Source organism: Schistocerca cancellata, chromosome 3, assembly GCF_023864275.1.
Source record: "Schistocerca cancellata isolate TAMUIC-IGC-003103 chromosome 3, iqSchCanc2.1, whole genome shotgun sequence".
NCBI lineage: Eukaryota > Metazoa > Arthropoda > Insecta > Orthoptera > Acrididae > Schistocerca > Schistocerca cancellata.
The window spans coordinates 387,446,065-388,022,780 of NC_064628.1; the positions used below are offsets into that span (position 1 = coordinate 387,446,065).

The following is a 576,716-nucleotide window of genomic DNA, read 5'->3' on the forward strand; positions in this document are numbered from 1 at the left end:
CTGTAATAAGTTAACACATGTTTGTGTCTCTCGTCACGGAAACGGAACCGCATAATATTGCGCAACGGTATGCCATTTCTTTTCGCGTTAAATTGGGTGAAAACGCAACGACAACTTACGGTGAGCTTCAGAAGGCTTTTGGAGAGGCGGTTATGTCAAGAGCTCAAGTTTTTGTTGACATAAAATATTTAGTGAAGGCCGCAGTGGGCGACCATCAACCTCACGGATGGAAGTCAACTTGGCCAGGTGCGTGAACTCGTACGATCTGATCGAAGATTATCCATGAAAATGATTGCAGAAGAATTGAACATCAATTGAGAAACAGTTTGTCTAATAATAAATGAAGATCTCGGTATGAGAAAGATTTGTGCAAAAATGGTCCCCAAAAATCTCACACCACAACAAAGAGAAACACGGAAAAATGTGCAGCCGATCTGTTAGAGCAAACGGAAATCGATCCAGAATTGTTGAGCCGTGTTATCACTGGTGATGAAAGTTGGTTTTTTTCAATACGATCCAGAGACAAAGCACCAAAGCTCGCAATGGTGCTCAAAGGGATCACCCAGACCAAAAAAAGCTCGCATGTCAACGTCAAATTGAAATGCGTGCCTGTGTGCTTCTTTGATTCCAAGGGAATTGTTCATAAAGAGTGGGTGCCTCTTGGACAAACAGTTAACCAATATTACTACAAATAAATTTTAGAAAGACTTCGTAAAAGATCATAACATGTAAGCTTTCACGCCCGGCGTCTTCATTGATTAAAACGTCCGGGCTGAATTGCCGTGGTCCATATATAAAACTTCTTCTCCTTCCTGACGTTTCGTTGCCTACTGCGGGCAACATCATCTGAGGTCAGTCGGCGACTGGCTGCTAGGCGCTGGAGGTCCCGCTTATATAGAGCGCTTAGATGGCGCCACCACTCATCACGTGCTTTCGACTTTAAAACTATCTCTGGCTAGAGATTTTTTTTTTCCTTTATTGGGTTTCGATTCCCCCTAAAGGGGGCGGGCTGGCAGCAGCTTATTACGCCGCTCTTCAGCCTACAGAATTTGTTTTAAAAAGATGAAGATAATAAAAAATAATTACAGTTGGCGATAAAATCGGTGACTTAAAGGTAAAAATGGCAGAAAATTCTGGAGCGTAAAACATAAAACACAGGGTTGATGAAGCTAATAAAACACACAGGAAGCAGAAAAACAATAGACAGACAATTAAAAAAAACACGGCGACAGTCTGGGTTCTGTTCGCAAGAGATATAAAAAGCACACCCAGCGACAGCATGATTTCTGTTCGCAACACTGTGGAAGGACGCACAACACCGAACACTCACTTAAACACTGCGCTAAAAGTTGGCGCAAATACGACATACAACACCCGAGCTAGAGATAGTCTGGCTAGAGATATAGTTTTAAAGTCGAAAGCACGTGATGAGTGGTGGCGACATCTAAGCGCTCTATATAAGCGGGACCTCCAGCGCCTAGCAGCCAGTCGCCGACTGACCTCAGAAGATGTTTCCCGCAGTAGGCAACGAAACGTCAGGAAGGAGAAGAAGTTTTATTTATGAACCACGGCAATTCAGCCCGGAAGTTTTAATTTATAACTTCGTAAAAGAGTTCTTTGTGTCTATGCCAACATTGCTAATAATTGGATTCTGCTCTATCAGTACAGCAAATTTTAACCTCAAAACAAATTTCGGTACTACCACAGCCACCTTATTCGCCAGATATCGCTCCGTGCGACTTTTTCTATTTTCAAGAGTCAAAACGGCGGTCAAGGGACACCATTTTCAAGCAACTCAAGATTTCCAAAAAGCTGTAACGAGGGTCTTGGAGGATATTACAGAAGATGAATTCTAGAAATGTTACCATCAATGGCAGAAGCGCTGGAAAAAGTGTGTGCAATCAGAAGGGAACTACTTTGAACGAGACAACAGTAAACGTGACTAAAACGGTAAGCAACATTTTTTCTTTTTGCACATTAGTCTCATTACTTTATTGTCGCACCTCGTATACTCTGCCATGCACGTCATAGTGGTTTGGTGGTTTGCAGAGTATACATGTCAATGTAGATGTAGACAATACCTACCGTAAATAGCGATGTTTTGGTCCCAACATTCACTGCTAAAGAATTCCGCAGAGTTTTAAAAGTTTCGAGAAACACAGCGTCGGGGAACGATTGCTTACATTGTGGTACGATATGTAACTTACCAGTGGAAGCATAGCGTATTCTATTACATGTACTGAATGAAATACGACAGTCGGTAATCTTACCTGACCAATGGCGTATTCAAGTCATAGGCCTAGTATTGAATCCAGGCAAAGACGATAGCAATACAAAGTCGATACGACGTTGCAGTGCTGTGTTGTTAAGGGGTAACGATGCAATATTCCTTCGGGCAGGCATGCATGTCCGAATGAACAGGCATTGCAGTGACTACAGCCGTTATGAAATACATGAAACGAATTCGCAGTTGCGAATACGCACAACGATAGCTGTGACACCAATGAAAATTCGTGCCGTACCGGGATTTCATGCTGTCCGCTAGCGATCACCTTTACCACTCTAGCTATCCGTGTACAATTCACGGCCAGAACCAAACTTCCATATGTCGTCATGCCTGCGTCACAGTCTGTATTCGTACACATTTTACATAATTCATGCACGCATGCCCGAAGGAACATTGATCGTTCTTCTTAACAACACAGGGATGCAATATCGTCTTTATCTGCCGATACCAGGCTTGTGACTGTCAATTAAAATGTCCCCCACGTAAGAGACTTACATAACGTGTGTGTCGGTACAGGTTGTGAGGCAGGAACGGCAATGTATGGAAGTTTGGCTCTGGCCGTGAGCCGTGCACGGGTAGCCAAAGTGATTAAGGCGTAAAGCGAAAAGTCCAGGTTCGAGTCCTGTTGCGGTACAAATTTTCATTGTCATGATTCCCTTATACAAATTATGCTTGTTCGTGTTCATAAATGCGAATACATTTCATGTAATACGAAGTCACACGGACCAGTAGTCTTATGTTGATGTGTGGCGAATACTTTTGAAAGTCTTCTGACATACGCACTGAATAATGAGTGGAGTCCCACACCACAATCTTCGCCCAGAAACACAGTTTGTATTCACAGATGGAAGAAACACAGTAGACGATACCAGCATTCCAAACGATGGACGCAGAGAGAATGTTTGCAAAGAAAACTTATCTAACGGCTTTATTTGTGGATACATCAGGAGCGTTCGATAGTGTCGACCAGTAACACCACCTCCGATCGTTTAAGAATCCAATTTCTATGTATGAAATACCTTCAAATGTCCGATTGCTTTACAAATAAGTAAATGTGTTTTTCACGCATCTCAATGTTTATCATGTCATACCTCCTGAACTGTTTGTCGTGCAAGGGTGTAATTTTCTAGATACATTCAGTGATATATGCTGATACTATCTGCACAGTGTCTTGCGAATAGAGTTAGTAGTAAATAAGTAATAAATTGAAAAGTCATGACTGATGTGGCAGTTTTACTGTTTGAAGAACAAAAATGTAGTAAGCGATGAAAGTTTTTTTCTTTCGTCTTTTGCGGAGGGGAGCAGCGCGAAAAGTTCCTAAAAGCTTTGAAATTACGTGTAAATTTTGTTGCGAGTCATTAAGTCCTCTCATTCTCTAGTACTGGATGAATAGTGCAATGAGATACACGAGGTTTGTGTGTTAAACTTTTAACCTGTGGCCTGGGCCGACGCCTACAGCGTAGCCACCAGCCATACATTGATGTAACGCGCGTTGCCGGCCATCCGAGGCGCTGACAACTCGGCCGCAGCCCATCACGCCTGCAGCTGCCGATGCGGTAGCTAGTGGTGCTACTACGATCGCCGGATACAACGGTGCTACCGCCGGCTCATCTCCACTAGCCACGTGACACCATCATGATTTCCGGACATTCTTCCACCGGACAGCTTTATATAATGCGCTCAGCTGTTAGTCGGTCAGTTCACAGCGGGAGTTCTCAGTTACGGAGCTCTCAGCTTAACACCGAATGCACACCACATGCCAATCAGAGCCTACAGCTTCGCATCATGTCCAAACCATCGAATCATCGTCATTGCACCAACCACAGACCGCTGCACAGTTTATATTTGGTGTGTTTTAGGTCATATATTGCCGCATACAAAATATAGCTACTACCGGGTGATCAAAAAGTCAGTATAAATTTGAAAACGTAATAAACCACGGAATAATGTATGTAGATAGAGTGGTAAAAATTTACACTCATGCTTGGAATGACATGGGGTTTTATTAGAACAAAAAAGAAACAAAGTATTGCTAGACGCATGAAAGATATCTTGGCCACGTCGTTTGATGATGATCGTGTGCTCAGCCGCCACTTTCGTCATGCTTGGCCTCCCAGATCCCAAGACCTCAGTCCGTGCGATTATTCGCTTTGGGGTTACCTGAAGTCGCAAGTGTATCGTGATCGACCGACATCTCTAGGGATGCTGAAAGACAACATCCGAAGCCAATGCCTCACCATAACTCCGGACATGCTTTACAGTGCTGTTCACAACATTATTCCTCGACTACATCTATTGTTGAGGAATGATGGTGGACATTGAGCATTTCCTGTAAAGAACATCATCTTTGCTTTGTCTTACTTTGTTATGCTCATTATTGCTATTCTGATCAGATGAAGCGCCATCTGTCGGACATTTTTTGAAGTTTTGTATTTTTTTTGGTGCTAATGAAACCCCATGTCATTACAAGCATGTGTGTCAATTTGTATCTCTCTAGCTACATTATTCCGTGATTTATTCAGTTTTCGAGTTTATACTGTCTTTTTGATCACCCGGTATATCGATATTTTTAACGGTCGAAGGGAAACGATACCTCTTTCCATTCTACAGAAAATACATGATATATATTGGAGCTTTTCCGCGATGAGGTTTGCAGCAGTTCACCGCACGCATGGATGTTTCCTCCTGCCATGGCCTCCTATGTGGAGCGTGGCTGCCTCGCGTTTCTGTTTCTCGTTTCCCGCCGATGCAAACCAAAGGTGGAAATGAAAAACTTACCTAAATAAAAGGACACCAGGCGCCATCAGCTGATTATGCTGACTAGATTTTTGTTGTAATCTAATTACCTTAATTTCAGGACACTTTGCAAGAGATATAAAAGAGAACTGAAAGTTAAACTCCCTTTACTTCTAAATGAGCAGCTGGACGAAGCTAAGGAGACACATCATGACCTTTCTTGTAATCGTGGGCTTGTCCCATTTCTTCAAACGATTGTCTACCCCTACAGAGAGTTCATCACCCGCTGCTACACCACTGATGGTAACTGATCAAGCAAAGTTTCTTCTGAACACTCCTCAGACTGAACCCTATACTACTTTGCGAAACTGAATTATTGCAGAAATACTATCCTAGTTTTATCACTCTGTAACCATTATCTTTGTATGTGTCAGAGTGAATAAAGAACCGTACTACGTGGTCTTACAAAAAAATAAACATCTCATGCCGGTATTTTTAACGTATTCACACCCTTTCATCAATTTACCTTACTGTAATGAGCAGCTTCTCGGAAAGAGAAAAAGCGAGTCGAAAATTCGTGTCCTGCATTGTCAGACTGGTTGTTAGCTGTTGTTCCACATAGTGGAAACTGACTGCTGTCACTCTGTAGATCTCGTAGAATTTGTGTTCTTGAAGGGAGGGCTCATGAGAAACACAGCTGGACAATGTTTGATATCTATAGCACTGTGCAGGTGCACCCAGTACTTCCTTTTCTTTTTCAGTTTCTTGAGGCTTAAACAATGATAAGCCACCAATAACGTCCTTTCAGTACTGCTTTTGATTGCAACTGAAACTGACACAGAAACGTGATTCGCGCTGTCTTGTTGCTTGTCGTATGACGACTCACATCATACATCGTATCGCACATCGTATCATCACAGTGGGAACACGTGTGTCGCACCGATAAGCATAGATTAGAGTGACCTTTATTGCAACAGACTGACCGCACCTGCCAAGGATTTGTTGAAGCCATGTCACGCAGAATCGCCGCAATGTTGTGTTTCAAAGACGAACCAACGTTACTGTTGGCTGGAGATCGAGTCGAAGTGAGCTTGGATGACAAATACAGAGCAGCGCATTCCACGCTGCTTCAACTCTTTCGCCAGAATTCATCAACTGTGGTGACTAGCGAGTAGTAGCTTGCCGCTCTCCTGGTAATCGACGACCAGATGATTTCAGTGGTAAGAGATGTGGCCGGCCGGAGTGGCCGTGCGGTTCTAGGCGCTACAGTCTGGAGTCGAGCGACCACTACGGTCGCAGGTTCGAATCCTGCCTCGGACATGGATGTGTGTGATGTCCTTAGGTTAGTTAGGCTTAATTAGTTCTAAGTTCTAGGCGACTGATGACCTCAGAAGTGCTCAGAGCCATTTGAACCATTTAAGAGATGTGGAGAGCGTGCTGTGCAGAACAACAGGCGAACACCCTCTGCGTAAGACAGCACGGGCAGCATGCCGTAATTCATTAATTTGTTGAAAGATAACTCCAGGAAGACTTCGAACACGGGGGACACGCACCGGCCTTAACATATCAGAAATGTCAAAATTACTGGCTGTGGGAAGCAGAAGTGATCGTGCTGTATGCTCAGTGCCACCCAATACCAGCAAGTCATATACTGGCGCCTTTCAACGATGACGAATGCATTCTACGACGCAATGTTTATTCTCCTCGGGGCCTCCGTACATGGATTTTTCTGATGCAACCAAGGCCTTCGCCTGCATCACGACTACCTGCATGACAGACATGGTCGACAAGTTACCTGCGCTCTGGCTCCTAAGGGGACCCTCCATCGGCAGACCCGAATGTCAACAGCATAGCAGGCATGCCACATCTACATCCAGATCTACATACGTACCCCGCATGCCAACGTACTGTGCGTGGCTGGATTAACTGTACCAGTAATAGTCGTTTTCTCTCCTGTTCCGTTACAGACAGAGGGAGTGAGAAAATTGTCTACATGCCTCCGTATCAGTTCTAATTTCTAGTATCTTATCTTCGTGGTCCTTACGGGCATTGCATGTGGGCGCGGTAGCATCGTTCTGCAGTCGGCTTCAATACCGGTTCTCCAAATTTTCTCAGTAGTGTTCCTCTAAAAGAACGTCGCCTTCACGCTAGGGATCCCCTTTTGAGTTCCCGAAGGAACTCCATAACCCTTGCATGTTGTGTGAACCTGCCGGCACCAAATTTAACAGCCACCTGTCAAGTGCTTCGAAGTCTTCCTTTAATCTAACCTGGTGAGGATCCCAAGTATCCGGGCAGTACTCAAGAACAGCTCGGACTGGCGTCTTATATGCGGACCCCTTCACAGATGAACGACATTTCCTCGATATTCTTCCAATAAGCCAAAGTCGACCTGGTGAGGATACCAAATACCCGGGCAGCACTCAAGAACAGCTCGGACTGGCGTCTTATATGCGGACCCCTTAACAGATGAACGACATTTCCTCAGTATTCTCCCAATAAGCCAAAGTCGACCATTTGCCTTGCCTACCACGATCTTTACATTCGATTAGATTAGATTCAGTTTTCGTTCCATACACCCAAAAAAATGAGATGATTCTCGTGGGTGTCGAACATGTCAGAAGCCGCGCGTGACTAACCGAGCGGTCTGAGAAGCTACAGTCATGGACTGTGCGGCTGGTCCCGACGGAGGTTCGAGTCCTCCCTCGGGCATGGGTGTGTGTGTTTGTCCTTAGGATAATTTAGGTTAAGTAGTGTGTAAGCTTAGGGACTGATGACCTTAGCAGTTAAGTCCCATAAGATTTCACACACATTTGAACATTCTTTTTTTGAACATGTCAGAAAGTATGACATAAAAACATAAAACATTAGAATATAATACTTACTACCCTGATCATTTGTCAGGAGATAATCGAAAGTAAGCTAATACAGTGCATTAGCTGGGACAGCTAATATTTACATAATTAACACACTGTCAGAATGAAACACTGTTATCCACTATTAATAAATTTATCATACGCAAAATACCTAAACTTGACTGTTGTGACGAGGTGTTGTCAAAACTGAAATCTAACAGTTATTTTTACTTAAGCTGACTTAACAGTCTCTGTTAAGATATTCGTCTATGGAGTAGAAGGACTTGCCTATCAAAAAGTCTTTTCAACTCTGTTTAAACCTTTATCTGAAACCAAGTTTTTAATGATTACTGAGAATTTCTTAAAAATGTGGGTTCCTGAATATTGGACTCCTTTTTGGACCAAGGTAAGTGATTTTGGGTCTTCATGTAGATTGTTCTTATTCCTAGTACTGAAACTATGTATTGAGCTATTAGTTGTAAATCGAGATGTATTACTTGCAATAAATTTCATTAAGGAATAAATATACTGAGAAGCAGTGCTTAGAATACAAAGTTCCTTGAAAAACGTCCTTGAACAGATTTCTACAAGATGTTCTTGAATTTACACCGCAAATGATTCTTATCACACGCTTTTGCAGCCTAAAAATTTTTGCTCGGTCTGATGAGTTGCCCCAGAATATGATCCCAAGCGACATAATAGAGTGAAAGTACGCAGAGTATGCAAATCTTTTTATATTTATATCTCCTACATCTGACTTCATTCTCACGGCAAATACAGACTTGTTTAGGTGCTTAAGCAATTCTGTGGTATGACCTTCCCAACTGAATTCATTATCGAGTTCTAATCCGAGAAATTTAACACTGTCAGCCTCTTCGATCTGCATGTCTTCATATGTTATACTCATGCTGGAAGGAAATCTCTTACAGGTTCTGAACTGCATATAGTGGGTCTTCTCAAAGTTTAATGACAAAGAATTAGCTTTAAAACGCTTATTAACGTCAGTGAAAATTTGATTAGCAGCTATTTCTGTATCTGTACTTGGCTTGTTACTTATTGCAATGTTTGTATCATCTGCAAACAAAACAAACTTAGCATCTACCAATGTAACATGCCATTTCCATTTCACATCGCTTTGCAACGTTCCTCCCAAATATTTAAACGACCTGACCGTGTCTAGCAGGAGACTAGTAGTATTACATCGAACATACGAACTGCGGCTACCAACCGAAGGAAGTTTGACTGTGTGCAAAACACGCCAGCCTGTTTTGAAATAGCTCGCCGGCCGCCACTATGGAAACACGCAGCCCCAGCTTCACCACGAGAGGCGCCGGCGTGGACACCAGCACCACACTCATCCCTGTCAACAGCGCCACAGTGGGGAGCACGGGTTCGCCTCCTTGAATCACACGCTGTCCAAACGTCAAGCAGATGTTACTCTTCCGGACGAGTGTTTATACAGTGCCCGACCGCCACTTCAGTTCGCTGGGCCACAGTAACGAGTTCCCCAATGCAGAACGACCACCAGGCTCTACATCTCGTGGTTCCAGTATCCTTACCGTCTGGCAGATACCTCACAGCAGCCACCGTCTGGAAGTGTTTTTCAGTATTTGTTTGGTTAAAACAGGTGTTTTTATTCTTTACTACCAACCGGCTAAAAAATCGAAATGTCAACTGGCCATAGCAGCACTGCTAAAATTTTTCGTTTTTAAATAAACCTTTATTAAAAATCGAGCAATTTTTGTTCGAAAATTCTCATTACTTTAAAAATATTGCGTTAGTATAGGAAACTGGAAAAACGTTCAGAGTTACTTTAATAACAATGCCGACAGAAACGAGCAACAAACACAAGGCATAAGAATTGGTGCCGGATTGCTGATACAATAATGTGCATGTTACCACGTGTTGTGCCCTGTTAGATGGTACATGTGTACATACAGAGTGCAAGACTTGCCCCATCTGGCCTATATGATAGTCTCTCATTGCCGTCGTCAGAAATCACTTTTACTACAAAATCGCATAATTCCTAAGTCTGTAAGTGTTGTATTCTCTAACAGTTTATTGAACATAACATCTTCTACAATACAATAGCTGGCTGTACAATAGATGTAGACGTCCGTCGATCTAGCCGGAGATGTGGTTCCTCTCGGTCGTCTGGTACTTAGATCGGCGGTGATATCTTCTCGGAGACTCTGCTATAGCGGTTGCCATTAGCAGTGGACGAAGACTGGTCTGCCTTCGACCGGCTGGCCCTATATAGTGAGCTGGAGCCAATAGGAACCAGCGCAGGAATCCGTGGCCGGATATGTCGCGGCGACCTCTGCAAGGAAAGGTTCCTATTAATCGACTGGAATCTTCGGCGTGTTTACCTGATGCCTTCGCCTGTTTGGCTGTTGGTTTGTTTCCCTCATAGCGTGGCTGTTATGCGGTGCTGCCTGCCATTTAGGGGAACCCGATGGAAGACAGTACAGTAAGTATTTTACGAACTGTGGTATCAACGAAGCACAATGCCCCACTTGATTTAAAACACTAAGAACGGGAGGAACCAACCCCACTTATGGCATAATATAAAGAAAAAGCGTAAAACTTAACCGTTCATTCATAGTTTACAATAAAAATAGTAAGCAGCTGATCTGTTGCCTATGTCTACATAAAATGCCTTTATGTGCCTATGGCCCTTGAAGAACGGACAAATTAACACGCAAAATAGAGTTCGCCAACCTGAGTTTTCACACTTACGCACTGACAATTCGTAATGTCCAACTAGTAGAATGTATTCCTATTACGACTTGATTTTTGAGCGAAGTTTCAAAAAAATTAGAATCAATGGGCGATTACTGGTGATTTTTTGTAATAGTAAACCACTTATGACTTGTTGAGAAAAGCACCGAACGGTGGACGGACTAAGTTTCCTTTTATTTGCATATTTAATACTTTAATTCCATGTATCTTGAAACTGAGTGAGTCAGAGTATTTCAGTTTTTGTTCGATTTCTTCGTTTATTTCAGCAAATATTGCGAATAAAATACCGAAAATCTGTTCTTTCAGAAACCGATTATTTTGCGTGCTTTTATAGTCCAGTTAAACTGGCGCTGGAAAGAACCGATATAACCGAAAACCGTTGGTTTGAGCGATAACCGCCATCCCTAAACATCTACATTTACATCTACAAGGATACTTTGCAAATCACTTTGAAGTTCCTGGCAGAGAGTTCATCGAACCACCTTCACAATAATTCTCTATTATTCCAGTCTCTAACAGCGCGCGGAAAAAACGAACATCTATATCTTTCCGTGTGAGCTCTGATTTCCCTAATTTTATTATGATCATCGTTTCTCCCTATGTAGGTCGGCGACAACAAAATATTTTTGCATTCGGAGGAGAAAGTTGGTGATTAGAATTTCGTGAGAAGATTCCGCCGCAACGAAAAACACCTTTCTTTTAATGATGTCCACTCCAAATTCTGTATCACGTCCGTGACACTCTCCCCTATTTCGGGATAACACAAAACGTGCTGTTCTCCTTTGAACTTTCTAGATGTACGCCGTTCATTATATATGGTAAGGATCCTAGAACGTGCATCATTACTCCAAAAGAGGACGGAAAAGCGTAGTGTAGGCAGTCTATTTAGTAAATTTACTACATTTTCTAAGTGTTCTTCCAGGAAAACGCAGTCTTTGGTTGGCCTTCCCCACAACATTTTCTATGTGTTCCTTCCAATTTGAGTTGTTCGTAATTGTAATTCCTATGTATTTAGTTAAATTTAAGGCCTTTATATTTGACTGTTTTGTCGTGTAACCGAAGTTTAATGGATTCCTTTTAGCACTCATGTGGATGACCTCACACTTTTCGTTATTTATGGTCAACTGTCAATTTTCGCACCATTCAGGTATCTTTTCTAAATTGGTTTGCAATTTGTTTTGATCTCCTAATGACTTTATTAAAATATAAACGACAGCGTCTTCTGCAAACAACTTAAGACGGCTGCTCAGATTGTCTCTTAAATCGTTTATATACACTCCTGGAAATGGAAAAAAGAACACATTGACACCGGTGTGTCAGACCCACCATACTTGCTCCGGACACTGCGAGAGGGCTGTACAAGCAATGATCACACGCACGGCACAGCGGACACACCAGGAACCGCGGTGTTGGCCGTCGAATGGCGCTAGCTGCGCAGCATTTGTGCACCGCCGCCGTCAGTGTCAGCCAGTTTGCCGTGGCATACGGAGCTCCATCGCAGTCTTTAACACTGGTAGCATGCCGCGACAGCGTGGACGTGAACTGTATGTGCAGTTGACGGACTTTGAGCGAGGGCGTATAGTGGGCATGCGGGAGGCCGGGTGGATGTACCGCCGAATTGCTCAACACGTGGGGCGTGAGGTCTCCACAGTACATCGATGTTGTCGCCAGTGGTCGGCGGAAGGTGCATGTGCCCGTCGACCTGGGACCGGACCGCAGCGACGCACGGATGCACGCCAAGACCGTAGGATCCTACGCAGTGCCGTAGGGGACCGCACCGCCACTTCCCAGCAAATTAGGGACACTGTTGCTCCTGGGGTATCGGCGAGGACCATTCGCAACCGTCTCCATGAAGCTGGGCTACGGTCCCGCACACCGTTAGGCCGTCTTCCGCTCACGCCCCAACATCGTGCAGCCCGCCTCCAGTGGTGTCGCGACAGGCATGAATGGAGGGACGAATGGAGACGTGTCGTCTTCAGCGATGAGAGTCGCTTCTGCCTTGGTGCCAACGATGGTCATATGCGTGTTTGGCGCCGTGCAGGTGAGCGCCACAATCAGGACTGCATACGACCGAGGCACACAGGGCCAACACCCGGCATCATGGTGTGGGGAGCGATCTCCTACACTGGCCGTACACCACTGGTGATCGTCGAGGGGACACTGAATAGGAGTGTAGATAAGGAACAGCAGAAGGTCTATAACGCTACCTTGTGGGACGCCAGAAATCACATCTGTTATACTCGGTGACTTTCCGTCAATTACTACGAACTGCAACCTCTCTGACAAGAAATCACGAATCCAGTCCCATAACTGAGAAGCTATTCCATAATCACGTAATTCCACTAGAAGCGCTTCTGTGATACAGTGTCAAAAGCCTTCCGGAAATCAAATAATACGGAATCAATTTAAAATCCTTTGTCAATAGCACTCAACACTTCGTGTGAGTAAAGAGCTAGTTGTGTTTCACAAGCACGATGTTCTCTAAATCCATGTTGACTATACATCGATAGACCGTTCTCTTCTACGTAACTATAATGCTCGAACACAATATATGTTCCAAAACCTTGATGCATATAGAATTTGTTCATATGGGCCTGTAATTTAGCGGATTACTCCTACTATCTTTCTTGAATATTGGTGTGACCTGCGCAACTTTCCAGTCTTTGATTACGGATCTTTCGTCCAGCGAGTGGTTGTGTATGGTTGTTAAGTATGGACTTATTGCATCAGCATACTCTAAAACGAACTTAATTGGTATACAGTCCGGACCGGAAGACTTGCCTTTATTAAGTACTTTAAGTTGCTTTACTACTCTGAGGGTACCTCTTCTAAGTTCCTCAGGTTGGCAGCTGTTCTTGATCCAAATTCTTCAATATTTACTTCGCCTTCTTTGGACAGATGTTGCCCACGGAAATTCACATCTTTTGACATGGCCTTCCGAGGGACCAGTGCTCCAGAATTTTTATTCTTATATGGAACTTAGGTTATCAATTGTGCTCAATAGTTCCTGTCGCTATACGGACCTTGTTCCTTCATCAATAAGCGTCAGTGCTAAATGAACTTAGGCTTCATTATCGCTATCGCAAACGAGTTCAGTGACTCCCGTCATCATGATTCCCTCCGTGTAATTCGTTACCCCAGATTGCCACATACTATTGGTAGGACTGATGTAAGGGGTTCCATGATTGCACTTTCTCAGATTGTTTGAATTCCCTGTATGGCGCTTATGCATTTGCTCCCACTGGCGGAAATTACAATGCATGGGCACCACCTGTTCTTCGTAAGTGAGTGCTACATCCCTCAACTGGTATTTCTAAGATTTTGTAAATCCTTATGAAATGGTATTTATGAACTTTTAGTGGTGCTAGTAATTTATACACTGAAAGTATTCAAATGTTGTTGTTGACAGACAGTTTGCTTCATGTAATGTTTGTAAAGAAACATATTGTAAAGTGATTTCCATTAATTGTTTCCTGATGAAATTTTTTTATGCAACGTAACGTGAAAATGTAGTTGTAAACAGACAAATGCAGGTTTTACCAATTTGGCCCTCGACAGAAGTTTGCACTTGACTCCTGACTGAAAGCGTTGACGAGATACAATGAATTTATTTAACCGTTTTATCCACCGGAGAGCCAAAGAAGCTGATACACCTGCCTATTATCGTGTAGGGCCCTCGCGAGCAAGCAGAAGTGCCGCAGCACGACGTGGCGTGGACCCCACTAATGTGTGAAGTAGTGCTGGAGGGAAATGACATCATCAATTCCGCAGGGCTGTTCATAAATCCATAAGAATATGAAGGGGACTGAACAGCACCTTACAAGGCATCCCAGACATGCTCAATAATATTCATTATCTGGGGAATCTGGTGGCCAGCTGAAGTGCTTACACTAAGAAAAGTGTTCCTGGAACCACTCTGTAGCAATCCTGGACGAGTGGAGTGTCTCATTGTTCTGCTGAAATTGCCCAAGTCCATTGGAATGCACAATGGACGTGAATGGATGCAGTTGATCAGACAGGATGCCTACGTACGTGTCACCTGTCAGAGTCGTATCTAGACGTATCAGGGGTTCCATATCACTCCTACTGCACACGCCCCACACTATTACAAAGCCTCCACCAACCTGAACAGTCCCCTTCCGACCTGCATGGTCCCTGTCTCCATACGAGTATAGGCCCATCCACTCGATACAATTTGAAACGAGACTCGTCCGACCAGACAACATGTTTCCAGTCATCAACAGTTCAGTGTCAGTGTTGACGGGCCCAGGCGAGGCGTCAAGCTTTGTGTCGTGCAGTCATCAAGGCTACACGAGTGGGCCTTCGGCTCCGAAAGCCTATATCAATGATGTTTCGTTGAATGGTTCGCACGCTGACACTTGTTGATGACCCAACATTGAAATCTGGAGCAATTTGTAGAAAAGTTGAACTTCTGTCACGTTCTAACAATCCTCTTCAGTCGTCTGTGGTCCCATTCTTGCAGGATCTTTTTCCGGCAGCAGCTATATCGGAGATCTGATGTTTTACCAGATTTCTGATATTCACGGTACACTCGTGAAATGGTCATACGGAATAATCCCCACTTCATCGCTACCTGAGAGATGCTGTGTCCCATCGCTCGTGGGCGACTATAACACCACGTTCGAACTCACTTAAATCTTGATAAACTGTCATTGTAGTGGCAGAAACCGATCTAACAACTGCACCAGACGTCTTATAGAAGCGTATTCTGCCCTGAGCCGTGCTGCGGCTCGCTTTGGTACTGTTTGTAGGCTTCCGCCCTCTTTAGGAGGCCAGACCGTATCCTTTAGTTGGCATGGTTGCGCTTATTTGTCTTCTCGTTTTGACTGGCGCCACTCCTTTCGCAAGCGTTGCCTGTCCGTTAGTGTCAGCAGCGGCGGTTATCAATATGTAGTAACTGTTTCCCTATCTTTGGGACGACGTCGTGGTTTTTCCGTGTCGTGTGGGTGTGGCAGTTGAGTAGAGGACTCAGGAAGAGCCAGGTCCACACAGTACGAGAACACGCCGGGACCACTGGCAGTGCGCATGGACTGCCGGATGGAAGGGCCGTGGTCACGAGGGTGCACGACCTCGTCGTAAACCGGATCCTGCAGGCTTTAGGATGAGTGCATTTCAGTTCCAGTAGAGAGACAGACCTCCACCATTGTGACATCTCGCGATTCTCCAGTGACTTGGGTTCGTGTTGCTGCTCGTAGTGTGGCCGAGGTGAAGAGTGGAGTGCGTGGGGAAGGCGGATATGATTAGCTTTCCTCGGCTTCTTATTACTATTTACTGCTTTCGGCTTGTTACAATTTGGTAAGTTCAACCATCGGTATTTTTCCTGTCTGGTGGCCGCTAATGCCCTAGTTACCTGCCCTGGGGTGGGTGTATGTAAAGGCAGTGTACTTTTCCTCGCCTTGCCGCTGCTCTCCCGTAAGGCGCGTAATTTTGACAGCTTTCTTGATTGTAGGCCGGTTAGTGATTTTTTCTAATCTGGTGGTAGTGATTCCTTTCTCGTTCCGGGCGTTGTAAACACTGTATTCTGGGGGCATAGTGCAGACGGCTGTTCCGGCTTTGGCATATTGTTCCATCATTGTATTTGGTTTGTCGGACATAAGGTAGCTTCAGCAAGATTATCATTAGTCATTCGTTAGACTGCCACTAGTCTGAGTTACGATCTTGTGAGGTGAATGCAACTCTTGGCTGCCTATCTCATCGCTCGCGAAAGTATTCGTTGCCGGACCTTCTCAGAGGTCGATTCCTGGAGCACCATCTGTGACTGGTCCTTGTGTTTTATTATTCTACTGTTTGTTACAATATCTTGTAATGCCTACATTAAAGGTTATGATGCCTTCTGCTGTGTTTGTGGCTACTTACTTGTAATATTTTAATATTTGTAAGTTGTAAATTGCAGCGAGTTCTAAAACATTCTTAATTTATTGCCATTCTTGGCGTATCAGGCCTTCAGGCCTGATCACAGTGGCTTGTTTTAAAACATTATCTATTTTATCATTATCGGTTTTATCATTATCTGTTTTATCTGTATTTTAAGTGAAGGTGTTGTCTTACAAGGTTTCATTTTATTTCACCCAATTGGTGATCAGTTGCTTGTTTTTTTTAATTAACCTTTTCTATTGTATTTGCTGTTTTGCGGCAGTTTTGTAAATTTTTTAATATAGTTGCCGTTCCTGGCATGTAAGGCCTTCAGCATTAATTGTGGTTATTTGCCTTAAAATTTTAATTTGGTATCGGTATTTTTAGCAGTAAGCCTTAAAATCTTCTTTACTGCCCCCTGGCAGCAATCGACTAACGTAAAGAATGTTCGGCAATATGCTGCCACTGACGTCCGTTTTGTCATTGTTTCTCACCTTATTTGCGATATTCACTATTCACTTTGTTTGCTCTTTTGCACTATAGTTTTATTTACACTGTTTATGGTTATCTCACACTTTGCGAGGTGACCGTAAATCTAGTCCCAGTCATTACAGTTGTCTGGCTCCCCCATTCGGGCTATGTGCGGTCAGGAAACCTGGGAAAACTGCGCCGTAGCCATGGTCACCTCGCCTGGTTTGCAGTAAAACGCAGTCTGATTGTTCATCAAATAAACTTGGTATTTATCAAATGTTAATAGATAAAGTGTAGCACACTAAATTTATTTATGACAAAATGTTAAACTTTTAGTCCCCATGTTGAAAATGTACCTTCTACACTCTTCCACATACGTAGTAATGTTTAAGTTTGTGTTCCGCGTCACACAGAAAGTGAATCATTAAATAGTTTTACCGTAGTATAACGACTTATCTCTACAATTATTCACGACAAATGTTCTACCATGGTATGGCGTTCGTGTTAGTTTGCTTCACTAATACGACGAAAACATATATACCATCTAACAAAATAATATTTTGAGTTTATACACAGTAAACTAAAGAAAATATGTTTGTCACGTAATTTCGTGTCCAATAAATCATTTTCATGTTAGTACATTAACAACGTAGTTAGTAATGTTCAGTTGAATGTCGACAATGTCGTACGGAGCTGGCGGCGCGAAGCAATTGTTGAGTAGCGTCGTCTGGGACGCGGCGTGCCAACGACCGCTGGGGTCGACCACCTGCTCGCCGTAACAGCGACGGCGTGTTGAGGTGGCGACCGCGCAGTCGCGAACCGCGCCGAACCATGCACAAATGTCGGCGTGTTGCAGTTGTTTCCCGCGACTGGCTGGCGGGCGGCACGACACCCGTCTCTGCTTCTCCGCATGGCTCACGTCAAAACGCATGAAACAAATATTCCACAACGGTGTACTGTTTTGAAGGATACAGGTTATTAGCTGTGGAAGAAAATGCAACTTGGTTAAAAGCGTTTATTCCGTAAGCCGTCGTTTCGTTGGTCTGCACAGGATGTTTTGGCGTGATAATGGGTTTCTTGTGGCTTCACAACTGAATCGCACTGTGACACTGGTATTTAGGGTTCGTCACACGCACGTTGTACTACACACTTTCACTTGTTCTCACGGTCGATACGCTGCCAGAGCGTCTCTCAACACGCGAAAATGTTTCGGATCACACACACTAAATGTTTCCGTCGAGCGATGTTTGTTTTAATCGACGCCGAACGGATTACTAACTACCGTTTTTATACACAGTAAATTTATTGTTCGTTGAGCACTGCACTATGACAGTTAGTCACTCAACGCTTGACTTATTCCGACGTATATATTAGTGCAGATCCAACAATCATTTTCTGTCCCTGCTACGCCCGCCATCTCGTGGTCGTGCGGTAGCGTTCTCGCTTCCCACGCCCGGGTTCCCGGGTTCGATTCCCGGCGGAGTCAGGGATTTTCTCTGCCTCGTGATGGCTGGGTGTTGTGTGCTGTCCGTAGGTTAGTTAGGTTTAAGTAGTTCTAAGTTCTAGGGGACTGATGACAATAGCTGTTAAGTCCCATAGTGCTCAGAGCCATTTGCACCATTTTTTTGTCCCTGCTACGCACAATATTCCGTCCTTTCCTAGATTGCTTGTGCACACAGTTTATTTTTAATGCATATCAACTGTTCGTTGCATAATCACTCATCTATATTGAGTCCATTGTGTTTACCATGTTCCTTACACACTTTTAGTATTGTTACTAGGCATATCGATTTTTTGTAATTATTTAAAGGTGTGTGATTTTTGGTACATAGTTTTCTTTTCCTATTTCGGTGTACCTTGCCAGGTTATCACCCATCTAGCAAACAGATTTTACCATGTGCATGACAGCTGGACTTGGCCATATTGCTCAATAAATACTTCATTTAGTATTAGTATTTTTTATGATCTGTTCTACAAGACTACAGTGTAGTTTCCGCGTAGATTGACTTGATTCGCGTACCGCGTAATTAATATTGAAGGACGTGTACCAAGTACATGGGCTTTAATTGAAGCATCGATACATACAAAGTGTAGGTTACACGGAACGGGTTTGTCTTTAATTGAATTCTGCTCCTGTGTCGTTCTCAGATCACTATTGGCAGTAACGTTACTTCACATAATTGTTTTGTACTACAAAGTCATTTTTTGTCCAGTAGAGACTCTCTCAGGGTTCCTTAATTCTAACAGAATTACACCTGTTACATTACTATATGAAATCTCATCATTAATTGTACATACTTACTGCAAATGAAAAATGATTCAAGAAATTATTCATTACCTTGTCAACAAAAAGATTGTTCATTGCTTGATGAGCATGTAGTATTTTAATGACACTAATTGTCTCTAAACAAAATCTTCAATTTGCATGCTATTGCTCAGTTTATTGATTCTACTTTCATGCTATGCTTGCCTATTAAATGTCTTGCTTTCTCAAAATTTTAAATGCACACAAATTCTTTCTTAAAGCTAACATACTTATGCTCTAAAACACAATTGAAATCTTCTTACTGCTACTATTTACATCTGACAAGTCACTGAGTAAATAATTTTACTATTCCACTCTAACATCTTCCGAATCTCTTAGCCACTACTTCCCTCCTCGACCAAGGGATGGAGTAAGATGCGCGACAATACGTTTTGTGGGGCATCACCTCTATGTGATAGTGGTACCCCTTGATTATTCCTGGTCGGTCGGTAAATACCATGGTATATTCCGATAGCAGCTGCGTTAACTTTTGCTTTTGTACGTTGCTTAAACTTTCAGATTCCTGTACTTTGGTTTGAAATGCATCAACATTTGTTTCAAAATTTCTATCTTCCATATTAGGATAATAAAGATCTGTCACATGTGAATAATGATCTACGTGTAGTACCCAGGGGTTCCTACATTTGATATTAATTCGGTTGCAACATGACACAAGTACCTCCTTCGATTTCATGATCGACAACTCAATCCTCCTACCTTTATTAACTATACTTAGTTTTCCCGAGGAGAGGTCGATCACTGCGTCCCTCTCACGGAGAAAATCTACTCCCAGAATGCAGGCTACCTTTAACCCTTTAACAATGAGGAACGAGCTCACTATGGCTCCACCCTCTTTACAAATCTCCACCTGCACTTGGTGCTTAACTAATTGGCTCTGTGCACTTATAGCTCCAGACACCTTGCGATTATTAACCGGGAAAATCGGTATGCTACGTCCATTCCCCAGCGCTTTAAACAATTCTGTCTCATTACACTCACTGAGGCACCTGTGTCGATGATTATATTCACTGCAGCATCATTGATTTTCGCTTCTATTATGGCTTGCACATTTTCGTTGCTATCTTTATTACATTCATGGGGTTCGGCCAGTAGATCTTGCTCCATACTGATACCGTCGCTGTATCGCAGCATATGCATTCCAGGCATATTATTGTCATTCGTGTTGCTCTCACTCCACGCCTCGACCAGCGACGGAGAGCATATCGTGGCCGATTCTAGTTTGTTGGATGGCTTGCTTGCGAGGTACTTGGACGGCTATTGTCCGCGACCTCTACTATGTGTACCTTTTGATTTGTAGGCCGCCACGACTGCGCAATAGGCGCGTTTTGCAGTGATGGTCTGTTGTTATCGTACCGGTCATTACCTTGCCCTTCTGAGCTTGATCGGTGATTCTGATTCCAATTGCGATTACTGTCGCTGTAATTGCTATGCCACTGATCTCGCACATTTTTCCAGCGGTTGGTCTCGGGCAGTCCGGAATCGTACCGGTCATCAAATCGCCGCTTTTTTATTATGGGACGGCTGCCCATAGACGTTCTGACTTCTACCATTATTACCATTTTGCGAGTGCTCTTGCCGCTTGTTATCGCCCGCACCATTTCCATGGTTGCGGTTTTGTGCACTATTATTCCTGTCCTGTTTACACCCTGATCCATTGTTCCGTGAGTGATCACACGCTGCTTTTGCGTCTTCTTGGATCAAGTCTATTGAGTCTAGAACAGACAGGAAATGTTCCATGTCGTTCTCTGGTACGTGTATTAGTTTCTCTTTGATATGAATGGGTAAATGTGATTTCAGGAGTCTTATTATGTCTATTGGTGAGATACGCTCATCCCAGTAGCGCGTGTTGTTTATATACTTCTCGAAATACCGTCTCAGATTCCCAAGACGGGCTGAGTACGGTTCGGGATTGTATACTTCTTTTCTTAGCCGCTCTTGTATACAAGGCGACCAGTACTTCCACAAAAACGCCCTTTCGAACTGTTCATACGTCATGCAGCTGTCTGATACTTCCGTAGCCCACAACGCTGCATCACCCTGAATATATGACATTACGTATTGAATTATCTGTGCTTCGTTCCATACACTAGGCAAGATATTTTTAAAGCTTTTTATGAATACTACTGGGTGTACTGACTTCCTTGAAACTGCCTATTTTTGATCAAACTTTCTTCAACCAATATTTTTGGACTATACTGGTTTGCTCCTGTGACAGCCTGTGTGCTCCGAACCGAAGCTACAGCTCTTCGCATTATCGCCTAAAGATTCACCATTGTTGCGTCGCGCATACGTTTGTGCGTTGCCAAAAACATTTGCTGTTGGCGACATAGTTTCATGTTCAAGATGTTTGCTGCTCTGTGCTAAACCCTTTTCCAAGTCGGTTATCCGTTTTGTGATATTCACTTGCCACTGCCGAATATCCTCATTGAGTATTTATTTGATGGTTTGCACGTCGTTCTGTACTTGACTATTTACTGCGGTACTGAACGATTTGGAATCTCTATCTGCCATGGCTGCTCGTACCTCAGAATCAATATTTTTGTCGATCTCGCTCTCCTTCGCTTCTAGCCATGAGTTGAATTCGGTTTCAATTTTAGTCGCTTGTTTGTTCCACTTCTGCTGTACAAGCTGAGTGGAATCTATTTCTAGCTTTTCTAATCGGTTGGCCAAGACACCCATTTCGTCTACAATGTAAGTGTTTGCTACTTGTAGGTTGTTGACCTGTACAGTCAACTCCTGCACAGCCTTAGGTATCGACTCATAATTCTGTTTCATACAGGCAATCTCTCTTTTCATAATTTCTAACGATTGCACAAGTTGCTGGTCACGCTCAGCTTGCTGGCGATCCCGCTCAGCTTGCTGGTCAAGAAACTTTCCCTCTAGCTGGCGATCTCGCTCAGCTTGCTGTGCGAGAAAGTTATCAATTTTTTCGTCCGTTTCAGCTTGTTGTTGCGCAAATTTTGACTGGTAATCCAGCAAGCGCTCTAATATTGCCTGAAGTGAATACCCACCACGCAGATTACCACTCCCTGGTTCCTGCTTTTCTGGGGGTGGTACAATTTCTTTATCTACATCTCCTTGAGCACTGGTGGGCGTGGCACCACTTCCTGTGCCCCTGCCCCCACATTTTCACTTGGTGTATCCTCAAATTGAGTACCTGTACTGCTTAATGCACCCGTTTCTGCATTTCCTGCACTAACTAATGGCTATCCCTCCGTATCCATTTTGCTCGGACGTTGACTACGCAATTTAACCATATTCATAAATTACGTACTCGAACACAGGATCTGTCAGTTTTGCCACTAGCACACAAAATATGGTAATTTATCTACAATACACTGCACACTAAAAATTACTATCTACACTCAATTTTGCCCTGTCATAAATACTAACGTGAAACTACGCACACTACTAGCGATTTGAGATCACTTCACTGGAGTTAAGCTTCTACGAACAGGACAGCTACACTGTAGTCTTACCTTTAGTTTATCTGATTCCGGGGTTCGGCTGCCCCCGGATTATGTAGCTGTTACAGTTTCTCAGTAGTATCAGGATCTTCACATCTGACTCGCTTGCAGTGGTGCGTTCTTTCATGAAAGAATTTTTTAACATTCATTAATACATGGCATTAATCATGAGACACATACATTCATTTATCACTAAATACATACATGTATATAACAACAGACAGTTAAAGAAAACACATAAAAGTTATTATTTTCGTGGCCATTGCAAATCGTGCCCCACGTTGGGGGCCAGTTTCGCTGTCTCTCTGCTTTTGTTATTGCTCGCGTAACAACTAATATATGAGATAAAATATGTTGCTACGAAAAGAGCCCTGAAATACTTTTTAGGGATGCTGTGCTGTGACTTTCTTTCGATCATTAATTTTCAACAAAACAAAATATATTATGTTCATATTATTCTGGACCTGGCTTTCTATTAAAGGAACATTGTTTCGTTACTGTAACTCGCTATACAGTTCAACATATCTTCCTTACTTTACAGTTATTGAAAAGGTTACTGAAAATTATTTCGTTATTAATACTGATGTTACAGTACGCAATATTTGTTCAACATCAAAATTTTGCAGTGGATTTTTGTTAACAGTAAAACACCAGTAAGTACCACGACTAATACGAGAACATGAGACTATTATCAGAGAAAAAGATGTCTTTACTATAATGTTTGCCAGACCAGAACTACGCACAGCAAGATTTCTTTTATGTTATGAAGGTAAATTATATTTTTGCACTGTTAATAATATATCATCCGCAGCCCGCGTCCACCTGTAAAACACATCATAAAATTTACTGTTCTGCCCTGCAATAACGAAAGCTGAAAGAAATAATTTTAGTTCACCATTACCTGTCCGCTTCTTTGCGGTATGATTGGTTTCATTTAATGCAGTTTAAATGCGCCGCGGCAGCTGCTCGTTCGTTCGTAGCGGAGCTCTGCACCACGAATAATATTTAAATAGCTGAAAATGTCTTAAAAGGATGGGATAAAATACCAGGCAAGCTTATTACAAATCATAATGCAATTTTTCACTAAGTAACTCTATTCAAAACATTTAGACAGATTAAATTATTACACACCTTTACAAATCAGTACCTAATGGCGTCCCTCTCCTAATCTTGACAAAAGAATGCTACACAAGCATACAATATTGCGTCACAGGCTCTTCCTACTCACGTAACTCCAAGAAGTCGACACAGAAATTAATGTTCGGTCACTACTATTTGTACTCGTTGTGACATATTCTCATCTTTGTTTGATATTTAATAAGTATCGTCTGTGGCGGTTTGAATACTCGCCGACACAGATGTTATCTTAAAAAAAATCGGTACATAATTCTATGCAAGTATAAAAAATGACACATAATGGTTTCTCTTTATTACATAAAGTTCACACAATCATTGTCCACGCAATTACAAGCATCCAGTTCAATTATTCTTTTCTCCTTTTTTTACCACATATATATGTGTTTTGCTAGGGGATGTTACAAGGCCTTCAGCCATGATCACCGTGTCTTGTTTTAAAACATTATCTGTTTTTTTATGGTGAGTTGCTAAATTGTAACGCCCTGAAAACACTATTATTTTACACAGTTGTTCATTCCTTCATTAATAACGTATGGTTTTTTATTTATTGTTTAGTCTGGAATTACTGTTTGAAATAAATTTGTATAAAAATAGAAGGCAACCAATAGTAACTGACTACGGCCCCGTCCACAATCGTAACCGAATCCTGTCTTCCTATGATAACAAGGTTTCATGCCTGTTTACATATCTCTGTATTTGAATACGCATGCCTATACAGTCTCTCTGGCGCTTCAGTGTATATATTTACATACAGAAATTGAACTGTCCAAGGACCTGAAAAAAACGTATCTTTAAGTTTCATAACTATAAGAATTATTGAACTGTCCAAAGACCTGAAAAAAACGTATCTTTAAGTTTCATAACTATAAGAACTGTCATACTTACCGAGACATGACAGAAAGACTTTACTATAGATGCAATATGGTTGTCGCTTGCCCCTAGACGTTACAGGAATAACACGAAACAGAGTTGTCGTATAAAATATTTTAAAACAGTATATTACCTTATCGCAGCTGGTTTGGAGCATTTATTTCCATAATGTCTTATAGCGACGTATACTGTGCTGGGGCCCCAACAGAAAGTAAAATATTGACTATAGTGTCATATGAAGTAATGGACAATATTCCTGGTTCCATTCCGTTAAAGATAAAATTACTGAAGTTTATTGAAGCAATGAGATACAACAAACAATGCCTACAGTATAAAGTTATTCTGTCATACGTTCATGTTAAGAAAACAGCAAAATGTGTTCATATCGTTCCACATATAGCGCTTTCTTTAGCACAGTAACGGAACTGCATCCTAACCTCCGTACTTTACTGTTAAAAAACTAAAATTCGTCCGAACAGGCCAGGAAGGCCTAACAGGACCGACCGACCGCCTTGTCATCCTCACCCCAAAGGCGTCACTGGATGCGAATATGGGGGTGGGGGGGGGGGGAGAGAGGGGCATGTGGAATCACGTAGCACACTGCTCTCCCGCCCGTGTGTCAGTTTACGAGACCGGTACTTCATTGTTGGTACTACATATTATGGCAACGTTGATGATGATAGCGTTCTTCAGGCTTTTACCAAACCCAAACCCTTCCATCAGACTGCTACACGGCGTAGTGTGATGCATCACTGTACATCATTCGTTTCTAGTAATCCACTGTCCAGTTGTGCCTCTCTTTACGCCATCTCAAGCGTCTCTAACCATCGATTACAACAATGTATGTCTTATTAGGAGCTGCTCGACCATTGCACCCCATTAGTTTTAACTCCCTTTGCATAGTCATTGTGCTAGATGTACTGCTAGCACCACTATAGAACTTACAGTTGATCCCTTCCTCTGTTTTCATGCGAAGTTTTACAACCAACTTCTGCAGTGCTCCGCAGTGCCTGTCTATTAGTGTATGAGTTCTGCTTGATCTTAGCTTAGCTGACATCCTTCCTGCGCGTTTCCACTTCACAGGCACGTCACCATAAGTCGACTTGAGCAGCTGCAGAAAGTTTGAAATTGACCCATGCAGTGCTTCGATGTGAACTCGAAAGCGTGATACGATCTATTTGCCTTCGTGTCCCGCCAAGAAGCAAGCACACGCTCCAAGACGTTCACTTAAAGGCGTTGCATATAATCCGTTAATCCGTCTCTCAGTCGTTTACCACCGATAAACGCGGGATAGCCGTCCAACGACAAGTTTATTGACTACAGACCGGATTATATGCATTTGCATGTTGCATATGCATTTGCATATTTGGCTCCTTTTCTCCGGTTATTGCATATTTTAACTAAAACTAGTGACGATGAATAATTTCGCTCTATGTTTACAATATTTTAAAAATTTACACGAGCAGTCTCTAGCTCGATCTAGTTTTGATGTCCCACAGACTGACCGCGACCTAGAACTGCGTGCAATCGGTAACCGAGAGCCCACTGCCTAGCGAAACCATTACAGAAGAGGAACAGGAACAGGCAGACAGAGTCAATGCTCCTGCGCCCGCAACCTCGGTTAATCCCCTCCGTTGTCATACCGTACCCGTCGGCAACAATTAAATTAAACTATGCAAGCTTTTACTCGCTCGTCCATTGTTGCGGTTTAGCTTCCTATTTACTTGTACACAGTTGAACGTCTTTACGACGTGTAGTGTGTAACTTCTTGTGCGCCATGTCGCCCGAAAAAAGAAACGTCGCTTCGTGGATTGCTGACCATCGTGTTACATACGACGGAATTGTTTTATATTGTCGAGTTTGCGAGAAAAATGTTTGTGCAAAAAGAAGTTTCAAATAGACCAGCATGTCAAGACAAGTCCTCATATCGCAGGAATGCAGAAGAAAGGACCACGACAACAACTTCTGACAACAGTAAGTTGCAGTAGCAGGAATTTGTCCAAAGGCAAACAAAAAAGTCGATTTAACATGGATCTATGTGAAGCATTCATTGCGAGCAATATTCCTCTTCACAAACTTGCAAACCCTATCCTCAAAGGCTTCTGCTCAGATATTGCTTAAATCAAAATATGCAAGATGAATCAACATTGCGTAAAAATTACGTACCGACAATTTACGTAAATGTCTGGAAGAGGTACGCAATGAACTCAAGGACAGCATTATCTGGATTTAAGTTGAGGAAGCTACAGACACTTGAGGCCGTTACATTGCAAATTTAATTGTTGCAGATTTAAAAGAACAGCCTCCTTCTTCCTATTTAGCGGCCTGCAAAGAACTTGAAAAAGTATATCATTCTACGTTCGCAAGATTTGTTAATGAGGCTATTAGATAAATATTTCCAGAATCTTCTGCAGATGAATAGGTCTTTGTGTTTATTTCAGATGCTGCTTCCTATATAATAAAAGCAGGAATAGCCCTCCGAGTATTTGAGCCCAATCTGGTTCATCTGACGTGCTTTACTCATGGAGTACATCGCCTTGCTGAAGAAATACGTTCCACGTTTGTGAATGTAAATAATCTGCTTTCATCCACAAAGAAAGTGTTTCTAAAGTCTACTGCTCGCATCAACACCTACAAATAAAAACTACCAAATGTGTCTTTACCTCCCGAACCAGTGGAGTACGTGGGTCGAAGCTGTGTTGTTTTACAATGAACATTTCGAGGCCATTAGACGAGTAGTAAACGACTTCGATAATGCAGAGGCTTTGGCAGTTTGCCAAGGCAGCTTTTAATCATTCCGGTATTAAAAAAGACATTGCTGTGATTAGCACTCATTTTTCCATATACCTGCAAGTATTATTATTTGATCTTGCATGTTTCGACAATTTTCATGCATTTTTAAGCAATTTTCATGCATATTTGCATGCATATTTTAAGATTTTTATGATGCATATAATCCGGTCTCTATTTTTGAGCATATGCCGACGTTGAATTAGACTTTGAGCAGATGTGTAATGCTTCCAACTTACATGATCGAGAGGTACGTAACTCGGATTTGGTGGAATACAACCTTTGAACTTTGTCCGCTGTTTGTGTCTACAGAATTCACAGGCAAAGTGGGATTACTGAGCTGTAGTCCTCAATTGTTGTTGACCGTTATTTGGCAGGCAGTTCTGTGTGAAGGATGTATGAACCGTCATTCAGAGTTATCTGTTGTGCAATGTGGTTCTTTAAACTACGTGTGTTTTAAGGTTTATAATTTATAAAAAAAACAGTGGAGTGCATTCAAGGATTTGGATCTTTATAGAATCTGGGAGGGGCGGAAATCCAGGCTACATTGGCATAACAAAGGACAAGGCAGATCAAGGATTTATAGGTAAGGCTGGTGGAAGGATACAGGCACCATGTCTGGCTGGATAGGAGTTTCAGGAGGCAGAGTCTATTGTGGGCTTTGTGTTGAATCGTAAGGACATGGGGAGTCCAGGTGAGGTGATGATCTAAAAAAGTATTTTACACAAAAAATGCACACACTGTAAGGATTAACAGATACCAGGCAAAGTATGTCCAGAGCATAAAAAGCCGCAGAACCGATTAAAACAGCCACACGACAGACGGCATAGCATGGAACAATCATGGACAGCAAACTATATACAGGTCGAGCACACAATTATAAAACACATCACTTCATGACACTGTATAATGGCCCCGAACACAACACTAATGTAACACAGTCGATGATGAATAAAAACCTGGGAGGAGCTGCCAGGGGTGGTGGACAAGGGAAAAGGTAAAGCGAAAAGGAGGGGAGAGAAAGGGGGATGAGGTGGGGGTGTCCCAAAGGGGGCCAGGGAGGGAAGGATAGGAGAGGAAAACAGCTGAGGAGGAGGTGCAGAGACTCAGGAGGAAGGAGGAAAATCCGCTCTGGGAGAACGAGGGAGAGAAAAAGGGAAGGCCCTGGGGAGGAATGGGGGAATGAGGCCAAGCTACAGTTGATAGGAAGGGTAGATGTCATGGCAAAGTTCAACATCCGGCAGGGGGAGGTGCTGGAAATTGCCCTGATGAAGGAGATGGAAGGTGTGGAGGTGGAGAGAGGGAGGGATACAGTGATAGAGGTATGGCAATGGGCGGGGGGTGGAGAGAAAGGAGAAAACCAGGGGTGGGGGAGATCAAGCCTGCAGATAGTGTAAAGGATGTGGAGATGTTGGAGAAAAAGGAGGAGGTGGGGGAAGGGGATGAGGTCATACAGGAGTCATGTGGGGGAAGGAAGGTGGATACGGAAGGCAAGTTAGAGTGTGTAGTGTTCTATAATTTGGAAGGCCTTATGAAAGTGGGGGGGGGGGGGGAACAGAAATCCAGGCAACGCTGGAATAACAGAGGATAGGATGAATGAGGGATTTGTAGGCGTGGAGGATGGTGGAAGGATGCAATCCCCATGTCCAACCAGATAGGAGTTTCAGGAGGTAGAGGTGGGAATGGGCTTTCTGCGGAAGGTCAGGAGATGAGGGGCCCAAGTGAGGTGATGGTCGAGGGTGAGTCCAAGTTATTGTCAGGGTGGGGGTGAGCTTGATGGGACGACCATAAATGATAAGGTAGAGATCATGGAAGGGGTGGATTGTGCAGCCTATGATGATTGCCTGGGTTTTGGAGGGGTTTATGCGAAGGAACCACTGGTTATACCAAATGGTGAACTGGTAAAGTTGGGTCTGGAGGGTGCATTGGAACTGGTGAAGGATAGGATAGAGAGCCAGGAAGATAATGTCATCAGCATATTGGAGGAGGTGGACAGGTGGGGGTGGCTTGGGCATAACTAGGGTGTACAGGGGATATAAGAGAAGGGAGAGGATGGAGCCCTGGGGAATGCCAGCAGTGGAATAAAAGATATGGGAGTTGGTGTTGTGAAGGGTGACATGTGAAGGACGATGTGAGAGGATGGAAGTGACCAGACAGACAAAATTGATAAGCAGGGCGTAGATTTAGAGTTTAAAGAGGAGACCCGGATGCCATATGCAGTCACAGGCATTTTGGAGGTCAAGGGAAACAAAAATGGCGGAGCAATGGGAGTTAAGTTGGAGGGAGAGAAGGTGGATGAGGTTAAGAAGTTGGTCTTCAGTGAAGAAGAAGGTTGGAAGCCACACTGGGTAAGACGGAGGAGGTGGTGGTGATTGTGTTGGTGATAGACACGATGGGAGAGGATGGATTTGAAGACCTTACTGAAGATGGAGGTGGGGCAGATGGGATGATAAGAAGAGGCAACGGAAGGGGGTTGTTGGGTTTGATGAATAAGAGGACACAGGAAGTCTTCCACAGGTCAGGGTAGAAGCTGGTAGAGAGTATGTCATTGTATAAACTGGCAAGGACAGTTAAGAAGGAGCAGGGGTATTCTCTGAGGTGGTGATAGATGACATAGTCGAGACCAGGGGCCGTGTTGCATTTTGACTGGAGGATACGTTTAATGTCTTGTGCTGTGATGGCAGTATTTATGTCAGAGAAGGGCAACTGCCCCAACTACTGGAGAATGGGAACGAGTGGAGTGGCTGACGTAACAGCGCATTCCGTGATGGTGTGGAAAAGGGAATAATCAAAATGGGGATTGTCAGGGACGGAGAAGACCTCAGAAAGGTGGGAAGCGAAGTGGTTGGCCTTACTGAGATTGTTGGGAAAGAGGTGGTCGTTATGAAGAAGGGGATAATGGGGTGTGGAATGGGAACCAGTAAGTCTATGGAAGGCTGACTAGTACTAGGAGGAGTTTAAAGGGATGGTGGCATTGAGTTGTGTACAGGTCTGGCGCCAGTGCCAGCGTTTCTTTGCTGTAATGAGATTCTGAACATGTTGCTGTATTTGACGGTGACATTGGAGTGTATCCCTGTCACGAGTGCGCAGAAAGGAGCGATAGAGGCAGTAGAATTCGCGAAGGAGGAGGAGAGTCTGTGGAGGGAAAGTGGGACAGTGGGAGTGGATGGTTTTAGTGGGAAAATGGGCCTCCACAGCGTCAGTAATGGCCTTCTGAAGGAATGACAAGCCATGGATGATGTCAGGATGGTAAGAAGTAAGAGGGTGGCTTTCGACCTGGGTGGCAATGGATTCCCAGTACACATCCCAGTTGGCGCGATGGTAGTCATGGATTACCTTGGGAGAGGGTGCAGGGTGGGGAGCTGGAGAGGGGTGGTGAGAAGATATTATGGTGAAACGGACAGGGAAGGGGTCGCTACCTGTAGGGTCAAGGATGTCGACAACAAAACGTCCAAGAAGGTTGGCAGAGGAAATGACAACATCAGGGGAGGTGTTGCTTTCAGGATGGGTGTGCTGGGGAAGGGGAACAAGGTCACATTGGATCGTGAGGAGGAACTGATGACACAGCCAAAGGGCAACAGGGGAGTGGCTATGGATGTTGATGTCGGCGGCTATCACATAGGTGGAGAAGGTGCGGTCATTGTGGGATATGAAGTCATAGGGAATAGGAGCAGTGGAGCAGACATAGATGGTGGTGCGAGTAACAGGGAGGGAGGAGAAGAAGATCCTGAGGATAAGAAGTTCAGTGGAATCATGGAGAAGAGGTTGTGGCTGGAGCGGGACATGCTTAGGGTGGCCGATGGTGACTCCACCTTGCGCTCGAGGACCAGAAGCATCAGTTCAGTGGAGGATATAGGGAGAGGTGTGGATAGTATGGTGGGGCTGGAGAAGGGTTTCGTTCAGGAGGAAGGTGTTGACCCAGAGGTGGGAGAGGGTATTCATGAGTAGGTGTTTGTTGGTGTGGAAGGAACAGATGTTCTGAAAGAGGATGCAGCGCTCATGCCATGCCATGATGGGAAGAGAGGTGGGGGGCAAAGAGAGGGGAGGAAAGAGGCTGAAACTAGGGTGTCGAGGCAGGATAAGGTGAAGTGGGCTTGGTTGTGAGAGTAAGTGGCGAAGGAGATCTGTTGGATGTGTGTTGGAGCATTGGAAAGGGTGAATGTTTTGGATGACTGTGGTGAGAAAACAGATGATACCTTCAGCTGTTGGGGGGTGGACAGAGGGACTTGTTGGGGTGGACAGGGGCATCGATGGGATGGACAGGGACAATAAGCTTGGGGGTGGCAGGAGGGAGTTTAACTTTACACTTGTGGGAGTAAATGGGATGGGGGCCATTGCAGGTGTTACAGGAAGGAGGGGTGGCGAGATTAGGGTAGGTTTTGAGAAAATGAACCCTGCAGTGGGGATAGGTGGGGGAGTTTTTGTAGTTGGGGGTCAGGTGATCATTATAAATGAGGCAGCACTGGCAGTGGTAGGATTGGGGAGGATATTTGAAGGATTCAACAGGATGGCAGCAGTGGAAAATCAGGGAGCCCTGGGTGAGGAGGTGGTCGATGGAGGGGGCAGACTCTGAGAAGAACCATGTGCGATAAGTGGGACTGGAGGCATTGTGGATACAGTGTGTAGAGCAGATTTCCAGGTCGGTGTGTGAGTTCAGTTCAGCCAGCAACTCATCCTCCGTGATCACTGGGCCGAGCTCGGTGATCACGGTGGTGTAAATTGAGGGCGACAGGGAGGCTGAGGCTGATAAGGAGAGGAAGAGGAGAGGACGTGTGTCAGGGACGCATGGGGGCCAAACACAATGCATCGGAGTTTACAGAGGAGATCTGTATGAAAGGAGGGGGAGGAGGATTTAATGAGGACTGAGTCCCTGTGGGGAATCAGTTGGGAGATGGGAGCACCTGGTAGATACTTTTGTATCTCCATTGTGAGGGTATGGGCATCAAGGTCTGGAGATGACAGGACAAAGGTGTGGAGGGTGGGGGCTGGGGTATGGGTGACAGGAGGAGGGGTGGTATCCATGGAGATGATGGCAGGAGAGGGAGGAGTGTAACGCCCCAACGACCACCTTAAATTCAATTAAGAAAGAACATGAAGTAGGGGAAGTTATCTTGGCAGTTACGACATGTTTGCCGATGAGCTAACAGGAAAGGGTTTTGTCAACGACTGCATTGTACACCACTGAGCATATTTGTTAGCGAAAGAGAAAGAAGAAACATCGTATTTCAGCAATGGACAAATATCCATGTGACAAATGTGAAATTAATATCTCAAAAGTTAAGTCCAAAGTAATGTCATCAGAGATAACTTTTATCTGGAAGAGAGTTGTAAGCGCAACGAAGAAATGCAATGCGCCTACAATGCTCTTCCACAGAAGAAGTCGCTTGCTAGAACTCCCAGTGCAGATGTACGAGAGCAGTTCTGATCTGAATTATTAAGATTGCGAATCGTGACGAGATTGTTTTCGAGTTTAGAAGTGTTTGTTGCGTGACGGGATTCACGGCTTAAGAAACTGATTTTATGAACTGAGACAGGAACAGATAGACTCATTTAACTGTGCACTACGGGTTAATTGAAATCTAATAACTGAATTAGTGAACATTGGACTTGACTTTAAATTAGTTGGACCTTAAGGAGAAGTGAATATTCTATGAAAGAATACACGCAATTAGTCTTGAGTAGGACCCAGGTACACGACATCATGAAGATAAAACAATTACGCTAAAGTGTTGGGTTGTGGCAATTGCCAAGAAGCTATAACTCAATCGGACTCACTTAACTAAACTATTTCGTGTGCATCTGGTGCAGGAGTTATAAGTATTTAGTGACAAAATAACAATAAACTGTTCATTACCAGTTAAATACACGGTGTGGACTACATCATTAAATAGTTTGATAAATGACTAAATCTACGACTACTCGTGAAAGACTATTTCATTGAAGCGGAAATATTCACGTCATTAGTTGAGAAGTGAACTTTAAAATATTTTCGTATTACGACGCAATCTTACAAAGACTGAATCAAAGAGTGTCTCTGGATCTCGCTGCATACCAGCACAACAATTCCATAGCAACGAGACAACAGCGTAAGAAATACCTGTTAACTAAAATATTTCCTCGCAATCAGTGGTGTGTGCTATGCGAACGAGACAAGAATTAATAACTACTGCAAATCCGGGCAATTAAAAATACGATATTAATAATAAAAAGCATCAATTATACGAGTTCGCATAAGTGGAAACGCTGTGGACTTGTAATTGAGATACAACGACTACGTGAGGAACGCCCTTTCGGAAGTTTTTCAGGTTTTTTCTCCAGTTAATCTACGGGGACTGACGTTATATCGCATCGTGTCTCTACTCTGCCGCGAGAGCTGTGGCAGTAGCAGCTCTAATGCTTCGACTACATCAGCACGCATTTGGAGTCCAGTGGCACGCGCCACAGCATGCAGTGACTTTTTGTGGGAAGTGGCAGGAGCAGAGTTGGCATTGATGCGCTTCTGGGATTTTTTGGAGAGTATAGGCTGGGTGGAGGGTAGAGGGATGAGGAGAGGGAGGTGGTGGGCGGCAGATCCCGTAGGCGCGGTGGAAATGCTGGGAGATGTGGTCAGTTCAGTGGTGGCGATCGTGGCCCAGCACGACGTGACGCGGGTGGAAGAGGCAGACGACAAAGTGACAGGCCGGTGGGTGAGAGAAGGGAAGCTGACCGTCTGAGGGGTGGCAGGAGAGTCGGCAGTGGAGGCTTACGTGAGGGCGGAGGCAGGAGATGGGGCAGGAGTGGCAGGTGATATGTGGTTGGAGGCTGGGGGAAGGGTGTAGATGTGGGGGTAAACAGCAGGGGATGGGATGGGGAATGGGTGTGGGGGGGGGGGGGAAGGGGAGGCTAGGTATAAGGGGGGAGGCCAGGGGCAGAACTCCAGGAAGTGACAGTGGAAGTGGGGGAAGGGGAGGTGTAGATGACAGTGGAGTTGGGAGGGCTCATGACGGACGGACGGTGACGATGGATGGCGGCAGACAGCAGCCGACTGCGGCAGATGGACGGACGGACGACATTGGTCGGCCGGCCGGCAGGCAGGCAGGCAGGCAACAGCAAGGGGCTCTTGCAAAGCGTAGGGTGCACCCTGAGGGTAGCCCAGGTAGTGTAATCCTTCGACTTGGAATTGAGGGGATCCAACCCTTGAGATGCCTAGGGAGGTTAACAGTGAAAACATATTAAGGTATATACAACAATATCTCGTTAAGAGTACAAAAGATCATTCACTTTTACTGGGTTCCATGTTGTGGCGGTGGTATATTAAATGATAGTCGAAAGCCGTAAGTAAAATATAAAATTTCACCTACAATAATTTAGATATTACCTCACTGATGCACTAGCGTCACGTACACAATGCTTGAGCTAAGGAAAGTTTCCGGCAACAGAGAGCACTAGTAGGGTGCGCGAAAAGGGTGCCCAATGTGAATCAACATTATTAGAGTGTAATGTTTAGCACAATAATTTTCATTCACTTATTAGATCATTTAGTTTGCATAATAATGTTGTTCACATAGCACACTCTCCTCGCCCTCTCTTTCCAGAATCTTTCCTTAACCTAAGTTTTGCGTACCCAATGCTAGTTCATCATCTGTATGTTGTTGAGAAAATACCAAATGACGGCCCCCATGTTTTAAATGTTTTCACTATTATGGAGGAGAAGTTTTATATTTTACTGGCGCCTTTCAGCTATATTTTACGTATCTCCGCCGCCACAAGATGGATGCCTGTAAGTTTAAGTAATGTCTTGTAATCGTAACGACATATTAGTGTACCCTAGGCACACCATATTATATGCGCCCCTCCCCCCAAAAAAAATTTAAATAATAAATGAGGGACAAAGTATGAAATTTGATGAAACTGTGGTATTTGCCAACATTTCCGGTTTTTGGAACAGTGTCTATAAAGTGGCGATTGAAATTAGGTTGGCTGATAATTTAATCAACAGAGACAATGGGTTTCCTCTTAGCAAGACGTGGAATCCTGTATTATCTCGCATCAAAACTGAACGTTCTTCGGTGCGGCCTTGATTGCGATATATCGTTGCCAGCAGTGTTTCACTAAGGGCGGCGCCACCTCCCTGTCTTGGAAGGCAGAAACCGTGATGGGCGGCGCATGCGCCGTGTACTGAACAGTGGCCTATATAGGACGTCGATTTGCAACCTGGCGTCAGTTCTCAGCAGGACTCATCAGCAGAAGCAGCATTTTCCTGAAGATGGCGACCAGTTGGATCGCCGAAATATCGAGTCAAGTTGATTTTAGGATCCGGCAGCAAACGCGAAGAGACTTTCAAGTTTCAATAACTAGTACCCGATCACTTCACAATTGCCGTTTTGGGCGGGAGCGCTCTGAGCTGTTTCCGTACTCCACTATTCGTTGTTCTGAAGGACGCGTCAGCGGTCTAGTCACGCTGAGTCAAGATGTAATATGGTACGTACGGCAGTGGATAAAACAAACTTAAAACTGCTTCGTGTTAACATATTCTTCTGTCGAAATACAACAGAAACGAACACAAGAACTGCTCTTAAGGTTACTGAAAACTGTGAAGGAGTTCAACAGTGTTCTATAGCTTTCCTTCCTCCTCACTAATTCGGCGTACAAGTTGTCTAGTACTAGGAGAAATGTTTCGACTCGAAATTCTTCCCTTCCAGCCAGAAAAACTTCAGAGTCTGCTTCTTCGTCATCATGAAGTTTTTCGTGATCTTTTATAGGTCCATTCACTGTCTATATCAGTCACAATCTCCATGGATTTATTTTCATAACAATCTAACATGCCACGAATAGATGCAATAAATCCTACGAGTGATTCATATAATTCACGCACTATTTCAGCATCAATATTTACACTTCGCAATTTCAGATTTACACTATTAAATCTCTGGAGCATGTCCTTCCAAACTGTCATCATGGATACTGTTTCTAGTCTGCTGGGTTGATTCAATGAAGCTGAAGCCTCATTTCGCAGAAGTGGTTTTTCAAACGTATTATTGGCAATATGTGTGAGGGAATTGATAACGCCCTCCCAGTTTTCATATAGATTTACATTCGCTTTTATCTCTTGCTGACCAACGCGTTTTTGATAAACTTTTTACCATTTTGCTTCCTGTTTTCATGAAAGAAAGAAGTTTATCCCAGCACTGTGTAGAAGCAAAGAAAAAATTATAAACGTTTTGCACTACATTGAAAAATGAACATGCTTCCCGAAAACAGCTTGCAGCACTAGTGCCGACTAAATTCAAAGAATTTGATGCACAAGGCACATAATGCACTTTCGGATTTCGTTCTTTAATCCGTGCCGGCAAACCAGTGTAGGTTCCTGACATATTGCTTGCGTTGTCATATGAATCGCCTCTACAGTCAGTAAAATCAATGGAATTTGTAGACAGGACTTTTAGTACGGCCTCAGCTAAGTTTCCAGACTTGTGTCCTGGGTTTGGTAAAAACACAAGGAAACATTCAACAGGTTCACCATTCTCATTCACATATCTTAATATGAAAGATAACTGATCAATATGTGAACTGTCCACAGTAGAATCTACTATTATAGAGAAATATTTGGCCTGTTTTATTTCACTTATGATAATTCTTTTTATTCGTTCATAAAGAAGCTCTATTGTTTCATCACAGATTGTTGAAGAAAGATAATTTGTATGTCTCTGCCCTGGGTTTCCGTATCGTTCAATGTGCTCTGCGACAAAAGGATCAAATTCGGCTATAAGTTCAAGAGACATAATAAATTGACCATTATGTAAAGAACGGAATCTTTCAACGTGTCCAATTAGGGGAAGTCCACGACTTGTTAGCTACTTCACTACTGCAAACACCCTTTTCAACACACTGCGCCAGTACATTTTTTCTGTCTCAACATATGACTCGAAATGGTTATCTATTGTTCCAAGTGACTTTTTTCTTATGAAGAGTGATAAGTCAGAATTTTTGTGTTCAAGTGAATTCTCATGATGAGATAAAATATTAGAAATATTTTTCCAATCAGGAATACCATTAGTAGCAATCGCAGCCTTACTCCGAACAATTTACATGGTGCACAAAAAAACAGCACTCGTGCTACAGGAGTATACTAGAAAATCACGCAGAGTTGATTCACCGTTTAAAAGTATACGCTAAAATACATCTTTTTTTCAAATATCTGGTTTTATCGCGTATTCATCTTCTTGAATTAGAAAAATAACGGTTACAATTTTGATTAATGCTACGTTGTAAGAGAATGTCGATTGTTGATTCATTGACAAACTATTATGCAGGATCGTCACTAACGAGGTTATTTCTTTTTGTAATGTCTAACTCGAAACGTAGTTTTTCGTGAAACTCGAAATCAGGAACAATTTTCTTTTCTTCATTTTTAATTTTTGTTTCGTCTGTATTTAGTTCTTTTACAAAAGCTGCAGTGTCGGACATATCATCCGTACTACTTCAGCTCGAAGTCGAACAAGCAAAATTTTTTGCCAAAAATTTATCTACTCTGCCAAGCGTTTTTAGAACAGTAGCTTCTCGTTCTCGCCTTTCCTTCGATAATTTCCGAAATGCCACCCCACTTAATTTTGCACGTTTGCTTTTTTCACTGTTATTCATGTTAAGGCACTTACAAAATTGTCAACCAACAGTCAAAACAAAAGAAAAAATTGTAAAAGGAAAGAGTGAAAGACTTTATCCACTTCCAATCGTACTACACCGCACATGAGCACAAACCTTTTTGCTTTAAACACGGCACACGAGCACAAAGATTTTTCCTTTAAAGACGGAGCGATGCCCTGACCAACTCAGATTACTTGACGTAACTGTGCTATGAAATAACGACAATGCAGAATAATTTAATTTCGTTATCGCCTGCTTTTCTGTTGTCAGTGAACGGTAGAAGCACACCTGCCGGCTGGAATTCGTCTCGTAAAGATAACTGGACAGCCCCTTTTTTGGCTTCTGTTTCCTGCGTCGCCGGAATTTTAGCTTGGAGGCAAATATGTTCTGAATATTCTTGACACTGTCTTTCTAATTTAAAAAGCAAATAATTTTTGCAGTTTATTGCAGTGAGGTGCTGGATCGACTCTTAACCCACTTATTCTTATTACACTTAAGCGGCTTGTGTGGGCAGAGAAGACAGACTACAAAGTTTAAGTAGTCTTGTTGGCACTTTATGTGGTGTGTTGTCATTTGTGGGAACACTGCTGTTATGTCTACATGCAAATGCACCTTTTGTTTCAACATAAAATAAAAATAACCTTTCCTCGAAGAAAACGAGCTTAGTTAAGAAGTTTAATATAAAATTTGTAGTGCCACGTACTATTCGATTGCACAGAGCGGGAACTTTGATATCATGCAGGCTGTAGCACAATAAATGATACAAATAAAAGTTGGTTTCTTCTTCAATTTTCGCCAAAAAAAAGTAACTAAATAAATAAAATTTTTAAAATGTTGTGAAGTGTATTTCACACATTATTAGATATGCTGCTTATGTTTTTTTCGTATAAACATGTGTTTAAAAATGTAAAACATTCCCAGTATCAATATGTTTTAATAAAGGGGTGTCATTAAATCAAAGCTCAGATACTGAAGACCAGAGAGCTTTCACATAATTACAGTAATGGAGGGTTGGCTTGATACTTCCCCGTAACTTTTACAAGAAATTTAAGTAGAGTCGGGTTTTACATACTGAGTCCCATACATGTTACAGTGTTCAAGAAACTGCTGTTTAGTTTATCACAGATTTTCAGTGGTCCCGGTATTTTCACAGGGAAAATATGGTAGGGTTAAGTGGAAGCTGACAACATTCTCGGAATAATAACGTTTCAAAACTTGTATTGTAGACTGCCGTCCTGTCAACTTACTTCAAAGTATTTTGAACAATCATAAAGATGATACTCAATGTTAAATTTCTATTCAGTCACAAAATAAACTATGTACGAGGGCGGTTCAGAAAGTAAACTCCGATCGGTCACAGTGCGGGTTGTGGGGGGAGTAGCGACGCCATCTGTGCGTTCACGCACTCAACAGGTCAGTCGGCATCAAGCCGTGGTCGAGTGAACGTCGTACCTGCGCTAGTTTAGTTTTTGTGGCAGTTTGAAATGTGTGCTGCAATAGAAAACCCCGCCAAATGTGAAGTGCGTGCTGTCATAAGGTTTTTTACAGCCAATGGATATTCTGCAGCAGCTATTCATCATGAGCTTTGTGCCGTGTACGGACCAAGAGTTATGAGTGAAGGAGTTGTCCATGAATGGGTACGTTTATTTAAAAGTGGACGAGAAAACGTTCATGATGAAGAGAGGAGTGGTAGACCATCATTGGTGACTGACGAACTCGTTCAGACAGTTGATGCAAAAGTTCGTGAAAATCGACGTTTCTCAATGTCGGAGTTGTCTACTGGTTTTCCACAGATTTCTAAGACTCTCTTGTACGAGATAGTGACAGCAAGATTGGGTTACCGTAAGTTCTGTGCACGATGGGTGCCCAAAATTCTTACCGACCACCACAAAACTCAAAGAATGGCCTCTGCATTAGACTTTCTGTCACGTTATGAGGACGAAGGAGAACCATTGTTAAACAGAATCGTGACCGGTGACGAAACCAGGATTAAGTACGTGAACCCTGAGACAAAAGAACAATCAAAGATGTGGGCACATTCAAATTCGCCTACCAAACCAAGAAAAGCCTCGCAAGATTTTTCTGCCAGAAAACTGATGGCAACGGTGTTTTGGGATGCCAAAGGGGTGTTGTTGGTTGAATTCATGGAACGTGGTACGACCATTAATCAAGACGTGTACTGTGAAACAATAAAAAAGTTACGACGGGCTATACAGAACAAACGCCGTGGTATGCTGACTTCCGGTATCGTTATTTTGCACGATAACGCCCGTCCTCACTCTGCTCGCAGAACAACGGCCCTTCTTGAGTCCTTCAAGTGGGACGTTATCAACCATCCACCTTACAGCCCAGACCTGGCGCCAAGTGATTATCACCTCTTCATGCATTTGAAGAATTGGCTCGGGTCACAGCGGTTTGATGACGACGAAGAGCTCAAAGATGCGGTCACAGGCTGGCTCCAGGCACAAGCGGGTGATTTTTATGCAGAAGGAATTTCAAATCTTGTGAAGAGATACGATAAGTGCCTCAATCGCTATGGAGACTATGTAGAAAAATAGTGCAAAGATGTAGTTGTAAGATGTATATATTAAAATATTTTTATTTAACTTGGTGTATTTTTTTAAATCAACCGGAGGTTACTTTCTGAACGGCCCTCGTATATTTCCAAGCTTGTATCGTCGAATTTCGTTCTTAAGACTTATATAAACTAGCAAGTTGTTTAACAATATTTAAAAAATTTTGTCGTTTGTAAGCGAAATTATTTTAAAACGTAAAAAGTTAAAATTAGTACAGAACAAAAAATGCCGCTCTCCTTAAGGTGCCGCCCCTAAGCCCGTTCGTAGTGGGACAATATGTAAATCCGCCACTGAGTGTATCTGTATATACACTGAGGTGGCAAAATTCATGGGATACCTCCTAATATCGTGTTAGACATCCTTTTGCCCGCAATATCGTGTCAGACATCCTTTTGCCGCAACTCACGTGACATGGACTCAACAATTCGTTGGATGTCCCCTGCAGAAGTGTTGAGCCATCCTGGCTCTATAGCCGTCCATAATTGTGGAAGTGTTGCCTGTGCAGCATTTTCTTCAGAAACTGAACTCTCGATTATATCCCATAAATATTCGATGGAATTCATCTCTGGCTATCTGGGTGGCCGAATCATTTGCTCGAGTAGCCCAGAATGTTCTGACATGTCACATTACGATACATAAAAATTTTGTCGTTGTTTTGGAAGATGAACTCCATCAATGGCTGCAAATTGTCTCCAAGTAGCCAAACGTGACCATTTTCAGTCAATGATCGGTTCAGTTGGACCAAAGATTCCAGTCCTTTCTATGTAAACACACCCACACCATTATAGAACCACCACCAACTTGCACAGTGCCTAATTGACAACTTGAATCCATGGCTTCGTGGGGTCTGCGCCACGTTCGATCCCTACCATCAGCCCGTACCAACTGAAAACGGGACTCATCTGATCAGCCCACGGTTTTCCGGTCGTCTAGGGTACAACCGATTGAAATATTACTGTATCTCATTGCTACCTTTCAGAACCCCGCGGAGAGCATTAAAGATAAACACCAGTCCTAATTGTCCAATTGTAAAGTGACCTGTTTCCAAATTACATACAAAAATAACCACTATTTCAGTATACATATAATTCGAAAATGATGCTTTGCTCATTAACATTGTTCTTATGTGAAAATACACAATATAAATGTGAAATTAATATTGTAACTAATCGAAAGAAATGTAGCACATGGTCAGGATGTACCAGTAAACCTATCATTATAAAATTACTACAGCAATTTAAATAGAACATATAAATAAAGCACGTTAATTGAATCTCCGATATATGTTAGCACTAAAATTCAGGCACTAGCTGATTTGTTATAAACAAATTTAGAAATGTAATTGTTACCTGTAACATAATTAGTCAAAAAATGTTATATTAACTGGTAACTAAGTTGAAAATAGGTTCACCTTGTTCAGCACTGAGATTGTAAATTTTTAGCAATGTGTAGCTCATATTCGGTTTAACTTTTAATTGTGATTTTACATAAAATTGTAATTTTCATTGTATGTAATTGTTAACAAAAGTATAAATAGAGGTCACGCAGGCACCTTGGGGCACTCGTTTTATGGCTAGGGTTGCGAGCAAATGTATTGTAGGCTCACTCTTTTGTTGATTGTTTGTGTCGTTTGAAGTCAACTTTGGGTACATGTGATGTAACCGGTACAGTTCACCAGGCTCGGACACGAGAGTCCTAGAAATATATTGGTGTTAAAACTGCACTGTTCTTTGGAATTTATTTGGGAGTCTTCCGCAATCCTTTTCATAGGCTGCACAGCGACCAGACGAATCCAGGAATTTTACAAAACCCCGAAAACTAAACAACTCTCAATGTTGGTAGAATTGACTTGAAAACAATAGCGCATCGACTGGGCATTTCACTCAAAACATTTGCAATGTGGAGGCGGGAAAAAATTTAAACATCTCACGATATGCTCACAAACCCAGGAGAGGCACTGCATGTGGTGTCCTGCTGTTAGCAAAGACACTCGCGTAGGTCTTCTTCTGCCACAGTCCATTAACGCCACATTTCGCCGTACCGTCCTTACAGGTACTTTCGTCGTACGTCACACATTGATTTCTGCAGTTGTTCCGTACAGTGTTACTTGTCCGTTAGCACTGACAGCTCTACTCAAACGCCTCCGCTCTCGGTCGTTAAGATAAAGTAGTCGACCACCGCTTTGTCCCCGGTAAGAGGTATTTCCTGAAATTTGGTATTCTCGGCACGCTCTTGACACCGAGGTTCTCGGAATATTAAATTCCGCAACGATTTCCGAAATGAGATGCACGTGCGTCTAGCTCCAACTACCATTCCGCATTCAAAGTATGTTAATGTCCGTCTTGCGACCATAATCACGTGGTAAACCTTTTCAGCGAATCACATGAGTGCAAATGACATCTGCGCCGATGCATTACCCTTTTATACCTTGTGTATGTGATACTACCGCCATCTGTATATGTGCATATCGCTATCCCACTACTTTTGTCTCGTCAGTGTATACGTCTTAAAATGTTTTCAGTGTTAACCTGTTTTGGTTGTCACTATTTCCTTCTGAGGAAGACGTTTTTTATAAACGGTGAAACCATGGTCAAGTCGTTTAAATAAATCTTCCATTTTGCAACTGACTGGCTGTTTATTATTTCTTCAAGAAGATTTAATCTTACGGCTGCTGCTCCAGCCATGCACAAAATTTAAAAATTTTAGTGTTCTATGTGCTTCTTATGTGTAATTTAATTTGTACTAAGGATTAATGTAAGTTCAATTTATTGCCTGATGTTTTAGTTTCAGCCATGTAGGCTTTGTTGTTTAAATTTTATTTACTTATTGTTTTAAAGAACTAGCCTGAGTTATGACGACTCAAAGTCCGGCTACGTACATTGGTACTTCCTCTCTTGGCTGAGATTTGCATTATACCTAATTCCATGTTTAGCTAATTGTTCCTGATCTCAGGCTCTTTAATGAAACGACCACTGCCTATTTTTCAGAGTTCAAGTAATGTCCCTTTGATTTTCGTAAAAATTATATTTCACATTGTTTTTAAAATTGCTCATCACCTGTTGTGATTTGGTCTGCTTATAGGTGTTAACTGGTGCACTAATGTTTATTGATGCTTGATGCGTTATTCTGGAACATTTGTTAACTGAAGTGTTTGTCTGTCGTTGTAGAAGTACGTGATTTCACGCTGTGCTTTATATAATTTATTTTGAGACAGAGCCACCTGAGTGAGATTAAGCTGTACACGAACTCACAATTTGAAAACTCAACATTGACCAAATTTGAAACCCTAAATGTTTTCTTGGATTGTTATAAATAATTATATTCGTCTGAGTTTGTCAAATTTTATGTTTTAAAAAATCATAATAACAGTTTGCACAACGTGTTAAACAAAACCAGTTCATCTTTTCTGAGTGAAGCGGTCTGGCACCTTACCACTCCCTGCTCCTCCCTAGCTACCATTTTCGGCAGTAGCAGAGCGTGGTTACATTGCTGAGTGAGCCGTCACACAAGAGAAGAGGCATAAAATGTAAAATTTATATTTTTAAGTTTGTTCGCATGCTGCGAACTGTTCAATTGTTTGTATTCTCAGGTGATTCTCTTCTGAATTATCGCCATTAGAGATATGTTTGGGATTGGCACCAGAAGGAAGACCGGTTAGTACACGAACTGCAGAGTCAGAACTAGATGGTCAAAAGGCGGTGTTAGTGTATTGGCGCAAATTCTTTGTGGTGCACTGGACTGTCCACCTCATCTTAGCCCCAACATCCTCAATTAGATGAGTCAAGTCATCGTTGATTGTCTCGAGTATGTCGCCATTGTGCAACACAAGAACGACCTTCTTCGGGATAATTATACATCACACGCCCAGTTATTTTTGGGAGCAAGCTCATCTCGACCACTTAAGTAACTGGGTAAAGGATTTATGTAAAATTAATACTGATGTAAAGCGGAGCACAGAAGTTGAAGAGTTGCAAGAGAAGGTTAAGAAACTCCAAAATCGTTCTAAATCAATTGAAGTGGAAATAAATTTTTGATGATCAGATAAGACTCGAGGATGATCGTAAGTCTAACTGTATTTCAAAGAATGCTGGTGGCATGGAGATATGGAAGCATTTTAATTGTTTACCTAACCATATTATTCGTCTTATACAATGGATTACCAAATTATCACTGGAGATTAGTGAACAAATTTTAAAATTTTTGTATTTGCTGGTTAAATTACAACAGCACGTTAATGATCTTCAAATTCCGAATACTGTAGCACTTCAGACTACTCACACATTTACTAATTGTCAGTTGGCTAGCATTATTGACCAGTTTATTCGAGAAGGGGATACCTCGAATGGTTTGTGTCGTAGGACTAATTGCCAAGGTTTGCCAGATAGGATAAGTAATTAATTAATTCACAAACATTACTTTCTGGTGAAAGATCATCAAGAACTGTTTGTAAATTATAAAAACTAAACTAAACTCCTAAACTCCTCCAGAACAGGCCATGAAGGCCCGACGGCACCGACCGGCCGCCGTGTCATCCTCAACCCATAGGTGTCACTGGATGCGGATATGGAGGGGCATGTGGTTAGCACAACGTTCTCCTAGGCGTATGACAGTTTCCGAGCCCCTATTTCTCAATCAAGTAGCTCCTCAGTTTGCCTCACAAGGGCTAAGTGCACCCCACTTGCCAACAACGCTCGGCAGACCGGATGGTCACCCATCCAAGTGCTAGCCCAGCCTGACTGCGCTTAACTTCTGTGATCTGACGGGAACCGGTGTTACCACTGCGGCAAGGCCGTTGTCTTTGTGAATTATATTCAGAATATTAGGCAGGTCCAATTAGCATTATGCACTGATGTCAGTAAAAATCAGGTCGTTGTTAATTTAATTGAGGTAATGCAGCTGGAAGACTAATCATGGGTGGTTTTTGCTCTTAAACCTGGTAATTTCCTTCAGTTGGCTCAAGTTGCACAAGACACAGAGAACATTAGTTTTGCTGATCAGAAAATGAGGATCGCTGGGGAAAACGGTGACTTGCCTGGAATCTGTTTCGTTCAATATCACGAGAGCACTTCCATGGACGAGATCGTGCGAATTGTTTTAGGGGTAATGAACCAGAATATTTTGGTCAGGACTGTCATGTTAGAAGTGAAAAAAGTAATGACAAGTGACTTTTTCGGAAATGGTTTTAGGGATGGAGAACAGGGTGGCCACCCAAGGGGTGTGACAAGTTAATTGTAGTCAGTGAATCTTCCCTACCCTTTACTGTGGCGTCCTTAAGCATGAACCAATCTCCAGATCATTGGATTCTGACAGCATTATTTTCTTGGTTAATTATGTGTAGTATCTCAAGAAAAGTAAAATTTGTAAATTTCCCACTTTAATACCACTGGATAAACAGGTTCAGACTGTTAATGGTCAGGCGTTACCTTTATTGGGTGAGATAAGAGATAATTTAAAAATTTAGCAATTCTCATGGCCTATTAAAATTTTTGTCACTGAACATTTGCTTACTGATTTACTATTGGGGTGCACTTTCATAGACAAAATGGGTTGTGTCTTAGATTGGTCTAGATACAAGTTTGCCTTTAAATTCCATCTGAATAAGGATTATTGGACATGTAGTCATGGTCAACTTCCTTCACTCAATAGTGCTGATTCAAATAATTTCCAATCTGTTGTCAGAAATTTGGGGGAAGACTAAATTCAATAGTTTATTAAATGAATTTCCAGATATTTAGATGCTTGGGTCTAACTAACAAAGTTAAGTATCAGGTCCAATGCACAACCAGGATCTGGCATGTCACTCTCCTTGCCGATTATAGCCAGCAAAAATGCAATCCCTAAGGGAATGACAAACGTTATAAGCCCGTCATGGGCTGGAGAAGGTAGTTTTGGAGTTAGTATCCTTGCCCAATCGCACGTGCTTCACTTGATCTACTGGAGTGCGCTATTTCACAGTGTTGGATTTTAATCAAGCTCATCATCAGATACCTCTAACTGAAGAATCTAAGCCTCTGACTGCTTTCTGCATGGGTTGAAACTTGTTCGAATTCAGCAGTTTCCTTCAGATCGTCAAGTGGTATAGCAGTACCACATCTGCTAGATTCTGACTTGGATGAGTTCAAATTTCGCTATGTATACAATAGACTCAGTGATGTGGTTGTTTACAGCAAGACCTTTGGTGAGCGTCCTTACCAGCCTATTTTAGGGAGACGGGATTAATAGTGAAATGTACTAAGTTTAATTTAGCCTACACTGAGATTTCTTTTCTGTGTCATCTCGTTTCAGTCAATGGGTTTAAAACTTGATAACAAGTGCACCAAGGCCATTTATAGTTTTCCGCCCCCTTGGATAAGAAGGGATTTACACAGTTTATCAGAATGGTTAACTTTTTCAGGAAGTTCATTCTAAAATTTGCCCAAGCAAACACCCCCTTAACCAGCTTAGTCGTAAGGGAGAGCTATTTCTGTGGTCCGATACAGTCAGATTTTGACGCATTGAAGTAGGCTCTCAGTATAGCCATGAAGCCAGTCATTCCGGATTTACAGTATCAGTTAATTCTCCAGATTGATGGCTTCAGTTTTAGAGTCACTGTTGTCCTGTTACCAGAATTAGATGGAGGTCTTTGGCCAGTCCTGTATGCGCTGAGGGCTCGCTTAGAGGCAGAGTCCAGGTACTTTGTATATGAGTTGGGCACACTGGCTGTTTTATTCGGCCTGGAAAATTTTAAATTCTATTTAGAGCACAGGCATTTCTTATTAGAAACAGACCGTCAGGCTCTAAGCTGGGTGCTGGCTAGGCCTCGTTAGACTAGCAGAATAGCATGCTGTGGCGGCTGATCCGTCGGCATACAGCTTTGGGTCCGTCCTCGTGCATCAGAATGCCGATGGCTCAGAACAGCCCAGCACAACGGAACTACTCCCAGATTGAAAAGGAGGCCCTGGCAACCGTGTTCGCCATCCAGAAATTTCACACCTATCTCTTTGGGACAAAGTTCACCCTCCTGATGGACCATAAACCCTTAGTTACGCTTTTCAGACCCCACTCTCACCTTCCAGAGCGGACGGCTCAACGTCTCCAGTTCTGGGCGTTATCTTTACGAAATTACGCTTACACCACCTGGTATAAGCCCACCGCCCACCATCCTAATGCGGACACCTTGTCATGTCTCCCTGCAGGCCCAGATCCTGCATTTGACCAAAAGGAGGACCTCTGCGTTCACACTGATTCCACCTGCCAGGACGTGCTGGTTTTCTGCCTCTTATGGCTGCTCACACTGCCGCGGCTACATGCCGCAACCCTATCCTGCGGCAGGTTCCCTGCTATGTTGTCCACGGTGGCCCTCCTATATTACTCGTCAGATGCGGGCCAACTTCAGCCCCTGGCGCCACCTGTCCCACAGGCTCTCTGTGGTCGATGACGTCCTTCTGTTGGCCATGGAGTTAGTTGCCCATGGGGTGGTCATGCCTCTGGTTTTGCGGCATGAAGTGCTCAGTATGTTACACCATGGGCACTGGGGTATGTCCCACATGAAAGTTTTGGCTCGCTGGCACTTGTATTGGCCTGGCATCGATGGTGATATTGACCGCTTGGTCCATGGGTGCACTGTGTGTGCACATCACCAGGCAAGCCCCCCTCAGTCGTTCGCACCCTGACCTGTGCCTCGCCCAGCATTCATCTCGATTTTGCGGGCCCATTTTTGGGGTCCATGTGATTACTTATCCTTGGTGACTAATCCAAATATCCATATGTCATCCGCATGGCGTCCACCACCACAGAGGCCACATTCGCAGCACTGGCCCAGATTCTCGCCATAGAGGGCCTGCCTCACACACTGGTCTCCGATAATGGCCCCTAATTCATGGGCTCCTCCTTCCACGACTTCTGTCAGGCCAACGGTATCAAACATATCTGTAGTCCACCTTTCCACCCTTCCTCCAATGGCGCGGGGGAGAGGCTTATCTGTACATTTAAACAACAGTTGATGAAGGCGGTCGACACCTCTCGAACCAAGTCAGCCCTCACCCTGTTTTTGACCATCTATCGCACCGCGCCAATTGATGGATGTAGTCCGGCGGAGTTCCTCTATGGGTGACAACCATGGACACAGATCCATTTGCTGATGCTGCCCCCCTCCCGCCCCCACTCCCGGCCCTCTCAGCATTACGCCCCACGGTGCAGCAGTGTGGGCCCGCATGAACGGGAACAAGGCGGGTTGGACGCCCGCCACGGTTGTCGCGGCCGATGGACGGCTTGTGACGTCGGTGCAGACGTCGAAAGGGTTGGAGCGCTGCCTCATAACCAGCTCCGCCCGCGTACCCCCACAGGACTCCCGCTGCCGCCTCCTCCTCCGCTACCTCCTTTCGGGTACAGATGTGGTCCTCGAGTAGCCGCCACTGCCCGTGATTGCTACCTCCCCGCGGGGCTGCCGCCGGCCCTCCCCGCCCCCAGATGGATCGGCGGCTCCCTCCGCCGACCTGGCCTCTGGGTCGACCATCATGGACACCTCAGAAATCCCTTCCTATCCGCCAACGGCGATTGACGAGCCCGGGTCTTCTCCCATCTGCCGACCACCATGGCACCGTCCCGGGGCGTTTCTGCCCCTATGCTCAAGTTTCAGGGGGGCAGATCTGGTACCGAGCGCCATGGGTTACGAATCTGCGCCAGACAGCATGGACCTTGATTACCACTAGAAGTCTCTGCAGCCCTCGCGCTGTAAGCCGTGGCTGCGCATGCTCCTGGCCCGCTTGTAATGTGAGGGCGCCATGGTGGAGCACATGGTCCCATCAGCCAACAGCAAGACGCACCCTATTATGTATTTAAGCGCCTGCCTCTCGCTCAGCGAGGCAGTCTGATATTCACGTGAGTCTATCTACATCTCGCTTACAGACAGCGTTATTAATTCGCTTGTTTCCGTGTACGAGTGGACGTTGTGATTCGTGAGGTTTTCGCTTGTGGCCCCCTTGCTTCTTGCATGTTGTTGTTGGTAAGGTCCTCTCGGTCGTCAGTCGTTGTTCATGTCCGTCCTTTCCCGTTCGTACGATTTGTTTGTTCGCGGGCCGCTCCCGTTCTGTCCCGCCGCGTTTTTCGTTCTCGGCAACCCCACGTCCGTTCCGGTCGCGGTTACAACAATTTATCACACTGGAAATGTTATTTTTTAGGAAACTGTGATTTAAAAAAAGGTATTGTATGTGTGACACCCTGGCCTGATGTAAGAGAGGGCTTGGTGGTTCCAATCAAATAAGGTTAAATAAATAAACAAGTAATCACTTATGACTAAATACTGCAGTGGAAACAGTTTAAGAATGGATTCATAACAATGAAATAAGCTTATTATTCATCAAAACAGTCCTCTTTGTCTTTATGTGTAACCATATGATTTACACAACAGTGTCTACACCCATCCTGAACCATTTGGGCCACCATTCTTAGACTGAATTTCTAGCGTTTTTAATTTTGGAATGTTGACTTTTCAAGATGCCACACATAGAATGGCTCACAAATAAAATGGCAAAAATGCTTAATACGTCCTGTGCAATGATTCAATCTGGTTGGCAGCCAATCCACCACAGGTCGGATTGATTTGAACTTCTCTATCGGCAGTATGATGTGCAGAAACGCTCCTCAATACTTTCTCAGAATGTTTCACATAGAACGATTTAAGGTAATAAGCTTGTGCTTGGGAGACATGCTCTCCACTTGAACATAGTCTCTTTTAACTGAAGCTGAGGAAGTATCGATTAATATTCGATGGAGGTGCTAACAAACAAGTTTCTAGTGCAATACAGTACAAAAAAGAATATTCAATTGTAATTGAGGCATCATGCCTATCAGGGTGAACACAGCATATATCTGACAAAAGAATTTCGCTGTTAGTCGAAGGATAAAGATTTAACTTACAGCACACCATCACACTATTATTGAAGCACTAATTAACATTGATGTTTAGTGGAGCATATGCTGTAATCATGTCATATCTTTCAATATTCTATGTGCCTAACAGTTTATTGGGACATACAAATGCAAATGTCACTAGCATATAATTCCTTGTGATGAACTACCTCGAACCATGTCAAATTTATACACAAGGTTTCAAAATTGCTACACAAGTGGGCTACACAATTTTACATTCCGTAATGGGTAAAAGTATTCTGCCTTTGCAAATAGTATTTGTTGTTGGAATACAGTACATTTTTATCTGTGGTATCATGTATCGACGCCACCCAACAGGCGTCATAGCAACGGAAATGCCAGTTTCCATTATCAACATGGTCGAGAAGGTTCTTAACAAAGAGAGATCGAGAATTTTCGAGTATGCGGCGTTGTCTGTAGAGTGAATGGGTTCCATGAGAGACTTTAAAGTGTAATTATCAATGTTTTCACCTTGCAGTTAGTAAATTGTTAGCATGATAGTAGTCCACAGTTGTTAAGAGTTGATGAAGTAGTGATCTGTGAAACTGGATGTGGCTGACAGTAAGATGCTAAGGAGGCCGCTGAAAACGAAGAAATGCTAAACAGTGGCTTTTTGAGCAAGAACCATCACAGATGATGCGGATAACTGAGACACAAAAAAATCTTATCACAATGAACTACATATATGGAGCAATTAGTGAGTGATACGGAAACTTCATTTGAAATAATGAAAAATTTCGACCAGTTATACTCCTAGGAACTGACAGGACTGAAAATTATTTATATAAACAGACAAACGGAGGTTAAAAGAATATAGTAAGAAGCAACATTCTTCAGTATTTAAAAAAAAACAGCGAACAAATTAAAATTAGCATACGCAAAACTGACAGAACCTAAAGTACATGTTGGAACTTCCCTGGATTTTTTAGAAGATGTAAACTCCCATGCATTCCAAGCTGAAGTGAAAGCCAGAATAAGATATCAGGAGCGGCTGTGTTATGGATGTGGAAAACCAGGGCATTTCAAAAGGGACTGTCGTTGGTCAGGAAAAATCAGAGGTTTATGGACACGTGGCAGACGTCATTGAGAAGGCAGTCAAGGAAATTTTACTCAATGTGGCAGGTGACAACATGAGCAAAACGAGCAGTGTAGTATTATCAACTGCTCACTTGATGGAAGAGAGCAATAGCAGTAGTAGTAGTAGCCACTTTATTTATCTGCAGATCTCTTTTACAAGGATATTGGACATGTCTTGGTATTACAATTTCAGAACAACAAAAATAAGGTAATTCACATGTACAGACAGTTAAAGACTTACAGGTCTAGATTGACAAGAATAGGACAGACAGTAAGTCATGGTCTTATAGCAGAAACCATGCCAGCATTTCCTGAAATAATTTAGTGAAACCATGGAAAACTTCAATCAGGATGTCTGGATGAAGACTGGAGTCTCCTCTCTCATGAATAAAAAGCTAGTCTATTTAAAACAGTGCTATCTCTTTCAATTTACACCTAGTGTAAAATACTATTGTACTCATACAAATAAGTTATTAAATAACGATGAAAGGCTAATGCTACACTGTTCATTCATTTCTCACTCTCAGTAAATGCACTCACTATAAACACAATGTTTCATAACACTACATACATTATTAGCTGATGTCTGGACCATTTTCTGCACTGCACCTTCTCATTTGCTAGCCTGGAAAACTGATTCAGCCACCTCTCTATAATGTGTTAGATGTTGATCTCAGAGGAAGGATAAGATGTTTGTATCGATAATTACATAGCACTGGGAGTAAGTTTTTCCTGAAAAGAAAAAAAGGGAGAAAAATATAGCTTGAAAGTGTTATATGAAGTATTCAATGCTTTACTATTATTATTTGTGTTATAATTTTTACCAAATCCGTATTCTGTATTATCTAAGTATCCCTTCAATGCATAGAATATTTGGGTTAACAACTGTCTTTTAACTCACTTTTTAAATAAGTTTGTTTCCACTATTCCTTTAATAGGTAATTTATTGTACAGTTTTATTCCTTGGGAGAAAATTTTGTTTTAAGTTTTTTGTTTACTCTTTCTTGGCAAACATAAGTTCAGTCTAGATTTTGTTCCACAGGCATGAACAAAGCTGTTTGTGCAGTAATTACCAACGTTATTTTTGCTATGTGCAACTGACTGATAAATGTGTTCACAAGGTGCAGTTAAAATACCCACTGCTTTGAACAGTTCTTTACAGTGAGCTCCATTGCTATTATCTGCAGTTTGAAAACTGTGTTCATAATTTGTGCATATAAATAAATACCATAGCCAAGAACTGAGTGCACAAATGAATGGAATACAACAGAAGGACACTGTCTGTTACACACTGACAACAAGATTCAAAGGACATAACATGCTGATGACATTCTGTTTCTAAGTATCTTTGTATGTTCACACCACTTCAACTGAGAATCAATATTAATTCCAAGAAATTTTGCATTTGTTAATTGTCTCTACATTTCATTTAATAATGTCATTTTCCCTCTTCAAATTGAAATTCATGGCATTTGTTTTCTTTGTCACTTTATTGATTATTGACAAATGGTAAAGTTCCTTGTCATTTTATTTGCTTTGGCTGCAATGATCTCTCTTGCTTTCCTATAACTAACACTGGTGGGGAAAGTCATTGATCTATATCAGGAACAGTGTTGGTCCTACAATGCTACCTTGAGACACTCTTATATTAATATATTATGGTTCTGATATGTGTGTTACTAAAACTGTATACTTATTTTAGTTATGTATTACCTATACTCTTTGTAACCTATGTGCTAGGTATGATCAGAATCAGTCATTCTCTGCCCCTCTCATTCCTAATACGCTGGCTTATTTAGTAGAACCTTATAGTCAATAGTATCAAAGGCCTTAGAGAGCTCTAAACATATACCTTCAAATACCAAGTTTAATAATTCCACTATGACTGATTTCGTACTTCTACACTTCAGAAACTGTATCGTCCCCCCCCCCCCCCCATCCCTCCCCACTAATTGGTTAGTGTGGAAAATCGAAGAAATCTGACACCAATTGAGGAAAGATATGGAAAACAAGCTATACCAAAAAAAGCTTATTCCTCTCCTACTACTCTGTTGCTGTTATACTTCATGTTGTCTTAATTCATAATTACTGCAATTACTCAGATGAAATGCTAAAAGAGAAGAGGTACCACAAGAATCGAATACTCCACAACAACTCAAGTGAAATGATTTATGATGATTAATAATGACAGTGGCCATCCCAGTTGTGCAATTACTGTTCAATAAATTAGCAATAACCTGAACAGTATTTGTTTGACATAATACTGAAATAGTCATGTGGCAGCAAAAGGCAGACACGCATGTAGTTAAAACCACAAGCAAAAAATAAGAATAAATGAATACTGCAATAAATACCTTCAGATAGTATAATGCAGTTGTTTAAATGAAATAACTTGGAAAGTGTTTTTAAATACAAGACACTGGATTCAGTGGAAAGGAAGCTCACTGTCGTTATGACAAAACTTACATAACCTCATTCTACTGATTATTCCATACTAGCAGTTTTTGACAAAAACAAATTAATTGACGTGTAATGAAATACCTTGTAATATAATTCTTTATTACCTTTGAAAATTAATTTCACTGGAAACTAATCATGTGCTTGATTGAGAGAATTGCAACTTATTACTGGTAGTGAAATATCAAACAAGCCAACACACTCAAGGACAATTATATTTAGAAATTTTATGTATAATTCCTATTTCAATACATTTGCCAGTAATTAACATTTATTTTTATTCTCAAACTCAAGGTGCATAGTGCCTCTGATTGTTATGCAAGTCAAACAGTTAACTATATGAGGCATTTCTAACTGTTGTATTTAATTAATTTTTAAACAGCAAACTAAACTGGCAGACTTTTAATTTACATATTCAATTCTCATCTTCACATATGACACTCAGATTGTCACCACAGGAAAGATTTGGACCCTGTATTGGTTACAATGACTTAGGTTAAAGAATATAATAGGAAAATGTTTTTGTCTCACTTATTTGAAAAACAATCCAAATCATGACACTTAGTAATGTCTCACAGTTTCTACACAACGCGAATGATTTTATGCAACCCAACAGTTTTTTTTGTAGTCACTGAGATGCTATAGTCAGAGTGTGTGACAATGCTCAAAAATTTCAACTTCGGCGACTGCACTTGCATTAACCACAGCACTTTCAGGGCCAGGATCTTGATGGACAGGTGTTTCCTTCCTCTGCTCAAGCTTTCCATGGAACTTTATGTACTAAGTGGCTTCACATAATCACAGCCACTAATGCATCCAACCACTTCCATCACTCAGCTCTTAGTAAATATCTCCTACCCATCTTGCACTCTGATGTCACATCCCACTGAACAGAAACTATGCTCTCTACCTACCTACTACTCTTATCACTGATAGTTACCCAGTATCATTACAATGTTTGACATTAATACTTCTACACAGTACAATAACATTTGACGTATTCACATTGCAAATCAATAGAAACTGAATATAGTTTTACATAATATTGATTACATAGTACATAAAATTGACAAAAAAACTATTTGACACTCTATTGTGGGTGCCGCAAAACCAAACTATGGTTCACATTAAAGGTTGCATTTCTTTATACAACTCATTAATCTGTCTTTCATAATTGTTTCTATTTTTTTAGAAAGGTGATAGCAGGGAAATGGGCCAGTAATTTTGTGCATGTTCTACATTGTCTTTCTGTAGCTGAGGTACAACTGTTGTTAGTTTTAAACACTCTGGAAATTTCCCTGATGTGTATGAAGGATTCGTTTATTATGATTGTTAGGCAGCTTTTATACTCTCTATGTATCACTTCAGTACACGCATTGCTACTACATCTAAGCCTAATGACTTCATTTTTTAGTTTCTGTACAGCTTTACTGGCTTCATCCTTTATTGTTGTTAGCAACATCATTGTAACTGAAACTTCCTGGCAGATTAAACCTGTGCGCTGGACCAAGACTCGAACTCGGGACCTCTGCCTTTTGTGGGCAAGTGCCCTACCAACTGAGCTATCCAAGCACGACTCACGACTCGTCCTCACTGCTTACTTCCACCAGTACCTCGTCTCCTACCTTCCAAACTTCACAGAAGTTCTCCTGCAAAACTTGTAGAACTAGCACTCCTGGAAGAAAGGCTTCTGGAAACATCATTGTATATTGTGCATAATTATTTACATGTGCTATATATGTTTTTGAGAGATTTTGGTGTAACTTCTTTGCAATACTCGAAAAATGTTCATTCATATAGATTGCTCAGCGATGTGGATGAATTATTACTTTATACCCCTCCATTATCAGTATGTTATTATGTCTTTGTTTGTCTCTCCTTGTTTCCTTTCTTGTGACATCCCAGACTAATTTGCATTTATCTCTGCATTGTATATTATTTTGACATCAATTGACTTTTGCAGCAATGAGCACATTCCTATAAATCTTTTTGTACAAGTGACACAAACTCTGGATCATGATCACTCTTTTCCATGGAACTGAGATACTTGAAGGTTTGGAAGAAATGCTTAATTCCTGCTGTTATCTATTTGTTTTTATGAGGTATTGATTCTAATGTAGCTATTTTTTGGTGAAATTTCAAAGTTCAATTTAAATAATGTTGAGAATATAGAGACTTTTGTATTTAGAGTGGTTTCTCTATACACTGCATCCCATCTTTTGTTTGATAGTTGTTTTGAAACATCTTATATTTTGATTTCTGACAAATATCTTTTGTAAGCTTGCAGTTTAGGGAATTTTTCCATACCTAATTTTACTGGTACTATTTGGCAGAATTGGTCTGACAGTCCAAGATCTTTTACGCCCACAGCACACATCCTGTCCATGTACACAGCCACATGGCCAATTACTGATGCACTCATCGTAGTAACTTTCTTTGTTCTGTTGACAACAGGCACATGCCAAAGCTCTGGAAGATATTTATCTGTTTTCTACAAGTTTCATTAATGATATTTGTGTTTATGGTTTTGTCTCCACACAAAATCATATGTGCTTTTATACTCGAGACTTTTTTTCTACAATGTGTTTTAATTTATTGAAAAATGTGCCCACTCTGCCACTGGGGGATCGATTCACACACAAAATATTTCGGATTCCTATGTGTCTACACTAGTGCTGAATGACATAAACTGCAGGACAGTGCAAAAATTGGATCTCAACTTCAAGTTGTTGTATTTTATTTTTTATTGATTGCGTGTTCTCATGAAGCATTGTTAAGTTTCTGAAATGTCTCATGTTGCTTTTCCCAATTGGTTCTTTTTCTTTACGACACATAGTGTTAGAATCTGTCTTGTGAGTTATTTTTTCAGAATATTTTAAACTGCTGTAGATGCTCTTTAAGCAGAGGAACCCACTGTCAGGATTTATTCTTAAAACGACATATTTCCTTTACTTGTAAAAACAGGCATTTCATCATCAGTGGCTTGAGATCCACCCCCTTGTACTTTCATAAATCTGCTGTACCAATCTTTAGGTGTAGGCTATGCCAGTGAGAATATTCCCTACTAGCTTGGCAACAAGTTTTGCCCTCTTTGCTACCTATAACAGCTGTCACATTCCCCACCTGTCAGTTTCGAAAGAAGAATTAAGCTGACCTTTGAAGAATATGTTCAGTTTGTCAAGCACATGAGAATTGCCATATATATGCAGTGGCAATAACGCAAAATACTTCATATATATATATATATATATATATATATATATATATATATATATATATATATATATATATATATATATATATATATAATAACGCAAAATACTTCATATATATATATATATATATATATATACATATATATATATATATATGAAGTATTTTGCGTTATTGCCACTGCTTTTGTACTGATGTGGAGGTATAACAATTTCACAGTGAATTAACAGTTTTTTTGTTACTAGAGAATTTGTGTTACCAAGATGGTTGGTTAGGTTTTTAAGCGTTTGCAGCTCTGAGAATTTAGGTCTAGGTCGTATCTATTTAGCTAGTAACCAATACTAAATGCGTTGAGAAATTCTATTTAGGAAAAATTAATTACATTTTTATGGCGGTAAGCCAATAGCTGTCTTGTTTTAACGAAATGTATACCATTAAGAAAGCTTAAACACAGCTTTCAATGTATATGTCACGCGAAATTTCTATCGACTACTCGACTGTCGGAATTTCAAAAACATGTGTTGTTTTTAAGAAAAAGCACAATAGGAACGCTAAATATTGACTTGTGTAACAAGAAGAGCCACTACAGCAAGTATGCAAAACAAAATCAATTTAAATTTAACACTATTTACTATTAAATAAGTGCTTCTTGTGGAAGAAATATACCTGTGTATCCCACTCGGCGGTCATCTTGGCAGAATGTGGATCAAGAGGCAGTCAGCATCAGGGAAGCTGAGGCTACCAACAGAACGGAACCAGCATGAGCAGTCTTGTTACAGAGGTACAACCCACAGTGGCATGTAAGAGTGATGAGTCAGGCAACAACGTACGTACTGATGGGTTACTGGGTAGTGGTCGCACAGACCATGTGATTAACAACAATTATTGCTATATCCGCCAGTGGCTGGATACTGGTGCACACTTCAGAAAACAGGAGAGAAACGTTGACAGTGCAAGATGGGAAGACTGCATGCAGACACGACTCAAACCCATGCCAGAGTCAAGCAACCAGGCTGACGGAACAACGGATCTGACACAAGAAGAGCAGGTCAGTAGCAACCCATGCAACAACGAAGTGCAACAAAACATGGACACGACGCTATCAACAGGTCAACTACAAGCCACAATCCAAATCGACACCAAAGAGAAAACCAATACCAAACCTAAGTAGTCGACGAGTAGACAGTAGTACGATGGTGATAGTAACGAACGCTATCGGATGAAGTATGCGACTCACTGAGCAGTCGAGATGCGGTGGTATTTATGCCAGCGGAGAGGGACAATTTTGGCCTGTGTATTCACGTGGCGAGGCGGTCGTGCAGTCATTTGTAGATTACAACACTCCAGCGATACTGCCCTCTACCGTCCATCGAGGTCCATTTACTCTGGTGGGCATTCAACTTCGGCACAGCCTGGTACCAGAAATATTTTTCTGAGTGCATTACTTTACAGAGCCTGTAAATGTAAAAATAGGAGATGTAACTAGTTATTTTCCAGTTTATGGTGAAACGAGTCCAAGTGAAATGAAAAATTGTATTTTATGAGAAAGACATGGATAGAAATTGGATTAACTTTGCTAAAATGATAGAAAAACATCAGGTTCTATCTGTAGGCAATGCTCAAATTTTTTGATAAAGATAATAACTTAGCTGTGATTGCTTTGAAGTAAGACAGGCTGTATAAAATGACAAGTAGAATTTATAGAATTTATAAGAAAGAGATTAGTATAAATACTGAATTGGTACTTAAGTTCATAGCTTTTCCCCATAAGTTTAATAAACACCACACATACACATAACAGAGACTTTAGTCATCAATAACATGTATTCCTTCGCTATTTACAACAGTCTGCAGACGCTGAGGTAACTGTTCGATTCTGCAGGTCTTTGTACAGGGAGCTGCTGCTTTGTTTTGGCTCAACCAACCTTCCTTTTCCTTGTGGTAGCATAAAGATACCATTTCTCATCATCAGTAACGATATGTGATAGGTACCGTTAGTGTTGTTCATGAGCCAATTGATGACAAGCAAGCAGAGATGCAAATATGGCGACCTACTGATTTTTGTGATTTTGGCTTAGAGCATGCAGTGCCCATATACCCGATTTTTGAACCTTCCCCACTGCATGCAAATAGTGCACGATGGTGGAATGATCACAGATCATTTCTTGAGTATACTGCCATGGATTGTTGTGGATTAATGCCTTGACATGGTCTTCATCAAACCCCAAAGGTCTACCTGAATGTGGAGAGTCACTAATGTCGAAACGATCCCCCTTAAATGAGAAAACCATTTTCTTGCTGTGATCTGCCCAATAGCATTATCGCCAAACACAGAATACCAACATGAAAAACAAAAACGTTATGAAATTATGCACTAACCTAATACTGTGAGTCATAAGGGTAGTATGACAGCAAAGGGCAAATGGCATCCTACACTGGGATGTAACTTTTAACGATTTAAATGTGTTGCGTAAACATCATTAACGAAATGAATTGTCAACAGAATCAGAATTTATGAAATGTAAAGTCTGTATTGAAAATAAAATCAACAATTTATCCTTTTAAAACAACAAAGGCAAAGCAAAAGAGACATTAGAGATTACTAATACTGATTTAAATAGACCTCACATAACTCATGGTTTGTATTGGGAAAATTTTTTTCTTTTATTGATGATTCAAGTAGAGTAATTAGAGTCTACATTGTCCAATCTAAAAATCGAGTTTGTGAGTATTTCGTTGACTATGTTAATGAAACAGAAAAATTCACCAATAAAACTGAGAGTATTAAGAAATTTAGATGTAACAGTGGGAAAGAATACTTAAATTCAGATGTTTATCAATTAATAAAACATAAGGAATCATTTTATATGTAGAAATTGGATGATAACTGTATCCACAACCTCCATAAAAATCTTTTAATGAAATTATTCCGTTTTTGGTTGTTAAATCTTTACATCTTAGACGCTTTTGTTATCCAGTTACCACAGCTACTGCATGAAATTTAAACTTCAGTGTTAACATCATTACTTCACCAACTCTATGATGTGTATAATGTATGGAACAGCTGATAAATTCACAATACCTCATGCACTTGCTGTTTCACAGTATATTGTAGCTTTATATTTTAGAGTAGGTTACATCTCACCATGCTTAAAGATGAGAACATGTCGGAACTGCAATCGCAATAAATAATGTTTTAACGGTCAAAAGCGGAATTTTTCATTTAAAAATATTTTAAATGTGTGTCCCCCATACCTACATGAATTAAATAGTACAGCTTGAACATACAATAGGCCAGTTACATGTATGTCATTATGCCTTTTAGCTTAAATAAGGAGATTTTGGCCTGAAGACATTTGTGCAGTAGTGTACCTTAAAAACAAAACTTCAGTTAATACTATTGTCAGAAAAACTCCTTATGAGATGTTGTTGGGGATGAAACATAGCGTAAGACATTTGAAACTTTATGGAAATAAGATTTTTGTACATATGCCGGAACAACTAAGAAAGTCAAAGAGGGTTTGTAAAGCAAACTTGGGAATTTTAATAGGCTGTGGTGGAGTTGGTTAAAGAATATTTAGTAGCAACAAAATTATCATTTCCAGACACTTTAGTGATACCGATTATAAATGCTCAGAAAATTAATCTGAAGGTGATCAAATGGAAGAAAAGAGTATTGTAGGAAGTTGAAGCAATCAAAAAACATGATCAAGAATGGGAATTCAGAAGGCCAGGTGTAGAATGTAAACTGCCTGATAAATGTAATGATTACATTATGAGTACCAGCATTTATGTGAATTCCTGTAATGCCAATAGTCTAGAAAATTTTGATGAGACAATGAATACTAATGAGTCAAAATTTCAGAAACAAGCAATGAATAAGGAAATAAATGTGTAAATAAAAATAAAACTTGGAAAATAGTAATTAACATAGTGAATGTAAATGTTCTTGGTGTTAACTTGGTTTCTACAAGAAAATCTGGAAACACTTGTAAAGCAAGATCAGACGTAAAGAATTTTCAACAAAAAAAGCACTGGTGGTATTCATTCAAGAGCTGCAAATATTAAAACTTTAGCTGTCATACTGCTGTTAAAAAAATTTGATTGTTAACAGACAGATGTAAAGACTGCATTTCTCAATGGCAAAATTTTGTCAGAAATTTATGTAAAGCAACCTTCACTATATGAGGATTAACTCATTTAGGGTATATGGTTTGAGAGAATTTTCTTGTATGTCATATGATTGTTTGGGTGTGTTTTTGGAAAGTCTAAGTTTTAACAGAAGTAAGTGTGATTATTGGCTATATGTACTGATAGCTGTAAATGAAGTAATTTATGTAATTGTGTTTGTTGATGATTTATTAATTTGTTGGAAACGTAAAGGTATAATGCAAGAAATTAAGAACCTGTTAGAAAAGCAATATATGAAAGACTTAGGTGAAGTAAAGAATTATCTTTGGATAAATATGAAATATCATTATCCAAAAAGTTAATGACTCATTCAACATTCTATAGCAAACTGATGGAAGTTAATCTGAAATTGAAACTAACTCAAGACACAAGTCATGGAACTAGATATGGGAATTTGTTAGATGCTTGTACAGTAGCTGAAGAACAGAGCCAGATATAAGTTACAGTGTAAACTATTTGAGTAGATTTCAAAACTGTTACAATGATACTCACTTTTAGTATGCTTTGTGAGCACTGCTGCTACTACTACTACTAGTACTGAAGTATTTGTATTAATGAAAGGTCTCAAAATAATGTATGGAAGGACTGACAGTATTGCTTTCTTAGATTGTTTTGTAGATGGTAAATCATGTGTCCACATCAAATTATGTGACTGTGATTGTTATTGCGGTTTTTATTGGTCCCATAAATTATCTTTTGTACAGGAATATACTTGTAATGTAAGAGACATCATTGTGCTTACAATCTAGGCAATGTGCATATAATAGGTTACAGAGCAAAAACATACAATATCTTGCATAGTATATAAATAAAGCTAAATGATTTACAGTACATACATTAAAAAATACATTTTTGTGGATCTTATATTGTACATGTAGTTTACTTTCTAACACTAATTTGTAATTCTAGTTTCTCATAATGTGGTACATTACCGTTTTTTGCTAACAAGATGAATTTTTGTTCACTGTCTGCTAATATACTTAGCCATATTGTAGAATGGGTTACTTGGAAACGTAATATTTTGGCAATCTGACAACAAGAAATGTTATGGAATCTTATACTTCTGCTGAATATTGTCAGAAGTTGTCTCTGAGATTACATTAATTCTAGATATTTTGAATACTTTTCTTGTAACGTCTGACAAGCCTGCTAATGTGTCTGACATCAACTCAGAGCAGTCAGTACCACTAGCTATGATAATTTTGCTAAAAATTCAAAGCATGTCAAAATACACTACCATTTATAAATTAATGTTATGTAAACATAGCTATTGACACTGTAAAATAGATTCAGGAAACACTGTAAAAGACACTTTTACCAAATCTCTCAGGAAGATAAATTTTTAAAATTTCGAGAAATACCGAATGCCACTAAGTAAGCACTGTTATTATAATTGATTGTGTTTTAATTACGATATAAATGTAAGGAGGCATGTTAGTAAATAATACTTCTATGTCGACAATGCCGAGAAGGTTCTCAACAAAGAAGAATTCACAATTTTCCTGCATAAGGCGCCATCTGTAGAGTATATATAATGTGTTTAGCAAAACAGTCAGTTAGTCAGTTCTGTAAGAATGTTCACTGTGTAAAGGCTAATGTACTCACCTTGTTATTAATACACTCTTAACATTAATACAGCAGAATTTTAGGTATGAAACGGCCACTCGCTTACCTATAACTCTGAACAGCAACATTTTTATTCTGATACACTCAGTGAGTAGCATTTCCGAAATCTAAAACATCTAATACGGAGTCTACGAACAAACAGTTACATATACAACTTTCTGGAGAGCCTCTCCCTACTGTAAAAGCTATAAGCATGAATTTACTGCTCTGAACCATTTGCTTACAGGGTGACTGAAGTTATCAGAAGAACTCAGTGGACTGTATGCACCCATAATACAAAGCAAAATTCATTCACCGACCAGAGTTGTTGATTATGTTAGTTCGACATTGATGTCTTTAGCAATAAATGCCTGTCCGCCCTCAACGATCTGCTTGCACAAATTTCTGTGCACACACTTTTGCACAGTCAGATGATTGTGTGTGGACAGGAGATTTGCGCAGATATGAGATGTGGGCAAACCTGGAAGTTGAAGTTGGAGGTTCGAACGAAATGCTCAATTCTGTGGGTTCAAATCAAATATTTGCAGACACGTTGGAACGTGTAGACAAGAGATCATCGCAAATCATGGGCTAAAACGTGTTCAAGTCAGCTGTTTTTTACTCATGCGTTTCTCGTCTGTATCTACAGAGTGAATTTTAAAATGGAACATCAATGTTCAGGTAGTTGGCAGATGTTTATAATTCTTCAACAGAGAAATTACGGTCGGTTGACCATATGAAAGACAGGGAAACGATACAAACTTAAAACAAAAATTCCTTGCGGACTGTTTACCGCAAAGAGCTAAGCAAAGTGACGAATCTATGCATAACAAGAGTGATTTGGAGGTGATCTGTAGAATTCACAATCACAGTACTAACAGTAAAACTCTCCAGATATGTTATGAATCCCTGTCTATAGCACAAAATGGAACTTTATATTCTGGTGCAAAAGTTGCTGTTAGACTCCAGACAGAGAATTGATAACTTATAAACAACCTGAACTATAGCCCATTGCCCATCTATATAACGTCTAAGAATATATTGCGTCTCAAACTGTAAAAGTTTGATCTGTAGCGCGTCAAAAGTGATGTAAGTACTTGAATTGCCTTCATGAAATCATACTTCAGGTCAGCGTAAACAGCTCATCTTTGTTGGGTATGACTTCACTTCATGCTTGATTCGAAATTGCAGTGGCAAATTCTAGATTCTTGTCGTTCCTACTACCAGGAATCTTTACATCACTGTCAGCCACTCATGTGGAGAAATTGCTCTCCTCATACAAGTTTCTTCCGTATTACGCTATGAGTTATGAGAGCCAGGAGATAATTTCTAAATCCAACCACAAATAATGACCCCAGTCGTCGAAGTCACCCTGCATTTCGTTAAGTAAATATATGTGCAAACACCGCCTTTGCTTAAGCAGACACTATGTAGGGCGGTGCGATATGTATATTTGTTTCTGGCCTTTTGTTTTTCGCAACACAAGCTGCGAACATAGACTAGTATACAATTATCTCCATTTCTGAATAAATGGTAGTGGTGGGCAGGAAATCGCGTATCTGTTAGAAATCACAGTGACTGAGAAGTCGCAGATATCACAGTAGCAACTTTACAGAATCTAACTGTGATTTCAGTCACAGTTAGCAGTCGCAAGTAGTATTTCATATTCAAAGACGTGAGCCATCTATTGGTCGAATTTAGCACTGCTTTCTGCGATTTCAGTGACAAGTCGCAACTAAGAGTCGCAAGTAGCAACTAAAAAGCGCGGTTAACAGTGTCATCTGTTGGCCAAAGTTCGTACTACGTCCATCTCTGCGGTACGCTATGGAGTCCAACTGCGATTTCCGTGACAAGTCGCAACTAAGAGTCGCAAGTAGCAACTAAAAAGCGCAGTTAACAGTGCCATCTTTTGGCCAAAGTTCGTACTACGTCCATCTCTGCGATACGGTATCGAGTCTAACTGCGATTTCCGTGACAAGTCGCAACTAAGAGTCGCAAGTAGCAACTAAAAAGCGCAGTTAGCACTGCCATCTGTTGAGCAAAGTCCATACTACGCTATTCGCTACCGAGTCAAACTGCGATTTCTGTGACAAATCGCAACTAAGAGTCGCAAGTAGCAACTAAAAAGCGCAGTTAACATACTTTTCCTAGTGTCATCTGTTGACCGACGTACGTACTTCGTTATGAGAGCCTTGTGCCTCACGAGTTCGATGTGCTGTGTGTGCATATGAAGGGCTTATTTTAATAGTGGTACAAGCCCATTTTTGTTCATTTTGAGATACAGAGTCGTAAAGTTAAATGAGCGCTGACAAATCTGCATTTGAGATACCAGAAATATTCAAGCATATGGCTTCTTGCTAGAGATGAACCTTTATTTATGTTTGTTTGGATCACTAATTTCAGAAGCATTATAGACAGAAAAGTGGAGGTAATGGACTTGTACCACTATTGAAATAAGCCCTTCATATTATATGACGACATGCACATTCAGCATCAGTTATGGTTGGTCAAATACTGCTGTGACTCTGAATGTATTATATTAATAAGAAGCAACATTGCCTTTTTCTCCTGAAAATATTAAGTAACGTAACAAATGTGTTTGATTCTGCTTCCAATATGACAGTTTTGGTTAATACTCCACATGCCTACAGGACTTTGCAATGTTAACACAGCAGAACTCAGACATCTGTATAAGTGTAGAGAAATGAAAACAATCATATGAATGCCTCAACACTTCAACACTCGGGAGAAAAGTTTTACACCTGGTGTTCTACATGGCAACTTCACACACAAGAACTTTTTGCCGACACTACTACCACCTACATAAGTAAGCTTTTCCTGTGTTACTTTCAAGTAATGCACTTAAGCTACTCCTGATTTAACTGGAAGATCTGTACTTCCCACTTTCATATCAACAGCCTCAAAATGCATATTGTAGACTTCGGGATAAGTTACAGGTCAGTGTCACACCAAGATTGTGGAGAAAGGGGGGGGGGCGGTATATCACTCTCCAACAAGTGTTTACCAATAAGTAAGTGGCGCAAAATTATGGGTATAGGACGGCTTAAACATGTGGAAAATGAGATTTTTATTATTCACTCACTGTATTTGACATTTATTATTCCTTTAAAATCGCACAACAACTTCAATAAAACACAGTTTAATCATTCACACACTTATTTCACAATTATTTCACTTTTAAACTGCAAATCCTCTAACAGCTGTCTTGAAACTTCACGAGTCTCTCTCAAAAACAGCCTTGATGTGGGTAGATACGTACAGCAACCAGTAATCAGAGTCAGAGCTGTGTCTGCAAAAACACAAGGATTATTAAACAATTTTTGCTGTCATTACTTACTAGCAATATAATCGACAGAGTAGATTGCTAATATTTGCTATAATGAATATCACATTTGCAAGAACGATCTCACTGAAGTAATTAAGTCCATCGAAACGCTTAGAAACTAACCTCTCGTCTGACGAAAACGGTCTAAAGACGCAGTGGCAATTTCTTCAGATCTGTTGACAATGATATTTTGAGTTATCACTTTACTGAGTGACTGAAATGTAGTTCAGGTACCTGTGAACATAACAATATGTTAGAATTCATTTTCTAAATACGAACTATTACGGTACTGTACGGCTACTTACATATTAATTACACTCTTAATATTTTCACAGTTGTTTCTTTAATACAAAATTAAAGCCAACGGAAGAAAAAACGTAAAACATACTTGCCAATGACAGGTTTGTTGAGATGAAATTTTCTGTGTTGACAGATTTTTTCATATGGTGGTAAGTCGCAGAAATCGCAGGAATCACAGAAATCGCAGAAGTAGCAGAAGTCACAGAAATCGCAGAAGTAGCAGAAGTCACAGAAATCGCAGAAATCGCGGAAGTAGCAGAAATCGCAGAAATAGCAGTGGCGGAGGGATACACGACCTATGTTCCTTAACTGCGACTCTTAACTGCGACAAATCACAGTTAAGAATAACAGATACTGAAAAGTAGCATTCACAGAAATCACTGATATCGGAAAATCGCAGTTTAGCCCATCACTAATAAATGGTATAAAACTTGAGGTTACCGTGCGAGAGTGTAGTCGCTTGCCACTGAAATTACTCTTCTACACCGACAGATGACAGGCGAGCAGTGGATTGGAATTTGTGTCGTGTGAACATTCACAGACTTTTGCGCAACTATTTGCGCAGGCAGATCGTTACGTGAGTACAGGCATTAAGCCAGAATCTGTCCGAGGCGGGACTTAATGCAAGAAAAATTGAAGGCCTATTGCTCAGTTACGTTGTAACCCGCTATTTTGAAATGACTAAATTGTCGAATAAAAAAATCAAATAAATAATAACAAATTATTGAATTTTATATAAGATGTAACAAAGATCATTCCATAATTTCCTAGCCGAGATCACAGGTATCCCTCTCCTCCCGCGGGAATCACAATAAAGTGAAAATCGTTTCGCTCTTTATAGTAGGAACTTTGGTATTTCAGGAAGGTAACCATCTAACCTGCGTCTAAGCGACTGTTGCGTGGAAATGGAGTTCTAGTGTAGAAAGTAATGTTGGTTGCCCTGTAAATTGTGCCCGCCATTATATGTGTATAGTGCGCTGTCTTAGTATACAATTATACCCGGTGTGTGAAGTGTACGTTTAGTGTTTATAGAAAACTTGTAAATATGTCGAAACCAGAAGACGCTATGGAGGGAGTGGACACTGGTGAAAACTCGGTACGTTATGGTGTATCCTATAATTTAAGAAAAACTCGAGACGTTCTTTGTCTGGAATACGTTTTGGTGTTCATTACCTTACTATTTATGTTTTTATTTTTGTTTTGGAGTATGAAATAACATGTTTATAGACTGTCAGCTTATGACTTTGGTTATGTTTCTGTAGAATGCATCGTCAGCCGACACGATGTCATCGAGGGAGAAACCAGAAGATTATGAAGTGAAAGTTGTGAGTGATCTAAAGCACTGTGATGTTTATGATAACATCCATGTAGACGTATAATTACTATTAAGTGTATTTGTGTGTTTCGAAGGTTACAGATCGGAGCAAGCGCTTTGATTACTTACTGAAACAAACCGAAATCTTCACTCACTTTATGTCCAACAACCAAGGTGGGAAGACACCATCCAGTCCATTAAAAGTTCGACCCGGGCGACCGAGGAAAGAACAACCAAAAATTGATCCTGGAGAGTGAGTATTGAATTTCGACTGCATGTGAAAGCCAGAGTTCCCAGCATAGTACAAAATGTGACAGATTTATGCTAGGTGTATTGTGCAGTTTCCGTTGTGAGGTCTAATACGAATATGTTGTGAGTGTGTTATGTGTTGACTGTATCATTAAACTTTGTAATCATATAATATCAGGTATTAAAAATCCAGTCATGATGTAGTCATTATGTAGCTGCCCATATCAGTTGAAACTGGTAGCAGAAAGAATACTTCTCACATTAACTACATAAGTAAGAGGGATCTCAAAAATAACTGCTGTCATATCTGCAACCGCGTTTGTTTATATTCCTGGGCTTGGGGGGAGAGGGGTACAGATACAACCAACTTCTAGCCTATTTGGTTAAGGGAAGGTTTTGGGACAACCTGTGGGCAATCACTATTTAAATCATGTCCACTTTAAATTTCTTTTGTGCTTTAATTCACATGTAGTGGACAGTAAAAGGAAACCAGTGTTGTGTTTGCTCTACTTCAGTGCTTACTAATAACTGGAAATTGAGTTACTTCACTCTAGGAAGAAATGTGGAAAACAATAAAGAATTAGCTCTTGACAGTAAAAATTTTGCCTGTAGAATTGAGCAAATCAAAACTTATATTGTGATCATTTTCTTTTTAACAGAAATAAAGAACATGCTTAGGCCTATTGTTAATATGCCTTCATTTATACAACTCAGTAATGATTGTCGTTTCGCAGTTATCTGTGTAGGCCATGGGAGGGACAACTTTCAAACTGTCAAGCAAACATATTAACAAGTATAAATAAGAAATAAATTAAAGGATGATATATGATCATATGAATAATTGTCCTACTTTCCCTTTAATGCTGAATATTAGAGGTTTACAAACTGAGCTCTTAATAACCCATGAAACTTTGATAATGGTGATACAGCAAAAGGACATAGCTCTATATGCCCACCAACATTTAAAAGAACTCTGTGAATTATGGAATTATTCACTCATTTAAAAAGAAGAGAGGGGAGGGGGGATGTATAGGATGAGCTTACGAAAGTTTCAAGTGGAAAATATTCATTGTATCATAACTTAATAGAAATGGATTCTGCCCGCCCCCCACCTTGCTTGTGTGATAGATGTTCACATCTTGGGCTACACTCGTACTTTGGGCCATGGGATGGACACCCCTGCTCTGTGCAATGAAATATCAATAAATGTCACAATATTAATCATTAAAAACCCAAGATGGGATAATGGCACTATTACGAAAAAGATAGAGGGCTGCTAACCATATAGAGGAGATGTTGAGTCACAGGCAGGCACAACAAAAATACTGCTATACATGTAAGCTTTTGGCCAAAAGGTCTTCCTCTAAAGTAGAGAACATACACACGTGACCGTTGTCCATGGCTGCTGAGGTCAGTGATATTGTCACATTCTCATGTTAATATAGCACAACCGAAATCGTGACACACTCGGAAGAAAGAGTCAAATATTTTGACAACCAGAATGATTAATTTAATTTAACATATGCTAGCAGATACCAGTCTAACCACAATGACGTAATTCATCAAATATTCAGAAAGAGCAAAGATATGACAACGAAGCTTGTTAATTGAATTTTTGGGAGTAAAACTGTCGTAGTACAACCTAATTTATACCTCAGGCTAAGTTACAGACCAGTCACAACTAGGTTTTTTACCTTTCACTTTTGTTGGCTTCGCCAGCTCATAACCACACACATTCCAACCAAACCTAAACCTCGGGCTAAACTACAGATAACTTTCTCACTACAACCAGGTTTTCGAGCTTCCACGCTCAATGGCTTCGCCGTCTCACATCCAGACCATCACAAGTCAGACTAACCTCATAATTTGTGACATCACTGTCTGAACAGACCTCACAAGTCCCGACAGTGCCGGTGACATGCTCAGAAAAAAAATCAAATATTTTTGTCAATAGGAGCAGAGAAAGGTTTCTCTTTCAGTACTAGAAATGCATTGGCTGCATGAAACTGACATGTTTCCAACTTATGACCATTATAGAACACTTCTGTGACTTCTGCAGGCCCTAATCTTGACTTAAGCCAACATGACATCCTTTATACTAGGTGTTTGAATGCTGCTTTCACCATTTGTGAAAAAATTATGCATTATGAGCAGATTATCATTTTTAACTTTACAACTTGAAATATTTTTTATATTCTCTGCTTTTCTACCTTTTTAAGAAGGTTTTCCCAAACACATCTTCAATCAGTACATATTTTAATTTAAGTCTCTTCTTTCTTTTTCATTCAGCTTCCTCCTTCTGATGTTTAATTAAATATTTTTCAGAGGAAGATACTTTTTCTTCATGTTTTCCCATCGTCTTCTGTCCCATCCTTTTGCTTAATGAGTGTTGTTTGTACTGATATCTTTCTGCAAGTTTTCTCATACACTCTGCTGACGTTATCCCAATCTTTTAGTAAATGATAAATAAGTATAAGTGTAAACCAGCAAGGTACTTGTTATACTAACCAATGTAACTTGTAAATGACCAGAACTGTTAAATGGTTTAGACTTAGTAACAGTCCAAAAATTGTCACTGTTGGGACAGACTTACTTTTTAACATTATCTTCCTTTCTAGTGTTCTGTATCCAACCAGTGTTGGGTTGGGACTGGTATGCTGTCTCTCCAGTTTCACAGAGAACTAATCGTACACATATATAGACTATTATTACAATGCTATTGCCATTCCCAAAATCATTTTAAAACTACTGCCAGCTTCCTCCACCCCCAGGAAGGAACCAATGGTACCTACTCTGTCCATATTCTGTCAAATGTGACATCATTTCTCAAGGTATTTGAGAGTCATGTATCTGAGGCAAGACATGGGAATCAGACTAGTATTTACCTTAGTTTACCATCAGGATAACGAAAGTTTTTGATTCCACCCCTCTACTTTGACAAATGACGTCACCAATATGGCGGAAACGACCATTCACGACGACTCCCATACCACTCCTATGACATCATCACATAAACATGACAACAAACACGAAAATAGATCTAAAAACCACCAAATAGATATTCCTCCAAAAATATAATGAAACTAACGGGACAAGCGGGGGAACTGGGGAATTTTTGGTGGGGCCAAACTAAATACAAACACACACCACTACACCAAACCACAAAAAACAGTAAAATAACAAGACATCACAACCTTCTCAAATTCCACTACACACAAAATCCACTGGAATCGATCACTTCTTTTGACCTATATAGGCCAACAGAAACAACTGATACCGCACTATAAATCTCAAAACTTTCACCACCAAACTTAATCCCACAAAAATAATCCCTAGAAAATCGAAATTGGAATCGAACACTTCCCTTGACCTCAAAAATGATACGTCATTAACACAATTTCTTGTATGCCCAACCTAGACTTCTTGAACCAGGAACCTCGCCTAATGGAGTGACATAAGTTATCCGTTCGACATCTTCACATACAGCCGTCCTTTGTCTGAGACACCAGAACTTTAGTAAGCCTCATTTCTTCATGACACACTGAACACTTCACGACTTCAGCCAACAGGCCAAATAGCTGAAGGAATTTTATTAGACAACGCACTGTCCCCCATCATTGGTGACAACCAAAAACTGTTGACCTAATCAGTCATATCCATACCTACCAAAGACATAAATAAAGCAATTCATCAAAATTCACACACAACAAACAGAAAAAAAAACTACAATAACGTCGACATAACAAAACCAAAATCGTTAACTCACTGAAAAATATTCTGCTGAAAGCACAGTTAACCACTGATACCACACACGTGCAGTGCTACGGTGCAAATGAACCCCATAGGCCACATAACACGTTACCCATAAACACACCACCAGAAAGAACCACTGACCGCAACAATATGCCACCTATAAACACTCAAACTAAACCAAGAACATCACCTAACACACAACACAAACACACCACCAGAAAGCACCACCAATCACATCAAAACGACATCTACAAACACGCCACACTCACAAAGTAAACTCCGCGTCGTCGTGACGTCACGTACCGCAACAGCCTTACATCACGGGTGGAACCGGACGCTTCCATTGATCCTGGAAAAATGCCTAAAGACCACGTCCATTGTGGCTGGCCCACTAGCCTCCATCGTTAATCCGTGAAGTGGATTTGATCTTCTCCCAAAACACATTCCTGTGTCCTGGAAGCAAGCGCTTTAATGCCCTCGGCTGTCCAGGTGGGCGTACTTTTAACATTTCTACATAGCCAATGGTTATTTACAAATTAAGCACTGGTCTATGGGTCATTGAGTATTTTTATTGGTTTTTTTGCTGTTACTGCTGAGTTGGAGAGTATACTTTTTAATGCTTTTTGTTATACGTATTACCATAAACACCTGCTTATTTTTGTAAAATAGCTATATATCTAAAAAATGTGGAATATGTCCAGAAGATAATATTCTGCTCTTGAAATGTAACAATTGAAAGAAAAGTGGCTGCAACCTAACTTGAAATAGCTGCCAACATAAAAAGCAAACCTATTGTCCTCAAACCTCATTTACAAATGAGCAGACTTCGTTCATCTATATTTCCTCAAGTAATTTTGTAAGTGTAATAAATTTTTCAGCTCAGTAAAATTTAACTTTTGTAGATTCAGAAAATTGTAGCATAAATTAAAAGTAAAATAAAATATCTCTGATTCAGTCTCTCATGTAATCACCCACCTATGTAATTGGAATAGTGGATACACAAATAATGATCTTTTTATTAATTATGTGGCAAATTAATTTTCAAGCAGAAATAAGAGTATAACAGATTATCAGTAATTTGTGTTCATCTATTTGTATAAAGCATAACAAGGGACTTAGAACGGATGAGTAGTAGCTATAGCTGGAAGCTAGTCTATATGATGTGTCAGTATTAGCTAAAGTGGTCTGTTTGAAGACACTGAACTGGTGAAATATGGATGGCACAAAGAGAAATGTTATAAAAAATGATGGAGATTACAGGAAGAATGAGGATATCACCAAATTTTTCAGACGAGGGAAGAAGCTGACAGAGTACATGTCATTCACATCTCACTCGCTCGTTTACTTAAGGGAAAAACTTTTTCTGTGACCATTAGTGAATTAGAAAATGCACCAGGAAAGGGAGTAAATGATTTCAATACTGTTTGCAACACACCTACCACAGAAAAGATAATAGTTTTGTTGGTGTGTCCCGAAAGACAGAAAACTACTGTAATAAATCTCTGTAAACAACATTCCAAGTCTTATTGTTCTCTGTGTATATGTGGAGATTTCTGGCTCTCGATACATGCAAGCAGTCATTGTAGAGCTGCCCATGCGAACAGCATGGTGTGCCTATATGAATACCGACCAATTTTAACGTTTGTCCTTGACTCTTATTTTTAGTGATCTAAAGACCACATTCAAAGGTCACTGAAAACGTTTGAACTGGAAAAGCAAGTTTGTTGGGATGATAGGAATTCATGGTATCAATACCACCTCTCCTTTGACTTCGCCGGTGATGGTGGGCTGCACTGTATGCCTTCTCAGCTCCAGAATGTGTATAATGGGGCCATTACACAATCTTGGTGTATCCAGGTTATGCATCAGTATGACAGCCAACCCACCGTCAGCTCCAACTTGTAGGATGGCACCTCAACAGCTCTGATGAGTTTATAAACTCTTCAGGATATGTACTAGCATTTTTCCTTGTCATCACTATATCAATTGACATGTAGGTGGTCACCTCACCAGGTACTTTGCACCTATTCATATTTCTCACCGATTCATTCTTTGGCGCCAGAATTACTCTTTCACATAACCACTACTCGTTGCACAAGTTTTGCTTAAAGCTCGGAAAAACCTCATTAATTAGAGTATCTCCCAAGCTTTCAACACTGTAGAATTGGCTTTCAAAATTTATTAAGCCTTCTGCATCCATTGTTAAGTGGACCTCACTGATCACCAAGAGGTATTGAGCAAAGTGTCGAAACTCTCGGTATAGACGGACTCTCATATTAGTTGTGAGGTGCATCCTTCCTACATTTTCCCATACTGGCAAAGAGTTGAAGCATGTGATGATCTCGTCTGCCGCAGTTCTTCGCTCAACGACTGGCAGCATCTGTTGGAAGCAGTCCGTGAGCAAGACAACCATCCTACCCATCGACATTCGGTTACCGCAGATGTCTTGCAAGCTTCAATCTGGTGTCTTGATCACACGCTTGTGTAGTATCAACCATTCATCCCAGACAATCAATTTGCAGTGCTGCAGCAGCTTATGTCGCAAATTGGCATTTCCTCGCTTCAGTAGAAGCTTGAACATCAAGCGATCATTCTTCCTCTACTGAACGAGGTTGCAGCCATCTCAGGGGGTGCAACACTCCTGCTCTTCTGCAGATGTGCCAGTAGCAAATTCAACGTGAATGTCTTGCCATTATCCCCAGGTGCATCCAAGAAATAAAGACCCATACTCTGTTCTCCAACTCACTCAGAATTTTATTTTATTAAAGATGTGCAGCTTGGGTGACTTGAGCTCCCAAGGCTGTAGTGTCATAACTGATCTCCCTGAGCAAATCTGTACACAGGTCCCCCATTCATGAGGCGTGCATGCTGAAATCAGACATCCGTTTTCCCACCATGGAGAAAACTTCAATAAGTTTCATCGCTACGTTGAAATATATGTGGTCGCTGGCCTGTGCGGTCTATTGGCACCTGTGTATGTCTCTTCTGATAATGCGGTTTTCTGTTTGTTCCAAAGTGTTACGAGGTTCAAGAGTCTGCAGTTGCTCTACATGACAGGAAAGAGTTCTCCCAACTTGGTCAGTGACTGTCAGAATATGGTGTTCTACATCGTAGGCCAGCAGGCAGTTACCTTTCAAAAGCCCCATTCCGTCACATGCTTGGAACATGGCGTTTTCATGGCCATAGACTGTTTTGAGAGCCTGAAAACTGATGGTGCCCCAGGCGCAGGTCAGTTGCAGCTGTACTCATTGATACTCAGTGTGTTATATCTCGCGAAGAGACCATGAGGATAAAATCAGAGAGATTAGAGCCCACACAGAAGCATACCGACAATCCTTCTTTCCACGAACAATACGAGACTGGAATAGAAGGGAGAACCGATAGAGGTACTCAAGGTACCCTCCGCCACACACCATCAGGTGGCTTGCGGTGTATGGATATAGATGTAGATGTTACACGCACGGTGTAAATTCTGCCTTGGGCATCTAACCCCTTCACACATTGCCAGCCTTCAACCAGGGTGCCCTGCACACGACACTTCCATTCTTTCAGTGATGTATGCCATGTACAATATTTCGGCAGTTCTGCATACAGAAAACTCGTCTGTTTGGCACAGATGGAAAAATGTGGTGTGGGTGGTAGCAGGCCGTGTCGTTACTCGGTTCCACAAGTTGGCATCCGTGCACTACAGGCACTTGCTGTTGGCACCTGCACTGAAAGATGTGACAGTACTCTGTGCTGCTCACAAATCAGCAGGCCCAGTATCTGTAGTGCTGCTTCATTGCTGCTCGCATATCAGCCTACTCTAAACATCTGCACTTTGTCTCTTGGGACAGTATTAGTGTAGCTCTGCCATTGCACAGTAAATGTCACCTGCTTATGTACTCGCAAATGTATTTAGTTGCTGGGACTGAGATAGAAAAGTCCACATTAACTTGGCCATTAAAATTTTTGGAAAAGAGCAGTGAGTATGGAACCACCCAGATGTGCACTATGACGTCTTGACGTGGTACCTCTCGCTTTGTGGCTGTACGTCCCCTGTCCTCTACTGCTCTGCGTCTCTACAGTAGATATCTGCTCTTGTTTGTTTTGGCCTCTTTTTGCCCAAGGATACTTTCTGATGCATTTCCCATCTTTCATCCTTGGGGATGTAGGGTTTTACATTCTGCAAGGACCGAGGAGTAGGGTCTTAGTGATCATGTCATATAGCTATTTGTCCATATTGGGGTCAGGCAACTTGCTGATATCACCTGATCGGTTTGGTTCAGCTGCAATTTCTGTTTTAACCACAGCAACAAGTGCACGTGTGGCAAGCCACATTTCTGCCACTCGTGAAATACTTGAAGCATTGTGCCTTACCAAAAACATGCCCTTTTATGAGGAGAGCCACCAGCTCTTGCACTTTAACATTAAAAAGTTGCATTGTGAAGATATTACAGTAGTCTGTCAGTTTATGCCCATTCATCATTTGTTCTCTGATCTCGGACCAGGTTGTGTTGTACATGAAGGTGATGTATAAGTCCAGCCAACCATAGTTCCCAGCATAGCAGAAAGTGTCCTGGATATATTTGTGAAGGTACCTCGTCCTTTTCATAAATGACAACTAGAGGATGACCATCTGACCTAAGTCATTGGGATTCTCGTTCTTGGCCTTCACAATGGCATCTTGCAGGTGGGCATAATTCTCTGAACCTGTTATTTCCCTTCGACATTCCCTCTCCTCCTCCGCATTTATCTACCAAAATTTGTACAGATAAACCAAACACCACAGCAACAAATTGTATTCATGTTTGCAGACCACCAGGTGAAATGTGTAGAAATCCATGCATGTCAGTTTTGTTCAGGTTTGGTGACCCAGTTGTCAGATTCATTTGAGGGATGCTCAAGTGATATCCTTCTTACCCATTTCAAAACATAAATGCAATATGGTAGAGCATCGTAGTAGTGGTATTTGTCAGCGAGCCTGGCGAGGTCAGCACTGTGTCACCAAGACCACAGCCATGACCTCTGCCACAGCCGGCGCTTTGTAGTGGGGTGGCGCATGTGCTGTCCACTCAGCACACAATCCGTGTCGATCGCCGTCTTGCAGCTCTCGTCCTTGTTTTGAACTCTTCCACCAACACATTTTGATTGTGAATTTTCAGTAGAGTCTGTGAGTCTCCACTGCGTCGACTCCAATAAAGTAAACTTGCAAAAATTGAGCTTCACCTGTGGATGAAGATAAAAGGGACCCTATTTTATAGTGTACTTTCCCTTGCACCTTAAAGATCGGTGAGGTGAAAACCCAGGCATGGAGAGAATTCTGTGTGCACCAAAGGGGCTAGTGTGAAAACATGAATTATATACCAGAATGAGATTTTCACTCTGCAGCGGAGTGTGCGCTGATATGAAATTTCCTGGCAGATTAAAACTGTGTGCCCGACCGAGACTCGAACTCGGGACCTTTGCCTTTCGCGGGAAAGTGCTCTACCATCTGAGCTACCGAAGCACGACTCACATCCGGTACTCACAGCCTTACTTCTGCCAGTACCTCGTCTCCTACCTTCCAAACTTTACATAAAAGCTTCTGTAAAGTTTGGAAGGTAGGAGACGAGGTACTGGCAGAAGTAAGGCTGTGAGTACCAGACGTGAGTCATGCTTCGGTAGCTCAGATGGTAGAGCACTTGCCCGCCAAAGGCAAAGGTCCCGAGTTCGAGTCTCGGTCGGGCACACAGTTTTAATCTGCCAGGAAGTTTCATGAATTATATAGTTTAGGAACTGCTGTGCCTCATCAGTCTCTCTAGAAAATAATTCCTTTAATGGATAGTGTTTCTCTTCTAATGTGGGCTGTCTTGCCCTCAGAGCAACACATTCCCACCATTTGCTCCTTCCATTTCAGTGCCCTGCAAAATTTGCATGCCTTGTTCAAATGGCAAATTTTGATGAGTCTGTGGTTATAGTGTAATTTAAAGTTGGATCAAAATCGAAAGCACATTAAAAAAAAAAATCCCTTGTGTTCATTGCAAATATTTGCTGATATTCAGCTTAGTGTTGAGCAGCAGCGAGTCAGGCACGCATGAGCCTCTTACTTTTTTGGAGGCACGCATAGAGGCCATGCAGTCTGCGTTCTCCTGGTGCCAAGAGGTTGCATCTTTGGCTGTCTCAGAAGAGGATGTGCAAATGACGACAGACAAAGATTACATCCTGTGTAAAATCGCTAAGCAGGTGTAAGGCGTCCATCCAGTCACTTGTTAACCAGTCTGGTTTGGCAGTAGAATATAGCAAAAGGAAGGCTGAAGTTTTACAATCCGCATTTAAGAAATGGTTCACACAGGCCATTGTACAGTGTCCCATATGGATGACATAGTAATAAGCATCCGTGGTGTAGAGGAACAACTGAAAGAGTTGAAAACATATAAGTCAACAGGTCCGGATGGAGTCCCAATTCAGTTTTACAAAGATTACTCTGCGTCATTGGACCCTTACTTATTTTGCATGTATCGTGAATCTCTTGACCAGCCCAAAGTGCCAAGCGACTGGAAAAGAGCGCATGTTACTCTTGTATATAAGAAGGGTAAAAGAACTGACCCAGAAAATTACAGACTAATATTCTTAGCATCAATTTGCTGCAGAATTGTAGACCAAATTCTGAGTTCGAATGTAAAAAATTTCCTAGAGACCAAGAAGCTCGTGTCCACGCATCTGCATCACTTTAGAAAGCATCGCTCATTCAAAGCCCAGCTTGTTCTTTTCTCACATGATATACTGTGAACGGAGGGCAACAGCCAGATTCCACATTTCTAGATTTCTGAAAAGTGTTCCCCTGCAGACTGTTAACGAAGGCATGTGCATACAGAATAGGCACCCAGATATGTGACCGGCTCGAAGACTGCTTAAGTATTAGAAACCAGTATGTTGTCCTCAACAGTGAGTGTTCATCCAAGATGGGGGTAACATCAGGAGTGCCCCAGGGAAGTGGGATAGGACTGTTGCTATTTTCTGTATACAGTAATGATCTGTCAGACAGGGTGGACAGCAATTTTGAGGTTGTTCGCTGATCATGCTGTGTTGTACAGGAAGGTGTCAAAGATAAGTGACTGTAGAATGATACAAGATTACCTGGACAAAATTTCTAGTTGGTGTGTGAATGAGGCAGCTAGCTCTTAATGTAGAAAATGTAAGTTGATGTAGATCAGTAGGAAAAACAAACCCATAATGTTCAGATACAGCATTAGTAGTGTCCTGCTTTACACAGTCACGTCATTTAAATATTTGGATATAGCGTTGGAAAGTGATATGAAATGGAACGACCATGTTAAGAAAGGGGAATGGTCGACTTTGGTTTATTGGAAGAATTTTAGGAAAGCTTAGTTCATCTGTAAAGAAAACCACATGTACTGCACTAATGCAGCCTATTCTTGAGTACTGCTCCAGTGTTTGTGTTTCGCACCAGGTCGGACTGAAAGGAGACATCGAAGCAGTTCAGAGGCAAGCTGCTAGATTTGTTACTGGTAGTTTCAATCAGCATGAAAGTGTTACAGATATGCTCGGGAGCTCAAGTGGCAATTGCTTTAGGGAAGAAGACATTCATTTCAAAGAAAACTACTGAGAAAATTTAGAGAACCGGAATTTGAAGCTGACTGCAGAACGATTCTACTGCTGCCAACATACATTTCGCAAAGGGACCATTAATATAAAATACAACGAATTACAGCTCTTACAGAGGCATATAGACCATCAGTTTTCTCTCACTGTACCTGCAAGTGGAACAGGAAAGGAAACGAGTAGTTGTGGTACAGGGTACCCTCTGCTACGCACTGTAGGTGGCTTGCAGGGTATGTATGTAGGTGTAGACGTAGATGTAGAAGCACACTGAGTGGCCACGCATTCTGTTGTACATTGTTGTCGTGCACATGACTGCACTGCCGTCTCAGCTGCACGCTGAGATGCAGTGCGATCAGCATTTTGATGATATCAAGCGTCAGCCTGTGTCAAGCATTAAGCTGCTCAAGCATTTGGCTGACGCTCCTCCTACTCAATTCTCCACTGTTCAGCATGAACTGACACTTGTTGCTGTCTGGCTATTTTCATAGTTTGCCGGTCATTAGAAATTTAAACAGTAATACCTAAACTGAGGAACTGATGTTGTAAGATATCCAACCTAAACAACCTACACTAACAACAATACATCCAAATGAATGACACTATTCGCAATCCAAAACCAATGCCAATTAAACAAAGAAAAGAAACAATGAACCTAATAGAGAAACAAATTGTTGGCATCTTCAAAGCCATCAAAATCACCAGAGAAAATATGAATCACTCAAATCTAATCAGAAGAACCACGTCTGTGTCTGAAAAGCAAAGTTTCAATATATTGGAAACAAGGCAAACCACCAAAGAAATTGTGAATCATTAAAGAGAAAAACTAAGTCAATGTCCAATGATCACAATAATATCTCAATCCAATATACTTCCACAATCCAAGTACTCGACATTAATTCTTCTGAACCATTGAGATGCTAGAAGCAAACGAAATCTACAAAGAAATTACAAATCATTCAAACCCAAACAGAAAAGCCAAGTCAATGTTTAAGAATCCCAATAAAATCGCAATTCAATATACTTCTCAAACATTTTATGTGCTGTGAAATATTTTCATGTGCATACATTACATTTTTACAGAATTTAGTGATGCCTTTATCCTACAGGAGTATTTCTAGTGTCCAAGATTTATGTATGTACTTATTTCATTTGTCAAAACAGTTAAAAGCTAATCTCTTTGCTAAACTTATTAAATTCATTAACTTTCATGGATGGGCATTACCCCCCCCCCCCCCTCCTCGAATAAAAGGAATTCTGTGGGTTAATTCAGGATATAGGCTATCTCCATTCCAAAGCTCATACAAATCTGTCCAGATGCCTCAGCTTGAAAGAGCAACAAACGTACTAACTTGATGAAGAAAGAAAATGAGCAATTTCTAGTTCGGTGCAGCACAATTTTTATAATATTTATATGTGCAATGTCATCATCTGCCATCACATGTGTCTATTACCCGTGGACACACTCACATATTGTAATCAAATCCAGCCTCACTAGCACCCTACCACATTCTACATATGTCTGTTGTACAGCATTTAAATGGCACCATCATTTTGAGTCGTCAACTGTTTCAGAACGTATATGATATGTCTTATGCTCAGCAGCTAAAATGTCACAGGCTTGTATGGAAGTATGGATTAAGGGGAGCCAGAACAATCCATCTCCTCCATGTTAATTTTAGCAAATAAAAGGAACATTCTTTTCTAAAACCATTAAACATAATCCTCTGAAATTTGGACTACATGTTCAGTGAATATTTCTCTATGAAGTTATAATGCCATGTTAAGAAATATTTATTGGTTTTTGTTTTACAATTTTTTAAACAGATATTTATTTTTTTCCTCTGAAATTTTGCACTTTTTCTTCTATAACTCTTGAATTATACAATACTTTTTTACAATTTGTTATAAAAATGAAGGGAAAAAAGTAAACAAAATTGTTATAAATTTCATTGACATACTGTTAGCAGTTTTTGAGAAAATGTTCCTCAAAGATGAAAGTTTTAAAGTTACGGGAAGTGGCTTCCAAAGTTTTTTAATACATTCCTGACCCATATGATGGATTCTCAGTATCCTCTTCTTTTTCCAGTGTTAGTTTCCTTTTCACTGGTCTTTTCTTCCCTTTTGCTGCATGTTGTAGGCTTTTGTCTCTTCTTCCTGTGCCTCTTAGACTTTCTTCATCAATTAGGCGCATTGTGGAAATGGTGTTGTGTCCTGGTTGGAAACCTAAACGTTTCAGCACATCACATTTGATTATGTTTCCTTCATTGTATGTTGCCACTGCATCATACACTACAAAATGCAATGTTTTTATCTGTACAAACACTCTTTTGGGAATCCAAATCAAAATTAAATTATTTACACTTTCATTTGGATTTTGTGTTTTCCCGTGTAAACATTTTTCCAATAAACTTGGCTGTGATAAATCTCTGAATATGGGCTTAATTACATCAATTACAGCATTTGGCAAACTGTTTTTACGGGCGTATTCCTTCCCTGATTGGTACTTACACCATGCGGCATCACCTGTGGGGCCCAGTGCATGTTGTGGGTGCTCACTTGTTGATCCTGTATGAAAAAAATAATGCCCATACTGCTCTCCTCATATGCTCAATGCTTCTTGTATTTTGCCTAATCACACACCCACAATACATCTGCTATCTATCAGTTGCTTCATCTGTCAATCTTCCTCTTCCTCCAAGGGTCTTACCATCACTAAGCTTCCAGGATCCTAGTGTCTGCTTTAGTTTGCGCATGCGAGCCCCCATGTGCTTCTGCACATGTCCAATGCACTCCTGTTTTTTAATGTGAATTTCCTTGCCATAAGGTTTGAGTTTCTTTACAGCTTTATATCCCTTAGAATCACCATCTCCTAGATAGTTAGTGTATCGTACATTATACCACTCCTGTGATCTGGAAAAAATTGCTTTCACTCCCTCTACTTCCATCGCTCCACTTGTGCCGTGAAAATTTGGCTTCACAACTTTCACTATGTTCATCCTTGCTATTGGCCTTACATCTACAGTGTTTTGAGAGAATAGCAACATCAATTACTTTGCAACTGCCTAGACTGGTAGCTGTCACAACTCCATTTAGAGATTTATGACCTCTACATTGCCATGATCCATCTAAAGCAACAATGAAATCTCCACAGTTCCCATTACCTGTCACAGCTTCTTCATTGTTGCTCGAGCAATATCTTCAGCAGAAGATCCCACCAAATCATTGTTGTTTTTGTTTGTTGTGGTCTTCAGTCCTGAGACTGGTTTGATGCAGCTGTCCATGCTACTCTATCCTGTTCAAGCTTCTTCATCTCCCAGTACCTACGGCAACCTACATCCTTTTGAATCTGCTTAGTGTATTTATCTCTTGGTCTCCCTCTACGATTTTTACCCTCCGCGCTGCCCTCCAATACTAAATTGGTGATCCCTTGATGCCTCAGAACATGTGCTACCAACCGATCCCTTCTTCTAGTCAAGTTGTGCAACAAACTTCTCTTCTCCCCAATCCTATTCAATACCTCCTCATTAGTTATGTGACCTACCCATCTAATCTTCAGAATTCTTCTGTAGCACCACATGTCGAAAGCTTCTATTCTCTTCTTGTCCAAACTATTTATCGTCCATGTTTCACTTCCATACATGGCTACACTCCATACAAATTTATTTATTTTATTTATTATTAGATGGTGACAGCCTCGACGTGGCCTACCCCCCCAGTATCGTGCCGCACAACGATCGCATTGCGAGAAGAAAATCGAAATGCTCAGAACGAGCTGCGACACGAGAAGCAAATGTCACCACCAAACGGCGGCCGGACGTAGTAATACCTCCCGGCCCTCACAGGCGAAGTTACGCAAGAGAGCGAGACAAATGCCTCAGTTTCCCCCCCGGAGCCAAGTGCGTGGACGAATACGTATATGCCAAGTTAACATAGAAGGATACACGAGGACAAAAGGAGACATCCTCACAAAGCTACTAACAGAAGAAAAAATTGATGTGCTGACCTTGCAGGAAACACATCTATCAGAAGAAAATATCTCGAGACTTCTAATACCAGGCTATGAAATTGTGGGCTATAAAGCCCATAATAAACACGGTATTGCAACACTGATCAAGAAAGAACTGGTTGATAATATTGAGGAAACTATGCACCACGAATTTGCCGTGGGAATCAAACTAAACGATATGACTGTGTATAACGTGTACAAGCCACCTTCAGAAAAATGGGAACAACCTGTTTTACCTAACCCACAACACCCTGCAGTCATAATTGGCGATTTTAACTCCCACCACCCCAGATGGGGCTATCAGTCTTGCGACAAAGAAGGACTCATGCTGGCAGACTGGGCAGATATAAATAATTATACATTAATATACGATGCAAAGATACCCCCACCTTCTGTTCAGGAGCGTGGGGCACAACATCAACGCCCGATCTTTGTTTTGCCTCATCTGGAGAAACTGGAATAGCACTTCCGTCCAAGAGAACTGTACTGAGCCGTATTCCTCGGAGCCAACACAGACCAGTTATTATAGACCTTGGGATCCAAATACCAGTAATAAAGAGCCCCCCTATAGCCCGCTGGAACCTCAGGAAGGCTAACTGGGTTAAGTTTAAAGATACCATTGAAAATAATGTAAACAGAATTCCCCCAATTCCAGAAAATTACGACAGATTTACGAAGTTAATTATCAAAGCGGCACATAACTCAATACCAAGAGGAGCGCGGAAAGAATACATCCCATGCTGGACAAAGGAGTGCGAACAACTACTCGATGAATACAACAAAACAGAGAATCCAGAACTAGGAGAACAGCTCATAAGAGCTATGGACGAGGAACGCAAACAGAGATGGCAAAAGCGGATGGAACAAATGGACTTTACGCACTCCTCACAGAAGAGCTGGAGTCTACTGAGGAAACTTGGCGGAGCACAATTCAAGGGACGGAACATCAATAATAAAATGACCCCTAACAAGATATGCTCTTCTATACTACAAACATCCAGAATCCATGCCTCCGCCTCGAAGAAAAAAGAACTGCACCAACTGATGAACGAAGAGCTAGATGCAAGCGAGGAGGAAGCAGGTTTAGCGAACTGGGTAACACAAGAAGAGATAAATATAGCACTAAAGAAAATGTCACCTGGTAAAGCAGCTGGCTGCGACGGCCTTCTTCCAGAATTCTTGAAGAACCTCGGGCCAAAGGGAAGAGTATGGCTGTCTTCTCTTTTCTCTAATATCATAGATACCAGCCGGTTACCAAAGCAATGGAAAAACGCACAAGTCATAGCCATCCAGAAACCAGGGAAAACAGGAGAGAATGCTAAAGATTATAGACCGATATCTTTATTGTGCACCACTTACAAGCTGTTTGAACGAGTCATCCTAGGCAGAATAGAAAGTAAAATAGAAGCTGCTCTCCCCCCAGAGCAAGGCGGTTTTCGAAAAGGAAGAGACTGCTGCGACCAAGTTCTTGCCCTAACCACTTTCATTGAAAGAGGTTACCAAAACAAAAAGAAAACGGGCATGGTATTATTAGATCTCACCTCAGCATACGACACCGTATGGACAAAAGGGATACTGTATAAATTGTCAAAAGTCGTGAAATGCAAGATGATCATAGATCTAGTCAGAAATATGTTGATAAACAGGAGATTCAAGGTATCTCTGAATGGGAAAACAAGCAGCTACAGGACACTACAAAATGGTCTCCCCCAAGGGTCTGTGCTGGCTCCATGCCTTTTCAATTTATACATAGCGGACATCCCAAACCTGGAATCTCGTTCTTTTATGTATGCAGATGACATCGCTATCGCGGCTCACGCCAACACTTTCGAAGAACTGGAAGAAATTTTAAACAGGGATCTGGAACGACTACAACAATATTATGACAACTGGCACCTCAAAGTAAATCCGACTAAATCCGTGACATCAATAATGCACTTGTGTAACAAAGATGCAAATCGTGAGCTAAAAGTGCAAATAAAAGGTAAATTGTTGAAAAACGATAGAACGCCAAAATATCTGGGTGTTAAGCTAGATCGCACTCTCACATATAAGAGCCACCTGTACGAAGTCGCCCAAAAAATAAAAACAAGAAACAACATCATAATGAAACTGGCAGGAACAACCTGGGGATGTTCCATTGAAACTCTACGCACATCAGCACTGGCATTTCTGTATAGTGTAGCAGAATATTGCGCACCCGTCTGGGCCCGCAGTAGGCATGTCAGATATATTGATGTGCAACTTAACGAGACAATGAGGCTCATAACAGGAACAGTAAGACCCACCCCGAAACCTTGGCTGCCCGTCCTTGCCAATATCGAACCACCCTCGATTAGACGTGAAAGAGCAATCCAGAGGTACAAAGAAAAGTTCAGGGACCTACCTCCTCCCCCTGACAGATTGATGTCAAGAAATCCCTTCTGGAAAGAACTCAAACAACAGATTGATATCGATAACCTGTGGAAACAGCAATGGCAGGAAAGCAAAGTGAATAACAGTTTCCTTATTGAGGACCCATCTCAACGAGTTCCAGGCTTCCAACTCCAACGTAGAGTGTGGGTAACTCTAAATCGTCTGTGGACAGGTGTTGGTCGGTGCGGATATTTGTTGAAAAAGTGGGGTTTCTCCCAGGACCCCAATTGTGAGTGCGGAGAGAGTCAAACCATGCAGCATATAGTTGAGTGCGACGTACACGGACTTAAGGGAGGAAATCTGATGGACATACATGTGATAAGTGACCAAGCACTTTTGTGGCTGGAAACCCTGAAAATTTTATTGTAAATCATTGTTAATGTTAATTTAAATTTTTATGTTGATGTTTGTAAGTGTATCACGCTTTGCCTGTAGCTGAACGAGAAATAAATAATCCATACAAATACTTTCAGAAATGACTTCCTGACACTTAAATCTAGATTCGATGTTAACAAATTTCTCTTCTTCAGAAACGCTTTCCTTGCCATTGCCACTCTGCATTTTCTATCCTCTCTACTTCGACCATCATCAGTTATTTTGCTCCCCCAAATAGCAAAACTACTTTAAGTGTCTCATTTCCTAATCTAATTCTCTCAGCATCACCCGATTTAATTCGATTTCATTCCATTATCCTCGTTTTGCTTTTGTTGATGTTCATCGTATATCCTCCTTTCAAGACACTATCCATTCCATTCAACTACTCTTCCAAGACCTTTACTGTCTCTTAGAGAATTACAGTGTCATCGGCAAACCTCAATGTTTTTATTGCTTCTCCATGGATTTTAATACCTACTCCAAACTTTTCTTTTGTTTCCTTCACTGCTTGCTCAATATAAAGATTGAATAACATCGGGGAAAGGCTACAAACCTGTCTCACTCCCTTCCCAACCACTGCTTCCCTTTCATGTCCCTCGACTCTTATAACTGCCATCTGGTTTCTGTACAAATTGTAAATAGCCTTTCGCTCCCTGTATTTTACCCCTGCTACCTTCAGAATTTGAAAGAGAGTATTCCAGTCAACATTGTCAAACGCTTTCTGTAAGTCTACAAATGCTAGAAACGTAGGTTTGCCTTATTCATTACAAAATCCAAACTTGGCTGGTGGTTTTGGCAAGTTCATAATTCCACATAACATTGTCCCTGCAGCACTGCCCTTGCCAATGCAACGCAAGCCATACACTAGCCTAACATTTATATCATACACCTTCTTTCCACTATTACCACTACGAGGAATACTGTTAGAATTAGAAAACGAAACTTCTGCAACACATTTGTTACACTTCAATAACATTTTACATGCCAAACCAATGTGTGAAGTTATTTTTAATTCCAGTCCTCTTTCTTTGCAAACTTGGCATAATACATTATGTTTCAAAATATTAGAGAGCAAGGAAATGTTAATTATTTCATTCACATCATTACTGTCACTTTCATAGTTTTCAAATTTTTCTTTGCTGCCACAAAGTTTCTTGCTGGAAGAAGTTCTGTCACATTCATTTGGAGTAGTTGGTGAAGCAGTCTGAGCAGCATCTCCCTTCAAAACAACAAAATATTTCTTCTTCCACTCATTGTGCCTTTTCTTAAACACTCGATTGCTGAAACAGGGCATATTGATATCCACAAGCCAAATACATACATGCGCAAAATTGAACAGGTAAACAACACAAAGCAAATGCCACAAGTCAACACACACGGTATAGCGTTTATGTTTACCAATATGAACAGTCACTTGTCACAGAGATAAAGCCGTACAACATTGGAAAACAAAATACTGTCTGATTCCGCAAAGATACCCTGCTTGCGGCCAGCAAGTGGTGCGTCAGAGGTGACACACCAAGTCGCTACAACCGATTACGCGGCGCATCAACTTTGCAGCGATAAAAAACACACTTAGAAGGGTGAAAATTGATTTGTTTTATTCAGAAAACTCCAAATAATTTTATAATGAAAAAAAAAACGTTGTTTTGTCATTTTCATCGTTCCGGCTCCCCTTAAACCCTTTAATGATATTATAAGCATTGTATTTGTTGTGTTGAATCATATTAATAATGTATTAAATAGTAAAAGCATTTTACAAATATGATACAGTTCAAAAGTCAAAGAGTAAACAGATTTTTTGTTCCACATTTTGTGTTGTATTCAATTCAGTAAATATCTTGTAATACAGACTTTTAAAAGTTGTATAAGCTAATGCCATTTCAAATTTCTTCCAAATCTGTCCAGCCGTTACAGTGTGAAACAGTAACAAACATACTCACACCCAAATTTAAGCAATTGTAGTATACAGGGTGTCTCATTTATCTTGACCACCCTAAGTAACTGTTTGTCCAGATGCAAATTACGAAATGTTTCAAGCAAATGTTGTTTAGCCGTCAGGGGCATGTCAATCAGCCATGATTGGCTTCGTTGTAGCTTTGTTTTTTGCAAAGATATGAACAGCGATATGACTTTTTTAAATGGCACCCTATATTCTTTATTCGGTAATTCATTTCCTCTTCTAAAGACCTATTCAAAAATGTATCACAGTGTACCGTTCACTGAAACACGTTATTAATTACATAACACAAAATTGACTTTGACTCTCCTGTACCATTGCCCACGGGTAGAACATTCAAAGGTGCTCAAAGTGGTGACCCTGGACACCAACACAGTGGTGCACTCGTTGAATGAAAGAATTATTTATTGCTTCCTGTGTTGCCTGCTGAAGAGAATTACAAGCAAGCACGATATGTTCCTGCATGTCCTCTGGAGTTGTGGAATATTGTGATGGACAACGTCTTTAATGCATCCCCAAAGGAAAAATTTCACAGGAATCAGGAGGCCTAGCAGGCCAAGTAACTGTTCCTCCTCGACCAATCCATCTGGCTGGATACCTTCGGTCCAGAACACAGTCTGCATGCAAGGCATTATGTGCTGGACATCCATCATGTTGATACCACATAAGAATTCTGGTTCTTAGCGGCACTCATCCAGAAGCGGAGTAAGAATTCATCTGAAGAAATTGTCATACGCTGTGCCGTTTAGACTAGCATTGATGAAATAAGGGCCAATAATTGTAGTACCAAGCATCCCACACTAGACGTTACCTCTCCATTAACGCTGATGTTCCACCTGTCTGAGCCGTCGTGGGTTGTTGTTGGACCAATAATGCATGTTCCTTGTATTTACCTGTCCTTTGTTTGAGAAGGAACATTTACCAGTAAAAAGAACTTTGGAGAAGTAGTTCTTACGATGTACACTGGTTTTAGGAATGCCAATCTCGTGCTCAAGACGTCATGTGCTCACATGTGGATTCATAGCAACAGAAGCGAGAACACACACAGACGAAGCTGCTGCAGCTTCTTGTCAGGATATCGCTCTCTGTACAGTTCCGGTGCCTGCATAGCATTTCGCCTACTCCGCTACCTGCATAGCATTTCGCCTACCTTCAACAACAACAATAAAAGAAACTTTATGTTGATGCAATTTGTAGGAAGAACAGCCTTTACTGTACTAAATGTACCCGTACATAAGAAAACGGTATTGCAATTACTGTTCTCCCCCCAGGGGGTCCACAACTCTTTTGTGGATACGTGCCTAGCGAGCACGGGACCCCAAGCTAATGTGGCCTTCCTTCCTTTCCGGGCTGCATACCTTCCCTTTCCGCATCCTTCCCCATCCCGCATCTTCGCCCCTCCTCCCCTCACCTCTGGCTCTTTGCTTCCCTTTCTCCCCATCTGGGAGTATGGTTTGTGCCTACGTCCGGAGACGGACGCTCGAAACTGTTCCAACTTCCTTGCTTTCTCCACTTGCAAGTCTTCGTCCTTCCTCTGTCCTTTTCCTTTCCTTTCCTTTCCTCTTCTCTTTGCCCTTTTCTCCGCTGTGGCGTTTGAGACCCTCTACTTTCCTTTCCTCTTCTCTTTTTTCCTCCCTGTGCGTGTCTGAAGGCCGACCCACTCCCTCCATGCGTAGGGAGTGCCCTCAGAGAGGGCCCCCACAAGGGAGGAGCGCGCCATTGGAGACGCCAGTAATCATGGGGGATTCTTCCACAATGGTTTCCTCACCTTCCACTATGTCTGCTCACAATCGTAAGTTCACTGAGTCTCAGCCACAGACAGTTCTTCCATTGTTGCCGCAGTTCCTTGTTGTTTCTCGGTCTGACGAAGGTCACGACTTCTCCACGGTCAACTCTTTCATTATTCAGAAAGGTGTCAACGCAATTGCAGGTCCTGTAAAGTCTTGTTCCAGATTACGGAATGGCACCTTGTTGTTAGAAACAGTCAGTGCCCTCCAGGCACAAAAATTGCTGCGTACTTCACTGCTCCACACCTTCCCTGTCTGGGTTGAAGCGCACCGCACTTTAAATTCCTCGCGTGGAGTCGTTTATACACACTCCCTCGATGGATTGTCTGACGAAGAAATTCAGCACTACCTGTCTGACCAGGGCGTAACGGCAGTTCATAGAGTTACGAAAAGGGTTGACACAAACATCATTCCTACCCGTACTGTCTTCTTGACATTTGACAAAGATCAACTCCCATCGAAAATCAAAGCAGGCTATGAGATAATTTCTGTTCGCCCTTACGTCCCAAACCCTACGCGTTGCTATCGGTGTCAGCGGTCGCCGAGGCGCACTGCTGGTGGCCGGTCGCTGGTGGCAGGAGCTGCTCCTGAACAACCTATGGATCAGGATCTTCTGCCTTCGGCTGAATGCCATTCCATGCTGTCAGTCGCAAGCTCTGAGCAGTCGTTGAGTTGACGGCAACCTTGGTCACATTCCTCCATTTTCTGTTCACCCTATGTCCATTATTCACTGGAATATCCGCGGCATTCGAGCCAATTGGGATGAATTGTCGATCCTCTTACGATCCTACTCACCGGTCATCTTTTGTCTTCAGGAAACAAAGCTGCATCCCCATGACCGCTTTGTTCTCCCCCATTTTCAGTCTGTCCGATTTGATCTCCCCTCTGTTGAAGGCACTCCAGCCCATGGAGGACTCATGATTCTTCTCCATGATAGTCTCTATTATCACCCAATCCACTTAAACACTTCCTTCCTAGCTGTCGCTGTCCGTCTTTCCCTCTCTGGATATACCTTTTCTCTTTGTACTGTATACATTCCATCGTCCACACCAATGGCACGAACTGATCTCCTTCATCTTCTTGGTCAGCTTCCACCCCCCTATTTGCTGGTTGGGGACTTCATTGCCCACCACCCGCTTTGGGGATCTCCACATCCTTGTCCACGTGGCTCACTATTGCTAGACGTCTTCCACCAAGTGGATCTAGTTTGCCTCAACACTGGGGTCCCTACATTTTTGTCTGCCTCCACGACAAATTTCTCTCATTTGGACCTTTCGGTTGGTACTGTTCCGCTAGCTCGGCGCTTCGACTGGTTCGCCCTTGATGATACACACTCGAGTGACCACTTTCCATGTGTCCTTAGACTGTAGCCTCAACTGCCATATATGCACCCGCGACGCTGGAAGTTTGCCCAAGCCGATTGGACACTTTTTTCGTCTCTCGCGACATTTGATGACCGTCACTTTCCCAGCGTCGACGATAAGGTCACACGTATTACCGACGTTATTCTTACAGCTGCGGAACGTTCAATACCACACACCTCCGAATTGCCCCGGCGCCCCCCAGTTCCTTGGTGGAACGAGGCGGTCTGTGACGCAATACGTGAGCGTCGACGTGCTCTTCGCGTTTTCCGCCACCATCCTACTTTAGCCAACTGTATCCGCTATAAGCAGTTCCGTGCGCGATGCCGTCGCGTCATCTGCGATAGCAAGAAGGCAAGCTGGAAATTCTTTATTAGCTCATTTAACACCTTCACTCCCTCCTCGGAAGTTTGGAGTCGGCTTCGACGGTTCTCAGGCACGCCTAGTTTCTCCCCAGTCTCTGGGCTCACTGTCGCGCATGATACATTAGTGGACCCCGTCGCGATTTCTAACTCATTGGGTCAGCACTTTGCTGAAATTTCGAGCTCCTCAAATTAGCCGCCAGCGTTTCTCCCGAAGAAACGTGCAGCGGAAGTGCGACCTCTTTCTTTCTCCTCTCAAAAGCTACAATACTGTTTTCTCCATGCGGGAACTCCAACATGCACTCTCTTCTTCTCGCTCCTCCGCCCCAGGACCGGATGGTATCCACGTCCAAATGTTGCTGCATTTATCAACCCATAGTCTGCGTTACCCCCTTCGCCTTTATAATCGAATTTGGACCGACAGTACTTTTCCCAGACGATGGCGGGAAGCTATCGTCGTTCCTGTTCCGAAACCTGGAAAGGACAAACATCTCCCCTCTAGCTATCACCCCATTTCTCTCACGAGTAGTGTATGTAAGGTTTTGGAGCGTATGGTGAATTGCCGTCTAGCTTGGTGGCTGGAGTCCCGCAGTCTTTTAACACCTGCCCTATGCGGATTCCGAAAGCATCGTTCTGCAGTTGACCATCTTGTTGCTCTCTCCACTTATATCGTGAACAATTTTCTCCGGAAGCGCCAAACAGTAGCGATATTTTTTTATATCTGGAGAGAGCATACGATACCTGTTGGAGGACAGGCATCCTCCGCACACTGTTCTCTTGGGGCTTTCAAGATCGGCTGCCCATTTTTCTTCGAGAATTTATGGCAGAGCGCACATTTAGAGTGCGGGTGAACACTACTCTCTCCCGTACTTTCTCCCAAGAAAACGGGGTACCCCAGGGCTCCATGCTGAGTGTTGTACTGTTTGCCATCGCCATAAATCCAATTATGGATTGTCTTCTTCCTGATGTCTCGGGCTCCCTCTTTGTGGACGATTTTGCGATCTACTACAGCTCTCAACGGACCAAAGAACGACGTCTTCAAGGATGTCTCGATCGCCTCCACTCTTGGAGCATCAAAACCGGCTTCCGTTTTTCTCCTGGTAAGACCGTTTGTGTTAATTTTTGGCGACGTAAGGAGTTTCTTCCACCCTCCTTACATCTAGGACCTGTCAACCTTCCATTTTCGGACATCGCTAAATTCTTGGGTCTTATGTTTGACAGAAAACTGTGCTGGTCCTCCCATGTTTCCTATCTTTCGGCTGTCTGTGATTCCAACACCCTCCGTGTCCTGAATGGTACCTTCTGGGGAGCGGACCGAGTGGTCCTTCTCCGCCTCTATCGCGCCTTAGTGCGCTCGAAATTGGACTATGGAAGCATAGTCTTCTCCTCTGCTCGGCCGTCTGTTCTTCAGCGTCTCGACTCTATCCACCACCGTGGATTACGTTTAGTGTCTGGAGCTTTTTACACCAGCCCAGTGGAAAGCCTTTATGCGGAGACTGCTGAACCTCCACTGTCCAATCGGTGAGCTGTCCTTCTGAGTCGTTATGCTAGCCATCTGTCTTCCATGTCTGCTAATCCAGCCCATGACATTTTTTTCCACGCCTCCTTTGATGTAGGGTATGCAGGCCGCCCCTCCTCCCTACTACCACCGGGAGTCCGCTTCCGTTAACTGCTCCATTCTCTTTCCTTCCGCTTTCCAAAAACCTTCTTGACAACTTGGGGTACAGCACCGCCTTGGCTCCGTCCCCGGATCTGCCTGCTCCGTGACCTTTGTCAGTTTCCCAAGGATGGTACCTCTTCACTTGTTTATCGTCGGGCATTTTCTGCTCTATGTGCACAAATGAAGGAAGCCACATTTATTTACACTGATGGTTCAAAAACATCGTTTGGTGTAGGGAGTGCCTATATTGTTGGCGACACCCCAAATCAATTTCGGCTTCACGACTAGTGTTCGGTTTATATTGCGGAGCTTTACGCTGTTCTCCAGGCTGTCCACTACATCCGCCGCCATCAGCGGATACAGTATGTTATCTGTTCAGATTCTCTCAGCTCTCTCCTCAGTCTCCAAGCTCTTTACCCTGTCCTCCCTCTGGTCCACCGGATTCAGGACTGTCTGCGCTTGCTCCACCTGGGGGGCGTCTGAATTACCTTTACCCTGTCACATTGTGTCCCACTTATAAGGCAGGCATTTGCCTAGTTTACAGCCAGTGCAAACTGCGACAGAAAATCAGCACCTAATATGGGTTGCGTAATGTCTGCCACCATGAAACTCCAGTTTTATGGGTCTATCGATATATCTTTGCACCCATACATTTTGATGCTGGAGGAGTTCACGCCTAACAACTGTAAGGGCTCCTGCATTGTCGTCTTAACTGTGCCCATGACTGGAATGGTGCTGACCTCTGAACCAGTGTTTATTAAAACTCTTAAGCCTGAAATCTTACCAATCATGTGCAACTGGTGCAATGTCATGCCACAACTCATCAAAAAGTAGTAAGCATACCATCATGGGCCTCACTTTTGCCGTGTGTCCATCTGTGTGTTGCTGCAATTTGACTCTTCTTACGTTGGAAGCGCCATTTGTGAGTGTCGCAGCCCGTGGTGCCTAATTCGAACTGCCTTTGCCATTTGGGTATTTACATGGTTTCGTGCACTTTGTTGCACAGGCGCCGAACCGCCTGTGGTACCAGCAAATATCGTCGGCAGATCTTGTGTGGTGTCTGACAGCTGTAAATTGGATGAACGAGGCAACCTCATTCTATTATCAGCATCCGTCTGTAACTCCAAGTTCTTTAACTTCATGACAATTCATCCCATTATGGTCTGTAACTCTCGAAGTTCCCCAGCAATGTCCCGTGATTATCGACAAAATGTGGCGGCACAATTCAGCATTGGCTCTACCAAAAATTGCGATGTGTGTTCCTCACCTTCTGTTGTGACACTTGTATTTGTCACTGCTACGCATTTCACAGTGGTTGATTCCAATGTGGCACATGCTCTATCAGCTACTTGCAGGAATTTATCCTATGGTTGTCCTTCATACACTATTAATGTCAACTGTACTTGAGTCGGAAGCTGTTGTCACCTGATATGTTGCAGCAACTCATTAGATATTACGCTACAGTCCACTATTGCTCACAAATGTCTCCAAAATTCTGATGGGTTTCTGTCCACACGTTTCTCTTGGTAAAGCTCTTGTGAAAGCCTCTGCTCGGGTAACTCTGTGCAGCGAGTGATTAGCGAAGTCTTCAGGGCGAGGTATGCTTGTTGATGGGGTGGGTGTAGAATGACATCGGAAACTATTGTTGTTGCTCTCTGGTCCAAGTTGCTAATTGCTAGCGTAAATTGCTCACTGTCCTCCATTGTTGTAAGAAAATGCTTTTCAAAATTGCAAACCATATGTCTGGTTGTGAGGACGTAAATGGAGGTGCCCGCAATTGTGGGCGTGGCACAGTTGGCACAAACGAAACTGCAGGCGGAAAATTTTTGGTGTGTGTGTGCGCTCACGAAGCTGTAGTTATCACTGGAGTTTGTGATTTCGTCGTGTCCGTCATGCTGCGACTATGAATTGAAGAGTAAACATTGGCAATATAAGTTAAAAATGTTCAACTTTCAGCAATCTTTAAGGAAAGAGAAATTTACTTTCAAGCAACACCACAGAGAAGTTTAATAAATGTACAAGTACCATAATGAGACTTTGAAGTAAGAGGTTCAAATCAAACTGTGTTTTCTATTCTCCAGGAATAATGTATGTCTTTTTACTTTTGTTGGTTTAATTTTGATACAATTTTCAATACTCTGACAGAGAACAAATGTTATTGACATATCTGCTATGTGTTATCTTCTACTTGGCTCAGTTCAGGATTCCTCTGTTTTACAGAATAACATGCAAAGGAAGTAGTGTGTGTATGTATGAGAAAAACCAAATACAATTTTTTTCTTAGATTTGGAGAATGTTATAGATAAACTAGTTTCGGTGAACAAAGTAAGAAACTAGAAGGATTGTGGTAAACAGTGCTGTCACTTGCCCTTCATGTGGCTTGTACAAAGTAAAAAAAGTATTTATATTAATTAATTTATTTCTCTCATTGAAAAGCTGTTCAAAAATTGTTAAGGGGTTCCGTTATTTCTCAATATTGATTTAATTGTAAGCAAATTTCTCAATTGAGTGAATGTAAATTTATCAAAACACAGTGTGAGGTAATGAGTGTTGTTTCTTGTGTCTGACAGTCATCGGCATCGGAAAACTGAGCAGGAAGAAGATGAAGAGCTTCTTGCAGAGACAAATTCAAATCGAAAGACCATAATATCATTTGACCAATCACCGCATTACATCAAGAATGGGGAGATGAGAGATTACCAAGTGCGTGGTCTAAATTGGATGATATCTCTTTATGAAAATGGTATTAATGGGATTCTCGCCGATGAAATGGGCTTAGGAAAAACTTTACAGACAATATCGTTGCTTGGGTGAGTAAAACTGTGATTCTTTATTTACGTGTGAGATTTTACTTATCAAATTTTTTAAAACATTTTATCTGATTTGGTAGTAATTGCAATATACTTCACAAATGTACAATGCAGGAAAAGATAGTTTGCTGTTTGAAAAAGACACATTAAGTTGCATACAGGCACAATTGAGAATCACTTACATAAAGCTTTCTGCCACAGCCTTCATAAGCAAAAGAGATATACACACCATTCATACACAAGAAAGCACAGCTCTTGCACACAACTGCCATCTCCAGAATCCCGGGCTGGAGTGCAGCTATCACGTGGGATACAAGCAGCAATTTGGAGGGGACAGGGAAGGGGAAGGGGTAATAGTGTTCTGGTGAGGAGAGAGATGAACACTTTCCGATGGGATGTGCTGGGACTGGAATGGCAACAGACACAGCATCTGGGGCAGGGAGGTGAGGAAAAAACAGAATCAAAAAGGAGAGGAGAAAGATTGGCGGGTGCCTTGGCAGAGGTGGGAGACAGGGCGGAAGGGGGGAAACTGTTGGGTGGAGGGAAAGTATGTTGTTATAGATTGAATATAACGCCTGTTGCAAAAAGACTGTGTGGACAATGGGCCTATTTTACACCATATTTTAGTTCTACATGACGAAGCTTTGCTGAGTGTATTTATATGTTTTGACAATGCCATTACAGCTTTATCATATTAGGATATGTTGTATAACAGATCTGAAGATGGTCATTACTGACTGAAACCGGTCATCGTCGAAGGACTTTATAATGTGATAAAAGACTGCAATTAAAAAAAATAATAATTGACAGTACCTGGATCACTGTTTGTATTCATGACTATGTTGAGGCTGGGATAATTACAGGATGGGGGAAGGTGGTGTAAGGATAACTCCCATCTGTGCAGTTCAGAAAAGCTAGTGATGGAGAGGAGGATCCAGATGGCTCAAGTAGTGAAGCAGCCACAGAATTCAAGCATGTTACGTTGAACTGTGTGTTGTGCCACAGGGTGGTCTACTTTTCTCTTGGCCACAGTTTGGCGGTGACTGTTCATCCTGGTGAACAGGTGATTGGTAGTCATACCAATATAAAAAGGTATGCAATGATTGCAGCAGAGCTGGTAAATGACAGGGCTGCTTCCACTGGTGGCATGTTCCCTGATGGGGTAGGATTAACTGTGCGGACCATGCACCTGGGTCTTCTATACTGATATGATCCTTGTTACAAGGGGCTGGGATTGGGAGTGGCATAGGGATAGTCTAGGATGTTGTATTGGTTGGGTGGGTGATGGAACACTCCTATAGGAGGGGTGGTAAGTATCTCTGGTAGGATGTCCCTCATTTCAGGACTTGATAGGTAATCAAAGTCCTGGCGAAGGGTATGGTTCAGTTGTTCCAGTCCAGGGTATAAGAGAATGGCATGGGAGATCCGTTTGCATACTAGATATAGGGGATAGTGCCTGTCTGTGAAGGCCTTGGTCAGACCCTCAGCATACTGTGCAAGGAAGTTCTTGTCACTGCGGATACAATGTCCCTGGGTGACCAGGCTGTATCAAAGAGATTTTTTGGTGCGAAAGGGACAACACTTGTCGAAATGCAGGTACTGTTGGTGGTTGTGTTTAATGTGAACAGAGGTGAGGACGGAACCATTAGAGAGGAGGTGGTCAACATTAGAAAGATAGCCTGCTGGGTTGAGGAAGACCACATGAAGCTGATGGGAGGTGTTGAAGTTGTGAAGGAAGAAGGTAGGGTGCCTTGGCCCTGAGTCCAAATCTTGAGGATATAATCTGTGAACCTAAACCAGGCTAGCAGTTCAGCATTTTGGGAGGCCTTTAGGTGGCCAATAAACACGTTGGCATAGGAGGGTGCCATACAGGTGCACATGGCTGTGCCACAAATCCATTTGTATACTTTCCCCTCAAAGGAGAAGTAATTGTGGGTTAGGAAAAGTTAGTAAGATGTATGAGGTATTAGGCAGTGGGTGTGAAGGATGTTGGGAAAGATAGTGTTCAATAGCAGTAACACCATGGGCGTGAGGGATATAGACGTACAGGCAAGTGGCATCAACAATGAGAATAGGGATACAGGAGGTAAGGGGGTGGGGGTGGTGGAGATGCAGTGATGGAAGTGGTTGGTGTCTGATGTGGGAGGCTAGATTACAGGCAATTGGTTGGAGGTGTTAGTCAATGAGGGCACAATAACCAGCCGCAATGGGGCTCCAGGATTGTTGGGTTTGTGGATTTTGGGGGTGTGCAGGGTATCGTTAGAGTGAGGAGGGAAATATATTCAAGGGAGAGGTTCTGAGAGGGGCCTAAAGCTTTAAGCAGGGACTGGAGGTTATGATGGACTTATGGTATGGGATCACTCTATCAGAGTTTATACGTGGAGGAGTCAGGTAATTGGTGGAGGTCTTCTGCCAGGTAGTCACTGCGATTCATAGCAACAGTAGTGAAACCTATGAACCTTTGTCCGCAGGCAGGATGATTAAATCAGGATTTGTTTTGGGGTTGTGTATGACTATTCTTTCTTGTACTGAAAGGTTGGTTTTGTGAGGAAGGTACCTTGGGAGGTATGGTGAGTTGGAGGTAACAAATTCCTGGAAGATGACCACTGGGTGGTAATGTGAGAGGATCACAGTTGGATGGTTGTATGAACTGGTAGAGTCAGGGTTCGGTGTTGGAATTCACATGGTTTTGGTTGGAGTGCTTCCATTACAGGGATCAGGAGGAGGGGGGTAGATCTATTATGGTTAAATCTGGGTGTAGGCCTGAAGGTGGAGCCTTTGGATGGGAGTGAATCTTCTGTGGAGCTGAGAGTTTTTATGGCAAGGTTAACAACAGAGTTGAGGGAATGCTTGGGCCCTGGATTTAGTGGAGAGTTGGTAGGGAGTTTTGGGGATGTGGCAAGTTGAAAAGGTTAGCTAGGCAGGGTTTAGGTGCAGTGAGAGGTGGAAGAGGAAAAACACTGTGGGTAGGATAGGGGTTTGGATAGTGGTGCCCCAAAGTTGCAGTAGGATATCAACACATTGGATAACTTATGGGGGTGATGTCTGGAATGCTCCTCCAGATGCTGGAGAGCAAGCACTTCAATTTCAGAGATGTGCTGTATGGAGTAGGGATTGCAGAGTAGTAGTATCTTGTGGAGGAAGCAGAGGTCGTTCTACAATGCATGTGCCATGGAGGTATGTTTTTGCAGTACCAGGTTTGTGAAGGCCAGGGATTCGCAGAATCTGAAAAGGTGTAGGTCAGTGTGAAAGGAAGGGTGGGATACTGAGAAAGAAGTCTTTATGGTTATGCTGTTTGGGGAAATTCCATGGTTTAGGCAGCATTTGAGAAATAGAATATGGGACTGGGTTTTAGCCAGGAAAAGAAATACTTTTCTGAATTGGTTCAAAAAGATGGAACAGGGGCTGGAATGGTGTAAATAAACCGGGAATGGCCAAAATAGGGGTTGATTATTGATGGTTGTGAGAGGACCTGAATTGGGGGGGGGGGGGGCAGAAGACATGCACACACATACAGCTACACAAAAATATGCACAGACATGTAAAAATATGCAAAAATGCATAAAAGCACTTAAAAATACGCACAAATACATTAAAAGCGTACAGAAACATAGGAGGAAAGAAATGATGAGATATGAAAGTGTGCCTCTCACATCAAAGACACCAACCACTTCCTTCACCAACTTTTCACCATCTCCACTGTACTTGTCACTGTTGACACCATGTCCCTACTTAAAAACTGATTGCCAGTGTTGTGTACGTAGTTCCGCGTAGTCAGCGTGTACACCATTTTCCCAATAGAGCGCGCCCCGCTAAGCACAACAGCGCAGCGCTCGTCCGTCTCCGCACTACGAGATGGCGCTGTCTTAGAGACGGACCAAATTCTGCTTCCGCCGATCCGCATATTAATATGTAACGCAGCCAATTGCTGCTAACGTAGAACCTTTTCTCCTCGCGGATCACACTCGCGCTGTGATACCTGAATGCGTGAGGTATTATAACGAGTGTACAGACCTCCGATTAGTTAGTCTGCACCAGTCTGCGTTAGTCTATAGCCAAGTTTCAGTCTGCACCTAATAAGATTATCATATTCCTGTACATAGCCATGAAGATAAATGTTTAGACACCTGTCAAGTATCAGAGATATGTGAGAATAAGATTAACATACCAAGACCAAAGGAACTTCAGAATGTCAATTGTAAATAGCATCCAGAACCAAGTTAAGTTATTTTTATGCTTGTTATCATTTTAATAAATGTGTGTGAAAATTAATCAAGTTCTGTTTAAAGTTGGTCACAGTCAATCTGCTAATCTAAGCATGCAAGTGGCATTTCTATCGTCTAACCTAATGGCAGAAGATAAACACGCCACGATAAGACCACGAGACATATTGCTGACACTCGCCTACTTCGTTAGAGCGACAAGTCAAATAATCTGATGCTGTGTGTACCGAAGGTCTTACAGTACGCACACCACAACCAACCTGTTTATGGGCCATCTAGAGGAGACCGTACTAGCCTCCTAAAACACCAAACCCCTTGTCTGGTTTAGGTTCACTGATGGTATTTTGTGATTTGGACTCAGAACCAAGACACACTATCTTTGTTCCTTCACAACCTCAACACCTTTTCTTCCATCTGCTTCATGTCATCCTTCCTAGATGTTGACCTCCTCCTCTGTGATGGCTCCATCCTCACCTCTGTCCACATTAAACACCAACCACCAACAGTACATGCATTTCAACAGCTGTCATCCCTTTCACACCAAAAAATCTCTCCCATACAACCTGGTCACCTGGGGACAGTGTACCTGCAGTGACAAGAACTCTTTTGCTCAGTATGTCGAGGGTCTGGCCAAGGCCTTCACAGGCAGGCACTGTCCTCCAGACCTAGTTCACAAATAGATCTCCCATGCCATTTCCCCACAAACCCCCACTCCTCCCAACCCCCCCAAGAACCAGCCACAAAGAAGTGTCCCCTTCATCACCCAGGACCTCCCTGGACTGGAACAACTGAATCATACCCTTCAACAGGGCTTTGATTATCTATCACCATGACCTGAAATTAGGGACATCCTACCCGAGACCCTCCCACTCCTCCTAAAGTGGTATTCTGTCACCAACCTCCACAACATCCTGGTCCATCCATGTGTCCCTCCCAATCCTAACCCCCTTGTAACAAGGATCATATCCCAGTGGAAGACCCAGACGCGTAGCCTGCGCAATTTGTCATACCCCATCAGGGTACAGGCCACCTGTGAAAGCAGCCATGTCATTCACCAGCTCTGCTGCAATAATTGCACATTGTTTTATATTGGTGTGACTACCAACCAGCTGCCCACGAGGACGTACGGCCACTGCCAAACTGTGGCCAAGAGCAAAGTGGACCACCCTGAGGCACAACATGCAGCTGAACATAGCATGCTTGATTTCAATGGCTGCTTCACTACCTGAGCCATCTGGATCCTCCCCTCCATCACCATCTTTTCTCAACTGCATAGATGGGAGTTATCCTTACAACACATTCTCCACTCCCATAATTATCCTGGCCTCATCCTACAGTTACAAACTGTCCCTTCACCCTCCATCCAAGTTTCCACCCCCTTTGTCTTATCACCTCCTCCCCATTTTTGTCTACCACCCTCTGCTAACGCGCCCGACCATCTTTCACTGTTCCTTTCCTTTTTCGGTCCTTTTTTCCCCACTTCCCTGCCCCATAATCTCCTGACGCTGTGGCTGTTGGCATTCTAGACCTTCTAGACCTTCACTTCTCTCTCCTCACCAGTACACTACTATCCCTTCCCCTTCTCTGCCCCCTCCAGATTGCTGCTTGTATCCCTCATGATAGCTGCATTCTGGCCCAAGATGCTGGAGTTGTATGCATGAGGTGTGCTTGCTTTTGTGTGTGAATGGTGTGTGTTTCTCTTTTGCTTATGAAGGCTGTGGCCAGAAGCATTATGTAAGTGACACTTAATGTGTCTTCTTTACGGTAAGTAGCAGTCTTATCTTTTCTAAATTGTCGATATTCCTATTTGGAGTTTCCATTGTTTTACTTCACAAATGAGTTTTTATTAACTGAAGTGGCATTCTAAAGTGTTAAGTTACATGAAACATTCAGTAGGGTTATTAAACCTTGGGCATTTGGATGTTACAATTAAGACACTCGGGTTGATGGAAGAAAATATTTTTGTTATATTTCTTGTGATTTCTAAGGAAAGCATTGATATAAAACTTAGTGAGCATGGAATTATCTTTAAAAAAAAACACTTGTAATGTTCAGTAGCTACAGCCATTTTTGTCACTTTTAGTGCAAGTCTTCTCCAACACAGCTGTTGGGGTGCACCAGGTGAAATGACAGTGTATTTGATGCAATGAATTAACATTCAGGCAGAATATGGCTCAGGTTTCAGTGTGGCAAGATTGTAAGTTTTTGTGGTTTCCCTAAATGAAGGCAAATGCCATTCTTGTCCAAGAGCCTGTGGTCTGTCGTGGATGACCTTGTTATCAATAAGGCTTCTATCTTTAATCTTCCTTATGTTTTCCATGAAGAGGAGTTGCAACTAAGCATTAAAATTTCCCAGCTCATTAATATAAAAAGACACATACTCTGATTACCTGTGTGACAAGATGTGACATTGGTCTTTCAGACTGTATCATGCTTTATAAGGAAAAGTAACTAAGGCCACATTAGAAAAACATACAGGAATTAAGGTATCATTATCTATTTAGTAACCCTTCCATCCTATTACATCTGTCACATTATTACATAAAAGAGTGACACAACTGCACTGTATGTTCCCAGTAGTATGAAAACATCTATTAATTTGAATGTGTGAATACTATAACATTTCTTTGAAATTTTTACTCAAAATTGACATTTAGTACATGTGGGTAAGTGCCATTCTACAAGTCTAAAGGTTTGGAGTTTGATCCGTGACTGTTTCTAGGAACCTTCTTCTTCTCCTTGGATTGAAGGAGACAATGTATTGAAAAGCAGAAGTGTTATCAATAGTCACACACAAAAAAAGAAAACTTTCCAGCTTTGGGAATCATCCTTTTTTGAGCTAGAGTAAAATACATACAGAAAACAAATGCACACACTTTCTCCCTCTTAAAGAATTTCTACTGATTTTGACCAACAACTCTAATTAATTCTCCGAAACCTAGCTTCCCACATCAAACCTGCCAACAACTTCCTTCGCCGACTCCCTATCATCCCCAACCCCTTTACCTCCTGGATCCCTACTCATCGCTGTTGATGCCACCTCCCTAAACACCAATCTCTCTCATGCCTAAGGCATTGTTGCTATTGAACACTACCTCTCCCAATGCCCTTCAGATTCCAAATCCACCGTCTCATTCCTTATATACCTGACCATCTATATCTTGACTCACATCAACTTTTTCTTTGAAGGGAAGGTATAAAAACAAATTAGTGGCATAGCTGTGTGCAGCCACGTTGCACCGTACTATGCCATTCTGTTTATGGGCCATCTAGAGGAAACATTCATATTCTTCCAAAATTCCCAATGCCTTGTGTGGTTCAGGTTTATTGATGATAGCTTCATGATCTGGACTCAGGGCCAAAACACCCTATCCGCATTCCTTAAACTCCTCAGCATCTTCTCTTCCACCCATTTCACCTGGTAGAACGCAGTGTGCCACCTTCCTGGGTGTTGAGCTCCTCTTCTCTGATGGTTACATCCACAACTCTGTCCACATTAAACCCACTAACCGCCACCAGTACTTGCATTTCAACAGTTGCAATCCCTTCCACACCAAAACAAATTCCTCCCATGCAGCCCGATGAACCATGGGTGATGCATCTTCAGCGATGAGAACTCCTTTGCCCAATATGCTAAAGGTATGACAGAGGCCTTCATGGACAGACACTACCTTCCAAACCCACAAACAGATTTCCCATGTCATATACTCTCACACCACCAGTCCTCCAACCAAACCCAAGAATCTGCTATGAAGGAGCACCTCCCTCGTCACCTAATATTACTCGGACTTCAACAACTGAACCGTGTCCTACCAAAGACACTTCCAACCCCTCCTAAAGTGGTGTTCCATCGCCCACCTGTCCTCCACAGCATCTTAGTCCTCTCCTGTGCCATCCCAGTTCGCAGCCCCTTCTTGTGAGGATCATATGTCCTTGGTAGACCATGCCGCAAGAGCTGCCCGATCCACCCACTCTGCACCTCCTATTCCAGATCTGTCACACATTTATCCTGCTGCATGGGAAGCCAGGCCAGCTGAGATAGCAGCCTTGCCATATACCAACTCTGCTGCAAACACTGCACAGTTCTCTTCCAGCCCTCACCAAGTAGGGACCTGTGTGTGTGTGTGTGTGTGTGTGTGTGTGTGTGTGTGTGTGTGTGTGTGTGAAGCCTCTATTACACGATGCGTGTAAACCGCACACCTATGCACCAGTGCCTCAAGCGTGCATATCTGTAACTACACGCTGGTCCACATAGACCTATTACACCATCCATGCGGCATATATCTGGCGTGCATGCACAGTAGATGGTGATAACATACGAAATGCAAATGGAATTGCCTGATCTCTTGTAAAATCATTGGTTCTACCACGTGAAACACAAGGGGGACCATGTGATATATTGGAACATCATTTGTTCAAATTGTTTATGTGAACTCAAGGTTCCTATTTGATAAGAAATTGTTTTTTATCATTATTTATTATTGTTATTCTCTTATGTAGGTTACTACAGTTCTGCACATATGTGCTCCTGAGAGTTTTGCAGTCCTTGTCTGTCCCACTGGGCCGAACTGCACCGACTTTCTCCCTTATAACTGCCAGTTTCCCTTTTCTGGCATGCTGAAATAAAGCAAGAGACACAGTCAAATCAAACATGAACTTTTGCAAACTAATGCATTATGATATAAACCAAAAATCACCATATGATGAGATATACGCTTATTACTCAGAAAGAAGAGGTTGCTGACGTACCTTATTATGATACAGCAGGTCATACATACACTTTTCCTCGCTGTATGCTTTCACAAACAGCTTGTATAAAAGAGAGTCTACTGGCAAAAAAAAAATACGATTTTTGTGGCATTTGTGAAACCTACTTACTGAAACAAAATTCGGAAAATCCACAACAGAAAATCTGAAATTAGCTACTAGCAACCTAACAATAAGCAAATAACAAGCAGAATGCACTGTGGCACCCCTTTCTGCACATGCATGAGTTATCACTGCCTATTGCGCATGTGCGGATTGACGGCAATCTAGAACTGCTCTCTATTCTGGTGCGTGGATAATGTGTCTGCTAATTTTCATAGTTTCACTCGTTATACCGCTGGATGGCTGGTGTGCTAGACCAGTACCATGCACAGCGGGTTGTTGTGTAATACCCACTTTACTCTAGCTTGAAAAAGGATTACTCTGATGAAAGCTAGCAACTTTTCTCTCTTTTTGTGTGCGTGTGTTGATGAATCAGGACTTCTGCTTTTTGGTGAGTGGTCTCCATTAATCCAAAAATATTTACATTCTACCAAAACTTTCCTGCAAATTTTGGATCAATTTATGTACTTCAATTTTTGTGGTTGAGTTGGACTGCTGCAAGCAAGCCTAAAGATGAAATTTTATAATTTCAAACTCAATCATGTGAATTAAATACTGTCAGTAAAATATCTGAAGTGATATACAAAAACAACATGTTAATGAAAAACGGCTCAATGACTCTAAGGTTCCATCCAACATGTACTTGGAGATCTTCCTAGAAGGACTGATACAACAAGTGGGGGCCCTACCCAGATAGAACAACAACCAGAAGGAGGCACTGTAGATGGGTTCTTGGCAGGATGGGAATGACTCTACATTAATCAGCTTGTGTTTGAATACTATGATAGTGTTGAAAGAGCTTTGGGTATGTTCCAAATTTAATTAATCGTTTCACATCAGATGCCATCAGACGCCTGTTTATCATGATCTCTGGCAGTCAGAGCTGAGTGAAAGGCTGAAACATTTTTAATTGCTCTCAAAGCCATCATGTAGACCAGAGTCAGCCACAATATTTAAAAATTCTGTGTGCAAAATGTGCAGCATGTGTGCAGTCCAAGGTTCCGATCTATCTTGACACTACTCGATACGTGTTGGCCTTTGCTCAGTCCTTCTCGGAACTACTTGATACAGCACAACATCTCATATAGTAGTGCAATGCTATACTCTTTCTTTTGGCATTGGGTGCAGCATTTTTTCAGTCAGCGCAACGTCCTTCAGTTCGACAGAATTGTGGGGTCAGCACTTTTTATTCTTCATTACTTGTTAGTGGTATGAAGTAAGTTCACAGGTCCAATGGCTGTTTGCACAAAAGAGGCAATCTAGCAATCTGTTGTCACAAGCCTCTAAAAATTAGTGGGAATCACAGAAGAGTAAGATGAAAATTCTCAGTATCTACGAGGGTTGTTTTTTAAGTAAGGGCCATTCGCGCGTATAGTCCTGTAGTTCGCGCGGACGCCGCAACAAGCCACCGCGCCACTTGCCGGCATCCTTCCCGTTCACACTGATACAAGTTGCAGCTCTGTAGCTGACGTGTACGCATCGCTGTGCTACTTTATAATGTTTACGATTATTGAATCGCCCACCGCGTGTGAGATACGGTCAGTGATACGTTTTTTGACCGCGAGAAGCCTATCAGCTGCAGATATTCATCGTCAGTTAACAGAAGTTTATGGCTTGAATGCAGTGAGTGAAGGTAAAGTGCGTCAATGGGTTAGAGAGTTTAAAAATGGCTGTCAAAACGTCCATGACGAAGAACGTTCAGGCGGGCCCTCTGTGATCACTGATGATTTGGTGGCTGCAGTCGAAACAAAGATTCGTGAGGACAGAAGATTCACAATTTCCACTGTTTCTTTGGAATTTCCACAAGTTTCAAGATCGGTTTTGTACAAAATTGTGTCTGAAAACCTAAACTTTAAGAAACTGTGTTCTCGGTGGGTACCCAGACTCCTCACAGAGGACCACAAAGGGAAGAGATTTGCCACTTCATTGTACTTTTTGATTAGTTACAAGGAAGAAGGGGATGACATGTTGAGTCAAATTGTCACTGGAGATGAAACATGGGTATCCCATATCACTCCCGAAAGCAAGTGACAATCGATGGAATGGCGACACACAACCTCACCCGTCAAGGTCAAAGCCAAACAGATGCTGTCAAAGCGCAAGATTATGGCAACAGTGTTCTGGGAGTGGCGCGGTGTTTTGCTAGTGGACTTTATGCCACGAGGAACGACAATCAACTCAGATGCCTACTGTGCAACTCTAAAGAAGCTCTGCAGAGCAATTCAAAACAAAAGGCGCGGTATGCTGACAAGAGTTTTGCTCCTGCACGATAACGCTAGGCCTCACACCTCTCAAAAGACTCGGGATTTGATTGATTCTTTTGGCTGGGAAGTTTTGGACCATGCACCATACAGCCCCGACCTTGCTCCTAGCGATTTTCACCTTTACCGGTACCTGAAACTCCGTCTTGGCGGGCAGCGCTTCAATGACGACGATGAAGTGAAAGCGGCCGTGAACTCTTGGCTGTCGGAGCAGGCGGCCGAGTTCTTTGAAGAGGGAATTAAAAACTTAGTTGTACGGTATGACAAGTGCTTAAATAAGCAAGGCAACTATGTAGAAAAATAGGTCAAAGTGTGTAGAATTGGAAAATAAAAGATTTTTTACAAAAGTATTTGTATCTTTTTTAAAAAATAAAAACGGCCCTTACTTAAAAAGCAACCCTCGTATTATGCTTTCACATAATCGACAGGTGCTGCAAATTTGCTAGGAAACGGCATCACATCAGGCACAAAGAATTTAGAGATTTAATGGATGGTGAGTAAACAAAAAATTACAGCAAACAGTCAGTTTGTATGGGAATTGTACATATAGAAGCACTTTGTGCTAAATTTGTAGGCATGGAGCATTTGATGAAACTGGTGATATGGCAGTAAATTTTTGAAGTTGAACGCAGTATTACACTGTCAGTTGCAACAGTTTTTTTGTAATTGAATTAAGAGTATAAAGACATTGTGTATTACAGTGAAATATTTGAGTTAAGAAAAGGGGCCTTGCTTGGAGTGATTTTTCGATTTAAGAGCTGCTTTTATTGATTTCCACCTTTGAGCTCTCAGGTTTTCAAATCTCGTCCAGTGCAATCCCTAACAATCAGTCTTTCCTTCTCATACCGTCTGGTAAGTCTCCTCTGACCCGAGTTTCTGGGTGACTTTTCTAAACTGTGCCCTTTCGCTAAGCCTCTCCAGCCCTTTTCCTACACCTCTCACCCCTCTTCCTTTCCCTTCAACTCTTCTGCTAGAAGAAGGAGCCACTGGGTCCGAAAGCTTGTAAAAGTTAAATTGTTTTGTGTGTGTGTGTGTGTGTGTGTGTGTGTGTGTGTGTGTGTGTGTTTTCCCTGCCGTTGCTTGGTGAGTAGATTTTTTTATCTGTTCATTACATTATTTTGAAAATTTGTTTTGTTTGGGTTCCATGTTGTTGAAAAATATGTAACCAGGCTGTGTATGTTGTTCATTCTTCCTTTATGACTGTTTCACTGTCTAGTGTGGCACATTCACAGTTTCTCATCTTCTCTCTTGGACAAGGTGGTGTAATGGTGGGGGAGTGTGCAGTCCGGGGTGAGAGATCTGCATGCGTGCAGAATTCTTGACTATCCCTAAGCTAGACAGAGGTTGATGCTCTCATTCGGTAATACCTTTACATTACAGAATACTTGAAGATCAGTTTTATCAAGAATGGAAAGAAGTTTTTAAAAATTTGCAATATATATTACTATTTGTTTCAGTTCCAGCAATTGTGCATTTGTTCTGCTTTGTGCAAACTAGGTCCAACTTATTTGTTGCTAACTTACAGTTCCACAGCCGCACACCATTGAACAAGAGATTGATTCCTCACAAATATGAAATCTGGAGAGATCCTTGGCATATTTGTTTGACAGTTTTGTCTGGGTATAGTTACCCAACACAGTGGGTTCGGTTCTTAGGATTCCCTTCTCCAAGCCCATTACACTTTTACATTTTTCAAAATATTTGAACTTTATGTTAGTAATAGAAAGTCGTCATAGAATGAAAATAATTTAAGAGTAAAGGTGTATAGTAGAGGTGCTGTTTTGTTGTCAGGCACACATCACCTAGAATGTAAAATTTGTGAGTTTCTTGACTATTCGACACTGTAAGGCTATGGCCATACTACGAGGTTAATCCTAAAAGTAAGGTCTCCTATTTTTTTATAAGTACATAGACCTGTTTATTTCTACAATGGCTTACATCAGTTTACAGCTTGAACATTTAGCTATTTTTCGACATAATCACCTTTTCTCTCAAGGCATTTTTGTAGACACTGTGGCAGTTTTTGTATGCCCATATCATACCAGCTCGCCGCCATGCTGTTAAAGTTATGAACCTCTTCTTTCACCTCATCATCGGAGCTGAATGGCTTTCCGGCCAAATGTTCTAAAGTTCTTTTAACTTAGGGAACAGGTGATAGTCACTGGGTGCCAAGTCAGGACTTTAGGGTGGGTGGGTGATTATGTTCCACTGAAACTGTTGCTGAAGAGCAACGGTTTGCCAAACGGTGTGTGGGCGAGCGTTGTCATGGAGAATGTGTACGCCCTTGCTCAGCATTCCTCTTCACGCATGCTTTGCTCAAGCTTCAACACTGTCTCCTCAGAAATTGATGCTCTCCCGCTCCTTCGTTCATCATGAATTTCGGTCCGACTAGCTGCAAACTCTCTACACCACTTACGAACATTTTTGACATCCGTGTATGACTCACCATACACTTCTGTCAATTGGCAATGGATTTCAATTGGCACAGTGCACTTTGCGTTCAAAAACCGAATAACTGCATGCAATTCGAGCTTGGCAGTAACATCCAACGGGAGCTCCATTCTCAACAGCTGCCAAGCCAAGACTGAACGTCTCAGCACAGCATGCGCATGTTTACACACAGCGCGTGAAGCACTCTTCCTAACAGTGTGACCAACTGCCACACAAACAGAGTCCTGTACTTATAAAAAAAGTAGATTACCCTTGTATTTTATACCATGCATTTAATCTGGAATTCACATCAACTATACAGACCACTGTTTGTTGGATGGGGCTGGAAATTTCGCCCCCCACCCCACAGTGCATTTCATTTGACACTGGCCACATGTGGGAAACCCACTCTGTTTGTATGATCACTCTGTAAACTGAGGACCATGCAGGGGGGGGGGGGGGGGGGGGGGGGGGCACGATGAATGGCAGTACAGTATGACTAAGTATCTGTTACCTGCCTAGCAGTGCAGTTATGTTGTGAATATATTGCTTTTGATCGACAACACCAAGGATATAGCAGTTATGTGTCAACACGGCATAACATTAGGTAAATCAGTATTAGGAATTATATTTATTTGTCTGTAATCGTTCAGCTATCATAACAGTTAATCAGTGAGGTGAATTTTGATTGCCTGTTCAGTTTTTGGTACTGTTGTCTGGAACATAATGCATGTAATATTCCTCAAACTGTGACAGGTTCCTCTCAACATCTATAGTAACATGTTATGTATCATATATTGTAGTCAGAGTATACTAAATATACAAGGGATGTTCAACAAGTAATGCAAGAATTTTTTTTTCCCCTTGGCCAGTTTCGGATGTGTAAATAGGGAAATCGTTGTGAGACATTATAGCACATCCTCCTCCAGCTCCTATAGTTTCGTGAAGTGAGTCATAGGGCAAGCTATCTGTCTTCATCGCAACAAGGTCACGCAAACCTGTCCGTTCTCCCGCCTGTGAGCCACACACTCATAGCTGTGAATCCTGCAATATGGGCACTCTCATCCAATGGGATTGATAAATCACAATCAAACAGATCACTACTTAACTAGATGTCTCTGTTGGTAGTGCTGGCTCACTCATCCATCAGTGGGGGTACTCAAAGGTGTGGGCTCACTGGGTTCCTCGCCACTTAGAAGAAGACCATAACGAGCAACAAAGGACCATCTGTGCACAGTTGGTTGTGTGTTACAACACTGATTGTAACAATTTTTTACTGTCACGTGGCTGACACGCCATGAAGCATAGTACATCATCTCTTGCTGATGCTCGAACACCAGCAGTCTTTAAGTGATCGAGGTCTAACTTCACTGCCAACAGATGCAACCCCAAATCATTCCCCTCCCTCCTCTCCCCCGGCCACACCGTGGGAGGAACGCCAAGCTAAGACTGGCAGTGAAGCTTATACACCCCAGTACATATTATGTACAAAAGAAGTTGATGGGGAATCTTTCTTGTCAGTGAAACCTCAATTTTTTGTGGAGCATTTAGAGGACAAGTTTGGGGAGATGGAGGGCTTGTCCAAAATGCAGTCAGGGTCGGTCTTGGTCAAAACAGCATCCTCAGCCCAGTCACAGTCACTACTCGCCTCTGATGACAAGCTGGGGGATGTTTCTGTTTCCATCACGCCCCATAAGAGCTTAATATGGTCCAGGGTATCATATTTCACACGGACCTTCTTTTGCAGTCTGATGATGAGCTGCAGGCCAGTTTAGAGCAGCGAGGTGTCCATTTCGTCCGGCGTGTCCAACAGGGTCCGAGGGATAATCGGTTTCCCACCAGTGCCTTCATCTTGGCCTTAGAGGGTGACACATTGACCGAGAAGATCGAGGTGATGGTCTACCACTGTGACATAAACCCATATATCCCTCCCCCGATGTGGTGCTTTAAATGCTGGAAGTTCGGCCACAGATCTTCCCGCTGTAGTTCCAGCATCACCTGTCAGGATTGTGGACGTCCTTCACATTCCAAAACTCCCTGCGCCCCTCCTCCCATCTATATCAACTGCAGAGAGCCCCATTTGCCTTGCTCGTCAGATTGCAGGATTCTCCAGAAAGAAAGAAAAATAATGGAGTACAAGACCCTGGACCGACTGACCTACACTGAGGCTGAGAGGAAATATGAGAGGCGACATCCTGTGCATATGACGTCAACCTACACCACCGCTATGACACCGGTTCTACCATCTTCCGTTCTGCTGCGTACAGTTAGCTCTCAGACTCCACCTGCCTCATTGATGGTGGGTGACGTTTCCCTCCCTGTTGCTCGTGCACAACTTACTTCAGGAGCAACACAACCCCCCCCCCATCATTGGGGACGTCAGTCCCCATTTTTCAGCCGGAGAAGTGTATGTCTTTTTCGGCTCCTCTCACCAGGAAGGGATTCCTTGGGTCACTCCCTTCCCAGGTTCCTACCAGTGGCAAAGAGCTGACACCCGCTAGTGGCTGAAGCAACCACAGGTACCTGGTCGTAGGGCTTTATAGTCCTCCTCAGTCCCTGAGACTGTGTCAGTGAAGCCCTCCCAGTTGGACAAACCTAAGGAGCAGTGAGAGAAACCTAAAAAGAAAATGAGAAGTTAATTAAAAAGAAAGAGACTCCAAGAACCAAGGCACTGCGGTGGCACCCATACCAACACTACCTACAAGCTCTGTGTCTGTGGATGAGATGGGGATTCTGGCATCTGCTGAGGATCTATATGTCACTGGGCCCTCAGACACAATGGATGTCGATCGCACAGGTTCTCATCTGGTGGCAGCAGGTGACCCTGAGGCGTAGACTGCCTCATTGAGTGTTTCATGCCTTCTCAGTCTCACGATCACGTAATCTTCCAGTGGAATTGCAGTGGTTTTTTCCACCACCTGTGTGAGCTATGGCAACTGTTAAGCTTTACACCTACTTTCTGCATTGCCCTCCAGGAAACCTGGTTCCCGGCAATGCGGATCCCTGCCTTCCACGGCTGTAATGTATATTACAGGAACCGTAGCGACTATAATAGAGTGTCAAGGTGGAGTTTGCGTCTGTGTCCTGAACTCAGTATGTAGTGAACCTGTGCCCCTTCAAATCCCTCTTGAAGCTGTTGCTGTCAGGATACGGACGATGCAGGAAATAACTGTCTGCAATGTATATCTTCCTCCAGATGGAGCAGTACCCCTGAACGTATTGGCTGCACTGATTGATCAACTCCCTAAACCTTTCCCACTTTTGGGGTATTTTAACATGCATAACCCTTTGTGGGTTGGTGCCATGCTTACTGACCGAGGTTGGGAGGTCGAAAATTTAGTGTCACAACTCGACCTCTGCTTCTTAAATACAGGTGCCCCTACTCATTTCAGTGTGGCACATGGCACATATTCAGCCATTGATGTCTCAGTTTGCAGCCCTGGCCTTCTCTCATCTTCTGTCCACTGGAGAGCACATGACGACCTGTGTGGTAGTGACCCCTTCTCCATCTTCCTGTCACTCCCCCAGCATCATGCCCACAGACACCTACCCAGATGGGCTTTAAACAAGGCAGACTGGGAGGCCTTCACCTCTGCTGTCACCGCTGAAATTCCCCCACATGATGCCATCAATGTTGTCATTGAGTAGGTCACTACAATGATCGTTTCTGCAGCAGAAAACGCCATGTCTTGTTATTTTGTTGGATGCCTCTGATGAAAGACAGTCCTTTGGTGCTCGCCGGAAGTCACTGATGCAATTAAAGAGCATCGGCGAGCTCTGCAGTGACATATCCAGCACCCTTCCTTACAGCACCTAATAGCGTTTAAGCTTCTCCATGCCTGCATTCGCCAGCTTATAAAACAACGGAAACAGGAGTGTTGGGAGGCGTATGTGTCTACCATTGCATGCCATACGTTACCTTCTCAAGTCTGGATGAAGATCAGACATCTCTTTGGGTACCAGACCCCAACAGGTGCCCCTGGCATTAACATCAATGGCGTGTTATTTGCTGTTGCAAAAGCGATTGCTGAGCACTTTGCTGAGCACTATGCTTGAGCCTCTGCACAGGAGAACTACCCCCAGCCTTTCACACCCTCAAACTGCGGATGAAAAGGAAAGTCCTCTCGCTCACTACATGCCACAGTGAACCCTATAACACCACATTTACAGAGTGGGAGCTCCTCGGCGCCTTGCACATTGCCCTGCCACAGCTCCTGTACCGGATCGGATCCACAGTCAGATGACTAAACATCTCTCATCTGACTACAAGTGCCATCTCCTTGGCATCTTCAACTGGATCGGGTGCAATGGTGTCTTTCCATCGCTGTGGCGGGAGAGCACCATCATTCCAGTGCTCAAACCTGGTCAAAACCCACTTGATGTGGATATCTACCGGCCCATCAGCCTCACCAACTTTCTTTGCAAGCTGCTGCAACGTCTGGTGTGTCAGCAGTTGGGTTTGTCCCAGAGCCACGTGGCCTACTGGTTCCATGTCAGGGCGGTTTCCACCATGGTCGCTCTACCACTGATAATCTTGTGTCCTCGAGTCTGCCATTCAAACAGCGTTTTCCAAACACCAACATTTGATTGCTGTCTTTGACAGCATACAATACGACCTGGCGACATCATATCCTTGCCACATTGTATGAGTGGGGACTCGGGGCCCGCTCCCGATTTTTATCCAAAACTTCCTGTCGCTCCGTACTTTCCGTGTCCAAGTGGGTGCCCCCCATAGTTACCCCTGTATTCAGGAGAACAGCATTCTGCAGGGCTCCATATTGAGTGTATCTCTATTTCTAGTAGCTATTAACGGTCTAGCAGCAACTGTAGGCCGTCGGTCTCACCTTCTCTGTATGCAGATGACTTCTACATTTCATACTGCGCCTACAGGGAGCCATCCACAAGGCGCAGTCATGGGCTCTAGTCCATAACTTCCAGTTTTCAGCCGCAAAGTCGTGTGTCATGCATTTCTTTCGGCGTCGCACCGTTCATCCAGAACCATAACTTTAACTCAATTACGATCCACTCATTGTAGTGGAGACATATCGATTCTTAGGACTGGTTTTCGTAGCCCAATTGACTTGGCTACCTCACTTTTGTCAGCTTAAGCAGAAGCGCTGGCAGCACCTCAATGCCCTCCACTGCCTGAGCAACACCAACTGGGCTGCAGATCGCTCTACTCTACTGCAGCTCTACAAAGCCCTTGTTCAATCCCGCCTTGACTATGGGAGTCTGGTTTACGGCTTGGCATTGCGTTTATTTGACCCAGTGCACCTCTGTGGCGTTCGCCTAGCGAGAGGAAGTTTCAGAACGAGTCTGGAGACCAGTGTCCATCCATTGAAGGTTAGGCGTGCACAACTGCTCACCAGTTACTTCGCACACATTCGTAGTTCTCCTGCGCATCTGAATTACTGTCTCATTTTCCCAACCACGGCGGTTCATCTCGCGCATCGGCGGCCCAGGTTAGGGCTTACGATTGCGGATCACGTCCAGTCCCCTCTGTCTGAACTGGAGTCTTTCCTTCATTCACATACACCTCCATGGTGTACACCTAGGCCGCAGATTCTTTGGACCTTTTGCATGGCCCTAAGGACTCCGTTAACCCTGCGGCTTGCCGCTATCACTTCCTCTCGATTCTCAACATGTACCGGGGCCATGAAATGGTTTACACTGGCAGCTTGATGGCTTTGCGTGTGTTCATGAAGGACACATCGAACAGCATTACTTGCCAGATGGCCGCAGTGTTCTCACTCCAGAGCTGGTGGCCATATCTCGTGCTCTTGAGCACATCTGCTCATGCCCTGGCAAGTCATTTCTCCTGTATACTGACTCCTTGAGCAGCCTACAAGCTATCTACCTGTGCTACCCTCACCATCCTTAGGTAGCATCCATTCAGGAGTCCATCTATGCCCTGAAACGGTCCCATTGTTCAGGGGTGTTTGAGTGGACCCCAGGACACATCAGAATCCCAAGCAACGAACTTGCCGACAGGCTGGCCAAACGAGCTATGCAGAAAATGCTCCTGGAGATGGGCATCTTCGAAACTGACCTGCGTTCTGTCTTATGTCACAGGGTTTTTCAGCTTTGGGAGACGGAATGGCATAACAGTACGCAGAGAGACGGAATGGCATAACAGTACGCACAACAAACTGTGTGTCATTAAGGAGACTATGAATGAATGTGTGGAAGTCTTCCATGCAGTCCTCTCACATGGAATCAGTTGTCTTCTGCCGGCTCCATATTGGCCATACTTGGCTAACGCATGGTTACCTCCTGAAGTAGGAGGACACACATCGGTGTCGCTGTGGCTCGTAAATGACAGTTGTCCACCTCTTACTGGACTGCTCACTTTTAGCTGCTCTGCGGTGAACTTTTAACTTTCCCAGCACATTACCTTCGCTGTTGGGCAACAATGCCTCAACAGCACGTTTAGTTTTACGTTTCATTCTTGAGGGTGGATCTTATCATTTGATCTAAGTTTTTGCACATATCCTTTGTCCCTCTGTGTCCTCCACCCTAATGCTTTTAGGGTGGAGGTTTTAATGTGTTGCAGAGTTGCTGGTTCTTTTTATTCTCATGATCAGCCAGCTGTGGTAATCTGCTCTCTTGTTTTGATCTCTTTTACATGTTTCTTGCGTCTCTCTGGTTTTCTTGTCCATTTTAGTGTTCGTTGCCCTTTTGTCATTCTTGTGGTTTTGTCCTTTCTTCCAGCTGTGTTTTGTACGCCTTGATTATTTTACTCCCTCCCTTGAGGAATTATTTTAATCGGAATGAGGGTCTGATGGCCTAGCAGTTTGGTCTCCCACCCCCCACCTCCCATTTAAACCAAACAACCCAACTAACCATATGTGAAGTCTTGCCTTACATATACAAATTGTAACAGAAGGGGTAATGTAATTGTGTCCAGAAGAAATGCTTTCTATTATGTAGCAGAAAGTCAAAAATTTATCAAAACTTTCAGACTCCAGCTCGCAGCTGCAATGGAGAAGAAGTCTATATTAATGCAATCTGCAGTTTTATGTGAATGCATTTTTAACATGCAGCAATTCAGAATTTGAGGATACTAATGCTTGCAATCTGAAGAACAGACACATTTCTGTGTGTGTGTGTGTGTGTGTGTGTGTGTGTGTGTGTGTGTGTGTGTGTGTGTGTTTTTCTCCCCCTGCTTAAAGAAATGGATGTCCAGACACTGAACTTCAAACCCTGTGTGAAGAAATTCAAAGAGGGTCTGTCGGTAAGATCCTTCAGCTACACAGGGCATTAAATCCTAATGTTCCTTCCTTCCTCTGTGCAAATAATATCTTATAAAGAGTACAAGGCAACAAATACGCTTCTCGGGTTTGCCGCCGGATCGTATTGTGTAAATCGTACAATATTTCTTCGATGCAACTGCTCAACATCATCAGGTGGTGGTAGCTGCTGCTGTCACTGCTGCAAGGCGCGACTGATGATAATCGCGCGGCGGCGGCGGAATTTATCATGACGGGAGCAGGCAATACGCGTGCGCAAGAAGACGCTCATAGTTGGAGAAAGCGGCGCTCCTGGTGCCCCCTACTGGGAGCTGCAGAAAGGCCATCCACGCGTGCGCTTTGGGCAATAACTGTGCTGCCGGACGCTCCTGCGGATAAAGTTTGAACTAAATCTCAGCTACGCGTTGCGTCACTTGAGGAAACGGAAGTTCTTATTTTCCCTGTTTTTTATTAAATGGCAGCCAGTGCTGGATTCCAGGCGGCGCTCAGTTGAAAACCTGCATCCCTGTTGATTAGATTGTCCGCCGTGCGAATATATATGGCCTCCTTAATAACACAGTCCCAGAAAGATGACGCTGGGGATAAAATTTCCGTCTGTTCGTAAAGCATACGATGTCCCGTGTCCAGGCAATGTTCCGCTACCGCTGATTTATCAGGTTGCCCCAGGCGTGTATGACGATGATGTTCGACGCAGCGTTCTTGCACGGTTTGGCATGTCTGTCCAATATAAGATTTTCCACATTGGCATGGGATTTTGTACACGCCACGTTTTCTGAGGCCAAGGTCGTCTTTGACAGAGCACAATAAATTTCTCAATTTTGCTGGTGGCCGAAAAACACACTTGACGTCGTGCTTTTTGAGGATTCTTTCTATTCTCGAATTCTGGAATCCAGCACTGGCTGCCATTAAATCAAAAACAGGGAAAATAAGAACTTCCGTTTCCTCAAGTGATGCAACGCGTAGCTGAGATTTAGTTCAAACTTTATCCGCAGGAGCGTCCGGCAGCACAGTTATTGCCCAAAGCGCACGCGTGGATGGCCTTTCTGCAGCTCCCAGTAGGGGGCACCAGGAGCGCCGCTTTCTCCAACTATGAGCGTCTTCTTGCGCACGCGTATTGCCTGCTCCCGTCATGATAAATTCCGACGCCGCCGCGCGATTATCATCAGTCGCGCCTTGCAAAAGTGACAGCAGCAGCTACCACCACCTGATGATGTCGAGCAGTTGCATCGAAGAAATATTGTACGATTTACACAATACGATCCGGCGGCAAACCCGAGAAGCGTATTTGCAACAGATCCGTCGGGAAAGCATGAAAAGTCAGTACAAGGCAAGTTTGACAATAATTGAAGTGCATGTTATCCTAAGCCAACTGTAGTATTTTTGGCTTAGTACCAGTGTCCTGCACATGCCTTAAATGTCCTTTGTCTCTTTTACTGTAAGTAACTCAAAATTCAAATATTCTTTTCATCTTGTTTCAGGTACATGAAGCATTATCGGAGTATTCCTGGTCCTCATATTGTAATAGTTCCAAAATCAACTTTAGCTAACTGGATGAATGAATTTAAAAAATGGTGTCCTTCTCTTAGAGCAGTATGTTTAATTGGTGATCAGGAAACAAGGGTAATTATCGCAGCAGAAATTCTAGTACTTTTACCATAGACGGAAACATTCTAAATAAATTTCTTTTACCTTATTGATTATTTTCAAGCTATTTTTGGATATAAGCAAAAGAAAGTAGCTTCAAATCATATGTATATTAACATAACTTTCCATTGTTCTTCCAGAATGCTTTTATACGTGAAACGCTGATGCCAGGCGAGTGGGATGTCTGCGTAACATCATATGAGATGGTTATTAAGGAAAAAGGTGTCTTCAAAAAGTTTAACTGGCGCTACATGGTTATAGATGAGGCTCATAGGATAAAAAATGAAAAGTCAAAGCTTTCTGAAATTGTACGAGAATTCAAGACGACAAATAGGCTTCTGTTGACAGGAACACCTCTCCAAAATAATCTCCATGAGCTGTGGTCTTTGCTAAATTTTCTACTTCCTGAAGTATTCTCATCAGCAGATGTAAGTATATTATCGTCCTGTGATATAATGATGTGTGTAATGTCATACATGTGCAAACAGGAAGATAAAAGAACACTGACAATATTGCATTTGTTGCTGTTATTTTTTGGAATGTATGTTGCGGTGACAGTGTAGATCGAGACTTAGGGTATGCTGAAAGGCAAAAATCATTGTGAGTTGGCAAATCGGTATCAAATGCTTCAGATAATCAATTTTTTTTTTCTGCTGTATTATCATAATAATTTCTTTTAACTGTGAGTGTCAAATATTTTTGCTGTATTATGAGAATTAAAGTTGCTACTCATCATATAGTGGAGATGCTGAGTCACAGATAGGCACAACAAAAAGATTGTCACAAATAAAGCTTTTGGCCAGTAAGGCCTTCGTCAAATGGATGCACACATCCCTCCCCCCCCCCCCCCCCCCCACACACACACACACACACACACACGCACACACACACACACACACACACACACCTCTCTCTCCAGTCCTGTGTGTATATGTTATGAGTTGCATTTGTGTGTGTGTGTGTGTGTGAGAGAGAGAGAGAGAGAGAGAGAGAGAAAGAGATCTATGTTTTTATTGTTAATGACCATTTCGATTCAAGTCAAGTGTTTACCTGTCAAAAAAGTTTTTTGAGTGTTTGCGCTGAAAACTGCAGATACCTGCAGGTCAATTCCTTTCCTACAAATCAGTTTAATGTTGTTGGTGTAAAGAAGTGCTTTTAATACTGGCAAATCATTCATCTGTACACCATGCTTAACTCTGTCTGCAAAAAGTGTCATTGATGTAGGTATTAAATTAATAGTGTTACGAGGATGAATTAACTCATTGCCTCACTCCTTTTTTTTGCTGGTACTGTCTCTGTGGCTGCAACAATAATGATGTGTTTTCATACAGGCCCTGAATTTCTGGTATCAAATGTAAAGGATGTACTATATGCTTTATTATATTCCATTGTTTTTCTCTTATAACACTATCTAAATCTGACAGAACACACACACACACATAGATATACACTGGGCAGGTAAAATATGGGTCCTTCACTACAAATGCACATCAGGTTTCGTTTCCTTTCATGGGAGTACAGGTCGCGCTGCAATTGAGGGGTTATGTGGACAGCAACACTGCATTGGCATGTGAAGAGTTGGAAATTTGTGTTATTTAGGAGCTGTGCCTGGATGGCTGAGGCAGTTAAGGCAACCATTCTACAGAATTGGAGTATCCAGGTTCGAATCCCAGCCCAAAACAAATTTTCAGCTCGGATCACTGATATATTTCAGTGTCCCAATATTGCCACTGTTGGCAAAGTTGAATATTGATATTCACAGCCACTCAGTCACTGTGTGTGGTGTCTGTTCTGTTGGACGTGTCTCCCACCCCCCGCTCTCTCTCTCTCTATATCTCTCTCTCTCTCTCTCTCTCTCTCTCTCACACACACACACACACACACACACACACACACACACAGGGTGAGTCAAAAAGAACTTTACGGCTTTGGAATGATATAGCAATTTATGGAGATAACTTACAGAACAGAATCTATAGGTGTGTCATTTTGTGGCAAACAACCACAAGTTTTACATGAAAGTGTCAAGTGCCGTTTTGGTTCGATGTGAGTACCATTTGTGATGTGGCAAACATCCCGTCAGTAATCAATTTCTTATCACATTCATTGCACCAAATCAGCCATAACTTGTGCAGTGGCAGTGTAGATTTGATTTTTCATGTTAGCTACATTGTTTGGGGAACATATACACAAACTCTAATGAAACCTCAGAGAAAGATATCCAGTGGTGTCCAGTCTGGGAAGCAAGGTGGCATGCAATTGGTGCTTCATGGCCAGTCCACCAACCTGGGAAGCGAGTATCGAGTAAACCTTGAACTTTCATGAGGAAATGAGGTGGTGCACCGTCTTGCTGCTAGTAAACCATCCCATCTCGGTCATCTTCATCGATCTGTGGAATTAAACAATGGAGAATCCAGGGTGGGATGTAACAATATTAGAGAAGCAAAAGTTGCCACTCACCATATATCGGAGATGCTGGGTCGCAGATAGGCACAACAAAAAGATACGCACTATTATAGCTTTGGCCATTAAAGGCCTTTGTCAACAATAGACACACACACACACACACACACACACACACACACACACACACAAACAAACAAATGCAACTCACACACTTACACAAAACTGCAGTCTCAGACAACTGAAACCACACTGCGAGCAGCAGCACCAGTGCACGATGGGAGCGGTGACTGAGTGGGGTAAGGAGGATGCTGGGGTGGGGAGGGGGAGGGGTAGTATGGTGGGGGTGGTGGACAGTGAAGTGCTGCAGTTTAGATGGAAGGCAGGAGAGAGGTGCCCTCCGTCTAAACTGCAGCACCTAACTTTCCGCCACCCCAGCCATACTACCCCTCCCCCTCCCCACCACAGCATCCTCCTTACCCCACTCAGTCACCGCTCCCATCGTGCACTGGTGCTGCTGCTCGCAGTGTGGTTTCAGTTGTCTGAGACTGCAGTCCTGTGTCCTGTGTGTGTGCGTGTGCGGGTGCGCATGCCCGTGCCTTTGCGCGTGCGCGCGCGTGTCTATTGTTGACAAAGGCCTTAATGGCCAAAAGCTTTAATTGTGTGAATCTTTTTGTTGTGCCTATCTGCGACTCATCACCTCCGATATATGATATGTAGAATTAAAAAGTTTTCAAGTATATCCAAATACACAATACCAGTGGCAGTTTTCTCCATGAAGAAGAGAGGTGCATACACTTTCAGTTTGTTAAGAGCAAAAAACACCCTAACTTTGGGGCTGTCATGAACACATTCCAGGTTGCATGCAGATTTTTGCTGTCCTCTGTCCGATGCAACATTTCCCTACAGCTCCCCACAAGTGTCCTTTTCTGCATCACTAATGTGCTGTGCCATTGTAAATCTATGGTTTCAAGTATAAATGTCTACACAATTCTCATCAAGGTCTTTTGTGGAATGCCAGTCTCGCGAGACGCACATTGCGTTGGTTTTTGTGGACTGTGGGCAAAGATCTTCATAAGCTGTTTGACATCATCATTAATGTGCAGGCGACCTGATGATTTATCGTGTCACAGTGAACAAACAAACAAATTTGAGGTTGTTTGCTATAAAATGACACATCTACTGATTCTGTAAGTTATCTCAATAAATTTCTGTATCATTCCGGAGTTATGAAGTTTTGACACCCTGTTTATCGTATTTTATTTGAAATTTCAAATCATATTTTTAAAGGACCTGTCACTTTCATCTCCATGCACTGGTAATTTAATGGTAGTCCTCATGCAGCAGAGAAATGATTTAAAAAAGTTGAGTAATTGTGTTTATCGTATTTACTCGAATCTAAGCCACACTCGAATCTAAGCCACACCTGAAAAATGAGACTCGAAATCAAGGAAAAAAATTTTCCTGAATCTAAGCCACACCTGAAATTTGAGACTCAAAATTCAAGGGGAGAGAAAAGTTTTTGGCCGCGCCTCCAAATCGAAACAAAGTTGGTCCATTGTAATATGAGACAGAATATAGGTCGAATGAATGACGATACAGCTACTGTAGTTTGGTTCGAGTCGTGAGCTTAGCAGTTAAGCTTTACCAGGTAGCCATTGGGCCATTGCTATGCGTCAGGTGGGTCTGTATTTATACAGATACCCTTCCTTTTTCACGTGCTTCATCTGGTTTGAATCAATTGCTATTTTTTTTTTTTTTTTTTTTTTTTTTTTTATCTAAGTGCCGTTCTCTTTGTTATAGGTGTTTACATCACTCTAAGCTGAAAATGCATTACTGTACTGTGTCATGCATTGTTTGTCGCATTCTGATAGTGAGTGTTTACGACCTGTCGCCGATCGCGGTGTGTCTTGCTTTTGTGCGCACTTTCACAAAAGTTCCTATTAGCAATCATCTCTTCTCACAGGTAGGAAAAAATTCAGAACGTAGAGTTGACCACCTTGACAAACATCCCCAACAGTCTTGCCAGTCGGATATTCGTAGTACATTGAAATGCAGTTACATTCGAAGATGAACAATACGGAATTTGTATTTACTTCGTTGGATAATGTACGAAAATGCAGTGGTCGAAACTTGGGGCAGAGAAAAAAGCTCATCTTCCACCTTTTAATTTATTTACTGGCGCAGAGGTTTTTGCGCCAGTACTTCTCTTTGTGCTTGCAAAACATGCCTGTGTAGCGCTACATATATTCGACGGCAGAAGTTAGTTGTGGCGTCACCTACCAACATATTTCAGAACTGCCGCATACTTTGCGCCCGATTCTAAGCCACAGGCGGGTTTTTGGATTACAAAAACCGGAAAAAAAAGTGCGGCTTAGATTCGAGTAAATACGGTATGCCTGTATGCCATGAATAAAATATTTATTAATTATTTCTGGGCATACCTTTCTTTTTGCTTTTCAGGATTTTGACTCTTGGTTTGACACCAATAGTTTTCTAGGTGACAATGCACTTGTGGAACGATTGCATGCTGTAAGTAAAATAATACCTTTGTTCTATTGGTCCACATACATTGTAATAATACCCCAAATCAGTGAAGTTCATTTTGGACATAAATGCAACAGGTACTGCGGCCATTCTTACTGCGACGCTTGAAGAGTGAAGTGGAAAAGAGGCTAAAACCCAAGAAAGAAGTGAAAGTTTATGTAGGACTGAGTAAAATGCAACGAGAGTGGTAAGGAAATGTAGGCTAAAATTTAGTATTGTGCCTAACAAATACTGACACAGTATAAATAATTTGTGATAGCTTTGCCATTGCTTTAGTTTTATTGTTTTTTAAATGTGTATTACTTTGTCTGTACATAACCTAATGTTTTTTGTAATTTAGGTATACTAAGGTCCTCATGAAAGATATAGATGTCGTGAATGGTGCGGGAAAAATAGAAAAGATGCGACTGCAGAACATTCTGATGCAGCTACGCAAATGTTCCAATCACCCGTATTTGTTCGATGGTGCAGAACCTGGACCACCTTTCACCACGGACGAACATTTGGTACAGTTTGCTCATCTTGCCTAATTTCAAGCTTTTTGTTTTGAGTGAAACTCATGTTATATTTGTACCAGCTGACGAACCTGGTTTTGCCCCAGTATTCATTTTGCCAATTTTCTATTACAAACAAAAATGAAAAATGAACTGTATTTGTAGTGTAATAGTGAGAAAATTTCAGTTCTGTGTATTCGTGAAAACACTTTTGATATTATGAATCGGTCATACAAAGAAGTATGTATGACATGCAGATATGTAAGTACAGTATCCAAATTGAGAAACAGTGTGCAAAATATAAATTCTCTCTAATGTTTATTTAACTCTGAACTTGATTATAATTAATATTTCTAGTTACATTTCCAGGCAGTTGGAAACGTGCAGTGTGATTCTGCGAACATCTCTATAGCAGCTCCTCTTCATAGGTTATAGAAGGCTATTGTTTTTGCCTGCATCTGTTTGCACTGCACAGTTGAAAGTTGTCAGGTGTCATCTATTTCCTTAAGTTATTAACTGGAGTAGTGTATTAGCATTAAAGAATAAAGTACTAAAACTTCATGCACGATGCGGCACATTTTCATGAAGCTCAGGTTTGCAATGTCATATCTCCTGAACTATCTATGGTATCACAACATACTTTTGTAGGTGCATTTAGCGGCTTATATGGATACTGCCAGCGAAATTTATTGCGATTACAGTTAGTAGCGCAGAAGTAATAAATTTAAACCTTGTGCATGATGCAGTAGTTTTTCACGCATCTAATTGTTTACGATGTCATATCTCCTGAACTATGATAGGGAGATGGTTCCTACCCACACAGCAGTTGTTGCCCGACAGTAAGGGATGTGTATATCAAGTTTAGTGGAAATCAGTCCAGTGTATTATGAGGGGATGTGGAAAACACACACCTACACACACATATTTTATTTTTCATTTGATAAAAGCTTGTGATGCAGTATCAATTGTCTTTGACTAAGTCAGTTACTCATTTAGTGTTACAGTTTTCTCAAGATGTTAGGTGGAGTTTAGGCAAAGAGCAGTAGGCAATCAAATGGGTATCAAGTGTGAATTTCCCTTTGTTCCTAGTACTCTACATATACTGGAAATTATTTAATGAAAATGATCAGATTTGTTGCTTGTAAAAAGAGTTAGTTTGCATATCAGCAGGGATAGAAGACGTTATGTATTCATACCCCTTAATAAGGCACTCTTCACCATTCTTTACACACATTTATGTATATTTTTTCCATAAGATTATCATTCTTCTCATGTTTCCTGTCTCCCCCCCTCCCTCCTCAAAAAAAAAAAAAAGAAAAAGAAAATACTGTTGTTTCACACCACAAATTCGAATTACGTATGATATACTACTTTCCTTGTGTGGATGTTGGTTGCTGTGGCAGAAATTGCCATAGCAAATGCAGGCTGATAATTTTTTTTCCAAATGTGCTGTATGTGATAACCATGACAGGCATTCCTGAGAATATTACACAATTTGCTTTGTTTAGTTCGTGATTTTTGTGAAGTGCGTGTTTTGCTGTGGTTATCTATCACTTAAATTTTGCCGTGCGGTTAGAGGCCCCATGTCACGAACTGCGTGGCCCCTCCCGCCGGAGCTTCGAGTCCTCCCTCTGGCATGGGTGTGTGTGTGTTGTTCTTAGCGTAAGTTAGTTCAAGTAGTGTGTAAGTCTAGGGACCAATGACCTCAGCAGTTTGGTCCCTTAGGAATACACACACATTTGAACTTACATTTCGCCTTATACTGGATTTTAAATGTAGAAGTAGGTTAACTTTGAACCTCTGTATCTCAAAAACTGATAAAGATATTGAGAAAATTTTCAGTTTTGTTTTGAGATCAGGATGTTGGGACTATATCTTTAAAATGCTTAGCTATCTTGGAATCCATGGCCCAGTTTTGGTACCAAAAAAAGGCAAAAAAAAAAAAAACTTTGTGGGGCATTTTCTAAAGAACCACCCATGAACTAATGGTGCCTCCATAAGCCTCACTGTAGACTACGTCAGATGGATTGGGGGGGGGGGGATTGCCATTTGCCTAAGCAGAAGGAAGTGTGTAATATTTATACTTTGACCCTATGCTCTACGATAGTGACACTGAGACGATCCCTCTGTTTGGTATACAAACGGTCCATAGCCTAAGGGCTATCCAAAACACTTGACCCTACCTTTCCGTCACCAGTAGAACCCAACTTATGATCCTCAGAAGAAGGTATGAGCTCCAGAAGAATCCTGTTCTTATGCACAGCATTTTGGAACATAGTAGTTAGTGCTTGCTGTCACAATAGGCATACAAATGTAGTAGATGCTGCTTATAAGGAACTGTGTTGAAAGTGTTCTGGAAATCTAGGAATGTGGAATAAACTTGAGATCCCCTGTCGATGGCATTCATTACTTCATGTGGATAAAAAGCCAGTTGTATTTCACAAGAACAATATTTTCTGAATTCTGCTGGCTATATGTCAATGGATGGTTTTTCTTGGGGTATTTAATAATGTTCAAACACAGTATATGTTCCAAGATCTTATTGCAAATTTATGTCAGTGATATGGGTCTGTAATTCAGCAGTTTACTCCTATTTCCTTTCTTGAGTATTGACATGACCTGTGAAACTCTCCTGTCTTGAGGTAAGAATCTTTCATCGAGCGAGTGGTTGTATACGATTGCCAAAAAAATCTGTTATTTCTTTAGCAGACTCTGAAAGGAATGTAAGTGGTATACTATCTGGAGCAGAAGACTTGCATTTATTAAGTGAAAAGCTGCTTTGTGACACCGAGGGTCTCTACTTCCAAGTTACTCGTGTATGAAGTCATTCTCAATTTGAATTTTAGAATATTTACTGCACCTTCTTTGGTTAAAGGACATCGGAAAACCATATGTTGTATCTCCACTTTAGTGTCATAGTTGTCAGTAACATTATAATTGCTAATCACATAGTGAAAGTACTGATTTTCTTGCTGCTGATATACTTTCATACAGTCAGAATCTCAGTTGTGTTTTTAAAATTTTAATCAATTTAGATTGAACCAGGTATTTGTTTTCTGGGGCATCTACTGAATCTTTATTTTGTTGCAGCAAGAGGGCAATAGTCAATTATCAATTGGTCTCCCATCTTATTTTGTCTGCCAAGGGGATGAAAGTTTTACATTAAGTTTTAACTTTCTGCATATTTTTAGTTCGGGGGTTCTGTATTTACAAGGAAGAAGTGATAACCCAACCACATTTTCATGACCTGTTGTGTTAGTCTTTTTGTGTATTAATGCATCAGTATTGTAAAAGTGTATTTTAAGTCAAATGCAGTGTTAATAGTTTTAACTTTCTTGCTTGTGAGTGAGGTTGGTAAACAGCATATGAAGTTTTGATTAATTTTTCATGTTTCAGTGTTGCAGTCAAATATTTTAAACATAGCTATTCTCATCTTGAAAGTTGATTTGAATGCCACACTATTTTACAAGGGCTGGTCCTGTTGTCATTACCTTCTGACCTTTGAACTTATTACCTCAGCAACCCTGAAGTGGCATGTTACGCTAGGCGAACAATGTGCTGCTGACATGAAGGCATTTTACAAAAACAGTGACAGCTACATTGCCGTGCAGCACGTATTTCATGTTCATTACAATATTGCCTGTCGTGCCCCAGTCCTATCGGCAGTTGCAGTCAAAGTGTGAGTACAGAACTTTGAGTAAATGGATGATACAGTGTAAAAGAGGGGTGCAATTGCAAAATGTATGTGAACACAGAAGAATATTGCAAGATTGGAAAAAACCTTCAGCCAAAGTCCTATGTGTTCTGCTCGCAAGCGTGTGCTGGAAATTGACACATTGGATTGCAATGTTGAACAAGGAACTGCAACACCACCCGTACAAAATTCGGATAGTAAAAACTGAAAACGGTTTCTGGTATTGGTCGCTATCCAGTCGGCCACACTTTCAAATACGCATGCCGCCAGTCACGCCGCTGCATTTCCTATAGCTGCCACCGTGGCATGAGGGTGATGCCATGAATGATTACACCACTGCCAGTGAGATGCCGGAGCTGCAGTGGCAGGCGTACTTAGTTCGAACATTTTGTGTGTTTGTCAGTTGAATAACATTTACAGACTTTGAGTGGCCAGGACTCGACATCTTCTGAATAGACATTGTATTGAACAAACATCATGCAAGGAAGACATAAGAGGTCGTCCTCCCATAGAGAATATGGTTTTGCTGGCAACTGCTGGAACTCATGAGTCCAGTCCTGTGTAACAACCTGATAATGTGCAACGGGGCCAACTTTTATGTGTCAGGCTGTGTTAACAAGCAAAGCTTTAGATACTGGTCACATGAAAATCCTGAAATGCTTTATGAAACACCACTTCACAGCCAGTAAGTGATAGTGTGGTGCAGCATATCATCATTTGGAATAATAGGCCATCCTTATACTAATTTTTTTATTTAATTATTTTTTAAGACTGTTGCAACAATGCTGGTACTGTGAATAGAGAATGTTATGTTCACATGTTGAACCATTTACCAGTGTGACAGGTTGCTGATCTTCCTGTAACTGCAAACACATTCTTCCAACAAGACGGGGCCACGTGCCATACCTCGCGGCATGCCACCAAATTGCATCAGAATATCTTTCCTTGTCATTCCATCTCCAAGATCAGGGACATTTCCTGGCCTCCAGGATTCCCTGACCTTTCAGTGTGTGATTTCTTGCTTTGGGCTCATTTTAAATCTCAGATCTTCTAGTGTGACAAACCATCACACACTACCTAACAACTGAAAGATCAAATTTTTGAAAAAAATAATCAAATTCCAGTATCAATTCTGCAAGCTGTGACGTCTAACTTCCATATAAAACCTGACGTGTGTGTGAAGGAAAATGGTGGCTACCCACTTAATGTCATTATAAATTGGAGGCATTATAAATTTGTGTTGTATACCTTTTATATCACTGAATAAATTTGTATCATTGTTGGAGGTTTCAGAATCACCCATTTCACAGCCACACCTATTATTAATCAGCCATTGCCAGAGGTGAAAGAACCTGTAGGAAAAACTGGTGTTCCCAGTCACACAAGAGAAGGCAGTGCTAGGCCTTTGTGCATGTTATGTCCGCTACAAATAAGTAACTGTCATGTAGCTCCCAGCCTTTCAATTTGATGCCACTTTGGTTACTTCTGCTTGATTTTGTTGTGCCTATTTTTGGATCACCTTCTCATTTGGTCTTACAAAACTGACTCAATGCTGTAGTAGATTTTTTCATCGTAGAAAAATCTGAAGTGGAAGTGAGGTCTCGTTCCTCCTCATCTATAGACTGCAGAGTCAGCCTTTTCTTTCCGTAATGTCTCGCTGCAGTAATAATTGTATTTGAATCATCCTGAACCAATAATAAATTATGCAATGTATCCAACACAGTGACTATTTTAATATTAGTGGAAATATAGAAGAAGTTCACAGTGAGTCATGTAAAACATACTGATGCAGGTGTATAACTGCGGCAAGATGGTGATTCTTGACAAGCTGTTGCCGAAGCTGCAGCAGCAGGAGTCAAGAGTTCTAATCTTCAGCCAGATGACTCGAATGCTGGACATCCTTGAAGATTATTGCCTTTGGAGAGGATACATGGTGAGTGAAGTTTCTTCAGGTAATAATTATGATTAAGATTTTGTGGCACTTGAAACATATTCATATTGCTACTGTAAATTCACAATAATAAAAGAAATCTAAAGAACAAAATAAAAAATATAAGCTTTAGAGATAGTTAAGAGCGTGGCAAAAGGCAGCAATCACAATATACTTTCTTTGGTTTCTGTTGAAGCCATAATTGCATGTTGCTTTTTAAGGAATAAAAGTATTGAACAACTGGGCAAAGTAGATACAACCAGAGGGTGTACACAGTACACATAAGCTCTCTCAGTTTGTTATAACTTATCTTCTTTTTGTTCTAAGTTTGTTTGAGAGATTGAATGCATGGGGATTTTCCTGCAGTGTGGTCAAATTGTCTTACATGATGCATGGAATTCACTTCGTTGGAATTTTTTTCACTTTTGTGCGTTTTGAGTTGTAGTGTAACTGACTTGTTGCCCTTGTAAATCATGCGACTTTGAATTGAACTAGTGTACTGTTTACTTATGTGCAGCACTTCTTCCTTACACTATTTTGTTTTATATCAGCACATCCACTGCAAGCCACTTTACACCACATCACAGAGTGTACTTCATATCAACAAGTTTTCTGTCATTCCATTCACATATTTGTCAATAGAACACTGACTGACTTCATGCCTCTGTCCATACCCTAATCTTTGTTGTCTTATGCCCTTGCTATCTGTATAAGATAAATGTGCTGGCAGAAAACTGTCCAACAGTTTTCCTCAGATACCGAATTCCAGATATTTTTTTTTATTATTTATTTTTTTCCCCCCAAGAATAGTGTCTCATTTCTTCCATAGTTTCTCACTTAAATTCTCCAGTCATCCTTCTTACACTTTCATATTGGTTATATCCATCTAGCACTGTGTGCCTTATTAGATTTCTGCTGGCATGTCTGCTTAATAAATACTGAAGGAGTACTGTAGAATACTCCTGAATATTTAAATAATGTGACAAGCTCCAGGAAGTTTAACAATAACCTTATAACTTGATACTGTTTGGTTCTTGATGTGTGAGGTAACTAGCAATAAACTCGTCAAACATTCTCTTCACTTTCTTATCATTCTATGGAAAAAAGGCAGAAAATCACCATACTTTCCATGCGTGCATTAGCATTGATCTGATATTGTTTCTTTTATAGGGATATACAGAGGGCATTCAGTAAGTAATGCAACAAATTTCTTTTTCTTTTCTTCTTGGCCAATTTTGGTTGAAAATTTTTCAATTTCTCATGGGCCGTCGTGAATTTTCCCACATCAGCCCTTATGGTTTCATGAAGTTCTGATAGATGATGGTGTCTGTAAAGCAGGTGGGTTTCAAGCAGAAAACCAGAGCATCGCAAATATTCGTAGGCACTTGTAGAATGTCTATGGAGACCTGGCAGTGAACAAAAGTATGGTGAGTCATTCAGCAAGGCATCCATCATCATCACAAAAAGGTCACACGTACGTGTCCGATCTCCTACATGCCAACTGGCTGCACACAGCTGTGACCTTTGCAATATTGGAACATGCAGACACTCACATCCAGGATGATTGATGGATCACAATCAAACAACTCGCTGCTTGACTGGACGTCTGTTGGCAATGTAAAAACACTCGTCCACCAGTTGGGGTACTCGAAGGTGTGTGCTCATTGGGTTCCTCGGCATCTAACAGAAGACCATAACAAGCAACCAAAGACCACCTGTGCAGAATTGCTTACGCGTTACGGGTATGATTATGACAAATTTTTACTGTCACAGTGATGAAACATAGGTTCATCACTTCAAACCGGAAACAAAATGGCAGTCCATGGAGTGGCATAACACCACCTCTTCTCTTAAGAAAAAGTTCAAGGCCTCAACCTCAGCCAGTAACTTCATATTGGTGGACTTCTGGGACTCTGAAAGAATTGTTCTGTTTAATGTCTTCCCTCATGGAGCAACATTCATCTCCGAAGTGTATTGTGCTACCCGCAGGAAATTGAAGAAGTGGCTTCAGCATGTTCGTCGTCACAAAAATGCAAATAAGCTTCTCCTGACAACGCAAGGCCTTGTGCAAGTCTGCGGACCCGAAAGCTCACAAAATTCATTGGACTGTTATTCCTCATCCACCTTACAATGTGGATCTCACACCTTCCGACTCCAACTATTTGGCCGAATGAAGAATGCCCTCTGCAGGCAGTGAGTGGTATGTGGAAGATGGGTAGAGTATTGATGCACCAAGGCACTGGCTCCAGCGGTACCATGTGGGCACACACTCCATTCCAGTAGGGTGGCATAAGGCCGCTGCATTGATCAGAGCTTATCTTGAAAAATAAAGAGTTTTGTAGACAAAAGAATGAGGAATAATATGGTGTATCGGAATCCTGAATAAAACTAACCTGCTGTCAGAGGAAAAAAATGTGTTGCATGATGTATTGAACACCCCTCGTAGGTACTATCTGTTCTGTAAGTTTCATTGAGAAAAAAGACTGAATATCTGATTTTTAGAATTTTTACACAGTTGTTTGAACTTTGTGCACCCTTTAACTTGAACTGTTTCAAAGGTGGTGGTGGTGGTGGTGGTGGTGCAAGTAGAGCACAAGTCCTGTGCCTTGTGTTCATATGGAATGTCTTCAACATCAAATTTAACTCACAGAGTTAACGAATGTTTAAGGGAAACTGAATAGAAATTTCCCTATGTTGTGGCACATTCAATAATGATGACTATTGCTACAAATTATGTATCAATGTGTTAAAACAGCATACAGCCATGGCTACTTCATTCGTACTGCAAGTTATTCGACAGTTAAGGTTGGTGGGAATACAAAATACACACACAAACCGAGCGATCTGGCACAATGGTTAGTGCTCTGTCCTTGCATTCGAGAGGACGACAGTTCAGTTCCCAATCCAGATTTAGGTTTCCTGTGATTTCCCTAAGTCATTCCAGGCAAATGGGTTCCTTTGAAAGGACATGGCTGATTTCCTTCCCCACCTGTTCGTAATCAGAGCTTGTACTCCATGTTGTCTAATGACTTCATTGTTGACAGTATGTTAAACCCTTTCTTCTTTCCTCTTCTTACCCTTCCCCACCTGAATGTGTGTGCCCCAGTTCATCTTAAACTCATTTTTATTTTTTCTGGATTTGTTGAATAAAACATCAGTCCCAGCTTGGGAAAGAGAAGACTGATCGCATTCAACGGCTAAAGGCGTTGATATTTTGAAAAACTGTATTATTCATGTACAGAAATTCTTCTGATTTTGGTGTCAGAAATTTTAATGTCTTGATGGAATTTCACTTGTGGTATGTGTGTGAATCCTGACAAGAAAACATATGTTGTAAGGAGAGTAGAAGGAATCCACCTGTCCTTTTACATCTTTAGTAATCAATTATGGTTATTTAATAGGAAGTTCAAATAGCCATGGGAAAGATGGCTGTTGCCTAAAATTGATCACTTTGACACTAAATCACATCCAGTTTTTCCTTCTGTTATAAGAAATAAAAATTAATGCCATGACACTCATTTTATGTTAGACAGATCTTGCGAAGTCAGTTTGTCACTTGTATACTGACTCAATATAAAATTGAGTACCATTCCCTAGTAGCAATTATTATTATTATTATTATTATTATTATTATTATTAGTGACCTTTTGCATTTTGTTATGTGGTAAGACTGATATTACCATCTTAATTATTTGTTACCAATAATTCTTGAAACTATTTGTAGTATTGCAGGCTTGATGGACAGACCCCACACGAAGATCGTCAGAGGCAGATAAATGAGTACAATGCCCCTGGCAGTGAGAAATTCATCTTTATGTTGTCTACCCGAGCTGGTGGTCTGGGTATTAACTTAGCAACAGCAGATGTGGTAATCATTTATGACTCAGACTGGAACCCTCAGATGGATCTCCAGGCCATGGTAAGTGAAATCATAGAAAGTTCTTTTATTGAATATTTGATGGCCCCATCTCTTCAAATGTTAGTATAGGATAATTATGTCATTTCTTGAACAGTCATTTGTTTATTGTGTGAACCAGCTGGAGCAAATTAATCAATTTTTGTAAAAGATTTTGACTCTTTTGATTGAGTGTAATTGTAATTTGAATTCTGGCACGTCATTGCAATTACTTGCTTTGACAATCTCAGTATTTATCTTTAAAGGATTAAAAAGCGAACGAAAGAAAAAGCAAAAGTAGGTACATATTTCTTGCCTGATTGCTAGAGGGACATCCTCCAACATTTCCGGTACTACTTCATGGACTAAAGTATCTTGTTTGGGTGAAAGGGATGTTTACGATTTGGTGTAGATTCCATTGGTAAGATTTCATGCATTGGGGGAATTCATTGGCTGATAGGTCTTGTACCTGCTGAGACTTAAGTGGATGCATACTAGTTTCATACAGAATGTTCCATGCATTGGCATAGGAGGAATTTAGTTCCTTGACTATGGATCATGTGCTGGTGATGTTGTCCACAGTTCTCTGTGACACAAGTCTACTAGTATCCCGTTGGTCTGTTCTAAGGGATCCTGTTTCATTACGACAGCCATCAAGTCTTTGAAATGTGACACAATTTGTTAACCTCCTCCTGGAAATTTTTCTGCATACAGGCTTCTTGCTGCTGGCCGTTGCATATTGGTTCTCCTTGAACGTGATTGTTTATCCAGGGATGTGGCCGCTGTTAGCAGTGATTAAAACATAGTCTTCCAAACAGTAAGATGTAATTGTATTGCACATCAGATTGGAATGTCAACGCTTTGCATATGAGGCAATCAAAACAGCTATCAACGTTGACATAAGGGAAGTTGAGCATCAAACCCTTAAAGGATCCCTAGTGGAGAGGTGGTGTACCCCTACGTCACATAGCAAAAGTGTTCCTTTTTTTTTCTCTCTCTCTCGTAATAACTCTACAAACTTAAATATTCAGTAGTTTTACACCTTATATATTCTTCAGAATACTAACACAGCTCCTCCCCCCATGAATCATGGACTGGACCTTGCCGTTGGTGGGGAGGCTTGCGTGCCTCAGCGATACAGATGGCCGTGCCGTAGGTGCAACCACAACGGAGGGGTATCTGTTGAGAGGCCCCTGAAGAGGGGCAGCAGCCTTTTCAGTAGTTGCAGGGGCAACAGTCTGGATGATTGACTGATCTGGCCTTGTAACACTAACCAAAATGGCCTTGCTGTGCTGGTACTGCGAACGGCTGAAAGCAAGGGGAAACTACAGCCGTAATTTTTCCCGAGGGCATGCAGCTTTACTGTATGGTTAAATGATGATTGGGTCCTCTTGGGTAAAATATTCCAGAGGTAAAATAGTCCCCCATTCAGATCTCCGGGCAGGGACTACTCAAGAGGACATCATTATCAGGAGAAAGAAAACTGGTGTTCTATGGATCGGAGTGTGGAGTGTCAGATCTCTTAATCGGGCAGGCAGGTTAGAAAATTTAAAAAGGGAAATGGATAGGTTAAAGTTAGATATAGTGGGCATTAGTTAAGTTCGGTGGCAGGGGGAACAAGACATTTGGTCAGGTGAATACAGGGTTATAAATACAAAATCAAATAGGCGTAATGCAGGAGTAGGTTTAATAATGAATAAAAAAGATTGGTGTGCAGGTAAGCTATTACAAACAGCATAGTGAATACATTATTGAGGCCAAGATAGACACAGAGCCCACGCCTACTACAATAGTACAAGTTTATATGCCAACTAACTCTGCAGATGACGAAGAGATTGATGAAATGTATGATGAGATAAAAGAAATTATTCAGGTAGTGAAGGGAGACGAAAATTTAATAGTCGTGGGTGACTGGAAATTCGAGAGTAGGAAAAGGGAGAGAAGGAAACATAGTAGGTGAGTATGGATTGGGGTAAGAAATGAAAGAGGAAGCCGTCTGGTAGAATTTTGCACAGGACATAACTTAATCATAATTAACACTTGGTTCAAGAAGCATAAAAGGTTGTATACATGGAATAATCGTGGAGATACTAGAAGGTATCAGATAGGTTATATAATGGTAAGACAGAGATTCAGGAACCAGGTTTTAAATTGTAAGACATTTCCAGGGGCAGATGTGGACTCTGACCACAATCTATTGGTTATGAACTGTAGATTAAAACTGAAGAAACTGCAAAAAGGTGGTAATTTTAGGAGATGGGACCTGGATAAACTGACAGAACCAGAGTTTGCACAGAGTTTCAGGGAGAGCCTAAGGGAACAATTGTCAGGAATGGGGGAAAGAAATACAGTAGAAGAAGAATGGGATAGCTCTGAGGGTTGAAGTAGTGAAGGCAGCAGAGGATCAAGTAGGTAAAAAGACGAGGGCTAGTAGAAATCCTTGGGTAACAGAAGAAATATTGAATTTAATTGATGAAAGGAGAAAATATAAAAATGCAGTAAATGAAGCAGGCCAAAAGGAATACAAACATCTCAAAAATGAGATCGACAGGAAGTGCAAAATGACTAAGTAGGGATGGCTAGAGGACAAATGTAAGGATGTAGAGACTTATCTCACAAGGGGTAAGATAGATACTGCCTACAGGAAAACTAAAGAGACTTTTGGAGAAAAGAGACCCACTTGTATGAATATCAAGAGCTCAGATGGAAACCCAGTTCTAAGCAAAGAAGGGAAAGCAGAAAGATGGAAGGAGTATATAGAGGCTCTATACAAGGGCGATGTACTTGAGGACAATATTATGGAAATGGAAGAGGATGTAGATGAAGATGAAATGGGAGATACGATACTGCGTGAAGAGTTTGACAGAGCACTGAAAGACCTGAGTCGAAACAAGGCCCCGGGAGTAGACAACATTCCATTAGAACTACTGACGGCCTTGGGAGAGCCAGTCATGACAAAACTCTACCGTCTGGTGAGCAAGATGTATGAGACAGGCGAAATACCCTCAGAGTTCAAGAAGAATATAATAAATCCAATCCCAAAGAAAGCAGGTGTTGACAGATGTTAAAATTACCGAACTATCAGTTTAATAAGTCACAGCTGCAAAATATTAAAGTGAATTCTTTACAGGTGAATGGAAAAACTGGTAGAAGCCGAACTCGGGGAAGATCAGTTTGGATTCCGCAGAAATGTTGGAACACGTGAGGCAATATTGACCTTACGACATATCTTAGAAGAAAGATTAAGGAAAGGCAAACCTACGTTTCTAGCAATTGTAGACTTAAAGAAAGCTTTTGACAATGTTGACTGGAATACTCTCTTTCAAATTCTAAAGGTGGCAGGGGTAAAATACAGGGAGCGAAAGGCTATTTACAATTTGTACAGAAACCAGACGGCAGTTATAAGAGTCGAGGGACACAAAAGGGAAGCAGTGGTTGGAAAGGGAGTGAGACAGGGTTGTAGCCTCTCCCCAATGTTATTCAATCTGTATATTGAGCAAGCAGTAAAGGAAACAAAAGAAAAATTCGGAGTAGGTATTAAAATCCATGGAGAAGAAATAAAAACTTTGAGGTCGCCAATGACATTGTAATTCTGTCAGAGACAGCAAAGGATTTGGAAGAAAAGTTGAACGGAACATGGACAGTGTCTTGAAAGGAGGATATAAGATGAACATCAACAAAAGCAAAACGAGGATAATGGAATGTAGTCGAATTAATTCGGGTGATGCTGAGGGAATTAGATTAGGAAATGAGACACTTAAAGTAGTAAAGGAGTTTTGCTATTTGGGGAGCAAAATAACTGATGATGGTCGAAGTAGAGAGGATATAAAATGTAGACCGGCAATGGCAAGGAAAGTGTTTCTGAAGAAGAGAAATTTGTTAACGTCGAGTATAGATTTAAGAGTCAGGAAGCCGTTTCTGAAAGTATTTGTATGGAGTGTAGCCATGTATGGAAGTGAAACATGGATGATAAATAGTTTGGCCAAGAAGAGAATAGAAGCTTTCGAAATATGGTGCTACAGAAGAATGCTGAAGATTAGATGGATAGATCACATATTCTTGAGTGAAAAGACTTTGTTTCACAAAGCAAAAGCACCCAGCGCACGTTAGTCATCGATTATTCATATGACTTTGAAACGCATTCCTGTCGTTTTTTGAACATATTCTAAGTTGATTTCTGAATGTATCGTAAGTTGATTTGGGAATGCTTGCATAGTATACATGATGTCTCTGTCAGGGGAATCCTCGTCGCATATAGAAACAAACTTCCTTACAGACAAAAGGGGCTCTATGAGCTGAGCGGAGTAAGGCCGTACGGATGAATGCCAACTGTTGTCTGATTGTGTGGTTGATTGGATTTGTGAATGATGAGCAATGTTATAATTACTAGCGAATTCCATAGATTCAGACTACAGGAGTGGAAATAAACAAATAACAGGTAAGAAAGATTATGTATTACCTTCTCGGTGTATCCAAGAAAATGAAAGTTTGACAGAAAATTTTTGGCCGGATCACTATACTAGTAAGGGTGAGTTGTACAGTCCCTGGCTAGCAGCCACTTGTAAGTTCTATTCCAGAAGAAGCGCAGAAAAAGCTTTGTGCGAACATGTAACAACGGCTAACTGGAGAATAGTCATGGGATAACTAAACCGGTGATTCTGGCAGAGTTAGTGAAGTTAACCTGCGGATAAGCTTCGACATCGACAGGAATAGTTACAGAATTAGTGATAACAAGACTCAAACAATGGAAAATCCAGGATGGAATGTAACAATACCAGAGAAGGAAAGTTGCTCCTCGCCATATAGAGGAGATGATGAGTCGCGATAGGCACAACAAAAAGATTCACACAATTGAAGCTTTCGGCCATTAAGGCCTTTGTCAGCAGTAGACAAACATACACACACACGTAAACGCAACTTGCACACACATCTGCAGTCTCAGAGAGCTGAAACCACACAGCTCTCTGAGACTGCAGATGTGTGTGCAAGTTGTGTTTCCGCGAGTGAGAGAGAGAGAGAGAGAGAGAGTGTGTGTGTGTGTGTGTGTGTGTGTGTGTGTGTGTGTGTGTGTGTGTGTGTCTACTACTGACAAAGGCCTTATTGGCCAAAAGCTTCAATTGTGTGAATCTATTTGTTGTGCCTATCACGACTCTGCATCTCCGCTATATGGTGAGTAGCAACTTTCCTTCTCTGGTATTGATAACAAGAGTGCTCGTTAGAACGAGGAAGGAGAAGAAACGGGGACATCACACAAATTATGGAACAATATGACGATTCCAAGTTTGTATAAAAATTTCGTAGTGCTACTTTTCGGTCTCATGCTTGAACAACTGGAGCATATGAATGAAGTGTGAAACTGTTTCCTAACATAAAGCTTTCTGCTTGTAGTAGGCCTAACAGGAGAGGCAGCGCAGGACATTTTAATTTCCACTGTCCTGACATGGTTTGATGGCATCCATTACAAAATATACACGTTTCAATTCCACAGAACAAAGTACAGTGACATACGATAGAAGAATGCTGTGTGAGGAGGCAAGGCATTACACTTTGGCACACTTATGACCAAATAATATGTGTTACATTTCCTCGAACACATATGTTTTGTGCATCAGACATCTTCAGAAAGATGTGCGCTACAAAATGAACATTCGAACATCCCCCCTCCCATCTTAAACGCTCAAGGGAGCAAGGGAGTAGCGGGGTATTGCCCCGGTTCGGAAAATATCGTAGATCCGGGGCTGATGCGCAGGGAAGTCTGAGTTACAGTGGGCAAGTGGGTAGTCCACACGTGACCCGTGTTTACATTTAGCGATTCTGCTGCTTCCTCTTCATTTACTGCTCTCACGTCAAATGAAAACAAAACATATTTCTTTGGCTGGGAGCTATCAAGTGAATTAAAATATATTCACGTATTTACGGAAGGCTAAAATGCGTTGTTAGTTGCAGACTTTATTTTATTTCCACCTTTCTGACAGTGAAGCATTAGTTGCCTTGCAGAACAATGAAGTTATTTCTGTCAATTTGCTAAAGAAATTTTCTTTTATTAATCTTTTCCACTGAGTCAGACAATATATTTGAAACAAAGTGTTTAATTCCACACACTGTTTGTTTCATTTCATGTACACGTTTTCAGCTTATAGCACATATGGCATTATGCCATAATAAAGACCCAAACATGAAATAACACAGTACTGGTACTCCAAGAAAATTTACATCCCGAAAATCACATTGAAAACTTAATATGAGGTCGTGGCCTACTTCACTGGGAATCTGTACATACGAATGTGCACTTTAAATGTGCACATTTTAGTATGGGTCACGAAATTCCGATGCTCTTGGAGTATCCTCTGACGTCTTGTTTCTTTTATGACTTAATGTAAGATCTTTTAATGTTTTACACGTATGAACATATGAGCTGCCTACGACATTGTAGCTGCGCAAGCGCGGTGAAGCCTGTCATTTGGCGCTCTCTGGCAACTGCAGAAACGAACCTATTTCTAGCAGGTTGTGGGAAAATATTCCGAATGGTGATTTGAAAAGTGTTACCATCAAAGTATCATTCTGGCAGTTACACCAGAACTATGTGCGAGAATGTACGATGAATTTCTTAAATCACAGAGCGTTTCACTCTCATTTAAAAAATCAACTCTCTGAATACGAGCCATTTAGATGAATTTCGAGCCCAGAAGGTCAGAAATTTATATCGTTATTAAAAATTTTACTGGCACATTTGTGTGATATATCTTAAATTGTAATACGTGCATAAAAGATCAACATTATATGTGAAAGCTTTGCATTTCGTGTAGCAACACTACATATATTAATTTAAACCATTAACTTTTTCTGTTTGTGTGTTCACACTACTTAACAGTGATGTTGCTATTGGCTGACTACATCAAGTGTCCTAAACTCTGAATACCCACTGTCATCGGCTGGCGAGACCATGTGACATCAGCAGCTATGACTGGCGTACAAAAGCGCATCGCAATATCGATTTGAATGCTTCAGAAAGTAACATGCGATGTTTGGTGGAATTCGAATTTATACTTTCGTAATATGAAAATATGCAGCGTACATGTTGCTGCACATCAAAGATCATTCCATAACGCATTTTTTTTTCCTTGTGTTTAGTTTTCATTTGCGCCGGGAAATTCTACGCCCGTGTATAAAACCATAATCATTCAAACGACTGATAAGTTATAAAACCATAATCATTCAAACGACTGATAAGTTACACAGTTCCGAGAGAAAATATACTGTCAGTTAACAGGGAAAAAGTATGTTTTCACCCGGGAGAAAGTGTATTTTCAATCGGGAAATCTGGGAATTTTTTTTCCTTGTCCGTGTATACACCCTGTAGTAAGACTATACAGTGCTTCATAACAACAGATTGCCTCCGATGAGCGTGACGTCACAACTGTTTACATAACATTTGTTTGAGCAGTTGTGAGCGGGCTCATGCGCATGCACAGTGACTCGTGTATGAGTAGTACCTTCACCTGCTTCTGGTTGCTGAAGTGTGACTGTTAGCTGTATAAGCAGTAGCAGCAAGCAGCCAGATGCTACCTGTGAAATTATTACTGGCGCACCCAAGCTGCCAGATTCATGCACGCGTACCAAGCCCAGATCTAGGGGCCCTGGTGGGGGGTGGAGGGGCAAACTGGGATGTCTGCCCCGGGTGGTAATTTCAGGGGGGGCGGGGGCAAATTCATATTCTTGAGGGGGGAAAAAAACCTTGTTTCACAAAGCGTGTAGCATCCCAGCGCACATTGGTCTATGGAATATTCATATGATTTTGAAATGCATCACTGTTGATTTCTTAACATTTTTGAACGTATTCCAAGTTGATTTCTGAATGAATCATAAGTTGATTTTTGAATGCATGCATAGTGTATGTGATGTCTCTGCCAGAGGAATATTGGTCGCATCTAGAAATAAACTTCCCTGCAGACAAAAGGGGACAGGCCTATACGAGCTGAGCAGAATAAAAAGAAAGATTACATATTATCTACTCGGTGTATCCAAGGAAATGAAATTTTGACTGGAAAGTTTTGGCCAGATTGCTGCACGTACTAGTTTACAGTCCCCAGCTAGCAGCCGCTTAAGTTCAATTCTGGGAGTAGTGCGGAAAACATGTTGTACGGACACGTAATAATGCCTAACCAGAGAATAATCGCAGGATAACTAAACCGGTGATTGTGGCAGGGTTAGTGAAGCTAACCAGATTAATCTTAACACTGGCAGGAATAGTTACGGAATTAGTGATGACAAGATTGTTCGTTGGAACAAGGAAGGAGAAGAAATGGGGACGTCACACAAATTATGGAAGAATATGACAATTCCAAATTGACACAAAAATTTTGTACTACAATTTTTCGATCTCATGCTTGAGAAGCTGGAGTGTATGAATGAAATGTGAAACTATTTCCTAACATAAAGCTTTTTGCTATTAGTAGGCCTAATAGGCATCTGATATTGGTACTTAGTGAATTACATTCTGAATTACATTCTGACCCTTTGTGCCTAAACAGTCTCGTTTATTTGGTGTGTGTTACAACTGCTGCAATATTAGACAGGTCTATTTTGTTTCATCTAGCAGACAGTAACAAAATAGATGTAATCAGATCGAGAAATCACACCAGTCTTCCGTACTATTTGTATTTATTTATTTATTTATTTATTCTTTCTTTAAGAGGGGCAGCCCGACTGGGAGCACAAAAGGCACCACAGTACATTTTAATTCCCACCATCGTGAATATAGTTTGATGACATCCATTACCAATTAATACACGTTTGAATTCCACAGAGCGAAATACACTGACATGCGATAGAAGAATGCTGTGTGAAGAGGCATGGCACTGCACTTTGGTACGCTGACCAAATATCATGTCTTACGTTTCCTCAAACGTGTGTTTTGTGTATTAGACTGTTCAGAAAGATGTGCACTACAATATGAGCATTTTTTGAAAAGTCAAGTTTTTAATTTTTTGGCATTCTATCTCAAAATGCTTCAGGCAGGGGGTTCGGAAATACCGTAGATCCAGGGGAGATGCGCGGAGCAGTCTGAATTGTAGTGGGGAGGTGGGTAGTCTCCACATGACCCATGTTTACGTTTAGTGTTTTTGCCTTTTCCTCTTCATTTAATGCTCTCACATCAAATGAAAACAAAACAGATTTCTATCAAGTGAATTAAAATACATTCACATAATTACAGAGGGCTAAAATGTTATTAGTTTCAGATCTTATTTTATTTCCACATTTCTGACAGTCAAGCATTAACCGTTTTGCAGAACAATTAATTTATTTGGCTTTTATTAATCTTTTTGACTGAGACAGTCAATTTATTTGAAACAAAGTGTTTTATTCCTCGCTACTGACTAGTTTCAACTGTTCGTTGCATTTCAAGTACACATTTTCATGTTCTAACACATATGGCATTATGCCATAAGAAACAAACATGAGATAATACAGTACTGGTAGTCCAAGAAAACTTACACTGAAAAGCTTAATGTCAGGTCAAGGCATATTGTAATATGGTTAATGAAATTCCGATGCTCTTGGAGTATCCTCTGATGTCTTGTTTCTTTTATGACACAATGTAAGATCTTTAAATGTATTACACGTACGAAAATACGGGCTTCCTATGTCATCGTAGCTGTGCAAGGATGGTGACACCTGTTATCTGGTGGTCTCTGGCAACTGCTGAAACTGATTTCTTAAATCATAGAGCGTTTGACTCTCATTTAAAAATCAACTCTTTGAGAATGAGCTATTTAGAAGAATTTCGAGCCCAGAAGATTACATTTGTGTGATGTATCTTAAACTGTAACATGTGCAAAAAGAGATCATCATCATATGTGAAAGCTTAGCTTCTCATGGAGCTTCTTAATCCATCGGCAGTGAAGAGCAGGCGTGGTAATTACGATGATAAATAATCACTCGCATTCCCGTCACTTACTATGAATACTTTTATTCTCGCAGCGCATACACAATGCTTGTAACATAGAGCACGTACTACAGAGAACTGATCTGGTAAAGATACAGTTGTTCTTGTTGCCGTAGGGTAGCGATATTATTGTGGGGTGAGCCAGTGGTTCTTCGTCCCGACAAATCTTACAGACCAATATTATATGTGAAAGCTTTGCTTTTCTTGTATCAACACTGTGTATATTAATTTAAATCATTAACTTTTCCTATTTGTGTGTTTGCACCACTTAACAGCGATGTTCCTGTTGGCTGACTACATCACGTTCGTATACTATGAATATCCGCTGTCATTGGGTGGTGAGATCATGTCACATGAGCTGTGACTGGCTTACAACAGCGCGTCGCAATCTCGATTTCAATGCTTCGAAACGTAATGTGTGGTGTTTGGTGGAATTCGGATTTATACTTTCGTAATACGAAAATATGCAATGTAAATGTTGGTGCACATCAAAGATCTTTCCAAAACGTCCCCCCCCCCCCCCCCCCCCCCCCCCCCCCCCCCCCCCCTCCTGAGTTTCGTTTTCTATAGTGCCAAGAAGTTCTATGCTGGTGTATAAGACCATAGCTATCAAAGGATTTATAACTTTTACGGTTCTGAGGGAAAGTATACTGCTACTTAACACGGAAAAAGAGTATTTTCACCCGGGAGAAAATTTATGTTTAACCAGGATATCCGGGAATTTTTTTTCCTTGCCCACGTATAGACCCTGATTTTACACATTGGTCCAGACTGTTAGCTGCAACCTTTGTAAATTCATCTTTAAAAACTGCATTAATTTTGATGAACTCTGACTTTATTTCTATATTTAGGTTTGTTTCTCGTGAACACACATTGCTTTTAATGTGGATAAAAAATAATGAGTGGTTATAAGGGCTGTGCACGCTGCACATTTTATGTGGTCGAGCTTCAGTGATTGCATGAGGAAGGATGTTTGGAGAGGAATGCTGAACTAGAGTTCGTCATTTCCGTGCATTTAGTAGCTTAGTGAGAGGTGAACACTGCTTCTGCACTGCTCATCATAATTAAATAATGTAAACAGGTAGATAAAAAATCTACTCACCAAGCAGTATTACAAGCTTTCAGAGCCAGTGGCTTCTCCTCCTGGCAGAAGAGTTGAAGGGGAAGAATAAGGGTGAAGGAAAAGGACTGGAGAGGTTTAGAGAAAGAGGTACAGTTCAGAAAAGTCAACCCAGAACCCTGGGTCAAGGGAGACTTACTGGACGGGATGAGAAGGCAAGACTTTTCTTCTCATTTTTCTCATCCCGTCCGGTAAGTCTCCCCTGACCCAGGGTTCTGGGTGACTTTTCTGAACTGTACCCCTTTCTCTAACCCTCTCCTGTTCTTTTCCTTCACCCTTCTTCTTCCCCTTCAACTCTTCTGCGAGGAGGAGGAGCCATTGGCTCCGAAAGCTTGTAATAGGTAAATGCTTTTTTGTGTGTGTTCCCCTGCTGCTGTTTGGTGATTAGATTTTTTTATGTATCCTTTTGTATTATATTATCAATAACTGATTATTTTAATCATAATTAAAGTTACTCATGAAAGAAAATGCCAAAATTTGATACCATTTGTATTTGGAGAAAGGAACTTTTCATGACCCTGCATAAGGCATTAATGTAAAGAGAAGTGGCATCCCCCAACCAGTACAGTAACGCAGAGCATCATGGCTATTGGTGAACTTGTGGAAGATGGGCAGCGCCTAACGGTACTTGAAATCTCTTCATAAATCCCAAATCAGTTATAAGATTGTCCATTCACTCATTCAGAATGGAGATTCTGAAAGTGTCTGCTCATTGTATTTCGAAGGTGCAGAATGAGGAACAGAAAACTGTGCAAGTTGTAGTTTCTCACGCACTTCTCGTGAGGTACAAGGAAGAAGTCAGTGCTTTTAAATGCTATTTTGTCAGAAATCATCATGTGTAATGAGAGTTGAGTCCATCTATTACTCTCCCAAATTGCCTATACGGAGGAGTGGTGGTGAGGTGGCACAGGTGAAAACTGAGATGTAGTTTTCACCTGGTGGACACAGTGCTCTAGGACTGCGGAGGCTATCTACTGCTTGATTTGTTGCAAGAAAGTCGAATCATAAGTATACGCTCTTCTTATCTCTAAAGTTTGGGCTGTCTGTCACTCAAAGAGGTAACGCACCCAGACCACAAATGTGTCCTGAGAACATTTTTTGGGTGATACATGTTGGATTGTCCTTCAACATCCAATCTAAAGTGCAGACTTGTCTCAGTGTGGTTTCCACATGTTAGGGACAACCAGGGAAGCAATTGATGACATATGGCAAAATTGTATCAGTAATATGGCTTGTTGTGCAGAAAACTGCCAAAATAATAAATTTGGAAAAGTAAAAATTTTATTACAAGAGGCTCATTTATATTTGATCCATCCTCTTACTAACATTTCCACTTTTATTAAAGAAAAAAAGTCTCAGTGGTGTTTGGTAGTTCCCGAGTTCCAAGGAATGACAGGATCCATTTCACCTTGTGTATGTCTCCCTTGTCTACATTTGTAGAAAATCCCAAAAATGTAAAGAAATTGAAGGGTTTTGGCAGAATGTAAAAGATTATAAGGTATGTTTTTAATGCAGCTGACAGTAGCAAATGACAGGGATATTATTTGTTTTTAGTCAAAAGTCATTTTTGCTGGATTTGCATATGTGATCAGTGAAAAACCATTTCCATTAGGACCGAGCACATCGTATCGGCCAGCAGAAACAGGTGCGAGTCTTCAGGTTCATCACTGAGAACACAGTTGAGGAGAAAATTGTGGAGAGAGCTGAAATCAAACTGAGGCTCGACAAGCTGGTCATCCAGCAGGGTAAGCCATTTTCAGTTTTTATGCAGTTAGTCTTTCATATTTTGTGTGCAGGTTTTAGTTAATTCTGATTTCATGTGGTTTGATTGTTAGTATTGCAAAACATGTGAATAAATTAATGTAAGTATTTTAAAAGAATGACAGTTTCATTCCTTTCTCAGGTCTGCACAACATCTAAGAATTAATGTTCTCCATACACAAATGGTTCACATTTGTGATACGGATCTGCAACAAAAATCAGTTGCTATAGATTTCCTTCAACTTTCCAGAGTGAAATTAATTTACAGTTTGTTTTAACAATTTCTTTGCTTCCCTCTCTTATGTTATGGACAACCAGATTTAATAAGGCAACACAGTATAGATCTGTATCTTGGTGTCAACTGTTGACTTGCAGAAGCAAGTCAGTCAGTTGTTTAAATACTCTAGCTAAGATCAAGAAAGTGAGAAGATACTTGAAAATGATGGCGACAATGACAACAGTAGTAATATCGGTCAGCATTTTCTTTACGGCTTCAAAGAATATTTGTCACACCTTATGTGCCGAAACTTCTTATTTTGCCTCTCATTCTCCTGTAAGTGTCTTATTGCTATAATAATTTCATTACTACCATCTGTATTTCTGTGGTCTACCTCCTTTTTTTCCTCTTTGTAAAGTCTCTTTTGTGTGACAAAATACAATAATTGCCTCCCTGCATAGCACCAAAAAGATTTAAACAGTGAAAACTCGACATAGGAATACCAAATGTGTTAGGAAAGGATAGATTGCTAATTACTGTAAAGAAGACATGTTAAGTTCCAGACTCTGGCCTGAGCTGCCAGAGTTGGCAGTCATGTGTGTTGATGTGTGCTTGCTTGTGTGTATGAATAGTGCTTGTTTCTCTGTTTCTCTTTTGTTGTTTAAGGCTGTGGCCAAGAGCTTTGAGTGTGTTTTAATTGTGCCTGTCTACAACTTAACCTGCTTCTTTAAGGTAAGTAGCACTCGATCTTTTCCTCCATTGTTGACACCACAAAGATTTTAGTTTTTTCAGTTCACATTTGTTTCGTAATTTCTTTTATCCTAATTTTATCTGGTAAAGGCACTCCAAAGCAGCATCTGCAAAAATCATTATCTACATTACTTTTTCCCTCCTTACACAACTCATGTTTATGATCCTTAGGTGACAATGCTCACCACAAATGGCTTCAGCATTTGGAGCTTCGCTTTTCTCTTTATTTTAGCATCCCCTAAGGTAGAGTTTATCTGTCTTCTTAAAGCTGTCCTCAGTCTCATGAAGTAAATCTTTCTCATGTGCTCACCCTGCAGAGAGTGATTCCCAGGTATCTGAATTCCTGAAGAGAGTTTATTTTTCCTGTGTATGTTACCAAGTTGTTGCCAAGTTTTTACCCAGGTCTTCAACTATGAAATATTTTGTTTCTTACCTTGTTTGATTATAAATCTTCCCTTGCATGTTTTTATACAATTCCTTCACCATATTAACTGTATCATCTTGATATTTGGTAAGCACAACTTGGTAGTCAGCAAGCAATAAATTATGTATACCTCTTTCTCCAGGTTGGACATTAATTTCACTTCACTTTTTAGACCAGTGTTTCTATGATTCAGAGATATATCTCTCAAATAATTTTCATGGAAAACTACATTCTTTTCTGACATCCTTATTTACAGGAAAGTTACATGGAAACTCTTTGAATTTCTTACTTTTGTTCATCAAACAGTGGAAAATCCAGGATGGAATGTAACAATATTATGAAAAGGATAGTTGCTACTACTCATCATGTACCAGAGATGCTAAGTCGTAGACAGGCACAACAGAAAGACTTGTCACAAAATAAGCTTTTGGCCAACAAGGCCTTTGTCAAAAATAGACCGCACACACACACACACACACACACACACACACACACACACACACACACACACACACGAGACCACAGTCTGTGGCAGCTGAAGCCACACTGTGAGCAGCAGCAGCAGTGCATAATGGAAGAGGCAACTGGGTGGGAGTAAGGAGGAGACTATGGTGGGGAGGGGGAGCAGGGTAGGGGTGGGGGACAGGGAGAGTGCAGGGACGAGGTGGAGAGAAATAGGGCAGCTAGGTGCAGTCTGGAGCTTAGACAGAGAGAGGGGAGGGAGGGGGTCACAGGGAAGGAGAGTAGTGGAAAGTGCATGGATGCTATAGAGAGCTGTGTAGCACTGGAATGGGAACAGGGAAGAGGCTGACGGGTAAGGACAATGACTAACAAAAGTTGAGGCCAGGAGGGTTAGAGGAACATAGGATATATTACATGGAGAGTTCCCACCTGTGCAGTTCAGAAAAGCTGGGTTTGGCGGGAGGGATCCATATGGTACAGGCTGTGAAGCAGTCATTGAAATGAAGAATTTCATGTTGAGTGGTGTACTCAGCAACAGGATGGTCCAGTTGTTTCTTGGCCACAGTTTGTCGGTCACCATTCATGCGGACAGACAGCTCGTTGGCTGTCATGTCCACATAGATTGCAGCACAGTGGTTGCAGTTTAACTTGTAAGTCACATGACTGGTTTCACAGGTAGACCATCTGTGAGAGAGCACCTAGAGTTCCTGCTGCTAACAAGGCGAGCACAACCATTCGTTTGTTACATATTTTTACGGGCTTCAAACAGGAGTGACTTCAGTAATGGATAGGAACTGTGATTGCTGTGTGTAGATGCGAGCTGAGTTGGTGACCCTTCGCTGACAGCTCCAAGCGGTTTTTGCTTCCGTCACACAGCTTAAGGCTGCTGCCAACGGGCGTCACAGTGGATGGTCAGACGGAGGGATGCGAGGGATGTCGAGCATGTCTCTCGTGTCCCCTGATTGGTCCACTGCTGTGGCTGCCCCGGGTACTGCCTGCACTGAGGTTGACCCCTCACCTGTGGGCGAGTAGGAGATCATTCCAAAGTCTGGCAGGCAGCGAAAGACTTTCCAAGGGGGTTGATCTTGGAGCCTCCCCCGGTTCGTTTGACAAACAGGTTTCGGGCTGATGAAGTCTCTGTGGCTGACGAAGTCTCTGAGCCAGATGCAATCGTCCACCCTGTTCCAGAGGAAGCTTCTTGGCATGCAAGATCTGGGCATTCACAGAGTGTGGGTTTGCTGGTAGTTGGGAACTCCAACATTTGGCTCGTAATGGGGTCCCTTAGAAACATGGCTGCCAAGGAGAGGAAAGAAGCCAGTGTGCACTTCATGTGCATACCAGGGTGAGTCATTCCAGATGTGGAAAGGGTGCTTCCGGGTGCCACAAAGAGTGCAGGGTGTAACCAACTGCAGGTGGTGGCTCATGTCGGTACCAATGACGCATGTCTCTTTGGATTGGAGGAGATTCTCTCTGGTTTCGGGCGGCTAGTGGAAATGTTAAAGACTACCAGCGTTGCTTGCGATATTAAGGCAGAGTTCACCATCTGCAGCATCATTGATAGAAATGACTGCAGTCCTTTGGTGCAGGGCCGAGTGGAGGGTCTGAATCAGAGGATAGGCAGTTCTGTGACCATGTAGGCTGCAAGATTCCTTGACTTGTGCCATCGAGTGGTGGGTTTCTGGGTTCCGCTTAATAGGTCAGGAATCCACTACACACAGGGAGCGGCTACACGGGTAGCAGGGGCTGTGTGGAAGGGACTGGGTTGTTTTTTAAGGTTAGAGGGTCACAGGAAACTACAGAAAGGGCATCTGTCTAAAAGCGGGCAGGTAAAACACAGTAAGATAGTTGTAGAAATGATCGGTACTGTAGTTGTAAATTTTCTTAGCTGTGTTGGGAAAGAACCAGAGCTCCAAGTCCTAATAGAAAGCACTGAAGCTCAAATAGTTACAGGTATGGAAAGCTGGCTAAAGCCGGAAATTAGTTCAGCCGAAATTTTCTCAAATGACATAACAGTTTTCAGAAAGAATAGATTAAATACGGGTGGTGGATGAGTATTTATTGCTATCTGAAGTAGTTTACCTTGTAGCGAAATTGAAGTAGATAGTTCCTATGAAATAGTATGGGTAGAGGTGGGACTTGACAATCGGACTAAACTATTAATTGGATCATTTTACCGACCCCCCGACTCGGAAGATATAGTTGCTGAACAGTTCAAAGAAGACTTGAGTCTCATTTCAAATAGGTACCCCAATCATATAATTATAGTCGGTGGTGGCTTCGATCTACCCTCGATATGCTGGAAAAGTTACATGTTTAAAGCCGGCGGGGGGCATAAAACATCATCTGAAGTTGTACTAAATGCTTCCTCAGAAAATTATTTTGAACAATTAGTACATGAGCCCACTCAAAGTGTAAATGGTTGCAAAGCATACTTGACCTCTTAGCAACAAGTAATCCTGGATAAATAGGTAGTATCATGACGTTAGAGGGATTAGCCACCACAATGCAGTTGCTGCTAGGCTGATTACTGTAACACCCTCAACCGTCAAAAAGAAACACAAAGTACATATATTTAAAAAAGCTGATAAAAATTCTCTTAACGCCTTTTTAAGAGACAGATTCCACTCCTTCCGTTCTGATCATGAAACCGTAGAAAAGATGTGGAATTATTTCAGAGAGATAGTATTGACGGTAATTGAGAGATATATACCACATAAATTAATAAGTGATAAGGTACTGATCCCCTATGGTACACAAAACGGGTCAGATCACTGTTGTTCAGAAGCAACGAAAAAAGCATGCCAAATTTAAAAGAATTCAAAATCCCCAAGATTGGCAAAGTTTTGCAGAAGTTTGAAAGATAGCTCATACTTCTATTCAAGATGCTTATAATAATTTCCACAATGAAACTCTGTCTCAGAATCTAGCAGAAAACCCATAGAGATTCCGATCATGCATAAAGCACACCAGTGGCAAGATACAATCAATAGCTTCACTTCGCGATAACAATGGTAAAGTCACTGATGCCACAAAAGCAGAGTTATGAAACATGGTTTTCTGAAACCCCTTCACCAAAGATGATGAAGAAAATATTCCTGAATTCCAATCAAGAACAACTGGCAAGATGAGAAACATCGAAGTAGATATCCTTGATGTAGCAAAGCAGCTTAAATCACTTACTAAAGGTAAGGCCTCCGGTCCGGATTGTATACCAGTCAGGTTCTTTTCAGAGTTGTTGTTGTTGTTGTTGTTGTTGTTGTGGTCTTCAGTCCTGAGACTGGTTTGATGCAGCTCTCCATGCTACTCTATCCTGTGCAAGCTTCTTCATCTCCCAGTACCTACTGCAACCTACATCCTTCTGAATCTGCTTAGTGTATTCATCTCTTGGTCTCCCCCTATGATTTTTACCCTCCACGCTGACCTCCAATACTAAATTGGTGATTCCTTGATGCCTCAGAACATGTCCCACCAACCGATCCCTTCTTCTGGTCAAGTTGTGCCACAAACTTCTCTTCTCCCCAATCCTATTCAATACTTCCTCATTAGTTATGTGATCTACCCATCTAATCTTCAGCATTCTTCTGTAGCACCACATTTCAAAAGCTTCTATTCTCTTCTTGTCCAAACTATTTACCGTCCATGTATCACTTCCATACATGGCTACACTCCATACAAATACTTTCAGAAATAACTTCCTGACACTTAAATCTATACTCAATGTTAACAAATTTCTCTTCTTCAGAAACGCTTTCCTTGCCATTGCCAGTCTACATTTTATATCCTCTCTACTTCGTCCATCATCAGTTATTTTGCTCCCCAAATAGCAAAACTCCTTTACTACTTTAAGTGTCTCATTTCCTAATCTAATTCTCTCAGCATCACCCGACTTAATTCGACTACATTCCATTATCCTCGTTTTGCTTTTGTTGATGTTCATCTTATATCCTCCTTTCAAGACACTATCCATTCCGTTCAACTGCTCTTCCAAGACCTTTGCTGTCTCTGACAGAATTACAATGTCATTGGCAAACCTCAATGTTTTTATTGCTTCTACATGGATTTTAATACCTACTCCAAACTTTTCTTTTGTTTCCTTCACTGCTTGCTCATTATAAAGATTGAATAACATCGGGGAAAGGCTACAACCCTGTCTTACTCCCTTCCCAACCACTGCTTCCCTTTCATGTCCCTCAACTCTTATAACTGCCATCTGGTTTCTGTACAAGTTGTAAATAGCCTTTTGCTCCCTGTATTTTACCCCTGCCACCTTTAGAATTTGAAAGAGAGTATTCCAGTCAACATTGTCAAAAGCTTTCTCTAAGTCTACAAATGCTAGAAATGTAGGTTTGCCTTTCTTTAATCTTTCTTCAAAGATAAGTCGTAAGGTCAGTATTGCCTCACGTGTTCCAGTATTTCTACAGAATCCAAATTGATCGTCCCCGAGGTCGGCTTCTACTAGTTTTTCCATTTGTCTGTAAAGAATTCGTGTTAGTACTTTGCAGCTGTGGCTTATTAAACTGATTGTTCGGTAATTTTCACATCTGTCAACATCTGCTTTTTTTGGGATTGGAATTATCATATTCTTCTTGAAGTCTGAGGGTATTTTGCCTGTTTCATACATCTTGCTCACCAGATGGTAGAGTTTTGTCAGGACTGGCTCTCCCAAGGCCGTCAGTAGTTCCAATGGAATGTTGTCTACTCCGGGGGCCTTGTTTCGACTCAGGTCTTTCAGTGCTCTGTCAAACTCTTCACGCAGTATCGTATCTCCCATTTCATCTTCATCTACATCCTCTTCCATTTCCATAATATTGTCCTCAAGTGCATCGCCCTTGTATAGACCCTCTATATACTCCTTCCACCTTTCTGCTTTCCCTTCTTTGCTTAGAACTGGGTTTCCATCTGAGCTCTTGATGTTCATACATGTGGTTCTCTTATCTCCAAAGGTCTCTTTAATTTTCCTGTAGGCAGTATCTGTCTTACCCCTAGTGAGATAAGCCTCTACATCCTTACATTTGTCCTTTAGCCATCCCTGCTTAGCCATTTTGCACTTCCTGTTGATCTCATTTTTGAGACGTTTGTATTCCTTTTTGCCTGCTTCATTTACTGCATTTTTATATTTTCTCCTTTCATCAATTAAATTCAATATTTCTTCTGTTACCCAAGGATTTCTACTAACCCTCTTCTTTTTACCTACTTGATCCTCTGCTGCCTTCACTACTTCATCCCTCAGAGCTACCCATTCTTCTTCTACTGTATTTCTTTCCCTCATTCCTTTCAATTGTTCCCTTACGCTCTCCCTGAAACTCTGTACAACCTCTGGTTCTTTCAGTTTATCCAGGTCCCATCTCCTTAAATTACCACCTTTTTGCAGTTTCTTCAGTTTTAATCTACAGGTCATAACCAATAGATTGTGGTCAGAGTCCACATCTGCCCCTGGAAATGTCTTCCAATTTAAAACCTGGTTCCTAAATCTCTGTCTTACCATTATATAATCTATCTGATACCTTTTAGTATCTCCAGGGTTCTTCCATGTATACAACCTTCTATCATCATCATCATCATCATCATCATCTTGGACAGTTTCCAGCCACTGGCTGGGTCTGTCGGGAACACAAGCCTCTCCATCGTGTTCTGTCTTTCCACCATTCCCCCTCTTCCACCTTCGTCCAGTTCTCTCCTCTTCTCGTCACACATTCCTTCACTCCCTTCACCCATCTATCTCTTGGTCTTCCTCTGGGCCTCTTCCCCTCCAGTTGCAGATCAAACATCCTCTTTGGAATTCTTCCCTCATCCATTCTCTTCATGTGTCCATACCACTGCAGTCTTGATTTTTCTATCCTGTCCTGTACTGGTTCCTCCTTTAGTCTTTCCCTCACATACACATTTCGCAATCTGTCTCGTCGTGTTACACCCAACCTGCTCCTCTGGAACTTCATTTTGCTAGCCTGTATTCTACTTTTGTCGCTTTTGTGCATTACCCATGTCTCACTTCCGTATGCCAATATGGGGACAAAGTAGGTTTGGTATATAATTCCCTTGGATTTCTGTGGCACCTCCTTGCTCCAAATAAGCCCCCTAATGCATTTGTAGAACTGCCCTGCTTTTCTGCACCTTTCATTTATTTCCATTGCGTTTCCCCCCTTACTTTCAATCACGCTTCCCAGGTACTTGAAGTTCTCTACCACTTGTAGTTTTTCCCCTCCACAAGTTATATCCACATTTGGCCTATTCGTATTCCTTGTTGTGACAATTATTTCACTTTTCTTTGCAGAGAAATGCATTCCGTATTGTGCTGCCGTTGCCACCCATGCATCTAACTGCTCTTGCACCTCCTTCTCGCAATTTCCCCATAACATCAGGTCATCGGCAAAAAGCACTGCTTTCATTTTATGATCTCCAATTGCATCTGACACTTGCTGTAGGATTTCACCCATAACAATAATAAACAATAAAGGCGAAAGTGCACTTCCCTGTCGCAGCCCATTTTCCAGCTTGAACCATGCAGTACATTCCCTCCCCACTTTCACACAACTCTCACTTCCCTCATACATTTTTCTGACTTTTCGTGTTATCTCTTCATCTATCCCTTTTGCGTTCAGCACATCCCAGAGCTTGTCCCTACAGATACTGTCATACGCCTTCTCAATATCTAAAAAGGCCATGATTAAGTCCTTCCCGTACTCATAGTGCCTTTCCTGCAGTTGCCTTACCGCAAATATGAGGTCCGTTGTTGATCTTCCCGGTCTGAAACCATACTGCTCCTCTTGCAGTCTACTTTCAATACTGCTTCTTATTCTCTTCTCCAGGATCTTTTCATAGATTTTTCCACAGTGGCATAGCAGGGTGATTCCTCTGTAGTTCTCACATCTCCTTTTATCCCCTTTCTTGAAGATCGGGACTATAATTCCTTTCTTCCAATCCTCAGGAATTCTGTTCTCCTTCCACACCACCCTCAGCACTCTGTATAGCCACTGGGTTCCTACTTCTCCTGCTGCTCGTATCATATCCACTGTTACTTCGTCCCAACCTGGTGCCTTGCCCCCTTTCATCCTCTTTATGGCTTCTTCCACTTCATTCCAAGTTAGATCATCAATTTCCCCACTATTATCATCGTCTGCTGCCTTAGGCTCTCCATCGCTGTTAGTTACCCGCTTGGCGGCATTCAACAGATCTTCAAAGTACTCCTTCCAAATCTTTTTGAGCTCATGCATTTCCTCCACAACTCTTCCATTATTATCCATGATCCTCAGGCACTCGCTTCTGTCCTTCCTCTTATTTCTTACCATGGTGTAAAGTACTTTTTTGTTCCCTTCACTGTCCTCTTCTAACATTCTTGTCCATTTTTCCATCCACTTCTTCTTCTCCGCCCTTACTATGGTCTGTGCCGCTTTCTTGCTTTCCTTATATTTTACCCTAGCTTCCTCTGTTCGGGTCTGGAACCATTCTCTGAAGGCTTTGTTCTTTCGAAGTACTGCCTCTTTACATATGTTGTTCCACCATGGGGTTTCCTTACTTCTCCTCTTTGTGCTAGTTCTTCCGCACACAATCTCAGCTGCCTCAACTAGGGCCCTCTTAAAATCTCCCCATTCTTCTTCCACTGTTCTCTGATCTTCCTTTGGCAGCTTCTTCCTGATCAGTGTCTGGTACTGGGTCCTCCGTTCATCCTCTTTCAGCATCCATGTCTTCAACCTTTTCTCCTGTATATCTGTTGCCCTCCTATCTTTTTTCTCTCTCAGGGTGGCTACCAACAGCCGATGGTCACTGTCTAAGGCCTCAGATGGAACGACCTTCACATCTGTGAGGCTGCTCATCATCTGCCTATCCACTAGTACATAGTCTACTACTGAAGTTTGGGACCAGTCCCCACTGTACCAAGTTATTTTGTGACTACTTCTCTTCTTGTACCAGGAATTTGCGATCGTCAGCCCATTCCTCTTGCAGAATTCCCGCAACAATTTTCCTTCTCTATTTCGGTTCCCCCAGCCCTCTGGTCCCATTATCTCCTCGAATCCTTTCCTGTCTGTGCCAACATGTGCATTGAGGTCCCCTATTATAATCTGATTACCTCCATTTAGCTGCTTTTGCATGTCATCTTCAAATTCCTCCTTCTCCTTTTTTGTACACCCCACCTGTGGGGCATATGCTTGGATGATTTCAATGCTTTTTCCTTTCACCCGTACTCTGGCTTTTATCATTCGATCATTGATACCTTCCACCTCCTCCTGCAGACCCTCTCTGACCACTATTGCCACTCCATTTCTTCCCCTCTCATTCCCTATCCAGTACAGTTTACATCCTTTACTTAGTGGTTTTTCACCAACTCCTCTCCACCTAGTCTCAGCAAGTCCCAAGATGTCCAATTTCCTCCTTTCCATCATTTCTACCATTTCTTCTAACTTCCTAGTTAGAGTCCTTACGTTTAAGGTGCCCAGTCGTAAACCATCTCGTAATCCTTTTCCATTGTTTGGTCGGTTTCCTTTAAATCCGTTCCGTGATCCGAGGCATGTTCCCTTTTTAAAAGCAGTTGATTTATCCACTACTGGCTTGCTAGGCCTATCGCAGCTTCACCAGAGCCCCGTTAGCCGTCACGTTTCAGGGTTCCCATAGAGCCTTCTCAGCTACCGTAGCGGTCCTGGGGCACACGAAGTCCCCGCTGTATATCGCCCCTATAGGCAGTCCCCTACTTTGTGCCGTTGCCCATCTCCCACGACTTGGACGAGGGGTTGGACTTATACAACCTTCTATCATGATTCTTAAACCAAGTGTTAGCTATGATTAAGTTGTGCTCTGTGCAAAATTCTACCAGGCGGCTTCCTCTTTCATTTCTTAGCCCCAATCCGTATTCACCTACTACGTTTCCTTCTCTCCCTTTTCCTACACTCGAATTCCAGTCACCCATGACTATTAAATTTTCGTCTCCCTTCACTATCTGAATAATTTCTTTTATTTCATCATACATTTCTTCAATTTCTTCGTCATCTGCAGAGCCAGTTGGCATATAAACTTGTACTACTGTAGTAGGTGTGGGCTTCGTATCTATCTTGGCCAGAATAATGCGTTCACTATGCTGTTTGTAGTAGCTTACCCACATTCCCATTTTCCTATTCATTATTAAACCTACTCCTGCATTACCCCTATTTGACTTTGTGTTTATAATCCTGTAGTCACCTGACCAGAAGTCTTGTTCCTCCTGCCACCGAACTTCACTAATTCCCACTATATCTAACTTTAACCTATCAATTTCCCTTTTTAAATTTTCTAACCTACCTGCCCGATTAAGGGATCTGACATTCCACGCTCCGATCCGTAGAACGCCAGTTTTCTTTCTCCTGATAACGACATCCTCTTGAGTAGTCCCCGCCCGGAGATCCGAATGGGGGACTATTTTACCTCCGGAATATTTTACCCAAGAGGACGCCATCATCATTTAATCATACAGTAAAGCTGCATGCCCTCGGGAAAAATTATGGCCGTAGTTTCCCCTTGCTTTCAGCCGTTCGCAGTACCAGCACAGCAAGGCCGTTTTGGTTATTGTTACAAGGCCAGATCAGTCAATCATCCAGACTGTTGCCCTTGCAACTACTAAAAAGGCTGCTGCCCCTCTTCAGGAACCACACGTTTGTCTGGCCTCTCAACAGATACCCCTCCGTTGTAGTTGTACCTACGGTACGGCTATCTGTATCGCTGAGGCACGCAAGCCTCCCCACCAACGGCAAGGTCCATGGTTCATGGGGGGGGCTTTTCAGAGTATACTGATACAATAGCTCCATATTTAGCAATTATATTCAACTGCTCGCTCAAAGAAAAATCCACACTCAAAGACTGGAAAATTGCTCAAGTCAAGCCAATACCTAAAAAGGGAATTAGGAGTAATCCACTGAATTACAGGCCCATATCACTAACGTCGATTTGCAGTATTGTTTTGGAACATGTACTGTGTTAAAACATTATGTGAATTACCTCGAAGAAAACGATTTAAAGACACACAGTCAGCACGGATTCAGAAAATAACATCATTGTGAAACACAACTAGCTCTTTATACTCGTGAAGTAGTAAGTGCTATCGACAGGCGATGTCAAATTGAGTCCATATTTTAAATTTCCTGAAGGCTTTCAACTTTGTTCCTCACAAGCGTCTTATATCCTAACTGCCTGCCTATGGAATATCACCTCAGTTGTGCAACTGAATTCGTGATTTCCTGTCAGAAAGGTCTCAGTTTGCAGTAATTGACAGAAAGTCATCAAGTAAAACAGAAGTAATATCCGGTGTTCCCCAAGGAAGTGTTAATAGGCCCTCCAGGTCTATATTAACAACATTGGAGGCAATCTGAGTAGCCTTCATAGATTGTTTGCAGGTGATGCTGTCATTTACCTTCTTGTAAAGTCATCAGATGACCAAAACAAATTGCAAACTGATTTAGGAATGACATCTGTATTGTGCGAAAAGTGGCAATTGACCCCGAATAAAGAAAAGTGTGAAGTTATTCACATAAGTACTAAAAGAAATCCGCTAAATTTCGATCACGGAATAAGTCACTCAAACCTGAAGGCTGTAAATTCCACTAAATACTTAGTGATTACAATTACAAATAACCTAAATTGGAACAACCACATAGATAGTGTTGTGGGTAGAGCCAACCAGAGACTGTGATTCATTGGCAGTACACTTGAAAAATGCAACAGGTCTACTAAAGAAGCTGCTTACACCACTGTTGTCCACCCTATTCTGGAGTACTGCTGTGCGATGTGGGATCCGCATTAGGTGGGGCTGACAGATGACATCAAAAAAGTTCAGAGAACGGCAGCTCGTTTTGTTTTATCGCGAAATAGGGGAGATGTAAATTGAAGTGGCAATCATTAAAACATAGGCATTTTTCATTGCAATGGGATCTTCTCATGAAATGTCAATCACCTGCTTTCTCCTCCAGTTGCGAAAACATTCTGTTGGCACCCACCTACATAAGGAGAAATGATCATCACAATAAAATAAGAGAAATCAGGGCTCACACAGAAAAATTTAAGTGCTTGTTTTTCCCGCGCGCTGTTAGAAAGTGGAATGGTAGAGAGACAGCTTGAAGATGGTTCAATGAACCCCCCTGCCAGGCACTTTATTGTGAATTGCTGAGTAATCACATAGACATAGACGTAGCCCTGCCTTTGGTGGAATGGGTGACGTTTGTGACCGGACTGGAGTAGGTGGTGGTGGAAGAATGTATGGGACAGATCTTGCAACTAGTTCTATTACAGAGGTATGAGCTGTGAGGTAAGGGGTGGGAGTAGGGGGTTGTGTAGGGATGGACAAGTATATTGTGTAGATTCGGTGGATGACGGAATACCATTGTGGGAGGGGTGAGAAGGATAGTGGGCAGGACATTTCTCAATTCAGGGCATGACGAGAGGTAGTCGAAACCTTGGCGGAGAATGTAATTCAGTTGCTCCAGTCCTGGGTGGTAGTAAGTTAGGAGGGGAATGCTACTCTGTAGCCGGGCAGTGAGACTTTGGCAGGTAGTGGGTCACTGGAAAGATAAGGCATGGCAGATTTGTTTTTGTACAAGGTTGGGAGAATAATTACAGTCTGTAAGGGCCTCAGTGAGACCCTCGGTATATTTAGAGAGGGGACTGCTCATCATTGCAAATGTGACGGCTACAGGTGGGTAGAGTGTATGGAACGGACTTCTTGGTATGGAATAGGTGACAGCTGTCGAAGAGGAGGAATTGCTGGTGATTAGTTGTTTCATATGAACAGTTAGTGATGTAGCCATCTTTGATGCGGAGATCAACATCTATGAAGGTAGCTTGTTGGGTTGTGTAGGGTCAGGTTAAGTGAATGGGTGAGAAGATGTTGAGGTTCTGGAGGAATGTGGATGGGGCATCCTCACCCTTGATCCAGATCACAAAGATGTCATCAGTGAATCTAAACCAGGTGAGGGGTTTAGGATTGTGGGTGTTTAGGAAGGATTCCTCCAGATGGCCCCTGAATAAGTTGACATAGGATGGTGCCATGTGGGTACCCATATCCATACCCCAGAATTGTTTGTAGGTAATGCCTTCAAAGGAGATGTAATTGTTGCTGAGGATATACACTGAAGTGCCAAAAAAAACTGGTATAGGCATACATATTCAATTACAGAGATATGTAAACAGGCAGAACACAGCGCTGTGGTCAGCAACACCCATATAAGACAAAAAGTGTCTGGTGCGGTTGTTAGATCAGCTACTGCTGCTACAGTGGCAGGTTATCAAGATTTAAGTGAGTTTGATCATGGTGTCATAGTCAGTGCACGGGTGATGGACACAGTATCTCAGAGGTAGTGATAAAGTGGGGATTTTCCCGTACGACCATTCCACGAGTGTAACGTGAATATCGAGAATTGAGTAAAACATAAAATTTCCAACATTGCTGCAGCCAGAAAAAGATTTTGCAAGAACAGGGCCAATGACAACTGAAGAGAATTGTTCAACGTGACAGAAGTGCAACTCTTCCGCAAATTGCTGCAGATTTCAATGCTGGGCCATCAGCCAGTGTCAGCATGTGAACCATTCAACAAAACATCATCAATATGGGCTTTTGGAGCTGAAGACCTACACATGTACCCTTGATGATTGCATGACACAAAACTTTACACCTTGCCTGGACCCGTCAACACCGACTTTGGACTGTTGGTAACTGGAACATGTTGCCTGGTCAGACGAGTCTCGTTTCAAATTGTATCGAGCAGTTGGATGTTTACAGGTATGGAAACAACTTCATGAATACATGAACCCTGCATGTCAGCAGGGGACTTTTCAAGCTGGTGGAGACTCTGTAATGATGTGGGTAGGGCCGGCCGCTGTGGCCGTGCGGTTCTAGGCGCTTCGGTCTGGAACCGCGTGACCGCTACGGTCACAGGTTCGAATCCTGCCTCGGGCATGGATGTGTGTGATGTCCTTAGGTTATTTAGGTTTAAGTAGTTCTAAGTTCTAGGGGACTGATGACCACAGATGTTAAGTCCCATAGTGCTCAGAGCCATTTGAACCATTTGATGTGGGGAGGGTGCAGTTGGAGTGATATGGGGCCCCTGATATGTCTTGATATGAATCTGACAGGTGAAACATATGTTAGCATCCTGCCTGGTCACCTGCATCCATTCATGTCCATTGTGCATTCAGACGGACTTTGGCAGTTTCAGTAGACCAATACGCCACCCGACATGTCTGGAATTGCTACAGAGTGGCTCTAGGCACACTTCTGAGTTTAAACAGTTCCACTGGCCACCAAACTCCCCAGAAATGAACATTATTGAGCATATCTGGGATGCCTTGCAACGTGCTGTTCAGAAGAGATCTCCGCCCCTCATACTCTTACGGATTTATGGACAGCCTTGCAGGATTCATGGTGTCAGTTCCCTCCAGCAGTACTTCACACATCAGTCGAGTCCATGCCATGTCGTATTGCGGCACTTCTCCATGCTCGCGGGCACCCTACATGATATTAGGGAGGTTTACCAGTTTCTTTGGTTCTCCAGTGTAATTCGGTATGCAGTGGGTGGAGCAATGCGTATTCAAGCAACAACTGCATAGCTCCCCTTAGCAGTTGACGTTCATGGGTACACTTTCTTCTTTTATTATTTGTTATGTAATCAATTTGTCAACGTCATGTCCCTGGGGATGGATCTGACTTTGTGTTTGGTCCATTTACTACCAGAAAGTTTCAGTGAATTGTGTGCATTTTAGACATTTTACCCACGAGAATTGAACTGTCCTACATACTTCAGCTGTGAAACATCCCCACTTGCCGTGCCATGTCGCTAGGACATTGTGATGCACCTGTTATCCTTACCAAAGTAGAACTGTGTCTCCAGGAAAGCCAGAACATGTACTTTCTCCTGACAATGCATCGCTCTTGTTGTGCAATGGTCTTAGTAAGGGATGACATCTGTAACTTACTTTCTGAAGTCCCTGTGTACCTGCATGTTCCATGTATCATAATCGCCATATTTTTCCACCATGTCGAATGTGTCAGTTGACAGCTGTGACTCTCTTTCGCGATGTTGTCATCTATTAGACTGTTCATACTACTGAGCAGCTGACCGGGTTTTTATAGTTGAATAGCTAAGCTAACTCCTTCATATTCTCCACAAAGTCTGAGGGAGGGACATTTGTTCTTCTTCCACTACTATGTTTATGAATCTTATGATGGTGCTTTTTGGACTGCAGTTGATTGACTACAAGAAACTTAATGGGGGAATATATCAAATAGCACTTTACAAGCTAACGGGATGTATTCTTGTACCGGGTGTCCCAAGAAGAATGGTAAGTATTCATGGATATGACAGGAACTATCATTTGAAGCAAAAAAATTCATATGTACATTCATCCTGTTCCAAATGTTTGCGAGACAAAAATTACAGATCAAGAAGATAAAACTTGCGCTGACGAGGTGGTCATTAATCTGACAGAAAGAGAACTGGATGAGCCAACTGTTTCACTGATGTCAAAAGGCCAAAACTTTGCCCCAGTTCCAAAGACGTTGCCAAAACGTGAAATCATCAGTGGTGTGGAACGGGCCATAGGAGGACTCCCCTCACAGGCTGCAGAAGAAGTGAGAAGAGACATTTGCAAAGTACTTGAGAAGGTAAAAATGCTGAAGAACAACATTTCGGCTGCAGAGCACAAGGCACTACAAGCACTCCAGGAAGACGAGGATATAGTGGTCCTAGCAGAGGAAAAAGGGAATGTGACAGTGCTGATGAAGTCAGAAGATTATTGGCAGAAGATCGACACTCTCCTGCAAGATTTTGCTTACAAACAAGTGGGAATGGACTTGACTGCATCAGTGACACGAAGGACCATCGAGTTGCTCAATAGCTCAGGACTAGAAAAGAACACTATCAGAAGACTGTACCCGAGGGCACCAGCACCACCACCACGCCTGTACAGCGTACCAAAAAATCACAAGGAGGAGGTTCCATTACGTCTGATTTTAAACACAATAAGTGCACCAACATACGGCATTGCCAAATGTCAAAACCACTCATAGGGAACTGTCCCCACCATGTGAAAAACTCGGTGGAATTTGTCAAGGTACTGCAAGAAATGCAGTTGTATGAAGAAGATCTGTTAGTCAGCTTCGATGTGACGTCATTATTCACACGGGTGCCCCTGGATGATTCTCTAGCACTGCTGGAGGGACACTTTGATGAGGACATAGTCAAACTGTTTCGGCATGTACTAACCACCACCTACTTGAAACGTGTACTAACCACCACCTAGTTGAAATGTGGTGGGAAATTCTACGAACAAATAGATGGAGTTGCTATAGGTTCTCCCTTAGCACCAAGCATGGCTAACTTATACATGTGACACTTCGAGGAAATAGCTTTGACACGGCCCCACTGAAACCAAAAGCATTTTACAGATATATGGTAAAGATAACTACTTGAGTTCCTGCAGCACCTCAACGGTATACATGAAAACATCAAGTTTACAGTGGAAATAGAGAAATTTGGAGGCCTACCCTTCCTGGACATCCTGGTTACTAGAAACACAGGAGGCACACCGGGACATTCGGTATATAGGAATGAAACAAACACAGACCTACATCTCAACGCTAGGAGCTGTCACCATCCAGCGCAACGCAGCTCTATACTTAACACCTTGGTACACAGGGCGAGGTCCATTTGCGACAAGAAGAGCTTACCGAGTGAATTACAAGATCTAAAGGAGACCTTCAGAAGAAACGGCTACAGTGAGAAACTAATAGGAAGAGCTATGAGGAACAATAAGAGGAGAGGAAGAGAGAGACCAGAAGAGGACGGCTCAAAAGGTTGTGCTTTCTTGCCATATATGGTCAATGTCGAAGATCGTGAGAATCCTTAAGAAGCACCAAGTGAAGACTGTCTTTCACGCAGCAAAGAAAATCAAGGATATTTTTGGATTGACCAAAGACCCACTAGGACTGACACCGGGTGTTTATAGAATTGAATGCGAATGCAATAGATAGGGCAGACGCAATGTTGCATTACACAGTGCCCTACGGAACACATAAGAAACGTGCGTCTTGGACTGGTTGACAAGTCCGCGGTGGCGGAACACAGCAGCAACGAAAAGCATACCTTCGAATTTAAAGAAACAAAGAAGTTATGTAGCGCCAGTGGATTTTGGGATTTGGTGATAAAAGAAGCAGTAGAGATACACCTGCATGAAAATTTAATTAATCGAGAGAGTGGGGTTACCATTTCATTACAGCTTGGGGGATGCAATTAGGAAAATTCGGCAAGAACGCTCCGGTCCGAAGGGGACCGCGGCCTGCGCTGATATGAACAGACACCAGCCGCCAAGCGCCCAGTGTGATTCCGCCGGCACATGACTGGTCGGCGGCTGGAATCTGATAGCGGTCCAGCGGCTACAAAGGCATATGGCAGACAGCATCCTGACACTTCGCCAGTAGATGATGGATACGCAATCCATTGAAACATTGCGACTAGAAGACAACGCCACTAGGCTGATAACCCGTGAAGATTTCATAGCAAGACAGATCACATTTAAGTTACCAAGTGCTGGTAGTAGAACCATTCAACAATGTGTTGCTTGTTCCTGCACAGTCGCCATGTGCTAGTAATATGACTGTGCTGCAGCATCTCAACAATATGTTACTGTTCCTGAACAGATTGTTGAACTACACATTCAGAAGAAGAATGGGAACTTCGAAGAATGCCTGTTGCACACAGTGTGCTGAAAACTCTGGTAAACACTATGATCAGGAATTTGACGTGTCAGAAGTGCAGACAAAAAATGGTTCAAATGGCTCTGAGCACTATGGGACTCAACTGCTGTGGTCATAAGTCCCCTAGAACGTAGAACTACTTAAACCTAACTAACCTACGGACAGCACACAACACCCAGCCATCACGAGGCAGAGAAAATCCCTGACCCCGCCGGGAATCGAACCCGGGCGTGGGAAGCGAGAACGCTACCGCACGACCACGAGATGCGGGCAAGTGCAGACAGTGTTCTTAGATAGCAGCAGGAGCACTGCCATTGCAGAAGCTGTAAACACACACCATATCTGCACATCTTCATTAGAAGTGTGGCATTTCAGCTAGCATATGTACAAAAACAGTTAACCAATGCTTCTGGCTGATACACTCTCAGTCCCCCTCACTACTTTACTCACAACCTCCCAAGGACAACTGTGTATTCAACTGGCTACGTTAGTGGTAGAAAACATCCTGAACAAAGAAGATCTAAGCAGCAAATTAGGTTGGGCTAGAATATAATGTCAAAGAGGTTGTGTCGGTAAGAGACATACATATGTGTCACTACCCCAAAAACAAAATAGCATGTTGGTTTGCCTTTGGAAAGCAATACTACATGGCATGGATTTGACAGCTCCATACTAGGTTTCTGGAGATGGTATCCTATAGTGCCCCAGATGTGCTCCATTGGTACAGATCAGGTGAATTTGGTGGCCAAAACTGAAGCATGAGTTCACTGTCGTGCTCCTCAAATCACTATTGCAAGGATTTGGCTTTGTGATATGGAAGTTACTCTCCTGGGAAGATGCCGTCACCATTGGTGCAGGTGGTCTGCAATAATGTTCATGTAGTCCACAGATGTCGTGGTGCCTTCAATTAGTACAACAGGTCCCACAGAAGCTCAGGTAAGTGTCTCCCATAGCGTAATACTTCTGCCAATGTCCATGGCACAGTGCATTTTCCAGCAGCTATTCACATAAATGGTGGCATGTCAGGACACAGCCACCAACCTCGTGTAATAATAAAACGTGATTCATCCGGCCAGGCGACGCATTTACATTGATCCATGGTCCAGTCTCGATGTTCCTGTGTCCACCGCAACTGTAGTTGACAGTGATGTTGGGTCAGCGTGGGAACACATAGGGGTTGTCTGCTACAAAATCGCATGTTCAACAATGTGTACTGAATTGTGTTCAACAATGTGTGCCGAATTGTGTGGTCCAAAACACTTGAGCCTACGCTAATGTTGTACTCCACTGTCAGACCTGCCATAGGTGGTTGCCTGTCCTGCCTTACATATTGGGCAAGCCAACGACCACTACGTTCTGTGTGAGGCATACCTGGTAACCTGTTCATAGTTTCACCATCTTTGAACCACTTCCCATAGATGGCAGTGTGAGAAGTGGCCAATTTCACTTGTCCAAGATGTTCATTCCCAGGCACTGGACCGTAAAAACCTGCTCTTTGTCAGAGTTGCTAATGTCAGTGGATTTCCCCATTTGTGGTGCAGCTCATCACTAAAATGATTCCTTATTCATTTCTGGTCTGTGTATGTACTATCCTTACTGCAGAACATACCCACAACACCAGCTGCTGACATTCAGTCTCTCAGTGGACAGTGGTCATAATGTTTTGGCTGATGAGTGTATATGGTAAAACTCACCACTTGCATTGGGAGGTATGGTGCCCAAACATAGCAGAGCCCAATATTTGTCATTTTGTAGGCATGTCTGCAGGTATAATTACTTCATTCCTCAATAGATACATAACTGTCTGATGTCGTCCAACTTCACACTAATATTGGGTAGGAACACACTGCATCTAAGGTTATGATGCCTCGTTCACATCGCTTATGTGGAAAGGTGTCTCAGCTTCAGGGCACATGTGTCAATCGAGTCATTCACAACACCAGAGATGTAACACAGCTTCTGCATGAACAAGGAAGGTATTTGAGTTCGAACAAAGGTATCTGCATGAAATTTTGCTTATAGGACCATCATGTATCATCCAATGAGCTGGTGAATGTCATTTTTCTTCAAGTTTCTGCAAAAATGCTGTAGATGTTGGTTAGGTTAGGTTCTCGTTTCTTAACTGTTCATTCTATAATATCGGGTCTGAATGCCACATTGGTGACACTGTGACACTTTTGAAGTTGTCCACAGGCTCACCAATATTGTAGCCAGTGTTCTACCATGCATAACGAAGCATTGGTCTGTAGACTTTTTATTTATTTATTTATTTATTTACACATCAAGTTCCGTAGGACCAAATTGAGGAGAAAATCTCCAAGGTCATGGAACATGTCAGTACATGAAATCAGAACATAAAAGTAATAAAAGATAAAAACAATATGTTTATGAACCCAAAAAAGTCGAGCCAGTCAACAATATGACAAGAATCAGCTTAAATTTTTCAAGGAACTCCTCGACAGAACAGAAGGAGTGACCCACGAGGAAACTCTTCAGTTTCGATTTGAAAGCGCATAGATTACTGCTAAGGTTTTTGAATTCTTGTGGTAGCTTATTGAAAATGGATGCAGCAGTATACTGCACACCTTGCTGCACAAGAGTAAAGGAAATCCGATCCAAATGCAGGTTTGATTTCTGCCGAGTAATAACTGAGTGAAAGCTGCTTATTCTTGGGAATAATCTAATATTGTTGACAAGAAATGACAGTAAGGAATACATATATTGAGAGGCCGATGTCAAAATACCCAGACTCGTGAATAGGGTTCGACAAGAGGTTCGTGAACTAACACCAGTTAATGCCCGAACCACCCGTTTCTGAGCCAAAAATATCATTTTAGAATGGGGAGAGTTACCCCAAAATATCATACTATACGACATAAGCAAAGTAGACTAATTTTCGTGTCAAACAATCACTCGCTTCAGATACTATTCTAATAGTAAAAATGGCAGCATTAAGTTTTTGAACAAGATCCTGAATATGGACTTTCCACGACAGTTTACTATCTATTTGAACACCTAGAAATTTGAACTGTTCAGTTTCACTAATCATATGACCATTCTGTGAAATTAAATGTCAGGTTTTGTTGAATTGTGTGTTAGAAACTGTAAAAACTGAGTCTTACTGTGATTTAGCGTTTGTTTATTTTCTACAAGCAATGAACTTATGACATGAACTGTACTATTTGAAACCAAGCCAGTGTTGTATACAACATCCTTTACTACCAAGCTAGTGTTATCAGCAAACAGAAATATTTTAGAGTTACCTATAATACTAGAGAGCATATCATTTATATAAATAAGGAACAGGAGTGGCCCTAACACTGATCCCTGGGGTACATCAACATAAACATCATTTCCACCCTTTTTATTGCTCATGAAAACCACACATTGCCTGTTATACCACCACACTTCAAGACCTTCACAGGTGGTAGTCCAGATTGTTGTACACATTGGTACCTCTAATACCTAGTAGCACATCCTCTTGCATTGATGCATGCCTGTATTCATTGTGACATACAATCTCAAGTTCATCAAGGCACTGTTCGTCCAGATTGTCCCACTCCTCAACTGTGATTTGGCGTAGGTCCCTCACAGTGGTTGGTGAGTCACGTCGTCCATAAACAGCCCTTTTCAATCTATTTCAGGCATGTTCGATAGGGTTCATGTCTGGAGAACATGGTGGCCACTCTAGTCAAGCGATGTCGTTACTCTGAAGGAAGTCATTCACAAGATGTGCACGATGGGGGCGCAAATTGTCATCCATGAAGACGAATACCTCGCCAGTATGTTGCCAATATGGTTGCACTATCAGTCAGAGGATGGCATTCACGTATCGTACAGCTGTTACGGCGCCTTCCGTGACCACCAGAGGCGGACATTAGCCCCATGTAATGCCACCCCAAAACAGCAGGGCACCTCCACCTTGCTGCACTCGCTGGACAGAGTATCTAAGGCGTTCAGCCTGACTGGGTTGCCTCCAAACACGTCTCCAATGATTGTCTAGTTGAAGGTATATGCGACACTGATCAGTGAAGACAGCATGATGCCAGTCCTGAGTGGTCCATTCGCCATGTTGTTGGGCCCATCTGTACCGCACTGTATGGTGTCTGGTTGCAAAGATGGATGCTTGGAGTAAAGTTGCGCGTCATGCAGCCTGTTGCGCACAGATTTGAGTCGTAACACGACATCCTGTGGCTGCGCAAAAAGCGTTATTGAATCTTGTGGTGTTGCTGTCAGTATTCCTCCAAGCCATAATCCGTAGGTAGAGGTCATCCACTGAAGCAGTAGCCCTTGGGCGGCCTGAGCGAGGCATGTCATTGACAGTTCCTGTCTCTCTGTATCTCCTCCATGTCTGAACAACATCGCTTTGTTTCACTCCGAGACACCTGGATACTTCCCTTGTTGAGAGACCTTCCTGGCACATAGTAACAATGCGGATGCGATCAAACCGCGATATTGACTATGTAGGCACGGTTGAACTACAGACAACACGAGCCATTCCTGGTGGAATGACTGGAATTGATCAGCTGTTGGACCCCCTGCGTCCAATAGGCGCTGCTCATGCATGGTTGTTTACATCTTTGGGCGGGTTTAGTAACTTCTCTGAACAGTCAAAGGGCTGCATCTGTGACACAATATCCACAGTCAGCGTCTGGCCTCAGGATTTCTGGGAACCGGGGTGATGCAAAACTTTTTTTGATGTGTGCAAATACTAGAAAACATGTGAATGAATCTTCTACACCAATGAAGTAGAAGTAACAAACTTCAAAGTGTCACAATTGCTTTAGTGGAGCATTATTTATCCAGATTACCAGTTTTGGCAAGCTATGTTGCTGTTTTCAGAGCTGTAAAGCCTATACTGAGTAGCTAGAAACTGGGTGAGGAATATCTACATAACATTTTTGACGTAATATGGATTCAAAACCTTACCCACTACAGTTCAAAGAATCTTATCCATATGTGTAGTAGTTTGTGTTATATAATAAACAGATATTCCAAGAACATGTGTATGGAATAGTATATCATCATGTTATGTAGATATTCCACACCCAATTTTGAGCTTACTCGGTGTACACTTTACAGATCTGAGGGTAGCAACGTAGTTTGTCAAACCCAGTAATCTCAATAACCATCTCTACAAAGAAGAGTTCATCGTAACTTCATTTCAGCGAATTGCAATACATGAGTAGGGTCAGTAACCAATTGCTGACCCATCAGATGCTACGACACACAGCTAACTTCACAAAATACAACTTCACATACATGCTGCCTGTCTCTACTGGCCGCGCAGTCTGAGGCATCTTGTCACGGTCTGCGCGGCTCGCCTGTCAGAGGTCCGAGTCTTCCCTCGGGCATGGGTTTGTGTGTTGTCCTTAGCATAAGTTAGTTTAAATTAGATTAATTAGTGTGTAAGCTTAGGAAACTATGACCTCAGCAGTTCGGTGCCATAAGTCCTTACCACAAATTTCCATTGTCTCTACTGGCGGCAGGAAAAAGTCGAATTCGGCATAGCATACTTAGTGGTTTGCAGATAAAAGAATATCACTAGTGCAGTAAGAGACCTTTAAATGACCCCTCATAGGATTGTGGTGTAAGAGCCCAAATATTTTCCTTGTGAGAGATATCACTATGAAGCTGCCCAGCTATGGTTTAACTGAGCAATGTGGCTCATTACTGAGGCTCTAGACTCAACACTCGGGAGCATGTTAGTTCGTATGTGTCCAACTGTCCAGATTTAGCTTCCCAGGCTTCTCTTACTCACTTAAGCCAGGTATTCAGATCATCTCTCTGAAGAGGACATAGTTGATTTCCTAAGCATCCTTCCCCAATCCAGTCATGTACTCAGTCTCTAAAGACATCATTATTGACAATATGTTAAACTTCAGTCACCCTTAATTTCTTTTTCCAACTGTGATTTATACAGATGTTAGCTGTTCACAGGTTCATATGTTTTCCACTCCATCCATAAACAAGCTTTGCTCTACTTATGAACTCGTCAGTGACAGTTAGGAATCTGAAAAATTATGGTGGAAAATTAAATTATTATTTACTAATTTTGTTGTTTAAATTGACTAAAGACGGACATAACATGACTGTTGCAATTACCTACAAGTGTACATAGTTACTGGAGGTAAAGTGTATAGAAAATTAGTAAAATACCGGTGTTTCGTTACAAACCATGTAATTATTGTGCAAATTATATTAAATAAATGTAAATGTCATGTGACTAGGGCCTCCGTTCGGATAGACCGTTGGCAAGTCTTTCGATTTGACGCCACTTCGCCGACTTGCGTGTCGAAGAGGGTGAAATGGTGATGATTAGGACAATACAACACCCAGTCACTGAGCGGACCCAGCCAGGGTTGAACCCGGGCCCTTAGGATTGACATTATGTCACGCTGACCACTCAGCTACCGGGGGGCGGATGCAAATTATGTTATACATTAGTGAAAGATGTTGTGAGAACCTGAGAGAATTCTAGTCCTCCACAAAATCGCTAAGTAGGGCAAAGTCTTCTATTCAGTCAATTGTCTAATTTTCTGGTGTGGCAGTAGAAGACAGCAATATGAAAGCTGAAATTTTTATTTCTCCATTTAAAAAACATTTGCACAGGGTGATAGTACAGACATACTATCTTGCGGCCATCACACAGACTCACATATGGAGGACATAGAAATGACATCCCTGGCGACGAGAAGCAACTAATAAAGCTGTAAACAAATCAAGTCCCCAGGTCTGGCTGGAATCCCAGTTTGACTTTACAGAAAATACTCTTTGCCTTTGATCCCTTACACACCTTGCATTTCTCGTGAATCTCTTACCCAGTGCAAAGTCTGACACAACAGGCAAATTTTCTGTCACTAGATTTTTCAGAAAGCGTTTGACATGATGCCTCATTGCAGACTGTCAATGAGGGTCCAAATAGGTTCTCAGATATACGAGTGGCTCGAAGGCTTTTTAAGTAATAGAGCCCAGTATGTTACCCACAACAGCAAGTCTTAGTCAGAGACAAAGCTATCGTCAGGAGCGCCCCAGGAAAGTGTGTTGTGACCACTCTTTTCCTCTACATACATAAGCAATCTGACAGATAGTTTGAGCAGCAGTCGGTGACTATTTGGTGACGACATTGTAGTATATGGGGAAGAATCACCATTGAGTGACTGTAGAAAAATACAGGATGATTTTGACAGAATTTCTATTTGGTGTGACGAAAAGCAGCTTGTTTAAATGTAGAAAAATCTAAACTGATGCAAGTGAGTAAAAATAACAACACTGTAACATTCAAATACTGCATTTAGTAGTGTGCTGCTAGATGCAGTTGAATGGTCAGCTTAGGCGAGTTCTACAGATATGCTCCATGAACTCAAATGAGAATTCATTGTGGGAAGAAGACATTCTTTCTGCAAAATGCTATTGAGAAAGTTCAGAGAACTGGCATTTGTGGTTCATTGCACAAAGATTCTACTTCCACTAACATTCATCTCATGTAAGGACTGCAAAGACAAGATACAAGACATTAGGATCCATATAGAGGCATATAGATAGTTGTTTTTTCCCTCTCTCCATTTACGAGTGGAACACAAAAGGAGATGACTAGCAGTTGTACAAAGTATCCTCTGCCAGGCACTGCTGGTAGCTTGCAGAGTATGTGTGTGTAGTCACAGATGTCATAGAATAAATATTATCTTTCAATCTGTGTTGAATAACATTTTATGCGTATCATTGAATACATCACCAAAAGTAATCAATTTTTGCAATGTAACTGGATAGATAAAAAAAATCTACTCACAAAGTGGTGGCAGGAGAAAATACACATAAAGGTAGTGAAAACTGCAAGCTTCCAGGGCCGGTGGCCGCATCTTCTGGCAGAAGGGTTGAAGAGGAAAGAAGAGGGGCGAAGAAAAAGGACTTGTGAGGTTTCATTCTCATCCCATTTGGCATTCTGGGCGACCTTTCCGAACTCTCCGCATGTCCTAAACTTCACCAGTCCTTTTCCTTCACGCCTCTTCCTTGCCCATACAACCCTTATGCCAGAAGAAGGAACCATTGGCTCCAAAAATTTGCAAATTTCATTATCTTTATGTGTGTTTTTTTGTGCTGCCGCTTGATGAGTAAATTTTTTATCTATCCAATTACATTACGTTAACATTGAATATGTTTCAATACTCACTTTGTGTTCGTTTATATGCATTGTTTTCTTTCTAGGCCGCCTGGTTGATAACAAACAGAACCAGTTGAACAAAGATGAAATGTTAAATATGATAAGACATGGTGCAAATCATGTATTTGCATCAAAAGATTCTGAAATTACTGATGAGGATATAGATACTATACTGCAGAAAGGAGAAGCCAAAGTGAGTTAACAGTGAAGATTCTCTAGTTGTTACTTATATAGTGTTAAGAATGCAAGGAGACAACATGACTGGCTAATAATTACCTGTGGGAGATGGATAATATCTCTACTGGGGACAGTAAAAAATATGTAGAACAGGGAAAAAATGAAAACCTTTGGTGAAGGTGGGGGAGGGCCAGTTTACCTAAACTCTAACAGTAGCATCTCCAGGTTGGAATACCAACAGTATTAGGAAAAGGATAAATTTCTACTCACCGTAAGGATGACATGTTGAGTTTCAGACAGGTATGCAGAAGAGACTGTTACACATTTAGTTTTTGCCCAAGGCCTTCTTCAGAAAATAAACGACACAAGTAAGCACACCTCGCACAAACATGATGACTGTCTCTGTCAGCTCGGACTGGGCTCCGAGCTGTCGGAGATGGCTGTTGTGTGTGCATTAGGTGTGCTTGATTATGTGACTGTGTGTGCTTTCTTTTCTGAAGAAGGCTTTGGGAGAAAGCTGTATGTGTAACAGCCTTTTTGTTGTGCCTGACTGCAAATCAGGGTGTTATCTTTCCAGTGAGCAGCAACCTATCCTTTTCCTAATATTGTTGATTACCCAAACTCTAGGTTGAAAGGGACCCTTTTGTTTTGAGAGCAAGGGGAATCAATCCCCTTTACATATCTGAAGATGGAATATGAAGAACAAAAAGTTAGGCTCAATATTTTCAGTTGTTGGGAATAGAAGTTTCACATCCTGGCCAACCAAACCATTCTGTCACCTTACAATTTTAAACGTTTGCTCTTTATCATGTCCTGCTTAGACAGTGTCATTTTTTTGTATAAACCATACATTGTAGTGTTAAGTTTTCAAATTTCAATTGTGTGTTAAATAGAAACACAAGGAAAATAATTTCTTTCTTTCTTGGAACTGGATAGCAAAACCCATCCACATTACTTGTATTAGTGTTGAATGTAGATGTTATACACATTATGTGTCTTTCATCTGCCTGCAGACGGAAGAACTGAGGCAGAAACTGGCAGGCCTGGGAGAATCTTCTCTCCGAAACTTCACAATGGATACATCGACAGCGGACTCGGTTTACCAGTTTGAGGGAGAAGATTACAGGTTAGATACAGTAGATGTTTGATATCAAGTCTAGTACACAATTATAATGTAATTGGGTAGATAAAAAAATCTACTCGTCACGCGGCGGCAGGGGGAAACACACATAAAGGTATTGAAATTTGCAAGCTTTCAGAGCCAGTGGCTCCTCCTCCTGGCAGGAGGCTTTAGGGGGGAAGGAAGAGGGGTGAAGCAAAAGGTTTTGTGGGGAGGTTTAGGCTATTTTAAGCTCCACCTTTCCTGCCACCGCTTTATGAGTAGATTTTTTTATCTATCCAGTTACAGAATATTTTCAAAGATTCATTATTTTTGTCAATATTCAAAGGCAGTAAGTTTTAGAATGTCCAGCTAGGTTGACAATTCCATTTTTATTATACTATTTCAGTGACTGGCTCTGATGTCTTCGCAGGCACAGAACTTGATGAAGTCAGTTGGATTCATCACCTAAATAATTTGCGTAAAATAGAATTGTCGCTCCTGCTGTAGACCCGGAAGCATAACATCCATCAGACATTCAAGAAAAAGCTCAGAAATCGATGTTTCATTAATTTGATATCATTATCAGATACTGGAATGACCTAGGCATCCAAACAATAATGCAGCATTATGATAGAGTAACTAAGTTACGGAAGACATAAATGGGATAGTGGAAAGGTCTTTGTAGAATATAAATAATGGAAGGAGTAAAGGCAATAACTTGCCATGTTGGTGAGACATTGAGTGATTGATAGTCATGTCATATAAACAAGACTGGGAATGTTAGTAAAATTATATTGTCCCAGCACTGGAGCTCGAGTACCGTATTTACTCGAATCTAAGCCGCACTTTTTTTTCCAGTTTTTGTAATCCAAAAAACCGCCTGCGGCTTAGAATCGAGTGCAAAGCAAGCGGAGGTTCTGAAAAATGTTGGTAGGTGCCGCCACAACTAACTTCTGCCATCGAATATATGTAGTGCTACACAAGCATGCTTTGTGGGCATAAAGATAAATACTGGCACCAAAACTTTTTTTCTCCGCCCCTTGTTTCGGCCACTGCATTTTCATACATTATCCAACGAAGTAAATACAAATTCCGTATTGTTCATCTTCGAATGTAGCAGAATTCAATGTACTACGAAAATCCGACTGGCAAGACCGTTAGGGATGTTTGTCAATATGGCCAACTCTACGTTCGGAGTTTTTTCCTACCTGTGAGAAGAGATGGTTGCTAATAGGAACCTGATAAAATGTGAATCACATGCAGTATTCTCTTCACCATAAGAATAATACGAAAATAAACATTTTGCCATGTATTCTTTCATGTTTGCTGCTATCTCATTTAAATCCTGTCTGCCTAATAAACTACGAAACTAGAGTGAAAGAACAGCAAACGCGGAAGAATATACGTATCCTGTCATGTTTATATTCGTATTATTCTTATGCCTAATAGTGATATAGTCAGAAATGAATCACGGCAACTGACTAGATTTTAAATGTAAGATGACTAATTTCTGTGCAGAATTTGATGTACTAAATAAGCGGCCGCAAAGATTTTCAAACAGAGAAAAATTTGCGCCTAACTCCTGTTCAACCCATGTGTACGGAGCAGGTTTTCAGCTATACAGTTTAAAATTATTACATGATCTGTAGATTAGACCCACTGTCCCGTTAAAATATGTGATGATTGACCTGCACAGCATTCCACACCAAACACTAATCTTTTGTGCATGAAATGGGTACTCTTACAGTGGATTTGGATTTCCTGTAGCCCAAATATGAGTTTTGTTCCTTTGCATATACAGTTAGTTGGAACTGTACCTCTTCAGACCAAAATGAATCATTGACCTTTTCCCCACCTGGAATTACAGATAAAGTGTGAACCATTGACAGAGAGCTATACTTTTTCTGTTATTTTCATGTAACAGCATGTGGAGAACAAGAACTGTGTAGAACTGCATCTTTAAATGCTTGTACAGTGCTTTGTAAGCACTGTCAGTGAAGAGACCAGGGTCATTATACAATTGTCATTCAGACTTTGTGGGAAGCTTGCACATCAGTTAATTTTTCTAGTGTTAATACTTAGTCAGGCACTTCTGTCTGCATCACTGTGTTTCCTGTCTTCTGTAACTTGTCGTACAGGAGCTTGATGTGAATTTGTACTTCTGTGAAGTTACTCTGAGTCTGCATTGTAACTGGAACATCTAACGTACTGTGTGACAATGGACACATTCTGGTGTAATGTATAATCTATTTATTACTTACTTAAGCAAGGATCATACCTGCAACAAAAATGAAACATTCTACCATGTGGTTGTGTCATTACTTGAACATTGTAACAATGGAAAGAGCAGATGGCCTCCAAATGCTGTCCACTGTTTTATAGTCACACAGTATCAAACTGAGAGTCCTACACTGTGGCTTGTAATTTGAAGCTCCACTGTGGCTCCTAATTTGAAGCTCTTCCCACTAAAACATGTTCAATCATTTCGATATATAGGTTCATAAGTTTGTGATCATTTGTACTGGCCACAGATATATTTTTGTTAATTTGTATTCTCCTCTGTTGGTGAGCAAGATATACAAATATATGCGAAATGATTTGTTTTAAGACGATTTCTGTATATTCTTTACGTATTTTTTGGAGACTAAATGTTTTTATATTTCAGAGAAAAACAAAAAGTTTTGGGAATTGGAAGTTGGATCGAACCACCAAAAAGAGAGAGGAAGGCTAACTATGCTGTGGATGCATACTTCAGAGAAGCTCTTAGAGTGTCTGAGCCTAAAGCTCCCAAGGCAAGTGTTTGAACTTCTTTTTTCCCCTATTCATGACCCATATTTATTGGGGTGTGCTTATACTATACTAAGGAAATATGTTCTTTTAGGGACCATATTAATATTGTGGTAACTTAATACTAGGATTTCACTGTTAACAATTATGTAACAAAAGAAGTTGTTGCTTCATTCCAATGTTGGTGTCACATGCTTAAAGGGTTAAAACGTTTCACCTAAAAACTAAATATGAAAGTAATTCAGGTATGGTGCTTCCAAATTTGAGTATTTTACATAAAATTTCTGTTTGCTTCTCATCGTTTCAGAAGCAGGAGCAAGTATTTTGACCGTATTACATGTGGTTTCTTCCTTACGTGTGACACGTTCTTTTAATGTGATACAGCAAAAAGTTAAATAGAGTTTGATTCATCAGTTATCAGTATGTGAACTTCTGTGATGTTTGGTAGTTTATAATTCTGGTTTCATTATTAGAACTAAAATAATTTACAGAAAGCGATGCATATCTAGAAAGTTGAAGCAGACGATATGAAGCACACATGACGTGTGCAGCTCTTGTGATTGAGAGTAATGAAGTGAAGTGCACTGCAATATATGACCACATATACTGAAATAAGGACATAGCTAACATGTACAGTTCTTGAGTCCTCCATTTGGAAAACAAAGGACAAAAGCCAGATCTCTTTAAGCCCATAAAATTAACAAACATCACACACACAGTTCTTATTTCTTTTTAAAAGATTAAACACAACTTTCCATCATTCCTGTCTTCAGTTTCACTTTCTCATCCGAGTAAAGTTCTCATACTGCCTGTAACATTTTACTCATCCAGTTTGGTTTGTAATTTCATGTAAATGTGTAAAACAATTATAAATAAGCTACAGGTTTGTGTGTAGATCTTCTGCAATTACATTACTCCATGAACTATGAAGGTTATTTATGTTAAAATGGTAGGTAATTTATTGGGAACAAATTTCAGTTTATTTGCAGCATATTTCTAATTTATAATCTCAAACCATCTCATTTGTGATTTCTCTTTTTTAGCTTTAATGTTAGTGCTAACAAACCAAAATACAAACAGTTGATTGAAGATAATGTCAGTCTGTGAACACTCAAATTTCTTAACAGTTTGATTGACACACTGTGTCTCATAACTATTCAGGGCAGGTCAACAACAGGAGCACCTCCCTTTTTTTTTTTTTTTTTCCGTGGTCACAACACAGCAGGTATCAAAAATGTTCACTTGAACCATTATACTGAAAGTACAGTTTGGCTAGTCTCAACTAAAGTTTTTAAGTCTGCTCATACTTTGACCTTTTACTTGATATTGCCTTAAAAGTACGAGAGAGAATTACCGTAGTGACATCCTCCCCCCCCCCCCTTCTGCATTAAAAGGGGGAGGAATATATAACTTACCAAACGAAAGCATTGGTATGTTGGTAGACACAATAACAAACACAAACACACACACAAATTTCGAGCTTACGCAACCCACGGATGCTTCATCAGGAAAGAGGGAAGGAGAGGGAAAGACGAAAGGATGTGGTTTTTAAGGGAGAGGATAAGGAGTCATTCCAATCCCAGGAGCGGAAAGACTTACCTTGGGGGGGGGGGGGGGGGGGGGGAGACACTCGCACGCACACACATATCCATCCGCACACACACAGACACAAGCAGACATATGTAAAGGCAAAGAGTTTAGTCTCAACTAAAGTTTTTAGGTCTGCTCATACTTTGACCTTTTACTTGATATTGCCTTAAAAGTACAAGAGAGAATCTAGAGTTGCTTTCTAGTTCACCTTTATCTCTTCCCACATATTTTTATTTTCATTTGAGCCTCATGTTACACTTTCCACATTCTAATACCATGTCACCCTCACAACAACCCCATTAAGTTTTATTTACATTCCCTCCACAAACATGCCTTCACTGTAGCCAGATTACGCTCACATATTTTATTTACTCAGGCTTGTCTGACATTTGGCATTACCCCCAAAGCCCTCACACTTAAAGTTCCCATCTCTGGCTGTAACCCGTCTTTCCATCAGTCCCTATACCAGTTCCAAACTGAACAATCCATAGCCCTCACCCACCTAATCCTTCACGTACACATCAACTCAGCCAATGAACACACCCGTCAACTCCTATCCTTAATAAAAGTCCTCAATCTTTTCTCTCCCACATCCACACTGGCTGTTCAGAGCATCCTCCTACAGGCCAGCCGCAAATTAGAACTGCATGCCACCCTCCACCTCAAAAAGCTATTCAGTCTCCTGGTTTCCCACGTCCAGAAAGGCAACTCGCTCGCCCTCCACAACCTTTCCAGCAAACCTCAACCTCCTCTCATTGCACACAGACCCAGTCTCTCCCATCTACTCAATCTCCCACTTCCAGCTCCACTCCCCCCAAAACCTCAAAATTCTAATCAACACAATCTGGAACCACAACACCCCAATTCAGTAATTAACCTTTCTTCCAAACCTCTCTCCCAGTCCGAAACCTCTGTCCTATCCAAAGGCCTCACTTTCAGCCCTACTCCCAGATTCAACCCAAACAGCCCTCGTCAAAGATTTACTGTCCTACAATCGTACTCTCTGCTGGAAATATCACTTTGCCATGAAGAAAAATAATCCTAATCCTACTCCTAATGATCCAAGTCCCCAAGACACTATCCAAATTGAACCCTGCCTGGAACTGTTCCGTCCTCCGTCACAGCGGGACCCACCTCCTCTTCCTCAAAATCACCTTCTCCAAACCTTCCAGGAATTTCTCACTTCCAGCCTTGCCTCTCAATCCTTCTTGAAAAACCTTAAGCCTACTCCCAACATCCCCACAGCTGGAGCCCAGGCTATCCGTGATCTGAAGGCTGACCGATCCATCGTCATTCTTCCGGTAGACAAGGGTTCCACGACCGTGGTACTTGGTCGTCGGGAGTATGTGGCTGAGGGACTGCGTCAGCTTTCAGACAGCACTACATACAAAGTTTGCCAAGGTAATCCCATTCCTGATGCCCAGGAATCCTCAGAACCTTAGGCCCCCTACAAAACCTTTCACCTGACTCCATCAACCTCCTGACCCCACCGACACCCCGCACCCCTACCTTCTACCTACTTCCTAAAATTCACAAACTCAATCATCCTGGCTGCCCCATTGTAGCTGCTTACCAAGCCCCCACAAAACGTATCTCTGCCTACGTAGCTCAACACCTTCAACCCATTACAGGCAGTCTCCCATCCTTCATCAAAGACACCAACCACTTTCTCGAACGCCTGGAATCCTTACCCAATCTGTTACCCCCGGAAACCATCCTTGTAACTATTGATGCCATTTCCTTATACACAAATATCCCGCACGTCCAGGGCCTCGCTGCGATGGAGCATTTCCTTTGACGCCGATCACCTGCCACCCTACCTAAAACTCTTTCCTCATTACCTTAGCCAGCTTCATCCTAACTCACAACTTCTTCACTTTTGAAGGCCAGACATACCAACAATTAAAGGGAACAGCCTTGGGTACCAGGATGGCCCCCTTGTACGCCAACCTATTTATGGGTCGCTTAGAGGAAGCCTTCTTGGTTACCCAGGCCTGCCAACCCAAAGTTTGGTACAGATTTATTGATGAAATCTTCATGATCTGGACTCACAGTGAAGAAGAACTCCAGAATTTCCTCTCCAGCCTCAACTCCTTTGGCTCCATCAGATTCACCTGGTCCGACTCCAAATCCCATGCCACTTTCCTCGACGTTGACCTCCATCTGTCCAATGGCCAGCTTCACACATCTGTCAAAAAAAGCCCAAACTCTTTGCCTTTACATATGTCTGTTTGTGTGTGTGTGTGTGTGTGTGTGTGTGTGTGTGTGTGTGTGTGTGTGTGCGTGCGCACGCTAGTGTATACCTGTCCTTTTTTCCCCCCCAAGGTAAGTCTTTCCGCTCCCGGGATTGGAATGACTCCTTACCCTCTCCCTTAAAACCCACATCCTTTCGTCTTTCCCTCTCCTTCCCTCTTTCCTGATGAAGCAACTGTGGGTTGCGAAAGCTTGATATTTGTGTGTGTGTTTGTGTGTTTTTTATTGTGTCTATTTACCAGCGCTTTCCCGTTTGGTAAGTCACAGCATCTTTTTTTAATATATTTTTCCCATATGGTATTTTTCTTTCTATATATATTTTAGTAAAGGAAAAGGATACTGTTCATAACCAATGAAGTCCTCCTAGAGCCTAAAATACTATTTTGTTTCTATGTCAATCAGTATAAACTTACTTTTAATTTTTCCTAAAAGTGAACTGACAACCTGCATTGTCCATTATTTTTCAGAAGCAAAATAGTTATCAATGTGTGTGTCATTTGGTGACACAATACATTTTAAAGGTGGATGCTGATGACTGTGCTTAATTACTAGACAACTAAGAGCAGTACAGTGAGTTAAAAAGTGTTAAAACTCTCAGTGGTTTTAGAATGGCTATTGGGAATTAATGTTTGTTGAGAGAAATATTGTCAGTTGAAGGGTTTAATTACACCACTATTAACTAAATGCAGAATTAAAAATAATCTTAATTAAGTTGGTGTACTTAGTTTCTTGTAATGGTGCTGACTTTCACTTTATGTATAAATGTATGTAAATCCACATGTATTACAGCCTTCAAAGTTCCCACACGTATCATAACATTTAAAGTTCACTCCTCAGCTCCTTGTGCTATTGCCTCACTCAGCCCATGTGGGTACAGTTGAGAATTGTTACTTGTGTGCCTTAAAATTGAGGCACAGCAGATTGTAAATTACTGGAGAGTTCACAGGCATCTTCCGGTCGCAGCATATTTGTGAAATTGTGTCACAGTTGTAATTTATTAGGGTATTTATGAAACTTGCCATTGCTTTTGTTACATCGTGTGTGTAACCCCCCCCCCCCCCCTCCCAAAAGGGCATTGTGGAACATATCACAGTTCACTTTTTTTAATGTATGTAGTAATGGATTGTATGCATAAAAATAGGAGAAGGCATCAGAAGTCTATGGATGTAGACATGGTTGGACATCCAAAGGTATGCTGTTTCCAGTACTTGGGGTTTTTGTTCCTAAATATAAAATTGTTCACCAAGCAACAACTGTTTCTTTCTTGTGTCCTTAGGCTCCTCGGCCTCCAAAGCAGCCAATTGTGCAAGACTTCCAGTTTTTCCCACCACGTCTCTTTGAATTATTAGATCAAGAAATCTATTACTTTAGGAAAACAGTTGGTTACAAAGTAAGTAAATACCCATAACTCATTGCTTGAACATTTTTCTACACAGTAGTTGCTACTTGAATTGGTGTTTCATTAATTAAATTTTGGTGCAACTCCTGAAAGGTTCCAAAAAATCCAGAATTAGGATCAGATGCCTCACGCATCCAGAAAGAAGAGCAGAGGAAAATAGATGAGGCACAGCCACTAACAGAAGAAGAAATAATGGAGAAAGAGAAACTTCTTACACAGGTAAAGTGCTTGGTTTTATCCCACTGATAAGTAGCCTAGGTTGACACTACGGCAAAAAATAAACCAATTTACAATTGCTACAGGGATTCACAAACTGGACCAAACGAGATTTCAACCAATTCATTAAAGCGAATGAAAAATACGGGAGAGATGATATAGAGAACATATCAAAAGAAGTCGAAGGAAAGACTGCGGAGGAGGTTTTGGAGTACAGTCAAGTATTCTGGGAACGGTGTCACGAGTTGCAGGATATTGACAGGATTATGGCGCAAATTGATAGAGGAGAAGCTAAAATACAACGGCGTGCCAGCATCAAGAAGGCTCTAGATGCAAAGGTAATTCATAAATTTGTATTCCCACATACTGTGTAATCTACTGAACACTGCATTGTATTATCAGTACTTTGAAGGAAATACACCTTTGTTTACATTCTCTTCATGGTACAATCTTTCTAATCTCAGTGGTCGTAAATGCCTGGATTCAGTAAGTAAAAATACGAGAAAGCGAAGTGGTGGGCATTAAAAGATTCGACTGTATTTTTACTGTAGCGTTCAGTCCAAAAACTTGTGATGCAGCAGCCAATGCTGGTCTATTCTGTGCAAGTTCGTTGATCTCTGGGTGACTGCTGCACCCTGCATCCAGTTGAACCTGCATATTGTATTCAAGCCTTGGTCTCCCCCCCACATACCCTCCCCCCCTCCCAGTCCACTCTCTGCTTCCATTACCAAAGTAATTATTCCTTGTTGGTGCAGGAGCTCTGAACTTCAGCATTCTTCTGTAACACATTTCAAGAGCTTCTATTCTCTTCTTGACTCAACAGTTTACAATCCACGTTTTATTTCCATAGAAGACTACACTCCAGATGAATACTTTCAGTAAACACTTCTGCATGTTCATATATTTCTCTGGATCCCCTCCATAGCTGAATGGTTAGCATCTCTGCCTTTGGGATCGAAAGACCTCGGTTTGATTCCCAGTACCACCTCTCTCTCCCTCTCCCCCCCCCCCCCCGCGCCACTCCCCACTCATTCTCCCCCTCCCCACTCTTCCCCCCCCCCCCCCCTCTTTAAGAATGTCTGGAATGGGGTCCACTTAGCCTCATGAGGCCAAATGAAGAGCTGTTCGGATAAAGAAGCAGTGGCATTAAAAGATTCATCTACTGGAAACAATGGCTTGAAGAATTGGTGACATGCTGATCACGCGTCCAAGGATAGTAAATCCTTGTACTGCTTTATAGGCAGAAGACAGACATTTGGAACAGGCCTGAGGTCTAATCTTTGAATAATGTTTACATCACATAGTTCCCTTTTTCAGAAAGCCTTTCTTATAATTGCTGTTCTCTGTTTTATGTCCTCTTTACTTCAGACCCCAAATAGTGAAACTCATCTAAAGCTATTAATTTCTGATTTCACAGTATGGCCTGACTTAATTAAGTTACACTCCATTACTTGTGTTTTACTTTTATTGATTTTCATTCTCTGTATTTTACCTCAGATAAATTTATAATTTTGAAGATTCCATTTGAGCCAGCATTATCAAAAGTTTTTTCTAAACCAAAAGTGTTATAAATGTGGCTTTGTTTATCTCAGACCTACATTCTAGGAAAAGTTGTGGGGTCAATGTTGCCTCACATTCCTATATTTCTTATAAAACCAAACATATATTCCACCAGGTCAGCTTCTATCAGTTTTTCCATTCTTCTTTGAAATGCTTCATTTTAGTATTTTGGTTCAGTAATATGCGCACCTGCCTGCAGCTGTCTTCTTTGTTAATGGAATTATTACATACTGACAATATTTCACATGTATCATACACCGTGCTCAGTTTTGTCATATATTAAATACTGAGAAAGAGTTATATTTTGTAAATTTCACGTATTAACTCTGTTATTTGACTGGGTTCAGCTTGTGTGTTGACCTTACAGCTACTCCCATGTCACTGACTCACAGTAACCGTGCAGACCCCGCAAGTGCTGAAACAAGTACCCAGAACCCTGCATACTGCAGGATATTTGGTCTGGAACATAACATATAATGAGAATCTGTTTTGTGATTCACTTTATTTTCTGCCACTGCTCCACTTTTCATCAAAAGCGCCTCTAGACTGAGAAAGTAGCAACTGGACCTCAGTTACCATTTTATTCATGCCACCTGCATTCTCACCTTGTTAGGCTTGAAAATGCCTCTTTTTTTCCTAAAAACAGTTTTTTCCCACTGCATTCCTATTTTAGAGGTGTGCGCTTTTTCCCAGTGTCTCTTCTGTTTTTTTTTTTTTTTTTACATATGCAAGAGGTAGAAATTGTCATTGCCTTAAATACAGTCCCTGAGAGAGAAAAGTGAAACACCCAGAAGGGGAGGAAGAAATGAAATGACACTTCACAGACTGTGGAGCGTATGTGATGTTATTCTTTTGATTACAGTATCAAGTTACATTTACAAAGAATTTGGCAGTATGAGCCCACTTATCAGTATGACGTTTCACCCCCTCTAGCCCGGATGTCCGCACTGATTCGTTCAGGAAGAATGTCCTAAAGCTGTTGTATGCTTTCCTTAGGCAATTTTGGCCCACAACTGTTGTGACTGGTCTTTGAGGCATGAGCTACTGGCACTGGTACTTTGTTGACGCCCAAGCCGGTCCCATGTTCCATCGGGAACTGAAATGGGGATCTTGCTGGGCACTGTACTACATCAATGTCAAGTACCCAGTTCATGAAGATTTGTGCCACATGTGCATTAGCATTGTCCTGCTGAAAAGTCGCACCATGGCACCGTCACCTGAGACATAAGAAATGAAGATGCAGAATGTCTGTGACGTACCGTTGTGCCGTCAGAATTTACTCAGTCACCACCAGCCGTGCTGTGAAGCCATACCCAATGGCACCCCCCACCATGACACTAGGAATAATACTGCTCTGCCATTGGGAGAATGGGTCCTCCTCTCAGACCTCTGCCATACTTGTCAATGATTGTCACTTGGGATAGTGCGGAACTGTGATTCATCACTGAACTCAGTGTGATGCCATTCATCAGCTGTCTATAGTTCCCAGTCATGGCACTACTCTAAATGCAGCCCTTTGTGTTGTAATCTTAACAACAGCCTACACTGTGGATGATAATTCTCTAGTCGAGCTGCTGCCAGTCTCTGACCAGTGATGCTGCATGACACAGAATGTAGCAGGAAGTCCATTACTCATCTTTGGTTGGCAGGTGAAGGGGTTACAATGTGATTGGTGCACAGTGCGACAATCCTCCTTTGTCATGTGCAGACGTGGTCAGCTGGAAGCTTGATGACAAATGTGTCCGCCCTCAAGTTTCCGTGCTGTCCAACATTGAGCCATGGTCACATTCGAATGTCTTACAAATCTGGATACTGCATAATTCGAACGGCCAGCCAAATGGAGATCTACAATGAGCCCCCTTTCAAACTCTTGCCAGGTGCTGATAACTTTGTCTCACATTGACACATGGCATCCTCGTGTCCTTCACAGTAAATCACTCAACATCTGACACTGTTCATGCTCGTTATATACCCTGTCAGACCTGATAATAACACTAATGCACTTTGGTGACTGTTCTACCTGTCACAGAAAATTGCAACTCTAATCATTTACATACCCGATGATGGTTTGTATGGATGCAAAGTTACATTGACATCTCACCATATCTTCTGTGGCTTCCATTTTTTGTTGGGCAGTGTATGTGTCTGTCTCAACAATAATCATCTCATTTGAGTGGAATCCATAATTTGTGAACCAAGTGTTTGGGATCAAGAAAAATCCTAAGGAGCCAGATTGTGCGGACAGGAGGGATGGGAGACAGCAGTAGTTCACGCAGTTTTGTGACAACGACTCCAGGTGGATTGTCATGGTGAAACAGCACTTACTTCTTCACCAAACACAGCCATGTGTCTTCATTGTTTTGTTGAAGTTTTCCAATATCTCTCTGTGTGTACAATGCCCTTCTTGCTTTAACTGTTCCAAAATAACTTGAAAGATGAAATATGTGTCTGCTGCATGCTTATCTGCAGCAGTCATGGCATCCATCAAGCTAACAGTGTTTTCATTCCCAACTTAACAAGTGAAATACAAACTGCTGCTCCCGTGGATGCACCTATGGCTAGCACATTAGCATACTTTTATTTAGTGATGAGAGAGAATCATGTTATGGAATTCGGAGTTTGGTAACCACGCTTTCTGGGTGTCCTGGACAATCTTTATTCCATCCATGTATGCACTCATTGAGTAGATATTTATCCCTTGTCATTGATGGAAAAACATCCAATTGTGCTTTCATTTTCTCGCACGTTTTTCATCTAAAACCGATAAGGATGTCACTAACAAATTTGCAGTTTTTCCATCTTTGCAATAACTGTATATTACAGCTTACTAAACTGGATACCAACACCATTTTTTTGTGTGTGCGCGCCATCACTAACAGTAACACTAACTTGAATTAGCAGTGACATCCATCTTCATACATTGGTACTTCTTGAACCAACTTCATACATTTTCTCCTTTCCATTTGTTGTTAATTTCACACTCGGTAATCCTATTCTGTTTTATCTCCATCCTACTTAATGTTTTCTATATCTTTTATCCATTTTTACAGTGGCAATTTTGTAGCAGCCTTCTCCCTCGGCCTCTGCCTCTCCCTCTCCACACACTTCCTCCTACTTTTTCTTTGCTGCTTTCCAATTTGATTCTGTTCTTTTTCTTGCAATTTTTTTTCATGTCTTTAACCCTCAACTGGGCATCCCAATTTTTGGAACATGAGTGGGTGCATGGTGTACTTTGTACATGTGTACAGAATAGCTGTCGCTTGTGTCACCAGGATAAATCTACATGAACTAATTCACAGTTTTAATCTTAGTTTAATGAGACAACAGTAAAATAGACTTATATGAGCTACATCACTATTCAATTAAATAGTAATAAAATAAAGTTTCATTTTTGTCAGTGTGTTGCTGCGTACGACTGTTACCCACAGTAGTGATCCACTTGCAGCATTGCACAGTGCAGTTGCATCAGATCCCAGCCAAACACTTATTCAACTACTATTTATTGTGTAGACATTTGCCTCATTTTGGGATTGTGCTGCCAACTCTGACTTTGGAGCATTTTCTTGGACTGATCATAAATTTTTTCTCAACTGGCTCACTGTTTATTTTATATTACTGCTGTTCACTTGGCCTTATGACAGCACAACATATCATAGTATTAGCTAAAGCAATAATGAAGGAATTGGTATTGGCACACAATTGTAAAACAACAATGGTATGGTACAAGACTATGTTATTTGCGGTTGATGCACTTCAGACATGGTGCACCCGCTCAAGGGTTAATTTTCAGGTTTACTCTGTAGTGTCCTATGACCATTAGCTTTCATATTCTCAGCATGGTTATTTCTGTCAGATTATTGTGGTTACCGACCATTACTACCTAGCAACAAAACGTGTGCGCGCACACGTGCACACACACACACACACACACACACACACACTCTCTTTCATTACTCATATAATTTTTGTACTTGCCTGTAATTGAAGGAAATTTAAGATTGGCGTACATATCTTGAGTTTTGGCAAAATAGTTTCATGAACAGGCTTGACTAATTTCTTTAAAAAATAAGCTCTGTGCTTCTGTAAATATGTAATGATACATACTTAATACATAGTTGGTTCTTCCCTGACATTTAGGATAGTTGGCCACTAAAGCATTGTAGGTTGTGTACTATTGTAAGAAGGAGTAATCATAATCAGATTTCATTTGCAGATGGCAAGATACCGTGCTCCATTCCACCAACTCCGTATTGCCTATGGTACCAATAAAGGAAAGAATTACACTGAAGAGGAAGATAGATTCCTAGTGTGTATGCTTCATAAGTTGGGTTTTGACAAAGAAAACGTTTATGAAGAACTTCGAGCTGCTGTCAGGTAAGGACTGTGTGTGGTGATGCCTATTCTCTTCCCAGGTAGCAGCAGTGATCAGCAAATCATATGGTTTACAAAAAAAAAAAAAAATAAATAAATAAATAAATAAAAACACTTACTTTCAGATCCAGAGGCTTGTTCATGAAGAAAAGAAAAGTAATGATACTGAGGTAGTGGAAGTGCAATGCAAAAAATAGTTCAAACAGCTCATGACCTGCAGATGAGTAACATGTGGCATACAGGCATATTTAAATCTGTACTCTGTGGAGTGTGTAGCAGAATGAGTTATTATTTTACCATAAAGTAGGATGATTTCCAGTTCCATTTGCAGATGGAGCATGAGAACAAAAATTGGTTAACTCTCTTGTGCAAGATTTGTGCTTGATTTTATCTCTGTGAAATAGATACGTAGGGGCCAGAAAGTATTTATACTTTCTGCCCTGAAACAGAGTTTTCGAAGTTTGCTAGGGAGGTTCTTGTCAGAAGTGTTCCAAAATTTAGGATTTTTTCAACATTTCTGTTACACACACTAGCTAGGCATGTTACCATTCTCACTGTGCTGTTTATTTACTTGATGTCCTCTTGTAGTCTTACTTGATATGGGTCACATGCCTTTCAAAGTATTCAAGTATGGGTCATACAAGCATTTACAGTCACATATCATGTCTCATGGCATGAGGTCAGTGTGACTATGGCGCCAAATGGGGCTGCCCCCCCGCAACATGAAGCGTTTAAAGGAACAGGAAAAGACAATGTCTGTCAGCCAGTCAGCAGTTATGGCGTACCGTTGTTGTGTTCTTCATTACAACATGGCCAGGAGACAGCGTTTGGATAACTTCATATGGGGAAGAATCATTGGGAAACTGGAAGAACGACAAAGTGCGACAAGTGTAGCCCAGGTGTTTGGTATTGCTCACAGCATTGTTTCACATGCACTGGGGCCACTCCAAACTGCAGGCACTGCCACCTGATGTAGAGGAGGTAGTGAACTACAATAGCAGATGATTCTACATTGTGCAGTAGGCAAGGAGGGGCCCACATCAGTCAGCAGGTGCAGTTAGATTTCAGGACTGCCAGGCATGCAATTTCACGCTCCACAGTGGCATATTGACTGCATGGGGATGGTCTCTTTGCCAAATGACCAATATATTAACACCTGCACATCGGTGGCACCGTTTGCGAAGGTGCAAGAGTATGGCCCATCGAGGAGAGCGGTCGCATGCTTTTCTTGGATGAGACCCGATTCAATCTACCTAGTGATTCTGGACGTACCTTCATATTGCGATAGGTGGGAACACGTAATACTCCCAGGAACATTGTCAAATGTGATCATTTGGGTGGTCCAGGTATTACAGTGGGGAGGCACGTCATATAGGCCTACTGACCAATTCTTTAAATACGGCACACTAACTGGTAAACGTTTCTGTGACACTCTACTCCTTCCCTATGTGCATCTTCTTAGGAGTACATCCAGCTCTTGAGTTCATTTTTACGGATGACACTGATGTGACGGCATCAAACAATGCAGATGGAGAGGGTCTTGTAATGAGAAAACGCCCAGTGGAAGGGACTCGTATTTTGTCGAGGTCTAGCTGGGTATTACTGTAATTTTTTACCTGTAGAATATCATCTGAAATATGCTGAAAGAATGACAGTGGTATCTGCTAAGTCATTAATGTATGCATGGACAGCAGAAATCCTTTTCCATTTGCTTGGCACTTCATGAACCACCATCAAAGACATCTCACTAACTTCTGGTGAGATGCATGCAGCCCCCCCCCCCCCCCCCCCCCCCTGCACACACACACACACACACACACACACACACACACACACACACACACACATTAAATATCGATATATGAGGGTTTTTGGGGGGGGGGGGAACCAGCACTGTACTGTACACATGGTGCAGCTGACGATTTTTTTAAAAAAGGTGTAAAGACATGCAGAGCATGCAGTCCGTTAGCTCTGTGAAAATACTCTTAATTATGAGTGCAGGTTACAATCTGTTAAAAAGTCCATGAGCATTTGGTAAATTGAATTTTCTGATCCAAGGACAGTAGAGGTACTAGTGAGAAAATTATGTAGTATCTTACATGTGGTGCCTTGCCGAATGTGATAGCACTCACGTGAAATAGGTGTGTGATTTAAATCAGCTTCTGATGTTGGCTTGCACAAACAAGTCGAGGAGTCAGACACCTTTGGAAGCACATAAGCTACCTTGATGGAATCATGTAACACATAAGGTGTCATTTACCACATGTGACTTTCATAATCCAGTGGGAACGAGTTGTGAAACAGCTGTTTTAAGTCATGGGTTTTGTAGGATGCAACATGTTCAGTGTAAGAGTTTGAGATCACCTATCATTTGGTTGTGGCCATTCGTACCTGTAGACAGCAATTAGCTTTCTAACTCACACTGAATGCTGCACAGTGGCAAAGCATGGCACACATCAAGTATCCCACTGTCTCCTACTATTGTATGAACAAAGAAACTGTTGGTTAAAAATCTAACAGATATGTTCCATTTTTTCGTGTTTGTGTCTGCTACTGCCTAGTACATACAAGTTTCTCTCTTCTTGTGGTTGTATTCAGTGTGGACTTCCTTTGTTTGTTGTTGTGTTGTTATTAATGGCAGTTTCATGTTGCAGTTAGTTATCTTTTATACAGCTGTTTTGGGTATCTCTCTTTAGTAAACTGTACATTAATAGTGTTTTTGCCATAGGATCTATATTCTGCTGAAATTGTATGAAGCTTGATTTTTCAATTTCTTGGCTTTTTTATGTTTGCTGTCCTTGGATGGTAAAACCCACAAGTAAGAGTAAAATGACACTGAGCAAGTGTGTTACAGTCCTACCATGCAAAGGGTACCAGCTTACCCATTCATCTTCAGTCTTTATCCATTCTTCAAATGGAACTACATGGTTCCAAAGACCTTTTCAAGTTACATGGATCTATGATGTATGCACACAGACTGAAGCGATACTCTTCTTCATGAGAGTAAAATAGGTCCTAAGTGTTGCCCTTGGTGTATCTTCACTTAGTTGCTACAGTGGCCAATCTGAGGCAAAAAGGAAACTGAACATCCCTGCCTCCATCACGTATATGAAGAAGAAGCTACCCAGCAATTTTATAAAGGGCATAACGTGCGGCATTGACTGTAGAGATTATTTGTTTTGCAATTGCAGTTTCAGCCTTAAGGCTGTTATCAAGTGGTACTGACAAATATTTTACTTAAACACCTTTCAGACTTGAAAATCTTGTGACCTGTACGTGTAATCGCCAGAACTGGGCCTTTTTTGGGGTCCATACCTCAGGCACTAAAAACAGAACCCTAATAGGGTCAAGTATTTGTCTGTCTGTCTTTTCAAAACCCTTTTTCTCAGGAACGGGTGGAGATATAAAGTTGAAATTTGTGCCACATATTAAAGATTACGGGCACTTGGCAATGTTAAAATGAAGCTCCTAAATCAATGCAATCATTGTCTCATATATCTGGATACTAGCAAACTTGCTCATCTAAACCTACAGTGTACTTTCCATTAACCTAGAATCTTGAAATTTGCAAAGAAGTGTGGTTTCACACCACAACCAAAGGAAAATATCTGGTAATTGTTAATTTGTAATTACATAATATGAAAAAATATTTCTTTTGGCATTTGTTATCTGACTTCGGACTTTAAATAGAAACATTTTCAGGTGTCTGGGAATCCCTGGAACCAATATCTTGCCAGGATCAGTGTCGATAACAGACAAAAACTGTTGAGATTCTCAGTTCCCAGAATGAATGGACTGTCTAGATACATAATTCAGTTTGTACGGAGCCCTCAGTGCACAAGTCCCACTCGCACCTGGTCAATTTTTACTGAATGAATATAGCAGTATTGAATGAGCGAGAAGCTCTGTGCACTGTGAAATGATGTGAATTGCATGAAATATTGCCAATGTTAACATCGTTAACACAAATTATAATAAATCAATGTTCTTACACACTGTTTACATGTGAGCAGTGTGTATTGCTATTTGTGTTAATGATGTTAACATTGGGAGTAGTTCGTGTAATTTACGTCATTTCACGATGTACAGAGCTTCTCACTCATTCAATACTACTAGATTCTGACAGTGAAAAGATTCAGTTCTGACAATATCACATATGCATGTTGGAAGATTTTAAAATTTGACGCGTATTGAAGCACCACCATTTGATGACAAACATAAAACAGAAAATGCAGTTGTGAAGTAAACAATCTCTACAGCCAATGTCTGTAATTTATAAAGGTCAGCTCTACCATAAAATTTTGCCGTTCACCAATATACCGAGAAGTGTTTTATAAATCCAAAAGTGGTACAACTGGGCACATAATAGAGTTGTCACAAGAGACAAAATATGGCTCAGTGCTATGATATTGCAAGTAAGGCACCCAAAAGTAAGTGTTAGTTGATGTATCACTTCTCGCAGTGTATACATCCAAGCCTCAAAGACAAATGTGGTTGTTTCCTTCGTCGTAATCAATTCTCGGAACTGCAACACATAACGCTTAGGATACAGTGTTACTTACAATGTTGTATGTATTGAGGCTCAACAGTTTCTTCCTTTAACAGAAAAAATAGTGCTGCAGCATATTGTTAAAAAATGACTGCATTTTATAAACATTGGCACATGGTGCTAGAAGCATTTTGCATGGGCTGATTTCAAGAGTACTGGACACTAAATTTCTAGTATTTTTATTCATTGCGGGTATCTTATTGAGCATAATTTCAACACGACAGAAGTTTGAGGCGTTGAGTTAGCTTCAGGCAACCAGTAGTGTTTATTCCAGTTTTTCTCTCACAACACTACAAAACACGATTATTAATTCAAAGTAAAAATATTTTTATTAAAAAATTATGGTTCTGTATTTGGTAATTAACACTTTCATTTGATAATCAGTATAGAATTGAAATGGAAGTGCAAAAAAAGTTAACAGTAGCGAACCTCAAACCAATGACTTCGCAATTCCTAGACTTTTATGCTATGAACTCATCTACAGGGAGCTGTTACTTTGCCTGAAATACTTATTACTAACATGTGCTCAGAGATCTTTAAATATTCAAATATTCTTTGTTTCAGAGTTTTGTAGACAATTGCATTGTACTGCTTTAGGACACTGATGCTGGGCGCTGACCGTCAGCTCCAAATAAAATCTTGAGGTGCTGTGCCTCGTTGAAGTTGAGACAGTCAATTTAACTCCCTTCGCCTGTAGGGAAGCTTGTTGTGTCGTGTGTCTTGAAGGAGCGGGCGCAAATGGTAGTTGTTTGTTAATTGTCAGGAGTTCAAATGTGAGAATAATGGTATGTATCCCTTAAGTAAATGGCAATGAAGATTAAAGGATCACTTTGTGCTCTCATTTTTTGTACCTGGGAGCACCATTCGACATGTTTAAGAGACTGCTGTGGTAACCAGTAAAGTAACAGGCTGCAATCAGCTGCATAGTACGGAGCACATTGGAACAGATAATACTTGTCGTCCGGGGTCCAGTGTCACTCTTGATCATTCCAGTGATTGGGAAAGTGCAGTCAGTCTACAAGGGAAATGGCTTACAAAACATTCTTGCACCTAATCCTAGATTATTGCTCGGGCATGTGGTACCCGTACCAAATAGGACTATCAAAATGAAGGGCAGTGCAGATGGTCACTTACGATGTACAAGGAGTCGGTATTAAGTGACGAACCTAGGGATACATTACAGTCTCTGCTATATATCACATAGAGATCATGAAGACAAGATTGAAATAATTTTTGCAGGTACAGACATATTCAGGCAGTCATTCTTTGGGAGCTCCATAAGAAAATAGAATGGCTAGCAACCCTAATATGTAGTACAGTGGGAAGTACTCTCTACCATACACTTCATAGTTGTTTGCAGGGTTCGGATGTAAATGTAGATATTTTGAGCAACGGGAATTCAAAAATGCATTTTCTGTAATAAATTTGTAAATTAATTTTTAACATATAACTTAGCACTAAAATTTAATTTTCTGTGCACTCTCACAGGTCAGCACCACAGTTCCGCTTTGACTGGTTTATAAAATCCCGCACGGCGATGGAACTACAGCGGCGGTGTAACACGTTAATAACACTTATAGAACGTGAAAACCAGGAACTCGAGGAAAAAGAACGTGCGGAGAAAAAGAAGAGGGGACCCCGAGGAGGCGGAGCAGGAGGAGGCGGAGCTGGCGGGGGTGGCAGTGTCGGGGGTGTGCCTGGTGCCGGTATGGGGGCGGGCCAGGGCAAGCCGGTGATGCCCAGCAGTGGGCAGAAGCGCAAAGGCGACGGCAGCTCGACTCCGGACGGCAAGGCCAGCCGAAAGAAGAAGAAAGAGAAGTGATAGGTGTCACACTGGCAGTGGTGGGGGAACGTCGGACGGACTCCCATCCTGCTTCACGAACAGTGCCCCGTAGACATTTGCACGGGACCGGAGTTTTAGACCGTCTCACAGTGCTGCTCGACATAGCTCTTTCCTGTCTGTGTGGTGTTATTTCTTTCTCAGACTCGACGTTCATTAGATGCACGTCATAAGTTCTTTGAGCAGTTTGTTCGTGCTTCGCTGTCAGTGATATTGAGACAGTTTTTGAACTGAGTGTTGCTGTCAGTGAGGAAAGATGGAGGACTGCCACTTACAGAGCCACTGCATTTATGGCAAAAAGCAGTTTATTTACATTTGTGATGGATTGAAGATGGTTGTAAGCTCAGTTTTCTGTTTCCCATGTACATTCCACTTCCTGGTTTTATTCTTTAAAGTATTGTACTTAAACTATTATTAAATATCTTGTGTTCAGTGAATTGATTTTGAAGTCTCACAAAACTGACACAAGCCAATATCAGCTACATTGCCTTTAAAAGTCTTTTCATTCATTTGACTCTCTCTCTCTCTCTCTCTCTCTCTCTCTCTCTCTCTCTTTCTCTTTTTCTCTCTTTCTTTCTCTTTCTGTTTGGGAGGGCATAAGTATAGAGGATTAAATCCGAATGAATCCCTGCCAAAAGTAATTACATTGCTGTAGAATGGGTAAGTAGGGCCATATCATAGTGTGGCCGTATTTGAGAGTCCACGCTAATAATAAATCTAATAAAAGATGAGATATGGTAACAATCTTAACTGTACTGGCGACCGTCATTACACAATCATTGAAGAGTTCCGGATAGAATGGTGTTTATGCTTTCTTTTTGGATCCTTGTGCAAGTGCGTGGTGTCGATATTGTAGGCATTATCATCTCCATCACTTTTGCCTGTCTTATTTTACTTTTTTAACTTTGGGACTTAATGATTATTAGTAACATCGTCCAGTTTTTGTTGTATGAACAGTATTTAATGTAGCTTGTTTTGCAAAGTACACATAGTATTCTAAAGCTTTACATGCTTTTGGATGAAATTACGGTCCTTAATACATCTACCTGTGTACTCTGCATCATGCCAACTTGAGTGTGTGGCAGATGGTCATAAGTGGTGTGCAATAAGAAACACTGTTGATAAGACTCTTAATGAGGTTAAGATTTTATTGTCAGGGTCATTTCACAAGATATGTTGCTTGACTCTCTTTTTGGAATATACACCTTATGATTTACAATAGACCTCTCAATGATGCAAAAGGCCACTCCTGTAGTGTTTGCCACTGAAGTTGTATGATCATCTACATGACAATCTTGTCCTCACTAAATGAATCTGACACAAAGAGCTGCTCTTCTTTAGGTATTGTTTATTAATCCTACCTGTTAAAGTTCCCAGACTGCTGAGCAGTACCCAAAATCGATGAGTTAATGGATTTGTAAGCTGCATCTTCAAGGGTGAGTTACATGTCCTTAGGCTTCTTCTGGCATCTGCCTTTCCTTCAACTAATTGTGTGTGATCATTCCACTTTATGACTGCATATTTCCACTGATTGGTTGCACAATACAATAATGGGTATTTCTGCCTAAATAAGCACACTACATTACATTTATTTGAGAGCCAACTGCTAATCCCTGCACAAAGTGGGAATCCTTTGCATGTATTCCTTTACTTTGCTACAATTTTCAAACAGCATGGAGCAAATAAAGGAAAATAATTTATTCTTTATGAAGGTCCTTTTAATTATATGGGTCTATTTTGATATTGTGTGCCAATCAGTTGGTATGAAATTTGTTGAGAATATGGGAGCTACTGCTACAGTCCTTATGTAGATTGAAGGTAGTGTGTGTACTGCAGCACCATGGGTATTGATAAATTGAATTTTATCATGCAACAATCATATTTAGTTAAATAACAGATGCAGATAGTTTTCTGGCTTCTGTTTATCATTTAAAAACATACTGTTACAATACTACTTTTAGTTAGGAAACAAATGTTTTTCAGTTGACTCATGATTGTTGTAAAATTATTAAAAAATATTTCTTTTTTGTGTATCCACATATGAACATGCATCAATCAATTTATGATTTATAATGATTTGCATTGAATATCTGGTATATGCTGTTGATAAGTTGCATATAGTTGTTTTTGAACATGCATATGGCAGCCTTTGTAAGTGGTGCTCTCCATGCAGTAAGTTGTGTGGAATTCAGATTGTAAATGTAACTGCATCATACAATGTTTTATCGGTGTTGTAGCATTTGGTCATTATGTGTTTTGATAAGTTCTCCCATAAATACTGCTGTCTGAGGTTGAAACGCTACACTAGAATACACGAAAACACTTCAGCTCATCATTGAGATATCTTTCCTTACTGTATTTCTCCTTGTTTAGCTGGGGAGCAAGTGAGCAGATGCTTTGAAGAATTATAAATATATAAAATGTAGTAAAGATCTAGAAATTGAAGTGCAAGTAATTAAGTTAAAACACTTCAATAATTTGAGAATATTTTTTTATTGGTGATTACAGTTTTATACCTGTGTGTCTAATAAATGTCATCTTTTGTCTCGTTTCTGCATTCATATAAATAACTTAGATTTGCAGTCTACAAATATTCTCTTAACAGTTTGGTAATGGTCACTAACCAATTGCAGTGAAATGACTAAATTATGAGTAGAAGACACTCCAAAACATTCATGAAAGCTCTGCATGCTTCCCACTGTACAATGTTTTCTTCATTTACTTCCACCAGAACCCTCCAATTTGTTAGAGTTTAGGAGACTTCTTGTCATCCAGTAAATGTTGTTACTTTTGTGTTGTCCATATTTATTTTAATTGCAAATTGTGCAAATATTGGAGATGCAATATTCAGTGTGTAGTTTAATGCTTGTTTTTTTCTGATTTTGTTTTACTTTTGTACTTTTTGTTCTCATCCTTACTTTAGGCATTATTTATTTAACAAGCACAAGCACATCCAGCAGTCTATGGTACAAATTGTGATTTTCTACACATTTTCTATTAAATTGTTGTATTGCTTTTTATAAATACTTGTACCATTTTTCTCTCAGAGAGATTGACAATTCCTTATAAGTACCTTTTATTAATTGTGCAACGTATATTGCATTGCTTACGCCCTCGGTCTCACACTAGTTTTAACCACACTTTTCGACTTTGAGTTTGTTGAGCATGTTGCTCCATAGTGTGTGTTGAATGACTTTAAAACAAGATGCTTTACTGTGATGTCTATTGAAATGCCTTGCAGCAGAATTTATAAACGTCTTTGTAGAAAGTTAGTGAACTGTAGCTTTCCGCACCTTAAATACTTAGAGAAGACCTACTTTCCCATTAGTAACAGTAACTCAGGAATATCAATCAAAGATATTGTTCTTAAAGAACAAATGACAATTATTGTTGATCATGAAACATGATTAGAAACAGTTAAGATACTGAAACTGTCCCACTTTTGGTGCTTGTGTTACCGTTAGCTGATACACATATGACACAATTTCTCTAATATTGTGCTGGATACAGAAGAGTGCATAGTCAGTGGCTACGAGAACAAAAAATTGAGTGGGTGTAGCATGTAGCACATGTGACCAACACCAAACCGAAATTGTCATGGCACTAGTTTGCATTTTGCTCTAACAAGGGGACCTACTAGAGCACTGCAACCATGTGAGCAATGTTCGCTGCCCACCACTCCCTTCGCATGTGTTGCAGGTGTGTGCAATCGGTATCATGAGGCACACTGTGGAACTGTAAATTTGTTTGGAAGAGTAGCTCATGAAATAATGCTCCCATTCAGTCTGCTGTCAAAGTCTCGGTTATATTGAGACACGTTTTAAATAAATGGGAAAGATTTACATCGAGTAGCATGACAACAAATTATAATTGTCAGCTTTGTTTATATTAATAAAAAACTTCAGACCAGCTACACTCTAGGCTTTTGCACTTAATCGATCAAATGAACATACAGGACTCATTACAGCTGATAACATTAACTGCATTGAACAGAAAGAGGGAGGAAGCACAAGACATAGTGATGAATAGATACAGGCATTATTAGAGTAAATTTCTATCTGAATTATTATTCTAATAAGCAGGCCATACAGACAAATTTGTTTGCCAATAAATTATTTGTAACTTAAATAAACTGTGTTTACTTGATGTACCAAATTCTTTGACTATGGTTAGTTCCTTTAGCTCAATGTACTTTCTATTTGATAAATAACTTATTAATAGACTGTACACAAATTTCCCAAAATGGATAAGTTCCAGGCTTCAGAGCCCTTATGGCCTTTTCATAAATGTCCTTCAGTGGGTTAAGTTCCAACCTTCAAAGCCAAAGGTTTTCGGTTTGATCCCCCATTGATTCTTCAGTTTTTTCTGTTAAGTATCACTTCTTTCATCTGCAACAATGAGGAAAAAAATGCTAAATCAAGTTCCACCATGTGATCCTCCTCCACTCTGTCCCCACTGCTCTCAGCCGTGGACGGTCAGACACCTTTTAATTGAATGCCCCTATTTTAATCCGTTATGCTCCCGTCTACAGCTATCGCCTGATCTATCGTCGATTTTAGCAGATGACACGCGCTCAGCCGACCGCGTTCTCCAGTTTATTAGTGACAGTGAAATGACGTCAGTCATTTGAAGTTTTTTTTTTTTTTTGGCACAACCACCCCCTGTCTGTACTGGATTTTTAAGCATTCTTTCTACTTTTAGTTTCTCCAATTTTATGAGTTTGTTCCCATTGCTGCTGGTTTTCAATTTCGGTTTTTTACTGTCTTAAGTCACGGGCTGGGCACTAATGACCATAGAAGTTTTGCGCCCTAAAAACCACAACAAAAAAAAAAAAAAAAGTTCCACCATGTTTTGGAGTACATCTTTAACTGTAGGTCCCCTTGTAACTGGTTAATTAAGTCTGTTCAGAGGTGGGAGAAGTAAAGGGCACAAAACCATGCCTAACAAAGCACTGCAGTGTTCAAAATGTTCGGGTTGAACACACCTTTGCCTACTTTACAGCATAACAAATTCAACACAGAAATACTTCATAGGCAGACGGCCTTAGCAGGTTACACTACCGACAGTCCATTTCAGCTGACTCTGCACATGCCAGTATATCCCCCCCCCCTTCCTCCCCCCTCCTAACATGCGGAAGTACTCTACACATATGGCCAAACAAGAGAATGCACTCAGCAGAAACTTTTAATCTGCTGCATCTTCCTCCATTTACCAGCATTGCTAACGCCATAGCGCTTAGAAGGAGAAGTGCCATAAAGAATTTTTTATCAAAAAGTAACAGTGGATTAATATTTGTGTGTGTGTGTGTGTGTGTGTGTGTGTGTGTGTGTGTGTGTAGACTTTCTATAAATTGTGTGGTGTACTGAATTATTGCTTCTGACAAAGAAAACTGCGCTAGTGGCTGTGCCGTCGATCAGGATATGACAAGTCATCTGCAACAGGTAGACACTTTTTAGACCCCCAAAGACCGCCAGTGATTTTGAAAACAGGGCTAAAGCAATTCCGAGGAAGGATATTCGATCAACAAGTGAATCGTACATGTGTGTAAAACATTTTGGTGGTGATTTGCTTGTTAAAGTGCTGTTTATGCAAGCAAAAATGCAATGTCTGGTAATATCCTAGCTGAAATATTGATACAGATAATTGTATAGTTTCACAAATGATGGAAGACAATCAATTAAAAAGGCTTGGATTAATCTTAGGAATTACCAGGAAATGTTAAATGTAGTATCCAAAATCCAGTTAATCAGGATAAAAAACTTCAGGCCTTTTCAGACTATTCACACATATTAAAATGTATAAGGAACTATTTTCACGATAAAAGTAGGTTGTAGTACAAAAAAATCAAGAAATAGCATACATCTGTCTATAGAAATTAAAATCTTTGGACTTGTCCCATATGGACCCTACGTCTTACCAAAGAATGAATGCAAAGTTGGCTTTTCAATTATTTAGCAGTTCAACTGCAAACGAAATTAAATTTTTCTGCTGAACTAATCCTTAGAATTTTAGCAGCAGTGAAAGCACGAAATATTCATGAGGGATATGAACAACATATCAGATGCGTTCAGCTCTAGAATACCAAATAACTTGTTATAACTAAAAGTTTAACAAATATATTTTCAAGATCGACACAATACACATAAGTCACAGATCAAGTAAACAAAGTAAGACATGTGTACACTTTAACAGTCAAATCGGAACTGAGTCCCAAGTCTAGCGGCTGCTGGCTGGCTGGCCGCTTAGGTGGTGCTGCTGCTGCATGGCTGGCAGATAGCGCCGCATGTAGAGGACGTGCGTAGCTGCACAGCGGCACTTTGAAAGATCAGCAGGTCACAACGCTTTTCCCCCCTTTGAAGTTTTTGCACGTCTTGATGGAGGTGCCCTGTAGATTGCTAACGTCCATAGGTGTTTGACTGGCCGTAAAGTCTTGAGGAAGAGGCTTCTCGTTCGGACGGAAGTGTCCCCGGTGATAATGGTTTGAAATGACAGGAGACGTGGGGGTCGCATCTGCTGGGGCCCTGTGCACCAATCTGCCCGTTGCGGCAAGTACGGTTGTTATAACAGGAGACATGGGCGATGTTTCTGCATCCGTAGGAGGAGGAGACATGTAGAGTTGTTATGACAGATGGTGGTCATCTGGTTCCTGCATGGGCACGTCTTCTGTTGGCGTCAGTTCTTGTGCTGGCACCAAGATGATAGTGAGAGGACTGCGTTGTGAGTAATGAGAGATTCCAGGATCCCAAGCATCAGTTAGAGCCGAAGGTGGTGTAGCGGCATCCGGAATAGGCGTTGCCGGCACACGAGGCCGAAGCTGGTCCGAAGATGCACTGCAACACCCATGTCCGTCTGGATTTCATACAGGTGTCGGCCACAGTGTAGTAAGATGCAGCCAGGACTCCGTTTTGACTGCCTGCCATATCCCCGTACCCATACAAGGTCAGTGGCGGTGAACCGGCCAAGCAAAGGCACCCGCAGCTGTGAGGTGGAAGGCCACAGGAGATGAAGTAGCGTGCCGGGCTGTCGGCCATGTAAGAGCTCAGCTGGGCTGTGGTCACCGACGGGGGTGTAACGGTAAGAAGGCAGAAATTGGAGAAGCGCATCATCAGCATCAGAAGAAGTCAGGAGTTTCCTCTTCTGCGCCTTAAATGTGCGGACCAGACGTTCAGCCTCACTGTTTGACTGGATGGAACGGAGGGGCCATGATGTGCATGACGCCGTGACGGGCACAAAAATCCGCAAAATCGGAAGAGGCAAATTGTGGACCATTATCAGTAACGAGAGTAGAGGGAAGGCCTTCCAAAGAGAAAATGCGAGCTTTGTGGTTGTCGTGGTGGTAGGCGATGTGCAATGGACAATAAAAGGAAAGTTAGAGTAGGCGTCAATAACGAGAAGCCAATAAGTACCTAAAAAAGATCCCGCAAAGTCAGCATGAATACGCTCCTAGGACTTCTCAGGCGAAGGCCACAGTGACAAAGATGACTTCGGGGCGGCGGCCTGTGACGCACAAGGGCCACAGGCAGCAACCATGTGTGCGATTTCAGAGTCGATGCCGGGCCAGTACACATAACGGCGCGCCAGAGATTTTGTGTGAGAGACACCCCAGTGCCCTTGGTGAAGGAGGCGCAAGATGAAGCACGCAAAGATGCAGGTACCACAACACACGGCGTGGCATTACAGTGGAAAGGAGGATAACACCATCCCTGGCCGTGAGGCGGTAACGCAAAGCGTAGTTGTTCCGCTACGGATCAGAAGTCTTAGCGTACGGACGATCTGGCCAACCCTTCTGAATACGGCGTAAAATCTGGGAGAGGGTAGGATCAGAACCTGTAGCAGCCGCCAGCTGGTCCCTGGTGATGGGGAACCCGTCCACAACCTGCTGTTCGGCAACATCCAGGTGGAAACACAAAAGTTCGTCCCTATCGAATGGCAGATCAGGAGCCATGGGAAGGTGAGACAGTGCATCAGCATTCGCATGTTGAGCCATACGCCGCAAATGAATCTCATAATCGAAACAAGACAAGTGAAGAGCCCAACGCTGGAGGCAGTGTGCAGCCTTGTTGGGAAGTGACATTGATGGATGAAACAAGAAAATAAGTGGTTTGTGATCCGTAACAAGATGAAATTTGGATCCATAGAGAAAAACACCAAACTTATGAAGAGCATAAATAATGGCCAAAGCTTCTTTTTCAATTTGAGAATACTTTCGTTAGGCATTCGTGAGCATTGTGGAGGCATAAGCAATGGGTTGTTCAGAACCATCAGAAAAACGGTGCGCAAGGACTGCACCAAGCCCGTATTGAGAGGCGTCCGTGGCAAGAACAAGATGTTGGCCAGGTCGGTAAGTAGCCAGGCACAGGGCCTGTTTCAGCATAGTCTTCAAATTCTGGGAAGCCACATCGCATGACGCGGATCAGTGAAAAGGCATGTTTTTATGCAACAGGTGATGCAACGGCTGAGCCACCAAAGCAGCATACGGTAAAAACCTGTGATAGTATGCTATTTTCCCCAAGGAGGCCTGCAGTTCGTTAACAGATGTAGGGCGAGGAAGGGCATCGATCACAGCGACAGTTTGCTGAAGCGGACGAATACCATCCCGAGAGAGTTGAAACCCCAAGTACGTGTTAGATGCCTGAAAAAATTTTGATTTCTGAAGATTACACTTAACACCAGCAGTCTGTAAGACATGAAAAAGTGTGCGGAGATTCTGAAGATGTTCTTCAGTGGTGGAGCCAGTGACAACAATGTCGTCCATGTAATTTACACACCAAGGGACAGTGAGCAATAATTGTTCCAAAAATCGCTGAAAGAGAGCAGAGGCGCTGGCAACCCCGAATGGCAATCGTTGGTATTGATAGAGGCCAAAAGGCATTTTAAGGACCAGAAACTGCCGGGAAGCAGCGTCAAGAGGAAGTTGATGATAAGCTTCTGACAGGTCAAGTTTAGAAAAAATACTGGCCTCCAGCAAGTTTAGTGAACAATTCTTCAGGTCGAGGCATAGGGTAAGTGTCGATAAGGCATTGAGCATTTACAGTGGCTTTGAAATCGCCACAGAGACAAATATTACCGTTGGGCTTAGCAACGACAGGAGAGGACCACAGACTGGAAGTGACAGGAAGCAAGACCCCTGAAGTAGTGAGACGATGCAGCTCCTGTTTTACCCAATCACGAAGGGCCACAGGAATAGGCCGAGCCCAAAAAAACTTATGCCGAGCAGTGGGTTTGAGCGTGATATGAGCTTCAAAGTCGTTTGCACGGCCTAACCCAGGAGAAAAAAGGGACGAAAATGTCGCCGACAAGGCATCCAATTGAGCATAAGGAATAGCATCAGAGACGATATTGACAGAGTCATCAATGGAGAACCCAAAAATGCGAAAGGCATTGAAACCAAAAAGATTCTCCGTGTTACTATGGTGGACCACAAATATGGGAACAGTGCGAATGACAGATTTGTAAGGTACCTCAGCATCAAATTGTCCCAAAAGAGAAATCTTCTGTTTATTGTAAGTCCGCAATTGCCTAGTAACAGGTGACAGGATGGGAGAACCCAACTGAAGATACGTCTGAGAATTGATGATAGTGGCAGCACAACCAGTATCCACCTGCATGCGAACATCTCGACCAAGTATTTGGACAGTGCGGAATAACTTCTCTTAAGGGAAGAAGTACAATTGACAGACAACACAGAAGCAGAATCAGCGTCATGTTCATGAACATCAGGTATGCGGTCGGATTTGCAAACGGATGACACATGACCCTTCTTTTTGCATTTGTGACACACGGCCCAATGTTGGGGACAATCCTCTCGTGAATGTTTTGTAAAACACCGCGGACATGAAGGAAGTTGCCGTGGGGTTTGCTGCAGTTTCTTAGAGGTTTGTTTACGGTTAGGCCGAGGCTGCGCTTGGGAGCGTATTGCGGCCACGTCGGCCGGCGGGGACACGCCGCACGCTTCGTCAACAGCGCATAGAGGTTGTACGTCCCCGACGTCACCCCATGCCTCTATTTGCGCTCCAGCGGCGCGAGTAATTTCAAAAGACTGAGCGATGGATAGGACTTCATCTAGAGTCGGATTTGCCAACTGACGGGCACGTTGCCTAACTTTTGTCGGGTGCCGACCGGATAATAGCATCCCGTACCATGGAATCGGTGTAGGATTCTTTGTGAACGTCAGTAACAAATTGACACTTTCGACTGAGGCCGTGAAGTTCAGCAGTCCAAGCGCGATAGGATTGATTCGGTTGTTTTTGATAACAATAAAAGGCAACACGAGAGGCTACCACATGCGTATGCTTTTGAAAATATACGGACAGAAGTGAGCACATTTCAGCAAAGGATAAAGACGCAGGATCTTTCAAAGGAGGCAATTGCGACAACAATCGATACATTTGAGGTGAAATCCACAAAAGGAACAGAGACTTACATGTTTGGTCGTCCGCGACATGAAATGCCAAGAAGTGCTGTCGAAGACATTTTTTGTAATCAGACCAGTCTTCCGCCGTCTCATCGTAAGGAGGAAAAGGAGGGAGAGACGACGACGAGAGACGCCCCGCATTGGATGCCGCGACGAAATCACGAATCGCATTTGTGAGAAGCGTTTGCTGTTCTTTGACACCTTGCAATAGTTGCTCTAAAGTAGCCATGGAAACCTGTGGGTCAACAACGAAAAAGAAAAATTCACTACCTCATCGCCAATTGTTATAACTTCAAGTTCAACAAATATATTTCAAGGACGACAAAATACTCGTAAGTCACAGATCAAGTAAACAAAATAAGACGTGTGTACACTTTAACAGTCAAATCAGAACTGAGTCCGAGTCTAGCGGCTGCTGGCTGGCTGGCCGGCCGCTTAGGTGGCGCTGCTGCTACGTGGCAGGCAGACAGTGCCGCATGTAGAGGACGCGCATAACTGCGCGGCGGCACTTTGAAAGATCGGCAAGTCACAACATAACTCACTCTACAGAGATTCTACATCATACAAAATATTAATTGACTCTTAGGAAACCATCTGCTCAGAAGACAACACATTTTCCTCAAACAGTATGACAGAATCTCTCGATCACACTAAAGATTACATTGGAAGTTTATCATTATTTATGGTCCAAAGCTTTTAAATATGTACTGACAGGAAAATTCAATAAAACCCCTCTAGAACATCATTTTGAAATTTTGAGGTATGTATGTTGCGATGATTACCTATCAACTGTAGATTTTCTGCAATTACATATGTTACAGTGTGTGTATGTCCCCTAAGACAACTATATTTGCATCCGGTAACTGTGAACCGAATTCATAATAACCTCTTGCATCATTTCTTAATGGGATGTCTTTAGCACCCTTTATGTGCTAAAGAAATGGAGGTACGAAACAAATACATTAACTTAGCTGCTGAGGACAAAATGGTGATAACGGACTGGGAAAACGATCTTCCTATTCTGTATAAAGCCAACATTCCAAAACAATATTTAGTTTATCACATAGCAGTTTACATTGTAAAAAAGTGTAATAAATGAAGCAGCTGTGTGAAGTGAAGTGTTCTCAAAGCTTTGTGAGCGAAATGCCATCCGACACAATAGCTGCAACCTTCACTGCCGTAAAGGACTTCGGCTCAATAAATGGCCTTTGTTGTTTGGCTTTCCCTGTCCGAAAGCATTTTCAACATTCTTTTACAGGTTGAAATATTCTTGAAAAGAAATTGTGTTCCATCTCAAATCTATGGGGTGATATATTTTATGAGTGTTTAGACGGCACTGTTGTTGGAAAGAGGTGATTTAGGACGTTTTGTGGAACATAAACTTGACCTTGCTGGTAAATTAATTTTCTTTTTCATGAAGTGCCACTTTTTCTTTCGCACAAAATAAATCGTCAGTGAATTCTTGTAAGCAAAGTCTGAGAAGTCATCGCACACGCTTTCCAAAGTTTCTGACAATTAACAGCTACAAATTATAAGGATGACTTTATTTTATCTCCTATGTTTTAGTCAGTATTATTGATTGGTATGTGCCCCTATAGATGATATTTTGCATGTTAAGCTGTGTTTCGATCTTCTTCACTATATTTCATTTGCTTATTATACATGGTTATTCTAAATGATGGATAACTTTTCAAAAATTCATATGTATTCAAGTACAAATCCTAAATGAACAAACTTTATATCAATGAAAAGAGGAATTTTCTAAGTTTTTGGTGGGCAGGTGGTGATGGTTTCAGAAGCAGCCGGTAGAGTTCGCACGGCAATAGGGCTGTCATTCCATTTCATTGTCAGTTGTAAGTGAGATGACTACTGTGGACCACAAGGTTTTTGCGTTCTTGAGTACGCGAAAAGTGAGTTGCAAATTGCAGTGCAGTGGGCATTTCGTACCAAATTCGGTATTCGACCACCAACTCTCAAAAGCATTAGCCATTGGTTTAAGCAATTTAAACAGACAGGGTGTATGTGCAAAGGAAAAAGCACAGACCAACCGTGTGTGTCAGTGGATGATGTGCGACGGATTTGAGAAAGTTTTGTGTGCAGTTCCAGTAAGTCTACCAATAGAGCCAGTCTAGAACTTGGAATACCCCAACCAGCTGAATGGGAAGTTCTGAGGTGCCATTTGCTGTACAATCCCTACCGATTACAACTTGTGCAGACTCTCGATCTCAGTGAGAAAGAGAAGTATCTTGAATTTTGTGGTTATGTGCTAGCAAAGATGGAGGATGACGCATTTCTACAGTGTATAATTTTTAATCATGAAGCGACGTTCCACCCTAGTGGAAAAGTCAACAGACACAATGTTCGCATATGAGCTTTGGAAAATCCCCATTCACCATTACAACCCCTCACCAAAGATCAACATGTTCTGTGCCGTATCCTGTACAAAGGTTTATGGACCATTTTTCTTTGCGGAATGAACTGTAGCGGGAGTCATTTACCTGGGCATGTTGGAACAATGGCTGTTCCCTCAAGTTATCGAAGATTCCCAGGACTTCATTTTCCAACAGGATTGAGCTCCTACCTATTGGCACCATGATGTACGAGGCTTTTTGAATGACTACCTTCCTCAGCGCTGGATCAGTCACGGGTACTTCAGAACCTGGCTCTGCACTTTTGGCCACCGAGATGTCCTGATCTCATACCCTGCGACTATTTCTTAAGGGGTTATGTGAAGGAAGCTGTTTACATCCCGCCTCTACCAACTACACTGAACGATCTGCAGAACTGGATCACTGCTGCCGTACACTCAGTAACAGCAGATACGCTTTCACGTGTGTGGGACAAGTTTGGTTACCACGTTGAAGTTTGCCGTGTAGCCAACAATGGCCACATTGAACATTTATCACATTTCTAATTATTAAATAATTATTAAAAACTAATTAATTACTATTTATTAAATTGTTATCAAACATTATGAAAAAAACTTTGAAACTTCCTCTTTTCATTGGTATAAACCTTGTTCATTTTGGATTTGTACTTGAATAAATACGAAAATGGGGTCCATCATTTAAAATAACCCTGTACATGACACAGTGTTTCATAATTGCCTAAAAGGGCGTCAGCATTTTACATTTTCAATGCAGATTGTATAGTTCACATATTGTGTCTTACTCTTACCAAATGGAGCATTTTAAAATTGTGTGTGATCCGACTAGTACATATACTGAAACATTCCTTGCCCATCGTTAAGGCACATGGGAGGCACATGGAAACTATTTCTTCTGTGCCCTGTGCTAACGCTATCAGAGACGAATTTCCGGTTGGCATAATTATGCAATTCGATCCATGTTTGTAGCTCTACAAAAAGAATGAACAAAGTAACATCTCAGTTGCCAACAACTGACATCAACAAACTTTAAATCTAAAGAACTACTAAAACATTTGTGGAATACTGCTGGCCAATCGAAGTCATCCAAAAGTGTTCAAGTTTAACTCTGAGTAACCTTTCCATTAGAATATGGAATAGTGTTAGATCTAACATTCATCTATGCTGTCACATAGTTTTGAGATTCGGAAATTTTAGAAGAGACACTGCAATAAAGTACACAGAAAGTGTCCATAAAATTGCAGTGCACTGGCGGCTTTTTTGTCAAGAAACTGTCAAAGGATGATCAGAAGACTTTTTCGCCTTTTACACAAACCAGTTATTGCAGCAATGTCTTACCCATACTTTAGAAACAAATAGTTCACCTATATTGCTGTCCATGACCAAAGGAAGCTTTCAACAAACTGTAGAGATACACTATGTGACCAAAAGTATCCGGACACCTGGCTGAAAATGACTTACAAGTTCGTGGCGCCCTCCATCGGTAATGCTGGAATTCAATATGGTATTGGCCCACCGTTAGCCTTGATGACAGCTTCCACTCTCGCAGGCATACATTCAATCAGGTGCTGGAAAGTTTCTTGGGAAATGGCAGCATATTCTTCACGGAGCGCTGCACTGAGAGGTATCGATGTCAGTCAGTGAGGCCTGGCATGAATTCGGTGTTCCAAAACATCTCAAAGGTGTTGTATAGGATTCAGGTCAGGACACTGTGTAGGCCAGTCCATTACAGGGATGTTAATGTTGTATAACCATTCTGCAACAGGCCGTTCATTATGAACAGGTGCTCGATTGTGTTCAGAGGTGCAATTGCCATCCCCAAATTGCTCTTCAACAGTGGGACGCAAGGAGGTGTTCAAAACATCAATGTAGGCTTCTGCTGTGATAGTGCCATGCAAAACAACAAGGGGTGCAAGCCCCTCCATGAAAAACACGACCACACCGTAACACTACCGCCTCCGGACTTTACTGTTGGCATTACACATGCTGGCAGATGATGTTCACTGGGCATTCGCCGTACCCACACCCTGCCATTGGATCACCACATTGTGTACCATGATTCGTCACTCCACACAATGTTTTTCCACTGTTCAATCGGCCAATGTTTACGGTCCTTACACCAAGCAAGGCATAATTTGGCATTTACCGGCTTGATGTATGGCTTGCGAGCAGCCGCATGACCATGAAATCCAAGTTTTGTCACCTCCCGCCTAACTGTCGCAGTACTTGCAGTGGATCCTGATGCCGTTTGGAATTCCTGTGAGATGGTCTGGATAGATGTCGGCCCATTACACATTACGACCCTGTCGGTCAACAGACTAGATCGGCCTGTACGCTTTTGTGCTGTATTTGCCCGTTCGTGTTTCCACTTCACTATCACATGGATGTTTAGGAGTGTGGAAATCTCGCGTACAGACGTATGACACAAGTGACACCCAATCACCTGACCACGTTCAAAGTCAATGAGTTGAATGGAGCGACCCATTCTGCTCTTTCACAATATCTAATGACTACTGAGGTCGCTGATATGGAGTACCTGGCAGTAGTTGGCAGCACAATGCATCTAATCAAACAAGTATGGTTTTTGGGGCTATCCGGATACTTTTGATCACATAGTGTATCATAGTCAAAGAAATGTCAAAAAAATCGGGCCACAAGTTTCGAATAAGATTATGAGGTAAAAAGAAAATTTTATTTTACATGCAGTTTAGGAAGTGAAGCCAACGTGGAATCATAGTGAATGGCAGTATTTGCCAGAGACTACAGCAGAATTGATGGTACTCGATTTTTGCTAAGAAGATTGAGAGCTGAAAGTCAAATATTGTTATCATGGAATAAAGACAAATTCAAGAGATATAATGCACCAATGTCCTCTTTGCATGTGTAGTGTTAGTGTCACAATGGCAGATCTTCAGAAATCAAATAGTTTCTGATGAGATGTCTGACAAAAAGAGTTGATCTGAGAACAAATATAAAAAGCAAAAAGAAGTACATTCGTTTAATAGGCGACAAAGAATTGGAGAAATAAATGTCATTGGATTTCAAATTATGTATTCGTAATGATGTTTAGTTGCAGATGCTGAATAAATGTTTTTATTCACGTAAGTGAATAAGATTTTGAATAATATTCGTTATTCAATTTCCCCCGCCCCCCGTGGCCTTAAATAAGCACTCAAGCTCCTTTGCCGTGCACAAGGCCATGTCCAAGTGCTCACTCAGTGTCAATAGGTATCAGTGATCTTCAGCAGCTTCCGCCAAATTATGGAAAGTGTATTCGCTCGCCCTCTCTCTCTTTCTCTCTCTCTCTCTCTCTCTCTCTCTCTCTCTCTCTTTTCCTCTGTCTCTCTGTCTGCCGCCTGCCGCCCCCCCCCCCTCCTTCCCTTCTTCTCACTTACACATTGTAGTCACGTGAGCGCCGCACGCTTGCAGTACTCAATACCTTAACGTACCAGTCCCCTTCAACTTCCTTCATGCCTATTGGATTTGAAGGTCAGCGCCCGAAAATTCCCAAAACAGTTCGACTTGAATGAATCAGCATTGAAGATTGTTGAGTGCTGTTAAGTACACGACATTTTGAGTGCTGTAAGAGAGCTGTTGATAGGATTTGCTATGTGGCACTACCACGAAATATTCTTGAAGTATCATTATTATTACACTGAAGAGCCAAAGAAATTGGTAACCTGTCTAATATTGTGTAGGGCGCCCATGAGCACACAGAAGTGCAGCAAAATGACGTGGCATGGACTCGACTTAATGTCCGAAATAATGCTGGAGGGAACTGACACTATGAATCCTGCAGGGCTGTCCATAAATCCGTAAGAGTACGAGAGGGTGGAGATGTCTTCTGAACAGTATGTTGCAAGGCATCCCAGATATGCTCAATAATGTTCATGTCTTGAGAGTCTGACGGCCATTGGAAGTGTTTAATCTTGGAAGACTGTTCCTGGAGTCACTCTGTAGCAATTCTGGATGTTTGGGGTGTCACATTGTCCTGCTGGAATTCTCCAGGTCCGTCGAAATGCACAATGGGCACAAATAGATGCAGGTTATCAGACAGGGTGCTTACGTACGTGTCACCTGTCTGAGTTGTACCTAGACGAATCGGGTCCCATATCACTTCAAGTGCACGCACCCCACACCATTACAGAGCTTCAACAGTTCTCTGCTGACAGGCAGGGTACATGGATTCATGAGGTTGTCTCCATATACATACACGTCTATCCGCTCGATACAATTTGAAACAACACTCATCCAACCAGGCAACATGTTTCCAGTCCACAACAGTCCAATGTCTGTGTTGACAGGCCCAGGCAAGGTAAAGCTTTGTGTCTTTCAGTCATCAAGGATACACAAGTGGGCCTTCAGCTCCAAAAGTCCATATCGATAATGTTCCATTGAATGGTTCGCACGCTGACACTTGTTGATGGCCCAACATTGAAATCTTCAGCAATTTTCGAGGGTTGCAATTCTGTCCCTTTGAATGATTCTCTTCAGTTGTTGTTGCTCCCATTCTCGCAGGATCTTTTTCCGGCCGCAGCAATGTCGGAGATTTGATGTTTTACCATTTTCCTGATATTCATGGTACACTCGTGAAATGGCTGTATGGGAAAATCCCCACTTCATCACTACCTCAGAGATGCTGTGACCCATCGCTTATGCGCCAACTATAACACCACGTTGAAACTCACTTAAATGTTCATAACCTGCAATTGTAGCAGCAGTAACCGATCTAAATGCTGTGCCAAACACTTGTTGTCTTATATAGGCATTTCTGACTGCAACGCCGTATTTTGCCAGTGTACATGTCTCTGTATTTGAATATGCATGCCTATACAAGTTTCTTTGGCTCTTAAGTGTATTTTCTTCAATACACTGGAAATAATTATCCTCGGGTTTAAATAACGTTTTGCATTTATTGCATGAACTTACAAAACACATTGTATGTGTGGATAGTTCAGTATTAATATCGCTTCTAAAACAAAGCTTTTTTGTTCAAGTATTACATATGAATTCTTGCACATAATTTTCCTCAATGGCTCAACCTATTACTCCAAGGTGCTCCTTATGAAGTCCATGCAGAGTTGGAAGCTCTGAGGCATACTTGCTATGACATAACAGGCACCTGCTGACTAATGTCAATCGTCTCACTAGCACCTCGAACAGATAATAATACACTAAAACGAACTGTATGTACTAATACATAATACTTTACGTGAAATGTGGACCTGTGCGCCCTTACATATATCAACAAACTGCACAATTATTCATTTATATAAGACAATAAGGGTACATAAAACATGCACGTCAGACTTTTGAAAGGGAAAATTCTCAAATTTAACTACACAAAATTCTGTAGCCTCATATATGATCATCATCATCATTTAAGACTGATTATGCCTTTCAGCGTTCAGTCTGGAGCATAGCCCCCCTTATACAGTTCCTCCATGATCCCCTATTCAGTGCTAACATTGGTACCTCTTCTGATGTTAAACCTATTACTTCAAAATCATTCTTAACCGATTCCAGGTACCTTCTCCTCGGTCTGCCCCGACTCCTCCTACCCTCTACTGCTGAATCCATGAGTCTCTTGAATAACCTTGCTTCTCCCATGCGTGTAACATGACCCCACCATCTAAGCCTGTTCGCCCTGACTGCTACATCTATAGAGTTCATTCCCAGTTTTCCTTTGATTTCCTCATTGTGGACACCCTCCTGCCATTGTTCCCATCTACTAGTACCTGCAATCATCCTAGCTACTTTCATATCCGTAACCTCAACCTTGTTGATAAGGTAACCTGAATCCACCCAGCTTTCGCTCCCATACAACAAAGTTGGTCGAAAGATTGAATGGTGCACAGATAACTTCGTCTTGGTACTGACTTCCTTCTTGCAGAAGAGAGTAGATCGTAGCTGAGCGCTCACTGCATTAGCTTTGCTACACCTCGCTTCCAGTTCTTTCACTATGTTGCCATCCTGTGAGAATATGCATCCTAAGTACTTGAAACTGTCCACCTGTTCTAACTTTGTTCCTCCTATTTGGCACTCAATCCGTTTATATTTCTTTCCCACTGACATTACTTTCGTTTTGGAGATGCTAATCTTCATACCATAGTCCTTACATTTCTGATCTAGCTCTGAAATATTACTTTGCAAACTTTCAATCGAATCTGCCATCACAACTAAGTCATCCGCATATGCAAGGCTGCTTATTTTGTGTTCACATATCTTAATCTCACCCAGCCAGTCTATTGTTTTCAACATATGATCCATAAATAATCTGAACAACAGTGGAGACAGGTTGCAGCCTTGTCTTACCCTTGAGACTACTCTGAACCATGAACTCAATTTACTGTCAACTCTAACTGCTGCCTGACTATCCATGTAAAGACCTTTAATTGCTTGCAAAAGTTTGCCTCCTATTCCATAATCTTGTAGAACAGACAATAACTTCCTCCTAGGAACCCGGTCATATGCCTTTTCTAGATCTATAAAGCATAGATACAATTCCCTGTTCCACTCATAACACTTCTCCATTATTTGCCGTAAGCTAAAGATCTGGTCCTGACAACCTCTAAGAGGCCTAAATCCACAATGATTTTCATCCAATTGGTCCTCAACTAATACTCGCACTTTCCTTTCAACAATACCTGAGAAGATTTTACCCACAACGCTGATTAAAGAGATACCTCTGTAGTTGTTACAATCTTTTCTGTTTCCATGTTTAAAGATTGGGGTGATTACTGCTTTTGTCCAGTCTGATGGAACCTGTCCCAACTCCCAGGCCATTTCAATTATCCTGTGTAGCCATTTAAGACCTGACATTCCACTGTATTTGATGAGTTCCGACTTAATTTCATCCACCGCAGCCGCTTTATTGCACTGTAATCTATTGACCATTTTTTCCACTTCCTCAAATGTGATCCTATTTCCATCATCATTCCTATCCCATTCTATCTCGAAATCTGAAACATTACTGATCGCATTTTCACCTACATTGTTATGCTGTCATACTGAATGACATAACACAAAGTGCATTTGAAACAACACAACTAAAATATTTGCAGGAAAAAGTCATTTTGAAACGTTGTAACGGTCCTTGTATACATACACATCATGCATAGTAAAACAAAAAAAAGAATTACTAAAGTAGCACTGTTCCAAATTTTAACCATTTGACACATTTGTCCTAGTCGGCTAATATCATTAACGTTCTGTAAATGATATTACCCGAGGGGGGTATTGTAACGGAACATATTAAAGGCTTTACTGTACCGAAGTATGCGATACCCTCCAAAATTCAACCAGTTTAACGAGTATTTATGATTATATAAAAGTTATTGTGTATGTTAACAATGATTGCATAACATGTCTGCATAAACAGTCAACCCATTAAATTATACTGAGTAACTGACCCACACAAAAGTTTATATCACTTGATCATTGATACAGCAAATGTCATCATGTAAAAACACTAAGTTCATCTTAAATAATTAATATGAAGTACGAAAAATAGTGGCCAACTTAGGTATTTTGGATCTCCTTAAATAAAATTCACCCAGTGAAACCTATTTGTTCACTAGGAGCGTTTTCACTCAGTATTCACGTAATCAATCCTATTTTAGACGAAAACCAATGTAATTCTTAATAATTCATGTTATTTACTTATTTGTGCAAATTAGAGAAGTCAACTGACAAACTTCTAAAAAACGGCCTTTTTGTAACAAAGAATTATTCTGTCAAGTCAACAAATCTGTCTGTCATTTTAATAACATGTTAAATTATGTCACTCGATGCAAATTAATAACTTTTCTGCACAAATTATGATAACAGATGTACATGTGACTTGTAAACTATATCTCTTTTTAGTAGTTCTTTGACAATGTTATAAATACAAGCAGCAAGAACGGTCGAGAGGCAGTCGGAATGTCACTTGGGTAAAGTGTGTTTGTGTGTTATTGTTTGAGGTGGATAAACAATGCAAAGAACATGTAACGGAAATACTACTTTGTGTTGTGTCATGGTCTTTGGTGGACAATGGAATTAAGATGGCCACCAGAGGAATAAATATTTGAAGTTTACATATTTGTTGGTTTCGCTCGTTCTTTATCATCAAAAGCATATAAAAAACACGGGGCCTCATGTTTTTTAACCCTAGACAACCAGATTTAGAGCCAGCATCAGCATCGAGAGACAGCAGCGATCCAGCAAGTAGCAACGATTACCACAACACAATGCATTTTAATGGCGCCAACCTAAGATCAAGTGCTAACAAGCTCCGTAAATGGGAGTGAAATAGTGCGATTATAGCAATTAGCAATATCTACGACCAGGCGACCATTACAAGCTGATAACCACATAACCTTTTGAGTCACGAGATCCATGGGTCGACACGTTCTTCAGGAGAGCAAGAAGAGATCATGGCAAGCATTCCTGAACTCTTATAAACTGCTTCACTTGTTCTAAGAAAGTATGGGAAGAGATGTGGAGGATTTCTGGTAAACACAGTCATTTACCAATAGCAGCTGTACAGAAATAGGGGTGCCTCCAAACAACACCTGGAGACATCCCTCAAGTGGGCATGCTTCAACATTTTGCCAGCAGTGTCAAAGGAAATCCTCCTCAAATGTTTTATTATCTGGGAGACGGGCAACTTCCCCAACTCATGGAGGGAGGCAATTATGATACCTCTCCTCAAACCAGGAAAGGACCACACGTCTCCCAGTAGTTACAGGAGTATCGCCTTAAAGAGCTGTGTAGCAAAGACACTGGAGCGAATGGTTTACTGTCATATAGTCTGGTTGTTAGAGGCCAGGCAACTCCTTAACTGCTATCAGTGTGGATTCTGGGGATTTCAGTCCACTGTCCACAACCTGACCCTGTTAGAGGCGGCTATTCAGCAGTCTTTCCTACACTAATATCTTTGTTGGAATTTTCTTTGATACCTGTAAGGCACATGACACTACTTGGAGACACAGTATTTTGGGCAGCTGCATCCATGGAGCTTTCATGGCCACCTGCCTATCTTCTTACAGCCTGCCTCAGCGGTTTTTTAGAACCCACGTTGTAACACACTGCCCGATTGTTTTGAGCAGGAGAGTGGTGTCCCTGAAGGCAGTGTTCTTTAAGTGTTACCCACTTTACCATAGCCATAAACGGTATCACACCTACACTAAGGAGTCCTGTACAGTGCTCCTTGTTTGTGGGCAATTTTGCTGTTTTGTCTCTCCTCCAGTGATGCAACAGGAAGCCATCAGTTGCAGCTTACATTGCAGAGGTTAGAGGAGTGGGCTGCAAAGAGGGGTTTTCAATTTTCTCTTGATAAGAGTGTATGTGTGTGTGTGTGTGTGAGAGAGAGAGAGAGAGAGAGATCATTTTAATTTAATTGTTATTGTCATATTTTTAATCTGCCTAATTTGTATATGAGTGACCACCATCCCACATTTTAGAGACTCAGTGATTTTTATGGGCCTCATTTTTTATTCCAGACTGTCGTGGTTGCCACACCTGAGAGACCATAAAGCCAGAATGCTTTAGGCACTGAACATCATAAAGTGCCTTAGCCACAGGTCTTCAAGAGCAGACAGGGAACATCTGCTACAGTTTTATATGGCTTTCATGAATCAGCAAGGCTTTCTTATTTGAAGATCATTGACACTGTCCACCATGAGGGGACTTGGCTGACCACAGGTGCTTATAGGACCAGCTCTATGCTGAGGCTGGGGAACCACCAATCACCATCAAGCAGCAGCTCCACATGTTCCGTCAGGCATGCAAGTTCCTTGCAACACTGACTTCACCCACATACTGTACTGTTGCTCGTCTGCCTCTGGAATGCATTTCCTCAAACCGTCCACGAGCCATCTGCATGCAGATTTGCTACAGTCAATATGGAGCAAGTACAACCTCAAATTTGAGGTTTTAACTGTCTGCCATCCTGGTTACTCCAGAGCCTCAGAGTGATTTTAGATCTTGTGCAGTACAGAAGAGATTTCACGCTTGCTTCTGTGTCTTTAATGCAATATTTTCTGACATTTTGTCTGAACACCATAACTATGTTGCTCTCTTTATAGATGAATTTAAACAAGAGGCCTCAGTTTGTCACTCTGTTGTTTTCCGAGATTGTGTCCTCAAAGTCTGACTGCCTGAAGGCTTTACTGTCTTCAATGCACAATTATATGCGATCTTGTGGGCACTGGAGCAGATGGGACATTCTTCTAGTGCTAAATTTCTTGCCCGTTCAGATTCTCTGGGTGCCCTTCACTTTATACAACGTTTGTACCCAGTAGACCAAATAGTCCAGAATATCCAGGATGCCCTCCTCCAACTACAACGGCTAGGAAAGGAGGTGTCTTTCTGCTGGTTGCCATCCTCAGTTATTTCAGTGTGCAATCCCACTGCATGCTATAGTCTTGCTGTTGAGATCCCAGTCTTGTGTGGGTGGGAGAATGTGTGGCTGGAAGTGACAGGAACAAGCTTCGTCTAGTGAAGTCCGCAGTGCAGCTGTGGCATACCTCCTTCCAGCCACGTTGATGGTACAAGGCCCTCTTTACTCGTCTCCACATAGGCCACAGCTCTGTGACACATGGCTCCTTGCTCTGGTGAGAGGCTCCTCCATTGTTTGGTACTTGTAGCATACAGATTACTGTGCACTACATTTCATTGGACTGTATTTTATTTTCCAACCAGTGGGCTGCAGCAGATTTGCCAATGGTTCTGCCCTCTGTTTTAAGTAACGTTCAAATGAATGTGATTCGAGTTTTAAAAATCTTGTGAATTGTCCAATATATTTCCCAAGATTTTAGGAAGATGGCTTTAAAGTGTTGACAGGGTGACTGGATCACCAAAGATTTTTGTAAACGTTTAGCCAGTTACATTTCCATGTGCCGTTCTTTTAGCTTTTTTCTCGTTTCACTTGTGTTTTAATCTCATGTATAGCTACTTGACTGTGTTATGTTGTTTTAGCACATGTAAGATAGAGTCATTGTGTGTTTAATTCGATACATAAGATTTTTCCCACATTTGTTTGTTTTAATGAGTGTAAGGGTGCTGATAACCTTGCATTGCGCATGCATACTCCCCCCCCCCCCCCCGCCCCCCCACACACACACACACACACGACATCTTATTTATAAAAGTTGCCACACTGACACTAGTTGTGCCATTCGTCCTGCATAATTACTAGGAATGATGTTATGTTGGCCTACAGCGTGCTTGTGTGTTTCGTGAGTGCCCTGCGACTTGCTAATTAGTGACAGTCCAAGCAGTAGGTCTAGAGTGAATGATACGATTTACTAAAGCAGAAAAAGTCGACATGCCAATGTTGTATGGAGAGTAGAGGAAGAGTGCAGTTCGTCTTTGAACAGTGTTTGCAACAATATATCCCAATAGACATCAACCATCACAGTAATTATTTATCAACTTCTTCAACCAGTTACATGAAAGTGGTAGTGTAAGACATAGACAACATAACAGAAGGAAACAAGTGACAACAGAAGAGGAGGATATTAACATTCTTGATGCTGCTGCAGTTGATCTGCACTTAGCTCCTGCGCAATTGCACGAGGAAGTGAAACGAGTCAGTCAAGTGTCCTATACATTCTCCATTGACATAGGTTCCATTCTTATCACATCTCTTTCTGTCAACAGCTGCATGGAAACAATTATGGGAATTGTGGTAACTTCTGCACATGCACATTAAGACAGGATACTACAAATGTATCACATATCTTGTTTAGCGATGAAGCAACATTTACCATTCGTGGCCAGGTAAACTGGCAAAACATGCACTATTGGTCTGGTGCCAAATCCCAATGGCTTTGTCAGGTGGAACTTCAGCGTCCAGGAGTGTAAAAGTATGGTGTGGGGTAATGAGGCATCAGCTCGTAGGCCTGTTTTCACAGATGGAACACTGAATGTGCACGAGTATGGTAGCTTCCTTAACAGACCATTTTCCATGGATACTAGAAAACGTTCGTCTGCTGACTAGGAGAAACCTGCGGTACCAACATGATGACTGTCCAGCCCGTAGCGCACAAAGTACTACAACATGTCTTCACTAATTGTTTCCAAATTGTTGATTGGACACAAAGAACCTGTACAATGGCCGGCTTGTACTCCAGATTTGATGCCTGTAGACTTTTTTCTGTGGGGAAAGTTGAAAGATGCTGTCTACAAGGACATACGAACTACTCCTGATGATATCTTGTAAACGACTCTCGCTGGAATTCTACAACAACCACCATTGACATTCTAATTTAACCTGCTTTTAGTTTGTTAATGCCAGTATGCATTGTTTCATTTAAAAAGTGTGTGTTTGCACAAAAAATACACTTACTTAGTATTATTAGAGTCTGTTGATGGGCTAACAATATGACACCCTGACTACCAATCCATTCTGTGCCATTCTGTGAAAACCACATATCAACAGCACTTTCCATTATTTTGCAACATTTGCGGTGCAAGTTTTAGGCGATTCACCCTGTATGTGTGTGTGTGGGGAGGGGGGGGGGGGGATTAAAAAAATTTACAAACTAACATGGCACATTGGGCATACAAGAATAATCAATAATCGCAAAGGAACCAGGGGTCGCAAACGCCACGAGACAGTGCTGTGGTCACGAGAGGGCATTGCTATAAAAACATATGTGGAACACTTGGAGAACATCGCCATTCACACTGTAGAAGCATTACATGTACCCCAAAATGGCTGAGATGCATTTGATTTATGGCATGGACGGCTGCAGTCGGTAAGATGCTGTGTGATTGTATGATGCAAAATATCTCGATAGAAAGGTGCTGTGCCACATATTGTTCACCAATCTACATTGCCAACTGTGTGAAACTGACTTGTTTCATGTCCACAAACCAGATGCTGGTCGCCAACAAACAGCATGGACAATTTCTGTGAAGAAAACATTCTGGAATGGGCACATGCAGCACATGCTGTCAAAAAGAACATGAGGCGTATCCCATGCCACTGATATCTCCCAACACTCCACCTGGCACATTGTACATGATGATGGACTGCATCCGTTCTTTTCCTATGCATCTAGACATTGCAACCTGGGAACTACAACAAGAGTATGGAATTCGTGTGGTGGTTTCTGCAGGAATCCACTGCAGACCAAAATCTTCCATAGCGAATGTCCTCTTCACTGATGAAGCTGCGTTCTCTCTCGAGGGGGTGATATACATTTTCGACCTGCATACATGGGCAGATATGAAGCCACATGCGCGTGCATCACAAGACAAATTTTCCCTTAATGTGTGGACTGGCGTTATCAGAGATTGTTTAATTGGGCCACAAATTCTCCTGGACTGATTTTATGGTCACACGTATCTTGTATTCGTGGAAGAGATTCTGCCGGACATGTTGAGTGATGTTCCCACTCTTATTTGTCGTCACATTTGATTTCAGTATGATGGAGCCCCCACGCAATTCAGCAAACGAGAGAGCACGTCTGCAGGCAACCCTACCCAGTTACAGGCTTGGCCGTGGTGGGCCAGTTGCGTGGCCACAATGATCACCCAATATATCCCCAATCGATTTTTTGCTGTACGGGTGTCTGAAGGGCCTTGTGTGTCAAACACCTGTTAGATCGCCAGAGGACATAATGGGCAGGATTGTTGCAGCAGCAGCATGGTCTCGAGATACACCAGGTATCTTTGAGAGGGTGCACCATTAAAGCAGCATTGATGTCAGGCATGTATCGGTACATACAGGTAAACCTTTGAGCATTTTGAGCATCTCCTGCAGTGGGTCTCCATTTATAGCATGTGAGTAAATAACTACACCCAATTTATTAGCACCAGATGGCCTTTGTGCGTGCTGGTTTCTATGTGATTACAGATCCTTGTTGTACGTCCAGTTTAAATTTGTTTTTATTTTTCTTTTTTTTCTTTTTTTATTTTTTATTTTATTTTATTTGATTTTATTTTTTTGCTCATTCATGACTGAATCGATGCCATACAATGAATTATAGTAATGAATTTAGATTAATTATAGTAATGAATTTAAAAAATTTGTACAAACTCTCGGCACTTGAGCATGGCATTTTCGTTAAAGGTCTGTCCATGTATTTTTAACCGTGTTTCTTCTCTCTGTGATTTCTCTAAAATCGGACTTCATTATCAAACAGTACCTGAAGACGACGAGGGATCGAGCTGGACGACTTTTTGCTTAAAAGTACGGAACCTTTTGCCATGCCAAGTCACCCAACAATCTTGAAATAACTAAAGACACAAAAAAGCATACGTTGATTAGTAATTACAATATATTCTGAATTAAAAACACAATTAAAAGTACACTTACATTATGTGATTACGAGTGCCGTTTGGTTGCAACTCGTGAATAAAATAATGTAGTATTAATGGCGGTATGCCTAAATACGTCCGATCTGGACAAGATCTAGAAAACAAAAGGTGACTCTTCCTCTTTCGCCAATAATAATGACGACCAAAAATATTCAGATGTTTCCAGCGGCTGCAGACAATATTTATACAGCCGTGGACTGTATCTATGGCTTAAATTCTTTCTTTCTTTTTTTATTACTTATAATTACGTTTTCCGTTAATAAAGGCTCAGCATGCAAATATGCCTTTAAACTGCCCCCTGAGTTGCGAGGCAAAAGGACCAGCTGCAGGCGAGCAACTCACTCTAAAGCACATTGCATATGTAAGTCTACAAATACACATACATATCATATACAATATACATATCATAACTTAATATTTACACAAAACGGATTTCCAATGTTTGAATGTGGCGCGGGCGCCTATAACAGTTTTATGTTGGTATTGCGGCTACCGCGCATGCGCAATCGCGTAAGGTTCAGTGCTATAATTCCTTCATCATAAGAATAAACCAGAAGTAAACAAACACAAACGCAATGATTGGTCAGCAGCCATAGCACTCGTGCACTGGTGTTGTTACACTCTTGGAAGTAGGTCCTACTTATCTATTAGATATCTTATTACTAAGTTACTTTAAATGAAACTTCAAGATATTCAAATGTGTTAACAGCTATCAACATTTTTCTTAATCACGCTTTAGCTTCGTAGTAGTAGTAGTAGTAGTAGTAGTAGTTATTGTTGTTATTGTCTTCAGTCCTGAGACTGGTTTGATGCAGCTCTCCATGCTACTCTATCCTGTGCAAGCTTCTTCATCTCCCAGTACTTACTGCAACCTACATCCTTCTGGATCTGCTTAGTGTATTCATCTCTTAGTCTCCCTCTACGATTTTTACCCTCCACGCTGCCCTCCAATGCTAAATTTGTGATCCCTTTATGCCTCAGAACATGTCCTACCAACCGGTCCCTTCTTCTTGTCAAGTTGTGCCACAAACTCCTCTTCTCCCCAATTCTATTCAATACCTCCTCATTAGTTATGTGATCTACCCATCTAATATTCAGCTTTCTTCTGTAGCACCACATTTCGAAAGCTTCTATTCTCTTCTTGTCCAAACTATTTATCGTCCATGTTTCACTTGCATACATGGCTACACTCCATACAAATACTTTCAGAAACGACTTCCTGACCCTTAAATCTATACTCGATGTTAACAAATTTCTCTTCTTCAGAAACGCTTTCCTTGCCATTGCCAGTCTACACCTCTCTACTTTAACCATCATCAGTTATTTTGCTCCCCAAATAGCGAAACTCCTTTACTAATTTAAGTGTCTCATTTCCTAATCTAATTCCCTCAGCATCACCCGACTTAATTCGACTACATTCCATTATCCTCGTTTTGCTTTTGTTGATGTTCATCTTATATCCTTCTTTCAAGACACTGTCCATTCCGTTCAACTGCTCTTCCATGTCCTTTGCTGTCTCTGACAGAATTACAATGTCATCGCCGAACTTCAACGTTTTTATTTCTTTTCCATGGACTTAAATACCCACTCCGAATTTTTCTTTTGTTTCCTTCACTGCTTGCTCAATATGCAGATTGAATAACATCGGGGACAGGCTACAACCCTGTCTCACTCCCTTCCCAACCGCTGCTTCCCTTTCATGCCCCTCGACTCTTATAACTGCCATCTGGTTTCTGTACAAATTGTAAATAGCCTTTCGCTCCCTGTATTTTACCCCTGCCACCTTTAGAATTTGAAAGAGAGTATTCCAGTCAACATTGTCAAAAGCTTTCTCTAAGACTACAAATGCTAGAAATGTAGGTTTGCCTTTCCTTAATCTATTTTCTAAGATAAGTCGTAGGGTCAGTATTGCCTCACGTGTTCCAACATTTCTGCGGAATCCAAACAGATCTTCCCCGAGGTCGGCTTCTACCAGTTTTTCCATCCGTCTGTAAAGAATTCGCGTTAGTATTTTGCAGCTGTGACTTATTAAACTGATAGTTCAGTAATTTTCGCATCTGTCAACACCTGCTTTCTTTGGGACTGGAATTATTATATTCTTCTTGAAGTCTGAGGGTATTTCGCCTATCTCATACATCTTGCTCACCAGATGGTAGAGTTTTATCAGGACTGGCTCTCCCAAGGCCGTCAGTAGTTCCAATGGAATGTTGTCTACTCCCGGGGCCTTGTTTCGACTCAGGTGCTCTGTCAAACTCTTCACGCAGTATCGTATCTCCCATTTCATCTTCATCTACATCCTCTTTCATTTCCATAATATTGTCCTCAAGTACATCGCCCTTGTATAGAGCCTCTATATACTCCTTCCACCTTTCTGCTTTCCCTTCTTTGCTTAGAACTGGGTTTCCAAATGGTTCAAATGGCTCTGAGCACTAAGGGACTTAACATCTATGGTCATCAGTCCCCTAGAACTTAGAACTACTTTAACCTAACTAACCTAAGGACATCACACAACACCCAGCCATCACGAGGCAGAGAAAATCCCTGACCCCGCCGGGAATCGAACCCGGGAACCCGGGCGTGGGAAGCGAGAACGCTACCGCACGACCACGAGATGCGGGCAACTGGGTTTCCATTTGAGCTCTTGATATTCATGCAAGTGGTTCTCCTTTCTCCAAAGGTCTCTTTAATTTTCCTGTAGGCAGTATCTACCTTACCCCTAGTGAGTTAAGCCTCTACATCCTTACATTTGTCCTCTAGCCATCCCTACTTAGCCATTTTGCACTTCCTGTCGATCTCATTTTTGAGACGTTTGTATTCCCTTTTGCCTGCTTCATTTACTGCGTTTTTATATTTTCTCCTGTCATCAATTAAATTCAATATTTCTTCTATTACCCAAGGATTTCTACTAGCCCTCGTCTTTTTACCTACTTGATCCTCTGCTACCTTCACTACGTCATCCCTCATAGGTACCCATTCTTCCTCTACTGTATTTCTTTCCCCCAGTCCTGTCAATTGTTGCCTTATGCTCTCCCTGAAACTCTGTACAACCTCTGGTTTAGTCAGTTTATCCAGGTCCCATCTCCTTAAATTCCCACCTTTTTGCAGTTTCTTCAGTTTTAATCTACAGTTCATAACCAATAGATTGTAATCAGCGCCGGCACGGTTGCTCAGCGTGTTCGGTCAGAAGGTTAGCTGCCCTCTGTAATAAAAGAACTGAGTGAATGGATCAATAACGAAATTCAAAGGGCGTCTGGGGACGTCCGCCACGAACAATTGCAACGAACTGTAAGGAACAAAATGAGATCACCAAAAAAAAAAAAAAAAAAAAAAAAGACAGAGCAGTCGGTAGCGTAATAGACTGTGAATTACGCGCAGATATTCGTCCGTAGATTCGAACATTACCAATATCAATTATTTTTCTCGTTCAGTTTGAAATACCTACATCTTGTAATTATAAAAATCATTTTTTATGAATAATGCACGTCTTCTTGTTTCTAATTACATATTGGATGCGAAATTCCTGTTTCCATTTCAAATAGAAATTCTTAATTATCGATGTCTTATGAAAGACTGTTCATAAAATTGTTTAAATTAAGAGATCACAACAATTTAATTTTTTAAGGCAAAAATGAAAAACCAAATCCTCTTTATTTGGACAATGTCCATCATTTTATGTAGATAAGAATCGTAGAAACATTAAAAACAATCATTTTCACAGCATCGAGCACATCGTAAAAATGTTGCATTTTTACATTTGCGACTGTACTATTACAATATGAACCCAACTGATCTGGAGCGAAGCTGCGGGATTTGGCCCGAGAAGTAATAAGACCGTTAAGCCGCCAGACGTACTGCAACTAACGCAAGCAGCTTTCTCACACGTCACTGCCGAACGCTGGCGGGAAATACACTCCTGGAAATGGAAAAAAGAACACATTGACACCGGTGTGTCAGACCCTCCATACTGGCTCCGGACACTGCGAGAGGGCTGTACAAGCAATGATCACACGCACGGCACAGCGGACACACCAGGAACCGCGGTGTTGGCCGTCGAATGGCGCTAGCTGCGCAGCATTTGTGCACCGCCGCCGTCAGTGTCAGCCAGTTTGCCGTGGCATACGGAGCTCCATCGCAGTCTTTAACACTGGTAGCATGCCGCGACAGCGTGGACGTGAACCGTATGTGCAGTTGACGGACTTTGAGCGAGGGCGTATAGTGGGCATGCGGGAGGCCGGGTGGACGTAACGCCGAATTGCTCGACACGTGGGGCGTGAGGTCTCCACAGTACATCGATGTTGTCGCCAGTGGAAGGAAGGTGCACGTGCCCGTCGACCTGGGACCGGACCGCAGCGACGCACGGATGCACGCCAAGACCGTAGGATCCTACGCAGTGCCGTAGGGGACCGCACCGCCACTTCCCAGCAAATTAGGAACACTGTTGCTCCTGGGGTATCGGCGAGGACCATTCGCAACCGTCTCCATGAAGCTGGGCTACGGTCCCGCACACCGTTAGGCCGTCTTCCGCTCACGCCCCAACATCGTGCAGCCCGCCTCCAGTGGTGTCGCGACAGGCGTGAATGGAGGGACGAATGGAGATGTGTCGTCTTCAGCGATGAGAGTCGCTTCTGCCTTGGTGCCAATGATGGTCGTATGCGTGTTTGGCGCCGTGCAGGTGAGCGCCACAATCAGGACTGCATACGACCGAGGCACACAGGGCCAACACCCGGCATCATGGTGTGGGGAGCGATCTCCTACACTGGCCGTACACCACTGGTGATCGTCGAGGGGACACTGAATAGTGCACGGTACATCCAAACCGTCATCGAACCCATCGTTCTACCATTCCTAGACCGGCAAGGGAACTTGCTGTTCCAACAGGACAATGCACGTCCGCATGTATCCCGTGCCACCCAACGTGCTCTAGAAGGTGTAAGTCAACTACCCTGGCCAGCAAGATCTCCGGATCTGTCCCCCATTGAGCATGTTTGGGACTGGATGAAGCGTCGTCTCACGCGGTCTGCACGTCCAGCACGAACGCTGGTCCAACTGAGGCGCCAGGTGGAAATGGCATGGCAAGCCGTTCCACAGGACTACATCCAGCATCTCTACGATCGTCTCCATGGGAGAATAGCAGCCTGCATTGCTGCGAAAGGTGGATTTACACTGTACTAGTGCCGACATTGTGCATGCTCTGTTGCCTGTGTCTATGTGCCTGTGGTTCTGTCAGTGTGATCATGTGATGTATCTGACCCCAGGAATGTGTCAATAAAGTTTCCCCTTCCTGGGACAATGAATTCACGGTGTTCTTATTTCAATTTCCAGGAGTGTAGAACGGCTCATCGTAAAAGAAGATGAGAAAATGCTGCGCCTGGTTCTCTTCCTGGATTCTGTTGTTTATAGGCTCGTTAATAACGTAGCGGGTGACACTTCCAGAACTGAAATGTATTTCTCGGATTCGGATACGTAGGGAGCTAAGAAATTACCAGACGACTGACTGTAATACCTCCAGTGGCTTCAATATTTAACTACACGGTGAAATCCTTCAATACTCTGTTATGTTACACACTGCTTATGCGGAAATATTACCCTGTGGTTAAGTGAGGAATTTTCATCATTCTTCTTTTTAATTACAATCGTATGTTAGCTAAAAGCGATAACGTGTTGCGGTTTTCGTCTAGTCTTCTAAGGATTGTATTGTGGGAGATTTCTAGAGTGTTATTTCATTCTGTTTAAAAATTAAATGACATTCGAAGCTGAATTGCTTCTCCGCTCGTCTCTTTTTTACGTGTGAACTGCAGCTGCCACGTCACCGCAGGCTAGCTGTACCAGCTGACCGGCGAGTGCTGTCCAAGTTAAACGCGCCGGTAAAGCTGTTGTCCCGTATTATCGCTAAGGCGATGTTCGCGTAACTCACATCATAAAACGTACCCTTATTATCGTACTTGACAGTACTCGAGACAGTCTGGCTATAGTCCCACATAAAACGGAAATCCAATGAGGTTCCAGCAAACGTGGAAGAATACATAGTGCAATGTTTTCATCAGGTTTATTCTTATGATGAACGGCTTTTGGCGCGGCCTTTGCGAAGCGAGTTCATCACACGACACACAGTTTATACTCAGTCCGTGTGTTCATGTGCACAAGACGTCACAGAGACAACATTTATCATCATGGATTTCACAAACGTGGATTAACATTTAAAACAGGTACAAAATCCTAAAGTTACAACACTCGTTAACATGGAATTACAAATTCTTATTGCTGATAGTCTCTTTCGCACAGTATTGCGCTTGAAATGTCTTTTTGTTTCAGATATAACGTTTTCTCACGACGTCTCGTCGTTTACAGTTCCCAGCTAGCACTCAAGCTTATTTCAAGGTAGATACTGAGTTTACGTTCAGTTGAAAATTCAAGATTGAAAAATCAACCTGTTACACAGCTTGTTTCAAGGTGGGTATTGAGTTTAGGTACAGTTGAAAATTCAAGATTGAAAAATCAATCTGTTACACAGTTTACATCAAGCTGTAAAAATTTAGCTTGAATTAAAATAATTTTCCCAAGCTTGAAATAAACTGTAATTTCCCTGGAAGGCTGTACAGCAGATGCGCGCGCAGCATAGCTTCCATAGACGTCCACGGGAAGCGCCACAAGCGTTTATAAGCCGTGACGTAAGGGTGTTGCCGTGTGTGACGCCATGACGGCGCGGAGTTTGGTTTGAGTGTGGCTGTCTCCAGTTCTGTTTTATCTTATTTTATTTACTTTTCTGAGCCTTGCTATGTTTACGGCCATTTTACCTTTGTGACGCGCGTTAATGGTTGTGGTTTGTTGACAAGTTTGTTTTATACTAGAAAACAGTTCGGTACGTTAATGTTACAAATGTTAAATATTACGTAACGTAAAGTTACGTTTACGGCCATTTTACCTTTGTGACGCGCGTTAATGGTTGTGGTTCGTTGACAGGTTTGTTTTATACTAGAAAACAGTTCGGTACGTTAATGTTACAAATGTTAAATATTACGTAACGTAATTAATTAGGTTCAATAAATTCAGATTAATATTTATATAGCTTAAAACAAGCTGTAAATACCAGGCTGTATTCCACGTGTGTAGATACAGCTGGAGCCAAGCTTGATAAGTCAAGCTTGAAATATAGCTTGAATTCTGCCAACTTTGATGTTTATTTCAAGCTAGAATCCAGCTAACAGGCTTGAATATTCCAGCTTTGATCAAGCTTATATACTTGAACTTTACAGCTGGAAACAAGTTTGAAACCGGCTTATTGTGCTATCTGGGTTCCATGAACTGAAAACAGATAGCGCTATAAAGGTGAGCATCGTTTGTGGCAGTTAATGTCATAGTTCGCAGTTTTGATACAGATGCGTGTGTGCGATCACTAGTAGCACAGTTTATATTTTTGCACTGGTTACACTGTTTTCCTGCCTGATAGAAGACTGGTGGATTCCCATTGCACAGCACAAGTTCGTGAAGGCATGGAAGCAGGACCTCGGACGGCACGTCGATCCTCGTTTAGACCAGGTAAGAGATAGTGGTGGTAAGTTCCTATGGGACCAAACTGCTGAGGTCATCGATCAGACAGGTAAGAGTGTCCGTCATTTCCAAGAACATATTGCTCCCTGAGGACCCGTCCAAAATTCCTCGCCGGCCGAAGTGGCCAGGCGGTTCTAGGCGCTGCAGTCTGGAACCGCGAGACCGCTATGGTCGCAGGTTCGAATCCTGCCTCGGGCATGGATGTGTGTGATGTCCTTAGGTTAGTTAGGTTTAACTAGTTCTAAGTTCTAGGGGACTAATGACCTCAGCAGTTGAGTCCCATAGTGCTCAGAACCATTTGAACCAAAATCTCTCCACCCGTCGCGTGGTCTTCCTCGTTTTGGAACAAAGCGACCGTAGGTGCAGTAGGGCACCAGTTCTTGCTATTCAGACACAGAGATGCAGCGCAGTAAATGTCAATTTGCGATGCACTCAGAAGTGTCGGTGCAGTTCACTATGACAGTTTTTTCACATTCTCAGTTTGCCAAGCGATATACAAGTATTCATACATAAGTAGTTGTGACGTAGAACAAATGTCCGTCGTCACGTCTTTACGCAAACAATTCGTAACACGATTCTGCAACTAACAGTTTGTAATCAAATTTCAAACATAAGTAGTTCATCACGTCTATATACATAGCACTATATCATGAACAGTCTTTTTCAATTATGCGATGTTGCACACCAGTGTTCTCGTTGTCACAAGTTCAGCACATGGGCACACGTAACAAGTAGAGATAACATATACAAGTGAGCATATATCATTTAGTTTTATCTAAATACAGATAAAAACATAGAAACATGTTACATATATGTTTTTGCATAGGTTCAAATACATACAAACATATTATATATTGGCTTTACATAAACATAGAAACATATTTCTTTTGTTTTCACACAAGTATGATTGGTCACATAGAAATATTTTCATGTAGCTTTACATAAGTTTACAGTATTTACAATCATTACAAGTTTAGATCCATGTTTTGCTTTTGCAAATGATGTCACCTGAAATAGAGGATGATTAGACACGACATCCCGCACCAGCAATAAGACCAAGTGCACAGCTACAAATAACAAAAGCAATGAACTAACATGAAACACAAAAAATACTTGCGACACGAGTGTAAGTGTGCAGTGTAAGCATGGCCTTAGCTACTCGTAAGTGTATGTTCAATGGTGGGATATGTATCCAATCAGTTTCATGGTGAAAGTGGAAGGGTGTAGAATGGTTAAGTATTCACGTCAATCAGTCGTTAGTAGTCGAAGACTGACGGTGCAGAAGTCAATCTCTTAGGCTGAAAATATGTCTCCTTCACACCTGTACAAAAGTTAATATAGAATTTGCTTTAAAATTTTAAGTGGCTGCTTATTTGGCGAAGACGAATCTCTTCTTTCACTTTCTGCTGCTGACAAGAGCAGCTGAAATAAAACTCTTATACTATGCAGCTTCTCTGTAGAAATACCGTGAGGTATGTGTATTTGACAGTTGTATATAACTTAGGCATGATCCATAAAAGTGTTTACTGTTGATCATGGTATACTCTATGATCACGGTGAACATATAGTCCAATAATTCTGTTTGTTTTAGAATGCTGCAGCAGATATGCACCAGGATGCAGAATGCTGACAATGATATAAGGATCGTCGTAAAGCAGACGCCACTTTGCGTTGCTCCGCTGAAGAGCAGACGACTTATGGTGAGTACGCAAAAGCACTAACATACCAGCTTTAAATTCCTGTTCCCTCTTGACAGTGCGCGCATAAGTTGTGTTTGTAATTTTGGCTTTCGCAGTCAGTGTTGCACAGACTTTGTAACAACAACAACGCTATGCTATTGTACATATAATAAATTTTTTCTTCTGAATTTCGATAAATTAGTATAATCGAGGTTCTGATTTCATTTCTTTTTTGTTTCATGCCATTATGTTAAAGAAACTGTAAACAATTTTCGATGTGAATATTAATATTTATGTCAAATTTCAAGCAATGTTATAACAGAATTGAAATGTAAGAAACGTTGAAACTATTGTAAGATGTTAAAGTTGTAATTGTGCACCTGGTCCATACGTAGGCAATGTATTAGAATATGTAGAATGCAAAACCTCTGGTGAATACCCTGTCTGTAGGGGAGCGGTAAAAGGTGGATGGCAGGTGAGCGCGGGAAAATGCACACGGGCGCTGTACGGCATAACGGGCTCAGCAGTAGTAGTAGTAGTCAGAGTTGGGCATCGGTCTGAGAAACACGTCCTGGATCGAGGAGGCTCTCCAGTAAAACGTGATTTCGTTGAGCCTCGGATGTGCCGTTTCCGACGCCTATACAGCATGGCACAATTCCATAGGCACTAAATGGAAAAGTATTGCGACGCTATGAAGAAGTAAAGTGCCGATACTGTGATTGTATGTGTGCGCGGTGCCTCGCCATCTCGCCGCCCACCTACCGCCTCATCGATACGAACAGGTTGAAACTTTTAGTACTGTATTCGTGTGGACCAGTGTTACTTTGTTCCATACTGGGCAATAATAACTTAAATTTTACCAGAACTGTCCTATCATTTAATTATCCTCACAACTAACCTAGACAGGGTCCTTTCCACATGTTGTGCAATCCGAGTGTCCCGAAATGAAGATTTAAAGTTTATGTTAATAATAATTATCTGCAGACCTATCTATGTTAGAATGATGTTTAAAGATCTTTTTTGTTAATGAATATATCGGTAAATAACAAAGGTCTGACAAAGTTGGAAGATAATGTTGAAATTGGTTTAGTAATGAAATTTAATTAATTTGAGACAAAAAAATAATGGTAGTTAAATGAGCAGGAAATAAGACAAAAAGAGTAGTAACTCTTATATTGGAAATCTTGAGTGCTTAATGATTCCAATAATCAAAATCTTCAATACAATGATCATAACAGTTTCAGGGTCTCCCTCCCCCATTTTTCTTTTCATTTGAATTCTGAAGTGTACTGAACTGATTTGACCAGCAAAGTTAAAGTCAATATGAAACCTAAATTTATCAGTGTTTTACCCTTTTCGAAACTGACATTGTATGTGTGTTTCGAAAGTGCTAATTCTGGGGTAACCTATGACCGATTTTAATAAGACCAATATAGACAGTACGAAGTTTGTAGTAAACATTATAATGTATTGTTGTGTATTTATGGCTTGTCCACATTATTACAGAAAATAAGTTCAGTAGATTTTCTGGTTCAAAAATTTACCATATTATGCAGTGTTATTACGTGTTGTTTTGTATGAACGTACATCAACTTGTACAGGGAAGAAACTTAGTTAATGCCTAATTAGGCTGGCAACCGTATTATTAACAATTTGGTAACATCTGCTGTGTTGTTTCTAGTTCGACCTAATGTGTGGTTACACTCCGAAATTGCTTGACGTATCATTGTTTTTACTGAGTGGGTGTACGTCCGATTTGCCTCCATTCAGGTACACGTGGTCAACATATGTACCAAAATCCTTTCTTATAAGGTGAAGCCCGTCAACTTACCATAGTACAGGCTTTAAAAAGTATCGTATGCCCGAGCGTAGTGTTACAACTTCCCTTACCTCTTCGTCGTATGTTGTTTACTGAAAAGAAAGTTTTGGCAACAGCGTTGTCTAATCGTTGTCTTCTTTGCGATCGAACATGAGCTCCTTATGAGTGTACGGAGTTTCATAAACATCGAGTTTGTTGTGTACCTCTTCAAATAAAGACAAATATGTTACCCAATTGGTATATTTGATAGAAATGTAGGTTCTCATAAATCTGCTAACCTCATGGAACACACGTTCAGTGAGATTACGCTGGGGACTATACCCTTAGATAAAAATACCCTTAATACTATTATCTTTGAGAAATTTACGTTACTTATACCCACTATAGTATGCAGCATTGCCGGATAAAATAGCTTTTGGTTTTCCCACGTGAGGAATGCAGTCACAGGAGAAACGACGAATGATGGCAGTGGCAATAGCAGATCTTATAGCATACAGTTTAACATGCTTGGAGAATAAATCGTAAAATACAAGAATATATTTCACACCACCACTGCTTGTGGAATGTGGACCACTTATGTCAGAATTTACAATTTCTAGACGTTTTCTGGGTAGAATAGAATGCGAATCAGTCTTCGTAGACAAGTTCAGCGGTTTAGATTTTTGACAGATCGCACATGCTTTGCGTATACTGTGGATGTTACGTCTCATATTGCTAAAGTAACAATAGGTACTAAGCTTCGCTAGGCACTTCTTGGTACCATATTTACCCCAAACAGAATGTGTGTGCCAAATTAGGTTGAGTTCACAATCCTTAGGAATACAAATACACCAAGTAGTGACTCCAGGATGACGGCGATAAAATAACACGTCATTATGCATCAAATATCGGTTGTACAGAGGGTAGTCAGGTTGATTTGTAAGTAAAACTCTTACCTTATTCCAGTGAGGATCAGATTTCTGCAACGTTGACACATTTCTACATAAGTCGATGTAATACTAGTGACATAACTTATCCTGCATAAGAAGTATTCGGTAATCATTCACACTCTCCAGGTCAGAGTTACACTCATTCAAGCCTTGAGGCAGACGAGACAAAGCGTCGGCAATGATGTTGTCTTTACCCTTAATATATACAATTTCAAAGGAATAGTTTCGCAAAGTTATGCCCAACGCGACAATCTGGGATGTACCAGCTTACAAGTTAACAGAAATGTGAGAGCTTGGTAGTCAGTATAAATTTTACTGTGCTTACCATAGAAATAATAATTGAATTTCCTAAAGGCCCACAATATAGAGAGTGTTTCAAGATTTTTGGTAGAGTACGTGCGTTCACATTCAATAAGTGTGCGGCTCGCAAAACTAATAATTTTCACATGATTTTGTTCTCCATTGTTTACAACTTGAAACAAACAACAGCCTAAGCCATAGGTTGAGGCATCACATGTCATATAAAAATCTAAATTAAAATCAGGGTGATCCAAAATGTTCGCAGCTCGTGGTCGTGCGGTAGCGTTCTCGCTTCCCACCCCCGTTTACCCGGGTTCGATTCCCGGCGGGGTCAGGGATTTTCTCTGCCTCGTGATGCGTGATGACTGGGTGGTGTGTGATGTTCTTAGGTTAGTTAGGTTTAAGTAGTTCTAAGTTCTAGGGGACTGATGACCATAGATGTTACGTCCCATTGTGCTCAGAGCCATTTGAACCATTTTTTTTATCCAAAATATTTGTGTTAACCAAAGCATGCTTAATTCTATCAAAGTCAGACCATGTCCATATCTGATTCTTTTTGAGCAGGTTCCATAGATGGTTTGCTGTTTAATAGTTGGTGTTGTAAAAATCGTTGCATGAAAGAACGAAGTCCAAGGAATGATTTCAATTGCTTTCTACTTCGTGGAGTGTAGGAAAATTCCTGATTGCGTCTAACTTACTTGGGTCAGGTCGTATACCTTGAGCATTAATAATATGCCCAAGATACTGAATTTCACTGCAAGCAAATTTCTACTTTTTGAGATTAGCTGTCACTCCAGCTTGTGGAGATTTATGTAGAATCTTTTACAAAGTATCCATGTGTTGAGACCAAGTCTTACTAGCTATGAGCAGGTCATCAATGTAGTGAGTGACTGATTCAAGCCATTCATCACCAAGTACAGTGTCCATTGCGGTGATAAACACGCCTGAACTGACGCCAGACCGAAGGGAAGGACACAAAATTGACAGGTTGGCCCCCCGAATATAAATGCAGTATACTTTCTAGAATCTGACGTGATTGGGACTTGCCAGAACGAATTGGTCTGATCAATCGTAGAAAAATACTCATAATCTAAAAATTTCTCAAGTTGCTCTAAATTCTCAGGTTTCGTGCAAACAGGTAAAATAACCTCATTAACTGCACGAGCATCCAAAACAACTCTGATATTCCCGTTGGGTTTCCTTACAATAAGTAAAGGGCTGCAGTAAGGTGACGTGGAAGATTCGATAATTTTCCACTCTAACATTTGTTTCAACTCGTGCCACACAGCAGGTCGTTAGGATAGTGGCACGTTATAGGTTTTGCGGAAGAAAATCTGGTGAGGCTTAACTTCTATTTTATACTCATTGGTGTTGATCACACCTGGTCGTTTGCTAAATACCTGTATATATTAGGACAAAACATCATAAAGTTCATTACTCTCATCATGTGTGACAGCTGTGGTTTCTGATAACTTATTACTAATTGAAGTTTTCAAGTTCTCAAACTCGGCATCAGGTGCGTGTGCCTGTGTGTCAACATCATCAGTGTCCTGTATTTACTGAATCTTGTACCCTGTACAATATTTATCGTGCTTCAGAGTCCTGGTATCCAGGTCAATTGAAATTTCACTGCCCTTATCTCTAAGTATACATTTACGTTGGGAAAAGTCAATAGTGCTGTCCTTCTCGCACAATATATCGAAACCTAAAATACAATTAGTGACCAGGTTTTGGACGACGATGAATGGCCATTGTACGATTCCATTACCTACCTTGACTATCACAAATACCTATTTCTTAACCCTAGAAGACTTATTGCCTACGGCAGTTAAAATTTTACATTTCTGGAGAGGATACTCTGGTACGGGTTCAAACTCACACATTTTCTTGTAAAAAGCATAGGACAAGACACTAACAGCGGCTCCTGTGTCCAGAACAATAGTAGTGAGAATACCACCCACAACACCAGTAGTTGAGGCCAAAACAATTTAATTGGACGATGAACAACTTTGTGTGTTCTCTTGTTACAGTTCATCAGACAAGTTTTATAATAGTGATTGTTGTATACAACTGTCAGGTACATCATCGTTGTGCCGTTGCAAAGTGGGTGTGTCAAATAATAAATTGAAATTGAAGTTGCACGCGAATTCTTCCACAGCCCCGACCAGGGGCACAGTAGCGACTGTTTTTAGTTTGAAGTGTTTCAAATGGCTTTGAGTACTATGGGACTTAACATCTGAGGTCATCAGTCCCCTAGAACTTAGAACTACTTGAGTCGCTTAGATGCAAAACTGTCCATGTCCACTCTTAAAAAAAATTGAGTTTGCAACTCTGGATTGTAGAGCATGACATTTTACACATGCTTGAAGTGCTATTTATGCTCAAAGCTCTCCATGTCCTATGGAAAACAGCTCACGAAAAGTGTGGTTAGATTCAAAACTGTCTATGTCCATCACTATGTTGGGTGCAAAACTTGCCTTATCCCTTTTGACAAATCGCATTGACAGCTGAGGTCATGTGACTGTAATGCAAGATGGCTACCATAAGCGTGTAAACATTGTACTTGTGTGGTCTCTTACAGATGTTTATTCTGAAAGTTATATACATTTTTTATCTAAATAAATTATGGAACATAATCAAGGCATGACAGAAAGACAATCTGACCGTTTTAGGAAGCAGGTACGCCGTGAAGACCAGTGGAAACGAAATATGGCAATATTGAAGATGATTGCAGTTTATCAATTGTTACACCATGTACCTTCAGAAATATTAAAAGAAATTAAAACTGAATACACAGTTTTATGTCCACCCCATATCCTCTTCTCATGTACAACTAGTCAGGTTCAAAACTGTCCATGTCCATGTCCATTTCAGTTGCATGCAAAAGTGGCCATCTGCGAAGTCAGATGCAAAGCTGTCCAAGTCCATTTTTATTTTGCTTATATCTTACATGCATTAAGTTCCTGATTTTTTTTTTCAATAGCCCAAATGGTTTTGTACTAATCCATACTTATGTATACAACATACAGTGTAGGGCAGTGTGTATTTGCCCAGTGAAAACAGTTTTTCCATTTTTTCTCAAAACCGGTTATGGAGGACATGGACAGTTTTGCATCTAGGCGACTCACTTAAACCTAACTAACCTAAGGACATCACACACATCCATGCCCGAGGCAAGATTCGAACCTGCAGGTGTAGCGGTCGCGCGGTTTTTAGTCTGACTTCGTCACATTTGTAGTGGATGCAGGCACAGACGGAGGTGGAGTATCAGTAGTTACTTCGATAATATTTACTTTTGACTATTGTTTATTCCAGTCTCCAAACTGTGGCGGTCGTTGCGTTTTCAAGTTTTGACTCACCAGCGGGTTCCAGTTCTGAGTTTGCATTTGCGGCGGTGGCGATTGCCACTGGCCTGTGTTATTGTTTTGCAGCGGTGGTGTCGCAGTGTTTTGACACTGGACATTGTAGTTGTTTTTCCTCCAGCTCTGTTGTGGTTTGGTGGGGATCGATGGATATTTTTGTTTCTCTTAAAATTTTTGTTACCATTCTGATAATTATTATTACCATTGTAGTAGTAGTAGTTGTTGTTGTTGCTGCTGCTGCTGTTGCACTGTCTCTTATTTGGATTGCCGCCAGTAGAATAAGAAGTGTTATAATTGTTGTTTATGCTGTGTTGAGCATGTAGGTTCTGTTGTGTATACAGGGTGTTACAAAAAGGTACGGCCAAACTTTCAGGAAACATTCCTCACACACAAAGAAAGAAAATATGTTATGTGGACATGTGTCCGGAAACGCTTACTTTCCATGTTAGAGCTCATTTTATTACTTCTCTTCAAATCACATTAATCATGGAATGGAAACACACAGCAACAGAACGTACCAGCGTGACTTCAAACACTTTGTTACAGGAAATGTTCAAAATGTTCTCCGTTAGCGAGGATAACCCTCCGTCGCATGGAATACCTGATGCGCTGATGCAGCCCTGGAGAATGGCGTATTGTATCACAGCCGTCCACAATACGAGCACGATGAATCTCTACATTTGGTACCGGGGTTGCGTAGACAAGAGCTTTCAAATGCCCCCATAAATGAAAGTCAAGAGGGTTGAGGTCAGGAGAGCGTGGAGGCCATGGAATTGGTCCGCCTCTACCAATCCATCGGTCACCGAATCTGTTGTTGAGAAGCGTACAAACTCTTCGACTGAAATGTGCAGGAGCTCCATCGCGCATGAACCACATGTTGTGCTGTACTTGTAAAGGCACATGTTCAAGCAGCACAGGTAGAGTATCCCGTATGAAATCATGATAACGTGCTCCATTGAGCGTAGGTGGAAGAACATGGGGCCCAATCAAGACATCACCAACAATGCCTGCCCAAACGTTCACAGAAAATCTGTGTTGATTGTGAAAATTTACAATTTGATCACGTTGGAATGAAGCCTCATCCGTAAAGAGAACATTTGCACTGAAATGAGGATTGACGCATTGTTGGATGAATCATTCGCAGAAGTGTACCCGTGGAGGCCAATCAGCTGCTGACAGTGCCTGCACACGCTGTACATGGTACGGAAATAACTGGTTCTCCCGTATCACTCTACATACAGTGACGTGGTCAACGTTACCTTGTACAGCAGCAACTTCTCTGACGCTGACATTAGGGTTATCGTCAAGTGCACAAAGAATTGCCTCGTCCATTGCAGGTGTCCTCGTCATTGTAGGTCTTACCCAGTCGCGAGTCATATGCTGGAATGTTCCGTGCTCCCTAAGACGCCGATCAGTTGCTTCGAACGTCTTCCTGTCGGGACACCTTCGTTCTGGAAATCTGTCTCGATACAAACGTACCTCGCCACGGCTATTGCTCCGTGCTAATCCATACATCAAATGGGCATCTGCCAACTCCGCATTTGTAAACATTGCACTGACTGCAAAACCACGTTCGTGATGAACACTCACCTGTTGATGCTACGTACTGATGTGCTTGATGCTAGTACTGTAGAGCAATGAGTCGCATGTCAACACAAGAAGCGAAGTCAACATTACCTTCCTTCAATTGGGCCAACCGGCGGTGAATCGAAGAAGTATAGTACATACTGACGAAACTAAAATGAGCTCTAACATGGAAATTAAACGTTTCCGGACACATGTCCACATAACATCTTTTCTTTATTTGTGTGTGAGGAATGTTTCCTGAAAGTTTGGCCGTACCTTTTTGTAACATCCTGTATACATTTGCCATGTGAAGGGGTTGATTCTGTTGGCTTGCGAATCCGACGGCAGCCGGCGCGCCTGGAATTGAGTTAGCTACCCTGCGTATTTTGCATGGCGCTGGTGCGAACATTGCAGTAATTATTTTGCCGTACGAAACGCTGGTCCTCGTAGAAGCATATCAACAGAATCGAGCACTGTGAGAAAATACTCTGCGTCGTTGTCTGGAATGTGCAGAAGTTTTTCTTTGATATTAAACGGCAGTCTTGCCTTCAATGCGCGGAGGATGTCGCGCGTTGCAACCGGCTCGTCAAGGAAATTGCCCTTATTTAAATATTTCTTAAAATACCGGCGCAAATTGGCGTGCTTAGGATTTAATGGGTCAGGATCCACAATCTGCCTACGAAGTCGTTCCCGTACAGATTGGGACCAAAATTTAGATAAAAAGGCTCTCTCAAACTGTTCGTACGTGACGCATCTGTCGGCTTCATTATACGCCCATATAGCTGCGTCGCCTTGGATATAACCGACAAAATAAGATTTCCTCTTACGGTCACTCCTCGTACGAGGAAATGCATTTCTGAAGGCTTTAAAAAAAGTGACGGGATGTACGGTTCTTTTTTCAGGTATTAATGGCTGAAATTGTCTGTGTTTTATGAGGCTCTCCTCTTGCTTGGCATTATAGCAATGTTTAGTTTCAGAATGATTACTGTAAGGTTCAGCTGGCGAATGGCAAGGAAAATGTTGTTGGTAATTATCACGACTGCAATACAGTGTGCCATGTCGAGGTGCGTACTGTTGTTATTGTTGTGAGTACGTAGTGTGCGATGTGTATGTGTCATAAATGTACTTGTGTTCATTGCCCAATTGTGTGTTTTGATTGCTATTACCATCGTTGCACACTGGATGTACGTAATTGTCAAACTGTTTCGATTGCACAGCGGCAGATTGTGCTGCTTGACTGATTACGTGTTTGTTGTTATTTATAAATACCACGACAGTGTCGTGGACAACAGTAGGCAATTCTTCTTGTAAGCACTCGTCAAAATATTTGTCTGTTTGCTGAATCCAACTGTGAAATTATCTATTGATGCATGAGAAATGGTTATCAGTGCGTAGTCTTACTTTATCAGACAGCTGTTTGTCAATTGTGTCAACCTTGTTTTCGACATCGGCAATACGCGTTTTTATATCATCATGCACTGCCGGATAAGATTTAATCTGAGTAACTACAGACTCGCATGTTTTACTAAGGTTGTTCACTTGTACCTGGACATCTGTCACATCTTTATTTGTGTTTTCTTGTTGTAATGAAAGCTCTGAAAATTTCGCGTTGAGGCCGGACACTTGTCCAGTCAGTCTGCTATTTATCTCCCCAACACGACTACACAGTGTCTTTTGACGTGTGGCGTCGATAGGTCGTATCAACGACGATTAACACCATCTTTGGACTCTTATTGCTCTGCGGAGCCTCCATGTTAGTTTTTAGTTCTGTTCTGTATCTCAAGCTGTGTACACGTTTATGACTAACTACGAAATATATCTCTATGTGGAATTTAATGCGGATAGTTATTGCATTCGACCGATAATCGTATCGCATTCCCATACTGGCGAAGTTTCTGCGTCTTCCGCAGCTTCCTCGCCGGGTGTTGTAAATCAACAGGTTATGTGCACGACTCCATTGCTGCCTCACCCAACGCTTTGTTCGAAGATTTGGAGGCCCAACTACGACAACCAGGCCACTCCAATCCTTCGCCAACAGCCGGCTCTCCACTAATCGACAGTGATTCACGATCTCCAACCAAGTTAACCTCAAACTTTGTTGTTCTACAACAGTCGAGTGCTACACTGTTAACTCAAACAATGGACTCAGGTTTCGTGTCACCGGACTGTGCTCGCCAACATGTAGAATGTGAAGTGGATAATTTTCAGAACTGTGTTACTACCAATCGATTGTGTAATGTTCAAAGTGATCTACATTCGCACATGTACTTTGACTCTCAATGGACCGCAACGTCGGTTACAGTCGTGCCGTGTGCAACGCCGCCATTTGTGCAAAATGCACACACTGTCAACCCCTATCTACCTGTTCCCGTTTTGCCTCACTCACAAACTAACAATGGACATTTTCATACACCAAATTCCCCTTGCTCACCTACCGGACCTGTTGCTCAGTTTTTCGACCACGTGGGCTCGAGCACATCTTACGGCACTTTGCTTTCCAGGAACGTTTTACACAACAATGTGATCTTCTGCAATTTTCACCAGTAATTTATAGTCCGACCACACAGGGTGTGTTCCCGATGTGCACAGAAAACGCACACTTTTGTCGCACAAAGTACTACCACCCCCTACCCTCCCCCCTCCACATGCACAGGGGGCCCCGATTCTGACCCGTCAGCCGCTCGCCTCTCCCACAGTTACACTTGTGTCTGCCACAATGGCCTTCCACATCATTTCAGAGGTGGACAATTTCAAATCTGTACCTCTAATCTCCGGTCCAGTGTACATGACCACTACACGTGTAGTGCAACCGCTCGTTTCCACAGTACCGACCATGCCAGCCACATCGTGTTTTCATGGCACATCAAAGACAGTGCAACCCACTGTTGCTTCGGATGTGCTTGCCAGTAACACACCTACACCTATGGTGCCGGGCTGCAGTATGGCCCCTCCTACCATGAACCAGCAGGCCTTCCAATATACACCGAAGCCACCTTCGCCCCCCCCCCCCCCGCCATCTGCCAAAGGTGCCCCCGTGCCCCCTTTATACGAGGACAACCCCGTATCATAGTTTGCGCTTGTGGAGCATCTGATCGAGTTACGTCATATGTCCGATGACAACTTTAAATTCCTATGTCTTGTCATGCACCTCCATGTTCACTCGGACTTAATTTGTGATCTACTCCACTCGCCACCGCCTTCACTGAAGTACGAGTTTGCAAAGAAAACAATATTAGACCAACTCACCTGCTCACTACAAGAATTAATCATCAAGATCTTGTATGAGGAGCACCTGGGGGACCAAACTCCATCACAACTCTTGCGCTGCCCTCGATGACAATTCACATCCAGTAGACACTGCAGCCTGATGCGCTCGCCTCGTTCAGTGCCATGTGTTTCAAACAATGTTTCTAATGAAAGTCGCGTGCACGATACGACCACACCCACAGCTCAGGCAGCCGCCTGGCATGATGATAAATATTCCCCCTCTCTTTCGCGCCAGCCACGTGACTCGGCGGCCATTGCTGTTCCCTGCGCGACGCCAATGCCTCTCTCGCCCATGCCGGTTACCCAAGGTAAGGCTGACAACAGATCGTCGCTGCGCATCCCGACCCGCTCCGCACTGCACGCACAACTGACTTCTCGAAACAAGCACACGCCGCACTCACGTAATAGGCATGTGACTTTCATGCTGCCTTTTCCCACTCACGCTAACGGTTACGCCTTGTTACAACCCACTCGTCCAAAAACTTCACGTCAGAACATTGCTCAGATGTGCAGTTCTCAGTTTCTTCCATCACCGATGGAACGACACAAAAGATAGTTACCACTGCCGGCACTGCTATTAGGCACAAGGTTAGACACCTAAACCCCATTAAGTTGTGCAAGGCCCGGCAGCAGATTAATGAACTTCTGGAGGCAGGTATCCTGCAACCGTCAGACAGCAACTGGTCTTCCCCAATTCACCTCGTCACCAGACATGACGGTTCTTTCTGAATGTGGGGTGACTACAGATGCTTAAACGCTCGTAGCGTCATGGACAATTACCCAGTGCTGAACATAAATGATTTCACTCATATGTTATCGGGCACCACAATCTTCAGTTTTATTGACTGTAAACGTGCCTATCACCAGATTCCCATAGCACCAGAAGACATTTCAATGACAACTATTATCACACTGCTCGGTTTGTTCCAATACAACTTCATGCCATTTGGCCTAAAAAATGCGACGCAAACATGGCAACATTTCATCGACAGTTCGAGTTTTTCTTTGCGTATCTGGATGACATGCTCATTTCAGCAACTCGGCTGAGGAACACAGAAATCATTTATCCGAGGTCCTCCAGATCACGAACTCCAACAGCGTCGAGGTCAACCAGGACAAATTCTAATTGTGCCAGTCTTCCATCACATTTTTGGGTTACACTGTCTCCACAAACGGAATACAGCCTCCCAAATGCCACGTGCAGGCCATCACGTCACTGCCGCTTCCGGCTACTTACAAAGAACTCCAACGTTTCTTGGTTACAATAAATTACTACCATTGACATCTGCCTTCTGCCGCCACCGTGCAGGCCCCGCTGACAGACTCACTGTTGGGCAAACAGACTTCAGGCCTTAAACCGGTTCGCTGGACTGAACCTCTGCTGGAGGCCTTCAAGGCTCTAAAAACTTCCTTAGCTCAGGCCGTGACACTCGCCCATCCCGACTCGTTGGCCAAGTTGTTCATCACTATGAACGCCAGCAACATCACAGTGGGAGCTGTACTACAGCAATGCAAAGCGACATGGTTTCTCCCCTTCATTTCTTCCCTAATAAACTGTCTACAGCTCAGAAGAGATATTCCGCTTTTGATAGGGAACTTCTGGTGGTCTATGAAGCCGTCAAACACTTTCGCCCCAACGTCAAGGGCCGTTCTTTCTTCATCCTTACTGATCACAAACCACTAGCGGATGCTTTCTGCAACCCTCCCGAGGACCCACCTCCTCAGCATTTCTGTCACTTTGATTTAGTCTCTCCATTCACAACAGACGTTCGTTACATCAAAGTCACAGAAAACATCCCCACTGATAGTTTCTCGTGGATCAATTCTGTCTCATGCATCATCAAATTATCCAACGTGGCTGCTCTCCAGGCCTCTGACGAAGAATCTCAAGCTCTCCTCGCAGATCCTCAAACATCTCTTGCGTTTACCAAAGTCAAGTTCCCCAGCGTTTTGGACAAGGTGTGATGTGATTCTTCTACCGGCACCCTGCGGTCGTTGCTCCCGCCAACATTGCGCTGGCAAGCCTTCAATGCCTTGCATAACCTTGCTCACCCTGGCGTCTGTGCCACCATATGGCTCGTATCCGAGCGTTTCGTTTGGAAAAATATTAAATAGGACTGTCAGACCTGGGCATGCAGCTGCATCTCCTGTCAATGCAACAAAATCGGCCGCCACACCTCCCCTCGACTAGGCAAGGAAGATTTCGTCATGTACATATCGATCTTATCGGTCCACTACCAGTGTCAGAGGGCCACAGATATATTCTCTCCACAATCGACTACATGTCTCGCTGGGTGGAAGCTGTTTCTTTACCCAACATCACCACTGAAACCGTAGCCAAGGGTTTCGTCTCCTCATGGATTGCCAGGTTCGGTTGCCTGACCACCATCACCACCGACCAAGGTTGGCAGTTTGAATCTGCTCTGTTCACCATTTTATGTAACATCGGTGGCATTAAAAAAACTCATACAACAGCCTACCACCTGCAAAGCAATGGGTTAGTTGAACGGTGGCACTGCACTCTCAAAACTGCCCTTAGGTGCCATGACTGCCTCTGGTCTGAGGCACTTCCATGGGTGTTACTCGGTCTCCATTCGACCTTTAAGCCAGACTTACAGGGAACCATCTCTGAATTCGTTTTCCGGGAGAACCCAGTCCTACCAGGAGAACTTATCCTGCCTCAAGCACCCGAGGGTTTTCCGCCCTCCCCAGATTTCATCAGTCACATGCGTACTCACTTCGAACATGCACGGCTACACCTGCCCATCAGCCATTCCCCGCTGGACACTTATGTGTCAACCGCACTCAACAATTGCTCCCAAGTTATGCTCAGGAATAATTCTGTTAGACAACCCCTGAAATCACCCTACCTCGGCCCATTTAAAGTACTCCGCCAGGGCGAGACAACGTTCGACATTATGGTAAAAATTGTCCTCAAACCTGCTTTTGTGTCTTCAAATGTAAACGGTAGAAATGGTTCAAATGGCTCTGAGCACTATGGGACTTAACAGCTGTGGTCATCAGTCCCCTAGAACTACTTACACCTATCTAACCTAAGGACATCACACACATCCATGCCCGAGCCAGGTTTCGAACCTGCGACCGGAGCAGTCGCGCGATTCCGGACTGCGCGCCTAGAACCGCGAGACCACGGCGGCGTAAACAGTAGAAGTCTCTCGTCTGAAAAAGTTAGAAATGCGGTAATGCCATTACCTGACGTATTTATTTGTAAATTACATAAAACACGTTTACAGATACACATTCACAGCTATGATGCTACTAGAAAGTGACATCGACAGTTGAATGAATAAAGGTCGATTTACACTTAACGGAACATCTACGTCACGTCCGTCACGTCAAAACATTCTCCCCTGCGTTTCTAATGGCGCTATCCACACTCGATGTCACCGGCGCGGATCATCTCCGTAACGTCACCGTCACGCATTCTTTTGGAGAATGTTTCCCGTTCATGACAGCGAGCCGACGTGATGTACATCTCTGGTTCTTGCCTATGGTTCTTGCGAAGGACCGCCTCCATGTTTGCTCGAACATGTAAATATTTGGAAAGAGTGAGGTTATAGAGAGGAGAAGTACCAACGATTTGGTTATGTAAGTATCAATTTTTTATTCCTCAAAGTTTCGCTTTGTTATTCATTCTAATTACATGTATATTACTGTGCTTGTTATTTAATTTTATTTCGTTTTTTGTTTAGACAATGGACTTCGATGCGTATTTAATAGTATTAGTTCTTTCACACTCATAGCTGTAAAACATGAGCGATCGTAGATACAGTGATTCCCTTAGGAAAGAATCACTGTGGAAGGAAATTGGATTGGAGATGGTGCGTCCAGGTAAATGAAACACTTTCTAGTAAGGAATTTTAAATGGTACTTACATGTATGCGCGAAAGTTTTCAGTACAACGATAGTATCTACTAGTGGACTACCGTATGCAATGAGCCACAGTAAAAACTTTACGAGGTGCATTCAAGTTCTAAGGCCTCCGATTTTTTTTGTAATTAACTACTCACCCGAAATCGATGAAACTGGCGTTACTTCTTGACGTAATCGCCCTGCAGACGTACACATTTTTCACAACGCTGACGCCATGATTCCATGGCAGCGGCGAAGGCTTCTTTAGGAGTCTGTTTTGACCACTGGAAAATCGCTGAGGCAATAGCAGCACGGCTGGTGAATGTGCGGCCACGGAGAGTGTTTTTCATTGTTGGAAAAAGCCAAAAGTCACTAGGAGCCAGGTCAGGTGAGTAGGGAGCATGAGGAATCACTTAAAAGTTGTTATCACGAAGAAACTGTTGCGTAATGTTAGCTCGATATGCGGATGGGTTGTCTTGGTGAAACAGCACACGCGCAGCCCTTCCCAGACGTTTTTGTTGCAGTGCAGGAAGGATTTTGTTCTTCAAAACATTTTCGTAGGATGCACCTGTTACTGCAGTGCCCTTTGGAACGCAATGGGTAAGGATTACGCCCTCGCTGTCCCAGAACATGGACACCATCATTTTTTCAGCACTGGCGGTTACCCGAAATTTTTTGGTGGCAATGAATCTGTGTGCTTCCATTGAGCTGACTGGCGCTTTGTTTCTGGATTGAAAAATGGCATCCACGTCTCATCCATTGTCACAACCGACGAAAAAAAGTCCCATTCATGCTGTCATTGCGCGTCAAGATTGCTTGGCAACATGCCACACGGGCAGCCATGTGGTCGTCCGTCAGCATCCATGGCACCCACCTGGATGACACTTTTCGCTTTTTCAGGTCGTCATGCAGAATTGTGTGCACAGAACCCACAGAAATGCCAACTCTGGAGGCGATCTCTTCAACAGTCATTCGGTGATCCCCCAAAACAATTATCTCCACTTTCTCGATCATGTCGTCAGACCGGCTTGTGCGAGCCCGAGGTTGTTTCGGTTTGTTGTCACATGATGTTCTGCCTTCATTAAACTGTCGCACCCATGAACGCACTTTTGACACATCCATAACTCCATCACCACATGTCTGCTTCAACTATCGATGAATTTCAATTGGTTTCACACCACGCAAATTCAGAAAACAAATGATTGCACACTGTTCAAGTAAGGAAAACGTCGCCATTTTAAGTATTTAAAACAGTTCTCATTCTCGCCGCTGGCGGTAAAATTCCATCTGCCGTACGGTGCTGCCATCTCTGGGATGTATTGACAATGAATGGGGTCTCATTTTAAAACAATGCACATGTTTCTATCTCTTTCCAGTCAGGAGAAAAAAATCGGAGGCCTTAGAACTTGAATACACCTCGTATATACGAACTTTTTTTAAAGCTTTACAAACGTCATAAACATAAATACACAGTGTTAATTAGCCGAATTTTTGTTATATTGTCATGAACCTAGCATTTGAGGACCTGTTAAATTGTGTACTGCACGTGGATCATGTATAGAACAGCAGATAGTTTGTCAGATTTTTTGTGCTGAATATTTCCAGTATTTTTCTGAGCGTAGTGTTCGGTAATTTAGCAGAAATTTTTATGCTGTAAAAGACATGCTTCATAAAATGCAACACTGGTCGCATTAACTTCGAAACATTCCACTCTGTCAATATTTCTGTAAAGAATACGCCATATAGAAAAGCTGGCAATTTCCAGTGGAGGAAAATGGACATGAGGCCGCACATATGAGCATGTTTTAAATTACAAATGTGTTATTGCTGTTTTCAACAGAAGGAAGCAACACTTTTAATGTATAAAAGCCACATTTGTGGGGCGTTAATTGTAATTTGAGACAGACACATTTCTTAAAGTCTTCACTATTATTTCCTGCTACTGCATAGTTATCAGAAAACCGTTAAAGGGATCACAGAATATACTGTCACTGACTGCATTAATTCATTTGTAAAAATGAAGCTACGTGACAATGAAATATATAGGCAATCGTTCTGGTAGCTAGCATTTAAAGAATCTCTGTTTGTCCTATTCTAATATAGATTTGGAGCTAGAAATAGTCTACAGGATGCAAATATGTTTGTTTGTAGTTTTATACATTACTACATTAGGCTTATAAAGTTTCTTAGGCTGTGTATAGGCTATAATTGAAATTTTTGTAGTGTGTGTTTACACATGAAACATTTTGAACAATGTGTTTTTATAAACACCTGCCAACTGCATTCCTTTGTTAGAAACAATACTATAAAATATAGCAAAAGCTGTGTTGTGGTGTTGTTAGGAAATAACTCATTTCATTTGCAAAAGTTCTGCAGAAAATTAGCACAGTATAAGACTATGTGCTGCTTAACAGCATAGCAAATGAAAACTACCTCATATTCCTGGAAAGCTATAAAAATAAAAGAAAGCAAACCATAGTTGGTGTTCTCGTTAAAAGTTTGGAGTGTCCCTACGTCATATTTAAAAAAGCTTTTAACTGCTCCATGCACTCTATTAACGGTTGTTCTCCGATGTCAGGCCCTGAATGCAAGCGATGATGAGTATCACTGAGAGACCAATTTAGAAAATGTGTTAATAAAAAGATGAAGACTGGCCAAGGTGCCATACCCAAGAAGCCGGGGAAGTATGAGAAAGTTATGGCTTTCCTGCATACATACATGCAGGTGTGGGAAACAGTTACTAATGTGTCTGTTGACATTTGTTAAGACGAGGAAGAAAACAAGGCTATGTCTTCATCATCTATTCTGGGCAGTGAAATTGACAGTTATTTGAGGCCAGAGACAATTAATGTACAAAAGTGTAGTGCAGGAGGCATAAAGAGGAGAATTGCAGGATCTGCATCAGTTTCTCTGATGAATTATATTCTAACAACACAGCCAAAGGAAAATAATATTGACAGTTTTCTTTCAGGGATAAGTGCCAGTATAAAAACGTTGTCCCCAATGGAACAGATAAAAGCTAAAGATGAAATTTATGGTATAGTGTCTGCCCTAGAAAGGGAGCAAGTACTGGATGGTACAAATGGTAATTCACCTTGAACAGTGTTGTTTGTTACAACCTGTAATGTTGATTGTATGTATAAATTGAATTAAATAAAAAGTCTTTTGAAAATGTAATTCTGTCTTTCCAACCAAAGTTTTGACATGATTACCTATTCCTTACACCCAAAGTATTTTCTGTTGTGTTTGTGACTTATTTATGCTGATCACTAGTATTTTAGAGAACCAATAGTGATTTAACATCGTATTAAAAAGGGATTTTCTTGCAAGCTAGGCTAGGCTCTTTTTTTTGATGGATAGAGTTTGGGGAGGGTGGAATAACTTGAAGACATACTTATTAATCATGTTAATCCCTTCTTGTGTTAGGAATTCCATTTCATATTGAGAATGTATATGCCCCTAATGATATTACTTTTTCACTCCAGTTCAAAGCAAAACATATATGGAACATTGTATTGCCCATGCCTAATTCCCAGGTTAGGGATGGGAAATAATTGTATGTGGCCACTTATTTATGAATAAAACACAAAACTCTACTATTTCAGTTTCCTTATTGTTCAGTTATCACTGTCCCAATGAAGTAGGAAGCTACCAGAGTATTAAATGGTTAAATACATGACACCCCTCTTCTCCAAACTTTATCTCTTATTACTCACAGCTGAGCACTTCAGGTGATCTGGTACTAGGAAAAAGTTGCAGAATAATTTACACACAAACATAGGCCGTCACTAACCCTCACATATAGTGAAAGTACAGACGTTTTTTTTAAAAAAAAAACAATGAGAGGAAGTTGTTTGGAAACTTTTTGAACACAAATTTAAATTAATCCCATGGGAGTCCCCCAGTAGGGGAATTAAAAAAGTCTTTGAACTGTTCCCTCACAGTAAAAGCAGACGATGTAACAGAACCACCTTGTCCACCAAGTTCCTGCAGGATGAGGGTCCCATTTGCTGCTTCAAGTTGTGCAGAAAATTTTTCTTTAATGTAGTTATGTAAAATACATGTCGTCATAACTATCCTGTCCACATTCTCTGCCACTACGTTGATTCTCCTAAAAAGTAATCTAAATTTCTGAGCTAACTGCCCAAACGCATTTTCAGAGACTCGATGAGCTCTGGATAGCCTGGTATTAAAAGCAGTCATGCTAATATCTCCACTTGCTTGATTTTTCCGATATGGTCTTAATAAATAATGCTTTAATGGGAAGGCTTCATCACCAACAATCACATGTGGCACTACAACATCAGTACCAGTAAGTCTCTTATCTTCTGGCACTTGCAGTTTGCCAAGTTCCAAAGCTTTCCCCAACTTGGAATGGGCAAATATGCCCCCATCACTATTTTTACCTTAAGACCAAATGTCTACAATGATGAACTTATAGTTCACATCAACTAGTGCAAGAAGAACTATAGAATATATTTGTTTATAATTAAAAAACTGGGATCCACTGTTTGGAGGGAGCCACAATCGCAATGTGTTTCCCATCAATTGCACCTATACAATTGGGAAAGTTCCAGACATCCCAAAACTGTTGTGCTATGCGTTGCCACTCTTCTTCTGTAGGAGTTGGAATTACTTCAGGCAGCATTGTATCAATTATAACCTGGCAGACATCTTTCACTATATAATGGACAGTCAAATGTCCAAGTCAGAAGCTGAACGCCATTGTCAGAAAGGAGTGACCAGTTGCCAAGTACGTGAAAAACATAAAAACATTAGTCATGAGTAAACAGCCATATAGAAAACTTATCTAGCATAACTTACAATGTACACAACTTTTCACAATTTGCTATATATGAGAGAACATGCATGTACATTAGTATACAAATTGAATTTTCAAAAGTTTTGAAGTTCCATGCTTCCCATTTGTTGTCACAGTTTATCTATAGAGCAGCTGCACTATATGAGAAATACATTACATCTTAGATTCCACAGAATCACACTACACTACAAAAATTTCAATTATAGCCTACACAGCCTAAGAAACTTTATAAGCCTAATGTAGTAATGTATAAAACTACAAACAAACATACATACATATATATACACAATGGAAAGGCCTCTAGCTAGAAAGTTGTTTAAATAGCAAAACTTTTTGTAACAGGTATGAAGAAGTATCTGCTTCTTTACATTCAGCCAACCAAAGCATTCACTTATAAACTCAGACAAATTTCTAATAGAGATGGTGGAGCTTTAGCGAGTGTAATAGTGGCCTTTACAGAATTAACAAATATTACATCAAGTATAGTTTGGGACTTACCCATGAAACTATCCCATATTGGTTCAAATGGCAAAAGTTTATAAACTGACAAGAAGAGGTATTGTATAACACCACTTACTTTTCGCAAAGTACTTGTTGAGAACTAAAAATGTATTAATACACTTTACCTTAAACATACAATCAACTTCTGCCGTGGTGATACTGATTGTCTGAACCTCGAGGCCTTTTTTGTAATCGTGGACTGGATCTTATTTAGCAAGAAAAAAAGCTGCTGTTTCGACATTCTAAAACACTTGAAGAAGGACTGTTCCTCGTCTTCCAGCTCCTTGTATAGTGTATGGAACTCTCCGTTGCTGTCTGTACGTTTCTAACCCACATCCTCCTCCGCTGCATTTCTTCTTTTTCAATAAATGCTATCGCAATCACTGCCAAACTTCTTAAATTGAATTTAGGCATCTTGGCGTTTCCGGTAGTTCCTTCATCAGTCGTCACACAAACTGCAAATAAACAAAGCCACACTGGTGAGAACCTTCTGTGACGCCACAGGACGTTACGTTGACGTTCCGGGTAGTGCGAATGCTCGGACGATCTTGTGGCAATTGACGTTCCGTCGTGACGTGACGGAGATGTTCCGTTAAGTGTGAATCGACCTAAATTCGTTTATCGCGAATTACGGCAATAACACAACATGCATGAAAGAGATTATCGCTGTGTAGCTAGAGTAGCTGCAACTCGCGGACAACCGCTCGGAAACAGCATAAATCTTGTTGACTACTAGTGCTTAATGGAGGGGGATGTGCAGAATGGCTGTAAATTGGGCCGCCTTTCTACATGATACGGACTTTAGCGAGAATCAGCCCATCAACTTCCCAGCTGGAAGATTTCTACGCTATTGTATGCATCTACATACAATGTGAAGGTACAGAATTTTGCTTGCTAAATTCTGGAACTTTCCCTTTCAAGGGCCATAAGTGCAGAGTTTCCTGTACCCTCGTCGTCTTATAGAAATGAGTAATCGTGCCGTTTACTGACAAATGTATGAGCACACGGGTCCATATTTTGCATATAGTGTTATGTATTACAATTGGAGTCAAGAACGATGCCGGTCGAGTTTAGGCTTGTTCTGTGCACCTACGTCACTCATTCTCTGACAGCCAATGAGCTTTCAGTATCGTTCTGAGCGCTCTGCTATGAATTCAAAGTTTATGCGAGATCTACACATCCTCCGTAGCGAGTTATTTAGTAAACTTTTATTCCATTTGTTGTGAGTTGTCATCGCTGATGGCGGTGGTAAGCGACAAATTCTTCATAAACAAACGGGAGACATGATTTGTACGATATACGCTTTCTTCAATCGCTCAGCCCACGCCGCGACTGTCGCTTGGAACCGGCAACAACGTAATCCTGGGGCATGCCTCGACATGTGCGGACCACCATCGTTCGTGGATCGGAATATAGTACATATAGTTTGTTTTTATTGTATTACTATCGGTGTGGATTACTCACTGAGCGACGTGCAGTGTTTGAAGTTAGTCAGCAGACATGCGTTAAGGCCGGTTCACACAGAGTAAGGTTCTCTGGAAGTTTGCTAGATGGCACACATGGCTGCCTGCAAGGAGGAAGGGGGGGGGGGGGGGGGGGACCTCGCACTCTGGGTGTTTCGGAGCGGAAGCTACCTGGCTTACTTGACACCATGAACAGCAGGGTGCATGAGCCGACAGAACCGCGGTCTTTGTCAAACGACTGTAAAGAAACTATTCAGTAAAACAAATATTGTTTCTCGTACTTATAGCTGAATTCATCAGCTTCCTGCTGACCTGGCTATCTTTTCGTTAATGGTCATACTTATTGTGATATTTTAGGATTAAATAAACTACTGCAAGAATTTCGGAATGTTTGCAATGGAAAATAGAGATTGATATGTATTTGCGTTTGGTGCATATTATCTTATATGCTGCTGCGTACCAAATGTAGCTAATATATTGAATTTTGCTTTAAACTTTGAAGGATATTGCTTACCACTTTCGAGAAAATGGATCGTATATAAAGCGCTTCGTCCCGAACTCGCACGCCAGCGAAAAAGCCAGAATGAAATATTCACAAAATTCCTATTATCTCCTAAACGGTTTCAGATATTGAAACAAGATTTTGGCGAATGCTAGTATGCAAAGAGGAGAGCATTTCGTCACGATTAATATGCGAAACTTTCACATTTACCGTGATGTTCAACCGACCAGATTTTTCAATGAAATGATTTAATGTTTAGGCGCCATCAATAGGGTGTTGGAACAAGAATTACTGTGTGGTTGGAACAACATATGTGTGGAAGTTTCACGTAATGTTTATAACGACAAAGGACATTTTCATAAACTATTGACATGTCTTTCCATCAGTTGTTGTTTTATGATTCTGTCGCAATTTCAATTGCATTAGAATGTTACGAACATGAATATTTACCAACTCTCCCTTGTTTTGGCGGAGGAAGCAGATATGAACGTGATAACATCGAAACTTAACGTATTACTCAACTCGCCCCTCATAACGTCTCCTCTAAAGAAAATTAAAGATGATGATAAGTCTCGCGAAAATAAATCCATACTTCTGCTGAAATTTTAATGGAATCCTATACCCCAGTGTCTTTTTAATAATGAATGATGTGGATTGACACTGGCCAAAGAAATTCATTTCCATATCTCAATGATCTGAGAAATGTGAAAACATCTAAATTTGCAATATCTATTCAACAACCTATCAAGGACTAAATAGATTACGCATATCTTTGACAAACTGAAAGATGTTTGTATCGAAAACTACCATCCCTCTCTCTGTATTATAGATTTACGAGGGTTGCCCAGATAGAACTGTACACATGAAAGAAGGGTGTTTTATCTACACACCCTATTTTTCCACGTAATCTCCATCTCGTTCTACGGCCTTCCTCCAGCGCGAAACAAGGGCATGTATGCCCTGTCTATACCAATCCTTGTCCTGGCGGCGAGGCCAGTGCTTCACTATGTGAATCACCTCCTCATCGTCCTCAAAATGTCTTCCACGAATGGCATCCTGTAATGGCGAATGACAACATCAGCTCGCTGCAACATGTCAGGTGTGACAGCTGTGGATGGTCTCTCCAACCGTTGCAAATCGTGGAGCTCCGCCGACCTCACCCTCTGTGCCCAGCGACCAACTGTACGTCTGTCGATAGCAGATGCTCCATAGACTTTGCACAAGCATTTGTGAATATTCCCCACAGTTTCTTTCTGTGCAGTGAGAAATTCAGTGATGGCATGTTGCTTGTAACTTACCTCACCTACAGACGCCATTTTGAAACTGTCATGCAGCTGGGCTATCTGTCGGTAGTGAAGGAAACTCACCCTGGAGACTTCAGATAATACATACGTAACGTTTGACATTCGTAGCATTGTTTTCGGCGGAGAAAAAATGTTATGCATTACTTTCTGGGCAACCCTCGTACTGAAATTAATTCTGTATAGCGACAGGACAGAAAAACTGGTATGCTATGTACTGTTAATTGTTTTCACATTTCTTAAAGTATTGAAATATAGAAATAAAGTCCATCGCCCAGTTTCAATCAATATTATTCGTTTTTAAAAGTATGCTGGGGTACAGGATTTCCCTTAAGGCAGCATCAAAATGGTTCAAATGGCTCTGAGCACTATGGGACTCAACTGCTGAGGTCATTAGTCCCCTAGAACTTAGAACTAGTTAAACCTAACTAACCTAAGGACATCACAAACATCCATGCCCGAGGCAGGATTCGAACCTGCGACCGTAGCGGTCTTGCGGTTCCAGACTGCAGCAAGGCAGCATCACTGGGATCTAAAATGATACAGTTTATTTGTTATATGTGTTACTTATAAATTATAAAACAGTTCACGTCTCGTTTTTATGTATATATATAAGTGATTACTTAAAGTTCGCATTCTTAGTTGGCATCTGCATTACCTCCTATCTGCTCACATGCTGATCACCCTTCAGCTCTATTTACGAATGTTTTTATGTTCCAAATTTTGTTCCCACTGTTCATCTCGTTTGCCCTTGTTGCTGTGATGCACTATCAGTTTTCTCTCACTAATTATAGATATTTGATCGAGACCTATGTTTTCAAGATGTAACTACTTTGAGTTCACTTTGTGTCCCATGTCCCATCCTGTTTGTTTTGTTTATACTGAAACGTAACGTCTATACAAATCTGTTATGTGTGTGTGTGTGTGAGAGAGGGAGAGAGAGAGAGTGAGAGAGAGAGTATATGCATGGTTATTTTTTTAGGAAACGTTAGCGACATTCGCATAAGCCCCGCCTATTTAACCTCCTCCACACCTATCCCCCTCGACACTAACCAAGAGCGCATCGATATGATCTTTGGTCGTCGCCCGCATGATTCGGCATCGTTGTCAGTGAGCTTTTGTTCGTCGCTTTTTGTGTTTTACCGCGGTTGTTCATACTAGCAGTGTTGTGTTGTTAGTATCAATATTATTCGTTATTAAAAATATGCTGGGTTATAGGATTTCCCTTAAGGCAGCATGTGTTTGTGTACTTAAAACATTTAAAATGAGTGGTTTTAAGTGTGAAATTTGTGGAAACGAATACAATTATCAGAAGAGTCTGAGGCGGCTTATTTCCACAGCGGTACGAAATCGTACCTCATGTTACAAATAATGAACCTTCATGTTCCTATCAGTGCTACATATGTGACAAGAGTTGTACTTGGAAAAGGTGTTTAAAACGCCACCAACAAGACGTTCAAGGCGTCTTGAAACAGCAGAAGAGGTTGAAGTGTATAATGTGCACATTTGAAGCCGAGTCAAAAATGTGTTGGATTGAACATTTCCAAGCCGCTCATCAGATACGCGTGAGATCTGGACTTCTCTAGTGAAACTGAATTTTTGAAGTGGAAAGAAGAAATTGAACACACTACACAATCCATATTCGTGAAACACCGTGGTATTAAATTTGGTGATGATTACTCACCTGTGAGTATGTTTGACACCGTTCAGGTCAGTTTTTTTTCCAAAGGTGAAGGGATGAAACACTTAAAAATTGTAGGTAGTAACAAAATTGATGCAAAGTGCCCTGCAGAGATGAAATACCTCCATAAGGAAGGAAAGTGCCTCGTTAATTTTGTGTCAACTCATGTTGGGCGCGATCTAGACTTAAGTCATTTGAATCTGACACCACAAGAACGCGAGAGCATAGTTGCAGACATTGCTGTAGGAATTCAATTTTCTTTTGTTCTTGATAGAATTCGACCAACTGTGCAGGATTCTAATTTGGAGAGAGTACATCTCACAACGATTCAGGGCTTGCACAACATCGCAGCTTCTTATAATTTGGCCTCAAAGTCAGTCAGATATGAAAATGGTGCCATCAGCGTCGAAACTTGGGTACAAGAAGTGAAGGAGAGTGATAATCCGTGTGTATTATTTTACAAGCCACAAGAAATTATCCCTGACCAGCACCCGGGATTGAGAAGCAAGGATTTCATGTTAGTGATAATGAACACTGTACAAGGTGAATTATTGGCAAAATATGGAAATGATTATATTCGTGTTGCTGGGGCTCATGGTCTAAATGGCTATGATTTTGAACTTACCACGATACTAGTCGGCCTACTGGATTATATGAGACAAGGTTTTCCATGCACTTTCCTCATTTCTAACAGAAATGAGAGTGATGTGTTGAATATATTTTTCAACTGTATAAAGACTCAGGTTGGACAGACCTGTCCCAAGGTATTCATGTCAGATCTGCCAGAATCCAACAGTATCGCTTGGAATAGCTGGCATGTGGATAGAGCATGGAGGAACAACATTAACAATAAAGTTCTCCATAAGGACAAGAAAACAGACGTGTACAAGCTTGTCAAGACATTAATGCAGGTGAGATATGTTGCTGTGTTTGAAGAATCACTGCAAAAAGCACGCCAGAAGCTCTATAGTGATCCAGATACATCCGAATTTGATCATTATTTCAAAACCTACTATGGAAAAAAATGCAAAGTTTTGGGCATAGTGTCACAAGATGCAAGCTGGACTCAACACAAATATGCACCTGGAGAGTATCCACAAGGCGTTGAAATATGTACATGTTAATGCGAAGCAAGTGAAAAGACTGGACAAAGGTATATCTGCACTGACGTCGTTTGTAACTACAAAGTTGTTTGACAGGCTTACTTTGATCGTTAAAGGAAAGGTAACCAGTAAAATAAAAGACATTCGTGCTAGGCACAAGTCTATCTTAACGGATAACTTAAAGTCTATTTCAATGGATGACTTCATTACGAAGGTAGACAGTGGTTGGGAGGTACCTTCTTCAAAATCAAACGATGTCTACCATGTGAAGGACAGCAATGTTCACTGCAAGTGTAAATTAGTGTGCAGTTAATGTGATGTGTGCATTCATCAGTATTCTTGCACATGCCTTGATTATAGTATTACGTTAAATATGTGTAAGCACATTCATATTGTTTGCCAAACAGAAAAGAAGAGCAGAGGTGAGATTCCCTTGCAAAATCGTGCACAATCGGATGCTCTTGTTATTGATACTGAAGATGTGTCTGCGACTGACGAGAGGGAAGCAATTTTAGACGAAGTAAGCACAAATGCTACCTGCAACACTCAAGAAGAATTGTCAGATGAAAAGAAAAAGATTGTCTACATCTACATCCATACTCCGCAAGCCACCTGACGGTGTGTGGCGGACGGTACCTTGAGTACCTCTATCAGTTCTCCCTTCTATTCCAGTCTCGTATTGTTCGTGGAAAGAAAGATTGTCGATATGTCTCTGTGTGGACTCTAATCTCTCTGATTTTATCCTCATGGTGTCTTCGCGAGATATACGCAGGAGGGAGCAATATGCTGCTTGACTCCTCGGTGAAGGTATGTTCTCAAAACATCAACAAAAGCCTGTACCGAGCTACTGAGCATCTCTATTGCAGAGTCTCCCACTGGAGTTTATCTATCATCTCCGTAACGCTATTGTCATTACTAAATGATCCTGTAATGAAGCGCGCTGCTCTCCATTGGATCTTCTCTATCTCTTCTATCAACCCTATCTGGTACGGATCACACACCAGTGAGCAGTATTCAAGCAGTGGGCGAACAAGTGTTGCTGGCTTCAAAGTAACCGAATGTATATCTGCTTTAGTTGATCAGTACCTGCAACCAATAGTACTAAGACTTGCCTCCCATATTAAAGATACCAACCACTTCCTAGATCATCTGAAATCCCTACCTGTCCCACTCTCACCAAACACCTTGCTTGTCAACATTGATGCCATCTCCCTCTAAACTAACATCCTCCACATATATGGTCTGCCTACTGCTGAACATGCTGTCAGTACATACCTGTTTCCAAAGCTATGACACCGTTCCTGCATGCCTTACTCAACTTTATACTTACCAATAGTTACTTCACCTTTGAGAGGTAGACATACAAATGGATCAGGGGTACGGCCATGCCAAGCTTTTCATAGGTCACTTGGAGGGTGCTAGCCTGGGATCCATAGGCCTTGAGCCTCTGGTTTGGCTTAGATACATAAATGACATCTTTGCCATATGGACTCATGGTGAGTCTGACCTGTTAAAATTTCTGAAACCTCTAAGTACCTTCTCCCAATTAAATTTCACATGCTCCTATTCCAAATCCCATGCCACTTTTCTTGGTGTTGATCTCATCCTCTCTGAAGGCCAGCTACACACTTCTGTCCACATTAACTCTACTAACAAACAACAGCACCTACATTTTGGCAGTTGCCATTCTTTCCATGCCAAACGTCCCCTCCCATACCACTTTAGCATTTGCATTTGTTTGGATGCAGACTCTTTACAGAAATACACTGCGATTTTCACCTCAGTCTTCACTGGACATTAGCCTAGTTCAAAAGCAAATTTCCCAGGCCATCACCTTCAATCCTGATACTGCTGATTCCTCCAAAAACCAAATTTGGACCACACCTCTTGTTACTCAGTATTATCCTGGTCTTGAATGTATTAATGAGCTACTTCACAGCCATGAATTCCTAAAGTCATGCCCTGAAATGAGATCCTTTGTGTCTGAGTTTTTGCCCACCACAGCTAGAATAGCTTTTCGTCACCCTCCCAGTTTCCACAATATCCTTGTTAGACCCCATGCTCCTTCTGCACCCATCTCCCTATGTTTTAGGAAGTCATTGCTGGAATGTCAGCTTCTGAAGTTAAGCTGACCAAAAAAATGGTGACAATGTTGAAGGTGGATGTAGGTGCTGTTATAACCCATAGTGGTAGCTCTTTCATCAGCCCAGAAAGGAGTCTCCAGAGGAAACTTGTGCCACAGAGGAGGCTGTTTTCAACCACGAACATTAAATCTTTACACCACATGCCTATGGCTGTTCCTGATGTAGAAAAAAGCCATGGTGTATTGAGAACTCTTCTTGGTGAAGGTTTGTACAACTAATTATCAACCATTTTGTGGTAATATTTTAATACCTGAAATGCAATAAGATCTACACCAGATATATGTATATTATAAGCCATGTAGCCATTAACATTCTCTTAAAGTTTGATTTAAAATTTATTTGTTGTGCTCAACAATGGTGGTGGAGTTACTGTGGAGAGGGACCATGTCATATTATCTCCAGAAGACACTAAAAACAAACCACCTGGTATGTAACTGAAAATTGTATGTAGTTTGTAACATTGATATGATTTATCTTTTATTTCATATGTAGACAAGGTTGCTTTCCTATTCTAATGTGCTCTATCTGGAACCAATTTGTGTACATGACCTGGCAGAGAGAGAGAGAGAGAGAGAGAGAGAGAGAGAGAGAGAGAGAGAGAGAGAGAGAGAGAGAGAGAGAGTTGCATGTGTAAAAGAAAATGCACAGTGATTTGTCTGTGAATTCATTCATACATCCACAATGTTTTCTATTCCAATGTAACATATCTAGATCCTCACCTTAAATTTATTTATGTGGCCTGTCAGTGTAGCTGCGAAACAAAATTTGCCATGACCTCTGGCAGTGAATTCCATATATTGCACCACATTGCACTGCAGTACACTGTGATGTATCATTAACTTCATATATGTATAATATTACTTTTTTGTTACAATACACTATGTATGGATCATGATTTCAAATTTGTTTACAGGGTCCAACATCTTGCATATGTTGCTGTGGAACATAATTATGCTATACCATGGCATGTAGCACAACAACACAGCATACTAGGGTAACAGTGTCGACAGTGCTGGTTAAGGTCGATGCTGTTGGATCGTGGGGCATCTTAAACAGAGTTGTTAGGAAGGTCAGTCAGGTTCCATTTCCTAGGTGTGCAGGGTCACTGATCGGGAAACATGATCAAATTTAGCCATGCTCAGGCTGGAACTAGTTGATTTATTTCTGTCAAATATCATAAATCTTTTTCAAATGTGTACGTCCATCAGATGGATGGTGAGCATCTAACCCATGGTCCTTGGTATACGCATTCTAGGCCTGTGACCCTAGTTGTGTAAGTTATTGGCTATGCTGCAGTGGCTGTGCCATCAACCTGCCCCAGCAAAAGCTGGTGATGGAGTAGTGGCATTAGCATCTGGAGAGCAAACCTCAGCTTGGAATTCTGGCTGGTGGTCTCTGGCAATGGGAACTGGTAAGTGCTTTGGTGTCTGTAAGGATCCTAGTTTGTCACTACTCCCATTGGAGCCAATGCCTGTACAAACCTGCACCATTACACCAGATATGTAAGAGTGAATAACTTGGTAGTGCACTACATTACAGCTAATGATGATTTTTTTGAACGTCACACTAATTCACTATTCAGCATTGCATTGTGTACCATATTTATTTTCCATATCAAATAACGTGTATGTATTATAAATTAAAACTTATTTGCTGAGTTTTAATTATAGTAGTCCTGTGGAGCAGTGTGATCCCATGACATGGTACCCACACCTGCATCACAATACGCTGGGTATGTAACAGAAAATTACTTGTTGGTGTATGAAATTACAATGCTTTTGATGCAACTATAAAATCTTCACTATTGATTCAAGAAGATATAGTTCACTCTTGAGGTCCATGTGGTCCATGTTTGCTTAGAAATAAATTTGGTTTTGGACAGGCCTCAGGCAAACACAGTTTCTTCTTCTACTTATGCAGACGTTTCATTGAAGTTTCAGCTTCATCAGTGGTTTTTTATTTTATTTCTATTAAATACAAGTAAATTGCTTTTTACTATAGAAATTTCAATTTTTAAGGAAAGTAGTCACAGACTAGATACCAGACAAAAAATTATGTATATGTATATGTTTTTGTGATTTCATGTTTTTCTTTCACAGTTTGCCTTATTAAAATTCAACAAGTGCTCGCAACAGTAAGCAAATTGCATACTTGCTCTCTTACAACAATAATGTAGTTCACAGGTTAGGCAACATACATACAAAACGAAGACTAAAAATAGCCCACACAACAGGCAACTCCATGCAGTGAAAGCTAAGGACAAGTAGTATCGACACAGGCAAAGTACCAAACATTTGGTATTTATCAACTGACAGATTGCAGTTCGGTTCACGTTGAACAGGCGAGGAGAAATTTCAATATTAGGCACGCTGAACACTGAATAGAGCTAAAAATGTGCAGCCATTCCACGTTTGTAGAGCACCTTGTAGACCACAGACATCAACAACAATATATCATAAAGAGAAATCTTCCACATAGAATAAAATAATGTTATTTCCAGTTGCAAATTTTGAGTATAAATAACTTTCTACATTAAGTTCTCTATGGTTCCAGATGACAAACTGCGAAGGAAAACAGTTGTAAGAGAAAAATAAGCTGCAGCATGTGATAACCAGGGTATATATAAACATTTTTGTCTGTATCAAATTTGTGAATATCCCTCTTTTAAAAACTGACATTTCTGTAGTAAAGAGCAATTTTCTTATTACTTAATAGAAGAAAATTTAAAAAAAAACACTGACAATGCTATAATTTTGGTGAAACAAGTCTGCATGAGAAGAAGAAAATTGTTTTTGATCAAGACATAAACTATCCAAAAACACATTTATTCACCCAGTACCCTACATTAAGTTAAAAGGACAATTTTGCTCATGGCTGAACATAGTGAAAAATATGTTTTCGGATCAATTTATCATGGACTGGCTATTGTGAAGATCTGGAATGTGACGTTTTTTTCTTCTTTGTAGTCGGCAGTCTGGACAGTGCCATCTCCACAAACTCTTAGAAATCTTCGAAGTTCTTCCCCAGTAGGGATCTCTGGTCTGGGACCCATACACCCCAAGGCCAGGGAAGGAAGGAACTTCAGGGCTTAACATCCCTTAGACACTGAGTTCATTAGAGAGTGCCAAAAGCTCAGAACGTTTCAAGGATGGGAGAGGGAGATCAGCTGTGCCCTTTCAGAGGACCTACAGTGATTTAGGGAAATCATGGAAAATCTAAATGTGGATGACCAGAGGTACTTGAACTGCCATCCTCTGACAGCCAAGGAGACGTCATACCTAGTAAATGAAATGATCGTATGGCATTTATTGGCTCCTTGAATTCTCAGGAAATTTTTTTCCTAGTTTGAGTAGCCACCCTGGAAGTAGCTTAGCGCTATGAAATTAATAACATTGCTGTTGTGCGTTATTTTCTTCACTGAAGAGGTGATAGTGTTAAACTGAAGTACATTTGCAGAAGTTTCACTATTCCTCGATGTAATTTGAAATAAAGCATGTGGAATAATGTTCTCCTGCAGATTTATTGAGGATGTTGTGACAGCTTAAAAGAAATATATGTATTTGTTCTCTGAAGCAGTCTACATCTGTGAGGTTCTCCCTGTATATATACAGGGTGTTTCAAAAATGACCGGTATATTTGAAACGGCAATAAAAACTAAACGAGCAGCGATAGAAATACACCGTTTGTTGCAATATGCTTGGGACAACAGTACATTTTCAGGCAGACAAACTTTCGAAATTACAGTAGTAACAATTTTCAACAACAGATGGCGCTGCGGTCTGGGAAACTCTATAGTACGATATTTTCCACATATCCACCATGCGTAGCAATAATATGGCGTAGTCTCTGAATGAAATTACCCGAAACCTTTGACAACGTGTCTGGCGGAATGGCTTCACATGCAGATGAGATGTACTGCTTCAGCGGTTCGATTGTTTCAGGATTCTGGCGGTACACCTGGTCTTTCAAGTGTCCCCACAGAAAGAAGTCACAGGGGTTCATGTCTGGCGAATAGGGAGGCCAATCCACGCCGCCCCCTGTATGTTTCGGATAGCCCAAAGCAATCACACGATCATCGAAATATTCATTCAGGAAATTAAAGACGTCGGCCGTGCGATGTGGCCGGGCACCATCTTGCATAAACCACGAGGTGTTCACAGTGTCGTCTAAGGCAGTTTGTACCGCCACAAATTCACGAAGAATGTCCAGATAGCGTGATGCAGTAATCGTTTCGGATCTGAAAAATGGGCCAGTGATTCCTTTGGAAGAAATGGCGGCCCAGACCAGTACTTTTTGAGGATGCAGGGGCGATGGGACTGCAACATGGGGCTTTTCGGTTCTCCATATGCGCCAGTTCTGTTTATTGATGAAGCCGTCCAGGTAAAAATAAGCTTCGTCAGTAAACCAAATGCTGCCCACATGCATATCGCCATCGATCCTGTGCACTATATCGTTAGCGAATGTCTCTCGTGCAGCAATGGTAGCGGTGCTGAGGGGTTGCCGCGTTTGAATTTTGTATGGATAGAGGTGTAAACTCTGGCGCGTGAGACGATATGTGGACGTTGGCGTCATTTGGACCGCAGCTGCAACACGGCGAACGGAAACCCGGGGCCGCTGTTGGATCACCTGCTGCACTAGCTGCGCGTTGCCCTCTGTGGTTGCCGTATGCGGTCGTCCTACCTTTCCAGCACGTTCATCCGTCACGTTCCCAGTCCGTTGAAATTTTTCAAACAGATCCTTTATTGTATCGCTTTTCGGTCCTTTGGTTACATTAAACCTCCATTGCAAACTTCGTCTTGTTGCAACAACACTGTGTTCTAGGCGGTGGAATTCCAACACCAGAAAAATCCTCTGTTCAAAGGAATAAACCATGTTGTCTACAGCACACTTGCACGCTGTGAACAGCACACGCTTACAGCAGAAAGACGACGTACAGAATGGCGCACCCACAGACTGCGTTGTCTTCTATATCTTTCACATCACTTGCAGCGCCATCTGTTGTTGAAAATTGTAACTACTGTAATTTCGAAAGTTTGTCCGCCTGAAAATGTACTGTTGTCCCAAGCATATTGCAACAAACGGTGTATTTCTAACGCTGCTCGTTTAGTTTTTATTGCCGTTTCAAATATACCGGTCATTTTTGAAACACCCTGTATATATATATATATATATAGGGTGGTCCATTGATAGTGACCGGGCCAAATATCACACGAATTAAGCATCAAACGAAAAAACTACGAAGAACGAAACTCGTTTAGCTTGAAGGGGGATGGCGCTATGGTTGGCCCGCAAGATGGCACTGCTATAGGCCAAACGGATGTCGACTGCATTTTTTGAAATAGGAACCCCCATTTTTTATTACATATTCGTGTAGTATGTAAAGAAATATGAATGTTTTAGTTGGACCACTTTTTTCACTTTGTGGTAGATGGCACTGTAGTAGTCACAAACGTATAAGTACGTGGTATCACGTAACATTCCTCCAGTGAGGACGGTATTTGCTTCGTGATACATTACCCGTGTTAAAATGGAGTGTGAGGAGGTGTTTTAGCAGCTGTCGCGGCTAATCCGCACATCAGAAGCAGACAAATGCAGTGTATGCTGATTTACCAAGTAATGTTCTACCGATGTTACTACAAGATGTTTCACTGCATGGCAGAATGGCGATGTACTTCCAACATGACGGATGTGCGGCACATAGCTCGCGTGCGGTTGAAGCGGTACTGAATAGCATATTTCATGGCAGGTGAATTGGTCGTCGAAGCCTCATGCCATGGCCCGCACGTTCATCGGATCTGACGTCCCCGGATGTCTTTCTGTGGCGAAAGTTGAAGGATATTTGCTGTCGTGATCCACCAACAACGCCTGACAACATGCGCCAGCGCATTGTCAATGCATGTGCGAAAATTATGGAAGGCGAACTACTCGCTGTTGAGAGGAATGTCGTTACACGTATAGCCAAATGCACTGAGGTTGACGGCGCATTGTCAATGCATGTGCGAAAATTATGGAAGGCGAACTACTCGCTGTTGAGAGGAATGTCGTTACACGTATAGCCAAATGCACTGAGGTTGACGGCGCATTGTCAATGCATGTGCGAAAATTATGGAAGGCGAACTACTCGCTGTTGAGAGGAATGTCGTTACACGTATAGCCAAATGCACTGAGGTTGACGGAAATAATTTTGAGCATTTTGTTGCATTGATGTGGTATTTACAAGTAATCAAGCTGTAACAGCATGCGTTCTCAGAAATGATAAGTTCACAAAGGTACATGTATCACATTGGAACAACCGAAATAAAATGTTCAAACGTACCTAGGTTCTGTTAATTTAAAAACTCCCTGTTACCAACTGTTCGTCTTAAATTGTGAGCCATACGTTTGTAACTATTACAGCGCCATCCATCACAAAGCGAAAAAAGTGGTTCAACTAAAACATTCATATTTCTTTACTTAACTACACGAATGTGTAATAAAAATGGAGTTCCTATTTTTAAAAAACGCAGTTGATATCCGTTTGGCCTATGGCAGCGCCATCTAGCAGGCCAACCATAGCGCCATCTGGTTTCCGCCTTCAAGCTAGACCAGTTTCGTTCTTTGTAGTTTTTTCGTTTGACGCTTATTTCGTGAGATATTTGGCCAGGTCACGATCAATGGACCACCCTATATATATATATATAGGGTGGAAATATATCCAGCGGTAATGTTAGGTGACTCATCCTGTATATATATATATATATATATATATATATATATACAGGATGAGTCACCTAACATTACCGCTGGATATATTTCCTAAACCACATCAAATACTGACGAATCGATTCCACAGACCGAACGAGAGGAGAGGGGCTAGTGTAATTGGTTAATACAAACCATAAAAAAATGCACGGAAGTACGTTTTTTAACACAAACCTACGTTTTTTTAAATGGAACCCCGTTAGTTTTGTTAGCACATCTGAACATGTAAACAAATACGTAATCAGTGCCGTTTGTTGCATTGTAAAATGTTAATTACATCCGGAGATATTGTAACCTAAAGTTGACGCTTGAGTACCACTCCTCCGCTGTTCGACCGTGTGTATCGGAGAGCACCGAATTACGTAGGGATCCAAAGGGAACGATGATGGACCTTAGGTACAGAAGAGACTGGAACAGCACATTACGTCCACATGCTAACACCTTTTTATTGGTCTTTTTCACTGACGCACAGGTACATTACCATGAGGGGTGAGGTACACGTACACACGTGGTTTCTGTTTTCTATTACGGAGTGGAATAGAGTGTGTCCCGACATGTCAGGCCAATAGATGTTCAATGCGGTGGCCATCATTTGCTGCACACAATTGCAATCTCTGGCGTAATGAATGTCGTACACGCCGCAGTACATCTGGTGTAATGTCGCTGCAGCTGCCACAATACGTTGATTCATATCCTCTGGGGTTGTAGGCACATCACGGTACACATTCTTCTTTAACGTACCCCACAGAAAGAAGTCCAGAGGTGTAAGATAAGGAGAACGGGCTGGCCAATTTATGCGTCCTCCACGTCCTATGAAACGCCCGTCGAACATCCTGTCAAGGGTCAGCCTAGTGTTGATTGCAGAATGTGCAGGTGCACCGTCATGCTGATACCACACACGTCGACGCGTTTCCAGTGGGACATTTTCGAGCAACGTTGGCAGATCATTCTGTAGAAACGCGATGTACGTTGCAGCTGTTTGGGCCCCTGCAATGAAGTGAGGACCAATGAGGTGGTCGCCAATGATTCCGCACCATACATTTACAGTCCACGGTCGCTGTCGCTCTACCTGTCTGAGCCAGCGAGGATTGTCCACGGACCAGTAATGCATGTTCCGTAGATTCACTGCCCCGTGGTTTGTGAAACCCGCTTCATCGGTAAACAGGTAGAACTGCAACGCATTCTCTGTTAATGCCCATTGACAGAATTGCACTCGATGATTAAAGTCATCATCATGTAATTGCTGATGTAGCGACACGTGAGACGGGTGAAAGCGGTGACGATGCAGTATGCGCATGACACTACTTTGACTCAGTCCACTGGCTCTCGCAATGTCCCGTGTACTCATGTGTGGGTTCATGGCAACAGCAGCTAAGACACCAATTACACCCGCTTCTCCTGTGACGGGCCTGTTACGGACCCGTTTGCGTGCTACGACCATACCTGTTGCATACAGTTGGCGGTAGATGTTTTGCAAAGTGCGGCATGTTGGATGCTCTCTGTCCGGGTACCGTTCTGCATACACCCTGCAGGCTTCAGCTGCATTTCGTCGACACTCGCCATAGATGAGTATCATCTCCGCCTTTTCAGAGTTCGAATACACCATGGTCACAGTTCCTACAACACTACACTATCACAGACGTCTGGTAACACGGTGTACTACAGTTGGTCTGCGTGCAGAGACGAATGTAGAATAACAATAGCAGCAAGCGCTACATGCGGACACTGCGACAGCTAGACCAAACCACAACAGTGCACTACAGCCACACTTGTAAACACGGTCGTCATCGTAAACATGTCGCTGCAGATGCTGCTCGCCGACCGTGGCCCGTGTTTGTTACAACATGCAACTGAACGTCGGAGGTTTCAAGCGTCAACTTTAGGTTACAATATCTCCGGATGTAATTAACATTTTACAATGCAACAAACGGCACTGATTACGTATTTGTTTATATGTTCAGATGTGCTAACAAAACTAACGGGGTTCCATTTAAAAAAAACGTAGGTTTGTGTTAAAAAACATACTTCCGTGCATTTTTGTATGATCTGTATTAAACAATTACACTAGCCCCTCTCCTCACGTTCGGTCTGTGGAATCGGTTCGTCAGTATTTGATGTGGTTTACGAAATATACCCAGCGGTAACGTTAGGTGACTCACCCTGTATATATAAAAACAAAGATGATGTGACTTACCAAACGAAAGTGCTGGCAGGTCGAGGGACACACAAACATACACACAAAATTCAAGCTTTCGCAACCAACGGTTGCTTCCTCAGGAAAGAGGGAAGGAGAGGGAAAGACGAAAGGATGTGGGTTTTAAGGCAGAGGGTAAGGAGTCATTCCAATCCCGGGAGCGGAAAGACTTACCTTAGGGGGAAAAAAGGACAGGTATACACTCGCGCGCACACACACACACATATCCATCCGCACATACACAGACACAAGCAGACATTTGTAAAGGCAAAGAGTTTGGGCAGAGATGTCGAGGCGGAAGTACAGAAGTAGAGAGGCAAAGATGTTGTTGAAAGACAGGTGAGGTATGAGCGGCGGCAAATTGAAATTAGCAGAGATTGAGGCCTAGCGGATAACGAGAAGAGAGGATATACTGAAGGGCAAGTTCCCATCTCCGGAGTTCTGACAGGTTGGTGTTAGTGGGAAGTATCCAGATAACCCGGACAGTGTAACACTGTGCCAATATGTGCTGGCCGTGCACCAAGGCATGTTTAGCCACAGGGTGATCCTCATTACCAACAAACACTGTCTGCCTGTGTCCATTCATGCGAATGGACAGTTTGTTGCTGGTCATTCCCACATAGAAAGCTTCACAGTGTAGGCAGGTCAGTTGGTAAAACACGTGGGTGCTTTCACACGTGGCTCTGCCTTTGATCGTGTACACCTTCCGGGTTACAGGACTGGAGTAGGTGGTGGTGGGAGGGTGCATGGGACAGGTTTTACACTGGGGGCGGTTACAAGGGTAGGAGCCAGAGGGTAGGGAAGGTGGTTTGGGGATTTCATAGGGATGAACTAAGAGGTTACGGAGGTTAGATGGATGGCGGAAAGACACTCTTGGTGGAGTGGAGAGGATTTCATGAAGGATGGATTTCATTTCAGGGCAGGATTTGAGGAAGTCATATCCCTGCTGGAGAGCCACATTCAAAGTCTGATCCAGTCCCGGAAAGTATCCTGTCACAGGTGGGGCACTTTTGGGGTTCTTCTGTGGGAGGTTCTGGGTTTGAGGAGATGAGGAAGTGGCTCTGGTTATTTGCTTCTGTACCATGTCGGGAGGATAGTTGCGGGATGCAAAAGCTGTTTTCAGGTTGTTGGTGTAATGGTTCAGGGATTCCGGACTGGAGCAGATTCGTTTGCCACTAAGACCTAGGCTGTAGGGAAGGGACCGTTTCATCTGGAATGGGTGGCAGCTGTCATAATGGAGGTACTGTTGCTTGTTGGTGGGTTTGATGTGGAAGGACGTGTGAAGCTGCCCATTGGACAGGTGGAGGTCAACGTCAAGGAAAGTGGCATGGGATTTGGAGTAGGACCAGGTGAATCTGATGGAACCAAAGGAGTTGAGGTTGGAGAGGAAATTCTGGAGTTCTTCACTTGAGTCCAGATCATGAAGATGTCATCAATAAATCTGTACCAAACTTTGGGTTGGCAGGCGTGGGTAACCAAGAAAGCTTCCTCTAAGCGACCCATGAATAGGTTGGCGTACGAGGGGGCCATCCTAGTACCCATGGCTGTTCCCTTTAATTGTTGGTGTGTCTGGCCTTCGAAAGTGAAGAAGTTGTGGGTCAGGATGAAGCTGGCTAAGGTAATGAGGAAAGAGGTTTTACGTAGGGTGGCAGGTGATCGGCGTGAAAGGAAGTGCTCCATCGCAGCGAGGCCCTGGATGTGTGGAATATTTGTGTATAAGGAAGTGGCATCAATGGTTACAAGGATGGTTTCTGGGGGTAACAGACTGGGTAAGGATTCCAGGCGTTCGAGAAAGTGGTTGGTATCTTTGATGAAGGATGGGAGACTGCATGTAATGGGTTGAAGGTGTTTATCTACATAGGCAGAGATACGTTCTGTGGGGGCTTGGTAACCAGCTACAACGGGGCAGCCGGGATGATTGGGCTTGTGAATTTTAGGAAGAAGGTAGAAGGTAGGGGTGTGGGGTGTTGGTGGGGTCAGGAGGTTGATGGAGTCAGGTGAAAGGTTTTGTAGGGCGCCTAAGGTTCTGAGGATTCCTTGAAGCTCCGCCTGCACATCATAATTGGGATTACCTTGGCAAACTTTGTATGTAGTGTTGTCTGAAAGCTGATGCAGTCCCTCAGCCACATACTCCCGATGATCAAGTACCAGTCATGGAACCCTTGTCCGCCGGAAGAATGACGATGGATCGGTCAGCCTTCAGATCACGGATAGCCTGGGCTTCAGCAGTGGTGATGTTGTGAATAGGATTAAGGTTTTTTAAGAAGGATTGAGAGGCAAGGCTGGAAGTCAGAAATTCCTGGAAGGTTTGGAGAAGGTGATTTTGAGGAAGAGGAGGTGGGTCCCGCTGTGACAGAGGACGGAACTGTTCCAGGCAGGGTTCAATTTGGGTAGTATCTTGGGGACTTGGATCATTAGGAGTAGGATCAGGATTATTTTTCTTCATGGCAAAGTGATATTTCCAGCAGAGAGTACGGGTGTAGGACAGTAAATCTTTGACAGGGGCTGTTTGGTTGAATCTGGGAGTGGGGCTGAAGGTGAGGCCTTTGGATAGGACAGAGGTTTCGGATTGGGAGAGAGGTTTGGAGGAAAGGTTAACTACTGAATTAGGGTGTTGTGGTTCCAGATTGTGTTGGTTAGAATTTTGAGGTTTTGGAGGGAGTGGAGCTGGAAGTGGGAGATTGAGTAGATGGGAGAGACTGGGTCTGTGTGCAATGAGAGGAGGTTGAGGTTTGCTGGAAAGGTTATGAAGGGTGAGTGAGTTGCGTTTCCGGAGGTGGGAAACCAGGAGATTGGATAGTTTTATGAGGTGGAGGGTGGCATGCTGTTCTAATTTGCGGTGGGCCTGTAGGAGGATGCTCTGAACAGCCGGTGTGGATGTGGGAGAGGAAAGATTGAGGACTTTTATTAAGGATAGGAGTTGACGGGTGTGTTCATTGGCTGAGTTGATGTGTAGGTGAAGGATTAGGTGGGTGAGGGCAATAGATTGTTCAGTTTGGAACTGGTATAGGGACTGATGGAGAGAAGGGTTACAGCCAGAGATGGAAACTTTAAGTGTGAGGCCTTTGGGGGTAATGCCAAATGTCAGACAAGCCTGAGAAAATAAAATATGGGAGTGTAATTTGGCTAGGGCGAAGGCATGTTTGTGGAGGGAATGTAAATAAAACTTAATGGGGTCGTTGTGGGGATGTTGTGAGGGTGACATGGTATTAGAAGGTGGAAAGTGTAACATGAGGCTGAAATGAAAATGAAAATAAAAATATATGGGGAGAGATAAAGGTGAACTAGAAAGCAACTGGAGATCTGGTGTGAAAAAAGGCGAAAAAGTGTTGGTTATAGCTGGGCTATGTTGATCCTGTGGTGAACTTCGGTTGGTAGACAACGATGTGCACAAAGGTTAGATATATTTTTCCCACGTCGAATGTTTCCCTCTATTATATATATATATATATATATATATATATATATATATATATATATATATATAGGGCTATTACAAATGATTGAAGCGATTTCATAAATTCACTGTAGCTCCATTCATTGACATATGGTCACGACACACTACATATACGTAGAAAAACTCATAAAGTTTTGTTCGGCTCAAGCCGCACTTCAGGTTTCTGCCGCCAGAGCGCTCGAGAGCGCAGTGAGACAAATTGAAATGCACTCACATCAGTCAGTCATAACAGTGCAACGACACTTCAGGACGAAGTTCAACAAAGATCCACCAACTGCTAACTGCATTCGGTGATGGTATGCGCAGTTTAAAGCTTCTGGATGCCTCTGTAAGGGGAAATCAACGGGGCGGCCTGCAGTGAGCGAAGGAACGGTTGAACGCGTGCGGGCAAGTTTCACGCGTAGCCCGCGGAAGTCGACGAATAAAGCAAGCAGGGAGCTAAACGTACCACAGCCGACGGTTTGGAAAATCTTACGGAAAAGGCTAAAGCAGAAGCCTTACCGTTTACAATTGCTACAAGCCCTGACACCCGATGACAAAGTCAAACGTTTTGAATTTTCGGCGCGGTTGCAACAGCTCATAGAAGAGGGTGCGTTCAGCGCGAAACTTGTTTTCAGTGATGAAGCAACATTTTTTCTTAATGGTGAAGTGAACAGACACAATGTGCGAATCTGGGCGGTAGAGAATCCTCACGCATTCGTGCAGCAAATTCGCAATTCACCAAAAGTTAACGTGTTTTGTGCAATCTCACGGTTTAAAGTTTACGGCCCCTTTTTCTTCTGCGAAAAAAACGTTACAGGACACGTGTATCTGCACATGCTGGAAAATTGGCTCATGCCACAACTGGAGACCGACAGCGCCGACTTCATCTTTCAACAGGATGGTGCTCCACCGCACTTCCATCATGATGTTCGGCATTTCTTAGACAGGAGATTGGAAAACCGATGGATCGTTCGTGGTGGAGATCATGATCAGCAATTCATGTCATGGCCTCCACGCTCTCCCGACTTAACCCCATGTGATTTCTTTCTGTGGGGTTATGTGAAAGATTCAGTGTTTAAACCACCTCTACCAAGAAACGTGCCAGAACTGCGAGCTCGCATCAACGATGCTTTCGAACTCATAGATGGGGACATGCTGCACTGAGTGTGGGAGGAACTTGATTATCAGCTTGATGTCTGCCGAACCACTAAAGGGGCACATATCGAACATTTGTGAATGCCTAAAAAAACTTTCTGAGTTTTTGTATGTGTTTGCAAAGCATTGTGAAAATATCTCAAATAATAAAGTTATTGTTGGGCTGTGAAATCGCTTCAATCATTTGTAATAACACTGCACATATATATATATATATATATATATATATATATATATATATATATATATATATATATATATATATATTTGGTGTTCAGTTTTTTGATTTGATGTACATAATGCTCATAGGATGTCATATCCCTATCCTAATTTATTACATTTTGCACCCAATGTAGGACATAATTTAATGCACATAGTACATTCTCTCTTTATTTTATGGTTTACCTTTTACTTTGTTGTTTTGTGTCACCTTTACTAAGCAAAAACTGTTTTTCAGTTTTATATGATTTTAGCCATGAGTGTTGTAATACGTTTCAACCACACTATTATGTGTTTCACCAACTAAAGTACTTGGCTCCCTGAAACAGTATGTTGTTGTTGTGGTCTTCAGTCCTGAGACTGGTTTGATGCAGCTCTCCATGCTACTCTATCCTGTGCAAGCTTCTTCATCTGAAACAGTAATCATACCGAATTGTCTTATGTGTTTCAAAGCTTTTACGAAAGATTTAAATTTTGGATGCAGTGGGAAAAATGTTTTTGTTTTGTTGAAGTGTTAAGAGTTCAATATGTCATTTAGTAAGCACTGAAAGCCAGTTGATAGATTATTTTGAACTACAGATATCTGACAGTAGGTCACTTACAACTTATTCCACATTCGTTTTATTCAGTTGCCTGTAATAGTTATAAGAATTTTACTGAGTCAATAAAAGCATATCCTTACAGAATTTGTTTCTTATTCATTACCTTGCCTGTTTTACACAATGAACATTACCCGTTGGAAGTATGAAGGGGTATCATTGAAATCTCATGACTTGATAATAAGCATTTGTTAATGAAATGGGCATCCTAGCAATACACACCTTACACATGATGATGCATTGCTTCTCAGTAAAATTACACAATGCATGGTCTCGGTTCTCACCCATCACAAAAATCCGACTGCTTTATAATGTGCTGTCTATATCCTTCTTAGTACCTGTAACTGCCTGAGTTGTGAACTAGTGCTGACAACTGTCAGTGCTATCTCATGATGTCTATGCTGTACACAGTTCTTAATGTGTAGCTCTAACTGAACACCCAAGACGATTTCATCACAAGGATTCTTTTTGCTTAATCAAAAATGCACTGCAATGTTAAAAGAGTTTCAAAATAGAAATTGAACAATCCAAGGTTGGAATAACAGTTATATTAAGAAAAGGATAGTTGATACCATTTGGATCACACACACACATATATATTCATACAACCACAACTCTCTCACAAATGAGGACTGTGTCTAGCCATGACCAAGGCCTTTTGGCCAAAAGCACTCCATGTACCGGTATAGTGGTCTTTTTGTTGTGCCTATGTTTGACTCACTATCTCCTCTGTGTGGTGAGCTGTAATCTAGCATTTTCAAAATTAAAAAGTCGGACATCATGCAGAATACAGTTTGTAATATTTGCAAGTCTCATTGAGATATATGAAAACTCTAAGAATAATTTCCATCTTTACGTGTCTTTAGCTGGTATGTTCATACAAAACTAGGGAACTCTAAACTGTTATAGCGAACTTGATTTTTAATTACTATTTAACTGTTGGGAAAGAAAGCTAAAAGATTCTTTGCATGAGAGGTGTACCTTTCATTAATGAGATAGGTAAAGTGTTGTCCTGTGAGTATTGCTTCTGCATAAAATTCCATTTAGAATCTGCAGAGTTTTTGGCACCCAGTGTCAACTTCTGCATCTGGCTAGTGGATATGCTTACAGCATACTGTTGTGAAATAATCTTTTATGTATGCTACAGCCATCATACACACACATGTGTAAGGCAGCTGAGTCCTTAACATGGTGATGCAAACAGTTTTCTCAAGATACATGTGAAAAGTGATCTTCTGAGGGAATATATACAAGCAGGAAACACAAGCACACAGTTTTTCTATAATTCAGTTTAGTTGTATGTAGGTGACTGACGAAACAGCAATCTACCTTGTTACTTTACATGGAGAATCTGTCAACACCGTAGCTTCAGCTTGCTATTCTCGTAGTAACATTTATATTGAAATGAACTATTAATGACATGTTATTGCATTGTTTTGAGAAAGAGCCCTTGTGGATGCAATTGAGTATTGTAATGACTTTCTGATTTTGTTCTGCATAAAAAGCTGCAATCGTGGAAAACATTTTTATTTGGATCAGTGTTAAGTGGGTTGTAGCACTATGAGAGCAAAGGTTGAGACTCAGCTGAACTAATTTAATTTAGGTGGGGGGGGGGGGGGAGGAGAGGAAGGGTTATTTGTTTGATTCTGAGAGAATGTGATGAACAATCTTACATTAATGGGTCAGCCTTGTAAACAACACGAACAGAAAACATTTTCAACTTAAACATCCATGATTTGCTACAGTCAGTGATCCTGGTAAGAGATCAAAAATATCAATTTGTGGAGGTACACTCTTTGACATAAAACTCGACCGGCGGCCGGCCACTTCAGAGGCTAAGTCCGCGCCGATCGCGACATGGGACAAAAAAACTGGCCAACTCGCTAATTCTCTAAGTCCGGTTGTCTGCACAATCTGGCAACACTGTAGACTGCGTCACTTCCTGGAGGAAAACTTGTCCCAAGATAGAGAGACTCTAGGCTGATTACGCCTGTGGTCTAGCGGTAGCGTGCGTTGTTTCTGTTCATAATATCAGTGGATCGAGAGCAGCTGGCATAAAATATTTTTATAGCCTCTTCTGTCTGAATGCTGAAGACGTGAATGTAATGGTAGCGCAGATTCCATCTATTTCGCTTTGTGACACACCGATATCAAAATTTTATCTAGTAACGATTTTGCGGCAGATTTCCTGCAGACTGTCCTCCTCTGGACGCCGTATGCGGCATAGCTCCGGGATCCATTTGCTGGCTACTGGCAGCGGCCGTGGCGACAGCAGCGACGCTGCACTCCCCCGTTCTTTATCGAAAGCGCCTGCTACCGCTCATCGCTTTTGATGATTTAAAACGCTTTATTATTAAATGTTGCTCCACAGAAAATTTCTACAATTTCCATTTACGCTCAAAAGCAACGGAGACAGACGCCCTGATTAGTAGGCGGGTAATCGGCAAGAGCTGAGTATGGCCCGAAATTAATTTTATAGACTGTGACGAAATTAAACCACCTCACTACATTCGATGAATTTATAAATGCTTCATACCTCGTTTCTTTTCCTTTCAAACTTGATTATTTGTGCAACTTTTGGTCAATGTTTGGATGTTTTCGTCAAGCCAGAGTGAGCGTCTGTGGTGTAAAGTGTATTACAGTTCTTGTTTTTGATTCCTTATGGTAAGTCTATGCGATAAACTGTGTGAATGCCTTGCAATGCATGCTCTGTAGCAGTGCAGGCACACTGCACATTTGGAGTTCCATGTATGGGTTCATGAAGTATTTATTGTTGATCGGAAGTGATAGTTAAGGTCATCAGATTTAAACCAGAAAAATTTGTCGTTTTGAAGGTTTCAGAGAACGGAAAGGAATTGCTAACGCCGGTGTTAGAAAACGTCTACAGTTAAATGCTATTGCAAAAATTTAGAAGATGGGAACTATATTAATGAACATGTGCACTTCATAAACAACCTTCTGACATGTTAGACCTATATGACGAACAAAGCTCAAATTTATATCGTTGACAGTCGGTTTGAATCTTTTCAGGACCTATTTTACAGTGAAGCACCTTGGAATTTGCAAAGCAGAAATCCATGATATTAACTTAATTTACTAAGTCGAAATCGGACGAAGATTGATGTTTAAAGGCATTCTTCAGGTTTCGCATAAGAAATTTTTACTAGCAGTTTGCAACTCCATTAATTAAAATGGAAAATAAAAGGTTGTAGTCAGCGGCTTCTACCGTGATTCGAAGTTATAGTACAAGCATTGCAACGCACAAGGGAACCTCTGAGCTAACGACACACTGGCAGCCAGAGGCGGACTATAGTCACTGCGATGTTGCCTGAGCCTCAAAACGCAACCTTAAACACACAAACAGAGGAGGTGGAGATTACTGTTTTAACGTCCCGTCGACAACGATGTCATTAGAGACGGAGCACAAGCTCGGATTAGGGAAGGATGGGGAAGGAAATCGGCCGTGCCCTTCCTAAGGAACCATCCCGGCATTTGCCTGAAGCGATTTAGGGAAATCATTGAAAACCTAAATCACGATGGCCGGGCGCGGGATTGCACCGTCGTCCTCCCGAATGCACACACAAACAGGTGTTACTTATGTGAAGAACGCCGTTCTTGGAGTCCAGAAATTAAATATACTTTCTAATTGTGTCATCTTGCAGTGGATTATATCGTACGAGTCTTCGATGTGGAAAACGAATGTCAAGTGAATTTAGCGAGGTAACGCCGACCTACACCCGGAAGTAAATGCACTATCAGAGTGTTGACAAATACTTGCTACGACGCTGCCATTTCTCGGCTCTCTGACGAGGCAGCTCTTCAGCGAAATGCTTGCCGTGATTCTCCGATACGGTTCTTCAGAGTGGAGACGCGCGCGCACGTTTGGTTTTTATGCGGCGTTCTCCCCTGATGGTTTCTGACGTCGCCTTGTGGGCTATGTATACATATGAGACATTCAATTATCATTAATCCAGAATGATACAAGTTTCAGCTTCCGGCGTGGAAGAAGGCTGTTGACGCCGACATTGTATCATTTCAACGTAGGGAAAGCAAAACGGATCATTCAATGTTTCTCATTCAACATAAAGCATGTGAGATAAATTTCCGTAACGTTCATAATCATCTAAAAATACAAACGAAGTAAAAATACACCGGAAGCTTATTCGAATTGAATATAATGTAAGATACCAAACGCTTTGCACCTCGATGTCGAATTTGTCCACTTGCAATCGTTTGCAGCATGCACATAGAATGTCATGATTACCACGAGAATGAAGAAATATGTTGGTAAGGATGGAAGCAAGGAGAGACGCAGTCAACAAATATTCTATTCCTCATGGCATTCATTTCATTTGACACGTAACAAGAGGTAAAGCGGGAATTTACTTTCGTTAACGTGAAAGATATGCCGCACATATTGATAACGAGGAAGTCTGCGTCTTCATACGTTTCCTCCTTGAAATCTGTATGCTCTATTATATACTAAGTAGCCCGATCATTGTTTCAGTAATGTTACCCTCTTGTTTGACCCCGAAACGATGAATAGATTCCAAATGCATGTCTCTGCGTGAAAGTAGCTGTTCGAACCCTTCCTGGGTTGTTTTTTGTGTTTTATTGCTTGGAATTCCTGAAGCAGACCACTGTGCCTTCCCCCCTCGTGGGTTAGGTCTCAAAACTAAACCGCTTTGTATCCAATGGCATAATTTATTCATACAGCATCAACATAAGACTCTTGCGAGTGAGAGAATGACAATAACAATCGTAACAAGAACAAGCAAATAATGAATGATGTTTATTCCAACGCAGAACGAGAATGGCTTTAAATATAAAAATCTATATCTATATCCATATCTATTGATCTTTGAGTTGGCACGATGCAAATATATTCTTAGCATTTAGTTACTGAATTTAGTTCTGGATGTTTGCAGAGAAAAGGAAAAGTCGGTACTTCTCGCTAGTGTAATATAATGTGAACCAGCAACTACCCTTTCCTTAGAACACGACTCAAGCAGGTCCTCAAGTAGGCACTGCTGCATTCTGTTCCCTGACATTGCTCTGATGACGGTTAATGCAGATAGTTCCGATCATGAAATACAAAACGTATTGCACGTTAGTTCCTAGGATAGCAACATTAAATTTGCGTTGTAGACGGCACATGAACGTGACGACTATCCATATTACTCATCAATATAAAAAGACAATATTTTGAGAATTTAGCAGGATTACTCAAAATGAATTCTGAAATTGGGTGACTGACCGCACATGTGCTAAACGTCGTCAAGAGTATACGATGTCCTAATCGCATTAGGAATATGAAGATCGTCTTCGACAGCTCGCAACTTTCATATTGCTATCTCCACCCTACTGCAGACAGCTCTCGGTGGAGTTGCACTACGTTGCCGATGTTATGGAAGGCCTTCAAACCGACAACAGACCACATATTGAAAAATACAAGCGAATTCTCTTGCAGAGTAAGCTTATTGTAACTAATCTAAAAATTATTGGAGAGGAACATTGTCCTATTCAAAAAAAGTAAAATGTTACACACTGTTGACGTCAAACGGACATTATCTATGCCCTGTCTTGTGTCCTACTCATCTATAATATCAAGTGTACTATGAAAATGATTATATATAATGGATTATAAGGTAATGCATTGATACCAGATGGTGGGGGCCGGCCGATGTGGCCGTGCGGTTCTAGGCGCTTCAATCTGGAACCGCGTGACCGCTACGGTCGCAGGTTCGAATCCTACCTCGGGCATGGATGTGTGTGATGTCCTTAGGTTAGTTAGGTTTAAGTAGTTCTAAGTTCTAGGGGACTGATGACCTTAGAAGTTAAGTCCCATACTGCTCAGAGCCATTTGAACCATTTGAACTATTTAACACAAAATGACATTAAAAAATTAAGTTATTCACGAGCAGCTAGCTGAGAATATGTATGAACATTAAATGACACGACAAACCGTCTGCATATGGATTCAAACCCAGTTCATGCAGACTAAGCAAAGATTTCGTGACCGACGGAAACTAAGTCATTCCTGATTAGGCATACAGAGAGTGATATACCTCGATTTTAGACAGTATCAGTTAGCAAATATCAACTTTAAATTGCATAACGCAAACATTTTTAACAGACGCGAATTCCTACCCAGCATCTATTGTCCCTGTTAACGAACCACGAGAGATGTTAAATATTGCTTCTTCACAAGTAACTTACTTGAAATGCCGTGAGGTAAAGCTGTGTGTTGGACACGGATTCGAACCCGGAACCTAATCGGATTGTTATCGAAGCACAGTCAAATGTGACATATCGGAATTTCGCGGCAGTAACTAGATGTTTTAACTGAAATGACGAGACGAAACATTAATTTTTTCCTTCCCAGGACTCCAACCCGGCACCTATCGCTGTTATATTCTAGAGAAAACTAACGTTAAATATGGGTTTGTTGCACCAGCAGTGACATGTGAGCATGTTTGAACTGAAATAATATGACGAAGAGTTCAGCGCTCACTGGGAATAGAGCCCCACACATATCGTTGTTGACTACACACAAAGAGACGTCAGCTACCGAATTTTTCTCCACCAGCTGCTCAGAATAGCATCTTGAACTTACAGTCATCTCGCAAATAGTTCTGTGTCTCACTGGGAGTTAAAAACGTCAGATATCGTTAGTGTGACAGCGAATGAAAATACATTAAAAATCAAAATTATTATCCACCAGCAGATAGGTGTTCTCATGCTAGAGCTTGATAATACATAATTAAATCTTTAATGCCGGGCCAGGATTCGATCCCATTCACGCATAATATGTGAAGGTGTTGAGGAATCTGCAGTTTTGAACAAACAACAAATTGTAGCCGAGCTGTATTGCCACGAAGGGATCAAATTCCGCGTTAAGGGCGGTCTGAGTTGCATTCCCAGTTCAGAACCAATTTTATCGACATACAGAAGCTCAAATAAAAGATGGAATAAGTGTCCTGTGACCATACATAGCGTTTGTGTCGTCACTTGAAATAAATAACTAGTATAAGAAAGGTTACTGGTGATAGAGTTTCTACATGTCGCCACTCCAGACTTTATTGTGGTTCAACCTACCGTCTACTTGGTAAAGAAGGAATATCATCTTTAATGTGAATTTTCAGACCACGCAGCCATTATATCTCCTTCACTTGGTGTAGCCAGGAGAGAATGGAATCTGTCTCTCCCTATCTAAAATCATTGACAGAAGTGGGAATCGAACCCAGACCATAGGTATAACAACCTACCATCCGTCCAACAGACCACGAAATCCTCTTCTCTGCGAGTCATTTTTCTATCGTAACGCAGTTGCGCCACACTGGATGAGAATTCTGACACACAGGCTCCCTGTAGTAATTTGCAGCATGTTCAGTAAATTCATTTACTTGGTTGACCGAATCACCATGAACTAGCTGCCTCGGCTACCCAGTGCATACATTGGACTATTTTGTAATCACAGAAATAAAATCACGTTACTGCCACCTACACACAACTGCCAACATTGTAGGATGCAGAAGTTTAAATAGGAAGTGTTCCTTTCCACTTGAGCTATTCTATTGCGCTATCTGTTACTAGAAAACGTCGTTCAGTCCAAAAGAAAAGCTGTAACTGTTTGTCTCTCAGAAGTCAAGACCTGGCCATATGCATAATCTCACAGTGCTGTGGAATCCAAAAGTTCTGGAGGAATAGTTGCCGAGCTCTGGAGCTGTTGTAGCTACGTGTCAGCTTGTAGCATAGATAAGATGTCGCGAGTTCGAATACATTCAGTGCTACATTTTTTGAAACGCAATTCTGCTCTCTGCTGAAGTTATCAATCTAATGGAACTTTGAACATAATTCCCTTCACTTCTCAACCCAAAGTAGTCGCATGTGGAAAAAGGACTAACTACTGTGACATTTTGTTCTATTCAGGTTTAATAGACAGCAGGCAGCAGATGCATCTCGAAGATGTGCAGGGAGAGCGCATCGTGCCATAATATGTCAGAAAAGTATTTTCTACATTAGCCGTCGTGTGGTAGTGATATTTTATTCTTCTTCAAACTTTGATTGACAGCTTTAACTCAAAACAAATTTTCTACATGCATGTAATCAACAAACTGCATGTGCATTGTCAGACTGTCATAGGTAACATCAGAGAATTCGCATATATCGTTGATGATTAATTTCTCTCTCATGTTTACTATTGTTTTAACAACACTAAAGGAAACCTTACGAAAATTGTGCACTGTATTATAAGAAATGAAATAAAACTAACCATGATAACCTTACGACGAAAGTATCTGTACACAAGCATGCCTCTATCGACACGAATTAGTAAAATACTACTCACTTAGATTTTGATTGGGTCTGTGTTTAATTGGTATGCTGTGTCATACTCAAGAGGTATGCAAATGTGGCAGTTCATAAATATAGTTACGTATTCCTAGAAACCCAAAATTCGCTTGTCAGCAGCGGAAAGAGGCGTTACCTGTTGTGCAGCATTGTAAGTTTTTCAACATTGCACTATGAGCTGAAAGCATTTTCTTGCGATTTCCTTATTGATGTTTGATCTGACTGCTTGTAGCTCTTTCACAGAAGGGATAAAAACATTTCAGTCAGTGAGACTGGAACTGCAAACCTTAACAGACGCTGTTTCACAGGTCAGCACGTTACCACAGAGCTGGCGAGGAGGTATGGATCTCAGCTTCCTATTACGACTGCAATAGTAACTAGAACTCGTAAACCGCTATTTAAAGGTCGAGATTAGTTGCGATTTCCACCTGCCACGACTTTCCTGGGCTGAAAACCGTAAATTTTCAATCTTTTGTTACCCTTCAAGCTATAATAACTCAGATTATTCAATGGAAATGACAGGTAAAATCAAGTGAACTTTGAGGCTTAATTCCGTGCACACCAGGAAGTAACTCGTCGATCACAGAGTTGCCAAACATACGTTGCCTTGTTGCCAAATCTCAGTTACAGTACCAGCAGGAAGAAGACGAACCGATGTGATCCTACAGCGGTCTGGGAAGTGACCATAGCTGGTGTCTCCAAGTCGCGGCTGCTACGGCCTGGAATACGTAATGCGTCTGATTCGCTTTCTGTAACTAGGTTTAGGGACTGGAGCGTAGTTACTAATAATACTCAGAACTGACTGCAAACTGAGCATCATAAATCAGTAACTCTCATTATTGTTTTTATATTTCTTTCGTAAGTGCACTCAAAACTAAGAAAGTCATTCACAGGCGTTTTCGTGCCTCGCCGATAGTCGAGCACAACATAAAAATAAAAAAGAATGTGTGTGTGTGTGTGAGAGAGAGAGAGAGAGAGAGAGAGGGAGAAATAAAAAGCAATGAGAGAGTGTAAAAAATTGTTGTAAAGAAAATTGAATCATGGTATTTAAAGAAATCTTTCATTAAAATGACACGTTCCACATCATTACGAAATGTCGTATTCATGATCTATGGAACAAGAGTTAATCTAATGTAATCTAATGTAATCTAATCACATCATATTGATGATTAGCCATGAAGAGTCATGAATTACCGAAATTTTTGCCAATACCAGTAACCAAATCTAAACTTGAAAATAAAAGACGACAATTTTTGTAATAAACCGTGACTCCTATCAAGACCCTTTCATCCCTGTTATCTAACCACGAAAGATGTCTGATATACCTCCATTCTGAAGTAACAAAGTGTGCATGCATTTAAAGATGAAGTGCATGATGTGAAGTTCTGTGACGGAGATACGAACCCAACACGTAATCCGATTGTTAACTAAGAAAAATCATATGTTACGTATCGGTTTTTCTTACGAGCCGCTAGGTGTCTGAATCTAAAATAAGGATACAAACTTTTGTGCCTAAGCGACAATCGAACTGCACACCTACCGTGCATCCACGAATATAGCTTAAGTATCAGTTGCTTACTCATGAACAGTAAGATGTGTGCGTGTTTGACCAGAAATAACGACACCTGTTGTGATTGTTGGCAACACATGAACAGACATTGAAATTGCGCGTTAATTTTCACTAGCAGGTGGGTGTGCACTTGATAAAGCTAGAAATTAAATTATGAATATTTTTGTACTGGATCAGGTTTCAGACCCACATACTTACCTTTGGAGGAGACCTAGAGAAGATTGCAGTCTTGGGAAAAGGAACGAAATGACTGAACTATACTGTTCCGAGAGATTCAGATCCTCGAAAGAGGAGATACGAATTCGAATCACAGTCCAGCACCAAATTTTTAAACCTCTCTAGTTCAATCAAGTACAAGTAAAATAAGAGCCCTGTCCCTTTAAATGGCTATCGGTTCATCAAATAAAATAAAATTTTCTAATGTAAGTAAGCTTACTGGTGACTGTATTCCTTTTTACCATGACTTCCGCTGTGTCATTTCCCAACGTAAACCGGCTCTGCCCAGTTGGTAATGAAGGAACGTGATGTTTAATGCGGATTCTGGATTATAACGTCTTTCTCTTGAGGTTACCAGAGGTAAAATAAATCTGTTTGTGCCTCTTAAAAGTAAATGCCTGAACCCACGCATTGCACCTGTGATAGCTCGTTCCACCAGACCATTGTGGCCACATTACCCAGCCCCAGGAGTGTGCTGTAACGGATGATGTGCTTAGCGTACAAAATTAGTCACGGTGGAAAAAATGCGAGTCAATTAAATGGTCAAGTAGAAGCAAGCTTCTGACGCAGAGATTATGCTATTCTCATGTCAGCAGGATGTAAAGACTCTTCTAGGCATCATAGTCTGGATGTGAAGCCATTTTGATTTTTCACAAATTCAGCAAATTTCTTAGTTCGAGAAAATCCACTGTGAAGTGTGAAGTTGCCGGATAATTCGATTATTACTGTTATTATTACTATCATTTTATTCATACCGCTGATGGAACACGACCGTAGTCTTGAGGTAAAACGCGAGACCAGCTAATATGACGTCTGGCGACCGAAAGCACATATCGACAAAATTTTTATCGCCCCTTTCCTCTCGGTGCTGAAGCTATGAGTGTAATTCAAGCGAATCTACACTATCATATTAGCTGGTCTCGCGTTTAACCTCAAGACTACGGTCGTAGTCAAGAGTAATGTACTAAGACTGAAGTCAAGACTTCCTCTGGGAAGTGCCGCAGTCTACATGTTGCTAGATCGAGCATATTGCCAGACATAGAATTCTGAGAGGAGCATGACTGTATTGTCCACCTTACGTGAACGACTCGGCGGTCATTTTTTTGGTCTGAGACTGTATCTACAACACATATTGCACGCTTAAGACCCAGAAGAATTTAAAAAAAAAGTAGTTTATGAGAGCAACGTTAACCATAGCGTTCGAAGTTTTCATAGTATTGTATACGTGTGTGTAAACGCCTTCCAATGACCACTCAAGAAAGACAAGGATACACAGTCTAGCTTCAATATTATAAATACGCCTCAGTTTGTGGATGAACTCAGACTAAGGTTGATAATAATTTTGAAAATATAGCAGCACTGTACCCATTGGTGTTAAACTCGTTTTCAACCAATGATTCCCACAGCTACAGGGATACTACTTGTGATACCTCTTAGACAAAATACTTAAGCAGTGTTATCAGACGAAAAGATCAACCTGACACAAACTGTGGGAAGTTTGTTTTACAACCTTCGTACCTGGACATTCAGCTTTTTCCTATTTGAGATATCTGTGAACGTTGCTGCTTAAGACGATTTAAGCAGAAACTAAATTCCTTCAGCATCGACAATGTTTAAAGAAATCGTCTTATCGGCACTAAATCGTGGTTTGTGAATTGTTTACCGGCCGTACTCTTCCGTATTTTGCCGGTTGGAAGGCGCAAGCTTACTGACAAATTTCACACAGAAATTACTGTTACAGTGTACTTATGGAGCCAAATGAGTCAATTGCGTATTTTCCGGTGAGAAAGAGCACTGGCAAACGGTCTTCGCTACATTAGGTTATTTAAACTGGTGTCACTCTGAGCTAGAATTTATGGTCAGCGACTAAGTGTAAGGTCAACGTTTCGGATGCGAGTTTTGCGACTGTGAAATACTTTTATACATTATAGAAGCGGGGCGGGGCGGGGCGAGGCGAGGCTGATGGGTCGATAGCTATCCAAATCAAACGGGTTTTTACCGTTTTTGAGCACTGGAATGATGGTGCTCTCCTGTCATTGCGATTGAAAGACGCCATTGCACCAGATCCGGTTGAAGATGAAGAGGAGATGTCGCTTGGAGTCAGGTGAGAGATGTTTAATCATCTGACTGGATCCTATCTGGCCCAGGAGCTGTGTTGGGGCAATGTGCAAGAGCACTGAGGAGCTCCCACTCTGTAATTGGGGCGTTATAGGATTGACTGTGGCGTGTAGTGAATGAGAGGAATTACCCTTCCAGCCCCCGTTTGAGAGTGCAAAAGGCTGGGGGTAATTCTCTGACGCAGAGGCTCGAACAAAGTGCTCAGCAAAGTGCTCGGCAATCGCGTTTGCGTCGATAGATAACGCGCCATTCATGTTAACACTGGGAACACTTTTTGGGGTCTGGCACTCTTAAACACGTTTGATCTTCGCACAGACTTAGGAAGGTGGCGTATGGCACCCAATGGGCGAGACTTATCTCGACCAACACTCCTGCTTCCGTCGTTTGGTAAGATGGCGAACGCGGGCACAGAGCCGTTTAAATGCTATGAGGTGCTCCAGGGAAGGGTGCCGCTTATGCCGCTGTAGAGCTCGGCGACGCTCTGTAATTGCTTCAGCGACTTCCGACGACTCCCAAGGGACTGCCTATCGACAGGGGCATCCTAAAGAGCGAGGGATCGCGTTTTCTGCTGCAGAAATGTTAGTTGTTATCACCTGCTCAACCAACACATTGATGTTACCGTGTGGGGGAGATTCAGCGGTGACAGCAGAGGTGAAAGTTTCCCAGTCCACCTTGTTTAAAGCGCATCTGAGCAGGCATCCATGGGCAGTGACAGAAAGATGGGGAAGTGGTCACTACCACAGTCTTGCAGTGGATAGATGGGCGAAGTCCTGAGCTGAAAACTGATAAATCAATGACCAAGTAACTACAATAAGGCACACTGAAATGTGTGGCAGCCCCCAGTATTTAAGAGGTAGAAGTCGAACTGAGACAGTAAAATTTTGACATCTCTGCCTAGGCCAGTAAGCACAGTGTCACCCCACAGTGGGTTATGGGCGTTTTATTTTATTTTATCGTATGGCTAGGGCCCCCCGGCAGGCAGACCATTCGCCAGGTGCTGGTCTTTCAATCTGACGCCACTTCAGCAACCTGCAGTAGAGGAGGATGGAAGGATGATGAGGACAGCACAACACCCAGTCCCTGGTCGGAGAAAATTCCCCGACCCAGCCAACAATCGAACATGGAACCAAATGATTGACAATCGTCAAGATGTCGTATGCTTCTCTGGCTTAGAAGTGGGAATGGACGTCCCCAATGGTTGGGGGTGGAGCTGCTCCTGAAGTAGGTGGTGCAGGAGCAACAAAGAGGGAAGTGCCCCCCACCATCAGAGAGGCAGGTGTAGTCTTCCAGCTCTGAGAGGTGACAGGTTGGCAGAGCTGATGGGGCTAGAGAACAGTTTAGCAGCGGCGTAAGACGATGTCATGCACACAGAATGTAGGTGATCAAATTTCCTCTTAGCCTTAGTGTAGGTCAGTTGGTGCAGGATCTTGTACTTCATGATTTTCCTTTCCTTCTGGAGAATCCTGCAGTCTGGCGAGGAAGGCAAATGGTGCTCTCCACAGTTGATGCAGATGGGAGGCGGGGCACATGGAGTATTGGGATATGATGGGCATCTGCAATCTCGACATGTGACGCTGGAAGTGCAGAGAGAAGACATATGGCCGAAATTCCAGCATTTAAAGTACCACCTTGTGGGAGGGATATACAGGGTGTATACGTGGACGAGGAAAAAAAATTCCCGAATTTTCCCGTAATTTCCTGGTTAAAAATTCACTTTCTCCCGGATGAAAATACACTTTTTCCGTGGTAAGTAACAGTATACTTTTCTTCGGAACTGTAAAACTTATCAACCCTTTCAATGGTTGTGGTTTTATACACCAGCGTAGAACTTCCTGTCACTTTAGGAAGCGAAACTCAGAGGAAAAAACACGTCTTATGTACACTGCATATTTTCGTATTACAAGAAAGTATAAATTCGAATCCCACCAAATACCGCATGTTAGTTTCCGAAGGATTGAAATCGAGACTGCGATGCACTTTTGTATGCCAGTCGTAGCTCATGTCAAGCGATCTCGCCAGCCAATGATGGGGGATATTCGGAGCATAGGATACGTGATGTAGTCAACCAATAGCAACATCACTGTTAAGTAGCGCGAACACACAAATAGGAAAAGGTAATGGTTTAAATTAATATACATAGTGTTGCTACAAGAGAAGAAAAGCTTTCACACATAATATTGATCTTCTTGGCACGTGTTTCACTTTAATATACATCACACAAATGTGCCAGTAAAATTTTTAACGACGACATAAATGTCTGATCTTCTGGGCTCGAAAATATTCTAAACGGTCGTCCTCAAAGATTTGATTTTTGAATTAGAGTCAAACGCTCTGCGATTTAAGAAATTCATCGGACATTCGCGCGCAGAGTTCATCTTGCGTAAAAGGAAATTTTCTTTCAAAGTAACACTTTTCAAACAACCATTCGGAATATTTTCTCGCGACCTGTTAGATTCGTTTCAGCAGTTGCCAGAGAGCGCGCCAAATAACAGGCGTCGCCGCGCTTGGGCAGCTACGATGACGCAGGAAGCCTATACGTTCGTACGTGCAAAAATTTAAAAGATCTTACATTATGTCATAAAAAAAAGTCATTAGAGGATATTCCAAGAGCATGGGAATTTTGTGAACCATACTAAAATGCATAATTTAACTTGAAGTGCACATTCGTATGACCAGATTCAGATGTACATTTTCTTGGAGTATCAGTACTGTATTATTTCATGTTTGGTTCTTTACTATAGCATAATGCCATACGTACTAGAAGATGAAAATGTGAACTTTAAATGCAGCGAACAGTTGAAACTAGCTAATAGTGTGAAATTAAACACTTCGTTTCAAATAAATTGACTGCCTCAGCAGAAAAGACTAATGAAAGTCAAATTTCTTTAACAAACCGACAATAACTTCATTGTTCTGCAATGCGATTAACACTTGACCGTCAGAAAGGTGGCAACAAAATAAAATCTGAAACTAATAACATATTTCAGCCTTCCGTAATTATGTGAATGTATTTTAATTCACTAGATAGGTCCCGGCCACAGAAATGCGTTTTGTTTTCATTTGACGTGAGAGCAATAAACGAAGAGGAAACAGCAAAATCACTTAAACGAAAACACAGGTCGCGTTGAGACTACCACCTCCCCACTACAACTCGACTGCCCTGTGCATAAGGTCCGGATCCACGATATTTCCGAACCGGTGGCTACCCCTCCCTCGAGCATTTGAGGACGCCAAAAATTTAAAAAAATCGACTTTTCAAAAATATTCATTTTGTGGCGCACATCTTTCTGAAGAGTCTGATACATAAAACATATGTTCGAGGGAACGTAAGACATGTTATTTGGTCTTAAGGGTGCCAAAGTGCAGTACCACGCCTCTTCACACAGCATTCTTCCATCGCACGTCTCTGTATTTCACTCAGTGGAATTCAAACGTGTAATATTTTGTAATGGGGGCCATCAAACTACATTCAGGCCAGTGGAAATTAAAATGTCCTGTGGTGCCTCTCCTGATCGCAGTCGGCCGGTTTGACATCCTGCCCCTCTTAAAAAGAATATCTCAATTAATACTGGGTGAGATTATTTGTAACAGGCACAACAAGAACTCTTCAGAAAATTTGCAGTCTTTACTGCCTATTAGCAAGTAACTTGCTGTTCTGTGTGACATAAAATTTAATATAGAATACATAAAACGGGTAAAGTCAAGAGACAAGCAAGACAGTACACATTTCTTCAATCCTCAAGTCCTAGAATTTTTTTTTCTATGTAATCTTACCACCGCTTTATGTGGCGTACTTTCTTTTCTGGGTAAGACTATTACCTCATCGAAGTTCGTCAACGTTTTGCTACATGAAAAAATGAAATGTCGTTGTCTAATACTAGAAAAGCTGTTAATATAAATTGTACCCAAGACTGGTGTGGTTCCCGATCTGGTTACGTGTATTTTGTCACTGTCTGTCAGATAAAACGAAAGAGGCCTGCCTAATATGGCAGCAGTTGTTACACACACGAAATAAACGACACTGTTTTGACACAAATGGTCATTTTTATAACACGACGGAATATAATTCACAAAGTACCAATATCAAATGCCTATTAGGTATACTAAAAGCAAAAAGTTTTATGTTAGGAAATAGTTCCGCATTTCTTTCATATTCTCTAGCTTCTGAAGCACGAGATCGAAAAGTAGGAGTACGAAAGTTTTATATAAATTTGGAATCGTCATATTCTTTCGTAACTTGTGTGAGTCGGTTTCTTCTCCTTCCTCGTTCTAACAAACAATCTTGTCATCACTAATTCTGTAATTAGTCCTGCCATGGTCAAGACTTATTCTCTGGTTAACTTCACTAACCCTGCCCAAATCACCGCTTTAGTTATCCCGCATTTATTCTCCGGTTAGGCGTTATTACGTGTTCGTACAACGCGTTTTCCGCGCTACTCCCAGAATAGAATTTTAGGCGGCTGCTAGCCGGGGACGTATAATTGGCACTTTAATTAGTGTAGTGGTCTGGCCAAACATTTTCTTGGATACACGGGGAAGACAATACGTCATCTTTGTTGCCTGTTTTCCTGTTAGTCGTTTATTTCCGCTCTGGTAGTCTGAATCTATGGAATTCGCTAATAATTATAACAACGCTGATAATTTACAAACTAAGTCAACCGCACAAAAAGCGATTGGCATTCACCCGTTCGACTTTATTCCGCTTAGCTCGAATAGACCCGTCCCCTTTTGTCTGTAGGAAAGTTTATTTCTAGATGCGACGGGGATTCCCCTGGCAGAGACTCACGTACACTATGCACGCGTTCAAAAATCAGCTTATGATTAATTCAGAAATCAACTTAGAATTTGTTCAAAAATGTTCATAAACCAACAGGGATGCGTTCAAAATCATATGAGTAATTATCAAAATATCCACGGGTGTGCTGCCGGTCTATAGTGTCCATCTCAACAGGAAAGGGAAGGGGAAACTGGCTGGGGTAATAGCAGGAAATTTAAGGGGGGGAGGCACTGTCATGAATGGTAAAATACCAGTGGTTACAGGTGTTGGAGCAGCACCTTTTTTTAGGATAGGTAAGACAGAAAGATGTCAAGTTCTACGAGAGGTCAGGATTGAAACAAATCTTCAGTTTAGGAAAGAAATTAAACAGCACAATTCTAGCACATTGGATCACCAGTCACAGCTGTCAATTATAAATTTTCACCAATCACCAGAAATTTTATCTCCACCAAGTTGTATCTCAGTCCTAGGTAATTGCATTGATGAATTAAAGTCACCCAACCCAGTTGACTTAATCTGCCTCTCTGAACACCATGTGACCACTGGTATAGCAACTAGGCCTAAGCACAATGAGAAACTCAGACAGGAGAGTACTGCAAATGTTAGAATAAGGAAAGGTTCTCATAAAAATATAATTAAAAATAATGTAAGTATATTTCATCAAAATATTGGGAGTTTAAAGAATAAAATAGATGAGCTTCTGGTTTGCTTAGAAGATTTAGAAGCTGAGGATGAAATAGATATACTATGCCTGTCTGAGCATCACATTGTTACTGATATGGATAAGGTAAATGTAAGTGCATGTAATGAGAGAAAATATGGAGAAAGGAGGAGTTGCCATATATGTCAAAAGTCATCATTGTGCAAAAAGTATAGAAACAAAAAAGTTTTGTGTACAGAAACATATAGAAGCATGTGCCTGTGAGCTTAAATTAAATAAAGGCACATTTATAATTGTAACTGTATATAGGTCCCCATCAGGAAATTTTCATCTATTTCTGAAAAATTTGGACTCCTTGTTGTGCTATCTGTCAGACAGGGGGAAGCAAATTATTATTTGTGGGGACTTCAATGTAGATTCTCTGAAAGAGGGTAATAGAAAAAATGATCTTGAAGTATTACTCGGTTCTTTCAATTTGACACCCGTTATTGATTTTCCTACTCGGGTGGTAAAGGATAGCAGCTCACTGATAGATAACTTCTTTATAGACCAAGATAAGTTTAACCAGATAAATGCTCAGCCTGTTGAGAATGGTCTTTCTGATCATGGTGCACAGCTAGTTACAATATATGACATAGCTCCATTCAGCAATACTAAACAGTCCTCCAAAGTAGTACGTTCAGTCAACAATTTAACAATTGCAAATTTCAGGGAAGGCCTACAGCAGTTAGACTGGGATGAGGTGTACCGTGAACCTGATGCCAATTTAAAATATAATTTATTTCATGACATTTTTGTAAATGCATTTGAAAACTGCTTCCCCAAGAAAATAGTTAAATATACTCGTAAGAAACCTTGTAACAAACCATGGCTTACTAAGGGTATAAAAATATCTTGTAACCGGAAAAGGGAAATGTATCTGACAGCAAGAAAGAGTAGTGACCCAGAAACTATCAAACATTATAAAAACTACTGTGTTATATTAAGAAAAGTTATTAAAAAATCCAGAAGTATGTGTATCATGTCTGAAATCAGCAACTCTGATAATAAAATTAAAACAATTTGGAATATTATTAAAAGAGAAACAGGTCAACCAAGAGCACAGGAAGACAGTATTACCATCAAATTGAATGAAAACTTCACGAACAAAAAGTCAGAAGTTGAAAATATTTTTAATAATCATTTTCTAAATGTTGTGGATATAGTAGGATCCAGGTGTTCATTAGAAGATGCTAGGCTGTTAATGGAAGAGGCCATACCTATGCAATTTGATACAATTGAAATCTCACCCACTTCTCCCTCTGAAATTAGGAAAATAATAAACTTGCTTAAAAGCAAAAACTCACATGGAATTGACGGCATTTCCAGCAAAATACTAAAAGCTTGTTCTCAACAGATAAGTAAGATTCTCAGCCACCTGTGTAATAGCTCTCTGGAACAGGGCATTTTCCCTGATAGACTGAAATATGCTATTGTTATACCTTTGCATAAAAAGGGGGATAGATCTGATGTCAACAATTACCGCCCAATCTCCCTTCTAACAGCTTTATCCAAAATTTTTGAGAAAGTAATGTATTCAAGAGTAGCTTCACATATCTGTAAAAATGAAGTACTAACAAAATGTCAGTTTGGTTTCCAGAAAGGTTTTTCAACAGAAAATGCCATATATGCTTTCACCAGTCAAATTTTGAATGATCTGAATAACCGAAAACCACCCATTGGGATTTTTTGTGATCTCTCAAAGGCTTTTGATTGTGTAAATCATGAAATTCTGCTAGACAAGCTCAAGTATTGTGGCATGAGAGGGACAGTGCACAGATGGTTTAATTCGTACCTAACTGGAAGAGTGCAGAAAGTTGAAATAAGTAGTTCTCGTAACATGCAAAGATCAGCACATTCCTCAAACTGGGGAACTATCAAGAATGGCGTTCCACAAGGGTCAGTCTTGGGTCCTTTGTTGTTCTTATTATATATTAATGACTTGCCATTCTATATTCATGAAGAGGCAAAGTTAGTTCTCTTTGCTGATGATACAAGTATAGTAATCACACCTGACAAACAAGACTTAACTGATGAAATTGTCAATACTGTCTTTCAGAAAATTACTAAGTGGTTCCTTGTAAACGGACTCTCACTGAATTTTGATAAGACACAGTACATACAGTTCCGTACAGTGAATGGTATGACACCAGTAATAAATATAGACCTTAATCAGAAGCATATAGCTAAGGTAGAATATTCCAAATTTTTAGGTGTGTCCATTGATGAGAGATTAAATTGGAAGAAACACATTGATGATCTGTTGAAACGTTTGAGTTCAGCTACTTATGCAATAAGGGTCATTGCAAATTTTGGTGATAAACATCTTAGTAAATTAGCTTACTACGCCTATTTTCACTCGTTGCTTTCATATGGCATCATATTTTGGGGTAATTCATCACTGAGGAATAAAGTATTTATTGCACAAAAGCGTGTAATCAGAATAATAGCTGGAGTCCACCCAAGATCATCCTGCAGACATTTATTTAAGGATCTAGGGATATTCACAGTAGCTTCTCAGTATATATACTCTCTTATGAAATTTGTTATTAACAACCAAACACAATTCAAAAGTAATAGCAGTGTGCATAACTACAATACTAGGAGAAAGGATGATCTTCACTATTCAAGATTAAATCTAACTTTGGCACAGAAAGGGGTGAATTATACTGGCACAAAAGTCTTTGGTCACTTACCAAATAGTATCAAAAGTCTGACAGATAACCAACAAGTATTTAAGAAGAAATTAAAAGAATTTCTGAATGACAACTCCTTCTACTCCATAGAGGAATTTTTAGATATAAACTAAAAACAAAAAAAAAACAAAAAAAAAAAAAAAAAAAAATTATTAATAAAAAAAAAATAAAAAACAAAAAATGAAAAAGTTGTTATATTAACTTAAGTATGTTGTTAAATTAACTTAATTATGTCTTGTATTGGAAAATTTGACTCGTTCCACATCATTACGAAATATCGTATTCATGATCCATGGAACTAGTATTAATCTAATCTAATCAACGGGCCCGTTGGACACTATAGACCGGCAGCACACCCGTGGATATTGTGATTATCAAAAACGCCGGGAGAAACTCAAGAATCACATATGAGTAATTGATAGACCAAATTGCGATGGATGCCTGGCGCTTTGTGAAAAAAAGGTCTTTTTCCTCAATAATATGAATTTTGCGTCCCCAGCCCCCTGAAACTGCCGCCCGGGGCAGATATCCCGGTGTGCCCCCCGGCCCCTAGTTCCAGCCTGTTGCGCATATGTGAATTTGTCAGCTTAGACGCACCAGTAAAATTTTTCTGGATAGCATTTGGCTGCTTATTGATATTGCTTATACAGCTAACCGCCACAAGCGGAAGAAGGTACTACTCATACGCGAATCAACTGCATATGTGCATAAGCTCACTCGCAACCACTCAAACGAATCTAATGTAAACAGTTGCGACGTCACGCTCATCGGAGGCAGTTTGTGGTTATGTTACATTGCATAGCTTCTTGAAGCCTTTGACACATTTTGCTGTTGGCAGACGCTTGTATGAGCATTGTGTTTTGTTGTTGTATTGGTGCATTTCCTTTGCAACTTAAGTTTTATTTTCGTTTTTTTCCTCGTTCTTTATTGCTGCAGTATTATTCTGCAGTAGCGAGATACAATAATTTTCTTTGTTAAGAGTATTGATTGTTACCAGTCAAAGTTACAAAAATTTAACTGAAAACTAAAACAATGAAAAAATCCCGGGTTTTTCCCGGATGAAAAAATTCCTGGGTTTTTCCCGAATCTCCCGGATTGTATACACCCTGGATATACATCAGAGCAGCAGACCCATCACCTTGACCTTCTCGGGTAAGGTATCACCCTCGAAGGCCAACATGAAGGCACTGGTGGTGACCTGATCATCCCTCGGATCCCGGTGGACACGCCGAACGAAATGTACACTTCACCGCTCTAAATTGGCGTGCAGCACATCGTCATACTGCAGAAGAAGGTCCCTGTGAAATATGATACCCTAGACCATATTTTCACAAGCGAGTAACGCCCATGACTGGGCAGAGGATGCTATTTTTATCAAGGCTGACCTAGATCTCGTTTTCGACCATCGCTCCAAACTAGTCCTCTAAATGCTCAACAAAAAACTGAGGCTTGAGCTTGATCGCCATGAAAGCTCTCCAAAATATGAGGTACCGAGGCGAATAAGAGCTGCTTCCATCCTTAGCCTGACGTTCCTCCCATGGTGTGTCCAGGGAGGGGAATGATTTGGGGTCGTACTTCTGTGTGTTGAATCGAGCCCATGGACGCTTAGAGACTGCTGGTGTTTGACCACCAGCAAGAGATGATGTACTGCACTTCATCGCGTGTCATCCACCCTGATGCCACCCACTTCGACCAGGGGCCCTCCCCACGGACACCACCCAACCGCAGCAAAGGCCACCTGGCAGGATGGCCATTGCCAGGAGTCCCAATGCCCCAGGGTGATTGGCATATGCGGGGAGTTAATGGTGCAGGCATCAGCAGAGCGATCCCTGTGTGGTCAGGGGGCTACAACCAACAGGGTACATGGCGGCCCCACCACAATGGACTGGCTACCATGCTGGATATCAGGTGCAAAGAAGTCCATTACCATCATCAGCGCAAAAAATGATACTGCACTGTGGATGGAGGGTAACCTTGCCGAACAGCTGGGAAATGAGTGTAAGTGCAGATCCACGTTTATGTAGGATATGGAAAGTTTCAGCCCCAGTTGGTTCACTCTCCGGGAAAAGTTTGAAATATGGAGGTCAAACCCTACTGGGGACCATCACAGAAAGGCCAAAAGTGTGAGAGACTCCTTTTAGTCGCCTCTTACGACAGGCGGGAATACCTTGGGCCTATTCTAACCCCCGGACCCGCAGGGGAGACATAAAGAACGATGAATTTCTGTACAATTTATATGTATACCAATACAAGTCCTGTAAGAGGCAGGTTCCATAACTTCTTCAGAGCAGTCTTCCAGTTGTTCCATACCCAGAACAAATAATCAGTGACTTTATTGCAAATACTTGACAATTTATTGAATAGATATGAAAGCAGTACCTATTAAGAAACATGTTTTGAATATACAATTAAGTAGTGAGTGAAGAAATAAAAGTGACATAGAATTAGTTATGCATAGTTACCTTCAAGTAATCCATACAATTCCAGGTCATCCTCCGTCACTTCTTCAGTTTCTGCAATGGGCTTGTTATTGCACCTGTGTCTCACAGTTCAGGCACATTTTGGAACTGCTGAGGCCTGCTTTTTCGCGTCCACAGTGGTCTTGACAGGTTTTCATGCAGTTGTAAGGAATAATTTTATTGCTTTTGTTACTGGCTGTAGACCACTTTTGGTTTATATCCAACCCCATTGCTCAGGATCTTTTCCACTTCTCTGTACTTTGAGTATACTCTCAACAAATGTGCTGTGGTCTCGGTAGGGGGGCAGGGATGCCGAATGGGCTGTTTTGTGTATGCAGACCCAAGGTAGCATATATGCCTCAATTTGTTCAAGGACGTGCCTTCCTTTCCAGTCGATTTGTACAATGCAGTGAAAAAGGTAAGGTCAGCATTAGTAAGTCTCGGCCCGTGCCATTGTATCTTTAAAAATTTCGATGGTTTTGAACAGAGTAAGGATTTTCTTGAGCTTCTGGAGAAACCTCACCTTTCCTACTTTGAATGAGGCTGAAATTATGTCACATTCTCCCACGACATGCAAAAAAGTATGTCGTCAATGATGCATTGTTCTGGTTGGCAGTCACGAGAAAAGATGAGGTTTGAAACTGTCCCTTTGCCCAGCTTTAGAAAGTGTACATTTGAATGAACACCTCTACAACAACCAATTATGATCACCAGCATATCAACAACTACATCCACAATAACTACAGAGCTATGCTGCTGTGCAAGATCCATTGCTGTGGATATGATGTCTATCCACATTCTCTTGTACCTGTTTCGTGTAAATGCCAGCTACAGCACAAGTTCCTTGTATGTGGTTTTTGTTTTTCATATTGCCTAGGAATCATTGTCTCATCAAATTAATATTTAGTACCTTCTTGACAGTACCCATCTAAATTGACTACAGTGCTGTCATTGTACCTAATAAATGAAATGTAACTTTCACAGACATGAAAATGATTGAACCCTGGTCCACATGACTGTGTGAAGCAAGAATCAACAACCAAACTCCGTCTCAAATGTGGCAGAAAACCCAAAGAAAATCTGGTCATATGTAAAGTAACAAGTGGCAAAACACACTCAGTACCTTCACCGTGCAACAGTGATGGAATGTTACCAATGACAGTGCCACTAAAGCAGAGTTACTAAACATGGTTTTCCGAAATTTCTTCACTAAAGACTAAGTAAATGTTCAAGAATTCATATCAAGAGTTTCTGCTAACATGAGTAACAGAGAAGCATATATCTTTGGTGCCATGAAGCAACTCAAGTCACTTAATAAAGGCAAGTCTTATGGTCCAGATTGTATACCTCTTAGGTTCGTTTCGTGCTACACTGAGATAACAGCACCATACTTAGAGCAATCACATGCAAGCACTTCTTCAATGAAAGATCTGTGAAACGACTGGAAAGCTGTACAGGGCTTACCAGTATTCAAGAAAGGAAATGGGGAAAATTCCTGAATTACAGACCAATCACTGACATTGATCTGCAGTAGGATTTTGGAACATACTGTTTGAATATTATTAAAAAGCTCAAAGAAAATGACTTACTGTCAGTCAGCATGCATTTAGAAAATATTGTTCTTGTGCAACACAAATAACTCTTTACTCTCAAGGAATTTGAGTGCTATTGATATGGGATCGCAAACTGAATCAATATTTCTGGGTTTCCAGAAGACTTTTGATACTGTTGCTCACAAATGGCTTCTAATCAAGTTGTGTACCTACGGAGTATCGTCTCAGTTGTGCAACTGGATTTGTGATTTCCTCTCAGAAACGTCAAAGTATGTAGCAACTGATAGAAAGTCATTGAGTAAAACAGAAGTGGTATCCGCCATTCTCCAAGGGAATGTTACAATTTGCGCAAATACCGCTCGCAGTACGCATCAGGCCTAAGACGAAACAGAATGACGAAGTATACATAAATATAATTGCATAGATAAAAAAATTACTCACCATTTTGCAGCAGAACACACATGTAAAGATTAAAGAAATGTGTAATCTCTCAGACCCTGTGGCAGCTCCTCCCATCAGAAGGGTTGAAGTGGAAAGAAGGCGGAAAAGTTGCCCTGAATGCCGTGTCAGGGGGGACTTACTGGATACCTTGAAAGTTGAAGACAGGGTAATAAGTAATACAGATTATTAACAAGACATCATGTGCAAGTTAGTAAGATTGGCCAGCTATGTGCATTGTATGTGGTAGTGGTGGGGGACGGGGAGGAAAAAAGATATGCCTCAAAACTAAAAGTAACATAAGACTACAAGGGAGTGAAGAAAAGAACAATTACTGAGAAGAAATGCTGAGACCAAAGAAATTAATGTAAATTACAGCCACATGGATTGAGAGAACCAAGGACATTTTAAAGCTAGTTCCCACGAGTGGAGTTCCAAGAAACTGGTGCCTGGAGGAAGAAACTAGATTGTAAGTGTGGTGAAACAGGCAATGAGGTCACATTGTAGAGCATGTTCTCCAACACAACATTATGTGTTGCTAGTATACAACTTCTGACTGTGCCAATTGACCTTAACCAATAACTTGATAGTAGTCATATCAAAGTAGAATGTAAACAGTGTTTGCATAAATAACAGCTGGTACATGACGTGCCTTTTTGCACATGGCTCTCCCTGTGATAAAGCATGATTTTCCAGTTACAGGGGTGGTACATGCGATGTGCATGTTTCCTCAGAATGTGTTCATACTACCAGCAATTCATGAAGGACATTTGTACCAAGGCATGCCCTTTCCAAGAACTACTGCAGGGATATGCCAGATCATCTTGAAATGAGGTGGTGCTGGCAGTGTGCATACACCAGTCTTTCAGCAGAGACAGTCACCTGACTAAGAGCTATTGGATAGCGAAATGGGTAGAAGGAGCATAGGGGATCTGACCACAATATTGCAGACATTTGTAGGGGAGGAGGCAACAAAACATTATTCTAGATGTGGTGGGAAATATGTTGGACAGAATGGCTCTCGTTTCGGGACACACAGTCACAGATTTGTTGAAACAGCTGATTAATACATTCAAGACCAGGATAATACCGAGTGACAACAGGTATACTCCTAAGTTGTTTTTTGGAGGAATCAGCAGTGCTAGGATTGGATGTGATGGTGCATGAAAACTGCTTTTGAACTCTGTTGGTGGAGTAATTATGTTCACTGAAGGCTTTGGTGAGAATGGTGATGTATTGCTGTAGAGAGTGCAGCTGAAGAAATGTTTGCCTCTAATGCCAAGGCACTGTGAAAGAGAACTTTCAACACTGAAAGGATAGCAACTGTCACAACGTAAGTACTGTTATTTGTTAGTAGGTTTAATACGAACAGAAATCTAGCTGACGCTCAGTGAGGATGAGGTCAACATCAAGGAAAGTGGCATTAAGATTCAGAATAGGGCCATGTAAAATTTAATTGGGAGAACGTATTAAGAGATTCCGAAATTTTAATAGTCAGCCCTACAAGCCCATATGGCAAAGATGTCTTTAATGTATCTTAATCAAAACAGGGAGTTGAAAGTATATGGATCCCAGGAAAGACCACCTACAAACAACCCATGAAAAGGTTAGCATAGGAAGGCGCCACCCTGGTTTCCATGGCCATGCCCCACACTTTTTGTACATCTGCCCCTCAAAGGTAATGAGTTGCAAGTTAATTAAGGTGAGCAGGAAGGAATCAGGTGTGCACTGGTTGAGGTAATTTTCAGCAGCAGAGAGATCATATACATGGGGGATGTTGGTACAGATGGAGATGCCATCATTGGTGACAAGCACAGTGTGTGGTGGGAGTGGGACAGGCACAGATTTCAGACGCACTAGGAAATAGTGGATGTTAAAAAACGAGTGGAGTCTGTACTGTATGTTGCAGGTGTTTATCAACTAAGGCAGATATACTATAGGTCAGTCGTGACGGCAGATTTTATACGTAGAGGTTTCAGGTAGCTGGCGTAGATCCTCTCTCTCACATACTTCTGTTGGTCAAGTAGCACAGTTGTAGGTCCAAAAATGGTTCAAATGGCTCTAAACACTATGGGACTTAACATCTGAGATCACCAGTCATCTAGACTTAGAACTACTTAAACCTAACTTACCTAAGGACATCACACAAATCCATGCCCAAGGCAGGATTCTAATCTGCGACCATAGCAGCACCGCGGTTCCAGACTGAAGCGCCTAGAACCGCTCTGCCACAGCAGCCGGCTAGTTGTAGGTCCCTTGTCTGTTGGGGAGGCTAATGGAATCACTAGTTTTTAGGAAACAAAGAGCCTGAAGTTCAGCAGACGACAGGTTAGGGTCATGTTGTTGTGGCCTGAGAAAGGGTTGTGAAGCAATGGTGGATGTTAAGAGACAATGTTGGTGGATCAAGGTCGAAACTGTTTAAGGTAACGTTCAACATCAGGTTTGCTGTTAGAAAGGTTTTAGGACTGGGTTGCAAAGTGGTATTTCCAATTCACATTTTGTATAAAGGCAGGTCCTTCACCATAACAGCATGATCAAATGTAGGCTTCAGGCTGAAAGTGAGACCCTAGAACATTACAGATAATTCAGGTTTGTTCAGGTACCTTAGATAAGAGGGTGAGAAAACTACTGTTGTGGGTGGTTCTCATGATCATGAATTGTCATTGCTCTGGTAGCCAGGGGTGAAGCGCGAGGCATGTTAAAAAGGCTGGCCAAGCTCAGTTTGTAGGAGAGGAGTGGTGTTTGACGAGGCACATAACTTTGAGCGGCAGACATACAAACACATCTAGGGCATGGCTTTGGGAACAAGGACGCCTCCTTTCTATGCCAACCTTTTCATTGGTCACTTGGAGGTGGCTTTCCCGGGATTCATACGCACAGACTGTCAACTGATGAAAAACCGTTACACCACCTTTGCCCTCATGGACCTGATTCGTGGTGCAATTACTGCAATTCCCAGTACAGTTCATACAGCCATACATTCCATCCCAGCAGCAGTCATGGATATCATAAAACCTATTTACAGAGAACTGGCAAATCCTGAATTACTGAAGGAGTGTCTGCATGGGTAGACTCCAAATACCAATGAGTCATTCAATAATCTCATATGGACTCACTTGCCAAAAACGTTTTTGTTGGAATGAAGAGACTAAGGGGGGGGGGGGGGGGGTGGTCAGTGATGCTGTTACTGCTTTTAATGATGGCAACATTGGTAGGGTGAAAGTGCTACAATATACGGGAATTAATCCTGGAGCAAACTGCATCAGACAACTTGGGAAAGGTTCGCATTGATAAGGCAGAGTATGCAGCACAGTTGGCCACTAAGGAGTCCAGAAAGAAGAAAAATCTAAGATGCTTCTGAGTGACTAAAAATGAACAATTAAGCATAATTAACTGAGTTACAGTTTTTGAAATTTAAGAAGCTGTTCCTGAAACTTCATATTTTATGTTGCATTTTTCCCTAAATCTCAGAAACCACTTCGAGTAGAGTATTCAAATTTTCAGGAAGTAATAACATACATATCCTGAGTCTACTGAACTAAAAGAAGAACATAATGTTATATGTAATTAAAATTATTTATGATAACATACAAAAAAGTACACAAAATGTTAACGTTGTAATTAAAAAATTTCTGAAAGCAGTGGCTGAAATGCAATTATTGTAGTTCAGTAGACTCAGAATATACAGTTTAATGTCCTGTAAAAGTTTCATGTCAGTGGCTACGGTAGTTCCTGAAGACAAGTCACTAAATTTAAAATTGTCAGGATAGGGCATTCCAACTCCCATTAAGTACGAATTGCAGAGTAGTCATGCAGATGTAGTTGTAGACGCTGTACTTTATAATGACTAGCAAGTACGTCTACTAAAAGGACCAATTTAAGTGAAGAAATGTTAGGGCTTAACATCTCGTGAACCATGTATCGGATTAAGTATGGGCTCAAACTGGACGAGGAGGGATGCAGAATTTTGAAGCAGCTCACTCAATTTCTGAAGAAGTTTGCAGAAACTGTGGAAAATCTTAGTGAGGTTAAACTTCCTGGCAGATTAAAACTGTGTGCCCGACCGAGACTCGAACTCGGGACCTTTGCCTTTCGCAGGCAAGTGCTCTACCAACTGAGCTACCGAAGCACGACTCACGCCCGGTACTCACAGCTTTACTTCTGCCAGTACCTTGTCTCCTACCTTCCAAACTTTACAGAAGCTCTCCTTGCAGAACTAGCACTCCTGAAAGAAAGGATATTGCGGAGACATGGCTCAGCCACAGCCTGGGGGATGTTTTCACTCTGCATCGGAGTGTGCGCTGATATGAAACTTCCTGGCACTTTAAAACTGTGTGCCCGAACGAGACTTGAACTCGGGACCTCACAGTACCGGGCATGAGTCGTGCTTCGGTAGCTCAGTTGGTAGAGCACCTGCCCGCGAAAGGCAAAGGTCCCGAGTTCGAGTCTCAGTTGGGCACACAGTTTTAATCTGCCAGGAAGTTTCATATCAGTGCACACTCCGCTGCAGAGTGAAAATCTCATTCTGGAAACATCCCCCAGGCTGTGGCTAAGCCATGTCTCCGCAATATCCTTTCTTTCAGGAGTGCTAGTTCTGCAAGTTTCGCAGGAGAGCTTCTGTAAAGTTTGGAAGGTAGGAGACGAGGTACTGGCAGAAATAAAGCTGTGAGTACCGGGCGTGAGTCGTGCTTCGGTAGCTCAGTTGGTAGAGCACTTGCCCGCGAAAGGCAAAGGTCCCGAGTTAGAGTCTCAGTCGGGCACACAGTTTTAATCTGCGAGGAAGTTTCATATCAGTGCACACTCCGCTGCAGAGTGAAAATCTCATTCTCTTAGAATTTACTATCTGTTTCTTCTTAATATAGGTTTACAAATGTCTGCTTGTGTCTGTGTATGTGCAGGTGTGTGTGTGTGTGTGTGTGTGTGTGTGTGTGTGTGTGTGTGTGTGTGTGTGCGCGCGCGCGCGCGAGCGAGTGTATACCTGTCCTTTTGTCCCCCTGAGGTAAGTCTTTCCGCTCCCAGGATTGGAATGACTCCTTACCCTCTCCCTTAAAACCCACATCCTTTCGTCTTTCCCTCTCCTTCCCTCTTTCCTGACAAAGCAGCCGTTGGTTGCGGAAGCTAGAATTTTGTGTGTATGTTTGTGTTTGTTTGTTTGTGTGTCTATCGACCAGCCAGCGCTTTTGTTTAGTAAGTCTCAAAATCTTTGTTTTTAGGTATATAAATTCCACATTTGGATCATTTGCTGACGATCCACACAACTATGACAGATACTGTTTAGCAATAGTGATACTCTGACATCATATCATTGACCAATCAGTCTGTAAAGCAGTATGGAACAGCATTACTATGATTAAACCACATCTGCCAAAATCAATACAAGAAATTGTCTGCTACATTCTACTGTAACACCATCACATTTTACCTACTTATGTCTGTGACTTGCCACAATGTTTCTTCCATTGACATGCTGAAGGAACCTTTTGTAAACACCATGTATTAATAGCAGCTGCTTGCTAATGGCCACGAACATTCACAAACCAAACAACCTATGGAAGTTCTTCAGGAAGACTTAATATGCACTGTGTTTGAGAAATATCTCTACAGCTCACATCAGTCTTGGTAATTCAATGAGGATTAAATGTGTGTTAACAACTGTGCACTGTTATATGTTAATCTGATTTATAATGTCACAACACAGGAGCAATGATAAAGTCTGGGTTGTATTGCTACAAGGTAACAATAGTGTTATGACAGTATTACATAAAATAATTTTTTAATTTCACTTTCACTAATTCACACATTTTCAGTCTTGACATTCACCACTTCAACAGCACATAATGTAAAATTAAAATGTTAGCGAAATAAAACTTAGAACAATTAAAAATTATTTATACGAGACATTGTGACTAAGACAGTAATACTGATAACTTTTACATTCCATGTAAATAAACAAGATTTATTTGTGATTAAATAAAAAGATCAAAATGCTTTAATCTCAATCACAATGACAATGATAAATATATATTATCTTCAGCCTTGTGTGAAACATTTCTGAAAATGCATTACAAGAAATTTTTGTGTTTCTGGCCTCATATTAGCTCAGCCTGTCATTAGCAAACTGGCATGTCACCCAATCGCTGTGTGTAACTACAACTGTTTTCACAGTAAGGCTCCACTATTGATCTGGTGACTGTCAAGTGAAACAAACATCTGAACACAATAACATCTAGCTTCCTTAATTAGGAACCTATTCAAATATAATTGAATTAAATAAAAATTAAATAGACAAAACATTTTTAAAGTCTTTTTTGCATCAGTCACAACTGCTGCACAACACGAGACAGAATGCTTTTTTAAAAAACTGTTCTACAGTATTATTTATTTTTTGTCAGGTTTGTGCTATTATGTTTCTTAAATTTCAATGTTCCAAAATATTGTTCAGTAGGAGGTTTTCAGAGATTCTGTAATAAAATATAATACAAAAGTATAGTTGTGGAAGGCATTGCACACATGCCTCTGGAATGATGTTGGCAACACAATGTCACGAACCCGTGAACACTTATGTGTTCTCAACTTTGTCTTTAAAACACATAGAGTTTGGTAAACTGACTGGATCCCACAAATGGAGGAAATGCTGAATATTTGTAGTCAAGAACTTCCCCTCCACCATTCAAAAACTATATACAATTATATAATCAGTGAAGGAGAACAACTACAGTACTCTGTCTTAAATTAAAGAAGACAGAATGAGAAGGGCAGTAAAACAGCATTAAAAACAATACGTAGACAGGAATTAAAAATCACTATCATCATCGTCGTCGTCGTCGTCGTCATTGTAACTGTACTTTACAGGTTTTCTTGCGCGACCTGTTGTCACTTTAGGAGCTTGTACCTCCACTTCTGGTTCAAAATCATCATCTGAGTCCTTCTGTTTTGATTTCTGTAACACAGAAAATTAATGAACAACAGACCTATTAGCTTGTTACATTCAAAAATCCACTTACAGGGGAAATAAATTTATTTTTTACATTCTAAGTGAGGAAATAACATTTTTAGCACAATACTGCCAATGCCCTTCACAACAATGGCCTGCAATTTTGGCCTATCACGGAAGTATGGCACAGACACCATACTGATGAAATGAGACTGGTTAAGGGAGGAGAAGAGAAAGGAGAGGTGGGAAGTGACAACAGGTTATAGAAGAAGTAGGAATAGGACTTTCTCAGACAGTGTTGTTGTAAATGTGAAAAACAGATGTGATCTGTTGTCACAGTTGGAAATCGATGAGCCGCAAGTGGATGTAGGCGTACCGTATTTACACCTGAAAAATGAGACTCGAAATCAAGGGAAAAAAAATTTCCCGAATCTAAGCCGCATCTGAAATTTGAGACTCGAAATTCAAAGGGACAGAAAAGTTTTAGGCAGCACCTCCAAATCGAAACAAAGTTGGTCCATTGTAATATGAGAAACTAGGTAGAATTTAGGTAGAATAAATGATGATACAGCTACAGTAGTTTGGTTCGAGTCGTAAGCTTAGCAGTTAAGCTTTACCAGGTAGCCATTGCTATGCGTCAGGCGCGCTTCGTCTGGTTTGAATCGGTTGCTTATTTTTCTTTGATCTGATAAGTGCCGTTCTCTTTGTTATAGGTGTTTACGTCACTCAAGGCCGAAATGCATTATTGTACTGCGTCACGCATTGTTTGTCACATTCCGATAATAAGTGTTTACGACCTGTCGCCGATCGCGGCATGGCTTGTTTTTGTGTGCGCTACCGCCGCTTTAAAAAAAAAGAGAGAGAGAGAGAGAGAGAGAGAGAGAGAGAGAGAGAGAGAGAGAGAGAGAGAGAGGAATTGTCTCATTAGCGAAACAATGGCAAAAGACTGCTACTTGTTGTAACTTACATTGCTGCTTTCTTTGATAATGATCAACAAGAACCAAATAATAGACTGCGTATGATAGATGTTCTGTACGAGAGTTTAGCTAAAACTTTTCTCCGTTTGAAAATCTTTGCAGATGCCTCATTTGTACATTACATTCTGCACAGGAATTAGAGTCATCTTCGATTTAAAAATCTAGTCAACTGCCGTGCTTCATTTCTGATTGTACCACTATTAGGCATAAGAATAATACGAAGATAAACATGACATGATACGTATATTCTTCCGCATTTGCTGCTGTCTCGCATTAGTTTCGTAAGTTATTAGGCAGGCAGGATTTAAATGAGATAGCAGCAAACATGAAAGAATACATGGCAAAATGTGACTTCTGAAATTTTCCCGGCGTATTTCTTCTTCTAATAATTTCCGGGTATGCAGCCGGATCCCGTCGACATTCTGCCACGATATTTCGGCCCAGAGACGTCCGGCCATCATCAGGTGAGTACACAACTACTGAAGAGCCCAGGTGCAGTCGCGGTATTTATGCCGAATCTCGCGCATGTGAAATGTACTGGCATCCTACAGCGCATGCGTCAGGTGTTGACATGCGCAGCATAGCCGAGTTGTACGTGCTGCCCTCGGTGGTGGAAATAAAGGTTCATCTAATCATTGAGTATCGAATGACACTGTCGATTCCGCTGTGATTGTATAATTTTAATAACAGGATTCCAATTTTTATCCAGCTGAAAGCCGTTGTCACGATTTATAAGATTATTGGCAAGACGTATTTCCACTGATTCCTTGATTACGGAATCCCAAAAACCGGAAACCGGGGATAAAATTTTTGTTACATTGTATTCCATTGAATGTCCCAAAGAAATACAGTGCTCTGCTACTGCCGATTTTGACGGTTGCCGCAGACGGGTGTATCTTTCATGTTCTATACATCGTTCATGGACAGTTCTTGTCGTCTGGCCAATATATGCAGCGCCACATTCACAGGGAATTTTGTAGACGCCTGCCTTCTTCAGTTGTAAATCGTCTTTAACGGATCCAACCAGGGCCCGGTTCTTTGCTGGTGGACGAAAGATAACCTTGATTTTATTTTCTTCAGTAATCGGCCTATTTTCGACGACACATTCCCGGCGTATGGAAGGAACGCAGTTGATTTAAAGTCATCATCTGCGTCCTCAGTGCATTGCTTCTTGTTATGATAGTTGCACATGGCCTTCCTTATTTGGCGAGAAGTGTAGCCATTCTCTTTGAAAACCTTCAAGTGTTCTAATTCTGCGTGGAGGTTTTCATCATCCGATATTATATGCGCTCGATGTATTAAGGTACTGAGAACACCGGCTGTTTGTGCTGGGTGATGGCAGCTTGACGCCTGGAGATACAGATCTGTGTGAGTCGCTTTCCTGTACACAGAATGTCCTAATGACCCATCATTTTTACGGCGTACTAGCACGTCTAGAAATGGTAAAGTGCCCTCTTTTTCAATCTCCATCGTAAATTTGATGTTCTCATGTAATGAGTTTAAGTGATGAAGGAATTTCTCCAGTTCCTGTCTGCCATGAGGCCATACAGCAAAAGTATCATCTACGTACCGCCAGAAGACCGTAGGCTTCAAAACAGCAGACTCAAGTGCTTTCTCCTCAAAGTCCTCCATAAAGAGATTAGCTACCACAGGCGACAAAGGGCTCCCCATGGCGACGCCGTCTGTTTGTTCAAAGAATTCGTCATTGAACAAAAAGTACGTTGAGGAGAGTATATGTTCAAACAAGGCCGTCATTTCTGCACTGAATAAGTTACCAATAAGATGTAATGATTCCATTAAAGGCACTTTGGTAAAAAGTGAGACCACATCAAAGCTGACTAATAAATCCGAGCTGCTAAGCTAAACTTCCTTCAAGCGACTGACAAAATCCTCGGAATTACGTATATGGTGGCAACACTTACCCACATACGGCTTTAGTAACGAGGCCAGATATTTTGCTGTAGAATAGGTCGCAGCACCAATATTACTCACTATTAATCGTAGTGGGGCACCATCCTTGTGTATCTTCGGAAGACCGTAGAGTCTTGGTGGTACTGCATTGTGTGGTCTCAATCTCTTGATAACTTCTTCAGGTAGAGAACAGTCGTTCAAAAGGGTAGTAGTTTTCTTTGATATTCGGCTTGTTGGGTCCTTTTCAATTCTACGGTACGTAGAATCATTTAGCTGACAATATATCTTCTCGTTGTAGGCTTCTCTTGTCAGAAGAACTGTGGCGTTACCCTTATCCGCAGGCAGTACAACTGTGCTAGTATCTTCTCTCAGGCTGCGGAGAGCAGCTCTTTTATCCCCGGTTTCCGGTTTTTGGGATTCCGTAATCAAGGAATCAGTGGAAATACGTCTTGCCAATAATCTTATAAATCGTGACAACGGCTTTCAGCTGGATAAAAATTGGAATCCTGTTATTAAAATTATACAATCACAGCGGAATCGACAGTGTCATTCGATACTCAATGATTAGATGAACCTTTATTTCCACCACCGAGGGCAGCACGTACAACTCGGCTATGCTGCGCATGTCAACACCTGACGCATGCGCTGTAGGATGCCAGTACATTTCACATGCGCGAGATTCGGCATAAATACCGCGACTGCACCTGGGCTCTTCAGTAGTTGTGTACTCACCTGATGATGGCCGGATGTCTCTGGGCCGAAATATCGTGGCAGAATGTCGACGGGATCCGGCTGCATACCCGGAAATTATTAGAACATGGCAAAATGTTTATATTCGTATTATTCTTATGTTGAAGACAATACTGCATGTGATTCCCAATTCATAAAAGTTCGTATTAACAACCATCTCTTCTCACAGGTAGGAAAAAATTCAGAACGTAGAGTTGGCCATATTGACAAACAACCCAAATAGTCTTGCCAGTCGGATTTTCGTAGTACATGGAAATGCTGCTACATTCGAAGATGAACAACACGGAATTTGTGTTTACTTCGTTGGATAATGTATGAAAATACAGTGGTCGAAACTCAGGGCGGAGAAAAAAGCTCGTCTTACACCTTTTCGTTTTTTAATTTATTTACTGACACAGAGGTTTTGGCGCCAGTATTTATCTTTGTGCCTGCATAGCATGCCTGTGTAGCGCTACATATATTCGACGGCAGAAGTTAGTTGTGGCGGCACCTACCAACATTTCTCAGAACTTCCGCTTACTTTGCATTCGATTCTAAGCCGCAGGCGGTTTTTTGGATTACAAAAACTGGAAAAAAAGTGCGGCTTAGATTCGAGTAAATACGGTAGACAGGACACAACAAACTTTCAAAAAATGTTTGAAAAGTAAGTAGTCAGAAAAAAGTTGTGGAGAAGAAGAAATTTTTGTTATTAGGTAGTTCACATGGTAGAGGTGATGGCCAACTGTTGTAGGACGAACTAGGGTCAGGTAACCACATCACAAGGTTTTTTTTTTTTAAACCTAGAGCAAGTCTGGGTCAGGTGATAGAGGATGTAGGTTCACTTTGCCAAGACTTCACAAAGGAAGATACAGAGGTAATAGTGGGTGGGGGCAGAAAACAACACAGACAGGAACCCTAATTATTCAATTTAGAGTGACCTGGTAAAGATAGCTTCAGCAATGAGACATACTGGTGTTGGGCTTGTGTATATCATGAAACACCATGATCGGCCTCATTTAAACTCTTCTGTTAGGAGGGTTAATTTAGAGGTGGAAAAGCTACTTGGATCAGGTATGGGATCTCATATCGGTGTGGTTCTTGTTGACTATCAGTAGATGGGACTATACTAGACATGGCCTTCACCTCAACAGGGAAGGGAAGGGAAGGGAAGGGAAGGGAAGGGAAGGGAAGGGAAGGGAAGGGAAAACTGTCTGGGCTATTAGCAAATAACTTAAGTGGGCCACTATCACAAGTGGTAAAGTACCGGTTGTTACAAGTGACAATAGCAATTTTTTTGGTGTTGGGAGGGCAGAAACAAAAGATGTTCAGAGACAGGCTGAATATGACATTCACATTGATAAAACAGTCAGAAAGAAAATTTTAATGTACACAATTAATGCAGACAGCCCCTGTTTGAAACTAACAACACTCAAAAATTGACAGGACAGTTATGTTCATCCAGTTGTGATTCAGCCAGTGTACAAAATAAGTTACCCTTATTGCATCATAATATCTAAGGACTACAGAGTAAGCTTAATGAGTTGCTTAGAATCCATTTGATATAATCAGTCTCTCTGAACATCATGTGGCCACTGGTACAAATGTGCTAAATGTTACAGGATTCAAGTTAGCTTCTTACTTCTGTAGAGAAAATACAGAGAAAGGAGGAGTTGTGACATTTGCCAGAAACTGTTTTGATATAAAGAATATTGATGTTAATAAATTTCGCTCACAACAGCACTTAGAAGTTTGTGCATCAGAAGTATTTCATAGTAAGTCCTTTACAACAGCAAGTATAAACAAATATTTCATGACTTACCAAACGGGAAAGCACTGGTAGATAGGCACAATAAAAAAACACACAAACATACACACAAAATTTCAAGCTTTTGCAACCAATGGTGGCTTCGTCAGGAAAGAGGGAAGGAGAGGGAAAGATGAAAGGATGTGGGTTTTAAGGGAGAGGGTAAGGAGTCATTCCAATCCCGGGAGCGGAAAGACTTACCTTAGGGGGAAAAAAAGGACAGGTATACATTTGCGCGCGCGCGCGCGCGCACACACACACACACACACACACACACACACACACACACACACACATCCACCCACACATAAACAGACACAAGCAGACATATTTAAAGGCAAAGATGTCAGTCGAGGCTGCATGAGAAGTATAGGTTGGAAAATGAAAGACCCCTAGCCCTCGAAACCTAAAAGCGTCAGGGTCGGAAAAGAACAAGAGCTGGCCAAGGGTGGCCAGATAGGAAAGATAAAAGTGAGGAGCCTGGCATAAGTAAGTGGAAGCAATGCCAGGACTCAGCTCGGGGCCCCGTGGTCACCAGCCACGTATCACTAGGTGTGACTCCCTGAGGAGATTAGAAGAAGTACTCCTAAGCAATGTGTGATTGCTATATATAACTGAACATGTGAAAGAATATGTGGGTCCAGAGCTGCTCTATACAGTTACCATATGGCCCATAGTCAATGATTTCCTGAGGTGGAAGAAGCCATCATTATAATCAGTATGTGATAAGCAAGTGACGACTGTCTTTTAGAAGTAATGCCACTATATGAGGTCTGTTCAGAAATTTCCAAAACATTTGTAATTTCATGCCGATGGGTGTTGGTGCGAAATGCAGTTGGCATCACTGCACAGACCTGTATTTAATGTGTAACTACTGGAAATTTCCTTTTTGTATGGCTGTTAGTTATTGTTCAGTGCTGTACTGAGTAGAATGTTGTGTCACACAGTTCGCGAATTTCGAGATGGCAGAGTTAGAGGAACAATGTGTCTGCATTAACTTTTATGTGAAACTCAAGAAAACCTTTACAGAGACACGTCAAATGGTGCAAGTAGCCTACGGTGACGAGTGCTTAAGCTATAGTCAGTGTTACTAATGATTCACAGGTTTTAAAAATGGCTGGACGGAAGTTAAGGTGCGTCGTGTTCAGGACGCCCTTTGATGTCTACTGACAATGCTCATGTCAGGAATGTCAATGAAACTGTGCATGCCAATTGAAGTCTGGCTGTCCGAGATATTGCAGAAGAAGAGTAACATTTCAGTTGGATCATAACATGAAATCCCGACATCCTGGAATGCATCGTGTTCCTGTCAAGTTCATCCTACGGCTCATGAGTCAAGACCAGAAAGACCTTTGCCTCGCAATCCGTGAAGAGCTTTTCGATCGCGCAAATGAGAACTAGATGTACCTTAATAACTGGTGATGAGACATGGGTCTATGGTTATGATGTCGAGACTAAGACTCAATTGTCACAATGGGTTGGGGAAGATTCTCCAAGACCAAAATTGAAGGATTAGTTCATTATGAGTTTGTGCCACAGGAAGAAACTGTTAATCGATAGTATTATTGGGATGTGTTCCAATGCCTGCAAGAAAATGTGAGAAGGAAACGGCCTGAAATGTGGTGAGACAACTAATGGCTCTTGCATCACGACAATGTATCTGCACATTCATCCCTTTTGGTGCGTGACTGCTGCACAAAAATGAAACCACTGTGCCATCTCATCCTAAGTACTCTCTAGACCTGGCACCAGCAGACTGTTTTATTTCCAAAGTTGAAAACCCTGTTGAAAGGACGAAGATTTGCAAGAATAGACGAGATAAATGAAAATTTGCAGAGGGTACTCTGTGGGATCCAGCAAAAATTTTGCGTACAAAGTTCCAGAAGTTTTTCAACAGACATCATATACAATACAAATAATCAGAACTAGGACAATGAACACTGCAACAAGTAAATCTCCCACTCTTTAACATACATGCACAACTTGGAATGAACTGAATAACATACCTTCTTCTTTGGCTCAAACATATCCTCTGAATCAGACCCTGAAAAGCTCTTCTTTTTCTTCTTGGCTGGTCGAGGTTGCTTTGGAGCTTTTTGTGTCGTATCTTTCTTTTTAGCTGGACCTTTGAGTCATATAAAATGGTAACTGTTAGCAACATTATCAAGAGTACAGACCTGACTTTCTTGTTTCTACAAGAGAACTGTAGAACTCTTACCTTTCTTCTTCTTCTTCTTGTCATCATCTGAATGTGATAATTCCATCTGCTCTGCAGAAGGCTTATCAGTCGAGCCTGACTGCATAAGTGAGTCAAACATGTCATCTGAAGTTCTCTGCTCTGAAAAATAAGATGATAAAGGATTCTGAGAACGGCACACAGGCTACTATGATGACAAAAATGTAGGTAACTCCAACTTGCCACAAGAGCAGTAATTTATATAATTGTAATACATGTAGATTAGTGAAATAACTTACATAAACCTGAAGTTAACAGAAAATTATAACACAAAGTACCCTGAAGTTATGTTCAGTATTTGTTGCGTTCAATATTCAGGATGCAACTGAGACGATCATGTTCCACAGACTTCTCACACAGCTTTCCCTCTTCCAAGCTCCACATAAGTTCTCCTACAAGCTAAATGAATCTAAAGCTCTGAGCAGAACTGAAGCCAAGACTCGCAATCCATTTTGTGGCAAGACAGACAGATAATGTAGTCTATCTCCCTTCCTTAATCCCACACCACAAACTTCAGCCATTTCTCTCCCAGAAACTGTCTATTTTGTAGTGTATTTGTTTTGGTGACCAAGTTTCTGCTTCTGATGGTCACCTGAGAAGTTTACACTGCAACATCTTAAATCTCTTGTAGATCATTCTCTCACATGTAAATTCATTTGTGCGAGTTTCTACCCACTACAAATTACAAAAAGTTATTATTACAATAATATTGTAAAAAGCACACACTGACAATAAGCCATATAAGGCCTGGTGTTCGGTCAATCAGAGAGAATTGTTGACTCGCGATTAATGGTAGTTCCAAGACTTTGTTATGAGGAGTTGCAGTCTGTTATTAGTCTGGAACATTTTATGAATAACTAAAGAAAATTTCTACCACCCTTTTAAACATATACTTAACGGGTATCAATCACCAAGTACTTGTTTCGAAGACGAAAAACACAAAATAGGATTAAACAGCCAAGAAACTATTATCAAAGTTTTTGAGAGGCTCTTAAACTGCCCGGTTCCAATAGTTAAATTTGAAGATTTTCGACGAACAAAGCTACAAAACTTCACTGCAGCAGAATTATTTATATTGTCATAATCTGACATTATAAATGATCACCATTTGCTTTATGAGGGACATCTGGAAAAATGAAAACATTCCAGAAGAGTGGAAAATAGCATTAATCCTACCACTACATAAAAAGAGAGACAAACAAGATGTCAACAGACACAAAGCAATTAATGACACAAGCTGTCAGCGGGCACTGATTTAAATCAGTGGGAAAGTTGAAAATTTGTGCCCAGCCGCGATTTGAACCCAGGTCTCTTGCTTACTGTGCAGATGTGATGACCACTGTACCATCTGGATGTAGCAGTCATTGCAACTACATGGCCTACACTAGCACGTCTTCCGTCAGACCCGAATTCTCAACTTGTCCATCACCTATTATCCCGATTACTCGCAGCATTTTGTCCAATTTCCTGATTTCCGGAGTTCGAGTGTGATGTGCTTCCACACTGAAGTGATCATTGACTGTCCTTAGCTTAATTATATTTGTCGTGTCAGTTCCGAGGACCTGAAAGAGGGATTATTAGAAAAATAATAGGTGCAATGCAAAGTACAGATGGTTTGAAAATGATAAGTAATGAGGAAACAATATCAATGAAACAAAAGGGATTGAAGTTGTTACACGATCCTAATTTGCGAATACAGAGCAGCAGAGCAAGGGGGGGGGGGGGGGGGGCACACAAGTGGTTTAAATTAAATAGGGCAGAAGCAATTAATCAAGTCGTCATTCAAACACAAATTACGAAAAGGTTTAAAGCAAAGAGGACAAAGGTGAATAAAGCAAAACTTGTACACACTCCAGAAGTTAACTCACTTACTGATTGCCACAAGCAAGCAAAAGCCACACACAAGTAAGACACTGATAACTTTTTAAGATAAGTTTTGTATTAGAAATGTTGTTAGATAAGGAATTAGAAACCATTTCATATTAACTTCAGTTTCAGAATATGCATTAGCAAGTCATTTTAGTTAAGAGTTCTTATATTTAAAAAAGAAAGAAAGACTTCAAACTTTTCATTGCTAAGCTGCCAGAGTTTTATTTCATAATTATTAACATATATAGAGCACCAAGTGGAAATCTGCCAGTCTTCATGCGCAAACTACAGGTTCTGCTGAACAAAATCAGTGCATTACATATGAAGGTAGTGCTTTGTGGCAATTTCAATACTGAATTTCAAAAGACAACAGTACCAGAGATGCTTTTATAAATATAACCCACACATTCAGTAGCATCCCCACAATACACTGTGCAACAAGATTAAAAGAACATACATATGCCATCACTAACCAAATATTCACCTCAGGTACAAGTCACAAATTCATAAGCAGAGTACTGAACATGGGCTATAGTTAGAATGAGGCAAGGCTGCCGTGTGCTGTGTACATAAATGCCAACAGGTAGATAACATCAGAATTTTTATTTTCTTACTGTCTAAGGAAACTTGGGAAAGCATCTGCATTCAGAGCACTGTCGATAGCATGTACAGGGTTATTACAAATGATTGAAGCGATTTCACAGCTCTACAATAACTTTATTATTTGAGATATTTTCACAATGCTTTGCACACACATACAAAAACTCAAAAAGTTTTTTTAGGCATTCACAAATGTTCGATATGTGCCCCTTTAGTGATTCGGCAGACATCAAGCCGATAATCAAGTTCCTCCCACACTCAGTGCAGCATGTCCCTATCAATGAGTTCGAAAGCATTGTTGATGCGAGCTCGCAGTTCTGGCACGTTTCTTGGTAGAGGAGGTTTAAACACTGAATCTTTCACATCACTATGCGTGAAACATGCCCGCACGCGTTGCGTTCAACCGTTTCTTCGCTCACTGCAGGCCGACCTGTTGATTTCCCCTTACAGAGGCATCCAGAAGCTTTAAACTGCGCATACCATCGCCGAATGGAGTTAGCAGTTGGTGGATCTTTGTTGAACTTCGTCCTGAAGTGTCGTTGCACTGTTATGACTGACTGATGTGAGTGCATTTCAAACACGATATACGCTTTCTCGGCTCCTGTAGCCATTTTGTCTCACTGTGCTCTCGAGCGCTCTGGCGGCAGAAACCTGAAGTGCGGCTTCAATCGAACAAAACTTTATGAGATTTTCTACGTATCTGTAGTGTGTCGTGACCATGTCAATGAATGGAGCTACAGTGAATTTATGAAATCGCTTCAATCATTTGTAATAGCCCTGTACATGAGTTTCCAGAATATCTATCTATATTATTTTAATGTGGCTTCCAAAAGAAAAACAGTAAAACTGAACAACAATAAGCAATGGGTAAATAAAGGCATAAAAATTTCCAGTGAGAGGCATATTTCTGTAGTACTGTTGTACGAAATACAGTTACACAAGAATTTTCAGATTACACTGAATCCTACAAAAGAATCAATGCTAGAGCAGTCAGAGGGTCAAAAATTATGTGGAATAAGGAACTCATCTAACAAAATGAGATCAATGTCAAGAGTTAGAAAGAAACTTGTAGCTCAGTTTAAAAAAAATCATTAACATTAGAGGGCTCAAAAGTCAGACTCTAAATCAGTCATGACAAAATTCAATGAACACTTCACTTCACTAGCTGAAGACGTCATTCAAATAAACTGTAAAGGACTGATCCCACATACCCCAGCAAATTGGTAATCTAGAATGCCCCCATATACACACTGATCAAAAGTATTCGGACACCTTGCTGAAAATGACTTGCAGGTTCATGGTGCCCTCCATCAGTAATGCTGGAATTCAATATGCTGTTGGCACACCCTTAGCCTTGATGACAGCATTCACTCTTGCAGGCATATGTTCAATCATGTGCTGGAGAGTTTCTTGGGGAATGGAAGTCCATTCTTCACAGAATGCTGCACGAGAGGAGAGGTATCGATGTCGGTCAGTGAGGTCTGGTACGAAGTTGGTATTCCAGAACATCCCAAAGGCGTTCTATAGGATTCAGGTCAGGGCTATGTGCAGGCCAGTCCATTACAGGGCTGTTATTGTCGTGTAACCACTCCACCACAGGCCGTGAATTATGAACAGGTGCTCGATCATGCTGACAGATGCAGTCACCATTGCCGAATTGCTCTACAACAGTGGGAAGCAATAAGGTTCTCAAAACAACAATGTAGGCCTGTCCCTCCACGAAAAACATGACCACACCATAACACCACCACCTCCGAATTTTACTGATGGCACTACACACACTGGAAGATAACGTTTATTGGGCATTCGCCACACCCACACACCCTGCCATCGGATCACCACATTGTGTACCGTAATTCGTCACTCCACACAACGTTTTTCCACTGTTCAATTGTCCGATGTGGATGTTCCTTACACCAAGCGAGGTGTCATTTGGCATTTACCAGCGCAATGTGTGGTTTATGAGCAGCTGCTTGACCATAAAATCCAAATTTTCTCACCTCTTGCCTAACTGTCATAGTACTTGCAACAGATCCTGATGCAGTTTGGAATTCCTGTGCGATGGTCTGGATAGATGTCTGCTTATTACACATTACGACCCTCTTCAACTGTTGGCAAGATTGGGCTGTGTGCTTTTGTTCTGTATGTATCCCTTTATGTTTCCACTTCACCATCACATGAGAAGCAGTGGACCTAGGGATGTTTAAGAGCATGGAAATCTCGCATACAGACGTATGACACAAGTGACACCCAATCACCTGACCACGTTCGAAGTTCATGAGTTCTGTGGAGCACCCCATTCTGCTCTCTCACGATGTCTAATGACCACTGAGGTTGCTAAGATGGAGTACCTGGCAGTAGGTGGCAGCACAATGCAACTAATATTAAAAATGTATGTTTTGGGGGGTGTTTGGATACTTTAGATCACATAGTGTATGTTTATGAAATAAATCCCAATGAAATTATACGTAAAATTAAATAACTAAGGAATAAAATGTCATGTGGCCTTGGTGAAGTACCTGATTTCATATTAAAAGCATCTGTTCACCACATAGCAAAGCTGCTGGGAAAAATTTTCAAACACGCTCTAGAAACTGCTGTGTTTCTGCATATTTTCAAAATAGCAAAAGTTTCACCATTGTTTTAACACAGCAAACTACCGACCTGTGTCACAGTTAAATTCCTTCTCTAAGATTCTGTAAAAACTTTATGACAGCCTTTTAAGTTTCATAACTAAATATTCTTCTCTTACTGTACAACATGGTTTTCGAAAGTCTAAATCTGCACTGACAGTGATTTTCGTAGATTGTGCTTTAAAATCTCTTGATCAACATAAATTAGTTGCACGTATTTTTCTAGACCCGCCAAAAAGGTTTCAACATCCTGGACCATGCCAATCCGCTTGAAAAATTAGAAAGACGAGAAGTATGAGGTATAGCAGACAGCTGGTTGTGTTTGTACCTGAAAAACTGCAGGCGGAAGGTATCACTTCAGTATGAATTAAACACTAAGAATAAAACAAGAAGCAACTCCTTCCTTTTTAGTCAATTACCAATAAAATATGATGTACTGCAGGGCTCAATCTTAGGTCCACCACTCTTCTTGATTTATGTGGACAACTCCGTTGAATACATGAATCCCCAAAAAACTATCCCCAGCACAGGATAAAGCCAAGAAACCTCGCAGTCAACAAGTTCTATGGAAAGATTTTCTGAGTGCTTCTTCAAAACCAAACTCATTGTAAATACTGAAAAAACTGTGTGTGTGGACTTTCACTCATTTGCTCCATCTAATCAAATGTCTGTTTATGCACAATTAAAAAATGATCTCCAAGAAAAAGTTGTCACAAATTTTTTTTTTTGATATGTGGGTTCAGCAATATTTAAAGTGGAGTGCACACACACACACACACACACACACACAAAAATAACTTATCTAGGAAACTTTAAGCCATGTGCTACCGTCTAAGAATATTGAAGTCAAAAACAGTATTGCCAGCATACTGTGTGCAGTTCCACTCACTGCTTGGATGTGGGATCAACTCACAGAATAAAAGTGTTTAGAATAGAAAAAAAGAGCTCTACGAATAATTTGTGGCCTTAAAAAGATGGAGTCCTGTAAATCTCTTTTTATGTTTTGAAAGTTCCAAGTTTATCCATTTATGAAACTATCTTGTTGACTAGAGACAACCTCTTGAAAACAGGCAACTACAGAATAAAAATATATGTAACTATTGACCATACAGATATGAAATATACACCAGAAATATCACAAGACAGAACAGCCTATCAGAGAAACATAATTAACATAGGTGTAATACTGCACAATAAAATACCACAGGAAAGAAATATTGCTATATATCTACATTTAAAATTTATAACAAAGCTCTGTTCCTATTCTATAAAAGAATTCCTGAATATGTAGAACACACACACACACACACACACACACACACACACACACACACACACACACACACAAAAGTTACTTGAAAATTAAATTTGAAGAATAAGCATCTAATTTTAATACAACCATTATTTGATCATACTATGTACTATTGCAACTTTTCTTGACCTGTCCAGTATCAGTTGCACAATTTGTGCTGTATCATAAAAAACTGAACCAATAAAAAGTTCCAATAGATCTCCAAACTTTCAAAGAAGCTGTTGGCATCTGTTGTAATCTGATCATTCAATGTATTTCTTTTCCCCAGTACGTATCATAACTGCAACTGTTCCATTAGTACTAATTTACAACCCTTCTGCTGTATGTACAGAATTCCCAACAGAGTTGCCCGTTTCATGAATGTGCATGGCTACAGCCAATTTTCCGAAGTTATTGAGCTCTAAAGCATCTCCAAGTTTCCTTGTACTTCAACTTGAAAGATCTACCAGCCTGTAGTTGTATTACAATTGTTACATTGAATTTTGCAGATACTATAGTCGAGATGGCGTTAAGACGAATCCTGAGAGTTCACAGCACTGTTTTTCAGCTTGCAACTGTGAAACGCTAACTGCTGCAGGCGAAAACAGTAGCCGTCTACAGAGCTGTGGCAACAGTGAGGCAGGGCAGTGCCATGTAGACATTTACAAAATCGTGTTACATTACTGATTGAGGGTAGGCCCGTGAAGCTGCAGCACCCAGTTTGCTGCAACTGTTAGGGATCAGCTTATGCTGACTCAACTATAGCTTTATCATATTTATTAATCTTGTTTTAAATTATTTCTGAATTCATATCATAATCAGTTATTGGTTTAAAATGTGAGTTCAAACCGCTTAAAAATGCTAACTACTTTCTGAGAGAAAGTACTGAAGTACAGAATCTTGACTCTTGTAATGTGTTTGGAATTGCAACTCCCTTGTGTGCACTGCTTCTTATGTACTATGGCCATTCAATAATTCAAGAGACAAATTGGCCTGGAAAAAACAAGCATTTATTTTTACAAAACAATACTTTTTCTACTTTTCAACATAATCCCCTTGAACATTTATGCACTTGTTCCAACAGGCTACAAGCTTTTTAATTCCGGATGCAAAGACCTCTTTATCTTTATGTTTGAACCTTTTCACGTCCTGGTTGTCCTCGAACCTCTTCAGTGCACCAAACAAATGAAAATCACTAGGTGCTAAATCAGGACTGTAATGGGGATGAGGCAGTACTTCCCAGTCTATTTTGTCGGTGGTTTCACGGGTTAGTTGAGTAATATGAGAATGTGTGTTGTCTTGCTGCAGAATCACACCTCTCGTCTGAGATCTACGTTGTCTCCCTCTCATGGGTGGCTTCACATCGTTTAGAAGCAAACCCAAGTAGTATCGGCTGTTCATTGTACGCTGCCCTTCGAGATAATCGCAAAAAAACTGGACCTTCAGCATCCCAAACCACTGTTAACATGACTTTTCCTGTTGATGCTTAGGTTTTGAATTTTTTTTCTTGACAGGTGAGCTGGTGTGCCTGCACTCTATGACTTGTCTTTTTGATTCTGGCTCATAATAGTGAACCAAGTTTCATCACATGTTAATATTTTGTTGAGGAAGTGCTCACCTTCTCTTTCATAATGTTCCTTTAGCTCTGTGCACTCTCTCAATCTTGTCTCCTTGTGAAGCCGCATCAACTCCCTGCACGTTTTGCAGTACTTCAGCTTGTTACAAATAATGTTATGAACTGTACCAGTACTAACTTGAACCTTATCAACTATCATTTCCAGTCACATCACGGTTGGCATGAATAATGTCATCAATTCGACTTTCAAGTGAGAGTGTTGAAACTGCAACTGGTCGGCCAGAATTGTGTTCGTCAGTCACTGAGTCACAACCATTTTTTGAACTGCTCTACCCACTTGTAAAAATTTGCACGATTCATACAACCTTCACCGTAAGCTTTAGACATTCTACAGCATATATTCACTGGTTTCTCACATTCAGCAAGTAAAGAACGAATAACAGAACTATGTTCAAACTAATGTGGACATTTCAAGAGGACTCGCCATCTTGAAATGTATTTTTGAGGTTATGAACAAAACACTGCTAACACGTCAGCTGACCAGGGCTCAGCCCAATGATGCTACTTAAAGTCATAAAAGTACCAAACTTGACTTACTAACAGTAAATCTACTGTCCTACACTCGTACTCTCTGCTGGAAGTATCACTTTGCCACGAAGAAAAATGATCCTAATCCTACTCCTAATGATCCAACTCCCCAAGACACTATCCAAATTGAACCCTGCCTGGAACAGTTCCGTCCTCCGTCACAGCGGGACCCACCTCCTCTTCCTCAAAATCACCCTCTCCAAACCTTCCAGGAATTTCTGACTTCCAGCCTTGCCTCTCAATCCTTCTTAAAAAACCTTAATCCTACTCCCAACATCACCACTGCTGAAGCCCAGGCTATCCGTGATCTGAAGGCTGACCGGTCCATCGTCATTCTTCCGGCGGACAAGGGTTCCACGACCGTGGTACTTGATCGTCGGGAGTATGTGGCTGAGGGACTGCGTCAGCTTTCAGACAACACCACATACAAAGTTTGCCAAGGTAATCCCATTCCTGATGTCCAGGCAGAGCTTCAAGGAATCCTCAGAACCTTAGGCCCCCTACAAAACCTTTCACCTGATTCCATCAACCTCCTGACCCCACCGACACCCCGCACCCCTACCTTCTACCTTCTTCCTAAAATTCACAAACCCAATCATCCCGGCCGCCCCATTGTAGCTGGTTACCAAGCCCCCACAGAACGTATCTCTGCCTACGTAGATCAACACCTTCAACCCATTACATGCAGTCTCCCATCCTTCATCAAAGACACCAACCACTTTCTCGAACGCCTGGAATCCTTACCCAATCCGTTACCCCCAGAAACCATCCTTGTAACCATTGATGTCACTTCCTTATACACAAATATCCCGCACATCCAGGGCCTCGCTGCGATGGAGCACTTCCTTTCACGCCGATCACCTGCCACCCTACCTAAAACATCTTTCCTCATTACCTTAGCCAGCTTCATCCTGACCCACAACTTCTTCACTTTTGAAAACCAGACATACCAACAATTAAAGGGAACAGCCATGGGTACCAGGATGGCCCCCTCGTACGCCAACCTATTCATGGGTCGCTTAGAGGAAGCCTTCTTGGTTACCCAGGCCTGCCAACCCAAAGATTGGTACAGATTTATTGATGACATCTTCATGATCTGGACTCACAGTGAAGAAGAACTCCAGAATTTCCTCTCCAACCTCAACTCCTTTGGTTCCATCAGATTCACCTGGTCCTACTCCAAATCCCATGCCACTTTCCTTGATGTTGACCTTCACCTGTCCAATGGCCAGCTTCACACGTCCGTCCACATCAAACCCACCAACAAGCAACAGTACCTCCATTACGACAGCTGCCACCCATTCCACATCAAACGGTCCCTTCCCTACAGCCTAGGTCTTCGTGGCAAACGAATCTGCTCCAGTCCGGAATCCCTGAAGCATTACACCAACAACCCGACAACAGCTTTCGCATCCCGCAACTACCCTCCCGACCTGGTACAGAAACAAATAACCAGAGCCACTTCCCCATCCTCTCAAACCCAGAACCTCTCACAGAAGAACCACAAAAGTGCCCCACTTGTGACAGGATACTTTCCGGGACTGGATCAGATTCTGAATGTGGCTCTGCAGCAGGGATACAACTTCCTCAAATCCTGCCCTGAAATGAGATCCATCCTTCATGAAATCCTCCCCACTCCACCAAGAGTGTCTTTCCGCCGTCCACCTAACCTTCGTAACCTCTTAGTTCATCCCTATGAAATCCCCAAACCACCTTCCCTACCCTCTGGCTCCTACCCTTGTAACCGCCCCCGGTGTAAAACCTGTCCCATGCACCCTCCCACCACCACCTACTCCAGTCCTGTAACCCGGAAGGTGTACACAATCAAAGGCAGAGCCACGTGTGAAAGCACCCACGTGATCTACCAACTGACCTGCCTACACTGTGATGCATTCTATGTGGGAATGACCAGCAACAAACTGTCCATTCGCATGAATGGACACAGGCAGACAGTGTTTGTTGGTAATGAGGATCACCCTGTGGCTAAACATGCCTTGGTGCATGACCAGCACATCTTGGCGCAGTGTTACACCGTCCGGGTTATCTGGATACTTCCTACTAACACCAACCTATCCGAACTCCGGAGATGGGAACTTGCTCTTCAATACATCCTCTCTTCCCGTTATCCACCAGGCCTCAATCTCCGCTAATTTCAAATTTCCGCCACTCATACCTCACCTGTCATTCATCAACATCTTTGCCTCTGCACTTCTGCCTCGACTGACATCTCTGCCCAAACTCTTTGTCTTTAAATATGTCTGCTTGTGTCTGTATATGTGTGGATGGATGTGTGTGTGTGTGCGCGCGCGCGAGTGTATACCCGTCCTTTTTTCCCCCTAAGGTAAGTCTTTCCGCTCCCGGGACTGGAATGACTCCTTACCCTCTCCCTTAAAACCCACATCCTTTCGTCTTTCCCTCTCCTTCCCTCTTTCCTGATGAGGCAACAGTTTGTTGCGAAAGCTTGAATTTTGTGTGTTTGTTTGTGTTCGTTTGTGTGTCTGTCGACCTGCCAGCACTTTCATTTGGTAAGTCACATCATCTTTGTTTTTAGGTATATTTTTCCTTCGTGGAACGTTTCCTTCTATTATAACTATATATATATATATATATATATATATATATATATATATATATATATATATATATATATATATATATAATAGAGGGAAACATTCCACGTGGGAAAAATATATTTAAAAAGAAAGATGTTGAGACTTACCCAACAAAAGCGCTGGCAGGTCGATAGACACACAAATAAACACAAACATACACACAAAACTCTAGCTTTCGCAACCAACGGTTGCCTCGTCAGGAAAGAGGGAAGGAGAAGGAAAGACAAAAGGATATGGGTTTTAAGGGAGAGGGTAAGGAGTCATTCCAATCCCGGGAGCGGAAAGACTTACCTTAGGGGGAAAAAAGGACAGGTATACACTCGCACACACACACATATCCATCCATACCTACAAGACACAAGCAGACATTTGTAAAGGCAAAGAGTTTGAGGCTCAAACTCTTTGCCTTTACAAATGTCTGCTTGTGTCTGTGTATATGCGGATGGATATGTGTGTGTGTGCGAGTGTATACCTGTCCTTTTTTCCCCCTAAGGTAAGTCTTTCCGCTCCCGGGATTGGAATGTCTCCTTACCCTCTCCCTTAAAACCCATATCCTTTTGTCTTTCCTTCTCCTTCCCTCTTTCCTGACGAGGCAACCGTTGGTTGCGAAAGCTAGAGTTTTGTGTGTATGTTTGTGTTTATTTGTGTGTCTATCGACCTGCCAGCGCTTTTGTTGGGTAAGTCTCAACATCTTTCTTTTTAAATATATATATATAAATTAAAAGCCTTAGGTTAGCTATTTTAATGATAATAATACTGATAAAATTCAAATGTGTAATGAGATTCCAACTCTTAGGCATCGATATGGAGTGCACACTATCTTTTAACACTGTTGAGAAAGTATTTGGTTTCTTGACTATGCGCTCACGGTTTTAAGTCTACATATGCGTTTGTATTTGAGTGTGTCTTTTCCTGGAGGTATATGGACCACGGACCCTAACAGATGTTGCTGAGATGCTGCCTGAATTCACAGATTGCATATGCCAATTCATTTTACAGACTTGACAAATGATGTTCCCAGTGCAATTTAGTGTTACAAGGTTAATCCCCCCCCCCCCCCCCCTTGCACCTTTACCACTTTGATAAGATTTTTTAGAATAATTCTCTGAAACATGCCAGTTTTAGCACTTTTGATTTTGTGAAAGGTGGTTGAGCCCACATTTTAACATTAATTTACCTTTAATCATCCTTTAAAACAATGTTATGCTCTTTTGGTAACAGTGGATTCCCTATCACATTAAACTACCTCTGGTAGCTTATTTCCTGTAGCAGCTTGCCCCCCCCCCCCCCCTTAAATTGCACTGACTGCAAAAACACCACTACAGATAAATAACGGGTAGACTATCTATGCACTTACAAAGAATGATGTCCATGTAAGTTAAATCAAAGAATCTTCTGAACACCAAAACTCTTTAGCAGTTTTTTTTTTTTTTTTTTTTTTACGAATTTCTGAATTCTGTTTTTTAATGACTTGGCGAATAAACTGCAAGGAAAATATAATTCTTACTAATTGGGAATCATAGTTTCAGTGTAAAAAATGCATTACATCCAGTTAATATCGTAAATGAGGTTTCATATGAGTGTATTTCCTTAAAAGACATTAGAAATTATGCTTTGATTTGTTACATAACTTATGTCACATAACACTTAAGGTTTATGCTAATAATCAAGAACCAGTAAAGAACTGACAGTCTTTGTTACAGGTTTATAATTAGTAGTTGTTTACCAATGACACGTTTCGCCTATTCAGCCATCTTCAGATTGGATGATATCACAGATGGTGTTCGGCACATGGGATACAGAGCATACAAAGCATCCCAACAAATAATTGCCCTCACAAGAAAATAACTGCCGTTATCCGATATTCGGAAACACTGCACAATGTTCTTGTTGAGACATGGATAGAAAACAGGACCAGGCCTACACAGATCTGTCGCCATGTAAATATGCTTGAGGTGTAGATGCTCATGATTGGGCTGCACAAATTGTACCAGGCCTTTCTTTGTATGCTCAGTATCCCATGCGCATAACACCAGCCAATCTGAAGATGCCTGAATCAGGCAACATGCATCATTATTAAATAAATAATAATTACAACCCTGCAACCAAAACTGTTTGTTTCTTCATCATATATTAAGAGTTGCTGTATCATCCCTGCTATGAGTTGGAAAAAGTTTTAGAATTCTATTGGTCAAAGTCAAGAATTCAAATTCAACCAAGCGAAACTGATTAAATACTGCTTGCAGATTCCAAGTGACCCCTTTTGTGAATGTGTAGCCCACGAAGTGTGGCAAAGTACAATAATGTCTATGACTCTCCTTTGCAGTAGTACCCTAGTAGATACCAATTTCCTTGTACTGACATCCAGTGTTGATTAAGTTATACCAAAAACTGTTCAACTGCTAACAGCTGTAGCTGCTATGCATATTGATTTGGTTTTTCATTGCCTAACACTACCATAAACGGCAAGTAACTATGAAGTTGCCAAATAGCAATACTCTTTGTAGATAAAGAAAATATTAAGACTGGACAAACAAGTGAAACGAAGGCTTATTTTCTCCAACACTCAATCAACATATTGTGCAATGTTACACATTTTGCACATTTCTCTTGTTAAGATTAAAGTCTTCGACAATTGTATTGGTACTGGAGCAACTTAATAATTACAGGACACTGTCTCCTGCCACATTCTAGAATAAACTACATTTACAGTAATGTTTATCTTAAGTAAATCCTGTAATCTGGAAATAAAATGCAAATGGTGTGGGGTATAAGGAGCTGAATCTTAAAATGAAGTTTTCAAATAACGCAATTGCATTGAATTCTTACTCTGAGGCTGGCCTGTCGACGGGCTGTCAGAATCTGACTCCTTTGCAACTACCTTTTTCTTCTTTGGTTTAGCTGCTTTCTTTTTTGCCTCTACCTCAAATTCACTGTCGGTGTCACTGACGTCAATAGTTTTTTCGGCACTGTAAAACACATCACATCATTATTAGTAGCAGATCTTTGAAAATATGCAAAATAGTCCTGACTTCTAAAAACTTAAGTAGGATAATATCATGAGCTTACACCAGCACGAACTATTGGTGTATTTTCAGTTATTTAATATTCAGTTTAATACAGTGTTAAATAACCAAAACTTCAGCAACTGTTTGTGTTGATGTAAGCTCATGAAAATATTCTTATTCAGAGTTTTTAACACTCCTTATAATCCAATGATGATCCCTGCCCCACTCCTAAGATTTTAATCTGTCACTTATCACTTCTTTCACCTCTGGCAAGGAATGTTAATGTGAAAAGTGTGAAGTTGCACTGTGGTTTGGGGTCCATGCTAAACTGTAGGTCCCCCTATAGCTGGCTGGACAAGTCAATTCAAAGATTTCACAAAAGTAGTGGTATATCACATCCAACAGGACCATGCCTGGTAAAGCAGTATGGTGTTCAAATCAACCTTAGGGTTGATGACAGACTACTTTTATAATCCAGTGTCACAGAATAGCTCAATCTTTCAAATACAATCAACTCACGTAAATGTGTCATCAGCAGTGTTTAGTTCTGGATCCACTTGCGGGACAGCTTCACTCTCTTGCACTAGTTTATTGTCATGTAACTCCAGTTCCTCCTCACTTTCTTCTTCTTCACTGTCACTGTACGTGAACTTCACCTTCGCAGCTGAAGGAAAGAAAGCACATTATATACATTACAATTTAACAATGAAGATGAGAATGGCATTGTCAACAAGGTAGAACACCACACTGTCACAAAAGTAAGAAATTATTTTAAACTTCCACAACATAGGGGTGTTAGATGCTGTCTGTGGAATAGTGTTTCCCATACTCTTATATGTTGTAATTGGTGGAGAGATGGTAGTAATGCAAACTTTGTTAAAGAAAGTATCATCATGCCCCTTATGTGTTCAGCGGGACATTGCTCTTGTGACTGTGCTGTCAAAGTGTTTATCATCTTATAACAAGGACGATGGCAAGTATAGGTGTATGCGATTTTACTTCTATAATGGATTACAGTAATGTAGTCAAAAACGTAGTGCATGAGATATGCAAAAGGGAATTCTCAAAACTTTGTGAGCATATTTCAGGTTTATAGTATGTAAACAATGCTTTAAGGACAGAAAACGAGCAACTGAAGTACGAAAATGTGCAACTGAGGTCAAAGCAAAAAAATGCTTGAACTGCTGCAAGATAGGGTGATAACTCATAATAAAGGAAGAAAGTGAGCAACAAATGCAGAACATTACACATAAAATGTCACGTATGATAAGTGATAGAAAGTTTGTGAATGTTAACAGAGTTAAATGCCCTTCCTTGCAATACTAGTATACCAGCGACTGATTCAGAACCAAAGTTTGCTATGTGGAATAGTGAAACTTGGTGCTAAAATCCAAGGGAGTGCAATCCTGAAAATGTAAAAAATTACTGATACTAATAGGTGGTAAAACATAGCCTGCAGGAAAGTTACGATTTAATATAAATGCTGAAAGAGATGTTCTTAACACTTCACCGCTCCAAGAGATTCATTATGAATATGACTTGCTTATCTATGTCCATTGCTTCTGATATTGTAGGAATTGCCAAAGGTTTTGGCTCATCATCATCATCATGATTTCTCTGCCATCTGTTACTGCACTTCAACTGTCATGGACTGACAGACGGCAAAACCTTTGTCACATGTAACATCTGCCTCGAAGCTAAGGTACATGGTGTTTGCTTATTGCCCCACTATTTGTTGCCCATTGTTCAGTTACAGTTTCTTCATTTCCCGGCATGATGTATTCCGTAAGTGTCCAATAAAAGCCAGTATGAGAGTGTGCTTTTATGCAAGAAATTCAAGGCCCTTCTTACAAAATACACAGCGTCAAAGATTATTATCTACCTCACTGTAATATGAAGAATGGCCAGCCTCTTGTATACAAGAATCTTTTCATTTCAGGCATTTTTAATACGTTGGTCAAATGGTTGAAGCTGGATTTTACAGTGGGGAAATAAAAAAAATTAAAAAACTACATTTATGTTATGTAGATACAATGAATCTTGGGAATGCACAGCATATTGGTGAGTGGTCAATAAGCAGCATGATTTTACTATTTCTAGCACCCAAACTTGCACCCCCAGGCATGCAAGAATAGTTCAAATATATGCTATATTATCAAAATTTGACATGTTTACACACATGGCTGTAGTACTAGTTTGAGGTTTATAATTTAAGCAGCAACCACCCTCAATTATGGTTTAAAAAATTTATTTAACTTAAACCATGACTGGGTCCCAGCAGGAAAGAAAGGAAAGCTGTACGAGCCATATGAAGATGGATTTGTAACTAATCTAAAACTGGCAATAATTTGAGTTAAATAAACTTTTTAAAACCAAGATTGTGAGTGGTTGCTCTTTAAATTATAAATCTTATAAATGTTCAAATATAGTAGTTGTTAGCTATGCTTTTGCATTAGATGTATATCGTCAGGGAAATGTCCACACATTTTAAAAGCATCATAGACTGTTCACCTTCCCAATTATTAGTGGCACCAACTTTTCTGTTCCACTTTCAGTACAACACAAAATATTTAGCCAACCTTTACTAAATTTCTACCATGGCAAGTCTCTCTTATGATTAATAGTTTTGTCATACAGAAGGTGAAAAAATGAAAAAACAAGCCCAGTCCACCTGCATTACAAACAACATAGCAACTGTACTTTTCTATGATTGAATTAACACTTACAGCCTCACTTAGAACAAATTTAAAAGTTAAATTAAGACGGTTTTTAAACCTTTGTCCAACCATTGGATACTTCGAAATTTGTGAGACCAACCTTTTGTGGGAAACATATTGCTTTAGCATGAACCACAGTACCATCAATTGAAATATTTCAAGTATAAGGTGGTTTTATAATAGCACATTCTCCAACTGACCATGGTGTACTCATTTTATTTTGCTGTTACCTCCTTTCAGAAGAGCTGCTTTCAATTATTTTTTTTATTTGCTCTCTATTGTATTTAATACTGATGAAGGTATTTCAGTTTTTGTGCAACATCAACAGGCTTCATGTGCAAATTTTTGTCCACTTCCTAGTGTTCCACTTTACTTTTTTTGTTATCTATCTCACTGTCTTTTTGTCCCCATGATGTATCGGTACATTGTTTGACACACAAGAGTCACGAACTGAGAGTCAGTCAAACACTAAACACACAAACAATGAACATCAGTGACTGAGTTACATGCTAATAAATACACAGTTTATCATTTGGCCACTAAAAATTTGCTCCTACCCCATGTCAGTACTTGTCAGATGGAGTCCGAAGTCGTTGGAGGTACTGTCAACCAGTATGAACTGCTTCCACTTAACATTTCTACCATAGCAAACAATCAGTGAGAGGCACAAAGTTGCCGGCACTAAACAGTGCTGTCTCCCTGCATGTTTCCTCAGTCCACAGACACAAATGTCTTACTCCATCCACTCCAAGAACTCTCTTTGGCAAAGTTCCAGCATTACAGTACAATACTGCCAAATTTGAATGTAGAGAGGGAGAACATATAAACAAGTCATTTTAACACATGTTTAATGGAACTGGTACTTACAAAAATGAATGCAATGTGTTGGAAAATGTGATAATGAGAGACATACTAACGAGATTCCCCTGTACATTAAAATAGGTGTGTGTGTGTGTGTGTGTGTGTGTGTGTGTGTGTGTGTGTGTGTGTGTGTGTGTGTGTGTGTGAGAGAGAGAGAGAGAGAGAGAGAGAGAGAGAGAGAGAGAGAGAGAGAGAGAGAGAGGGGGGGGGGGGTGGTGGAATTTCACCTCAAAGACACTATTTACAAATTAGTACTGGTTGATAGCAATCATCACTTGCCTGCGGATCTTCGTGCTGTTGTTCTCTGCACTGTAGGGGCAGACACGTTCTTTGGCGAGAACTCATCTTCTGAATATGCAGAAGCTTCAGAATCCTCACTGTCTGATTCCCAAGGGTCTTTCTTCTTTTTAGGTGACCCTTTGCCTTTGCCCTTGAAACTAAGTTTTGTTTGTTTCAAGTTATCTGTAAAAGACAAGCAATAATGTTTACATTATGATCACAATATAGCACACGAAATTCTAGTGAAAATCTATAACCACACAAACCTTTGCGTTTCTCTTTGAGCTTCTTCTCAAGTACCTCTGGAGAGCAACCTACCCGGTCTTGCAGTGACCTACCATCAACTCCATTTTCAGGAGCATCATCATCTTTCTTTTTCTTTCCCTGGTGAAAATAAATTTTTAAGAAGTGATAAATTTTCCTTCAAATACAGAAAACTATTTTCTGCAATCACACTACCAAATTATTATAATTCTATCAAACAGTACCATTAAACATTGCACAATACATAGAGCTATAAGTGCAATTCACAATCTGCAGCTGCTACACTGACCTCAAACATAATAAACTTTCTAAGTGATTAGACCAAGAATTAAATGAGAAAGTGTAGCCTTGAGAATAAAACTGGCTGACGATACAAGGCGTCCCACTAGCAAGAGGCCCCACAAATGTGTAGTAATTCTGCTGAAATTGGACCATGTAATTTGTGACATTTGACGCGGCAACACTCTACTCTGCAACATCGTTTGACACAACAGTGTGTTTCCGTGAATCGCTGTGGTTGGAGCTGTGTTTACTTACAATGTATCACTACTGTGTCAAAGAGTGTGAATTCTTTTGAAATAATATTGGATTACATGTCAGTGAATGTTTGTTGAACAGTTTGGTGACCAGTATATACCATCTATGCTGCACACAAAAGTTAGTGATCAAAATGATAAGCAATGGAACAGTGTTGGACTTCATGGCAGGGGACGGTCACCATTATCGGAAGAAAAAGTGACTGACATGAAACAATGATTGTTGGCCTCTCCTGCAAAGTCTATTCGACGTTTATTTCCAGAATGTAGTGGAGCCCGTGTTACCAAGTTGCGAAGAAAGCTGGTATGTATCCATAAAGGTTTAGAGTTGTTCAGGAACTAAATGTCAATGACAAAGACAAATGCATTACATTTTGCCATTGGTTTCAGCAATTTATTGCTCAGGGCCCAGTTAATATTGCAGACATAATTAAGTGATGGGGTTCCACTTCTATGGCTATGCGAACTCTCAGAATACAAATTTGTGGTGTAATGAGATTCCACATGCACTGGTCAAGCAACCCCTGCATTTATAAAAGCCAGCCGGTGTGGCCGAGCGGTTCTAGCAGCTTCAGTCTGGAACCAGGTGACCACTACGGTCGCAGGTTCGAATCCTGACCTGGGCATGGATGTGTGTGATATCCTTAGGTTAGTTAGGTTTAAGTAGTTTTAAGTTCTAGGGCACTGATGACCTCAGATATTAAGTCCCATAGTGCTCAGAGCCATTTGAATCATTCACAAAAGATTGGTGTGTTCTGCGCAAAATCACAGTGTTGCATCACTGGAGAAATTTTCTTCGAGTGTTCGGTGAAAAGTGCAGTTTACATTTAAATGTTTTGAGAATTTGTGAATCAGTTGGATGAACAAGAACTTACTTGGCTGGTACCAACAGGATGGTGCCACATGCCACACGTCTCAAGTGAATGTGGCTGAGGCCGAATCATTTTTCCTGAGCAGAGTGATTTCGAAAGGACTGTGGTTCCAAGGTCATGTGATTTAACACCACCTGACTTTTTCCTCTGGTGTGACCTAAAAGGCACTGTCTATTGGAACAAACCATACAACTAGGAATATTAACGAGAGAACATTATCTGTGAAGTCTAGGCAGTGACACCAGAGGTTCTGGCAGCAACATTCGAGAATCTGCAGTGTCGTGTTCAACTGTGTTTTAAAGTAGAGCGGAGTCACTTTCAGCACTTTTTGTGATTAATGTTTATTTCCCCATGAACAAAGTATGACATGTTCATTTGATTTCCTGATTTTTATGCAAAGCCTGTAAGTGTAATTTAAGTAAACATTTATGGGGCCTTCTTCCAAGAGGAACACACTGTACGACTGAAAAGAGGGGGTAGGGATGTCGAGTCGACCGATCAAAATGAAATAAAATCAAGATGGCTTGAAAATTAAAAGAATTAACTATAGCCCCTTCATGTGGAAAAGAATGCAAGTATATTGCCATGAAAACCATACAAAATTAGCCTGTTTCATTTTTATTACACCACATAGTATACCAAGCACCTAAAATACTCTTAAACTTGTAGCTTTTTAAAAATTATTATTGGTTCTAGGCAAACTAATTTCACCAGATACAATTTTGTTATAGAATAATACTATCCATGGATTTAATTACAATATCCTTATCAATGTGTCTACACACAGCTCTATGAACAAAGGAGTTATTACATTTTAACTGTGACTTGAGTCCAGCACTGCAGTAACTACACTAGTTCACTCCGTTTGTTATCAAACAAGAGTTGGTAATGACAATGTTCACTCACCACAAATTTTATAACTACAGTAGAGTTCCAAATCTTCACAAATATATACTATGTCCACAAAATTAACTGACTGTATCTTGGCAAAAGCAGAAAAGCATATAACCAAATATGACATTTTGTAAACTATGACTAAATAAATATTAATTAAACTACACACAAATATGTACAAAATCTTTTCATGCATACACGTTTGCCTTTGTTTTCCTTGACAGCATCTGCCTTTTCCATCTTCCGAATACGGTCAGGATCAATCTTTGGTTCAATGCGCCTTCCATGAGGTGCAGGCATAGTATCAGGCTTTGCATGGCCACCTCCGCCAAGCTTTGCACTTCCAGCAGCTTTCTTGCCCTTGGCGGGCTTGCCAACAACACCTACTTCTGCTTCAGCCTTTTCCTTTGCCTCCACTTTATCCAGCTACAAAAAGGGAAAGAAGATTTATATATTTAACAAACAAATCTGTATGCCAATCCTAATCAAATCTCAAAATATATATTATCTAGAAAATGAATGAGATAAATCACTCAATACCTGCTTAAAATTTTCTACAAGACAAAGCCTAATCTTCTTCTTCTTTTGTGAACCAGACTATGATGATGTCGTTGAAATGTTGTTTATCTAAACCGACCACATCAATCATAAAGAGTGCCAGAAAAAAACTGGGACCAAACAAAATCCTTTACTCTTAATGACTTCATGCACAACTCCAAGTGGCACAAATTACAATAAGAACAATGAATAGAAATACTTACAGACCCCATAATCAAATATTTTTAATTCCCATTAGTGTTTACCTGCCTGCTGCACTGAGCAGTGATCAGAGAGAGAGAGAGAGAGAGAGAGAGAGAGAGAGAGAGAGAGAGAGAGAGATCCAGGACCTCACCACCCTAAAAATTCTTTCTTTTTTCCTTACAGCATCAAGTAATCAAAAACAGTTTAAGAAACAGATTACTGCACCATACTTACAGCATTCCTCTCTGTATAATGTATTTAAATGTTGTTTCTACTTGATATCAAGTGTAAGTCAAACTTACCTATGGGAGAAATACTGATTCTTTAACTGGAGCCCAACCTGCTGAAGAATCTGATCCCATGACTTTTTTACTGTCATAACTGAGGTTACTTTTACTGGAAACTTAAGATACTTGAAAGAGAAGGGCAAGTCTAGTTGTATAATAGAGATCCTTGGAATAAAGAGGACTTAATACTTAGCATTCGACTTATTCTGCGATTTCAGTAATACGATAATTTAAGGTTTAACTAAAGTCTTATTCCATTATACAATCTGTGTGCCTTTCAAGTTCTATAATAACATTACTGTATTCACCAGTTTTGGGTATCATTTATAGGAGGGAATTCAGCTAATTTCCATGTGTTAATACTTCAAATGAGTGATAAGACTATCTACTCCTCTTTAAGGTCTGTATAAGTGGTCCTTAAAGCCATATCAATCGGCAGCTGCACTGAATGAAGTTACTATTATAGGTTCTGAAAGTGTTATTTTTAGGTGCAATGAATACTGTGTTGTACAATCAGTAGAGTGGGAATACTCGGGCAAATTGAGCGAAACATTCACTATAAGTTCATACGTAAATACAAACAACAAGGAAATCTTTTTGGGTTATCAGTCGAGTCATGGTGTTGTAAATGTTTTGATTAGCTTTCTACTTGGCACATTCAGAACTGTCATGCTCATATTAGGTTTGTTCCTTCATAGCCACTGGACCAGACACACTGTTGGCAGACCAATGGTAAGCCAATCACATGCCTCCAGAAGAGATGTCATGGCTGGTAGCAGAAAGGTTTCCCCAAGCAGGGTGGAGGGGGGGTGTGTTTCACCTGCTACCTCCACTACTTTCACAGCAGAGCATTTTTGATGTATTTTTGCTAATATCATATCCTATGCAGATCTGCTCCATTTGAGAATATTGTCACATACACTTATTTCCACTTTCTAAGGATACAGGCACATGACATCTACAATTCATCTCACATGACTGTTCAGAACAAAGGCAGTGTTTGCATCAGCCAAACAAGTCTTCAGTGGCAGAGCACATCGACAGTGAAGGACATGTTTCTTTTTGAACAGACAAAGGTACTGTTATGCATCAACGGGTTCTGAAATATAGCAAAGAGGCAGTGGAAATTGGAGTACGAGTACACAATGGTCATGCCCATCTGGACAGTTGTTTAGAGCTGAACTCTGCACGGAATGTGGTGTTAGCAAAAACACATCAGGAATGCTCTAATGTGAAAGATGTGGGGGTGGAGTGTGGAATAAACAAGCAGCACCAGACTCAGCATCTGGAAATGACAGCTCTGCCAATGCCCGGCAATTTATATCTTGGTACATGCCACTATGTATGTGCATATCACTATCTTATGACTTTCGTCATTTCGGGGTACAGTAACGTGAATTACGTAATACAAGCCCACACAAATAAAATAAAAAAACCATACTGCGGTCAGAAATCAAATAAAATATGAACAAATTCATTTCTGCACCATACCTACAATTCAACGAGAGGGTAGACACAATTCTATTGCACATAATTTACCTTCAAAGCATCTTCACCAATGGCCTTTAAACATGACAACTGTGAGCAGATGCAGCAGTTTGTTCGCATTTGCTTAGTAACACACGAACTGGGTTGTTAATTCCTTTGAATTGGGGGTGGGGCGGGGGGAGTGAGTGAGTGTGTGTGTGTGTGAGTGTGAGAGAGAGAGAGAGAGAGAGAGAGAGAGAGAGAGAGAGAGAGAGAGAGAGAGAGATATCAGGACCATACGAAAGGCTGAAAATGTCTCAGTATATTTGATCCTCTGATGATATGAAACTCTTTCACCCTCAGTAGCCTTCATATTGGAACTGGTCTAAACATGATGTAGCAGTGATTAAAGCACTGGATTCACATTTTAGAGAAGCGGTAGTCAAATACCGGTTCAACCATCCAGATTTAATTCTATGTGGTTCCTCTAAATCACTTAAGATTGATGCCACGATGGTTTCCCTGACGTGCTTAGTCGATTTTGTGCCTCATCCTTGTTCCACCCAAGCTAGTGTTGACTTTTCCATCCATTTACGATCACAGAAAATCACACTCCACTCTGAGGCCAATATTTTGTGACCACAGACCAGATATATAGCAATTCCTATTCTTCCTGGATAACTGAGTGTACAAATGTGATGATGAAACAGCTTGTAATTTACCCGTAATCATTTTCCTTCATTGAAATATAATATGAACTGGCTAAGCTCCAGCTTTAAGCATTATCCTGAAAGGTATTGAACTCAAACTTGTTAATGGGAACAATTTACTGAAAATTTCTGAGGAAAAATGTGAAGACAAAATGTGTAGTTCTCGTTGTTAAATACCAGTTTGCTGCATGGGAGATTAAACATGGATGGAAGTCATTCCATATGCCAACTGAAGTATGATAATCTCAGAAAATGGGTAAGTTACTTTTTGAAGCACAACAGTCATCTGGTGACGTAATGTACAGAATTTTTATTTGGCACTAAAGCAACTGTTTCATGCAAAGACTGGCCTCCTAAATAATTAGCAGCTTTTACAATAACAATAGCTGTAACAAACCACAAGAGAGAAATGATTATCTCAAAAATGGATTACGATGGCTAAAATAATAAATGCAGAGCACCGAGTATGTTAATGTAGCCTACTTTTTGTGCAGCTCTGTCCTCAGCTTGATAACCTGTTGTGGTCTTCATTGTTCTCACAACTATCTGACTTGCAATGACTTACAGCTTTGAAAAAAAGTTTGTGAGACAACTGCAAGAAAAGAAAAGGCCAGACTTGCGTGTCCAGATAAAGTTACGTACAAAACAATAACACAAGGATGACCAGTGTTCCATTTTAGAACAAATATTTTGGTACCTAGGCATTGAGTGCCTGCTTAAAAAAAATGACAGCGACACCAGACGTTAACTGGCTGTGTAACTTGTGCAGATGATCAGCTTCTAGTTGCGATTTGACGATCTAAAGCACAGGAAGGAGACAGGAAAATGATTGCAAGAGAAATAATACACAAAAGATGTCTAGGAGACAAATTAAAAGTTGTTACATGTACAATGGTGCATACATTGCAAAAAGGATGACTACCTATAATGAGAAATCTTATGATAATGATTAGACGTGAAACCATTCGGGGTAGAAAAATATAGGTATTTAGCCGTCACATTACACATAATGCAAAACTTCCTAGTCCACATTAAAAATGGCAGCAAAAGTGAAAAATCATGAATTTATCCCAAAACAGATTTAAAGTGCCTTTAAAGTTATTTAGAATACATCACACGTACAGTCTTGACGGAACTCCTGGCATATGGAGCTAGCGTTTCGGCTCTTAGACGAGGGTGGCAACATAGGCAAAGAAGTTACTAGTTTTCCTACGACTTACAGGGTAGAACAACAGATGTCCTGATGGGCATTTTAGGGTTGTTGCCACTTGACTATATTTTAAGATGTAGAGGGGAAGTGCACTGGCTTTGAGTTAGCAGAGAGAGAGAGAGCATCCGTGACACTGTGGACAATCACGGCCATAAAGTAGAAATAAGAAACATGTTAATGACAGTATAGGAAGAAGCATGGGATAGCAGCAATACTGGAAGACGTGTTAACAAAGCATTTCCTAACACTGAGGAAAGATTATTGCTGTGTGATATTCCATCCATCCGTAGGGTTGGTCTACGGACAATACCCAATGTACCTAACAATGATTAAAAAATAAAATAGAAAATCCAGGATTGAATAACAACAATTCTGGCCTGGCCTCGGTGGTGAGAGGCAGAGGCATATAGAAAGAAACATTCCACATGGGAAAAATATATTAAAAACAAAGATTCCAAGACTTATCAAACGGGAAAGCGCTGGTAGACAGACACAATAAAAAACACACAAACACACAAAAAGAATTTCAAGCTTTCGCAACTAACGGTTGCTTCGTCAGGAAAGAGGGAAGTAGAGGGAAAGACGAAAGGGTGTGGGTTTTAAGGGAGAGTATAAGGAGTCATTCCAATCCCGGGAGCAGAAAGACTTACCTTATATGTGTGGATGGATGGATGTGTGTGTGTGTGTGTGTGTGTGTGTGTGTGTGTGTGTGTGGGCGCGCGCGCGCGTATACCTGTCCTTTTTTTCCCCCTAAGGTAAGTCTTTCCGCTCCCAGGATTGGAATGACTCCTTACCCTCTCCCTTAAAACACACATCCTTTCGTCTTTCCCTCTCCTTCCCTCTTTCCTGATGAAGCAACCGTTGGTTGAGAAAGCTTGAAATTCTGTGTGTGTGTGTGTGTGTGTGTGTGTGTGTGTGTGTGTGTGTGTGTGTGTGCGTGTTTGTTTGTTTTAGAAGAAGGCTGTTTGGCCAAAAGCTCACTTGTTTAGCAGCCTTTTTGTTGTGCCTGACCGCAAATCAACATCTCCACTACATGGTGAGTTAAAAAATAAAACAGTGATTTATGTGACTGTGGACAGTTTGCATCACCAGTCTATATCATCACAAAGTGTGGAATGCACAGAGTAACACAGGAAGAAAGGTGCATGCTGAAAGACAAAAGCATACATCACATAGTCACGGATAGAATATTGACTGATGTATTGAGCATACATGAAATAATCAGGGATAGAATATTTTGTGATGTGCTGAACAAGGTAAGTCAGAAGGTGTCATTACACGAGATGGAATTGCGGTTGTCTGGGAGACATGAAAATTTAAGAGACAAAACACGAAAATGTCACAGGAAAAGGCAGAGAAAGACAGGAAGGGCTAGCAGTACAACTGAAGATCAAAGAAACAATTAGGGACAACATGAGATGACAGAACACTAACACCACTGAAGGGCTCTGTATGTATATAGCAGATATTACATGAACAGAACAGGTGAGCTGTATCAAACCAGTCTTTGGACTGAAGATCACAACAATAATAAAAATCTATTGAATGATGTCAGGGATGTGGATTAAAAAGCAATCAGCATACTCCTCTGGTCTGATACACTGAGCATGCTATGGAGTGGGGACACACTGAGGAAGCACAGCACAGGAGATGGGGCGAATGGAGTGCCTATACACGGCAACCCTTGGTTTACGTTTCTTGTGCCGATACCATGATGATACTAACAAGGAGAGATTAAAAGAATTTCATAATTTTGCATTATGTTTTAGAGACTTAAAAAATTGACAGCAGCAGATATAACAGCATTGTAGCATAGTGCTCAGTTTACCAGTCTGATGCGTAGGAGGGTGCCGGTTTGAATCTTTTCAGGTGCTTCAAAATTTTTAGTTTTTAATTCTTTATGAAAATGTTTTGATCATTTTTTTATATTTTGTCCATTATAAATAGTTTTCTCGAAAGACTGTAACTGTGGAAAAAATAGGTTTGTTTATAAATCATTTTACACCAAAAGTCACAATTTTCTTTTATTTATGTTTCGTATGACGCATTTCGGGAAGTAAGTCCCATTTTCAAATGTGTATTTCTTTGTACTATTCCATTTTTTTGATGTGTGAGCTTTGTTTTGTTGACTTTACTGCAACATATAAAAAAGGCTCCATTTTTATTTAGTTATTGATTGTTATAGGTAGTTAATGGTGAAATTTGATAGAACTTGTACTTACAGTTTTCTTATGATCCATTTGTGTAGTCACACACACATTGAACATCACTCAACATTCAATACATTAAAAAAACCCCTGTAATTTTTTTAAAATTAATAATCCTTTGCCACATAATTTTAATCACTGTATTAACTTTTACGAGGGTAAGTCAATTATTATCTGCAATTTAGTTTTTTTAGTACTGTTATTTTACGTTGATGATGCACGCTTTGTTTATATGTCGTTATATCTTTGCAATTTTCAAGCTGCTAGATAAGTTTCGTTATCACTGCAGTGCGATTAATCATGGTTGTTCTGCCGTCTATTTGCACCAAAGAAGAGCAACGTTCAGTGATCCATTTTTTTGTGGTTGGAAGGCATATCACGGGCCGAAATTCATCGAAGACTTTCAGAACAGGATGGGAACAGTGTTTTGTTGCAATGGAGTGTCCACAAATGGATTGAAAAATTCCGAAATGGTCGCACAAGTGTTATGCACGATGAAGGAGCTGGATGACCGTTTACTGCCACAAATGAAGAAACCATTGAGCGGTCATGTGAAATGATTCTCTAAGACAGACAATTAACTGTTGATGAAGCGGCACATCGTCTGCAAATCAGTCACTGTTCTGCGTATGAAATCATCGACAACAGACTTGGGCTTCATAAAGTCTGTGCAAGATGGGTCCCAAAACAACTCTCACAGTTGCGTAAACAAACGCGCTTGGTCAAAAAAAAAAAAAAAAAAAAAAATTTGGATCGCTATGGTAACGAAGGGGACAGCTTCTTAGACAGCATCATTACTGGTGAGGAAACATGGTTCCATCATTACAAGCTGGAGAGTAAATGGCAGAGCGTGGAATGGAAACATCCAAATTCACCATGCAAGAAAAAGTTAAAGACCCAACCGTCCGCAGTAAAACTGAGGTTTATCGGCTTTTTGGGACACACAAGTTCCAGTACTGGAACAGTATGGTGAAAGGGGCACAACAATAAACAGTGTACATTACAGTGAGATGCTTACTGCCAGGCTAAAGCCTGCAATTCGAAGCAAACGCCGAAAATCACAGTCAAAATGTGTTGTGTTGTTGCACGACAATGCCCATCTGCATTCTGCTGCCCACAATGCTGAAATGCTCCAGAAACTCAAATTTGAAGTACTGGATCATCCTCCATATTGTCCTGATCTTGCCTCTTCTGGCTATCACTTGTTTGGGCCACTCAAACAGGCTTTAACGGGTCGTAGATTTGCCTTAGATGAAGCAGTGAAAGAAGCGGTGGTGCATTCCTGGCTCGCAGCTCAACCAAAAACCTTCTTTTATGTGAGCATCAGGAAACTTGTACAACGATGGACCAAGTGCATTGAGACTCAAGGAGACTATGTCGAAAAATGATGTTCTTGTAAGTTTCCTATCTGATTACAATAACATTTAATAACTACTTTGCAGATAATAATTGACTCACCCCCCTAAAAAGTACTCTATTTTTCCTTCCTATAATTTTTTAATTTGGAAGCAAGTGGATTTAATTGTTTTTGTATTGTGAGAACGAAGTATTTCGCGACGTCACTTATACTAGGGGAAACCCAAAAGTAACCCGAATCATAATGCTGCACATTGTGTACTTTTAGTGGCAGGTTGCGCCGCCAGAGTTGTAGTAGGAGCTCTGCTGAGTCATTCTGCTATGCGGCGTCACTCAACAGTGAGAGGTGTTGTTTCTTTGGCAGGTCTGAGTGTGCGTACAGGGCAGACGTGACATGAGGAAATGGCTAGTTCTTACGAACAACGTGCAGCAGTGAAGTTTTTTCCTCTTGCTCGGCAAGAACGCAGCAGAAACTGCTGCGACGATTCAGACAGCCTACAAAGACCATGCTCTTAGTAAAACGCAAGTGTACGAATGGTTTTCTCAGTTTAAGAAAAGGTAGAAATGGTGGTTGAATATCAGTCCCGTTCCAGTCTACCTTCAACTGCTCGAAGCAAGGACAACATCAACAAAATCTGTGATCTCATCAGTGAAGATAGATGCAGAACAATCGACCAACTCGAGAATTGTCCAGATTGTCCTGGAGCTCAATTCAGTGCGCCTTGACCATTGATTCGGGGATGTGAAGAGTGGCGGCAAAATTCGTGCCGAAGCTACTTACCGGAGATAAAATGGATCGTCGCGTTCAAGCTGTCTCAAAATGAAGGATGCGTTCAAAGATGATCCATATTTTTTCAACAAAATCATTACAGGTGATGAGTCAGGGTGCTATGGGTATGATCGAGAAGGTAAACAACAGCCATCACAATGGAAGTCACCTGGCTAACCTTGACCAAAAAAAAGGTCGACAAGTGAAATCGAATGTGAAAATGATGTTTAATCTGTTTTTTTTTGACATCAAAGGGATTGTACACTCTGAATTTGTGCCTGAAAACCAAAAAGCAAACCAACAATTCTATTTGGAGGTTGTGAAACGGCTTTGCAGAAGTTCGTCGTGAAAACGTCCAGCTTTGTGGGATTCTGGCGTGTGGTTACTGCATCACGACAACGCTCCCGCACACACGGCTCTCAGCGTTCGCTAGTTTTTGGCCTCAAGGAAGACGACTCCCTTGACCCACGTGCCCTATTCACTGGATTTAGCACCCACGGACTACTTCCTCTTCCCGAGGATGAAAAGAGACTTGGGAGGGAAGCGTTGTGCGGATGTGAAAGACGTAAAACGCAATGTCATGAAAGTGCTAGCAGGTATCAAAGAGGTCAAATTTAAAAGGCGCTTAGAACAATGGAATGAACGTTTGGACAAGTGTATTAATGCTAATGGGGAGTACTTCAAAGGAGATTAAGGTTGTATTTGAAAGCAATAAAGTATATGCTTTCTAGGAAGAAATTCCGGTTATTTTTGGGTCCCCCTTGGTTTTCTTAATGCGTCAATTCGGGACAAAATCTCGAACTTTCGGGAATAGCCTTCATCGTCATCAGCAACTGCCTGTCTTCACTGCTGTTCTGGTGGCCTTTTATAGCCTGTGGACGGCTTCTTATGGTTCGGCGATTACGTACTGCTGTCATAATGTGCAGCACCCATACTGACACCGTCTGCGACAGCAGTACGCAATCGTCGACTAACCAGAAGCTGCCCACGGGCTATAAAAGACCACCACAGTAGCAGTGAAGACAGTCAATTGCTCCTGACGATGACAATGGAGGCTATTGCCGAAAGCTCGAGATTTCTTCCCGAATTGACGCAGCAAGGAAACAGAATATTTTACATATGTTTTTTGTATTAATTTTGATTTACTTTTTTCTGTTTGATGGTCTTAAATTTTCATTCACATTATTGCATTCCTTATTTTGTGCATTTATTTATAATTCCTTGTTTCGTTTACATCTTTATCGTTGTTATTTTGTTTACAGTTTAACAGGAATCCACGTTTTAAATGTTATGTGGATATTACAATAAAAAATGTATATCTTTTACATAATGAAAAATACACTTTTAACACCACTGCACAGCCAATATAAATAGATTATTTCATCTTTTATTCTGTAACCAACAGATCAGCAATCTTAAAACATTTAGATATATTACAACAGATAAATAAAAGTAATTAAGATTGCACGCACAAGATTCCAAGTGGAAACTGAATGACAGGAAGAAAGAACGATAGCAAGTGTAAAGTTAATATTATGATTGAAATAATATGATGAAAGGATTAAAGGAAAAAAAGGAAAAGAAAAATTAAACCAATTAATTGAATAAAAGTAATAATCCATCATTTTGACAACTATTAGAAATATAAAATTTTGAGGCACCTCATGAGATCTGAACCCACAACATTCTGTGTGTCAGGCTCATATGATATCCACACACTACAACATCCTTAAATGTACTGTTACCAAATTTAATGTTCTAGAACAGCACAAAAAATGATGAAATTTTTTTCCATTGATTACAAGCAAATGAGGGCCCACCTACATCACCGTGTGGATGGTTTCAAGAAGTTAATACCGACCCTGGGGACTTCTCTTGTAAGATACATAACAACTGATAAAACAAATCCTGCTTTAATGTTCAAGATACAGAAGTAATTTATCATTTCAATGCTCCATTCATCACTGAGATTAAAAAGGGACATAAAATGTGAGAAATTTTATGATGATTATTAAAAATTAGGTATTAGATACATTAGATAATACATATGGGGATTTTTTTGTTCATCATGGAAGGAGGAGTGGGTGATGCTTTTAACTGGAGCAGTTTAGCTGTGATGTATATACCGTATTTACTCGAATGTAAGCCGCACTCGAATCTAAGCCGCACCTGAAAAATGAGACTCGAAATAAAGGAAAAAAAAATTCCCAAATCTAAGCCGCGCCTGAAATTTGAGACTCGAAATTCAAGGGGAGAGAGAAGTTTTAGGCCGCACCTCCAAATCGAAACAAAGTTGGTCCATTGTAATATGAGACACAATTTAGGTCGAATGAATGACGATACAGCTACAGTAGTTTGGTTCGAGTCGAAAGCTTAGCAGTTAAGCTTTACCAGGTAGCCATTGCTATGCGTCAGGCGCTCCGTCCGTATTTATACGGATACCTTCCTTTTTCACGTGCTTCGTCTGGTTTGAATCGATTGCTTATTTTGCTTTGATCTGATAAGTGCCGTTTTCTATGTTATAGGTGTTTACGTCAGTCACTCCAAGCTGAAAATGCATTACTATATTGTGTCATGCTTTGTTTGTCGCATTCTGTTAGTGCGTGTTTACGGCCTGTCGCTGCTCGCGGCATGGCTTGCTTTTGTGCGCGCTACCGTCGCCTACAATTAAAAAAAGAGAGGAATCGTCTCATTAGCGAAACAATGGCAAGAGACTGCTATTTGTTGTTACTTACACTGCTGCTTTCTTTGATAATGATCAACAAGAACCAAATAATAGACTGCGTATGATAGAACATGTTCTGAATGAGAGTTGGGCGAAAATTTTTCTCCGTTTGAAAATCTTTGCGGCCGCTTCTTTACTACATCAAATTCTGCACAGAAATTAGTCATCTTAGATTTAAAAATCTAGTCAGTTGCCGTGCTTCATTTCTGACTATATCACTATTAGGCATAAGAGTAATACGAATATAAAAATGACACGATACATATATTCTGCCGCGTTTGCTGTTGTCTCACTCTAGTTTCGTAGTTTATTTGGCAGACAGGATTTAAATGAGATAGAAGCAAACACGAAAGAATACATGGCAAAATGTTTATATTCGTATTATTCTTATGGTGAAGAGAATACTGCATGTGATTCACATTTCATCAGGTTCCTATTAGCAACCATCTCTTCTCACAGGTAGGAAAAAATTCAGAACGTAGAGTTGGCCATATTGACAAAAATCCCAGTATTACCAGTCGGATTTTCGTAGTACATTGAAATTCGAAGATGAACAATACGGAATTTGTATTTACTTCGTTGGATAATGTATGAAAATGCAGTGGTCGAAACTCGGGCGGAGAAAAAAAGCTCGTCTTCCAATATTTTTTTTTTTTTTAATTTTATTTATTGACGTAGAGGTTTTGGCGCCAGTATTTATCTTTGTGTCTACAAAGGATGCCTGTGTAGCGCTACATATATTCGACGGCAGAAGTTAGTTGTGGCGGCACTTACCAACATTTTTCAGAACTTCAGCTTGCTTTGCACTCGATACTAAGCCGCAGGCGGTTTTTTGGATTACAAAAACCGGGAAAAAAAGTGCGGGTTAGATTCGAGTAAATACGGTACCTGACTCTGCTGATGCCAGGGTTCATTAGAGATAAGAAGTGTAGTTAGAAACTGGATGTAGCTTGAGCACAATTTTGTATGAACCAGTTATAGTGCATATCATGAAATTTATCATTAATGTACCATGTGGCAATTTATGAATACGACAGACTGTATTATGAAATTATGATCTACCTTTTTTTAATGTAGTAGTTCACACAGTTTGCCACAGACACTTGACAACAAATCTTACATATCCTGGCAACTAAATAAAATGTCGTTAAGTAGCTCCATCTAAGCTCCTCATTTTAGATAGAAGAAACAAGTTGTACAAAGTGCAATCATTGTGCACCTAAGTTAATAGAGAGATGTTACAAAAATGTAAGAGACTGTTACAAAGAACTGTATCCCATTTCAACTATATACTTCCATACAGATTTTTAAAAAACACTAATGAAACGAATAACATGGCCCCTGTTGTTTGGTTTTGTAAGTAGTACCCATAATACAATCTACTTTGCTGGGTTGGCTGCAACAGATGATTATGTAACACCACTTTGATTTATGTTGAACTGAAATAGATGGTAAAAATAAAAAGGAAGTATATTAAATTGGAACATTTTGTGTATCTGATTTTTACCTCTTCCAAGAGGACATGCAGATCCTCCTTCCACAGGTCAGATGGAGACTTGCTCTGTAGCACTTTGTATTCTTGAAGCTTTTCATCACGTTTTGCCAAGAGTTCATCTTTTCTCTCCTTCGTAAGTGTCCACATTGTCATACCTAAGAGATAATCATACATTTTATCAATATCCTCTTCCGCCCCATCTGAGGAATCATCTTCATTGCTATTCTCCTCCTGCAACATAACACAACACATTGTGCCTTTTAGTGCGAGTACAATGAAATAAGGCCAACACTAGTATAGGATTCTAAATTCTCTCACTGAGAAATTACATAAAGACTTGTCACATAAACATAATTTGTCTTATAGGCAGTAAATGTGCAACAACAACCAAAACCTCTAATAGGGGGTATACTGTTGAGTATATAGACTTTACACAAATGAACAAAATTGAAACTGCAGACTGTTATACATACTCCACACTGGTGACAGGATACTTCCCTTGATGCAGGAAGTGCATTGTGCCAGTGTATATTTCATAAAGCAACCAGATGGAACATATTTTACCTTTCAGTTATTCCTTGCCCAAACAATCCAATGAATTCAGATAAGAAAATCTGAAATACTACACACTGAAATATACATCTCTACATCTACATCCATCCTCCGCAAACCACTTAACACGTATGATGGAGGGTACTTTGAGTACTACTGTCACTATCCACCTTTCTCGTTCTAGCCACAAACGATGTAGAGAAGGAACAACTCCATTTGGGCTCAAATCTTTCTATTTCACCTTCACGATCTTTTTTCAGGCTGTATACTGGGGAAAACTTGCTTGAAATTTGTACAATGCCTTCCTTGTATGGTCTGCCACTGCAGTTGGATGAGCATCTCCATGGTGTTTTCGCACTTAAAACAAACCCATGACAAAACACTCTCTCCTCTTTGGATTTTCCTTGTTTCCATTTCTCCTTGTAAGGGTCTCAGACTGGGGAGCAATACTCAGTTATCCATCAAATGAGGGCCTTGTACACTACCTCCTTTGTGGGTGGACTAGACTTCCTCGGGATCTTTCCAATGGTTAGTTTAATGTGGCTGGTCAACTTGAAATTATTCCAAATGCATACTCTCGAATATTTAATGGATGTGTTTGTTTTGAGCAACAGTAACAGGTTTGTGCTCCTATTTCGGTGTAATACAGTACACTTTTTAAGTTGAGGATAAACTGGAAACCCCCACACTAAGCATTAATCCTCAGCAATTTTCTAGCATTTAGACTTTTATATACAGCAGCATCATCAGCAAAAATCCTCATAGACCTTCCAATGTCACTCACTAGCTCATTAGCGCTTTGTCCATGTAAAGTTGAGCCTACTTACTCATAATGCAAATAGTGGAGAAAATTGGTCTTTGTCTTCGAGAGCTACCAATATTTTCGCAATGTCATGTCTGCTTTCATATAAGAACAAAACAGGTATTGGTGCCGCCATTGCTGGAATGTTGTCTGAGCTGTCTAGACCTCATCAATCTTCTCCCCTCAGTAACCAAAATGTTGGGGCAAGGCACACTTCTGGCCATTCCCAACAGCTACTGCATGCAATGTCAACTTATCGTGGCCCAACAGCATGTACATTGCGAACAGTAATGGTGTTATGACACTTCCTTGGGGCACATTTTGTGCTACTTTTAGCTCCATGAACAATGACGTATTGAATTCTATTTCTTTTCAATCCCACAACAAAGCTAGTTGAACCATGACAGGCCTTTCTCATCCCTCACAAGATTGGTCATCACATATCTGTGTAAGATGTATTGCACAACACTCGAATTTAGTCAATTTATGCTCCACACTTGCAGTCTCAGACATAAATATCACATGTTAGGTTACCTTAAAGTCAGCATCAGTTATTCATTCATTACATTTACTAAACACAAATGTTTTCCTGACTCTTTACATTCTTACTGATAGCAGTGGTAAGGCCTTACAGTCACCATCTTCTTGCTCAACATCAGAAAGTTCAGGCCCGTTCATTACTTGAATCTTCCAGTCTACAGATAGCATGATCAGGAAATTTACGCATGACCTTCCTTATGTATTCCCTGAAATGTTCCACCACTGCAGCTCCTAAGGCTGGAGGTCTACAAAGATGTTGCACAATCTGTCTTAGAACCATCAGTTATTATGAAGTTAATTACAGCTACAACCAAGTGTCCATCGGCATCCTGCCTATTTTTCCAATATGAATTCCAACTGGAATTTAAACCTTCGTTGTTATTCACTTACAATATCAGTTTTTTAACTGTATTACTATATGGCCATTACTACTGTGGACTTTCCTTGGGCACTACTACATTTGTTGAAATTATCAGCGACCACTTATATAGAAGAAGTTTTGTTTCCTTCGCCAGTTTCAGGCATCTAATGCCCTTCTTCAAAAGATCTAGTTGCAGTTTCCAGTACCACGACGCGCCTGTAACACTGCTTTTGCTGAGAGGCTCCTGTTAGTATGCTACTCAAAAGCAAGCTCACTCATGAATAACATGCCACGAAGTAGCCTGTTGATGAATGAGGGGTGCGAGGTGTATTGTGGTGCTGGGAACTGCAAACAGACCTTCTGAAGAATGGCACTATATGCCTGAAACCAACAAAGTAAATACAATTTCTTTTATGCACTTGCTTGCTAGTTATTTCAACAAATAGAACTGCAATTGTTGATAATAGATAAAATGCTAATACTTCATTTATATTTACTTTCAAGAATCTGCCATGATGAATGCTACCCTGCTTAATTAATGACACTTATTCTCCTCTCTCTCAAATCAAACTGCAATTTATCAAATCCCACATATGATCTAACTTAGAAACTGCTTCCTGGGTGAAGTCTACCTATAAAGGCATGTCATACAATTCTCCATTCAACAGTGGAGGCCGAGAAATCTGCATCAAAGATTATCACTGAATCGTCTTGAGCCTCTGGGTTAAGCCACACTCTTGTCTCCTAACCTGTTTCTAAACGTGAATCTACAAAATGCTAGTTCAACTTACACACCCTCAAAAGAGAGGTTAGCTTTCTTCGACAATTCTGCCAGACGCATGTAGAACTGAGGATGGCCTTTGAACTTTGAAAACAAGTTCATTCTTGCAGATACGAGCCATGATTTGTAGGTGGCTGGATCCATTGCACACAACAGCTGCCAACAGAACCTCCTACAGTAAATCTGATGACACCCTTAGTGGACACTGTGGTCCTACTTCCCAACCTGCCAGCTATTTCTCAGAGGGACTCAATAAGCCATCTATCTTTAGAATTCATAATAACCAACAAAATGCAACTTATCAGGCCCATGGAGGAGTTTCTTCGTTATAGAAAAACACATACCCTGTCCCACCAGACGAGGTGTCATATCTTGGCTCAGTTGTACTTTCAGCAATGGATAAGACCTCAAACCTGTGTTTCTGGGTAGTGGCCAATTCTCCATGTATCTATACATGCCAGTTACAGTCATTAGTCATCTTTACCTACACTCAGCCATGCAACAGGAAATATACAGGAGTTGGACAAAAATATGGAAACATTGCAATAAATGCACGCTTGAATATAAATGCAGATGCTAGCCAAGTCTGCAGGTTTCACTGCTGTATTTGATCATGAACAGACCTATGCAATGTCCTTAATAAGCTGCAAGTGTCAGTCATGGTCAGAACAGTGTTCTGTATAGTTGTGAGTGCATTATGTCAGAGCTAAGTGAATTCACACATGGGCAAATTGTTGGTGTTTGTATGGTGAATGCTTCTGTAATCTATGTATCTAAAGTGTTTGGTGTTTGACAAGACATGGTATCAAGGATTTAAATTGCACGCAGGGAAAAAATGAAAAACATCATCCATTAAAGCAGGCTTATGTTGAGTTATTGTGATGAAGAGTAAAGAGGACAGCTACAAAAGTCACTGCAAAACTGAATGTCACAATCATGGACCCTGCCAGCACCAAAGCAACACAAACAGAGCTTCATAAGCTGAAAATTGTAGGGCGAGTAAGAATTCCAAAACCACTCATCAGTGATGCAAATGCCCATATAAAGAAAACTGGTGCCAAAGCCATAAAACTTGAGTTATGGAGCAACTGAAGAAAGTAATCTGGTTGGATGAGTCTTGTTGTGCACTGTTTCAAACTTATGGCCGAGTTTAGACCCTAAGTGTGAAAACGGATGGTCATTTAGTGATGATATTGACAGCCATATCATGGTAATCCATGGGCACTCTGCAAGGTCGCATAACTGCCAAGGACTTTATGGTATAATTTTAGCTAGTTAGATCCATCCCACATACAATGTTTGATCCCCAATGGTGAAACTTTGTTCCAATACCACAGAGCCCCTATTCACACAGCTCGCATTGTGCAGGACTAGTTTTGTGAGCAGGAGGACGAATTGTCGCATCTCCTCGGCCAACTGTGATACCTGCAATTGCCACTATTTTGCAGAATAATAATACAAGACTCCCACGAGAATCATACAGGACCTTGTAATCCCCCCCCCCCCCCCACTCCCTTCTTCCCTGTATTGTCCACATTAAACAATGCCAGTCCAAGTAATTAATAAGCAAAGTCTTTTATGAAGATTTGAGAGGAGCAAAGATTACAATAAACTTTCATGTTTACTTGGGTTGTCATGTTGAGATGGTTCCAGTTCTTCTTGTCTACAGGTCTGATTCTTGAAGCTGAAAATCTAACATCAGATCTTCACAGTTGGTTTGAACTAAATAAATTTGAAGATTGTTGTTGCAGAAATTTTTACATGAATATTTTCTACACGGATTTTGTCACATTGCAGTATATCGTACAGTATTTTAATTCTTCACATTAGCAAGGCCGAAATTACCTGGTTCGCACATATTACACAAAAACACGTCCGATCACATCAGAGGCTATCTTATATTGAAAAAGGTTTACAATTTTTCTTAACAAATGAATTCCTACTAGTTTTTGTTACATTATTAATTTCGATTATTATTTCATAAATGAATCCAGAAATAAACATAGTAAACAGTACAGGACTGCGTAATTAATAATAGAAATTTTAAGTGCATAAATAATTCGTAATTTCAAATGTTTCCAATAAAAATAATTTTAACTGCACATTCAGAACTAGTACTTATTGATTAAAACATCAAAACTAAAATATTTCATAAAGTAATTCCTTTTCATAAGTTTTAGCTTGAAATATAACATGTTGCACATAAAATTATATGAAAGTTTTCAGAAAAGCAACTGAAATAATATTAACCTGACCAAACTGAAAAATAGTACTGGTATCAACAGCTGCCACTGAGAAAAAGTAATGCTGGAGGAAAATGTCCTGTTACAACCTGCATTTATCCATTTCGAGACTGGAAGCTTTTTTTAATGTCAACGGTTTTTCAACACTGCATTAAGCATGGTAATGTGTTGTGTTTTTAGTGATTCCAGATTTTTGTCCATTCCGTACTACTAACCTGAGCAGTCACTACGTACAATGTGAGTATTCTATATCTGCATCTCGCTGCTACAGTGCTTCTGGCCATCACCATACTACATATTACATTCATGTAACACAAAACTACGCTACACTCAAGCGACACTATACTCACGCAACACTACACTAGTCACTAACAGCAATGCTTGCAAGAAAATTTATAAACTTTACCTGTCACAAATATACTCTCACTATCTGCTTTCTGCTTGAAGCTTGTGGGTCACTATGTTATCACAAAAGGAGCAAAGGAGCTGTGGTAAATTGTAGTTATAAAAGTGTATTATCAGTCCGCTTTGAGAACTATAGCAGGAATAAATGAAATAAACACACACGATTTGAGAGATGGAATCAACCATATTGATTTAAACAATGAAGTTAATTGATTTCTGGTTAATTTGGTTCACAACTTCATACCACAGCAATGCTTTTAACATTGTGCTGTAACACTTACTTTCCAACATTACTTGCTTATTCCATGTTATATATCCAGCAAGATACAAACACTGTTACAGTTGCCAAGTGAGACCCCAGCGAAGTGGTGTTACTTTTCAATCTACAAATAATAAACACCTCTGGACTAGCTGGAGAACATACAGGTTATATTCGGAGTTCTTACTAGCTTGGCGATGAAAGCAAATGACTTCATAAGAGAATAGCAAGTTAACCATTTCACAAACATGGAAACTTCTATCTTCGCACCACAAGATTTTCTGAACACAGTCCGTATCTGCAGAAGCCAGTAATGCTTGTGACAAAATAGGTCGTGTACTCAAATGTCAGTAAATAATACCTGTAGATTATCAGCTTTAAAAAAATAAAAAAATAAAAATATTAATAAAGAATACAAATAGCTAAATAATGCTGAAACTCACAAGTTTCAAAGTTTACATATTTGCAAAAAGTTGTCCCATTTTGATAACACATACCTCAGTGAAAAGCTTAAACGACAGATTAAACAAAATGCATGTCAAAACTCTTGAACCTCTGTAAAATTCGAGTATTAAATACGTACATTGCTTCTCAAATTGAATTTTAGGATCACCATTAACACAAATACTGGTAGTAACTTCAAATTTGGATTTTTGTAACACTAAAACCACAACAAACTCAAAAAGGCATGATCAGTAAAAGATATTAAATTTTAATGTCTTTACGAACATAAAGAACTACTGTACCGACCAAGCAGAGAAATGCTAAATTGTATTTACCTACCCGTAAGACAAAATTTGCCCCCAAATTCATCATTCGAGAAATCATGATCATCTTACATTCATGGATAAATTCACTACTGTTGAAGTCAATATTTTTACGGGTTGTAATTTTAATTTGAAAAAATCAGAAGGGAGAGGAAGTATTGGTGTTGGTTTCACCGAGCGCTAGGATGAATCGAAGAAGGGGAATGGTGAGCGGGTAGAAAATTTCATTGTGCAGCAAACCATGGGAATGTATCCCTAGTACATTGCTTTTCATGAACATCTATGATGTTTAAACAGTTGCTTGTCCATTCGTAAAAAGTCAGTCCAATTCAAAGCAAAATTGGAGTCAAACAAATAATCAACAATAGTATACATTTTCAATGTGCAACAAATCAAACATGATCTCAACAACAATGGGTAAGGTTGCTACCACTCTGGAACACTGTTGATTTGCAAGGTTGGAAACAAATGGTGAGAGGCACTGCTAAACTGAAGTGATATAATGCCTGCTAATTCAGCAGTGCTGTAGAGAGCTAAGAGGACAATGTACTGTTGTCAATCGGTTAGCTTATATTGTCAGTGCTGTACGAACTGTTAAACTGTAGCAATCGATAATGGATGCAAATCACAGCCATAAATGTTGATAAACATAATCTATGATTTCACAGTTCCCAATTGGTTCACATGAACAATGGATGCTAATTTTAAGTTAATAGTGATTCACAAAGCAGAGACCACAAACAACTGTGTGTAAGGTGGAGAATTTGGCATTACAGAAGCGAATGTTCATAAGTGGTGCCCTAAGGAGTATAAATTAGAGAACACCAGGTCTACACATCAAACATCCAGGAAACCAAAGAAAGGAAAGTTTCACGAAGTGGAGCAGCAGACTATTAAGTAACCTATGTCCAAACCACTTTGGAAGTTTCCCAATTACTCTAGGAACTAAGCACTGGAAATAAAAACGTGTTTTCCAACTGCATGCAATGCAGAATTCACATTGATTGCTGGTGTGTGAGGATGATAAAGAGAGTGGGCTTACATAACAATTCAGAACCACAGTTCTGCCGGAATCCAATTGTAAAGTAGCAGGACTTTGCATTTCGCCGCACTACACTCCTTCCCTCAGATATAAATTATACTGTCGCAGCTGTATAAGTGCTCGACGGCAGAGAAAATAAGAAAATGAAGGTACAAAAAATTGTAACTCCTTTTGATTTCTGTCTGTCTTTTGTCTCTTGAGAGTGGAAGCTGAACTTATTTATTAGCTAGTTTTGGTCTGATTAAAACGAAAAACAACTTATTGACGTATTGTGGAAATTTGTATGAAATTCAGAGGATGAAAGCAGCAACGTAAAATACATTGCATTTAATATCAAGACGGTTTTTGTATACATTAGTAATTCCTGGACAATGAAATTTATTGCAAGATTTCGGAGCAGCTAAGACTTTTCACGCAGAAATGAAGCAGGAGATTTTTGGAGAACAAGACCTGGACACCGCACGCGAGAAAACATGTTAATATGGTAAAGGATGAACTCTTATCTACGCCATTTCCCCCTGTTAATCACATTTTGTTATTCTCTGTTCTCTTTCAAATAATTTTTGTAGTGGAAATTGGTCTGACTTTTTCTCAGAAACGCCACAAGGACCACCCCAACAATAGCTTTTCCGCATCACGAAGTCTGATAACTTTTCTGTAATACGAAGTCTGATTTGCATTTCATTCTTTCCCTTTTTCACGGTCATTAACGATTTTAAAACCCCCTTTTTATTCACCATTTGTTCCCACATTTTCAACCTTTTCTTTTCTTCTCTTTTTCTTCTTTTATTACACACTTCAGTAGTGTGAACTGAAGAGACTTTACAAATATAGAGATTCTCAACAGTAATACATATTTCTACAGGAGAAAAATAACTTAACATAAATATGATTGTGCAGAACACTTGAAATGTGTGACAAAACATGACACACAAGCTTCAACTATGGTCCTAAAACTGCTACTGCTCTACAGCAGTGTTGATTTTCAAGGGTGGCACCAAATGAGGAAGTGAACTGTTAACCCAAAGCAGTACGATTTCTGCCTAGTGCTGTAAGAACTGTAAACTGTAGCAAATTAATAGTGGATGCAAGTTGCAGCTTTGCAACTGCACTGACCTGGGGAAGATGCACCACATTTGGCACTGAAAAACTGGGGAAGGAGGCTGGTGGATGGCATTGTCAGACGTGTTAAGAGAAAGACATTTTTGTTTATCCTAGCGTGTCAAAGTATTGTACAATATTAGCACCCATATTTGAACAATAATGCATATAAAACATAACTGGAACTAAAAGCTTTCAATGATTTACACCATTTCACAAAACAAATTAGGTAAAATTTCTGCAGAGCTGCTACAACAGACATTGAGATACAGCTATGCATTTAAAACACCATCACCAAGAAAAAAATTTAAGTATGTCATACCCGTGAATTTTCATGAACATAAGGGAATCTGTTGTGTTGAACTCTTGTCAGGCATGACGGCAAATGCAAATTCCAACCGAGATTTTGAGGGGGGGAGGCCACATGCCATGCCAGGTCTTTGTTGGGTTCTGCCTCCCACTGATATGCACTATGCGAGTCGTATCAATATCCTCACCTTGAAATAAATCTAACATCTCTGCAGCTTCATTACTGCCAGGCAAGGATAAGATACCCTTCACTCTCAAGGTACGTATAATACATATACAAGGTACATTCCCGAAAAATGTAAACCAACAGTATCAATTTTCAAGCAAACCTTCTTGAACAAACAATCACTTTACTGTGCAATACATTTTGTGCTTATGACAGCTACATGTAACAGCTGCTCCGTTAAAGTAAATATGTTCTATTGGTAGATCAGTACTTGCTTGATTGCACTGCTATTTTTCAAACTAAGAATTATAACAGAGGCCTCTTTAAGGTACACTTTTACTTGTCAAACAGCTTTACAGTGAATAATATTACTACTAGCTATGCAGCTAATAGGAATTTTTAATCTTTGAAACTACATAATTAGCTAATTTGTGCAAGTAATAGCTAACACTTTCACTGGTAAAGATATCTAAATTCTAATTTCATATTTGCTGGGAATCTGAGGAAGACCTTTACATCAGAGTACATACCTCTACTCTTGACACCAGGGAAGAAGCTATCTAAAAATTATTTTTGGATTTTGTATTGTCATTGCATAACACACAGTTCAACTAACATATTGTTACCAGCAACAAATACCATTTCAGAGTAAATATAGTGGGGAATGTAATAATTTTAAGACACTTTAAGAGATCTCTGTAAGATGTGAAGTCATACTTTACACAACATTTTTGCTGCTTTCGCCTGTTGAATAAATATTTAGGTTAAGTGCATTGCCTCACACGATAATTCCATAAAACAGGAAGGGAAAACATGCAGTATAAGATAAGGGTATTATCTTTAAGTCAACACAATGAGAGAGATCTCAACGGGATCATGCTGAACTGAGCTTAGCTTGTGTGTGTGTGTGTGTGTGTGTGTGTGTGTGTGTGTGTGTGTGTGTGTGTGTGTGTGTGTGGTGTGTTGACTTGACTGCACTGTAACCTCTTATGCAGATGGATATCAAGGAGTTGTACACACACTGTTTAATTTTGTATATGACCACTAATGTTTACTTCTGGTACCAGCAGGTTATTTTTGCTTGTCTGAAATTGCACATGACATATCTTTGAGAGATTACAAACTCCTTTGACCAGTTGTGGGCCTGTTCAACTGGAGATGCATCTCAAAGGCCTGAGTTTTGGCACTTGATTGGTCAGCTTGTGTCATTAACAAATATCTTTCCTAAACTACAGTTAAAAGCTAATTTGTGTTATTGCTTTATCTGAAATTAGACTAGCAATGAGCCCAAAATGCCAATAGCCAAAATGTTCTACAGAAATTAAATTTCTGCAGCCTCTTCTCCACACGTTATATTTTCATACAAAATAAATATCTTATACAACACAAATCATAACAAAAATCAAAGGTTTCCCTTCCTACTTCTAAATAAAACGACAATAGGAATACATTCTCCAACTGTTGCATTACTTATCAATCCAGAAGAAATGTCGATCTTGCCAACATAGGATGCTTGCAAACCATAAATGACAATGATTTAATATTTAGGAGTGGGCAACTGTTGTACAGTTATTTTATGTAATTTGCTTGTAGTGAGAATACCGAGGGACGCCACTTGTCTTCCAAGGTGGGGTGACAATGCAGCACAATGAAGTACTTGTATGGGCAGTGTCTGCACAAGTTTCACACAGTGTCATACCACATTGCAGTAGCACAACAAGCCCACTGTAAATATCCACAGAGTAACAATTCTGGGAACAGATCATGAAGAAACAACAGAAGACTGTAAAATTTGCTTCATGTCACTCTTATGTGAGATTTGGAGAAAATAAAATATGTAATGTTCCTGTATTAAGAAAGTCTTACACAGAAGAATGTACTGTACTCTTATCCAAGAATAAACAGATAATGTCAATTAGGGACCTCTTCATATTTATTTCCAAAAATTTTAAGGTGAAGCACCTTATTTCCCGCATTACTACAGAATGCAGAGAAAAAGAAGCCCAAGAAATTTACAGTGTCACGGCCCAAAACTTCATTGAACTAAATACTATTCAATAACTACAGTTCAACTGCAAACCAAAATTACGAAAGTCAACATGCTCAATGTAACTTACATGGCATAACATATACCAGTCTCCTGCTACTCGTGTAACTACATCCTACAGTAATATTCTATATTCAGAAGCCTCTCTCATATATTCAATAAATCTCTTAAATTCCTACTGTATCAACTAATAGGCACTACACAAACTGGCTTGCTTCCATTCACTAATAGCTATAGTTGATAGCTGTTCTTTCCATTCCTTATTCTATTCCAGTCTTGCGAATTTCTGCTTAATTTTGAGTCTGTTATTTGAATTATTGGGCGGTGTCTAAGTGCTTAATTGCCAGACTACAGACCACAGTTGTAAGGTTCAATCCCCAGTCATTTGTAAGATAATAGTTTCCTGGGCAGTTACTTCAAAGATCAGAAGAAGGCATGTTACCTCCAGTAGAACGATGCAATCGTGAACCTTTCTTCAGATAAATGACAGCTTTACCCTTCACCTTATAAGAATCCTGTTATCATTTACATTATAAGAGAAGATATGGAAGAATGTAAATACTTCAGAAGAAATGAGACCATTCACCGAACAATAGAAGTGTTCGTTGTCATCGACAGACACTAAAAAAAGGAAGAAAACTTGCTATCTTTCGCACAAATCCTTTAACTAGGTAGAGTACAAACTTTTATGTGTGGGCACGCGTGCACACCCACCCACCAACACACACCTGTGCAGCTAAACTGTGCCTGCTGAACACACAATGCTAGGATTGTAGTTTGGCAAATGAACTGTTGTGACAGGTCCTTCCAATTCCAAACTCATTCACTGATGATGCCTTCATGATCTGGACCACAAACTGGAGCCAGGGCCAAGACACCCTACCCTCATTCCTGCACAACCTCAACACTTTCTCTCCCATCCGCTTCACCCAGTCATCTTCAACACAACACAGCATCGTTTTGGACATTTGCCACCTGTTCTCTGATGGTTCCATCCACCTGTTCTCTGATGGTTCCATTCATATCTCTGTCCGCAAGAAGCACACAAACCACAAGAGCACCAAAAAATGGCTCGCATTTAGTCTGTGCACCCTCAGACGGTGTACCTGCAGCGAAGAGAATTCCCCTGCTCAGTATGCTGAAGGACTCGTCAAGGTCTTTGCAGATCAACGCAACCCCTCAACTGTTCGCGTACAGATATCCCATGCCATATCCTCACAACCCTTTAATACTCCCACCATCCACAAGAATCACTAGCAAAAAGAGTGTCCCCCTGATCACTCAGTATCGATCCGGACTGGAGCAACTGAACCTTGTCCTTCTGTAAGGCTCTGGGTAACTATCGTGATGCCCGGATATGAAGAACGTCCTATCCAAGTTCCTTTCCAATCCTCCGGAGATGATATATCACTGCCCACACAATCTGCACAACACCCTGGCTGGTCCATCAGTTTGCCGCATGCAACCCTTCACCATATGGAAACGACCACATGTAAGACCTGCCCTATTCACCCACCCAGCACATCGTACGCTAGTCTTGTCACAGGCTTATTTCATTCTATCAGACATGGCCACTGGTGAAAGTAGCCTTGTCATGTACCACCTCTGCTGTAATTTCTGCACAGCATTTTATGTAGACATGACTGCCAACCAGATGTCCATGAGAACGAACAGTCAAGAACAGAGTTGACCATCCAGTGGCAGAACATACTGCTCAGTTTAAAATGCTCAGTGGCTGCTTCACAACCTGTGCCATCTGGATTATCCAGCACCAGCTTTTCTGAATGATGCAAAAGGAAGTTAGCCTTCCAACAAATCCTTTGCTCCTCAAATTGTTCTGTCTCAAGATCCTCCACAAATGCACTGCATCCACATCCTCTAACCAACAGCTTCCTCTTCCTCTGTTCTGTCATCCTCTTCCAATCCACATCTCCACACCGTCATCGTCACATGCTGCATGAACTTACCAGCTCCGGTGCCCTTGTATCACATTCCCGCACCATAAATCTGCTGCCTCTTTCAAAGTTGTCAGGTATCCCTCCAAAACCTCTCCCCCATAACTCCTATCCTACAGGACAACACCAAATGCAGGTGCCCCCCCCCCCCCTAGCACCACGTTGACAGGCATTTTGTGTTCAACTGCACATGGCGTACATGCGTGCGTGTGTCACAGTTTCTTCTTTCTTTTGTACCTGCCAACGATTCAACCATTCACCTACTGTATCATTTCACTATTTTCACTGATTGTCTTTATTTCTTGGGCACATCTCACCCTTCTTCAGATGCTTCTTTGGTCCATCAAACTCTTCAGTTATTTTCTCCGAGCAGTCCGTCTTCTACCTTACAGTTCAATATCGATCTTTTGTTAAATTTGATTAGCACTATACTTTCTAAACAAAAATTTAACTTTAAAATGGCTGTTTTCTTGGGTCAGCTTCTGGTATTCATATCCGCATTACAATATCCTGACATTTACCATTAATTTTTGCATTCCTACAAGCAAAGATCAGATAATAAAAAAGCCAAACACTTGCACATCTTATAAAATACTTCTACCCAATTTGTACAGAGTTAACTGATAAATTTAAGTTATAAGACTTGGAGCAGTGTGCCACGAAAGTTAATACAGGTAACTGTAATGTGAACTTACCTCCCTGTCCTTATGTGGAAGCAAGGTATTAAAAGGTTCAGATTAGTGCAAGATTCACAATTTCATATGAACATTCAATAATACAAGATTTTTTAAAAATATGTTACTGTCTTGAATAAATCAATGCATAGGCTGATATTAAGTATCATCTACAAATCAAATAAACCACCACAACGAATCAGAATAATCTGTATTGCCAGGAGATGCTCTCACAGATACTGCTTTGCCATTTAATCCATCTACCTAAAGCTCACACTATATTGAACTTTCAATCCGCACTACTGTCCACCAAATGGTATGACTCAGGTTCAAACTGCAGTTCTGAGTGCAATTTTAGTCCAGTTAGAAAACGAAAATTGGTGGGAAACATATACAACGACTAAGAAGTATAGTTAGTTAGCGATAGTTTAATATGAAACTTCCAGCAGTTTACAACTATGTACAGGACTGACACACAAACTTGAGACCTTTGCCTTCCCCAGGCAAGTGCTGGGCTACCCAAACAAAACTCATGACCCGTCCTACTCCTGCCAGTACATCATCTCCTACCTTCTGCACACAGATTTTATCTACCAAAATGTTTTAAACCAGTGTACACTCAGCTGCAGAGTGATATCTCATTCTAGACAGTTTAATAGATAACAAAAAATAATAATGAGAATAGTGTACTGAAACCACATTTTGTTTGCATTTGATGTCATAATGGCAGTACAGGGTAATGAGACAGAAACTGATGGTTTGGTTGCCGTGTCGTCTCTCTCTCTCTCTCTCTCGGAGAGGGGTGCGCACAAAACTGATCTTGATATTACCTCTGGTTACCTAAAGGATCCTGCCGCATAAGTTGATTAGAACCTATAAAAGTGACTATTGTAGATGACTCATCTAAGTAATAGCACTGTGTCCATTGTGTGACTATTAAGGAGCACTTCCTCAAATTGTCACATGGCAATTAAAAGTTAGGACATGTGTGAGGGACAGCACAATCAAAATTTTAGCAAGTTTTTCAACAGACCACAACATTAAATGAGGCTATAGATTGTCCTAGTTTTATAGGTCCTGCAAATAGTGATATTTTAAGTTTGTGTTTGCAAATGAATCTACTGTATGGTTAGTTTTGTTTTCTTCAGCTGTGACAAGTGATTCTCAATAAACAAACTTTTATTAAAGAATTTCTGAATAATTTTCAAAATCGAATGTACAATGAGCACAATTACGGTACTCAAATACAATATTTCTAGCAATATTGCAATGCTTGTTTGGTTAAGAACTAGGATGCAATGTTCCTTCGCATATGCACACTGCTGCGACTGCAAATGTCATGAAATGTATTTGCAGCTGTGAATGGAGACAACCATCAACTGTGTAATGGAATGACAACAATTAAAATTTGTGCTGGACAGGGATTCAAACCCAAAGTTCCCACTTTACACGAGTGGTTGCCTTAACCATTTCCAATAAAAAAAAGTAAATATCTGGCTGAGTAGTATATTTTTCTTCTGCAATTAAATTCTGAACAGAGCCAAGTATCAAATTTTTTGCTTACAAACAGGTGAGTTGCTCAAATCCCATATCACTCAGCAGCTTTCAGTTTTGTTAGACCTATCCCAAAATAAAGCACTAAAATTAGCCATGCTGCCTAAAGCAAATATACAGGTGAAAGATGTATTTACCAGTAATGCTTCTTTGTCTTGCTTGAGTTTCCACTGCCTTACAGGATCAGCATCATATCCCCTCGTCTTCAGTTCTTCAATAATCACTTTCTTTTTCTTGTTTTCCACAACCAGGACCCCATCACATTTTTCCAAAATAAATCGAGCTTGATTACTCAACTTCAAGGATTCTGCTTGAAGCATACCTTCCAAATAAGCTTTGCGTTTTCCATAAAAATTAAGTCTTAAATTGAAAAACTCTTTTAGAATTTGAAGAACTGAATCATATTTTCTGAGACACTGCATATCATCAAACGCGCACTGAAAATAAAAACATACGGTCAGTTTGAAACAATGCAGCACAGAATATCTAACAATTGTTGACACTGTACAGTACTCACCATGGAAGTGGTTGTCAATGTTGTTTCTAATTTGAAAAACTTGTGCAATCCTTCCTGTTCCGCTTTCTGTAGTTTTTCGGGAGTCATTTTCACCACAAATCGTACTGTTGTATCAGTATTATATTCTTGAAAGTGCCTGGAAACCAAATATTTATGTTTCCTATAAGATGATACTGTTTGTGACGTGCAAATATATAAGCAGTGATCAAAAAGTCTCCATTCAAAGGATGTACAGTCCAGAATCACTATGCGAATCAGGCAAAATCACCTTAAGCATTGAAGCAATCACCCCACTGATGCACCAGGTTGAAGATACCCATTTGGTAAAACACTGCATCCTGCTGCGCATTTCTGTCCAACAGGATTTTCAAGACAATCACATGGGAAGAGATAAGAAGTATACAGCGGGTGCTCAAGTATTTCACATGTGAGTTTGAATAACTTCTGCATTACAAAATTTGCAATATGGGGACATGCGTTATCATAAAGCAGCAGCACTCAGCATGGAACTTGGCACAACATTCCACAAAGGTAGTTTTCGACACACATGCTGTCCCATACACATTCTTCATCCTCTGATGGATGCCTACAAGTGTTTGTCCTTTGGCAGCCAAGAAAAGAACAATAACATGCTGTTCTGTTTGGGCACACTTGGTAATAACATCGCCGTAGTTCACATTCTTGCATTAGGCACACACGTATCAGAAAGACATGAATGCCACACTAAGCCCTTGCCTACATGTCGGTGCTTGCATACTAGCGTCAGATTCACACTACATGTCTACGGCTGCTTCATTGCGGCAATTCAGCTGCACAGTTCACTTATTGCTATGCGTGACTATCACGTGTTTGAACTGTCAAGCATGTGACTGAATCATGTGTCAAAAGCTCTGTGACAGACTGACTGCATACTTGTGCAAGCCAGTTACAATATGGATTCTGACATGAAGTGTTGCTTTTCACTTTGTTACTGAAAAGAAAATAGAGACGTCACTGACTTCAATGAAAGAACCAGATACATCCTATGTTAACTAACTGAGAGAAAAACAGCATTTTTTTCTCTCTCTCTCTCTCTCTTTCTCTCTCCTTAAAAAACACACAATGAACTGAGAGAAAACTGCAAAACTCCTGAACTACATGAGTAAAATACTTTATTTTACATACAGATTCATTTTTATGTTAGGTTTAACAGTAATTTTTTGAGTTGTTTAATATTAAAATACAGTGAACCAACACTGATATTTACACTATCTATAGAGTAAGCCAGTGACTACTGGTAAGTCAGGTAATATAGGTGAATGTGTGGCATCACAATTTGAAGTACTTAACGTATTTGGATGTAAGAATAGTTACGGATGAATTTGAACATACATGTGTGACATGGGCTGAAAATTACAGTTTTCTAGTTAATTGTAAAACCTGCTGTATCTTCTCTAAACTGACATTATTTACCATTTGGCATTCATATTTGCCGTGTTTGTCAGTGTCATCGGCTTCAGGCACTGATAATTCTTTTTCTTTGATGTTTGCTGCAAGTAACAAACGATCTCTCTCGTCCATCACCCGTAGTCTCTTATGAGCATTGGAAGCAACTGCATCCTGCACAGCAGTCATTTGTGTTGTAAGCATGAGCAACAGCTTCTCCCAACTCTGCTGGTTTAGTTGCAATAACAGGTGATAGGACATTACGCGTATCAAAATATACACTTTTTTGCTTTATTCTGCAAGAGAACCAGTTTTTGAGGCTTTTCTCTCGTGGAGTTAAATTTACCAAAGCCTTGGCCTTTCTCAGGCGAACCTCATCCATTCCGCTTCGTCAGAGATGAAACATTTGCTCTTGAAGACAACTTGTACCACCCATGCAGTGGAAAAAATTTGACAGAAAAAAGAAAAGCTTATAATTACAGTTTACAGAAAATGCACCACTACATACCACATTTTTCGGATCCTCTCCAACAAATGGCAAATATTTTATTGTCCTTTAAATGTGAAGGAGGACCTCTGTGCAGTGATAATTGGAGCATGTTGCCTTCCGCACAACTTGGTTAGCAACAGAGATTTAATGTGGAATGAATGTTAGAAACAACTGGTTTATTTTCAAAGTCAGGAACAAATTTTTTTTTTTGCACAACTACTCTGAAAGCATTATACTTTTCGATCTTATTGCCGTAATCATCATTTTCTCATTCCCAAATTACAGAATGAAATTCACTTCAGTGATAAAAAGTTCCCTGTCAAAAGTCATTTTTGCAGCAGAAAAGCACACAAAATTCTTTAATACGATGCAGAAAATGCATGTTACTCAACAATCTCCAAGCACTAACAAATGACTACCATAGCACAACCATGCTGCTGGACTGTCACGTGTGAAAGGGTCCAACAAAGCAGAATATCCACCACCAGTCACAGGTATGACAGGAGCACAATAGGTCGTGCGGGCAAATCGTCAGTGTGTAAGTGCCTTATAGGTTGTAAATATCAAACTACAAAGTGAGAAAAAATGTGGATAATTTAAAAAAAAATCATATTCTATAGCCACAATTGGCAAACAACTGTTGTGTGCATTGTAGAGAGTACTTACAACAGTACCACATATTAAGACTCTGTCTTGCTTTTTCCACATATATAGTGTGCATTATGTAACTATCCAGATCTTGTGTTGAACATCCTTTTGGGAGTGATACTTAGGGACTTACATTGGTTCTTGAAACTTAGTAAATAGATCTACGCATCCTATTTCTTTCATAATTTCTTTCTCCTTCCTTAACTTGATAATGCAGTAATTGTAAATTTGGTGCACTTCTGCAAACCTCCTTCTCCAGCCCATTCCAGTAACAATGTGCACTGTTTAAGTTTAGAAAATGTCCAAAACTGACTTACATATAACATAGTGTTCTGTGATTGAATTCCTTAATGCAGAGGGTGAAATAGTCAATTGCATTCATGAAAGCTATAAGAGGGTGGATGCCAGAACCATTAGGTGATGGGTTCATTGCAGTAGAGCATATCAAGGGGAAACACAGTTGTCAGATGCTATGTCGATATGCTAGCAAACAACAGCTGTGGTTTCACACACCTTCAGCAAATTATGCTGTCAGTTATCCGTCAGTAACGGCAGTGTGTTGGTCACTGAAAAACTGGGCTAATCCAAGTTTTGTGCAGAATGGGTACTAACCAGAGTAAAGAGACAAGGCAAACAATTGCATGCAAAATTTTACAATGCTTAAGTGCAAAGTGGAAGGAGTTTTGGTGAAAATTGTAACTGGAGACGAGAGTTTGGTTCATTTTTCTTAACCTGAGCCCAATAGGCTGTTAATGAGTGCCATCACACATTATAGATCAGGAAAAAAAATTCAGAACAGTGCACTCTGCTGCAAAGGTTATGGCAACAGTCTTTGGGGATACAGAGCGTGTGACTCTTTGAATTTTTGGAGATAGGGTGCTCAATAAACTCTTTCCAATTCATAAAAGACCCACAAGAAGTTGAAAACACTTCTTCAAATAGTTCATCCATCAAAAGCTTTGGCAGATGATGGTTTGCATGACAATGCTAGGCCGTACATCAATCTCTTCATCAATGGCGAAACTGCAAAGACTGGCTGGGAAGCCTTGCCCCATTCACCATACATCTCTGATCCAGCACCATTCAACTTCCATCTATTCGCCACACTCAAAGCAGCTCATGGCATGCGTGGTGGAGGAAGCAGGACCTTAATTTTTATCGCACAGGTGTGCATGCCCTTGTTTCAAGGTGGAAAAAACTGGACAATCGGTGAAAAGTGATAAATTAATAGTGAAAGTTTTATCTTTTCTTGTAAAATACGGGATGTGACATAAAAGCAAGGCCAAACTTTCAGAAAACATTTCTCATACATATAGAAAGAAAATATGTTACCCAGAGATGGATCGGCAAACACCTTATTTCCAAGTTAAGAGCTCAGTTTCTAAAAACAAGAAATGGGAAACACACAGGAAAAATCTTATCACCACAGTATGAAACACTTTTCTAAACAAAATGTTAGAAATGCCCTTTATTAGCAAAGATACATTCATAAAGCTACCACTGCACTGAATCCCTGACACACAGCTGTATCTCTGGAGAATGGCCTTCGAAAACAAAGGCACAAACATTCCGTATGGCTTGTTTCGTGATCCTGTACACAAGAGTTGCCATATGGCCTCAAAATAAACGTCTAGTGAGTTTAGGTCTACAGCACGTGGAGATCAAAGAATTGGTCCTCCTCTATCTGTCTGTCTGTAATGGAATCTGTTCTTTTCAGTCTACGAATATTAACAATGAAATGAGCAGCAGCATCATAGCACATGAAGTAAATGTTTTGTCGCCTTGTGTAGAGACAGGTAACAGGTACTAGTAGAAGAGGTAGAGTATTCTTTAAGAAAGCATCATAAATTTCTGTGCTGAGCCTGGGTGAAAGAACATGCGGCCCTAACAAACAGCCATCACCAATGCTGGCCCAAACATTGACAGACAATCTTCCTTGATGATGTGATTACACTACATCATCCAGGTTCTCGACAGCACATACATGCTGACTGTGAAAATTTAGAATCTGATCACTTTGAAACAAAGCCTCTTCTATGAGCAGCACACTTGCACAAAGTGATGGTTGCAAACTGCTGACTGAACCATTCACATACGTGTACCCATATAAGAAAATCAGTTGCTGATACTACCTACACACTATGTACACAGCACACATACAAGTTCTCATATAGCACTCTCCAGGCATTCATGCTGTGGGGAAGCAAGCAATGGTGGCGAGAAAATGAGATCGCTACTTTTCCATTACCTGGCCAGGGCCAAGTCAACAGTGCTTGACATATGCATGAGTAATCAGACAAAACATTGTGTAACAATCTAATGTAAAATTAAATAAGTAAATGATGTCGCAATACTGTACCAGATGATGTAAAACCATACCAATATTATTTAGAGCTTCCGCATGGTCCACTGATTGGTTTCCACGGGAAACCACTTCTCACAAAATTTCAAAAGCGTGAAATATTTGGAAACAAAATTTTAGTTTTGAATTTAGGTTCTGTTTTATGTAAAAACATACTGTAGAGGTTCTTATGAAGTTACCTCTTATTTTTCACGTCAAGTAAAAACTGATTTTTGTACTAAAATTTGTAAAAAAAATCATGACTGATTAACTAGGTTTAGAAGAAAGTTATAATGATAAAATTACAGCACCACATTCATCCAGTGGCAGATACAGAGAAACTTCAAGGAAGTTGTTTGTTGTTGTGGTCTTCAGTCCTGAGACTGGTTTGATGCAGCTCTCCATGCAACTCTACCCTGTGCAAGCTGCTTCATCTCCCAGTACCTACTGCAACCTACATCCTTCTGAATCTGCTTGGTGTATTCATCTCTTGGTCTCCCTCTATGATTTCTACCCTCCACACTGCCTTCCAATACTAAATTGGTGATCCCTTGATGCCTCAGAACATGTCCTACCAACCGATCCCTTCTTCTAGTCAAGTTGCGCCACAAACTTCTCTTCTCCCCAATCCTATTCAACACCTCCTCATTAGTTATGAGATCTACCCATCTAATCTCCAGCAGTCTTCTGTAGCACCACATTTCAAAAGCTTCTATTCTCTTCTTGTCTAAACTGTTTATTGTCCATGTTTCACTTCCATACATGGCTACACTCCATACAAATACTTTCAGAAACGAATTCCAAACACTTAAATCAATACTCGATGTTAACAAATTTCTCTTCTTCAGAAACGCTTTCCTTGCCATTGCCAGTCTACATTTTATATCCTCTCTACTTTGACCATCATCAGTTATTTTGCTCCCCAAATAGCAAAACTCCTTTACTACTTTAAGTGTCTCATTTCCTAATCTAATTCCCTCAGCATCACCCGACTTAATTCGACTACATTCCATTATCCTCGTTTTGCTTTTGTTGATGTTCATCTTATATCCTCATATATATTCAAGACACCATCCATTCCGTTCAACTGCTCTTCGAAGTCCTTTGCTGTTTCTGACAGAATTACAATGTCATCGGCAAACCTCAACGTTTTTATTTCTTCTCCATGGATTTTAATACCTACTCCGAATTTTTCTTTTGTTTCCTTCACTGCTTGTTCAATATACAGATTGAATAACATCGGGGAGAGGCTACAACCCTGTCTCACTCCCTTCCCAACCACTGCTTCCCTTTCATGCCCCTCAACTCTTATAACTGCCATTTGGTTTCTATACAAATTGTAAATAGCCTTTCGCTCCCTATATTTTACCCCTACCACCTTCAGAATTTGAAAGAGAGTATTCCACTCAACATTGTCAAAAGCTTTCTCTAAGTCTACAAATGCTAGAAACATAGGTTTGCCTTTCCTTAATCTAGCTTCTAAGATAAGCCGTAGGGTCAGTATTGCCTCACGTGTTCCAATATTTCTACGGAATCCAAACTGATCTTCCCCGAGGTCAGCTTCTACTAATTTTTCCATTCGTCTGTAAAGAATTCGTGTCAATATTTTGCAGCCATGACTTATTAAACTGATAGTTCGGTAATTTTCACATCTGTCAACACCTGCTTTCTTTGGGATTGGGATTATTATATTCTTCTTGAAGTCTGAGGGTATTTCGCCTGTCTCATACATCCTGCTCACCAGATGGTAGAGTTTTGTCAGGACTGGCTCTCCCAAGGCCATCAGTAGTTCCAATGGAATGTTGTCTACTCCCTGGGCCTTGTTTCGCCTCAGGTCTTTCAGTGCTCTGTCGAACTCTTCACGCAGTATCGTATCTCCCATTTCATCTACATCCTCTTCCATTTCCATAATATTGTCCTCAAGTACATCGCCCTTGTATAGAGCCTCTATATACTCCTTCCACCTTTCTGCTTTCCCTTATTTGCTTAGAACTGGGTTTCCATCTGAGCTCTTGATATTCATACCAGTCGTTCTCTTTTCTCCAAAGGTCTCTTTAATTTTCCTGTAGGCAGTATTTATCTTACACGTAGTGATATATGCCTCTACATCCTTACATTTATCCTCTAGCCATCCATGCTTAGCCATTTTGCACTTCCTGTCGATCTCATTTTTGAGACGTTTGTATTCCTTTTTTCCTGCTTCATTTACTACATTTTTATATGATGGGAGGGGGGGGGGGGGGGGGAGGGTGAGGAAGGGGGTGCTAAAAATATCTTGAGCTACCTTTACTTTTACCGTAATAAAAAATTATCAAGTCACATGCAATGTTTCAGATAGTTTTATTTGAACTGATTATACACATATGAAAGACAATGCCATAATAAGATATAAAAAGTTACAGCTGTGGTTCTCTTCCTTAAATGATGAATTCTATGCGCCTATTCTTCCTGGCAAATTGTTTAATTACACTGTCAATAGGACAATCAATGTCAGGGTGAGTGTTCAACAGAACTGTCATTAAGTCAATCCTCCTCCATTGTTGACCTCAGCCAAGCCTTTGTACACAGCAATGTTGAAAAACTTCTTTCTAGTGTAGCAATAGATACAGGCATACAAGCAAATATTTTGTACAGCATGTACAAAGTAGGATAGTCAGATCTAGGGCAAGCAGACAACGCTTGCATAACGAAATCACAATCATTAAAGGCATTTATGCTCGTCTGCTAGTATTAAAGAATCTCTCCCATTGGTCTCTTTTTAATCACAAAGAGTGATTCTTCTTCAAAGAATGGTAGTTCAGTTTAGCACCAATTCAATTTATGTGCCAGATCATTACCATCATGTTTCCGTAGTTGTGAGGACAAAAGTACGTTGAATTTTAAATGATAAATATTTTCTTCAGCAAAACGTTCTCTCATGTCAGTTGTAACATGGTCCAGTGTAGGAATAAAAACAGTTCTTTTCCAATACGTCATAGCATTATCATTATGATCGCAGTTTTCCAGCGTCTTCCTTCGCCTGTAAGACAAGGAACACTCACTTCCACATCTAACTCTTCCATAACTGCCTTCGCCTCTTCAACAATACGAGCAAAGTGGCTATCAGCATTAGCTCTCATGCTGTCTTACACCTTGAGTGACGAATCTATTTTTGCTTTTGCCATTGCGACATCCAAGCTAGGATCTTTTAAGATTTTGCTGACTGGATATGTTATGCTCATAATGTCACTCAGTGTAAACAGAGTGATGATTAAATCGCAATTAGAGAGAGCTCGAAGGATAATATTGGCTTTGGCAGCCATTGTTCTATCCCTCCAACACTTTACTTCTTTAATAACTTAGCAAATTGTTCCGGGATCAGCTGCGAATTGAATAACAGCATCACGTAGCTCAACCCATCTCGTTTGACAATGTGACTGCAGTGAGTGTTTTAGGTGACACTCCAATGTACTGAACCACTTGCTAGACACTAAAGAATGGCACTACCACTACCCAACAGTAGTACCAAGTGAGTTTCTCACACTTGTAACTTTGTAACTGCGAGAAACAGCGTGCTTCAGCTGATGACCTCGACACAGTGCTACCTGTGCATTGATAGCTTTCTTTTTCATTGTAGCCACAGCTCCTTTCAATTCTGACATATTAACTGAGCAGCCATCACAGCAAAGATACATTCTCCTTAACCCTTTAGTGACCAGTGGGAACTATAGATCCCACTTATTTGTTTTCACTGTAAGTTCAGTGGTAATCCATGTTCCCACTTCTAACTTGTGCTACCATCTCTGTTAGAGTGTGCTAACTATGTGTAGATTGTCAACAGTTAGTCGAAAGCCGTTGTATTTCTACCTTGTGAGTCAATCAATGCAGAAGCGCAGTTCTCGCGTGAAAACTAGCCACTGTTTTGACCGCTACATCGTTTTTTGGAAAGTGTGCTTTCCTTTTGCGTGTGAAGTGCCTTGTGTTGTATTTATCTACTTTTATATTTATGAGGGAGAGAGTATTCGTGTATATTTGCTGTATTTGACTGAAAATTACATAAATAATACAAGGTAAGTTAGTGGAAGCAGAAGTGAAGTATTCTGCCCATTGGCTGTGGCAGAGTGTAATAAAATAATGGGAGGAGTGGATAGTTGTGATCAGCTGTGTGAACATTACACTGCAGACCGTCAATCATGGAAGTGGTGGCACAAACTGTTTTTCTTTCTTGTGGGATTTGGCAGTTGTCAATTTCTACGTTATTTGGAACCTACAGAAGACAGAAGCAGACCAGCTAACATTTAGATTGTTCTTGGCAAGGCAGCTATCTCTGACTTCTCAAGTTGTAAGAGAAGAGGAAGGCCTGTTGATTTTCAAACACCAAAAGGAGTTGTGTCTCGAGTACCAGATGAAGTTTGTCTGAAGAAAGTTGGAACTCATTTCCCTACAAAAGGTACAACAAACAGAAGATGCCGCCAATGTAGCACCAAGAACAAAGAAAAGAGAACAAAGATAATGTGTAGCAACTGTCGTGTACCTTTGTGTGTAGCACCATGCTTCTCTAAGTTCCATAGTACATAACCTTAGTGAACTCAAAGGACAGTATGAACGAATGCAAATATAAATGTAATTTTTAACATGTTTTTCTACTAAAAAATAAAGGAAATATATATTTTTTTAAATTAGCAAGTGAAGTTACTCCAGAGTTCGGTGGGAACAATAGTTCCCACTAATTTTTTTATACACGTAGGCTAAACTTTCACTTTCAAGATTTAAACTATGATTTTATGAACAGTTTCTTAGCCCAATAAAGTGTTCATAAAAAGTCTACAACTCCCGGAAATAATTTGGTCACTAAAGGGTTAAAATCGTAGTAACTAATACTTCACCAGTAATGCTATGCTCTTCCTCTTGAGATTCATTGTCAATGTTTCCACCACAATTATCGTCTTTATGGAGGTCAACAAAACCCAAAAATCTTTCGTGTAATTTGCCGTCACCAGCAACATATCTTGCAGCTAAACTCAGATGGGTGATCTGTGCTATGTCCGTAGTCTCATCAAAGATTATTCTGTAATAATGAGAATCTTTAATTTTCTCTAGTATTCTCAATAACATCACTGTTCACAGCATGAAATAACCCCGTTACACATTGTTTTACTCAAGTAGGTGGCATTCACTTTAGTGGTTTCAAAGTGATATTTTAGTTACAAATCTCCAGTGTCAATTATAAATCTTGGAAGAGCTCTAAAGTTTCGCTCGTTACTCACTATAGATTCAAGATCGTATTCATTTTCTAATAGACTCCCATCACCTCTATGCCCCCACAGAGGAGTACTTTGTTTTTATTGTAGGTACAAGATGGTCTCTGTTTTCTCTAATGCTTTCCATTATCTGCCTTGACAACTGATTTGAGACCTCAAGTTCACAGTTGTCTCATGTTGCCAGAAATAATTTTGCATCTGTTGACACTTCAACGTGGTACTTGAGCTGTGAGTGGGTCTCAAGGTCACTATCTTTACCAGTAAGTTTGGCAAACTTTGTTAGTGGTTCAGTCACAAGTTCTTGGAATTAATGGATTTCATTCCTCCAACCACTTTACTATTCACAAACATTGAACAGTTAATGCAAGTCCCTTTTTAACTTGTGAGAACACTGGCCATGGATACTGTACAAAGTGATTATTGTGCACTTGTCTGCGTTAAACTCATCTCCCCCCCCCCCCCCCCTTGTTGTGCTTGGAAGTAGGAAAGATATAACCTTTTTCAGGTTTTCTTGGAGCAAGTGACAAGATTGTGTTTTATATCATCAGTAATATTTCCTAACGCTAATACAAGGGGGGATCCAAAAGAAACCGGATTGTTGTCATAAAAAATCTATTGATGAACCTTTTTACAAAATTACTTCAGTCACCTTCAAAATACTCTCCTTGATGCACTTGTCAAGTCTCTTTTCCCACTGTTGGAAGCACGTTTGGAACTCTTCATGTTTGATATTGTCCAGTGCCCTTTGTGAAGCTGTTTTTACCACCTACACATCATCAGAACGCTCCCCTTTTAGCATTTTTTTTAATTCGTGGAAATAGGAAAAAGTCGCATGGGGCCAGGTCCGACGAATACGGAGCGTTGGGAATGACAGACCACCTCTGAGAAGCCAAATAGTGGGTCACTTGTAAGGCCGTGTGTGCTGGAGAATTGTCGTGATGCAGAAACCAGTCACCTGATCGCCAAAGTTCCAGGCGTTTCCTCCTCAAATACTCTCGCAGAAACCTTAAAACATCCAAGTAGAAGTGCTGGTTAACAGCCTGGCCAGGGGGTACGAATTCCCAATGCACAATTCCACGAACATCAAAAAATACAATTATCATCGGTCTTCACATATGCCTTGCTTTTTTTGGTCTGCGAGAGTTGGGAGTCCTCTACTGGCTTGGTTTCTGGATCATACCCGTAACACCAACTCTCATCCCCTGTAATGACTTTGTTCAAGAAGTTTGGATCCCGTGCAATCTCTCTGTTTTCAAGTCCTGACACACATTCATGCAGATGGTTTTTTGCTCCTGTGTGAGAAGGTGCGGAACAAATTTAGCAGCAACACGTCTCATGTGCAAATCCTCACTCAAAATCCGCTGGCACGAGCTCCAACTGATTCCTGTCTCTACTGAAATTTGATCGATCTTTTGGCGGACCTTTTCAATGTTCTCCTCATTTCGCGATGTTGAAGGCCGTACAGAATGAGCTTGGTCTTCAACACACATCTCACCACGTTTAAAGTGCCCAAACCACTTGAAAACCTGTGTGCGGCTCATAGTGTCGCCCTGGAAAGCTTCCTGAAGCATTTGAAGTGTCTCTGTTGCAGTTTTTTTAAGCAGGAAACAAAATTTCACACACACTCTTTGTTCTTTTACAGTTGCCATAATGTCTTCGCAGAGGTAACACGCCAACAGTCAGAGAAACACAATACCACACTTGCACGTTCAGCTCTACACTGACACCCTCTGCACAGCTGTTTCATGAAGGTCTCTACTAACACCATTTAGCGTGAGAACCCTGCACTAAATCTACGAGTGGCAGCGCCCTCGGAGTCCGGTTTCTTTTGGGTCCCCCCCTCGTATATCCAAATAATTGCCAATATCTGTGGGATTAAAGGAAACAGCCGATGAACTCTGTTATGGAACTTTTAATGAAGTGCTGGGCTCTGCCTTTATGTCTGGTGGTGTTTATGCTGCTGAATGGTGACCGGAATCTTCAAATGTTTCTACTTTTCTTTTTCTTATTACATAACGATCCACTTTATTATATTGTTACGATATAGGTAAATTAGATGCCAATTATTATCAAATAAACACTTTATTCGCACTGTGGCGGCACCACCATTTAGGATAGGGAAAGTTAGTTTTGTGCAATATGCTGAGCACAAGTTACAGCCAGGTGCAGGCTGGATTGCAGTGAATTACACAAACCAACAGTTGCGAAGTAGAATAGAGGCCACAGTAAACAGGGTGTTACAAAAAGGTACGGCCAAACTTTCAGGAAACATTCCTCACACACAACGAAAGAAAATATGTTATGTGGACATGTGTCCGGAAACGCTTACTTTCCATGTTACAGCTCATTTTATTACTTCTCTTCAAATCACATTAATCATGGAATGGAAACACACAGCAACAGAACGTACCAGCGTGACTTCAAACACTTTGTTACAGGAAATGTTCAAAATGTCCTCCGTTAGTGAGGATACATGCATCCACCCTCAGTCTCATGGAACTGCTGATGCAGCCGTGGAGAATGGCGTATAGTATCACAGCCATCCACAATACGAGCACGAAGAGTCTCTACATTTGGCACCGGGGTTGTGTAGACAAGAGCTTTCTAATGGCCCCATAAATGAAAGTCAAGAGGGTTGAGGTCAGGAGAGCGTGAAGACCACGGAATTGGTCCGCCTCTACCAATCCATCGGTCACTGAATCTGTTGTTGAGAAGCGTACAAACACTTCGACTGAAATGTGCAAGAGCTCCATTGTGCATGAACCAAATGTTGTGTCGTACTTGTAAAGGCACATGTTGTAGCAGCACAAGTAGAGTATCCCATATGAAATCATGATAATGTGCTCCATTGAGTGTAGGTGGAAGAACATGGGGCACAATCAAGACATCACCAACAATGCCTGCCCAAACGTTCACAGAAAATCTGTGTTGATGACGTGATTGCACAATTGCGTGGGGATTCTCATCAGCCCACACATGTTGATTGCGAAAATTTTCAATTTGACCACGTTGGAATGAAGCCTCATCTGTAAAGAGAACATCTGCACTGAAATGAGGATTGACACATTGTTGGATGAATCATTTGCAGAAGTGTACCCGTGGGGGCCAATCAGCTGCTGATAGTGCCTGCACACGCTGTACATGGTACGGAAACAATTGGTTCTCTCGTAGCACTCTACATACAGTGACGTGGTCAACGTTACCTTGTACAGCAGCAACTTCTCTGACGCTGACATTAGGGTTATCGTCAACTGCACGAAGAATTGTCTCGTCCACTGCAGGTGTCCTCGTCGTTCTAGGTCTTCCCCAGTCGCAAGTCATAGGCTGGAATGTTCAGTGCTTCCTAAGACGCCGATCAATTGCTTCCAACGTCTTCCTATTGGGACACCTTCGTTCTGGAAATCTGTCTCGATACAAACGTACCGCGCCACGGCTATTGCCCCGTGCTAATCCATACATCAAATGGGCATCTGCCAACTCTGCATTTGTAAACATTGCACTGACTGCAAAACCACGTTCGTGATGAACACTAACCTGTTGATGCTACGTACTGATGTGCTTGATGCTAGTACTGTAGAGCAACGAGTCGCATGACAACACAAGTACCGAAGTCAACATTACCTTCCTTCAATTGGGCCAACTGGCAGTGAATCAAGGAAGTACAGTACATACCGACAAAACTAAAATGAAGTCTAACATGGAAATTAAGCGTTTCCGGACACATGTCCGCATAACATCTTTTCTTTATTCGTGTGTGAGGAATGTTTCCTGAAAGTTTGGCTGTACCTTTTTGTAACACCCTGTATAAGGAACAGCAGAGGATCCAAAATTGAACCCTGTGGGACTATCTTCGTGATAACTCCCAATCACTAGAATTTACCATCCTCCCAACATTATCTTTGTTGTTCAGCACAACTTTTTGCTTTCTGTTCGTTAAGTACGATTCAAACCAGCTGTGTGTGTGTGTGTGTGTGTGTGTGTGTGTGTGTGTGTGTGTGTAGTCTTTAATTCCATAAAACCTGAGTTTTTCTACGAGTGTGACAAGATGCACACAGTCAAATGCCTTGGAAAGATCACAAAAAAAAAAAAAAAAAAAAAAAAAAAAAAAAAAAAAAAAAAAAAAAAAAAAAAAAAAAAATACCAACTGGCGATAATTTGTTAATTAGGCCTTGTACTATTTGATGGGTAAATGTGTAGATAGCATTTTCAGTCAAGTAACCCTTCAGGAATCCTAAATGTGACATGCTGAGTAAATTATTTTCACTTAAATGTGAGACTACTCTTGAATACATAACTTTTTTGAACATTTTAGAAAATGAAGTCGGCAATGAGATTGGTCTATAATTATTTAAGTCACTCGTCCCTATTCTTATGAAGAGGTTTGACAATTGTGTATTTCAACTTGCCTGGAAAAATTCCCTGTGCCTGCGAAGAATTACATATATCACTATGCACTCCACTTATCAAATTAGAACAACACTTCAAAATTCTGTTAGAGACTCCATGAACACCACACGAGCTCCCGTTTTCCAGTATATTTATAATTCCCTTAATTTCAGCTTGGGGTGTTGATGCTATTTCTAAAGGCCTACCGTCTTGGGGAATGTCATTTTTAACACTATACCATTCGGCGACACCACAGTGGTGTCGTGCGCGAAATAGCGGTCAATGGCCGGCGAAGCCAAAGTGGTGTCATGAGCATAGTATCGTGCAGGGGCCGGTGACAGCATTTTAGTATCTTTTGCATTCTGTTGGTGTTTTGTTCAGGTAACAATAAGTTACACAAGTAAACAAGTGTTTTGTCTTTGTAAGTACTTGTGCCCTTTCATCACGAGAGTCGAAAGGGTCGATACAATTATTTACGATGAATGCGTGAACGTCTTTTCTGATGTTCCGGACGACTCTGCCGATTGGGAATGAGACATTGGATATCGAAAAAATGAAAATGAAGCAGAAGCATTGGAAGACAGTGATATACGTCCAAGACAAATTAGCGAACTCTACGGCTGCCTACTGATTCCCATGAATCGGATGAAGAACACAGTGCATAAATTTGAAGAATCTTTGGGTCCAAACATATTTCCAAAGATATAGAGAGCATCGAGGATAATGTCGAATTATATATTGGGAACGATCTATTTGAATATATTAGCAACGAAACCAACAAGTACTACAGTCAAAATTGCAACAGAAGAAAACTGCATTAAAAAATGCCAAATTTGTCGACGTTATAGGTCCCGAACTTAGAAAATTGTTTGGGCTTGCTATCCTTATGGGAACTGTACAAAAAGGCAACGTTCGATGGTCATTGGTCAACGAATCCGTTGATAGACACACCGATATTTCGCAAAACTACGTTCCGCAACCAATTCAGTCAAATATTATCATTTTTACATATTTCCGACAACAACAATAAACCGGATAATGCCGACCGACTTTTCAAAGTGCAATTCATAATGATTATTTTTCAAAAAAGCTTAAATATACAAATATTTGAAACCAACAATTTTTGTATTTATTTACATATGAATAGCTTCGAAATTCCACGAAAGTAGGGGAACAGGGTTGAGAACTAATGATGAGTTTAGTATCACTTAACATTTTATGATCTCCTGATAATGTCAAGAACAGCCGGCGACAAGCCAAGTAATCGGAATTAGAGCTGCCAGCACCAGGCGAGTCAGTTTGTACGAGATGTGCAGAAGACAAAGTGTTAACATATTTTTTTGCTTCTTCAAATGAACCCTTTATCGCTATTTTAGCTGCTGCATTTGGAAAGAGATTGTCGAAAAATACTTGCAACTTGTGAATTATTACTCACAACATCATCATTTAGCTTTATTGCTATGGTATGCTGTGCACTGTCAGACTGCCCCGTCTCCCTTTTGACAATATTCCATATAGTTTTAATCATACTATCCGCATTATTAATTTCTGTCAGAACACACAAGCTTCTCGATTTCTTAATGACTTTCCTTTAAATATTAGAGTATCTTTTGTAGAAAGCAAGAAACTTTGGATCCTGACTTATTCTTGCCTGTCGAATTAAATATTGGGAATGATCTATTTGAATTTATCAGGGGGTATACGCGGACAAGGAAAAAAATTCCCAGATTTTTTCCGGATAAAAATACACTTTCTCCTGGGTGAAAACACGTGTTTCCCATGTTAAGTGACAGTATATTTTTCCATATCAATCTTTTGAATGGTTATGGTTTTACACATAGGCGTAGAATTTCCCAGCACTTTAGAAAACAAAACAAAGGGGAAAAAAAGACACTTTTTGGAAATACCTTTGATGTCCAGCAACACGTACGCGGTGTATTTTCAAATTACAAAAGTATACATTCGAATTCCACACAACTCCACATGTTACTTTCCGAATCACTGAAATCGAGATTGCGATGTGCGTTTGTAAGCCAGTCATAGCTCATGTCACGTGATCTCGCCGGCCAACGGCAGCAGATATACAGAGCATAGGACACGTGATGTAGTCAGCCAACAGCAAGTCAAGTAACACGAACACACAAACAGGGAAAGTTAATAATTTAAATTAATACACAGTGTTGCTATAATAAAAGCAGAGCTTTTACATACAATATTGGTCTCTAAGGTTAATAAGCTGCAAGAGAAGCTAAGCTTTCGCATATAATGTTGATCTTTTTCATGTGTGTAACAATTAGGGTGTGTTGTTGTTGTTGTGGTCTTCAAGTCTAGAGACTGGTTTGATGCAGCTCTCCATGCTACTCTATCCTGTGCAAGCTGCTTCATCTCCCAGTACCCACTGCAACCTACATCCTTCTGAATCTGTTTAGTGTACTCATCCCTTTGTCTCCCTCTACGATTTTTATCCTCCACACTGACCTCCAATACTAAACTGGTGATCCCTTGATGCCTCAGAATATGCCCTACCAACCAATCCCTTCTTCTAGTCAAGTAGTGCCACAAATTTCTCTCGTCTCCAATTCTGTTCAATACCTCCTCATTAGTTATGTGATTTACTCATCTAATCTTCACCATTCTTCTGTAGCACCACATTTCGAAAGCTTCTATTCTCTTCTTGTATAAACTATTTATCGTCCACGTTTCGCTTCCATACGTGGCTACACTCCATACAAATACTTTCAGAAACGACTTCCTGACATTTAAATCAATACTCGATGTTAACAAATTTCTCCTCTTTAGAAACCCTTTCCTTGCCATTGCCAGTCTACATTTTATATCCCCTCGACTTCGACTATCATCAGTTATTTTGCTCCCCAAATAACAAAACTCATTCACTAATTTAAGTGTCTCATTTCCTAATCTAATTCCCTCAGCATCACCCGACTTAATTCGACTACATTCCATTATCCTCGTTTTGCTTTCGTTGATGTTCATCTTATATCCTCCTTTCAATACATTGTCCATTCCGAACAACTGCTCTTCCAGGTCCTTTGCTGTGTCTGACAGAATTACAATGTCATCGGCAAACCTCAAAGTTTTTACTTTTTCTCCATGGATTTTAATACCTACTCCGAATTTTTGTTTCCTTCACTGCTTGTTCAATATACAGATTGAATAACATCAGGGATAGGCTGTAACCCTGTCCCACTCCATTCCCAACCACTGCTTCCCTTTCATGCCCCTCTACTCTTATAATTGCCATCTGCTTTCTGTACAAATTGTAAATAGCCTTTTGCTCCCAGTATTTTACCCCTGCCACCTTCAGAATTTGAAAGAGAGTATTCCAGTCAACATTGTCAAAAGCTTTCTCTAAGTCTACAAATGCTAGAAACGTAGGTTTGCCTTTCCTTCATCTAGTTTCTAAGATAAGTCGTAGGTTCAGTATTGCCTTATGTGTTCCAACATTTCTGCGGAATCCAAACTGATAAACTGATCTTCCCCGAGGTCGGCACATACCAGTTTTTCCATTTGTCTGTAAAGGATTCGTGTTAGTATTTTGCATCCGTGGCTTATTAAACTGACAGTTCGGTAATTTTCACATCTGTGAACATCTGCTTTCTTTGGGATTGGAATTATTATATTCTTCTTGAAGTCTGAGGGTATTTCGCCTGTCTCATACATTTTGCTCACCAGATGGTGGAATTTTGTCAGGACTGGCTCTTCCAAGGCCATCAGTAGTTCTAATGGAATGTTGTCTACTCTTGGTGTCTTGTTTCGACTCAGGTCTTCCAGTGCTCTGTTAAATTCTTCACGCAGTATCTCCCATTTCATCTACACCTATGTCCTCTTCCATTTCCATTATATTGCCCTCAAGTACATCACCTTCGTGTAGACCCTCTATATACTCCTTCGAACTTTCTGCTTTCACTTCTTTGCTTAGAACTGGGTTTCCATCTGAGCTCTTGATATTCATACAAGTGGTTCTCTTTTTTCAAAGGTCTCTATAATTTTCCTGTAGGCAGTATCTACCTTACCTCTAGTGATATGCGCCTCTACATCCTTACATTTGTCCTCTAGCCATCCCTAGTTAGCCATTTTGCACTCCCTGTCGATCTCATTTTTGTGACGTTTGTATTCCTTTTTGCCTGCTTTATTTACTGCATTTTTGAATTTCTCCTTTCATAAATTAAATTCAATATATCTCTTCTGTTACCCAATGATTTCTATTATCCCTCGTCTTTTTACCTACTTGATCCTCTGCTACCTTCACTATTTCATGTCTCAAAGCTACCCATTATTCTTCTACTGTATTTCTTTCTCCCATTCTTGTCAATCGTTCCCTAATGTTCTCCATGAAGCTCTCTACAACCTCTGGTTCTTTCAGTTAATCCAGGTCTCATCTCCCACCTTTTTGCAGTTTCTTCTGTTTTAATCTACAGTTCATAACCAATAGATTGTGGTCAGAGTCCACATCTGCCCCTGGAAATGTCTTTCAATTTAAAACCTGGTTCCTGAATCTCTGCCTTACCGTTATATAATCTGAGACCTTCTGTAACTATCTGAGACCTTCTGTAACTATATGAATGCATTTTAATTCACTTGATAGCTTTCGGCCACAGATATACGTTTTGTTTTCATTTGATATGAGAGTAAATGAGGGGAAACAGCAAAATCACTAAATGTAAATACGGGTCACATGGAGACTACCCACTATAACTCAGACTGCACTGCGCATCAACCCCGGATCTACGATATTTGTGAACCGGGTCAATACTAAAACAATCGACTTTTCAAAAATGTTCATCATGTAGCATATATCTTTCTGAAAAGTCTGAAACACAAAACATGTGTGTTTGAGGAAATATTAAGGCATATTATTTGGTCTTAAGTGTGCAAAAGTGCAGTGCCATGCCTCTTCATAAAGCATTCTTCTACTGCACGTCACTGTATTTTGTAATGGATGCCAACAAACTTCATTCAGGACAGTGGAAATTGAGATGTCCTGTGGTGCTTCTCCTGCTCCAAAAAAAAGCACACACACACACACACACACACACACACACACACACACACACACACACACACACTTAATAGCGGATGGGAGTATTTGTAATCGGGAGAACAAGAGCTCTTCAGCAAATTAGCACTTTTTTTGCCTATTAGCTAATAACTTGCTGTTTTGTTTGATATAAAATTAAATATACGATACATAAAACCAATAAAGACAAAAGATAAGCAAGAAATTACACATTTCTTCAAACCGTAGCTCCTAGCATTTTTTTCTCTTTTTAACTTGCTACAGATTTACATGGCGCGCTTTCCTTTCTGCGAAAGAATCTACTACCTCAAAGTTTGTCAAACGTTTTGCTACATGAAAAATCGAAATGTCATTATCTAATACTGAAAAAGCTGTTAACACAAATAATACCCTAGACTGCCATGGTTTCTCGATCTGATTATGTCCATTTTGTCACTGTCTGCTACATAAAACGAAATAGGCCTTTCTAATTTTGCAGCAATTTTGTAACCCACACCAAATAAATGAGATTGTTTTGGTACAAATGGCCATTTTTATAACAAGACAGAACATAATTCATGAAGTACCAATATCAAATGCCTATTAGGCCTACTAGGAGCAAAAAGCTTTACGTTTGGAAATGGTTTCACATTTCATTCATACGCACCAGTTTCTCAAGCACGAGATCGAAAAGTAGTATTACGAAATTTTTATATAAATTTGGAATAGTCTTACTCTTCCATAATTTGTGGATGTCCCCGTTTCTTCTTCTTCCTCACTCTAACAAACAATCTTGTCATCACCAATTCTGTAGCTGTTCCTGCCATGGTCAAAATTTGTTCACCGATTAACTTCACTAACCCTGCCAGAATCACAGGTTTAGTTATCCCGCAATTACTTTCCGGTTTTTAGGCACTATTACATGTTTGTACAACACGTTTTCCACATTACTTCCAAAATAGAACGGAAGCGGCTGCTAGCTGGGGACTGTACAACTGGTCCTTGATAGTATAGCAATCTGGCCAAAACTTTGTCAATATTTCATTTTCTTGGATACGCCGAGAAGATAATACGTCATCTTTCTCACCTGTTATTCCTGCCAGTCGTTTATTTCCATTGTGGAAGTCTGAATCTACAGATTTCACTAGTAATTATAACAATGCTGATCATTCGCAAACCCAATCAACCACATAATCAGACAGCAATTGGCATTCATCCGTTCGGCTTTACTCCACTCAGCTCGTATAGCCCCGTCCCCTTATGTCTGCGGAAAGTTAATTTCTACATGCGACAAGGATTCTTCCCGACAGAGACATCACGCATGCAAAAATAAACTTATAATTTATTCAGAAATCAACTTATAATGTGTTCAAAAACCAACAGGGAAGCGTTTCAAAATCATATGAATAATCGATAGACAAATGTGCGCCAGATGCTAGACACTTTGTTAAACAAGTTCCCCCCCCCCCCCCTCAAGAATATGAATTTGGTGCCCCCTTTTCCCGGTAGCATCTAGCTACTTGCTGCAACTGCTTGCACACCCAACAGCCACATTCCTGTAGCCAGAAGCGGGAGTATCTACAAATCAAACGTGGCTCAACTGCGCATGCGCACAAGCCCGCTCGTAACTCTAAAACGAATCTAATGTAAACAGTTGTTACTTCACGTTCATCGGAGGCAATTTGTTGTTATGAAGCATTGCATAGTCTTCCTAAAGCCTTTGACACATTTTGTTGTTGGCAGACGCTAGCACGATCACTGTGTCTCGTCGTTGTATATGGCGCATTTCCTTTGCAATTTAAGTTATTTTCGTTTTTCTGTCTCGATTATGTTCTATTGTTTAAGTATTATTCTGCAGTAGCGGGATACAGTAATATCCTTTGTTAGAATATCTGTTCGTACCAGTCAAATTACAAAAATTTAACTGAAAACTAAAACAATGAAAAATTCCCCGGTTTTTCCTGGTTTTCTCACGGATGAAAAATTTCCAGGGTTTTTCCGGGATCTCCCAGGTTGTATAAATCCTTTATATTAGCAATGAAACCAACAAGTACTACAGTCAAAATTCCAATAGAAGAAAACTGGATAAAAAATGCCAAATTTGTCAACGTTACAGGACCCAAACTTAAAAAATGGTTTGGGCTTACTATCCTTATGGGAATTCCTCTGACACGATATCTGAATTCCCTTAGTAATCCATGGCTTACTTGACTTTGTAATGGAGTTTTTGGATAATGTTTCAGGAAAGCCACTCAAATATTGAGACAAATTTACAGTGGAATAAATTGAATTTGGGATCAGCACCATTTTCTGTGTATACTTCATCCCATTCTACCTCTTCTAGGCTGCTCTTAAAACTCTGTACCCTGTTCACATCAATAAGCCTCTCTGCCTTGTATGAATCTGCCTGAAGCCTGTTAGGTGCTATATGTGTTATTTCCATTAACTGTGCATCATGATCAGATAGCCCACTAACAACTGGCTACACATTAATTGTTTCTGCCTGAGCACTGTCTAAGAAAATGTTATCGATAAGTGACCTACTGTCCTGCTGCACACGAGTTGGAAAATTAACAACCACCAAACAAAGATACTAGCTAATTTTTCCTATCTGTATCTTTTAAGAAATCTACATTAAAATCATTGCAAACCATTAACTGCTTCTTTTTGTCTGACAGGTAGCTCAATAACGCCACTAAATTTTTTCACGAATAGCTGTATTTTACCTTGAGGGGATCTATAGATTGTTACAATTATTATAACGTATATTGCAGTAGCAACTCACAAGCACATGCTTCAAGGATCTGGTCTGCACAAAAACTATTTGTTTCAATATTTTTGACTTTGTGTCCAGCTTTTATATAAATAGCAACATCTCCTTTTTCCATGTTGACTCTACATGAATAAGACACTAATCCGTAATCCCTTAAATTTAACTTCTCCATCACTGCGGTTACATGGTGTTCAGAGAAAGACAAAACATCTATACCTCCAGAATTTACCCCATTTCCTAGGCGTACAAGAAGCTCATCCATCTTATTTTTCAATCCTCTAATGTTCTGATGAAACACACAAATTTTATTTCTTTTGATACTGCTACAGGCATTATGGCACTGTTCTGTTTTAATTTCTTTCAATTCTCTGTCTGTAACCTGACTCTACACTAAAAAATGTGTCCCTCTGACTCCAGTAATCACAGGTATTTTGTCTTGTGTGCATGTGGCCCCCCTTACATTTTCTGCAAAATGATCAACTAATCTATTTCCCCCTCCTATTCAAGTGCGGGCCATGATTAGTGTAACCCCACCTCCCAATTGCATCAATAGGCACAGGCACAGCACAGATATGAGATTTAGTTTCTGCCAAGAGTGACGGGTACGAAACTGGAGAGGCTCAATATTTTCTCACGACCAATTAGAACAGGCGCTATCACTGAATTATGTATAAATACTCAAATGGAAACAGAAACACCACTTAATGACTTTACTGCACAATATGGAAAATTAACTGTATGGAAGTACAGGAACACAGAAAACGCGAACCGAATGCAAACTATACACGCACAATACTCTTCACAATAAAGCTACACAGACACTACCCGGAAATTATCGAATAATCATATAATTTACTGCGGTCGATAATAAAAACAAACCCATGCCAATGGCTTGCACTTTAGAACAGTTATCTTTTCATGAAAACTACACAATTAAAAGTAAAACCTTCAATATCTAGATCACAATGGATACTAATTTACTTATTTAAGCTACAATGTTGCCTTAATGAACTGTTTTTCCACGAGTAAACACATATATTTATGAGTGCCTAGCTGCCTACCTCATCACAGACAACCTTCACACATTTTCTCGAGAATAGCTATGGCTCTCCTTCCACTGTTAAATAAATCATGATACGTTAGCTACATTTCGTATGCAACAGTGTATGCAATAAAATGCACCAAATGTAAAATGGACAGCGACCACTCATGACAAAATTTTCAAAATATGCATGATGATGTTCTCTACACAGAGGTATCACAATAACTATGGGTAATAACAAAAAGAAAACCAGGCTTATCAAGAAGTGATGTCAGACTATAAGACATGAAAAAAAAGACTTATTTCCTTTTTACTGAATAGTTTCCTCAAAATCTAATGAGAAAGAGTGCATGGCAGGTAACGCACACAAATCCCAAAAGCGATTTTTAATTTTTTTTCCGATAAATATACATTTTACCAAGCAACTAATTACAGAGGCGGATGTAGCTTTGCTTCATCTACACAAAACATTTTCTCTGACCACACACCAGAAGGCTCAAAATTTCCCTATCCATGTACATATTGGTATTATATTGTTATTGACCCGGTGTGAACCAATTAAATCATCTCCACAGGGTTCCCATGTGCTTCACCAATGCAGATTGCTTCTGCATTGTATTGCAAATAGAATTGCATTCATATCGCCTCAGTGAGAACAGTGCCTAATACCCCTTGTGGTACTCGCAAAATAACATTTACATCTATCGCTTCCGTTCCCCACAAATATTTTCATCCAGCTATTTGTTTGAGTCGACTCACTTCCACTGTGACTTACTCCTTTCGTAGGCCAAGCATACTAAGTTTTTGCATATGCAATCTCGAGGTGATTTCTACATCTGCCAAAGACTCTCCATCCTACGATAACATGCTGCATGTTACCTTAACAGTGTGGCAAACTGTGTATGGTATTCTATATGATAGCAATTTTGTTAATAAGTAGTGGTCAACGAGTCAAAGCTTTTCAGATGCTGAAGAAACACTTCATCTGCCTAAATGCCTTGATCAAATTAAGCACACTACTTGTCACTCAGTGTCATCTTGGTCTTGAATGTATTAATCATCTACTTCAACAAGGCCATGACTTATTAAAATCATGCCCTGAAATGAGTAATTGTGTCTGAGATTTTGCGCACCCCACCTACAATAGCTTTTCGTTGCCTTCCCAATCTGCGCAATATTCTTGTCAGACCCTATGCTCCTTCTGCACCCATCTCTCTACCCTATGGTTCTTACCCCTGTGATCGTTCCCTATGAAAGACTTGCCCTATGCACCCTCCTACCAACTCCTGTGCCAGCCCCATAACTGGAAAAACATGTACTATCAAAGAGAAAGCCACCTGTGAAATGACACTGTCATACACCAGCTGTTATGTAAACACTGTTGGGCCTGTAACATCGACATGACTACCACCCAGTTATCAGTCAGGATAAATGGGCATAGGCTGTATACAGGCAACACACAATATCCTGTTGCAGAGCATACCATACATGACAGTCATGATCTCGGTGCCTGCTTCACCATACATATGGATTCTTCCCCAAGACACCAGTTTCTCAGAACTCATCAGGTGGGAACTAGCACTAAAATATGTACCTGGTTCTCACCACCCACCTGACCTTCATTTACGTTACTTCTTTAAATCTCATCATTTCTTCACAGTAACTACTCCTTTCTTAATTTTCTACATCTTTCATTTTCTGACTTTCCTATTTTTCTCTGTCGCCCTTCCCACCATTGTTACATACAATGTACTTAACATTTCACTCTTATTAACCTGTGCACAATGCTTCAGTAGTAATCACTGTCTTAATATTACCCTGTCATCTTTAAGCCCTCAGGTTTTCAAATCTCTTCCTTCCCCTTCAACTCTTCTGCCAGGAGGAGTCACTGGCTCCGAAAGGTTGTAATTGTAAATCCTTTTGTTTGTGTGTTCTGTGCCACCACTTGGTGAGCAGATTTTTTTTTTATCTATCCATCTACGTTATAGTTTCTATAATTGATTATTTTCATTTAAGTAGTATTTCAGTACTCCATAAAGGTGCTGGTGGAAACACACTGACATCTACCAGAACACATCTGAACATGGCAGAAGACTCTGCATCAAAACATCTTGTCAAGAAGTTACTAACATCTAGTAGTTAACCTCAAATTTTATGGTATGATCTATACACTGGTAAGTTTCGAAACACACAATAACATTAATTACATGACAGAGACTCATCTTCCTTTTTATGTATTATTTCTATTAAAAAATAATTACTTACACTATCTGTGGTGGTGACTTGTCATTGCTGCCTCCCATCATAGGCTCTAGTACATTTTCTTTGTATGCCTGAGTCCAGACACCAATAGGTAACTCTGTTATTTCCAATTTGTCCTCCCCTAGTATTGCTACCTCACCATATACAACATACCTACTGTCACCAAGAGGCTCAATAACTCCTCTGTAGTTCTTGTACCAAGGAATCTGAAACATATGTAAATATTAAGATCACATCAAAATATATTCAAACATTCCTTAAATTACATATTACAAGGTGTTTCAAGAAGAATATACATATTACAAGGTGCTTCAAAAAGAGTATACGTATTACAAAGTATAATTTTGTCCAAACTATTGATTGCTGCACCTTGGCTCAGCTATTGGCAAAACAAATACATAGTCTAGTTTATAGTAACAGCTGCTAGATGTCAGTTGTCTTCTGTTTTGCTTGGTAACTATCATATGTTTAAAATGGCTGCTCCGCAGCAGAAATCATTTTGTGTTCTCGAGTTTGCGAAATGGAATTCTGGGATCACAGTGCAAAGATGTTTCTGGTTCAGGTACCAAATTGATCCTCCGAATTGGTGGAACATTTGCAGATGGTATCAACAGCTTCTGAATACAGGATGTGCATGCAAAGGAAACAGTCCTCGCTGCCCTCGTGTTCCTGAAGAAAATGTTGCATAAAGTCAAACTGCTTTCCAACATAGACCTTCAAAATCAACTCCTCGTGCCAGTCGGGAGTTACAGCTGCCTACAATAATAGTTTGGCGTGTTTTGAGATGTAGGTTGGTTACGAAGCCGTACAAGTTACAGCTGTTACAAGCTCTGCGTCCTGATGACAAACACAAACATGTGGCATTTTGTAACGAGATGCTTAATGCTGTTGACAATGACAACACTTTCGCACACCACATCGTGTTCAGTGATAAAGTTACCATCCATGTTAGTGGTCAGGTAAACAAACACAATGTTTGAATTTGGGGCCTACAGACCTCACATGCAGCCACTTAACACGTATGAGATTCGCCAAAAGTGAATGTGTTTTGTGCGATATCAGGGTGTATACGTGGACGCCGAAAAAAAATTCCTGGATTTCCCGGTTAAAAATACACTTTCTCCCGGATGAAAATACACTTTTTCCTTGTTAAGTAACAGTACACTTTTCGCGAAACTGTAAAACTTATCAATCCTTTCAGTGGTTGTGGTCTTACACCGGCGTAGAATTTCCCGGCACTTTAGAAAACTAAACTCAGGGGGAAAAACAGGTTTTGGAAAGATGTCTGATGTGCAGCAACATGTACACTGCATATTTCGTATTACAAAAGTATAAATTCGAATTCCACCAAACACCGCATGTTACTTTCCGTAGAATTGAAATAGAGATTGCAATGCGCTTTTGTAAGTCGCTGTTCTTGGATGTGACGCTGATTGCACTTGGAGGAAGACAGCTCCATCATGTGAAATTTCAATTACCAAGTAATTTTAATCAGGCTATAATGTGTTGAACAAAGGGAGTAAATCCACTAGTAAGTATCTGGATAAAGTGGGAATTCAAATTGGATCGTTAATTTCACATTGTTTTCATTCATCTCTAAACCAAAGACTATTGATACATTGGGGAAGGGGGGGGTCATTGGGAACATGGCACTTGCATTAAGAAGTTTTCAGTTCCCATAGGTTTTGCTCTGAAATTTAAAGTTACTGTGCTCTTGACTGACTAGGGGTCCGCCATGGATTTTCGACTGAAGAACGGGTTTGCCAGCTGAAAAGGTTGGGAAGCCCTGCGTTAGAGGATACTCCAAGAGCATGGGAATTTTGTGAACCCTACTAAAATGCATAACTCGGCTTAAAGTGCACATTCGTATGTCCAGATTCAGATGTATCAGTACTGTATTATCTCATAATTGGTTCTTTATTATGGCATAATGCCATACTTGCTAGACGATGAAAACGTGCACTTGAAATGTAGCGAACAGTTGAAACTAGGCAATAGTGTGGAATTAAACACTTCGTTTCAAATAAATTGACTGTCTCAGCAGAAAAAAATTAATTAAAGTCAAATTTCTTTAACAAACCAACAAAGATTACTTCATTGTTCTGCAAGGCGATTAACTCTTGACTGTCATAAAGGTAGGAACAAAACAAAATCTGAAACTATTAACTTATTTTAGCCTTCCGTAATTATGAGTATGTATTTTAATTCACTTGATAGCTCCCAACCACAGAAATCCGTTTTTGTTTTCGTTTGACGTGAGAGCAATAAACGAAGAGGAAACAGCAGAATCACTTAACGTAAACACGGGTCACGTAGAGACTACCACCTCCCCACTAGAACTCAGACTGCTCTGTGCACCAGGTCCGGATCTACGATACTTCCGAACCGGGCCAATATTAGATAGTGGCGTTCCCCATCCCTCGAGTGTTTTGAGGTAGGACGCCAAATATTTAAAAAAAAAATTGACTTTTACAAAATATCTTAATATTGTAGCGCACATCTTTCTGAAGTATCTGATACATAAAACATATATGATCGAGGCAACGTAAGACACGTTATTTGGTCTTAAGCGTGTCTAAGTGCAATGCCACGCCTCTTCACACAGCATTCTTCTACGGCACGTCACTGTTATATCGCTCTGTGGAATTCAAACGTGTAATATTTTGTAATGGATGTCATCAAACCTGTAATGAGGACAGTGGAGATTAAAATGCCCTGTGGTGCCTCTCCTGATCCCAGTCGACCGGTTTGACATCTTACCTCTCTTCATTTTTTTTTTTTTTTTTTTTTTTTTTTTTTTTTTTAAAGAAAACCCTCACAGTTAATACTGGGTGGGATTATTTGTGACTGGCAGAACAATAACTCTTCAGAAAACTTGCAGTCTTAGCTGCCTACTAGCTAATAACTTGCTGTTCTGTGTGACATAAAATTATATATAGGATACATAAAACGAGTAAAGACAAAAGACAAGCAAGACAGTACACATTTCTTCAATCCTTAAGTCCTAGCCTTTTTTCCTCTCTAATCTTGCCGCAGCTTTATATGGCGTACTTTCCTTTCTGGGAAAGAATCTATTACGCCATCAAAGTTCATCAACATTTTGCTACATGAAAAAACGAAATGTCGTTGTCTAATATCAGAAAAGCTGTTAATACAAATAGTACCCAAGACTGGTGTGGTTTCTCGATCTGATTATGTGTATTTTGTCACTGTCTGCTAGATAAAACGAAATAGGCCTGCCTAATATTGCAGCAGCTGTTACACACACCAAATAAACGAGACTGTTCTGGCACAAATGGTCATTTCTATAACACGACAGAATATAATTCAGGAAGCACCAATATCAAAAGCCCATTAGGCCTACTACAAGCAAAACGTTTTATGTTAGGAAATAATTTCACATTTCATTCATACTCTCTAGCTTCAGAAGCATGAGATCAAAAAGTAGTATGTAATTTTTACATAAATTTGGAATCGTCATATACTTCCGTAATTTGTGACAGTCTCCGTTTGTTCTCCTTCCTCGTTCTAACAAACAATTTTGTCATCACTAATTCTGTAACTATTCCTGCCAGTGACAAAATTTTTCTCTGGTTAACTTCACTAACCCTGTCACAATCACTGGTTTAGTTATCCCGCATTTGTTCTCCGGTTACGCATTATTAAGAGCTCGTACAACGCGTTTTCCGCGCTACTCCCAGAATAGAACTTTAGCGGCTGCTAGCCGGGGACTGTAGTGTACCGGTCTGGCCAAAAATTTTCTGTCAAAATTTCATTTTCTTGGATACACGGAGAAGACAACACGTAATCTTAGTTGCCTGTTATTCCTGTTAGTCGTTTATTTCCACTCTGGTAGCCTGAATCGATGGAATTCGCTAGTAATTATAACAACGCTGATGATTTGCAAACCCAGTCAACCAGGAACAGTTTACAGCAATTGTCATTCACCCTTTCGGCTTTATTCGCTCAGCTCAAATAGACCCGTCCCCTTTTGTCTGCAGGAAAGTATTTTTCTAGATGCGACGGGGATTCCCCTGGCAGAGACATCATCACGTACACTACGCACGCATTCAAAAATCGATTTACGATGCATTCAGAAATCAACCTAGAATTTGATCAAAAAAGTTCGAAACCAACAGGGATGCGTTCAAAATCATATGAGTAATTGATAGACCAACGTGCGCTGGATGCTAGGCGCTTTGTGAAACAAGGTCTTTTTCCTCAATAATATGAACTCGCCCGCAACCGCTCAAACGAATCTAATGTCAACAGTTGTGATGTCACGCTCATTGGAGGCAATTTGTTGTTATAAAACATTGCATAGTCTTCCTAAAGTCTTGACACAATTTTGCTGTTGGCAGACACTTCTACGAGCACTGTGTTTTGTTCCTGTATATGGCGCATCTCCTTTGCAACTTAGGTTTTATTTTCGTTTTTTCTCTCATTTGTGTTTTATTGCTGCAGTATTATTCTGCAGTAGCGAGATACAGTAATATTCTTTGTTATAGTATTGGTTCTTTCTAGTCAAATTTACAAAAATGTAACCAAAAACTAAAACAATGAAAAATTCCCAGAATTCTAAAAAATCCCCGGGTTTTTCCCGGATGAAAAAAATTCTCGGGTTTTTCCCGGATCTCCCGGGTCGTATACACCCTGGATATCCCGATCATCTGATTACGGTGCATTCTTCTTTGATGGAAACAAGGTTAACTGTCAGCAGTATCTCACTATGTTACAAAACTGGTTGTTCCCGAGGCTACACGAAGACGATTCCATAAAACCAGAACAAGATTTAGAAAACGACGGCTTTCGAGTTCTAGACGTAAATAACTGAACAATTCTACCAATAAATACAGAAGTACGAATATTAACAAGAGCATCAGATTTTCTTCACTCATGAGCAGTACCTGCTCTAGGGGTTAAAACTGATGCCACACCAGGTCGACTAAATTAAGGAACATTTACAATAAACCGACCTGGACTATTCTTCAGCCGATGTTCAGAAATTTGTGGAGCAAACCACACATTTATACCAATTGTAATTGAAAGAACTTCAGTAAATTTATTTATCAAGTGATTATCTAAGATAATTTAAGGAATTAGTTAAAATACGTAACATTAGAGTGTCAATCTAAAATAACTAAACAATTAGTACACCTCGAAACATCAGATGACTGAAAGTAAGTAATGGTCTCTTAAACCAAACAATAGTAAAGTAACGACTACTTCTGATGGGGAAATTTAAATCTAAATCCCTCAAATGTCTCCTCTCATATTATTTTCACTATTCATTATATTTTCAGCTACTTCAATCGTATCCAATCAAATAAACTTTTTCTCATTTAAACCTAACCTTATTAAAAGAGCAGAAAAAAGAACAATTGAGATAAAAAATTTAAATTATTTATTCTCAACATTTGATCCATCAACTAACATCTTCAACTTGTCATTAAATTGAACTAGAACATTCTTAGGACTATTATTAATCCCATCAATGTTCTGACGTACACCGTCAAAAATTAATATTATCTGAAATAAACTAAACTTAACTTTACACAACGAATTTAAAACACTACTAGGGCCAAAATCATTTAATGGAACAACATTCATCTTTATTATAATACTATTTAATAATTTTATAGGACTATTCCCTTATATTTTTACTAGAACAAGACATTTAGCATTAACATTTGCAATTGCTCTGCCTATATGATTAAGATTTATATTATTTGGATGAATTAACCATACTAATCATCTATTTACACACCTTGTACCACAAGCAACACCACATGGATTAATATCATTTATAGTATTGACATAATTAGAAATGTCATTCGACCAGGTACACTAGCAGTACGACTAGCAGCAAACATAATTGCAGGACACTTATTATTAACCTTATTAGGAAACACAGGACCGTCTATAGCAATGAACTTAATTTCACTACTAATTATTAGACAAATACTTCTATTAATCCTAGAATCAGCAGTACCTATAATGCAAACTTATGTTTTCTCAATTTTAAGAACTTTATGTTCTAGAAAAGTATATCAAACCTATGTTAACAACTCGCTCAAATCACCCATACCACTTAGTAGACTATAGACCTTGACCACTAACAGGAGCAATTGGAGCAATAGTCCTAGTATCAGGATTAGCAAAATGATTCCACCTATTTAGCATTAATTTTTTTATAATTGGATTTGGAATTACCTTATTAACTATAATTCAATGACGACGAGATGTAGTACAGGAAGGAACCTATCAAGGATTACATACAGGATGTGTATCAATTGGATTACGGTGAGGAATAATCCTATTTATTGCATCAGATGTATTATTCTTCTGAGCCTTCTTTAGAAGACTAGCACCAACAATTGAGCTAGGAATATTATGACCTCTAATAGGAATTCAACCTTTTAATCCTATACAAATTCCAATACTTAATACAGCTATTCTTTTAGTTTCAGTTTTAACCGTAACATGAGCACATCATAGTTTAATAGAATCTAACCACACTCAAGCATTACAAGGATTATTTTTTACAGTACTATTAGGATTATATTTCAGAATACTTCAAGCATATGAGGATTGAGAAGCACCTTTCACTATTGCAGACTCAGTATATGGATCAACATTTTTCGTTGCAACAGGGTTCCATGGTCTCCACGTAATTATTGGAAGAATCTTCTTAACATGATGTCTACTTCGACACTCAATAAACCAATCCTCAACAAGACACCAGTTTGGATTAGAAGCAGCAGCATGATATTGACACTTTGTAGATGTAGTATGATTATTCTTATATATTTCTATTTATTGATGAGGTAGATAATTGTTTTTCTAGTATAAATAGTACATTTGACTTCCAATCAGAAAGCTTGATATAAATTAAGAAAAACAATCTTAATCCTATCTACAAGAGTTTTTATTAGATTTATTATTCCAATAATTGTTATAATCCTTGCAACAACATTAACAAAAAAAATTAATCAATGTTCAGGAAAATAGATCACCATTCGAGTGTGGAATTGATCCACAATATTTTTTATTCTAGTCCTATTAGGCGGACTGTACCATGAATGAAATCAAGGAGCCTTACAATGAGCAGAATATAGGGTTGTAGTTAACTATAACATTTGGGGTGCATTCAAAGAGTATTGATATAATCAATCAACCTTAAATAGAATAAGAAGCGAAATATTGCAGTCAGTTTCAACCTGAAAGATTGGTAAATAATATACCCTTATTCTTATTAATTGAAGCCAAAAAGAGGCGTATTACTGTTAATAATTTATAAAAGTTCAAATTAAGGAAAAGTAAAGCCAATATGAAAGCTGCTCTCATGTGGCATAATTCACTAAATATTGATGAGGTCTACATCTACATTTATATTCCGCAAGCCACCCAATGGTGTGTGGCGGAGGGCACTTTACGTGCCACTGTCATTACCTCCCTTTCCGGTTCCAGTCACGTACGGTTCGCGGGAAGACCGACTGCCGGAAAGCCTCCGTGCGCACTTGAATCTCTCTAATTTTACATTCGTGGTCTCCTCGGGAGGTATAAGTAGGGCTAAGAGTATACGCCCTTCATTGATAAAGCTGATTTTTTTCCTAAAATAACGTTATGTAGCTTAAAAAGTCACCAAGACTTATAAAACTGTCCTTTTATGAGTCACTTGCAAAGTGATATCACAAAACAAAGGTATCTATGATTGGACAGTAAGTTCCTGTACTGTTTGGTGGTGAGAGATGATCACAAACAAGAGCCCCATTTCATACTATGTAAACAGTCCTTTACAAATTTGTACAATCCAAGCACTCTTTTTCCACAGACTGAGCATCAAATGGCAATACTCCTGCATCCTTACCTTGTGACATTCACTGAGCGGGAGTACATGTGAGGATTGCTGGCTTTGTACCCCATATTGAGATAGTAGTTCTAGTGTGTATGACTGTCCTCTGGCTGTTTTCATTTATACTGAATTATGAAGTTCTTTGCTATCATGTCGCCTGTGCCTGCTGTTAAAATCCTTGTCTTCTGCAAACAATACATGGCTGCTCTCAACAGATGACTCAGGCAGCAATGGTTTTTGCTAAACTGAGGTACACACAGCACATTCCTGACACTGTGCCTTTATTATACATGAAAAATTGGTTAAGGCACCCACAAATCAAGGAAAACATATTGAACTATGCCTTCAACAAAGAGGAAAACGTTTCCAGCAACTACTGTGATACTAGTGTATACAGTGTATTTAATTTAATTAATGTAATTAATTAATTTCATTGTAAAAATGTTGAATTCAATCTCCCAACATAACTGCACCCAATAGCAGCGAATCCCAGTCCACAGCTTATACAGCAACGTGAATGTGCTGCAAACCTTATGTAACCCACAAAGCAAGACACGCAGAGCTAGTCACTGTGGAGAAATTTTGCGGACACGTTGTATGTACCAACATAATTCCATTCAGGAATACACAGAAGTTCACAAAGGTGTTGCTCCCTAATATGAATTTTAATGTTAAGTGTTTTACATAAATTTTAAAAAAATATTGTTTGTTATTTCTTTCATCTAGTCATTTCATAGTGCATCTGTTTTAAACAACAGGAAGGTGACATGCCAATGAGACTCATAGTCATGGCATATAAACGAAGCTGTAGCCAATACATTTATGTTTCATTATGTTTATGGCGACTAAAAGCCATCTATAGTGCCAGAAAATATCCAAAGTAACAATTTAGCAGGTGACAAGAAATTTATTCTCATTGCACAACTCATTGCAGCCACAGAGAGCCCTTCTTATTTCATCCTCACACAAAAGGTAAGGACGCAGCAGAGAAGCATCAGAAAATACTTTTTAGACAACATACCTAGACTTTTTATGTAAACTATTAATATGTTCAGATTGAAGGTAGAGGCACAATTTAATTTCACCATCAGATTTACAACTACATGCAAAGGTTCATGTGACATTCATGTGCACTTTGTTTTCTTGCAGCTTCAACTTTATTAGTATGTGTGAGCAAGAGACACTACATCAATGTCAACTGAAGAAAGAATACAAATGACACTGTAAGAATGAACAGTACTATATATTTATCAGTAAATTAAGCTTTTTTAAGGTAACCTCTGTAGACAAACCGAAATATATTATAATTCTTCTCTGACGCACTTCCGTTAGGACAGAACTATGTTTTACCATTTATGTTGCTGGATAACAATTTGCAACACCATTTTAATCTGTAATTAAGTCTGTGAAACTGAAGATTTCATTAAAGTTTTGTTTTGAAGTACTGATTTTTTTTAATTACTCATTACACAAACAAAAGAATACACTAAGGCAATCGTACATAAAAAAACAATAGCAAAGTCAAGTACAGACAAAGAAGAGTGAAATGGTCACTACTGTTCTCAAAATACATGTGTTGTGAACAACAGGCTCTAGTTTGCTTCCCTTTCATTGTTTGCTTCTACAATGCTGCTACATTTAGGAAAGTACTGGTCTCCAATTGGTAAACTGAAGCACAGTCCGAAGCACCTGAACACGATTTATAAGAGCCCCATTTTTGGTCACAAGTCAGTCAGTCCATGGCCAAGTTTCAGATGAGAAATCTGTGTTAGAACAACAACAATGCTTTAACTTAACTGTGAAGTAAGTGTTACACAATTAGGCCATGTGTTAAAACAATGACAGTGTCTGCAACATACATACTGTTCTATTCTTCATGAACTATGAACTTCATGGTTAGGTTTTTACTTCCCGTAGATGTTCAATAGTAAACTATTGTAGCAGCATGTCAAGGGTTGCCTGCAAACTATTAATGAGGCTCATCAAAACTTAAACAATAGTGCACTGGCCATATTAAATGCGTATATTGGGGGGGGGGGGGGGTTGTGAAAAGTGAAAGCAAACAACTGTGAAACATAAACGTGAACCTGTCGGCTACATCATTTTTTTTTTTAAAGTAGTCAGTGTTTTACTTCCACAACCCATTTTACAGCCAGTGTAGCAATGCAGTACATTGACACTGAGGACAACAAACTAAGAAATAAAGCAGGTGAACTGTCACATATGGTACCCCAATGTGAGGACTATTGTATGTGGGGACAATAAACTAGAACTCTCAAAATTTGACTGTAAACTGTGAACTTGAGTGATTTACAGTACAGTTTTAACTGGAAGAGATGATACAGCCAATCAGTGCTGGGGTTTCATAACAAAGAATGTGCAGCAGCCAATCAGCATGCAGGAGGACAAAGCAGACAGGAGATAAACAAGATGCCTTTCAGAGAGAATTACAACTTGCCACAGCCATACAGATCCAGATGACAACCGCAACAACCACAGCAGAGCAGCAGCAGACGAGTTATTAAAAACAAGGTAATTCATTGCAAAAGCTGTTTTGTATTGATGATGATGTCTCATACTCCTTGAAGAAACGTGGGTGGATGGATGATGATGATGAAGACGACAACACTCAGTCATCTCTAGGCACGTGAAAATCCCTGACCTCGTTGGGAATCGAACCTGGCACCCCGTGCTTGGGAAGCGAGAACGCTACCACGAGACCACGAGCTGTGGACTGTTTTGTATTATGTGATACATACTGAGTGACCTAAACGAACAAGACAGTGTGATGGAACACAACAGACAACAGGAGACTGGTTCTGTAAGCAATAGAGGTTATAAATCAGACGTGAACGTAACTCTGAATGATGGCAACGAAAGTCCTATTGTAGACGACATGACTAAACTGTCATATACATTGTGTGGTGATGTGAGCGAAGTGGACAAAAACAGTACTGAAGCGGGTAAGATCGTTAAGGTTAAGGAGGAGGAATCTATTAGTGAAAATCAGCAAGGGCAAAAGTTTATTTGAAACGGAAAAGTGGAAGCGATGTCAAGGCAAATTATGAGTAGTTTGAATGTTTTGAGTAATATAGCTATGAAAGAAGACGTTAACAGGTTGGGAAATAGTATGAAAAAGGACATTAGTAGGATGGGAAATAGTATAAAGAAAGTAGTACATAACACTAATGAGAAATTAACTTTGAGTAGTAAACGTGTAGAAGAGAGTGGGAAACTTTGTGATGACAACAGTAGGAAGGTGAAGTCTTCCGAAAACAGTGTAAAGGTGAAAAAGCAGCCAGGAAATTTTGTGCTGAAGATACGGTTAACTTGAGAACCAAATCAATCAGATTAAAAAGATTCAGAAACTGAGGTAGACGCCAAGTGTGCAACAGTGGTAGAGGAAAAACTGGAAAAAATAAATGGAAATGTAGATTCAAAATTGACTGAAATGGAGAAAAAGATGGAAGAGGTACAAAACTAAAGCATAGAGAAAGTGACAATGGGTCTGATTCTGACAGTAGGTGTAATGATGATTAACGGTGACTAATCCAGTAGTGATGAGGACGAGGTATTTGAATTTATGATTCATAATGATGGCCACGTAGTAAGTAAAGAAAGAATAAAGGAGGATAATATTAGGCCTCATGAAGCATTAGAGTTTGAGAGGGGTAATGAGGAAGAGGACCATCCTGTGTGTCTGATAATCATATTGATAAGCAGGATGATAGTTTTCCAGGGAAAGGATTAATGAGGATTTGTTGTATGAAGAAGATCATATGGTAAGTAAAAAGGAAGTGTAGCACCCCGTAATAACAGCAAGGGTACAAGCGATACATGTTAAGTTGTTTACTGGCCAGTGATAGTGACTTGAACGGCATTTCACAGGCATTTTTTGGAATCTATTAAGAACACAGAGGGTATAGTAGTGATTCATGTTTCTGGAATAAAAATTATTGGTGCTACTGGTAAGCTATCAAAGAGTGTGAAACAAGAGGTACTATTAACGGTGGAAACGGCAGGACAGCTGTGGGAGTGCAATTTGTTGGCGATTCAAAATCTCAGCTTGATGTTATAATTTTGTGCAGTAGGATACTTCAGTGTAGGGATATTTTAGAAAAGTGTTCTTCAGTGTTGTTGTTGTTGGTGGTGTGTGTGTGTGTGTGTGTGTGTGTGTGTGTGTGTGTGTGTGTGTGTGTTCATAAGAGGATGGAAGAAAAAGTGGTACCATGTTTAAAGGATTTATGTGTGAAATATGGCATCCCGGCTACAGTCCCCAGTTGAAATATTGTTTCCCGGCTACGACACAAGTTGAAAATATGCTCACTATTTTTTATTTACTTAAATTTGCCATATTTCGTGACAGTACCTTTTCCGTTAGATGTTTACACGGCGATATTAGTCTTGGCTTCAGTTGTCTAATTATGATTCCACAATGCATCTTTGTCGGTTGCAGAATTGACGTGGTTCAATGTGTTCCCTCATTTTGGTGTTTCAAATACCTATTCTTCAAATGTAGTTTCTTTTTATAGTTTATACAAAAAAAAGTAACATAACTCAAAATTATTTTTGACGGCGACCTTCACATTCTTCTTCCGTTAACACACACCAAGATTTAACTGCCGAGTGAGTATAGTCAAAGACGACTCCAGTGTCAAAGATGTTTTACACAACACACAAGCTTCCACTTGTAATCAGTCTCTTTGCTGTTCTTCGATACATTTACTAATAGTAATCAATATGCTTTCACTCTCAAAAACATAAGTAAATTAACATATACTAAGGCAAATTACAATAAAAAATATTCTGACAAAAAATATAAGAAAACATTCACAATTTGGTATCGATAAATACAGTAAAAAAAAAAGAAAAAACATCCCCCATGTCCATTACATGTGAAACAAAGGGGTAAGGTAAACAAAAAATAAAAGTGTCAGCATATGTGAAGGAAAAGGTGCAGGTTACCTGAAAGCTCAATTAACATCTGAAGTAATCAGCTCATTTGTGAAATTAGTGATTTGGTGCAGCAACAGAGGCAATATGCTATTGCATTATCTTGGATAAGAGATCTTAATATTAATTGGGGTGTAACAGAAGTGAGTGTGTTCAGTGCAATCAGTATATGTGAGGTAACTGTGTGTCATGGTACAGCCTTTTCTAACATTATGGAATTCGAACTTTTAGACACAGTTTCCTGGAATAATGTGTGTGGAAAGAGTAAGCAGGATTTGTATGTATATCGCCCTTCAGGCTAGAATCTCGAGTAATTTGATGGAATACAGTGAAGTAATAGTTTGTCTAAGTGATAATTTTGTCTGATCACTAATAAGAGTTAAGTTTGCCTATAAAGATCTGTTACTGTGAAGTGTTTTTCTGTAGAATCAATTGAGCATTCAGATATGCAGAGCAGGTGTTTGTTTATTAGATAATGAAGTAATAATGAAATAATAATGAATAATGTTAAGGTCTTAGTGGTTAGGGAGCCTGTCTCTGCAGTAGGGATAATTTTTGAGAATGCACTCCACTAGCAAACGAGGTAAGAAAGGGAAGTAAAATAATGGAGCTGATACACATTATTACAAACAAATGTGGTGTAACTGTATTGATGATCTAATTGTGAACTAGGCAACATTGGGTACTGTTTATATAGTGCAATTCATGACACTGAAGCTGGGAATGAGAGAGCAATATTTACAAGTCATATAATGCTGCATTACTGGAACTATAGGTTATCAGAAAAATTCTATTTGTGATCTGCAGAATTATGAGCTTAAAGTGGTAATACTGGAATGAAGAACAATAAGTTTGCTGATTAACTCATAACTGTGATGCTAGACTGATGTGGATATTCTGACAGGTCAACTATTTGGTAACATTTTGTGATTATGTATTTAATTTTCTGGTTGAATGAGAGGAGAGAAGTGGGGCAATAATTTGGTACAACTTCCATCCCCTTAATTTTGATTTGAATAGTAATTAAGTTATGCAATGGTGACTACCCTTTTTCATAAAGTAATGATTAGTAAATCTACACTGCTGCAGATCTTGAGTGTTTGCTATTTTGCAAATGGAAAAAAAGAGACCCAAATCTTTCAAGTTTAATCAGTTTCAGAAAGAGTTATCACCTAGAGTAATGTTTCGGTAGTGTAACATGCACTTTATTTAAAAAATTTCGAAGCCACCACCTTTCATACTATAGTCCATTTTAGTGCTAATTATTGTAATGTTATAAGAACTAAGTAATGTATCTATTTATGATGTAATGACTATTATTTGCCATTAGTTTTAAACATGTCATTTCTTTAGACTTAATTAGAAGTGAAAGTAAGTGTACTAAAGTACAGTGTTTTGTTTGATTTTTTTTATTTACTGTGCAGGAGGAGAACCACCTCCAAGGGAGCTAATAGAAGTGCATTTCCTTACTAACTGCCGCTTGGACCTGTTGAAGATGTGGCCAACTTTGTGAGAAAGTGTTTAAAAGCTCATTAAAAGTGTGAAAGTGCTTGTGAAAAATATAAACATTGTGCAAGTGAAATTTTCTATCTAATGCACAGTGTAATTTAGTTTTTTGCAACCCACGAGGATTTATTTTGTTCAGCCAAGACAGGACTTGTACAAAGTGGTATGCGTTTTAAAATGTAATCTTTGTTTATCCAAAAGGACATCACTTACGATGAAGATGTATAATTTCTGTTAGAAGTTTAATTTGTGGATATTTTGTGCAGTTTTACAATAAACTGTACGTAAATATGTTGTATGAGGATTTTCATATGGCCAGTTCATATAAGTAAAAATTTGAGAAACATATGTACTGTAGTTTTGACAAGATTTGGTATGTAATAATTTTTGTGTGTGTAGATTGTTAAACCCAATTTCTGGGGTCACTTGTGGTCATTGAATTGCCCAGTTAGCTGTTTGCAACATCTATCTGGTCAATCCAATGAGAGGGTGATGTGACAAAGCTGGGATATTTTTACTTCCCCTCGTTTTGCTATCTGCCTCCTAGAATTCGTTTTTTCACTTTTAACTAATCAGCATTAAGTGTAATATGTATTTTCATAAAAGAGAAAGGCTGGCTCTGTTTTAAAGAATATAACGCCAGGTCTAATTTCGTGCTTCGTCTTATGTATGTAATTTATTTTCTAATTAATTTTGACGATGTCTAGTTAGAATATTTTGCTATAGGGTGAAATCAGTAACTGTTTCGTAACTTAAATTCTATTGTAGACACATAAACAAATATAAATTCTGTAATAATTATAAACATTTAGAGAAACAACTAACTGTATTCTCAAAGGATCTATTTGGCTCTATTCAAAAACATGTTAGCAAAGTCAGCCCTTAATTAATTCCAAAGTAATTAATAGTTTTGCCCAAAGTATTGTTTGCGTAACAATATTTGTTAATTTCATGATTTAAACAAATAATTCGGCCTAACCCTATTACTAGAAGAAACTGTTAAAAAAACGGATTTTTTCGATGTATTTAGTTAATTTAATGAGTTAACTTTCAATTGTTAGTTGACTGGGTTAAAAGAGGAGGGAAGGGACCAAACTACGAGGTCATCAGTCCCTTGTTCCGAATAAAACAATACCACAAGTGTGAGAACAAAACAAACAAGACTGACAACACAAACCGGAATGAAAGGAAAAATCAGAAGAACAACGAAGGGCAACAAACGTGTAAATGGACAAAAGGGGGACAAGAAAACCACAGAAATGGCATGAAGAGAGTAAAACAACAAAGCAGATGACCATGGCTGGCTGGCCATGAGAATAGAAAGGAGAAGCCAGCCACTATAACACATTAAAACATCCACCCTAAAAGCACTAGGGTGTGGGAAAAAGAGGGACTAAGGACATGCGTTAAAATTTAGATCAAATGATAAAAACCACCCTCATGAAAAAAACTTAAAACTAAATCAGCCAATGAGGCGTTGTCAGATAAAATTAGCAGCAATGAGCCCGGTAACCCAAGATTCCATCGCTGGGCAGTCAAAGTGGGACAGTGCACCAGAGTAAGGGCCACTGTCAACGGGGCGCCACACTGACACTGAGGCGGGTCTTCACGGCACAGGAGGTAACCGTGGGATGCCCAAGAGTGGCCAATGAGGAGCCGGCAGATGACAACTGATTCCCTGCGAAAGGCCTGCATGGAAGACTTCCATACATTCATAGTCTCCTTAATAACACGCAGTTTGTTGTGCATACTGTTATGCCATTCCGCCCCCAAAGCCGAAAAACCCTACGGCGTAAGTCAGAACGCAGGTCAGGTTCAGAGATGCCCATCTCCAGAAGCAGTTTCTACATAGCCTGTTTGGCTAGCCTGTCAGCAAGTGCATTGCTTGGGATTCCGACGTGATCTGGGGTCCAAACAAACACTACAGAACGACTGGACCGTTCCAGGGCACAGATGGACTAATGGATGGTCGCTACCGAAGGATGACGAGGGTAGCACTGGTTGATAGCTAGTAGGCTGCTCGAGGAGTCAGTACACAGGAGAAATGACTCGCCTGGGCACGAGTGGATGTGCTCAAGAGCACGAAATATGGCCACCAGCTCTCCAGTGAAAACACTGCAACCATCGGGCAAGTAGCGCCGTTCTATATGTCCTCAATTAACATACGCAAAGCCAATGTCACCATCGGCCCATCAGTGTAAATCACTTCATGGGCCCAGTACATGTCGAGAATCGAGAGGAAGTGACAGCGGAGAGTTGCAGGGTTAACTGAGTCCTTAGGGCCATGTGAAAGGTCCAGGCGAAGCCATGGCCTAGGTGTACACCATGAGGATGTATGTTAATGGACCTAAAGTATAGGTGGTAAAGGGAAGGACTATTTCAGACAGGAGGAGTCGCACGCGAACCGCAATTGTTAGCCCTGACCTGGGCCGCCGATGCGGAGGACGGGCTGCCGCGGGAGGCAAGAGTAGACGGTAATTTGGACGTGCAGGAGAACTACGAATGTGTGCAACGTAACTGGCAAGCAGTTGTACAGGACTAACGTTCAATGGAGGGACTCCGGCCTTCACCAGGACACTGGTCACTGGACTCGTTCTAAAGGAGCCTGTCGCTAGGCAAACGCCACACAGGGTGTATATGTAGAGGAGGGGGCACATTTCCCATTTAAAAATACACTTTTCCCATGTTAAGTGACAGTATACTTTTCCTCGGCACTGTAAAACTTATCAATCCTTTGAATGTTTATGATTTTATACACCGATGTAGAATTTACCGGCACTTTAGAAAACGAAACTCGGGAAAAAACATGTTTTGCAAAGATCTTTGATGTGCAGCAACATGTACACTGCATATTTTCTTGTTACGAAGGAATACATTCGAATTCCTCCAAACACTGCATACTATTTTTCGAACATTGAAATCGAGATTGTGATGTGCTTTTGTATGCCAGTCATAGCTCATGTCACGTGATCTCGCCAGCTGATGACAGCGTAGGACACATGATGAAGTCAACCAATTGCAAGATCACTCAAGTAGCGTGAACACACAAATAAGAAAAAGTTAATGGTTTAAATTAATATACTTACTGTTCCTACAAGAAAAGCAAAGTTTCCACATATAATATTGGTCTCTAAGATTAATAAACTGCAAGTGAAGCTAAGCTTCCACATATAATGTTGATCTTTTTTGCGCATGTTACACTTTAAGATACATCACACAAATGTGCCAGTAAAATTCTTAATAACGATGCAAATGTTAGGTCTTCTGGGCTCGAAATTCTTCTAAATGGTCTTCCTCAAAGAGTTGATTTTCAAATCAGAGTTAAACGCTTTGTGATTTAAGAAATTCATCACACATTCTCACACATTGTTCATCTTACGTAAAATTATATTTAATTTGAAAGTAGCGCTTTTCAAACCACCATTCGCAATATTTTGCCGCAACCTGTCAGAAACAGGTTTGTTTAAGCAGTTGCCAGAGAGCGCCAGATAACAGGCATCACCACGCTTGCGCAGGTACGATGACGCAGGTCGCCCGTATGTTCGTATGTGTAAAACATTATAAGATCTTAGATTATGTCATAAAAGAAACAATGACATCAGAGGCTACTTCAAGAACATCCGAACTTCAAGAACCATACTAAAATGCATAACTCGGCTTAAAGCGCACATCGATATGCCCAGATTCGGACGTAAATTTTCTTCGAGTATCAGTACTGTATTATCTCATGTTTGGTTCTTTATTATAGCATAATGCCATACGTGCTAGAAGATGGAAAACATGCACTTGAAATGCAGCGAAAAGTTGAAACTAGCCAATCGCGCAAAACTAAACATTTCATTTCAAGTAAATTGACTGCTTCAGTGGAAAAGATTGACAAAAGTCAAATCTCTTTAGTAAACTGACAAAAATAACTTCATTGTTCTGCAAGGTGATAAATGCTCGACTGTCAGAAAGGTGGAAATAAAATCTGAAACTAATAACATATTTTAGCCTTCTGTACTTATGCGAACGTACTTGAATTCATCCGATAGCTCCCGGCCACAGAAATCAGTTTTGTTTTCATTTAATGTGAGAGTAATAAATGAAGAAGAAACAACAAAATCACTAAACATAAACACAGGTCACATGGAAACTACCCACCTCCCCACTACAACTCAGACTGCTCTGTTCATCAGTCCCAGATCTACGATATTTCCGAACCAGCGCTATACTAGATAGTGGCACCCAGCCACACATCAGTAGCCAGAAGCGGGAGAAGGTACTACTAATACGCAAGAGCCCACCTGCAGCTGCTCAAACGAATCTAATGTAAACAGTTGTGATGTCACGCTCATTGGAGGCAATTCGTTGTTATGAAGCATTGCATAGTCTTCTAAAGCCTTTGACACACTTTGTTGTTGGCGGACACTCGTATGCGCACTGTGTTTTGTTGTTGCGTATGGCACATTTCCTTTGCAACATGTTTTATGTTCTTTTTTTCTTCTCGTTCATGTTTTGTTGCTGCAGTATTATTCTGCAGTAGCGGGATACACTTATATTTTTTGTTACAGTATTGGTTCTTAAAACTAAAAAAAAAAAATCACAAAAATTTAACTGAAAACTAAAACAATCAAAAATTCCTGGAATTCTAAAAAATGCTGGGGTTTTCAGTTTTCTCCCGGATGAAGAAAAATTACTGGGTGTTTCCCAGATCTCCCAGTTGTCTTGGGTCATACACACCTTGCCACAGTGGTGCACTGGGTATGAGTAAACGCAGTGCCGAGGGCACCACCGAACCATAAACCACACTCTCATAGTCAAGGCGGGATTGAACAAGAGCTCAGCAGCAGCAGCAGCAGCAGCAGCAGCAGCATAGAGCGATCTGCACCCCAGTTGGTGTTGCTCAGGCAGCAAAGGGCATTGAGATGCTGCCAACATTTCCGCTAAATCTGACGAAGGTGAGGAAAGCAAGTCAATCGGACATCGAAACCAGTCCTAGGAATCGATATGTCTCCACTACAGTGAGTAGATTGTCAGTAAGATAAATTTCCGGTTCCGGATGAATGGTATGACACACGACTTTGTGGCTGAAAACTGGAAGCCGTGGGCTAGAGCCCACAACTCCGCCTTGCGGATGGCTCCCTGTAGGCGCCACTCAGCAACATCAGTACTGGAGGAGCAGTAAGAAATGCAGAAGTCTTCTGCACACACAGAAGGCGAGACAGACGGCCCTACAGCTGCCACTAGACTGTTAATGGCCACTAAAAATAGACACACTCAATATGGGGCCCTGTGGGACTTCATTCTCCTATATATGGGGGGAACTAAGGGAGGCACCAACTTGGACACGTAAAGTACAAAACAACAGGAAATTCTGGATAAAAATCTGGAGCAGGCCTCAGCGACCTCAGTCGTATAATGTGCCAAGGATATGTCGTCACCAGGTCGTGTCATACGCTTTTCGTAATAAAAAAAAGACAGCAACCATGTGTTGGCGTCTGGAAAAGGCTGTGCAGATGGCTGACTTGAGGGACACAGGATTATCAGTGGTAGAGCAACCCTGATGGAAGCCACCCTGACATGGAGCCAGTAGGCCACATGACTCCAGGACCCAACCCAACCGCTGACACACCATACGTTCCAGCAGCTTACAAAGAAAGTTGGTGAGGCTGATGGGCAATTCCAATGCAGGATGACGTGATCGTGAGGCTGGGAAGGCATGAAACACTCAATGAAGCAGTTTACACCTCAGGGTCACCTGCTGCCATCGGTTTATTTCCTAAACAGACTGTATCCATGGTTTCGGAGCGTCCGGTGAGATTTATGTCCTCAGCGGATGCCAGAATCTCCACCTTATCCTCAGAAGCAAAGCTTATAGGTAGCAGTGGTGTGGGTGCCACCGCAAGTCCCTTGGTCTTGGGGTCTTCTTTTTGGATTTCTCTCGCTGCTCCTTGGGTTTTCCTGCCTGGGAGGGCTCGATTGATTCAGTCTCCGGGACTGAGGACGATCGTGAAGCCCTACGAACAGCCACCCTTGGGCACTTCAGCCACTCGCGAGAGTCATCTTTCCTACTAGCGGAAACCTGGGAAGGGAGTGACACAAGGGACCCCCTCCTAGTGACAGGTGACGAAGAAGACTTACGTTTCTCCGGCTGAAAAGTGGTGACTGGTGTCCCCAATGGTTGGGGGGGGGGGGGGGGGGGGGGGGGCAGAGCTCCCAAAGTAGGTACTCTACGCAGTTGACACATAGGAGGTGGGGCACATGGAGTATTGGGATGTGACACTGGAAGTACAGCAGGAAGACATATGACCGAACTTCCAGCACTTATAAGCGCTGCATAGGCGAAGGGATATATGGCTTTACATCACAGCGGTAGACCATCACCTTGACCTTTGCGGGCAATGTGCCACCCTTGAAGGTCAAGATGAAGGCATCGGTGGCCACCAGATTATCCCTTGGACCCCCATGGACGCGACAGACAAAATGAACACCTCATCGCTCCAAGTTGGCGTGCAGCTCATTGTCAGAATGCAAAAGAAGGTCCCTGTGCCATGTAATACCTTGGACCATATTTAAGCTCTTATGGGGTGTGATGGTAACGAGATCATCATCCAGCTTGTCACAAGCAAGTAACGCCCGCGACTGGGCAGAGGATGCCGTTTTTAACAAGACTGACCCTGACTGCATTTTGGACAAGTCCTCCACCTCCCCAAACTTGACCTCTAAATCATCTATAAAAAAACTGGCTTCATTGGAACAAAGGGGTCCCCATCAGTTCTCGTACATACAAGCTATCGGGATGAATTAGGTTCGCTGCCATCCTTAGCCTGGCGTTCCTCCCATGGCGTGGCCAGGGAGGGGAATGATTTAGAGTCCTATTTCCTTGCATTGTAGGAGACTTAGAACACTTAGAGACTGCTGAAGTTTGATCACCAGCAAGTGATGACGTGGTACGCTCCATTGCACATCATCCACACTGATGCCACCCACTCTGACCAGAGGCCCTCCCCATGGGCACCACACAGCCACAGCAAAAGCCACTTGGCAGAATGGCCATTGCGGAGAGTGCCGATGCTCCAGAATGACGGGCATCTACTCCTTGGCATACGTGGGGATTTAACGGCGCAGGCATCAGCAGAGCAATCCCTATGTTGTCAGGGGGCTACAAGCAACACAGTACATGGCAGCCCCATCACAACGGACTGGCTACCATGTTGGATATGAGGTACTAAGAAGTCCATGGTCATTGTCGGCGCAGAAAGCGACACTGCATAGTGCATCATGGTGGAAAATGCACCCAGGAAGGTGTCCTTGGCCAAGAGATGGAGAACGAGACTGACTGCAATGCGACGACAAGAAATCTGGCTACAGATCTCAAGGCACAATGCACCATGGAAGGCGCCCTTCCCCAATTGGCTTGTTCTTCAGAAAAATTTTGAAGAATGGAGGTCAAACCCTACAGGGGACCATCACAAAGGCCGAAATGTGAGAGACTCCTTATAGTCACCTCTTACAGGGATACTTCGGGCCTATTCTTTATTCTTACCCCCGGACCCACAGGGGAGGAGGGGGTGTTAATTGTAATTTCCGTAAATTAAACATTGAACAATGTGTAGTTTCAGGGCCTATTATTGTGAATATATATAAGGCCCCAATTTTTGGTCATGAGTCAGTCAGCCCACAGCCGAGTTTCCGACAAGAAATCTGTATTTCGTTAGAACAACAATGCTTCAACTTAACTGGGAAGTAAGTATTACATAATCCGTATGTTAACACAATGACAGTGTCTGCTCCATATGTACCGTTCTATTCTTCAAGAACTATGACCTTTGTGGTTAGGTTTTTACTTCTCGTAAATGTTCAATAGTGAACTATTGTAGCAGTATGTGGAGGTTTGCCTGCAAACTATTAACGAGGCTTATCGAAAGTTAAACAATAGTGCACTGCCCATATTAAATGTGTGTATGTGGGGGTTGTGAAATGCAAATGTGTACGTCAGATACATCATTCAAAGTAGTCAGAGTTTTACTTCCACAACCCATTTTTCAGTCAGTGTAGCAATTCAGAACGTCAACACCGAGGACAACAAACGAAGAAATAAAGCAGTCAAACTGTCACAAGCTGAATGTCCTGTGAATACCAATTTCATTGGACACAGAGAAAATTTAAGTTTGGGGAAAAGATGGGTGAACACTGGCTGTAGCCTCCTTTGGGGAACTGTTAAGGTATTCACCTCAAGTGATTTACAGAACTCGCAGAAAATTTGTAACTGGATGATCAGATTTGGACTTCCATACAGTTCTACCCAAATATGGCTCAAATGCTCCAAACACAGTATTAACTTGATCCATCTGAAAAAGTACGTCAAGGGGCTTCTGGTAACAGCCAATTTGGTCTACACAAAATTATTGCAGAAATGGGCCCCACAAAGTTGGGAAAATTTAAGATAAATTTGAGCAATACAATTTATCCCTAGTACATTTTTCACAGGTTAGTAGATTTTGGATGCCTTCTGTGTGACTAATATATCACAGAAAATACTTGAATATAATAGAGGGAAACATTCCACGTAGGAAAAATATATTTAAAAGGAAAGATGATGAGACTTACCAAACAAAAGCGCTGGCAGGTCGATAGACACACAAACAAACACAAACATACACACAAAATTCTAGCTCTCGCAACCAACGGTTGCCTCGTCAGGAAAGAGGGAAGGAGAGGAGGCCTTACAAATGTCTGCTTGTGTCTGTGTATATGCGGATGGATATGTGTGTGTGTGTGTGTGCGCGCGCGCGCGAGTGTATACCTGTCCTTTTTTCCCCCTAAGGTAAGTCTTTCCGCTCCCGGGATTGGAATGACTCCTTACCCTCTCCCTTAAAACCCATATCCTTTTGTCTTTCCCTCTCCTTCCCTCTTTCCTGACGAGGCAACTGTTGGTTGCGAAAGCTAGAATTTTGTGTGTGTGTTTGTGTTTGTGTGTCTATCGACCTGCCAGCGCTTTTGTTTGGTAAGTCTCATCATCTTTCTTTTTAAATATACAGAAAATACTTGGATTTACATATAACTTATTTTCAACATCTATGCTTACGATGAAGGTGAAACTTACAGTACTATAAATATGTTTATAATACGTAGTAGTAGTAGTAGTAGTAGTAGTAGTAGTAGTAAGAAAGTCATCATTTAGGAACAATAGCCACAGACTTATTTTAAAGGGAAAATATATTTCTTTGTAATATTTACCATAGGTTTTGGATCTTCACCCTCAATCATTCTCCTCAAATTCTCAATTATTTCTCTGGGATTGTAATTTGGTATCTTTGTCATCCAACCAGTTCCAATCCCATCTGCACCATTAACAAGTACCATTGGTATGATTGGTATGTACCAAACTGGTTCAATTCTTTGGTTATCATCTGTATTGTGCTTTAGGAGTGCGTCATCATGCTTATGGAAAATATATCGTGTCAATGGACTGAAACATAACATGAAAGAAGCTAGGTCAATCAAGTTTTAGAAGTAAAACATTACATAAGAACTTAAAAATGAAATAATTATTTGTACAGAGTAGCTGCATCGTTCACCAAAACACACACACACACACACACACACACACACACACACACACACACACACACACACACACACACACCACGCATTAACGTTGTGCCAGGTAATCACCACAATGAGATTGCATTTTGGCAGATGAACTATGATGGAGGTTGTGTGGGATAGGGCCAGGAAATAGAGGGAGGGAGATGTATGAAGCAGGAGGATGGGTTGTGGGCAGATAGCTAGTGGTTCCAAGGGAGGAAGCAGGTGTGTAGGACAGGCATGTGAGGGGAGAGGCGTGACAGGTGCATAGGCAAAGCAAGCAACAGCAGGGGAACTGGAGCAAATGAAGTGCAGCACACAATGAAGATGACTTGGAATTGGGAGGTGGTGTAGGACAGAGAGAGGCCACACTTATATAGATGGTGTGGGGACCATGGGTTAGCAGATATTGATGCCAGAAGGATCACAAGACAGAATGATGTGGTGCACAGATAATTCCCATGCATGTAGATCAGAAAAGCTGGTGCTGGAGGGAAGGATCCACATGGCACATAATGGGAAGCAGTCAGTCACTATATTTTAACATGCTGTGCAGAGCAGCATTTTGTGCCAGTGGGTGGTCAACTCTGCTCTTAAGTTATTCGTACTGATGGACAACTGGTTAGTGGTTATGTTCACATGAAATGCTGTGCAGAAATTGCAGCAGAGCTGGCATAAAGCATCGCTTCTTTCACAGGTTGCCATGCCTCTCACAGCATAGGGTAAGCTGTGACAACTAGAGTAGGATGTGCTGAAGGATGAATTGGACTGGTCTTGCGTCTGGGTGTTCCACAAGGATATTCCGCTGTGGCAAGGGGTAGGGAGTGGCATAGGGGTGTAACAGGATGATGAGTAGGTTGTGTGGGCAATAGAGAGAGAGAGAGAGAGAATACCATTTCAGGAGAGCTGGAAAGGATCTTGGGTAGGATTGCCCTTATTTCAGAGCATGATGGTAGATAACCAAAATCTTTGAAGAGGATTATGACTCAGATGCTCCAGCCTTAGGGAAACCTATTTGCTGACTAACTGGGGTAGAAGGGCAAGTGCCTGCCTGTGCAGGCTTTTACGAAACATAACGGGCAAGGGAATTCTCATCATTGCAGACACACTGCCCACAGGTGTCAAGATTGTACATTGTGGATGGCGTAAGAGTGTCTCTCTCTTGTGTGTGGCTGTCTGACAATGCTTCTGCTATTCAGAAATTGGCTTGAATGTCGGTCATCAAATTACTGAACTTTCATGTGAATTTCTGCACTTTATGGTTTTGTGGAAGGTTCATATAGATTACCAAATCTCATGACTTGTGATGACTTTTTTCCCTGAAAAGAACTATCCACTTTTTCCATTGCAATCAAAATGAAGCACACATTTTTTTTCAGGAGTCGAGGTGTGTACAATGAACTGTGCATACAGTTTCTCTTCAACACATTCCAGAAAAGTCTTGAATGGTTGATTTTGAGATTTTGCTCCACTGCAATTTGTGACAACAGTCGATTCAATATAACTGCATATCCACTACTTAATACTGCCATGTCAAATGCACATACATTGTTTACAGTTGAAAGGGGGTGGGAGAGGGGGGGGGGGGAGGGAGAGAGGGGGAGAGAGAGAGAGAGAGAGAGAGAGAGAGAGAGAGAGAGAGAGAGAGAGAGAGAGAGAACACTTGCACACACCAATCATCCAAAGCGAATGTCCAAAATTTGCTGAATGCAAGATTTTAAAGTTCTAAAATCTGCCCCCCCCCCCCCCCCCCACACACACACACGCCCCAATCTTCCAACAAGCTCTTATTCGTTACTGTACATCTACAAATTTTTATTAATAATGAGAAAATATGCTGATAATGCAGCAGTGATATTTAGTTGGGAACGTGCAAACATTTTCAGGGGAGACACACCGTATTTCCAACTCACCTTAACATTGTGAAGATGTATCTTGGACTAGCTGAATCCTTTCCACCATTAAGCCGAGTGCCAAACTGTCCAATTGGTTGCAGAACATTGATATTATTGCTGCCCACGAAATTCTGTGCCAAGTTTACAATTGTTGACATAAGTGACTGTTCACCATGGTGATACGCAGAATGTTCAGCCACTGAACCTGCCAATTGAGCAACTTTAACTTCTCTCTTGTCATTTCGTTTCAAGCATGTGAACAGCACCTGCAAGATTGATTTGCTACATTATTACAAATTAACATTATAATTGCAATGTAATGTTGCCATATGTAACACAAACAGGGCACCGGAGTGATATGAGCAACTTACGAACACAATAATCTGAAGGAAGTTTCTCTGTGTTTCCTCATTTAAAGAGAGAGAGAGAGAGAGAGAGAGAGAGAGAGAGAGAGAGAGAGAGAGAGAGAGAGAGAGACGTCATGGGATAGGACCTCCCAAGGTCATTGCGCCCCTCCCCCTCCTCCCGGCACCCAACACCACCACCCATTCCTATATGCAATGCTCACAATGAAATGGCAACAGAGTTAATTTCTTTTTTGTGAGAAACTATTGAATTAGAATTAGGCTGCAGGGGTAAATAATGTTCACATATTCCGTGTAAAATGAAACTTCTGGTGCTATGACCAAACATGACACACTCTTTATATCTGTGCCCATCTAACTTGTTTATTTTTTGTTTGTTGTTTTGGCTTTCTCACTGTCATTGTCCGTTTTGGTGCAATTATGTCACTGGGTATCTGGACAACTGGCTTTGACCTCTTTACACTTTAATATAAACTTACTAACTAGCACTTTCTGTCAAAGCAGTAAATAAAATATTATTAATAAATTCATTGAACACTTCATGCATTACTTTCCTTAGGACAATTTTGGCTTTGTTGAGTTTTTGTTGGTCTACAAGGATTTGGCTACGTTTGTGTCTATAGTGAAGCTCTCTTTGCTTTAGGAGCACTTTCCTAACACAGCTACAGAAACCATGGCAGGTCTTCCTTATCCGTTACAACTTTGTTTGCCACATGTGTTTAAGATGGGTTGTATAAAATTCTTCAACTTTTGTAAGTTTATGCACAACATTTTCAGCCTGAGAGATGAATCTTTGGTGTAGTCTGTTCAGGTAATCTGGAACGTTTCCTTGCTGCACTAATTAATCAGAAATATCTCCCTACCTTCCTCTACATTCCTACAGACACCCACACAGTCAGTAATTCTTCAACAGGCTTATTATCACTGATCCCCAGCTGCATATTAAGCGAGAAGAACAGTTCAGATCTAAGATGTTAACACTCACAACTCAGTCCTGTTATCAACTGTCGATGTTATTTTATTGACAAGTTTCTGATGTTATGACCAGCGTAGTTGCTTTCTGTAAAGTAATTTTGTTGCCAGTTGATCCATGAGGTTGCCTCTCAGTACGTGTGAAATAATTTTATAAAACTTTCAAGAGAAGTAGGCGCTACTACATTACAGCTTTGAGATGAATCTGTTTCATTTTTTTGCATATAGAAAACAAAAATCATTGTCTGCAATAAGTTCTAAGACCCATAAGTCTTGCGTAACACAGTAAATCATCAATAAAAAAATCTAAAAAAACTGGCTCCGAACATTTGAAAACAAATTCTGCAAAGGAGACCATTATTCTTTTCCCCCCTGAAGTCCATACTGCAATTCCACAATTCGAAATTCTGTAAGTGCACATTTCTTGCATATACACTCATCTACATCTACATTTATACTCTGCAAGCCACCCAACGGTGTGTGGCGGAGGGCACATTAGGTGCCACTGTCATTACCTCCTTTTCCTGTTCCCGTCGCGTATGGTTCGCGGGAAGAACTGTCTGAAAGGCTCCGTGCGCGCTCTAATCTCTCTAATTTTACATTCGTGATCTCCTCGGGAGGTATAAGTAGGGGGAAGCAATATATTCGATACCTCATCCAGAAACGCACCCTCTCGAAACCTGGCGAGCAAGCTACACCGCGATGCAGAGCGCCTCTCTTGCAGAGTCTGCCACTTGAGTTTAACATCTCCGTAACGCTATCACGGTTACCAAATAACCCTGTGACGAAACGCGCCGCTCTTCTTTCGATCTTCTCTATCTCCTCCGTCAACCCAATCCGGCACGGATCCCACACTGATGAGCAATACTCAAGTATAGGTCGAACGAGTGTTTTGTAAGCCACCTCCTTTGTTGATGGACTACATTTTCCAAGGACTCTCCCAATGAATCTCAACCTGGTACCCGCCTTACCAACAATTAATTTTATATGATCATTCCACTTCAAATCGTTCCGTACGCATACTCCCAGATATTTTACAGAAGTAACTGCTACCAGTGTTTGTTCCACTAACATATAATCATACAATACAGGATCCTTCTTTCTATGTATTCGCAATACATTACATTTGTCTATGTTAAGGGTCAGTTGCCATTCCCCGCACCAAGTGCCTATCCGCTGCAGATCTCCCTGCATTTCGCTACAATTTTCTAATGCTGCAACTTCTCTGTATACTACAGCATCATCCGCGAAAAGCCGCATGGAACTTCCGACACTATCTACCAGGTCACACACACACACACACACACACACACACACACACACACACACACACGTAACATAATAGCGACACTGTCACTGAAATCAGGTCGGGATTAAATAAATGAAAAACGAAAGTGTACAATACACCAAGACCTATGCAAGCCTGAAACTAAATTATCCCCCCACCCCATGTATCACACAAAATAAGACATACTATTTCTATATCTAAAAAAAAGTCTGCAAAGAACTCACCTTCCTCTGTCCAGGTTTGAACCCATCAACCAAAGATGGGATGGATCTTTCATTGTCACAATTGCTAAAGAGTACGAGTTCTTTATTGACAAAATCTGAATAATTAACAGACTGTGTATCTTTCTCATACAGATACTGTTCAGGCAGACCCATTTCCTTCCTCCTCTTTGAATCCTCCATCCACGCTGTGAGCCACTCTTTTCGTTGTTCCACACATTTCTTACTAAATGCCTGCAACAACAAAAACATAATAATATGATGAAATTATACATTAAAGCCTACAAATAAACATAAACACAAAAATAAATGTGCTGATTTTAAGATCCTGTAAAACAGAACAATGCCAAAGTTGTTCTTACAATGGTTGCTAGGTGCTCTCTTGCGTCTTATCTGTAGTGACCCAAAATGTATCTCAATTTTTTGTAAAATTAGCACCTATTCTTGTCAAAATCAGCATCTACAAGGCGTCTCACGAAAGACGCCCAGAAGGGGTACGCAGGTCATGTAGCGCACTTGCCAGCTGTTGCCGCTGCATCTCCCCGTTGTCGCAATGCGTAGTTCTCAGACACCAACACCTTGCAGGTGCCCCCTACACTGAGCGAGAGTGTACTGGTGTTTTCATTTGAGTTTTTTGTGAAGTCCGATCACTTCAAATATTGTTGCTAGATGTCATTATTGCAACTGGGCCAAGTCTGGCACTTTGCCTACCCATACGTCGCTGGGCCCGGTCCTCAGGCAGAAACACCGTGGTGCATCTTCTATACTGTGAGACTGAGTGTTCGGGTATTTTGGCTCAAATTTCCTCTTGTGTTTCCATTTGGTTGATATACACAAAGGGTCAACAAGCGTTTCTTGTGTGGAGCTGTGGAAAAACAGAATCGTGCGTGGAATGTCGGCTTGAAGTCATATGAAAATTTCCCAGTGCGATTGTTCCCAATGATTCGACAATACGCAAATTAGTGAAGAAATTTCAACAGACTTGATCTCTGTTACACAAACAAGATCTAGAGAACCTAGTATTTTACCAGAAAGTAAATTACAAAAGATATGGAAGGCTTTGGAAAAAAAGTCCAAGAAAATCTCTGCACCATTTGGCACTTCAGACTCATATCATGAACATCTGCTCACAGAGCTGTGCACAAAATGAAATTGAAACCATAAAAAATAATGGTAGTGCAACAAATGTGCTCAGATACCGCTGCTCGACATGATTATTGCAACTGGCTGTTACAGTCTCTGCACGATGGGCAAGTTGATCCTGAGATGCCGCTCCTCTATGAAAACCTAATGGATAAACTGACACAGACAATGGGACAGAAACTATGTGCAAACTGGCAATACTCAGCAATTAAGATCAAGGACAATCACAACTTTTTTTCTGTCTGTATCTATAAATAAATCAAATAAAAAATTCTACTTCTTTACACCAGCAATAACTAAGTACGCACTCTCATAAATGTCATCCTTTCAGTGATTGTGCATGTCTGCTACCATTTTGGAAGTTTAATTTTTATAAATCTCTGATTACTTTAGTTTCTTTTGGGGACAGTTTCCTCTTTGATATTTCAGCAATTATTTGAGCTGCACTCGCTTCTCGTACTTTCTTTTCCCAACCTCCTTTTTCTGCACTGACATCTCCACTAATTTCCCACTTGTGTCCTGCTATTTGTCTACTGCCAACAACATTTTGATTCGTCACACATTAATTCCCTACTGCCTCACTAGACAGTTGTCTCAGTTGATCCCATAACTAACATAACCTGCCATAACCAGGGCAACTGTTTCTTACTCTCAACCACAACAGGCTGACTTTACCCTAATATCCCAGTGCTCAACCAAAGAACAAGTCCTGGTTGAATGAAATACCAACCATTTATTTTTTAATGTTGCTGAGCAACAGTCATACAATAATTTTTAAATGAACACACTGCCATTTGACTGTAATATTGTTTATTTAAGACACAGGTTTTGGCCTTTTATGCCATTTTCAAGGGATTGAGTTTATGTTGTTAACATATATTGTATGACATCAAGCTCATAACTGGCCATAAGTTAAGAAAAATACTGGCTCCCCACGAAATGCCAGAAGTAAAATCACCGGCTTGTGAAATTTCAGTGAATAATAGTTGGAGCATGTCATATGTTAATGACAAATTCAATCACTCGAAAATAGTATAAAGGTCTGAAACCAGGGTCATAATTAAACAAACAAAATACAGTCAAATGTGGGTGTTGATTCTCTACATACCAATCTAACTGACAGCTCGTCAATTGAACAGGCAGATCCCATTCCCAAATGCAAGAAATTTGAAGAGATTTCAATCACTACCTCGTAAAAGAACGAATGGTGAAACTACTCTCACCAACATCAGTGCAGTTTTAACAGCTGCAGTGAATATCAATAAAAAGAGAATGATACAGTTCAGAATTTTATAAGGAGAGACTGCTGTACGAGCAACGAAATGGAATGACACGTCTTTACAAAAGATAAAATTACATGCAAAGCTATTAATGACTGCAGTCCTATTTATCTCTGTATTCCAGTTTGTAATCATTTCATGTAAGATAATCTTGCAGTCTTTAAAGGAACATTACAATTACATATTTGATGTTTTACCATATTAATGCAGTGATCATCACTGGGACCTCCATACTTGAATTTTATTCTGTGTCGCTTCATGTCCATGAAGTACTCCTTTGCCTCTTTGGATGTAGAGGTACCCAAACCTGGAATATTTGTCAAATTTAAAAAAGAAAAACCATAACACGAATAGACATGTACACCAAACAGAATTTCATTTGTGTTGTGTAAGCACACTGGATTGTAAATGCTTTACTAACAATAAAAAAATATGGCAAAAATTACCTTTGTAGTACTTTATCTTATATGTATGCCAGTTATCTCTTGAAGCTTTCCATTCCTCAAATTCTGGAAGCGAATAAAATGAGAATTCTTGACTGCCTTTTGATGCCTTCACAATGGGAGTTATAAACTCTTCCAAAAATGGGAGTTGAAGAAGAGATGGCCAATTGTGGTGAATGAAATTGATCAGCAAACCTTTGATGTGAGAGCCATCCTGAAATATGACTGATAGTTTACCAAGTATCTATTTGTATGTAACAGTCAGCAGGGAAATAAAAATTTTTCAGTATCATTCTGATTTTCATCCATAAAACATTCCCATCTCCAACACATTACATGCTGAATGTATAAACATCCACACCAAAATTTGCCATAATTTCTAGCATTTAACGCTCATGCAAATGCAGCAGCACAAATTATGAGCAAGAGCATAAACAATAACGAAAGACATACCTGTTATACTAACACTGTCATTAGTTGTGGATTCCATGCAACAGTGTAATAAACCAGATGTTACCCAAAAGTTGAAGAGTGGTTGCCTATTCTTATGTAGCTCTCAATTTACAACCTACATCTACATCTACATCCATACTCCGCACTCCACCATATGGTGCGTGGTGGGGGGTACCTCGTACCACAACTAGTATCTTCTCTCCCTGTTCCACTCCCAAATAGAACAAGGGAAAAATGACTGCCTATATGCCTCTGTACGAGCCCTAATCTCTCTTATCTTTGGGGTCTTTCCCCGAAATGTAAATTGGCGGCAGTAAAACTGTACTGCAGTCAGCCTCAAATGCATAGGATGCATTGGCAGCCACTTGTATGAGCACTGTGTTTTGTTGCTGTATTGGCGCATTTCCTTTGCAATTTAAGTTTTATTTTAGTTTTTTCTCTCGTTCACGTTTTATGGCTGCAGTATTATTCTGCAGTAGCAGGATACAGTAATATCCTTTGTTAGAGTATTTGTTCTTACCAGTCAAAATTAAAAAAATTTAACTGAGAACAAAAACAATCAAAAATTCCCGGAATTAAAAAAAAAAATCCCGGGTTTTTCCCGGATCTCCCGGGTCGTAGACACCCTGTTAAAGTATGATCAGCCTCATGCGCTTTCTACTGCAGCAAAATCAACAGCTTACCAGGACTGCCTCTATTTTCTGTGTTGAACTTATTATCGATGAGAGCAGACTTCAGTATCTGCAACCTGTGTTTTAGTCTTCTCTACAGTGCTGACCACATGTAGAATTTTCTGCTTTTGTTATAGCTTCCGAGTATTATTAGCTGATTTCTGTTTCTATGGCATATTGCAAATGATGGAGGAGGGAGGGAGGGAGGGGGGCGGGGGACACGACCCACATTCACGGTTCCCAGACAGACAGACAAGGAGAGAAAGATCTCTGGATTGTTGTGCAATATGTCTGCAGGGTGTATACGTGGACAAGGAAAAAAAATTCCCGGATTTCCCGGTTAAAAGTACAGCTTCTCCCGGGTGACAGTATATTTTTCCTTATCAATCCTTTGAATGGTTATGGTTTTATACATGGGCGTACAATTTCCCGGCACTTTAGGAAACGAAACTCAGGGAAAAAAGACAAGTTTTGGAAATATCTTTGATGTGCAGCAACATGTACGCTGCGTATTTTCATATTACGAAAATATACACTGGAATTCCACCACAACACTGCATGTTACTTTCCGAATCATTGAAGAGATTTCGATGCGATTTTGTAAGCCGTTCATGGCTCATGTCACGTGATCTCACCAGCCAATGACAGCGGATATTAAGAGCATAAGACACGTGATGTAGTCAGCCAACAGCAACATCACTGATAAGTAGCACGAACACACAAACAGGGAAAGTTAATAGTTTAAATTAATATACATAATGTTGCTACAAGAAAAGGAAAGCTTTCACATATAATATTGGTCTCAAGCTGCAAGAGAAGCTAAGCTTTCGGATATACTGTTGATCTTTATTGCACGTGTTACACTTTAAGATATTATCACACAAATGTGCCAGTAAAATTTTTAATAAAGACATAAATGTCTGTTCTTCTGGGTTCGAAATTCTTCTAAATGGCTCGTCATCAAAGAGTTCATTTTTAAATCTAAATGGCTCGTCATGAAAGAGTTGACTTTTTAATGAGTGTCAAATGCTCTGTGATTTAATAAATTCATGGTACATTCTTGCACATAGTTCAACTTACGTAAAAGGATATTTACTTTAAAAGTAACGCTTTTCAAACCACTATTCGCAATATTTTCCCGCGAACTGTTAGAAATAGGTTCGTTTCAGCAGTTCCCAGAAAGCGCAGATAACAGGCGACACCACGCTTGGGTAACTATCATGACGTAGGAAGTCCGTATGTACGTACGTGTAAAACATCATACATTATGTCATAAAAGAAACAAGACATCAGAGGATACTGCAAGAGCATCGGAATTTAGTGAACCATATTAAAATGTGCACATTTAAAGTACATACTTAAAAAGGGCACATTCGTATGTCCATATTCCCAATGAAGTAGACCTCGGCCTGATATTAAGCTTTTCAGTGTGGTTTTCGGGATGTAAATTTTCTTGGAGCACCAGTACTGAGTTATATCATGTTTGGTTCTTTATTATGGCAAAATGCAAGACGTGCTAGAAAACGAAAACGTTCACTTGAAATGCAGTGAACAGTTGAAACTAGCCACTACTGTGGAATTAAACGTTTCGTTTCAAATACGTTGAGTGCCTCTGCGGAAAAGGTTAACAGAAGTCAAATTTCTTTAGCAAAAAGACAAAAAGAACTTTATTGTTCCGCAAGGCGATTAATGCTTGACTGTCAGAAAGATGGAAATAAAATCAAATCTGAAACTAATGACATATTTCAGCCTTCCGTAACTATGTGAAAGTGTTTTAATTCACTTGATAGCTTCCGGCCACAGATATCCGTTTTGTATTCATTTGATGTGGGAGTAAACGAAGCAGAAGCAGCAAAATCACTAAATGTGAACACGGGTCACATGGAGACTACCCACTATAACTGAGACTGCTCTGCGCATCAGCCCCAGATCTACGACATTTGCGAACCGGGTCAATACTAAAGACATATTATTTGGTCTAAGTACATCAAAGTGCAGTGCCACGCCTCTTCATAATGCATTTATCTACCGCACGACCAAACTATATGCAGGAGAGTGGAAATTGAAAAATCCTGTGGTGCCTCTCCTGCTCCCATCGGCCGGTTTGACAGCCTACCCCTCTTTAAAAAAAAATCTCGCGATTAATAACTCATGAGATTATTTGTAATCGAGAGAACAAGAACTCTTCAGGAAATCTGAACTCTTTATTGCCTCTTAGTTAATAACTTGCTGTTGTGTGTGACAAAATTAAATATAGGATATATAAAACCAATACTGACAAGAGATAAGCAAGAAATTACAAATTTCTTCAAACCTTAGCTCCTAGAATTTTTTCTCTCTAATCTTGCTACAGCTTTACATGGCGTGCTTTCCTTTCTGCGAAAGAATCTATTATCTCAACAAAGTTCGTCAAACGTTGTGCTATATGAAAAATCGAAATGTCGTTATCTAATACTGAAAAGCTGTTAATACAATAATACCCAAGACTGTGTGGTTTCTCGATCTGATTATGTCTATTTTGTCACTGTCTGCTAGATAAAACAAAATAGGCCTTTCTAATATGACAGCAATTTTGTAAGACACCAAATAAATGAGACTGTTTTGGCACAAAAGGCGACTTTTATAACACGACAGAATATAATCCACGAAGTACCAATATCAAATGACTATTTGGCCTACTACATACAACCAAAAAGCTTTATGTTAGGAAATAGTTTCACATTTCATTCATACTCACCAGCTTCTCAAGCATGAGATCGAAAAGTAGTATTCCAAAAATTTTATATAAATTTGGAATCTTGTTAGTCTTCCATAATTGGTGTGATGTACCCGTTTCTTCTCCTTCCCCGTTCTAACAAACAATCTTGTCATCACCAATTCTGTAGCTATTGCTGCCACTGTCAAAACTTGTTCGCCGATAACTTCACTAACCCTTCCAGAATCACAGGTTGAGTTATCCCGCGTTTATTTTCCGATTAGGCGTCATTACGTGTACAACACGTTTTCCGCGTTACTTCCAGAATAGAACTTACGCGGCTGCTAGCCAGGGGCTGTACTACTGGTGATTACCAGTGTAGCGATCTGGTCAAAAATTTTCTGTCAAAATTTCATTTTCTTGGATACACCGAGAAGATAATACATAATCTTTCTTACCTGTTATTCCTGTCAGTCGTTTATTTCCATTCTGGTACTGAATCTATGGATTTCGCCAGTAAAGCCCCGTCCCCTTTTTTCTGCATAATGTTTATCTCTAGATGCGACGAGGATTCTCCTGACAGAGACATCACGTATACTATGCATGCATTCAAAAGTGAACTTATGATTCATTCAGAAATCAACTTTAAATGTATTCAAAAATGTTCCAAAACCAACAGGGAAGGGTAAATCATCTGAATAATCGATAGACAAACGTGCGCTGGATGCTAGGCGCTTTGTGAAACAAGTTTTGTTCCTCAAGAATATGAATTTGGCGCCCCCTTTTCCAGTATCATCTAGCTGCTTGCTGAGACTGCTTGCACAGCCAACAGCCACATTCCTGTAGCCAGAAGCGGAAGAATCAACTACTCAAATGTGACCCAACTGCACATGCGCATGAGACCGCGCGTAACTGCTAAAAGAAATCAAATGTAAACAGTTGCGACTTAACGCACATTGGAAGCAATTTGTTGTTATGATGCACTACATAGTCTTCCTTTGACACATTTTCAATTGGCAGACGCTTGCATGAGCACTGTGTGTCGTCGTCGTATATGACGCATTTCCTTTGCAATTTAAGTTATTTTCGTTTTTTCTCTCGTTTATGTTTTATTGTTGAAGTAATATTCTGCAGTAGCGGGATACAGTAATATCCTTTTTTAGAGTATCGGTTCTTACCAGTCAAAATTACAAACATTTAACTGAAAAATAAAACAATGAAAAATTCCCGGAACTCTAAAAATATCCCGGGTTTTTTCCCGGATGAAAAAATTCCCGGGTTTTTCCCGGATCTCCCGGGTCGTATACACCCTGGAGTGGTTTGCTGACCAGCTCCTCTTTCCCCTCGTCCTTGCGTCTTGCGAACAGCAAGCAAGAGATCGGGCCATTGTTACGAGATTAAAGTGCATCAGACAAAAATTATGTGAAAACTGTAACAGAAAATAATGTAGTGCACAGAACTATGTATGCTTACACTTATTTGGTTCAGATGCAAATAAGATATGGAATATGTAACTTGGGGATCAAATTTTAGTTCGTAAAATTCAGTAAAGTGAGAAATTTTTTTGATGTAATTCAGCAGGAACCGAACAGAAAGCACCGGTTAATCGATTTTTTTGGTTTATTCAATTTCAAAGAGATGAAAGTACTGTATCCTCCAAATGCAAACAGGTTACCACCCCTTTTCTATTGACCCACTTAAGAAAGCATTATGCACATCAACAGAAAAATCTAAGTCTTTTTCGAGATAAGAGTTGATTTACCTGGTCCTGATCTGTCATTATCATCAGCTTTCCATATCTCAGTGTCTTTAGATCATTTACAGATTCATACTTCTTCTTGTACTGAAGGCCAACAATACGAATTATGTTGTTTATTTCTGCATTATCCATTATCTGTCAAAATACAAATTACACAGCACTTAAAACATTTCATTATTACAATAAATACTACTTACATACTCAAAAAATTGTGTGTTTGAGGCAAATATTAACAGATAATGTGAAAATCACACTATCAGAAATTGGAGCTCCACGACTAAATGCGTAAATAGCAGGGACATAAAAGAATATTTAAGACACACATTTCTGTGTTGGAGTTATAGGCAGAAAACTTTGTTTGACCAAATAAAGTAAAGTAACAATTATTTGCACAGTTATGCAAACACTATTCTAAGTGCCAATAACTGTAAGTGTAAGTTAAACGAAGTGCCAACTATTAACGTCATCCATTACAGTGATGTGTAATGACAACTGATACATTTCTCTACAATTATTAAATAGAATTTTACATGTGGCCTGTCCTAAAGAAAACCAAAAGCAACATTATAGTGAACAGAAAACTAACAAATATGTCAAGTACTTTTCATCCACTAAGCAAGTCCACTGATTTCAATAATAAATATTAGTTTTACTCCAAATGTTAGATACATGGGACATCCATAAGCTCACCTGTTTGTGGGAAGCTTCACGAACGTTCAACAGCTTGCCTCTCAACGGGAAAACACCATATTTATCTCTTCCAATTACACCAAGACCAGACACAGCCAATGACTTGGCTGAGTCTCCCTCAGTAAGAATAAGAGTACAGTCCAGAGAGTGTTGTGTCCCAGCATGGTTTGCATCTTCTAGCTTCGGAATCCCTGTATTGAAATGATATGTAACTTTTATCATAACATCAAACAATTGAAAACACAGGATGGAAGAATAATAATATTATGAAAAGGATAGACTGCTGACAGTCACAACAAAATAGCTCTCATACATTTGAGGTTTCGGCCAAAAAGGCTTCCTGTAAAGTGGGGGGGGGGGGGGGGGGGGGGAGAGAGAGAGAGAGAGAGAGACGCACATGCACAAACCACTGTCTATGCCTACTCAGACCAGACTGCATATATTAACTGTGCTTCATGGGAGAGAGAATATGTGGGTGATGGGGATATGCGGGAGGCTGGGATGAATAGCCAGGTACAGGTGGGGCTAGGTGTAGTACAGCTTGTGGGAGCATGCAGGGATATGGTGAAGACAGGGTAAGGCGTCCAAGTGCAGTCAGGTTTCTTCTTCTTCTTCTTCTTCCCCTCTTTTTTTTTTATGGTGTGGGGGAATGGAAAAGGAGAGAAGGGAGGGGAAAAGTCTAGTGAGTGTGTTGGATTGTAATAGAAGGCTTTCTAGTGCTGGAATGGGAACAAGGGAAGGGGGACCCATATTGCACAGGCTGTGAAGCAGTCACTGAAGTGAAGCATGTTGTGTTAGGCATTACTTTCATTAACTGTCTCTTGGCCACAGCTTGGCAGTAAAATGTAAAGCATTCTTTTTGTTGGGCCTGTCTGTGACTTCAGCATATCCTCCATATGGTGATTAGCAAGCTTTCGTTTCCATAATATTACTGTTATTTCATCATAACACTGTAGTTAAAGTGAAAAAACAGCAATAATTCATACAGCCAACATGCTAAGCTTTCAATCAAAAATTCATCATATGCTTCTGCCGAGCTGCAATTAGCTTTAGGGCTCAGACAGAAAAGGGCTATTGCATACCTGCCAACTTTTGAGAAAGGCTATCATGCATGACAAAATAATGTAACAATTTTTGACATACCCTGGCTTAATGAAAATCATAATTCTTCTGGGCTACAAAATACAATAATTCATGCTTTAAACAGGATACTACAATGAAATCACATCTACTTACATCATAGGACAATGATTTGTAGATGAACATAACAACCAAGAAGAAATTCATGTTAAACAGCAGCAGGTGTGGTGACTATTGGTTTGGAGCATACACATTACTTCCTTGATAAATTAAGCAGATATGTGATAACTGAAAAAGGCTTTGCACAACAAAACTTAGGCAAAAACTAATATTATAAACACTACAAATCACATGTTAGTTCGACTTGAAAGTCTAAGTTTTAGCCTCTCTAGCTTCCTACAAAGGGTCTTGAGAAAGTGTTTTGTCTTAACAGAGACCAGAACTCCTGGTCTTCAAAACAGGAAGACTCCGGAGGTTGACTGGACATGGATGATCAGAACTGTGTTCCATTTTTCTTCACAAGGCTGAAAACATATTCACATTCTGCATTGCTATAGGGTACAGTGAGAATAGAGAGCATTGCTCTAGAAATTCTGTTATACTTAAGAAGTCTATCAGCTCCACAAATTCTTGATATTTGTGCCCAACAGGACTCACTCACAGCATTTTGATGTGCATCTAAAAAGTCACCTACCTGAAGAGCTATGAACTGCCTCTGAAGCTCATTCACCACATCATCTGTAGTTTCATTCTCTTCTTTGCATAATATGTTGGTGCATCTTCAATTTTGTCTAACCTAGCAACTTGAGCATGCTTTAACACATTAATCCTTAAGTGTAAACTTGATGATGTAGTCACGGGCAGTACAAAAGTAGTTTCCCACTGATGAAAAGAAAAGGGATGTATCTGTATCCTGGGGAGCACTCACTATGTCTGAATGTCAGTAACTCATCATAACTTCTTTGATTTTGAATCAAGTTTTACTCAACTTCAAGCAATGTGGAGCTTTTGACAATTTTGGGCTTAACAAACTGCTTTAGCAAATCCATTAGAAGTTCTAATGAAAAGTGAACTTGTGGGGAAGAAGGTTGAAGGGCAACATTAAATTTATCAAATACAGGAATAGTCACAAGAAGGAAAGTGCAAAAGGCCTTGCTGAAGTAGATGACAGGAACATAAACAATTTTTCCTTATGTGATGTAGCACAACTCTTACTTTTTAGGATGGGCTTGTCACATTTGGAAGAATATGCTATCGTTTTAGGGGCATGTGTAGTAGCAGAATCAAGAATTCTCTTCTTCTGATACTCTTTGTTCAACTTTAGGTATTCTGAAAGATGTCAAGCTTGTGGAGATGTTTAATAACTTTACTTCCTCCTTTGGAGAGAGAGAGAGAGAGAGAGAGAGAGAGAGAGAGAGAGAGAGAGAGAGAGGGGGGGGGAGGGAGGGGGGGGGGAGAAAGAAGTGGATGCCACTGGTCCACTAGTCTGACCAAACATCTGCCTAAACATAAACACCTAGTACAAACTTGTTTCAGGATTTTCTCTGTCTCTTTATTGCATAAATTCTGAAATTTCCGAAGGCATTCTTTTCTTTTGACACTCTTCTCTAAGAAATAAAATATATCAACAACAATCTCATCCACTTCAAGTGGTAACCTACCAGCATCTTTTTCAGCAGCTAGATTAACAGGGTGGCAAATGCAACCTATGATGGCAATACAGGGGTTGAACTTCCTTCAAAACTACTGAAACCCCATTTTTGTGTCCTATCATAACAGGATCATTGTTGGAGCAGAAAGCCACGCAGTTTTCAACTGGTATGTTATGAGAATTCAGCTGTGATAACATCAGATTATCTACATTTTGCTCTGTTGAGTCCCAGTTTAATGATGGTATGGATAGCACAGTGCTCTCTACTTTTCCTCATAAGAAAATGTTCGAGAACAAATGTCTCAATAAGTACTGAATAATCGAAAGGAACCTGGATCACTGAATGTCGTACATAATTATAACAAACACTCAAGGCAGTCAAACACTTCATAGAAACACATCAAAGCACACAGTCTTAAAGCATCCAAATGACGACGCCAATCTCGTGAACAAAGAATATGCACGTGGTAAACCAATTATTTGCTAGACCATATGTGCAACAGGGGCTGAGCAGATACCTGTTTATATTGATACGCTGTCAAAAGCTAGTGTCGATGTGAAGTATGTTAAAAGTGTTCCTTTAAGTTGTTCTTGCAATACAGAGTCCAGAATAACAGCAATGAGTGTTACGCTAACAGATGGAAGGAAGCACACCTCATATGTGGTTCTTCACAAGGAAGACAATACCAAATAACAAACTGCCTGCAGGACTTGTCTTTATATGACTAGAAAAGAGATGGATACCGAATGACCCAATACTAGATTGGCTGAAAGTTGTTTGCAACCGAATACCAGGCTCTTGTAAACAGAAGGAAAATGTAGGTACTGCACTCTTTCAGGGGACACTCAACCCAGAAAGTTAAGGATCTGATAACAAAGAGCAACACAGTTTTAGTAGTGTGTCCTGGAAGAATGACCTCCCAATTTTAAGAAATGGATGTAACTGGGAATAGAACTTTAAGGTTCACCTACAACAATGTTACAATGAGTGGCTTCTTCAGAGACCATGCCTTCACTCCAAGAAGGAAGTTAAAGAAACCCTCAATACCCTTGCTGGGCCAGTGGATCCTTACTGTCTGGAGCATAATATCTAGTGAATCTACTATGAAAGGATTCAAGAAGAGCTATGTATCCAGTACTATGGATGGCTCTGACAACACATTATTGGAGGAGTGCCAGGAAAGAAGAAAAGCCAGTAGGCTTACAAATGAAGGTATTGACACCAGCGGCGGCGGCAGCAGCGGTGGTGGTGGCGGCTTTGAAACAAACACAGGTGTATTGGAAAGGGTTGTCTGACCCCAATCCTGTTCTAGAATAAACTATGAGAACTTTGAGTGAAAAACTGAATGAATATAATATTTCAAAGTTGGGAAGAAGAAACGAAAATTTTGGAGTAAACTGTCTTGTATTTGCAGATGACTTTGCTACACTTTTTGAAAATGTAACACCTGTTAGAATGCAAATTAATCTTTACGAAGAAATAGCCTGTAGGACTAGCATAAGAATTTCTGCAAGAAAAAAATTTAACAAACATTATAACTTAATACCCGTAAAATACAAAATGCTTGCCTAAAAATAAAAAAAATTGGCGTATCTCTGGCATTAAACCAAATTTACTATTTAGATAGATTAGAAATACTAAAAAGATAATTCATTAGAAAAACATTACAATGCTAATATAAAAAATTCACTGAATCACCACCAGATGCTAGTGCTATCGCAATGTGGCTCCCACATGATGATAATCTTTTACGAGTAAACACATTGGTGCTCTGGGTACAGATATGTGGTGCTGACATCTCCCTGCTGTTACAATACAGTGATTTGTAAAGGTAGAAAAAAATCTTCTTTGTAGAGCACTTTTATCTTACCCAATTTTTGTTTAATGTTGACGTATCTACATTTAAGCCTGTAACTTCTGAAAATGACAAATTAATCTACTGAAACATTAAAGTATATTCACTAAAATTTTTGTGCAACTTGCAACTGATATTTATCTTCATTAAAAGAACAAGTTGAACCCATGAAGTAATAAAGGATTTAGAAAAAAGTAACATAAAAGTTGAGGAAACGACTGACAGATAAGTGTTTAGGAAGAAAGTACTGAATGCAGAACTGAATGTGGAATGATACCAAGGTAGTAGGGGATTGGTCAGAAGATTGGAAGAAAAACATAGTGAACAGATGAAAGAATACTGGAAGAAATGGGAAGAACAAAAAATAAGGAATTTAAGTTGGCACACAGTACTTAGCTCTCTCGGGTGGGTGGGGCAGTTGGGGGCAGGAGGTAGGTACTGTAAAGAAAATAACCGAAGATGATAATTAGATTTTACTGTCTAACAACGGAACTCTGTGACTGGAATGTTTACTTTTGCAAAAACGTCTACTTTTTTTTCCAAAATGGACTTTTCTAATGTTCGTTCTTCTAGGTTTATTTAACCCTAGCAATAATAGCAACACTTTTTCATAACTTGCATTACCACCCAAGAAAAAGTTTAAAAAATACTTAATTTGTTACTGTTGACTTATACTAACAACACACGTTTTACAAAGGCAGTGATGTCTTAGAAGAGTCCAGAACATGAAAAAAATCTTATACAGAACTTTCAGCAACATCGGGTCATTTTCAGTGACATCTACAATTAAGGTAAGGTACTTCACATCCACTCTAAAACAAAAATTAAAGCAAACTTTGTTAACCATTGTTGGCTGTTGCTCACGGCATACTTTTTAAAGATATGATGATGGGTCAGTGAAGTCCTGAACCTGAAAATATTGAATATGATGTTCACTGGGGAAAGTGACATCTGCTACTGAGACTTACATTTTTGGTTAAGTTTAATTGAAATATTTATGGAATGATGTAGAAGAATTCATTACAAACAAATATTTTCAAACGATAGGCACAAAGCTGTGGTGTCTTCCTTCTCTCTTCACTACACACACTGCAAGCAGAGAAACTGAACTGGCTGTATCTCAAGGCATGAAAAAGGATCCCACCTAGTAAGCCTAGGTGACACGAACTGTGTATTGCCATCCATTACTTTTTTTCCAGATGTTTACAGTAAAAGTAATATATCTTCTGACAATGCATGTAAAGTATTAGCATTATTGGATGGTAGAATAATAAAATGGTGAGCATCAATTGTTGACAAGTTCACTGAATGGAAACTTTTTTTCTGTTAATATTGTAAACTAAAGGAGTAAAGTAAATAAAGTTTAATTAATACAAATAGCTGATGACATACATCATCATCAGTACAACCCAAACAGAAACTAGGCATCACAATTAAAAAATAATTAAGGTACAAAAAACAAATACCTGTAAGTCTTGACTGCTTCTTTTTGCTGCAAGCTTTTGTCAATAGTGTATCAGCTTTTGCTTTGGCCCACATCAGAATAGACTCCACTATACCTGATTTAGTCACCTAAGTCAAAGTAGAAGACAGAATGAATCAACACCGAATTTCAAAATTTGCCAACTATGAAATTAAAGATCTGTCAAAACTACCTTTGTTGGTGTCTATTAATATTACTCACACTGTTAATGAATTTCTCTGAAAGTGGACATTTTGATCCAAAACTTTTTGCTTGCAAAGTCATATTTTCCTTTGTCTGTGAGTCAAATGTTGGATTCACAATAAGACAATTTACAAAGAGCCACATGTGGTTTTTCACTTGGAAGGGTTTGATTTGAATACCATTTTTATTCTTTTTCTTCAATGTCTCAATTAACTGCTTTACTATCATATCAGATACATGGTCTACATGTCTACCACCCTGAAAACAGATATCACTTGAAATTAATACAAAGAAACAGCTTCACATTACTAAAATTCTATGGGGCATTATGAAGTTGTTGTCTGGGATTTATTGGATAACCTAATTTAATCTATGTCTGCAGACATGGGGAGGGAAGGAGGGGACGGGCGGTTGGGGAGAAGTCACAGCTCCAATGTCAGTCCTGAGCAAACAGCGGATCAATAACAACCTGGAGAATTTCAGTGGTTTTAATCCTTCTGGAAATTTACATTTTCATAATACAACTCTTCAGGTTTCAACATTTTTCCAATTTTTGTTAATGTTACACAGTGAAAACAAAAGGCCAAGACAGTGACTCAAGTAAACTTCATTTACAAATGTGGTAACACGGTTTTTGATAAAAATCATCACCTTCTGTAATGTAATTTAAACTTTTTGGTAAAAACACCAATGTCTTACATCCACCACACAGCAGGAGGAAGGGGGGTTGTATTTTTAATAATAATAATAATAATAATAATAATAATAATAATAATAATAATAATAATAATAATAATAATAATAATTTGCCATAGTGACAGAGCAACTGCAAGTGATAAGACTACAAGTACGTGGCACAGTTTCCACCAGTACATCAACGCAATACAGCTACATCCAAACGTATATATACAACTACAGAATCTGTAATTATTGATACATGTTTAATTACCCGAAAGTTCCTAAATGCAATGTAACATATACCGTACAGTTAAAAGGAAGACTCGCTTGATCAAGGTCCGCGTCAGTTTCCATTCTTAACCAGACATAACGTCTGAGAAAGGAAAGAGATAATAATAATAATTAGTGACAACAAAAGAGGAAGTCACAGTAAGGCAAAGTGATAACTTCCTGTGGCAGGCAGCACTGTTGTTTTTCTATCTGAGGAGCATGGAGGGAAGTAGCAACAGAGCACACCCCTGTGTTCTTATAAATGGAGCACTGCAATTCTACACCACAAATTTGTAGAGCGTGTGAAAAACCCGTTAACATCAATGCTAAAAATTCCCTGTTTTTACATTTCTTCCTAGTAAGATTTACTCAATTCTACATTCTAACTCGTCTACTGACATTTGATGTGATTAAACGACGAACAGCTTGCACTTTGGGTGATGGCAGAGTTAAGGAAATATTTTACGCCGTTGCGGAGAGGGGAGATGTGAGAGGGAAAGTGCTGACATAATCCACTATTGGCCTTACCAACCAAACTTGCAACGTTTAGCTTCACCACGCAATAATGATGGGTTGAGAACGCTTCACACACACAACTTTTTGCAGGAAATGACATAATCATAACATGGTGGCACTGTGAAGATGACCAGGAACAAGGCTATCGATTTGTTGGTCACTATAGCATCAAGTTTATGTTTATGGATGTGTTTGTGACAGGAGAATCTCAGTTGTTGCATAAAATACTTAGGGGAATATGTGGCTGTGTGACATGCGAAATGTTTGCGACATTCCTGCGAGTGAAACAAGCAGCGATAAAATTCATATTGTTCCTTGTAAATACTTCGCTGTTTACTTCCAAACATGTGGCGATTTCCGAATGTCTTAGGGAGGACTCTGAATGTTATTGCTCATCGTTTCACTTGCAGCAATTTAAGCTGTCCACTCACGCTCCTGCCTATCCACGCACTCTGAAATAAACAGCGAAGTATGTATGACAAGGAACAATATGGATTTTATCACTGTTCTTTTCACTTGCATGAATGTAAGCTGTCCTATTAGGTTTCTGTCTGACCACACACTTGGGAATCACCACACAGAAATATTGGCACACAGCGAGTTGCAGACCAAACCTATAACTTCAAAGTCAGCTAATCAAAATGTTATCCACTACGCTACAGCTTACTCATCTGAATTTTGTATTGTACATTAGTTATCATACAATCTCTTGAATCTGTTGACACTTTATTAATTGACATTTAATGATAAGTGTGACACACCTGTGATCTACTGTCAAATGCACTGTTGCTTCGAAATGGTATGCTGTGCACATATGTCGCACACTACGAAGGAAATGAATAATCAAAATGTACACAGTTCACACAGGGGTTGTTCTCAGGCACTCGCAAAAGTTGATAGTCAAAAGCCCACTAGTGATGTTAAAACTGCAAAAAGTAGTGGGAAGCTGCATTCACACTGCCACTGGAAACATGGTCTTTGGAAACATTATTTGTGTATCACATATGTTTCCGACTGTTTCTTGTCTTTGTTTCTGTCCACACTGGCAGTAAACATTTCTCACTGGATTTGCATTGTCTGCAATGCTATTTGTTGCATTGTTTTCATGTTGTCTGCCACGTCATGTCTAGAGACGAGGAAACTGTAGTATGTGCTGCATGCATTTACTCAAAGGTAAAGACATAGTCATCTTTAATTTTTTATTTATTTATTTATTGTGACTTGTGACCTAAAGGCCATAAGCATCTCTCAGTGTTTCATAAGTTTACAGAATAAGGTTGCATTTATCAAAGAATTTCATAACTGGTTTTAAAACTACGATATTATTTTGATGGAGAGTTTGTACAGTAGTTGGTAATGGCTGATAAAATCGGATTAGTAGTCGTAAGAAATCAATTTGTTGGTTTGCATATAGTCGTCATCTTTGGTGAGCGGAAACATACAATAGAACAACTGGTGGGTAAACAACTTGCTACTTATGGGACTGAAAATGGAAGACAGCTCTAGTTTCTGTAAATTCACTTTGATATCATGTAACGATCTTGAATTTCTAGTAAATATGGTTTCACAATTTCTTTATTTCACATTTTGAAGCAAGCTACAACAAAATGACCTTATTTTGTTTTCCACACTGTCTTTCTCAGTATTCTACCAAATGTAACAGCAGTTTTCTGCAGAGCACGTTGTTTTATTGCTGTTCTTGTACTGCTTGGTACGATAACAACAAAACAACAGTCCGCTGCCTCATCCACTGCAATTCGCCCCCTCCAGAAAAGCTTAATACAGCAAGAGAAAACGAAACACCTACCAACTCTATACAATAGACGACATAATGCAACACTAACACACACTTGAGCCGAGCAGTGGAGACATGCAGTAGGTGGCCTGAAACACTGTTTCCCTTGATCTGTACAGACACTGCTACTGCTATCAATTGATGTTTCCAAAGGGTGTCTACATCAAGTAGCCAGAAACATGTTTCAAGCTTAGTATGTCCACAGCTTGAGGTCTACTCAATCCAATTAAACTGCTATTGGTTAAAAAAATGAAAACATACACCCCCACATGTTAGATTTCAAAGCTGTTCACCGTACTTCACAGTTCTTGGTTTAATTCACCATGTTAACCAATTATTGCTTTTTTTCTAGGTCAATACAACAGAAAGATTTCTCAATAGATGTTTTGATGTATAATTTGTAGTCGTAGGATGTCAGGAAATAGCTCAATTACCTTGTTCTCACACACCAATTTCAATTTTTTGATGAATTTATACTTGCTGTTACTCATTTTTTTAAAGAGCTGATGAAATTCATTACAACAAATTATTGTATAAACACTGTATTGTACATTTAATTTCCTTCACTTATACAGATTTTATAAAACTGGTTAGGATTAAAAAATTATAATCATTTATGCAAATTACATATGTTTTTGCTCGTATTTTGGGGGCTGTAACGTTTTCATTGATACTGCATTTTTTTCAATTTTACGGTTTTTAAGTCTGGATGCCAAGAAAGCGTAAAATAAGGGTTTTATTGTATACCTAGTAAAGTCACAATGTCAGTTCCTGCTAAGGTCGAATACCACTTCACCTTGCTGAGAAATACATTGTTGTAATTAGTAAAAGATATTTAGTGTGTACAATTCTTCATTATCTACAACACAAAACACGATGTATAATCGTATACTGATGCAACCATACCAAACACAGGACAGAATTTAAAATAAATAAATAAAGCCACCTGGTACAACAAGGCAATGTGGGTAGTCTTGCTTGTAACTTACCTTTGTTGTAGCAATGCTATTTACAAATGAAACTTGCTGAAATCCTTTATCTGAAATAGTTAGTGCAACTTCCCATCGGTCATTTACTTGCTCATACACTATTTTTAAGGGATTGCCAGTTTCATCATCCTTATTTTTAATGTACAGCTCCACATAATCCTTGAAGTTCTTTACCTGTGTTTAAAGAATAGTTTTTAAGTATGTGTATCTACTGGAATAGGAACACAAAAAACTACAAAAGATATACATACAGGCAAACGTTTTCCGTTTAGCATCACTTTAACACCTCTTGTAGATGCAGCAACATCATATGCTCTCCTTGACATTAGAGCAACAATATCCTTATCAAGTGCTTCCATTTTGAATTTGGCAAGATCAGGAGAAAATATCACCTTTGTATAATCTTCTCCAGTAAAATCCTTTATTTTAGGCTCAGATGTCTTGCTCATGTTATTTGCCCATGTCTGTAAATTTAAATACGGTACATTAGAGATAATTATTATGCAGAAGTAGTGGGCATGTGGGGGGGAGGGGGGGGGGGGGGAACCAACCACGTTGATATTGATTTTAAAGAAGAATTTCAGTGCTTCTAACATTGGTAACACAAAATACAGCTTACACGAAAATCAAGTACATTTGACCTGATTCAATCACTGTAGACATTTAAGTTCATATATATATAGAGAACTTAAACATGGATTGCTCTTTACTTTAATCCCCCCCCCAGACACACACACACACACACACACACACACACACACACACACACTGTTTCGCAGCAGGTGGATGGGTTGTGGTGGGGAGGAAGTGCTGGTAGGGGTGGGTGGGTAGAGGGAGGTGGGAAGCAGTGAGAGCGATGGGGTGGTTGGCTAGTGGCTCAGAGAGAGAAGTGGCTAGTAGCCAGTTAGGAATGCAGAAGTGAGGGCTGGCAGGAAGCTCCAGAAAATTTACCAATTCTCGGTATCATTAACTCCAATTTTCTAAGATCTATTAGGTGCAAGACAGTGAATCTAACATGCAAAAGTATTGTTGCTATACCTCTACTCTACTCAAAAGTACATTCCAGAATCGTAGTTGTAATGCAAAACACTCGTTAAGTGAGACAACTTATCCTATACAACTTAACGTAAAATATGACAATGTGTTCCACGCAGAAAATGTACTATAAGTTTTATCTTATTCATGCCTTGTAGTCAAAGCACTGAAAAACCTGAGTCGAAACAAGGTCCCCGGATAGACAACATTCCATTAGAACTACTGACAGCCTTGGGAGAGCCAGTCCTGACAAAGCTCTACCATCTGGTGAGCAAGATGTATGAGACATGCGAAATACCCTCAGGCTTCAAGAAGAATATAATAATTGCAATCCCAAAGAAAGCAGGTGTTGACAGATGTGAAAATTACCGAACCATCAGTTTAATAAGTCACAGCTGCAAAATACTAACGCGAATTCTTTACAGACGAATGGAAAAACTGATAGAAGCCGACCTCGGGGAAGATCAGTTTGGATTCCGTAGAAATGTTGGAACACACGAGGCAATACTGACCCTGTGACTTATCTTAGAAGAAAGATTAAGGAAAGGCAAACCTACGTTTCTAGCATTTGTAGACTTAGAGAAAGGTTTTGACAACGTTGATTGGAATAATCTCTTTCATACTCTGAAGGTGGCAGGGGTACAATACAGGGAGCGAAAGGCTATTTACAATTTGTACAGAAACCAGATGGCAGTTATAAGAGTCGAGGGACATGAAAGGGAAGCAGTGGTTGGGAAGGGAGGGAGACAGGGTTCTAGCCTATCCCCGATGTTATTCAATCTGTATATTGAGCAAGCAGTGAAGGAAACAAAAGGAAAATACGGAGTAGGTATTAAAATCCATGGAGAAGAAATAAAAACTTTGAAGTTCGCCAATGACATTGTAATTCTGTCAGAGACAGCAAAGGACCTGAAAGAGCAGCTGAATGGAATGGACAGTGTCTTGAAAGGAGGGTACAAGATGAACATCAACAAAAGCAAAATGAGGATAATAGAATGTAGTCTAATTAAGTCGGGTGATGCTGAGGGAATTAGATTAGGAAATGAGACACTTAAAGTAGTAAAGGAGTTTTGCTATTTGGGAAGCAAAATAACTGATGATGGTCGAAGTAGAGGGGATATACAGGGTGTTTCAAAAAATGACCGGTATATTTGAAACGGCAATAAAAACTAAACGAGCAGCGATAGAAATACACCGTTTGTTGCAATATGCTTGGGGCAACAGTACATTTTCAGGCGGTCAAACTTTCGAAATTACAGTAGTTACAATTTTCAACAACAGATGGCGCTGCAAGTGATGTGAACGATATAGAAGACAACGCGGTCTGTGGGTGCGCCATTCTGTATGTCGTCTTTCTGCTGTAAGCGTGTGCTGTTCACAACGTGCAAGTGTGCTGTAGACAACATGGTTTATTCCTTAGAACAGAGGATTTTTCTGGTGTTGGAATTCCACTGCCTAGAACACAGTGTTGTTGCAACAAGACGAAGTTTTCAACGGAGGTTTAATGTAACCAAAGGACCGAAAAGCGATACAATAAAGGATCTGTTTGAAAAATTTCAACGGACTGGGAACGTGACGGATGAACGTGCTGGAAAGGTAGGGCGACCGCGTACGGCAACCACAGAGGGCAACGCGCAGCTAGTGCAGCAGGTGATCCAACAGCGGCCTCGGGTTTCCGTTCGCCGTGTTGCAGCTGCGGTCCAAATGACGCCAACGTCCACGTATCGTCTCATGCGCCAGAGTTTACACCTCTATCCATACAAAATTCAAAAGCGGCAACCCCCCAGCGCCGCTACCATTGCTGCACGAGAGACATTCGCTAACGATATAGTGCACAGGATTGATGACTGCGATATGCATGTGGGCAGCAGTTTTGCTATTTGGGGAGCAAAGTTAACTGATGATGGCCAATGTAGAGAGGATATAAAATGTAGACTGGCAATGGCAAGGAAAGCGTTTCTGAAGAAGAGAAATTTGTTAACATCGAGTATAGATTTAAGTGTCAGGAAGTCATTTCTGAAAGTATTTGTATGGAGTGTAGCCATGTATGGAAGTGAAACATGGACAGTAAATAGTTTGGACAAGAAGAGAATAGAAGCTTTCGAAATGTGGTGCTACAGAAGAATGCTGAAGATTACATGGGTAGATCACATAACTAATGAGGAGGTATTGAATAGAATTGGGGAGAAGAGGAGCTTGTGGCACAACTTGATTAGAAGAAGGGATCGGTTGGTAGGACATGTTCTGAGACATCGAGGGATCACCAATTTAGTATTGGAGGGAAGTGTGGAGGGTAAAAATTGAAGAGGGAGACCAAGAGATGAATAAACTAAGCAGATTCAGAAGGATGTAGGCTGCAGTAGGTACTGGGAGATGAAGAAGCTTGCACAGAATAGAGTAGCATGGAGAGCTGCATCAAACCAGTCTCAGGACTGAAGACAACAACAACGACAACAACAACAACAACAACAACAACAACAGTAACAGTCAAAGAAAATTGTACATACAGTATTATGTACTTTATTGTTTGTGGTACATAACTAACCCCTTTTTTTACTAGGAAGCTATCTACAGTCATTTGTTTCTGCTGACATTTCAACACTTTGAGAAAATGCGACACATCATCATCATCAAATAACCTTTACACTGCAACAGATTCCCATGCCTTCAGCATTTCTCTTATTGCACCAGAAGTTTGCTGCTCTGCCGTTCCCATTACCGCCTCCACCACCTCCTCTGAGGAACACCTCTCCACAACTTCCTGCTGTGAAACACGCTGCAACTTCATAAGCACTTCAGTGGTCTTTGGTAACCCCTTCCCATACCTTTTCGATCTTGACACAGGCAACAATGTTGAAATGATATTTCCAAAACTCCCTGAGAGAGAGAGAGAGAGAGAGAGAGAGAGAGAGAGAGAGATAATGGTAACTTCAGTCAACTCAAAGCAATTCTCGAAGAGTGCTTTAGTGTGGAACATCTTAAAAGTAGAAATAATCTGCTGGTCCATAGGCTGGAGTAATGGAGGGGTGTTGGGAGGCAGTAATTTGATCTTGACGGATTGGAGTTCTTCAAGGAGGTGGTCTTGTAGGCCTGGAGAATGGGGCAGGAGCATTGTCCACAACACAAAAAGGCATGGAGTGGCAGATTCATCTCGAGCAAATATTTTTTTCACTGAAGCACCAAACACTTCACTGATCCAATGACGAAAAAGGCCATGTGTCACCTAAGCATTGTTGTTGGACCTCCAGATCACATTTCACCCGTTGTTCTGGACTTTACACTTCTTGAAGGCGAATGGAGTTTCTGAATGGTAGATTTCATTTTCAAATCACCACTTCCATTTGCACAGAATAGCAGTATGAGACTGTCTTCCATCGGCTTGTGACAGGGCATTGCAGTCTCCTCTGCTGTAATAAAGCCATGCTTCTGCATTTTTCCAAAATAGACCCGCCTTGTTACAATTGAAGACTTGTTGTAGCAGATGACCCTCTCAGAGTTTATGAGCACCTTGCAGATGCTGATTCAGGGTGTCTACGTGGACAAGAAAAAAAAATTCCCGGATTTTTCCCGGATTTCCCGGTTAAAAACACAATTTCTCCCGGATGAAATTGCGTATAAAGCGGGTGAAAATACATCCGGGTTAAGTAACAGTATACTTTCCCTCAGAGCTATAAAACGTATCAGTCCTTTGAATCGTAAAGGTCTTATACCGGCAGAGGACGTCCCACCACTTTAGGAAACGAAATCCTCGAAAAACAATGCGTTTGGAAAGTTGTTTGATGCGAGACAATTATTTTCGTATTGCGAAAGTATTTACACAAATTACAGCAGGGTAGCTTCCGAGACTCTAAAATAGAGATTGCGTTGAGCGAAGCACTTTTGTCAGCCAGTCATAGCTCATGTCACGTGACCTCGCTAGCGAATGACGGCAGTTATTCAGAGCACGAGGCCTAGGAGAAAGAAAGGCCGCGGCGCCTACGAGAAAGACAGGCCGCGGCGCGTACATTACGAAGTTACGCCGAGCTCGCTCAACTCAGCTAAGTGCGTTTCTACACCGGTTAACTCGTAAGCAGATGTGTATGTACGAACGAGAATTGCACCGTCTATTAGCATCCACTGTTATTAGTCCTACAATGATAGGAAGTCCGTAGGCCTACTAACAGGCTCTAATTTGGCAATTAAAATCGTACCAAAATGATTATCAGTTGCGTAGAAAAGTCGAAGTGTTCTGGCATGAATAGACTTGTGACATTGCTCAGTAACACATTATGCACATTTTTTTGAAGGTCAATTACACTTTTTGGCATCGATTGCATAATTTTTTATCTATGAAAGAACAACATTAAATATGAAAACTAACCTGAAGCTCGGTCTTTTTTTAGCGTGTGTTACATGTTAAGTCATATCAAATACAAATGTGCCGGTAGAATTTTAAATAATGGCATAAATGACTTATCTTCTGGGCCCGACATTTTTCAAATAGCTGATCCTCAAAGTGTTACGTATTGAATGGGAGTTATAAAGTCCTGTGATTTAAGAAATTCACTGCACATTCTCACACGTAACATAAATCATCTTGCATGGAAATTTACTTTGAAAGTAACGCATCTCAAGCCACTATTCGTAATATTTTCTGGTGATCTGTTAGAAATTTAAACAGTTGTGACGTCACGCACATCGAATGCACGTTAGTTGTTACGGACGTACTGCATAATCTTCGACCTAAAGCCTTTGACACTTTTCGGTGTCGGCAAACTGGTCTGTGCATTGTGTAAATTACCCATTTTCTATCCAACTAAACTTTTATTTTGGTGTTATTCTCTGATTTATGTTTCATTGCTGCAGTATTATTCAGCAGTAGTGGACTAAAGTTCTTTGTCAGCGTATCTGATCTTACACGTCAAACCTACAAAACTGAAATCTAAAACAATGAAAAATCCCGGAATTCTAAAAAATTCCCGGGTTTTTCCCGGATGAAAAAATTCCCGGGTTTTTCCCGGATCTCCCGGATGTCCCAGGCCGTATACACCCTGTGATTAAGTTCTTTGCTGCCTTTGGTCAGAGCTGGCTGCTTCAGCATGCTTCACAAAACTGTTGGTGCTGGTTCTTCTCTTAAACTTCTCAAATCATCCACAGCTTCGCTTCAACACTTCTTCAGCCACTGGTGACCCTGGCATCATCTTAATGAGGCAAAGGTCATTCTCATCTCATAAATGATGCTCTCATTAATAGTGTCACGTTTTTCCTTCTTTCCTCTTGAAAACATGCTAGAAAATATTATTTGCTAAAAATTAATTTCGCAAACTCCTAAGACAGCTGCAGGACTCCATGTAGATAATGATTTGATTGGGGATTAATGTCCAGAAAAAACTGTTTTCATGCTATAGAACAAACACGTAAAAATAAAATAATAATAACGATAAAAACTTGGTTGAATGAGAGAAAATAATTTAAATTACTCTAGTAATTACTACACTTACCATCAACTTATAAATGTCCACTGCCAACTTACACATGAAACACTGTCAGTTATAGGTGTAATAAAACCAAATTTAAAGTATACTAACACACTTTCATGCAGTAAATGCAAGAGGTTAGAAAAAAAAATATTTTTTATGTTGTCTGTTCTAGTATGGAAAATGTACCCTGTGTCTGCAAATAGTTTCCCATAAACATAATTACTTAGCCAGCACTTGCTAAACATCATAAGCCTGTAACAGATCTTAAGATACACCATAGACAAAGGTAGCATTCAGTGATGTAGGTAGTTAATCTTTCTTTCTTCATACAACTTTCTGGGGAGGGCAACCATACCTCAGAGAATTGCGAACAACAATAAACACTCAGCACAATTAACAACCATTTAAAGTGTCATCAAAATTATGACAGTTAAAAAGTCTAGAACGATGTGTTTTCGAAAGCCACATAGCTATAAGAAGGTGCTATATTCACAACTACCAGTTTCACGTCAGTATAGGCACACCTTCAGGTTTATCTGCCAAAAATTCAAATCACTGTGAGAAATTTTATGAAATGGTGGAAATATGGAACCATAAATAGTTCTGGCATAAAAAACAATGACAAGTACTCACAATCGTTGTATTTTCATAATGTGGATGGACAATTATGGAGTCCCACCATTTGAGAAGTTATCCACATTAAGAATCAAACCATGTTGGTGAGTAATCATAACAAAAGAGACTACAACCAAAAGATGCTTGTCAAACGTGTACAAAGCATGACTACTTGTGAGCAAGGCCTAGAAAATAGTGGTGGTGTGTGTGTGTGTGTGTGTGTGTGTGTGTGTGTGTGTGTGTGTGTGTGTGTGGAGGGGGGGGGGGGGAGGCACACCAATGTCCCCATCCATAACAGTGTCCCATTCATTATTTGTTTCTTTCCCTGTTTTATTCAGCAGTAATGTACACTTTTGAGAAGCACCTTTTGGGTGTACTCTGTTTTATTATGACAATCCCAAAATGGTTCAAATGGCTCTGAGCACTATGTGACTTAACTTCTGAGGTCATCAGTCACCTAGAACTTAGAACTAATTAAACGTAACGCACATCCATGCCCGATTCGAACCTGCGACCGGAGCGGTCGCTCGGCTCCAGATTGTAGCGCCTAGAACCACACGGCCACTCCGGCCAGCATGACAATCCACCAAGATGGTTTCACTCTTAATGTCGATAACTTCCCCAATGTTGGAACCCCATAGTTGTCTATGGACATTACGAAAATATTACCATTGTGAGTACTAATAATTGTTTTTGTTGAATGCCAACACTATCTACATATTTTTACTTCTACCATTTCATAAAATTTCACACCGATTTGTTATCTTGGCAGATAAACTTGATGCTGTGTCTATACTGAAATGAAAACACTAGTGACAAATAAAGCAACTTCATACAGCTTGCAGCTTTTGGAAAGGCTGCACCATCTTTTACTTCTTTTAAATTGCTATGATAATTAAAATGGTTACTGAGTGTTTGTTTCTTTGTTTAGCCATCTTATTAAGAGAGAGACCCCAATTTGTAAAACATTGAGGAAATTCCACACTTCCCATTTTTCTAATTTGTGTGTGTGTGTGTGTGTGTGTGTGTGTGTGTGTGAGAGAGAGAGAGAGAGAGAGAGAGAGAGAGAGAGAGAGAGAGAATGCATATCACTGCACCCCTTTTTCAGTCTATAAATCAAAACTGTGTGCAAAGCATATGCACACATTTAACAAAAGTTACTTGAGAGTTCACTAGCAGTTTAATGTCCATACTATGACACGTCCCCTCATTCATGTATTCTGGCTAAAGCACTTTTCTCACTAATCAATAATTAACACATTCATAAATGCTGAAGCAGTACTACCACACTACTTTTTAAAGAACTTTTTTCAATTACATCAATATGGATAGGTATATAATTTAGTCATAAACTTATATGCTGGTATGTTAATGAAAAAATAATCCTAATGGGAACAAGGATATCAATTAAAGCTTACTTGTTTAAATGCTCTTTTGTATTCTCTTGAAGCTGTTTCCACCGTGAATTTTGTACTAAATATATTGCACAACTTTGCCCCATATCCATTTCTACCACCAGTGACCTTTTCTTCTTCGTCGTTATAATTGGACGAGGTAAGCAGGTACCCAAAAATCATGGTGGGAACATACATTTTCTCATCTTTGTGCTCAACAACAGGAATACCTTTACCATTATTCCATACTGATACTGTGTTGTTCTCTCTGACAAAAGAGAAATTAACCAATTAAATATATATGGTTAAAGACATGCAAAACCAACATATTTATTAACAACACATACTTAAGATATTTGACACTGATTAGAGTTAACTTACGCATCAATGTCTATCTTTATGCAATCCATCTTTGGATCTCTCTGCTTATTATCTGCAGCATTTACCAGAATTTCATCAAAAATTTTGTAAAGACCTGGAACATATGTAATCTCTTTCTGCACCATCATTTCCTGCTCTGAGTCATACACCCACATTACTTCTGTGACAGGTTCAACAGATCCTGTAAATGAAAAGGCATATAGTGGCTTCAATAACACAGCTTTATTGCAAAAAAAAAGTGAAAAATAAGATCGTGATCTTATCTCACAAGAGATATCTGTGAAGTTAGTCACTTTTATTTTCTTGACATTGTATGCAAAATACTCTCATGAGCAATTGAATTAAAGATACCTATACTACAAAAGAAGATAACTTCTACTTCCACAGCAAACAGAATAGTATGACAAAGAACTGGGATGTTGTCACACCTGCACTGGCCAGCTGTTAAGCACTGGAAGAGAATGACACATTCTTAGCACATTTGACTGCAGCCAGCTGGTGAGTGCCTGGCACATCAGATGCTACTCTACACACCCTTCAGACACTTGGCTTTTTCATATGCCACCATTGTCATGAGTGCTCCATGACATCACAACAATGGGAAAACAGCAAGCCTCAATCAAATTCCAAATACAGGTTATAGTAACAGTGGATAGATGAGCCGCAGTGCAGCAAATCACTCATCAGTTCAATTCTCAGCAACAACATGAGCAACCATGTTATCCACAAATGCCACCTTTAAAAGCTACCACCCAATACATATACTTCTGTTCCACACATGTTACAAGATACCAGAGATCACTGCAAGTAGCTCAAACACTGCAACCAGAAGCTCCGAGAATGGAGAAAGGTTGCCTGGATTGAAGAGTTGAGAAATCGCATCGGCATACACTGATGGCAGGATGCAAGTGGGTCAAAACCCATTTGAGTGAGTTTATCCAACTTGGCAAGAGAGTAATGGTCAAGCAGTAGGTGGAAATATTCCAATGTGGGTGGGGGGATGTTTACATGGAATTAAATTGGACCTCTGATATGTCTGCCATCAGGTACCATTGGACATTGGTTCAGGGGCTTGCTGATCAATAATATATACCCTACACGTGACCAGTGTCTTCTGCAGAACAATGCATCACCCTATAATCCCCTAATTGTGTACCAAACAGTTACTAGCCTTGTTTCACTAATGATAAAAACATCCTATGGCTCACACGAACACATACCTCACTGTATCTATCATAATAAATTAATATGCAGAGGATTTATCTTCTGAGAATAAGAAATGTGACCCTGTTGCTGACTTAAGTCCCATTAAATAAATGGATTCTCAGCAATGTGTTAAGTACAGAAAGAATGTGTTATACGACAATAATTACATTAACACCACTGATACTCTTAAAATGTGCAAGTTGTTAAAAACTGAAAGCCAAATGAAATGTGGAATAGGTTCAGTTTTTTCATTTTCATAGTTACCAGAATAATAGAAATACCCACACAGTAATGCATCTTTAAGAAACATTAACATGTTATGTGTTATGAGGAGCGTGAGCAATCAAAAGAATAGCCAAGTATTCAAGGATTGTCACAAAGTGCTGTGCAGCTAAACTGACAAGTGCTGTCAGTACTTAGTCATCACCTGTTACCGCAGTTACAATCTCATATGACCTGCATATATTGTGTATTGAGAAACAATTTGCAAATCACAGCAGTAAGCATTATGTATTTCTTGCCGAAAACAAATACTGGCAAGTCAATGGTTGAAGAAGGCCAGTATATGATCAGTCATTCAGCATCTTACTTCCTATCATTAAATCACAGTTACCTCCAATGAAAATCCAGAAAACATTATTGCATTGGATTGCCCATTTCTGTGAATCAGCTCTGTGCCTAACATTGAGAATTGTCATTGTTATAACCTTTAATTCACTAATAAATTGCAGGGATATACAAACGTGGAAACAATAGTGGGTTTCATGCTACCAACTCCGTAGCTGTCACTCAACTGCCGTGCCGTGACATGCGGCCGGCGCCGTTCATAGCCAGGTGGCGCTCCCGCGCTCAGCCGAGCTGCGGAGCGCCTCTATCACCGTGTTTGTGTACTGACATAGCGGCACTTTTAAATCTCGTGGCACTGTCCAACACTTTTCCCCCCTTGAAAAAAAAAAAAAACACTCACTTCCTTGGAGACACGGACAGTGCGGAGACATCCATGGCCTCTTGGGAGACCCCGAGAAGATCCCGGGGAGAAACACGAGGATATAGTCGAAAATGTCCAGGACGGAAGCCTGTGCGTGGAACGTGCCTCCTGGACGAGATGATGGGTGAAAACTCCGGAGCAGCATCCATAGGTGTCGTGGACCTGGGGGTGTGCTCCAGCGAGATGGGTCCCGGAGAAGGCGGCGTCGCGACTGGGGCTGGTTCCGGCGTACTCTGAAGCGGCAGCGACGTTGGCTCCAGCGACACGCACGGGAGATCGGCAGCAGCGACAGGACTGGCTTCTCGGGCTGGTGGAGGCGAAAGAAGGGGCGGTGGCACCGGCGTGGCCACCACTCGTGGGCGCATCTGGTCGTAATGACGAACAACCATGCCGTCGGCCGTACGTATTTCACAAAGCCGGCGGCCGTAAAGAGCCTTGACCACCCCTGGAATCCATTTAGGGCGAGATCCATACCCTCGTGCCCACACGTCGGCGCCCACCGAGTATTTTCCCGCACGAGGGGACACAGTACTAGGCCTGACAGGGTGAAGCAGGTGCAGTAGAGTGCGCGGTTGGCGGCCATGCAAGAGTTCAGCAGGGCTGCGATCACCCAGAGGCGTGAAGCGATAAGAACTCAGAAATTGCAACAGAGCGTCATCGGTAGAAAAATCAGTAAGGAATTTTTTCATCTGGCTTTTGAAAGTGCGGACAAGGCGCTCGACCTCCCCATTCGATTGGGGATGGAAGGGCGGTGGTGTAACATGATGAATCCCTTGTCCAGTACAAAAATCACGGAAGGCCTGCGAAGAGAACTGAGGGCCGTTGTCTGTGACAATCGTGGAGGGAAGACCTTCTAGCGCAAAAATTTTGGACAGAGCCAGTGTCGTTGCCGCAGTGGTGGGCGACGGACATCGAACCACAAACGGAAACTTCGAGAAGGCGTCAATCAACAGCAGCCAATAAGTGCCGAGGAAGGGGCCGGCAAAGTCAGTGTGCACCCGTTCCCATGGCTGCGCCGGATCAGGCCACGGAGAGGGCATTGTACGGGGTGCAGCCAGTTGTTGAGCACACTGACCACACGCAGCGACCATGTGGGAGATGTCCGAATCGATACCGGGCCAATAAACATGCCTGCGGGCCAAGGACTTAGTCCGAGAAATCCCCCAATGGCCTTCATGCAATAGTTTGAGAACATCTTTGTGAAGAGAAGCTGGCACCACGACCCGTGGAGATGCGCCATCCGTGGCCAGAAGAACAACACCCTCACGAACAGACAGACGAAGGCGCAAGGCATGGTAGTTACGAAGGGGATACGATGCCCGGCCCTTGGTCCTGTCCGGCCAACCCCGTTGAACAAACCCGATCACCTGACGCAGGACCGGGTCCCGCGCAGTAGCCGACACGACCCGCGAACCTGTAAGCGGAAAACCCTCGACCGCACGACGTTCTTCCTCATCAATGTGGAAACAGAGAAGTTCATCTCGATCGAAAACCGGGTCGGGGCCCATCGGCAAACGCGACAACGCGTCAGCGTTGGCGTGCTGGGCCATGGGGCGATAGTGAATCTCATAGTGAAAACGAGACAAGTATAAGGCCCAACGTTGCAGGCGGTGAGCCGCCTTATCTGGAAGCGACGCCGAAGGGCTGAACAGAGAGACCAGCGGCTTGTGGTCGGTGATGAGGTGAAACTTAGAACCATACAAAAAAACGCTGAACTTTTTTAGAGCATAAATGATAGCGAGCGCCTCCTTTTCGATTTGAGAGTAACGCCGTTGGGCATCGTTGAGGGTCTTTGAAGCATAGGCGATGGGTCGTTCCGACCCATCCTCATACCGATGGGCGAGAACAGCCCCTAGGCCATACTGTGACGTGTCAGTCGCCAGAACCAAGTGCTGACCTGGACGGAAAGTGGCAAGACAAGGCGCCAACTGTAAATGAGCCTTCAGGCGAACAAAAGCCTGCTCACACTCGTCGGACCAACAAAAAGGTACGTTTTTGCGTAACAGCTGATGCAGAGGATGAGTCACCGCCGCCGCGGATGGAATGAATTTGTGATAATAAGCAATCTTGCCTAGAAACGCCTGAAGTTCTTTGACCGTAGACGGCCGGGGGAGAGCGGTGACGGCCGCAACGTGCTGACGTAGAGGACGTATACCTTCACGGGACAAGTGGAAACCAAGATACAAAATGGAGGGTTGGAAGAACTGTGACTTGTCCAGATTGCACTTCAACCCAGCCGAATGCAGAACCCGAAATAATGAACGCAAATTGCGAAGGTGCTCCTCAGTGGAGGCCCCCGTGACAACAATGTCATCCAGGTAGTTGATGCAGCCAGGAACGGAAGCCGTGAGCTGTTCCAAAAACCGCTGAAAAATGGCCGGCGCGCTAGTGACACCAAATGGTAACCGCTGGTACTGATACAACCCACAAGGAGTGTCGATGACGAGAAATTCCTTGGAAGACGCATCCAACGGCAACTGATGGTACGCCTCCGATAAGTCAAGTTTGGAAAAGAACTGGCCCCCAGCGAGCTTGGTAAATAACTCCTCAGGATGGGGAAGAGGATAAGTGTCAATGAGACTGAGCGTTGACAGTGGCTTTAAAATCGCCACACAATCGCAGACTCCCGTTGGGTTTAGAAACCACCACGATTGGCGATGCCCATTCGCTGGAGGTAACAGGAAGGAGAATCCCTGAAGCTGTTAACCTGTCTATCTCAGCCTTGACAGGTGCCCGCAATGCCATCGGAATAGGGCGTGCCTGGAAAAACTTAGGGCGAGCTGTAGGTTCAAGAGTAATGTGGGCTTCAAAATCCTTGGCACGACCCAGACCAGCAGAGAACACGGACGAGAATTCAGAACACAATCCATCCAGCTGTTGATACGGAATATCCTCAGATATGAGGTGCACATCATCATCAATGGAGAACCCAAACAACTGGAAAGCATCATAACCGAACAGATTTTCAGTGCCCACATGATCCACCACGTAAAACGTGAGGGGCCGAACAACAGACTTGTAAGCAGTGGAAGCATCAAACTGGCCAACGATAGGAATTTTCTGTTTATAATAAGTTCTCAGATTTCGCGTAACTGGAGACAAAGGAGGGGAGCCCAACTCCAAATACGTGTGAGAATTAATGAGAGTTACTGCAGAGCCAGTGTCCACTTGCATGCGAATGTCTTTATCCAGAACACGAACAGTAACAAACAACTTATTTGTTTGAGAAAGCACACAGTTAACATCCATGTCCGATGCCTCGTCCTCGTCGACAGGAACGTGAGTGGACTGACACACAGAAGCAATGTGGCCTTTTTTCCTACATGAATTACACGTGGCCCAACGTTTTGGACACGCGGCCCTGTCATGCTGTACGAAACAACGTGGACAAGAAGGAAGGGCGGAACGAACCTGTTTCTGTGGTTGCTGTTTTCGCTGCGAGCGTTGCGGCCCAACGCAACGTCGTTTACGCGAGTGAACCGCCGCCACATCATCGTTCTCCTGGGAAACAGGCAAATTGTCGAAAGTTGACTGTACAGCGCCCACATCACACCACGCGTCTATTTGCGTGCCAGCAGCGTGAGAGACTTCAAAAGATTGAGCGATGCTTAGAACTTCCGACAACGACGGGTTTGGCAGTTGGGCACGTTGCCGAACTTCTTTATCAGGAGCAAGCCGTAGAATAGCATCCCTAACCATTGAATCAGCATAAGACTCATGATGAGTGTCCGTGACAAACTGACATTTCCTACTCAGACCGTGTAGTTCCGCCGCCCAAGCCCGGTAAGATTGATGGGGCTGTTTACGACACCGGTAGAACGCCACGCGGGCGGCAACGACGTGGGTGTTTTTTCGGTAATAGTTAGACAATAAATCACACATTTCTTGGAAGGACAGAGAGGCAGGTTCCAGCAGAGGTGCTAACTGAGATAGCAGCTGATAGATCCGTGGGGAAATCCAAGATAGAAATAACGACTTACACATCGGAGCGTCGACAACGCCGAAAGCCAAGAAGTGTTGCCGCAAACGCTTCTCATAATCCTCCCAGTCTTCAGCGGCCTCGTCGTAAGGAGGGAACGGAGGCGGAGAAGAGGACGACAGACGATGAGTAAGCGACGTTGACAACGCCTCAATAGCAGCCGTCAGCTGTGTTTGCTGTTCAATGAGTGCTTGCATAAGCTGTTCCATGACTGCCCAGACACGAACGCGCAATACTCCAACGCTGGAAAAAAAATATCCAACCTCGTCGCCAAAAAGTGTTATAACATTTATTTCACTAATAAATTGCGTGGATATACAAACGTAGAAACAATAGTGGGTTTCATGCTACCAACTCCGTAGCTGTCACTCAACTGCCGTACCGTGACATGCGGCCGGCGCCGTTCATAGCCAGGTGGTGCTCCCGCGCTCAGCCGAGCTGCGGAACGCCTCTATCGCCGTGTTTGTGTACTGACGTAGCGGCACTTTTAAATCTCGAGGCACAGTCATGACAATAGCACAAAAATATCATTTTAATTACCCACCTGCCTTTTAGAGCAGATAATTCAATGCTGCCTTCCTCTCCCATATAGCTTACAGAGCTAAGTAGTGTACTGCAAAACAAATGGTTCAAAATTCCTCTGGAAACAACAAATTGTATGAGTCCATCTCACAAATTTGAACTGTATGACAAGCAAAAGATAGTCCACAAATTAACGAAGAACACTGAGGAATTTTCACACTATTTTGGTCATCATCTGCAATTACAAGAACTTCCCATTGAAACTGATAACAATGCTAATTTCTCTGTCCTTAAAGAAAATAGAACCTGTAGCTCATTTGCCACTGCTTTACATCGTTTTATGAAGTCTAAGTTGGCTATAGCCTTAGAGTGCTCGGACTAAATGTATCTTCAGCACAATATTGGTTGGTTCGTTTAAGAGAGAGAGAGAGAGGGGGGGGGGGGGGGCCGAAGGGACCAAACAATGAGGCCATCAGTCCCTTGTTCCTAATAAAATAATACCACAAGTGGGAGAATAAAATGGACGAGACATGTAACACAAAACGGAAAGAAAGGAAAAACCACAAGAACAAACAAAAGGCAACCAACACTAAAAGGAACAAAAGAGGACAAGAACACAACAAACACTAGAAACAGAAGAGAGTAAAACAAGAAACCAGATAACAGTGCCTGGCCGACCACGAGAATAAAAAGGAAAAGCCAGCCACTCTGTAACACACTAAAACCTCCACACTAAAAGCACTAGGGTGGAGGACACAGAGGGACAAAGGACATGCACTGACACCTACACAGAAGTATAAAATCCACTCACACGGATAAACATGAAACTAAAGCAGCTGCTGAGGGATCGTCTCCCAACACCGAAGGTAGTGAGCTAGGAAAATTAAAAGTCGCTGAAGAGCGGCAAAAAGTGGGCAGTCCAGCAAGAGCTGGACGACTGTCATTTGGGAGCCACAGCGACACAGAGGTGGGTCCTTGCGACGGAGTAGGTAACCATGTGTTAGCCAAGTATAGCCAATGCAGAGCCGGCAGAGGACAAATGATTCCCTGCAAGAGGACCGCACGGAAAACTTCCACACATTCGTAGCCTCCTTAATGACAAGCAGTTTGTTGTGCGTACTGTTATGCCATTCCGTCTCCCAAAGCCGGAAAACCCTGCAGCATAAAACAGAATGCAGGTCAGCTTCGGAGATGCCCATCTCCAGAAGCGGTTTCCACGTTGCCTGTTTGGCCAGCCTGTCGGCAAGTTCATTAGCTGGGATTCTGACCTATCCTGGGGTCCACACAAACACCACTAAATGACAGGTCCGATCCAGGGCATAGATGGATTCCTGGATGGACACTACCAGAGGATGGCTAGGGCAGCACTGGTCGATAGCTTGTAGGTTGCTCAATGAGTCAATACATAGGAGAAGTGACGTGCCAGGGCATGAGCGGATGTGCTCAAGAGCACAAAATATGGCCACCAGCTCTGCAGTGAAAACACTGCAGCCTTCTGCCAAGGCGTGCTGTTCAATATGTCCTCCATGAACATACGTAAAACCTATGTGACCAACAGCCATCGAGCCGTCTCTGTAAACCACAACAGAGCCCCGGTACATATCAAGAATCGAGAGGAAGTGACAGTGGCGGGGTTAACAGAGTCCTTAGGAACATGCAAAAGGTCCAGACGAAGCTGCAGCTGAGGCGTACCCCATGAATGTGTACGTGAACGGACCGCAAGTAGAGGTGGTAAGGAGAAGGACTCCAATACGGACAGAAGGAACCGCACGCGAACTGTAATCGTTAGCCCCGACCTGGGCCGCCGATGCAGGAGATGGACTGCCGCGGGTGGGGAAAGAAAATGGTAATTTAGATGCTCAGAGGAACTACAAATGTGTGCAGCGTAAATGGCGAGCAGTTGTGTACATATAATCTATAATGGAGAGACCCCAGCCTCCGCCAGTATGCTGGTCATCTGACTCGTCCTACAAACTCCTGTCGCTAGCCGAACCCCACAGTGGTCCTCATGGTCAAGTAAATGCAACGCTGAGGATGCTGCCGAACCATAAACCACACTCCCATAGTCAATTAGGGATTGGAAAAGAGCTCTGTAGAGCTGCAGCAGCGTAGAGCAATCTGCACCCCAATCGCCGTTGCTCAGGCAACAGAGGGCACTGAGGTGCTGCCAGCACTTCTGCTTAAGCTGACGAAGGTTTGGAAGCCAAGTCAATCAAACGTCGAAAATCACTCCTAAGAATAGATATGTCTCCACTAGAGTGAGTGGATTGTCATGAAGGTAAAGTTCTGGGTCCGGATGAATGGTACGGTGCCAACAGAAGTACGTGGCACATGACTTTGCAGTTGAAAATGAAGCCATGGGCTACAGCCCATGACCGCGCCTTGTGGACTACTCCCTGTAGGTGCCGCTCAGCAGCACCAGTACTGGTGGAGCAGTACAAAATGCAGAAATCGTCTGCATACTGGGATGGTGAGACTGAAGGCCCTACAGCTGCTGCTAGACCATTAATGGCCACTAAGAAGAGATAGACACTCAATACAGAGCCTGTGGGACACCATTCTCCTGGCTACCGGGGGAACGATGGGAGGCACCACGGAAACCCCACTCATAAAATGTGGCAAGGATTTGATGTCACCAGGTCTTGTCATATGCTTTATGCAAGTTAAAAAATACGGCAACCAGGTGTTGGCGTCTGGAAAAGGCTGTTCGGATGGCAGAATCGAGGGATACCAGATTATCAGTGGCAGAGCGACCCTGGCAGAAGCAGCCCTGACATGAGGCCAGGAGCCTATGTGACTCCAGGACACAACCGTCGACACACCATATGTTCCAGCAGCTTACAAAGAATGTTGGTGAGGTTAATGGGCCGATAGCTATCCACGTCAAGAGGGTTCTTACCGGGTTTGAGCACTGGAACGACAGTGCTCTCACGCCATTGCGATGAAAAGACGCCATCGCACCAAATCCCGTTGAAGACAACGAAGAGAATCTGCTTGCAGTCAGGTGAGAATGTTTAATCATCTGACTGTGGATCCGATCCAGCCCAGGAGCTGTGTCGGGGCAACATGCAAGGGCGCTGATGAGTCTCACTCCGTAATTGGGGCGTTATAGGATTCACTGTGGAGTGTAGTGAACGAGAGGACTTTCCCTTCCAGCTGCCATTTGAGAGTGCAAAAGGCTGGGGGTAATTCTCCTATGCAGAGGTGCAAGCATAGCGCTCAGCAAAGTGCTCGGCAACCACATTTGTGTTGGTAGATAACACGCCATTTATGATAACACCAGTAACACCTGTAGGGGGTCTAGCACCCAAAAATTCGTTTGATCTTTGCCGACACTTGAGAAGGTGACTTATGGCACCCAATGGTTGACACGTACCTCTCCCAACACTCCTGCTTCCGTTGTTTGATAAGATGGCGAATTCGGGCACAGAGCTGTTTAAAGGCTATGAGGTGCTCCAGGAAAGGGTGCCGCTTATGCTGCTGTAGAGCTCGTCGACACACCTTAATTACCTCAGTGACTTCCTGCGACCACCAAGGGACTGTCTTTCAGTGGGGGCAACCTAAAGAACAAGGGATAACGTTTTTCGACGCACAAAACAATCTTTGTTACCTGCTCAACCACCACATTGATGTTACCATGTAAGCGAGATTTAACTGTGGCAGCAGAGGTGAAAGTTCCCAGTCTGCCTTGTTTAAAGCCCATCTGGACAGGCATCCATGGGCCTGACGCTCGGCAGTGACAGGAAGAGGGGGAAGTGGTCATTACCATACAGATCGTCATGTGCCCTCCAGTGGATAGCACGACGAAGGCCAGGACTGCAAAACGAGAAATCAATGGCCCAATATGTGCCACACTGAAATGTGTAGCAGCCCCAGTATTTAAGAGGCAGAGGTCGAGTTGTGACAGTAAATTTTCAACATCTCTGCCAGTAAGAACTATGCCACCCCACAAGGGGTTATCAGCCTTAAAATCTCCCAAGCATAGGAAAGGTTTAGTGAGTTATCAATACGCGCAGCCAATGCAATCAGGAATACTGCACCATCTGGAGCAAGATATACGTTGCAGACAGTTATTTCCTGTGTTGTCCTTATCCTGACAGCCACAGCTTCAAGAGGGGTTTGAAGGGGCACAGGTTCACTGTATAACGAGTTCAGGACATAGAAGCAAACTCTACCCGATACTCAATTATAGTCGCTACGGTTCCTGTAATATCCCTTATAGCCGCAGAGGGCAGGGTCCACATTGCCGGGCACCAGGTTTCCTGGAGGGCAATGCAGAAAGCAGGTGTAAAGCTTAACAGTTGCTGTAGCTCAGCCAAGTGGTGGAAAAAACTGCCAACAATTCCACTGGAGGATGACGTCGTTGAGAGTCTGGGAAGGCATGGAACATTCAAAGAGGCAGTTTACGCCTCAGGGTCACCTGCTGCCACCAACTTTTTGCCTGATCAGTCTATATCCATTGTGTCTGAGGGTCTGGTGAGCTAGTTCCTAAGCGGATGCCAGAATCTCCACCCTATCCTCAGCCGCAGAGCTTGTAGGTAGCAGTGGTGTGGGTGCCACCACTATTTCCATGGTCTCAGAGGGTCTTCTTTTTGGATTTATCTCACTGCTCCTTGGATTTCTCTGGCTGGGAGGACTTCACATGCAGCATTGCAATGTGACTGGCGTCTGCAATCTCAATATGTGACGTTGGAAGTGCAGCAGGAAGACATAAGGCTGAACTTCCAGCACTTAAAGCACCGCATCGGGGGTGGGATATAGGGCTTTACATCACAGCAGTAGACCGTCACCTTGACCCTCTCACGCAATGTATCACCCTCGAAGGCCACGATGAAGGCACTGGTGGCAACCTGTTTATCCCTCGGACCCCTGTGGACACGCCGGACAAAATGTACACCTCGACGCTCTAAATTGGCGTGCAGCTTATCGTCAGATTGCAAAAGAAGGTCCCTGTGATACATGAAACCCTGGACCATATTTAAGCTCTTATGTGGAGTAATGGTAACAGAAACATTCCCCAACTTGTTACAAGCGAGTAACGCCAGTGATTGGGCAGAGGTTGCTGTTTTGATCAAGACTGACCCAGATCTCATTTTGGACAATCCCTCCATCTTCTCAAACTTGTCCTCTAAATGCTCAACAAAAAACAAGCTTCATTGTCATGAAAGATTCCCCATCAGCTCTCGAACATACAAGGTACCGGGGCAAATAAGATCCGCTGCCATTCTTTGCCTTATGTTCATCCCATGGTGTGGCCAGGGGGGGAATGATTTGGGGTCATACTTCTGTGTTCTGAATTGAGCTCGTGAACGTTTAGAGACTGCTGATGTTTTACCTCCAGCAAGAGATGGAGGACTACACTTCATCGCATGTCATCCCCCTGATGCCACCCACTCCAACCAGGGGCCCTCCCCATGGGCTCCACCTAGCCACAGCAAAGGCCCCTGTGTGGTCAGGGGGCTACAACCAACAGGGTACACGGCGGCCCCACCACATCGGACTGGCTACCGTACTGGATATCAGGTGCAAAGAAGTCCGTGGCCATAGACGACACAGAAAGCGACACAGCATACTGCATGGTGGAAAATGCACCTAGGAAAGTGTCCTCGCCCAAGAGATGGAGAATGAGCGGGACTGAAATGCGACGACAAGAAAGTGGGCTAAAGATGTCTATGCACGAAGGACACTATGCACCATGTAAGGCGCCCTTCCCCAATTGGCTCGCTCATTGAGAAAATTTTCAAGAATGGAGGTCAAACCCTACAGGGAACCATCACAAAGGCAGAAACGTGTGAAACGCCTTTTAGTCGCATCTTATGACAGGCAGGAATACCTCGGGCCTATTCTTACCCCAGGCCTGCAGGAGGCAGCACAATATTCTTGCAAAAATAATAAAAACTGAAAAGATCTACCTCAACTGTAAACTATCCAATAAAAACTCAATATTCTGGAAAAACACCATAAATATGTAACCCTGTCTATTAACCAACAACGTTTAGCACAATTTCGAATGTTACATTTAGTAACTCCAGGGACGTTGACAGACACAGTTACTATGGAGAGTTCTCTTAGACTCTTTATTTTTTTATAAATAAAGCAAATGTTTTATTGAATATTTATTTTCATGACTTCTTGTCATTCATTACATTTCTTACAAGTAGATATTGCGGGAATTGCAGGGTTTTAAACATTCAGACAAATAGCAAAACTTGCAGTATATATTTAACTTATGTGTTACAAAATAACAGTAGGCAGTTAGTTTTCTACTCACTCACAAATTATGATCATACACATATGCAAAATAAGTACTTGGGAAAACAAACTTCATTTATGAGAAATTGGATAGAAAGTCAGTTTTGAGTTTACTGCTCGTCGTTTCAAATAGACTGGCTATTGCAGTCCACAATTTAATAAAGGGAAAAATTTCGCCACATTTTACAAATTAATATTGTAGTCTTATGAAGTTCAGAATCATATTTCAATCACTTTCAACTAGTATGTATGTCATGCAGATCTTCCTAGAACACTCCAAACAAATCAGAAGACTACACTGTTGACAGAAATCTTGTTTTCCTCTTCAGATGAGGAGGGCATAAGGTATGGTGCACATTTTTTGTTTTACGAATTGTTCTTTTGCTACGGCTCATCTTGTATGAGAAGTATTCTTCTGATTGTGGCAAATGTTCTATAGGTCTATGCTTCACATGAGGCTCGGCACGATCTCTTGCTAGAGTCTTCATGAAGATCAATCTCGTCTTTACTTCTGCCTTTGGATAAGCTTGATGCACCACACAAGAATTCACACTACAAGCAACATCCACTAATGTGAAGAAAATGGCCAAAGGCCATCTTCTCGTACACAAGCTTGATGAATAAGATGCACACCTCTGGTTGAGACAGTCCATGCCATATTTTGTCATGTTATAAAACTTTATAATGACTGGTTTTCCTGATACAGGTTCATTGTTTACTGCATGGTCCATAAAAGAGATCAGTATTGCAGCTTCTGACTTCTTGGGGACAGAGGTAACCAGTGTCATTTTCTTCTGTAAAACCATAAACAGTTGTCTTCACACCTCGTACTTTTATCAGGTGGAAACTGCTGTGGCATCACCGTTTTATTTCTTTTCAGCGTGCCAATGTATGCGAGACCTTTCTTTGAAAATTCATTGACTAGGTCTACTGATGAGTACCAGTTGTCATATGTAATATTTCTCTATGTATTTTCAATGTGCTCTAAGCTTAGATATTTTCAGCTTTGTTCATTGGACGATTTCATCTAGGATATCTTGGGTAACAAACAGTTCCATACCTCCAAAACAGCAGTGTTTCCTTGAGATTTTTCACTGTCTGTTGCAGTTCAGTTCAGGAAGTTGCAAGATGTTGTGTTGCCTTGTTCTTATGTTAGCTGGTGACTGCTGCTTTCTCCAGCGAAAACATTTGTTCTTACAAAAGAAGTAACCTTTTCCATCGTCATCAGCTGCCACATCTTCATAACTTTCTGTTTCCTGCTCTGAATTAGTGTCCTGATCAATAAAGATCTTGAAATCAGGGTCATTATGTCCACGATCAAAGTCTTCGTCTGAGGATTCACTGAGATGTTGAACATCCACATCCATCTTATGCAAACATGTTCCATACAAGGTCCAGCTTTCCCCGCAATGGAGAACCGATAGCATTCAACGGGATGATGCCACGTGCACAAAAGGTTATGTCAGAGACCTCTTAAGGCCCATAAAAAAAGAAACTAGCAACAATGCAAGTGTTCTGGCACGTGCAGCTTGTCAACCAATAGGAAGGTACACAGAAAGATTTCATTTCACTTCACAAGGGTGTATGAAATACTACGAGACAAAAAAATCATAGTGGTCTCGGAGACACTCCATACTAATTAAAGGTTAACAATAATATATTGTTACATGCTAGTGACTCGTCTATGTAAACGGCTGTTTTACTGTAATATAGAACTTAGCTGTAACAAGTTTTACGAAGAAGTAACAATATTATGGAAAGGATAGTTGCTGCTCACCATATACTGGAAGGGGTGAGTCGCAGATAGGGACAACAAAAAGACTTTCTGAAAGTGAGCTTTCTGCCAACAAGGCCTCTGTCCAAAAGTTCACTTTCTGACAATCTTGTTGTCGTGTCTACCTGCAAGTAAGCATCTCCGCTATATGGTAAGTAGCAATTGTCCTTTTCAAAATATTGTTACGTTCTATCCCTGATTTTCCATTGTTTAAAATGAAACAATTTCATTTTTATTTTGAATAAAGGTGTGCATGCAATGTGCATGCCCGTGTAAAAGGGGGGAGGGGGGGGGGGGGGGGGGGGAACACTTAAAGTCTATAAATCTCCTGAGCTATTACACACATCAGCCGCACTATTACTAATGAGCAAGCAAGTTGTCTCCTGCCTCATTTTTGTTAATAGTTTAACAACATACCTGATATCTTCTTCAAATGGTCAGAAGACTCTGTACTTAATATTGTGGCAGACATTTCTGGCATCTGTCAGTTCTCACAAAATTTCATAAATCGAGAATAATGTGTGTAAACTCCACGAATTCTTATAAATCTATACTACACAATGCACATTTTTTGTGTAAGAGGTAACACACCACACAACTGTGCCACGTGATACCAGCAAATAAAATTACACAAATAAAATCAGGTAGTCAGGTCATGCGTACATCAGGTGCCCTTGCTTGTATGAATTAATGGTGTGTGTGTTTCTCATTTTCTGACAAAGGCTGTGGCCAAAAGCTTATGTTTAATCTTTACAGTAAGTAGCAATATATCTTTTCCTATACAGTTGATACTCCAACCTGTAGTTTCCACTGTTTAAATTAAGTACTCAGGTTATTTATGCAACTGATAGTGGTACACTTATCAGAACCCATACTCATTAACAATGTGGTTTTCCTTGTATATGATACCATCCAATTCCATCTTCTCTAACATCAGCTGTCAGTGTGCCAAATTTAATAATTACACATTTTTGAAAAACAGAAATTACAAGGATGCCCTCTGTGAAACACCTGTTAATTGACATAAAAATGTTCTACTCAATTTTCTCTGTTGATTCTTTCACATTTGAATCAACAGTTAAATCTCATCTCAAAAACTGGATTATCCAACAAGTTACAGGATAGTAATATTCACTGACACAAGACAAAATCTTTGACTGTGTTAGTGTTCTCTTTTATCTCCAGAAAATTATACACTATCTTTTTATTCCAAAGTAGCATTAAATTTATTGGAGATCATAAACTGGGCATTCCCTTCAGCTGAGTTACATATAATAAAAATAACACTCAAGGCAAAATATATTATATACAAACCAATGTAAGTATCTGGCCGCAGTAATACGTGCTCTAACTGAGACTTCTTTTGGTATATTTTCTCCACAGTTAGGTTCTTTACATTCTTTTTCGGGGCAGGTGGTGCATCACCACCAGCCATGTCAGCAGAGCCATTCTGCATTTCATTTGCTGCAGCATTCATCTTTGAAAAACAGTCCTGAAAAATAAGTGATGACAGTTTCACACAAGACCCCATATGCTCTACAGTAATGGTAATTGTTTTCACTTCCTTGATTCTATCACATTAATCCATAGGAGCTATTGGTATGGTTTCAATTATAACTATTAAAAAGAGTCTGGTGAGAGTAATTAATTCTGTTCATATAATGCACTCGTTTCCTTTAGCATTTTATCAAGTGTGAGAAATATAAAATAAATTAAAAGAGTACTTCATTATAACACTGTTAGCTAACAACAGCAGATATTATGCAGAATTATGAACGCTCTTAATATCTTAGTTCGATACTCCAATATGTTAAAAAGCAGTTTTTCTTCTAAGGAAAGTTGGTAATTATCCACTTAAGATGCAACAACATAGATATTTTTACGTTCTAGGAATAAATGTGACATTTCACTATACCAAAGAGCAGAGAAACTGGCAGCTGGAGGTACCTTTACTGCATGTTTCCCCTACTAGTGGCCTCACAGCACAATTAGTCATCACATCAGAGTCCTACAGCCAGCGCAAGTCAACACTAAGCCACTAGACAAAGTGTGCATAATGTATTAAACAGTGCTCACTTGAAAATATGACACCTGAAACCTGCAGACAGTACACTGCAGTAACAATTTTATAGACAGAAGTGGACAGGGAGATATTTTAAACAATTTATTATGGCTGTGAGCCATATGCCAGGAAAATGTAGTGAAACAGCAGCCCCTCCATACTAATGTATTCTTATGTGATTTAGAATCTATATTGGAGTTAAATACAATTATTAGTGCTCATCTGTTAAATTATGAAACTACTTCAGTTTTGATTACACGAATCTTTAAAAATTCTTTAACTTTGCAAGTTACTTTTATAAGGACAAAACACAGGTCCTCTGCTTCTTTAAAGTAACAATGGCAAACATTGGCAGAGGCAGTGTATGCATTGTGGCTGTTCTGCCTCTCATTGATTAATTTTTCAGAAAAGGGGGGAGGGATGGAGGGAGGAGGGCACATATGACAGGAAAGCAGAGAGAAGGAACAGCAAATAGTGTTTACAGCTTTGCTGAAGGAAATGAACTAGAAACACACAATGTAGCATGTTTATGGTTGACCAGTTATCCTATTCTGAAGACTCAATATCCAAGGAGTAATTTGAAGCAATGACAAATGTTTTTAATGACATTTTCTCAGATGCCTTTGTACAAAAAGTAGTTTTCTGGTAGATTTTCAGTGTAGTGTACTTACTTAATCCTGTCTTCCACAACATCATCAATGGCCTCCTCAAGTAAATTTTGTACATCTTTCATTCTGAATGTGTAATTTCTGGATGCAACCTTTTGTTTCACTAGGACCCGTACTTTTCTATCAGCTAAATTGGCAGTAATAAAGAGCAGGTGCACAACTTTATGGCCCATTTCTGCTGTAAAACTGTCCTGCTAAAATGTATTGTAAATGTGCTTGACTTCCTCCAACATCTCTGCATTCTGTACAGTGCTCGAAACAAACTGTTGCTCTCTTCTAGTCACTAAGCAATTTCTTCCTTCTTTGTATCTAAATTACGAATTTTCTCCTTTTTCTTGAATGATAACTGGCATTATCCATAATTTTTACATAACCCTTTTCTAGTGCAAGATGTACATATAAGCTTTACACATTGATAAAGCCATATTCTGATGATCCTGCAAGATTGACAGTAAGTCTCATTTCCTTTACCACTTGGTACTTAACCACAACTACAGTGGCCTTTAGCGTCCAGACTAAATTATGAATGCACCGCGAGGCACAATGTTAAAACAGCAACTAAAAAGGACAACACTATAAAAGGCACATTAACAGGCAAGGGATTAAAAGAAAACAGCATAATCAAATGTCCTTAGACAGGTTTGGCAAGTGGATAAAACGAAGAACGCGAGCAGCTGCTCCTGGGTCATCAGCTAAAATTTCATCCAGAGTACATGGCAGGCCAAGATCAATGCGTAGTGTATTAAACTTCGGACAGGACGTTAAAATGTGCGTACCATCAGCAATTGCCCACATGGGCAGAACGGCGCCGTCGCAGCCGTCAGCAGATGGCGGTGGCTGAACCGGCAGTGTCCAATCCGTAACCGGGCCAAAACAACCTCCTCCAGCCGAGAAGGGCATGAAGAGGTCGTCCAAGCCGTGGGGAGAGGTTTCAAGGTCCGAAGCTTGTTTTCAGTAAGTGTAGACCAATCGGCATGCCACAGCGATAAAATGCGCTGACAAATGACACTGCGAAAAATCAGATGAAGGCACACAACAAGAAGCTGTCCGAGGCTGGAGGACCGCAGCCTTGGCCGCAGCATCTGCAGCTTCGTTCACAGGGATACCGACATGGCCAGGAACCCTCATAAAGGTAACCGGAGAACCGTTGTCCGCCAGCTGCTGAAGAGAGCGTTGAGTCCGGTGCACGAAAGGGTGAACCGGATACGGATCACTGAGGCTCTGGATGGCGCTCAGGGAATCTGAGCAGATGACATAAGCAGAATGTTGGTGGTGACGGATGTAAAGAACAGCCTGATAGAGGGCAAATAGCTCAGCTGTGAACACCGAACAATGGCCATGGAGCCGGTATTTGAAAATGTGTGCCCCGACAATAAAAGAACACCAGACACAGTCATTGTTCTTAGAGCCATCTGTATAAATGAAGATTGTATTAATGAACTTCAAAGTTCGACAAACCGCGAGCGGTATACCGAAGCTGGGGTAACCTCCATTGGGAGCGGGCTGAGGTCAAGGTGAATGCGAACCTGAGCCTGGAGCCAAGGTGGCGGTTGGCTCTCGCCCACTCTAAAGGGTGCAGGAAGTGGAAAATCAAGTTGCTGAAGGAGGCGACGAAAGCGAACTACTGGGGGTAGCAGGGCAGATACAACAACCCGTATTTACAGTCAAGAGAGTCGTCAAAAAAGGAACGATAAGACGGGTGGTCGGGCATTGATAATAGCCTACAGGCATACCGACAAAGCAGTATATCGCGCCGGTAGGTTAGTGGCAATTCACCAGCTTCAACATGTAGACTCTCGATGGGACTAGTATAGAACGCCCCAATCGCAAGACGTAACCCCCGATGTTGCATAGAGTTGAGGCGGCGAAGATGAACAGCCGTGCAGAGGACTATACAAAGCTCCCATAATCCAGCTTTGAGCGGACGATCAACTGATATAGGCGAAGTAGGACGGTGCAATCCGCTCCCCACGACTTACCACTGAGAACACGGAGGACATTTAGGGAACGGGTATAACGGGCAGCCAAATATGACACATGTGGAGACCAGCTAAGTTTCCTGTCAAATGTAAGACCTAAAAATTTTGTTGTCTCCACGAATGGGAGAGCAACGGGACAGAGATGTAAGCACGGTGGGAGAAACTCTTTGTAGCGCCAGAAGTTAATACAGACCATCTTCTCGGCAGAAAAACGGAAGCCATTGGCGACACTCCAGGAGTAAAGACAACGCTGAAGACAGCACTTCAGGAAACGTACGCTGTGCGCTGCAGTAGATGGTAAAATCGTCCACGAAAAGGGAGCCTGATACATCAGCTGAGAGGCAATCCATTACCGGATTGATAGCTATGGCGAAGAGAGCGACACTCAAAACTGAGCCCTGTGGCACCATTCTCCTGGCGAAAGGCGTCTGACAGGACAGAACCCACACGTACCCTGAACTTTCGATCCATTAAAAATGCATGAATAAAAAGAGGGAGGCGACCGCGAAGCCCCATGTATGCATGGTGCGGAGAATGCCCGCCCTCGAACAGGTGTCGTAAGCCTTCTCCAAATCAAAGAACACAGCCACTGTCTGGCACTTCCACAAGAAGGTATTCATCATGAAGGTCGACAAGGTAACCAGTTTGCCAACAGCAGAGCGGGGCCTACGAAATCCACATTGTACATTGGTAAGTAGGCGTCGAGATTCGAGCAGCCAAACCGAACGAGAGTTAACCATTCGTTCCATCACCTTACAGAAACAGCTGGTAAGGGAAATTGGTCGATAACTGGAAGGCTAAGTGCTTGTCCTTCCCCGGCTTAGGAATCGGGACAACAATATATTCGCTCCAGCATGTGGGAACATGACCCTCAATTCAGGTGTGATTATAAGTACAATGAAGAAAACCTTTACACGCAGGAGAAAGGTTCTTCAGCATCTGAATATGAATAGAATCAGGCCCCGGAGCAGAGGACCGTGACTGGGCTAGTGCACTTTCGAGTTCCCGCATGGTGAATGAGACATTATAACTTTCATGATTCGAGGAGCGGAAGTTTGGTGGCCTTGGCTCCTCTGCCTGTTTTTGGGAGAGGCAGGCAGGGTGGTAATGAGCAGAGCTCAAAATCTCTGCGAAAAATCAGCCGAAGGCATTGGAGACATCCTCAAGGGCCACAAGGACGTCATTCACGACCATCAAGCCAGAAACTGGTGAGTGGACCTTAGTGCCAGATAGCCGGCGCAAGCTACCGCAGACAACAGAAGGAGTAAAACTGTTTAAGGAGCTTCTGAAAGCAGACCAGCTGGCTTTCTTGCTTTCTTTAATAACACGACACTGTGCACATAATCGTTTATAATTAATACAATTCGCCATCGTAGGGTGGCATGTCGACGAACATGTATAGCGTCTCTAAATGCTGCGGTCCACCAGGGGACCAGTACACAACGTGGAGAAGAAGTAATATGAGCGATGGAATATGCAGCAGCAGTGAGAATGACTTCCGTGAGGTGTGCGACCTGACTATCGCAGCTTGCTAAGTTTTGATCCTGAAATGTCGCCCTGGAAGAGAAGAGCCCCCAGTCTGCTTTAGAGATGTTCCAACTAGTTGAGCATGGAGATGGGGTATGATGCAAGAGATGGATAACACAAGGGAAGTGGTCACTCGAATACGTATCAGAAAGAGCGTACCACTCAAACCGACATGGAAGTTGGGTAGTACATATAGAGAGGTCTAAATGGGAATAGCTGTGAGTTGTGTCCGAAAGAAAAGTAGTGGCGCCAGTATTGAGGCAGACAAGATTGAGGTGGTTGAAAAGGTCTGCTAACATGGAGCATCTCGGGCAAGATGCTGGAGAGCCCCAGAGGGGATGGTGGGCATTGAAGTCTCCAGTCAACAAAAATGGAGCAGGTAGCTGAGCAATAATTTGCATCATGTCTGCCCTAGTAATGGCAGACGACGACGGAGTGTAAAAAGAGTACAAATGGAAAATGTAGAAGAATATGGACTCGGGAAAGGAATGAAAGAGGAAGCTGCCTGGGAGAATTTTGCACAGCGCATAATTTAATCATCGCCAACACTTGGCTTAAGAATCATATAGAAGGTTGTACATAACGGAGAGACCTGGAGATGCTGAAAGGTTTCAGATTGATAATACAATGATAAGACAGAGATTTAGGAATCGGATTTTAAATTTTAAGGCATTTCCAGAGGCAGACATGGACTCTGACCACAATTTATTGGTTGTGCACTATAGATTAAATGTTAAGGAATTAGAAAATATGGGACTAGTTACGCTGAAAGGGGAAAGGAATACAGTAAAAGAAAAGATGAAATAGTGAAGGCAGCAGAAGACCAAATACGTAAAAAGACAAGGCCTAGTAGAGTCGCAGATTGGCACAATGAAAAGAATGTTATAGCATAAGCTTTCAGCCAACAAGGAATAAGGTCTTTGTCCATAATACACACACACACACACACACACTCTGCAGCCTCTGGCAGCTGAAGCCACACTGTGTGTGTGTGTGTGTGTGTGTGTGTGTGTGTGTGTGTGTGTGTGTGTGTTATATTACGAGTGTCTTTTTGTTGTGCCTATCTGTGATTCAGCATCTCCACTATATGATGAGTAACAACTTTCCTTTTCATAATATTGTTACATTTCATCCTGGATTTACCAGTGTTTGATCAATGCCTAATAGAAATGCTTAAACGACACAAGAGATATTGTATTTAACTGATGAAAGTTGAAAACATAAAAATGGAGCAAATGCAACAGGTGAAAGAGAATACAAACAATTAAAAACTCAGTGACAGGAAGTGTTAAAAACCAGTGTATGAGGATCTATAGAAGCAGATGAACTTGAAGGGAATATTACTGAAAGGAAAGGGGATGTAGATGATGAGTTGGGAGACACGATACAGTGAGAAGACTTTGACAGAGGTCTGAAAGATCAAGTGAAACCATTGATATCCTTGAGAGCCCGCCATGACAAAACTCTCTCACCTGGTGTGTAAGATGTACCAGAAAATACCCTCATACTTCAAAAATAATGTAAGATTGTAATAATTTCAATTCCAAAGATAGCATTTGTTCACTGATGTGAAAATTACTGAACTACCAGTTTAATAAGTCATGGTTGCAAAATACTAACCTGAATTTTTTTTATAGAAGAATGGAAAAACTGATACAAGCTGATGTTGGGAAAGATCAGTTTGGATTCATGAGAACTGTAGGAACATGTGAGGCAACACTGACCCTACAAGTTCTATTAGAAGGTAGGTTACAGAAAGGCAAGCCCATAGTTATAGCATTTGTATATTTAGGGAAAGCTTTTGACAATGTTGACTGGAATTCTGTCTTTTAAATTCTGAAGGTGCCAGGGGTAAAATACAGGGAGTGAAAGACTATTTACAATTTCTACAGAAACCAGACAGCAAATACAAGAGTTGAGGAGCATGAAAGGAAATCAATGGTTGAGAAGGGAGTGGGACAGGTTTGTAGCCTATCCCCGATGTTATTCAACCTATAGATTGAATAAGCAGTAAAGGAAACCAAAGAAAAATCTGGCGTATGAATTAAAGTTCAGGAAAAAAATAAAAACTTTAAAGTTTGCCGATGACATTGTAATTATATCAGAGACAGCAAAGGACTTTGAAGAGCAATTGAACGGAATCGACACTGTCTTGAAAGGAGGATGTAAGATGATGATCAAAAGCAAAACAAGGACAATGGAACAAAGTCAAATTAAATCATGTGATGCTAAGGGAATTAGATTAGGGAACAAAAAGTAGTAGATCAGTTTTGCTATTTGGGCACCAAAATAACTTGTGATGGCCTAAGCAGAGAGGATATAAAATGGAAACTGGTAATGGGAAGGAAAGCATTTCTGAAGAAGATTTTGTTGATTTAAGTGTTAGGAAGTCTTTCCTGAAGGTATTTGCTGAAGTGTAGCCATGTATGGAAGTGAAACATGATTGATAAACAGGTTAGACAAGAAGAGAATAGAAGCTTTTGAAACGTAGTGCTAAAGAATAATGTTAAAGATTAGAAGGGTTGATCATGTAACTAATGAGGTACTGAATGGAAATGGGGAGAAATTTGTGGCACAACTTGACCAAAAGAAGGTATCGTTGGACAGGACACATTCTGAGACATCAAGGGATCACCAATTTAGTACTGGAGGGAAGTGTGAAGGGGTAAAAATTGTAGATGGAGACCAAGAGATGAAAACAGCCAGCAGATTCAGAGGGACGTAGATTGCAGTAGGCCTAGTTATTCGGAGATTAAGAGTCTAGCACAGGATACAGTAGCACGGAGAGCTGAATCAAACAAGTCTACAGACTGAAGACCACAATGTGCATTCGGAGGGTCCCACACATCCATACTATAGGACAGATAGAAAAGATTATTGCTAGGTTCCCAAGCGGCATATTATCACCAACATATCCGATCCATCTGAAACATTGACTGGGTCCCAGAACACATTCCCAGAGCAAACTTTATTCAATAATGAAGAAAAATTCAGGCTGAGTCTATAGTAACACCAGCTCAGTCTTGCAAACCCGATAAACCGACCAGTAGGCATAGGAACATCGCACTCAAACACTTTGCCTCAGAAGCTGATTAGAAACCCTGTAACAAGCTTGGAAATCTGACAAGGCAATCCAATTCAGGCTTGGGAACCAGTACAAAGGGACCATTGTGTCTGTTTTTGCATGTCTAACGGGTGTGGCCCCAAGGCGATGGTATCAGCAAAGCTACTATTTCCCAATACATTTTTTCTTTTATGTGGCCTTAAAAAACAAACAAATTCTCATGCACCTATTTACATTAAATAGTGTATACCACGATAATGTTCCAGAAAGAAATTTTCACTCAGCAGCGGACTGTGCGCTGATATGAAACTTCCTGGCAGATTAAAACTGTGTGCCGGACCGAAACTCGAACTCTGGACTTTTGCCTTTCGCGAGCAAATGCTCTGCCGACTCACGACCCGCACTCCTAGCTACAATTCTGCCAGTATCTCGTTTCTTATTTTCCAAACTTCACAGATGCTTGGCAGAGCACTTGCCCACGAAAGGCTTAAGTCCCAGATTCACAGTTTTAATCTGCCAGGAAATTACAACAACTACTACAAAGCATATCGAGAGTTATAGCTGCCTGTAGCAGGTCTGCAAGCAGAATATAATTATATTGTACAAGTAACAAATCTTATTGTTCTTTGGCATGCTAATGAGAAGAGACACATTGTTCCAGTCATTCATGCCAAAAATTGAGAACACTGGCTCCGACAGAAACCGAGCAACATTATCTTACATGTAGGAAAATGAAATATATTTAACATGCCCAACCTCAAAGACGATTACACTGAATACAGGACACGCACAAAGAAGACTTCGCAGTTTAATTTTCTTCATATCTCAATATTATCTCTTTACTAATTGTAATAGTATTAGGACACATTGCTATATCACAAGATGTGACTTCATGAATGATACAATGTTCAGCAATTTAACTGAATCATGGTGATATCAGTGAAAATTATATGGATAGGTTGTTAACTAACGATTACTGAATTGAACTGGGAAGAAAATAAATTTCCGACAATTTCACTAAAAGAACACATCAGATGACAAGGCACATCTTGACGCATGAGCAAACTGTCAATTCAGTAACAGAGGGAAGTGTGGATGGTAAACATTTTGGAGAAAGACTTGACTGCAGTAAGCAGGCATGTATAGGATGGACCAGCACGGAGACTTATATGAAACCTGTATTTGGAGTGAAGGCCAGAACAAAGTAAAATTTGGAGCTAAAGTTACATATTGGATCTCACCTGAAATCTTGGTTGTGTTGACAGACATAACCCAAGGTCTATGTTATGTTGTAAGGTGACTATTTGGTTGAGAGTTGGCGAAGTCAACAAATGTGAAAGCAGAAAAATCTGGTTGTTGTAGTAAGTAGACTGGTAGCGACGCCTAACATTAACATCTGTGCCATAGTGAAAAATTCAAGGAGATGCATCATGTCACTTTTACCAAATCTGGAATGTTACAATAGTTTTCAGTGCAAGTGTTCTACACTTACATCTGAAATGACATACGTTACTTTTAAACTTCGTTAACAATGCTGTCTCCCTCCAGCACACTTGAGTAATAGTTTTATTATTGCTAACTGATTAGCATGTCAAGGAGTCATCGATCTGTATTGGTACTACTGGCGCACACACTTTCAGGGGCATGTTTTCATCCATTTCAACAACATAAAAACAGATAATTCAAAGTAACTGCAAATTATCGTTAAATAGTTGCGAAATTTTTCCGCACGAAATTACTTTTACAACTGAAGAGATCTCTTTATTCAGCAATCAAATTCACAATAACATTGGTTAATTACAAGGCACCATCTCACAGTGTAGTTGTAATGTAAGGATCTTACACAACCAAAAATGTAAAATCAGGCAATAACAGATGTAATTTTTTTTTAGACCCAATTTGAATAATTATTACGTAACATATTTACATTTAACAGAGCTGAAAATAAGTACCCAACGACGATGGACAGAGCTCCTAGCTTGAGACTATGTAAAACGAAGCAGTTGCTTACACACATGCCGGATTTGAAATCCGCTAATTTTGTTTGCACACAAAGAAACGCCTATAGCAAGAGTTCCAAAACTTGACTTATTTTCGAATGGTATTAGATCATAGGCACTACGAAATATTTATGTATTTTCATTCTATTCTTTTTTCACGAAGTCGCTCACTCCTTAGATTCGATCGTAGTAAAGATTTATCACATTATTTCAATCAAAAACCTTTATGGGTATTTCTTGAGTCAAGAAACAGCAAAAAAATGGCTCAAACACGATTTATAACAAGCGTCAAAATTTGACATTATTCCACCTGTTATTTAAGAATCAAAGTAAAAATGAGTAGAACTCAAGACATCAAAATAATAAGGCTGTAATCTGAAAAGGAATTAACACCTAAAATTAAATTACAATGAGGGGACCTTATCACACAGATTCAGTCTCTATTCCTTCTAGCTTAAGGAAAATAATAACAAATAGAAAATAATCCGTAACGGCAAAAACGCTACTGTTCAAACGGCTACTCGCCGCAACACAAAAACAGACTATTTCATTACCAACACCATAAATTGCAACTAAAAAATTTCATAATCTTCATCTTACCACCAGTGGGCCAGACATGATAACAATTTTGATAAAAACGTACAAATCCAATTATTTTTCTCCAAGAAACATAGCCACAAACCCTAGTCCGACTGACTATCGGAAACCGTACGTCGTTATGTACAACAAAAAATTCCATTTCGATTTGAAACCAGCCAATCAACATCGTGCTACAAAAGCAAGCATCCTCATTGGCTACTGCAGAACGCCAGAAGCTTTATATCAAAGGATAGTTCATGATCCACACACAGGCACCGTCAGTTTTCTTCTTGTTTACACTATTACTATTTTTGCGTACGAAATATTATTCACACGTACCTGACAGCGCAACTGCTTATTATGACCGGTAATCACCCTTACATTCAAGAACTTCAACAAACCCACAGCGTCTGTCAAACGGTTTTACTCAATGAATATACATCTGAAAACAGGATAAAATAGTTAATAAAATATGATCCAGCAATTATCAGCGAGCAGAAAATTACCCTCAAATCATCATTAGCTGCATTATTATATCTTTCACACAATATACGTAGAATTACCTACTACAAAGTCCGCTATGCCACCATTTTCGGTGAATGAAAACACCAAAGATAAACCACAACATAAACGAATAATCGATTGGGTAGTGTTCGACAGACAACAAACTAAAAATACAGCGATCGTTGGATCAAGCACTTGATCTGTCAGAGAAACACTATTGTATCACGAAATAAAAATACTGATTCGTCACTATCAGTATATATATACAATTTTTGTTCAGCGAGTAATGATTTTCCACACTCAAACTGGACTGTACCAACTGGGGTACCACAGGGAAGTGGCTAAGACCTCTCTCATTTTTAATTTATATAAATGAGATCCAAATTTCAATCAGTGATACTTATATAACCCTGTCTTCTGGTCACACAAATGTTGACGTGACTGATATAAACCAAATATAGCCAACATCAGCACCTAGAGTTTTGGAATATTTACAAAAATGGTTTGAAATGAACAACTTGACTTCAAATAATTCAAAAACGAATAACAGGAATACATAATCGGAAAATGACCTACAGTTTTGGAATATTTACAACAATAGTTTCAAGTGAAAAAGTAAACTTAACTAGCAGCAGGAAAAGGCAGTTTGATTTGCAAAAACAGTATTTATATGCTTGCTGTGGAGGATGGCCACACAAACAAACTTGTTAAGTTAACTTTAAATACTTCAAAATCTGATGACAGCCACCAGACGGAAACAAAGTTAGAAATGACTTACACCTCAAAATACAAAATAAAGAAGTTAAAAGTGTATCTGTCACAAAAGCTTTTGGAGTCCATATAGATGAAAATTTAGATTCAAAAGAACAGATCCACTATCTCATTATCAAGTCAAGTTCTGCTGCATTTGCACTACATGTAATTAGTAAACAGTGTAGAAGAACTGACTAATTTGATTGCATTTACACTGCTATCACCTATGGCCTCACTTTCTACTGTCATAGTACGACAAATTTAAAAACCATCTTTACATGACAAAAACGAGCTGTTACAATAAACACCAACAGTTCAAGGCTAAGAAACTACAAACAGCTATTTCAACAGCTAAATATTCTACTTCTACCATGCCTCTACATACAAAAAAGTGTAATTACTACGAAAAGGTGCAATGAAAATTTCAAAACCAACTCAAATCTCCAATCACATATACAAAAATGTGCAATGACATCAATTTAAAAATACTAAACAAGGCTATTGCACAGAAAGAAACAAATGTTCAAGGTACAAAATTGAACAACAAACTCCCAACACATATAAAAGAAATTTAAATAATTGTCTACATATCAGGGAACAATATTCAACTATTTAAGGACCAATTGCTATTACAGTGTTAACCAATACCTTCAACAACCTAACAGCAAATAATTATACTCATATACTGTGCTGATACTACACTGAAGTGCCAAAGAAACTCGTATATCCACTCGTGTTCAAATACAGAGATATGTAAACAGGCAGAATACGGCGCTGTGGTCGGAAACTTCTATATAAGACGAACAAGTGTCTGGTGCAGTTTCATCTCCGGCGGTACTCTGCCATTCCAGCACTAATCGAAGTGCTAGGTTTTTCAGGTTCCAGCCAGCCAGCCCGCCCGCCCAGCAGCAGCAGCAGCAACAGCAGCCCCGGCTCCGTCCGCGGCAGCAGCTGCGGCATTCCTGCCACCCGCTGTCGCCGTCGCCGTCGCCAGCAGCATGGCACTCTGGTCTTCATCCGTCTTTGTCTTCGTCTTCCTCTGTCTCCGTCTTCGTATGTCCCCAGTTTTTGTCCTTTCTTTTTCGTCCTGTGCGTTTGGTTTCTCCCTGTCGTCATGTCAGCCCCCACCACCACTACCACCACAGCCATCGTTTATACATCCCCCTCCGCCGCCACCACCACCATAACATGGTGTCACAAGTCACACCCCCTCTTTCCATCCCGCCTCTTCTCACTCTCCCTTCGCCCTCGCTCTTTGTCGCCCCCTCTCCAGCTTCTTCCTCCCACTCCTCTCCCTCTGATCCTTTCCCCCCACTCTCCCAGCCTGTCACGGCAGCTCCAGCTAGGGTGGTGGCCTGTCGGGCCACTGCCCATGCCCATCTCTCCCCATCGCCTTCGCCATCACCGCCACCACCGTCGCCGTCGCCGTCGCCGTCGCCGTCGCCGTCGCCCTCAACGTCGCCGTCGCCTTCACCGTCAGCATCTCCGGCGCCGACTGCTGCATCCACGCCGGGACATGCCCCTTCCCGCCACCTCCCTATAGCTCCCGTCCCTCATGTCACCACCCACCCTTCTGCCACCGTTAAACACCCTAGTGGCACCACCACCTCCTCCGCTCCCAAAAAGGCACTGCCCCGTCCTCCTTCCCCCCCAGGATGCCATGGATGTCTCCCTGCCTGGCTCTGCTCCCTCCTCCTCCTCCTCCTCCTCCTCCCAACCCTCTTTATACAAATACCTCCTCTCCCGTCCCGATCCTTCCCTTCTCGAGGCCCAGAATCTCAACCTCCTCGTTCGTCAACACTTCCCTGGTACCCCCATCTCTCTCCTCACTCCCAGACGGGATTCCGTTCTCATCTCCTCCCCCAGCCCAACCCTCCATACTGACATCCTCTCCCGCCTCCCCATCACCTGTTTTGGCCCCAGTGCCTCCCTCACCCCTGCTCCTTCTCCGTCTCCTCCCCGCCAACCCCAACCCCCGCGTCGCCCGCCAACCCTCACCGCCGTGATCACTCGGCTTAGTCCGACGATCACGGAGGAGGAGGTGTTGATGGAGCTCAAGGCGCATCCCTCGCTGGAGGTGCGGCCAGTCCGCTGCATTTTCAACTTGGCTGGCCCCACCCGCCTTATGCGGGTTTTCTCCAAGGATGCCCCCTCCATTGACCGTCTCCTGAAGGAGGGTGCCCTCCTCTTCAACCAGCGCTACAAGGTCGACCCCTCCTGTTCCCCTTCTCAATCCCTGCGTTGCCAGAAATGTCTGCGCTATAACGCATACCCAACAGCCGAGTGCCGCGAGGCCCCCACCTGCCCGCATTGTAGGCAAGCGCACTTCATCCGGCAGTGCCCTAAGCTTCAATCCCCTCCCTCCTGCAATACCTGCAATCTCCCCATCCCACCTACTCCCAAAAGTGTAAACCCGACCCCCTCCGACCACTCCTGAACTCACCGTCCCTGTCCGTCCTCTGGACACTCCCACCCCTCCCGGCAATTCCCTTCGCCCACCCCCTACCGCTGAGGACATCATCAGATTCCTCACCATCGTCCTTCAGAATGTTCATCCTTTTCAGCGCCCCCACACTCTCCAACAGATATCCCTCGCCGCCCATTCCATTTTCCAACTCAAAATGTACGCCACCTACTCCAACAACCAGGCCCATTTCACCTTCTCCCGTCTTGACACCCTTGTCTAAATCCCTGACATGGCGCAACAGCACTGTATCCTTTTCAACAATATCCGCTCCCTTCCCACCAACAAGAACCTCTTCCTGCACACCCTTGCCACCCACCGCGTGGGTGCCTTCCTCCTCAATGAAACCTTCCTCCAACCCCACCACACCGTCCACACTTCGCCCTATCTCCTCAACCGCTCCGATAATCCCCTCCCGATTGCGCGTGGCGGAGTTGCCATTAGTCACCATTGCCAGATCCCCATTCGGCTCAAACCTCTCCTTCCCGACCCCACCAAACACCTGATCCTTAGTCTCTTCTCCCCGGCCTTACCGTTACCTGCACCACCATCTATGTCCGCCCTCACGCCCCTAATCCCTTCGACTCCCTCTCCCACATTGACCGTACCTTCTCCTCCTACGTGTTCGCTGCCGACGTCAACATCCATAGTCGTTCCGCCGCCCAGTTACGGCGGTGGCATCGGTTCCTCTCCTCCCTTCATGGCGACCTCATCCCCATCCCCCAGCACACCCGTCCCGAATCCAACTCCACTCCCGATGTTATCCTTTCTTCACCCAACCTCCTTGGCCGCATAACGGTGGATGTCCTGGAGCCTATTGGTAGCGACCATCTCCCTGTCCTCCTTACCATTTCAGGCGGTCGTCGCCCCCGCCCCGACCCTCGTCATGACCCTCCCCCTAAGTACGTCCATGACTATTCCCATGCCAACTGGAATGCCTACCGGGATACCCTCTCCAACCAGGTCGATAGCCACCCCTTCACCTACCACCACCCTGACGATGTCACCCATGCCGCGTCCTTTCTCCAGCAGACCTTGTCTGAGGCCGTGGAGGCCCACGTCCCTACTGTCGCCATCCACCCCCACCGTCCTACCTTACCCCCACAGGCCGTCCTCCTCCTCCGTGAATCCCGCCGTCTCTACCGTGCCTTCCTCTGCACGCGTGACCCAGACACACTACGACGCCACCGGCAACTCCAGCGACACATTCGTAATTTGCTCACGACTAAGAAACGCAGGGACTGGCGACAGACATGCACCTGTTTAAATGCTACCCTACCTATCTACTCGTCCAAGTTCTGGTCAGCCTTCCGTCGCCTTACCGGAACTAAACCCTCCCCCTACTATCCTCGTCTCCATGATGATCACCCCCTCCCTCACTCCCTTAGTAAGGCCAATCACTTTGCATCCTACCTCTCCGATGTTTTCTCCATCCCCGATGATCCCCAGTTCGATTACTCCCTCTTCCCGGATGTCCGCGATCGAACTGACACCTCTGTCCCTCCCCTCACCCCTGGTTTCCAGTACTTGGACAACATTGCACACACGGAACTCAATGCCCCTATCACTACACAGGATCTCATTGCTACACTCCGCACTAAACGCAACACCGCTCCCGGTCACGATCGTGTCACCTACCGTCACCTTCGTGAAGCTCCTGTCTCTTTCCTCTCCACCCTGGCCAGGCTCTACACTGTAGTCCTGTCCATGGGTTACTACCCCGACCTGTGGAAAACCTCCCATATCCTGATGTTCCTTAAACCTGGCAAACCGCCGTGCACCATCTCCTCCTACTGTCCCATCAGTCTTACCTCGGTCTTCAGCAAGGTCCTGGAATCTATCCTCACCCGCCGCATACACCAGCACCTCCGCCAGCACCGCCTCCTTCCCGTTACCAAATGTGGCTTTCGGCTGTCCTTCTCTTCCAACGATCTTCCCCTTCACCTCACTCATCTCCTTTCCGACCAGCTTAATTCCTGTTGCTCCGCCATCTTCCTCTCCCTGGACCTCGAATGTGCTTATGACTGCGTATGGTATTCCGGTCTCCTCTTCAAGCTCCAAATCTTCACCCTTCCCATTAACTACGTCCTTTCTCTCCCACCGTCCTTCCTACGTCACCATCCATAACACGGACTCCTACACCTTTTCCCCTCCGCCGGCATGCCCCAAGGCTCCGTCCTCTCCCCCCTTCTGTACCTTTTATATACAGCGGACATGCCGCCGCCATCACCGTCCATCCACCTTCTCCAGTTTGCCGATGACACTGCCTTCCTTGCCATTGCCCCCACCCTGCAGCGCTCCCAACACCTTCTCCAATCCCATCTTGACCGATTCACCGCTTGGTGCAACCAGTGGTTGCTCAAGGTCAATCCCTCCAAAACCCAGGCGATCATTGTAGGCAAAACCACCCCTTCCTTCCGCCTCCTTGATTTCTATCTCACCATCTATGGCCGTCCTATCGCCCTCACCCCCATCCTTAAGTACCTTGGCGTCAACCTCGACCGTCGCCTCTCCTGGACTCCCCATCTCCGGACAATCCAAGCCAAGGCACGCTCCCGACTCCGTCTCCTCAAGCTCCTTTCCGGCCGTACGTGGGGTCTGGATCCCTCCACCATCCTCCACACATATAAATCCCTCATCCGCCCTATCCTTTGTTACGCCCATCTGGCCTGGATCTCCGCCCCCCCTACCTTTTATAAATCCCTACAAATCCTTGAACGCCATGCTCTCTGCCTCGCCTATCGCATCTGTCTCCCCTCCCCCACGCGGATCCTGTATGATATCCCCTTCCCCCACCTCCTCCTTTTCCTTGAAAGGATACTGATCCTGTACACCTCCCGCAAACTCGATCCTCCTCATCCGCTTGTATCACCCATCCTCTCCCACACCCGCCTGCTGCCGCGCCTGTATTCTCACGTCCCACCCGGTCTCCATCTCTCCACCCTCCTTGCCCTCTCCCAAAGTGGCTTCCGCCAGCTCCCCCTCCCTGATGATGTCCTCCTCCCCTTCATCTACCCCTCCTACCAACTTTGATCCTCCCTCCCTCTTCCTGTGTCTGTTCCTTTGGGCACCCTCCCTCCCTCCTCCCTCCCATCTTCCTTACTCCCCACTCCTCCCCCGGGCCTCCCCTCCCCTGTCCCTCTACTCCTCCTGCCATCTCCTCAGCCATTGGCATCTTTGTTCTCCCCTCTCCACCCCCCCTCACCCTTCTTCCCCTCTTGGCAGGTCCCCAGACTCGCACACGCTATGTGGACTTTCGCGCGCCGGAGATCATTGCCATCAGTGTCTCGTGTGTGTGACGTCGTTTTGTGTTTTTAGTGTCCGCCGTCACGCTTCTACGTTCACTTGTGCCGTCGGATTCATCAGTGTTATGTTCGCCGTGTCAACGTGTTTTCAGTGTCGTTATCGTCGAGTGTGAACAGCTCCGTGTTTTTTTGTGTATCTGTGACCACTACTTTTTGCCCATCACTTTTTCTTTTCTAATTCTCCGTTCTGTGTACTGCTATTGTTACCACTATGGCTGAAGAGCGGCGTAGCATGCCGCTGACAGCCTGCCTGATTGTTCAGGTATTAAAATAACAATAAAGGAAAAAAACTGGTGCAGTTGTCACATCGGTTACTGCTGTTACAATGGCAGGTTATCAAGATTTAAGTGTGTTTAAACATGGTGTTATAGATGGCGCACGAGCGATGCGACACAGCATCTCCGAGCAAACAATGAAGTGGGGATTTTCCCGTACAGCCATTACAGGAGAGTAACGTGAATATCAGGAATCCAGTAGAAGATCAAATCTCTGACATCGCTGCAGCTGGAAGACGATCCTGCAAGAACGGGGCCAATGACGACTGAACAGAATCGTTCAATATGCAAGCCTTCTGAAAATTGCTGCAGATTTCAGTGCTGCATCATCAACAAGTGTCAGCGTGTGAACCACTGAACGAAACTTAATTGATATGGGCATTTGTAGCCGAAGGCGCCCATTTGTGTACCCTTGATGACACCACGACACAAAGCTTTACGCGTCGCCTGGGACCGTGAACGCCGATATTGAACTGTTGATGACTGGAATCATGCTGCCTGGTCAGACGGGGCTCGTTTCTAATTGCATTGAGTGGACAGACGTGTACGGGTACGGAGAAAACGTCATGAATCCATGGACCCATGGTGTCAGCACAGGACTGTTAAAGCTGGTGGAGGCTGTAATGCTGTGGGGCGTGTGCAGTCGGAGTGATATGGGATACCTCCAGATGCGACTCTGGCAGGTGACACATACTTAAACATCCTGTCTAATCACTTGCATCTGTTCATGCCCATTTTGCACTCCGACGGACTTGGGCAATTCCAACAGGTCAATGCAACACCCCACACGCCCAGAATCGCTACAGAGTGGTACTCCTGAGTTTAAACGCTTCCACTGGTCACTCAACTCACCAGACATGAACATTATTGAGCATATCTGGGATGCCTTCCAACATGCTGTTCGGAAGAGATCTCCATCACCTCGTACTATTACAGATTTATGAACAGCTCTGCAGGATTTATGGTGTCAATTCCCTCCAGCACTACTTCAGACAATAGTCAAGTCCATGCAACGTCTGTTGCGGCATTTCTGCGTGCTTGTGGGGGCCCTACACAATATGAGGCAGCTGTACAAGTCTCTTTGGTTCTTCAGTGTATATGCCACACTCAGTGTCGACAGTATTTTCAGTCAAATGTTTGCTATAATTGAATTAGTATTTTGAACAGAAGTGTTGCAACTATTATGTGTTTTTATTTAAACCTTAATTAAGCTTTCCATGAAAAATATCTGCCAGGCGCGGTGGCCGAGCGGTTCTAGGCGCTTCAGTCTGGAACCGCGTGACTACTACGGACGAAGTTTCATATCCTCCCTCGGGCAGGGCTGTGTGTGATGTCCTTAGGTCAGTTACGTTTATGTAGTTCTAAGTTCCAAGGGGACTGATGATTCCAGATATTTAGTCCCATACTGCTCAGAGCCATTTGAACCATTTGAAAATATATTTTGTGTTATTAATCAAAGTTCTGATTACAGTTTTAATGTAAGATTGTACAGGGTACTGTGCAACCTGGTAACTGTAGGCTACTGTACATCCTTGTATGTGTGTGTGTGTGTGTGTTTATTTATTTTTGTATACTGTGTTTTTTCTGATGAAATCGATGCAATTTAAATTGTCTCTGGATGAATAAACTACTACTAAACTACATCCATACACCAATATCTGCTTTGTAAACAGCTGTATAAAACATGACACAGGGTGCATGCATTATAATAAATATTAAAAATTTCGCACATTCCATTCGCACTTGGAGTACAGGAAGACTGACTGCTTAACTGCCCATGTTAACGTTGTAATCAGTCTAATCTTGCCATCACAGTTCCTGTAGGAACAGTAATGAATAAATAGTATGCCAGCGGAAAATGATCCTATCAGAGCACAAGAAAATCGACTATGTTCCTGCTAAATGAGTCTGACTGAAAAGAAGGGTAGCAGCTGCCTCAACCTAGCTTCCTCAGCAGTTTTAAAAATTTTCCCAAAAAGTTTGTCATGCAAACCTATTCACTCTGTTTTTAACATGCAACACACCTCTCACTTCCACAAGCTCTCGTAACTCGCTTATTCACTCACACCTGTCCACTCACAGTTCACCATTCTGACTCACTCATTCAGCCCAGCTCATTGTCATTATATCTTTGTCTCTAACTGTCACTGTCTCCTGTCCTACAGCCACATCCTCCTTGTTCTGTCCTACCACTACTGTCTCCCCTCACTTTCACTTGTCTGTCTCGCTCTCTCTGACTCCTACCGACTCATTCATTTCTTCCTACTGCTGCTGTCTGTTCTTACTTCCATTACCTCTCCATTCCTTGTAGTCATTATCATAGACCGTGTCTCACATTACTCCAATGTCTCCTTCTCTTTATTCCTCTCCCACTGGTACTTTCTCCTTCCCTCTTTTCCTAGCACTATTCTGTCACTGTCAACTATCTTCCTCTCACACTGCCTTCACTCTTTCAACACCATAATCACCATCTACTATCTTCCAGTACTTATTGATTTCTGTCTCTTTTCTGTTTTTATGCTTTATCCTCTCTTAGCATAAAAACTCGCAAATATGTTACCATGACAAAAATTTTGGGAAAATGTGCTAAGGAAGGTGGAATCCCAATTTTCAGTCATAATCTTTTAAACACGAGCATATTCGCCATTACAGTGCGATGATAGGAGCATTTTCCCGCTGGTTCACTTGTTTTCACTCCTTCAGTAAGGAGTGTAACTCATATGAAAATAAATGTATGGATCAGTAAAATTTTGATAGTTTACATGTGTGAAGTTGAAAGAACACAAAACTAATTTTACACGTCAGATCGGGTATTAGATGCAAAAAATTTTGCACGTGCTTCAGGGACGCCAGAAACCTTCCAATGATAACACAGACACTTAACAGCATATTTCTCCATACTATGTCAGTTTATAAACAACATTTTCGTCACACTGGATTGTAGGTGCACGTTTAACGTGTACAAGCAGGGTACCTTTAGACGTTTGTGTCTTGGAAATGGATAAAGATATAAAGAAAATTTTGAAAGTTTTTTGAGATCGGGATCTTAGGAATATATGGTACAACTTATAGCCATTTGCTGTGCATAGCCTTCTTGGAATCCGTGGCTCAATATTGGAACTATAAAAACATGTTTTGGGGGTGTTTCTATACAACGGACAAAGATTTTTGAAAACAGGAGACAAAATGGTAGGATGGCACTTCCGGGCAAAATATACCGTTAAAATCTGAGCAATATGCTATAGTAAATTATTTGTACAGGATGGGCGGATGGGACGGCGGTGAGCATTATGGAAAGAGCAGGATAAAGTTTCTTTTGTAAGGCAATTTATTGGCAAAAGCTACACTATAGGGAATTCACTGTCGGGCCAAGGGAGGTGAAGGAGAGCCAGAAGGTAAAGTATGGTGAAGGTTGGTGTCTGCGAAAAGTTCACAGTGCCGCAGCATCAAGAGAAGCGGGAAGATCTATACTGTTACAGGGTGTGTGTCAATCTCACAGGAGAGGAAGAAAACAAGAGAGCGGCTCTCCCTCTGAGCACTATGGGACTCAACTGTTGTGGTCATCAGTCCCCTAGAACTTGGAACTATTTAAACCTAACTAACCTAAGGACATCACACACATCCATGCCTGAAGCAGGATTCGATCCTGCGACCATAGCAGCAGCGCAGCTCCGGACTGAAGTGCCTAGAACCGCACGGCCACCGGGGCCGGCCAAGAGAGCGGGCCTGGCGACAGGCGGCTGGGTATATTCGACACACCACGCGGCTTCCTCCGCCCGATTGGTCGGGATCGAGAAAATCGTGCAGGCAGCATTGAACTTTGGAGAGCGTTGCCTGCTCAGCGACACCTCCACATAGTGTACCCTCGTCAGCACACAAGGGAGGCACGTGGTCAAGATGCCCTTCCTTGGTGCTGACTTCCTGTTACTAGACCGTGGGACGAAGGAATTTATGGGCAGATGACACTGCTGGCCATGGCTTAGCCATAATGGAAAAACTAAGTTACCTCTGGGAGCTAATAAAATAAATTAAAATTTTCCTACCAACTGGCTCATCCTTTACTTATTTAAATATCTTCTGTTGATGGCGAAAAAATGATGAAAAAACTTTTATAGGCTTTTCTCAGAATCGGCCCATGAACTAAATGGTGCCTCCATATGCTCTTAAGGCACCACGTAGACCACATTGAAACGTAACAGCTAATTTTTCATAAGATTTCGAAGCTAATTTAGATGACTTGTTCAAATGTAATGTCATCAGTTAGGACACGTATATGTAACTTCGTCTTCTGGGCTCTGCATTGTGACTTTCGACAACTTCATTGCAAAGTATTCGCTAATAGTATGTCCATTTATTAGTAGGAAAATGAATCATAGAGTCCTTTAATTACAACAAGCACTATTCGTTGACAATCAATTGATTCACAAAAAGGCATAGGGTATACCACATTTTATAATGTTAGAAACCTGTAACGACTCTGTCATACTGCCAACTTACTGTACTTCTGTTTAACATAACGACATCTAATTACATCGTAATTACTGTAATTCACAATATGAAACTAGACTGAGAATGTAAAGAAACTGTTTATTTAAGCTACTGGTTATACATTGAAATTCCATCTACACTAAAAAATAAAGTAGACATTACACATATTTGCAGCAGGAAACATTGTAAGAATATTTTTAGTAATGGAGGTTCAGAGAAATTAACAAAAATGTAATCAGCATTGTTTATTTGATTTGTTCCACTTATTTTTCCACGAAAACGACAGATATATATCTGACATTATATCCTATGTCATGTAATTCCATTGTAGCCACCCAATAATAATATTTCCTATAATTACGAGCAACTTCTGTGATTAGAATTAACGAAATTATCACACAGAACAATGTTCCATTGTTAGCAAATGTATATGCACCATACGAGAATTTGCACAAGGGAGCCAATGCGGTGTGGGAATTTGAGGTACACTGTATGATGTAACACCAAGTCAAGAAATAAACAACATTCAGAGATCAAAATCTGAGTAAATCTGAATCACATTCTGATCTTTCCTGTTATTAGAGAACCATGTTGTTCTCTGGCCCATCATTGAGATTTACAGGAAGAATCAACTGCAGTGGAGTAACGAAAAGAAGTTAAATCCACACCAATTTTTTTTTGAACAATGTGAGTTACATCCTAGCTCTTCAAGAACTTTTATTTCAGCTACCTTCTTCTAGATGAATATTCATAAAGAATTTTATTTTGATTTATTTATTTATTCGACAATTATTATCCCCAGTAAGGTGCTACAATTCAATATCATCCTAGGAGCTGGGATCCCGATTTGATTTGGGTCAAAATGATAAAGTCAGCTTGTGAGTTTCTGGTGAACCATTTCAACATCGAAACTGAAAGACGATTTTATTTTGGAAGCAGAATCATGCTGAAAATATCCTGGAACCAAAAATTTATGAGGATGCAGAAACTGCACTGTGGAATTGTGAGTACTAGTGGCTACAATGAATTTGGACATCGCAACAATGGAGGTATATCATCTACTATTATTTCATACTTTCTTCAACGTTATCAGTTCAGTAGATCATGTAAAGCACTTTTTCTTTACAATGTGGCTTTTTGATACAATATTTTCATGATATGCGAAAACAGTAGCGCCGACAAGACAGTTCAAACTAATATTAGTGATGCACAGCCAGAAGGGGAAGCAATAGGTGGTGATTCAGACTGTATCTGTGTACAAATTGAAAGTCATGAGGAAATAGTTGGCGACAGTAGCAATCCTTTTCATATCCTTACAAGATGCATTGGGGAGAATATAGATAAACAAAGTCAGAAACTAGACAGTTTGAATTGGTAAAAAATTTGAAAAACAGAGTGGAAAACTAGACAAAACGTTGGCTCAACAAGGGACAAAATTAGATCTTCGGATAAAAACTTGGAGAAACAAGACCAAGCACTAAAATGTATCACAAAGGCTTTCGATGATGTCAGAGTTCAGGCAGAGAAATCTGTAGAGGTAACTGAGGGGCTAGAAATGGATTTAAATAATTTTAAAGCGCATGTAAACACAGAGCATCGTAAGTTTGAACTCCATATTAGTTCTTTAAAAAACAAAACTGATGAGGTAGTCAGCGATCTGATCAGTGAGATAGAGAGAAATAACGGGAGTTTAAAAACCCTGAATTCTGCGATTAAAAATGAAAGTGACAGTATTAATATGAAATTAAGTGAATCAAACAGAATAATTGGCACAGAACTTGGAGATGTAAAAGGTAATGTTGGTGCACATGTTAGTAATATTTCAAATCTTAGTGCAAAGGTAGATGAAATCGAGGAAAATGTTGCAACTAGAAATTTTTATAGCAACAGCGAAGTACTTGGAATAGTAAAAACATAAAGAATTTCCCCAGGGAAGACGGACTCCACTCTATGGACTTTATTTGCTGGTATAGGTATAATTGCACTAACAGTACACCAGACAACTTAAAAATTAAATTCTACATCTACATCCACATCCGTACTCCGCAAGCCACCTCACGGTGTGTGGCGGAGGGTACCTTGAGTACCTCTATTGGTTCTCCCTTCTATTCCAGTCTCGTATTGTTCATGGAAAGAAACCTTGTTAGTATGCCTCTGTGTGGGCTCTGATATCTCTGATTTTATCCTCATGGTCTCTTCACGAGAGATACGTAGGACGGACCAATATACTGCTTGCTTCTCGGTGAAGACATGTTCTCGAAACTTTAACAAAAGCCCATACTCTTGCAGAGTCTTCTACCGAAGTTTATCTATCATCTCTGTAACGGTTTCGCGATTACTAAATGATCTTGTAACGAAGCACGCTGCACCCCATTGGATCTTCTCTATCTCTTCTATCAACCCTATCTGGTACGGATCCCACACTGGTAAGCAGTATTCAAGCAGTGGGTGAACAAGTGTACTGTAACCTACTTCCTTTGTTTTTGGACTGCATTTCTTTAGCATTCTTCCAATGAATCTCAGTCTGGTATCTCCTTCATCGATGATTACTTTTATATGGTCATTCAATTTTAAATCACTCCTAATGCCTACTCCCAGATAATTTATGGAATTAACTGCTTTCTATTGCTGACCTGCTATATTGTAGCTAATGATAAACGATCTTTCTTTCTGTGTATTTGCAGCACATTACACTTGTCTACATTGAGATTCAATTGCCATTCCCTGCACCATGCATCAATTCCTTGCAGATCTGGCTGCATTTCAGTACAATTTTCCATTGTTACAACATCTCAACATACTACTGCATCATCCACAAAAAGCCTCATTCATAAAGAATTTTTTAGATAAGGAGGCACTGTTGTGGGGTGGCCACAATATACACACAGATATGACTTTCGCAGAATTTGAAAAATGTTTTTTGAACATATTTTGATCTGAAACTAAACAAGCTAATAATGAGATTGGAATTCTTGAATGGACCATGTTTCAAAGAGGACACCATTTGCATGAATGATTTTTACAAACAGCAACTTAATACACTTGTAAACTTAAGTAAATCATTAGATCATTAGATGAGATAATGCAGATAGGTGCATTACACATTCGATTGCCACATAAAGTACAGTAAGGGTTAGTATACAGAACAGATGACTGTAGTAAACAATTTTTAGATATGTTGATAAACTAGATATGACATGGGAGGAACAGTAGGGAGAAACAGAGCCAGACAGGTTTGACTTTGAGGTTAGAGAAGTACAAATTTGCTGTAAAACAATAAAATTTTTAGGCCACAGGAAAACAACAGTGGGAATTTTGCCTGGTAATGAGAAAATCCAAACAATTGCAACATTTTCTAAGCCAAAGTCTGAGAGGGAGCTAAAATCGTTCTTCAGTCTTGTAGGTTGCCAAAGTATGTCAGGATTCAAGCTGTAAATGCATGTTGCTTAAACAATCTGTTGAAGAAAAATACTATACAAGAATGAAGCGGGGAGTGTCAAATTGGCTTTGATGAGATAAAAGAACAACTTAGTAAGAGTGAAATTCTACATAGAGCAAATCTTTTTTTTGGCATTCTGTTTAATGACTGATAGCAGCCATTCAGGCTTGCTATTCTCTTGTTTCATGAAAATATAGTAAATGTGGTTACAGAACATTATTCTATTGCATTCGCCAGCAGAACTTTACAGAAACATGAGAAGAATTGCATCACCACAGAAAAGAAGCTTTTAGCAATAGATGTGGGGTTCAAAAAATTCAGGAGTTATTTACTTGTTTGTGAAGTTAAAGTTTATTCCGATTGTAAAGTCTTGTGTTATATTCAGGAATGTAAATTGTATCATGGGAGGGTCACCAGGTGGACAATTTATTTACAACATTTTTGTTACACAGTAGAGTACATTAAAGCAAAAGCTAATGTCATTGCTGATGCTTTTTCTATGTTACCTGTGGGGGGTGCTGACGAACATAGCAATGGAAATGAAGAGAAATATTTCATAATTATGTATATGAAGGGCGCAAAAGATGATAAAGATATCAGGAGAATTTATAGTCAATTCACAATTAACAAAAGGCACTATCACCAATGAAAGTTAGTTAAAAGTTACTCGGGGAAGAAAGGTTATAGGGAAGTAATGCTATATTTTCAAGTTTACAAAGGTATATTATTCCATAGACACAGTCCAAATAGTTACAGATGGAAAGTTTGTTTTCTTGAAGAGTCAACTGACGCACTTGTTAAGTACACAAATGAAAGCTTTGGAGCCTCTGGTTTTTACTTCCATAATACTGTTAGAAGAGTCAGGAAACGTCTTCCCACTTGTGATAGGTGTCAGAGAACAAAGTTACCAACCAAACATGTGGAGGTCTATTGCAATGTGTAATTCCTAACAAACAGATGGACCTAGATGTAAGTGATCTATTTGGCTAACTGCCTAAGACAAAATGAGGGTACTGTTATATATTTGTATACTTATTTTCTAAGTTCATTTAACTTTTCCCTTTAAAGAAAGCCACTAGTAGGAAAATTATAACCAAAATTACAGAAGACTATCTTCACACTGATGGTATTCAAAATGCTGTTATTCTGTCAATGGGAGTCAATTTACATCAAAAACCTGGAAGGATATCACTGTTGATTACAACATAAAACACATTTATTTATGTTTATTCACCATATTATAATCCTACTGAAAGATATATAAGGGTTATAGGCCAACTGGACAGAATTTACTGTAACAGAGATCGCTTAGATTGGATGGATTATATTCGCTGCTTTGAAGATGTACTAAAGAATTAACAATGCACCGCTATTGGCTTTTCTGCATACGAAATTTTGTATTATAAGAAATGTGCCTACCTTATCAAAGACTTACTTAAATCTCCATCACATAAAAGTATTTCTGCAGCTAAGAGAGAATACATGGAACAACACTGTAGTAAAAGAAAACAGAGAGATTATAACAGAATGAAGCTACCGCATTTTAAGATTGGACACCTTGTGTTAACTAAGACTAATGCCAAGTCGAAGTATCTAAACAGAGAGATTAAACAGTATTTTGACTTATACATTGGACCATTTGAAATTTTAGAAAATCCATTTCCTAATGCATAGGCACATATCTATCCAGAATCCATGAAAATTTATAGACTTAGAAATGTAACACAGCTGAAATTGTACAGACAGACAACATGAACTGATGACTGCTATATAGTATTTAGTTTACTAGAAATTATATGATATACTACATTCTGTATTTCCTCAGGGGGATACACACTCATTAGTGCATCATGCATGTGGCAAATGCAGGGCCCTAGCCATGTGACATTTGCTTGTACCATAATACATATCTATTGTCACATGTTTTTCTTACTCTACCCTTTATCTCTAACTTGCAAAGCTATGTTTATACATTAAAACTCTGATGTTTGGATAAGCATATACTGATAGAAGCTGGAAGTTTGATTAAGAAAATGTCCTTGAGTTTGCCTACACACACATACTGCTCTTATAATATTTGTAGTAGGAACAATTGTGCCATATTACAATGTGAACATATTGCTTATATTGTGTGCTCCACACACACACACACACACACACACACACACTTGCCCGTGGGGCTGACAAACTACTTGATGCATCCATTTGGGACTTGAATACTTCTACCTTTATGATAAATAGTATTTGATCAGCTATCATGAACACAGACCTATTGCATTTGTCTTGACAAGGCATGTATTTGCAAAGCTTTTGAATCACATACTCAGACAAATAATTATTTACAATTGAGATTAGTTGAAGTTCAAAACGTATAGATTGGATTTTACTTAGATACATTGTGCACAGTCTCCCATAAGTCCAACCCCTCGTCCAAGTCGTGGGAGATGGGCAACGGCACAAAGTAGGGGACTGCCTATAGGGGCGATGTACAGCGGGGACTTCGTGTGCCCCAGGACCGCTACGGTAGCTGAGAAGGCTCTATGGGAACCCTGAAACGTGACGGCTAACGGGGCTCTGGTGAAGCTGCGATAGGCCTAGCAAGCCAGTAGTGGATAAATCAACTGCTTTTAAAAAGGGAACATGCCTCGGATCACGGAACGGATCTAAAGGAAACCGACCAAGCAATGGAAAAGGATTACGAGATGGTTTACGACTGGGCACCTTAAACGTAAGGACTCTAACTGGGAAGTTAGAAGAAATTGTAGAAATGATGGAAAGGAGGAAATTGGACATCTTGGGACTTGCTGAGACTAGGTGGAGAGGAGTTGGTGAAAAACCACTAAGTAAAGGATGTAAACTGTACTGGATAGGGAATGAGAGGGGAAGAAATGGAGTGGCAATAGTGGTCAGAGAGGGTCTGCAGGAGGAGGTGGAAGGTATCAATGATCGAATGATAAAAGCCAGAGTACGAGTGAAAGGAAAAAGCATTGAAATCATCCAAGCATATGCCCCACAGGTGGGGTGTACAAAAAAGGAGAAGGAGGAATTTGAAGATGACATGCAAAAGCAGCTAAATGGAGGTAATCAGATTATAATAGGGGACCTCAATGCACATGTTGGCACAGACAGGAAAGGATTCGAGGAGATAATGGGACCAGAGGGCTGGGGGAACCGAAATAGAGAAGGAAAATTGTTGCTGGAATTCTGCAAGAGGAATGGGCTGACGATCGCAAATTCCTGGTACAAGAAGAGAAGTAGTCACAAAATAACTTGGTACAGTGGGGACTGGTCCCAAACTTCAGTAGTAGACTATGTACTAGTGGATAGGCAGATGATGAGCAGCCTCACAGATGTTAAGGTCGTTCCATCTGAGGCCTTAGACAGTGACCATCGGCTGTTGGTAGCCACCCTGAGAGAGAAAAAAGATAGGAGGGCAACAGATATACAGGAGAAAAGGTTGAAGACATGGATGCTGAAAGAGGATGAACGGAGGACCCAGTACCAGACACTGATCAGGAAGAAGCTGCCAAAGGAAGATCAGAGAACAGTGGAAGAAGAATGGGGAGATTTTAAGAGGGCCCTAGTTGAGGCAGCTGAGATTGTGTGCGGAAGAACTAGCACAAAGAGGAGAAGTAAGGAAACCCCATGGTGGAACAACATATGTAAAGAGGCAGTACTTCGAAAGAACAAAGCCTTCAGAGAATGGTTCCAGACCCGAACAGAGGAAGCTAGGGTAAAATATAAGGAAAGCAAGAAAGCGGCACAGACCATAGTAAGGGCGGAGAAGAAGAAGTGGATGAAAAAATGGACAAGAATGTTAGAAGAGGACAGTGAAGGGAACAAAAAAGTACTTTACACCATGGTAAGAAATAAGAGGAAGGACAGAAGCGAGTGCCTGAGGATCATGGATAATAATGGAAGAGTTGTGGAGGAAATGCATGAGCTCAAAAAGATTTGGAAGGAGTACTTTGAAGATCTGTTGAATGCCGCCAAGCGGGTAACTAACAGCGATGGAGAGCCTAAGGCAGCAGACGATGATAATAGTGGGGAAATTGATGATCTAACTTGGAATGAAGTGGAAGAAGCCATAAAGAGGATGAAAGGGGGCAAGGCACCAGGTTGGGACGAAGTAACAGTGGATATGATACGAGCAGCAGGAGAAGTAGGAACCCAGTGGCTATACAGAGTGCTGAGGGTGGTGTGGAAGGAGAACAGAATTCCTGAGGATTGGAAGAAAGGAATTATAGTCCCGATCTTCAAGAAAGGGGATAAAAGGAGATGTGAGAACTACAGAGGAATCACCCTGCTATGCCACTGTGGAAAAATCTATGAAAAGATCCTGGAGAAGAGAATAAGAAGCAGTATTGAAAGTAGACTGCAAGAGGAGCAGTATGGTTTCAGACCGGGAAGATCAACAACGGACCTCATATTTGCGGTAAGGCAACTGCAGGAAAGGCACTATGAGTACGGGAAGGACTTAATCATGGCCTTTTTAGATATTGAGAAGGCGTATGACAGTATCTGTAGGGACAAGCTCTGGGATGTGCTGAACGCAAAAGGGATAGATGAAGAGATAACACGAAAAGTCAGAAAAATGTATGAGGGAAGTGAGAGTTGTGTGAAAGTGGGGAGGGAATGTACTGCATGGTTCAAGCTGGAAAATGGGCTGCGACAGGGAAGTGCACTTTCGCCTTTATTGTTTATTATTGTTATGGATGAAATCCTACAGCAAGTGTCAGATGCAATTGGAGATCATAAAATGAAAGCAGTGCTTTTTGCCGATGACCTGATGTTATGGGGAAATTGCGAGAAGGAGGTGCAAGAGCAGTTAGATGCATGGGAGGCAACGGCAGCACAATATGGAATGCATTTCTCTGCAAAGAAAAGTAAAATAATTGTCACAACAAGGAAGACGAATAGGCCAAATGTGGATATAACTTGTGGAGGGGAAAAACTACAAGTGGTAGAGAACTTCAAGTACCTGGGAAGCGTGATTGAAAGTAAGGGGGGAAACGCAATGGAAATAAATGAAAGGTGCAGAAAAGCAGGGCAGTTCTACAAATGCATTAGGGGGCTTATTTGGAGCAAGGAGGTGCCACAGAAATCCAAGGGAATTATATACCGAACCTACTTTGTCCCCATATTGGCATACGGAAGTGAGACATGGGTAATGCACAAAAGCGACAAAAGTAGAATACAGGCTAGCGAAATGAAGTTCCAGAGGAGCAGGTTGGGTGTAACAAGACGAGACAGATTGCGAAATGAGTATGTGAGGGAAAGACTAAAGGAGGAACCAGTACAGGACAGGATAGAAAAATCAAGACTGCAGTGGTATGGACACATGAAGAGAATGGATGAGGGAAGAATTCCTAAGAGGATGTTTGATCTGCAACTGGAGGGGAAGAGGCCCAGAGGAAGACCAAGAGATAGATGGGTGAAGGGAGTGAAGGAATGTGTGACGAGAAGAGGAGAGAACTGGACGAAGGTGGAAGAGGGGGAATGGTGGAAAGACAGAACACGATGGAGAGGCTTGTGTTCCCGACAGACCCAGCCAGTGGCTGGAAAATGTCCAAGATGATGATGATGACATTGTGCACACAGTTATGCTCTGAAGAATATTTATTTAGCTATTTTGAAAAAAAGTGATACATTGACGATTATGGATATTATTTATTACACTATACTGTGGTACAGTACTTTGATTGTGTGAAGGAGGAGATACTGCTGTGTTGTTTGTTCAGACCACTATTGCTTTCATTTCACCTTTTGTAGTGTCACTCTGGATGAGTAGAAATATGCACAGATTAATATTGATGATGAGTACTGGATTGAAACTGCATTTAGAAAAGGGAAGTCTACAAAAACAGCTGTGGAAAGTTTCATGACACATTAAACAGAGAACTACACAATTAAATTATAGCAAAAGAGTAAAAATGACTATCACATTAACTGTACCCCACTATAAGTGGCTAATAAAGATCCTACTAAAGCAGGATGCTTCATACTCAACAAATTTCCAAGCTCTTTAAAAAATACACAACACTACCAGATTTCAAAACAAACTAAGGAACTACTTAAAAACAGCAACAGTGTTAAGAAATATTTTGAGACCAGTCCAAAATAATCAGAAATATTTTGAGGTACTAAAGCAATATCTGAGTGCTGTGCTAAATGCACTGTGTCAATGAAAAGTAACCTTGAAAATTTTTGTTATGTCTCATCCATTGCAGCAGAAACTGAAACTGGTTTCTATATGTAGTAAATTAAATTAATATTAAAAACTTTGTTTTCCCTATGTTTCGATTTATTGTTATATATACAGGGTGTTATAAAAAGGTACGGCCAAACTTTCAGGAAACATTGCTCACACACAAAGAAAGAAAATATGTTATGTGGACATGTGTCCGGAAACGCTTACTTTCCATGTCAGAGCTCATTTTACTACTTCTCTTCAAATCACATTAATCATGGATTGGAAACACACAGCAACAGAACGTACCAGCGTGACTTCAAACACTTTGTTACAGGAAATGTTCAAAATATCCTCCGTTAGCGAGGATACATGCATCCACCCTCCGTCACATCGAATCCCTGATGCGCTGATGCAGCCCTGGAGAATGGCGTATTGTATCACAGCCGTCCACAATACGAGCACAAAGAGTCTCTACATTTGGTACCGGGGTTCCGTAGACAAGAGCTTTCAAATGCCCCCCTAAATGAAAGTCAAGAGGGTTGAGGTCAGGAGAGCGTGGAGACCATGGAATTGGTCCGCCTCTACCAATCCATCAGTCACCGAACCTGTTGTTGAGAAGCGTACAAACACTTCGACTGAAATGTGCAGGAGCTCTATCGTGCATGAACCACATGTTGTGTCGCAGTTGTAAAGGCTGAAACGCGTACGTTTCATAGGCAGCGATGGCGAGCCATGACAATCTCTGACCAGAGAGCATGTAGTCAGTTCAGTTGCGAAAGAGTAATAGCGCGCGAGAGAACAGTGCAGTTGCATGTAGGGAGTCGGTAGTTGCAGTTGCGAGTTAGCAGTTGTGTGTGAGGAGTCGGCGGGCGTCGACATGGCATTCTGGTCGAGATTCAGGACAAGGTATATTTTTAAATAAGGTAATGAAGCAGCTTTGCGCACATCTGATAATATAATGTAAATTAACTGTACCTAATTTGTTCAAGAATCGCCCCAATAATAATTTTGTTTTTAAACCAACCATTTTTAACAAAGAATCTTTTTTGAAATAATATTTCCCTTGCATTTCCTTAAAGAAAAGTTTCTCTTATATATATATATATATATATATATATATATATATATATATATATATATATATATATACGATGCATTTCCTCCAAGCTATGGCGAAAAATAAGAGCAGATGCAGTATTACTGACGTAAGAATTTGAGTTTAATCAGGGCCTAAAGATCGACATTTCGGTCTATTATTAAATTGACTTTCATTTTTTTGGGGGAGGTTACACTTAGCACGATTACAATTGTAATTTCAGATTATTGTCATTATAAGAAAATTTCTCTGGGAGGTTATACTATTGTCTTATATTTCTCTAATATTTTTGCTGGGAGGTTACACTTGGCGACATCCGGTCCAGAATCGAATTTCTTTGAGAATCTTCTGAAAAGTAGTCAGATATCTGCTCTTATTTGCTTAAATATAATTAGTATTTGGCGCAACGCTTTTACTAATTTTGTGACTTTCTTTCCTCAGATCATCGGCAAGTTGTTGCTCTGTTGTATTTTGTTTGTTGCTTTTTGCATTGCGCTTATTTCTTTTGTGAATAATTGTGTCTATTGTGAAAATGCCGCGAAAGACTGTGAATAGTGTATCGCGAGGAATAATGAATGAAACTACCGACTCAAACAACTTCACCAATAGTACTTGTGACATGCAGTGTAATGATGACAATCCTGCGTTCACTGACAATCAGTGCGTTCCAACCACTAATGATGATTTTTATCTTACTGATGAACAAACGAACTCAATTGTCTCCTCTGTTAATTTGACGACAACTGATGATGCGGGGCGCACTATCATAATGAGCGCTGCCCAGCTTAACACACCCGTTTTGGAAAATTCAAATGACGTACAGACAAATTTTTCTAATGGAAATAATCAGGATATTCAAAGTAGGACGGATTTATTTAATTCCGAAATAGTGACTGACAGTGTACGTTCGACTGACAAGTCTTTTTGCAAATTACAGAATGACCAAATGGTCACACAGAACGTGACAGTTGCATGTACTCCATCACAGAGCACTGAGAAAGGAACAGCTACTTTTCGTTTGGATCAATTTATGGCAGTAATGCTACAGTTTAAGAACGAACTTAGTGCAAATTCCAAACAACAGAATGAAGAACTCAAACAACACTTTAATGAAAAATTAGACAACAATTCCAGACAGCTTAGTGAACAAATTAGAGACGTTGCCGCGCAGTGTCATGATACTAAGGAACAGTTACGCGAGGAAATTGAGGCTTGTTCAAGAAAAAGTAGCGAAGAGATTAGATCTGTTGCGCAAGAATTAAGAGATATGCAAACAAGCGCAACAGAATCACTTAGAGAAGAAATTAATGCAGTCGGTAAACAATGCTCTGAAAAAGCAACACAATTACGCGACGAGTTTAAAGCAATGACAGCAGAACTTTCGCGCACAATGGATGAAAAGATTGACACGAAATTCGACCAACAGAACACTCAGATTGACGAACGTTTTAATCACCACATAGAAAACAGTAATACACGTTTCCGTAAATTTATACAGGATCAAAATAAAGTAAAACGTCAAGTAATGGAAACAATCGCTGCTCAGAGACAGGAAGACAAACGTAAATTGTTCGCGAAAGCAAAGACATACGTAGATAACAATATTGCTACAGTGTCCGACATAATTAATACCATTGGACAGTTGAACGCGGAATTACGTGATGAAATTTCTGATCTTAAATCAAAAACAGATACACACACAGTAGATATTCAGACAGTGACAGACAGATTTGAACAATTAGAAATAACACAGGATTGCGATGTCATCAAAGCTGACGTTAAAAAATTAATCGAAACCACACGTAGATTACAAAAACAGATTAATACTTCTGACATTAAAAGCGATGATCAGGTAAAAATACTGACAAAAATGTGATGAATTGGCCAGTCGTATTGACGCTATTGAAAGTAATAATGACAACAAATCAGACGACACTGCTCCGATTTCATTTAATCAAACACCTGAATTTCAAAATTTACAACAGACAATCAATGAAATCGGATCGTCTAATAACATATTGCATAGAAAATTGTCGTGTTTACAGCAAGAGGTAGCAGAGATAAAAAATATTTCAGCTAATAACACATCACAGCAGACGCCACTTTGCGAACATTTGTCTGATTCACGCAGTGCGTATAATTTGGGTAATCTACAGAGAGTACGGGACTTAGATTCCGAACAGACACAGACAAATCGATTCTCTTACAATCATGAACCTTCTCCATCATACAGAGACGATAATTTTGATTACAAACATTTTCTGTCAGTGAGAAAATTTAAAGTGTTTAAAAATGACAGAACACAGATTCATCCGCTAGATTGAATACAACAATTTAGCTTTGCTTTTCCACCGACTTGGCCCGTAACGCATAAACTTGAATTTATTTGCAGTTTTTTGGAAGGCGAACCGGCAACTCGCATGAGACCGATCGCGAGACAATGCTATTCGGTAGAAGAGTTTCAGAATGCTTTTCTATTAGCGTATTGGTCGAAGACAACACAGGGCGGAATTAAAGATCAACTAATCAGTTTACCTAATTATGAGAACACAAATTTTCCCAGTGTCACGCAATTTTTTGAGCATATGGTCCAACAAAACCAGTACTTAAGTGAACCATATAGTGAATCTGCACTCATTCAATTATGTATTTCTAAATTGCCACGATCATTAAGAGTGTCACTTTTAACGGGTCAGCAAAAAGAAAATATTTCTGCATTCAGGGATCTGCTGCAGCTTTTAGAAGTGCAGGAATCAGATTATTCCTTCGTAAACAGAAATTTTTCATATAACAACCAAGGCCAACAAACTTACAGTAATTACGGTCAACCACGTAATTTCAATAGCAAAGGTAACAGACGCTTTAGGAACGACAACTACCAGAACTTAAATAGCAGACAATATTTGATTATCAATATCGTCAAAATTTTCAGCAACAAGAACCACATTTTAGTAACAATAGAGGTTTTTCACATCAACAGCAACAAAACCAGCCGGTTAGCATACCTAACCAACAATGTAATACAGAAGGTCAACATAACTTTAATGTTTCGCCGCGTGCACGTATAGTCCCTGGTACAACAAATAGTAACGCACCGCAGCAAAGGAACAACTATGTGCAGAAAACACAGTACTTCAATTCCTATCGCAATGCACCGTATAGGAATGACTATTACGACAGACGTAAAAATAATGAGGACAATTTTCCGCGTACGTTTAATAACAGTCGGTCTTACCAACAGCAAAATCATCCGCAAGAACATGTTCTCATGAATGAACCAGACAGTAGATTTCATCCAGAGCGTAATACGTCTGGAAGAAGTAACAGAACAGTTCAAATAGTAGAAATGCCACAGAATCCTCGTGAAAATAATAACACATCAGATAGAATCTGACTAGATACTGTACAGGTCGCATCTTCCAGTAACACAAATACTACTTCAGACACGCAGAATGTTATTCACGAAAATGTAATTACTTTTGACGACATCAGAGACACTCTTTTACAGGAAAGACCAGTTGTTCAAAAAACCATTTCACACCCTGTCATCGAAATTAAAATTGGTTCATCGAAATTTTCAGCAGTAATCGATTCCGGATCACCTATGTCAGTAATAAATGAAGAAACTTTTAACGAGTGTAACAAAGAGAATAAGTATCCTACATTACCATTAGGCAAAATGAAAGTGAAAGGAGCAGTATCGAGTAAAGGAGTAGACGTTAAATTACAGACGCATTTATCATTTTGTATTGCAGGTCACACATTTCACTCAAATTTTTGGATTGTTCCTGTATTGACAACAGACGTTATTTTAGATACTAATTTTCTGGTACAACACGACGCAGTGGTTGATTTTCAGAATTCCTATTTAATGCTAAAGGATGAAGATGTACAATTGGCTTTAGAATTTCAGCACTCTTTATCTGCGGAAGAACAGACAATTAATCGCACAGAGGTCATTTCCGTATCACGAAACGTAGACAGTAATTCCACATTGTTCACAGATACGTATGTGCATAACTGTAATACTCCAGACGAAGCTGACTATGATGTAATGCAGATGATTTCTGATAAGGTTAAACAGCGTTGTGCAAATACAGACGACGAACGCACGCAACTACACAAAATTCTTTTACAGCAAGCTCCAGTTATTGACAACATTCCTGGTACTATGTCCGGTTTTATGTATGAATTTCAAGTCAAACAGCATGATACATTTAAAGCTAAACATTATCCCATTCCATATATCCATAGAGAACAAGTTAAAAAGGAATTGCAGGATATGCTTGACCAAGTAATTATTGAACCAGCAGTTAGTCCGTACATAAACCCGCTACGTATTGTTAAGAAAAAAGATGGCTCACTTCGCCTTGTACTTGATTCGCGTCACATTAATGACATTATTGTTAATGAAACAAATCGACCATAGACACTAGAAGACTTACTACAGAAATTTCATGGTACGGCTATTTATTCTACACTAGATTTGAAATCGGGATTTTGGCAAATTCAGCTTCATCCGAATTGCAGGAAGTATACAGCTTTTCTCTGTTTTGGCGACTGTTATCAATTTTGTAAATTACCATTCGGCTTAACTATTTCTTCTGCAGCTTTTATTCGCGGTTTGAACACAATACTTCCGACAGAGCTTAAAGACAGAATTACGACGTACGTAGATGACATTCTTATTGCAGAAGCTAACTGGTCTGAACACAATATGATTCTTGAACGACTGTTACAAACTTTTCATGCACAAGGACTTACAGTTAATCTTAGTAAATCGCACTTTGGCAAAACTTCTATAAAATTTCTTGGACACGTAATTTCAGCAGAAGGCATTGCGCCTGATCCGGAAAAACTTCAAGCTCTATGTGACATTACTGTTCCTACAACGAAAAAACAACTACGCAGCTTTTTAGGCTTAATTAACTTTTTTCGTAAATTTATTCATCACTCTACTTTAGACACACCTAGATTATGCCAATTAACAGGTAAAAACACTATTTGGTCTTGGGATAAGCAAGCACATTCTGAATTTGTGAACCTGGGAGAAGCCTTGTTGAATGCTCCACTTTTATCGCACCCAGATCTTACCAAAAAAAATTTTCCATTGCCACCGACAGTTCCAACACCGCTTTAGGCGTACATATTTTCCAGGAAATTGAAGAAGATGGCTCAACAGTAATTAAAAACATCGCGTTTGTAAGCCGCATTTTGTCACCTGCTGAACGAAATTACTCCGTTACAGAACTGGAAACATTATGTGTTGTTTGGGCTTTCACGAGATTTCGGCACTTTCTGTATGGCAGACATACCACCGTATATACAGACCTCAGAGCGATACAATTTTTACTTTCAGCTAAATTTACTCACGATAGATTAAGTAGATGGAAACTTTATTTACAGGAATTTAATTTTACAGTAGTTCACATTCCCGGCACACAAAATGTTGTAGCAGATGCACTATCTCGTTCTCTCAACAACAATCAGCAAGACGTCGCAGCCAACTTCTGCAAAGCAAATTTCAGCGTTATGTATATACAACAAGTTGCATTTGAAAATTTATTTCATCGTCATTACAGGACATAGCACAAGAGCAAAGTAAAGACAATGTGTGGAAAGAAATTAAACACCTTTGGCAAGATAAGAATAATGTTACGATTAGACACCATTACACTGTACGCAATGACATTCTGTTTCGCCGTTCTCATCCTGACAGCAACAATTGGTTATTATGCATTCCTGATGAATTTGTTAACAAATTAATCTGGTACACTCATTTAAGCTACGCACATTACGGAGCAAGAAAATGTTGTCTTATACTGAGACAGAACTGTTATTTTAACAACATGGAGAAACGTTACGACGAGTTTTAGCGTCATGCAAAATTTGCCAGAAAGCAAAGTCAGACACAGCTTCACATATTCCTCCATTATATCCGATTGTACCTGTTAAATTAAGACATATGGCCGCTGTAGACATTTTTGGTCCGATTCCGAGAACTAATAGACGTTTTTGCTACATCTTTGTCGCTGTTGAACTCACTTCAAAATTTGTTACTTTCACTCCGTTACGCAAAGCTACTGCTAAAACTGTTTCGAAAGCATTTGTAAAACATTTTCTATTTCATGTAGGGCATGTGATGAAAGTAATTTCTGACAATGGATCGCAATTTCGTTCTGCTATATGGACACGCATGTTACGAGCTAGAAACATTTCTCCGATCTATATATCCAAGTACCATGCTTCATCGAACCCTTGTGAACGATTAATGAAAGAAATTGGTAAACTGTGTAGGATATACTGCCACAAAAGACATATTGATTGGGACACACACATACACTCATTCCAGGATGTAATTAATTCCATACCAAATGAATCCACTATGCTATCTCCGTCTGTTATACTGAAAAATGTTGAACCACCTAACAAAATTAAAGAATTAGTAAACTTTCCTACATCTCGTCGATTACGACAACGTGAAATAATTGACATTGCACTGAACAATATCAAACGTGCCGCAGAGCGCCGGAGAAGACAGCAAAAAAAGGTTTGTACACGCCGAGACTTTCACATTGGACAGAAGATATTAGTACGTACACACTATTTATCCAGCAGAATAAAAGGTAAGTGCAGTAAATTTGAACTTCTATACGCAGGTCCATATCGGATTCGCAGCATTCCTCATCCCAATGTTGTACACGTCGAAACTTTGAGAACCAGAAAAAGTAAGGGGAACCATCATGTGTCAAACATTAAACCCTTTATTGAATGAAACCACTTTACGATGTAACATGCTATGAGGCCATTTACACATTTTATGGCCACTTACGCAATTATATTCACATGACTAATTACTGATGATTATCGTATTTTTCTTGGCAAGTGCCCGGCAAGGTAAGGTTAGCAGGTCGCTCTTCTTGTCGTTACACATCAGAGCGTGCATATTTTTTCAGATGAACTTGCACATTTGTATGACCATTTATGCAGTTATATTTATGTGATTACCTACTGATGATTATCGTATTTTTCTTGGCAAGTGCCTGGCAAGGTAAGGTTAGCAGGTCGCTTTTCTTGTCGTTACACATCAGACCGTGCACATTTTCCATTTTTTTTTTGTATGTATGATTATTTTCCTGTTTTGTTTGTATGCGCTGTGAAATAGTTAAGGTATAACACACCAGTTGACTTTGACATTTTTTTGCCCTATGATATCTCAACATCATGACTATTTTACATTTTTCTTTTTTTTTTTGCTGCTGCATTGTGATATTCTCTGTACATTTTTGCCTTTGAACACTGCCTATGCTTTTGACATATTACGTTTTCTGTCATGTTATGCTGTATGCTTCATTATGTTACTATAAATCAGTCATTATTTAGTGGGTATATGATGTAAATGCAAGACATTAATCTTTGTTCATCAGTTTCAGAAAGAAATGATGCGTAAATGAAATAAATTAAACAGAAATGGGAATTTCACCTACGGAATAAACGAAAGAAGATGTAAAAACTCTATGAGGAAGAGTAAATGGATCATAATTAACAAACATTAACAAGAATATACAATACACATCGAAGAACAGCAGTCTTAACTAATTTTTTCTTTCAGAATACGAGGCGATTGATGCAGGCTGTCAGACAGAACTACACATCTTAGTTTTAGTGATGAAATATGATAGAAATAAGGAATAATTGTATAATGAATAATGAGGTGATTTTTTTGCAGATGATAATGAGTGATGATGAATAATGATGAAGAATATGATAATATGGATAATGAAGTTTTTCTTTACAGGTGATGATAATAATGAAGTTATGATAATATGGATAATGAAGTGATGGATAATGAAGTTTTTTCTTTACAGATGAGGATATTGTTGAAGTTATGTATTTATGCTATGTAGTTATTTAAGTATTTGTTGCAGTTCGTTTTGACAGATGGTATTTTATTGCTTAGTAGGATGACTGAAGGTTTTGGAAGGGACAGCTATGGAACACATTTTTTATACACATTTCACTACCTGTTAATTCGAAGTTCACTACTTTTCAGCATAGTATGCGTTTCTTCTTTCAGCTCAATAATCCATTTTGTAATTTTTCCAGCAGAAGCTTTTCATGATACTTACTAAACCTGTTACTTATTATACCTGTTCTAGTACTTGCATTTTTATTTTTTTTTACCCATTTGTGTGTGTCATTCATGAATGTGATCACATATACTCTATTTGTTTCACATCCTTGCTGCAGCTGACTCATGACGAATGACGTTACACATTTTTCATTTACAGGAACAACCTAGAAGCAAATTTTTTCTTTTTTTCTTCTTGCTTTCCCTTATAATTACCCAAAGCAATCCATTGCTAACAAAAAAAATTGTAGTACCAGCTCCAAATAATGCTACCCATTTAAGAGAGTTCTGAATAATACTGAATAATTAAAAATGTTTTGTACTATTCAATACTTGCTGGCCAATGAGTGCCAATAATTAGTGTTAATACTATGCCATTCACTAGCTCGTTTTCAATGATGACTTCTCATGATAATACTGAATAATTAAAAATGTTTTGTACTATTCAATACTTACTGGCCACTGAGTGCCAATAATTAGTGTAACTAAATGTATTATGTTAATACTATACCATTGATTAGCTCCTATTTTCAATGATGATTTTTGATGTTTTCTAACTGGCCACTGAGTGCCAATAATAATTTTTAAATATGTCATTTGAATGAGGAAAAATGTTTTGTAATACTCAATACTTGCTGGCCAATGAATGCCACAGTTTCTTATATTTTAAATTTGTATTATGTCACTTTTATGCTATATATATGAATACTAGTAGCTTGATGCTACACTCATTACCTCTTGTTTTGAATAATGACTTCTGTTGGTTTGTAACCGGTCACTGATTGCCACTCTTGTCTGTAAATCAATCAATGAACATTTTTCTGTAATACTATATACATGGTACAGAAATGTTCAATAACTGGGCTATGAATGCCGCAAACTACTAATGTAATTACTAATGACGACTTGTATGTGACTTAATGTCCTTCACCTTCTGAGCTAACTACCCTGAATTACTGTAATATCCATTTGTCCTGTCCATCCTCTTGATCATGGAGCACTATATTTGGTTTTGCACTAATTCTACATTGGTGTGCCTTGTAAAAGTGTGGTGTTGACACGACATGCTGTCCACCACCGTGAGCGATGGAGAGGTTATTATGGTCCCACTGCTTGGTGTACCTGATGTACTGCCAAAAGAATAACATGGAATATTATTACGACATTTCAGTGTCTTGGATACGCTGATAAATACTTCTGGGAAAAGAACTGCAAATTGTCTCACTTGGTGTTGTATTTCTGTGGAAAGATATGGACTTGTAGTGCAGCTGCGTGCAACCTAAGTGCTACAACCATTACGCAATCCTTCCTATTCCTTCCCTAATTATTGTAAAATGAAAAGGTCATATACAGTGCGTGTGCACTTATTTTCTTTTGTTAATGAGATCAGTTATCGTGAAATTACTAAAGACTTCTATAGTGCATGTGCACTTTATTACACTCCTTGATTTGTTTGTTTGTTGTAGAAAAATACTAGAGAGTACTACAGTGCGTGTGCACTTTTGTCATTTGTCAATGTGATTTGTAATCATTAGGTTTATTTGTCGTAAAAAAAAATTAGAGAGTTTTTCAGTGCGTGTGCACTTTATGCGATTTGTACTCATTCTGTATACATTTTGTGATTTCCTGATATGTTCAATACTTCATTACTTATGCCATTTGTGAATATGTTTTGTATTCATTGTATATATTTTGCCTTTGTCTGATACATTTTGTACTCGGTGCATGTGCACCACATTTATCTCATGTTCTATATCTGTATATTCTTTGTAATTGTAAAGTTAATTAGTTAAGAAAAATTTTGCCGCACTTGGCAAGTCCAAATGACTCACCATCGCTGCCAAATTTTTGCCCCCTCAGTGGAGGGTTATGAAACGCGTACGTTTCATAGGCAGTGATGGCGAGCCATGACAATCTCTGACCAGAGAGCATGTAGTCAGTTCAGTTGCGAAAGAGTAATAGCGCGCGAGAGTATAGTGCAGTTGCATGTAGGGAGTCGGTAGTTGCAGTTGCGAGTTAGCAGTTGTGCGTGAGGAGTCGGCGGGCGTCGACATGGCATTCTGGTCGAGATTCAGGACAAGGTATATTTTTAAATAAGGTAATGAAGCAGCTTTGCGCACATCTGATAATGTAATGTAAATTAACTGTACCTAATTTGTTCAAGAATCGCCCCAATAATAATTTTGTTTTTAAACCCACCATTTTTAACAAAGAATCTTTTTTGAAATAATATTTCCCTTGCATTTCCTTAAAGAAAAGTTTCTCTTAAATTAAAAAAAAATGTATATATTTGCGATGCATTTCCTCCAAGCTATGGCGAAAAATAAGAGCAGATGCAGTATTACTGAGGTAAGAATTTGAGTTTAATCAGGGCCTAAAGATCGACATTTCGGTCTATTTGCGTTTTCATTGTCAATGAGATTTCATTCATTTCTTATTAAATTGACTTTCATTTTTTTTGGGGAGGTTACACTTAGCACGATTACAATTGTAATTTCAGATTATTGTCATTATAAGAAAATTTCTCTGGGAGGTTATACTATTGTCTTATATTTCTCTAATATTTTTGCTGGGAGGTTACAAGGCACATGTTCTAGCAGCACAGGTAGAGTATCCCATATGAAATCATGATAACGTGCTCCATTGAGCATAGGTGAAGAACGTGGGGCCCAATCAAGACATCACCAACAATGCCTGCCCAAACGTTCACAGAAAATCTGTGTTGATGATGTAATTGCACAATTGCGTGCGGATTCTCGTCAGCCCACACATGCTGACTGTGAAAATTTACAATTTGATCAAATTGGAATGAAGCCTCATCCGTAAAGAGAACATTTGCTCTGAGATGAGGATTGACACATTGTTGGATGAACCATTCGCAGAAGTGTACCCGTGGAGGCCAATCAGCTGCTGATAGTGCCTTCACACGCTGTACATGGTACAGAAACAACTGGTTCTCCCGTAGCACTCTCCATACAGTGACGTGGTCAACGTTACCTTGTACAGCAGCAACTTCTCTGACGCTGACATTATGGTTATCGTCAACTGCACGAAGAATTGCCTCGTTCATTGCAGGTGTCCTCGTCGTTCTAGGTCTTCCCCAGCCGCGAGTCATAGGCTGGAATGTTCCATGCTCCCTAAGACGCCGATCAATTGCTTCGAACGTCTTCGTATCGGGACACCTTCGTTCTGGAAATCTGTCTCGATGCAAACGTACCGCGCCACGGCTATTGCCCTGTGCCAATCCATACATCAAATGGGCATCTGCCAACTCCGCATTTGTAAACACTGCACTGACTGCAAAACCACGTTCGTGATGAACACTAATCTGTTGATGCTGCGTACTGATGGGCTTGATGCTAGTACTGTAGAGCAACGAGTCGCATGTCAACACAAGCACCGAAGTCAACATTACCTTCCTTCAATTGGGCCAACTGGCGGTGAATCGAGGAAGTACAGTACATACTGACGAAACTAAAATGAGCTCTAACATGGAAATTAAGCGTTTCTGGACACATGTCCACATAACATCTTTTCTTTATTTGTGTGTGAGGAATGTTTCCTGAAAGTTTGGCCGTACCTTTTTGTAACACCCTGTATATTGTAGAGTAATAATATATGCGCTCAAATTGTAATTTGCACTGTAGCTAAAATTGTAAAGGTATAGTGACACATCCATTATCGCTCTAAATTGTGATCTAAGGGTGAATAAATAAATAAAATGTACTTCACATTTTCATTTCGAGACTATGTGCTATGATTTGTGGTATTAACAGACAGGAGAGATACTAATATCACATTTTTTAATTACTCTGCTGCACTTCGAGATATGTGCGGTTATTGGGAATAAAAATTGGAAATTGACAATTGAAATAATTACTTTGGAAGTCAAAACTATACTAAACTTCCTAATGGATAATGATACAACACTTCTCATTTTAACATTTGGCATAGTCTAAACTGTACCAGGGTGTGTATTGTTTTACATTTCATTTGTCTAGATAGAGAGATTGGGTCTTCTGCTACTGCCTGCCTATACAGTGATCCCTGCTTACTACACGATGTAAGTGCGGGACATGATTTTGTGTTGTGACTTGCAATGTATGCTGTAGAGTGTAGACATAGACAACATATTGCAGTGACTTTTGCTCCTTGCTTCTTTCACCATCAGAGAAGGGAGGTGTAAACTGATATAGAGATTCAGACATTATGCTTATTATCATTACAAACAGTGCATGGACTAGTAACTTGATGAATCGATGTCCTTATTACCAGAAAAAGGTATATTCATATTTGATTTTATGTACTATATTACCGCTTTAGGTAGTGTTGAGAAGAAGAAATACTTATTATACTGTGGTGAGAAATTTTTCGATCAGGAAAAAGACACTATGACTCAAAATAGTATGTATAGTACTACAGTACTGAGATATTCTTTGATACAAAGTTGACAACTGATGTCACTGCACTACCCTGTACTCGTCACTGCTCATCATTGATGCAGAAACATTGGGATAGGAAACATAAACTCTATTTATACCACACGCATGGTATCCAAAGTGTGTTTTGAGGAAGAAGACAAGAATAGATTTACTTTTGGTTTTATATTTAAAGTCAGAGTTTTTATTGATTATGTAACCATGCAACAATATCACCAAATTTCGATGTAGTGAACATACAACATTTTGCAATAGACAATATTACCAAAAGATTTAGATGTAAAAGGTGTTTTATATATTCAAGAGGTGCAACAATAAAGTAATGAGACTGATGTGAAAAAAAAGTTGCTTACCTTTTTAGTCAAGTTTAGTGTTGTCTCCTTCAAAGTGATTCCCCTCTGATTGCACATACTTTTTCCAGTGTTTCTGCCATTGATGGTAACATTTCTGGAACTAATCTTTCGTAATATCTTTCAAGATCCTCGTCACAGCTTTTTGGACATCTTGTGTTCTTTGAAAATGGTGTCCCTTGACCGCCGTTTTTACTCTTGGAAATAGAAAAAAGTCGCATGAAGCGATATCTGGTGAATAGGGAGGCTGTGGTAGTATTGAAGCCACATTTTACCATGTTTCTCGCTGTAGTCGTGTGAGATTTTTGGGGACCATTTTTGCATAAATCTTTCTCACACCAAGGTCATCAGTTATTATTAGACAAACTGTTTCTCGATTGATGTTTAGTTCTTCTGCAATCATTTTCACAGATAATTTTCGATCAGATCGTACGAGTTGACGCACCCTGACCAAGTTGACATCCATCTGTGAGGTTGATGTTCATCCACTGCGGTCTTCAACATTCGTTCTGCCTTCACTAAACATTTTATACCAATGGAAAACCTGAGCTCTTGACATAACCTCCTCGCCAAAAGCCTTCTGAAGCTTACCATAAGTTGTCATCACGTTTTCACCCAATTTAAGGCAAAAAAAAATGGCATACTGTTGCCCAAAATTATGCCGTTTTATTTCCGTAGCGAGAGATACGAATACGTGTTAACTTATTATAGCACGGCTCATGACTGAGCAGCTGCATCAAAGTACCGCTTGGACTAAAAATAGCTTATAGACCAAGGTGAAAGATATTGTGCCCATGCAAGCCTGTAGGGTTGCAAAGAAAATCAGTCTCACTACTTTATTGTCGCATCTTATATATATATATATATATATATATATATATATATATATATATATATATATGTATGTGTGTGTGTGTGTTTGTGTGTGTGTGAAATGATTTTTCGATGCTTGACACATGAAATATACATCAACACTATTGTGTGAATACACAGAGGTTTTGCTTAGGTTTAGGTATGCAGTTTGTTGAATTCAGAATTATCGTTTATATGTCAAATGTGCACAAGTAAAATGAGTATGAACACTACTGATTTACATTACTTACTCGGTATATAATATAGATATTTGACTAAATTACTAATAACAAATCGAAATTTCGCTCCATTATCCTGTAAGTTGGTAAGCGTGCTACAAACAGCGTGCAGAATGGCCTGTAGGTGGCAGCATAGTGCAAATACACACATACAGTCGCAGTATCAATATAAAGATGGCTGCCCCACTTGCGACTTGCACCAGGGAAGAACAGCGTTTTGTTATTCGGGTTTTGTGTAGTGAAAGTGTGAAACCCATTGAAATTCATCGACGAATGAAGGTTCAGTACGGTGATGCATGTTTGTCACAGCAGCAAGTCTACAAATGGAGTAGGAAGTTCGCAAATGCTGTGACTTCAGTGGAAGATGCTCGTCGTCCAGGACAGGCACAACGAGTTGTGACTCCACAGAACATTGCAGCAGTTGAAGCCATAGTGAAGGAAAACTGCCGAGTGACACTGAATGACATTGCAGCATGTTTACAGGTTAGTCATTGGTCAACACACCACATTGTGCATTATGTGCTCCAGTTTCACAAAGATGGATGCCACGACAGCTGATTCCTGAAATGGGAGAACGATGTGTTGATGCTTGTGAAGAACTTCTTCGGCACATTGAACGAAAAGGTGATGGCTTCCTTGCAAGATTTGTTACTGGGGACGAAACCTGGGCTCACTTCCACCAACCAGAAACGAAGAGAGCGAGCAAGGAATAGTGCTATTCCTCATCACCAAAACCAAAGAAGCTTCGAACAGAACCATCAACAGGGAAGGTTATGCTGGCACTCTTTTTGGACGAAAAAGGCGTCATTTTGGAGCATTACATGCCTAGAGGGACCATTGTCACCAGTGCATCATACACAGATATTCTAAAAAATCATCTGCAGCCTGAAATCAAATGAAAGCGAAGTGGATTGCTGTCAGCAGGTGTCCTTTTGCAACATGAGAATGCAAGGCCCCACACTGCCCGTAGAACAGTTTCAATAATCACAGACCTGAATTTTGAGTGTCTTCCTCATCCACCATACTCACCAGACCTTGCCCCCAGTGATTTCCATATGACTGGACCACTCAAAGACGCAATGAGAGGAAAGAAGTTCCGTTCTGATGAAGGGGTAAGCTATGCAGTGCATGAGTGTTTGTGCGGACTACCAAAAGACTTTTTTCTAAAGGAATTTATGCACTTTCTAAGCGCTGGAGGACTTGCATTGAGCGTGGGGGATATTATGGTGAAAAGTGATACAGCTTTGTACCACTTCTGCACAATCAATAATATTTAAAAAATATTTAAGGTTCTCCTTTGACTCACCCTCACAATACACAGAGGGAAATGATGTACTGATAACTGACTACGAAAACTTGTATAGGGAGTTCTATGGTACTATCACATGTGTTATATTTGAAGTGAAAGATCGAAATATGAGTTGTGCTTGCCTGCCTCGAAATGAAAGTTAAGAAATATGTCAGATTTGTCTGCCCTGATCCACCAGTATTGAAAATGAGTTACCTTAAGAAAAAATACTGAGTCTGTATTATATAAGAGAAAGTTGGAAAAGTTTTATTCTATTCATAGTATTACTGTTTCAGATGAGTGATGTATTGTTCATATTGTAATTACTGTCATATGTATGAATGTATAAGTTATTATATTTTATTAGCTGTTTAACAGATTGCCTACAGAAGTTTTGTTCAAACTGTGGGGGGTACTGAAACTTAATACCCCATTTTTCATATGGTTCCAAAGCTAAGGGGGATTACTTGATTAATTTTGTTATGGTCAAGTAGGACCCTGATATGTAATTTCATCTTTGAGATTTGCTATATGGTTTTCAACTTCATGACAAACTATCCGCTAATAGTATTTCCATCCACAGCTAGAAACTTTCCGTCGATTCGATTCATTTACAAACAACTGGATAACAAAAAATTCGTCAAATATACTGCATTATATAATGTTAGAAGCTTGCCATAAATCTGTTTGTCTCAATGTCAACATACTACAATATTCTTTAACATAACGACATCTAATTAATTCGCAATTGCTGTAATTCACGATATGAAACTAAATTGAATTTGTATACAAAGTGTTTATGTAAGTTGCTGTATTTTGAACAACTTCTGTGATTGTATTTAACAAAATATTACATGTAACACTGTTCAAATTGTCAGCAGTTGTATATAAGACCCACGAGAAATCGCATGAGACGGTGAGTACAGTGTTAAAAGAATCAGCTGCAATTGAGTAACGAAAAGAAGTTAAGTTCCCACCAGTATTTTTATGAAAAATCTGAATTTACATCCTACCACTCCAAGAACTTTTATTTTAGCTTCTTTCTTCAAGATTAATATTCATAAGGGCTTTTCATTTAATTTATTTATTTTTTCGACTGTTATCATCCCCAGCAAGATGATTGCACTGCAACGCCTACTGCAAAAAGAACCAACTTATTTGCTCCATTTGCCTAAACTGGAGAAGTGTGTACATAACATTCAAACTTTGACCCTGTTCTGTAGACTAGTTACAATAAGATGATTCTTCTGTTCAGGAAACAAATGGTTCCTTGTGAAAGGGCTATCCAAAACATTTCACACTACCTTTCTATCACTATCAGAACCCGAGGTATGAACCCCAGAAAAATCTCATTTTTCTACATAGTGTTTTAGAGTGTACTGGCAGCACATGTTGTCACATGAGTACCGATTCCTAGATTTTTCACTTAATATTGATTCTCGAAACTTTTAAGTAGGCTGTCACAGGATAAAAGACTTCTATCCACATAAGTCTGCAACTTTAGGTCTTTCAGCAAATCAACAAAAACTTCCACGATTTCTGTATCTGTTCGGTAATTTCTTTGTCCAAACATCATTTTACAATGGCATAGAATCCATCAGGTTTATACTGTAAAACATATACAAAGCAATATACACACATATTTAAGAAGGAGAGAAATCAAAAGGTGTTTGGCCTACGGAATTGATGGAGGAACCACCCCTATATTTGCCAAAAGCTATTTGAGAAAACCATGGCTCATCAAAATAAGGATTCTGCATAGAGAACAAGCCTCCATTCTTCTCAATCTGAATCTCATATCTAAACAAATTTTACTATCTTACTTAGTTATACCTACTGCACAGGTCACATACATTTGTACATAACGGACAATTTAGCGTAAAAACACAAACATGTTTAGACCTATTTGTTGTCCATTTCACATATAAGGAAAAATAGTTATATATTTTTCACTGCCACAAAACTCCATACATTTGCAGCTGCCTTTATAAACATGACCATGCACCTATTACACTGAGGTGACAAAAGTCATGGGATAGCAATATGCACATATGCACACGGCAGTAGTATCAAATACACAACATATAAAAGGGCAGTGCATTGGTGAAACTGTCATTTGTGACTCAAGTGCAGAACTTCCCAATGTGACTATGGTCGCACGATGGGAATTAACAGATTTTGAGTGTGTAGTGGTAGTTGAAGTTAGGCACATGGGACATTCCATTTCAGAAATCGTTAGGGAACTCAATATTCCGAAATCCATATTGTCAAGGATGTGCCGAGAGTACCAAATTTCAGGGATTACCTTTCACCAGTCGCTAACGGCTTTCACTTCACGACTGAGAGCAGCGGCGGTGCTGTAGAGTTGTCAGTGCTAACAAACAAGCAACACTCTGTGAAATAACCGCAGAAATCAATGTGGGAATTACGACAAAAGTACTCTTTAGGACAATGCGTCGAGATCTGGTATTGATGGGCTGTGGTAGCAGATGACCGATGCAAGTGACTTTGCTAACTATGTGACATCACCAGAAGCACCTCACCTGGGCTTGTGCCCATATCGGTTGGACCCCACACGACTGAAAATCTGTAAACTGGTCCAATGAGTCAGGATTTCAGTTGATGAGAACTGATGGTAGGGTTCGAGTGAGGCACAGACGCCATGAAGCCAAGTTGTCAACAAGGCACTGTGGAAGCTGATGGTGGCTGCATAATGGTGTGGGCTGGGCTGTGTTTACATGGAATGGTCTGGATTCTCTGGTCCAACTGAACGTATCATTGACTGGAAAAGGTTATGTGTGGCTACTTGGAGAAAATTTATAGTCGTTCATGGACGTCATGTTCCCAAACAATAATAGAATTTTTATGGATGATAAATTGCCATGTCACCAGGGTACAATTGTTCTCAATTGGTTTTGAAGAACTTTGGACATCCAGATTACTCAACATGGATCCAACTGAACAGTTATGGGACGTAAGTGAGAGATCAGTTCATGCACAAAATTATGTTTTGGCATACTTTCGTAACTATGGACGGCTGTAGAGGCAGCATGGCTTAATATTTCTGCAGGGGACTTACAACCACTTGCTGAGTCCATGTCACATTAAGTTGATACACTATGCCGGGCAAAAGAAGGTCTGACTTGATGTTAGGACGTATATCACGAATGTTAGTGCCTCAGTGTGCATCTCCATACCTTCCTTTCTATCTGGCTGAAAAACTGGGTCAGCATATCCTCATGACGAGTGAGATTTTGAAATCAGAAAAATGTTGAAACGTTATTTTTGATTAACACCTACTATGAATTCTCTAAGTCTTATTTTACTCTGTAATATGCAATATTAACCTGGCTAGTCATGTGATCTAGCACACTGCTTCCCGAGAGGGAAGGTGTGCCCGTCCCCAGCATGAAACCGCCCCACAGATTAGTGTTGAGGTCTGGTGTGCCGGTCAGCCTGTGGATGGTTTTTCAGGCGGTTTTCTATCTAGCTCAGCAAATGCGGGCTGGTTCCCCTTATTCTGCTTCAGTTACACTGTGTCATTACTTGCTGTGCAAACATCGTTTCTATGTATGTGTACATGATAATTATTCTACCAATCAAACATTTGGGGTTATACGCCTCTGGTATGAGAAGTTCCCGTGGAGGTCCACTGGGGGCCAAATCGCACAATAACTATGGGTTCGGTGTGGGGCGGTGGTGGAGTGGGTGGACTGCTGTGGCCAGTTGTGGGGTTGTGTGAGACTGAGGGCTACGGCGGGACGAAGCCTCTCCATCGTTTCTAGGTCCCCAGTTTAATACATACATACATATATACATACAGGTATTATTAGCCATTTGTGCTACTTTTGAATAAAAGTTAAGTGCCTTTTTTTCTTACAAACACCTTGTTGCACAGGTAGAAGTAACCATAATATACTATTACAGTTATAGAGTAGCAAATGTGTAAAATGTGTAAAAATGGGAAACATTTGTGTCATCTTTTTTTCAGTATTTGTACATAGCATAAAGAAGTGAAGTTATATCCAGGGAGGTTAGAATATACATCTCCTTGGCTATACTAATATCGTATGAAAACCACATAGGCTATGCTAATCCAGAGATATTCAGCAAATAAACATATCTGTCATACTGTATGTACAAGGAAACAATACATGTTAACACATGACCTAGCAATGTGAATAGAAAAAGCTGCTCACACCACTCTGTATTGTCTTATTTTGTGAAATATATTTTTTCGATATTTTATAGCAGCTGCTGTGTGCAAATGCGTTTGTTTGTAGTGTTTTATACCCCTTAGCAAACACTGAAATTATGAACATTGGAGAGTACAGTGAAGATGGCAGCTTCAGTTTACACCGAATATGACCATCTTGCAACGCACAAGCCAGAATAAAGGTGGCAAGCCCCTGAACATGATGTCGATTCCAAAAAACTGTAAGTCGAAAAGCAAACAGTTAGAACTCCAGATTAGTTATTCGACTGATAATGCTATTTGTACATTCTCTCATCAAATAGTTGAAGGCTTAAATAATATAATATCGCTTGTTGGTATATTTGAATTCTTTCCAAGGCGTTTGACTGAGCAATCGTGTTAGCACACTCTAACATACGAGTCGTGACAGTCTGTCTTGTTTCTGTTACTCACTGCGATAGCAGAGTGCAAAGAGGCCCTTGAGTGACAATATTGGATGAGTGCGAATACTAACGTTTATATTGATTTCTATGATATTTTGAGAATAGGGAGCGTATGTAGTGCCACAAGAATCAACAATAACTGGGAAATGGTACATTTGTCATTCCTTAGTTTCCTGAGGACCATGGGATGAGTGAAATGGTACACTACAGGACAGTTTATTAACGATTCTCTTGTAATGTACAGATATTTACTAAGGAACTTCACTTTGCTTTAATGACAAAAAATTGCTGGTAAGCAACAGAAGACTTGACTTTTTGGATAAAGACACTGTACATTTATCCACCAAAGCAGATTCTTGATCACTGCACATTCAGCCAAATTAATGTATGTGGAATGCAGTAAACTTGTGTGGAATAAAATGCCTACATTATTTAATGTATCAAATAAGCCCACACCCGTATCTGAAGGGAAAACAACACAGACATAATACAATGTTAAAAACAAGAAACCTGTTTGCCAACACAGAACTAATCATTTCCACAATTCTTGCTACATCTGAGCCATAAACAGAAACATCTTCAACACATTCGCTTTTGAAGCAAAAGTAATTACAGTTACAAAAATATTAATGTATTATAGAGTCGAGTGAAATGCAAGAATGGGCGAATTATTAGGCTCCACAAAAAATTTATACATGTCAAGGGAAGTGCCAAAGAACAGATACAAGACAGGAATATATGTTTCTCATGCATGAAATATGTCTTTTTTTTATTTGCTCGCTTTCAGTGGAGTAATCTGCATATATACACATAAATAACTTCATGAATAAGGTGTAGCTTACGTCATTTAATCAATGAAATTTTGCTGTTTTTACATTAATTTCATAATAATTCATGTGTGTACATAATTTACTAATGCATGGAACTTCAAAACATAACAACTATTTCGTTAAATAAGGACAAAAATAATTAAAAACAAATATTATCCTTACAACCAAAGAGGTATATATGTTGATATTATCCTTAAGACCAAAGAGGTGCCAGCCGGTGTGGCTGAGTGGTTCTACGCACTACAGTCTAGAACCGTGCGATCACTATGGTCGCAGGTTCGAATCCTGCCTAGGGCATGGTTGTGTGTAATGTCCTTAGGTTAGTTAGGTTTAAGTAGTTCTAAGTTCTAGGGGACTGATGAACTCAGAAGTTAAGTCCCATAGTGCTCAGAGGCATTTGAACCATTTGAACCAAAGAGGTATATATGTTTATATAGACAGTTGCTTACAACGCATGTGCCCATCTGCTTCCTCAACATTTCTAGTGTTAGTGTCTCTCCAGATGTGAAACGGTATCAACTTTCACACCACGGAGTGTGATGACTCTATGTAATATACTGTGATGTTACTTTCTTGGAAAAACTCAACATTATGGAAGTATAACTTTACAAATAGAATGGAAAAAGTTGTGCTGAATGATTCAAACAATAATGGAAGAACAGAAAATTTCACTGCCTGGTGGGGATCACAAAGCGGGTTGCACTCAACCCTTGTGAGGCAAACTCAAGCTGAGGAGCTACTTGATTGAGAAGTAGCAGGTCCAGTCTCATAAACTGACGTACAGCTGGGAGAGTGGTGTGCTGAGCACATGACGCTCCATATCTGCCTCCAGTGACGCCTTTGGGCTGAGGATGACACGGTGTCCAGTCGGTACCATTGGGCCTTCCGAGGTCTGTTTGGGTGGAGGTTAGTTTAGTGTCTATTTCTTATATACAGTCCACTTACAATAAAAGAAGTTCTCAAGTAACTTTGTCAGATTACTTACACTTATAATCTTGCTTTATTTTCAACCATGGTTGTAGTAGTCTGGTGAAGTTCTGTTGAACTTAAAGTAACTCAAAAACATAGGAATATTTTTACATGTTATCAAGTTATGCTACGAGAATTAGTCTTCCTATAAATGCCACAACAAATTATAAAACACAATCTTCCTCTCATTTTTGTTTTATAAAATCAGTGTAAAGACATTCATGAGAGATACCACTTATATTTGTTTAATTCATCAGCCCATATTATGTTGAGTTTATGAGATGGCTTAACATACTCAATTTATTTTGTCACTTTCATAAATACCTTTTACTTCCATAATACACTCCTGGAAATGGAAAAAAGAACACATTGACACCGGTGTGTCAGACCCACCATACTTGCTCCGGACACTGCGAGAGGGCTGTACAAGCAATGATCACACGCACGGCACAGCGGACACACCAGGAACCGCGGTGTTGGCCGTCGAATGGCGCTAGCTGCGCAGCATTTGTGCACCGCCGCCGTCAGTGTCAGCCAGTTTGCCGTGGCATACGGAGCTCCATCGCAGTCTTTAACACTGGTAGCATGCCGCGACAGCGTGGACGTGAACCGTATGTGCAGTTAACGGACTTTGAGCGAGGGCGTATAGTGGGCATGCGGGAGGCCGGGTGGACGTACCGCCGAATTGCCCAACACGTGGGGCGTGAGGTCTCCACAGTACATCGATGTTGTCGCCAGTGGTCGCCGGAAGGTGCACGTGCCCGTCGACCTGGGACCGGACCGCAGCGACCCACGGATGCACGCCAAGACCGTAGGATCCTACGCAGTGCCGTAGGGGACCGCACCGCCACTTCCCAGCAAATTAGGGACACTGTTGCTCCTGGGGTATCGGCGAGGACCATTCGCAACCGTCTCCATGAAGCTGGGCTACGGTCCCGCACACCGTTAGGCCGTCTTCCGCTCACGCCCCAACATCGTATTGTAACTATAAGTTCAGGTTGCAAAATTAAGTGCATGAAAATGGTACTGATATGTTTAGCAACTGATGTTACATTTTCTAACGCGCATCCGCATTCATACTATGGCTTCTTGTAATAAATATCATCTTTTCTGACTCTTTAGCACAAGAAACCACGCTAAAGCTACACGTGTAGGAGAGATCTTTCATGCTCTAGATCACTTAAAATGCATAAATTCTCAATACACAAATATAAACAGTACGACAAATATAGTATGTAAACTAACATAGCGGTCGCAAATGTCAGCCAATCACAGCACAAGACCCTTGATGTCACGGTTACATCACTGTTTCGTCACGCGAACTTAAACGCCGCGATCTGAGCACATTAAACATCCAAAGTATAGAAATGAAAACACCAGAAACAGTAAGCATGCAGCGACTGTTATAATATACTGTATTAAAGACCTCTCCAAACCGTGTCTCTTAATACGATTTTATGTTGTAAACTGTCGGGAAATACAACGGTAGGGGATAAATAATCCACCTATAGATTTTATCTTGGTGTTAGCTTTTGATGTTATTTAGTAGTTGATTATGAAACGGAAAGGAGATATAATATGTAATAGTTTGGCTAGAGTGTGATATTGCACCCCGCCCCCCCTCCCCCTGAAATCTTGGTTCTAGTGACATGCATTTCTGTAGTGTAGCCCAAGGCTTAGGTTAGTTTCGATCGATGAATGTTACAGCCTTCCCCAGTATGGAAACCGCGAGCAGCGCCTGCTCAGCGTTCTTAGCTGGAAAGAATATTATGTTAAAACTTTGCAACAGGCTTTGTGATAGGGTCATAACATTTATTTACATAGAGCATGGATCTTTCTCATGTGTGCGTACATGCAAGTCATTCGATTGGTCAGGTTCAGAATCCTGTCATGGAGTGGGTGAGGTTTGCTGTCTCCCTTCCCACACCAGGACATCACTGGTTAATAATAAATAAATCTGCAGGAGTAGGAGATTATTTAACTTATTTACAAAAGTCTGCTGCAATTGGCCGGTGCGGTTCCCACACTGGCGGAAACAGGAAAGTTTCAGAGAACACTTGCTGCTGGGTTACCAGTGAGTAAGGACTTACTCCTAGGAGACCGATGGGATGAATCTTGCTGCTGCATGGAAAGATGTCTCCAGTGTAGTTCTGCGTATAGAAGGCAAGCTGGACTTAGAACTGCAAGCCACTACCTTCACCGTCTCCCAACTTCGCACTGTATGAAAGTGGTAAGAATGAGCCATTGATGCAGTCAGTGACTCGAGGCAGATGTGATTTGGGTAAGCAATCAGGGTCTAATTGCACAATTTTAACGTTGACAGCCAGTTTCCATTATACACTTTGGTGATGCTACTGACGCTCATACTTGTCTTACTCAATTCCTTTTTTAAACCACTAACCATTCTTGCACTCATTGAACATATCAGTGATTTACTTTCATGATTATGATTTCATTATGCCCACCCACTAATGTCAAGGTTAGAGTTCACAGCTATAATAACTTGCCAATTTATTAAATGTGCATTTACTTATCTTAGTGGGAATCTGATAAGTTGATCCTAGGCAGTAATAAACTTGATGGTTGTAGTGTGGTAACCATATTCTCATGCTTGATTCGCCACCCCTATTAATTATCATTCAATAAGATGTTTCTGTTGGATGATGTTGTCATTTCCTTAAAAACTGCATGAACTTACGTGCAGGTGTCATACTCTGTTGGTCACCAGAGATCTCACTCTTAGCATCTTAGAGGTGTGTGAAACAGCTCAATCGGCACCCCACAAAGAGAATAGATAGACAATATCAGCATATGTGAGTAGCTCAGATACAGAGGTCGCTAAACGAATTTTTTATGGATTTTGAGTTGAGCACACTGCCATATATACTTTTTCAGCGCCTACTCGATGGGATACGTTTCAGGGTGCAAAACTCTATATAAACTATTGAAAATGGCTGTAGAAAATCGTGTGTGGTTGAAAAAGCCGCTAACTGCACGTTGTCTTCGGGAGCAAAGCCCGCTAAATGTCCAATGTTTGCTAAACTCGCCAATTTCAACAGGCATGACAGCCACTGTGCCATGTTCGGATGCAAAGCACATGAACTGACATCAGACTTACCAATCTAGATTTTCAAACCTAAATTTCAGTTTGTTTGAATTAGAAGGGGTATTTTTCTTATTCAGTGTTAGGTTGGCTGCACTGTAGCGAAGGGGTATGCAACAATGAAGCTCTCACTGCCGATGCGTTGTCGAAATATACGCCAATAAGCATATGGCAAAACAAACGCTGTATCATTTGAGAGATACAGAGATACAGAGGCAAGCAAGTGTGCTAGGATCCTAGTTCACTGCTACTAGCACACGTCATCATAATGCGCCTGTGCATAATATACAAGTATTGGGCCATAATTAAGACGAAATTAAAAATTAAAGTTGCTTTTCCAAACTTTGTCGACATATGCTTCAGTCTATTAATGTTTACATTTTCAGATCCCAGAGTGGTCAGATGAGTATCTTTCCCTAAACACATCATTTTAAGAAAAAAATAATAATAAAGCTAGAAAGCTAAAAATTGCTCAATATGTACAAATGTATGCTGGTAATAAAATGCTCTGATGTGGAGCCGATCCCAAAATACATGTTAAAATAAATTTTTGAACATGTTACAGATTTACATCATCAGGACGCATTTCACATATTTCCAGCAAAGATTTAAATAATGCCGGTCAATGTTTTCAGAACTGTTGGTATGTGATTTGAAGCGATGTTTTTCGAACAGGTCTTGTCTTAGGACTGAGCCTCGAAATGCTGCTGAGCTCTGTGTAGCAGAAGTTTGGGGGCCTGGTTTCTATTGAGTACAGCTCTTATGGCCAGCCTGTAGGCTCTGGTGATTCAACCTAAGTGAGTTCTACCAATCTCCGCACAGTTTTCGAGATCCGCTGCTTATACCAAAAGAGAATGAACAGAGTTTCTGAAACTTCGCTATCAAATTATTGTTTTGAAACACTCTATTGTGAATAAGTGGTTTCGGTAAACTATATCACCACCATCAGACCTGTAATAACATTAGAAAAGGTGTTACAGGGTGTTTAACAAATAACGCCAAATTAACCCATAGAGGAGTAAATGACAATGTACCTTTGTACAGATTATTATAAAAATCTTGTGTGAGATGCACACGAAATCTTTCCATTAAATCTCCAGATACACAACATATAATATGAACGATATGTTGGCATGTCAGAACTGAAGTAGCCACATTGGATCCATATGATCACGCATCATGCCTACTAGGGCGCCACAAGACTGAATGTCAACAGCCAGTGCATGAGATAAACTGAAAACAAGTACAACAGACGCTACTGCAATGCATGGTTTCTACCATTAAAAGTCAAATTCGTAATTTAAAACCAACCATGATTCCAAATATAAAAGTTATAATATGCTAAAACACTTCTTGATGCATTTTCCTGTCAAAACGTAGTTAAGACATCCTATACATCATATTTATGATAACCACATTGTATCATCACAAAATTTCAAGTACCTTTATGAGAGCATAGTTAAGTAAGCGCCAATATAAATACTAAAGAAAATTAATTTTTTTAACATTATAAAAAGAAGCTTGACTGAATGACAAAAAAACGTGTAGGAAATTATTGAAATACAGTAATGTTGAACCCAAACTCTGGAGTTAACGCGATTAATCTTAAAATTATACTATTATAGTGCAACAAACCATGCTTAGAGCACAGAAACATTAGGCAGAGCAATTGCCTATATCAAGACCATAATTACTATGTGGCAAGCGACCAGATAGCAGTCAAAAGTGGTTACAGCCTGCTTCTTAGCTTGAGCAAATGGTAGTCTGCAGCCAAATAATACTGAACAAAGAACAAAACATGAACCTGAATCACAACCCTATGAAAGACCATTCATTTCGTTACATGACTATAAATGACAAACTAATATACAATGCCTGCTTGCAGTAAGGCAAAACTGCCTTCTACCCAAAGAGTACTAGGCTATAAATTTGCTAGATGCCTAGCAAATAGATGCCTATGAAATATATCACCACTCATGCGACTTATATATTGCTACATAACTCGAGGTCTATGTTCACTCATAATACCAAATACCGAATAGTAATAGCAAAATACGAAACATCCAGTGGCCTAGACAACTGCGATTGTCGCCTTCTAACTACAAAAAAAATGTCCATAGGACATGGGGAGATATTCTATATTGTTTCGATTGTACAACAGTGCAGCTTAATGCCTACATTCCCCAGCATAAAGTTAGAACTAATTCCAGGGCAAACAACTTGAATCTGAAACAAAATGACAACCTAGCTTATATATGCAATAGAGCGTTACTACATCTATGTAACAGGTAAATGTAGATACACACAAACATAGCTTGAAACCTACGTCAAGTCAATGTTTACCAATTCATGAAGGACTAACAGTTATAATCTGCAACCTTTCCAGTTCCTAGCAACTGAATATCACCTTTATATGAATAGTAAATGGTCAAAGCATTGCAAGAAATCTGCCTATGAAATACATCGTAAATTATTATTATACAGTAAACACTGTCAGAGAAATGCCAAAATAAGAGAGATCTGACTACATAAACATAGCTTGTGTTAGGAAAACACCCTCCTCTACCTACCCAGTGAATTTCAAAGGATGTTAGGGGGTATTCAACAACCTGACAATTATACAGCATCGCAGTTAGAGATTAACCTTCAACAACACTTAGTGAAAATATTGAAGATTTAATGTATTATACATAAAACACTCTGACACTTAGCTTCAGTATACAACTGGTCAAAATTGTCCCCAAACTACAAGAAGTAAAGCAGACAGTTACACACAAACACACACCACCATAGCTCAAGCCCTACTTAATACTTTCATCAAGTTGATGGAATATTTGTTAAACACGTTGATCATTTTCACAGAGAAACTAATATGATTGCTTCATTCAATCCTAATGCAGAATTTGGTGAAACAATAATTCTTGAACTACATCATCCTGTAGATATTGCTATTTTTTATCCTATTCAAAATTCAGAAATGACCATAACCAATGAAAATTGCAATCTGATTGACTTTAATGGTGCTTGTTTAACAGCTACTTTAAAAAGTCTTGATAAATTTTATCCATAATAGACCGTGAACAAACTCTTGAGTTATCAGTTTTACTCATTCCCTGTGAATGAGAAAACAAAAAATAATTTAAATACACCCAACAAGTATATAGAGATTAAAATAATATTGGTGATGGATGGCTTCATCCAAATCATGCACCATTATACATGAACTTTAGGATTGTTATAGATCATCCTTATGGATCAGAATCAGATTATCCAACATTTGATGGAAAATCTAGTAAAAAATTAATCAGTAATTATGTGGCAAAACTATTTGAGTTTGTGACTGTAAATAAAGAAAATAATATTTTATCTAGAATCGCACACCTTTTATTTCATCAACAGCTATTTTATATTTGACTTCATCTGTTATGGATAAAATAATCTTGAAAGGACATATTCTTAATCATGGATAATTAAGGAATAAGAAAAGGAAAGTACTTTATTCACTTGGAGTACTTGGTGCATTTTTTAAAATTATAAAGAAATTATGCGGGAGGAAGATTTAACAGTAGTTTTTACAAGGTCTTCTAGTTCTGGAGATGCAATTCTTAGATGGTCAAATTATAGTGAAGCTGGAGCTGAAATTAAAGATATACTTCCTAAGGAACGAAAAATTGTAATAGAATCGATGGAAATTCGTGTACAAATTGTTAAATATGAACCAAATTACGAGTTAGAATAATGGGAAAACATTCTGAAAAATCCAAAAATTTCGATATCTTTTTATGGACTACAAACTGTAGAAGTTGTAGGATTGGGTGGTATGATAAATTTTGAACTTCATATCACAAATTACTATAACTCTGAAGAATACGATTAGCTGTATTTCGTATTTATTACATTTCAGACAAATCGTAATAATAATCAGTTACTTGACTCTTCAAAAATATTTGACCACGTTACTCTACAGAATATATCCTTGAAAAATGGAAGAAACGAAATTTTCCCACAAGAGATGTGTAAAACTAATGATCCAATTTTCTCAAAGCATATGATGCATTTCTCGATTTTAAACGAGTTACACTACTCAAATTAGACACTAACATAACTCCCTATAAATTCATAATAAACTATCGTATCTATGTAATTAATATGACTGGTAGAAAGAATATTGTAACTTCACAGAAAACGACTATGAAACTTTGTGCACTTTTAATGAAAAAATGTCTTCAGATGCTTTAGTGTATGTAACAATGTATGGTAAGAAAAATTTAAGTTATGATGCTCAGCACAGAGTACTTATTGAAAATTTTTAATTATATAAATGAACAAAAAAATTAGAAAAAGTTATACAAGGGTCAACTTCATGTTTCCATGTTTACATATCCTTTTGAAGTATTTCAGAAAGATAGAGGAAATAAAAACTGAAAAAATTTAGTATGTCAATTAGAAGTTGATATTTCAGATAGCTCTTGTTATGTAGATTATGCTAGCGTTTTGAATTTTCAGAATCAGTTAATATTTTGTGTGAGATCGATGTTTTCCTCACTAAACTATGCAAACAACGTAGTTCTTGCCTGTGTAAGCCTTCATACATCTCTACATCTACATACATACTCTGCAAGCCACCCGACGGTGTGTGGCAGAGGGTACCCTGAGTACCTCTATCGGTTCTCCCTTCTATTCCAGTCTCGTATTGTTCGTGGAAAGAAGGATTGTCGGTATGCTTCTGTGTGGGCTCTAATCTCTCTGATTTTATCCTCATGGTCTCTTCGCGAGATATACGTAGGAGTGAGCAATATACTGCTTGACTCTTCGGTGAAGGTATGTTCTCGAAACTTTAACAAAAGCCCGTACCGAGCTACTGAGAGTCTCTCCTGCAGAGTCTTCCACTGGAGTTTATCTATCATCTCAATAACGCTTTCGCGATTACTAAATGATCCTATAACGAAGCGCACTGCTCTCCGTTGGATCTTCTCTATCTCTCCTATCAACCCTATCTGGTACAGATCCCACACTGCTGAGCAGTATTCAAGCAGTGGGTGAACAAGCATACTGTAACTTACTTCCTTTGTTTTCGGATTGCATTTTCTTAGGATTCTTCCAATGAATCTCAGTCTGGGTTGGGTTTGAGTTGTTTGGGGGAAGAGACCAAACAGCGAGCTCATCGGTCTCATTGGATTAGGGAAGGATGGGGAAGGAAGTCGGTGATGCCCTTTCAAAGGAGCCATCCCGGCATTTGCCTGGAGCGATATAGGGAAATAACGGAAAACCTAAATCAGGATGGCCAGACACGGGATTGAACCGTCGCCCTCCCGAATGCGAGAATCTCAGTCTGGCATCTGCTTTACCAACGATCAACTTGTAACCTCCCCCTCACTTATCGACCTTAATGACAGTGAAAAATTAAACCGCGTGTACCTAATGGAAATTTGGGAAAAGCAATCGTCACCGAAGTTAATCTGTCGGTAAAGAGGGAGGAAATGGTTACATCGAAATGAAAGGAAAAATGCAAATGAAACTGGTGGAAATTAATTTTGAAAAGGGGTAAAGTTAATAAAGAAAGTAATTGTGCGGCCGTTACATTAACAATTAACTAGCGGTAATTAGATATTTGAGATCTGGGGGAAATTACGGTCGCCAGTCCTATGGACAATTACTATAGTAACTGAAAAAGAAAGGTTATTACACATATAATTAGCACTAGAAGCGTGGCAACTGAAGGTTGACACGTGTAGTGTGAAAACTGAAAGTTTGTCAGAAGTAACAAATTTCGCTACACTCTGACTTAATTTAGCAAAAGAATTAATAAAACCGGAAAATCGAAAGTTAATTTAGTGACTGAAGTTAATAGTGAGCTTTCTTTCTGAAGCACATCGAAATTCAGTAAAATACGGTTAGTCTTGGACTACCTCAACAATCATTTCAAAAGCTACTTGAATCTATGCAATTTAGAAATAAGAGATTTAACTTTGATCTTGAATTAAATGATTCTGAACAATTAACAATAGTAAAATTTAGTACATACCAAGCTGAGCTGCAGTCACAGGTAAGCTAAAATACGGTAACAAAACTCGCACTCTTAATTTGTGCTTGTGTAATCTCAATATTGTAGCCAGCTATAAATACTTTAACTGAACTTTGAAATTAAAGCAGTGAAATAGAATATTACTTTAATGCTGGCGTTTGAATTTCAATGACACTCGGGTTCATTTCGGAAAAGGAAGGGACCCTGCTTGGTAATGCAATTGGGACAATGAGCAACAAAGGTTCATGCTAAGTTGCTGTAATTATAGTTACGAAAATGGTACAGTTTGAAAAGCTGAGGTCTGCCATACAGTTCTAAAACTTTACGTGCTTCCAGTCTTCCTTGTTGGTTGATTGAAGGTTTGAAGCCGTCGATCGAGGAGGTGGCGACAGTCACTCATTGTCGGCCGTCGCTGTTGCAGAAGCTGGATGTTGGCGCGCCTTCTTCTTGACACGGTCACCAGGCGAAACGGGCTCTTGATGTGCGCCAGCTAATGCTTCCCGTCCGCGACACCATGTCAGAAACTATCATAGCAAGTCGAGCGCAATTACATGCTGCCCAACCCCGAAAGCGCGGCAACTCGCGGGAGCTTCACACCACACACCTGCTCAACCGCACTACTCCAGCCAGACTCTCCCTCTGTTCAGCCCGCGCTCCACGCGACAGAGTTAACACTACCAAAGTTCCTACACACTTTGATTCTTCACACGACCTATCGATGTCATCGTTCGATAGCAGTTTTCCCTAGGCAAGACCCAGTGTAAAAATACAAATAATATTTACGAAACAAACCAATTATACATCGACATAAATGCATAAATATATATATACAAATAGTAAAACAATTACAATATACGAAGACACAGAAATGTTATATATTCAGGTAACAAAAATAAGGAAAACAAATTTATAGTACAATAGATTGAAATAGGAGGATATGCATTTCCGGCGTTACACGTGCCCCACATTGTCTGAGGATGTTCGTGTAACCTAAACAGACTCAGAAAATGTCCCAAAAAAGAAACAGCGGAAATGCTTATGCTCAAAACATCAACAAAATTTAGCATTCGTCTAATTAACCATAAACCAATTTTTAGACGATAATAATTGAGTGGAGACACTTCTAATCTTATTCCACTCTGTCATCTTGCACAAAATAAAACAGGTTGACAACATATTAAAATTCATAGAAAACGTAGAAAATGGTTTAGCTATTCCAAAATCATTAAAATTCGTAACACTATAAGAAATGGAATACTATTTGCAAAATTAATTAGAGTGCATGGTCGTAAGAACAGGTAGATCAAAATACGCAAATAAATAATTACATAGACTACACTTTTGTATAACCTTTTCATAATTAATATTCTCGTCACGAGAATCTATTTAACGCTAAACAAGAAAATAATATACAGCAGATCGAACAAACCATAAATATTGACAGTAGAATTCTTTCAGCTGTCCAGGAAGCAAAACAATTCAGCCTTCCGTACCCGCAAGTACAAAGACTGCCGACAGCGGCACAAGAGCCGAGAGCGGCACAAGAGCCGACAGCGGCTTCGCCTCGCAAGTATTGTTGCGCCCGCCTGTGCGGCACGCTTGATCTCACTCGCCTGTGTAACGTCATTTCCAGAACGTCCGTTTCACTGAATTCTTTCGGAAAAACTCACTCCCGAGTAATCTCAAGGAGTCCATAAACACTATCACAGTGGATAACTCAACACTGTCCATCATCACACGCATGTACTAGCCTGAAACTTAAAACAGCGTCTAAGTACATCGGCAATGACTGGTAAATCACATATTTATGGAATCTTACAGCTACAGTATTTACAAAATCATATTTACATTCCTTAATCTACTGTGACTCAGCTGAAAACTTAAACTAGCAGCTTGGAATTTTCAGTTGATTAGATCATGATTAAATTGATTAAAATTAAATTGATTAATCAAAATTAATTACTTATTAATTACAACTTCTTTAATGACCTCTAGGTCAGGCAAAAGCATAGCAACATGGCACATCCTTAAATCTTACACTCTATATTTACATACTGTACAAATTACCCTTTCTGTGGTATTAATCAATCCTTGGTTGGTACAATTTCAGGTCCACAATGTTCTGTATACCTAATAGCTTTCCAGAGCTTGGATACTCTAAGCATTAAGCGTTTGTGTGAGGTATACCAATGACTTTATATGGTCCATTATAAACAAACTTAAATTTAGAGATTTCATGGTCTATCTCGCTCGATTTCTCATGAGCTTTTACAAGTACTAAGTCTCTGATAGCAAACTTAGCAAAACGCGCTTTAGCGTCATGACGATGTATGCGAGCATCGGCTTTTAGCTTCATTACTTCTCGCAAACGATCTTTTTTCACACCAATACTAATGTCAATCCGTGGAGGGAATTTGATTATCTCTTCCAACTCACTTTCTGCACTATTGTCAATGCCGAGATTCCTCACATTACAGTAGTTCAAATTCATACCTACGTCAATAGCATCCGGCCAGTTAACAATGTGTATAGGCTGGTATTGCCTATGCACACCGTCTCCTGCCTCGTCAAAACTAACTACTATTGTTTTATCTTGTGATGTACATGTCAAAGTTTTGCTTTCGCAGTTAATCACTGCACGGTACTTTAATAGCCAATCTAACCCGATAATTACTTCCGTAGTCAAATCTGGCACGACGACAAACTCTTGTTCAAATCGTGCCCCACATATCTCGAAGTTGACAAAAATCTGTTTTGTGACCGGTTTACTGGCCTTCCCAGTAGCACCGATAATTTTCACTCCTGTTACTGGCATAACTACGATGCCAGGTCTGTCTTTCAGTAACTCAAATATTTTCCCAGATACAGCACTCAATTCTGCACCGGTGTCAATCAACACGTTTAGTTGTACGTCGTGCATATTAACAGACACTACTATCTGTCTACACTTGTCCTCGACTGTTTCTTTATTTTCCCACAGTAAATCCTCATCTATATCCAGGTCATTCCAGAAAAAACCATCCGGCTTTGATCCTAAATCATGCTTATCTGGCGGCTTTTTCAGCCTCTATTCAAATACAGTTTTAATTTCAACAAGTTTTTCCTGAGGCTTAGTCTGTAGCTTCGCCTCCAATACCGAAACCTTTTCCTCTAACTCGTCAACTAGTGTGTGTTGCTTTGCCATCAATTCACTAATTGTCACCATCGTTGATTCCTCTTTAGTCAGATTGATCTCATCTGCTAATCTACCTGGAGAAATGTGCCCAGTAGTATCTGCAATTACTTCCTCTAGATCTGCGCAACCCACACTGTTATCGTCTGACCATATAATGTCAGCTCTAACCTCATACACGCTGTAATCTATGTGCTTTTCTACCAATCGTGTCCGGCTATCACTAAAATTTTCGTAATCTTTCTCCTTAATACTCTCGCAATGTTTAAACTGGAGGTTTGCGTCGGATGGGTCGGCTACTTCTACCACTACGACTTTCGGTAAGGTCTGCCGGTTAGGGTCAGAACTTTCCGTTACTACTTCAACATCTAACTCCTGAGGGACGAAACACGACGAATCTTGCTCGTGCTCCCCATTAACATCAACTGTTTCTGGTAAAGTCTGCCGGTTAGGGCCAGAATTTTCTATCATTTCACAAACACTATCTTCCTGCGGGACGAGACGCGGAAAATCCTGCACGCGCTCCCCATAAACACTTCTCCCATACAGGCCCCTATAATCTCTTAGTTCGTCGTATAAGCGACCGAACTGCCTTAACCAGACCTCATCCCTCTCTGCATCCCCTCGCTCGATGACGGACGTTTTATCCAACATCTGATCTTCTCTCAACACTTGCGAATCATTCGTAAACTCAATCTCTAGTTCCGCTGTGGGTATGACAGCTGCCACTTTATAATCGATTTCTGGATCACTACTTAAATTGTTCTCACTGACAGTGAATGTACTTCCTACTGCCGTGTATACAGCTGATCTACTACTTGTGGGCGCACTCCTTTCTCCTAACACTGGCACACTCTCCCGCCGTTGATTATTCCACAAGGAATTTTCATAACAACGACACCTGGGTTTTCTCCTGTTATTGGGCCGCCAAAATTTTTCCACGCCCGGTCGGCCCCTCACTGGCGCGGCTAATGGTTTCCCTGTCTCGTCCCAGCAGATACTCTCCCCGGATGCTGCTGAGGCGGCTGATCACACCCTCTGGCGTTATTACTATTCTGTGAAGCCCGTATCACGTTAGTATGATACTGGTTTCCGTCATTCCTGTTATTATTTGCATTGTACCGATTGTTATTACGGTCCAAACCATTATTGTTATTGCTGCCATGGTTGCGGTATGCACTATTCCCATGGTTATCGTTGTTGTGGTTGCTGTGGTACCCTTTGTTGTTACCACAGCCTCTACCACTGTCGCGATTATTGCGCCAATTGTCCTCGTCCACAACTCTTTCCAGGAAATCATTGATTGTCCTGTAATTGCTTCCTACGTATCGTTTTGTATCATCTGGAAGCTTCTTGTAGAGTTCCCAGATTATTTCGGATTCCGTGCGGCGATCACGCAAATATTCCAACTTGTCCATCCAGCCCTCACAAAACTCCTTCATCGAACCGCGCGAATTCGCATCGAAAGGCCTCGATACGACAAATTCGCGCAAGACACTTTGCTGTTTTTGCTCTGACCAGTATTCAGCCAGAAACAAATTTTTAAATTCGTCAAAAGTCAGGTTCGTAATGTTGAGGTTTAAGCCCCAACGCTTGGCATCACCAGCCAACACATCAATAATCGCATTAATTTTTCTCTCATTAGTCTATGATCTGGGTAAAACTCTTTCACAATGCTTAATGAAATCCGTCGCGTGTATACCGCCTTTTTTCAAGGGGTCGAACCGCTCCTCTTTCGTCAACAATTCCGAACTATGTGCATAGATTGGCACATAGCTCTGTTTTTCGTCAAGTTTCTTTTCTAACTCCGACACTCTCGTAATTACTTGGCAAGTGGTTGTCGCAAGCGATTCTACTTCCCTTTTTTTCTCTTCGCAAGTATTAGCCTGCTTCGTCACTTTGGTATCTACTTCGGATGCTAAAGCCTTTAAAGTTTCCACCTTCTTTTGATCCTCTTTTTTCACTAATTGAATTTGTTCCGTCACCTTATTCTCGATGATCGGAGCAACTGATTCTCCTACACTTTTCTCGATTCTGCTAATTTCGGAATAAAAACGAGTATTTATGCTCGCAATTTCCGCCTGAACGCCTATCATTTCCTGTTTAAGATTACCGATTTCGGTATTAATCACAACAATATCTTCTTTGATTTTATCAACTTTTGTGTTAACAACTCCAACATTGTTGTTAACAACATTAATAGCTTTCTTCTGACTGTCTAGCTTTCGTTTAATTTTTTCAGACTGAGCTTCTTGCTTGGCCGATTGACTCTTGATTTCGTTAATCAAAACATTCAATAAATCAGCTAAATTCCCGGAAACTACCGGTTTTACTTCCATAGCGGCTTCCTCTTTAATTGTCCCCCCGTATTCATCATCAAGGGATTCACATTTGATTTTCACTTCCGATTCCGAAACATTTTCTAAAGTGTGGAATTCCATTTCTGCTCTTTGTTGCGTTTCGGTGGTCGCGTCTTTCATGCTAGCCGCCTGCCCCTGAACAATGGGTACCGCGGTGCGCGTTTCCCACTGTTGGACCGATTGTTCCTTATCCAAGCCTACCAAATTTTGGTAATTGTTGCCTTCACTCATTTTAATAATTTTCAATTTAAATGCCAAATCTCAATTCTAATTAGGATTACACCCACTACTTATTCTCGCTGACGTAACGACCATTTCGTAACCAGTACTTTGTTATGAGATTTGCACAATGCAAAATTCGTGTCCAGAACAACCTCAAAATTGAAGATTGTCCTGTCACCAGGTCGCCACGTGTAACCTCCCCCTCACTTAATGACAGTGAAAAATTAAACCGCGTGTACCTAATGGAAATTTGGGAAAAGCAATCGTCACCGAAGTTAATCTGTCGGTAAAGAGGGAGGAAAGGGTTACATCTAAATGAAAGGAAAAATGCAAATGAAACTGGTGGAAATTAATTTTGAAAAGGGGTAAAGTTAATAAAGAAAGTAAATGTGCGGCCGTTACATTAACAATTAACTAGCGGTAATTAGATATTTGAGATTTGGGGGAAATTACGGTCGCCAGTCCTATGGACAATTACTATAGTAACTGAAAAAGAAAGGTTATTACACATATAATTAGCACTAGAAGCATGGCAACTGAAGGTTGACATGTGTAGTGTGAAAACTGAAAGTTTGTCAGAAGTAACAAATTTCGCTACACTCTGACTTAATTTAGCAAAAGAATTAATAAAACCAGAAAATCGAAAGTTAATTTAGTGACTGAAGTTAATAGTGAGCTTTCTTTCTGAAGCACATCGAAATTCAGTAAAATACGGCTAGTCTTGGACTACCTCAACAATCATTTCAAAAGCTACTTGAAACTATGCAATTTAGAAATGAGAGATTTAACTTTGATCTTGAATTAAATGATTCTGAACAATTAACAATAGTAAAATTTAGTACGTACCAAGCTGAGCTGCAGTCAAAGGTAAGCTAAAATACAGTAACAAAACTCGCACTCTTAATTTGTGCTTGTGTAATCTCAATATTGTAGCCAGCTATAAATACTTTAACTGAACTTTGAAATTAAAGCAGTGAAATAGAATATTACTTTAATGCTGGCGTTTGAATTTCAATGACACTTGGGTTCATTTCGGAAAAGGAAGGGACCCTGCTTGGTAATGCAATTGGGACAATGAGCAACAAAGATTCATGCTAAGTTGCTGTAATTATAGTTACGAAAATGGTACAGTTTGAAAAGCTGAGGTCTGCCATACAGTTCTAAAACTTTACGTGCTTCCAGTCTTCCTTGTTGGTTGATTGAAGGTTTGAAGCTGTCGATCGAGGAGGTGGCGACAGTCACTCATTGTCGGCCGTCGCTGTTGCAGAAGCTGGATGTTGGCGCGCCTTCTTCTTGACACGGTCACCAGGCGAAACGGGCTCTTGATGTGCGCCAGCTAATGCTTCCCGTCCGCGACACCATGTCAGAAACTATCATAGCAAGTCGAGCGCAATTACATGCTGCCAAACCCCGAAAGCGCGGCAACTCGCGGGAGCTTCACACCACACACCTGCTCAACCGCACTACTCCAGCCAGACTCTCCCTCTGTTCAGCCCGCGCTCCACGCGACAGAGTTAACACTACCAAAGATCCTACACACTTTGATTCTTCACACGACCTATCGATGTCATCGTTCGATAGCAGTTTTCCCTAGGCAAGACCCAGCGTAAAAATACAAATAATATTTACGAAACAAACCAATTTTACATCGACATAAATGCATAAATATATATATACAAATAGTAAAACAATTACAATATATGAAGACACAGAAATGTTATATATTCAGGTAACAAAAATAAGGAAAATAAATTTATAGTACAATAGATTGAAATAGAAGGATATGCATTTCTGGCGTTACAAACTTTATATGATCATTCCATTTTAAATCACTCCTAATGCGTACTCCCATTTAAATTATGGAATTAACTGCTTCCAGTTGCTGACCTGCTATTTTGTAGCTAGATGATAAGGGATCTCTCTTTCTATGTATTTGTAGCACATTACACTTGTCTAAATTGAGATTCAGTTGCCATTCCCTGCACCATGTGGCAATTCGCTGCAGATCCTCCTGCATTTCAGTACAATTTTCCATTGTTACAACCTCTCGATACACCACAGCATCATCTGCAAAAAGCCTCAGTGAACTTCCGAAGTCATCCACAAGGTCATTTATGTATATTGTGAATAGCAACGGTCCTATGACACTCCACTGCGGCACACCTGAAATCACTCTAACTTCGGAAGACTTTTCTCTATTGAGAATGACATGCTGCGTTCTGTTATCTAGGAACTCTTCAATCGAATCACACAATTGGTCTGATGGTCCATATGCTCTTACTTTGTTCATTAAATGACTGTGGGGAACTGTATCAAACGCCTTGCGGAAGTGAAGAAACACGGCATCTACATGTGAAACCGTGTCTATGGCCCACTGAGTCTCGTGGACGAATAGCGCGAGGTGGGTTTCACACAACCGTCTTTTTCGAAACCCATGTTGATTCCTAAACAGTAGATTTCTAGTCTCCAGAATAGTCATTATACTCGAACATAATACGTGTTCCAAAATTCTACAACGTATCGACGTTCTGCACATCTGTTCGACATCCCTTCTTGGAAACGGGGATGACCTGTGCCCTTTTCCAATCCATTGGAACGCTACGCTCTTCTAGAGACCTACGGTACACCTCTGCAAGAAGGGGGCCAAGTTCCTTCTCGTACTCTGTGTAAAATCGAACTGGTATCCCACCAGGTCCAGCGGCCTTTCCTCTTTTGAGCGATTTTAATTGTTTCTCTATCCCTCTGTCGTCTAATTCGATATCTACCATTTTGTCATCTGTGCGACAATCTAGAGAGGGAACTACAATGCAGTCTTCCTCTGTGAAAAAGCTTTGGAAAAAGACATTTAGTATTTCGGCCTTTAGTCTGTCATCCTCTGTTTCAGTACCATTTTGGTCACAGAGTGTCTGGACATTTCGTTTTGATCCACCTACCGCTTTGACATAAGACCAAAATTTCTTAGGATTTCCCGCCAAGTCTGAACATAGAACTTTACTTTCGAATTCATTCAACGCCTCTCGCATAGCCCTCCTCACACTACATTTCTCTTCGCGTAATTTTTGTTTGTCTGCAAGGCTTTGGTTATGTTTATGTTTGCTGTGAACTTCCCTTTGCTTCCGCAGCAGTTTTCTAACTCAGTTGTTGTACCACGGTGGCTCTTTTCCATCTATTACGATCTTGCTTGGCACATACTCATTTAACGCATATTGTACGATGGTTCTGAACTTTGTCCACTGATCCTCAACACTATCTGATCTGTACTTGAGACAAAACGTTTGTGTTAAACCGTCAAGTACTCTGAAATCTGCTTTTTGTCACGTTAGATAAAAAGAAAAATCTTCCTACCTTTTTTAATATTTCTATTTACGGCTGAAGTCATCGATGCAGTAACCACTTTATCATCGCTGATTACCTGTCCTGCATTAACTGTTTCAAATAGTTCGGGTCTGTTTGTCACCAGAAGGTCTAATATGTTATCGCCATGAGTCGGTTCTCTGTTTAACTGCTCAAGGTAGTTTTTAGATAAAACACTTAAAAAAATTTTACTGGATCCTTTGTCCCTGCCATCCGTTATGAACGTTTGAGTCTCCCAGTCTATATCCGGCAAATTAAAATCTCCACCCAGAACTATAACATGGTGGGGAAATCTACTCGAAATATTTTCCAATTTATCCTTTAGGTGCTCAGCCACAACAGCTGCTGAGCCAGGGGGCCTATAGAGACATCCAATTACCATGTCTGAGCCTGCTTTAACCGTGACCTTCACCCAAATTATTTCACAACTGACAGCTCTGCAAATTGCAGCTTGTATTTAGCCAGCAGTATGTGGCATCTAGATAAGATAATACTGACCTAGTGCAACAGTTTTGTGAATCCTAGCAACAGAAGAAACGAGGTAACGCTCCCTGCTGGCTGTATGATGGAGGTATTCTTACCTCCATGGGCATTTTTCTGTTTACTCCATCTCGCTTACACATTCTATCTGCACTGTTCGCTAGGCAGTTCATAACAACAGTATGTGAATATATCTCGTTTGTAACATATAATGTTCTTTATAAATTTTATTTTGAGTGTTGTAAAGGAACATAACATGTTATTTACATTTCATCTATTCAAATAAAATACGGAAATTTGAAGAAAATAAGTTATTTACGTCCAAAATAAACTGATGAAAACAACATTTTAGAATGTACTTTGTCATTTAGATTCCAACTACATATACAAACTATGATCGAATACATTTACTCCAGAGTACCCCAGGCCAGCAGTGGGCTGGACACCCAAGCAATGGGGATCATCAATCATCAAATCGCTGCTGTCTGAGCTCTGACCCTTCAATTAAAGACGAGAGGACCAGATGCAAGAAGGACAGCTATCTGGACTTTGGATGGGCTTCGAAAAAACCCGGACCGCAAATAAAGAGAGTAATATCAAGAAAAAGCCCTCTTGGTTTACTTCAGATGGCTCCAAAGGTTTTTGGACTTTTTGAGAATGAATTTAGTATTTAAATTAATTCCAATTGCTTTGTTAAATAATAAAATACCTGAAATGGAAAGCCAGTAAAATTTTAATATGAATTATTCTTTGTGAGAATGAATTAAATATTTTTCTTACATGCATCTTTTATAAAAAAATTAATTTATTTTCATACATCCACCTTTTGTACGAAAAAAATAATTATTTTATAAGCGAATATGATAAGAAAAAATATTCATTTTTATTAATTTTTCTAAGCAATTTATTACAAAATATACGTTTTTAATGAAATTGGATTTAGACCTGAGAAAGTGGATAATAGTAGAATGATTTGGTAGGTTCTAGGTAACTTGGCTCAGTCCTGGAGTGAACCAGGATTGAGCCCAATGAGCTAGAACCTACCAAATCAACCTACTAAAACAGACGTTCAGTATCAAGTACAGTCAATCCCAGTAGTTAACTTTCTTTCTGAACCATGCTAGTACTGCGTAAAACTTTGAATTATAGGCTGGCAATCATTTTCTTTTACGTAATTACAGTTTACTTGATTACTAATAAAAGCCTGCTTCGATTCCCTTTTTTTTTACTGTTGTTTGTTCTCAACGCCTGTCTTTCTAGAATCGAAAAACGGACCAACACCTTTTCATTGCACATAGTCATGATGACAAAAAATCCTTTCACAGATGTAGCATTATCGGTAGGGCAAACTCCACAAATTTCGTAGTATGGCTAATTTTGCAGTACCATACATATCTTTTCACTACAAAATTGTATGAGCTGATTTCAAGTACGAACATTGCACCACAGGTGGCAGCACATATCAGCATTGTGTGGTAGAGGAAACAGCTACTGGAGTGCATTCTTGTGGCTGTAGTAGAACTTTTTCCAGTGTGGTTGAGAATATTTTCAGTGCAGCACGTGTTCGATAACAGCTTTCCGATTTTTTATCGATATTGCCGATATAATCTGAAGTGTATGTATAAGACTTTTATTGATGGATTCTTCACATTTCTCTGTTTAATTTAAGGTCTTGTTCGCCATTTGACACCAACAGTTTGCTCCCAATTCAGTGTTGCCAGAGCTGATTTTCTTAATGGTTTGGTGCCACTGGTGGGAGCATAAAGCAGTTCGAGTAGTGCGTGAATCAAATGAAAGAACGTATTATACATAGTTTTATGCCGAATTAAAGTGCTTTCATGATTTGAATGCAACACTGACATTAGTAAAGGAAGGCTTAAGGTATTTATCGATTTAATTTTTTACAGATGTCTAAACCTAAAGGCAAATATGGAGAACAGTACAGCAGAAAGGATTTGGAAGGAGCTGTACGAAGGCTGTTAAAGGATGGATGGCCAGTTTAGAGTTTCAGTAAAGATTTTGGCATACCTTACAATGTCCTAAAGGATAAATTAAGAGCTTGCGCCGATCCTGCGGACTGTGCTCTCATGGAAAAGGGTGCCCTTTTTTTTAACAAACGGAGAGGAAACTAAATTGTTGAAGTATGCAACTGAAATGCAATGACTGGGTTTCGGATTGTCGGCGAGTGATATTCGTTATTTCGCTCACAAATTAGCATCAAAGAGACCTCAAGGGAATCCATTTTGGGAAGAAAGAGACAGTGTAGGATGAGACTGGTGGAGTTCATTTAAGGAACCATATGGCTTAAGGTTAAATCTGCCAGAAAATCTATCATATCATAGGGTCGCAACTTGGAATCATTCTAATTTGATCGATTTTTATGATGTGCTAAGTAATGGGTATGAGAATACAGGGCTCGGGACGAAGCCAAGTCTAATTTGGAATCTAGATGAAACGGGATTTTCAATGGTGAATAAGCCGAGCAAAATTTTGTCACCGAAAGCAGTGAAGAGTGTCCACCAGCAGACAACTGCTGAAAAGGAGGACACAGTTGTCATTGCTGCCAATTCCATGGGACAAACAGTGCCTCCTATGTTTATTTTCAAGGGAATTCGTGTCACCGATAGCTTGAAGGAAAATGCTCCTCCATTGAGCCAGGTAGCAGTGTCAGAAAATGGCTGGATAACTTTGGAAATTTCCTTAGAGTTCTTGAAGCATTTCATTTACCACATTCCTCCCACTCGTCCTGTTCTGCTACTGAAGGACTCACATTCTAGCCACGTCTCTCCAGAAGCTCTAAAATTCAGACAAGAAAATGGCATTATTTTTATTACCTTTCCAACACACACCACTTAGATCTTACAGCTGCGTGATGCGTCCATGTATGGTCCTCTAAAAATGGCTTGGAAAGGGAATGTGAGAGACTTCATGAAAACTTGTGGTTACAAGGCTACAAGGACGGATATTTACCATCTGTTCAAGAAGTCCATGGACGAAACTATAACTCCAGCCACCATCAAGAGCAGTTTTTCTAAAACTGGATTTTTTCCGTGAATAGAGGTGTCATTCCAGATATTGCTTTGAAGGATTCCCAAGTTCATGAGACTTTTAATGCTGGGCAAGTAGAGCTACATGAAAGAACAGTAGATGGATCCGTACTAGCAGAGCAAAAAGAAGCTGTTGATAATGTTCCATCTGAGATAGAAGCGTCAACGTATCAAACTGAAAATATCCAGGAGGAAAGTAACACGCCTCTTCCAAAATCCATAAAATCATGGACAAAGAGGAAACATGCAGCTACATTAACCAGAGTTATTGCTGATGAAGGCATGTTGCTTGCAATAGGCCTAAGGACCCCTGAAGAAAGGGAAGCAGAGAGAGAAAATTCCAAATCAAAGGGGAATGTTCCAGCAGAGAGGCAACAAGGAAAAGCAAGCACCTCAAAAGATAGAATAGGAAAACAGCAAGTGTGTGCACAAGTAGTTCCTTCAACAAGACGATGTAAGCCTGTACAGAGAAGATTAATAAGAAATGTAGGAATGGATGACATTATTTTTTCATCGTGTGGTGGAAAATATGAAGATGATAATGATGGCCAAGAGTGGATTTGTAGTTTGAAGTGTGAGTCCTGGTTTCATCGGTCTTGCCAAAGACTGAAGGTGAACTGTGCTCAGTTCACATGCCATTTATGCACTGAGCCTGATTCTGAATAACTTGAATCACATTTCCGATTTTAAGAACTAACTTCAATTACATTTTGGATTTTAAGATTTTGTTATGATTGCAGTAATTTATTTTGTTTGTTTCATTATTAATTTTTATGTTAAAATATGTAATTAACTAACCATATTATCTTTGATTAGATTACTTATAATAATTTATTAATAGTAAATACAGTAAATGTTAAGTGTGTAATGTGTTTGGTTACATTAAATCATGTGTTGATGACATAAAAGTATTGCTTTTAGAATTATGACTGCTACTGCGAAATTACCTGAGTAGTGTTGCAAAATTACCCGAGTGCTTATTATTAATAAAGTGAATTAGCACTATTTTAAGAAAGCTTTTTTGCATCTGAAATTTAACTTTCAACATTTAACATTTATACCAACGAATTATACCACTTTTACTTATCATTTGACACAACAATTCCATTTTTAATATATTTCTTTTAACTGATAGACGCAAAAAACCTTGATACTGCGAAAGTAGGCGAGTTTGCCCTATATTACTAATTTAATAGCAGCTGGAAGTGTTATGAGTGACTATTCCCATGAAAGGACTATTTGTTCTGTTGGGGAAAAGTGTTATATATCGTGCAATGTGACGATATTTGATAGCTTCTTACACAGTAAAACACAGACCATAGCATATGTACTAAGCGCAAAACAAACATATTACGAGCAATGAATATCCATTGGCACGAACTTCCTGTAATTCAATAAAACAAATAATAGCAAATATTATGGGAGTTTAGAAAGTAAACTGTAATTTACATTCAGTATTAAATAGACACAAAAACTGTAGTTGATCAAAGCAAACAGAGGCATACTGGAAAACATCATGAAACCCGATAGCAGTTACCAAAATGGGTATACAGATAGTGTCATAATACAGCAATTGGCTTAAGCAGCATAGCAAGCATACGTAAATGATCATATTCAGATGATGAGCCTGTCACAAAGACATCAGGAACTAAAAGACAGAACAAATGAGACAGATAATGTTGAAGATAGTGGTTATGCAAATGAATTGGTTGATATGTTCAGTTCGCCACAAACAGAGGAAGAACCTATCAAGAAACATGAGGTAGAATCAGAACATGAAGGTCTACTACATCTACATCTACATCTACATCCATACTCCGCAAGCCACCTGACGGTGTGTTGCGGGGGGGTACTTTGAGTACCTCTATCGATTCTCACTTCAATTCCAGTCTCGTATTGTTCGTGGAAAGAAAGATTGTCATATGCCCCTGTGTATGCTCTAATCTCTCTGATTTAGTCCTCATGGTCTCTTCACTAGATATACATAGAAGGGAGCAGTATACTGGTTGACTCCTCATTGAAGATATGTTCTCGAAACTTCAACAAAAACTTCCAATGAATCTCAGTCTGGCATCTGCTTCACCGACGATCAACTTTACATGATCATTCCATTTTAAATCACTCCTAATGTCTACTCCCACATAATTTATGGAATTGAATGCTTTCAGTTGCTGACTTGCTATGTTGTAGCTAAATGATAAAGGATCTTTCTTTTTATGTATTCGCAACACATTACACTTGCCTACATTGAGATTCAGTTGCCATTCCCTGGACCATGCGTCAATTTTTCATTGTTACAACCTCTAGATATACTACAGCATCATCCGCAAAAAGCCTCAGTGAACTTCCGATGTTATCCACAAGGTCGCTTATGTATATTGTGAAAAGCAACGGTGCTACGACACTCCCCTGCGGCACACCTGAAATCACTCTAACTTCGGAAGACTTCTCTCCATTGAGAATGACATGCTGCGTTCTGTTATCTAGGAACTCTTCAATCCAATCACACAATTAGTCTCATAGTCCATATGCTCTTACTTTGTTCATTAAACGACTGTGGGGAACTGTATCAAACGCCTTGCGGAAATCAAGAAACGCGGCATATACCTGGGAACCCGTGTCTATGGCCCACTGAGTCTCGTGGACGAATAGAGCGAGGTGGGTTTCACACGACCGTCTTTTTCGAAACCCATGCTGATTCCTACAGAGTAGATTTCTAGTCTCCAGAAAAGTCATTATACTCGAACATAATACGTGTTCCAAAATTCTACAACTGATCGACGTTAGAGATATAGGTCTATAGTACTGTACATCTGTTCGACATCCCTTCTTGAAAACGGGGATGACCTGTGCCCTTTTCCAATCCTTTGGAACGCTACGCTCTTCTAGAGACCTACGTTACACCACTGCAAGAAGGGGGGCGAGTTCCTTCAGTACTCTGTGTAAAATCGAACTAGTGTATCATCAGGTCCAGCGGCCTTTCCTCTTTCGAGCGATTTTAATTGTTTTTCTATGCCTTTGTTATCTATTTCGATATCTACCATTTTGTCATCTGTGCGACAATCTAGAGAGGGAACTACAGTGCAGTCTTCCTCTGTGAAAAAGCTTTGGAAAAAGACATTTAGTATTTCGGCCTTTAGTCTGTCATCCTCTGTTTCAGTACCATTTTGGTCACAGAGTGTCTGGACATTTTGTTTTGATCCACCTACCGCTTTGACATAAGACCAAAATTTCTTACGATTTTCTGCCAAGTCAGTACGTAGAACTTTACTTTCGAATTCATTCAACGCCTCTCGCATAGCCCTCCTCACACTACATTTCTCTTCGCGTAATTTTTGTTTGTCTGCAAGGCTTTGGTTATGTTTATGTTTGCTGTGAACTTCCCTTTGCTTCCGCAGCAGTTTTCTAACTCAGTTGTTGTACCACGGTGGCTCTTTTCCATCTATTACGATCTTGCTTGGCACATACTCATTTAACGCATATTGTACGATGGTTTTGAACTTTCTACACCGATCCCCGACACTATCTGATCTGTACTTGAGACAAAACGTTTGTGTTAAACCGTCAAGTACTCTGAAATCTGCTTTTTGTCACTTTTGCTAAACAGAAAACTCTTCCTACCTTTTTTAATATTTCTATTTACGGCTGAAATCATCGATGCAGTAACCGCTTTATGATCGCTGATTCCCTGTTCTGCGTTAACTGTTTCAAATAGTTCGGGTCTGTTTGTCACCAGAAGGTCTATTATATTATCGCCATGAGTCGGTTCTCTGTTTAACTGCTCAAGGTGGTTTTCAGATAATGCACTTAAAAACATTTTACTGGATCCTTTGTCCCTGCCTCCCGTTATAAACGTTTGAGTCTCCCAGCATATATCTGGCAAATTAAAATCTCCACCCAGAACTATAACATGGTCGGGACGTCTACTCGAAATATTTTCCAATTTATCCTTCAGGTGCTCTGCCACAACAGCTGCTGAGCCAGGGTACCTATAGAGACATCCAACTACCATGTCTGAGCCTGCTTTAACCGTGACCATCACCCAAATTATTTCACAATTCGGATCTCCGTCAATTTCCTTCGATACTATTGCACTTTTTATCGCTATAAACACGCCTATCCCTTCACTGTCTAGTCTGTCGCTGAGTTTAGAATTTAATTACTGTTTACATCTGGTTTCAGCCAACTTTCTGTCCCTAGCACTATGTGGGCATTATGACCGTTTATTAATGAGAGCAGTTCTGGGACCTTTCTATAGACACTCCTGCAGTTTACTATTACCACATTAATATTGTTACTCCCTGTTGCGTTTTGCCTGCTACTACCTAGTCGCATCTCAGGAGGCGTCTTGTCGGGCCTAGGAAGGGAATTCTCTAACCTAAAAAACCCACATGTGCACTCCACACGTACTCCGCTACCCCTGTAGCCGCTATCTGCATGTAGTACACGCCTGACTTATTCAGGAGGACCCTACATATCTCCACCCGATAGCGGAGGTCGACAAATTTGCACACCAGATCTCTGCAGAATCGTCTTATCTGCTGCTTTAAGCCTTCCACTCGGCTCCAAACCAGAGGACCGCGATCGGTTCTGGGAACGATACTACATATAGTTAGCTCAGATTCCACCCCGTGAGCGAGGCTTTCTGCCTTCACCAACTCCGCCAACCACCTGTATGAACTGAGGATGACCTCTGAACCCAGACGGCAGGAGTCATTGGTGCCGACATGAGCAACGATTTGCAGTCTGTTGCACCCAGTGCTCTCTATCGCCGCCGGCAGGGCTTCCTCCACATCTCGGATGAGACTCCCTGGCAAGCAGACAGAGTGAATACTGGCCTTCTTCCCTGACCTTTCCGCTATTTCCCTAAGGGGCTCCATCACCTGCCTAACATTGGAGCTCCCAATCACTAATAAACTCCTCCCCCCGTGTCCCTGCTCGGACCTTGGTGAAGGAGCGGCCACATGTCCACTCACAGGCAGAGTGTGCGATGCCACACGGCCAGCCTCCACATTGACCCTCCACCTCGTGCGCCGCGAACGCCACCAAACTCACCACTCCCGTGGGGAGCGGGTGGCCTAACCGCGCCCGGTAACCGTGAAGATGTCTCGACAACAGGGACCGTGGGTGAAGCACCTGGGGTGTACCACGCAATGCGCCAGACTCCCCACTGCCGCTACACTCCGAGGCAGCAGCCTGAAGACGTCTGACTGCGGCCATCAACACGTTCAGCTGTTTGCGAACAGTGGCCAGCTCCTCCTGCGTCCGTACACGGCATTCACACATTGTATCCATCCTGAGAAATCAACATTGTACTGTAGAGATTTAATCAATTTTTAACTAGACTGCTAATTCACTAAAGGCGGCTGATAGTTGACTAAACTGTGGTTACTAGACACTTCTTGTTGAAAACAATGAAAATAAGCACTACCTGTCTCCAAAACAAACATCAGCACTACTGGCGTTACAGCTGACTAAAGGGACTCTCTCTGACTGTATTCAAAACAAACACGAAATCTATGGAACACTATTACTAGTACTCGAAAATTAAAGCTTCCTAAAAGCAACAACACACGGAAAAAGAAGTGACAAGTAAGAAAAATACAGTTAATACTTAAATTAACGTAGCTCGTTGCACAGCAGATGTGAAGCAGACGGCAGTTACCACGACACGAATAGATACGGTAGAGCAAGACAGTGAAAAATCTTTGAGGATGAATGATACGATAAAATTTTATCCACACAAATTAAAGCACAAGGTCGAAGGATTAGTAGTCAAATTAAGGCACTAGTTAGTGGTCTTGATGACCAATTCAAAACACAAAGTAGTAATATTGATAACCAACTCAAAGCATAAATTAGTGGTCTTAAGAATCAACTGAAAAGAAAAGTAAGTGTTATTAGTAAGCTTAATAATCAGCTGAAAATGCAAGCTGATACCATTAAAACACAGAGCGCTAAAATCAGTGAACAGATCGAAAAGTTAGGCGTTTTGAGTACTGCAGTCAAAGACATGAAACATGAAATAAATAGCATTAATACCAATGTGGCCGTTATACAGGGCATATCAATGATATCGACGAGAAGTTCGATTTAGAAGTCATAATAATCCAAGGAATGGTAGAACTTTTAATAGTAACGAAAATGGACAAAAAAGTTTTCGGTCTGAAAACCGAAATGTTTAACAAATGTAGAAATGAAATCTCACATTTGAGAAAGACAGTAGTTGATTCTCAGAAATAAATATGCCAATAGGTAAATATTTGTGAAAAAAAGTGTAATCAAAGCACTTCACATATTCAAGGCAGGATCTGTGACCTTGAAAAGGAAATAAGAGACTAGTCCAGTTATGTCAGTCACAGGATGCCTCATAACAAACTGTTAGAGGGTGAAGAAAGCTTTGATCCTGTCAAAAGATATACTGGCTGGCATCCACTGGATTTTCTGAAAAGTTGTGAAAGGAGTTTTCCTGACTATTTGACAGATCAGGAAAAGAATAACATAGTTATCAGTACATTAACAGGTGATGCTAAACGATGGGGACCAAATTTGAACACTGATCAGATGACACTTAACGTATTTTTTTAAAAAAAATTACCGAGGAATACTGGTCAGAACAAAAATAAGATTATCTATGGCGAGAATTAATAATGGCTTGATTATATGACAATAGAGACAGAAACTGAAAGATTACTGTGAATCATGCCATCGAAAACTAAGATGTAATCCGAGATTATTTTGGAGCTGTGGACAAAGATGCCAAAGGGATACGTAGGAAGCAAACGTAAAAGCTTTTCTGCGTTTTTAGAAAGAATAAAGGATGAAGATAATTGACAAAGTAATCGTGATTACCGCCATAATGATACCATTAGTGCTAATCACAATGACAACGAACAAAATGACGGCGATAGGTATCTCGTTAATGTCGTTCAACAAGGTAGGAGCAGAGGTCGAAGTAATTCAGCCCCTCACAGAAGAGGATTTGCACCGCGACATTACCACGACAGCAGCAACACGGAAAACTGAAGACCGCGTATATTGCGAGCCAAATGAACACGTACAGATTTTCACAGCCAAAACGTAAGAGCAAACACTGGCATAGACGTAATGAATCTAACACTGCAAAGCACCACACAGCGACAGATGTGCTCAGGAATGAGTAGCGACAGGCAGGCGATGAAACGTATACTATCACACGGAAAAGAAGAACACGTCAGGCCGACCAGGTGTTCGTATTGAAGCTGTAGTTACGTCTGTAGAACAGAGTGAGGACGTTGCAGTAGAATCCAATGAACGTGATTCGGCAAATAACGACACCGGGACAACAGAAAACGTGAACATGTTCCTAGGCGAGTAAGAAAGCGCCGACGACATTTTAATAACGATAATATTCGTGAAAATGAGTTGACAAGGATTACTGATCTGTTCTGAGGGCGAAAGCAGTGCGAGTTGGAGTATTTCCAAAGGAATTAGGGGTCCAAAAGGTCAGGTGATAGTGAAAGGAGAAAAAGGGACGTCGAGAGAGGACATGGCCCAATAGTGAGAAAAGAAATAAGGTTGCAAAGAGGAGAATCGAAGTTGATGAAATTCCTCAGCGTTCCTGACGAAGCATTCCTGACAAACGAAACGCCAGCAGAACAAACTGTTCTCAGAGCACCGGAAGAAATAGATATAAACAATTGTTTACGAATTACTTGAGTTCACGAAGAATACACAAAATACGAAGTAAAGATAGTCGTCATTAGAACTGAGTAAATGACAGTCCATGCGAAGAGCCTGCTGTGAAAGATAGAAAACTAATAACATTAGGAGGAAGCCGTGACCCTGAGTACTTATGTACCACAAAGGATTGGATGAGGGAATTAACATGTGTGTAAGGAATGTTTTTTCTGTTAGAACTACGAAGTGATCCAGAATGGTCAAATATAGAAGACAATTCGGATGAAGAATATATTGAAGTAACAGAAGTCGAGGAAGGTGACGAAATGTTGTTTTGTACCGCCAGACGAAGTAACTTCAAAACAAGGACCGAAAGTAAACACAGAAACAAGATAGAAAGAACCTCTGGATTATACGATACCTAACCAACATGTTATTGCAAGTCATAAAAGACTCTCCAATCCGAAAACTGGAAAAACCTTCATACAGACATTATTTGCAGGTGAACAACATATCTTGGAATTATCTTATGGTCGACCAAGATTTGTTATGGGAGGAACGAAATAACGCAGACCGAAGAACAATTAAACAAACCATCATCCCTGTCGAAATTTATGACATTACGCTACAAGTTCTGTTAGACAATTGGTCACAAGTCATGGTCATGTCCCAGTCATTTTCTGAGTAGATTTCAGACAAACCTGGATTAATAATGATGTCCGTAAATGGCGTCAAAGTCTTAGGGGTTACTCTAATACCAGTAAGCCAATTGAAACTCAAATACTAGCAGATTTCAAATTCAAGGACGAAAATATGAACATGATATCCTGGTCGTTCCAGATTTGAATGCCAGAATGATTTAGGGGATCGATTGGCTGGATAAATAAGAAGTGGTTATTCGCTACAGTAACAAAGTTGTCCAAATTACAAATAAATGCTATAATTTGGAAGTAGGGTCTGAAGAAACTCAAATTTCACAAGATGCTAAATTTGAGTCATTGCAATTAGAAATTGACCCTGAAAATGAACACTTTGCATGAACACTTCGCATAATTCGAAGAAATCATTTGCAAATGTTATAACTCATCATGACTATTTGTATTCATTCCATCAGAACTGCAGCACACCTGATTCCAGAGTCCAATCAACATCACCAATGCACAGCTGCAACTGCCTCGTGACTCAACAACAGACTATACAGTACTGGTATACAACAATCAACAACATAGATACCATAGCTTGCAGCTCCCAGATATTTGAATAAACCGATATTTGCATTTAAAAGACGTATGTATAGCATCTTTAGAAAAGATGCAAATGTATTTTACATCTTATAAAAGCCATGATTAGAGGAAACAATAAGTGTTATATTAATATTGTACTGCATGGGTGATTACTTTACACTGTGTAGTATCATAAACTACAATACTTAGCAATTATGACAGAGGTCACCTTGAACCTTCTCACCATTACAGTATTAACAAAGATACATCACACATGCATGAACATAGCATAATATGATGGACTTCAAAAAGTAGAACTTGTTAATCTATTTGTCATTTCAAAGATGAATTAGTCAGAAGAATTTCTTCTAGTATTTCAATACAAAGCAAAAGGAATAACATCAGCACTAGGCACTGACATTAAGTCAGGATCATATATTTTAAGTCAAGTATGACACATTATCATCCACCACATGAAATGGAGGATTCGATCAAAATAGACATCATTAATAAATCAAAATCATTATAGGCGAGCAACATACACAAAATGTGGAAGAAACGCCCTAATAGTTTAGCATTGAGTCTTTTAAATGTAATAGGCACTTGAGTTCTGAAGTACTCTCACAATATAATTTTCTCTTGTTAGTGATCGAATAGCATAGCAGCCTAACCTTCTATTTTAATGAACATTACTTTGTGAATAAGAGCTGATCATTTTTAGCTGCTACAGGAGCGGTTTTAGTTTATATTTTGTCTGGCCAGTAATACTATCCTCAAGAAATAGAGGTTTTGTAGATAATCAATGTCACGAAAGTTTATACTGTGTGAAGCAATATATCCTCATTAAACGCAAAGGGCGATAGTCACTACCTTTTTCATACACATCTAATCACATTTAATCTCAACACAGGTCCACTTCATCAAAATATAGTCACACACTACTATAATAACCCGCCAAGTGATCTACACAGCACACCACTGTCCATCACAGAAAATGCCAACGCTTATTATTGGCACTCTCTAACTTTATAACCAGCTTTTGGTAAAAATATCTACTTTGTCACTACTTAATATAATTCTTAGTTTACTGATGGTCACCCCAAAGCAATGGTGCACACTCAGCCTATCTCATATATGCAGCACAACTCCTGCTACAACATTACTACACTCCAATCCTCAACTGACTCTGACAACATCACTCTCATGGTGCACTCGGTGCTTGATGATCGATTCTTTACCTACCCTCGACTGAGTGAACAAATATACACTCCTGGAAATGGAAAAAAGAACACATTGACACCGGTGTGTCAGACCCACCATACTTGCTCCGGACACTGCGAGAGGGCTGTACAAGCAATGATCTCACGCACGGCACAGCGGACACACCAGGAACCGCGGTGTTGGCCGTCGAATGGCGCTAGCTGCGCAGCATTTGTGCACCGCCGCCGTCAGTGTCAGCCAGTTTGCAGTGGCATACGGAGCTCCATCGCAGTCTTTAACACTGGTAGCATGCCGCGACAGCGTGGACGTGAACCGTATGTGCAGTTGACGGACTTTGAGCGAGGGCGTATAGTGGGCATGCGGGAGGCCGGGTGGACGTACCGCCGAATTGCTCCACACGTGGGGCGTGAGGTCTCCACAGTACATCGATGTTGTCGCCAGTGGTCGGCGGAAGGTGCACGTGCCCGTCGACCTGGGACCGGACCGCAGCAACGCACGGATGCACGCCAAGACCGTAGGATCCTACGCAGTGCCGTAGCGGACCGCACCGCCACTTCCCAGCAAATTAGGGACACTTTTGCTCCTGGGGTATCGGCGAGGACCATTCGCAACCGTCTCCATGAAGCTGGGCTACGGTCCCGCACACCGTTAGGCCGTCTTCCGCTCACGCCCCAACATCGTGCAGCCCGCCTCCAGTGGTGTCGCGACAGGCGTGAATGGAGGGACGAATGGAGACGTGTCGTCTTCAGCGATCAGAGTCGCTTCTGCCTTGGTGCCAATGATGGTCGTATGCGTGTTTGGCGCCGTGCAGGTGAGCGCCACAATCAGGACTGCATACGACCGAGGCACACAGGGCCAACACCCGGCATCATGGTGTGGGGAGCGATCTCCTACACTGGCCGTACACCACTGGTGATCGTCGAGGGGACACTGAATAGTGCACGGTAAATCCAAACCGTCATCGAACCCATCGTTCTACCATTCCTAGACCGGCAAGGGAACTTGCTGTTCCAACAGGACAATGCACGTCCGCATGTATCCCGTGCCACCCAACGTGCTCTAGAAGGTGTAAGTCAACTACACTGGCCAGCAAGATCTCCGGATCTGTCCCCCATTGAGCATGTTTGGGACTGGATGAAGCGTCGTCTCACGCGGTCTGCACGTCCAGCACGAACGCTGGTCCAACTGAGGCGCCAGGTGGAAATGGCATGGCAAGCCGTTCCACAGGACTACATCCAGCATCTCTACGATCGTCTCCATGGGAGAATAGCAGCCTGCATTGCTGCGAAAGGTGGATATACACTGTACTAGTGCCGACATTGTGCATGCTCTGTTGCCTGTGTCTATGTGCCTGTGGTTCTGTCAGTGTGATCATGTGATGTATCTGACCCCAGGAATGTGTCAATAAAGTTTCCCCTTCCTGGGACAATGAATTCACGGTGTTCTTATTTCAATTTCCAGGAGTGTAGTTATTTCTGTGTAAGGGACTGTGGATCCCTTACTGTTTGAACCCATCATCAACATCCAACATATACCAAAGGATCTCTACCAATTAAAATATTTCTTAGTTGAATATAGTTACATCAAACTGAATACATCTACAAAGGACATGAGAAAAGTGAGAGAGACATACCGATAACTAATGAGACAAAAAGACAGAAACATTGTCGAACTAAAACACAAGAATAACGACTGGCAATTGGTATGGAAAAACATTTGCAGCCAAGATTTGCCAACACATATGATAGCATTGTGGTGTTTTCTTGTCAAATGCAAAATGAACACACTCAAAACTGCTCAGAATAAATCTTGCATACATGTCAATGTGTATGAAGTACAATTTGATAGATACAAAAGATGCAAAAACGTCAAAGAAAAATAGGCTGTTGCCAGGGCCATATTCATGATGTGTGACATCCCTGTGCTGTAATTTATTTTATACCCCTCCTAAACTTCAGTATTGCTGTTCATTTGCAGACTACCAAAAATAAAACTGCATATCGATTACATTCAGTTTTAAACTTTATTCAGGTATTTAAATAACGTTTAACACTAAGCACCAAGTTAAATATTCGAGAATAATAAAATGGCTGCAACAGTTCAGTATTCACTTTTACTCAAAAATTAACACAGAAACGTCAAACTTGGACGTAATATGCGAAGAAAATACAAAAAAATCTCTAGAATTTAGTACCCTATACCAAAATCACTTCACTTACTTGCGAAATTTAGTCAGTCTGCCATACATGATACAATACTATTTAACTGACTTTTTTCACAATTTATCAGACTTAGAGAAATAATTCCCTTCTCACTTTTTCATCTATGGACTCATTTATCACTGCTTCAAAATCCAGACTGACCATTGTGCCTGATTCTATGGGTAGTACTCGAAGACTGGACAGCTGTTCTTCATTCTCTGCTGTCTGTAGATAGTTCCTAACCCGTTTCAAAACGGAAAATGAACTTTCAGCAGAACAGATTCTTGCTGGAGTTCAGTTACAAATAAATCTTCAGTGCTGTTTACACATTTGGAGAGACATCAAATATTGTTATTGAAATTAACATTCTGCAGAGAAATGGACGAGAGGACATCTTGTCACCATCTTTTCTTTTTTTATAGACAAGTGGTTGCTTTTAAAATGTCACATTTTTCACCAAAGTTTTTCTCTACACCTAAATTATAAATTGCAGTAAGTTTCTCTGCAGCAGTACAAATTTGAACAGCTTCTATAGTAGATCAATGATATTAGGGAGAAATGAAAATCTTAAGTTATATTTTCTGTAGACATTAACTCTCTTCTGTAACTCGACCTGAAAAGTTTTTCTACTCTAAGACTACAATGTTTTCATTTTTCTCCAGATCTCGACACAATTTGCTACTGTTTCTTTTCTGGACTTTGCGTTCTTTTTCTGTGTCAGATGATTCATCAAAGAATCTTTTGCGTTTAGTTTGATCCTTTTTGATTCTGAGTAGCTGAATGAGGTGATACTGATTCTGAATTCCTCATCTTCATAAGTTTCTTTTCAGCTGACTCCTTGTAAACTGAAAAAGGAATCTGAAGCTGGGCTAAAAACATTACAAGAGATTAATCGTTTCAACAGGAGCAGAAATATCTATGTCCTAAGCTTTCGGTTTTTTCATTGCATTGCCAAAATGTTGTAGAATACAATCCCACACTGATGTCATGAAAGTTACCTCAATACTTGCTAAGAAGACCTTCACCTTCACATCTAACTTTACCACTCTCATTTAATGAAATTATTCGTAAAGTAAAAAATACTCCTTTCCACTCTGCATTCAAACTTTTACACACATCCTCACACACACACACACACACACACACACACACACACACACACACACACACTATCGAGTTTTAGACAGTTACTTCTGTGTCACGTTCGCAGAACCCAAAAATGTTTCCAAGATATTCCAACGTCCTGTAGAATCCACAAAGAAGTTGTGTAAACCTTGAATTAACTTAAAAAAACCGTATTGCAACTGTGGAGCGCTGTGCAGACCATGAGCCAACTAGACTCAGAGAATGAGCTGAACAATACCGAATATGTTGACTGTGTAATAGTGTTATCAGCCTCTACAGTTGTTAAATTTCAGTCGATGTAGTTCTAAGAAATTCAAATCTGCTTCAGAAATCTCTATCCATAGTGCCCTACATTTTATATAAAACCAGTGACTTGGACTATCACTAGGCCAACTAGATCCAGACAAAAGGAGATTGTTGGTTAAATGTTAACTTCATTAACAGTGCATTTAAATCAGTTTATCTTGAAACAGGCTATAATACAATATGTCAAACAACAACTATAAAAGGAAAATAAACAATGTTACCATACCTGTTAAATACATACATAAATTCTAACCATCTTTCTTTATAGGTAAACAGCACTGTTGCATTATGAAAGAACAATACCTCATTTCATCTTCTCAATAAACCAAGTGTCTTTTCCACCAATAGAAGAGCCAAGTTGCTCAGATGAATGTGTTCTTGTGTTGTCCCTAAATAAGATTGTATTCATTTCATGGCTGAAACACTTGTCTCTGCATTTGCAATGGTAGCAGGAAAAGTTATAATCAGTTTACATAGTTTATAAAATTCACTGTACATAACCTCAACTTCATTTTCTTTCATATGATTTATGCTGGTTTGAAGAGACTTGCTAGGAAAGTGAATATAATATTTTTAGTTCATTTTTCAAAGACGGTATATCTAAATAGTAAACGTATGGTTCTCTCAGTTCACAAAATACATTTGTTGGGAACATTATTTTGTTACCTCGCAGAGTGTTTAGAATCCAATAATGCTACTAATTGTGACAATTTGTGATATTCAAATCTTAATTTAGTTGGAGTTATTAATGTTACCAGGAAATCTTAAAAAATTCTTAAGTACAAAGAATGGGTTTCATCTTGACAGCGGTTTCCCTACTCGACTTTCTTCATTCTCTTCATCAGCAATGCTCATAGTTTCTAAGGATGCTTATTGAGATCCTATGTTTCTAATACTCTGCAGAGTGGCGATAAATTCGTTACTTTTCATTCTTGTTTTACAAATTTTCAAAAAAGATTACCTGAAAATGTTAAAACTTTACTGAACTGAATCAAGCTAAATTGATTTGAGTCCTTGAGAGAAATAGTACAAAGTCTGAAGCCATGTTGACTTCCTCATTAGACATCTCCCAAGGTTTCTCTTTCAATGAAATAAAGAAAGTAATAAAATCACTTATATAGTGATGAACTGTGCTTACTAGCCTGTAAGAAAAATTCCAACACCCATGTGTGACACTTGAGTAGAAGGGCAATGAGATTCTGAGTCTTTTTTGTATGGGTTGCCTACATTCAAGGCAAGCATACACTAAGGGTGAATCCTATACTTCTGTTAATTGATTTATGAACCCCTGGGGATACTCCATCCTTCTGCAAAACCACCCCAGCCAATCCTCCTACACCTCCTCCTCCTCCTCCTCCTCCTGCTACCAGCAAGTGATATTGCATTATGATTCTCAATTTCTGTATCATTGCTAAACCACCACCCCACCTTCATTAATTTGTTAGGGTTACGTACATGTAGATATATCGCAAACCCTGTTACATCACATGACACAAGCACTGTTCCTTAGTGTAGGAAATAGCCATCAGCAGATAGGAGTTGCAAAACGACATTCATTAGCGGATCCATTTTATAAGTTCAAAATGATTTTATTATGATTGGTATCTCTCCCTATGTGGATGGGAGTCACAAAGTATTCTCACATTTGTGGATTCTGAACAAACCTCTGCATGGCCTCTCTATGCATCTTGTAACTAACCACCCCTCACAGCCACATTGTCTCCAATTTAATTTGGAACGGACCAGAAGTAGACGTACACTATACCTGGTACATTTGAAGTCTCATTAAGGAAAAGAACGAGCTGAGTTCCATGCAATCAATACACAAGCGTAACACATGTTTCAAACTTGCAAAGCGACTGAGGCCTGCGATACAGACCGCTATTGTCATTCTAATGCCATAACTACCAACTCATGAGGACTGTTCTGTAACAATCTTACTCATATCACCCATCCAATTACACACGATCTCTCCAGATGTATTCATGCTGAGGAGGTTAGCACTCGTTGTTGGTGTGTAGTAGATATGAAACTGATACATTTGAGAGTGTTGTGGTGATACAGCAGACGATTAAGAAGAAGAAGAGGAAATATATGGCTGATGCATCATGGATCTCCATATAGAAGGAATTTGAAACATTTTACGTGAATCACTTGTGCTATCAATTCTATAGTACTGTTGTAGTGTCTGTATTCCATACCAAGAAGGTATTAGAAGGAGAGAAACGATTGTGGAGCATAAACAGACACTCTTATAGCTACACGGTTCTTCACTTAAACATGCTATAATGATAAAGCCGTGTGGTTTCCACTCACTATGGCGAGAAACTTTAAGATGATAAAACTACTACCTTCAGCACCAAAGGGAAAAAAATACTTTGTGATACACGCACTATATATCTTTCAGGAGGTTCAGAAATCATGCTATGCTCACATCAGTCCTTCAAAATGATCATCAGCAACGAAATGCATGAAAAATCGTCATGTTATGAGGAAATAGACAAATGCATAGGAGCAGTGTTTGAGAAATTACACACCATGCTGCTCCAACTCCATGAACAGAACACAGTCTCTCCCACACCAACATCTGTGAACTTGTTGTCTATACAAGGATTGCAGTATCTCACAAACCCCTGTCACTAATTTATAATTCATAACACATTGGTCAGAAGCCCTCTGTCAACTATGGCATTGAGAAGTACGATGTTAACAGTTGCAGGTAGAGGGCTCTCTAAGTCACACACAAAACACATAATTGTTTAGGAGTCAAATGCTTGCTATACCACACAACTGACACACCTCAAGAAAACAACTGAAAATATGATTAAATAATGCTTGGTGAGCCTTGGCTTCTTCAACAATCTTCCTCCGCATTTCTCGGTTGTTTTCTGCTCTCTTCCACCCCTGGACTCCCATACTGGTGAGATCCATTATTACATTGTCAAGCTATCTCCTTATAGGTCTCCCTTTTCGCCTAGCTGAATGGATCCCACCTTTAACCATTTCCTTTGGAATTCTATCCTCTGCCAGTATCTCCATGTATCCTAGCCATCATACACACTGTGATTTTACTTTGTCCCTAGCTTGTATTAACACTTGTAATTTGGCATTTTAGTGCTTTCTCCAGACTTCTTCCTCAATTATTGGACTATAGCTTTTGCATAGTATTTTCCATTCAAAGCTGCTTACTGCATTTTTGTCATGTTCTGTCAACGTCCATACCTCTGACCCATATGTGATAACTGGGCAGACTAGCCAGTTATATATTAGCAATTTTGTTTTTCTTTTAACAAGGCTATTTTTGAAAAAATGTATATTTGCAAAGTAAGCTCTGTTTCCCGCTTATAATCTTTTCTGTATAGCCTTTCAATACTGCTATCATGGCTCCCAAGTAGTTATAAGGGATACCCCTTTGGTGCATTTCCCATTGATGTTTAGGTCTTTAGGGGTTCTTCTGGCTTTAGATTGTGAAATTATCATATATTTTGTTTTGATTTCATTTACTATGAGGCCACCTTTTAAGGCTTCTGTTTCCATTGCCTGGTATATTTCTTGGAGTGTATTGAGATGACTTCCTACTATAGCAATATCATCAGTGTATGCACATATCTGACTAGTTTTCATAAATATGCTGCCTCTTTTGTTGATTCTATTTACTACACTATGCACAGCTAGATTGAATAGGACTGTTGAGAGTGATTCTATTTACTACACTATGCACAGCTAGATTGAATAGGACAGTTGAGAGACTATCACCTTGCTTAAAGCCTTCATTAAGGTCAAATATTTCACTTGTTCTGCTAAGGACCTTTACTTTCACTCTTGTCTCCATCATTGTCATTCTGATTAGTCTTGTTAGTTTAGCACATATACCAATTAATTCCAGTATTCTGCATAGTTCTTGCTGGTTTATGCTGTCAAAGGCCTGTTTGAAGTCGATGAATAGGAAATGATAACAGTATTCAGAGAGCTTTTTTGTCATTTGTCTTACCACAAATATTTGATTAGATGGTGCTCTGTCTGGTCGAAAACCATATCGTTATTCCCCTAGTATTTCTTCTGTGCACTTCTGTCTCCTTTTGTTTAATATATTTGTAAAAATCTTAAAGGTGTGCTTAGGAGTGTTATACCTCTAGTTTTCACATACTATCCTGTCCCCTTTCTTATAAACGGGGATTATTTTCCAGTTTTCCGATTATCTGGCATAGTTTCGGTTTCCCATATATCTGATATTAAAGTGCACAGTTCCTTTATTTTACCCTCACCATTAGTTTTTTATTAATTGAGGGATTATGCTGTCTTTCCCAGGGGCTCAATGGTTTTTTGACTTGCGCACAGCCTGAGAGACCTCTTGCAGTGTTGGCTTTCTTGGCTCATTGGCATCACTGTCTAATACCAGCTCCACTCTTTCCTCCTGTGCAGCCGTCTCTTCATCTTCTAGGGTGGTGCTTAGTGTATCTTTGAAATACTCTTCCCCTTCTTCCCACTATCTGTTCTTCTTTCCTTATCATTCTCCCATCTTTACTGGAACAAGCCATTATTTTTGGCTGGAATCTGTCCTTTATTTTGCCTGTATCATGAAAGAACTTTCTTATTTCACTCTGTTCCTTTAACTCTTCTAATTCTTGAAATTTCTTCTAAGTCCACTCTCTTTTCTTACTCTTGCACAGTCTGTTAGCTCTTCTCCTTGATTCTCTATATTGTTCCAAATTCTTTCTGGTTTCTCTCTGTAGCACTTTTGTTCTTGTCCTGTTCTTTTCCTCTATTGCTGACCTGCACTCTTCGTCAAACCATTCCTTGGTTCTTTTGCTCCTTCTTATGTCTATTATTTCTTCTGCAGCATCTTTAATGGCTTTTTCAATGCTGCTCCACATTTCGTCTACTTCCACTGCAGTCTCTCCATTACTCAACTTTCTGCTTAGTGTTACTTTTTGTTTTTTACTTCATTGGGGATTTTCAGTTTGTCACTATTCCATTTCATCATCTTTCTTGTTCTGTTGGATTTGTTAGTGATGGTTTGTCTCTCAAGACCAATTTTATAACAAAATAGTCTGAGCCACAGTTTGGTCCTCTGCAGCTCCGTACAGTCATAATGACATGGAGTGGTCAATCTGATTGACTACTCCATTGACTACAGACTTCCAAATACCCAGATGGATCCTTTTGTGTGGTAAGTAGGTACCTTTAATAATCATATTATTCCTTGCTGTGAACTGGTATGTTAAATTCCCATTATTGTTGTTTTCTTCATGTGGTGAATATTTTCCAGAGACTCCATATGGATTTTCATTCCTGCATATTTTTGCATTTAAATGTGCTATTTCTAGCATCAGGTTGTATTTAGTTACTGCACCAAATTCTTTTCCCAAGTCTTCCCTACGGCGCAATACTGTGGGGATATCAAAGCAAGGCAGCTAATGTCCTCAAATTACAAAAGAAGGCAATAAGACTAATATGTAACTTGGCACCCAGAGATCACTGTAGACCAAGCTTTAAAAAATTGGAGATTATGACCCTACCATCAATATTTATACTACAGTGTGTAATGCATATTAAGGAAAACTATTCCAGTTATCAACGATATGACATGTGACATAATTATAACACAAGAAACAAGCAGTACATAGTTTCTTTCCAATGCAACTATAAAAATACCCCAAAGTGCCTCCTATACAAATGCATAAAGTTTTTTAATGCCATACCCCAACATATTAGGGATCTTCCATTTCAACAATTCAAAAAAAAAGTAAAAGAATTTCGTCTTGAGCTCAGCATTTATGAAACTGATGAATTTTTAAGAGAGGCAAAGAATATGGGATAACTACACTTTATGTGATCAGTTTTTATATGCTTCTATATCTGAGTAAGTATGTAATTGGCTAAATTTATGATGCAATATCAATTAGTACCAGAAGTTTTTCTGTTTTGTATTTGTGTGAAGGTACTATAATTATTTATGTAATACTTATATAGTGTAACATTCTTCTTGTTTTTGTAATTATTTGTGTAACATTTATACTGTGTAATATTGACTTTTGTAATGCCTCAGATGATCTCTGAGGTGTCTACAACAATAAAAATCAAATCAAATCATATCCTATTTGTTCTCTGTTGGTACATGTGCATTCACTGTTAATATATCCGTATATTTCGCTCTTAGTCTAACTCTGCACATTGCAGCAGGGAGAGGTTGGTCGTTTGCATTTCTGTTAATGCTATCGTTTAGACCTCTATAGGATTCTTGTCGATGTCCCTTCACTCTGTGGTAGCACACATGTGCTAGGCAGTGTAAAGCACCGTTGATGAAACCACCACCTAATACTTACCAAGCAGAGGCCGCGTAACTCTAGTTAAAATTCAATTCCTGAAAGTTCATGATTAAAAAATCGGGCGTTTGGGATCTTCATTCTATGTGCAGAAAAGCATTTAAAATTATATTAACTCTGCTTTTTATTCATAATGAAATACATGAAATGGCCACCAAGTCCGAATTTAATATGGTCAAACATTATCCTTGGAAGTTCACTGTCTATACAACAAATTTCACTCAAAAATCAGCCAGAATTTTAGCAAGTCCGACCTGACTAATTTTCACGTTCTACCAGCCACAGACCCACAACTATTCGCGAGTTCAACATTCGGTCATTACAATGGTCTTCTTCGTAAGAAGTGCTCACCGAAATATTCCGTGCATAGCACGAAACATGCCACACGGAGTCGTTACTACGATCAGCAAATTCACACGCTCATATCTCTCAAACTATTTAATTTAGAAACACCAAACTTTCATTAAAATGTTCGTAACTCCCGTCGCTTCAGTCCCGATATGTTTGAATCGAAATTAGCTCACTAATTCTTCATCTTACATAGTATTTTTAAGGAGCGATCTAACATCTTGTTATCGGTAGACCGGCTCCCAAGCGACTTCTTTTGAGGCACACTCCTATATACCCACTCCTCTTTTCGCACTGGAACAGTTTAATTCTGATTGGCTGTTGAACTAAAAGACCAATCAGAACGTTCCTTCCAGATCATTCTCGCGGCAAAACTTGCTTTATCAATCACTAATTTGATAGTAATTAATGTGTTCAAAACTTCAAATACTTGTATTTTGTTTAATCAAAATAAATGAAGTGTGAAATATTCTTCAAATTGATAAATAAACTTATTTCGCCTCTAACTTCCATTCTGGCTGCTTTTATACAAAAGTAAGCATACACGAACATTCATCACCAGAATTGTGGTTGCCACATAACTTTCCAACAGTTCGTTTGTACGAAAAATGAAACATTAAATTTTAATGCATGTACCACATATACTCTCTCAATCAGTCTCAGGCAGTAACATGACAAAATATAGTGAAATAATAATTCTGGCCGATTTTTGTATAAGTAATGCACAGTGACTAAAGTTTTAAAAAGAAAATTCTAATTAAGTGATTTTTAAGCATTGATAACGTTTAAATGGCTTGGAATTAAAATTGAAAGTCAATCTGTCATTGTTCCTAACTTCGTTTTAAAAAACATGTGTAGGTTTTAGGAGTTTTAGGACATTTTCTTTATCTCCAGAACTATAACAAATAAAAATTTCAACAGCATCATTCCATTAATAACAAAAGCCTGTGTACCAAATTTGAACAAAATCGGGTAATAATTAATATGGATTATTTAGATTTATAGAGGGTCTGAATCTTCGTATAGACTGAATGTTATGCTATGTCGTTCTCACGGCAGGCAGCGTCAGTTGTGCTGTGAGCAAAGTGAAAAAACATATAGCCATCCTGTAGCAACTGTACTAGACGGCTGCATGCCTTACTGCAACAAATGTCATCTCATTATAACATGCTGCATTACACACCCCTTATGAACCTAAAATTACTTTTAAGCGCATTTACAGTTTGTATAATGGCAATTTTATTACTAAATTCTTTAAATGAACCAACAAATTTAACTATGGGATTTTTAATGAAAAGTGTTCCTACTTACAGTTTTTTCAAATGAATGAAATATCAAAAATACATTATAGTTTTTACGGTGTTACATCAGATTTCAAAGGCTTGGACTTGATAACGAATAGTAAAATTGATTTACAAAATTTCCCTTTTTCTTCTGAATTAATATTTTTCTCACACAATTCCGCAATTTAACGTTTTCCAAAATAAAGACAATAGTTTTCAACTCATCAATGTTCAAATTTTCCTCTAAATTAAATTTTACTTTAAAGAATTACTTTACAAATTTCTATATCGTTTTTAAATTAAATAAATCACTTAATGCTCCCTACAGTCGCTATGTCACTGTTCATAACACATAATAAATTATTATACAAAAGATTCGACTTAATTAGCATTATTCCACAAAATTTTTTTCCTCACAGGATAACACTAGCTTTAATCATCACTGTGGATAAAATGTTTCTTTCCTTATATTATTCTCGCTTTGGGGGTGTCTTTTTTACATACTTCAGCAAGAACCCCCCCCCCCCCATGAACCATGGACCTTGCCGTTGGTGGGGATGCTTGCGTCCCTCAATGATACAGATAGCCGTACCATAGATGCAACCACAACGGAGGGGTATCTGTTGAGAGGCCAGACAAACGTGTGGTTCCTGAAGAGGGGCAGCAGCCTTTTCAGTAGTTGCAGGGGCAACATTCTGGATGATTGACTGACCTGGCCTTGTAACACTAACCAAAATGGCCTTGCTGTGCTGGTACTACGAATGGCTGAAAGCCGTAAAATATTCCAGAGGTAAAATAGTCCCCCATTCGGATCTCTGGGCGGGGACTACTCAGGTGGACGTGGTTATCAGGAGAAAGAAAACTGGCGTTCTACAGATCAGAGCATGGAATGTCAGATCCCTTAATTGGGCAGGTAGGTTAGAAAATTTAAAAAGGGAAATGGATAGGTTAAAGTTAGATATAGTGAGAATTAGTGACGTTTGGTGGCAGGAGGAACAAGACTTTTGGTCAGGTGAATACAGGGTTATAAATACAAAATCAAATAGGGGTAATGCAGGAGTAAGTTTAATAATGAATAAAAAATAGGAGTGAGGGTAAGCCACTACAAACATCATAGTGAACGCATTATGGTGGCCAAGATACACATGAAGCCCATGCCTACTACAGTAGTACAAGTTTATATGCCAACTAGCTCTGCAGATGATGAAGAAATTGATAAAATGTATGGTTATATAAAAGAAATTATTCAGGTAGTGGAGGGGGACGAAAATTTAATAGTCATGGGTGACTGGAATTCGACAGTAGGAAAAGGAAGAGAAGGAAATGTAGTAGGCGAATATGGATTGGGGCTAAGAAACGAAAGAGGAAGCCGACTGGTAGAATTTTGCACAGAGTATAACTTAATCATAGCTAACACTTGGTTCAAGAATCATGAAAGAAGGTTGTATATATGGAAGAACCCTGGAGATACTAGAAGGTTTCAGATAGTTAATATAATGGTAAGACAGAGCTTTAGGAACCAGGTTTTAAACTGTAAGACATTTCCAGGGGCAGATGTGGACTCTGACCACAATCTATTGGTTATCAACTGTAGATTAAAACTGAAGAAACTGCAAAAAGGTGGGAATTTAAGGAGATGGGACCTGGATAAACTGAAAGAACCAGAAGTTGTACAGAGTTTTGGGGAGAGCATAAGGGAACAATTTACAGGAACTGGTGAAAGAAATACAGTAGAAGAAGAATGGGTAGCTTTGAGGAATGAAATAGTGAAGGCAGCAGAGGATCAAGTAGGTTAAAAGACGAGGGCTAGTAGAAATCCTTGGGTAACAGAACAGATACTGAATTTAATTGATGAAAGGAGAAAATACAAAAATGCAGTAAGTGAAGCAGGCAAAAAGGAATACAAATGTCTCAAAAATGAGATCGACAGGAAGTGCAAAATGGCTAAGCAGGGATGGCTAGAGGACAAATGTAAGGATGTAGAGGCTTATCTCACGAGGGGTAAGATAGATACTGCCTTCAGGAAAATTAAAGAGAACTTTGGAGAAAAGAGAACCTCATGCATGAATATCAAGAGCTCAGGTGGAAACCCAGTTCTAAGCAAAGAAGGGAAAGCAGAAAGGTGGAAGGTGTATATAAAGTATGCATACAGGGGCGATGTTCTTGAGGACAATATTATGGAAATTGATGAGGATGTAGATGAAGATGAAATGGGAGATATGATACTGCGTGAAGAGTCTTTACAGACGAATGGAAAAACTGGTAGAAGCCGACTTCGGGGAAGATCTGTTTGGATTCTGTAGAAATGTTGGAACACGTGAGGCAATACTGACCTTATGACTTTTCTTAGAAGAAAGATTAAGGAAAGGCAAACTTACGTTTCTAGCATTTGTAGACTTAGAGAAAGCTTTTTACAATGCTGACTCGAATTCTCTCTTTCAAATTCAGAAGGTGGCAGGGGTAAAATACAGGGAGCGAAAGGCTATTTACAATTTGTACAGAAAGCAGATGGCAGTTATAAGAGTTGAAGGAAATGAAAGGGAAGCAGTGGTTGGGAAGGGAGTGCGACAGGTTTGTAGCCTCTCCCCAATGTTATTCAGTCTGTATATTGAGCAAGCAGTGAAGGAAACAAAAGAAAAATTCGGAGTAGGTATTAAAATCCATGGAGAAGAAATAAAAACTTCGAGGTTCGCCGATGACATTGTAATTCTGTTAGAGACACCAAAGGACTTGGAAGAGCTGTTGAACGGACAGTGTCTTGAATGGAGGGTATAAGATGAACATCAACAAAAGAAAAACGACGATAATGGAATGTAGTCGAATTAAGTCGGGTAATGTGGAGGGAATTAGATTAGGAAATGAGACACTTAAAGTAGTAAAGGAGTTTTGCTATTTGGGGAGCAAAATAACTGATGATGGTCGAAGTAGAGAGGATATAAAATGTAGACTGGCACTGGCAAGGAAAGCGTTTCTGAAGAAGAGAAATTTGTTAACATCGAGTATAGATTTAAGTGTCAGGAAGTCGTTTCTCAAAGTATTTGTATGGAGTGTAGCCATGTATGGAAGTGAAACATGGACGATAAATAGTTTAGACAAGAAGAGTTTAGAAGCTTTCGAAATGTGGTGCTACAGAAGAATGCTGAAGATTAGATGGGTAGATCACATAAGTAATGTGGAGGTATTGAATAGAATTGGGGAGAAGAGGAGCTTGTGGCACAACTTGATTAGAAGAAGGGATCGGTTGGTAGGACATGTTCTGAGGCATCAAGGGATCACAAATTTAGTACTGGATGGCAGCGTGGAGGGTAAAAATCGTAGAGGGAGACCAAGAGATGAATACACTAAGCAGATTCAGAAGGATGTAGGCTGCAGTAGGTACTGGGAGATGAAGAAGCTTGCACAGGATAGAGTAGCATGGAGAGCTGCATCAAACCAGTCTCAGGACTGAAGATCACAACAACAACAACAGCAAGAAAACACTTATTTTCTGTAGCAGCACTGGGGTGGAACATTTTTCTTTCACACACTTGCACTTTAGGTGCTTTAAGGTGAGTATGTATGGCGGAATTGGTAAAAAAGTGACATTTTCGGATTATTATCTCTTATTAATATTTGATCTGTCCTGAATAATTTAATGCATTATTTGTCGAAAAATTCAAATTGGGAGTGTAGTTTTTATCATTTCAAAGTTAATAGTGCGTGTGTAAAATTATCCGGTCGTTCTGCACTGACTTGCCTAAGTATCTCTATCTCTTGTACTATTCAATCTAGAATGCTGTGGTTTTCAGCTATTTATTCTATGGAACCATTTTAATGTTCGTATTAAGAGGTTGGATGCACTGTGTAAACAGAAATGGCGGTATAGCACATGCATTTTGTTTATTTAATTTGTGGTTGTCGTGTTTCATAAGTTTTGAACTGAAAACGTAGTAGTTTGGTGTGTTATTGTACGCTCTTGTACCTCTTTTCAACATGACGAAAAGAAAGGGTTGTTTTAAGACGTGAGGTTTCCATGGAAATCAACATATCACAAAATCTGAATCCAGTGTTGATCCTCAAATAGATTTTTCACAGACCCATGATAAGGACATGCCTACTAGTGCTTTGAAGCAGAGACTTGGAGACCATGAGGATTTATTTATAGACAAAGATCAAAATAGTTTAGGTTATGTTCTTTTAGATTTGAGTGTGTTAGGACAAGTTTTGCAAGATGCTGTGTCATTTAAGGTTTGTGGTGGGTAAATTAGCATCTCTGAGGACTCATCTCTAAGGACTGGACTGGTTAACAAACATGATATTCAGTGCGAAGTTTGCAGGCTCTTGACATCATTTTGGACTTATAAAAAGTGCGAGAATGACTTGCTTGAGAGCAATGTTAGATTCCTGTATGTAATGAGGTGCATTGGGAAAGGATTGACTGCAGCTGAAGTATTGTGTGCAACGCTGAACTTGCCAAACACACCGACCAGATCAAGTAAGTACACAGAAGTAATTGGTGAATATGTCAAATCTGTTGCTGTTGCTTCTATGAAAGCTGCTGCTAAAGAAGCAGTAGGATTAAATAACATAACAGACTTATAGGTGGCAGTTGATGGCACACGACAGAAGAGAGGTCACACATCAAAAAATGCAGTTGCAACTGTCACTAGTGTTGACACTGGTATAGTTTCAGACATTGAAGTCCTAACTAAATACATCAGTGTAAATCAGTTGATGAAACAAGTGAACGCCATAAAACAAATTGTGCTAAGAATTATAAGGGAACTTGTAGGGGTATGGAGGCTACTGTAGTTGTTTCTATGTTCAGACGTTCACAACAGGAGAGAGTACTTGGGGGATGGTCATTCAAAAGCTTACAAATCAGTAGTGGAAAGCCAACCCTATGGCAATAAGCAGGTTGTTAAGATTGAATGTGTGGGCCACGTTCAAAAACGGATGGGAACATGTCTCCAAAAATTGAAGCACACAAAAGGAAAACAGAAGTTATCAGATGGTAAGACTCTAAATGGTAAAGGAAGACTTACAGACAAAAACATTGATGAATTCCAGCATTATTGTGGAATGGCAATAAGAAACAATACACATGACCTACAAGGGACGAAACGAGCAGTGTGGGCTACATTCTCCTACAAATCTTCCACTGATTTTTATTTATTTATTTAATTTACACGTCAAGTTCTGTAGGACCAAATTGAGGAGCAAATCTCCAAGGTCATGGAACGTGTCAGTACATGAACTTACAACATGAAAGTAATAACAGATAAAAATAAATGTTCATGAATCTGAAAGAAAATCAGTCCATAAGTTTGAGCTAACGCTATCAGCAATACAATGAGAATCAGCTTAATTTTTCAAGGAACTCCTCGACAGAATAGAAGGAGTGACCCATGAGGAAACTCTTCATTTTCGATTTGAAAGCACGTGGATTACTGCTAAGATTTTTGTATTCGAGTGGCTGCTTATTGAAAATGGATGCAGCAGTATACTGCACACCTTATTGCACAAGAGTTAAGAAAGTCCGATCCAAATGGAGGTTTGATTTCTGCCGAGTATTAACCGAGTGAAAGCTGCTTATTGTTGGAAATAAACTAATATTGGTAACAAGAAACGACAATAAGGAATATACATATTGAGAGGCCAATGTCAAAATACCCAGACTCGAGAACAGAGGTCGACAAGAGGTTCGTGAACTCACACCACTTATTGCCCGAACCGCCCGTTTCTGAGCCAAAAATATCCTTCTAGATCCTCCCAAAACATAATACCATATGACATAAGTGAATGAAAATAAGCAAAGTAGACTAATTTACGTGTCGAAGTATCACTCACTTTCGATACCGTTCGAATAGTGAAAATGGCAGTATTAAGTCTTTGAACAAGATTGGCAGCAAAAGGTCATTATTCACAATGTTGATAATGGCTGTGATATGGGATCTGAGTGGGGTACTGTGAAGTGGGGGGGGGGGGGGGGGCAGGGATCAGTGTTGGGGCCGCTCCTGTTCCTTATTTATATAAATGATATGCCCTCTAGTATTATGGGTAACTCTAAAATATTTCTGTTTGCTGATGACACTAGCTTGGTAGTAAAGGATGTTGTGTGCAACATTGACTCGATTTCAAGAAGTGCAGTACATGACCTCAGATCATGGCTTGTAGAAAATAAACTAACTTTAAATCACAGTAAGACTCGGTTTTTACAGTTTCTAACACACAATTCAACAAAGCCTGACGTTTTAATCTCACAGAACGGGCATATGATTAGTAAAACTGAGCAGTTCAAATTCCTAGGTGTTTAGATAGATAGTAAGCTGTTGTGGAAAGCTACTACTAGAGCTAATACTAGAGGGCATATCATTTATGTAAATAAGGAACAGGAGTGGCCCCATCACTGATCCCTGGGACACCCCCCACTTTACAGTATCCCACTCAGATCCCATATCACAGCCGTTATCAACATTGCGAATAATGACCTTTTGCTGCCTTTTGCGAAAGTAAGAGGTGAACCAATTGTGAGCTACTCCCCTTATTCTGTAATGGTCCAACTTCTGGAGCAGTATTGTGAGATCAACACAGTCAAATGCCTTTGTTAAATCAAAAAATACGCCAAGCGTTCGAAACTTTTTGTTTAGCCCATCCAGTACCTCAGAGAGAAAAGATAATATAGCATTTTCAGTTGTCAAACGACTTCTAAAGCCGAAGTGTACATTTGACAGCAAATCGTGTGATATAAAATGATCAATTAACCTTACACACACAGCCTTTTCGATAACTTTTGCAAACACTGATGGCATATAAATAGGTCTAAAATTATCTACATTATCCCTTTCTCCCTTTTTATGAAGCTGCTTTACTACTGAGTACTTTAATCAGTCAGGAAACTGACCATTCCTAAAGGAAAAATTACAAATATGGCTAAATACAGGGCTAACATGTGCAGCACAGTACTTTAATATTCTACTAGACACTCCATCATAACCATGAGAGTCCTTAGTCTTCAGTGATTTAATTATTGATTCAATCTCCCTCTTGTCTGTATCACAGAGGAGTATTTCAGACGTCAATCTCGGAAAGGCATTTGCTAAGAAATTTATATGATTTCCTGTAGAAACTATATTTTTATTTAATTCACCAGCAATGCTCAAAAAATGGTTTGTAAATACTGTACATATATCTGATTTATCAGTAACAGAAGTATTATTACTGCGAACTGACTTTATATCATCAACCTTGTGCTGCTGACCAGACACTTCCTTCACAACTGACCATATGGCTTTAATTTTATCCTGTGAATTAGCTATTCTATTTGCACACCACATACTTTTTGCCTTGATAATAACATTTTTAAGCACCTTACAATACTGTTTGTAATGAGCTACTGTAGCTTGATTGTGATTACTTCTAACATTTTGATATAATTCCCACTTTGTTCTACATGATATCCTTATCCCACTAGTCAGCCAACCGGGCTGTCCATTACAGCTAGTACCCCATTTAGAATCTTCTAATGGAAAGCAACTCTAAAGAGCATGAGAAATGTGTTATGGAAAGCATTGTATTTATCATCTATATTATCGGCACTATAAACATCTTGCCACTCTTGTTCCTTGACAAGTTTTGAAAAAATCTCTATTGCTATTGGATTAACTTTCCTACGTAGCTTGTAATCAAATACGACATTGGTTTGAGTACAAAAACCTTTTAGTGTTAAAATTTGTGCATCATGGTCGGAAAGGCCATTCACCCTTTTTACTAACAGAATGCCCATCTAGTAATGAAGAATGAATAAAAATATTGTCTATGACTGTGCTACTGTTCCCCTGCACCCTAGTTGAAAAAAACACAGTTTGCATCAGATCTATACATGGTTTTTGTCCACCTGGTGCTGATTCATGGTGCAAGTACCGCAAAGCTCAGGCAGCGGGTAGCAGGGAACAATTTAGGCACAAAAATAGCATACCATCTGCAGTGATGGAAGCTATTAAACCAATATATAGAGAATTAGCTCATCCTGACCTTCTTTCCAAATGTCTCCATAGTCAAACACAAAACCCGAATGAGTCTTTCAGTAATGTAATTTGGACCTGCATACTAAAAAATGTCTTTGTAGGGAGGAAAACTCTATGGTTGGGTGTTTGTGATGATGTGATAACGTTTAGTGATGGCATGAATTGGGGTACTAGAGGAACTTGGTATCACTCCAGGTGCCAACACAATGCAAGCCTTTCAGCGAATGGATCGACTTAGGATCATGAAAGCCCAGCATGCAGCAGAGGAAATGACTAAACAAGCAAGAGGCAGGAGAAGAAGGAAGCTTCTAGGTTTGCAAGATAGTCAAGAGCAGGATCCAGATAATGCTGATTATGGGCCTGGCTCTTTCTAGAAGCTGGCATGCCGTCATGTGTAAGTTAATATCAAATAAAATGTTTGAATTTGATTTGCCAGAAATGACATTTTTAAAATTATTTGACCCATTATCTCAGGAACTATTATAGATACATATCTCTAATTTTGCACTATGGTTCCACTTAGTATACTGCAGCTACTGAACCTCACAAAACATCTCTACCTCTAACGGTTTTTTTACTTATGGAAGAAAAAGTGGACTTTTAAAAGAAAATATTGAACAACATTTTAAAAAAATCAGAACTAGGTAATTATTTCTCTGTACATTTTGATTCTGGTTCAGTAATCAGAAAAGGAGTGATACTACACATCCCAAAAAATTTTGGATCTCTATTTGTCACAGGTGCTGAGATAATGGGTCATCAATAGTGCAAATTTAACGCTGTAGGTATAGGAAATACGTTCTCCCCTTAAAGGCACTTCACTGTGGTACAGCATCCAGTCATCTGTTCTAGACCTGGTTTCTTATAGTCTCATGTCTGTTTTTTTTTTTAAATTTAGTACCTGCAGAATACAGTACGTCTAAGCCACCATTCTCAATTTCTGCAACCTAACTTTACACATATACACATATCATAATTTGTATTTTTCTTTTTTTTCAAACCTAAAGGGGAAACTTTGCGAGTAACCTACCAGAATATTAGTGTACTAAATTTATTGATTATTTTCGCAAAACTCATTTCCAGGAAAACTCAATATTCATTTAAATTCAACATCTTTTATCAAATAGTCTTATACAGTACTAATTATTTTCTGTAAAGAAGGAATTAACCGTTATTCAAAAATAACAACAGTACCCACATTGGCACTATTACTTTACTCCTTTTCAACAAATAATTATATACATTTTATAGTGGGATAATTCCTAAGTAAGTACCTGCTGAAAGCACTCCTTATTAATATGCAAGTAAGTAAAAAAAACTGTTTTCAAAAGTTTACAAACATTTTCGTTATTAAGTTTTTTCAGACCAAATATTTGCCTTACAGTTGCTATTAAATATCTCATGACTACATAAAAAAAGCTATTATATACAGAGATTGCAAAATTATTGGAAATGTTGAAAATATTTAAATCAACTTATGTGGCTCTCAAATAAACATCAGATCATAATCTATTTACTTACTTCTATTAGGCACTTTCCGTATGCCTCTTATGACTCTTACAACAAACATCTTCCAACATCATTTCTACATCTTCAACAATCACATATTGAGGAGTCACATTACATAATTTTTTCAGTATACCTTTCTACATCACTTTCACTCCACATTCATTCGTGTTAGTCTTTAGTAATTTATTTACATCCAAAAATATCTTTCTTTTACCAGTTCCCTTATTTTCTGATGGCATTTATTCTCTATGTACATTTTATATACATTATTTACTACATAGGGAAGAAGGAAAGAAAATATCAAAAAAGTTCCGAATGATGAAGAGTTTGGTTGACAATACAAAACGAAAAGAAAATAATATTGCCAACAACTCGGGATGCCTGGTGTTCGTCATACATCTGACGACACTAAGAATGCGCGTACCCTGAGGCCTATTAACTACTACTGTCCCCATCAGCCTTCTGTATGTACTTCTTCAAATCAATGATATTTCGCAATCTCAGAAGTTTGTGCAGTTTGACATTTCTAAATTATATGCATTGGTATGAGGCTTAGCTGCAATTCAAAAGGGTCTCACATACTCATATGTAAACATTTTGGTTTCTGCAACAGCGAATAGCTTTTGGAAGAACTGTGCATCCTCTTTTACAGTTAGATAACATTCGTAACCTCGAACTAGCCCTGGCTGGTCAGAAAGCACTTCCTGATGCCTGCTCAAAATTTGTTTTAGCTCAGCTTTTTTGTGTTTCTGTCAAATCCGATAATCCCTGTACTGTTTCGGTAATTCTTCTTCGGATGTTTTCTTCCTCAAAAGGATCTACTTCCTTTCTTTTGCCATACTCATTACATCGCACAATATCCTCTTTCTTTCTGCAGTAATTTATAGGCATGTCACTTTGCTCATCGGATGCATATTGCCTTTTACCAATAAAAGGAATAGCTACTATTCCTTCCTGCACCACAACGACCGCCTCATTACGTCCAAAATCCACTTTTCCTTTGTACTTTTGTCAGAAATCTGCTCCCACCAGCGTTTCCACACTTAAGCCATTTATTATTCGAAAATTCTGGTCCTACTGTATTTCACTGATTCTGACTGGTAGCATAACTCCATGTTTAACTACTTTCTTACTTTTCCCTGTGGCTACAATAATATTTATGGCATTCACGGGCATTATGACCACATCCTTAATAGCAGGGAGAGCGTTCACAAAACCCTGTGACATTGCACATAAATCGGAACCACTACCCAGTAAACAAGGAAACTTCTCATTAAAAGTATTAACTTTTATTATAGATTGTCCTGTAGTTTTCTCTTTGACTTCAAAATCAGGCTCATCTAACAAATCTTGCACTACATCATGTCTATTGAATCCTACACCTTCTGTGGAAATTATGCACATATTCACAGTGTTTTCTTCCTCTTTAACTGTGGCAGCTTTAATTAGTCTGTCCACTACTGACAAATCAAAACACCTCTCCAGACACTCTCCTTGTTTTATAATAATATCTGATTCTGCAATCCTTCCTATTGTATTGTCAGAATTATCAAAATAACCCCCTGCTTCCTCCACTTTGGTTCCTTCTTCATCACTATTAGACACTACTTCTTCTAATCTACATAAAACTTCCTCTGCCCTTCCATATTCTTCCTCAGGTACCTCTAATACTGTTTCCCCTAGTATAGTGCTAATTCCACAGTTTACTGTAAGCACCTCATCTGCATTGCAGTTCTCACTTCCACTAACATCCTGTTCTGAATCGTTATTTTCTAATAGCTGTTCCTCATTAACGTGGTTCCAAGAATCGCTGTTATGATCTTTTCTTGTGCAAAAATCTACTACACTTCCCTGACAAACACATATTTTATCAGTGTCCCTTTCCTCTGCAACATTAGTTTCTACTATATCAACCACAAGATATTCAACTGGTGGCTGCCTTACAAAAGGTTTTGCTAGCGGGCTTAGCCTATGCTGCCGCAGCCTGCTAATGCTAGCACCATTACAGACTGCCATTAGTTTTCCCCCTCTCCTACGCGGTCGTTGCCACTGACATTTCTTTCGGCTGGCTGTCTACGTCACTCTGCCAAGTCAGTGGACTGCTGCTGTCTATATTCAAAGTTTCAGTCTCTGTCATTATGTCTACTTCCAACAGGACCCCCTCGCCCTCTGTACCTGCCTCTGTAATAGATGGATCTTTGCACTCCAATTCCATTTACATGTGCCTCGGCTCTGTTTTCATCCTGCTTAATAGGACGCCTACAATCCCTTCTAGCATTCTCCTCCTCCTTTAGAAGATTTTCTACACTATCAAGATAATGAGATTATTTTATTGTGCCAGTACAAACGCAACTTATTCTCTACCCCCATAATGATCTGTTCAGTCTCCACTTTAGAGCTAAACCATGACAAAGTTGTGACCCATTTTTGGACAAACCTCTTAATAGTATATTTCTTAGGATCACATTTTTCACCTGAGCAGAATTTGTTTAAAACTTCCATCTGCTTTGGTTGCCCCAATATTCCTCAAAAAAAGCGTGTTTAAAATCCTCTATCTTGTCATATTTATCTACTGCCCAATTTCTCCACACTCTAGCTCCACAAATCAAACTTGACGTTATGAAGCCAATTTTTTGCTTACCATTCCATGATTTGGGCAAAACGTCTTCAAAATCACCCCAAAATTTTTTAGGATGTACATTTTTACTGGGATCAAATCGCCAAAACTGCCAATGTGTCACCTATGCAATTTCTGACAATACTACCACACCATTAGATACTATATAGCCACTATTGTTAGTACCACTTTGTTCTACTCTTTTTAGTCTACCATGGTAACCACTCCTTTATCACCTGCCGATCAACAAAAAGAATTGAATGTCATCAAAGCGATTGCGGTTAATAATGGGTACAATCAGAATATGATTGATAACTTGTTCAGTAGGAAAACTTCCCAAAACTGTTCGACTTTGAGCAACAACCTCCCCACTGATAGCAAAGAAGCTAAAAAATTTATTTCCATTCCTTTCTTGGGTAATATATCGTATAGGATAAAACGTCTTCTAATGAAAAAAATATAACTGTAACGTCTCATTCTCTACAGATAACAGTTTAAAAAGAAATCTTGTACGTTCAGTAGAGATTGCCGGCGATTGGTTTTCCAATTCAGGGGTTTACAAACTAACCTGTAATAACTGTCCTTTTATTACATTGGTCAAACAGGCAGAGCTGTGAAAACAAGATATAAAGAACACCTATTAGGTAAAAAAGGAGCGAATATACACAGCTCTACTTTTGCTGAATACCTCTTGATAGCCGGTCATACGCCTAAACATTTAGAAGACACTGTTATCCTACACAGAGAAGTCAAAGGGCGTAGATTAGATCTGTGGGAAGAGTTACAAATTTTCAAACATCTAGAGCTCAAGGACGGTAATATACTGAACGACCAGTTGAATCTTGCTTGTAGACAATTTTTCGAAGGCTTTAAACCTGTACTGTTTATGGTATAACATTAATACTGGTAACCTTAGTGGTCTATTTCCTCAGGAAGCTATGATGCACCTTCAATGCTTTAAGCTCACTACCCTTTATGTAATGTGGTTTTCTCACGATGTATGTTTGCCACTACATCGCCCCTTATGTGATTTTGTCTGGCTCTAAAACTTTGGTTCCCTGTGAATGTGTATTAACTGGATTGTGTACCAGTGTCCGTAATTCTGTCTTGACAAAAGCCATTATTGTCAATTTTAAAGTTCTGTGGGCTTCACTAATATAGTAATGTAATTTTTCTATTTTGGCTGTATATGCCACTGGGCGTAATTCTTTCGGCGTAAGCGCCACCTGCTTTTTTGATGTGTAACCACATGATTTGTACCAATGCTCCCATACTGTTATAACGGGAGTGTTAAACGCCTTCCTTCTTTTTATTGTTACTTTATCTAAGGACGTTATTAATACTGATAATTTACACGTTGCCTTTGTACGCCAATTGGCACATGGTTCTCGCCTTGAGCGCCACCTGCCCTGGTCTCAGAGTAACTACACTCGCCGATTACACTCAGTCGGTTGTGAACTCTGCAAGATCCATGTACTAGTTTATATTTACGTGACAAACCTTAATTCTAGGGCCATATTTCATTTTGACAAATGGATGTATGCCGACATTTGTAAAAATGGCGATGGTACATTAGTCCTTACTAATGTAAAATTGTAAGTACCAGTCGTCGTTCTCATATTTCTGTAATGCAAGAGCTCCCTAATTTGTGTTAAAATTTATTCTTTACTTAAGTTTCATACTTTTCTAATGTAAGATATGATGTTCATTGTCCTTAGGCCACCTTCTGAAGCAGACAAATTTATATTTGTCGAAACCTAGGTAAAGAATTCTTTATCCATTGCAACTGGTCGGCTGTTTATAATTTTATTAAATTGAGTTATGTTAGTTTCCCAGTTAGTAAATTTAGTATCCACTTGCACACCAAATTTATCACACACAGCCTTTCATTACTTGATTTGATTTCCAATTATAGTATTCTCACATTGTTTTTCCACATTATTTATTTGTTCCTGCATTTTCTTTAAATCTGCATTTACTTGTTTCCCTAACTGTTTGCTGTCATCAGCAACTTGCTTAATCTGAGAGGTCAATTCATTTTTTACTGTTATAACATCATTATTACATTCTTGTTTTACATTCCTAATTTCACTTTTTACACTGTCACTAAATAAAGTCATATCGCTTTCCCATGAATCTCTTAATTTAGAAATTTTGTTTTACATTCTGGATTCCATTTCTATTGACATGTTAGTAAACCCTTGATTAATTTCAGAAACAAATCCATCTACCTCAGAACTTAAAAGAATTCTTTGTATCAGCACCCATTTCCTTCATTTTCATATTCATATCAGAACCCAATCCGTTCATTTTGATATTCATATCCCCCATATGTTTCAAAATATTTGCTAACATTTCTGAAGCACTATCTTTCTGCTCACAAGCAATTAACAAAGGTTCCTGCTTTATCTCTGTAACAGTAACAGGCGTAAACTTAACATTAACCTCAGTTTCTGCTTCACTTTTCTCCTCCCAAATAGGAATAGGCATGGCGTTTTCAACCTTCAATTCCCTTTTTAGCCTTTGAACACGAAACGGTGTAAACTTAACATCAGTTTCCACCATGTTCTGTTCATTGTCTGTCCCATAATCAGCATGCATTGAATCTGGCAAGCCACTATCATTTGCTTGTGATGCATCAAAACTAAATTCATGAGCCACTGCATCATTTGCATGTATTGCTTTCTCCAGATCTACCCCCACTTTCTTGTCCACTATAGCAGGGTTATTATTTTCCACAGTGTTCACAAGTTTCTTTCCACACACACACACACACACACACACACACACACACGCCAAACGAAGTAGAATACAAGTTAGGTTCTCTCCATCGTCGTCAGCACGGCGAGATGTTACAGCGGGTCCGTTCGCCAAGCTGTAGCCCACAGATGTAGTTTCTGGGTCCACACTCCATCCACTACTGCCAACTGCTGCAGACTCCCAGCTGCTGTCTCTCGCTGTCACGCGATGTTCAGCTGTTGCCGAAGTCGTCAGCCATCTTCTCCACCGATTGTTCTAGCCGCTAAATCTTCCACTTCGCAATTGCTGTCCTTTCTGAATCATCTTTCCCATGATCACATAGTTAGTCTGTCTTTCTATCAAAGTTTATTTATGGACGAGTGGGTCTTTCTCTTATCGGGATAGCTATACTGCTTAAAATTCGCACTCAGTTGAACTTCACATTTTCCGGACGCTAAATGCACCAATTGCAGCGGGGCGGGGTCGATCGTCTGCGTTTCTGTTAATGCTGTCGTTCAGTCCACCTACCTCGATAGGATTCTTGCCGATGTCCCGTCACTCTGTGGTAGCAGATACGTGCTAGGCAGTGTAAAGCAGCGTTGATGAAACCAGCACCTAATACATCTACAGCTACATGGATACTCTGCAAATCACATTTAAGTGCCTGAGAGAGGGTACACCGAATCGCCTTCACAATTCTCTATTATTCCAATCTCATACAGCGCGCGGAAAGAAGGAACACCAATATATTTTCGTACGAGCTCTGATTTCCCTTATTTTATCGTGGTGATCGATTCTCCCTATGTACGTCGACGTCA

The 576,716-nt window shown here is 40.8% G+C and overlaps 2 protein-coding genes and 1 long non-coding RNA gene across 5 annotated transcripts; 1 reads left to right on the plus strand and 2 right to left on the minus strand.

Annotated features, from left to right (window-relative positions):
• The first annotated feature begins 67,702 nt into the window (after positions 1-67,702).
• LOC126175096 (chromatin-remodeling complex ATPase chain Iswi) lies at positions 67,703-198,240 on the plus strand. Its single transcript, XM_049921639.1, has 20 exons — positions 67,703-67,945; positions 68,112-68,174; positions 68,260-68,417; positions 96,247-96,486; positions 118,998-119,139; positions 119,304-119,591; positions 124,030-124,098; positions 124,191-124,300; positions 124,454-124,619; positions 130,094-130,234; positions 133,956-134,150; positions 146,805-146,937; positions 173,717-173,865; positions 174,863-174,975; positions 177,617-177,743; positions 182,858-182,971; positions 183,074-183,199; positions 183,283-183,534; positions 188,970-189,130; positions 195,165-198,240. Exons 1-20 carry the CDS (start codon positions 67,895-67,897, stop codon positions 195,496-195,498), a joined length of 3,132 nt encoding a protein of 1,043 aa, XP_049777596.1. The 5' UTR covers positions 67,703-67,894; the 3' UTR covers positions 195,499-198,240.
• LOC126175097 (uncharacterized) lies at positions 196,541-299,843 on the minus strand. The gene is made up of 2 exons (XR_007535523.1): positions 299,719-299,843; positions 196,541-199,904 (listed from the first exon to the last, which is right to left on the minus strand). It is a non-coding gene; the product is annotated as an uncharacterized LOC126175097 (long non-coding RNA).
• Positions 299,844-305,471: 5,628 nt separating this feature from the next.
• LOC126175098 (DNA topoisomerase 2-alpha-like) lies at positions 305,472-473,924 on the minus strand. 3 transcript variants are annotated; one of them, XM_049921641.1, is made up of 28 exons: positions 473,883-473,924; positions 473,659-473,761; positions 462,755-462,932; positions 446,720-446,900; positions 446,363-446,606; positions 438,087-438,299; positions 437,836-438,009; positions 433,606-433,845; positions 433,388-433,493; positions 427,335-427,525; positions 426,648-426,779; positions 421,070-421,280; positions 420,821-420,930; positions 418,204-418,434; positions 415,373-415,620; positions 413,109-413,340; positions 389,576-389,778; positions 363,949-364,084; positions 363,569-363,868; positions 347,886-348,104; positions 335,105-335,332; positions 332,607-332,724; positions 332,341-332,523; positions 329,003-329,147; positions 328,305-328,444; positions 314,289-314,408; positions 314,077-314,195; positions 305,472-306,655 (listed from the first exon to the last, which is right to left on the minus strand). In XM_049921641.1, exons 3-28 carry the CDS (start codon positions 462,915-462,917, stop codon positions 306,509-306,511), a joined length of 4,734 nt encoding a protein of 1,577 aa, XP_049777598.1. In that variant the 5' UTR covers positions 462,918-462,932; positions 473,659-473,761; positions 473,883-473,924; the 3' UTR covers positions 305,472-306,508. The 3 variants fall into 3 exon arrangements, with proteins under 3 accessions (XP_049777598.1, XP_049777599.1, XP_049777597.1); XM_049921642.1 differs by having other exon boundaries at positions 473,887-473,905; XM_049921640.1 differs by lacking the exons at positions 473,659-473,761; positions 473,883-473,924 and adding an exon at positions 473,341-473,474.
• Between the last annotated feature and the right edge of the window lie 102,792 nt (positions 473,925-576,716).

What these genes read in the sequence shown, in the direction of transcription:
- LOC126175096 (XM_049921639.1), top strand. Translation starts at nt 67,895, where the DNA reads ATGTCGAAACCAGAAGACGCTATGGAGGGAGTGGACACTGGTGAAAAC. An exon ending in TTGTGGAACGATTGCATGCT is followed by an intron (nt 124,099 to 124,190) that starts GTAAGTAAAATA and finishes TAAATGCAACAG; the next exon opens with GTACTGCGGCCATTCTTACT. An exon ending in TTTGAGGGAGAAGATTACAG is followed by an intron (nt 174,976 to 177,616) that starts GTTAGATACAGT and finishes TTTATATTTCAG; the next exon opens with AGAAAAACAAAAAGTTTTGG.
- LOC126175098 (XM_049921640.1), bottom strand. An exon ending in GCGGCCAGATACTTACATTG is followed by an intron (nt 446,901 to 462,754) that starts GTTTGTATATAA and finishes TTTCATTTACAG; the next exon opens with GATCTGTTGAACCTGTCACA. An exon ending in ATAAAGATAGACATTGATGC is followed by an intron (nt 446,607 to 446,719) that starts GTAAGTTAACTC and finishes CTCTTTTGTCAG; the next exon opens with AGAGAACAACACAGTATCAG.